Source organism: Rhipicephalus microplus, chromosome 3, assembly GCF_043290135.1.
Source record: "Rhipicephalus microplus isolate Deutch F79 chromosome 3, USDA_Rmic, whole genome shotgun sequence".
In the NCBI taxonomy this organism is placed as follows: Eukaryota; Metazoa; Arthropoda; class Arachnida; order Ixodida; family Ixodidae; genus Rhipicephalus; species Rhipicephalus microplus.
Genome location: NC_134702.1, coordinates 156,210,146 through 156,786,861, shown reverse-complemented (window position 1 = coordinate 156,786,861; position 576,716 = coordinate 156,210,146). Strand labels below are relative to the sequence as shown.

Sequence of the window (576,716 nt, the reverse complement as noted above, 5' to 3'; positions counted from 1 at the left end):
TTGATACAACATACAAGAAAATGAGGAGAAATTTAGGCCAAGTAGAGCCTAGGGGACGTTAACTGTACTATTTTAACAGCATTACAGTAATAACTTTGATATAAATGTAAAGAACGTAAAGTGGAAGAAAAGACAACGTGCCACTGAAGGACTAAACCAGCAATCTTATCACGCGCCTGATGCTCTACCATTTGACCTACGGAGTAGATTTTTTTCTCGTCCACTTAGTTGGATATTTATCTCATGCACACCTGGTAATGTTCCTCCGCACTGCTCCTAGTCATCACGGCGAGCGCGCAACAAACTTTTTTTTGACAGCTGGTGTGATGGAGCCTCGGATAATTGAGCGAGCGGACAGCTGACCAATTAGTCCTCATAGAGCACTGCACAGGCCAGATCTTTCGGCCCTTGCCTTGCCCGACCCGAAAACAGCATGATATCGCCTGCTGGAGCAAGGCCCCGTGTTTTGAAGGATGGCCTGTACCAGGCCGGGGCTTGAAAGGTTTGAGACCGGCACGGCCACAGGCCATTTCAGTCAGTTGTGTCTTGAACACAAACGAGGCACTTTCCACTCTTTGCTTATGGTGAAGTTACCTACTGCACACAAGATATTAGCTAGTGAGTTGTTCGGAGCTTCTTTTATTGTCACGACTTTCACTATTCTGCTGTATACTTTCAGTTAATTATGCCCGTAACACTATCGCTAAATATTTGGAGGGCTACATAATATATAATTGCAGTCATAGCTGGCTCTGTCACGTATGCAGCGCTAACCACACAGTCTTACTTTTTTGCATTTCAAAGAACGACTACACCATATACTGTGTTCATAAAGGGGGAAAATGGCAGCCATTTAGAGTTTCAGTTCACATAAGTGGCATACCAGCTGGGACTGTTGAGTAAAAGTGACAAATCTCTCGCAAATGTCCAGAGCACGTTTGCGTTATTTACGCAAACGTGCTCTGGACACTTCTGGGGGGAATACACCAGTACACCAGGCTCAGCAGTGTTACATAACTAAAGCTGTCTTGTCGACTCATCGACTGTTCCACACGTACACTGCGTTTTCACCCTCAAAAAAGAAGGTTATCTTACCCAACCTTCTTTCTTAAGTCGCCGTCACAACAGATCTGCCAAAGCGAGCCACATCCCTTAGCAAGCGAACCACCATCTTCTTTCTTCCCTGAAGGTGCCTATTTTGTCGTCATCGTCTGGCCGCCTTCAGTTTCTTAAACTGGGTGTCTTAAATTAAGACCAGACTCAGAGTTCCTGAACAAACTGTCAATTAAATTGCCGAAGTGAACGAGCTGGCGGATTCTTTAGCTGTCCCTGTCAAACGCGGCGTCCGGAGTGCGGTCCCCGGCAGGGTCCGGAAGCCAGATATTCATTGACATGTGGGGTTTAACATCCCAAAACCACCTATGACAGACGTCGGATGGGGGCGGCTCCCAATATTTTGGCCACGTGGGGTTCTTTAACCTGCACCCGAATCTGAGCGCACGGGCCTACAGCATTTTCGCCTCTATCGAAAATGTAGCCGCTGCAGCCGGGATTCGATTCCGTGGCCTACAGGTCCGCAGGCGAACACCTTAGCCACTAGACCATTGTAGTGGGGCGCGGAAGCGGGAGTTTGGGTTGCCTCGGTGAATGCGAAGCAAGGCCTCGGTGCGAACAAAGGAGCGAAGTGCGGCTCTCTGTGGTTCGCTGTCATGGCAGTAGGCTTGCAGCTCGCGGCAGTGGAAATAGGGAAGGAGATATGCGGCAGAAAGGAAAAACAGTTGCCTGTGATTGGGAAGAAAAGGTGGAGGACAAAGAAAATGCCGCATGTCCGCCAGAGAGGCTTCATGCGTGCAAGCTACGTTAATTTTTCATAGTATAGTAGGGCCAGTGACAAAGCAGCAGACATTTATGTATCCTCTCCTGCTTATTTGTATATAAATAATATAAAGAAATTTACCCCTTTGCTACTCATCAAGGCAATGTCATCAGCGAATCACAGGTTACTGAGATACTCTCCATTAACTTTTATCTTTAACACTTCCCAATCTAGGGTCTTCGAAATCTCCGGTGAACACACGGTGAACAGCATTGGAGAGATCATGTCTCTCTGCCTTACACTCTTTTTTACTGGGATTCTGTCGTTTCCTTTATGGAGAACTATGGTGGCTGTGAATCCACTGTAGATTTCTTTCAGTAAGTTTATGCAGGGTACTTCGATGCTCTGACTCCATAGTGCGTGCATTACTTGTGATGTCTGGGCTGAGTCAAACGCATTTTCGTAATATATGGAGGCTATGTATAGGTGCTGGTTGTATTCCGAGCATTTATATATTACCTTATTGATAGTATGAATATAGACTATTGCACAGTAGCCTGTACAAAATTGTGCTTGGTCCTTTGGTTGATTGAACTCTCATTCCGCATTAATTTTATTCGATACCATTTTGGTGAATAGTTTGTAGAGAACGGACAATAAGGTGATCGGCCTGAAATATTTAACTCCTTGGCGTCTCCTTTCTCTTGGATTAAAATGGTGTTGGCGTTCTTCAATGATTCTGGTGCCCTTCCTGTCAAGAGACTAATTGTATATAAGAGGGCAAGGTTTTCTAACTCTATTTCTCTGCCATCCTTTAGGAGGTCTGTTGTTACCTTATCGTCACCAATGGCTTTGTCACTTTGCATTCTTTCTAAGGCTTTCCTTACTTACCATGTCGTTACTGGTAGGGTATCGGATTCCTCCGACTTACCATTTTTTCTCACGGTACCATTTTTGTTGTTTTCGCTTCTGTACAGCTCTCTGTAGAACTCCTCCGCCACCTCCACTATCCTATCTATATTAGTCAAGACATTGTCTTCCTTGTTCTTTAATGCATACATCTGATTTTTGCCTATGAACAGGTTTGCCTTTGCAGCTTTTAGACATCTATCACTTTTTACAGCCTGCTAAATGATCTCCATTTTATACATTCTTACGTCGGCTACCTTACGTTTGTTTATTAACTTGGAAAGCTCCATTAGCTCTTTTTTGTCGACTGCATTTGAGTCTTTCGTGTTTTGTCGTCTCCTAATAAGATTTCCTGAGATAGTTTGCCTCCTGTTTAGTGTTGGTACCTCCGACTTCCATTGCACACACTTTGATGATACTAGTGAGATTATCGTTCATTGTGTCACCGCTAGCGTTATTTACCTCGTTCAGTGCCTCGCACCTATTCTAAAGTGAAACGCCGAATTCCTATACTTTCGCTCTCACCGCACGTTTACTAATTAGTCTATTGCGTATCAATTTTCGTCTTTGCTTCTTAAATCTAGGTGAATACAAGCTCTTGCCATTCTGCGGTCGCTGCATTGTACCTTACCAACTACTTTTAGATCTTTTACAATGCCTTCACGTGCACACAAATTAAACCCATTTCATTTTAGTTTTAGTTTCGCCATTAGGACTTCACCACGTTCACTTACAGTTAGCCCGTTTTCTGAAGAAGGTAATAATGATGGGTAAATTATTACGTTTTGCAAGCTGTACTAATAACTACCCTCTGGCATTTCTAGAGCCGATGTCACATTTCCTGACTGCATAGCTTCCGGCCAGCTTGTTGCCTACTTTGTCATTAAGTCGCCCATCAGAACAGTGTACTGTGAATTTAATTCATTAATGGCTGACTCTACGTTTTCGTAGAAGCGTTCAATCAAATGTTCATCATGGCTCGATGTAAGCGCGTAGGCCTGTACCACCTTCATCTTGTACTTTTTGTTAAACTTAATTACAATGCTTGCCACCCTCTCACTGAGGCTCTTGTATTCCTCTGTGTTGCCAGCGACACTCTTGTGTATAAAGTTGCACCCCTAGTTTTTTTCTGTGAACTAATCCACGGTAGCATAGCACGTGTTCTTCAGCACTTTATAAGTCTCACGTGTCCTCCTAACCTCGCTGAGCCCTATTGCATCCCACCGAGCACCCCCTGTTTTCTCGAATAGGACAGCTAGACTAGCCTTACTAGTGTAGCAAAGGTAGCAAAGTTCAAATTCCAATGGCGGCGGGTCCGGACCCAGACATTCTTAGCACCTCCGCTGCGTCGCAGGTCGCACCGCCGCCTTGGACAGCTGCTTCGCAGCCGCTGGGTACTGAAGGCCAAAGGTTAGTTGCTGTAGTCATGGGAGGTAGTGGCCAAGTACTGCACCAAGGTTGCTAGTCCTGCTCTAGTGAGGAAGTGCATTAGCGGCAGGTGGTCGTCAGTAAGGCCGCACCTAGTATCTCTTATTCTTAAGCAATTCCTTTAACATGCCTTTTAAATAAAACGCATAAATGGATTCATTTATGTTAATTGCTTTGATGAAGCTAGTGCTTGCTGCCGCACTGCATGCTTTGAATGTTTGTTCGCCCCCTTTAATGTCATGAGGCGCTATAGGTTCGGCATAGGTGAATATTTATTTATAATATATAAAATAAAAAATATCTACTCCAGCCTTTCAAACATATCAAATTGTGCAGAGTCCATGTTTCAAAGGCCTACTTTTTACGAAGCACTCGGACATATAATATCAGCACCAGCAAGAATAGAATGCACAAACTGAGCAGCTGTAAGTACGTACTACGTACGCGCAGTGGGCACTTCACGAGTTTACCAAAACAATAATTAAGGTTTCTAGCATCGTACACAATTGAAAATGCCACTATCGATAAGGGTACTACATACAAATGCATGGAGTTTACTTTTCGGGAAGACTGGGAAGGTGCTTAAGACCTTGCGCCGTAACGCGAACTTTTGCCATATAAACCGTACAAAGGCTCATGCTTCGGACTACGTGATGCTTTAAGGTTCACCACAAATACCGTTAAGACAAACTTTTATTTAGGGCCAGAGTGCATTCTACAGGTATTTATTAACCTTGACTTTCAGTGCTGCACTATGATAGGCATTTAGAAATGTTCACGCAGCAATTAGGTATACTATGGTGGCGCGCGATGTCTCTGGTCAAATGTGCCATTCCGTTACATCAGGCTCCTAGCCACACAGGGATGCCAGACATGCTCCATCGATGCGTGCCTCCTCAGCGTTGCCTTGCTCGGCGCGCTCCGCAGGCTCGGGTTCAGCCCTTGCTTCGGCCTCTTGGGCACTCGCGCTGGCCGGCATGGCACCGCTTTCTGGAATAATTAGGCAGATGAAGGTGTGAAACCTGAATACCTCCAGTAATTCATATTATTACTCCGAAAATATTCATATTATACAGGTGTAAAAGTGATTGAACGAGAGATGTTGCATGCGATTACGTTTTAGTGGGCAACCCGCTTCATATATTGTTAGTTTCATCTCGCCTCCTTGTGTCTTAGCGAAAAAACAATAGCTGCGCACAGAAATGGATCTACATGGAATGAAGCCATGAGTTGTGTACACATCGGTGCACTGAACTGGCTGAGTTGGAGTAAAACGTGGTGTTAAGTCATCTATCACAATACGCAGAAACGCACAATAAAGAATGATAGGTCCAGACACGCATCATATGGTAGGAATGTTGAGCAATATCTCGTAGGGGCTTTACCATCGGATCAAGAATCGTCATGAACGAAAGAAACCTCTCAAGAATGGCACATAATAAGCAAGCTCTACCAAACGTTCTACAACGAAGTGCAATTGCTTAGGAAGCTTTGCTTTTGTTATCACATGCACATCATTCTAGTGCAACACCAGTTCTCAGAAGCTACAGGAAAAGTTAGGAAGCCATGGACTGTTCCTGATTTAAGCTCAGTATTCTGTACACAAAATAAAGGCACTTACCAGCAACAATGAGACCAAATATGGTCAGGCCAACAAGGATAAGCTTCAGCTGCATACTTTTTTCTTGGGTTGCCCTGGTTCTGAATAATAAAACCAATCGATTCGGCACATCATTTCAAAGTAACGTCAAGCGCATTAGTCAATTTTATGTACCAGTAGGTTAGTTTTTCATGCAAGAAACCACTGTCTTCCATGCAGAAACCACGAATTATACCATAGGTACCATACTCTCATTGCTCTCTACTCACTGAGCCAACAGACAGCATGAAACAGCTTCACTGCCTCAGGCGCCTTTATTACCTTAATCCAATGTTGTTGTTGTTTCTTTAGTTACGCAAGACATAATCCTAATGAAGTGTGCTGTTGGCTTTGCTTTACATAATATTTCAACTTGTTACAATAGCCATCCCTGTTTCACCCACGTCGTGATACTCAAATGTTTTCCATGAACGTTCCTGCGATTTTTTCACCCCCTGCTTTCGTGAGCCTACACTTCTTATTAGCCTACAGATTGTATCAAGTATCTCGGATATTTTTATTGGTTGGTTTCTTTGTTGTACCCTTGGCCTATCTATCCTCTATGTGCTTTGATAATAATGTTCGCGTTTCTCGTATACTTCTTGGGGCGTTCATTCCCAAAGTAGCAGTTCAGTAGAAGATACTGACTTGAGATGAAAAATGCTTGAACAGAGAGTGCAGCTTTATATTGCACACACACACTCTCTCTTTTCCTCCTCCACTTCTGCCCCACCGCGGTGGTCTAGTGGCTAGGGTACTCGGCTGCTGACCTGCAAGTAGCGGCATTGAATACCGGCTTCGGCGGCTTTATTTTCGATAGAGGCCAAAATGCTGTAGGCCCGTGCGCTGAGATTTAGGTGCATGTCAAACAAACCCAGGTGGTCGAAATTTCCCTAGCTCTCCACTACGGCGTCTCTCATATTCATATGGTGGTTTTAGGACGTTAAACTCCACATATACTCCTCCATTTCTGTTGACAGGGGAGAACAAAAATAGTGCGTACAGATAGACACTCCTAAAATTTTTTACCCTCCCCTATTCAATATATCTATCTTTTCTTCACTCAATTTCGCGTTTGGAAAAGAACGAGCAAAACATACTTGTACTTAATACTGATATCTGGGGTTTAACATCCCAAAAGTGCCGCTAGCAAAAGCTAGAAACGTCCATTACTGCGCTGAAGAAGGCTAAATTTCTTGTGCGTTCGCCTTAGCAGTACATCTGGTATCTTGCATTGGTAGACAGAAATAAAAGAAATGATATGGGAGGGTTCAACGTCTCAAAAACACGATATGATTATGAGACATGTCGTTGTAGAGGGCTCTGAAACCTTCAAACATCTGGTGTTCTTTGCGATGCAGTTAATTCTATAGAACATGGACTTCAGGCATGCTAGCCTGCATTGTAGATGTGGCCGCCACAGCCAGATATGACTCCATGACCTGTGAGTTAGCAGTCGAGCTACATAACTACTACACTACCGGGGCGGGTTTCATCCCTCTAAAAAAATTCTTGATCTTATGACGATTCACAACCCCCCTGTAATTCACTTATTGCAACCTCGAAGTCAACGAAGTAACACACATGGCATGCAAACGTCGTTTAGTGAGGGATAAAACAGTGTCTTTCCCTTCCTTTTTATAACCAGTAAATTGTCATAACTCTACGAAACGCGAACAGAATCACCCTGTGGAATAGCTTCGCGTAGCGCATACTCTTTAATTATCAAACTAATCTTTCGCCATTGTATATCTTTAAGATTTGGGATTTTACCCCGTGAAGCTTCACGTTAAATATTGTGCTATTCTTTAATATTGTCTAATATTTCTAAATAATAAATACTTAAAATTTGGCCGTTGTTCTGTTGTACAGAGTGCTTTCTAATTCAAAAATAGTCTCCCTTTGGCGTTAACGGAGCAAAAGCACTCAAGTTACGATGTAGGTCTCAGTTAACATTATGCAAGAGGTCTGTTTATACTTTTACGCTTCAGCGGGACTACCACCTTCAGCACAATTCTTTAAGAAGTGGCGAACCTTACCTCTCGAAGCACCTCCACCTTAGTTGTTTCTGAATGGTCTTTAGTTCTAACGGTTATATGTAGTTGGTCACTGGTATTCTAAACCCGTTCATGTCCCTCCACGTGTCGACTTAAGTAGCGATGACCTTTTTATGGCGACAGCGTATTTCTGTAATTATATGATCTATTCATTAAACTGTATCGCTCCTTGCTGCTTTCCAATCGCATTTATCAAGTTGCTGTGAAAACAGCGTGACAGAGGAAATTACTGCCGCTATTAGTTGACAAGAACGGATTGCTCTCTGACAGCTCTACATCTCATGCACATGACTTGTCAAGACAACGCTTGATTGACAGTTCAATTTCGTGTCATTGGCATCACGCCATGCTTGAGATCTAATTGCTTCAGATGAGGGTCAACCTCACGAGGGAGAGACGCTTCTATTGTCATTCACTCAGGGCTCTGGCAAACAATATTCGTCTGCATTATTGGTACAGATAACTAGTATGACGACCCTGAATTACCACCGATAACGCGGCACGTTTGTCTCGTATTGCAGAAAAGACAAGCCGATCCGGCCGGCTCAAAGCAATCACTTAAGTGACCCTGAAACATATTCCCCCTATGAAGGCATCATTTCTTTCGTTCACAACATGTTTGCACAGCGCAAGAAAAATAGTGGCTACAGAGTTAATTACGAAGGAAGGAAACATGGACAGGAAAGGCTCTTTTTTTTGTTCATGTTCTTCCTTCCGTAGTTATGACTCAATTTCTTACGCTTTGAAAACATGTTGATTCCAAATTGCCGTTTAGCCTAAGCATCCACTTCGTCGTTCATTCACAAATGCGTGAATGGCAGCTCTTTATTTATGTCCATGTCATACTTGGCCGGTTATGTGTGATGCTGTAAGCTTAGCCTGTTCTCTTTTTGTTGTTGAACGTCTATCGCTCCACATTGTACCTAAAGAGATATGGTTGCTAGTACAGCTTCACGTTGTGACTTTTTAACGGTAAATTCTTCACAAAAAAAACAAATGTGACATCCATCATAAGCAGAAATTCAAAAAAGGTACCAGGTAGACCACAAAAGAAGCTAGACAAGATTGAAAAATTCGCAAGCACGGTGTGTCACTGAACCGAACGTTTCGACGTGCAGTTTTAGCTTGTCTCAGTCCATCGTCTCTTATCTTGTGTAGTATTTCTTGCTAATATTCTGCCAAGAAAAGGAAAACTAGCTCTTGCCTACAGTTCCTTGCTACCTTGCACGTGTTTTTTAAATGCGAAGCATTTCTTAGCGAAATTCGGCGCCATCGTGCGTATCTATCTATCTATCTATCTATCTATCTATCTATCTATCTATCTATCTATCTATCTATCTATCTATCTGTCGGACTGTCTGTCTGTCTCTCTGTCTGTCTGCCTATCTATCTATCTATCTATCTCTTTTCTACGACATTTAGCCCTCTTGGCCATCTCGGCCCCGCCACGGTGGTCTAGTGACTGTTACTTGGCTGCTGACCTGCAGTTCGCGGAATCAGTTCCCGGCTATTGCGGCTGCATTTTCGATGGAGGCAGAAATGTTGTAGGCCCGTGTGGTCAGATTGGGTGCATGTTAAAAAACCGCATGTTAAACCGCATGTTAAAAACCGCATGTTAAAAATTTCGACTCCGGTAGTCGAAACTTCCGGAGCTCTCCACTACGGCGTCTCTCATATTCATATGGTCGTTTTAGGACGTTAAACCCCATATACCAATCAATCAATCCGGACCGTCTCGAGAATGGTATCGATACCAAAATTCGTATGGCATAACATGACTGTATGTCGAGCCTGATTAAATGACTAGTCATAACAGGAAAATCATGACATGTATGCCATAAATGTTATGATTTACATTTCATGATCTTGCTGCTCTTGCAGTGGTTTTGTTCGCATGACATTTTGCAAAACTGATGTGGTATGGCATGACTGAATAACGAACATAAATGACATACCTTAACGTGGAAATTATGACATGCACGTCATGAATTTCATGTCATGCCTAATCATCACTACACGCCACGCTCATGGTGTGCTCGAGGTCTTTTCACTAGCTTCAGATAAACCACATTTGGTATTATCGGACGTGAATGGATGATGAAAGTATGTATGTGTAGAAAAACATGATAATCATGACATGAATGTCATGTAAGGACATGGTAGCATACCACGCTCAAGGTGCGCTCGTAGACCTTTTGCTAGCTCCACATAAAATAAAGAAAACATGATAATCATGACATGAATGTCATGTAAGAACGTGGTAGCATACTACGCTCAAGATGCGCTCGTGGACCTTTCGCTAGCTCCACATACATCAAATTTGGTATCACGTGACGTGAATAGACGACGAAGCTAAATGACACACGGAAACAAGGTAGTCACAGTAGGGGTGTCATGTAAAACATGACTACATGCTAGGCTCATAGCGTGCTTGCGGCCGTTTCGCTAATATTATATGTGGGGTGTAACGTCCCAAAACCGCCATATGATTATGAGAGACGCCGTAGTGGAGGACTCCGGAAATTTCAATTTTGAGGTTCTTTAACGTGCACCCAAATCTGAGCACACGGGCCTACAGCATTTCAGGCTCCATTGGAAATGCAGCCGCTGCAGTTGGGACTCAAACCCGCGACTTGCGGGTCAGCAGCCGAGTACCTTAGCCACTAGACCACCACGGCGGGGCGCCGTTTCGCTAGCTTCACATATACCAAATCTGATATAACGTGACTTGAGAGGACGACGAACAAAAATGCCAGGCGCAAACAAGATAACCACGAAATGGACGCCATGAATGGCATAATTAATGTCCACCACGTGACGTTGTGCTGATTTTAAAGTGACAAATCAACCTTCCTTATTCGGTCTTCCAATAATGTCGATTCCCAAGATACGTGGGATCTGCCATTTTTTTATGCTTCGTATCTTGCGCTCCATGCAAAAGGAAGAGGAGGAAAAGGCAAGTGTGTGAACGGTGGTGGGGTGGTAATGAAGGCGGGACTAGCCTGTCCAATCAGATGAGCAATAAAAAAAGCAGTTAAAGTAAAACATGCAGGTCCCACTTAATCTGCGAATCCGTTTCATGCGAAGCAGTCAGCGAGTGGCTGTCTACGCAACATTTTTTTTTCTTTTTTCTTTCGAGGGAGGGAAGGGGTGCTTTTAGTCACGCGTTTCGAGGTGTGCCCATTGTGCTCTTACGATAGGGATGGACATTTTTCTTTTAAAATAGAGTATTTCAGCGAGTATCGTGCTTTTAACAAGCACGCCGACTACGCTGATGTTTAAAGGGTAAATTATGGTCTGCCGTGAAGTCAGAACTCGCGTTAGAGCACAGACGTCACATTTAGTGAAACGCAGCGTGCACCACGGGACAATTCACATTTCGCACACCATGCTGTGGAATCTAATACGGAGCATTCGTAACCACATTCGTTCTGGGTCAATCAACACTTGATTACAGATTGTCGAGTCATAAGAGTACATGTGTGAGGTTTATTCTACTGTTATAAAGTACTGAAGAACCAAAGTTGAAGTTAAGCTGACATGACGTCTGGGTCATCGGAATACATACGCAATGTTCGAGACGACATGACCAAGTATGGTGATTTGTTTAGCCCCGAAGTGACATTTTTTTTTTCAGGTTAAGCTTAACATTGGCGTTTGTAAGGCACTGTAGAACCTTACGCAGACGAGGGAGATGTGAAGTGATATCGGGTGAAAGGCCACGACGTCATCAAGATAGCACAAGCATATGTTCCATTTGCGACCGCGTAAAATGCTGTCCATCATTCGCACCAATGTGGCGGGCGCATTGCAGAGTCCGAATGGCATTACGGTAAATTCATAGAGACCATCCGGTGTGACGAACGCCGTTTTTGGATGATCAGACTCAGCCATTGGGACCTGCCAATAACCTGAGTGAAGGTCAAGCGAGGAAAAGAATTCTGCACCTTGGAGACAATCGAGAGCGTCGTCTATGCAGGAAAGAGGGTAAACATCTTTCCTCGTAATGTTGTTTAGGCGCCTGTAGTCTACGCAGAACCGGATCGAACCATCCTTTTTTTTTGACGAATACAACTGGTGAAGACCAAGGACTACAAGAAGGCTTCATGACTCCACGCTGTAGCATGTCGTCTACTTGTTCTGCAATTACGCGACGCTCCGCCGGGACACACGATATGGGCGCTGGCGCAAAGGAGTACTCTTCCCTGTGTCAATTGTGTGCACAACGGTCTTCGTTCTTCCTAGCACCACTTGGGGAAAGTCTAACGAACGCCTGAATTCATGCAACAGGGTTACAAGCTGCTCTCGTTGAGCCGGGGCGAGATGGCTGTCAATAGAGCAGTGAAATGCATCGGACGACACGCTGTTCGAGGCAAAGTGAGGAACCAACGCGTTCAGCTCCATATTCAGCTTGGTGTCGAAGAAATTGGCAGGCACGATAGTACCTTCATCGATAAGCTGATTGTGGCCCAGCGTCTTGTTGCGGCGCAAATTGGGGGGGGGGGGCATGAGTTGGGTTTGGAAATAAATATTCCGGTAGTGTCTTGACAAAGCGCAAGAACGGCGAATGGAAGCGACGTGTGGTGGCGGCTACCGAAGATGTCAGATGGCGTGAATAGGATGGTAGTATCAGAAAGTGAAGTGCAGCAGGCAGGGACAAACTGGGCGCTGAAAGGAGGAAGGTCTATGTCCGTCGCGACGACAAGGTTAGCCACACTAGATACGGCCGCATCAACAGAAGGCGCATCACGAAACGGTAACAGCTCCACTTCGGCCCGAGCGCAGTGCACGACGGCGTGATGACGTGATAAGAAATGCCATCCTAGGATGACATCATGGGAACATGAAGCCAACACGTGAAATTGAATGATGTACAACACGTCTCGAAGAACCACTTTTGCTGTACATGCCACGACGGGCTAATTTGTTGGGCGCTCGCAGTGCTAAGAGAAACCACGGGAGAAAGCATCGTCACTTTACGAAGAGAGCGGCAGAGTCTTTGACTAATCACAGATATCGCGGCACCGGTATCGATGAGTGCAAGTGTTCGGACACCTTCGACGATTACGTCGATAAGATTGGCGGGAGACAGGCGAGGACATAAACGACTAGACGATGACGCAGCTTGTGCCTCCGGAGCTGCGGCAGTTAGTTTTTTGTCTCAATGGAGGTGGGTTGTCGACGCATAGGCGATACAGAACGACGACTTGTTGAAGGGGAAGGCGAGTGGGAAGTAGATTTGTGCCGGCGCTTTAAACCCTGAGATGACTGAACAAGACAAAATCAGGCATATCTTGAAATGAATAGACAATGATGGCTTTCAAATATTGCTGACAAAGCGCCTAAGTACCGTATCCGAACTTGTGACCTTGTGCCAGAGCTTGGAAGTGATTCGCAAACAACGTGCATCAGTTCGGATGTCGACGACAGCAGACGACTCTCTCGCTGCCCGGGCCGTCGGTGGTGACAGCACCCTGCTGGAGCAGATAAAAGAATATGTACGCGAAAAGGTCGCACGACAGCTTTCGTTTGTCTCGTATCTGCCGACCACCGAAGCACCAACGACCCGCATAACGCCGACAACAAGACAGGCTATTCAGAAGCAGATATCCGAGGCGTTGCAATTACCTACGTCTGCCTCTCCACCAACACCTGTTGCCGCGCCACTGACTTATGCGGCCGTCGTGGCAATGCCTCCGCCTCGTCTGCCATTGTATACGCCACAACCTGTGAGAACTTCCACCACGCCATTTCCAGCTACACAACAGCACGCCAGAAATCCTTGGCGAACTGCTGATAACCAACTCATATGTTACTTTTGCGGAATTCCAGGTCACGTTGCACGTCTTTGTCGTCGGCACTTCGCACTCGGAGATGGTCCCACTAGTCAGTGCCTTGCGAATTCCCCACTACAATATGTACTTATGTACCTAAGACATTCTATTTGAATTGTTTGACTTGTTGGTTTGCTCGTTACTGCACCGTACTAGTTTTCGCTACTGCTATGTTTAGCATAGTACTGTCTGGTCGTTGGGTCCCGACAAGCTACTTCTGTAGCGTTTAACCCAATGAAGCCAGCCAGCATGTATATAGTGGAAAATGAAATTGAATTGAATTAACATTGATAAGAATGTACGTGAGGTAGTTGACGCCAGTTTTTTTCCAACAGAAGCTCTCAACTACGTCAGCGCCCCCTCGATTGCTCTCATCGCAAAATAATCGCACTGTTCCTGGCCAGACCCATATATTTTCGCCAATGATTGGGGTCACTGTACACCAATCGAGCCATTTCAATTCACCATTGTGTAGAGTTCGACGCTGTAGTGTTAACTGATTCATCACTGTATTGTGCAGCACTTTACTTTCTTTTCTACACACTGCGTGGCAGAACGTGTATCACCTCTAGCATACACGTTCAGCTGAGACTAAATGAACTCTATACAATTTAGTGCCCACATAATTGTCACAGATACTAATCTAACCACCTGATCCATTTCGTAGCAATGGCCATGTGAATGTCGGGCGTGCAATATGTGAACTTTCAGAGGTTTTGAAGCCTCACTTTGTGATGCGCCGCATATTTCTTGAGACGCGTGCGATGCCTACCAGTAGCAGCTCCCATTAGTGCTCTACGCCAGTGTTCTGGCTGAATAAGATATATGCTTTGGCTAGTTGGTGATTGGGAAGTAATATAATTGCACAGAAAAAGACTGCGAGTAGTCACGGCGTAAGTTGGGAAGAAGAGACATGGATAGAAAAGAGCACTGTCAGCGCTTCTCGGAAGACGAATCTTGTTGGCCGTGGTGGCTTGACGTGTCTATCAATTATGCGACTATTTCATAATGAATAAATTCACGCAACATAAATGGATCTTATGGAGTATTATCGCTCAGGCTCTTTTTAAAACAGAGGAACCCAACACCATGAGTTCAGGTAGAAGTTATTTTTTGATTATTCTTCTTAAAACGTCCTAAAAATAAAATGCACCATGACGTTGAATGAAACAATCCTCTATCGTCTCAGGTTGGTTGCAGCGGGTACTATGTACTGTACAGGGCAGTATATTGGTTTTTCATTCAGCCACGTTTTCACTGGCAGTGTGGGGGTGTGCAGTGTAATGATAAAGCCATAGCTTTGCCACAAAGGCGAAGCAATGAATGCGATAGCAACAAACTAGGAGGTCACGCACCGACCGATACGAACAAACCGTTACGCTGTTTCCCACCGACCGATACGCTGTTTACGTAAATTCGCACCGACCGATACGCTGTTTACGACGCCATGTTTTCCACAACTGCGCAGCAGGCACCCACTCGCTGGATTCCGTGCCCACCGGTTGTGCCCTCGCGATCTCCAACGACAGCGTAGCTCTGGCCGACTGGGTTGGTCCTACGCCTCCGCCTGCCAGCACTCCCCGACGACGACGACAGCGTAGCTCTGGCCAACTGGATTAGCCCTACGCCATCTCCTGTCACCAACAAGAGCTCTCGCCAGTGGTGCCCCGTCGTCGGACTTCTGCAACCGTGTCCATCTTTCCTGTCTTCTCCTTACTTCCATCACTCCCTGTCCCTGCACCTCGCTCTCTCCTTCCTGTCTCTCGATCTCTCTACCTTTTAATTCTATCCTTTTATTCAATTCTCTACCCCCATCCCTCGTGAGGTACTGTTGAGGTATTCTCACCATGAGAAACAGTTACGGGGCTCACTTTTCATTTAAAATCACTCCCCCCCCCCCGCCGCAGCACGTAACAGAACATGGAGTAAAGAAAAACTGTAAAATAGTTCTTAGAAACTACTTGCGCATTTTCACGGCGTGACTAAATTTGCTCTTCTGTGTGAGGGGGGGTGATAGGATGAGCACGACAGGCGTGCTAAATGAAAGAAGTGTTTTGGCAAGGTCACGGAGTGAGCTGATGTTGAGGTTATTGGTTCACAAACTATCACAAACTTTGCCTGTCGGCCAAGCCGTCGTCTGCTCGCGTTTGTCGTCTGCTTCGATCAGAGCATGCGACGGTGGATTCGCCTTCACAGCGTAATCGTTTACGGGTCAAGGGGTCGCTGCGTCACACAAAATACATGTCAGTGGCTCGCTCTACCTTTGCATATTATTCGTGTGCCAAGTTAAACGGCTGGTAATTGTCGCAGGGACGAATTCAGCGAAGGTTGGCTCCACAATCGTGAGGGTTTGAATATTTCTGGTGTCATTTAAAGTTACTAGGGTCATTTTATCCCGACTGCTTGCCATATCATCACAGTTTATATCGGTTTCTGAACAGTGAAGGTGAAAATGCTTGATTTGTTTGTAGTTCCATGCGTAATCACGCGCACCCCTAATACGCTTCGGTTTACAAAGAACGCACCATTCCAGGTTGTCCCGAAGTGTATTGACAGCTGTATTTCAGAGATCACACCCATTAGACAAATAGAGCCAATCGACGTACACTAGAGCACAAGCTTTATGAACTACTCTCTACACTAAAAAGTTAATCTCCTTTTTAGTTCCAACAGCGTGCAAGGAATGTGCTCCAATTAACCTCTTTGGTGGTAATTTCCACCAATAATACAAGGATCTCGAGTCTTACTTTTAATTGGATGAGATGGGGCGCAACACAACAACATAAAAAACAAGGTTGATCCTATGCTGTGCCGCGTTCAAATGCACCGACCATTCACATAGCACATCGGTTTTCATCCAACCACAAATCTTTACATGCATATTTTACGCCATTGCCCCACCGCGGTGGTCTAGTGGCTAAGGTACTCGGCTGCTGACCCCAGGTCGCGGGTTCGAATCCTGGCTGCGGCGGCTGCATTTCCGATAAAGGTAGAATTGTTGTAGGCCCGTGTGCTCAGATTTGGGTGCACGTTATAAAACCCCAGGTGGTCGAAATTTCCGGATCCCTCCATTACGGCGTCTCTCATAATCATATGGTGGTTTTGGGACGTTAAACCCCACATATCCTATCCTATCCTATTTTACGCCATTGACGCCCAATAGGATTCTTCAATTACTGCGACTTCGAACTTATTGGACGATGGTGGCTGTCAATACTATCTACTGCGTATAAAGGGGAACAACACACGAAACTCAAAGCGTCGAAAGAAATAAAAACACACCGGCAGTCATCAGGCAGCCCTTCATGGGCGTGAATTAACTCAAAAGCAGCCAGGGCACCAAAGTACACCGCCGCGGCGGCACGTTCTGAGTGGTCCAGACCGCTCTTAGGATTTGCTTTTAGCCACGCTGTTTTTACGCAATATTTTGCTTCATGAATCCATTTACGAGCACTTTTCGGTGACCTAGGCAAATATAGCAGCAGCATCATTATCGCTGGCATGTTCCGGGGCAGTCACAGCACGCTTTATTTCAGCGACCGATGGGACAACGATGGCCTCTTGCGACGTATTTTTTTTTCGCTTCGTGAATCGACCTACGCAACAAAATTTCTCTTGCAATAAAATTTTTTCGTAAGTGAGTTTTGTGAATTCGACCCCAGTTCCACCTCCGACTTCGCAAAGCACCGATTCTTAAATCGACGAGGGTTCGAGAAGAGAGTACACACAAGGAGGAAGGTAGTGGAGGGAACAGGGGCTCCTATCATGTTCATAGGCTAAATATAAAAACAAGTCATTGAAAGTGAAAAGTTTATTGTCATCAAGGTTTTTAAAATGCATCTACACCGCTCAGACCTTATTTCGTGTCAGCTGATTCTATCACTACTTTGAACTTGCCTTTTACTGCTCGCCCAGCCACATATTCACGCTGACCACGCTGTGTACGTCTATTCTCAAGTGAGTCACCCACGCAGGCGCGTCTCGCCCATGTGGCAGTCAAGAACGCAAAAACAGCATAGTCAGTGTCTCCTCTAGTTTGGTGCCATCTGTGTGCAAGGTGAAATTTCAATGTCTCGCGCATACGCATCAAAATACACACGAACGTTGCGTGAACTCTCCAACCGTTAAGCTTTACAACCGACCGCACGAGCTCTCTGCAACCAAAACATCTTTCTTGTGATATTTTAAATCCACTTGTGTCAGCAATGACCATCTGTTTAATGGCATATTCGCACGTAATGCTGTGGAAATCTGTGCTCAAAATGTCATAAAGAAAAAAAAGAACAAAAAATTTGGCAGATACCACGTACTTGAAAATCGACGTTATGCGAAGCATGCGGAGAAAAGGTGACCATGTTGCAATTTTTTATTGAGTGATACATCATGAAATTAGCCTAAAGATATCTAAAATAGTTGCACGCACAGACATATGTTGAAGAGTTGCAGATGTTTATATAAGCAATTGTTTGCAGTTGCGCAACGATCCCTACTAGAACATGCGCATTAGCAACATCAGAAGCTAATGTGAAGCGCTGATGCTCGCGAGGATGCTGGCCCTGGACACTGCTACCTAAATCAACTTCAGTGCTTGGCAACTAACCACAATTTAACGCTAACCCGGCGTGACGGCTGTATCAAAAGAGTACATGTGTAATGTTTGTACAATTGGGTAGGCAGCACTGCAATCACTATTGGCGTTTCATAAATATTAGCGTCTATTTGAGAAGTTTTTCTGAGACTGGGGTGTAGCTCTGTGGTAAAATCCTTCATTGCCATGCAGAATTCTCGATTTCGATTCCAGCTGGGACTGTGACATTTATTCTTTGCATTCGTCGGGTGGACCCTACCAATGTCGGGTATTTCTTAACCATGCATTAAAATTACCCGGGTGTGTTCTCGTCATTCCTGGGTAGATACTAAGCGTCAATCACCTGTGGCACATACCCGCATACCAGCGGCACATACCCGCCGTTTGGTATGTGCCACTGTCTGGCGGGAAGTGTTTGACGACGTACGCGACAGGATTGTGACATTATTCATGTCTCGACCAGCACGTCATATTCGCCAAACCATGTTACTCTCCCATGCTAATTTTGGTTCACGCCAAGTTAAGGGGGTGACCACGAGAGCACTGAAACGTAAGCGGCTAGATAGATAGATAGATAGATAGATAGATAGATAGATAGATAGATAGATAGATAGATAGATAGATAGATAGATAGATAGGTAGATAGATAGATAGATAGATAGATAGATAGATAGATAGATAGATAGATAGATAGATAGATAGATAGATAGATAGATAGATAGATAGATAGATAGAAATTCGCCGAAATTCGCAAAGAAATGCTTCGCATTTTAAAAAATTAGGTAGGCAGCACTGCAACCACTATTTACGTTTCACGAAGATTAGCATCTATTTGAAAAGCAGTTCCGAGACCTTGCGTAGCTCTATGGTAGAATGCTTGACTGCCACGCAGAATGCTTGGGTTTGATTCCTTGTGGGACCTCGAAATTTATTATTTGCATTCGTTGGGTGGCCAACGCTGCTTATGTCAGGTTTTTCTTAAGACTGACATTTATTCTATGCCTTCGTTGGGTTGACATTACCGATCTCGGGTATTGCTTAACGCTCATGCGTTCAAATTCCCATGTTTGTTCTCGTCATTCCTGGGTAGATACTAAGTGTCAATCACCTGTGGCACATACCCGCATACCAGCGGCACATACCCGCTCGCTGGTATGTGCCACTGTCTGGCGGGAAGTGTTTGCCGACGTGCGCGACAGGATTGTGACATTATTCATGTCTCGACCAGCACGTCATATTCGCCAAACCATGTTACTGTCCCATGCTAATTTCGGTTCACGCCAAGTTAAGGGGGTGACCACGAGAGCACTGAAACGTAAGCGGCTAGATAGATAGATAGATAGATAGATAGATAGATAGATAGATAGATAGATAGATAGATAGATAGATAGATAGATAGATAGATAGATAGATAGATATATAGATAGATAGATAGATAGATAGATAGATAGATAGATAGATAGATAGATAGATAGATAGATAGATAGATAGATAGATAGATAGATAGATAGATAGATAGATAGATAGATAGATACGCTCAAAGTCGCTGAAGTTCGCTAAAACATGTTTCGCATTTAAAACAGGAACGCTGACGAACACACAAAAATTCATATGAATTGCGTCGCTACTTCATTGCGATGCAGAGAACACCACATTTTAGACAAACAAACAAAACACAGACAATCGAAGTGAAGATGTAAGGTGTCACAGCCAGTCGGCACCATGATCACAACATTGAGATCGTTGATGTCTTTACTAGCAAATGGTCAATGAATAACTGGAGCGGCACTTGTGAAATTTCCAAACACATCATAATCTTCTCAGTGTCACAGGATGCTGAGGCCCAGTTAGCTTGTTCACGCTGTACACCCTCTCAATAAAATAACTTTACGGACACATTTCAAACTGTGCTGAAAACGTTTGCATATTAACCTACGAAGTGAGGATAACTCGAGCTTGACATTTCACGTCACACCGCATTCAAGCAGTGCCTTAATCGTCTGAAAATTTTTCGAGTGTGTTTCATGTATAATTTTCCTAATGCAGCAGGGGACTAACTGCAGTAACTTATCATTTTCGCCAATCTATGGCGTCCTGACCAGAGTATCCAACAGTGAAGGGACAGGTGGAGGCTAGCCGAGACACAAGCCAAGTTGTCGACCGACAATGACCGCATGCCTTCGCGTGGTGGCTACGCGTGTAAACGGTGGAAGACGAAGAAGCGAGCTTGCTCTCCCGCACAGCTCGTGCCATTCACTACTCAATTTGACATTATTGAGTATGATTAGCAGTTTATTACCAGAAAACCTGAAAAAATTTCACTTGCTATGGATACCCGGCCACTGCAGGATTTATCCACATCAGATGGCAGACTCGTTAGCCAAAGCATCTTTAAGCGGACCACTCTTACCTATTTTACCTGATTTCGCCTACGTAACAGCACTCAGATATAAAAAGGCTTGCTTGCACAAAGAAATAGAAAAATTATCATTGGATAAAGTCAGAGACTTCGTACATCTGAGATAATGCTGGAACAAACAGTGGTGTGTATCTCGCCAGTTAGAAATTACAATCACCAGATTACGATGCAGAATTCCGCGTCTGAATTACTACCTACATAAAGCTGGACTAACAGCATCTCCGTTGTGTCTCTTTTGCAAGGAATCGGAATCAATAGATCATTTCTTTTTATCCTGTCAACGTTATGCTTATCAAAGGAAAAGATACCTGGTCGAACCAATTGAGAAGCTAGGTTTAAAAATAAACGTGGAACTAATTTTATCCTTCGGAGGGAAAACACTAGGTTATAGCCACAGGGAGGTTTTCTCTGCTGTGTGCGAGTACATAAGGGCAACAAAGAGATTACCCTGTTAGCCTGTTGTTATTATTTACGGCTACGAGACTACCTGACTGCCTGACTTAGCACACTTGATGATCCTGCCACCCGGTTCTTGGCCGATCCCCCTTTGTGGGCGAGGGCCAGCAAAGCATAAGGTTCATCATCATCATCACCATCAACCGTCAGACAGGCCACCTGCTTGGACGCTACTCAGAGGCTTCACATCGCTGCGGCTCGATGCCAGTCCACTGCACAACCACCTTCGACCACCGAAACCAGACGTAAGCATCGTCCTCTTATAGGGTACACGGAGCATTCGACTGCCGTCATTGTGAGCAGTCGGACTTTCTTTCGTCCCGCATGCTGCCGAACCTTATTGCCGTTACTATTGAAGCCTTTAGAAGCACTCGGCGTATGGCAAACACTGACTAGGCGGCTTACGAGCAATCCTGGGTGGATCAATCGATACCCACCGACTAATTATGAAGGCTATAGCTTCGTACAACTCGGATAATTTTTTTCATTGAAAAATTGGCAGACCCCAAGTTGAGTTGGGAATCGATGATATGCAAAGCACAAATAAAATATGTTGATATCTCACTTCAAAATCAGCACAACCTTACGAGGTGGAGGTAAATGATGCCGTACATGTCTTACATGTCATGACTATCATGTTTCGATGTGTCATTTACCTTCGTCATCTATTCACGTCACGTGATACCAAATTTTGTACATGTGCTGCTAGCGAAACGGCCGCGATCATGCTATTAGCGTGGTATGTTGTCATGTTCTTACATGATGCACGTGTCAAGATTATCATGTGTACACCTCTCATATACTTTCGTCATTTATTGACGTCTTGTAACACAAAACTTGGTATATGACGAACTAGCAAAACGGCCGTGAGCGCATTATGAAGGGCCCAATATACTCCTATGTAGTGTTTACGGGCGCGCACGCTTGACACAGCGACGCTACGTATGCAAAATGCGAGCACTCTACAGTCGGACGCCAGGTGCGACCAGCGTCCGTCGACGTGGCCCGACGGCAACCAGCGCGAAATGCGACATGCTGCATTTCGTGCCGATGCGTTACCCAGACAACACTGAGTCTTCCTCTTTTCATGTTGGAGGGACGCTGGACGCGCTGACACGTGCAGGCGTCAAAGCAACGCAGAGCGGCGCGCCTGCGTTGCTGGCGTGGCAACGCCAGCCTGACGCGACGAAGTGAACGGCGGCGAGCACGCGCATCGCGTTACGTCGAAATGTACTGGCGCCTTCACTGTGCCGTGTAGTCATGTTCTCACAGGACACGCATTTGATGATTATCATGTTTGCGCCAGTCCCATACCATCTTCATCCATCGGCGTCACGTAATACCAAATTTGGCCTATGTGAAGCTAGCGAAACGGGCGCGAGCGCATCATCAGTGTCGCATGTAGTCATATTGTTACATGACGCCCATGTCGTGATTATCGTGTTGGGATGTGTCATTTGTCTATGTCATCCGTTTGCGTTGCGTGATACCGAGCTTAGTACATGTGAAGCTAGCGAAACGGCCGCGAGTGCACCATGAGCGTAGCATGTAGTGATGTTGTTACATGACACACATCTCATGCTTATCATGATTGCACCAGTAACACACCTTCGTCTTCGATCACGTCCCATAATACCACATTTGGCATATGTGAAGCTAGCGAAATGGACGCCAGCGCATCATGAGCGTAGATGTAGTCTTGTTCTTACATGACAGGCATCCCATGATTATCAAGTTTGCACCAGTCACATACCTTCATCATTCATTCACGTACTGTAATACCGAATTCGATATATTTGACGCTTGCAAACGGCTGTGAGCGCATCATGAGCATGGCATGTAGTCATGTGACATGACAGGCATGGCCTGATTTTTATGTTAGGGTTTGTCGCTTGTGTTCGTCGTGCAATCACGCCATACCATACAGGTTTTGCAACATGCCATGTCATGGAGGCGGAAATGTTGTAGGCCCGTGTACTCAGATTTGGGTGCACGTTAAAGAACACCAGGTGGTCAAAATTTCCGGAGCCCTCCACTACGGCGTCTCTCATAATCAGAAGTGGTTTTGGGACGTTAAACCCTACAAATCAATCAATCAATCAACATGCCATGTCAACGAAACCACCTCAAGAGCTGCGGGACCATGATAAATAAATGATAAGATTCATGACATACATGTCATATTTTTATGTTATCACATATCGAATATGTTGTTCATACAGCCTTGTTACGCCATACCAAGTTTGGTATCAATACCATCTTCGAAACGGCCAGGTGACCTAAAACTAGTAGGTGACTAGATAGATAGATAGATAGATAGATAGATAGATAGATAGATAGATAGATAGATAGATAGATAGATAGATAGATAGACAGATAGATAGATAGATAGATAGATAGATAGATAGATAGATAGATAGATAGATAGATAGATAGATAGATAGATAGATAGATAGATAGATAGATAGATAGATAGATAGATAGATAGATAGATAGATAGATAGATAGATAGACAGATAGATAGACAGATAGATAGATAGACAGATAGATAGATAGATAGATAGATAGATAGATAGATAGATAGATAGATAGATAGATAGATAGATAGATAGATAGATAGATAGATAGATAGATAGATAGATAGATAGATAGATAGATAGATAGATAGATAGATAGATAGATAGATAGATAGATAGATAGATAGATAGATAGATAGATACGCTCAAAGTCACCGAATTCGCAAAGAAATGCTTCGCATTTAAAATTGCGGTACTGGATGAGCGCCCGTTCATGGCACTCACGAGCCACCTTTTTCTTCCTGCACGTGTCAGAGAGTAGGCACTCGCAGTCGGAAATCCGCCTTGAAATATCTCGTTTGAAATATACTGCCCGAGTTTTCTTTAATATCGCATGACGTGCATCAGTGGGCGCTCCAAATATGTAAATGAAGCACCGTTCGACACATCGTTTACGTAGGGCTGTAGATGTTTGGCCGCGGTCTCATCGTTCGCACGCATTTTCTCCGTTCGGTCAGGGCTCGGGCGCCACAAGCCACGTCTTCCTGAGATGTGCGCTCCGACTGTTATTCAAGTTTCAGTCACTTCCATGCTCCAGGTAAATATGGTCTTAGGTCAATCCTGCGCGCTGGTTCTATATAATTTTAAAATACGAGCCTCCACTTTGTTAATTACTGTTTGTAGTGTCTACATTAATAACCATCGTTTTTTCTGCATAAACTGTCCTCTAAAGTAACGCCTGAGTGTCACATAGTACTTACATTAAGAAATCAAAACTGTGTGGAACGTATGTCACGTATCCACTTCGATTATCAATGCGGGCCGTTATTTAATATCTCAATATTACAAGATCATGCAGTTTCAGCATTTCGAAACTATGGTGGGCCTCGACCTGTCCGAGTTATTCTTCTCCTGCCAAGAACACAGCGGATAGACAGCAGGATTTACAGCTCCTTCTCCTATCCATATTATTACAAACAACTGCAGGATATTCTGTGAAGATTCCATCACTCGGATCATTTCTCTCAAAGGTTGCTGCAGTGCGATCAAGTCACCATTTTGTTATTCTTCTCAGTCACTGGTGCCAGATGGAAATTTTAGATTAGAATGGTGGACCTGCGAGTTTCAAACACCGTGCCAACTTCAATCTGAACCAAGATCTTCATATAAAGATTACAATTCTTTGTTTTGCTGTAACTTGGGCTCGAGTCTGCTCACGGATCTTTCCCAGGGGCCCTAGATCACAAAGATCAAGGCGGGTGCTGAACGTCTAACTTCTTGTGCCCTTCACCGCTGTCAGTGTTCTTTTTTTTCACAATCCTGAAGTGTGGGTTTTTTGCACTATTGTGGTCAGCCTGTAAAGGGAGTTTCGCTAATTGTGCGAGAAGTGAAATAAATGTGATATTCATCATTGTAGTTACGTTTGCTTTAGCGGAAACACGTTTAGTTTAGTAAAATTTCAAATGATACATTGGGTAAATAAAAACTGTCTCAAGTCGCGCATGTAAGAGGTAGGGTCAAAAGAGAGAATCGTAGCCATTTCTGTGAAGAACTGCCTGGGCTTTTTCGAATTTAGTCACTGAGAATTCGCGCAATCCGGCCAATACCAATGTCGAAAAATAAAACAAAGAGCGCAACCGCGATACTCTTTCGAGGTGTCCATTCAGAATTCTATATATTTACAGCAATGTTATCTTGGCAATTATAGCATGCTTTGCGCGTGTAGCTGAACTGACGCAGAATAAACACTATTGAATGACAGGGTCTCAGTATGGCCCAAGCCACAATTTCTTTTTTTTCTTGTCTGAACGTTTCGCTTATAAACAACCCCGTCGATTCCGGTCACAAATTTTCTACGATGCGAGCTTCTTACCGCAATAAAGACTTGGGTTCTTATACATTTTGGATTACCTATGGCACACACTCTTATGCCGTGGGCCGTGTTTGCAAGTACGAGGCGAGCATGACTAAGAAAGGGTTTTGTGACGCGTTCGCTGTACTCCTCTTCGAAAGAGCACCCAGTCTGAAGCAGACAGAAAAGTGTATTTGGTTCTCATAATGAACAACCCACTAGTGTTCCACAGCAGTAGTGTCAGGATGTGAGAAGGAAGGTCTCTCTGTGCAGGCCACGCCCTTACGGCCGCAGTCGACAAGGTCACGAGGATGCCTCACTGCAACTCGTCCGCTACTGTGGAGATCATCGAAGATGGCGGCTCGTGCCCGTCGCGGTCGCCGAGTGTGTGCATCATTAGTGAGCCTTCGAGGCCGCCATCACCGAGCGTTCTCATCGTGACCGCGTCAACGAGGTGTCGTCACCAATCGTGTGCATGGTGAAAGAGGAGGTGCGGTCTCGCAGCTTCTGTGTCACCAGCAGCTAGCGCACGTGCTCACCCGCGATCGCGTACGTGGAGACCGAGGGCCAGCAGCAGCCGCCACGGAAGGTAGCCCGTTCACAACACGTATGCATTGTCACCCCGTCGTCGCCTAGGCACCGGTCCGTACAACGAGTATTACATCGTGACGGAGGAGAGGCCACCATCACCCGGCCTGTGCATCGTCATAGAGACACGCAGGTCTGCGTGTCTGCGTGCTCATGAAGGAACCTGTGTTTACAAAATTAGACGAAGCAACCCTTCGACACGCCCGTCAACGCACTTACCGACGAGTGGTACCTGGGGGTCGTTGCCCAGTTCCAGACTTCCTGTCCACAAATTGAAACTGGGCACCTACCTCTATGGCACTGTGCGAGTAGGTGGGGCACACATGTATGCAGATGGCGTCGAAGTGTGTTTTACATGTAAAATAAAGTTTAACCCCCATTAGAGTCGGCTTGATGCACTCTTAAAGGGAGGACTTGCTATTTCTCTGGGGCCTTAGCAGGCTTCGGTTGTTATGGTAATGCTTGTCTGAAATATCGGCGGGGGAGGTGGGAGTCGCTTCCAAGCCAAGGAGCCATTGGTACGTGCCATACGTTACTGAGCAAGCAATATAACCATAATGTGCCGCAGCAAAAAGCAACAAACGACAGCAACAAACCAGTAGGAAAAGTGAAGCCAGGAATGTTGGCCCTTGCCCACAGTAAGTCAATGTTAAATAGAAGCTGTTCCAGCTCTGCATACAGTGTGCGCCCGAGAATTCTAGTGATGATTATTGCTAGGTTCTCCAAACCGCGATACGTTTATGAAGGACACCGTACTGGAGGGCTCCGGAGCAAGCACCTACGTATGAAACAGCGGCTGGAATTCAAATATTAGGGTGAGCAGTGGAGCACCTCAACGACTAACCCACCATGGCGGGACAGTCGCAATCATGAACGTGCATGTGCTGCAGAGTCTGGACAAGCCTCACTACTCAGCTCTACGGCATGGCCCGTGATAATCGTCATTGGTGTGTGAACAAGAGAGAAAGAAATGGAAAGAAACAAAAAAACAAACATATAGTTTCGAATAAATTTTTTATGGCGTGGCATTCGAACACTCGTACCCTCCACACGAAGGCTATCTTCCTAACCACTCGGCTCTCCAGGCACTCAAGCCGAGCATAGCATAGCCTTGTGTAGAATTATGTTCAGGCGTCAGGAAAAGGAAGTGATGGTCAGCAGGAAGAAAGAATAAAACGCAGCACGAAATATTCGACAAAGAGGCAGAGAGATTGGGACACGTAGCTGCGTAAATTTTGACTGACCCACGACTGCGACGGGACGATCAACGTCACTTGGGACATGTCATTGAAAGCGCACATGTAGGCTTGTATTTTTTTACTTGCTTTATTTTCAAAAATCGCACTTCTCTGCGACCTGAACTTGGTGGTTTCACCGGCGTCTGCGGTGCCCTAGGCTATAGAACCCGCTGGCTTTAAATTTAGGAAAATCTATCAGAACGAAACACGAACCGATATGATACTCTTGGTTTTCCAACTCCCAGGGTGCGTCATAGTGGAGCATATGTGTGCACGTTCTTTCAACTGTGGATTAATGAAATTTGTAGCACGGAACGTTTTCTACTTAAAGGCCAGGGGTCCATCTACAGTTTGTCTATTATCATCTTGTAACTGAGGTAAAAGGGCAATGAACTGGTCAGTTTCTTCTTCAAAATTCTTCTGAAGCTCAGCCGTGGTGAACAAAGTTTTGTAATAATCTTCAAATGCGGCTTTTATTTCACATGTCTCAGTGCAAATAGAACCCTGTGACTCAATTTGCAGCATCTGTTTAGAAATTGCATATCAATTTCCATCCCCGAGAGCTTTCTTAGTGGGTTCCTCTTCAGTAAAATGAGCAACACGGGAACAATTCATTGCTCCTCTGTATACATCTGTATCGTGTTTTTGTATGCGTGCTCGAACCACATTTATCTTATTCATGTACGAGCCCGGCTGTTGGCTTTCAAAAGTATGGAGCCTATGAAGTAAATCATAAAAACAGCATATTTCTCAGTTTTTTTATTCAATATATTTCACATGAAATACAATCGCCTCGTAGTTAACTTTTTTTTCTTTGAACCTTTTCCGATGAGCGAACGTTAGCAGGTGACGACACTCTGTTACCTTTAGTACCAATCCTTTAACTATTTTTACTAAGCAATCCTCGAGCAACAGCTTTACGTTAAGCTTCCATTGACTCAGCATAAGAGGACTTCACGAAAAATTTTAGGTTTCCAAGAAACAGTGACCAAGCAGCAGCCATGCTCTACTTGGGAATGCAGTGAAAATAGCTTTCATGCTTTACAAACACATGGGTTCTGTGTACATCTTCACAATACAACATGAAATATTACCGTAATAATATGTGGTACAAGCGCATATTGCCATTGGGTGTCAGAACATGGGATTATAATTATCACTTTAGAGTTTAAAGCCAGTCACCCACTACAAAAGGCCTACACCTTACTGCACAATCAAAGCCACGTAGTAGGTGCATAGCACATTATAAAACATTCCACACACTTACTCTTCAAAAGGGCTCAGTAACACTTTTTGAGCATGGTCAAAAAACGCTGCCGATCAGTACAAGAAGCTTTCGAGAACACACGACCCAAATATTATAGTGCAGCACGTGGCCTATATTTCACAATAAATTATCAAAGTCAGCTAAAAAAAGTTTTCTATTCTCTCGACAAATCACGGCAAATAAGCCCAGTAAGCCCATCGATCAGCCATTGGCTGATTTGAACATGGCACGCTTGGTTGTTACAGAGGTTGCCGCGAGAGGCCGTGACTTGTACACGCGTGCACGCGCGATTGCACTGAGAAAGCCATGTACTTGAAGAAAAAAAAAAGAAAAAATGCTCCAAATCACGAGACACGAGTGGCGTTTTTTTTTTTTTTTTGCTCCTTCCATCCCTCCCAGCTCAGCTTCCAGCGCTTTCGCCGGGACGAGAAAAGAGAGAATCTGATTGCAGCGTATGAAAAATATTTGTAACTCCGCTCGTACTGTACAGATTCTTGAAGTTTTCGTGGGGTTCAATATGTGAGTAAATACGCTTTTTCAACGAAGTAATTCCATGCTTACTCAAAAAAGTGTTTCAAGGTCCCTTTAAAGTACGTACTAAGAATATAATATTGCTATCACGTTGAACCCTTAAAGACAAAGTTTTCAAGTCCCTCAATTTTTAGGAAACAGTTTTATTTTTAATGCGACGAACTATGTTGCGTGCAGTTAGCAATAATTGGAGGTAATGATTCGATGTATTGAAGACGAAAAAAGAACAAATATAGAATTCAGGTTTGCACCACAGACGGCCAAGGTTACGTACTCATCGAACCAAAAAATTTTTATTGATTTTATTTACATCTTTTACCGGTGTCAAATGGGCACTTTTAATCGCGATCGGGGTGATCAGGATCAGTTTTCAGGATCGTGATCCACTTTATGGCCACTGCTACACTGCCCAAGCCCTCGGTGATGAAATGCGCCAGGTGGCGCTGGCGTGCACTCTAAGCCAAAAATGGCCAAAATGGGAGCAATGGCTGTTTTTACTCCTTCAGACCGACTGTTACTCTCCGAAAAGACCAAGCGGAACAAGATGGCCGACTTGTTCATGAATGGGGGAGCAACTGTATTCATCTTAAGTTTGTAAGGGAGCAACGGAAGGAGGAACCGCTGTAAATGCTCTCGTCACGCAACGGTTACTCCCCGGCAGGGCACCGCACACAAATATGCATGCCGCCCACATTGATATTCATGGGCCAGATTATTGTTTGTTCTGTGTGCCAAACTTTACCAAACCAAAACAGTGATTTATTTTAGCATCCGTAGATAATAAGATAGCAGCGCTGGCTGAACACAGAAGGCCTGAGAATACAGTACGGCAAATACCTAACACACGCAGCAGCAGAATGGAGAGTTGGCACGTCAAAGTGGACTGAACGCCGAAACACGTGCAAAACAACGATAAAAAAAAGCCTAGACACGCCGTTCGTCCGCGAAGTAAGGGCGTCAAAGTCGATCAAGCACCGAAACACGTGCATAAGGACCCCCCCCCCCCCACCCAAGTATATCGGAGAAGAAAAAAAAAGCGGACCCAGACGCGCTTCTCATCAGCCATACACTTAGTAGCACGCTTCACCGTGTAGTTTGAGGGCAGAGTGACAAATCTGCGCCATCTGCGCCCGCACGACAAGTGTGGCGCTAGTGTAGCAAACGATGTAAGTTACAAAGTAATTTTTATTCAGTGTTTGTGTTGACTAGCACTAAATACAAATTACACTCAACTTTTTATATTTATTTATGAGTTTCAGTGTACCTCAGTTTTTTTTATAGTTTTATTAGGAGAACACACTGAAATTATTGCGCTGACGCCTGTGCTGCCACTGCTCGACGTTTTTTTTTTTTTTCGGCGCAACTAGGTTCGCGTTCGCACTACTTACTCATTTTCATATGGTCTGTGGTTGGCGAGCACATGGACGTGCGAGCTTGTGAGCTATGTTTTGATCGTGTGTGTGTGTCGCAGATTTGCGTTTCTACTTATTCGTGATGAAGGTTAGTGTATATTTATCTTTATGGAGCGCGAAGTAGTTGTGGATTTTGCTGCTGGGTGGAACAAACACATCGTAAACACGTCTTCAGCTATCTGCAAGCCTGTTCGCTCGCCGGACAAAGGACTGTGCATGCATCAGCGTGCAGGTGAGTGGCATTTCCAGCAACATTTAATGCTCTTACAATACACTGTTGAGTGGTTGCGCTATTGAAAGAGAAATGCTTTGCTCTTATTCACCGTATCCATTGCTAGCCGTATTGGACTAAATTACCTCTATTACCGCCTGCATACCCTCTTGCTTCCCCTGTCACCACTGCAGTGCCAGTGTACTTTTGCAGTTAAAAGTTCATTTCCGCAACACTACCTCGCTTGGAAAAACATTGGGGCGGGGTTGTAGCTGCATTCATACTGGCACTTTTCTACCATTGGCTTTATGTAATGTTAACGGCTGAGTGTTGGGGCCTTGGGCCGCATTTTTTAGGGATGTAAAGTGTATGTAAATCAGTAAGTGAACAAATCATTGTCGCATCACTTCACTGGCATAGCCAGGCGGTTGCGCACAGAATTTTTTTAGGCCGGGCGTAGGGAGCCCAAATTGACGACCATATTCGCTTGCCCGGCCTATTCAGATAAGCGGACCCCCCCCCCCCTCCCCGCACGCCTAAAAAAAAATCTGCCCACATCACTGCGTCACTTGCTTCACCTCTGCGCTGAACATACTATTTTATAAGCGCACCATCAAGCGAGCAGTTTACATATTGACAGAACAATTGAAGGAGGAATGACCCAAATCTTTCAGATTTCTTTAGTGATGCAAAACCTTAGCAAAACTGAATATTGTAAAAGACAATCATAAATGCTGTATGTTCTCGTTAGCGCTGTCATTATTCTGCATCATGAAATCTTTATGCGCTGTGAAAACTTGGCATGCCGTTGAAGTCACATATCGACGTTAATACCAATCGACGAAAATTTCGACAACCTCAATAACGCCGTTTGGGATTTGCCGCATGCACATAATTAGGCTGATTCCCACTTGGCTGTTACTTAACCTGACTTCACTGCTACCAAATGAAACAATATTTGATGAATGTCTTTTAATTTTTTTTCAGGGATAAGACACAAATTTGGTTATACTGCAGATAAAGATGCTCCCAACGACGCTAAAATACAGAAAGCAAGTGAATTTTGGTAAGTGCAGACTTTTTGTACTACGTATATGAAAGCATCGCTTTTTAGGGGCAAACTGTGCATGTGTTGGCCAGATAATAGTTCACTATGCCACATGGTTACACTGGCACTGACAATTCGACATGGCTCCGCTGGCCCGTGTGTGTGCTCACACTGTTACCGTTAAGATAAAATGTTTATGTTTTCATTGCAGGGATTGCTGTTTGTACTAAAACGCCAACTGCCAAGATTTGTTTACGCTGGTACTCCTAAAAGTATGCTTTCCCTATTTACATGGATTTTGGCTTGCACAAAGCATAACACTTGGGCCTAGATTCACAAAGCTGTCCATGCGCAGGCCTTCATAACAGCGTTTCTTGACTTGCCTTTACCCTGTTTTCTGCAGATATTTCGTGGGTTTAAAAGTGCCACAGCATGTTGACCTCCCCCACTCTGAAATATTCGCGTTCAAAGTTCCGCAAGAGTGGGCTTAACTTTCTTGTGCACCTCTTTGCTAGTCCAAGATACTGAAGTGTTATGCTCTTACTAGAGGTGGCAGTGTTTCTAATGTTTGTATTTCCATCACATTGACCAAGTATGCGATCTTGGCTTGACTGGTAGCACATCGTCAACAAATGTCTTTGTGGCACATGTAGAAGGCAGTACAAAATAAATAGGCGGAGATTCACACCGGGAGCTAACTTCTAATAATGCTTTTTTTGGAAACCATGGTGTGCTTATTCCAATTTGTCTAACAAGCAGTAACCTGTTTGGCTGTGAACCAACAAGACGTTGAGCTAATAAAAGCTTCACATCTTGTTGCTCTCAAATATATATGTATTGGCAAGCTATCTGTGACACTGTCAAACAAAGAATCAGAATATCTGTGCATGCCTTAAGATATATTGCTTCGTTTACATATCTCGTGGCTGTGACTCGTCAACCGAGTGAACAAATGCACCCTAGTTTTCTAAATTTAAAGCATTTTTCGAAGGTAGCACGGTCTACATTTATTTGTCTATAGTTTTGTCCAGCCGTTTGCGTCAGGTACAAAGAAATATACTGAAGATTATCATGTAGCCTCTGCAAATGGTTGCTTTCAAGCAGGCTTTGCATGCTTGGCTTGTGCCTACAGGTATTGCACAATTCAAGACGCAGCAGCGTATGATAGAACAGTACAATCGAGAGCAACTATGTGCACGAGCTAATTAAGTATTTTAACATGAGCGGACAGTACGTGTTATTTGCCACACACATGACCTCATTTAGAATGCCCATTGGTGAATGGGCTCATAGAAATGTCACTCAGCTGTGTATAGGAAACAAGTTAACTGAACCTAAGGGTATCTTTAACTGCTACAAATATGCCTTGTTGAGGTGCTGCACATTTTCTTCCAGAATATTGCTGTCTGAGACATCATGTGAAGAGCGTCTACCACATCAGCATTTATATGGCTTGCCAAGTAACGTTTGGCCGAACCTTCCTTTTTTTCACATTTCGTTTTGCAGTAGACATCCTAGAATGTAAGCGCTGCTGCAGTGTGTGTGACGCATTGTTATGAATTGATTCTGGCATGTTTAACCTCACACTTCTATTTTTTTTCTTGCAGCAATGAGATGCTTCACATATGCATGCGGTGACGTTCTGCTGCACTAGCCTGATGGAAACACCAGCTGCGAAACTTGAGTTCTTCAGAATTGGAGAAGTTGCCCTTCTCTCACCAATGATGACACAGACTGCCCTATGCTAGAAATTCAAGATTGTTTTTCCACGGATGACGCAGAAAACCTTTGATGTATTATGGTGTTTGTTTAGTGCTGGCTGTGGTGTGGCGAAGTCTACTTTTACGTGTGGTCACACGTCGCCTCATAAAAAGAACAATAAAGCATTTATTTTCTTTTCAATATTGTCCACTTTTTGTGTTAGAAGCACCCAAGCAGTGCTCTTCCAAGAAGCTCTCGCCATGTGTTAAGCGTGTGACAAGCATACTAGAGATAAATACTCATTTCCCCAAGGAGTAACTGGAAGCATGTGCAGTTGGTTTTCAGGGAGTAACTGCGAACACGTGGGAGGAACGGTAAAGAGTAACTGTTGCTCTTAGAAGAGCAACTGGTGGGAGTAATGGTTGGTCGGCAGGGAGCAACTGGTGGGAGTAACTGTTGGTCTGCAGGGAGGAACTGGAGGGAGTAACTGTTCATCCCCCGAAGGAGGAACTGAAAGGAGAGCAACGGTTCCTCCCTCTGCAGTTACTCCTTTTAGGAGAGTAATGGGAGTGGCAATGCAATTGCTCCCAGAAAGGAGCAACACCTATACCCCTGTTGCTCCGTTTTGGCTTAGAGTGTGCCCTAAAACATAACAGTGTGGACATACACGAATCTAATTAGACTGTTTGAGCTAGAGCTTGCTAAGACGCGTGACAAGTCACCCCGGAAAATAAGACACAAACCCAAAAGTTGGTGGGATGAGGAAGTTAAGAGAGCCATAGCAAAACCTCAGGAAGCCTCTAGGGAACACAGGCATGCTAAGCAGCGGGGTGAACCGACAGATGATGTTGAAGGAAAATGGGAAATATTTCTAAGCTGTAGAAGGGATGCATTCCTTCTGATCAATGAAAAGATTAGAAGGAAGGGAGCTCATTGGCTGGCAGAAGTACATAAAAAAGATAGAAAGGCAGCTGCGAAATTTTGGAAAAATCTAAACTGCCTAAGAAATAAGACGAGCCTAGAGCAGAGGTCTATAACTACAGCTCAATGTGCTAGGCGAAAAGAGGACGAAGCCATAATATATAAGAACAAGGATGACACAAAAATTTCAACAAAGAAGTGCTTTACGCGCCACAATAGACAAGGATGAATCAAGTGGCGCAATGGCTTCATTTTCACAACGAGAGTGGGAAAGGGCTGTGAAGAGGGTTCTTAGTAGTACATCAACAGGACGAGATGGCATTCCGATTATGCTGATAAACACATTACGTCCGAAGTCTGAACAGGCTTTGAGAGAGACAGTAGGCAAAAATAATAATCGGTGGTGAAGTCCCCGATGGATGGAAACTTAGCAGGGTGAGCATGATCTATAAGGGAAAAGAGGCCAAAGCTGACATAAATAACTACCGTCCTATAACAGTGACATCAGCGATCTAAAGGCTGGTGATGCAGATTATAAAGGAAACACTGCAGGCATGGGTAGAGGACGAGGGGGTGCTGGGAGAACTGCAGAATGGGTTTCGGAAACACTGGAGGTTGGAAGACAATCTGTTCTCACTGACGCAGTGCATCGAAATAGCAGAAATGGAACACAGACCCCTTTGGCTAGCATTTTTGGATATCAAGGGAGCGTACAATAGCGTGGTTCAAGAGAACTTGTAGGGAATACTGGACACACTAGGTGTGAAAGATGGAGCCAATAATCTTTTAAAGGATATCTATAAAGGTAATAGGGTCGTTATAAAGTGGAAAAAACAGGTACCCAATCTTGCAGAGATAAAACGGAGCTTAGGCAGGGGTGTCCTCTGTCACCCTTGTTATTCATGATGTACCTACAAAGATTAGAGGCCAAATTGAAGAGAAGTGGACTTGGCTTCAACCTCTCTTTCGTCAAACAAATTAATGTCATTGCACAGGCACTACCAGCATTCACGTACGCAGATGATATAAAGCTAATGGCTGACATCAAGGAAGATTTGCAGAAATTGATGGACATCTGCACTAATGGGGACAATAGGTTAGATTTCAGATTCAGTAAAGAAAAATCAGCAGTCATGATTTTTAATGATAATGAAGGCGGTGAGCTTAGAATGCAGGAGGTCACGCTAGAGATAACATGATGAATACAAATATCTGGGCGTATGGATAAGCAATAGGTAGAGTACCTAAGGGAACACGAAATATACGCGACGATAAAGGTAACAGGAATGCAGCAGTGATGAAAAACAGGGCACTGTGGAATTACAATAGGTATGATGTTGTGAGAGGAATATAGAATGGGGTCATCGTTCCTGGTCTCACGTTCGACAATCGGTCTTGTGCATGAGATCAGAAGTTCAAGCAAGATTAGAAATAAGCAACGTAGAATAGCTAGGCTTGCCTAAGGAGCTCACGGGAATACACCAAATCAAATAGTACAAGGTGATATGGGATGGACATCATTTGAGGGCAGGGAAGCTAGCAGCAAGATAAAATTTGAGAAGCGATCGAGAGAAATGGAGGAGGAGCCTAGGGCTAGGAATGTATTCAGCTACTTCAACAAGAAGAATGTCGATACAAAATGGAGGAAGCGAACCAGAAAATTGACTGTAGATGCTTAGAAAACAGCAGGAGGCCAAACCGAAAAGAATTATTGGTTAAGATGAAGGTGAAGGAAGCTGAGACCGATATGTGGAGAATTTTCATGATTAAGAAGTCCGCACTAGAGATCTATCGAACTTTTAAACAGGAAATCGCCAAGAAAAGGATCTACGTAATACTCGGAATAGATCTCTACTGTTTCAGGTTAGGATGGTAGTATTCCGAAACAAGACATATAGGGCCAAATGGGAAGGGGTAGACACGGTATGCAGTGCGTGTAGAGAGGAAGAGGAAACTGCCGAACACTTTATAATGTTCTGTAAAGGGCTTCACCTTATAGTTTGGGATTATGGGGCAGAGTTTTTCAAAGCACTGGGGTTTAGGGACCAGGAGGGCAAAATAGACATTAAGCGGGTAGAATTAACTAGAAGGAGGTTATCTGATTGGCGGCTAAAGTCAAGGCACGAGTGAAAATGAAACCCTTCACTGCAAAGTACGAGTCCTCAACCTCACTGTTTACAGAGAAAAAAATAAATCTAGCTTTTGGTTCACTAAGTATTACGGCTTGGTGGCGCTAGCCATCACCCGATCTAAAGGGTACAGCCATATCAATCCATCCATCCATGCATGCATGTCCTTGAGAAAACTCGGGCTGAGTATACAATGAGCCTCAGCCATACGCAGTGTAGTCGCTTGGGCCCAGATTAATGCTTCATCTGGAGATGGATGAAGCCTTCTTTGTTCTCGAGGCCGGCTGAGCCGGTCTCCGTAGCTGAGCGCCAGGTCATACGGATTTGGTTCCTGAGACCACACCACTGCCCAATTAATGTTCCCTCGGGCTGGCCGCAATAGTGAATAGCTACACAAGTGTATTAACTGTGGCTTAGTAAAGGCAAGACAAGACCACGTATTATGGGGTTGCCCCAACAACCCTGCACTCGAGGAGCGCCTTCAGCCATCTCCCTTCCGAAGCCTGGGATAAGTCCTTATGGAGCCTGAATTTGCATATACAGGTCAAGCTGGCGGACTGGTCTGCTAGTGTTAAGGCCCCTTGGGCCCCAACCTAGCTTCCGCAAAACTTGGTTTCCCCCATTTCCCCTCCCCTTTCTGAATAATAAAGTTTATCTGTCCTCCTTGAGAAAACACGGCGTACGATACTTTTATAGAGCCATTTGTCAGCAATAATATTGGTGCAAGAACCACTCGAACACCAAAACGTTGCATGCCACTACAAAAACAATTACATTTTTCTATCATTTGATGGAGTTTTCTCTTGCCTTACCTGTATTGGTGCGTGATTTTATCTCAACTTTTATGTCTCATAGCAACCGCTGAAGGCATTCTACTGGCAGCGAAGCGGCAATCTCGTTCTGCACGCCTGAGTTTCACTTCTGGCTCCTCAGGTCTCTGTCGCTCCTGCCAGTGGTAAATTAGAGTAAAGGTCTCTTCATTCTATACGAAGCGCGCATACGCTGCGACGTAGTCGAAAAGCTGGCGACACTTGTAATCAGTTCGCTTCGAGGTGCTCCAACTTCTCCTCCGATGCAATCCAACTTCTCTTAAGGGCGCAGTACCAGGGTTTAGTTACGTGCTTGTTGAAGTCATCTTCGTGTGATTCACGCAGGCTGTGTTCAAGTATAGATTAAACACTTCAGCTACCACAATGGTTAAATTAGGATCATGAGCGTTAGTCGTCACGATTGAGATGTGCTGCTAGACGTACACATGTGTGCATTCACGTCAAACGGTGTTATAGATGCCAACCACCAATAGACCTTGTACGAACTCTCATATTCACTACTGTTATGACCGTCATCATTATTGAAGTCTTTAGGTCTTTGTGAACTGGACGAAAATATTTCGACGCATTCCGAGCAAGGATGTGCCGTCAAGACGGGTAAATTTTCTGTCAGCAAAACGTGAACAAGGGGTCCAGGACTAGTTCGCGCAAAGAAAACGCACGAGCCCAGAAAGGACATTGTGAGCTTTACTCTATGCAAGGCTTTCGAAGCAAGCGAGGAGGCAGCTGGGTCATTTTCGAGGTCACCGTGGATCTGGAGAGGCCGGAACCAGCGTGGTGTTTGCAGTTTGGGCTGAAACATAAAACCCAAACCAGTTGTGGCTGCACCTTGCGAGGAGAAGGCAGTCCCAGAAATTCGCACGCTACGCCGCCCTTTCTAGCGAATAACGAGTAATGGAATGTGTGGTTGAAGGCAAGAAAAAGGACGCTATCTGCTGCAGCCCTTGCGGAAGCTCGCCTCAGCACCCCAATAACCAGGGATTAGTGGACCACTCCTCCGTCTCCCTTGCTCTATAAAACCAGCTGAATGGAGTGGCATGTTTTGACGATAAGCTGGCCGACCACTACTTTGTCCTACCCGAACGCAGTTAGGCAAGTTTGGCACGTGTACCGGGAGCCTGTTTCTTGAACCTCACCCAACTGCCAGAAGAGTTCTGGAAACCAAGGTCATCTGAGGTCATTGGACGTGCGCGAAATCTTAGAGACGGGCGCGAAACGTCGGTGCAGCGCGTTTGTGACCATATTTGCGCATCGTGTAGACTGTTTCTATCCACGTGCATTGTGTGGTGTCTTTTCCCGCCTGCATGAATGGATCACCTAGACAATCGAGTGCCGTATTGGCTAAAGCCACGGCCAATGCGCCCAGGGTTGGCAACATGGCGCTATATAAGCGGAAAACTTTTGTATATTTCAAGTTTTACAGTTCACCAGTTCTCCTGTACAGTTCTTGACTTCTGCTTGATCACTTGTTCACCACCTTTTGAATACTCAGTTACTAACCATGTAAATAAATTGTTGTCGTTCTTACGAGCGCCTCATCTGACTTGTTCGACGATCGGTCTTAAGACAGGGGCCAGCAACCAAACTGAGACCTGCGGGATACGGAAACGCAACACTGCACAATAATCGCTATTTCTGTCAAAACACTTTTAACGTTCGTGCTATACAAATTCCTATGACGGAGGGATTAGCTATCTTTTTCTTGTTTTTCAAAGTCTTTGTTATTCCAAATGCTCTGTTGTATATTGAATTGGATATGTCTTACACCATTTTGTAGTTAACGTTTATAATTGTCACACCCCACTTGACACAATGTTGCCAGACATTACAACCCGTGACTTATTTGTGTAAGTAAAAGCATGAACTATACAGTTTACATGGAGATTAGACGTAAAGAAGTTATAGAACAGAATCTCGTGCTGTATTCAAAACGCCACTCTATGTAGCGTTACTTAAAACAAAATCTTTCGAGTTTACTTCTTGGCAAAGCCAGAAAGGCGCCTAGGTTCCTCCACCGGAACGTGAACTTTAGCATACAAACTTAAGGCTTTTTTCATAAACCATACGTTCGTTCTGGTTTTGACTAAGCGTACGTTGTTTGACGCCCCTCACCTGTTCATGACGCAGAAAAACATGTAAAGGGGCAGAACTTAGTCATTCTAGTCATTTATGGAAGTAATGACGAACATTTCAGTCCCAAAGGCAAACTATTATTAATAAAATTTGATAAATTACATTGTCAAAGTCGCAGGCTAAACTTGACGTTCTTTTATTGTAGCTTTCATTCAAAGATAGAATTGAAAATCATTTTTTTTCCATAAAAGCACCTAACTACCATTCTTGTACAGTTGGCCATGGTATAACGTTTCAAAATTCTCCTTCAACACACTCGCATTAGCATGTCTAACTAGAATCTGTTAGTCGAGTCTGTCGTAACTATATCATCTAATGTCACATGCCCCCTGCTGGTAATTTTTTTTCCTGTATTATAAGTTACTGTTCGCCTGGTACTGCTAGTAATCACTCATGTATGCTTGCGTATATTCTTGTTACAGTCTTGACACTTGCGGCTTTGTAATTTAGCATTCTTTATTATGGTTCGCATAAGTATGCTTTAACTGACTGCTGTGAAAACTTTTGTGTTCGCCAATGATATTCTAGTAAATTAATTTATTTATGTTCATTGCCCAATGCTTCCTGTGTTAACCGCTGCACTGCATGTTTCAATTTTTCTCCCCCCCCCCTTTGTTGCCATGAGGCGCCATGGGTAGGACATAGGTTAAATCTTTATTTATTTATTTACTATTCACATATGTGTTTATTTATTCATTTATTTATTTATTCAATTATTTATTTGTTCGGTATTGCGTGGAGGAAACGTCAAATTACGCCAGGCGTCGAAATGTGGAAATTGTGCAACGATTCCGTGTCTTAAACGCACACTCTCTAGGAAGCACTCGGACATATTTTGTCAGCAGCAGCAGCGAAACCATCAAAAAAGTGAGCAGCTGCTTACGTTAGGGTGTTGCCTTACGTACGCGTATTGGGTGCTTCTACAATTTAGCAAAGCAAGAATGAGGGTTTCAAACAAGGCACTTCGGACCTTTCCATGTAACGTGAACCTTTGCAATAAACACTGTACAAAGGGTCATGCTTCAGACTACTTAGGAGCAACTAAAATGCTGTCAAGCGCAACAGGAATACCGCTTGGACAAATGTTTATTTAATGCCAGAATACATTTTACAGGTATTACCCAACCCTGACTTTCAGCGCTGTAATATAATAGGCCGTTGTCGAATGTGCACGCAGCCTTTTATGTATCAATTATTTGGCGTTGCGCGATGTCTCTGGTAAAATGTGCCATTTTACCAAAGACATTTCGTTGGATCAGGCTCCTAGCCACACAGGGATGCCATGCATGCTTCACTGATGCGTGCCTCCTCGGCGTTGCTTTGCTCGGCACGCTCCGCAGACTCGGGTTCAGCCCTTGCTTCGGCTTCTTGGGCACTCGCGCTGGCTGGCATGGCACCGCTTTCTGGAATATAATTAGGTCATAAGTCATATAGTTGGTCCAAAAACATTCATATTATGGTATATAGTTAGAAAGGTGATAACACGAGAGATGTTGCAAGTGATTCTGTTTAGCGGGCGCTCCACTTCATATATCGTTCCTTTCACGTCGGCTCACTGAGTCTCAGCGAAAATTCAACCACTGCGCACCGAACGGGATCGACATAGAATGGAGCAACGAGGTGTGTGAACATCGGTGCATTGAACAGGTTAGGTTAAAGCGAAATGTGGGTATACTTTGTCTTTAACAGTGCCCAGAAACGCATAATAAAGAATTATAGGTCCTGACGCGCATCATAAGGTAGGATTGTTGGGTGATGTCTCGCTAGCAGCTTTATCGTCCGAAAAAATCACCACGAATAACAGAAATCTTTCGAGGACGGCACAATATGCAAGCTTTACAAAATGGTCTACACAGAACTGCAATTGTTTAGAAAGATTTGCTTTTCTTATTCATCTTTTCCTAATTCCAGAGTGTAACTGATTCTCAGAAAACATGGGAAAAATCAGAAAACCATACATGGTTTCTGATTTCATCTCATTATTCAGTAAGAAAGAAAGGCACTCACCAGCAACAATGAGACCAAAGATGGTCAGGCCGACGAGAATAAGCTTAAGATGCATGTTTTTTTCTTGGGCTTCAGTGGTTCTGAATAATAAAACAAATCGATTTGAGACGTCAATTTAAAGTGATGTCGAGCATATTAGGAAATATCATGTACTCGATAATAACCAGCAGGACAGTTTTCTATGCACTAAACTACTGTCGTATATGCCCAAAAACCATCAATTAGCATAGCTGCAATACTTTCATTGCTTACTTCCCGTTGAGTCGACAGGCAACACAATAACAACTTCACTTCCTAAAGCGGCTGGGTTAACTTAAGCCAGCGTTTATTTTTTTTTAGAGTTACGCGAGATTAAATCTTGAAGGAGTGTGTTGCTACCTTTGTTTTGTATAATATTCCAGTTTGTCACTGCAGCAACCACTGTTTCACCATTGATGTTTTCCTTCGCCACTTTTCTTGGGTTGGGATTTTTCATTATGTGGCAGATTGCACCAAGTATATCAGATATTGTGGGCGTGGTAAGCGAATGACTCTTCATTCTCTTTTGATATCATCGTCACCTGTACTTTTTCATCCTCGGTAAGTACCATCACCAGTGTGATTTAGCTGGAGCCTGGTTGAATAAACCAGTTCCTCGCAATTGGTGGACGGTGCTTTTCGTTCCCCCAAGTCCTCTCGCCCATTTTCGCTGAAGCTCCGCTCGGGTCATCGCATACAACCCCCTACCATGGTGCCCAAGAAAACCCTGGTCCATCCAGCGTCGCCGTCCTACTGCAACCACCAACACCCACTTCACCCAACAACATTCGCCTGCATGATCCACCTGCGTTTTCCGGTCTCCGAGGCGATGATGTAGAGGCTGGATCAAGAACTACGACCTCGTCAGCGATTTGAACAGGTGGGACAATCCACAGAAGTTGCGCATCGTCCCATTTTACTTGTTCGATGTTGCCAAAACTTGGTTCTAGAACCCCAACCGGATCTTCCCGACTCGGACACTTTCGAGCAGCAACTTCGACAAATTTGCAGTGCCCCTTCAGTTCGCGCTGAGGCAGTGAAGAAGAAGCTCGCTGAATGCACGCAGCTGCCGGGTGAATCTTATACCTCGTATATTGAGGATGTCCTCACTGTGCAAGCGGGTTAATTCAATCATGTCTCAGAACGATCAAGTACACCACATTATTGAAGGCATCAACACTATCGCCTTTAACGCCCCCGCCACGCCAAATCCTGCCACCACTCAGGACGTGACAACCATCTGTCAGCGCCTTGACGAGCTTCAGTCTCTTCGCCTCTGCTACGATTCCACCGACATTCGTTTGCCAGCACCCCTCAACTTACGTGTGCTTATTCGCGACATCTTTTGTGAAGAGCTTCGCGGGCGCTGCTCTTTCAACGCTGCGGAAGTTACTGTCCCTTCTCCAAAAGATAGCTTGCGAGACCTGAATAAACAAGAGATCACGTCCGCATCGTGTCTGACGTGTCCCAATGGTCCCTGCGTGCGCCAGACACGCACGTACGCCGAAGTTGCCGCGCTCTCTGCCGCACCCACCGTTTCTGTGCCTACACCAGGAGACCATACGCCTGTGTCTTCGTTGTCAATGTCAGTGCGTGCACCGCCTTACCACGCACCTCAGCGCCCTCCTCGGCCAATCTGTTACTACTGCGGCTATTGAGGACATATCGCTCGGTTTTGTCGAAGGTGCCAACAAGACGTGCAACGCAGCTACGCTTCTGAAGAACATCGGAGCTTCCGTCCGACCATGAACTACCTACGACCACCATCCCGCCCATCCTATTACCGTTCACCGTCTCCGACCTACATACTGACATGTAGGGGAATTTCCGTACATCTCGCCGCAGGTTGCCTTCACCAGGTCGCCGTTCAGTGTTGCCTCTGCGGCCCGGCTCCCATTTTACGAACGCCCTCGGGGAAAGCTCCCCAATGCAGTTTTAGGAGGGGAAACTGCATCCACCGGACAGCTAACGATTCCTCCAGAGTGGCCATCGAATTTGATAGTAGTGTTTGTAGAAGGTGTACGTGTTGAGGCTCTTGTAGACACTTCGATTGTTCATGCTGATTTTTGTTCCCGCCTTCGAAAAGTCACCACGCCTTATCGTGGCCCCCCCCTCTCCATGCAGCGACCAATGCTCTCATTCGCCCACTTGCACAGTGTACCGTTCGTGTCTGCATAGAAGGCTTTCATCACCACATCGTTTTCGCGGTATTTTGTGAGTGCACCCAAGCTCTTATTCTTGGGTGGGATTTCTTGTCTTCTGCGTCCGCTCATATCTTGTCATCAGCGCCTCCTGCATCTAAATGCCACTGACTCTTCTCCGCTTGAACACAATGGTTGCATCCGCTTTGTCACTACACCAAATTTTTGTACTTCGGCCATACATCGAAGAAATTATAAGTGTTAATTGCACCGACATTGTGGATGGTGGTGTACTAATTCTCGCTTACAGCCATAACCTACGCAGGGGCATTGTGATCATACCAGGGCTTATTCGCTTCTTCGATGGGTCTACCTACCTAACCCGCCTTAAATCGAACGCCCGAGTGTGCACTGCTCCCCTGTGGCCCAACAGTATCTTGTGCGGTCGACAGTGAGCCTGTTGCGATTGTTACTCTTCCGAACAACAACTACAATGATGTCCCAAAGTCACAATCACTGCCATTCAATGCTTCTTCCACACCTGTGTCGGCAACCATAAGCACTGACTTAACACCTGCTCAGGCTGAAGGTTTGCTCGCCCTGTTGTATAGACACCGTTCTCTATTTGACGTGAACTCGCCCGTCTTCAGCATGATTACCACCGCTACTCACAGCATCCAGACTGACGGCTCTCGTATTGTACATCGGTGTCCATATTGCGTGTCTCAGGCAGAATGCAAGATCATCGAAGACAACATCTTAGACATGCTACGATGCAACATCAAGCGTCCTTCCTCGAGTCCCTGGTCATCCCCAGTCGTTCTGGTTCAAAAGAAGGGTGGAACATTGCGTTTCTGCGTTGATTAGCCTGCGATGAACAAAATAACGCGCAAAGATGTTTATCCTCTCCTTCGGATCTATGACGCACTGGATTCATTACAAGGCGCAGAGTATTTTTCTAGCCTTGACCTTAGGTCAGGCTACTGGCAGATACCAATGTAGAAGTCTGATAAAGAGAAGACCACCTTTTCAACGCCAGATGGGTTGTACGAGTTCAATGTGATGCCTTTTGGACTCTGTAATGCGCTTGCCACCTCCAAACGCATGATAGACGGCGTATTGCGTGGTCTTAAATAGAAAACGTGTCTGTGCTATCTTGATGACATAGTAGTGTTTTCATCAACGTTCTCGCAGCATCTACAACGTCTTGACAAAGTCCTCAGATGCCTTGCAAAAGCCGATCTACAGCTTAACACCAAGGAATGTACATTTGCTAGCAAGACAATCAAGGTTCTCGGCCACCTCGTCAGCGAAGAAGGAATTGGGCCGGACCCCAGAATCTTGCCGCCGTTCTCGATTATCCTCGTCCACTACGTCAAAAGGACTTGCGCAGCTTTCTTGTGTTATCTTTTTACTTCCTGCGCTTCATACGTGGCTTCGCGCGACTTGCGTCTCCGCTCCATCAACTCCTCGCAAGGAACGTCACTTTCGTTTGGTCCGAAGACTGCGAAAGCGCTTTCACGACATTGAAACAAGTCCTCACCTCGGATCCGGTACTGTGTCACTTAGATTCAACCGCACCCACCATCCTTCACACCGACGCAAGTAGTCATGGTCCAGGTGCGGTACTCTTGCAGAATGACAAAAACTCACGCGACCGCGTCGTTGCTTACGCAAGTCGTGTTCTTACCACTGCAGAAAAGAACTACACTCTCACCGAGCAGGAGTGCCTTGCTGTTGTTTGGGCAGTGCGAAAATTCCGACCATATCTTCACCACTGTCATTTTACCATCGTTACCGACCATAACGCCCTATGCTGGCTTTCATCGCTGAAAAACTTATCGGGTCACCTCGGTCGCTATGTGCTTCGCTTGCAGGAGTACGATTTTGATGTCGCCTACAAATCTGGGAAGAAGCATATGCTGATGCTCTATCGCGCTGTCCTTTGCCCAGCGGAGGCCACTCACCATCGATACTCCGAAACTACAACACCTTTCTAATTGCAGCGCTAAGCTCATCACCTGGCACCCTATTCGTCCTTGTTTCACAACAACGTGTCGACCCATACTGCCGCACCATTGTTGACCACTAGACCAGCTCTACTACTTCTCCAAATGCCAGGCTCCGTCGACAACTTAAACAGTTTAAGCTTGTCGGTGGTGCTTTATACCGCTATATTTACCACATCGACGGCAGCAAGTGGATACCCGTCATCCCACGTTCTCTGCAACGTGAAGTTCTGGAAGCCTTTCATGATGATCCAAATGCCGCTCATTCAGGCTATCACAAGACTTAGGACAAAATACGAAGTCGTTGTTTTTGGCCCGGCCTCTCTTCAGCCGTCACTAAGTATGTCGCCTTCTGTGTCCATTGCCAACGGCGAAAACGACCGACAACTGCTCCGGCTGGCTTAATGCAACCTCTTCCTTGTCCCGCTTCACCTTTTTAAGTCGTTAGAATCGTCTTGTATGGCCCTCTTTCTATATCATTCAATGGGAATTGCTGGATTGTCACGGCCATCGACCACCTTACCCGCTAAGCAGAAACAGCTTCTATGCCATCTGGGACTGCCACTGAGGTCACCGATTTCTTTCTTCACCACATTTTTTGCGCCATGGAGCTCCACGCATTCTCCTGAGCAATCGTGGCAAAGTCTTTCTCTATTTTATTGTCCAGCAAGTTTTGCGTGCCTCGAACACTGTTCACAAGACTACTTCTAGTTACCACCCGCAGACAAACGGATCGACTGAACGCTTTCATCAAATCCTATCGTACATGATCGCCATGTACATTCATTCCAACCACACAAACTTGGATGCAATTCTACCCTTCGTGACATTCGCTTATAATACGGCTGCTCAACGCACGACCGGCTTTTCTTCATTTTTTCTCGTCCATGGTCGCTCGCAAAGATTCGCTCTGGACGTCTCTCCTTTTGGTCCCTGCACCGTCGACGGCTTCTTTTTCTGAAGAATTCCTATCTCGTCTCGCACACAGCCGTCACCAGGCCCGTGTTAACGCCGGCCTCTCTCAAGACACTCGAAAATCTCGCTACGACTCGTCTCGCCGTGTTGTGAGTTTTTCCCCTGGTGACGAAGTTCTTCTATGGACTCAACTGTGCATCCCCGGCTTGTGCGAAAAATTCATCAGTCGCTTCGTTAGGCCATACACGGTGGTCGAACAGGCATCTCTTGTCAATTACCACGTTTCTCCTCTTAGCACTAATCCTGATCATCGTTACCGAGGGACAGAAATAGTACACGTATCTCGTCTAAAGCCTTAAGCACGACGCATTTCATAATACTCTCAGGTGACCAGGCGGCCGCTTTCACCGCGCGGGGCAATTAGTGTGAGCGCGGCAAGCGAAGGACTTTCCATTCTCTTTAGATAATATCATCACCTGTAGACCTTCATCATCTGTAAATATCATCACCAGTGTGATTTAGCTCAAGTCTGGCTGAATAAACCAGTTCCTCACAATATTTAGATTCGTCACTCCATCTTTAGTTCTACTTGCTCTGTGATTTGATAGCGATATTCGAGTTTCACATGTATTTCTTGCACTTCTTTGTAAATGTAGAAGTTGAAGAAGCAGGCTGGAGGAGAGGAAGAAATGTTCAACGGAGGATGCAGCTCTATAACACACTTTCTCTTTCTTTTCTTCTTCCACTGCTGTTGACGGCAAAGAATGAGTAATGAGCACGGATAGACACGGAAAAGTCTTCTTTACTCTCCCCTATAATTTATAATTCCTGCCTTTTCCTCGGCCACTATTGTGTTCGGAAGAGGACAAGCAAAACGTACCCATACTCATTGATAATATTTGGGGTTTAACGAACAAAAAGTGTCTAGATTCAGAGCTAAAGGACTTCATTACAGCCGTGAAGAAGGCAATAGAGTTCTTGCACAGCGTTCACCTTAGCAACATATTTGGTATCTTGCATCGCTGGAAAAATAACAGCAATATTATGGTTAGGGCTAGACGTCTCAAAAGGACAATATAATTATGAGAGATATCTTTGTAGAGCGCTCCAAAAATTTCAAAAATATGGTGATATTTATTGTACAGGTAACTAGAAGCACATGGGCTTCAAGCATATTAGCCTGTATCGCAAATGTGGCCACCGAACCAGCAACTCGCGGGTCAGCAGTCGAGCTACATAACCACTACACTGCCGTGGTGGGTTGCTTCACTCGGAAGTTTTTTTTTATTATATTGTGATTCACAACCTCACTGTTATTCACTCATTGCCAACACAATGTCAACAAAGTAACACACATGACAAAGAAACGTCGTTCAGAGAGAAAAAAGTAACAGTGCCTTTTCTTTCCTTCTTTTAACCAGTAGGTTGTCATAACGCAAAGAGACGCGAATATAATAACTCTACTGAACACTTTTCAAGGCTATGCGCCCGCCTCTCCCGGGCGTCACCCGAAGTGAGGCGGTAGTGTTTCGACAACTGTAGATGGGGTCGCTACCCACACCGGTGCTCATGAAGCACGTTTGTTCTAACGTATACGCAAGTGAATTGCGCCACGTGTGTGGAACTGAAAGAGCTACTGTGACCCTCATCCTGTCAGATTGAAAACAGAAACCGAGGAAAGCAAGAGCAGTGACGACGATCCAGCCGTGGCTTACGGCCGCCGCGGGAAGCTTCGCTCTCTCGATATCGAGCTGACCGGTTGTGCAACCGCGATTTCCGGCGAGAGCGCCGCTGTGGCCGACTGGGCTCGCCCTACGCCATCTCCTAACACTGACAAGAGCTCTCGCCGAGTGGTGCCCCGTCCTCGGACTCCTGCGACCGTGTCCATCTTTCCTACCTTCCCCTTACTTCCGTATGTCGCTGCCCCTGCGCCACGCTCCCTCCTTCCCCCTCTCTCTATCTCTATACCTTTTGAATCCTATCCTTTATCACCCTCTGTACCCCCATACCTCGTGAGCTACTGTAGAGGTATCTTCCCCCTGAGAGACGGTTGCGACAGTTGCGGGGCTCACTTTTCTCTTCTTTTCATTTAAGAAGCCCTCCCCCCCCCTCCCCACCGCGGGAAGCGAACAGCGGGAAGAGCAGACACGGGACGTCCAGCGGATCACCGCTGCCCTCCAAAAGCAGCGCCCGAGCAAAAGCGCCATTTTCTCGCTACCACCCCAGCACAGGGGCAGGTGCGAATGCCAGAAGGCGGGAGTAGAGAGGGCGGCTCGCCGAGTAGAGGACGTCATGCCTAGTTGATGTGTGGCCACATCACGATGACCCTCCCCTCGAGAGCCTAGAATTGCCGTCCGCCGGATCACCAAATAGTCTTTCTCACTGAATGCCTTGCCGCAGCACATACTCTTTACATTTCAAACTAATCTTTTACAATTGTATATCTTTAAAATTTGCGACGCTACCTCGTGAAGTCTCACGTAAAAAAATATTGTGCTATTCGTCAACAATGTATACATATAGAGTAGAGGCCAGGATGTCTAATTGTTATTTAATCAAGTCTTAGCAGTTAATTGAACAGAGTATTTTCAAGTCCAAATAATGTCTGCTTTTGACGTAAATGGTGCAAAAGCACCTAAACTACGCTATTAGTCATGGTAAACGTGAAGCAAGAATTCTATTCACACTTCAACAAGACAACCACTTGTGGCACAATGCTTTAAAAAGTAGAGAACGTTACCTCTCGAAGAACTTCCACCTCAGTTCTTTTCGATTGGACCTTTTGTTCCAACTGCTCTATGAAGTCGGTCACTGATGTTTTATACCCGCTCAAGTCCCACCACGTGCCAACTAAAGTAGCAATGATTTTTCGTCCATGATTTTATCTTGTAGCATTATCTGTTCAATAAACTACATCGTTCCTTGCTGCTTTGCAATCACATTTATCAAGTTTCTGTGGAAACAGCCTGACAGAGGAAATTACTGCAGCTATTAGTTGACAGCAGTGAATTGCTCTCTGACAGCTCTACATCACATGCACATGACTTCTCAAGGCAACGCTTGATTGACACTTTAATTTGGCGCCATTGGCATCACGCCATCCTTGAGATATCATTGCTACAGATGAAAGAAAAAAAATTCTGCCGCAAATGGAAGAGACGTCTCTAAAGCAATTCACTCAAGGCTTTGGGACCCAATATTTGTCTGCAATAATGCTACAGATAACTAGTATGACGACCCGACATTACCTCCGATAACGTCACACGTTTGCTTCATATTGCATGACAGATGAGCCAATCAGGCCAACTCAAAGTGATCATGCAAGTGACCCTCAAACATATTCTACCCCGAGAAGTCAAGCAATAATTTCGTTCATCCACAACATATTTGCACAACGCAAGAAAACGAGTAGCTACAGCGTAACTACGGAGGAAACATGAAATGGAAAAGCACTGTCTTTTGTTCTTGTTTCTTCCTCCCGGAGTTATGTTGTGACTATTCGTTTTCTTATGCTGTCCAAATATGTTGGTTCCAAATCACCAACTAGCCCAAGCATCAACATAGTCGTTCATTCATAAATGCATAATTCGCAGCTCATAACTTACGCTAATCTCATACCCGGCTGGTTATGTGTGGTCCTGTAAGCTTAGCTTGCTGTCTTTTTGTGGTTTCACTTCTATCGCCCTGCATGATACCTTAAGTGCTATGGCTAAGAGTGCAACGACAAGTTTTGTTCGTAACTTCGCCTGTAGCAATCCAAAAACAGGCACCACTTAGGGGACGACAGAAGCTGAACGAGACTGAAAAATTTGTAAACACGTGGTGCCACTGAACACAACGTTTCGACGTGCAGTCTTGTCTTGTCTAAGGCCATCGTCGCTTACCTTGTCAGGTACTCTTTATTGTTATTCTGCCTAAAGAATAAGAAAACGAGCTCTCAGGCTTACGTTCCTTGCTACTTTGCAGGTGTATTTCTATGCTTTGTACCTTGTGCTGCATGCCAATGGGAAAGAAAGAAAGGGCAAGTGCGTAAACAGGGGTTGTGTGAAAACAAGGTGGGACACGCTTGTTCAATCAGAGGAGCAAAACGAAAAAACAGTGAAAATGAAACATGCAGATGACACTCATTCCGAGAATCCATTTCATGCGAAGCAGTCAGTGGATGGCTGTCTATGCAATTTTTTTTTGCTCTTAGTCAAGCGTTTGGAGGTGCGCTCATAGCGTTTTTACGAGATAGATTAATATGTTTCTTTTTAAATAGAGTATTTGTGTGAGTATCGCGCTTTTAACAAGCACACCTAGTTTGTGTGCTTCAGTGTAGTTCACTGACGTTTAAAGGGTTAGCTATGGTCTGATGTGACGTCAGCACTCATGTTGCAGCACACATGTCAGTTTTGTCGATACGAAGCATGCGCAACAGGACGATTCACATTTCGCGTGCAATGTTGTGGAATATGATGCATAGCATTCGCAACCACATTTCTCCTGGGTCTATCAACACTTCATTGCAGATTTGTGAAGTATAAGAGTGCATGTGTGGGGTTCATTCGATTGTTATATAAGCGTAGCAAGCACTAGAGTCGAAATTGATGCAAAACACGCCTGGCGCTTGGATCATTGAAGTACATAAGCATTCCTTAGTAACAGTTATTACCTTGCTATAAAATTTCAAGCACAGCATTGCTGTCACAATTGCCGTTGCACGCGCGACTTTATCACATAAGGTGTTTTTCTCAAAACAGTTTCAATACCTGTTGCGTCTTTAATAAAACACGATCCTGCCAGTGGAATTCGTAGGTTTGAGTCCTGAAATGATCCTCAATTTTTATTCTTTAGATTCGTCCATTCAAAGCATTCATAGCGCATCGACGCTATCCCGTTTAAATTATCAATGTCTGTTTTCGCTGTTTCTAAGTAGATATAAACTGTCTGGCGATTTGCGTCACAGACCTGCATTCTGTGGGCCGAGGTACACGAGTACATGCCCCACGGGACAGAAGAAAAGAAGGTAATGGTGTGCACGCAAGTATTTTCTCGTTAATAAATGCGAAGCATTTCCTAGCGAAATTCGGTGACTTGCAGTGTGTCTATCTATCTATCTATCTATCTATCTATCTATATATCTATGTATTTATATATCTATATATCCATCAATAATTCTATCTATCTAACTGTCTCTCTGTCTGTCTGTCCGTCCGTCCGTCCGTCCGTCAAGCCATCCACATCTGGGCGCGGTCCTGATAGCGTCATTAACGTTGAACAACATTTTCAGAGGAGCGTATGAAGATATGATGAATATGACTCTGCCGAAATGTAGAATATCCAATCACAAAATACTAATTTGATGTGAAATAAAAGGCCTTCATTCCTTTCGAAAGTCTGCGGACCGCTGGTCTAAAGTAAACATATTGTGCACATATTTATGTCAGGTTTACCAAATATTGATGCTTTTTATGCCTTTATTCTACCGTGGATTTTCAGCTTATCCCCATGACATGTTTTTTCAAATAAAGCTTAGGTTCCTATCACATGCAACAGTCCTTCAGCCATCATTGCTACGTCCATTCTTGATTCTCGACAATAATTGCGGCACAAAATACCTTTGTGTTGTTGTTTTCATACAACCTCGATGAACAAAATTCCAAACGTCCAAAGCAGTATACACTTCAGTGATGTGCGATGATTTTTACGAGCTAGGTCGTTCTAAAGAATTTCAGTAGAATGCTTTGTGTGTGTGTGTGTGTGTGTGTGTGTGTGTGTGTGTGTGTGTGTTCGTGTGTGTGTGCGTGCGTGCGTGTGTGTGTGTGTGTGCGCGCGCGTGTGCGTGTATGTGTGTGTGTGTGCATGTGTGTGTGTGTGTGCGTGTGTGTGTGTGTGTGTGTGTGTGTGTGTGTGTGTGTGTGTGTGTGTGTGTGTGTGTGTGTGTGTGTGTGTGTGTGTGTGTGTGTGTGTGTGTGTGTGTGTGTGGTGTGTGATGCTATACTGTTATAGAAGGCGTGCGAACAGCTTTTCGCGCAGCAATAGAAACTAATGGGCCCCTTAGAAACATCTAAGACCAGTGTTTTCCCAAAATGGCTAGTTGTTTCGTGACTTTAAGTGAAAGCTGTTATAAAAAGTTAGGGGACCCTAAAGCTTCTTCTTTAGGAGCTGAAAGGGACAACGACATCCTGTTTCTAGTGCGTACTTCAAGCACTTAGTGCATAAATTTTCTCAATTGCTATGCACCGACAACGTGGCCATAAGAAAATAGACGCAGTAGCGTGTGTGCATTTTATAGTCGGCTAGGGCCTTTCAGCCATGGAGCCCTAATGGTATCACATATTCTGATGCCTGTTAGCAATGGACGCTTGACCATGCATTATTACTGCAGTATTTCACGTTGAATTGTGAAGGGCATATACAAGACGCTTGCGTTTGTGAAGCATGAAATCTTATTTCACTGCACTTACAAGCAGAGGAAGTTCTTTTCACTATTTTCTCAAGCAGAAGCGTGGCCGTGTGGCAGAACATCCGCTTGCCACGCAAACTATTCTGGTTTGGACCCTCCTGTGCTCATATTTCTGCCGTTTATTTATTTTATTTGCATCTTTCTCAATTTTTCAGTCACGCATAAAAGGATGATTTTTCACTCACCACCAACGACGCCGACGCAGATTCTGACGCCGACACCAGAATATCTGCGAAATGAGCTTTTTAACCCTCTCGTGTTATTATCTCTACAACAGCCGTTTTTGGTGTTGTAGTTGTCCGTCAGTTGTTTTGGTTACCACTATCGCACGAGAGAGACAAGCAACATTTATTAAGAGTTCGGCGATGATAAATCGGGGTGGGTTTGAACCCCGGCCTAGGCATCGGCCACGAGCCCTTGGGCTTGGGCGGCTTCCTCGGCTCGCTGGACGGCCCATATTTGTTGTTTTAATGGTAAGAAATAAAGCACGTGAATAACAAATGTCCCCAATAGAATGGAGCCTAAAGCCGAGTCCTCTGCGTGGTAGCCTAGGGCTGACATGCAGGATCGCCTGAGTTTTTTGGGGACAAGAGTTTACTCCAAGCTCGCAATACAGTGGTGATACGAAGACAGTGTGGAGCGTGCGAGAGTAGCGTCGATACAAGCGGATTCTAGAACGAGCGAGGCGTCACAAACTCATGTGGGCAATTTGCGGTGGTATTAACAGAGATGCGCTTTGGAAACATGTCAGTGCCACCACCGAGTCGAGATATCAATAGTGCAGTGACTTCAGGTTGATTGCTGCGGTAATTTTTGCCCGGGGAACATCGCGCTTCCCATGAGCATGCTCATTGCCGTGTGCTTCGAGACATGGCTTGAGACATTCGAAAGGATCTCGACGTTTAACAAGTGGAACTCTGAGTACAAGCAGCGCCAAGTGTACGTTTGCCTAAAAAACGCAGTAAGACTGTTTGTAAATGGAAAATCCACAATGCGTACCTCAGAGCTGTTTCGCACCACAATTTTGGAGACGCTTTTCAGCATCGTCTAAAAAATGGCTGCGGCCTTGCTTGAGACATGGTTGCAACTACCGCATAAAAACTTGACAGTCTCCACTGAAGAATTGACGCGACTGTTCTGCCCCGCCGACTTAGCATCGCCAGAGGAGAGGACGGCTCGCCTCCTCATTGAAGGTGCATGAGCTCTTCACGAGACTGATTCATCAACCAGTGTCCAAGAATACGTTGCTGCAGCAATGACAATTGAGAAAACACTAGATATGAGCAAGCGGGAACGCGGTCGTCGTTGCGCGCCACACATCACCGAATGTCAAGGGCTCCGCTTCGACTACCTGTGTGAGACTGTAAATCCAATGGTATGAGAGGTACTGCACCGCGAGTTTCGTCCTCACCCTGTGAAGTACACTCGATCGCTGACATGGTCAAGCAATCGCCAGAAATTTCCGAACTATTGCAACCACATCCAGAAGCCATGAGCTGCACTGCTGCCTCGTGTCGCAACTCACCCCCTCCGAACGGCCGCCGCAGTTCTGCTGCTTGACACCACCGCCGCCGCCACTGCTGCTGCCGCCAACGCAACACCATGGACATGTCAGCCAGCGGTATATACCTCAAAGAAGGCTGAAGTTTTTCGCGCGATCACCACCGTCCACTCAGCTATCATTGCAAAGAAGTTGGTCACACCTACAACCATTGGCAGTACCGCCATATAGGACTTTGTGGTTTTGCCATCGACACACCACGTTCATGGCGGAGAGAACAACCACGCAACACCACTGACTGCCTCACAGAATCACAGTAGACCCCCAATGACCATCCCAATTACCGTCACCAGGCCCCCAGGTCATTGGGTCGGGGTATGGTCGGTGCCACTGCCTGACGCCGAGTATACCCTAGCCCATTCAGGCACCGGTTGCCCTTAGTTTTCTGGTATCCGGAAAACTGAGCGTAGCAACCGATGAAGGTGCGGTTGCTGTACAAGTACAAACCGAAGGTTCTCCAAAATAGACGGTACCACCACTGCAAAGTCGTGAGTACATACCGCAAGCCCGACCGAGCCCTCAATGCTATTTCTCGCCAGTGTAAAACCATACGACACCACGTAGGAGCAGGATCACAAGCTGGCGTAGACGTGATCTGACGCAGTGACCCAACCATCTAGCTAGACAACGAACTAGCAAACAAGACATTCACAATGACAGACACAGCGTTACTGCTCTCGCGCCATCAGTGGAGTTGAAGGAAGTAGAGACGCTTGGGATGAAATCGAAATCATAACAGCTGGAAGCTACCTGATTGCATCGACTGAAGTCTCCATGGCGAGAAGCACTATTAATGGCCACACTTATCCGGCAGCCTAGTGGCCTTGCTGCGCTGTTCGAGGGACGTCGTTTGAGCTAGGAAGGTATAGCAGAAATCAGCACCGCACAGTAATTGACCTACGATTTCGCTTCATAACGCTTTCAGCAGACAGTGCCATCCCGCTGTATTAAAACGTTTGTCACCATGCCTTGAATATGATGGAAGAGCAAGTGACCATACCGCCTCATTCCAGCATCGTGATTTCAGTCAGCGCACGAGGACCCACAAACTTTAAAAAGCGTCAGCTAGGGTAAACACCACCTTCTGAATGGTCAGATTTGCATATCAAGAGACATAACCAAGCTGTAGAATGGCACATCGACGGTAATGCAGACAAACTTGAGCCACGAATAAAGACTTTTCTATATGCATACGAAGATTGTTCGCACAAATTATTTCCTGGACACCAGCAACGCTTTCGCCAGATTTGACGCTACCAGTCTCGGTCCGAGTAATTCAGGTCCCCGGCATGATTTGGATGTCAAACGGGGCATTGTAACGTACAAGAAATATAAGCTCAAAGTCCTCCTCCTGAAACTCGGGAGCTGCTTCTCGTTGTCATCGTGGATCTGACGGACTCCAGTACCTCAACATTTCTTCACAAAAGACATCACCCGACCACTCTCTCATAGCCGGTATTGAGTTCCAACACGAGAAGGTAAAGCCAATAGGAAAAGAGTCACCGGAATGCTTCGGAACGACATCATCCAGCCGTCTAAAAATCAGTGAGCGTCGGCAGTGGTGATCGATTATCACCGCTTCAACAAAATAACGAAAAAGCACATGTATCTTCCTCACTATATATACGACGCCCTACATCGACTCCCTAGCGAAGTACATTTAGACAATGGACCTGAAGACCGGCTACCGGCAAACTGATGTCGACGAGAGAGACCGAGAAAAAACGGCCTTCGTAATACCAGACGCCCTGTCCGAGTTCAATGCCATGCCCTTTGTTCTTTACATCGAGCGTGCCATGACAACAGAATTGGTGACCTTAAGAAGGCAGACTTGCCTCGTGTACTCGGACGACGTGGTAGTGTTTTCCTCAAACTTAGGCAAACACCTCCGCGGGTTCAACCTGAACTTCGAGAAAAAAAAAGCTCTAGGCTCACCTTGAAGTTGTAGAGGTACTGCTGCGCGTAAAATAACCTAATATTTTCGGGTCACGTGACCAGTAAAGTGGGAGTGCGCCCAGACACGCAGAAGATTGTTTCCATCGCCATGTTCCCGCCCCCAGCAGCAGGAAAGCCACAGCCGGTTTCTCCGCCTGTGCGCATATTACTGGTGCTTCGTCTGGGATTTTTCATGGATTTCTGAGACACTAACTCACGTCACGAGTTCGAATGCGAAATCTAGTAACAAAGAAGACAATGCAAATCATTTCAAGAGCTCAAAAGCAAGACGACCAGGTGGGTTTTTCATCTTCGACAGCCATGCCAGCGCCTGGTGATCAGCTTGAATCGCAAGTGAGGCTCCATCCAGGTACATGTCAAATTTGTTCAGCGCGAATACGTTTGCGAGGCACTCTTTCTTTGTTACGGTGTAGTTCCTTTCTGCGCCCGAGACCACGTAGCTCGCAAATGCTATTCGGTAAAGTAACCCTTCATATTCCTGGAGCAAAACTGCTCGAAGTTCACTTGCATCGGTCTGCACAGTGAAGGGCAAGTTTTCATCAAGGAGGCGCAACCGTGATGTGTCAGTGATAGCCTTCGACAGAGCCTGGAATGCTGCATGCTCCACGTTATTCCAAGACCAATGGACGCCCTTGCGCAAGAGCTGGTGAAGTGGTCTGGCCAGATCAGCACAGTGAGGAATGAAGTGGCGGTAGAAGCATACAATATCCAAAAACCGTTGCAAGCTCTTGACATCCGTCGCATGTGGATAATTCAGGATTGCCTGAAGTGTTCATGTGTTCGTAATGCGCCTGTGCTCTGCTCGCCCTGCTTCCATCGTGCTTGCTATAGGTAAGGGGCCATCTGGCCCATAATACTAGACTTTTGGTATGTAGGGTTATCGCCTTCATGAGCAGTAACTGTACCGGAACGCAAGAGCATTGGAATATGCGCAAAGCTTATCGCGTTTGAGATGGGCGACTGGATGGGTGCCTCATGCGTGTGGTTCTCGTGGTGGGAAAACGAACTCCAAAGAAAAGAATGAGAACTTCATGAAAAAAACACGTTCGAAGGAACGAAGAGAAGCTCAGCTATATGTGAAAATCATGGACTTCCTTGGGAACCAGACGAAGGCCCCGCCTTCGCTCAGAGGTCAGTGAGCGGAAACTCACAGTTTAGGAGCCAGCAACGCAGGGGACGAGAACTGCCTTTAATGCATTACTCGAAATAATCATTAACAGCCTTCCGAGCCGGCTGAACACGGCACTAACGCACACAGGAGGACCGAAAACCCGGAACAAACAATCACCGCTGACTGGCGGTCAATGGAACATACACCGAAAAACAACAGCAGGAAAGCCAGCGCGAAACATAACAGCAGAAAATCGCACTCTCACGCAACTTGCCATAGGATACAAGACATTGACTCACGTTAGCTGACACCCCCAAACCAGTGTGGGCTCCTCTCTACAGTATGCACGAAGGAAAGTTTCATCGTGCGTAGTGCAACCGCCACCACACCCCATCGCTCGCCTGCCAATTCAAAAACCCCTATAAGCTCGTCTCAACATCTTCTTCAAGGTTACCGTTATTTACAAGCCTGGGAAAAACCTTTTCCCCACCTGCCTGTCTCGTGTCGCTTTCGACCCACTGCCGCAACATGACCGAATGAAGGCTGCTTGTGAACTATAATAACCGATGACTTCGCTGACCATTTGCGAGTCAACCACGAACTCATAGATTTTGTGAAATAACCCAAGGCCTGGACCGCCGTTTTTCCGAGGATATTCAAGCATGCACTGTCATCATTTTTCTTCTGAAACCGCATTCTCTTTTAGATGAACTTACCACCCCTTCAAGCCAAATACATCCTCTTGATGCCTTCAGCATAGCAACCAGAGGTCCTCCAGGACTTACACGACGAGCTTACGCCAGTCCTCGGTGTTTTTTAGACTCTCTAAAGTATCCAGAAAACGTACTCTAGGTGGAGTCATGCCACTGACGTTGCTCACTACGTCAGGACGAGAATGCCAGCGACGCAAGGCACCGTCCAATAGAGCAGCAGGCTTTCTTCAGCCATCGAGCTTCCTTGGGGACTGTTCCAGCAGATCGGGGTGAATCTCCTTGAACCATTCCCAACGTAGACTTCCGTAAATAAATGGATCCCCGTAGCTGCCGTCACACCGAAACAAGAGCTTGGCTCAAAGGCAGTGCTACCGAGGTAGCCAAGTGTTCGTGAAAATCTTCGTCCTTCACCATGGCGCCCCAGAGGCCCTCATCGCCGACTGAGGTACGGTCGTTCCTGCTCACCTCATTCAGGCAATATTGAGATACCACCAGACAAGTCACCACCAGACCACAACTTACCACCTGCACACCAATGACCTCACAGGGCGTCAAAACAAAATCATTGCGGACTTAGTTACCGACCGGTGGTGTCATCTGCCGTATGCGATCTTCGCATACAAGACTCGTGCATGAAATGACTCAGATGATTTCATACAGAAGAAACCCACCGACAGCGCTTGACGCCAGGCTACCCATCATCCCTGACGAAGAAAACTTCGGCTCTATCGACCTTCATATCGCTGAGGAAGCCAAACAACTCGTTCATCTGCGCCTCAAATACCAACAAACTAATGACAACCTTCTACGAAGCTAGATGGAATACCAAGTTGGTGACCGCGTATGTGTGCGGACATCAGTATGCGGATGGCGACCTAGGGGTAAGCTTCTTCTACAATACTTCGAGCCATACAATGTACTTCTACATCTCGGTGCACTCCACTATGAGACGTTCGTTGATGGAATGGGGAACCCTCACCGCTGCCTCGCACGACCGGGAGCCAACCATGCCATATGCATTAAGCCATATTTCGCTCGTTAGAAAGCTGTAGGAATCTGCCTTTGCTTTGATAATGTCTAGTATGTATGCAGCCACTTTTTTCACCCTTCCATGTTATTTCGCAAGCAACGTCACGATGCTTTCTCAGTGGGGAGCGATACCTCATTGGCTCCCTTCTTTCGATTTTCACGTTACCACCATATTACTCGCGTAACTGTCGTCTTTGGAAAACCCATGGCCCGTTCACTGAAACCATCTGAATAACCTTAGAATATTCCAATGTGATTACGCGCACAAGTTTACTAACGCTTACGCGACTGTTATCGATAACGTTCGCGTCTTGTGCGGCACAAATAGAAATACTGTTGACACTCACCCGTTGACAGTTTTTTCTACGACCACTGATATTAGTTACAGCGTGCATTGCTTGCTGCATTTTCACTTTCTGTTTCCAAGCCACAAGTTCGGCTAAATAAAGGGATCCAATTTGAAGAAGCCAATGCTTGCTGCCCTCGTCCTCGTAGCGACCTCGTCATGGTATTTTACTGCAAATGAACTGATTGCCATGATCTGCGTTCTCGAACAAGTGGCCTACTGACATTTTACTTGTGACTCGTGGCTTGCCAATTAATAAAATGTGTTTACTGTGCTGCGATTCTTACTACCATTGTTTACTCGCATATAGCGATTGAGAATGCTCCGTTCAGGAGAGCTACAAAGACGATACTGGTACGAAGCACATTTGTTTGTGCGACCGCCCACGCACACAGTTACCGTTCGTTAAAGCGCGATTCACACGAGGAAAAAAATTCCCGGATACAGTGTACTAGAATGGGGCAGTGGAATAAATGAGGCGGCAGAACCGCATCTCAGCTGATTCTCCGGTGGGTGACAGTGGCGGTGGCGCTGTAGTCCCAAGATACTGAAGATCTCAGGAACGTCTGCGTTGGGAGCGCGTGCGCTGTGGCCTGCGAAAGCGTGTAATTGCTCGTTTTTAGCGCGTTTAATGCGTTTCTCAGCCTTTATTGGTGTATGCGCACCTGCTAAGCGCCATGGTGCACGAGTGAATATGCAGGTACGCCGAAATGGTGTCGATACATTTACTGTTTCAAGAGCCTGCCGACCCACAAAAAAAATGTCAATTGGAATTTGCACGGATCCACCTAGCTTTTCACTCAAGCAGCACTTTAAGCTGCGCTACATCATAAGAGGCTACTGGCAAACTACAAAGAGAGAAGAAGTATCAAAACCGCGATTAATTCATACGCTCATTTTGTATACAGTCTCTACGATATCCACAGCACAGTGTTCTTCATAAGAGCCTACATGCGCTCAATGGTTTCACGAGAAACCCGAGTATAAGTAGCGTTGTCACAGCATTTATATTGGTGACGACTCGGTTTTAAATTTCACTTTTGCGGAAGAAAATAATTATTGCTTTCTAAAAGGCCTATTACATATAAAGAAAATAAAACAACACGCAAACATATTAAAAGTGCCAATTATGTATAGAGCCCGCCTGTTAATCTGCGCAAACTAATTTCAACGAGTTCTCATTTTGTGTAGACAGCTTAATTTGTGCTGCTTTTCAAGTACTCTATTGGCGTAACGCCATTGCAAGACAGCAAATTTATGACGATGTTTTGTATTATAAGCGTAGTTATAGTATTACGTGTGAAAAGTGTAGGCAGGCAGTGGTGCACCTCGTTCTGAAAATTTTAAGTTGTATATGTACACAGTAAACACACACACACACACAAATATATATATATATATATATATATATATATATATATAACTATATATATATATATATATATATATATATATATATATATATATATATATATATATATATAACTATATATATATATATATATATATATATATATATATATATATATATATATATATATATATATATATATATATATATATAGTTATATATATATATATATATATATATATACAAGTCAAACGTCACCACCCCATCAACAATATCCATGCATTGCCCAGCTACTATTTTTAGGCGGTGCATTTCTCGTCCGTTTACGTTAGACTTGAACTAGTTTTAAGACGTCATACTGTCGAAAAAGTAAAATTCACGGTGAGCATATGTACAGCGGCACGCTATATTCAGCTTCGCCAACTGTAAACGTTCGGCGCAAGGCTACCCAGAATTTTTTTCGAGGGGGGAGGGGAGTGCCGCAGAACGACTAACTTTGGCAATTTGTGGTCGCTGTGAATGCGTGTAAATATTTTTGTATACCCTGAAAAGTTAAATTACGAAAACATTTCGTGGGGTAGTGAGTTCAGATTTCCTTCCTCTCCTCTCTTCACTTTTGGCTTTCTGGTTCTCCATGCGTTTGACGTGGTATTTGTTATCTCACAGCTTTCTGAGCACAGCTAACTTCCAGTAAATCGACTCAGTTATTCAGAATATTGTAGACGCCTAAGCAACGAAGAAATAGTTAATACAGCAGAAATCAGTATAGACACGCCCTTTATGAATTATTTTGATCTCTCACAAGAGCTTTTATGGCGTTCATACTCAGTAGATTGGCGTGTCAAACTTCATGGGCTATGACATCATATGCAAGGCATGAAATATTGGCAGGCACAAAGAAATCTGCATCAAGAAAGTGCGATGGAGGAGCCAAAACGCATAGCAGTTCCTGCACGCGGCACGCGGCTCTTTCAGTACTAATACTAGTAGCCCCTTGAGAAAAATACTTTGAGGAACCTCATTACCTTTCATCTAGAACTGACCATGTTTTTTTTTTAAATAAGAGAATTACGCACCAGGGCGAACCTGTTCGCAAATTCATTTTTTGTTAGAACTGTTAAAGAGTGGAATGGATTGTCTGCGATGCAAATGTGCTGTAAGAACGAAGAATTGTTTATGTCGTTTCTGTAACCCCCCCCCCACTGTAACGCCTTTGGGCAATGCGGGGTAACCTTTGAATAAAGAATAAAGAAAAAGGAACACGTTCAGTGGAGACGAAACAAATTCTCTACGTTTTAGTGCACGCATAAGTGTGACAGATACTATCTAACCACCTGTTTTATGTCATATAGCAAGGGCTAACTAAATTTTGGGCATGCAATATGTGAACTTTTAAGGACTTTGGTGCCTCACTTTGTAATGTGCTTCATTTTCTCGAGATGCGCGCCATGCCGATTAGTAGCAGTTACTATTAGTGTTCTACGCGAGTCTTCTGACTAAATGCTTCTGAGAACACTTAGAAGATAAATAATGCAGAGGCACGCCTCAACGATGAGAAACGGTGCCGAAAGTACACACGCCACATGCCTCATTCAGCCATCCGTACTCGAGTAGGCGCATGGATGAAATGTGTCTGTAGCTCTCCTGCTTTTATCGCTCTTTGTTTTGCGGGCACTGCACCGAAAGATGGTCGCTGTGGGTTCCGCCCTACATCTATATGCACGAACGCCATCATTGCTGAATCTCACGCTGACTTCACTGAAATTGTATTTGTATCTCTTCGCTTTGGCCTTCGGTGGTCAGTGCCTGAACGATCCGTGGTGATTTGGGTGCTGACAGCAACGGCTCCGTGGTTATTTGCCCGGCGTTCAACTGGTACGCCAGTAGTCAGAACGACGTGCTTGTCGCGGTCACTAAGCTCGCATACCATGTAGCCAGAATGGCCGATGCTGTCTGTCTTTTCCTGGGACGTATCTATAGAGCTCGCACGTTCATCCACAAACCGTCACAAAGTCTTCAGATGCAATATCCACTGGTCTCAGAGGACCTTTCTGTTATCCACGGATTGGTCTGGTAGTGCTGGTTCAAGGTCAATCCAGCTCATTCGGAAGTGTGATCTCTAGAAGGCCAATTCTGCAGGAGGTAAGAGATGGAGACAGAGATGCAAGAAAAGGCAGGGAAGTTATCCACATGCACGTCCGGTTGCGCAGATAAGCTTCGGGCCCGGCACTCAATGGCTGCGTGACTGGTGCGTTAAAAAAGTGTAGTTTTTAACACAATAAAGATGGAACACTCGTTTCACAGAAATTCCACTTTCAGTATCGATGGCATGGGTGGCTTGGTTGTGAGAGCAAGACTAGCGTTATGCCGAGTGCAAAAAATTTAAAGTAGATGCAAATAAATATAAAAGCCGCGGGGCGTCAGCTGTCGGTACTTTCACTTTTCATTCGGCACGGTGTAGTACGCCTCAAGTAAGCAAAGAAATACCAAATAATATTCCTAAACGTTTCTGTTTTCGCGTGAGTTGCGACAACAGCTCCCTCCCCCGACACTCTCCACTCACAGCCGGCGTCTTCCGTCATGTTCTTTCTAAAAAATATATCCTCAAAGGCGAAACTTAACTTTACCCAAATTTAAGTGCCCGTTCATCCCTTCTTGGGCCACTTGCACCATCATTTTCATTAAAATTCGTCATCTTTATCACCAAAGTGCCTAATTCCACGTTCAGAGCCGATGCTTGATTTAGTTGCCATGTTTTGCCATGTCAACGGCTGAGACGTCAATAACCAGAAATAACTTGACTGAAACTAAAGGCACAAGAGAAGTCATATTGGTGCCAAGTAGCCAAGGCATTTGCTCCACTGGCCCACCACTGCCCTAAATTTTGCTAAATTGGAGCAAAGTAGTAAAACCTGGTAACCCTCGGTCAAAAAGTGTTGCAGGGAATTTGTTAGAGCAATAAGGAGCCCTTCAAATAAACTTCAAGCACAAAAGCGCTGCGTGCGGTCGTTTCATTGAGGGTGCTGGCAAACCCAGGCACCCGTGGTTGTAAACCACCTGAGAGTGAGAAAAGCAAAGTGGGTTTTTTAGACATGTATACTGTTTTTATTCCTGTTACTGTTACTGTATACTGTTAATTCCTAATACAGAATTATAGATTACAAATGCTCTTTACGCAGCTTCGGATGACAACTTATTCTCGAGCCACGGTTACCGAATTTGGACGCTCTGTCTAGAACACTGCACGTGGGCTTGAGCCCACCCGAAAACCTAAGTCCAGCCTAGAACCTTGTTGGTAAAGTAGTTTTCACGGTGGGAAGGGGCCGGGCTCGGGCATGAAGCTTCACGCAGGGCCGGGCAGTTTCACGATACAAGAGCTCCTGTATCGCGATAGTATTTCAGAGATACTTTTGAGTATCTGTATTGGTCTATCGAGATACTTATCAAAAATGTATTTGTATCTCAGTTGTGAAATACTTTTACAATGTATCACCCGTACTGCGATACTGTCCGGTACACGGGGTTCTTGTTACTTTTAGTTTGTTTTTTGTTTGGAAATGAGCTGAGACGCGGTTTACAATAGGAAAAAAATTGCAGCATATCCACGGAGTGCATGTTATGAGCGGGGCGAGGCATCCGTCACTGCGTCCGTCCGTGCGTGCGCCAGTCCAAGCGTCTATCGCTGTATTCGTCCGTCCATGCGTCTGTCTATACGTGGTCTCTCTGTCCGTCCATCCGTGCGCCTGTCCATCCGTGAGTCCATCAAGTGAACACACCAAAGTTTCATCATATATTCATCATATAGAAGTACCGCCATCCAGTGGACATTTCAAGGACTAAACTAGAGGTGGCACGGCCGGACTAAAGGAGCAGCACGTGCGCTGTCTCTTACAGCCTGCGTTTCATGTCTAGTTCCCACCTTGCACCGCCGCTAGTTCATCCCAATCCTCACTAAACCTTGCTCTTGCCAAAGGGGTTACACCTAGCGAGTTTAACGTGGCAACCTTTTGTCGGATAGAGCTCAAAGTCCGTCCTTCTGTTACTATATTTTAGTGAGCATTAAACAGAAGGTAAATTTTAATAGAGATTAATTCACTGATAGTCGTCTCTGTAGGTTGTTTCCCCAGAAACGGCCGTATTTTTATTTATGAATAACGTGCGTGGGTTCCCTCCTCAATTCAAGAGTGCACGCTTGCCGCTCCTCTAGTCCGGCCGTGGAGGTGGCGACCTACTACTACTACTACTACTACTACTACTACTACTACTACTACTATTATTATTATTATTATTATTATTATTATTATTATTATTATTATTATTATTATTATTATTATTATTACTACTACTACTACTACTACTACTACTACTACTACTACTACTACTACTACTACTACTACTACTACTACTACTACTTACTACTACTACATACATTGCAGACGCACGACCAACGGCATAAGGAGCTTCGCCCCTAAAAAAACATTTTCTGTTGAGACCTTGGCAGTCCGCGACGAGATATGTACCCACTATTTCTACATTTCTGCTGAGGGCGAAACTGACTCCTAGCTTCTTGAAAGCGAGCTAGTCGCTTCACTGTACACCTTCAGACAGAACTAGAATGTGTTTGAATGATCTCCTGCTTGAGCTTGCCAACAAAGTATTACTGCCATTTTGAATTCCAGCAGTGATATTTTCATTGTGAGAAGCATTGTATACTGCGCAATGGGCGCTAACCAACAGCGTCATTTTTAAATTGCGTTCTCTTCTGCCACGTCAACGAGCAGTGCTTTCTTTTTTCTCGTTTCTTTTCCTCTTTTTTATTACCGTGCTTATTTGTCAAACCGGAGCTTATCGTGAAAGCCACAAACCATGCAAAAAAATTTGTGTATAGTGCCGTGCGCCATCAATGAAACTTCTTTCTCCAAAGCGTTTCTGGAAGACGCCAGCGCGGCCACACGGCGATTGGAAGGCGGTCGTTTTGCATGTCCTTTCGCATTCCTTGTTTTGTTCGTTCTTCTTTCAGCTTTTTTTTATGTTTCTAGGAAACAATTAACCTTCAGCTGGAAGTAAGCACTCGTCTTAATTGTTTACGTGTTCCCCTCCATTTTCGCGCTAGGTCATTTTATCAAAAGTGGAAACCAATACCAACTAGCCTGAACTACTTGTCTACTAAGTGGAAGGACGTCTAAGTTAACAGTGACGAATGGTTGGTGGCCCCACTGCAGGTGACCCACTGTGAATAAAAGCATACCTATCCTTAATTACTTTGTTATTGGTTGCAGCTCTTCGCTTGAATTATTCTACATGTAGCATAGCTAATACTGTGGCCGTCAAGTGTCCCGATTGCGGTGTACAACGCGTGGGACTCTTGCTCTTTTACAGCATAGTTTTTTATTGCAAATGATATCTGTAAACATGTCGTTATCAATAATAATGTGCAGTGTAAGCCTCCTTTGTGATGCCTTATTGTCACTCCGAGTACGGAGATAAAATAATGAGTAAATTTATTTGCAAGTCTCAATATGTTGCGAATTTTATATATTATGCTGCACAAGCAAGTGTCTGTATAGCGTATGACTATCTCCAGCACAGAGATAGTCAATATACGTATCGCGTATGTTTCAGTATACGTATCTCGGAATACGTTTTTCGACTTTTTGAAAAAGTATCTCTGAAGCACCCGTTACGTCAGTATCTGTATTTTAGGCTTCCAAACAGCATATTTGGATATCTGTATTCGGGTATACTTTTTCAGGTATATTTGCCCAGCCCTGGCTTCGCGCTGAGCACGACACCCGAGTTTGAGGATAGGGGTGTGGGTGGGGCCGCGCCGAGCGGGTTTAGACTACATTGTTTATTATCTTTTTTATGATTACGTCACAGGCTCCAGAAGAAAGAAAGTGTAAATTTAAAACGATCGTATTTCACAGCATTTCGGAGACTTCTAGCTAATACCTATACACACGGCACCCTACTGCATAGAGTCTACCCAACGTTATACGTCTACAACGTACTGCCCGATACGCCACGTGCCAGACACACTGGCTCACCTACTACTCGAGTGCACGTGGCGCCACGAAGATGCCAATACCAAGTCCGCAACGACTGCACGTATCTACCCACTAGCCGAGACGTGGGAGGCCAAGATTGCCGCACGTGACCTAGACGACCAACGAGGACTTGTCGCCAGGACCCCGGAGGTGATTGCGGCCGGAGGATTCCTGGAATAAGGGACCCATCCACCTAGAGTGACCCCGAGCTCACAAACTCGGGAACGCTGTTTCGAAAAATAAATGTTTATTTCATCATCATCATTCTTTGTTAGACACAACAGTGATGAGAGCCGAAAACCACCCAGTTCGTGACTCTACTTCCGTAGAAATGCGCTCGTCGTGACTTCAATAAAGCTTGTGGCTTTCAGAAAACAGAGATTTATAACCATCAATTCATCCCGGAGGCATCGAGTGTGGTTGCAGTTTCCCGCAAACGATGCTGATTCAAAGCAATATAGTTGTTATCCTGACTAATGACACAAACATAACATGTATGTTTATTATTAAACGGCTGACAACTATGCCTTCAAGCCACAACTTCATTATTTTTTGCGTTAAGAATTTCTGAATAAGTCTGTTAAGAAATTTCGAATAGGTCTGTTTAGCGCGGGCTTATCCTGACAGCTGCGTAGGCAACAGACAATTTCTTTTTCAGCACCACTAGTGTTATGATCGGACTCCCTGGCTTGGCTCCGCTTGTACGCATGAGACATTGCGGCTGAGCCTACCCTGATTTCTTCCGTGTAAGCGTCCTATAAATGCACCAAGAGCGACGACCGCACGAAAGTAGTTCTTCAATTTATCCAGAGCCATTGGTGCCCCTCTTAAAAATCTTTGGACATGTCTGAGTGACTGACGGATTAGGAATAGCGGCTGGCCGTCAAGGCGGCTTGCTTTGTGTGTCAAGGTGCCCCGGACAATGAGCCAAGCGTCTGAGACCCGTGTTCCTGTGAATTTCCCCCGTGCCCCATGGTGCATCCATGCCACCGTTTCCACAAACTATGCTCTGCCCGGCACCGCAAACTCATCTGTGCAACGGCTTACAGAGTTTATTTGCACGTAGGACTCAACGTCCTCGCGCTGTCCTGTGTCGTGCACGTTGTGCAGTGTTTTCTCCCTGGCCATGGGATGAGCTGGGCGTGCCTTTTTTCTTCTTTCCTGTGTCGGGAAGGAGGTGGTGTTTCGCCTTCCCCTTTTCAAGGCGGAAGTGAATATGGCAATTTGAATGAACTTTCCTGGCCTCCATTGTTTGTTCCTGCAGGGAATCCTGGGAAAGCCAGGGCATAAAACGGGAGAGCGGCGAGGCTCCAGACAAGCTCCCAGAAGCTCTATTCAAGTTTTCATCGAGAGCTTCCATCATGCTACCCTGATCATGTAGTAGCACGCTACCTGTAAATAATGTAAGTAAATGTTACTGTTAACAGCTCCAGGCTCCTCTCGTCGACATCTCCCGGAGCCTCTGGCTGGCTTCGGTCTTCTGGGCAGACTCCCAACTACATCACAAGGGCTTGAATGGCTGTACCAGTGTCCATGCTGCATACACTCATACTTATTACAGTGGAAGGTCGAATGCGATGCTTTGTGTGAAATAATCGTTATTTAATTCAGCATAGCATTCAATAGTAATATTCCGCACAGGTATATGGTGAGGAGGGCTCGACTACGTATAGTGGGGTGGTTTCTTCCAAAGTGCCATCTCACGACATCATGACATCCCGTTACTGAAATGGATTAAAATCGTCCCCTGGATAAAAAATAGATAAAAATGCTCACCTGGTGCGCAAAGCGTCATGGCATCACCTTGAAGTAAAAAGCATAGGTGGTACATAATTGATGTTTTTGGTTCAGCTTAGAGTTGACTGGATACGTATAATATTGAAGCATACACTTACCAAATTACCATAAAGAATAATTGACCGTCAGGATAACTCACTAAAGAAAATATATTAGTATGTGCTGACATAAAAAGTTTGTCTGCACCAGAAAGAGCATATTTCAACCACACTGCTTTTTTGACATGGCCTCTGAGATTAGCTTCGGCAGCACCACAGAACCCAACGTTGCCCGAAGGAATACCCCTGGGCAGACTGTGATGTCTAAGGTGTCTTCAACAGCCTTCTTATTTGTGCTAGTGAAGCCATCCGAGAATCCGAGACAGCTAAATTGGTGAATAATCTTCACAAAACTCCAGTATCTGGTACCAAATCAAATCAAGGATGTTCGAGTCAACTCCACCACGAATGTGACAGCAGGCATCTCTGCTTGGCGTGACCTTTAGTCACAGGGAATAATGGTCACTCGCCACAATTGTCCGAGTCCTGATAATCTGACACGCAATTGTAGGGAACCACTCATGTTTTGTTTTTGTTTTTTTGTTTTTTTTGCGAACCGCTTTTCAGTCCACCAAAAGCGATTTCACCGTAGCTCGAGTTCCGCATTGAAAGCCTTGGTTATGAGAATGATGGCGCAGGTAACATTTTTCTGTACCTTAATAATTGTTCGATGCATATTATAACTAACTTGTCTAACTCTTTTATTTAGCTATGAACGTGCCTATGCTGATTATTGCTGTTTAACGCTATTGCTTTATTTTTTATACCATAACTTTCAATCTAGGATGTGCCCCACCATGGTGGTCTAGTGGCTAAGGTTGCTCGCTTGCTAACACGTAGGTTAACCACACTCTCACTCATCAGAAAGGACAAGATGGCAGCAACAGCACTCGCTCCTCTCGTACAACGCACTGTGTGGTACAGAAGTGGTGCTGGTGCTGCCGTCTTGCCCTCTCGGAAGAGTGAGAGTGTGGTAAATATCAGGTCGTTCTGAGAATTGCTGACACTGCTCCCGGCTTTCTAATTCAATACGTATGAACATGAGCAGCACTTTTAGTTCCGAATTCGAGTTTGCAGCCTACAGTTGTGGATCTGATGCGTTTCTAGAAGACTTATGTCGTCTTATAGTCTCGCTGCTGTTTGCTCTGATGTATGCAAGAGCGATTTCGTATGGCAAAGTCTCTCGTAAATTGTCAATCAACATTACCGATAATGTTATCGCTGGTACGTTTAGTGCCGTGAGACATCGTAGGTTGAGCTGCACAGAGTCCTAAATCTACCTAAGGCCTCTAACGTCTTCCTGCCTTAACATGTGGAAGATTGCGATGCGCTGACAGGTGGTGTTGAACGATTTCGTTACGATCGTCGAACCATTATTTCAGTAGCTCTATGGCGTCGGCGTACCACAATTCAGAAGTCGGGAATCCAGAGATTGCAGCTGCCGCTTAACCCGCTAGGTATTGCTGCAGGTAGAAAAACTTCGTCGTCGTCGATAATGCGTTGTTAAGATAGATATCCTCTTCAAACTGCTCCTAGAAAGCTGACCATTCGTGAATATCATCTTTAAATGTTGGCAAGTCAAGGTTTAGCAGCCTTGGGCCTATTCTGGTCATGGCGTCAGCAACTGTTGCTGTCGCGTTCGTAGGAGCAGTCACCACTGTACTGTTCACGCTTCCCAAACCGTCTATTTTGCAGCGAATCTCGGTGAGCAAGCTGATAGCTTGGTCGTTATATTCCACTGCCACGACATACTCCGCTTCGAGCTCCTCGTCAGCTAGGTGCTCCTCGAGCACATTATTGATCTTCGAGAGCTTGTTGTTGCTAGCTGACAAACGGTCATAGATACCTGTAAGCTTGGGCTCCTCTGCTGTAGGATCTGTGAGCAGCGATCTTGATTCTTGTAGGAACTTCGTGTACTGGGCTCGTCGAGCAAAGCACTTATTCTTGAGGCGATCCATCGGAAACGTTATTGAAGTCGACGAATTTGATTTACGCCGATCAGGAACAATACGTTGCAGTATTCGCCGCCCACAGCACGACGCGGTCTATTAGAAGGTACCCTTGAGCCGTGCAATGAAGGAGACGTGTCTGCACGAGGGGTTTCAGCATTACGGTGTAAAGAAAAAGTATAGACCGGCGAAGAACGCAAACCGAACACCGTTCCTGGGTGTTCTTCTTCTCTCGCAGTGCTCGCCTGTACGCGTTTAACACTACATCTTTTTACATACTCCTGCCCCCCAGTAGAGCAGCACAAGTCGAGCTTGAACAATGTATTCTAACTATGTAAAGTCAGTTTCTATTTCATATGGCCAAAAACTTCTTTATAGCTACCGTGCATCGCACTGAGATTCCCGATTGCATACGTTCGGAATTACGATAATGACACGGAAAGATTGACCATGCTTCAAATTCTTCTAAGAAATTTATTGGTCCTATGCGAGATATTTCCTTGGAACATATAGTTTCATTGCGTCAGGTTGTTACCCACACAGCGATTTCAGGCATGCCTCGCTGATGCGTGCCTCCTCAGCACTGCTTTGCTCTGCGCGCTCTGCAGATTGTGGTTCAGTCCTGGCTTCGGCCTCATTGGCACTGCTGCTGGCGGGCATGGCACCGCTCTCTAGAAACAGAAAAGAGCACATTATGAAACGTATATCACGATGCAAAATTAGTCTCAAATAACTTGGACAACACTTGTATTGCGATAGCTGCAGCAACTATTGCGCGGAAAAAAATATGCAGAGAAATTGTGGAAACTTCAATTCATCTTCCTAGTTACGTCTTCGAACGGCACAATGTAAGAGTAACGCTTCGCATCACAGCATGGTGGTCCAGACAGCAGAACATGAGTAGCCACTCACATGTGGGGAGGGCGAAATCCATCCAGTCTTTTTTGGGAGTTATGTGAGTTACACTGACGCGCGAAACTTCTTTGTGGCTTGTAGCCTTCCAGAGCTTTTTTTTTTCGTAGCATCGTCACGGCGTGTTTCGCATTTTTTCTGGCCTTTGTCCGCGTCGGAACAGCGGTATGGCAACGCATCTCACGATCAATGAAATGTGGTCTTAGCATCAAATTTTCGCAAACTTACGTATTTCCTAATGTGCGAAATACTCGATATGTTTATACTATACATGTTTTCGTGTTGAGGGCTATATTATCACTGCCAATTTATGAACAGCGTTGCGGCGTAGAAATATTCAGATATTCAAGAGTAAGTTGCAGGCCTGAAATTAGAAAAACATTACGGTGCCTGTGCCAGACGTTGAGACACTTGCCTTGTAACCTCGGGTACCTAGGCACAAAGCCAGCACCACCAAAAAGTTATATATTTTTTTTATTTTTTTTCAACACGATAGCGTTATAGAGCTTGTTTCACAAAAATTCCAGCATCGGCGTCGGTATCGTTGGTTGTGAGCGAAATTTTACCATCTTGTACGAAAGCAGAAAATCGATAACAGTGCAAATAAAACAAATGATAAAAAAATCTGGGTCCAGACTGTGGACCGAACCAAGGTCATTGGGTTCGAGTGGCGATCGAACTCAAGTGGTTAGCTTGGCAAGCGGATGCTCTACCACAAGACCAGGCGTCTGTTTGTGAATACAGTAAAAAGAACTACCTCTGCTTAGAAATGCAGGGAAAGTAGCTTTCATGATTTACAAACACATGCTTCCTGTCTACATGCTTCACAATGCACATGAAATATTGCAGTAACAATGCGTAGTACAAGCGCCAGCGAGTGTCAGAACGTGCGATTATCATAATGACTTCATGGTTTGAAGCCGGTCACCCACCACAAAGGGGGCACCCGCTACTGCGTCTATTTCCTTAATGCCACGTAGTGGGTGCATAGCAAGCTCGAAAAGGTTTCATGCACAAAGTGCTTGAAGTACGCACTAGGAACAGGATATTGCTATCGCGTTCAACTTCTAAAGGCGAAGCTTTAGGGTTCCCATAATTTTATGTGTGCATTTATGTATTTATGTATGACCGTGATCGCTTTTATGTGACAGAAAGCGCAGGTGGACGAAGTGACCATGTTCTCGATGAGTCTTCAGGGACAGGCCCATAGCCATGAATTTTTGTCGAGGGGGAGGGGGGGCACTTCTTCGAAGACTTAAAGGTTTATTTTTGTCATTTCTCCTCGGTAAACCACCCCTTCTATCCGAATTTCAGAGCGGGGGAAAGCTAGCCACTCCCCACCCCTCTCGGCCCTTTTTTACAGGCCTGCTTGAGTTGGTATAGAAACACCCACAGAATAGCCTCAGGGCTATACACTCCGAGAGCTGCGTTTAGCACTTGCCGTCTTTCATCCTCTTCTGTGTCTGTTGTACGCTCGGTCACAATGCACGAAGCTCAACTAAACAACGGGCACATAAGAGCTTTAAGATATAAGTGCACATGGCGGGGTCACGTAAAGCGATGGAGAGATAATGAGTCGTCATCTAGAGAAATGGAATCCATACCAATAGTGAGAAGTGTAGTGAATTCTTGCAGAAGCTTAAGCCAGGTGAATCGCATGCCTAAAAAGCTTTGGTTTTTTTTTTGTTTTTTTTTGCCGTGACCGACAGTATTTCGCGTCTTCCTGGCATGATATTGACAAAAGTTACCAAAAAGCAATAGTCGCCCCTGAGTTTTCACTTCACTGATTACGACACCGCCTCTGCGCAGAGGTATACCTACATTTCGATAATACAGCAAAGGCTCGTAAGGCGCAGGCTAAATTACAAGGTTATTTCTTGGGATTCAGGAAAGCTGGTCTGACAAAAAAAAACTCACCTGCAACAATCAGACCGAAAATGGCCAAGCCGACGAGGATAACTTTCAGCTGCATGTTTTTTTCTTGGCAAAACTGGGGACAAAAAAAAACGTACGGCACTTTGTGATCGCTGTATAAAGTTATTGAAGATATTAATATCTCCATGGATTGGACATAGCGGAAGCAACCCCCACTTTTGTCACAGCTGCTATAAGTGAGGCGCAAACTCGCAAGCTCATGGGGTGCACTTGGTCTGCACCAGCTTCCGGTTCAAAGGCTCTCAGTTTGCTGCGTTACTCCTTGGGCATCGGTGTCGCTCGCTTTTTTCATGGTAATCCAACGCGGATACCGCGACTTTCTAGCACGCGTTAGTATAGCCGCACCTGTGACTGACCGCGAAAGGGAAGCATGTGGTGTCGTTGTGAAATAATATTTTCATTTCGAATGGCAAATAACAGACTGTATGTGCTATCACGATCCTGCGTTTTTTGGAATAAAGAGGGGCATGGCCTTGGTTGTCACGTATTTCAAATAATTTTGTACTTACATACAAACACAGGTAACCCACTAACATGCTTATTCATACGTGTTTCCATCTGTGGGTGTGCTTAGCTGATTTTTGCAGTCGTAGTTGCAACACAGGTTGTATGCATGTTCACTATGTGCAGGGGGTATACTATGTTACTAAAACTACGCGTTCAGCAGCGACGGCATGGCAAAATGTTCAATCGTTCGTTCTCGAATGACCTCGACTCTAATGCAGAGCTAGAAATGCTTTAAAATTGAAATGTGTCGGCGGTAACTTTTTGTTTTATCGAAATCGAGCTCGTTGGGTTTTTACGTAATGTATCGCATTAGTGAAGAGGCTGGCCGAGACGACGCTCACCTCATAGTCAGGCACCGTGTTTGTTAGGCGTATTTGCCTGCTCAGATCGCATGTGCACCAGATCACGTGTGAGTAAATTGACTGCTCCGAAATGAATGCTCGGAGGAACGCTTGAATTTACCCGCAACACATCGTGTGCCTCTTTTATAACTAGAATAGTAGGGCGCTTTTTCTTGTCTTTAGCGTTACTGACACATTATTTTCTCCCACTGATGCGAAGACGTTGCCTTCAGACCCACTGGCTGATTGTGCATACATCACTGCAGTTGATGTCATTGACATAATGTCCATGGATTCCACGGCGTCACCGCTTGTCTGATGTCGTGCGGCTGTTGGCTGCTGTATCAGGCTACTTTCGGTATCAAGGTCAGAGCTGCCTGCACGTTGCGCGGTGGCCGTGCGTTTTAGCTAAATGCCGTGTGCTTTTAACATTTGTGTAGGGAGTGATTGTGGTTGCACTGATGAAAAACTACACTCCCATATGCCTTTTGCGCTTTCGTCTTCAAGTCTCAGTTCTTCTTTCGTCTTGCCGAAATGTGAACGGCACGTAGTCAACCTGCCGTGGATCTTTGCTGGGAGCGCCTGTACGTAATTGCCAAATGTACCAGACAAACGAAACCATCCATGCAGGATTTGGGACTAATATCACCTACCTGACGCTAGGCACCCAAAGGTCCTATTCTTACCATAAAACCCACTTCAATTTTCTACGCTCCAATTAAATGCGAACATCTTTTTTTCTCTTTGGTGCTCGAACTCTAGCAATAAACAGCTGCAAAACCAATCATGATTGCGCTTGTGATTGCACTGCAATAAAATCAAAAGAAAAGACATACCTACAGCTCCAAAAACGCAGCCAACGAAACAGCGTGCCACGAATATTTCAAACCGGAAGTCGATGCAGACGTCTACTCTCATAAGGCTTTCTGGGTTTACGCCTAATCTATTACTGCGTTGGCTACTAAACGTCAGGAGGCAGGTTCGATTCCCAGCCATGGTGACAGCTCTTTGATGAAAGCGCAAGGAAATGACACATCCGTTCACTTGAGGGTGAGATATACTGTGGCTATAATCAGTCGTCGAGTATGGCCAGCGCCTAAATGTTATTGTTATTTTTTAATTAAAGTTACATGCTTTCACTTTGATTGTGCGAAAAGCTTGTTGCTGCAGCAATTGGAGCCCTACTTTACACGTTCCTAGATATAATGATTGCAGGGGAACAACACTACACGTCTTCTATTTTATGCTGTATACCATGAAAAGAGTTGCCGAGCTGCTTGACTGAGCGCACAGATACCTTTAGAGTAAGTTTCTACCTTGAAGCTCATGAGGTAATCCTTTTGCGGTTGGTGCGTGATCTTTGTACGGCACCTAATTTTGGTTACGCGTAGTTGCCGATGCCTTATGTACTGCTGGTTCTCATAACGTCCCATTTTGCAATGTATACAGGTGCCGTTATGCAATCAAATGGCTGCCTCAGAGCAGGCGCATGGCATATGCGCATGACCGCCAACGTATACTCGCTGCTACATTTAAGTGGGACTGATCTCTGATAAAGTGGAGGGAGTCATGTAAAACAAATAATATCTAAAAATGCAAGAAATTTCATCTCATGCCACTAGCCCTTAGGCTGAGTGAACTAAGATATCATTGTCGCTGATGAGTGATTACGTTGCGACAATGTTCTTTGGCGAAGGTTACAAAGTCAAACTTCAAAGCTGTTACTAACCAATTGCCACCCTTAAAACCACTCACAACAAAGTTTGTAGACACGTATTAAGTCCAAAAAAGCAGTACCATTGCTTTGTTGTCTATCCCGACGGATCCTAAGGCATCAAGTAATTATTGATATTGTCTATCAAACACATTATTGTAGCAGTATATTAATTTCATCGAACAACTTGCAAATGCATATCTCAATACTTTGAGAAGTTGTTTGCAAGCAAAGTTTCGTTTGCGAAAATGTCCTTTTTCAAAAACTTTCAGATGTATTTTTGCTTAATCTTTAACTATGAATTCCAGAAAACTTGCATTCAATTGTGTTTATTCATTGCCAGTACGAATGACGTGTTCCTTACGGCTACTAGAGTTTTGATTTCACTGCGCTCCAAAGTGATGCCTTGATTCTGTAAGGCGAAACAAGAACAGTACTTGTGCTATCGTGCGCACACGGCACTGCCCAACGCGCCGTAAGATTCTGAATTTATTAAAGAATCACCTTTCGAAAAGCCGACACGCCAGTTGTCTCGCAGGGCTCCTCTGTAATTCAAAGTCCTTTGTGAATATTCGGTCGTTCGCGTTATATACCAGTACACTTTCGTACACGTGCAGACGAAAAATGCACTGAATCTTTATTTAGAATAAAGCGTGTCAGAATTCGGTCTGCTTAATGAGGTGTATCCTGTTTTGCACATTTGTAATTGCATTGGTCCGGTTCGCTTGGTTATCGCGTGACAAAGGATGTACAAAACATGACTGCTTGACACGAACGTAGTGCACTCTGACCAGCCGACTTAATTCCCTTCCACGTAGCATACTTAGCTGTATTTAATGTCACAAAACGTTTACCAGTTAGCCGAAATTGATGCTACTTTTAAATGATATTTCATTCTGCTCCTAAGCAGGTCGCACGTTGCTCAATGTATATCTATGAAAGGCGAAGCATCTGTTTTATATATATATATATATATATATATATATATATATATATATATATATATATATATATATATATATATATATATATATACATATATATATATATATATATATATATATATATATATATATATATATATATATATATATATATATATATGAGATCTAGCAGACGAACATGCCAAGGAAAGTATGGAGGAAGTTATTAGACCGATTAGAATGAATTGTTTCGTCTAATAACTTCCCCTATACTTTCCTTGGGATCTTTGTCTGTTATAACTCATTAATATTGTGTCAAAACACGGAAACGTGAGCTCTTAAGTATACACTTCTTTCCTTTGTATATATATATATATATATATATATATATATATATATATATATATATATATATATATATATATATATATATATATATATATATATATACGGGCTCGTCTTTTTTTGGGTTTATTATGGTAATATTTTATGTCTATTATGGTTTATTATGGTATTTTTTGTTTATTATGGTCTTTTTATTGTATATTATGGTATATATTTTATGTTTATTTAGGTATTATTTTATGTTCATTATGGTATTACTTTATATAAATTATGTTATTATTATTATTATTATTAGTAGTAGTAGTAGTAGTAGTAGTAGTAGTGACACGTCGACCCCTGAAAGAAAAACAGCGTTTAATAATACCCCGGTTCTCTACCAGATATGGAGAAGCATATAGAAGTGTATATATTCCAAAAATTTTCAATGCACCACCTGACAAATTTTTTTCAGCGAGTTCAAAAAGTCAATTAAAAAAATTTCTCGCTGAGCTTTAAAATCACATGGTCTATTTGTATGCCACGTATGCTCTGTGTCCCTCCTTTCTTCCTCTTTTTTTTTGGCCTGTAAAAAGTAATGGTGTTAATCATTTGTCTGTTCATTGATAAGGAAACAACAATAGTTTTCTTATCTTGTATCCACATCGATGCAACCGGCACTGCCGGGCCTAGTCGCACAAGTTCTGGGGACTTAGGCCCGTTTTTTTGCATTTGTTATGGATGTGTACAATGAAGTATTATTATTATTATTATTATTATTATTATTATTATTATTATTATTATTATTATTATTATTATTATTATTATTATTATTATTATTATTATTATTATTTATTTATTTTAGGCGCATGAAAATTCCGAAAACACAGAGGATATAGGGAAGCAGTACGCTGGGAACTGCACCATAAAATGACCCAACCCGTTGATTCTGCTTGGGTAAAGTGAGGTATAGTGAAAAAGGAAAAAAGTAAAAACTTTAAAAGAGAAAATCAAATAACACAGACGGGCGAGGCGAACTTGGTCTTGTGCATGAAAATTAGCAGGGCTCGATGGGCATGATCACACCGAGCAGCGCATTCTCCCCGGAAGAGGTCATCCTCAAAGGTTGCACGCTAAATTTTGATAGGTTCATATTTCTTGATGAGCTGTGCCTGCTGTATACAAATTCGGCACACTCAAACATTAGGTAGCCCCGCCGTGGTGGTCTAGTGGCTAAGGTACTCGGCTGCTGACCCGCAGGTCGCAGGATCGAATCCCGGCTGCGGTAGCTGCATTTCCGATGGAGGCGGAAATGTTGTAGGCCCGTGTACTCATATTTGGGTGCACGTTAAAGAACCCCAGGTGGTCGAAATTTCCGGAGCCCTCCACTACGGCGTCTCTCATAATCATTTGGTGGTTTTGGGACGTTAAACCCCACATATCAATCAATCAAACATTAGGTATTGAAGTGTCACAAAAGCCACAAGACATTCACAACGGAATGTTCAGATGCCCTCGACGGTATAATCATTGCCATACTATTAAATAGTCAACTATTTGCTTATACGAGAGCATTATTCACAATGATGCAATCCTAGACCAGAAATACAGCGAGAAAACAACCCGCTTGCGACACGCCGCTCGGTAAGTTACTATATAAAAATTGTCGTCAAACCAACAGACAAGCGTTTTCTGACAAGCACGAAATGTTTTTGCCAGTCGCACTCGTTGTGGGAGCGACTTGAAGGGAGGGGATCGACCCCTTCATTCATAGCCCTATCAACTTTAGACGCTATCTACTGACTAATGACGGAGGCGCAGCCCACGAGGAATAAATTTTGAACAGGTTTTGCGATGTCGCATCTCATTGGCCTGTCAGAATGTTTTTCAATGATCTGCAATGGGAAGCGCAAGAAACTGCAAGTACGACAACCTGCGGTGACACTGACCTTTGTCGAGTGCATTTCAGAGCAAGGTGTGCTTAAAAATATATCAGTTAATCGCCTTCCATATATCGTGTGTTACTGTGTACCGAAGGGAGCGTGCTGTAATTAGAAACTCGCAATATAACATGGACTTCATCTAAACTGATCAAACTCTGACAAGCTATGTCGTCCTAAACGTAGGTTGTTGGAGTTCCTGCGGGAAAAAAACGCAGATATTTGCACCGATCTGAAACGCAAGGGCACTTACCGCTAGGGAGCCACTTGTAAGCAGCATTACGTCAGCTATTACAGCGAAGGGTTTGTGAGATCAAAACAAGGGTATCGTGCGCCGTAGTTGTCCACCGAAACCTGTGTCCGTGACCACTATTACACGACGTAAAAGAAGAAACTAAGTAGATGAAAAACCTCAAGGAAACACTGCGATTCGAACCATGGTCTCATGCGTGCCGGACTAGTATTCCACCAAAGAGCCACGCCGGAGTCGGAAACTCTGTTGCAAACTGGCCTTAGGCAGGCATGATGTCGGGAAAGGAATCACGGTAATATGAGTAGTATAGAGTTTCAGAACAGCAAGGCAACCACCAGGCGTCGCACAATGCGAATTGCGCAACTAGTTCCTCATCAAATGTTCTAACCCATTAAAAATGTTTCAAGCATGATTCTTCTTCGTCGGCCACAGCACTAAAAAAATGACTAAATTCTTTGCAAGTAAGTAGGGGCTACCATGCTTCTACAACCTCACCGCGGTGGTCTAGTGGCTAAGGTACTCGGCTGCTGACCCGCAGGTCGCGGGATCAAATCCCGGCTGCGGCGGCTGCATTTCCGATGGAGGCGGAAATGTTGTAGGCCCGTGTACTCAGATTTGGGTGCACGTTAAAGAACCCCAGGTGGTCGAAATTTCCGAAGCCCTCCACTACGGCGTCTCTCATAATCATATGGTGGTTTTGGGATGTTAATTCCCACATATCAATCAATCAATCAACCATGCTTTTACAATTAATTGCGCATGATGGCATAGTGAATGCCTCCCTATCACACAAAAATGACGAAGATTTATGGCGTAGTGGGCTCCCTGCAAGCGTGCTTGTAGAATTACCCAAAGAGCGTTGAACGAAAGCTCTGAAAGGCCCCTCTTCTCAGCTTACGCTGGGACGGTGTGGCACGCTCCACACAGGGCAGGCAGGTTTTTTTTTTTTTTGAGCTCAGACGTCCACAGATTCGCAAACCGTAAGACGGTCTTAGAACAATGACTTAAATGACGTTAGCAACCCGCAACCATGCAAGACAGCTTGTTGGTTTGTGCACTTGGTGTGACTGACAGCCCTACTTTTACATGACAGCCTTGAGTTTTCCTACAAATTTGTTCACGCCAAAATATACGCTTACATAAGGAGTATTCTTTAATTCTAATCCTTCACTCGTGTGTTAATTAAGACAAGGAAGAAGTTCGGGGGAAGGTGGAAGCTCGCAAAGATGTGGAAACACGTAAACAGGCAGCTAGTACCAACGTTTCGAGAAGTGGGCTTGCCATCTGCAAGTCCGCTGGTTGAAACGTCAGCTTCAACGAGATTCCGTGCTCACGAATGTTTCGTCTCTTCGCTGATTTGCGAACTCAAAAAATACGTTAAATAATAAAGGGTCGATTGCTGGTGAAGTAATACACGCAAAGCGCCAACTGAAGAAGATTAGGGAAAGTTAACAAGGCTGCCGGAAAGAACTCATTCAACGGTGCCAGATATGCGCTTGCTGCAAAAAAATTTAAACAAAAATTCGAGGAAGCAACACACCACTGTTTCAGCACTATATAATTTCTAGCTTTCCCAAAAGTAATCCACAACAATTTGGAATCACTCTCGCCGAATGAACCCGCTCACAACTCAACTATCGTCACTCGAAAAGGCGGATAAAGCCAACAGATATAACTACTTTTTTTTCACAAAAGATAATGGCCTTGTGCAGGACTTGTTCCCAAGCGCTGTGTCTGCTATAGACACTCTCGTTATCCCAGACAGCGGTGTTCGTTATCTTCTGCTTGCCCTATGAATACAAAGAAAGAGTGGGGTTCGCAGAATATACCCCACCAATTTCTGAAAAGGTACGCAGAATGGTGTAGCAGATATCTTGTCAGTATTTTTCGTAAATAGCTTTCGAATTCAAAATTACCAGAAGATTGTAAAATGTGTAAAATAATTGCAATACATAAATTAGAAGATAACTTCATTGAATGCATTTGAGACTGATATCTTTAACGAGTATGGCATGCAAACTACACAAGCATATAGCGATAAAACATTTACTAACTTTTTTTTAACGAAAGCATTCTGCTCCCCAATCAGCGTGGTTCTTATAGGGGTTCATCGACGACAACGCAGCTAACTGAAGTCATACACGATAATTTGCCACGTATTAACAATCACAGCCAAACGGACATAATGTAACTTGACTTTTCAAAAACGTCTGACTGCGTTTGTCGCACCAAGCTATTCACTAAACTAAAAAAATGGCAGCATATCCACGGAGTGAATGATGGAGAGTGGGGCGAAGCATTCGTCCGTCCATGCGTCCGTCTGTGTGACTGTCCATGCGTCTGTTCGTGCGCCCGTCCCTGCGTTCGTTCATGCATCCACCCCTGCGTCCGTTAATGCGTTCATCCATGCATCTGTCTGTGTGTCCGTTCGTCCATCTATTCAACACTTTAAGTCCCACCATCTCGCATCTTTTTATCATATACTCCCCATATAGAAGCACCGCCATTGAGTGGACATTCCAAGGACTAAACGAGAGGTGGCACACGCACACTTTCTTACGGCTTGCGCTTCAGGTCTACTTCCCACCTTCAAACACCTTGAGTTCATGGTATATACTAGTCCACTGTATTAATGGCACTGCGGCCCAATGCTCGCTAAACCTTTCTAAAACCAAGGAGGTTACGCCCAGCGAGTATAACGTAGCAACCTTTCCCGGTCAGATAGTGCTCAATGTACATGCCAGTGGCTGTTAGTGTGAAATGAGAGACAGGAGGATTCAGCTTTTAATTTCTTTCGGCTTGCGCTTCGTATATGCTTCCCCCCTTTAACCACCTCGAATTCATTCATGGTATATACTAGTTCATTGTATTCATGGCCCTGCGGCTCAACGCTCGCTAAACCTTTCTAAAACTAAGGAGGTCACACCCAGCGAGTATAATGTAGCAACCCTTTCTTGTCCGATAGTGCTCAATGTACATGCCAATGGCTGCTAAGGGGGATCGCAGCGTGCGCGTTAACTAAAAGCCGAATGCTCCTGTCTCTCATTCCCAATTAGCAGCCATTGGCATGTACATTGAGCACTATTTTTATTGTTAAACAACGCACAGAGAAAATCTCTCACCGGCACCACCTTGGAGGTCAAATGTTATACCTATTTCGGGTATGTGCCACTGGTGGTTACGTTCTACGAGGGACGCACAAGCCACGTCATAAGGAGCTTCGCCCCTAAAAGCATTACCAAATTTCAGATAATCGTGCTCGGATTGTAGCGGCGCAAGTCCGTGTTGTGTCGCAGTAAGAAGAATCTCGAGAGGCAAGTGCTGGTGTGACTCGGGGAGGGGGGAAGTTCCGCCCTATTTCACCCCCTGGCCCATGTAAATCACTGCAATTTATCTCAGCGAGAGCAACATCACAAAGTAGTTCATATTAATACCGCACAGGGCCGTCGCTCTGGTATCAGAATATAAAAAAAGTTACAGCTAATTATATATACCATGCACTGGGCTACAAAGATTACCGCGGCAAAGGCAAGATGGGCGAATTTGCGTTCACGCACGTACCATGACAAAAAGCCTAAGGAGCTCCGCCTCAAGTGTGTGCGTAGCCTTAGGGGTTAACCTTTAGTGAATGGGCAATAAACTGTGACCGCGGGCTTCGCGTACAAGTTTAAAGTAAGCAATGCGCTAGGCACGCGGTTCTCGTGATCAGTAAACTACGTATATATGTACGTACAGGGAGTGACAGTGACGCACCCTACAGTGTTGGTAGAGGTCAGTGTCAACGTCAGTGTTAAGAAGTTAGTGCCAATTGCTCAAGAACTTGCCATTTCAATATGGCCAAGATTTCTCATCATTGTGATGACGAAGCCGCCTGACTTGAGCACCAGTAAAAGCAGACGCGAGAACGGGCATGTCGTCGCCAAGCCAACCTCTATGTTTGCGCAAAAGAGGCCGAATCAAAGCGCCAACAAGCACAGCACATGAAAAACAAGGACACAATAGCCTCGTGAAGCTAAGGTTTAATAGTTCGGCAGTAGTCGCGATTGGGGTCTGCCTGAAGTTTTTATTTAGATCATAAGTCGGTAAGAAAAATCGCAACTCAGACACAATCAAGAATTGCATTTCACTATGAGAGCTCACTCGGATTCACTACAGAAACTCACTCGAACTCGGGCTCACTTAATTTTTTCAGCCTTAATCACTCGTAGTCTTTAGCTGGAATCATTAACTCAGATTCACAGCTTGATCCGAGTCTGATCAAGCCTTAGTGAATCAAATCAGCAATCTGATGGCGTAAATCGAGCATTTCCTACTACGGCGTGAAAGCTGTAATGCCAATATCTCACATGATCGGCGCTCTCCAATACACCTTTTCATTTAGTAGGCTAAAAAGAGTTAAGTCGGCTTTCGATCCAGTAAAAGAACAATTTATGCGAAATAGGCGACTCACATAAGATATTTATATCAAGAACGTTCTTTGAGATAGCTGGGGGGGGGGGGGGTAACTTTTGCACCCTTGCCCCCACAACAAAGGCCTTTCATCAATGAATACTGAAGTGGCACATGAACACGAGTGCGTTGAGACGTGTTTTTTTTTAATTATTACAACCGTAAACTACGGTAATTCTGGTAGTATAATACGTGTATGCCCACAGGTTATCATTAGAAGGTGGAGTTCACTTAGACTCACCCAAAAAAATAAGTGTTTTGCTAGGGGCTTACTCGGACTCCAACTCGCAACTATTTTACTCAACGACCTCACTCCGACTCAGACTCGCTGACATTTTTCCCGGCCAGATTCGAACTTACCCGGCCTTTCTCAGACTCAGGGCAGTCTGAGTGAGTTCAAGCGATTCGACTGGTGAATGAGTTAGCCAACATATGATCTATAAAAGTACGTCATAAAAGGAAGAGGGGGCAACGCGCAACAGCAAGTGGAAATTCGTCTGCATTCTTCAAGCAAAATACAAAAGTGTAATATATGTGCATGAAAATACCATGAAGGAACACTAAAACTCTAAGTTTGCAAAGTTTTAATGGCCGACATGTTAACCATGCCGCACAAAGAACAAATAGGGATAACGAAACTGGGTGGTGCCAGTACGTAGAACAAGAGCCATCCTGTTTTCGTTCGCGTGGAGCCAAATGTTCCAAGATATTGCACCAGTATTTGAGCCTAGAGCACTCGTAAGCATTGTCTTTTCGAAACAAGGCAGGGCCGTTTTGTGGTTACACAAAAAATATGCGAATTGCGTATGTGTTCGTGTAAGCGGGCCGCACTGAATGCGTCACCGATTACAAATAGGTCCCTGTGCGAATATGCCCATTATGAATTGAAGAAGGTGCATTTCTTCTTGGGGTTCATCTTTGATCCGTGGGGACACTGGAAAGCCCGCGCGAACGACTCCGAGTTGCTGACAGCCTTGTTGCAGTCGACCGTGTGGGGACCCACGGCTCCGGGTAGGCTGCACGTCATGTAGCACAGGGTCATGAAGAACACCTGATCGCCCGATAAATTCCGCAGCATTGCCTGCGGTCTCCCGTCGTCGTCAACGCTAATGGACTGTCTGTACGTAGCGTAGGCGACCTCGAGCGCGGGAATCTCGGGAAACACGCTCGTCCTGGAGCCATTCCGAGTCAGGGAGCCGTGAGGGACGTTGATGGGGTCCTTCTCCGCAGCCTCTAGACAGCCGTCTCGGTCTTCAAAAGCCCGTTCAGCGGTGCTGTGTAGGACACAAAGAGGCCACTGAATACAGTGATTTCGGCAGAACAACGTGCATGGTGTGCCCGACCCTAACTGATACAGCAGGTACCGTAGCACTCGTGTCGTTTCATTCCCACACGTGGTGTCCCACTTAAGAAAATGCGCTCTGAATGTCGCCAAAGGCGGAATTCATGCGGTATTCTGTTTCAGTGTTAGTTAGTATTTTTGTCATGGCTTTTATGATTGTGAAATTATTAACAATGATTATACAACACGTTAGAGAATCAAAAATTTAATTTGAGGTTTGTTAGCCACATGACAACTAACTGACGCACAATAGTGAAAAACAAAACTTCACCTGCTGGATTTCCCCCAAAGCAGGCTGCAGTAATAGATAACTGTAGTGTAGCTTCTTAGAATACGAGGTATATAGTACTAAAACACTTTGTTAAAGCCGTATGGCAGGTATTTTATGTTTTTGTTACCTAACTAAGCACTAACGAACTTACCAAGCTAGAATTAGGTGGCGTAATATTTTTTCTACTGCTTCCTAGAGGCTTGATTGGTTTTATTATTTCAATATCTACAATCTGTATTTGAAAGATCAAAGTGCAAAGCCCCTGGTGCAATCCAGGTACCCACGGCACACGGCCTTAAGAGCATCGCTCCTAATACGCGTTACAGTGCATCAGCCTGCGGCGTTTATAGTCGTAGCCGTGCAGCTACGCACCTTCTAAGAAGAGGGCGCGTCGCTGAACCTACAAGCCACAAGATCACGTGTTCTAACGCGTACGTGTGATTAGGGCTTAATAGGATCAATAGGGAGGGCTATCTCATTTTGGAAGTCTTGGTAGAAGCCCGCTATTCTTCGCCGTGTGTAGCTGCTGATGCTGCGTTATGATAACGGCTGGGATTTATTTTTGTTTTTGTATATTTATGACTTTTTCTTGCGCTTGAGCGGATTTGAAATGACATGCTTTGAACCAGAGAGTTTCAAATGATACAAAGAATTAGATAAGCAATTGATCTTGCTTCGTTTAATGTCTTGCAGTGAGCGTTTAAGCTTGCTTAGGTTAAATAAGAGTAATCGAAGAGAATGCTGACTTGGACAAGAAGGACTCCCCGAATGTGCCGTCGGGGTGCCAGTGCAGTCCCTGTCGATCCAATGATGCGACCAGCTCCACAGCCATAAAAAAGCCAAGTCCGCCGTAGTACATGGCCTTGTTTCCGTCGAAGTAATAAAGGGGCGGAGAAACAGCGCCCACGGCCATCTTAACAGAGCTGCTTGCCGCATCGTATTGCAGGTATGGCAGCGCATAGTTGACCGCGTAGCTCAGTATGTCGATGTCGGTGCGGGCACGATAGGTCTCGGCGGCACGGCGACTAGACTGGACCCAGTATTCAGCGAATGGCAGCTCCCCGCTGGGGAAGTCTGCGTACACGCTCTCTAGTTCCTCGTTCCGCAAGAAAATTTTCGGAGGCCACAGCTGCAGGCGCGTCGAATACAGCTTTTCGGCGGCCAGTTGCCGACTTGCAGTGTCTAGCCAGTTCGTGGCGTTGACCAAACCAGTGGCGACCGTAACCAGATGGTCGAACTTCGCAGAGACGGCAGCACGCTCGTGTCTCGAGAAGCGTGACACAGTGGCCAGTGAAATCACCAAGAGACGGTAACTGGTCTCGACGAAGCGTTCGCAGAAGTATGGACGATAGAGTATGACGCCTTGGTCATACCGGGTCCTCAGTAATCGCAAATCTACTGCCGGTGCCAGTAGTTGCACGCAAGACCAGGCAATCAAGGATAGTAGCTGCGTCTCCTTGTACGAGGAAATCAAGACAGCCATCGCCTGGAAGAAGTTTTCGTCACCTATAAGAAGCGTGTCATTGTAACTGACTTCTGGCTCGAGCTGTATCTGCCTTAATGCGTGCAGCCAGTGTTCGGACTCTAGCGGCCGTGTGTATAGTCCAATCTTTGCGATCGGAACCAGTACCGGGTGTACTACAGGTGGATGCATGGCCACTAGCAGTCTTCTGAAGACGTCGCCCTCTAACGCGACAACTGCGTCTACGAGCGTGTGGTTTATCGCATTCCCGTCGTAATTTTCTCTCAGGATGTAGAAGAACGAAGCCCAGTACTTGGCATACGCACCAGTGCTTTTTATCGTGACATGGTGCTGATACATCAGTGGTATAAGTGAGCCTGGTTCTAACAATAAACGCCAATTTGTTCTGGCCGCCGAGTGCTGTACCCTTACTTGAAAGAACAGTGGAACCTGCCACTTTAGCGCGAGCGTCATCAGTACCTCGAGAGCGCTGGTGTTGTAAGTCTGTGGCTGGTCTGGCCAGGACAGTCGACATTCACTGAGGAACTTTGAGAAAATGTCAATGTTCGAGCCGTAATGTTGGCTGTTGCCCATGCACGTAGCATACATGATGAGGGCCTTGTGGCCGACTCGAAGGGTCTTGGAGCCTTCTTTGAGGATCTGCTCGAACACGGGGAACCAAGACTTGCGCACGTCATCCATGGCTGAGTTAGAATGCTCGAGGTAGCCCTCTGGCGGTGACCAAGCGGAACAGACGTAAGCGCTGAAGTCATGGCAGGGATCGAGGCTAGTGTTCAGCTTATCGGTAAGACGCCAAGCGTGGACGAGACAGCCTCTGGTCTTGCAGTAAGGTGTCTTCGGGGCCGACTTTTCATCCCGTGTGAGTCGAATGATGGCGGCTATGATGCCTGTCACTGTCAGCATTAGAATGGCCGTCAGAAGTACATGCTTCGTTCTGACAGGTATGCCAGCTACTGTGACCACAATCCGTGAAAAGCGGTGTTCCTGCGTTGTGAGACAAGAAAAAAAAAGACATCTATCTATTCATGATGTCCAAATTCTATTAAAAAAGGGTAAGCAATTTGGCATGTTAGCAGGATCAAGGCTTCAGTGGTTAGAGCGAGCCATCGAGTAATGTGGGAGAACGTATAACGCAGAATCTTTAGGCATAGGACAAAGATGCCATTTGTAATGATACAGCTCAGCTTGACTTTTTAGTGTAAACTGTTATGAGCCGCCTGCTTTGTTGGAAACTGCTCTGTAGCACATGAGACAAAGGTGATTCACAATTTCGACGAAAGGCACAAAGAGGCAGAAACGCTTCATAAAAAGTATACAGAAAGGTGCAGGAAGTCTTGTTTGAATTATGCTTCCCTTTTAATGCCCCTTCTCAGTTTGAAATTTGAATGTCAGCAGTACCGCTCGCATTGCTGAGATATGCGCCACGTTGTCTGCCCTGCCGCAGGCTCTGGGCATTTTGTGCACTGTCTTCAGGAGCCACGACAGTGCACAACAGAAATTTCGGTAGAATTCTCCGTTTCATGACAGCTTACTACTTAGTTGACTCGTTGTGAGTGGTCAAAAAGGCAAACTTTGTGTGTCACATACGCCTGTGATTCCTTCCCATATGCTCATTTTATCCTTAGTGCACCAGTGGTGAGCAGTGAAGTCTGTCAAGTTTTTGTGACACATGTTTCGTGTCCGCGAAAACATCGTTTCTAGCGGAGTATGGATGATTAGTGCGGATTTCCTATTGTCCGTAGTACATGCAAGGTACTTTTTGTTGGCAAGGATACTCTTTGAGGACGGACTACTGTCCTGCAGTTATGTGTGGCTTCACGGTAGTAAAAAAAATAGCATGGTTGATCCCTTTGACATAGGAATAAGTAAAACACAAAAATGAAACGTTTCTTTACAGAAGTAGTTTAACGTTTACTGTGCTTTAGTAAAGAAAACCTAGCGCAATGTGTCTTGGTGATCAACACATAATATAGCGAGAATTGAGCAGGCTGTAAAAAGCGACAGAAGCCTAAAAGCTGCGAAGGCAAACTTCTACATAGGTGAAAATAGGATGTATGCATTAAGGGACAAGGAAGGCAATGTCACAATCAATATGGATAGGATTGCAGAGGCGGCGAAGGAGTTCTACACAGAACTGTATGGAAGCCAAAGCAACCAGAATGATATTGTAAGAAAGAATAATAGCCCAGAGCAATTCGACATCCTATCAGCAGTGACAGGGGAAATAAGTAAAGCCCTAGACGAAATGCAAAGAGGCAAAGCCGCTAAGAGGTCAAGATAATATCAGACCTGCTGAAATATGGCGGAGAAAGTGTGTTAGAAAAACTGGCCACCTTATATACGAAGTGTCTTTTCACGGAAAGGGTACCAGAAGCTTTGTTGAACGCCAACATCATTTTAATACATAACAACAAAACGTCAGAACATGAAAAATTACAGGCCGATCAGCTTACTCTTCGTTCTCTACAAACTATTTACAAAAATACAGGTAATAAAATTATGGTGACATTAGAGTTCAGTCAACCAAAGGACCAAGCAGGATTTTGTACACACTACTACACAGTACACCATATTCATACTATCTATCAGGTAACGGAGAAATTCGTGGAATACAACCAACCAATATACATAGCTTTCACGGATTACGAGAAGGTGTTTTACTAAGTCGAGTCTTCAGCAGTAGTGCTGGCACTAAGGACTCACGGCATCCAAAAATCCTACATAAACATACTGGAAGAAATCTACAATGAATCCACAACCACCATAGTTCTCCATAAAGAAAGCGACAGAATCCTTGTAAAGAAGGGTGTAAGGCTCATTTTGTTTTATTCTCTTGCTGTTTTTTCCTTAGTTGCCAATCTTTCTTCTATATTTTTATACATGAATTCACAGAAGGTCTTCCTGACAGTTTTTACTTTGGGACCTCCTTCTGTATTATATCAACTTTTTACGTGCACTGTATTTTACTGAATAACGAGCTTTAAACGTTTCAAAAAAAGGGCAGGGAGACATGATTTATACAACGCTATTCACTGCGTGTTAGCAGCTTTTCAGGGCACTAGATTGGAAATATTTATGAATAAGAGATAACAGAAAGTATCTTAGTTGCCAGTGATTCGCTGATGACATTACCTTGATGAGTAACTCAGGGGACGAATTACAGCTCAGGGTTGCAGAACCAGGCACGGAGTAGGTCTGATAATTAATATGCAAAAAACTAAAGTAATATGCAACAGTCTCGGCAGAAAAAGGCGCTTTGCGGTAAACGGAAAGGTGGTAGCAGTTGTGAAGCAATATGTCTGCTTAGGAGAGGTAGTAACCATGGAGCCCAACCATGAGAGCGAAAGAACTAGAAGAATGAGAATGGGGTGGATCACATTCGCCAAGCATTCTCAGATAATGAAAGGTCTATGACAGCTGCATCTTGGCGGTATATACTTGCCTACAGAGCACAAACCTGGCGGCTTACAAAAAGGCAGCTTTAACTGAGGACGACGCAACGAGCGAATGAAAGAAAACTGAAAGGTATAGCCTTAAGACACAAGAAAAGGGTATAGTGGGTCGGGGAAGAAACCGGGCTTAAAGATATCACAGTCGAAATCAGGAAGAAGAAATAGGCATGGGCTGGGTACGAAGCACGTAGGCAGGATAACCGCTGTTGATTAAGGGTAACTGACTGTATCCCCAGAGAAGGCAAACGCACGCAGGGGAGACAGAATGTTAGGTGGGTCGATGAGATTACAAACCTTCGCAGGTATAACGTGGCAGCAGAAAGCACAAGACGGGGTTTATAGGCGGCTCATAGGAGAGGCCTTCGCCCTACAGTTGGCGTAGTCAGGCTGATGATGATGATGATGATGATGATGATGATGGTGGTGGTGGTGGTGATGATGATGATGATGATGATGATGATGATGATGATGATGATGATGATATAGCGCCGCTTAACGCGTATTCAAGATGGACGCATAGTTCATTATTAACGACCAACGTCCATCATAAACGATTAAACAAACCTTTGTAATCCTAGATGGTTGTGGTAGCTGTAATAGTTAAAGGTGAGAGTGGAACCAGAGGAAGTGATGTGACAACCAGATGAGGGCGACTGATTGCACGACGACCTTGAGCTACTCGTGGCATGTAACGCCACTGCCCGATTAGATATGAGCCACGCCAGCGCTTGAAGTGCTATCGCCACCTATAGCGGTGCGTTAAGGGGTAGACGAAATTGCACTTCCATAGAAAACGCGCCGTATGGGATGGACGATTCGAAATGACGCACTGCACTAAAGGAACTAATCGCGGATGTAACGGCCATGATGTGTCACTGCACTTTACTAAGAACGCTGTGAGGTGACAGTGGTAGTATGGTGCCTAGAATATATGCTAGGCATTATTGTATTATTGTGGTAGACATAAAAGACTTATTTTTAAAGCCCACAGAGCATACGTGGATGGGGCGAAGTGGATAACATATCTGGCGTCTGTTGGCGGTGGCTCAGAGGTCACGGGTTTGACTTCTGTTGATGGTACTTTTTTTTGTCTTCTGATCGTGCGTATTCTTTTGACGTAATTTTCGTGACGCAAATACGCCATTCAAGTCTTGGTCGACCCAAGCATAAAACACTTTGTCATTAAAAAAACGCTGAAGCTGGAATTAAATTCAGGCACTCTTCAATGTAGTGAAGGGATCTACCAGAGCCACGCCTATGTTTATAATAGCGTTCGAAAAAATACCTCATATACAGAAGAGCTGGGAAAAGTGCTGCCTTTAGGCTTTATATAGACGTCCAGTCAGAGCATGCGTAAAATCGCAGCTATGAATATATTACATTGCCGGTGAATGGGCGAGTAGCGAATAGCATGGCAGGAGCAATACTTGCCAACGCGCCACACCTCAGAGGCCCTGGTTATGCCAGTGCTTCTATAGCCATGGGATCTTGCAGCCCAATGTGGCCTTGAGCAAATAGTTTATAGAGTGTTGGTTCGACATTCGATATTTGGTTTTTTCGTAACAATATGATGCACCATAAATTAGGCGAAAATAGCATAGCGCCCTCTTATGACGAACGTTCTCTGACTTTTTGAAGCCTTTATACGCAAGGGCCACGTGCATAGATCTTCATAGTATAAAATCTAGAGGGATATATCGATTCGGAGGGAGAGATATGTGTGAATACTTCAGCGGTGCTTCAACCACGATGGGAATGATGGATGACACAGGCGTCGGATCTGCTTCTGGTGAGTATCCCTTTTGAGATTGTTCCATTCCACGCAAACGCATTGTTCCACATAAACTTATTGCAGAAAGTTGAAATGGGATTGAAATGGAGCCTTGTCAGAATTAACCACCAGAGTATGCGTGAGATTGAAATGTAGCCTTGCCAGAATTAACCACCAGGGTATGCGTAATTCTGCAATTTTGTTCTAGATTTGGCATTCCTAAAGAAATACTTATTTCTTTTCGGTAGTGACACTAAAGGTAAATACGTTAATCGTGAAAGCGTGTCTCATATGACCATAACGGTGCATCCACTTCACTTCGCCGTCGTTTCGCACAAAGACTGACCGCCTCGTCAGATTGCCGTCAAAATGCATGCATTGGTTCACGAGGCTTGATTGTGGGGGGCGGTGCGAGAATGACACTTTGCGAAAACTATTAAAACTTGTGAAAGCGCAAGCCCGCCGACAACCAAAAAAACATAGCGTACTCCTGCCACATTCAGCGCCAATTGAACCACTTGAATGCTTCCAGCAGCACATCAAGACTAGCTACACCAGAGAACACCTCCGGCATTTCGGCAGGATACAACTACTGTGTGGCAGGTGAAATTGAAAATGTTAAAAAAAACACATCTAGAACGTTCTGTAGTTAACAAAATCAGATGCGAAAGCCGCACTTCTCATTGTTCTCATGGTGACTGAATAACGACAGCGCCGAATCGCACTTTGGTTTTGGATAAGCCAAGCGCACTTTGACTATTTTGTCTTATCTATCTATCTATCTATCTATTTATCTATCTATCATCGATCTATTTATTTATCTATCTATTTTTATATATATATATATATATATATATATATATATGTCTATCTATAATGTATCTACGTATGGGCATTTTTGTGGTCGTCCTCTTACGCTGACACACACAAAACTTCACATATAAGAGCATGGCTGTGCATTACACGATTGACAGACCATGACATGAAATGTCCGTTTCGCCGCAAGAGCAAAGCAATGGATAAGATAGCAAGAAATATCTATAGAACTGGGCTGCATGTAGCGGTCCCCTCTGCATTTCGTGTCACGTGGCCCCTTTCGACGCTTTCTTTGCCCGACGTCCCACATCCTCAGTGGATACAGATATGGGACACTTTTTTTTTTGTGCGCGTCTCAAAGGCTGTTCGCAAACGAACAAAATTAAGCAGCGTTGCTTCAACCACGCCGATCATGCCCTCCAATGGTCGAAAAAACCGCTGAAGCACCTCGGAAATCTGCGTACCAACAGCGTTAAATGGCGTATAATAACAGCTTGCCATTTGTACTCTGAAGTGCGCGGGAAAAAGACCACTAAACGCAGCACTATGGTAAACGATGGGTCGCAAGTTCGAATGGCCGGTGCCGAGCTTCGAAAATTTTAGATGCGTATCGTCTAAGGTTGAACTGAATCCAGCGTGCAGTGTGACCATCCTTGCAGCTCATACGCGCCCCTCACCCTCTCTTCTCTCCTACGCTCCGCCCTCTCTTTCCTCTAGGCATCCCTCCCAGCGGCGTTTACACCACCACTGCGCGTGCACGTCCCCTCCCCTTCTTTTTACTCTCCTACGCTCCTCACTCTCTTATATTGCAACGCCAATGCAGACAGCGTCTGCTGACGAGTTTTTTTAATTGAATAAACCTGACTGCTCGCGCTGCACAATCATTCACTGGCCACCCGATATATATATATATAGGTGCTGGATCTTGACTTCCAAGGTAGTGCTGAGGAAATATTTCTCCTATGCGTTTGTTCAACAATGCAAATTTGCAGGGTGGGCGGTAACAAAAAATTGTAGGCCATCTCCCGGAAGGGAACCCCGATAGGATGCGAAGCATCCAGCAGCGGTGCACACGGCTTTGACCCCATTAGAACAGGTGTCAACACAAGTGCTAGAAGAACGGTGTGAACCACAACGCGGTGTAGCGTTTACACGAGTAAACGTTTGTTTGAAAAGCTAAGAAAGACACGGGAGGCGGGTTGTGTTTCGTGTAAGCGTTCGTGTTAAGCTTGCTGACGACTGCAGAATTGTCATGTCGGGGCAGCGTCATGCAGGGTTGTAGCGTTGGCTATCCGTTTTTATATTCATTATATACACACACCTAAGACTATGCAATTCATAGTCAACCACTGCTCAGCCCAGGTGCCATACGCAACAACCGCTAATTATGCATATCGTCGTACCGTGCCATGCACTACGTTTCCGTAAAATTGATGTCTATGCTCTCACCCGAGCGCCGACGTAACGCTGGTTCTAAATCTATCCTCGCCTATAGTAATGACACTCGGGTAGGTTTTATTGGGAACACCGTAGGTATGCATATACAAGTGGTTGAAGTTTCAAGTCACAGGTCTAAAACAGGTGACCCACGGCTTCCTACGGGCTAAAGCTATGTGTCTTTGCTGAATAATACTCGGACTGTTTTGTCAACTATTGCAATACATAACACCTTGTTGTAGTAGGCTACAGAAAACCAACTGGACTAAGACATTTTGTTCTTGTGAGGCACTCATGCAATCACTATGAGTTGAAACATCCCCGTCAAACTAAAACTATTTCGGAAACACCGTCCAGGTTTTCCTTCTAAATCAGTATTGATTTCAAAACGCGATGTTCATTTGCCCTAAGAAATGGATGTCGTAAAAGCGTTCTTTCGAATGGCAAGTGAGACCACCGGATGACCTTTTATAAAATTTCACACTACCCCCTACCTCATCACTAGCACCATCTTTACTGCTTCCACACTAACGGGACCACGTAATGGCCCACAATTTGAAGTAAATTTGAGACCGCTGTTTTCGGATAGTGAAAAAACACAATGTGTTAAAGGATCAGTGAACAGGCGCCGGAACACGCAGGAAAAGCTTGAGCATTCTTCCCGCGCGTGGCCAACCTCCTTGCACGCGCAGTGACAACTCGGCGATCAGCGACGTTGACTTAATTACTGTTTGTTGAGACCTGGCTTAGACCAATCGATGAGCTGCGTGCTGCGTCACGTCGCCGATCGCCGAGTTGACGTCACTGCGCGTGGAAGGAGGTTAGTGAGGCGTAGGAAAAATGCTCGAGTTTTTGTTGCGCGTTTCGGAGCCTGTTTACTGGCCCTTTAAACGTTGCAACCAAGCAACAGAGCCACCTAATGGGAAGCTTCAGTTTCATAGGGTCATAAAGCAAATAGCTGTAATAACAAGAGCTTAAGCAGCTAGCAACAGTGAAGTACCATTTGGAAAGTAGTGTGGTGTCACTCACGAGGTAAGAGTCCGATATCCAAGACTTGTTGCTACGTGACCTCTTCTGCTGCTCTTCCTGGCGTTCGGCGCTGAGCGTCTTGAGCCCTTGTATGAAGGACTTGAAAGAGGGTTCGCCCTGAGTTACTGAGTCCTGCGTCGACGACTTCACAGAGGAGCCACGTCTCGAGAGACTGGCTTTAGGCACAGACAGCGTCACCATAGAGCCCCGGCGTGTCCTTGTCTTAATCATATCTGGCGGTAACGATTCGCCACTGAATTCGGGTGTCAACGGAGCGTCCTCTGTTTCCTTCTTCGAAGCCACAGACGAGGTATGGCCTGTGGATACGTGAGCAGTCACGGACTTCGCAGGCTGCTTCGACTGGGAGGTGCTATGTTCGCCAGGAGGGAGCTTGCCGCCTTCGTCATGGACTGCTTCTTCTCGCGTTGTGCGCTCGTCAGTGACCGCAGTCTTCAGAGAAGAACATGCTTCGGTCGAAGGATCAACGGGCGCCTTGTACTTACGATGTTCGGCACTACCATGCCACAGTCTTTCAGGTACCGGGACATCGAGTGCACTGCGATGGGAGTCAGCGTAAAACGAACGTCTTCGCTTCTTTTTTGAAGCTCCGATACCGCGAGGCTCGGTGACTAACCCGGCGACGGAGGACATGCCTGTCGGTAGAGTCGATTGCAGCGGGACACTCGCGGTGGCTTCCAGACCAGCATCAGAGTGGCGCTTGCATGTCTCTCCACGTTCGCCGGAGGACGAAGATCTCCGTGAAGAGTGCCGTTCACTAGAGCTCGTCGAGCTCGCTCGAGAGCGACGTCGAATCCTGTTCTTGTCGTCTCGGGACTCGGAGCCTCGACGCATCTCTTCTCTGTTGGATCGGGTCACTAATCGTAGAACAAGACGTGCGCTACTTGTTGTTGTTGTTGTTGCCCCTTCGCACTGGCACATACTCGGAAACGCTTTTCTTCTTCTGGGCTCATTGCTCGTGGCATGCGCAGTGCGCGACCGACTGGCGTAATTATGATGATGATCTTGCGCTTCTAGAGCAGGTGCGCAGAAACTAATACTATCCGTGAATCGGCCTGATTGGAAGAAGCTAAAGCTACGCAGCTAATAAGTATTTGTTTAAGGCAACTAGTGAAAATATGCAACTGTGCAACCTAACTAAACCAATGTGCGAATACTGTGTTTAGACAGATATCAAGAGAAAGAGAGAGATGTGTGATATGAAGAAGGGTAGGCCGGTTAACCAGTAACCAAGTGTCTGGTTTGCTGCCCGGCACTGGGGAAGGGGAAGTGTGAGACAGAAAAGTAAGGAAAAGATAACGAGAGAAAGATAGTGGGACGGAAGCGAGAACACACAAACAAACTAAAACGTCACAAGCTTTCGACAAACGGGTCGATCGCTGAAACTTCAGGAGCGCTTTCGTCGCTTTTTGGCATGAAGCTCGATCTTTCCGGTATTCCAAAATTAATTTTTCGGAAAGCGGCTGGTCGTCGAGGTGTGCAAACACTGCTCACGGCGACTGTCGCTGACAGTTGTACTGAGGGCACTGACATAAAATATGTTCGAATGTTCGTGACGCTTCATTGGTGGGAAACAACGTGAAAACAATGAAGACACTGTCGATCCTTAGGACACTATGGAACAACCGACCAACCAACCAACATGGAAAACACCATGATTCTTTCTGTATCCTCGTCAATTTCGTGGTGTTTCGCACCACTGAGGGTCAACCTTTAGGACAACATTTGTGACTAGGCCGCTTTGGGCATGGTCGCCTCTGAGCTCTCCAATTGGCTACACTCCCTGCCTCCGCGTCTCTTTCCCATTGGTATGGATCCTTGGTAGTAAGTCGCGTAAAGAACACCATGACGCGCACAGAAAGAATTGACAAGAGCAAATGCTTGTTGACATTTCTTCCGGTGCGCATCGTCCTATTTTTCGAGCTGCTTACTACCCTAAATAGTTGCTACAAGTAGGACGACAAGACAGGGACAGAGAGTTAGACTTTGTTTTAAATTGATCCTGAAACGGTTTTTACGATATTACATAAGCACACTAAGCTCTAAAAGGCAGTCATAAGAATCATTGAAGACAGATTTAATCTCTCTGTGTTTATTCTCTCTTTTACTACAAGGCCTCAAACGTGTGAATCACTGCATATCGGCTCAGACGAACGGGTTCTCAACAACTCGCGCTTTTTGCAAGTTGATTTGTTCCTGTCCTTGTTGAGTCTGCGACTAATCTGACTAGATATGCCTAATCTGCGTACGTCACAGAACCTCATGTGGGCTGTGAGCTTCGTCTGCCTGTGCTACAACGTGCTTCATGCTAATCGGAGCTGAGCAAAATAGTTTATCTCAACCTTTCTTCTGCTGGACACAATGAATTGGCACGGGCTGTGTGCCACATATCTAACTACCGGTGACTTGTAAAGCTGAGATATCATTCAATGTTTGTGAAACTGAGTGAATCACTTCCTGTCGAGCGAAACATACCGGAGTTCCATTCCTGCTGAGACCACGATATCTATTCTATACTTTAGTTGGGTCAACATGTCGATGTCTGCTTTTATATATAGGTTAAGCTCCTTAGGGCCAACCTAGTTGGCGTTCATTACGCACCTCAAAAACCCCAACAAATACTGGACACCTGCACAACAAATACAACATTACATGTGTAAACAATCGATTTTATGTGTAAACGAGCACAATACAGGATAAGACGTACCGACGGTGTATCCGTCTATTCATGCTAATTCATCAATCAGACCCGCTCATCAATCCATTCATTCATTTGTTCATTCGTTCGTCTGCCTGTCCCTCCTTGAGTCATATCGTCCACGCATCCGTCCACCTGTCCATTCGTACGTGCTTACGTCATTCATTTTGTGGAGATGCAGTGAGTTTTCCAAACGCTGTCGAAATAAAATTACTAGTGCCTGTTAGCACCGTTCCTCGGTTGATATAAATTGTCGATCCCCTTCAATGCCTTGCGCTTAACTATAAATAGTTGGTCTTAACCCGGCATAATGGCTGTGTCACAAACATATGTGATGCTTATAAAATTGGATAGCTATCATTGCATCCCCAATTGACACTTTACGAACCTTACGGTATATTTGAAAAGCAGGCGAGACCTGGCGTGGCTCTGTGGTAGAATACGTGGTTGCCAGGTAGAATCACGTGGTTCGATTCATGCTCGGACCATAATACTTTTTTCTTTACGTTCGTCGGGAAAACGCAGCCAATGTCTCCTTTTATCTACGCGTTAAAATTATCCATGTGCGTTCTAGCAGTTCCAGAGTAGATATGAAGTGTCCATCACCTGTGGCACATACCCGCATACCAGTGGCACATACCCGCCCGCGGGTATGTGGCACTGTCTAGCGGAAAGTGTTTGATGACGTCCGCGACGGGAATGTGACATTATTCGCTTCACGATCAGCGAGTCGTATTTGTCAAACCATCGTACCCTCCCATACTAATTTTGGTTGACTCCAAGTTAAGAAGGTGATTACGAGAGCACCCAGACGTAGGCGACTGTATTCGTGGCGAGATCGGGCTGTAGGTGGCAGTGCTTCCTCGTCAAAGTTCGAGTTTCTGTATATGTTACCTTTACCTAAAAGTAGCTATAGAGTAACTCTTGTGAAAGTGTGTATAGGTGGTAGGCGGCGCGTATACAGACACACGCAGCAGCGCTTCGTTGCGTGTGGTCTGAGCCAATTATCGGGAGATAAATTACGTTTAAATCAGTTTACTTTTAATATCTACGCTCTTTTTCACTGAATCGGTGCATGACTCCTATGCAACATTAACATTACCCTCGAGTTAGGCGCATTCTGTCTTTCATATAGAGATGCTCGCCCTGGGTGGCTCTCTTCACGCTTTCGCACTGAATCACCCTTTTGCCGTGTTGTTTGTACGTGGTTAACTTGTGTTCTGCGATTGATACGCACTGCTGTAGTGGGACTGAACTACTTATTTGCATCTTTGTCATCTGCATACTACAAAAAGAGAAAAATAAAGATCGTAGAAAGCCCACATATCTGTGCGATTCATTCAGTACCACCGTTCGCACCTTATACGCATGGGTTTTTTTTTCTCATTCTGTTCACCATGAAATGTAGGACAGTCGATGAGTTTAGTTAGGAAAGCTCAGTGGCTGACGGCGCTTTGCACTACACTGCGCTTACCACGTGAATGCACATGTTCTTGCACCAGTAAAAATCTTATATAAGAGTTCAGCAGAAAGCTTTCATCGAGAGATTACGTGCATGACAATGCTACAGCAAAGGCCTGGTTAATGCGGCAAGCATGTTTTTTGTTGTTTTTTTTCAGACAAAACTTACAACTCTTTTCCGTCGGTCACTTATTCCACACAAACGCTTAAAAAACGTGAAAAAGGTGAAATTTTCAGTCAAAATGCACGACATCATATACAGCTAGGGCATGCCGTATGAATTAATTTTCAACGCCTGGGCTCTTTAAAGCGTTCTTCAATCTAAGCACATGGTTGCGCATGATAACTCCGTTTTAAGTACAGTGTAAGTACCGAAGTCTCGAAGTTCATGTGATGCTAACATTTCTATGTAGTGGTACAATGGCCAGATAAAGACAACTAAGGCTCCTCGCATGATCGTTAAACTACAGTGCCGTAGTTGTACACCTACCAACCGCGCGCAAGTGCATGGCCTAGAGCCTGTTTTGTTTTTTTCTTTTAACAACCGAGTCGCTATAAAACGCTGTATTCACCCCGAACTTAATCGTCCTCCTGTTTGAGAGGATGCCAAGTGCAATTCGCGATGTGCTAGAAAAAGAAAGCGGCACACACTCTGAAATTATTCAGGTGAATGAAAGGTACAAAGAGCATAAACAGTACTCTGGAAAGTTGCCCTCCCCGATCTTATTAATAAGCATTAGCCGAGAAAGACCAAATGCTTTCATGCGTCGTTTCAGGCAAACGTAAAAACAGTAACACTCGCGCTGACATGACCGAACAAATTACACTTTGAGAACGTGCATGATATACGCGCAGATTGAAACACGACGTGGCAGGCAGACAACGCAAGGAGCAATCCACATTTCACCATTTCGGCCAGTAGCCGCCAGGTGGCGACTCTGCTCGATCTCGCTGGCAATAGACAGACAGATACGTAGATAGAGGCCGAAAGTACTTGCAGTACGCAAAGAAATGATTCGCGTTTATTAATCATTATCAGCAACAGCATCAATAAACTGTACACGCAACTGCGCCTCGTTGCCTTACGGACGGGTATCGAGAACAGCTTACATTTTCAAGAAAGAGAATCATGGCATGCTTGGAACTTGGCAACTGTGGTTGCCCTGTCGGCATTCCAGGACGCTTTGAAACAGGTGGGTGGTGGAGCATAGCCATTCTTAGTTCGTGGAGTGATTTTTCCGGTTAATTCCGATAACGAGCGAGACTCTAGCCTATTAAATAGGTGCGGGTTTCCCAGCACCTTAATTTAACCGATGCTAGTCCTGAGTCACGCTATAATAACAGACTCACCGGACTCGAAAAACCAAATGGTGCCGCGGCACCTTTAGCGTCTCATAAGCAAGTTCCGGTTTTGGTAGACCCATGAAGAAATAAAATAAAAAATTCTTATCCTCCTTGGTTAGACCACTAGTATGGGACGCAGTTCAAGGTTGCTTGACAATTATATATTGTCCGCTGCACTAAAAACCTTCTTAGAGGAACAAGTGGCTTCTAGCTGCATGAAACAGAGTAATAACAGGTCTGCAATGCCCTAAATGTCCGGGGATGTCTTGTGGCTGGTGCCACGCCAGCGTGGCAGAGCACGAGCGGAGAGAGACGATACGCACGACAGCTGCTCAGCTAACGAAAAAGGGGCCTCCCCCTTTATTCGGGGCAGAATATATACAATCTCAGAGGCGCCACCTGCTAGTGGCAGCCGAACTAAATGACTGAAGGGTGGCGACCTCTACATCTCCCCCCTTGAAGACCAGACGGAAGACGGAGGACGCCAGACACTGCACATCACAAGTTCAGGCGGTTCGGAGGCACAACACGGCGGCCACTACGTGTTTGTGTCACACCATCACTGCGGTCACTGTCTGCAGGGGGCAGTCCAAGGGAATCGGGTGATTGCACTATAGTAGTTCGCTGGGGTTCCAGAGGGGGCAGTGTTCGCTGTGGCTCCTGCTCCTCGGATGGCGGTGGTTCCACCCTCGGCGCAGGAGGTACAAAAGCCACAAGGTGACGCCGGTTGCGCTGTAGGACGCCACCCTGCTCCGTTTCCACGACATAACTTCGTGGTCGGCGTGCTGGGCTAAGCACTGTAGCTTTGACCTGATCAGGTCGTACCCAGACACACTGGCCTGTTCGGAGCGACGACAGATCTTGAGCTCTGTGATGCCTGTTAAAGTCAGTGGCCTGTTTCTGCTTGTAGGCTGCATCTTTTCTCCTCACGTCTTTCCTCGACGGCCAGTGAGGACATAACTGGGAGTCCTGTTTCGGCACTTTGGTTCGGAGTTGTCGTCCCATCAAGAGCTCGGCCGGGCTGAAGCCATCGACTCCGGGGGTGTCCCGGTAGCTGAGCAAGGCCAGATGAGGGTCTGTTGCTTTGCGAAACAACTCCTTGATTGTCCTGACCATTCTCTCCGCCTCTCCGTTCGATTGCGCATAGTGCGGGCTGCTGGTGACGTGGTCAAAGCCGTAAGATGCCGCCAATGCTGCAAACTCGCGTGAAGAGAACGGTGGACCGTTGTCTGATCTGACTTCTCGCGGAATCCCATGCCGGGCAAAGATGCTTTTGAGCACGTCAATGACTGCCTGAGCCGTTGTGCTCCTCAAGGTTACAACTTCATCTTGGTGGTAGTCCACCACCAAGATGAATGTCTGGCTGCGGAGGTGGAACAGGTCCACGCCGACAAGTTCCCAGGGACGTCCAGGTAGGACCGTGGAGACCAGGGGCTCTGCAAGGTTCACCCGAGTGGAAGCACATTGCTCGCAGTTAGTTACCAGAGAGGTAATGTCTGCCGAAATGCCAGGCCACCAAATGGACTCTCGAGCGAGAGCTTTCGTCCTGTTGATGCCTTGGTGTCCTTCGTGCAACAGCGTCAAAACAGCCGGCCGAAGAGAATGCGGGATGACCATCCTGGCGCCTTTCAGTAGAACACCGTCGCAGACAGAGAGCTCATCTGCTGCTGAGGCATACTGGGAGAGGTGCAGTGGCAGTTTGGACTTCTGTGGCCAACCATTCTGGCAGAAGGAGGTGAGGGCTCTGCATTCGCCATCGGACTCTTGTGCTTGTCGCACGTCCTCTGGGCGTAGTGGCGAGGCTTCTGACATGCCGCTGACCACTTGAGCTGCAAACAATTCCACGGTGTCCAGGGGAAGGGACAACTTCTGGGTGATGCGTGACAAGGTATCTGCCGTAGCTAACAGCTTTCCTGGCACGTGGAGCATTCGGAACTGGTATCGCATGGTCTTTAACCTGAGCCTCTGTATGCGAGGCGGCAGCATGTCCAGCTCCATCTTGCCGAAGGGAGAAACGAGTGGTAGGTGATCTGTCTCAACAACGAAGGTGATGCCGCGGACGAATTCGTCAAACCGTTGGATAGCCCATGTTGTTGCCAACGCTTCCTTTTCTGCCTGGCTGTAACGCTGCTCTGTCTCGGTCATTGATCTCGAAGCAAACGCAACTGGGCGGCGCTCTCCAGAGGGCTGTGTCTGCAGCAAGACTGCGCCCAGTCCGAATGAGCTTGCGTCAGCCGAAACTGTGGTGGCGTATGATGGATGGTACTTGGCCATGCAACGGTCTGATGTCAGGAGTTCCTTGATTTTCTCGAATGCAGCAATTTGTTCATGCTGCCACACCCAAGTCGCAGACTTGTTTAGAATTGCTCTGATGGGAGCTGTGACCTCTGAGATGCAAGGCAAGAACCGGGCAAGATGGTTCCCCATTCCGAGCAGTCGCCAGACACCTGCGATGTCTGTTGGAGCCTCCATGGCTTTGATTGCTTCGACCTTGTCTGGACTTGGCCTGATGCCTTGTGCTGAAACGATGACTCCTAGGAAGGAGACTTCGGAGACACCAAAAGGACACTTGTCTTGGTTCAACGTGAGGCCTGCTTTTGAAAGGCGAGACAGCACCTGGCTCAGTCTGGCATCGTGCTCCTCGCGGGTGCGCCCAAAGACCAGAATGTCGTCTATCATATTGGCGACTCCTTCCTGGCCCTCCAGGATCCTGGCCATCTGTTTTTGGAAGTACTCCGGCGCGGAGGTGATGCCAAAGTTGAGCCGGCAGAAGCAGTATCGGCCAAATGGGGTGATGAACGTTGTGAGCTCTTGGGAGTCTGCAGATAGTTTAACCTGATGAAAAACTGGCTGTTGCATCCAGCTTGGAGAAAACTGTTGCGTCGCCAAGGAGGCCAAGGACTTGCTCTACAGTTGGTAGGATGTGACGTTCCCGAAGGACAACCTTGTTCAGCTGAGTCAAGTCAACGCACAGCCGGTAGGAACCATCGGCTTTCCGTACTACGAGACCAGAGCACCACGGGGTTGGGTTGTCGACCCTGCGGATCACGCCTCCTTCCTCCAGTTTGTCAAGCTCGTGACGGACGACCTCGCGTAGCGGGATGGGAATCCTGCGAGGCACACTTAGGGAGAAGGGTACGGCGTCAGGTCTCAGAAGGATAGTGTACTCGTCCTTGAGGGTGCCCAATCCCTGGAAGAGCTCAGCACGCAATGTTGCTTTCGGAGTCTGAAGTTCGTCGAGAAACTTTACAACTTCCAAAGCTTGAAGCGCCGGTAGTCCAAGAAGAGGTACGGTAAGAGACTGGATCACGTACAAATGCTGAGAGCTCATTTTCCCGTGCCACCGAAGTCTCGCCATGTACGAACCCAGCACGCGCAGCGGCTGACCGCCAGGTCCGGTGAGCAGGCTGTTGACGGGGTCGAGCTTGGCCGGCAATGCAGGGAAGTCGCTCGGAACGGTGGACACCTCGGCTCCAGAATCGACCTTGAACTGCGCTGTGTAGTTGTCAACGGTGATGTCGACGAACTTTGCCGCGGCGGGCGTCCCGACAGCATGTATCTGAATGGAGCCGAGCTTCTGTTTCGCCTGCCGCGCGCGGCACACTTCCGCAAAGTGTCCTTTCTTTTTGCAGAAGTTGCAGACGGAGTTTCGAGCAGGGCAGTTAGAACGTGGATGTGGCGCGCGGCCGCAGAATTCACATGTTGACGGCTGGCAGCAGCGCTCTGCTTTCCGCGGGGGCGAAGGCCGCTTATCGTTGCGGCGGCGAGAGGCGAACTTCTTATCTCGTACGGCGTCGAGGTGTAGCTCGCGGGAGTGCTCTGCGCAGTTTTGAGGCAACGTTTTTTCTTTGTCGGCGTCCTCTGATTGAAGGGCCTGCATCCATGCTTCTTTGAGCGTCAACTTCGCGTTCCGGCAAAGCTGGTTCAAAAGGCGCGAGTCGCGGAGGCCGACGACGAATCTATCGCGTACAAGCCTTTGCTCCACCTCAGCTGACGGATAGTTGCACCGCTTCACCATTCTACACAGTTCGGCGTAGTAGGCGTCGACGCTCTCGTCGGGTAACTGAACACGCCGGTGAAAACGCGACGACTCGTACAGTTCATTCGCCGGATGCACGAAGTGGTCGGTGAAGCTGGCGGCAACCGCTTGAAATGAGGCGAGTGATGCGGTGTCGAGCGAGAACGTCTCAAGAAGTGGGCGGGCCTCCGGCCCCATGCAGTACAACAACGAGCGTACCTGCATGTCGCCGGATGCTTGAGTCAGGCCGGAAACGACGGCGTAGTCCTCGTAGCGGCTGAGCCATGCTGGCCAGGTTCCCGGGTGCACAAAGTTGAACGGTGCGGGTGGCTGGAGGTTGAGGCTGAGCTTTTTCGGCGCCATCGTCGTGCGGTACGGGCGAGTTCGCGATGAGGGGGCGTTACGCAGCCACTTCTGACACCATGTCTTGTGGCTGGTGCCGCGCCAGCGTGGCAGAGCACGAGCGGAGAGAGGCGATACGCACGACAGCTGCTCAGCTAACGAAAAAGGGGCCTCCCCCTTTATTCGGGGCAGAATATATACAATCTCAGGGGCGCCACCTGCTAGTGGCAGCCGAACTAAATGACTGAAGGGTGGCGACCTCTACAGGGTATGCACGCGTGCTACACTGAAGGAAGCAGTGTGTCTTCATCCCTGTCTGAAAAGACTGGGAAACCCGTGGAACGTATTTCATGATTGGGATAGGGGCTGTCAATTGTTCCCCTTCAACGAGGAATTCCCAGTAAGCGCGAGTCGTAAGCTCACGTTGATTACGTCCCTGCCCTTTGTACACTTTGTACACACCGCCCGTCGCTACTATCGATTGAATGATTTAGTGAGGTCTTCAGACCGATGTCCGGCGTGGCCTTTCGGTTGCGCTGGTCTGTTGAAAAGATGACCAAACTTGATCATTTAGAGGAAGTAAAAGTCGTAACAATCATAACGTTGTAAAGTCGTGACGCACACAAACATGCCCTTATTTTCAGTAAGTGTCCTACAGAGATACGAAGTTAGGTCACCGATTGAGAAGGCGGTGTGCACGGAACCTGACAACGCTTTCACGTCCTACTATTGAAGGCGAAACTCAAGCGTCCCCCAAGTTTTGTTTGTGTGCTTTTGGAGATATACAGGTGCTGTATCAAACTCTACACTTTTGCATAAGTAGCCTTGAAAAGAGGCCTTTAGCGTTTTCCCTCAACACTTGTAAAAAACGCCATTCAAAGTGGACCGGCGAAAAGTATACTTTCTTTAGAATAGAAGCAATAAAGAGATTCATTCGGGTTTTTAAATGCCCAGTACACTGCTATAAACCAGCTGAAATGTGCGTATAAATTTTTAACATCTAAGCCGCCGTGCACAGTAGCAATGCCACGTAGGATAAACAGTAGTCGATCTGGATGAGCAGCGATACCCTCCTTGCCATTTGTTTCATGCATGCATCTCCTATGTTAGTGCTCATCTTAACTCCACCGAAAATTCGAGGAATCATTCCTCTCTGTGAAGGTGGATAACCGACCAAGCAGCTTTGCACGCGTCACAGATGAGTCATAAAATTTTGATTCGCAGGCCCAGCCACACCAAACCCTCTTACTTAATTCAAGATATTTGTTCAAAAAGTTTCTTTTGTGTGTACGATATGCCCTTGAAACTTTTCTACTTTTTAAAAGTTATTGTCAGTTTTGAAGTAATAAAAGTTTGTGACCATCAGAAGTTTTGTAATCGACACATCATTTAACTGAATACGTGTAATTCAGCGAAAAATCACAGCGTATTCCTGAACAGAATGTATGATCAGTGAACAAGCTCCGAAGGCACATAGGGAAACCGTGTATTACACTGGCAGCCACTCCAGAGTTTCGAGGAGCCTGTCCCAGTGTACTTCTGCGGCAGAAAGCGTGAGTAATGCATGTGGTTTCACCAGCTGCCGAATCATGGCAAAGAATTATGGGGCCCACTGCTCTCGAGTTGCTCCTGCGTGAACGAGATAGAGGTGAAACCTAGTGCCGTAGCATCATCAAGTAGTGGGCACTCCGAGTACTATTGGAACTCCAGCCCACCACTCTAGAGTCCTTCCCGAGGTAACAAGCTGGTAATGGGAGCGAGGGCCGCAGCGCCATCTAATGGGCACTCTGAGTACTAGGGGTGCCTACGACGGAAAACGGTGGACAAGCCTACACCATAAGGAGTTTTGCCCCTAAATACTATCAACCTGTCTCGAAGCTATGGCTACCGGTAATAATTAAGGTATTCATACCTATGGGCAAAAATAAGTCCGCCCCTGGTCCTAAAATAAAATATACTTCCCCTCTCTTTGACATGCGCACACACACGCCGAACAAAACAGCCCCACTGCCACCCCCCCCCAAAAAACAGCCAGTCAACCGAGTTGTAAGAGCTATACAGAGGCAGCTTTGTTAGGAAGTGGAGATCACCGAGGCGGCCGCGTACAAGGCTTCACTGCCTTTTTAGCCACGATCATTCCTTCTGTGCTTAATTTAAATGAACCTTTTTGTAATTATCACCATCATGATCACGGTGATCTCTAAATATCTTGGTAACTGTCATAAATACAATACCGCATGTTGGTTCAGTTAGGCTACGCATTTGCGTCGTTTCACTCGTGTATACATGAAGTATATGTTTAATAGCTGTTTTTCCTTTTCCGTTGGGCAATTCTCGGCCAGTGTTGATTTCTGGCTGCGTACCATAGAAGCATAAAGTCATCATCATAATCGGGCCAGTTCGTGACTACGCTGTTCATGCCACGAGCTATAGGCCCAGAAGAAGAAGAGCGTTCCCACATAAGCACACTTTCTAGATTTCATGGCCAATCCCCCATAGTGGGTATGTGCCAGTGCGAAGGGGCAACAACAACAACAACATAGCACACGTCTTTCTCTGTGACTCGCTATTCGATCGAACAAAGAGGAGATGCGTCGAGGCTCCGAGTCCCGAGACGACAGGAGCAGTACTCGACGTCGCTCCCGAACGAGCTCTACGAGCTCGAGTGGACGAGAGTCTTCACGGAGGTCTTCGTCTTCCGGTGAACGCGAACGGACGCGCAAGCGCTACTCCGATTCTGGTCTGGAAGCCACCGCGAGCACCCCGCTGCAATCGGCTCTGCCAACAGGCAAGACCTCCGCCACAGGACCAGTCGCCGAGCCTCGTGAAATAGAAGCTCCGAAGAGCAGGCGACGACATTCATTCTACGGCGGCGCCAAGCACAGTGCACGCGATGACACGGCTTCTCAAAGGCAGCGAGATGACAGAGCTGAACATGGAAAGTGTGAAGTGGTCGTCGATCCTTCGGCCGAAGCATGTTCTTCTCAGAAAATTACAGTCACTGATGAATGCCTAGCGAGAGAGCGAACGGCCGCTGAGGATAGTGGTGGGCCCTTTCTAAGCGAACAGAGCACCTCCCAGTCGAAGCAGCCTGCGAAGTCCGTGACTGCTCATGTATCCACAGGCTATACCTTGTCAATGGCTTTGAAGAAGGCAACAGAGAAAGCCCCGTTGACGGCCGAAGTTAGCGGCGAATGGTTACAGCCCGACATGATTAAGACAAGGACACGCCGGGGCTCTTTGGTGACGTTGTCCGTGCCTAGAGCCAGTCTCTCGAGACGCGGCTCCTCTGTAAAGTCGTCGACGCAGGACTCGGGCACTCAGCGCGAACCTTCCTTCAAGTCGTTCATACAAGGGCTGAGAACGCTGAGCACAGAACGCCATGAAGACCAGAAGAAGAGGTTACGTTCCAGCAAATCTTGGATATCGGACTCTCAATACGTGAGTGACACAACACTCTTTTCTAATGAGTACACTGCGGCTCCCAACTGAGCTCCTTTTCACAACCATTGGCTTTATATACCCTAAAGAACAAGGACTTCTGATTAGACGGGTTGGTTGCTAAGTTTCAGAGTTATCGCGTATTTTTCACGTCTAATATTGTAGGTAGTGTCTATATTGCCGGCAGCCGCTAAAGTATATTGACCGACCGGGTGCCAGCAGTTCTTTCATATGGGAGGGTTTCAAGTGACGTTCTCTGGGCAATGTGCCGAGGCTGGTTTGGTGCTGCCGAACGGCGAGGAGTTGCCCATGCTAGAGGAATACCGTGACCTATGTGTGATATTGTCCACCTCAGAGACGCTCATCTGCGAGCTAGCTCTGAGGTGGACAATATCACGCCTACGTCGCGGCCCTGCGACCTAGCTGCACACTGCCTGGACAATGCCTGTGGTACGTGTTAGGTTAGGTTACGCTAGGTTAGGTTAGGTTAGGTTAGGGAAGCTCAGGTCCTTGACAATAGTGACCAATGTTGCGAAATGTCGGAGAGCAAAAATAGCTAAAGTCGGCCTAAAGCTAAAAATACGGCAAGCCGGCAACATAGGCTCACCAGAAATGTGCCGGCAAATAGGTCACATGGTTATGGGCAGCCAATAAGTAAAAACTGCCGGCAACCTGTTTCGCGGGATAATATGTCGGTGGCCGGCACTGTAGGCGCGGCCAATATTTTAACGACTAATATATACTATATACTAACGTGCTCAATTTAAAATGAAAGCATAGCTGAGCATTGTTACTCTTAGTGAGGGTAGCTTCTCGGCATTCACATTAGAGCATAGACATCAGTTTTACAGAAACTTAGGGCATGGAATGGATAAGCAGTGGTTGTCAGCGCATACCATCTTGGCCGAGCAGCGGATGGCTTGCGAAGTGAGGAGTTCATGCGCAATTTGTCTCTGATCAGCCCTTATCTTTCATGGCTCCCATGAGCGTCACTGCAGAAGGTGTCATGAACCTCATCATGAATCTTGTGTCTCTACTTCATCAGGCATCCATAACGTTAGGGAGTTTTAGTTTAGCGCACACAATGGCCTTGTGTACACAGCGATCGAGAGGCAGCTGCGCATGCGCTGAAACTAAGACACATGCGTGCGTTTGCGCACGCAGAGGATGCGTATACTAGATCTCGGCGCTTACGTTGCGCCCGCTACGGCCGTTGCGTACCTTACTCGCGAGATCTGTAACACTCGAGACCAAAACAGGCAAGATGGCTGCGGTCGAAAATACTACAGTGTTCGTTGTAGCGAATGAAGTCCGTGTGGATTTTGGTGCATTTGGAACCTACATAAGTAACCTGAAGCACAATAAGTAAACAGGTGCAGTCGATTTGGATCACTGCTAAGCTTGAGCGCAACGCTGAACGACTGCACAACGTCATTTACGAAGAACCAGGACCCACAAGGTGACGTGAAGCGCCGCAACAGATTTGTTGGTTGTGTACGGGGCATCGTGTGTGCGATCCCTTGAACTGTGGTAGCCGCTGCGTGTGTCTAACCGTAAAATGTCTGGATGATCGCCTCCGAAAGAATTCCAAAGGTTAGAAAGTAAATATTAGTTGAGTTAATGCATTTTGCTTGCACGTGGAAGCACGTCTGTGTTCTACGAAGCTAAGGTGAGTTTTCTCGCACAGCATGCCCTCATCCTTGTAAAAGCAGCTATCATGACGTGAAGAATAGTGCGCGAAGACGCCGCTGCCAATGAGGGCATTTTTGTGTTCAGTGTTGAGCAATTCCAGTTCGGTTCTTTTATTTTCTTTTGTCTCGTGACCTTAGAAAATGTTTTAGCAAACAATAATTGTTAATTTGTCAGTAAGCGATTGTATTCGCCATCTCTGTTCATGCTGCTAGTTCATCTAGCCTCAACACCTCAAATCACTAGTCATCCTCGGAAAAGATCGCCTTGTCTCACGCCCTGACTTGGGTGTTGCGTCGACAAATATCGGTTATTACAGGTTCTTGCTTCATCACGAGATGGCATGAAGCAACAATCAAAGGCAGACCTGTTGATGAACAGGTTCAGTACACGTTTCCGATGTTGCGCATGGTAAACTAATGCTGTAGGACGCAGCCTTGAACGTAGCGTTCACAGCGCGCAGCTCGTTGCGTACACTAAACAAAAATTCTCTATTAACTCTAAAGTACTGAAGAACACCACTGACATTTCCAGTCACTTTCTGTGTCGCGCTTCAAGGCTGGAATTATAGCTAAGCACTCCTCATATTCAATTCCGGTGACATTATCGACCCATTAACTAATATGCGTACCCTGCAAACTACTTTACTTATAGCTTATCTATGGTCCCTTTGAATCGAGTATATATGTTGTGATGACGAAGACCGACACTGGCACTCTGGCCCAGGTGTGCATGCTAAGCTAGTGAGGTAGAGGAAGACGATGTACACAATACAACAGCAAGCCCAGGATCGGGTGATGTCTCTGTCTGCTTCCTAACAATGGCGCCCCTCGACAATTGAACCTTGCGACTAAAGCCACCTATCCGTCGCCTTGTGGGTCGTCGGCAGCGTGGGTCTCTCCATCATAGGAACGCTGTCCATGCTTCCTCGACCATGGACTTCACGACCCGACCCCTGCTGCTACTACCCACCGAATCAACCGCGGATGGCGTCATTGCCTCTTCGGTGGTTCTAGGGTATGACTTGACAGGAACTCGCGCGCATCCAAGGGACGTCGTTCAGGCTTCCTTGGCGTATCCCAGCGACGCCACGACAGCGAGCGGCTTTCGGTTTCCCAGCAACGCTTCTCACGGTTCCCGTGGCGGCCACCTCTCGCTGAGGACTTCGTCAGCTCTAGGGCTGCCGAGGGGGGCAGTTCGAGCTCCCTCTGACAAACCTGATACCGTGAGCGCAACCTACATATACCGCTTTACCCACCTTGTCACTGGCCCCGCCGGCAGATCATCAGACAGTGCAGAGCAGCTGCGGCGCACCAGCACACGACTCCGCGTCACAGTGAACACCATTACAGTGACGACCTCTGCGCTGTTTCTGTATCCTACCATCCTGCCAGCGCTGACCACCAGCAACACCACGTTGGACTCGCCGCCTCACAAAACCTTGAGGCCTGTTCACCCGAGCGGTGCAGAGAGCTTAGGTCTGTCCTCATGCAGCTTTCAGAGCAGCCACGCTGTTTCACGTTGGTGTTTCGCGCTGGTGATCTCTTCATTTTCTTGTACCATCCCGCCACGACCAGCCGTCTGCAAACTACCGAAATTCTACGGTTTTTAGAACGACCCCGAAAGCTGGGTGGCGACCGTTAACGCTGTCGCAGTTCGTTTGGGCTTTGATGGAGCATCAGAAGTGGTCCATGGCAATAGACCACCTTCTTGAAGGTGCAGTGACGTGGCACCAGTAATAAGGTGTCAAGCATCAATCCTGGGTGGATTGGAGCTCCAAGCTCGCAGCTGCCTTTCGCTGGACACCCCCATCGCTTGATCACCGCCCCCCACTCTAACCTGACCACCTTTGAGGATGGAGCTAAGGAAGGGTTCCACCTAAAGGCTGCTGTCGACCGTGGCCATTAATCATTTGAGCTATCCGACTCGTCAGTGCCCGACTCAAGCGCGACACAGCCACCCACTACAGTGGGTCACAGGGTCTCTGGAAGGGCGCCACTTTGACATGGTTCATATCGTGCCTTCTGCGTCGGAGCCATTTCCCAAAAGTTCTTTGCAGACACAATACAGCTATAATAGGCCGAGTTTGTGATTGAGCCACTCACACAAGCCAAGACAACCGAGGCCATATTCTTTGAACGTCTGCCTGCACCTTCAAGGCCTGGCGCTAGCGTAGCTAGGCCTCTTGATGCGCCCCAAGCAGATGGAGCAGCTATCTGTGATTCCGAAAATGACATACGAGCCCGCTGACGCCAAGCATTTTATTTTATAGGTATTGGTGTCCATGGAAAGCAACGCAGCCAACTATGCAGCTGGTCTCGTCGCAAGCGGTTCCGGTCAAATGCAGAAACATGATGCAACTTAACCGGACACCGTATTCCGTCCTAGTCGCCACAGAGAAAAAGAAAGCAATAACAACGAGGGCGAGACTGTCATGTCGAATCCCGGTGATCACGTCCAGCCGCCTATCCGAGCTTACACACATTGTGCGTTGCGAAAGTGTTCACCAAAGGGACACACAAACGCGAATCAAGACCAGACTGACAAGCTTAATGGTCTGCTTTTTGTGCAACGACCACTCCATCTAAGTCAAGGCCACGCGCCAGAACCATCGCCAAGGAAATTTGACGCCAAACGACGTCACTGTACAGAACTTCGACCACAATAACTGAGTGAATTTCACCCACCAGAGTACGCTGAGGGTTCTCGAGCCAAGTCGCAATGTTCTCAGGACCAACAACCACGATGGTGCCATGCAGTGCTGCCTACCACAGACACTTCGGGCAGACCACTGAGCCGTGCTGAAGCGTCGTCTGGACAGGCCTCCCTGGTGCAGCCAACACCGCCCACCGGAGACATCATTGGCAATTCTTTGCTATTTCCCACATGGAATAGACCAACCCAAGCGACAGGGCATATTCCAGCCAACAGAGAATACCCAGGCAAATTCCCGGGCACTGTCGCAGCGTGGCCGGTACAGACCGCTGCAATGCAGCCAGCATCGCCCACCAGAAACATTGTTGTGTGATTCATCGAAAATGCTTTCAGTCATGACCGAGTGGGATGACGAAGATCGACAGTGGCACTCTGGTGGTACAATGGCGCAGCTCAACCGTTAAACTTTGCGGCTCAAGCTACCTGTCTGTAGCCTCGTGAGCTGTCGGCAGCGCGGGCCCCTCCATCATAGGAACGCCAACTACAATTCCTGGACCATGGGCTTCACCACCCGATCTCTGCGGCAGCTACCCACTGCATCAACCACAGACGGCGTCAATGCCTCTAGGGTGGTTTCAAGGTATGACTTGACAGAAACTCGTGCGCAAGCAAGGGACGCCGTCTAGGCTTCCTTGGCGTACCACGGCGCCGTGAAGACGGTGCACAACCTCGTGTTGCCTGGGGACGCTGTTAATGCTTTCCGCGGTGACAACGTCCCGCTCAGGGCATTTTCGACACCTGAGCTGAAGAGTGCTACCATAGCTCCACCTGACAAGGATCCCATTCAAGTGAGTATAAGAATCTTCTCCCACTCCTCGGACATCACCATGGCCTCCGCGTGCTAATTACCAGACAGCGCCACAGGTCCTGTGGCATACGATAACGTGACTCCGCGTCACGGTTAACGCGGTGACAGCGACGAGCACCGCCGTCTTCCCCGACATTTTTCCGGCATTGACCGCCACTGAGGCTACGCTGGACGTAGCCACCTCACACGACCTGGAGGCGAGGGTACCCGAGCAACGCAGTGAGCTCTCTGGTATTCTCATGCAGCTCGAGTTCCAGCTGGAAGGCTTTGTGTTCACACTTGCGGTTTCATCATCGCAGGCCACCAGCGCAATGCCGGAGTTCCGCGGTTTTTACGACCACGCCGAACACAGGGATGCGACAATCAACGCTGTTGTATTTCCAAGGCCTGGTTGGACCAGCAGAAATTGTGGGTCGTCATCGAACACCTTCGAGATAGTTCCGCGGTATGGCACAGGTGTGAAGGAGTGAGGCAGCAGACCTGGGCAGACTGGAGCATTAAGTTCATTGCCGCCTTCAAACGAATTGACTAAGACTTCACTGCCACCACTCATCCTCACGGAAATATGGAACGTTCCTTACTTTTGTACTAATTATGGCTTTCAAATACTTCAATGACTCTTCAAAGAATTCCGAATAATTATATTACCAAAGGTATAGATGTGTCTCTTTAGGTGCCGAATAATTAGCGACTCTTTTTTATGTGCAAGCCATGTAGTTATTTAAAGGTGCTCAAGATCGCATCAGGCCTCTTGTGTAAGTTATGTATAAAACACGTCTTTCAGTTTTCTTTTTTTTCACGACAGGATCTTTACGCAAAACAATGTGACAGTTTTAGAGGAAAAAAGGTATATCATATTGGGATGCCCTGTACGATGTATATGATAGTGTGATAATGTGATGTCCTTCAGCTGCTGCCATTGCTCTCAAAGGTGGCGAGGTATCCCTCAAGCCGTTATTAGGGCTTTTTCCTCCGCCTCATGTTACACTGTACTGTGACTTATCAAATAAGTCGAATCAAATCAATCCAACCTCACCGCTACTGAGAACGGGGCTCTAAAGAAGCACCAGCAAGAGCCTGTTGCTGTACAGTGCGGCCTATTGACTAAAACCTTTTTTTCATGCAATCCTGCAAACGATGGCCTCAAGCAGTGCTCTGACACTGTGCTGGCGTCCGACGCAGGAGCAAGAAGACAAGAATCTGGGGCTTTATTTCCTCCACAGGAGTTGCTACCACGTGCCCGAAACTCATGTTGCCTTGCTGAGGTGGACGCGCTGGTCTCCCTTCTACTCGGCATGCCATCTCTTCAGAAGCCGGACGAAGCTAAGACCACATTTAGTGGTGACAACTATCTGAAAGATGTCGGGACACGCTTGCGTATGAGAATTGCAGTACTTGAGTGCTGACCATCGACGCTCTACAGATGAATGGATGGACGGGATGGACTTTCGTGTGTCCAACACGCGGGAGTTCAGCAAAAATGCTTCCTTGGACGAGGACAAGCACAATTAAAGTGTCCTGCCATCATTTCAACTGCCTGGGGACAGAATAGTGATCCCGAAGAAACCTATGCTAGACTTTCCAACACCGGCTCCCAAAGAGTCTGTGAGAAAGCTTGCAGAACTATCGGGCGTCGGCAAAAATATAGAGTGTGAGTGCCCCATTCCTGAAGAGCACTCGGCTGTAGAAAAAGATTTTTCAGTTTCCACGAGTCCGAAGAATGTACCCGGTGAATGTCCTGACCATCTTTTCGGGGCTGGCAATTATACAGGTTTAACTGAAAACAACCAAGAGAGCTTGCCGGACATGGTGCTTCCTCGGGAGCTCTGCCGGCATCCTCCCCCCGGCCAAGGCAAAAGCAGGCCAGAAGCATGTCTTACGGGTAATACGACGTTGCAGTGAGGCCGAGGATGACCACGGCGATTTGGTCAGACCCGCCCATCAGACCCACTTATCGCATATGCACCAGCCAAGTCAAACAATCGCTAGTACCAATCGCTGCAAGGCAGCCGAAATTGCCCACTGGATGCACTTCAGGCAGGTCTCCAGGACCGCCCACTCCGATCGCTTCCCACCAGATCGCTTCTCGAAAATATCCCGTCCCACCAGATCCGCCCACCAGATCGCTTCTCGGAGATACCCAGTCCGCGTTCCTGTGTGGTCAAGACCTACCACAACAAAGCAGCTAACCCTACGTACCAAAAGTACTGTCAATGGCTCCGCGCGCACGCAGTAAAGGCCGAATGTGATGGCTAAAAGTGACGTCGAGATTGAGGCTCCAGTACGCGGAGAGCTAGCGAGAGAGAAAGAACAATAGGCTGAGATGAGATCAGCAGGCCAGCAGCCATATATATATATATATTGTAACGACGAGAAATAAGACACAACGCCTTTTCTGCAGGCCGGCTGTTCTTATTCTGCTTTCTCCTCCTCGTCTTCTCCCTAGCATGCGAGTCTGTGCCAGAGAGAGTTCCAGTTTCGGTTTTCGTCATTACACTCGGCCATGACTGCTAGCATTGTCGTTGGGCCAAACGACAATGTTCTGGTAGGTAAGGCTAGCTGCAGCAGTTTACAGTGCTTCAGGTGGGCGAGGTTGGCTACATCGTCGTGGTCGGTCTCGACCATGGTGCAACGTTTCCTGACAACTCGTAGAATGCAGTTCAGGTGGACGGCCCTGACTGTTCCGGCAAGGTCGCAGAGTAACCTGGAAACGCTGGTGCTTGTCCCACCGTCGCTGGTGGACTGAACTGCAGCGGGATGCTCTGCGAGGCAGCCATGATGACGTTTGGGCCATTTCTTGAAATGAGATGGGACGCAGCTCATGGTTGGGCATAAATACCACAGCAGAACTCCCAGACGTAGTCGAGCCGGTGGCTTCTGGCGAACTGTCATGTGCAAACATCGTATGCTGGGAGGAAACAGCAGGAGGGCTGGTCCTCGGCAAGTTCTCGATGGCAGTGGCCTCAGCGTAGCTAGGTATCTGGGCTTTCTCGAAGGAAACGTTCCTTGGTAGCCGAGTGTCTGCGTGGCTGAGCATGATCGTGGTCTGGTAGGGTTCAGTTGTGTCTAATGCAATAGGATTGAGTGCCTCGATGTCCTCAGACGACGAGCGCGAGGGCCGTATCTCCGGACGAAGGTCTGGTGGCGGTATTTTCAGGTCGAATACCGATGCAGAGTCCGGGACCTGTAGTGTAGGATTCCAGCCACTTCGGTCAGGGTTAGCAGCAGGGAACTCCTGGCAGCATTCCGTTGACGAGCTGCAACGAACGATTGCAGCTTCGAGGCGGGGCGCTGCCTGGGCTCCATCCTCGGCCTCGGGAAAGATCGAGCTGGACTTGCTGGAGTCACAGGAAATCCGTCCGAAAGCGGCAATCAGGGCTGCACTCCATTCTGCCCAGGACTGCTGCCCGACGCCTTCGTACCTGTGCCATGCTGCGGCAGCATCCCGCAGGCGATCTATGGCCATGTCCCACTTCTGCTCTTCAGTCGTTCCGAGAGCGTTGACGGTTGCCACCCATTCCTCGGCGTCGTCCTGGAAACCGCGAAATTCCGGTAGCGCGAAGGAAATCGGCGATGGCGGGACGGCGGGCAGAACTCCGAAATGTGCCCCCGCCAAGCAGTTCACTTGCTCCGATACCTCCGCGAGAGAACGCCGGAGATTGCGACGGTTCTCGGGCGAGCTTACCTCGAAGTTTTGCGCGGCGGCCGCAGCCAACATGGCATTGAGTGCGCACAATGTTGGCAAGATGGCAGGACATAGCTTGGAGCTCGACGCTATGAGGGCGTTGGTCGTGACGCGGAGTTGCGCGATGGTATGCTGCAGCTCCGCTGCGCTGTCGTGTGATCCGCACGAAGAGCCAAGGCCCGCCTCTGCGGAGGATACAGTGACTGCGGTACTCGAGGTGGTACAATTCCTGACCAAGGACGCGTGGACGGCGTCCCTTGGAAATCCAGCTGTGGTCGGATTCGTGGACATGGGTTCCAGGGCGCTGGAAGCGTCAACGACGTTCCCAGACAAGCGGAACCCGTGTGATGAGTTGTGACCTGGTACTGTGGCGTAGATGAAGCGGTGTTGCGCCGCCGGGTAGGCCTCGACGCCGTACACGGTGGGTGCTTGAAGCGCCGACAGGTTGCCAGGTATGGAGGAGGCATGTACGCCATCCCTAGGTGAGAGAGGCCCGTGCGCATGGTTGCCGTGACGCGTCGCGCCCCTGGGCAAGTTCCCCGAAACCACAACGGAGGCCTGGACGCCATCCGTCGGTGCTGGGATCGATGCTGGCCGCGACGGACGCCTTGCGGGTTCCATCAGCGAAGAAGCGTGACGGCGTTCCTTATCGTGAACTGGTACCGGGAACGGGTGCTGGAGCCGCCGAGGAGGCCTTGACGCCGTCCTCAAGCGACGCTTACCGCGGCTACACGTCGGCGGGTATCCTGGGTGACGAAGCCGGGACGTAAGACGTCTTCATCCTGTCGACTGCGCCATTGTAACGACGAGAAATAAGACACAACGCCTTTTCTGCAGGCCGGCTGTTCTTATTCTGCTTTCTCCTCCTCGTCTTCTCCCTAGCATGCGAGTCTGTGCCAGAGAGAGTTCCAGTTTCGGTTTTCGTCATTACAATATATATATATATATATATATATATATATATATATATATATATATATATAACGAAAAGCACAGTGTTCTGTGACACTGTGCTTTTCGTCAAAATTCTGAATAACCGTTGGGCCGTGAGCTACGCACCGATAGCAGCAGACAACTTCGCCAATAATCCCTGCATGCAATTTTGAGATCATAACACCTTAAGGCTGTTTCACATGCCGCGATTGCAGCGAAAAAAATCGTTCCGTTTGCTCCATTCACGCTGTTCGCAACCACTGCTAATGGCGGTTTCGTTTCACATTGACCGTGAACGGGCCGGGATTTTCGCTCTACAACTAGAGCGGCGAGTTTTTGCCACCGCTTATTGTGACAGACACGAATGTAATGGTATAATATGTGCATTATGGTATCATGAAGTTACCGTGAACGGTAACGAAGGGCTTGCTTGTTTCGTCATTCCAGTCTGAATTCATCTTAAAATGCACAGCGTCGACCATTACCAAAACAAACACGTCGACTCTATTTCGACGGCTCGGCTGGACCAGCCCTAGTTCGACGGGTCACGACCAAAAATCGCTCCCACCACTGCGATCAGAGCGTAAATTTCCAACGTGTTGGAAGCTCGCCGCGGACCGCTGCAGCCAGAGTGAACTACCTTTTTTTTTTGCTGTGAGCGAATTCGCAGCCTGAAAATTGCTACATTTTGTGTCATGTGAAACAGCCTTCACATGCCACGATTGCAGCGAAAAAAATTGTTCTCTTCGCTCCCATCGCTCTGTTTGCAACCATCGCTAATGGCGGTTTCGTTTCACATGGACCGCGAACGGTCCGCGATTTTCGCTTTACGACTGGAGCGGCGAGTTCTTGCCACCTCTCATTGTGACAGACACGAAATTAATGTAATAATATGTGCATTGTGATATCATGAAGTTACCGTGAATGGTAACAAAGGGCCCGCTTGTTTCGTCATTTAAGAACACTTTCTAGTCTGAATCCATTTTAAAATGTACAGCATTGGCCATTACCAAAACAAACACACCGACTCTATTTCGACGGCTTGGCCAGACCAGTCCTATTTCGACGGGTCCCGACCAAAAGTCGCTCCCGCCGCTGCGACCAGAGCGAAAATTTCCAACACGTTGGAAGCTCGCCGCGCACTGCTGTGGCGGAAGCGAACTGCCCTTTTTGCGAGTGAATTCGCTGCCTGATAGTCGCAACTTTTTGTGTCATGTGAAACGGCCTTAACGCAGCAAAAATAATGCCGAGTAGTATCCTACAGAAAATTTGTACTATTTTGCTTTGTTCCTAAAGAACAGTGTCTTATGCATACACTGCCTTACGGAATACATTCGTTTTAAAAACACGATTACTCGTTGCTGAGTGAAAAAGTATGTACCTCTTCACAATAGTACTTTATCATCAAAAATAGTTGAAGCCTTGATCCTGCTAACATGCCAAATTGCTTACCCTTTTTTAATAGAATTTGGACATCATGAATAGATAGATGTCTTTTTTTTTTCTTGTCTCACGACGCAGGAGCACCCTTTTTCACGGACTGTGGTCACAGTAGCTGGCATATCTGTCAAGAGGAAGCACGTCCTCCTGACAGCCATTCTAATGGTGGTAGTGACAGCCATCATAGCCGCCATCATTCTGCTCACACGAGACGAAGAGTCCGTCCTGGCGAGGCCTTACTGCAAGACCAGAGGCTGTCTCGCCCACGCCTGGCGTCTTACCGATAAGCTGAACACCAGCCTCGATCCCTGCCAAGATTTCGGTGCTTACGTCTGTTCCGCTTGGTCACCGCCAGAGGGCTACCTCGAGCACTCAAACTCAGCCATGGATGACGTGCGAAAGTCTTGGTTCCCCGTGTTCGAGCAGATTCTCAAAGAAGGCTCCAAGACTCTTCGAGTCGGCCACAAAGCCCTCATCATGTACGCTACTTGCATGGGCGTCAGTACACAGTACGGCTCGAACATCGATGTTTTCTGGAAGTTTCTCAATGAATGCCGCCTGTTCTGGCCAGACGAGCCACAGACTAATGACACCAGCGCTCTCGAGGTACTGATGACACTCGCACTAAAGTGGCAGGTTCCACTGTTCTTTCAAGTAAGGGTGCAGCACTCGGCGTCCAGAAGAAAGTGGCGTTTATTGTTAGAACCAGGCTCGCTTATACCACTGATGTATCAGCACCATGTCACGATCAAAAGTACCGGTGCGTATGCCAAGTACTGGGCTTCGTTCTTCTACATCCTGAAAGAAAACTACGACGGGAATGCAATAAACCACTCTCTCATAGACGCAGTGATGGCCCTGGAGGGAGACGTCTTCAGAAAACTGCTAGTGGCTATGCATCCACCTGTAGTACGCCCAGTACTGGTGCCGATCGCAAAGATTGGATTATACACACGGCCGCTAGAGTCAGAACAGTGGCTGCACGCTTTACAGCAGATGCAGCTTCAGCCTGAAGTGAGTTACAATGACACGCTTCTTATAGGTGACGAAAACTTCTTCCAGGCGATGGCTGTCTTGATGTCATCGTACAAGGAGACGCAGCTACTATCCTTAATTGCCTGGTCTTGCGTGCAGTTACTGGCACCAGCTGTAGATTTGCGATTACTGAGGACGCGCTACGACCAAGGCGTCATACTTTATCGTCCATATTTCTGCGAACGCTTCGTCGAGACCGGTTACCGTCTCCTGGTGATTGCGCTGGCCTCTGTGTCCCGCTTTTCCAGACCCGAGCGCGCCTTCGTCTCTGCGAAGTTCGACCACCTGGTTACTGCCGCCACCGGTTTGGTCAACGCCACGAACTGGTTGGACACCACAAGTCGGCAACTGGCCGCCGAAAAGCTGTCTTCGACGCGCCTGCAGCTGTGGCCTCCGAATATTTTATTGCGGAACGAGGAACTGGAAAGCGTGTATGCGGCCTTCCCTAGCGCCGAGCTGCCGTTCGCAGAATACTGGGTCCAGTCGAGTCGCCGTGCTGCCGAGACCTACCGTTCACTCACCGACATCGACATACTGAGCTACGCGGTCAACTACGCACTGCCGTACCTGCAATATGATGCTGCAAGCGGCTCAGTAAAGGTGGCGGTGGGTGCTGTTTCTCCGCCCCTTTATTACTCTGACGGAAACAAGGCCATGTTATATGGAGGACTAGGTTTCTCAATGGCGGTGCAGCTGGTCGCGTCATTGGACAGGCAAGGACTACGTTGGCACCCCGACGGCACATTTGGGGACTCCTTCCTGTCCAAGTAAGCCTTATTTTAAGTTGCTTGGACTTAGTTCAACGCTTACTACGATGGCAATAAAGCATGTGGAGCGCCAAGACTGTAGCTCTTTATGGCTTTTGTAACTTGAAATATTGGCGTTTCACATTTGAGATGAAGCGCTAAAAAAGTTGTAGAAGAGTGTGAAAAATAAAACTGACACTTATTTAGTGCTTTTCGGTGGGATAGTTGGTCTTGTGAGTGGTCCAGCTATGGAGACTTTAAGAGCGCACTTTCCGAAGCTGGGCTCCACGTGCGGGAATAAAACGGTCTTGAGCTGAGGCACGTGGGATATCACTTGCGGTTCGGCCCGCCAAGTGCGTTCTCCCTGCGGGATTTCTTTAGTGAAACTATGCGCTACACACCCCATTAAAGATACTCTCTAGAGCAGGGTACTGGTTAAAGAAGAGGTGCAAGTTCTGGGAAAGGGAGGATAACGAACGTTGTCATTTGAAAAGTGGCCTTTCCAGAATCTCGTATATGCGTCATCTCTTAAGGATATTTTGGGCTGGGATCCGGGAAACATCGATACTGATCTCCACAATAAGTAAAATTTACGCATATCCTGAAACATACAGGGTTTGCTCCGTCGTTATGTTTCAGCACACGGTGACCGCATAGCTTGCCTCACGAAGAAAAAAAATGTTTGTCGCGTCTCTGTAGCGTATCAAAACAAAGCGCTATCAATAACTATAGGTGAAAGAATATGACGAGTAACATTTAGTAATATCACGAACACTTACCAGTTGTAGAAAAAATATAACATGGGATGAACACTGTTATATGCGAACCGCGAGCTGTAAGGGCTCCAAAAAAAAAGGTCGGTGTATCGCTTGCGGCCCGCAGGCCACGTGTTTGAGACCCTAGCTGAAGAACAAAAATGTCCCTCAATTTTTTTCCATGTGATATTCAAACCGCAAGAAGTCAGAATCGCCTTCAAAGTAGTCCGCCAAGCAGGGATCGAGCTAGAAGGTGAGGACAGTAGCCCCCGACTATAAGCCACCATACCCCCGTTAGGCACCGCACGTGGGCCTGCGTATGTGCTGTGAACTTGTCGCAGTTGCGTGACTTCAGCAACGCTCGCATTACTTGTTTCCACTTCATGGCAATGTCGCAAGGTGCTGCGAACCCATATGATCACTCACGCTTACTTTATTGCTAAATTAGTACATCCTGAACACAGCGTTCCCCACTAATCTGGAGTGCAGTCAAACAACACAAGCATCCTATGTTTGCAATTTCGATTGTCAGGGTTTTTCTAGCTCTTCGCTAAAGAGGGTGTAAGCTAGAAGCAACTCACTCTCATAGTCACGACTGGCTTTCGTCACCGTGTAACGTAGAACCATTATCGTCCATTTTCCCTCTGCTTAGAGTCTCACTATTTTTTATTACTGCCAGAGGCTACAGCAGTTCAGAAAGGAATGATCACGAATTCGTGCAAACGGTACCCAGAAGTTGGCAGATATCGTTCAAATTCTACATGGCTCGAAAAACTGATTTCGTATGTTGACTATACGCGATACATTGAGGTAATTAAAATAGATGGTTGGAGAAGTCTGAAGTAAATTCTAAAATAGGGTTAACAACGAGTAATTAGAGACAGAAAGGTGTCTCCATGAATGCTTAATAGCAACTGATAATTTGCAAGCTTTTCACCCGCTATGATGATGCAATCAATGCATGCAATAGAAACAAACTGGGATGTGCGAACAACGGAAACTCGATGAAAACGTGCAGTGCGCTGCTCAAGCACAAAGCATCAAAAGTACGCACCGATATGCACACTGTGGTAACATGTTATGCTTGTAACAGAGCACACTGTGCGAACATACAGTGGCTTACGCTACTGTTAATTTCACTATTCAAAAAAACGGTTCTCCTACAGTATTCGTCTTACACACAGCACCGCTGAACGTGCCTTCGAAGACCGAGACGGCTGTCTGGAGGCTGCGGAGAAGTACCCCATCGACCGGCCGCAAAGCTACCCGACCCGGAATGGCTCCAGGACGAGCGTGTTTCCCGAGATTCCCGCGCTCGAGGTCGCCTACGCTGCGTACAGACAGTCTATCAGCGTTGACGATGACGGGAGACCGCAGGCAATGCTGCGGCATTTATCGGGCGATCAGGTGTTCTTCATGACCCTGTGTTACATGACGTGCAGCCTACCCGGAGCCGTGGGTCCCCACACGGTTGACTGCAACAAGGCCGTCAGCAACTCGGAGGCATTCGCGCGGGCTTTCCAGTGTCCCCCAGGATCAAGGATGAACCCCAAGAAGAAGTGCACCTTCTTCAAATGATAAATGACACATCCGCTAAATGACCTATTGATAATGGGCAACGCATTCAACGTGACCCACTGATATGAACGTAAACGTGATACGGATATCTGTGTGAGGAACTCCACATTGTTAATACAACTGCGAAAAAAATAGAAATGCTTAGAAGTTGGGCTAGCTCAAATCGTGGTGCATTTGCTTGGAACGTTCTCCTGCCAGAGTCAAGAACAAGACACCTCTTTTTATTCGTGCTGCTCTGCACAGCTTCTATAGCATAATTTGTTCTTCATCTTGTATCTCGGCCATTTCAACCTTGCAAACCTACTTGATTCGGCGTTCTTTTTTTGTAATATACCTAAGAATTTTAACTTGAAGATGGCAGCCGCATTTTGGCCTGCATCCTAATGCATGCAGCCACCATCTCTTTTTCATTAACTCTTTCCGACAAATATGTCTATATGAAAGCAAAGTACACAAAATTTCTGGTGAAGGAAAATTTTGAAGAGATGAAATATTTGTAACACGGGACGTCTATGCTGGGGCATCTCTATCCCGTGTATGAGTGACTTGGCTTGCTAAGAATGCACTTGCCCGACTTTTGATAGTAATGTATGAACTGGTAACACGAGCGTGCATCAAAATATATCGAGGGGTTTGTTTGTCTGCGTCAATCGGCAAAGGGAAACCGACAGTCACAGCTCTTTTGAAATGTTGTTCTGGCACTTTGGCTCTCATCGACAAAACATTTGAATAATGATTGCGGTACTCATTGGGCACTCACGGTTTCAGACAAGACGTCTGGAAGTAGACGCCGAGAAATTGTATGCTTTGTTTTACATATTTTACAGCGAAAGTCGTTATTAGAACACGGGTCGCGTGCGGCACCGTTGTTGTCCGCAGCCGCCGGCGCAAGTGCCCGTAGCAGTATCGCAATAAATAGAAAACGCCAAAGACGCCATGTGATTCAAACACGGGTCCACTGGGTGCCAGCACCCAGCACAGCATTCTACCGCTGAGCCACACCGGTGCCTGGATCTCCTTTCTAAACTGGCCTTAGGCAGGCTTGATTTTGGGAAGGGAATCGCGTTAATACGAGTAATGAAGCGTTTGGGAACATCAAAAGACCAACCAGGCGTCGTACAATGTGAATGGCGTATTGAGTGGGTCGTCCGACGCTCCGACCCATTATAAAACGTGTTGTTGATCACCTATTAGTTGTAGCCCATACCCATTTCAGGCATTTATCATCGTCGCCTGCCACTAGATTTCAAAAATGTACAAAATTCTTAGCATATGTGTAGTGGATACCGCGAATCTACGAATAATGACGAAGGACAGCATAGTGAATGCTGGCCAACGGACACAGAAATCATAATTACTTATGGCGTTGTGGGCATGCAGCAACTGGCAGCAGTTACATCATTGTCATCAGCTACTGCCTTTGAAAAAAGCACAAAATTCCCAGCATATGGGTAGTGGATGCCGCGCATCTCCGAATAATGACGAAGGACAGCATAATGAATGCTGGCCAATGGACACAGAAACATAATTACCGTATTTATGGGGTCCTGGGCACCCAGCACCTGGCAGCAGTTGCATCAAGAAAAGGCTCTGAAAGGCCACTCTTCCAGCTTTACCGTGACTGTGCTGTGCGTTCCGCGCAGGCCTGGCGTTTTTTTTTTGTTTGTTTCGTTTATTTAAAAATCTTTTTTAGATAGCAGTGCGATACGTCCTGGATTGCGAAGAGAAGCCATTTTAGGAAACTTGAAATGCAAAGGCATTTCTTAGTTGGGCTATGTCAAGCGTCTGTCGGGATCCGTCCACCACCCTCTCCGATTGGAACTGCTGCGGGCAGGCGCGTCCCTGGCAACCGGGCCCCCAGCATTCCACGCTTCGGCGTCAGCAGCTGTCAGCAACAGCTGCGAGTGCACGCCCTTATCCTCGCCCTTAGCAACCGGAGCCCCCACCACCTTTCACACGACTGCCACGCGTACCGGTCTTTCCTTTCGGTGGCGATCTGCCTTGCTGCATGTAACGGAAGACGTCGAGTTAACGCGCAGCATGTTGGTGACAATGTCCGCTGCTTCGAGTTCACGCTTCCTCGTACGCCGGACGTATACTTCAGAGCGTCGCCGTCGTTTCGCCGATCATACATGAGCTTCCCGCCGACCTTCAGTGTGATGCTTTCTTCGCGTAGATGCTTGTGTGAGTTGCATACGAGGGCACTCTTCACGATACTGGAAAAATTAGCGGTCTTCTTTTCTAAGAAGTTTTCCCGCCTGAAACCACCATGGATCGGGAACTTATTTAGTTGCGTGTTTTCGGCATGCTCCTCCCTTGTATTTCTCGCATGAGTGCACTCACCGCATGGGTCCAGCAGAAAGTCATTGTAGGACGTTTGCGGCAACGGCTTCTAAATGAAGCATTCGTAGGGCTATGCTGTAGCTTGCAACACGGGCTGTGCTTTGACACGCTTGTCATTACTTGAGACACCATGCTGGCATATCGCTAACTCGCAACCCATACCCTTGCAAGGTTCCCGGCTCATATGGAAAACACGGATGCTGGGATTATCGATCTCAATGAGTTGGCCCTCTCCAGGGCGCGAGGGTTAGCTGTCCGTGGCCATGGAGGACATTTGGGTCGAGCTGGACTGGTCGATTAAAATTTTTAGTCGAATAAATGTTAACCGTTATTTGATTTAGCCTTTAATTGATTATTTGATTTCGGTGGAATGGTTTAATCAATTAATCGACATCTTGTGTGCGTGATTTAAAACCGATATCAATTTGTTTGAGAGGCATCGTTTATGTTTCATATGGACCCAAATCTTTTTATCAGACGCGCTGACGATCAAAAATTCCAACTTTAGAAAGTGTCGACGACGGGTGCCTTGTGTCAGTGTGCGAAAATTACCACTTTCGCACATTGGACACAAGGGGCCTGACCTCGTTGGTTGATGTCGCGGATTCCAGCCCCTGTGGCCATCATCCTTGCACTATTCGGCAGCAGGTCGTATTTTCTCGAAGCAGCCTGCGTACTCGAGCTCATTGAAACCGGAGGCGCGTTCGGGGACGACACTGGTTGGAAAGTCACAGCTGAAACATGCATTGTGGTATCCCAAAGGTAGCTGCACAACCAGTACAACATTCCAAAGGTAGCAGTACAACTACCAAAGTGTAATAATTATACAATATAACACGCAAACAACGCAAGCCTCACGTATACTCAGGCGATGCTCAACTAGCTTAAGGGAGAGGAGGTGACGGCACTAGCAAAAGTAGCAATAGTAGAGTGTGAGGCATAGGCACTGCGCCGTGCTCCCAACCGGGTTGCAGAAATTAGGTGCCTTTTCTCATCTTCTAACCACTACCAGCCAGAGAGAAGCGGGCAAGTTCATTTCTGCCTCGATGGGATGGAGCCGCCACCTGCCGGGGCTTGAAGCATTGGGGAGTGCTCGGAGTTGGACGCCTTTCCGGTCGTACGCGACGGAGATCGAGGCGAGTCATAGCCTCCTATATACTTTCTGTGCCCGCTCGATCCCCGCGCTTTCCATTCTATTGCACCGTCGTGTCTAGTTCGAGACAAGCCGACAGGGGGCGCCGGCAGCCCTGGGGAGTGCAGACGACGCGTAGTTTTTCTGCTTACTCAGTGAGCATCCCAGAAAGCATAAATATCTTCGACGCAAATGTAAAAACGCACTATTATATTCATCCTGGACAACTTTACCATCGTCAGCAAGCATTACCGTGAGTAGAAATGCATCATACAAGTAAACATAAGCGTATGAATGCGGATTGCGTATCGCGTTGTCTGTGCACGCACTGCGTCGTGTTCACGATAAACTGATGCGCTAAACTCATACTTGTCCCCAAGTATATTAAGTCCCCGGTACCTTCGAGCTTCATAGGTGAATCCACAATACTTGTCGCTGCCTCGCCGCTTTAAAAAGATATAAGAAAGCGACATGACAGCACCACATGACGGCTCCTTATTTTAGCGGCATTACGTTGCGAAGCACAACGCTGCGGGTTGGTTTCGCAGCCTCAAAGTCGCATTTTGACGAATATGAAATGCAAATATGCTGCGTACGTGTGCGTTAAAACATTTTTCTCGCCGGCAGGCTTCCTGCCAGCGCGCAGTCTTGACGGCCACGGTGAAGAGTCGCATCTGATCAAAATTAATCCATAGTCCTATATTACGGCATGCCTCGCATCTTCATTGCGGTTTTGCAGTAAAACCCGAAACTCAAGTGACAACGCTTGTTACTTTGTTCTGGACATCAACTTTTATTTTGTTGGTATTCTGAGAAGATGCATATGGTGCATAGGAAATTCCTAACATCAATGAAAGAAAAATAGTACAGTCAGTCAAGCAGCCGCAAAAACACAATTCACAGTTTTAGAACTTTTCTCGACAAGGGCTTGTGGTGAAGTGCCTTCCTCACATCGTGTTTGTCAGTCACGCCCAGGGCGTAGTTCGTGAACACAGGTTTGCAAAATTTCATGCAAACAAGCTCCAGAAACTGCAAGCGGTGCTCAATGCAAACATGCTTAAAAACTTCACTGTTTGCCGTAGCAGAAACAGCATTGCTGACTGTTTCCTGCAGAGACCTTGGTATTGCTCTGCGCTTGCTTAAGATGAGTTCAGTGTACTTTTTTAGCGCGTACAAAACATGAACAAGCTCATTTGAGGGGTACAGTAGCCCACCTCTGTCATGGTGCCTAATCAGACTGTCAATGGGGGCTGAGGACGCTGGCTTTGTGACAACTGAAATGCAGGAGCTGCAAGCAATCTTTTCTTGTATGACACGGGCCACGAAGCCTCCCACCATAGCAAGTGCTGCTGTGTCCACAGTCGGAAGCAAGCTTGCGGGACTTCTTAGGAGGTCTTCAAGAAGCTTCCTAGCTTCTACTGGAAACTGACTTGCTTGAACTTCTTTCTGTTTGCTTGTAACTTTAAGTGCATCTGAGCCATGGCTTGATGAATCCACTACGTTACTGGTCTTTGAAGCAGAAGTTATGCCAGTTTTTAAGGCCTTTTCAACACCAGACAAAACAGACCGAACGTCAGTCTGATCATTACTTCCTGCTGACCTTCTTATCCATCCGAAAAAGGATTCAATCGGGTCAGACGAGAATTTCCTCGTCAGCACAAACTTGAAGGAGACTACATCTAAGTAGGTATTTGGTGCACTCAACATTAGACATCGTAGTCAGCATAAGTGCATGATACGTTTCTTTAGTGAGGAACTGCTTTGGCTGGCAGTCACGTCTCAAATCTTCAAGGTATTCGAGGAAAGATGACATGAGCCACACAAGGCGCTCATCAGAAGCAGACTCGTATTGCTTGCAGTCTGGCATATTCTTGTGTATGTGTTGGACACAGTTACTCACGTCCATTAAGACAAACCATCGATGCACTGTGTTCATGAACTCAATTGTTGGGCCTGCATCAGCAAAGGTGATGTCAGACGTGTGTCCAGCTTGCTCCTGCAACAGTTTCAACGCTGCTGTAACTGCAGGAGAGAAAAGCTGAACAGCTTTGTGGACGTTCATGGCTTCAATACTTGATGGAAATACATGCTTCCGTGTGAGGAATCGTACAGGTTTGATTACACTCCCCTGTTGCATCTTGTACAGGCTCTTCACATGAGAGGATGTAACTTCACCGTTTTTTCCCATGTCTCGGGCCAGGAACTGCGACCTGATATTCTTTATCAGATGGCATTGATCAAAGGCGATGAACAACTTTCGGTCGGGATCTTGGGGATGCTTTATAGAATGCTGCAGTTTCCCACTGCAAAGCATTTCCAAAGCAAGGACATTAATTTTGTGATTGTCCGTCACAATGCGCATTACAATGAAACCAGCTGTCTCCACTTCTTTTAGCACATATTTCATCAGCATGAACAGTTTCTGTCCAGTGCAGTTCTTGGTGAAGAAATACCCCACGGGTATTCGAATGCGCACAGAGAGCCCTGACAAAATAAAACACAACAGTGAATTTGCTGGGACTGGTTCCCCTTTTGTTGGTGTTCCACAATCCTTACCCAAGTCCACCTCTCCAACGAAGGCATCTCTCTGCTTGTTGTATTGCAGGCGTTGCCGTATTCTCATTTCGTCAACAACTAGAGAACACACTTTCGCTCGCTGGGGGCTCAGATTTTCTAGTTCCGCTTTCAGACGCTCTTTCACAAGACTTGTAAATCCCACTTCGCCATTAGTCACGCCCAGAAACCTCTGTAACGTGGCCCTGCTTGGAAGCTTCAAGAGATTTTCCCTTCTTATAAATTCATAGGCCTTTGTTGACAAATTTCTCAACACAATGCAATTACGAACAGTAACCTCGGAGTAAGTAGGTCTGATTTTGGCGAAATTGTTCACCTGGTCAACGAGGATGCAGGCTCCTACGTGCTTTTCTTGCGCAGCATCAACTACCTTGGCAAAAGCAGTCAAATTGCAATCTTCTTTTAATTGCTTCAGTTCTTCTTTATATTTGTCAATGGCTTGATGAAGCCGTTGTATTTGCGTCTTTAAATCGCGCTCCTTTCGTCTGAATTTCTGACGTTCTAAAACAGAAATACTACTGCGAACATCTACCTGGGTGGCTTCGTGCTTTGAGGTAGGTTCAGAAGGAGCATCCACCTAAACTTGTAGTGGTACGGTGAAGCACGGAACTTCTGCGAGACCCGGATAGCTAAAACTTGAAGTAAGTCCATCTGCAGGCACGGTGTCTTCATCGGCTGCAACAAAAAGGCCTGTTGCAGTCCTTGTCTCGAGAGGCCGCGCAGCAGCGTTGTCAGTAGCAAGCGCTCGTTTCCTCGCAGCCGCATCACTCCGCGGTTTCTTCGGCTTCGGCTGCATGTACTCCGGGTAGTCATCGAACACGCTGGGAGTTGCACTTCTCTTGAGTTTTCGAGTTTTACATCCTTCTTTGTAGTCCGTCAGGAGAAAATGTCGGCTGCACACAACGGAGTAGCGTGATGTCGTGTTCGGCATCCAGTCTTTCCTAGCGATGGCTTTCAACCAGGCTGCCCTCGCTTCACTGTCACTAGGAATTTCATGAAACGAAATCCACGGTACCTTACGTTTCGCATCAGATTTGCCCTTTGGAACACAGCAGTAGGCCATGGAATCACGAGAACACGCACAAGTTCTTCAATCGCGGGAACACAACGCGCACGTCGACTGCGGCCTGCGGCGATCCAAGACAAACTGCCTTCACGCTCCCCAGGGCTGGTGGCGCCATCTCTTGGAGAACGGCGTCAGCCGGTGGGATAGCGCGGACGGAGGCTCTGCCTCCTTCGAGCGGGCACAGAAAATATAGGAGGCTATGGGCGAGTTCATATCTTTCTCTATGGCGTATGGCCACCGCCATCTCCGGGCTCGTTTTTCTAGCGCAGAAATATGCGTTGTAGTGAAAGCAGTGAAAGAAAGGCAACGTGCATGGCATCTTTGTTTCAGGATAGCGTGCCTCGCAGTCATGCTCTGCGGCCAAGAACCGAGGTTGGGGGCGAGAGTGTGGGGTGCTGTAGTCATTAATCGAATACGCTTAATCAATCATTTCAAATAATCAAAAGGCGAAAATTGATTACAATTAATCGATTAACTGCAGACCTTTATTCGATTAATCGTAATCGACTTTACCATCCCTAAACTAGAGATTTCGTAAACAAGGATCCGCCAACTACATACAATAAAATTGTATGTAGTTATGTAGCCCCTGAGGGAGCACACCTGTGCTCCCTCAGGGGCTGCAGAAATTAGGCGTATTTTCCTCCTCTAACCACTACAACCACCACCACCACCACCTGCGAGCACCGCTTGCCCGGCACGATGGGTAAGTTCGCGCGCTAGGGCGTGGACCAGCTCGTTGGTAGGTCCGTTCGATTCACGTGCACATGAACCAGTTCACGAGGTGCTGCACAGGCAACCTCTGAACCCTGCCATTCGTTTCGAAAGGTGCAGAAGAGGTGCAGCACTGGTTCATGATTTTCCTGCACCTACTACGCTGACGGTGCCAGCTTGGTGCAGGCGCGCGTGGAGCTGAGCAGACGACGCAGCACTTTGGCGTAAGCGCCGTACCCCCTCCACTGACGCGACGTGTTTTGCCAAGATGTTTGCGCCCCATGAAATGCACGCATGTGCGGTTTTCCATCGGTCAGTGTTAGCTGAACGATGTAAAATAAGCGAACAGAAATAAGGCCTGCACCTCGGCACATCGTCATTCGTTTCGGGTGTCGCACTGCGCCTGCACCACTGAATTCGCGCTGCACCATTTCTGAACTTCACATGCACAGCTGTAAACCGAATCCGATTGGTGCAGGCGAATCGAACAGACCTGGTGTTGGGAACAAGGGAGACAAGTGATGACGTGGAGGCCGACGCTCCTGCCGCAAGAAAAGGAGGCCGCATGTGGGTGGCCTCTCCGGTAATTATTATATTTTTTCGATGCATAATTCATCCATAAAAATCTGACCATACGTACCCGTCGAAGCGCGTGGCTTTCTGACGCTACAAAGAAAGGGTCAGACAGTTTCAAAAGAACAGAATTCAGATACATATAAATAATTGGTATCAACCAACTTCTGATACCTCAAGTGGGTACTGAGAGAAGTGAATGAATAAACACCTGGTTTAAATGCACTGAAACCTTTATTATATTACGCTGGACTTAATGAATGCATGCGTGAAGTAAAAAAAATATTCCAGGATCCTGTAATATCTATTTCGGAGACACTTTTTTCATATGTTTGCAAAAGTATCTCTCAGATATCACGATACGTCAAGGCAAATGTATCTAAATATTTATATTTTAGGCTTCCAAGTAATGTATTTCGATATCTTTATTCTACAATTACTTTACAAGCATCCCTGCCCATGGAGCCTTATTGTGTCTGCTCTTAGAAAGGGCTTCTGATTTCAGAGTTAGTGCACAGTGGGAACACTTGCAAGGAGTGCAACCCCCTCCAGATTGAACAAAACGGTGGTTAGGACCAGAGTTGAATACTCTGGTTAGTACCTCTCTATCAGGTTCTTATAGGCCTGCAAACTCTCCATAAATAAATGTTTTTCATCCATACATACACCTCATAATTTGCACCACAGTTTTAGTTTCCTCAAAGGGAAAATGAAATTCTTCCATAATGAACGCTCCCATCACGTCTTCACTATCATTATCTTCATCATCAACGCACAAGCGAGGCGCTGCTCTATCCATCAACGAGAAACCTATTGCATCTCTCTACGCAACATTTTTCGTCTGCGTGCGGACAAACGGAAAGAGGCGCTGAAGAGAAAAGCAGCTTCTCGCAAGCAATGAGCGGTGCCGCGCGCCGCTAGTATGATGCTGTTGCTGGACTCACTCGCTGCATTTCGTGCCGACCGGTCGTGCCCCCGCGATCTCGGATGACAGCGCAGCTCTGGCCGACCGGCTGGCACTCCGCCATCTCCTGATGCCGTGAAGCTCACGCTGAGTAATGCTCCGTCCTCGGACTGCTGCGACCATGCCCATCTTTCCTATCTTCTTCTTAATTCTGTATGTGGGTCTCTTTGTCCCTACCCCTATTTATTCCTGTCTCTTTTGATCCTCCCTATTCCTTTTGAATCCCTCCTTAACCACCCTTCGTGAGCCACTGTTGAGGTGTCGCACTAGGATGCAAACAGTTACGGGGTTCACTTTATCTTCTTTTCTCTCTTTTCTGAATCACTTACAATATGCCAGTGTGTTCGTACCCTTACTTCACTGTAACCGGCAGACGAATCGATGGCGATGCATTTGTTAGATGGAAAAATCAAGAGAGCATCGTTAATTTACGTGTGACGTAATAAACTGTCAAAGAAAGCCAGGTTTAGCAAAAAAAATTAATCGTAGATAAATGGCGCGCCCAGAAAACATGTCGGTGGTGGCGGCGCAGCGAAAACTGCCGGCAGAGGCACGCCGACGTCTCAGCGCACACCTCTACCCATCTATTGGCGCGGCGCTTTGGACACGATAATGTATGTACATGCAAAAATACAAGAGCCTGCAGCCATCCTCCCATGTTGCCAGAAAGCCTCACTCACCAGAAAGCCTCACTCGAGTGAACTGTGAATGAGTTAGTCAGTTTGGTGGGAACCAAGAGTATTGAGCAGCAATCAAAGTTGTGAAAGGAGTATAGAGACCACACAATACTTAGAGAACTTCAACTTATGCTCATTGATGCACTTAACGTACCCCGAGAACTTCAAATGCTAACTTTAGGGTGCAACAAAGAAAGCTGTGCACACACACTTGGCTAAAGAATAAGAATCCAAAAGTAGAAAGTAAAGCGACTGACTCGAGAGTTGGACGAGACGTGTAAACGGCTGCCTACGTGCAGCTACAACTGTATACAATACAGCTGTTGGTCAAGAAAAAGCACCAGGTATAATTGAAAGAAGCAAAAAATCTGTAAGGACATATATTATGCAGTCGCTTCCGCAGACAATAAAAGGGCACTCAACTGAGTAGCCTGAAGTATTGTCTAAAGTTCCTAGGAGTTAAAACATCAGATTGCTTGCTCATGCAAGCTTGTGCAACCATATAGAGGCTGCTAGAGCGTGTATCTCAACATGCCCAAGCAAGAGATCCTTAGCAAGTACGTATTGAAGAAGTACTGACACAGTTTTGTGACTTAGCAAAATAGACAACTTTTTCGTTTCGTGGTACATACCAACACCCTCCACACACTGCAGTCAGCTAACAGATATAATTTTTTCTTTTTGATTTTCTTTTAGTTTTTGTTGCTGACCACCAGAAAGCCAGCCCCTTATGCAATGGACGTTATTTCGACAAGTCAACGCAGTTTCACCAAGTTTATGAATTCGGCATCCTAAATGCAGCCTTAATCACAAAAATCACTGACTGTTTTGCTGGACACTCACTCGCTGGATTCCGTGCCAAATGTTTGTGATCTCGCGATCTCCGACGACAGCGCAGCTCTGGCCTAATGGGTTGGTCCTACGCCACCTCCTTCCGCCGGTACCCTACGACGACGACAGTGCAACTCTGGCCGACTGAATTAGCCCTACGCCATCTCCTGTCGCCGACAAGAGCTCTCGCAAGTGGTGCCCCGTCCTCGGACTCCTGTGACCGTGTTTCATCTTTCCTATCTCTCTTATGTCGTCGCTCGCTGTCCTTGCGCATCTCTCTCTCTCTCTACCTTTATTCCTATCCTTTTAATATCTGCTTACCCCCATCCCTCGCGAGCTACTGTTGAGGTGTTGCACTTTGATGCAGACAGCTACGGGGCTCACTTTTCTTTTCTCTTTAAGAATCACACAAAGACCACACAAATAGTTGTTTATGTGTACCACTAGCAGATGGCAGATCTGCTGCTGGTACATCGCGAATCGCTGTCTAAAAGCAACATTACTGAGCAGCCATTCCTTTGCTATTCAAACTAGAAATGTCAGATTTAAGGTAGCGGTACTAAAGATATATTCAATCTATTCTCAGACACAATAGTTCTCTATAGTGTTCTCGAAACGTGTGTTCTCATTTAGTGCAACAATCCCAAAAGTTTATAATTTGTGTCAGTACTTTTGCAAGGGTGCCAGAGCTAAGACTAGAGAACTGCCTTCGAGCAGCAAAAAAACCTATTACAGTAAAATACTATGAAAATATGTGCCAGTGAAAAACAAGGCGTTCTTCACTGCATCATATCAGTGGTGTGCAGGCAGCATGTTGCATGCTTCTGGCAACGTCAGCGCGTCATGATTTATCCATTTCTTGTGGGAATTTAAAGAAATTAATAAAGGACAGTCTGGAGAAATCCGCAATGTATGTTAACCTCTGAGTTCTGCTTGCTCCAGCAATTCGCGCACTTGCACAGCTGACGGAGTTCTTGCCTGCAACACCTACTTTGAAAAGTAGAGCCAAAAGCTTAAATGGTGATGTTTTCAGACAGAACACATGGCGAATTTTGTCGCTGTCCATTATTAAATTCTTTATTTTGCGAAAAAAAAATGGGCGAATGGTCGCATCATGACGTGCTGACGCAGCGAGGAGCAAACAACATGCTGCCCGTGTGTAACTACTGTGTCGCAGTGAAGATGTCGTTTTTCGCAAGCGCGAATTTCAGTTGGTCATGTTTTTTTTTTTGTGTGTGGTAACAGCAGTTAGGTCCGAAATCCCCCCTTGTTTGCGACAAAACTGTGACAAGGTATTGCTGGAAAACACAAACCTTAGAGCCACAAACTTGCCGACCCAGCAAATGACCAGCCCTGATTAAATTTAATAATTTCAAGTTCCTTGCATTCCACATTCTATATGTTCTGTTAATTAGAAAACCCACTTAATTTGAAGATTTCTCACTGTCCCAGTGACTTCGAATTAACAAGGTTTTGCTGTATTCGTGAGGACATCACAGGGTCGGTTTGGCAAGAGGCACCTGCTGCTGAAATCGTAGAAGCAGCGTGTGCAGAGTGGCCTGTTCACCTGATAAACATCTGCAAGCTGGCAAGAAAAAAAATATGGTAGTGTTCATACTAAGCGGCGTGAGAAGGTTCACGAACTGATGAATGAGATCGAAAGGTAAAAGGCTGACAAAGATTTTTTTTAATTCTCTGCATGACGGAAACTGAAGAATGAACGTGTACGGAGGTCTTTTGGAGTGTGCGACACAGCAAGCACCTGACCATACAGACCACTTCACCGCCAAGAATGTGTTAAATTTCCTGATTTTGTCTCACTAGGAAAAGAAGCCGTTCCAGCCAGCGAGCGCATGAGACCACTATACCAAGAACCAAGCAGCCATCTTTTACATACTGGGCTCATGCAGACGCTAATAAACGTCTCTCTGAGTTGTCAAGCCCACATTGGCTTTTCTGTTGGCAACATATTTTACAAGACCATCGGTTGGAAGGTCTTCTCGGCACGTGAGAGGCACAGTTGTTATGCGCCGACTCTACAGGGCTTGTGAAAGCACTGCAAAGCTAAAGAATTTTCAACCATGTATGAAAAAATATACAATATCTCGCTCATATAAGTTCTTAAAATTCCCAGGCCGAATTTTTCTTGTGCCCAGTATATCAAAACTTGGATGTACCCAACACTTTTCTGTGTCATAACGTGTGAACTGAGCTTGAGTACCAAGACTGTAGAGCAATGGCTGACAACAGTAAAGCTCAGTACTCACATGGCCAGCACACACACAGTCAAAACTGTGCTTATTGTTTGCCAAAAGTGCTGCAGATGAAAGCCTGGTAGAATTAAATGCAATTACTGAATCTAATTGGTGGTGCTTGCGGCAATAGCTGCTGATAAAAATGTGATAGACGTGATCACAGATAGCAACACAATGTTTTTAATGCACGTGTATGTTTAGAGCACACATTTGCTGCAACTACTGAGTATCAAACTACAGTAGCTATCGACGTGATTGACAGCGTATGCAGCTCTAAAGGTGGGCAATATTGCAGCGGTAGATAAATGGCAATAAAGCCATAACAAGGCACAAAGTGTGTCGGCATTCCTGTAGTTCACCTATATTACAGTAAAACCTCATATTTTGGAACTCAGTTATTTTAAAATCCCGCTTATTTCGAAACACTTCGCAGTTCCGTAATTCTCAATATAAAACAGAACTGATAAATTTGAAACGGCAATCAGTACCAGTCTGGTTAATTTGAAAACTTTGGGTGTCATAGGCCGATTCCCGATCCCGATTTCGCCGCAAATTCCCAAAAAGGATGGCCCTCAAGAGCGACAATGAAATGCAACGTAGCGATACAAATAAATGTCAGCTGAAGCACCCCAGCTTCGCTACTTCCAGCTAAAAAAATAGAAATAAAGAATAATGGAATGGTGGTCAACAGAAATGTGCGCTTGCGGAAAACATGGTATGCTTCACTACAGCACAGCAGTGACGCGCAGGCAGCATATTGCATGTTTCTTGCAACGTCAGTGCATCATGATTTTACTCATTCTTTCTGGGCTTGTAAAGAAATTATAAGAGACAGTTTGGTGGAATCCGCGATGTATACAAATCTTCGATTGCCGTAATCTCCAGCAAATTTGCGTACTTGCAGTGCAGGATGTGTGTGTGTGTGTGTGTGTGTGTGTGTGTGTGTGTGTGTGTGTGTGTGTGTGTGTGTGTGTGTGTGTGTGTGTGTGTGTGTGTGTGTGTGTGTGTGTGTGTGTGTGTGTGTGTGTGTGTGTGTGTGTGTGTGTGTGTGTGTGTTTCGCATACGCAAATATAGCTTGAGTTTATCCCTGCAGTCTCATGATTTTGTTTCAGGAGTTGAAGCCTATTGTTGTCAGCGTCATTGCTCTAGATAAGCCACTCCTCGCCAATACTTTATACCACTTTTACCTAGCGTTTGAAGCTTAATTTCTTTCCGCCATACTACCGCGTGTACCAAATAACATGAACAATATTGAAATTATGTTTCTCTGATACACTTTGAGATTGTAAAAAAACTATTAACGCCTATTGTAAAGTGTCCAAAAATTAATTGTCAAGGATTCCGGCTGAGAAAACGCGAAAGTGTTGAATATACGTGACAATAATCAAAATATCTTAGTTTAAGACATCTCCATAAATACACCGATGACTTTGTCAAGCAATCAGTGCCATATCAGTCAGCTATGCATTGTTGATTTTTCTGTCAGCCTTAGAGCAAGAGCTGGTTCTGAAAAAAAAAGAAGTCAGGTGCTCGGCACGCACAGGAAAAATCAATTAGCTTTTAGGGGCGAAGCTCCTTGAAGCGGCACCCGTTCGTCCCTCGTAGTCATAGTACGTAACAGGTGTTACATTTTGACCTGCAACGTAATACCGGTGGGAGATTTCTCCGGTGCTTTGTTGGACAATAAAAAGTTCGTGGCGTGCGCGTTAACTAAAAGCTGAATGCTCCTGTCTCTCATTCCCCATTAGCAGCCATTGGCATGTACATTGAGCACTATCTGACAAGAAAGGGATGAAAAGATGCAAGATGGTGGTACTTGGAGTGTTGAATAGATGGACGAACGGACACACAGATGCATGAACGGGCGCAAGGTCGAATGCATGGACGAACGCAGGGACGGACGGGCGGATGGATGCACGGACGGTCACACAGACGGACGCATGGACGGACGAATGCTTCGCCCCACTTTCTATCATTCACTCTGTGGATATGCTGCCATATAACCGAAACTTAGATAGGGTTAGGTTCCAGTCTTCAATCTTAGGCATATAGCTTGACAAGTTCAATGGTTAGCAATTAGCGGCGGGTTTACAACAAAGTATTCGAGTTGAGCCGAATCCTGCAATAGCTTTGTTATGTTATTACTTCGTTACAGTACACTTCATTATGGTCTTATATGCTTATATTCAGTTCAACTGGACTAACCACTCCTTCGTTGCATACATTGTTTAGGTTACCCGCTATGAGGAGTAGGGACACTGTGTATTCGCTCGAAGTGATTTGCATAACCTTAAAGAGAATGTTGGGTATCCTGTCTGTATTTTTGTAGCAAATGCGGGCGAACTGTACACTTTACTGTGGGTCGCTTGGTCACTGTGTATGCTTTATCTCTCCAGCTCAAGTAATATATCGATAACAAACTCGCTTGTTGAAATGTCTTCGAGCGGATAAGGAACACAGTATGAAGTGGGCACGGTTCATGTTATCATGCTTTTCGTATTTTAGCTTCTCATCAACCTCCTCACCTCGCCCATCAAAATTTTCAAAAGAATACCCAAACTTGTAGCGTTTGATGGGGCTGCGGACACTGCCATTTTATTTTTATATAGCTTGTGAGTGATAACGTACGATGTAGAACCTTTGTGAAAAATAATGAGCCAAAGTGGTTTCCTTCTGCTATTTATTAGCCATGTAATACCGCACTCGTAGCACCAATTAAGGTACACAATTCCGGATAAGTGATGACTACAATCTATTTTAGCTCGCAAGCGTCACAGCAACACCCAGACGCAAATCACTTGGGATCTTAAGTTTTTGATGAAGGCGACGCATAAGAAGAGCCACAAGACCTGCCAGTGTTGTAGCATAAAGTTTGTTTTTCACGTAGTGAGCAAGCTGCAAAGCCCTACCTTTCTGAGGACAAGCAGGCATCAAGCCTGCTTTTTTTTCATTTTGGACTAGCTGTTCTTAAGCACAGCCAGCACACTGCACCTTTGCCTTTCTGCTATATTGTGTCGTGTTGTTTCTGTGCGCTCTTTTTTCCTATGCATTATTTCGGTTAACCCCAGGCGTGATTCGCGACTTCATTGCTGTGTATATGTCACTTCTTCCTTCTTCATCAGCATTGTGCGCTGTGTTTTTGCCATAGATCCTTACTTACCCACTGGCCCGGTGCGTCATACTTCACCAGCTTCTCGGCTTCTGCCAACTCTAGCGATGTGTGCATTGTCTGTGTTCTCTCTGTATTTGTTACAATTTATTTGTAAGGCGAGATGCATTTGTTGTCTACCTTTGTCATATTGTGCTTTTTATATTCTCCGACTCTACCTTGCCTTTGAATAAAACATTGCGGATACTCTGTCTCTTTGACTGATATATACATTGATCACTTGTTCCAAAGAAAAACACAAGCGCGATGAATAAAACCGTAGTGGATTATCATTACCTGCATCTCTTTTTATTATAACTTAATCGAAATAAAAATTACGTCACGACCAATTCGCACGAACCACTGAACAAAACAAAACAGGGAATCGCTAAATCAAAACGACCTACAAAAACTATCCATTTGGGCGATGCGAAGTGGTCTGAAATCATGAACTTTCGTCATAGTACGCAAAGTAATTCAAAATTTGCGCCAGTGTAACCGAAACAGAAAGCGCACGTTATTTGCTCTCACCAACCACAAGGTGTGCTAGGGTCGATTGGGCCGCTGGAGTCTACGGGAGTGTCCACTCTTAACCTTTTTTTTATTTTTCTATAGAAGTAAGACGTAAAGGTCTTTGTACTGGGCCTTAGAGATCGGCAATTTTGCGTTTCTTACTAAATTTAGAGGCTACTTCTTCTTGTATAGAAGGAGTTGCCTGCTGAATGACGGCTTCACTTACGTATAACTGAATATCATTACGTTTACGTCTTTTTAAAATTTTTTGCGGTAATTTTGTTGTACATAAACTCCAAAAACGTAAGAGTTTATTTGAAAACATTTCTACATAGGTGGCGCTACCACCATAGTTCCGACGACAGCCGTTTTCCAAGTGACCGCCGATAATCCGGAAGGCAAGAGAAATATGGGAGGCTATGCCTCAACAACGCCTCCTCGAGGAAGATGCCTGCTGCATGAGAAAAAAAACAACTGCCACACCTTTTTCCTCCTTTATTTTGAAAATGTTCTCGGTAGCTAGCGTAACCTGTGGCGGACGATAAAACAACGCAACACTTTGCATAGCCTCCGAAACAGTAGTGCACAGTTGCAGGTCTCGAACAACTCTCGACTGACGTGCCCCTATGGGCCGCAAATGAAAAAGGCTTGGCTGGTAGTCTGGTTATGGTGGCTAGCCACCATCTGGTACCGCCCACGGAGGTGTGTGGGTACCGCCCGTCGCCGTGATGAGGATGAATGGATGGGTGGGTATGGCTGTAACCTTTAGATCGGGTGGTGGCTGGCGCCGCCAAGCCGTAATACTTAATGAACCAAAAATTAGAATTATTTTTGCCTTTTAAAAGTGAGGGTGAGGATTCGTACTTTGCAGTGAAGCGTTTAATTTTCACACGTGCCTTGACTTTAGCCACCAATTAGATAACCTCCTTTTAGTTTATTCTACCCGCTTGAAGTCTATTATGCCCTCCCTGTCCCTAAACCCAAGTTCTTTGAAAAACTCTGCGCCATCATCCTGAATTATAGGGTGAAGTCCTTTACAGAACATTATAAAGTGTTCGGCAGTTTCTTCTTCCTCTCCACACGTACTGCATACCGTGTCTACCCCTTCGTATTTGGCCTGATATGTCTTGGTTCGCAATATTCTCGTACTGACCTCAAACAGTAGAGAACCACCCCAAGTATTATCATAGATCCTTTCCTTGGCAATTTCCTGCTTAAAAGTTCGATAGATCTCTAGTGCGGACTTTTTAATCATGCTGATTCTCCACATATCGGTCTTAGCTTCCTTCACCTTCTTCTTAACCGATAATCCTTTTTGGTTTGGCCCCTGCTGCTTTCAAGTATTTACCAGTCAATTTTCTGGTTCGCTTCCTCCATTTTGTATCGACGTTCTTCGTGTACAAGTAGCTGAACACCTTCCTAGCCCAACGCTCCTCCCCCATTTCTCTCAATCGCTTCTCAAATTTTATCTTGCTGCTAGCGTCCCTGCCCTCAAATGATGTCCATCCCATATCACCTTGTACTCCCTGATTTGGTGTATTCCCGTGAGCTCCTAAGGCAAGCCTACCTATTTCAAGTTGCTTAGTTTCTAATCTTGCTTGAACTTCTGATCTCATGCACAAGACCGGATTGCCGAAGGTCAGACCAGGAACCACGACCCCTTTCCATATTCCTCTGACAACATCATACCTATTGTGATTTTACAGTGCCCTGTTTTTCATTACCGCTGCATATTCCTGTTACCTTTGGTCGTCACGTATATTTCGTGTTCCCTTAGGTACTCGGCCCCATTGCTTATCCATACTCCCAGATATTTGTATTTATCTGTTATCTCTAGCGTGACCTCCTGTATTCTAAGCTCACTACCTTCATTGTCACTAAAAATCATGACTGCTGATTTTTCCTTACTGAATCTGAAATCTAACTTATCTCCCTCATTACTGCAGATGTCCATCAATCTCTGCAAATCTTCCTTGTTGTCGGCCTTTAGCACTACATCATCTGCGTACATCAATGCTGGTTTTGCCTGTTCAATGAGTTTTCCTTGTTTGTCAAAAGAAAGGTTGAAGCCCAGTGCACTTCCCTCTAATTTTGCCTCTAATCCTTGTAGGTACATCACGAATAATAAGGGTGACAGGGGACACCCCTGCCTGAGCCCCGGTTTGACCTCTGCAGGCTTGGATACCTGATTTCCCACTTTATAGCTACCTTGTTACCTTTATAGATATCCTTTAAAAGATTAGTGACTACATGTTCCACGCCTAGTGTGTCCAGTATTCCCCACAATTCCTCTTGAACCACGCTATCGTACGCTCCCTTGATATCCAAAAATGCTAGCCAAAGGGGCTTGTGTTTCTTTTCTGATATTTCTATGCACTGCGTGAGTGAGAACAGATTGTCTTCCAACCTCCTGTGTTTCCGAAACCCATTCTGCAGTTCCCCCAGCACCCCCTCATTCTCTATCCATGCCTGCAGTCTTTCCTTTATAATCTTCATCGTCAGCCTTTAGACCGCTGATGTCACTGTTATAAGATGCTAGTTGTTTATGTCAGCTTTGTCCCCTTTTCCTTTATGAATCATGCTCACCCTCATAAGTTTCCATCCATCGGGGACTTCACCATCGATTAGTTTTTTGCCTACTGCCTCTCTCAAAGCCTGCTTAGACTTCGGACGTAATGTCTTCATCAGCATAATTGGAATGTCATCTGGGCCTGTTGATGTACTACTAGGAACCCTCTTCACAGCCCTTTCTCACTCTCGTTGTGAAAATGGAGCCATTGCGCCACTTGATTCGTCCTTGTCTATTGTGGTGCGTAAAGCACTTCTTTGTTGAAATTTTTGTGTCACCCTTGTTCTTATCTATTATAGCTTCGTCCTCTTTTAGCCTAGCACCTTGAGCTGTAGTTATAGACCTCTGCTCTAGGCTCGTCTTATTTCTTAGGCTGTTTAGATGGTTCCAAAATTTTGCAGCTGCCTTTCTATCTTTTTTATGTACTTCTGCCAGCCAATGAGCTCCCTTTCTTCTAATCTTTTCATTGATAAGAAGGAATGCGTCCCTTCTACAGCTTAGAAAGATTTTCATTTATTTTCAACATCATATGTCGGTTCACCCCACTGCTTAGCATGTCTGTGTTCCCTAGAGGCTTCCTGACGTTTTGCTATGGCTCTCTTAACTTCCTCATCTCACCAACTTTTGGGTTTGTGTCTTCTTTCCCGGGGTGAGTTGTCACGCATCTTAGCAAGCTCTAGCTCAAACAGTCTAATTAGATTCGTGTATGTCCACACTGTTTTATTATCCTCCGTGATTACTTTCTCAATTTGTTTAGTGGCTATTTCAATTTGCCTTTCTGGATAATAAATTTTCATGTAGTTGCTCATCTTGTTTCCCTCCCGCTTTCACTGCTCTTCCAAAACTTAGCTTGATACGTTTGTGATCACTACTCAGACTTCTGGAGCCACCTTCATGATAATGTCGGTCGCGAGCGCCACCGCGCGGAGCTTGTTTAAAACTGAAGGCAGGCCAACTCTACTGGGAGCGCGAGCCATTCCCCAGGTATCTTTATAGAGGAGGCGCTGGCCTGAACAAAGCCGTTTGGAGCGCCGGAACATCAATTTGTTTCTGCGTAGTCATGCCGCAGTAACATGCACATGCGTGAAAAGTGCACGAGGGCTGTTACAGCGGCAATTCGTGCGGCCGCCAACTATGGATGCCTCCCCTAGGAGTGGGACCATTAACCTTCGGAATGGGCTGAAGACCTCGCACTTCCACGACCACGGTGCATGGACGGCCATTCGTCAGGTATCGTAGATGATAAAATTTTCAGTTCATTGTCAAGTGTGCAACAATGCAGTGCGCTACAGAACTCTTCCGCGGCAAAGAATGGAGTTGAATGCGGTAGCCCGGCCTTACGTTCTACGTAGGCCGGGCTACGTATGCGCTTGTATGCGCATACGTAGCGCTACGTATGCGTAGGCCGTTCTACGTATGCGCTTGACACATGCGCCTTGGCGACAGCCCAAAGTGATAGCGTACGCAAATACTTGTGTACTACAGGCGCTTTCAGAATTAATTGGGAACGCCGGACACGCAACCGCTCGCCTGCGGATCGTGCCCGTAGAAACAGCGCCTCTATTTTTAAATGCCCGCTGCGTCGCCCACTCTCCCATTGTCCTTGCTTCGCCGCGACCGCTTCTTGGGTCCACCACAAGGTGGCACGGGGTTATGTCTCCATCTGTTCAGTCAGGGTACACTTTCGTGGCAGAATAGAAAGCGCGGAAAGCCCGTACTTGACAGCTTTCTTTTTTTTAAATGTAACTGCGAGGTCACCTGCATAACTAAAGTTCATTGTCGGCTTGAAGATGCATAAAGCAGAAGATTCAAGAATGCAACAAACAAAAACATCAGGATGACGGCTGAAAAGAGCCAGTATGATGAATATTCAATTCATTTCTTTATAAATACTGCAATCTTCTACAAGATCTTGGCAGCGTGGTACTATACATACATATAAGTGCATAAAACAGAAAAATAACAAGGGAAAACAATGTGTTTGCACATGACTTTAAAAGAACAAAACAAACGGGCAAGCTACGTTATTTCAACATTCTTCAAATTAAACAGACAATGGCTTAGCATCAATAAAAAAAGGAATAAAATAAGAAACACACGAAACTCATCTCAGTTGGCAAGAAAATGCTTCCTACTGAAAGACATGGTCTTGTAGGAAACAAAATTAAAATCCATTCATAAAAATAGTTAAAAAAGCAGAAGCATCACATTCATACAATGAGCACTGGAAATAAAAGAAACATATCAGCTTGTAGGAAAGTCACTGTTGATGATGGACATATGCACGCATAAAAAAAATTAGAGAAACCAGATGCATCACTCCATACAAACTGTTGAAAGTTTATGTACTTTACACCACAGTGGCTTTCTTTGATATAATTTGGCCACTGCATTTCGGTCAGTGATGTCCGATGCGGGGTTAGAAAGCAATGATTTGATAAATTTTTTTGCATATCAATTCCGCGAAACTTCTCCTGCAGCTTTCATAACATTGCTCAGATCGTAACACAGGTAAATTTGTCTCAATATTGATGCTGTGCTTCATGCACTCCTCAAAAGGCTTTCACAAGGATTTGTGGTCAGACAGCATAATGTCTACATACCGCTTACGAGCATGCAATACTCTGATATGCTGCTGTGTAGGATAGAACAGACCACCTCTGTCTTGGTGCGCGATCAGCCCATCTGTACCAAAGTCCCCTTTCTGCTTCTGGACTAAAGATATGCAACTGTCACACACAGTTTTTTGCTCACTACACGAGATATGTATCCAGCGACAAGTGCAATGGCAGCCATGTGTGGAGTAGGTAGGAAGCTGCTTGTCAACATGCACAGTTCTCGAAGTGCTTGCTGAGCAAGCTTCACATTTACAGATACCGCGACTGTGCTGCCATCCACTTGAGCGATAGTTACTGCTCGTGAAGAGCAGAATGATGCAGAACTGTTCACATTACTTTTCTGTGATGCTGTAACGATTCCTGTCTTCAGCATCTTCTCTACCCCACAAAGGGCACTTCGCTCGTTGATGATCCTCCAAGAACTCACTGATCCTCCAAGAACTCGCTTCTGACGCCGGAAATGCCGCATCGCGCAGTCACTGCATCTGCTGCTGCTGTTGTTCAGATGCAGTGGCATCCAAGCAATTCATAGTCGTATTGTCCACAACACTTGGTCCTGTACGGAGGTCTACATCAGCAGCGCGAGTATACGCTCTAGGTGAAGCTGTCTTTACCGGCGATGGTTCGCACTTGCCTTTAGCGATGCTCGTGTCACTCCGCGGCCTAGGTGGTATTGGCAGGAGGTACGATGGATAGGATAGAAAAACGCTGGGCACGCTACCTTGCTTCAACATGCGCCTCTTAGTGTCTCCTCGGAAGTCGCTTTCGCGGAAGTGGAGACTGCAGACAGCAGAATAGTTGTACGTTGAATTTGGCTGCCAGTTTTTCCTCTATATCACTTTGAGCCATTGTTTCCTCAGCGTTGTCTTCGCAGGGATCTCAGGCTGTTTCTTACGTTTGCTCAATGTACAAAAGGGCACGCAGCAATAACGTATGTTTCGTAACCACGCGGCGTGCAGTAAAACACAAAGCAGCACACCAGAACTTGTACACGGACAGACAGGCCGAGAGAGCAGCAACGCACTACCACAGAACACCTGTACGTTACTAGCACTGGCGCCGGCGCATTGGCGGCTGGCCAATAGTGTTGGTATAGGGACCTTAGGTAGTGCCAGAAGGTTGCGCCACCCTGCGGGAGCCAAGTGCGTGAAAACGGGAGAGGGTTTGGCGGGCTCGCCGGGGGCCACGCAGCAGGCATTTAAAAATAGAGGAGGCACTGGCAGAAAAGTAGTACGATGCTCTGCGCGTGCGCGGTCTGCTTAGGAAGCAAGCGGTGCCCATAGAGACACATATTTACATAAAAAGCGTACACTCCCGTAGGGCCCTGCGGCCCAGCTACTGCGCTGCTTTCAGCGCCACGAGTGGCTGGTCAGACCTGATCATGTCTTTTGCATAAATTAAATAACAAATTCCTCCCCCCCCCCCTATGTTGGGATTTGAGCTGGCCCGTACCCTCATGCTACGAAAATAGAGTGCCTTTACCACTAGGCTACATACCCATTCGTACACCTATGGGATACATCTACAGCACATCTAAACCACATGAATTTATACTCTTTGGGCAAAATAAATGCCGAAAAACAACACTTTCTAGTCAAATTTTATTGATTTTTGTGGTAAAGCATTAAACGTCCTCACTGGGACACATTGTAAAGTGGATGTGGAAAATTGCACTAATCGATAAAGTTTCTTTTTTGCAAAAATTTGATGCCAAGTTTATGTTTTCATTGACTTCCTCAGGCGGCTATTATATGCTGTGACAAAAGAGTGGGAGCGAGCATGGGCGCAGCATCTAGCGGTTGGTCAGAGCCTATCTTGCTGGGTTGTGGAGAGGCTAGAGTGGCCACTCTTTATATAGTATGTTTCTCTATGCAGTGCTCTCCTAGTGCTCGTAGACTTGTGCTGCGTTGCTACAGAACAGTAGCCCTAGGTGCCCTTTAGCTCTTTTATAAGGGAGGCTGGCTGCTTGGTGGCTGTGACTAGCTGTGGGTGCACATGCATCGCATTAGAGTACAAGTCATAGTGCGTGCATGCTCGAGTGCTTCAGTATTTCTTTTTTCTTGTTCTGTTACGTTGGATCGTATTCATCATTTCGTCAGAGTATTTATGGGAGATGACTGTGGCTATCACTGGCAAAGGGCGGTGTTTTGATGCAACCATGAGCATAACGACCAAACAGTTGTGCCGCGCTACGTCTCGATTCTTTGTTTCTAATTTTATGGGGAAAAAAAAACGTGGTTCATGTTGTAAGTGTATATCTACTATGATGCTTTTATTTTGCTTTTAGCTGAAACAGACTATCGTTGACTAGCACCGTATGCCACCTTGAGCAAAAGACAATGAATCCCTATGGCAACAAGCCATGAGATGCAATCGAAATGTAAAAGTACTTGTTGCCAAAGCGTCCACATCCTGTAAAACCAAGCTAGTAAAACAGAGGATCGCAAGATAATTAAATGAAGAACCAACTAATACTTCACAAAACAGACTAATGCAGTTTAAAGAAGGCAGCTATGCTATTGTAGTTATGCCACGCTACTTCAAGCAGTCTCCCAAAATGAATGCAGATAATTGTAAGAGCATATCGCTAGGAATCGACAGTTTTTATATTTATGAATTATGGAGTGCGGCATGATAAGGACACCTGTCCAACCAGCACCCGTCATATCAACAAAAAGTCCCTAGCGCTAGCTTTGGGGAGCAAGACAATGCCAATCTAGATGTGCTAGGGAAATAAGTTTCCTCGCTAGGTACACCGCACATGCGCGTGGCTACGTGTTCGGTACTCAGAATCATTCTGAGAGTGCCTGTACCCTATTTTATAACTGTCTGTTAGTATAACGGGCCAGTCACCTAACTCAACAAATTAGCAGCTGTACTCAGTAGAGGGCTCGTCGCTACAAATGTGTTAAGCTATTTACTATGGCCTTTTGTGCAATTATGTGCAATAAGCCCCTTGTCCCACCTGCCCACTTGGCGCTACCAACTTGTACCTTGCTCTTTCTCCACCTCACGTGGCCGATGTTTCTTTATGATATCCATTTTAACCTCCTATATGATTCTAATTCATGAAAGTAGCGGAAATCAGCTGGGTTACCTGAATGGGAAATAGTGTTTGTTTTCGGTCTCTAAATTTAGTTAGTTTCTGGTATTTTACATGCTTGACCATGATATATATCAACATTGGCCATGCCATTATGAGGTACTTCAGAATAAATCTGAGCAGCTGTCCTTCTTCAACATTCTCCTGAAATGGAGAGCAGTCCTACATTTCACCCATAACAATACGTGGCTGCCTTGGGAAACCCTCATCGTGAAGCTCAGCAGCGCGACACGTTACGGGTCAAGTTTCCACAGCGGGCATATTTCCAAATTTGTATGCCTTCTGCATCATTGACACAGTACATGAGATGCATATAAAAGCTCTTACTTCTTGTGCAAAGTAAGTTTAAACACATTATTCTAGGGCCAAGTATATGCACATTGTATGGTATGGCTGAAGCAAGTATAAACATGACACTACTCAAGTGCCGTGACGCGCCACACTGCAGTTGCAGAAAACATCCTGATAGACTACCGAATCGCCTTTGTGTGTCGGTTCAGCGTCTACTTATGTATAACAACTGTTTAATGGTTGTGGTCAAAGTAATGCTTCCTGCTGCTTTGGTCAGTACAATGTTTTAATGCAAGTGAAAGCTTATGCGGCACCTTGGTCACCATATTGCTCTGGACGTAGTCACGCACGCATAGAGCAGCAGTTTTCAATAGGGTGGAGGTGTGTGCATATTGTTTAGTGCACTAGGATGGTTTGGAGAAACCAGTGTGGTGTTCTGGCAGGTGGTTAGTTCATGCAGTGGAAAATGCTTTCTGCACACTGCTGTCTTCAAGTCGCGCTCAATGTTGTATTTAACGTACACGGCCAAACAGTGCCGGCAAGGAACACTTTTTTAGAAAAGATGGTGCAGCTGTTTGAGTGGCTTTCAGGGGATATATTGCTTCTCTGCAACAATATTAGGCCACATTTCTCCATTTGAAATTGCATTGTGGTATAGATTCGCTGTTCTTATTACCTTGATATCATTTTCTGTAAGTTTGCATAGCTGTTTTCTATTTACTTCACAAGCGAATGGGATCGCCACTTTAGCACATGCCTCTTCAACTTTATTATTTCTGGAATGGTTGTGTAAGACACATGTCTTCAGCAGAGTCACTGAGTGTGCTGGTTTTCTTTCAATATGGCTAGAGAAATCTAGCAATTTTCTTATAGCATATAGCATCATGAAGCTTTGCTGATGATTGCAATGCCGTCTTTATAAAGCGGTTGTTTGCTTCAACTCTTCCAGTCTTGTTGGCTCCACTCGTGAACTCTTGATCACAGATGTAGTGCAGCTACATTTTTTTAATCGATAGGCGATTCTTCTCTAGGTATGCTGTTGAGTCTTTGCTTGTGAGCCATGTAAACTCTGAGTGTGCGTCTTCAAATTTGCTTGCACTAAGAGCATGCATTTCATTGAATGTTTTATTGGTTTTATTGTGATCTTCATTGGACTGTGCTAAGTGGCTCACTTTTGTTCTGAACGCTTTTATCGCATTAAACTGGCACAACTGTATTGATGGAGCAGACGCGAAAGCATTGTGTATTGCGCTTATTTCGCGATAGTCCTTGTTCACGACTACGTCACCTGTATATTCATAACAAGAATTTTCCTTCACATGGAGGTCGAGCATTTTGGTGATGTGTTGACACTGCTCAGAAGCAAGAAAAAAAGCAGAAACAATCACTTGACTTTATCCACACCCGTCTTGCAGGAAAAATACAAAAATGGGCATATCCAACCTGTTTGTTCTATATGTCAAACAACGGCACTTTTGGGAAGGACTTATATGCTTGCCGCATGTGCGACATTTTTGAACAATCACAATTTGCAGCTATTCCTTCTCATCGGTGATTGGTATATTTTTGCGTCAAGCTATTAACAAGACTAGTCTATTTCGTTCGGCTTTGTCATGGCTGTGATTATTTTGCATGACATTGTATAGATCCTGTGTGTACCACCTTTCCTGTTGGTAAAAGCAGGAAAAAAGGACATGCATGTCTGAATCGGGAAAAAAAAATGTCCAAGTCCCAATTGAGCAGCCTGAAAGAAAGACATGCAATCATTAAGGCAAAAAATACACCGCAAAAAGAAAAAAAAAGTTACATTTTTGCTACTTGGGTAGAGAAATGAATGCGAGAGCAATAAATTAGGACATCCCACGAAGAATGACAAGCAGTTCGATACTTTGAGCACAACACTGCAGCACAAGGAAGTACGCTGGAAAAGAACGCATATGTATTCACAGGACAAGTGTGAACTAACAACAGTCGTAGTTATAACATGCTTATACTTTAGAAACACGCTGCGAATATCCACAATGTCAAATTTCCCGCTGTTTGATTTTTCTGTTTCTCATAAACTGCGGCACGTGGATTGACCTTTCTGCGTCTCGTGCCATGCAGTGGCGTGTGACACCAAGTGTGCCCCATTTTTTTTTTTTGTATCATGAGTGGTACAGAAGGGGGCCACTTTTTGTGCACGTCTCAACGGCAGTTTTCAATTCGTAAACAAGAAATGTAGAAGCATTTGGGATAGAACATACACTCAAGCTGTTCTGAGGTCTGTGTACCGCGAGCGCTAAGTGGTGCATATGAATAGCTCACCGTTATATGTTGCTTTTGAATTTTTCTCTTCCGATTTAATGCCTTTTTTACACGTTTAAGTAGATATACATATACTGGAGATGATGGTGATGCCGAAATTCAGCCGAGACTGTCTACATAACTGCTCTCACAATAAAAAAAAAGCTTGTGGGAGCCAGTATTTTATGCGTGCTGCTGCCCAGCTATGACAGTGGGCAACCTGTTAGGTCAAGCAAGAGGTGCACATACATGCATACAAAGAACTAGCCTTTAGCTATAGGTCTATTAAGTGTTTGTTATATGTAAATAGATTGTGAAACAAACATATATGCATTCGTTAAAAAAAAAAAAACTCTATTTAAACACCTGAGGGACTAGTTGATCGAAGTCCTAAGACCCCCCTCAACCAGTCGGCGGCTCCACCCAGGTCGGCACAGGAAGGTGAAGAACCTCCACATGACCCCGGCCGGACCCTCCAGACAGCCAGTAGTTGTTGACCCAAGTGCGGGTCGTGTAAGCTCCGCTGCCACGCATTTTCATCACATAAATCAGCGCCCACATACACAGGGCACTGCCAAAGCTTGTGGGTTAGCGAGCAACTCTCGAGGCCACAACAGACACTCTTGAAAGTTCAGCTCTATCCTATGATACGTTCATGGGCAGAGATATGTACTCGCCTGTAAGAGTCTAAAACTGATTCTCTGGGCTCTGTTGAGCCTAGCATTAGGAAGGGGAAAATGCCTCCAACTAAGCTTGTAGCTGGACGCAGCCTTCGACTCAGCTTGACTCTGGATGTAATCTCATGGAACGTTGTCAAATCATCCTTTAGAAGTCAATGTCCCTCTCCACCCAGACACTTCACCATCCCCCACAGTTTGTGCATTCACGTGAAGGGTGCGAGTGCTGGCATTAGGATTGACCCCCTCAACGTGCCCTGGAAACCAAGAAATATTTTGACCACCAATGCATCTCGCCTGTCTGTGACCACTTCGAATGAGCCTGGCCCCCTGCTGTGAAATTAAACCTCCTGAGAAGGACCGAACGGTCGATCTTGGATTTGAGTAAATCACACAAGGCACCTTTGCTGCCTGAAGAGCTAATGCAGTGGCGACTTCCGCAATTGTCACTTGATCTGTACAGACTGAAGCATGAGATACCAGCTGCCCTTTACCGTCAATGACTGACACCCCAAAGGCCCGCCGCGTACTGCACTGCGCAGCATCCACGAAAAGCACTGTTTCAGTTCCACTACCTACTTTTAAAAAAATAGCCCGAGCTCGAGCTTCATGGCGGCCTGCATGGTGCACTGGATTAACCTTGCGCGGAATAGGATCCGCCGTGATATCCTCCCGCTCATCACGTGTGAGCTGAACTTCTTGAGACACCGCTACCCTAGGAGCTGCAATGCCAGCCTGGTCCAGGATCCTCAAACCAGCTTTGGTGCTGGACAGACGTGCTACCTGTGCCATAAAGTGCGCTTCAATCAGCTCATCAACCGTGTTGTGCTAACCAAGCTTTATAAGTCGCTCAGTGCTAGCAGTCTGTGGAATTTCCAGAATCCTCTTGAGCCCGACCCTTACGAGCATATCAGTCTACTTCTCTATCCCAGTTCATTGCAAATATGGAACTGTATAATTAACACGACTATAGTAAAGTACCGATCAGGTCCCCCCCCCCCAGCGTAAAGATAATCTGGTAATGTTAGGAAGGAGGCTCTTGCTCGTAACTGCCCTAAAATTGAAGATGGCGGCCACCCCCTTCCCCCCACAGGAAGGAAATGCAACACATTGAAACAAAAAAGCTTTTATCAATGGCAATAATTCTCATTTAATTACTCTCAAAACCATCGAATGATTCTTCGGAGCCAGAGCTGAAAACTAAGTCTAGGCATTTAATTGCAAGTCTTCAGGATGCTCGGGTGCCACGGCGCCGATGACTGACAGGCAGTCATACAGCTTGCCATCTTTGGAACCGTCGAATGCGTTCGAAATTCCGCACCACTTGAACGAGCGCAGCACTGTCTCTAAGATCACAGCGGCCCAAGCCTCGGACACAAAGTTGAGGGCTTCCTGCTGCGATGGCTTTCGCATATTGCCTTTCGTGTTCTTTCTTCTTTTATCATGAACATTTCCCAAGAACGCCGTAGGTTCTCCTTGAATGGCCTGTTCCAAAAGACGTTGGCTGGCTCCAGTAGGCTTGTGGAGCGTGTAGGCACATACACAGCGTCTGTGTCATGTTCCGCTATTGCATCTTTTGCTGCCTCAGTCTTGTGAATAGGTGCCTGATCCAGCACAAGTAACCACTGGACATCATCGTTGTTCGGCCCCCACACCCTTGCAAGGCACTCCTGCAGTTTATCAGACGTCATCCAACCATTTTTCGATGCTTTGACTGGAACATTAACTACAAAAAAAGAAAAAAGAAAAATCCAGTCAACTGAGGCCTCTGTAATCGAGCACAATTCCTTACTATTTGTTACTTTTCCTCGTGAAAACAAAAAGAAAAAATCCTAATGCAGACACTTCGTCACTCACCTGGTATACTCACCTGGTTGGTATCTTTCCACTTGGTTCCTTAAAAAAGATAAAAGCTGGTAGTTTGTGGCCGCTTGGGCATGCTGCCAATGCAACCGTGAAGCCCCTGCGGGCGCAGCCAGTATTGTCAATGTGCGCGGTGTTCGCCTCAATCACATTGTTCGCCCTGCTCACCGGCGAGTCCATTAGGACCATCGTCTGGTCCATATTACAAATGTGTGGTGTGTAGTCGTGGCATGCTCGCAGGCTATTCGCAGCGGAGCAAAATGCCTTTGCTGCCTCCGAGTAATCGTCAGGTGTCTTCTGGCTCTCGTTTGTGGATTGGTGCATTGTCACGCCAAACCGCTGCTTCCACCTCTTGATATACTGGCTTGATGCAGCAAAATTTCCTAGCTGCAAGCTCTGGGCTATTTTGACAGCTTCTTCTGAGAGCAGTCTGTTACTAACAGCACGTCCAGCCCTCCTTTCCTGCTCGAGGAACTCAAAAAGAGCGTTGTCTACTTCCTCACTCAACATTGGCGCTCCGTTGCTCAACTTACGCCGAAGCTTGGCTGTGCCAATGTTTTGTTGCACCAAGCTCTCGAATTTCCTGTCCCACTCGTGGACCCTCTTTCTGTCAATACTGAAATGGCAAGCTGTCACGTGCACATTCCTTCCGGCCTGGCGATGCCATTGTACAACTTCAACTTTTTTTTTGAACTGTATAAAAATGCGTGTCCGAAGTCGCCGCTGTCATGTTTGGAACCTACAAACGACAATAACGAAATGGCAGGTGTCGTGCCAATGCCAGCAAATGTAGTCAATGTGGTCACATACCAATTTTTGGATTGGATTTTGGATTATTCAAGAGCGTAGCCGTTGGCACAGTTTCGGTTTTAGCGTTTTGGTGCGAGTCAGCAGAGAGTGGCGGGTTGATGGGGGGGGGGGGGGGGGGGGGAGGGTGGGCACTTGCTCGTTAGAGATCGAAAATAGGAAATATTCACAGTATATGAGGGGGCACTTACACGAGTGGGGGCGTTTGATTGGTATTTTACGATAATAAAGAATGCATAAAAAATCCGTAAAAGCAGATCCCCTCTGAAACCATGTAATCCGAGAGATAAGGTGCAAGATGTTGCTTGCCTGGCCCCCCAGTCGCTCAATGGCGCCTCTTTTACAGCCTCGCGTGTCAATCCACAGACTCGGGATCATCATAGAAGTCACTCTCTGAGCTGCCGACCCCTATCAAGACTGCAGCCTTGCCTGGGAATAAATCTATAGGCTCAAGGTTCTTCGTGCCCTGGCGCACCTTCCGAAAAAGTAAGAGCTCAGACTTCTTCGTAGAGAGGGCAAGGCTCGTACCCTCGAGAAAACACCCCGTGACGTTCTGCGCCTCCTCCAGGGACCCTTCAAGCGTTGCCAGAGAGCCACCCTTACAAGGCGCGATAATATCAGCAGCATAAATAGCATTCCCAATGCCAGGCGCTCTTGCTAGCAGTTCTTACAGCCTGTGCAGAGCAATATATAAGAGTAAAGGGGACAAGACCGACCCATGCGGCGTGCCCTTCTCTCCCAGCTAATACTCCTCACTCAACCTGAGCCAAACCTAAGAAAAGATTGCGTGAACAGACAAAAATTACTTCTGAAATTTATGCACGAGATTTCTCTTAGGATGTGCTCATGAGCAACTGTATCAAACTCCTTAGCAAGATCCAACGCCAAGATACCCTTGACATCACGCGTATGATTATCCAGAACAGCCCGTTGAATGAGAAGAGCATCCTGTGTGGACAGCGCTCGCCGAAACCCGACCAGATTGTGTCTGAAGAATTCATGTTGCTCTACATACTCCGTGACCCGATAAATGAATGAATGAATGAACGAATGAAACTATGTTTATTCCATGAATCGCATGTTCTGCAACGTTGCCCAGACACAATGTGAGTGAAATTTGACGCAGGCTGTCTACATGCGGAGGTTTATTTGGCTTAGGAATAAGTACGACCGTGGTATTACGCTACTCAATAGACACCTGTTCAGTGGCCCATACGTTATTAATCTCTTTTGTAAAAATCTCAATCACCTTATCATCATGGTAACATAGGAGCCTATTTGTGATCCAATTCAGACTTGCAGTCGATTTATTGTTTTTGAACAGAACATGCCTAATTTCTGAGACGGTAAAAGGAGCATCAGGCTCTGGCCTGTCCACAACCCCATAATCGCTCAACACCTGATTCTAAGTGAAATTTTTTTTTTCCTAAGAGGCAGGTACTGGGTGATAAGGTCACGGACTCGGTGTGCCTCCGTCATTTCTAAATGCAACTGCTTCCAATCCGTTGCCTGACAAGCCGCCCCCTTCGATGCCTTGTCATTAAGGAGACTTGAGCAGCTCCCACCTGCTACCGCTGTGCATTTGATTATCCAACTTATTATCTCTATCCATTGTTGCCCGCAAATCTCTTTGGCGTAAGTCTCAATTTCATTATTGGGCAAGGTTATCCTCGCCCTTAGGCTCTTTTTAAGCCTCTGGGTACGCCACTGGCTAAACAGGCCATTTTTAGCTTCCAGCAATTGTGCCAATTCTGAATTCCTTTTCGGAACTTAAAGCTGCGTTTCAGTCTACTTCATAGCCCTTTCTAGTGCCCGTTGCAGCCGAGAGAGAAGCCCTACAAAATCGTCATCTGAGGCATCCTCCCACCTAATTCGCCTGAACTGAAGAGATACCAGTTTACATAGCTGTGCTTGAAAGTTGGCGGTGGCCGTATCCCGATAAGTGTTTCTAGAATTTAGTGATCACTGCCTAAATCCTCCTGCAAGTTGCCCCACTCCCCGTCCACATCTCTAAGCCATATTTGTTTTCCAGCCCTTCGTGCATGCCTACAAAGCACTGAATGCATTTATTCATCAGATTCTTTGCTGTCGGACGAACTATCTACTCCAGACGTGAATGCTTCCTATTCAAAGCTAAGTAAATGCTTAAGAGAGGCCTTAATGCAATCAACAACCGCTAAGGACAAAAAGTATTATAGAACACCAATTTGCCCATGGATGAATCGGCCCATTTTAGAACAAATAAAGAAAAATTTTTGGCATTCAAAGGTAAAAATGCACAGGAACAATGATTATTACTTACAGTAATTTAGAGATGCCCGTAATAAAGTAACAGCGATGATTCGAAAAAGAAAAAAATAGAATATTACACGACCTTGATAACGAAATATTCAGGTGATTCACAAGTAACGTGGCATATTATAAATTCGGTTCTTAAACCATCTGCAAGCTACATCACCATGCCAGACATTGAGGTTCTGGGAATATCATTAAGTACCCTAGTTTTAACGTTTAACACCTTCTTTTGCACCTTCAGTTCTCGACTGGCGGCCGCGGTGATCAGCGATGAATACATTAAATACCCTCCTCGTAACCCTAACACATTTAAGTTTACTTATATAACGTCTAGTGAAATTACAGGTGTAGTTTGTGGTATGCCAGTTAAATTCTCAGTCGGATGCGATATTATACCTTCTTTAGCGCTGAAGGAATGCATCGACATCCTTTGTGTGTCTTTTAGAAAAAATCTTTATCATTTTATACGTCAACCTATTCCGAACTTCTTAAATTGTCAAAGATTATCCCGATTTACAAGGCAGGTGACAAAAACATACCAGAAAACTACCGTCCTATTTCCATTTTAAGTATCACAAGTATTGTGTTTGAAAAATTAATAGTTAAACGAATTATGTGTTTCCTAGAACACGAAAGTATTCTTATAACCTGTCAACATGGGTTTAGAAAGGGCAGGCCAACCGACACAGCTGTTTTATCACTTTCCGAACTTATCAATTTTCACCTAGATAATAGCAGAACAGCGTTAGGTATATTTCTAGATATAAAAAAAGCCTTTGGTACTGTCAATCACATTATATTATTAAATAAACTAGAATGCTATGGCTTTCGTGGAGTATGTTTTGAGTTCTTTAAAAAGCTATCTGGAAAACCATAAACAAACAGTGCAATTAGCTAACACCCAATCAGAGTTTCTTAATACAACTATAGGAGTACCCCAAAGTTCTGTTCTTGGACCAATATTTTTCTCACTGTTTATTAACGACTTGCCTAGCGTGGTACAAAACTTCTCGATATTTATGTATGCTTATGATACAGCTCTTATATGCGCTCAAGATTCTTTTAACCAAACCATAGCATCTGCGAACTTGGAGCTTGTTGATATCCACCAGTGGTTCTCTTCAAATGGACTAACATTAAATACACAGAAAACCAAGTACATTGTGTTTACTTTACCTCGCAAAACCCTTGAGGAACACACATACACACTCACACTAAATAATTCATTGCTGCAAAGAGTACATATGATAAAATACCTAGGTGTTACCCTTGATGAAAATTTTAACTGGAAACCTCACATTGCCGAAGTCTGCAAAAAATTGAGTAAAGCTTGTTTTCTTCTATATGAATGTCGAGACCTTGTTGATTTGCCGACTTTACGTGTAATTTACTTTAGTATATTTCATAGTCATTTAAACTACTGTGTTGTCACCTGGGGTCACACATACCGCACGTACCTAGAACTGATAATAAAACTCAGAAAAGAGCAATACGATTTATAACGAATTCGGACTATATGGCACACACACTACCACTCTTCCAAAATCTAAACATCATGCCGTTCAACACACTAATAGATTATAAAACAGCTCTCATGGTCCATTCAAGTATAAACACTAACTATCCAGTTTCCTCAACAAATTTTTCATGTTCCAATTATGAAAGCCGTAACAAAGTAAAAGGAAAATACCTGACTCAGCAAACAAAGAGCGTATACGGTAAAAGAAAACTTACTGCTAATAGAGTCGCCGTGTGGAATAACCTTACACAAGAAATAAAACAGAATAAGAATTTCTCTCTTGCACTAAAAAAATATTTATTAAATAAAATATTGACGCCCAATAATACAATGCTAGAAATAGTTATATCAAATACATTTTCAAAAAAAGTTATGTAGTGCACTATTACAATACTTACATACATGCCTATCTGCAATTATGTAATATGTATGTATGCATTAGAATCTACTTTCTTTCAGTCCTTAATCAATATTGTTATGCTATACAGATACATGTCATGATTAGTTTTCATATATCACAATGCACTCAATTATTTGTTGTGAAGTTTGATATGTTCTCAAACGATGCCTTACATACCTTTATTTTTCTCTTTTTTTTTCTGCCTGCATCCAGGATCGTGACCATTCGCCAAGCACTCTAAATTCATTACGTTATGTTCAGTTCTCCATGTGTAAAATACTTGCATTTGTAAACTTTCTTTTGTGTGTAAATGACAAGCCCTTTTCTAAATTACTTCTTTAATGAATCCCAACTAGCCTTTGGCAAGGGATTCAGATGCATTTTTTTACACTGTTGTATACTGTACACTATTTTTATGTCAATAAAACTCAATTCAAGAAATACCAGGTCAGGAGTGATATCTCCCTTAACCGAATCTTCCCTTCTCTTCGGAAATCTAGGATCAGTGATAAGCGTCAACCCCAAGCCCGATTAGCTAAACGCGCACCCTTAACAGTACTGCGGACGTGTTCCCATTCCATATTGAGAGTGTTAATTCTCCTGCAACAACCAAGGCCTTAACCCCAGCTTTCCGAATCGCAGCCGAGCAAAGTCCCAAAGTATCTTTGCCTATTTGAGGGACAAGTGTATATATTCAGAACAAAAATACAGGCCCGACATTTCCGACGCCGAATAACCTCCACCAACTGGGATTTAAGCCCAGACTTGTATTGAGGTATATCATACGAGAGGAAAAACACCTTTGCAACCAGGATTGCTATTCCTCGTCCCGTGTCTCCACGGCTGGCGACAGCTTGGTACCCGAGAACGATCAAATCTTCCCCCATCGATGGTTCCTGTAAGAGAATGACCTCTGGCCTGTGTTCTGCCGATCGAACCAGCTGCACCAGTGCAGCCCTACGCTTGCTGAAACTGGCACAGTTCCGCTACCAGAACCTAAATCTCCCCAGCGTCCCTGCAATGTTTACGGAGCACACATTGTCATATCAACAGTTGCGCTGATCTCCCTGCTAGGACTTGGACCCCACAACTGCAATTCAGCCACCACCTCATGTCTACCCTTAGGAAGAGCCTTTGGACGCTCCAACATCGTGATTCTACCCTCCAAAGAGGACAGAACATCTATCATATGATCTAACGTTGTCTCCATATGTGTCAACCTATCCTCTACGCCAGTGGTTCTGAGCCATGGATGTGTCGGGGACCCCTTGTGCACTGGTGAAAGTGATGGGGGATCCCATGCAGCGAAGCGGAGAGAGAGGGGGTTCGTAAGTAAATTGCCACAACTGGAGCATGAAACAGGTACCTTTTATTGCTACCAAAACATCAAACAAACATGCCACATCACTTTATTTCACACAGTTCATCAATACGTGGCACAGTCGCGCTTAAACAGAGTTGCATATCTGCAGCCACATTCAGCCTGTTTCGGTATTTACATTTAAGTATGCAAGTCTGTAAAAAGCATGCTCGCATATTTCGTAGGAATCTGTAATAGAAGCTTTACAGCCGTCTGATGGAGAAGGGGGAACATTTCGGCAGTCCCCAACTAAAATGCCTCAAGGCTCACAGTGGCAAACATTGCCTTCATGACTGTGTTTTCCTGAAACTCCATCAGCTAATTTTCAGCTTAAGCGCACAAACAATATTAGCTGTGGGCTCCTGAATACGTTGGAGCTTTCATCGATGGGGAGGGAAGGCTTGCCAGTGGATTTCAATTCATCAATTACTTGGTCCTGCACATCAGATGCCATTTCTCTGATACTCCGTGCCACGGTGTCGTTCGAGCACAGTATTTTGTCCAGTTTTTTCGTATGCTCTTTCTCTATGACAGCACCGACGACGGCCTTCATGCAGGGCATAAGCAGAGTCTCGCAGATGGCGTGGGGCTTCATCTGTTTGGCCACGTGGTAGCTGAGCATGTAGCTTGCCTTGATAGTATCTGCAGAGCTTGCCAGCTGAAACGAAAGTCTAAATTTGTACATAGAGTCTATGCTACCCGTCACATAAGACGGCTTCCAACTCAACTGCCGCGACCGCAGCCATACTTTCTGATTGCTCCTAAGCAGAGGCCAGGGCCCTGTGCTTGGCTTTACGGCAAAGGGGGCCCACCTTCTTCACGATCGCCCTGTGGCCTTTCCTTGTACGATTCAAAAGCCTTCTTGAGTTCTGCCAAATCCCTTCTCAACTGTTTATTCTCAGCCTCGAGGGCATACAGGAGATAGACATATCACTTTTCGTCAAAAGTGGGTGCTTTTCTGAGTACATCTGGAAAGTTTCTGTGCTATGGGAATGCAGTCAACCTCTGTTATTTCTAACATCTGGCTGGTATGGCATCCTGTGATGACAATGTCCCGCGACTGCGCAAATTTTTTTCTGTGCGTAAGTTCAGCTAACGTAACCTACAAGGTTAGCTGTTTTTCAGCTGCACAAATTAAGAGAGCACAGATGGATTGCAGCTCACCTTTACTGTGGTTGTGTGCCAGTAGCAGTGCACCTTTGTTCCGCATCGTGTTTTTACAGAAATACGTAGTGTTTGTGTACTTGAGCTTCTTTTGCGAGCGTTACAGTGATATAATTAGCCATGACTTGACATCTACTTTTTTGTTGCTTTTACTATGAGGAGGTTAACGTTTTGCTGCTGGAATTCTCTAAAGGCGTGATTAAAATGGCTAAAACAAGTGAATCATACGCCAACCTCGAATGCCATGCCGTTCACTACGCTACAGCCACTAGCAACAAAGTGAGTCGGAAAACCTATGCATGGCGGCTTTAAAAAAATGCGCATGGCCTGTGTGACCAACCAGCCCGTGGTGAGGGTGCTTTGTTTTCCGCTAGACAACATGATGTTGTGCGTATGAAGTCAGTCTTATTATTGTTAGCTGTCTTGAAATTACAGGACGATTTTGCCTGTTTCATGATGACATCTGCCATTGTTTTTCAACTGTGTAAATGTTTTAAGCAGATATGTAAAGGTTTATGACAGGGGGCCAAGAACCTGTGTGAGTTTGTTAGTGCACATCATGACCTTCAGTACCTTTTTCTCTTCTTTCTTTGAACACATGCCTTACTTTCATTGTAATCACAAGCATGCAGCGTGGGCATGTCTCGGTGGCCATTGTAACTATGCAGCTCACGGCGATCAAATCAGCCAATGATTGTGGGCTGCGTGTTTGTTACATCATCATCTTGGATTATAACATCATCCTCAAAGGAAAAGTGAGAAATTTCTTGTTGCCTTTGAAGATTAATTGTAAATTCTGGCTTGTGTGCTGTGCTATATTGTTCGGTTGACAGGTTCTCGGGTGCTTTGGCTACCAATCGGCACCATTTTCTGACAATTCTCAAAAAGTGTTGCTAGGCCCGTTTACAACTGCTTACCTGATTGGCTAAGCACATTAAGGCTAGCACTTGAAGTCACCTTAAGTGCTTTTGCCATAAAAGTGAATTTGGTATGCATGATGTATGCTTTTACTGTTGAAACGGCTTTTGTAGCTTACAGACTTGGTGACATTAAGTTGCAGTATTTCAACGTCTTTTAAAGAGCTTGACATCTCGTGGCCAGCATGTGTGAGTAATATTGTTACGGGAGAATAACTTTACTTTATAAAACGAGGAATAAACTCGGTGGTGGACAAGATGGCGCCCAGTTGGCTCACAGATCTGACAACATCGTCCTCCTCCTCTTTTGTCTTCTTCGTCGTTCTCATCCTACCGTTACATGATTTCCCCGGCGGCTGGAGCACCGACCCGGTGCTAATCAGGAGGCACTGGAGTAATACGGTTTGAGTCGCGTAACATGCACTACGTCAGTGTGAGGGTGAATGATGGCGGGGTCCGTAGGGGTGATTTCGTATGTGACGTCAGTTACTTGGCGTAAGATACGGTAGGGGCCTGAATAGCGTGGGAGTAACTTCTCCGAAAGTCCAACGCGGCGCGAGGGGAACCATAACAGAACGAGATCTCCGGGTGTGAAGTGGACGTCACGATGGCGGGCGTCGTATACGCTCTTCTGATTGTCCTGGGAGTCCAGTAAGCGTCGTCGAGCAACTTGGCGTGCCGCTTGGGCCTTCATTATTGCATCACGAGCGTACTGAGACTTGTCATTTAGTCCGGCCGGCAGGAGGGTGTCGAAAGGTAGCGCAGGGTCACGGCCGAACAACAGAAAAAAAGGAGAGAACCCAGCGGTGTCGTGTCTGGAAGAATTGTACGCGAATGTTACAATATTCCTGTATCTGCAACAATCGATCTATGGCACGTAGAGGAATCATTGGCACTTATTGTGCATGCTTAGGAAAATAAGTCGCTGACATCTGTAGAAGCCAAAGCAGCTAGTGTCCGAAAAAAAAAAAAAAAAGACAGGACTTCATTACTACGAAAGTGAAGAAATTAAGTGTACAAGTAGCCTTAAACGTCCGCAGTGTGTGCATGCACGTGTTAGTTGTAAGATCCCTTTTTATTTTATTGGCATGCTGCCCGTGAAAGATTGCGGCAATGATTTGGTGCCTCATACTACAGGCGTACTAGATCTGGATCACTGCTGTGAAGCGAAACAGCTAGCATCATGTTGAATACGTGCAGTACATGTACTTGCTCGTACACTTTTGCTGGGCTTGTAGTTTTTCCTTTTGATTGGAATTATCTACTGGCAATGGAGCTCATAGTTTGCTGTTGGAAATGGAGATCTATGCAGTCTGAAAACACCACACCGTCACAATTCCCTCATTGTTTCGTCATCTTAACAGACACTTCTCAACACTTCCCCTTGTGCTGGTTGTTCTCGTATCCGAAGCCGCCGCAGGGTACCTAAACTACTTCTTCCGGAGTCCCAGAGCAGCTGCTTGCCGTTGCTAACTTCGCGGGCTTCGGCTAACCTTGGTAGTTCAGAACAATGTGGCAACAAGGTGCGAGAGTATTCGGCCGTGAGCCTGGGCACCTGGATTTGAGATATGCGAGCTCTGGTATGTGGCCCCGACAGTTGGGCGAGTTAGCATGGGTTCAATGTTATGAAGGGTACAAAAAAAAAAACACAGGACTCACAAAATGAAGGAAACATAAGGACGGGCACCGGGCTCACAACTAATTTTTATTTAATTTGACTCGCACATATATACAGGCACGTGGTCCCAAAAAACAGGTGATACAACACGCAAGATTTTGTCATGAAATCCTGTTCAAATAAGATATATTTTTTTTTTGTTTCAGGGCAATAGATGAGAAACACTGGTACATTAGTTATTGCTATAATTGTGCAAGGCCTCGATTATCTCCAGAGTTGTCTGATCATTACTCCTGGTGATTATGCTAGTTTTTTCAAACTGAGGGACGCACCCACACTCCTTGCAATGCGCAACTACATGTGGAAGGGCGTTGGTGCAACAATTAGCCTCGGGTTCCCTCAATCTCAGATTGACGCACCTACCGGTTTGTCCTATGTATATAGCGTCACAAGAAAAAGGAAGCCCATACACAACCCTTGTGGCGCAGTCAACAACCTTGGAACGGTGGCTGACGCCGCATCCTACAGTCTTCTTCTCATTTCTTTCTTTCATTTTTTTGCTTACACGTGTGCATATTCGTTGCAGCTTGTTAGGCACTGAAAAAAAAGTGCCCTCTCACCAAATTGGCTCGACACGTTTTTCAGTCCATGTGACATCCTATGCACATCCGATACTACAGCTATTTTCTTGCTATTTTTCAAGTTGTTGTCTCTGTTCCCTTCATAATTTAGTCATTTGATAAACTTTTCACACACTCTAGTTACTACACGTTCCGGGAAGCCAGCGCGCACCAGCTGACCTACTTGTCTGAAAACGCTTTCCTTAATCTTATGATGGCATGTCTTCTGGAAAGCCGCCCTCATGCATAAAGTGGCTCTTCCATCCTCTATTTTAGAGTTGGCTGATGAGTAGTTTAGAATGCCTATTTTGGATCGGGGCCAAGAATTTTTACAAAGATGTGCGGGCTTTACAAAAATCAACAGATGCAGTAATCTTGTTTTTTGCTGCTCCGGAACCTCGTGTGTGAACTTGAGGCCCCTACCATCCTGCTTGAGCAGCTCTGAAGTTGCATTCATTGAAACTGGACCAGGACTGTCATCCATAATGACCAAATAATCATCTAAGTACCGGGAGATCCTAATGTTCTGACCTTCAATACACCGCTCAATACCCTCGTCTACACATCCTAGAAAAACATTGCTAAGGATAGGGGTGATTTTATACCCTATACAAACACCTTCTTTTTGTATATACCAGTTGTCTTCGAAACCAATAATATTGACACGTGCTTGAGTGAGCCCAAAGAGCCGCCTACCTTCCGCGGATCGACCTACGAAGACCCGGAAAACTGGCTTGACATTTACGACCGCGTCGCAGCCCTCAATAAGTGGGACCCGGACGACAAGCTGCGTCATGTGTATTTTTACCTGGAAGACGCCGCAAGGACTTGGTTCGAGAACCGCGAGTCAACGCTTCGAACCTGGGACGACTTCCGCGTTGCTTTCCTGCGCACCTTTGCAAGCGTCGTGCGGAAGGAAAGAGCCACATCACTGCTTGAAACTCGGGTGCAGCTCCCCAACGAAAACGTAACGATCTTCACGGAGGAGATGACGCGACTTTTCCGCCACGCCGACGCCGACATGTCTGAGGACAAGAAGGTTCGCCTGCTTATGCGAGGAGTGAAGCAGGAGCTCTTCGCCGGACTGATCAGAAACCCGCCAAAGACGGTACAAGAGTTCCTCTCTGAGGCTACCACCATCGAGAAGACTCTTGAAATGCGGACCCGCCAATACGATCGGCGCATGTCACCAGACGTCGCAGAAGTCCGAGGACCCTGCCCCGACGACCTGCGCGAGACCATACGCGCTATTGTTCGTGAAGAACTGCGCCGCATGTTGCCATCGTCTCAGCCCCAAATCGCCTCTCTCGAAGACGTAGTCCGCGAGGAACTACAGCGCTCACTGAGCGTTCCTGAATGGCCACAGCCCCAACCGGAGGCGATGACCTACGCCGCTACTGCACGACGACCTGTCGCCGCTCCTCGCCAACACCAGGACCCAACGTCTCCGCAGTTTCGTCGCCAGCCACCGCCGCCACCCCCGACGCATTCCCGCTCGCCAGTAATCCAGCGCTCGCCGAGGAAAACTGACGTTTGGCGCACCCCGAACCACCGCCCACTATGCTACCACTGCGGCGAAGCCGGGCACACCTACCGCTACTGCCAGTACCGTGAGATGGGACTGCGTGGCTTCGACGTGAACGCGCCGCGTCCGCGCCCAGGTGAGCGACCTCGCGACATCGCCGACTACATCGCCGGATCGCAGTGGCAACAACGACGACCATCCCGTTCACCTTCGCCTGGCCGCTACGTCTCCCCGGATCGCCGCCAGTACACCGGCCCTAACCGGGGCCGATCCCCAAGCCCCTACCCGGGAAACTAAAGGCAGCAACCGATGGAGGTGCGGTTGCTGCACGACGCAATGCCGAAGATCCTCCTCCGCCGCCGCCGCCGCTGCCGATGACGACGACCACGACGCACGAACTTTCCCGACGTAGTCGCAGTACGCCGCCTGAGCAGAGTCTTTACGACAAAGCCTCGCCGCCGACGCGACATAGCAGCACCGGACCAAGCCGACGCAGCCGTGATCCGACGCCCCGACCTAACCGGAACGCCAGACGACGAACCACCGACCTCGACGTGATCATCGACGGCCACAGCGTCACCGCCCTAGTAGATACCGGCGCCGACTACTCTATCATCAGTGGTCTCTTCGCCGCTAAGCTCAAGAAGGTAAAGACTGCATGGGAAGGACCGGATATCCGAACAGCAGGGGGCCACCTTATAACACCGACTGGAACCTGCACGGCAAGAGTCACGATTCACAGCCAGACGTATTCTGTGAATTTTGTGGTCCTGCAGCAATGCTCGCGAGACGTCATTTTAGGCATGGATTTCCTGGACCAGCAAGGCGCAGTCATCGACCTAAGATCCGGGTCAATCACGCTGTCCACGGATAATGCAACGGCGTCAGACTGCAACGTCGCTCACAACGCCTTGAATGTGACAGAAGAGCAGGTAACCATCCCGCCACTGTCGAGCGTCATCATTTCCGTCGGCACCAAAGCGTCTACCAACTTACAAGGTATCATCGAAGGCGACCAGCACCTGCTCCTAGACCGTCAGATGTGCGTCGCAAGAGGCATAGCCAAGCTTCACAACGGCGAAGCCAAGGTAATGGTGACGAACTTCAGCAACGAATATAGGCACTTGAATAGGGGCACGACGGTAGCACATCTAAGCGAATTTGTGGAAGCGAGCAATGCCTTCGCCCTCACCGATTCTCAGGGAGCCGCAACGTCGACAGCAGTGTCCGCGCCCGCCTTCGACGTCAATCAAAGCCTTTCCAGGCAGCAACAAAAGGAGCTCAAAGCCTTACTCCACCAATACAAGGACTGCTTCTCGTCGTCATCGAGGCTTCGTCAGACCCCTCTCGCGAAACATCGCATCGTAACCGACGAATATGCCCATCCGCTCCGTCAGAGCCCCTACCGAGTTTCTGCACGGGAACGCGAGGCCATCAAGCAACAAGTCGACGAAATGCTGCGTGACGACATCATTCAGCCGTCTACGAGTCCGTGGGCATCACCCGTGGTGTTGGTGAAGAAGAAGGACGGAACCCTACGTTAACAAGATCACGAAGAAAGACGTGTATCCCCTCCCACGGATAGACGATGCTCTGGACAGACTCTACAACGCCAAGTATTTTTCGTCGATGGATCTCAAAACCGGCTACTGGCAAATCGAAGTAGACGAGAGAGACCGAGAGAAGACTGCCTTCATAACACCAGACGGCCTATTCGAGTTTAAGGTCATGCCCTTTGGTCTTTGCTCGGCGCCTGCGACGTTCCAACGGGTTATGGACACAGTACTCGCAGGCTTGAAGTGGCAGACTTGCCTCGTCTACTTGGACGACGTAGTCGTATTTTCTTCCAACTTCGACGAGCACCTCCGGCGCCTTGAAGCTGTTCTTCGGGTAATCAAAGCCTCGGGACTTACCCTGAAGCCAGAAAAGTGCCGCTTCGCCTACGAGGAACTATTGTTCCTTGGCCACGTTATCAGCAAGTCGGGAGTGCTCCCTGATCCACAGAAAACAGCTGCGATCGCCGACTTCCCTGCACCCACCGACAAGAAAGCAGTACGCCGATTTCTTGGCCTCTGCGCTTATTACAGACGCTTCGTGAAGAACTTTTCGCGGATCGCCGAGCCACTGGCGTACCTCACGAAGGCCGACGTCGACTTCAAATGGGAAACGCCGCAAGTCGAGGCATTTCAAGAATTAAAGCGACGCCTGCAAACGCCGCCAATACTGGCGCACTTCGACGAAGAAGCTGACACCGAAATCCACACGGACGCAAGCAGCACAGGGCTCGGCGCCGTGATCGTGCAGAAGACCGACGGACTTGAAAGGGTCATCAGTTACGCTAGCCGGTCACTTTCGAAGGCAGAAGCCAATTATTCCACGACAGAAAAGGAATGCCTTGCCATCATCTGGGCTACATCAAAGTTCCGCCCCTACCTGTACGGCAGGCCTTTCAAAGTCGTGAGTGACCACCACGCCTTGTGTTGGCTAGCTAACTTGAAGGATCCATCAGGGCGCCTCGCACGGTGGAGTCTCAGACTACAAGAATTTGACATCACCGTCGTCTACAAGAGCGGACGAAAGCACTCCGACGCCGACTGCTTGTCTCGCGCCTCTGTCGATCCGCCGCCCCAGGATGACCAGGACGACGACTCTTTCCTGGGACCCATAAGTACCGACGACTTCGCGGAACGCCAACGAGCTGACCCAGAGCTCAAGATCCTCATGAACTACCTGCAAGGCAAGACCGCCGATGTGCCGAAAGTATTCCGCCGAGGACTGGCTTCGTTTTTCCTGCGAAACAACGTCCTCCTGAAGAAGAACTTCTCGCCGCTCCGCGCCGACCACCTCCTCGTGGTGCCTTCAGCGTTACGTCCAGAGGTTCTGGAAGCATTACACGACGACCCGACAGCCGGACATCTTGGTGTTTCCCGCACACTGTCACGAATACAGGAGAAGTACTATTGGCCTCGCCTCACTGCCGACGTCGCCCACTACGTAAAGACATGCAGAGACTGTCAGCGACGCAAGACGCCGACAACTAGGCCAGCCGGACTTCTGCAACCCATCGAACCACCTCGACGGCCATTCCAACAAATCGGCATGGACTTACTGGGGCCCTTCCCGACGTCAACTTCTGGCAACAAATGGATTGTCGTAGCGACTGACTACCTCACCCGCTATGCCGAAACAAGGGCCTTGCTCAAGGGCACTGCCGCCGAGGTCGCCAAGTTCTTCATTGAGAACATCGTCCTCCGCCACGGAGCCCCCGAGGTCCTCATCACCGACAGAGGTACGGCCTTTACGGCTGACCTAACGCAGGCGATCTTGAGGTACAGTCAGACAAGCCACCGCCGAACCACCGCGTACCACCCACAGACGAATGGCCTCACCGAGCGTCTAAATAAGACCATCGCCGACATGCTGGCCATGTACGTGGACGTCGAACACAAGACGTGGGACGCCATACTCCCGTATGTAACCTTCGCGTACAACACGGCCGTGCAGGAAACGACGCAGTTTGCTCCATACAAGCTCGTCTACGGACGGAGCCCAACAACGACGCTTGACGCCATGCTACCGGTCGGCACCGACGAAGAAGACCTCGACGTCGCCAGCTACCTGGATCGCGCTGAAGAAGCTCGACAGCTAGCCCGCCTGCGAATCAAGAGCCAACAGACGGTCGACAGGCGCCACTACAACCTTCGACGACACCACACCGAATACCAACCCGGCGACCTTGTCTGGGTCTGGACGCCGATACGACGACGGGGATTGTCTGAGAAGCTCCTGCGACGCTACTTTGGACCCTACAAGGTAGTCCGACGTCGTGGTGAACTGGACTATGAGGTCGTGCCCGATGGCTTAACGTCATCCCAACGACGCCGTGCACGACCCGAAGTCGTACACGTGGTGCGACTTAAACCTTATTACGCGCGCTGATTAGCTGTGACGCATTGTTAATGTAATTTATTGCATGTACTCTCTCTTCTTATGTTCTGTCTTTAGCATCGGGACGATGCTTTTTCAGAGGGGGGTAGTGACACGTGCGGTTCTTTTGGTTTACAAAGAAAGCCGCTATCACTTTCTGTTAAGCGCAACGCAGGTCGCGTTCATCTTGTATGCCACTCTGGAACGCGTTATGACGCGTGTATCTGTTAAGCGCAACGCAGGCCGCGTTTATCTTGTATGCCACTCTGGAACGCGTTATGACACGTGTATCTGTTAAGCGCAACGCAGGCCGCGTTTATCTTGTATGCCACTCTGGAACGCGTTACGACGCGTGTATAAAAGCCGGCGCAGTGCGCCACTGGGGGTCTTTTTTTCCGTCGGCCGACGACTGTTCACGCCATTGTTGCTGTTTGGCCTTGTTTTGCTGGGCACAAGTTCGCCCAATAAACAGTTCGCCTGACACCGCCCTGACTCCTGCGTGCTTCCTCTCAAGTGCTGCGTGTGTTACAACCTCGTGACAATATTAGAGTTCAAATAGTATATTAAAATTGCCAAGAAAGATGCCATAGAAATGCCGAAATCGCTAACAAATTGAAATTCATCATCATGCCATTGAATGCATCTTTTTACACATGCGATCAATCGCTCCTGTGGTATCAAATAATACAAATCTTGCATGTCCACATTAAACGCGGTGTATCGGCCTGGTTCACAGTTTCTTAGGTGATCGATTACACCTTCCGAATTTGATATAAAAGGAAAGATCTGGGACTATCAGGTTTCTTAGGCAATTCTGAAGGTATTTTAAAATAAGCAGCTGCCATAGATCCTTCTCAGAAACAATGGTCTGAAACGGCATCCTTTCCTTGTGGGTCTTTACTGTTAAAAACACTTCTAACACCAGGTTTTTTTCTTTCTTCACACTAGAGGCTAATTTTTCTAGATCACTTTTCTTCAAAAGTTTAACAGTTTATCTTTTAACCTTCTTTAATTTGAGAGCTACAGTTTTCAAGTTTTTGTTGAAGGCTGCCAACGCTTTTTCCAAAAACATCTGTTCAAGAAGGGCAATGAAAAAGCCCTCCTTGTTGGCCACTAAAGCCGTGGTTGACCAGATAGTCAATGACCTGTTTCGTGTTAACACGTTTTTTATGGACCTTACTTGAGTTTCACTACATCAACACATTCATCAGTGAAACGACTTTTAACATCATCAGGTACAACTCTGTGACTAACCTTGCAAGAGGTACCTTTTCTGCAGTAGACAACATAGGTTTCGGGGCGAACATAGGTTTCTTATTGAGCACGTCTCTCACCAATCCTGGAAGCCTATCGACTACAAGTGCCACCACTTCCCTTTCAACTGGCTGTCTTTTGTCTTTTTCTGGACGGTAGACTTGGCCATACTGCTGTGGGGCAGTGACGGTCATCACTGCCCCACCGCATTAAGTACATAATGCCTGAAAAAGTCTATAGCACGAAGTTACGCTGCTCCAAGGTAGGTAGAATAAATAACTTGAAAAAATGACAGCCATGCATTTTTTGAAATTGTGAAAGTCTGGGCTTTCTTTTTTTTGTGAGAGTTGGCCCAGCCACAGTGCATCATCTTTTCATGAGCTGCGCCGTCTGGTAGCAATTCATGGATCTCATCGTTTGCGTAAGCAAACCACCGAATGTTGTCCGCATATCACAGCATGTTCGTTTAAGTCGGAACGAGCATGGTAGTTTCTGCAGCATCGCCCATCTCTTGCTCGTCGGAAGTTTCCGCAGAATCAGGATCCACTGTTTCAATTATGTCATCCAGCGACACTGCATGCCGCAGCACAACACCGTCGTCGGCCTCAGCATAGTTCGCGAAAGATCCAGAAAGCTGTAGGCTGCTGAACCCTGGTTCAGCAGCCTAGAGTCGCAGTTCACGCCACAGTTCTCTTAAAACCACTGCACATGAAGGAGTTGGTGATTGTATCTGGCAAGACCACATCGCATGCACTATGTAGTGCATTGCATGAGCTCAGAGAGCATTTTATCCAGCTTTTTGCATTCCATGCCTGCTAGTTGATGCTGCACTAGATAGAAACTTTCGATATTTCTCTTTCAGGCTCTCGATAACACCAGCATCAAGAGGCTGCAGCTGGCTAATGCTATTGGGAGGCAGAAATAAAACTTTCACATTTCTCAAATGCGACGTGTCTGGTGGATTGCATGGCACATTATCAACCCGTTCTTCCGTTCCTAAGGCCTGACCCCATGTATCTGTTGCAGCGCGGGCGCGTCAGCGCGGGGCTTTTTGTCGCTGCACCGAGCCCTCTTTCATATGGAGAGAGAGAGAGAGAGCACAGATTCACATAGCCACGTGCCCTCTCTCTTCCTGGTGAGAGGGCACGGCGCCACATCAAAAAGCCTCGTGCTGACTCGCGAAAAGGGATACCTGTGGTCAGGCCTTTCGCCCTCCTTCTAGAGTCCAGCTGCTGCAGGTATGCGAAAAAACACAACTGCTGTCATCTAGGCCTTATGGTTGAACATGCACTGACACGGCAGCCTTTCCAAATTTATAGAGCATCGCTGCTTTTCAGACTTGCCCGTAACAAGGGCAGTAAGCGTTCCTGAGCTGTCTTGATTAGTGCAAAGCAATACAGTAAGATGCTCTGTGCTTGCTTACCCCTTTGACAGCTCTCTCCTTTGAATGCTAATATTTGCTCTGGCTGCATGTTATAAAATAGGTTTCATCCACGTTGAAAAGGTCTGAGGGTTTGTACTGCCATCTCAGTTTCAGCAGCAAAGTCAACTTTTAAACAGTGGAGAAGCTGACAGACAAGCTGTCCCCACAGCAGCAGCTGTACACAGCTACATTGCATTTTTTTTAAGGCCATTCAACCAGCCATTCGAGGCTTTCACTCTTTTGGCTCTGAAATTTGTCATCACACCAGCAATTTTTCACTGTAATATTCTGCTTCTTAACACCATAAAACAGTGGTATTTCTAAAAAATATATGCGTGGTTAGCTTAACATAAAGTTTAGAACCATATCCTCAGATGAGGACATCGGGGCCCAATGGGTACAGTGGAGGCAAAAGTGAACGTTAGTGCAATGGTTTATTTGGCATTTTATACACATACTTGGGTGCAATAAAATAGTTTCAAGCAGCACATGTAATCTTCAGTGATGAACATGAAATTCTTTGAACCAGTCTTTCTTTTTTTTTCATTTATGAGGCAGAGGGGGACATTGTACTTCTCACACTTGATTCTTGGCTTGGCCTTGCAGCCTTCAAGCATGCATTGCTGTCCTTTCTCTATAGGCCAGCGACCAGTTTGGTCATACCTGACATCATCAACTGGCCTTGGATTGCCACACTGAAACTTTTTCAATGGCTGTATTGGGGAAGAAGACGGTTTCCTACGCTTTTTTCGCAATTCAGAGAGGTAAGTTTTCTTATTTCTTCATTTGTCTGAACCGATTTGCCTTCTTTCGATACAGAATATATGTTCGTTTTGTTAGCCAGTTCAGCGAAAATGCTCTCGGGCATGTAATGGGAAAAATATTCGCATAGTGTTGCCAGCTTACCCCGAAGAGATTCATTTTCATCGTGAACTCCGCTCAAATTGGTTGACGGCTTCTGAAAAACTTTCCGGCACTATGATGTTTCTTGACATGTCTGACTCGTCCGACTCATCTGTCGCTTCCCGCGTTTCAAGGCCGCCGTCATTGCTCCCAGTCTCTTCAAAAACAGTCACCATCTTCCTCACCTTCAGTATCGCCAACATCTGATAGGTTGCTATTGTCCAACTGAGCGAACATTTCATTCGCGTCTTTGAGCGTCACGAATCGGGACCTATGGACTCTCGTTGCTGAGTAGAATAATTGAGGTTTAATTCCGGCTACGGAAAAATAAGCAAAACTAGGTGTACGGCCACCAGACCTGCGAAACGCGCAGCCACTGAGCCCTGCATCACCTGTGAAATGCGGCAACCGCTGAGCCCTTGTGTACTCAAATGAGGACATATTCTCCTATGCATGCAATCACTGAAATACCATATTTACTCGCATAATGAGCTCTCCTTTTTTTTTTTCATAAAAGTTACTGCCAATTTAGGGGGCGGGTTCATTACGTGGGAGAAAAAAAAGTCACGGGAGTTATAAAAGCGAAAATTTCGCGTGACGACATTGCGTGTTTTGACCCGTGAAATGTGAGACAAATTTTTTTTTGTAGCCCGAAACTTTTTATTTCGTTCTGTAATGAAAGTGCACAGATCGACACCAAAGTGTCGTCCAGCCGCTCGGTTTCTATGCTCCAGCGCATGCTGTTAGTAAGCAGCCGTGTAGCTAGCGTACCACCTGAACGCACCTTGCGCAGTAAGTGTCCCAACTAATTTCACGACAAACCCAACAACACAATCGCAGCGTCGAATGTTAGCGCACAAACGTTGTATTAGATGTTGTGGGTGCACAACGTGCTGTCAGCGCGGTGGGTGCCGTTGCGCTTTGCATAGGTCTGAGATGGTGAGCACGGGGCGTGTTCCATGACGCAGCAAGAGCGCCAATTTGGACGCCACGGGCTTTGTTTTTGTGCTGCTGTGTTTGCGTGGCATTATAAGATGTCTATTTGATTCAGGAAAAGTGCACGGAACCGTATACAAAAAGGTGCAGCCGGTGCCGACACCTGGTGCAGCAGTGTCGCAGGTTTCTCGGCACCCGTTTCGGGGTGCAAATGCAATGCATCAGCAGCGCCACCGCTAAAATGTCAATCGAATGTTGAGGTGCAGTGCAAGCCTTTCGTCTGCTACGGTACGGGCAGTACGGGGCTAGTGAGGCTTAGCACGCACCGGCAAGCAGTTGTCAGTTGTGTCAGTTGTGTGTCCGAGGATTTGCACGTGATTTATTAACATGGAGGAACTCCACATCGCCATGGAATTGGTTGAATCTGACAGTGAAGATGAGGAACTCGACGCAGTGTTGTGTCAAATTGGTGCCCAATTGGTCCGCAGCGATCGTAACCGCACACCTAGATACTATGAGGAAGTTGTGGCCCGTTATTTTGACTACGAATTCAAGCGCCTGTTTCGGCTGTCAAGAGAGACGTTCGAAACACTCGTGGGGTGCTTCAAGTCGTCGCCCTTTTTTCCTAGGCCGCGGGGAGGACGCCCCCAAATCCCAGCGGAGAAAACTTGCCTGATTTCTCTCAGCTACTTGGGCACGCAGAATAGTATGTATTGGATCACCGATACCTTTGATGTCTCCGAGTCATCCGTGTCTTTGTGCTTGAAACGGGTTCTTGACTTTCTTTTTAGCATCAGTGATGAAGTGATTGCTTGGCCCAGCGATCAAGAGCAGGCGAATATCAAAGCAGGCTTTGCTGCTAGGAGCGACGGTAAAGGTCCGAGGAACACTATTGGGTGTATTGATGGTTGCCACATAGAGATTCCGCACCAGAATGAATCACCGGCATCCTACTACAATAGAAAAAAATTTCCTTCAATCATTCTTCAAGGAATCTGCGATGCAAACAGCCGTTTCACTGACATTTTTGTTGGTTACCCTGGCAGCGTACACGACGCACGTGTGCTGAGAGAGAGCCCCTTCTACGGCACTGCAGAATCTAAGTGCGCCGGCGATTATTTACTAGGGGACGCAGCGTACCCGCTCCTTCCATGGCTAATGCCTTCATACAAGAAGAACAGGGCCACGTTTGAGCGCTACAAGCGAAAGTTTAATAAGAGGCTCAGCCAGCAACGCGTAGCTATAGAACATGCCTTTGGCATTTTGAAGCAGCGCTTCAGGCAGTTATATCTTGTGGATGCAGACACCATTGATCAGTGTTGCCTCATTGTCACAGCAGCATGTGTGCTACACAATCTATGTAGCAGAAGTCGCGACACATTGAGCAACTTCGAGGATTTACCGAGGGAAGACGACATTGAAAATGACAACGATGGGGCCATCACAAGCACTGCAGCTGTTAGAGAGATGTGTAAACGCCGACGCAAGAACACTGCCGAAACGCAGTGCTGAGATTTCAGGTTCAGTGTTTTACATGCTTGTGTGAACTACTTTGCAAGAACATTGCTGACACACAGTGCTGAGACTTTTAAATGTTTTGCATACTTGTGTGAACTGCTACGCAAGAACATTGCCGACAAGACTTGAAATCGTGTGTTTCACACGCTTTGCTCCTCCGATTTTCACCTTCCTATGTGATTTGTACCAATGCCATAAAACGAGACTTGATGAGAACAAGAAGTTTATTTTTTTGCTTCATACGCTGTCACAAAACGTTCCAGCAGGGCCATTTTTTCTGTGTGTCGAGCAGCCCTGTTTTTTTCAATCTCTTCAAGCTCCTGCAGCAGCTGCACCAAAGGCGGATCTTTCGCCTTACGCTTCTGCACTTCTGCTGTTTCCTCAGCACTAGACTCCTGGCTGGCTGGGGCTGCAGCTTGCACTCGAGCCTCTGGTTCTCTGTGAAAAAATATATTGTATAGTAGTGGTGCTTTTGCCTCTCTTTGATGACCAAACTTCCGTTTCCTTGTCCTCTCGGACCATTTTGCACCCCTGTGTATAAGTCACGACTGGGCTGACATGGTGTTGCTTATCCATGATGTCTGTCATCTCTCTGAAAATTGAATGCAATTTGCATCAAAGCATTAGTATGTACATGGCAACATGCCTTCCGTCACCACTTCCACTCGCACTATAAAGAAGTTTAGGAGAAGATAGAGGCTTGCAATGATGTGATTTGTTGAACAGGAAATGTCGCTTGAGCCAAAGTTATCACAAGAGGAAAGACAAGCCAAGCCCTCTTAAACTTTAGCTTCAACATCATTCTCTTTCAATTATCTTTCATGTTAAGGCAGGAGAAAGACAATGGGAAATCAGCCAGTTCGGTTTATTATTGCATCCATAACCGGCAAATAGTGCAACAGAGGATCTCTAGGCTGACGTGTGCAAACAAAGTAGTGCTACTAGTGCATAATGGAATACAAACAAATTATGGCCGTACCACACGACTTGTAGGAACCATAAGTGCACCCTATAGTGGTGCAATCGCCTGTCTACAGTTCCCATAACAAGGATGACAAAAATAGCTGAAGCTCCAGGCTTGCTAGAGACTCAGGCTTTCCTAATGCTTTAGCGTAATGTGACTTTGGGCGACTGGTTGCATGTAGTCCAAAGAAATGAGAGAAAGAGATGCAAGATTGCTAACTAAATTTATTTTGCACAAGCCCTGCCACTTTAAAAACAAAAAATTGGGGTTTTCAAAAACATTTTTGAAACTCCTAACAGCTTTTTTGTAGCATGTAGGTTGTTTTGCATGATAACATTTTTGGGGGCACATTGGGGTTTACTGTAGGGCATATTTGTTCTGCAGAAAAAAAATTCAGTGAGGGAGAAGGCTGCTTCAATGAGCTGGTTCGAGTGAAAAGAAAAACCACTTAATTGCGTGCCACTGTGCAAGTTTTTTTTCTTTTTCTACGCATGAAATAGAAGTTGGTTATAGACAGAATTACGCACTCAGAAGGAAGATATAATAAGCACTGAAAACTTACTCTTCAAACCTACACTCCACAGTTCCGCTGCCGTACTTCCGATTGTTTTCTCGGGCTCTTTTGTAGGCTCTTTCGAGTGATTTCCACTTATTCGTCACTTGGAGCACACTCAGGGAGCACTCGAATTCCTCATTCAGGGCATCCGTCATGTATAGGAACAACGGCTTTCTGTTCCTGTGAGCAAAAAAAAAAAAAGTAACAAAGTAATGCACACGTGCTTATCGCCAACGTGCTCATCACTGCCTCACCTCAGTCCTCCCTTCTTGCCGATGTTTCTGAAATTTCCTTATATTTTTCAATAAAAAATCTGGTCCTCCGACCGCTCCATAGAGCTTCTTCCGAGTCGTCGCGACGCGCACGACCCGTGGAAAGCGCAGCAGCGGCAGCATCGGACGCCTGTGTCGTCGACTCAGCATTGTTTGGCGGTGTTGGCTGCGTTGTAGGCATAGCCGGCATGGCATGCTCGTTTGTCGGGTCAGCATTGGCAAGACGACCCGACGCACAAACTACCCGCACTTGTCTCCCATCTGAAAAAGGCAAAACAACAACCACAAAAAAAAAACAAAGGGTAATGAAGAAATGTCCCCGTCGGGCCAATGAGCGGACAAATGGTCCAGCATGCTTTTCCAAAATTACCTGCGGTAGTGTAGAGTTCGGCGTCGCCGTCAAAGACGATAACTCCAAACTCGTCCACGATGGGAAAAATTTCGGTCTGGACACCGTCGATGTCCGCGACCACCGGCATATTTGTCATCTGCTGGTCGCGTTGTCGTCTGCTGTCTGCCAAGCATGTGCGGGGAGCAGGTTGTGTGGCTGCACCCTCGCGATGGGAGGTTCAAGGGTTCGCGGCACCGCGGCAGCACCTTACCTGCACCCGCCACAATCGAGGACGTTGGTGCAGGGGGCTCTGCTGCACCTTCGGGAATCGATGACCTAGGTGCAGCGCACCGTGAAAAAGTGCAGAAGGTGCAGAGAACCTAGGCTGATTCGAATAGACCTAAGCAAAGAGGTTTCTCCTGCACTCGAGAGATGGCGGTTTGCTGTACAAGGCGCTAAAGCCCCTAGAACTTCGTAAAGTAGCGACACTCTCCTCCTCCGCTCTCATTCCTCCTCGGTCTCCTCTCCTTCGCACTCTCTTTTTTAACACCAGTCTGGTCTCCACAGGTTTCCAAGCACCTTTCCTTGCACTCGTTGCACTGCCATTTTGCACTCTTTCAAATAACTATACGAAATTATTGAGGAATACAACTGTTTCACAGCCCCATAGTGTACCATGGGCGTTAAAATCCCATGCTAAAACAAATGGTTCTGGGAATTGCGCCGTTAAGGCCTCAAGTTTTTGTAAAGTTACACGTTCATGAAAGGCAACGTAAACAGGGCAGATGGAGATGGTTTTGTGCACTATGATACTAACTGCTACCGCCTCAAGAGAGGTGTTTACTGCGATGGCTCGAGTGGGAATGACCGCTTTTACAACGACGTCGACTCCTCAGTACAGTCGGTTGGCATGTTCACGATCCTTTCGAAAAACGTTTGACCCTCTCAGGAAGTTTGTGCTTTTTGGACCCAGATTAGTTTCCTGGAGACAGAAAGCGACAAGCGCGAATGTATTGATAATGTTTTTCAGGTCACCTAGATTGTGAATAAGGCCTCTACAATTCCATTGTATAATGAAAGCCATGGTGATAAAGCTAGAGGAAAAAAAAAGAGGTGTGGTTAAGTAAGTGACTGTGAAAAATGTTGGTGACGTGTGTTTGTTGGGGACAGATACATATCGTTAGCGAGAGCTGTAACCATTCAGGTTACAAGTCTCTTTTTTTGGTTCAGGGGGATTTTTTTTCTTTAGCACGCTCCAGTGAGCGCTGCTCTTTTGGCTACAGTGACGCCATAGGTTTTTGATCGACCTCCATAGCCATGCCGGAGGATTGAGAGCTAGGCACCGAGACGCTTGTCTCGCACCTTGGTGTTCGATTGAGTCGTGGACGCTGCACAGATGAAGTCTGCAAGCCCGCTTGGATTGATGTTCATGGAGTAGCAGTCGCTGCTACCGCCAAGGGGGCAGGTGAAGGTACTACAGGACCACTGACCTTGGAACCTGTAGGCTCCAGAGGTCGTCGTGGTGCTGCCCTATGCTGCACCATGCTAGCAAAGCTTCTCCGAGGTAAGAGTCCAAGCGTCTTCCTCTCTTCAAAACATGAAATTTTCTCCTTTATGGTGATGAGCGCAATCACCTCCTTCTCCTTACTCCAGAAAAGGCAGGAACGAGAGTAGGCCGGGTGATCGCCTTGGCAGCTGACACAACACAAGGATGCTTTACAGTTCTCAGACAGGTGGTCATTCGGGCTGCACTTGAAACATGTGGCTTTACCTCTGCGTGACTGTGATGTGTGACCAAACCTTTGGCACTTACAGCAGCGCCTCGGGTTCGGTATGTAAGGTCTGACATTGATCTTCAGATATCCTGCGTCTAGTGGGCTGGGGAGATCGCTGTTTCCAAAAGTGAGAATGATCTGCTCAGTTGGAGCTGTTCGTTGTTTCTTCTGAAGGTGATGCATTGTACTTCGACTACATTTTGGTCTTGGAAGCCCTTGAGGAGCTCTCCATCACTGAAGCTGAGGAAGTCGTCTTTTGAGATGATGCCGCTACATGTGTTCAGTGAGCGGTGTACAGTGATCGTGATTTTAGTGTTGCCGATGGTGACAAAGTCATATAACTTTTCTTGTTGGACTGTGTTCGTTAATTCAATGAGGAGGTCTCCGCTTGTCATTTTTGAGACTTTGCAGTCTTTCCCAATCCCTACAGCTAGAGAATTTGGACACAATGAAAGGGGAAAGTTTGCGCATGCTTGAAGTTTCTTCACTATGTAGTACGTGATAATGAGGAAAGTGTTCCAAGTCGGACCAGAGGGTAAAATGAAACGGTGCTTCGGTGCGACCTCTCTTGGGAGGCCGATCTGGAAGTGGGGCAAGGATACTGCCATAACATGGTTTCAAAATTCAGCGGCAGTGGTAGCCACCACCCACCACCAAGTCCAACATGGGGACGCTGTAGGTTTAAGAGCCTGCAGGCGTCAGCTATACACCGCCACTATAACCAAATATATATACCCAAGGCTGGATATGCTAAACAAGGTTACCCATGCCACCAAAAATGTTTGAAGTAACTGGAAGCGAGGAGTAGACACAAAAGATCAAAAGTGACACAAAAAAATCAATGCATATCCACGGAGTGAATGATGATGAGTGGGGCGAAGCGCTGGAGGGTTTCATCACTAAACCGTGAACCATCCGTGAATATCACCCACTACATCATCAAAGACTTGACAAACACTGTATATATTTATACAAGAAATTTTATTTTTCGTAAGTGGTAGCTATACATCCTTTCCGTTCTCTCTTCATTATAACGGCTTTATGGACCACGAAGTGGTGGATCGGTAATGAGGAGTAGTGGGCAGTTTGCAAAGGTGGAACTATAGGCGGTCACATATAATCAAGGAATGAACACAGTGGGACAATCTATGGTTCCTTAACGCGCACCTGGATACATGTACACAACCATCTTGCATTTCATATTGGCTACTTCTCAACAGTACTTGCTGTATGGTCGGTGAACTGGTGGATTGGTGATGGGGCGTAGTGGGATGTTTGCAAGGATGAAGTAGTGGGCACTTGGCTAAGGCGAAACTATAGGTGGTCACGTACATACATATCAAGGAGGTTATACTAAAACTTCTGGAGTGGCGGTCTTGCTTACGCGCCCATGTATTGAGTGAAGCCGCAGAAACCCGGCGGTGGCCATATCGCTCAGGGCACAAGGAGGCGGCGTTTGCCTTGTGCCGCTGTAGTGTCCCTGTGCGCTTGCAGCCGTGCGTTCCATTATAGCAATGAAAGCACCTGTCTTTCGTGGAGAAGGGGGGTAAGAAAACATTGTAGTGACAAGACTATTTATTTCTTCATTCTTGCCTTTTGAAGAGTATTGGAAAATGGTACACTGGTATATACGAGTTCGCACTGTTTGTTTACACAGTTGCCTCACTACAGAAGTGCCGCGGGAGCAGATACAGCGGAAATCAATTTTGAGGGAGTAAAAAGTTGTACACAACGCTAGCTGGTGACAAAAATAATATGTAACATATAATACAATAAATGCAACAAAACAGATGTTGACAACGGCATTAGTGCAAACGGAATGTGCAGGGAATAACTATGTTTTTATTCACTTGTCGCGCATACTGCGCCAGATACCTGATAAAGACTAAACGAAATGTTGAATTTCGCAACAAAAATACAGTAACACTAACAACGATCGAGTTACATCAAACTGAAACACGTCAAACAATGTTTTCCACTTCAAAGATTTTTGAAAATGATCTCTCCAGTTAGCAATGTGCGCACGCTTTTGTTGTAATTCGCCTGATTCATTCCCTTCGAAATGTGGTGAATTCTTGTTCTGATGTAGAGGCTAACAATTTTCTTTGATAGGCTATAAATATGATTGTCAAGTGGGTCACAGTCGAGCAGGTGAGGTTCCAGCTGAACAAACAATGCTTTTTCAAACACCGCTGTTACGACATCGACCAAAATGCTTTCTGATCTTGCATTAGGGATTTAAGGTTCTTGCACTCATGCTGCAGAATTCTAAGTTCCTTTTCTGCAATACAGCAGATCTCTAAAACATCCTTCGATGGAGCGACAAGTCCCACTCGGTTCTTTGCTGTTATGAGGTCTGGGAGTTCACTTGATTCTAGCACAGCACAACACTCTTCACAACTGGTGACAGCATGCACCTTACGAGCCACAAATCCCGCTATGTATGGTACAACAGAACTAGAAACCGCTGAAAGGGTCTGAGGGAGATCTACACAATGAGTGTAATCGTGCTCGTCATCCCAGGGTTCCAGAAGTGATGACCTCCTGTGTGATGTAACTGCTGTTGGCGACTCGACAAGGCTGACAGCAGTTGACATGTTTAGCACAGTCGCCACACCTCGGCTGCAGTTTCCAGCGTTAGACGACATTACATCAGTGTGTATGAGTAGGTGCTTATAAGCGGCTCTGAACTGGCAGGCTGTGTGTTGTTGTTGTATCCCCCCTTTCCTCTCATACAACCAAAAAAGGTTTCTAAATGATCTTGTGACATCTTGTGTGTCAAGAGGTGCGTCATTTTCTTCGTGGCCACAAATGCATTGAAAAGGGCATTGACACTTTGCATGCAAGTGATAAGGCCAACGAACCCCGTTTTCTTTAGTCTATCTATGACTGGTCGTCCACTTACATCCGTCAGCCCCCTAATGTACTCTTCGGTTTTTTGGAAGAATGATTTCCAAGAAGCTGCATTCTGTTGCCGCAGTGGGGCTTCGAATGATCGCGCCATAGGGTTCCTCGAGTTTAGTATGTCGAAAAGGCGATCAAGGATTCGAATGAACTCCGCTGTGGCATGGGCACCTTGAAACTGGGAGAGCTCTAGTTTAGACTCGCAAAAATCGAGTGCATCAGCAACAGATGAACTGAGGGTCTGAACAGTCAGACCTTTCATTTTTTGTTTTACCCATTCCAGATGGACTTTCGTCAGCTTGTTTTCGAGGTGCAACCCCTCTTTTTGTTGCAAGGCCTCAAGAGCTTCAATCTACGACCACTTGACTTTGGGCCCTTGATTATCAATGAGATGGCTTACTGATCAGAAGCAGTTACGTAGAAGCTTTATCATGTGGCAAGCATCCAGAATCAGGAATATTTTGTTTGGGCAATCTTCTGAGCACTGGAATCCCGGTGAACGGCAGCGGAGATCAGCCGCAAGAAAACTGGCCGTAGAAAAGTTTGAGACCGCTCCATCAAAAGTAAGTGATGCTGCTACGACGCCTATTGAAGTCACACGCGAAATACACTCTTTCGTCAGCTGTGCTCTTTCGGAACCAGAGAGAGAATCAACGAAAAAATACCCAAGGGGCACCTTCAACCTGATATTCAGTGCCACCAGCATAAAAACACAAGCATTCGTTGCTTCGGGAAGGCTGTCATCTGGCATATCCATGCCAAGGTCAACATATCCAAAAACTTTATTGCCCACAAATCGAACATGTTCTTTAATAGACATGTCAACCATTATGGCAGCAATCAGTGGCTCATCTCTCTCTTGTACTATGTTCTTGATAGACTCAACTAATTCAGAGGTGAAGCCGGGATCACCATTCACTGCTTTGTACCATTCGCGAAGAGGGCACTGGTTTGGCAGAGCGTTGTTGAACTTCGCTTGCACATAATCATAAGCCCTTGGAGAATAGTAGTGCAGCGTCAGCACAAACGCTCTTAATTCTGGGGAATATTTGTTCGTCTCTTTGTTGGCTCGTTTGATAAGCTGCTGAATATCGGGAGAAAATTATGCTTGGAATACTTCCAACCCTTTCTCCGATAAAAGGTTCTGTTCCTTCAGTTGGTAGATGAAATTCTTAGAAGTATCAATGCGTTTCGAAAGTCTTCGTTTGTTCTGCTACAGTTTCTTGATCTTCTTTTTCATCTGTTGTACCTTGTTCGCCGATACACGCACTTTCTGCCTGTACCACTCCTTCGTGGTCGAAGATTGCACGGTGGAGACCTCGGCAGCTTCATCAGTGATGGGTGCTTCAGGCGAAGGCGTTTCCCGATTTTTCGGAGGAGCTCGTTTTCTTTTTTCCTACGTAAGGAGAGGCATATTGCAAATGCGTCAGAAATTTTGGTATTTGGAGCGCCGTGCGCATGCAGCAATGAGAAACTGAAAATCCCAGAAATGCGAAGCTGGTGCTACATTTGCTACTTTCGAGAAACTAAGCGCTCACTTGTACGAAGCTTACTCACTGTTTTTGGCAGGTGCGCCGGAAAAGCTGCAAACACGGTAGGAATGCTACCAGCTCATAGTCGCGTTGTTTGCCCTGTCCTATCGAAGCAGTCTGCTTCAAAGTGCTCGGAACATAAGACGTCATTCTTCTTCGGCGTCCAACCTTCTCGTCTCACGGCGCGCTCACATGCACTGCGCAATCGGACGTCTTTGGGAAACCTGAAACATAGAAATATGTTTCACAGTGTTTCTTCGGTGCCCGGACTTGAAAGTGAAATATTTGTACAAGCAAATGCATTTGTAATCGCAAACATATATGAGGGAAAGCGAGCGAGCGAAGCACGCGTATACTTACATATGGAAAGTTATGCCCAGTGTTTGTTCACGCGATTCGTGCAGCCAAATGCCGCGCAAGAGCCCACCATTGTCTCGAGAAGTGATCACAGCCGTCTCCCAGAGCCTTCTTGTCCGATTAAAGGCACCACACGCAACATCACTTGCAGAAAAAGAACGCAAAAGCCACACACGCCACAATGCGCCCGTCCGCTTTCTGCCCTGGACAGTATGGCGGTGCGTCGGCGTCAGCCGCGGAGCGTCTCCGCCACTCCAGAAGTTTTAGTATAACCTCCTTGATACATACATACATATACAGTAAAAGCTCGATAATTCGACACCCGTTAATTCGGAAATTCAGATAATTCGGACGGCTCTATTGGTCCCGGCCAAAGTGCATGTTGATCTATGGGACCAAACCTTCGTTACTTCGTCGGAATTCGGCTCTGCACCGCTTAATTCGGACAAATGCTGACGGCTGCTGCTACACAAAAGTGTGATAAAGCAGCGCTGGCACCACTGGAGTGAAACTGAAACCTGAGTGGCATCGCCATCATCATCAACTAGTGGGGGCGATCGCAGTGTCACCGAACGTCGGCGTCTTCTTTCTTCTCCACTCAGCGCCTCCGACACCATTTTCCCTTGTGTTGTAGTGTCGAAACCATCTCTTCTTGCGGAGTTCTCTTTTTCTTCCATTGTGACCGTATTTGCATGCCACCACCATCGTGCGCTACTGCGACCATCGGGAAGCCGGCTTTCTCCTCTTTCCAAAGCTGCCAAAATGGCGGCTCACGGTCAACAACTTGGCGCGTTTGCGCGGCGTGAACAACACCGTTTCAGGGGCTTTTTTTTTTCGCACTTTTTGGCAACTAGCCTCGGCAGAAACACTATTTGCGGGATTTGTAGCGCACGTTTCGCTGTAAAATTCAGGACAAGGAAGTTGAAGGTCTGAAGATTACGAAAAAAAAAATAAATCAGAAAATCGCATATTTTGACCAAATTCGGCACTTTACTTGCCGCGCCCCCTCTCAAGCCTAGTGGCCGGCGGCTCGCTTTCTTCCAGCGCTGCTTTGCGCTTCGGCTTACGTCGACCCTTCGGTACTTGTTCTTCCTTGCAAACTTCCATGCTCGAAAGTCTCGCTTCTTCAAGTGATCCATGGCGGATTCAGAAAAACGTAGAAACGCAGGGCAAGTGCCGATTGTCTCAAGAGCTCAGCGAGTGAGGCCGATCAGATGTAGCCAATGGCAGCCTCGATAGCCTACCATGTGACCAGTTGAGATGCCCGAAGCGGCTGCAGCTTGGCTAAAAACCGACTTGAAAACGACTGTTTTGTGAAATTTCTCGCCAAAATACGAAACTAGGAAGACGCCTGTACACTAGAAGGAGTCTTGATCTACATCACCGAACAAACCGTGATGGCAGACGTCATTGTGTTGCAGAGTGGTGAATTTTCAAAAATAGCGCGGCTACTCAAGTGTGCACATGCTTGTGGGTGACAGCTTCTAGAAACAATATGTGCTGGTACAGAATCGACCTTGAAGCTTAAATAATTTTCTAGTTACAAGCACGCTTATGGTACACGAGGCTGGATTTTTGGGTGAAGGCCTTCTCGCATACATCACACTTGAACGGCCGCACACCAGTGTGGGTTAAAGTGTGCGTTTTCAGCGTTCCATAGAGGGCGAATGCTGCAGGACATATGCGGCACACGTACGGCTTCTTGCCTGTATGAGTGCGGGTGTGTCGAGTTAGTTCTGAGCTAGTAACACTCTTGAAGCTGCAGAGGTTACAAGCGAACTTCTTCATACCCGCATGAATGTGCTTGTGCTGAGCAATGGCCCCTCTTGAGGTTAAACTCGTCCCGCATAAATCGCATTTGTGCGGCCGTTCGCCAGTGTGGGTGATAGTGTGCTCTTCTAACGCCGTCAAGGATGTGAAAGTAGCAGGACATAGTTGGCACGCATACAGCCTCTCACCGGTGTGCCTACGAATGTGCAACTGGAGATGACACTTCTGGGTAAACTTCTGACCACACTCATCACAACCATACTTTCTCTTTCCCGAGTGAGTCAGCGTGTGGCGTGTGAGTGCTCTTTTTAGGCCGAACTTCTTGCCGCACTCCTTGCACTGATGCGGACGTTTGCCAGTGTGGGTCAACAAGTGTGCATTCAGATTTCCCCTGATCGCGAAGGTTGCAGGGCACGACGAGCATTCGTAGGGCTTTTCGCCAGAGTGCGTGCGCCTGTGGACATTGAGGTTAGCTTTCTGAGCGAATTTTTTCTGACAGACGTTACAAGCCCAGTTTTTTACACGTGTGTGAGTCAACAAGTGTCCTCGAAGCTCCGAGCTTGTTTCAAAAACTTTCTCACACAAGCCACACTGCGACGAGTTGTTGGTCGCATCCTTGCCATCTTTTTCTGCGTTGCACACTCTGGCCTTGCCAGGGACCTTGTCGCGTTGTGTCAAAGCGGCAGACTCTCTCTTCTTTTTCACAACACTTGGACCAGCGGCGACTTGATCAGAAGTGGATGCTTGTTTGTTTTCTGCCATAGCTGGACGCCTTGACTAAAAGGCCAGATCGTGAAGTTCCATCGACAACCGGTTACTGTAACCAGCTCACGACGAATACAAGTGTTGTCGCAAACAAGACGCATCACGTCATTCACACTGCACACACCAGGCACATATCCCCAGTTTCACCGTCCGTAAACGCACACTACACGCCACAATTAACACGGCACATTTTCGAAGACGATGCCGCTGTTCCCCTCACAGGGCGCCACGTGTGTTCACTTCTCCGACATAAACAGCCAGCCAGCGTGCACGTTACAAGCTCAGCTTTTTACACGTGTGTGAGTCAACAAGTGTCCTCGAAGCTCCGAGTTTGTTTCAAAAACTTTCTCACACAAGCCACACTGCGAGGAGTTGTTGGTCGCATCCTTGCCATCTTTTTCTGCGTTGCACACTCTGGCCTTGCCAGGGACCTTGTCGCGTTCTGTCAAAGCGGCAGACCCTCTCTTTTTTTCACAACACTTGGACCAGCGGCGACTTGATCAGAAGTGGATGCTTGTTCGTTTTCTGCCATAGCTGGACGCCTTGACTAAAAGGCCAGATCGTGAAGTTCCATCGACAACCGGTTACTGTAACCAGCTCAGGACGAATACCAGTGTTGTCGCAAACAAGACGCATCACGTCATTCACACTGCACACACCAGGCACATATCCCCAGTTTCACCGTCCGTAAACGCACACTACACGCCACAATTAACACGGCACACTTTCGAAGACGATGCCGCTGTTCCCCTCACAGGGCGCCACGTGTGTTCATTTCTCCGACATAAACAGCCTGCCAGCGTGGCAAATATTTCATCACGCACTTTACCACACAAACAAGATGATCTCTGACACATACCACAGCTAGTGTTGTCACTGTGAGATCAAGATTAAGCTTTCAATAGGAAAAAAAAAAACTTGCCCTAAGGACCGACCGACTGCACCCCACTCAGCCACCGGTGGGAGTCGCCAAAAGTCGAGAATTCACGACTTTGGGAGCTACTTTCGCTAGTGCAGAACGATTTTTTACTACTTTCTCGTTCGAATTCAGCTATGACATTTGGGGAAATGATAGTTGAATGAATGATCAAAAGTGATTTTAAAAACAATATCTCGAAAGTGGAAATTTTTGCAAAAAATTCGATTTTTTGACCCACATCTCCCCTTAAGGCCAAAGATGGTCTTTCTCTTAAGGGGAAACGTGGGTTCTAAAATGAAGGTTGTTTATTTTGGAGCGAACTGAATGATTTTTATCAGTGGTGTTCAGTTTTTCTGCTGATTCCAAATATGCAGTTACGTTTTGTATACATGCATTATAACAAAAGATACAAAGTTTTTAATAAAGAAATTAGATTTCTTACAGGACATATCAAACACTTCGCTTTATGAAAATTTAAAACTAAATATATATAATTCTAATTATAATGATAAAACTAACGCCACGCATGCACGAGGAATCGTCTACGGCCACGTTGACATTATCAGACGATGTCTGAGCTTGCTCCCGCGATGCAGTAGCAGCACCATTGGGCTTTCTACTCCTGCCTTTCTTCCATGAACGGCCAAAATGATGCTTCGACCGGAACTTTTCCGCACGGCCGGGCATAGCGAACCGCACCAAAATATTCTAGCACACTGACCGCACGAACACGTTAGCGATAAGACACCATCGCAAGAGCGATACCTTTTCAAAATGGCGGCTGACACTGCGATCAAATTTTCCTGGCCAATCGAGAAACGCCATTTTGGTCACGTGCGTCAGGCAACCAATGGAGTCGCGTGCAGCGCGTGGTTTCGCTTTGCTTTTTCTTGCTTCCGTGTGGGGCACATGGTTGCTTTCTGAAAACAAGAGAAAAGCTGGAAACACGACCTTTCAAACAAGACCAAAATGGCGTTGGTGGAGCGCGTAGTTCGCGTGCTGTCAGCGGTTGAAGTAAGGCTAGTTTAGACGAATTTAAAGGTCCGCTTGCGCGTAGTTGCTTTTTTAAATCTCTTGGAACTCTGGAAATAAATAGAATTTCGAAGCCGAAATTTGCTTATAGATGCAGAAGGGCCTCGGGAACGCGAAAATGATGAGTGAAAATGCGATTTTTCGGCTGATTTTGGACATTTAAGTGCCGCGTCCCCCCTTAAATGTTTAGCTTTCAAATAAAAAATGTTTCTTGAGTGTTTGTAGTGATTTTTGCAGTGCAAGTTGAAATGTTTTGCCTTAAGGGGAGATGCGGGTCGAAGACACTTTTTTTTTAATATTCATTCGAGAGCAATGAAACTTGAGGTGCTTATAGAACTTTTCATGCTGATTTCGAATATATAATGAGTTGTCTTGCAAGTTGCATACTTTTAGTTTTGCAACATGACAAAGTGAAAAACTTAAGCCCTTTGCCCCCCCTCTTTTCATACCTAAACTTCATTAATTTTTTACAATTGATAGTTCATAATGTTTCAAATTAAGTGTGGAATGCAAACAACTAATTTGGAAGTCCATACAAAATATGTACTAGACGTGAAAAATTTTAACGTGGGAATTTCATATTTCTCCTACCCTAGTAAAAGTTTACATAACTTTTTTTTTATTATATAAAAAGAATATTGAAACTTAAACAAGATAATTGCATTTCTCGTACTTTGGAAAAAATTTGGAAAAAATTTCATGCAGATCTGAGCACCAGAAGTACCCGAAAAAGGAGGGGCACATTGACAAAAATGGCAAAATTTGTGTTTTGAGAAAAAGAAGTTTTAAAGTCAAAATTGCATGTTTATTTATTAAAGATGTCATTGAATGCGACGAAATTTGTACACAAGAAAGAAAAATCCTCCTTGTAGTGGTCACTGCCATTAAAATGCGCCAGCACCATAGGTTTGGCCCTCACGGCTCTTTCACGTTGACAGCGTAGCTATCGCACGAGCTCCTGCTGTCGTATGTTCTCCTCGCGGTCAGTCCGTCACCCGCCACGCTCACGCTGGCCTCCCCGCCTGAAGCTACTCGCCGCGAAGTATATGTCGCCGAAAGAATAGTCTCGGGGCACTCACTGTTTGGGCAGTGGAGTTCGACGAACAACGAAAGTCCTTTCCGCTTGTCGGCCGGTTCCCGGACACGTAATCCCAAATGGCGACACGTCGGACACATTGCACCGCGCACAAGCATGTTCAGTGCTGTCACATCAGCAATCAACGAACACTCGTCGTCCTGTGATTTTTCTTCGTCTTCGAAGAGTACGATCTTTTTTTGGGAGGCACTCACATATTCAAATGCCGCGGCAAACTCGTCGGGCGCATCGGCGTCATTGCCATTACGTTTTGCGGCAGCAGACAATCTTTTCGTGGTTTGAGTGTTCGGCTTTGATTTGCGCCGGCGTCCTCGAAATTTGTGCGCCGCGTGAAACTTCACAGGCCGGTGACCGCGCTACCTACGGCTTTCTTCATCCATAACGAATAAGCACTCGAGAAAAGCGTTGTTAAGCTGTGCTGCTCGACGAGACACGGATCCTGCAAGTAGGCTTCACAGCACACACAGGCGCGCAGCGGCCAATGGCGACTCCCGATCTGTACCACGTGACTTAAAAGCCAGTCGCGGCGCTAGAAAAAGGCGGCAAAAGTGCGCTTCTCTTTATTATTTCTTGCGTTGTAGCAGCGCGGGAAACCGTCGCTATTTGAAGAGTGAGGCTCTGTTCTTCGCCTCATGCGGTCGACAATGGCGAGCAGCGGCGCATTATCAGCGGCAAGGTGCTCGAAGATGACACACTTTCGGCCTTTTGACAGCCACCTTGTGCTCTTCAGACGCAATTTTAAAGCATTTCCAGTCGATTCTCGACATAGTTTTTTTTTAGAATAGTAGAGGTACTAATCTTAACTAAACAGGTGAAAACAAAAAATCGATAATTTTTTAGAAAATTCTCGTTTTTCGACCCGCATCTCCTCTTAAGTAAACTTCTCTCTGTGCCGCACATTGCTGCTATTGCGTGTTGGGGTGGCGGGGCATGTGAATCTGCAGGTATTGCAGGTTTTACCTTGCTATCCTCACTATGTATGATACTTTTCCTCTTTCCTATTCGACCTCTTTGTTCAAGCTGTATTATTATGTATTGATTATGGTGAAATAAACCAAATCTCGAATAAAAAAATCTTAAAACTCGATCCGGCAGAGCAGCAGCCGTCAACTCGGGCAGCGTGACGGGCCTCGCCACCTTCGGTCGCGCATTCCACGGCCACTTTTGTCTCTTCCCGAATGCCTCTCGCATAGTAACCTTGAGAGGACGATCTTCTTTAGCGATTCGGGCAGGGTAATGCTGTTGAACGGTTGAACAAGCGGCGCGATAAAATCAGAAATAAAAGATAAACACAGACAGTGAAACACGAGAGCTCAGAGGCAGAGGGCGGGAGATCCAACACGCCCGGCACGCTCGCTGCTAGACCAACAAGAGTGAAACAAGCGAAGGTGCGCAAGCTTCAGCCAATCACAGGCGTGAACGGATGCTTCAGAAATGACGTGATAGCTTCGGTTCCTGCAACCTGATGCCATTTTGAAAGAGCAAAAAATGCGCACAAAGAAAACAGCTTTAAAACAAGCCCAAGATGGCGACTGTCGGCCACCGTCCACACGTGGTAAAGGCGCAAATTTCGAACATTTTTGTTTGATTTTCACGAATTTTGCATCCACCTTGGTCCACATAACTGAAGTTTTTTATTCTTTGTCGATAAAATTGAACTTCTACATTTTGCAGAAGGATTCTTGAATGATTAAACATTGCGAAAACGCACTTTCCCGAAAATAATTTTTTTTTGCTGTTTATTGCCATTTTAAAACCAGTGTCTCCCCTTAAAAATTACAAAAGGTGGCAGCTTCCATCCGTCCGCTGTAACAGCAAGCATGACTGTGCACCACTGCTTTTCTGCGCATGTTGTTCTAATGTGCACACTCCGCACACCTTTGTTTGACTGTTGTGCTATGCGGTATATCGAAGTTTAGCAACATTTCATTGACATTTGCAATTTGTGAGAGCAGAAAGTTCTTTTCCAGCTGGATCCGGATTACAAAGTGATGAAAATCTCTTATCTTCATATGCCGTGGGTAGCCGCTGTCACAAAGTCGTATCTCTTCTGCAAGACAGTAGACTTGGCTCATAAAGCGTGTGGCCCATCCATTGCTCACGCAGAAATCTTGCGCCGACTCTCCTGCCTGAAAAATATGCACACCTTGTTTTCGATAAACTCTATCAATATGGCACACTCGTGCATGGAGACCATTGACGTAGTCGAGAAGTGCAGTCTGTACTTGCGGACATTTTCCTGTCTTAGGCCCACGGAAGGCCTCACGCGTCTTGTTGGTGGCCTTCAGCAGTGCATGCTGCCGTTGCTAGTACCCGACACAAAATTATCTCCAAAGTGCCTGGCAGCGGCTTTGTTGCTGTGTTCTAGTGCATGGTCAATCACCCTCAACATGAAGGCTGCCAGGTAGCTTCCGTACCACCCCGTCGCGTAGAACGACGTAGCAAACGTTGCACGGACTAGCACTAACACGCTGAGGCCGAAACATGTACTTGCTACTTGCGGCTTTGCTTGGCTTATATTTGGGCTTTGTGCGATGACAGTATGCATGGTACTTAACACATAGCATCCCAAGAAGGCGTGCCGCCTAGCACGTAACGCATGGTACTTAATAGATAGCATCCCAAGGAGGCGTGCCGCCTAGCGCGTAACGCCTCTCAAGGCACTAAGCGCTAGGCGGCCTGTTCATCACACTTACCTATTCTAGCCTCTGTAGCATCGTACATAAACTCATCAGAGTTATTCAATCATACGAGTTGCGAAACTTCCCATAGGCTCCATGTATCAAAATCTGAACATGGCATTGGCAAAAATGGCCAAATTGAGCAGATTGTAGTGCCATATTTTGACAGCAAAACTAGCTAGAAAATGCATTATTTTGTTATTTTGTCTTTAGCAAGATTGTGAGTGTTGCCGCATTCTGTCGTGTTTGCTGAAAGGAAGGCCAGCTCAATGGCCTTCATCTCAACGTTGACTTTATGAGCCGAACAGTTGTCCACAAGAAGCAGGACTTTGCGGCCACAGCATTCGAACTTATTGTCAAGCTTCCCCAGCCAGTGCGCGAACAGTTCCCCCATCATCCAGGCCCTTTTTTTGGCCGCGTAGTCCGATGAAGGGACTTGAAGCAGTGAGGACTTCTCGATTTGCCTATCACAAACAGAGGCAACCTCTCTGTCCCGGTCATGTTCGCAGCAACCATCACAGTTATCCGTTCTTTACTTTTCTTCCCTCTCGTGCACTTGTCGCCTTTATACGAGATAGTTTTGACGGGCAGCGACTTGAAAATTAAGGCACTTTCATCCGCAATAAATATGTCCTGCGGAGAATACTCCTTCATGTAGCCTTGAATTACTTCGGAGCGCCAACCTTCACACGTTTTCATGTTGACGGCATTCATTTCACCCGACACAGCAAGGAAAACGAGGTCGTAGCGCTCGCGAAATTGGTGCAACCACCCATCTGAAGCAGCGAAGTCGTCGTAGTGTAGCTTTAGGGCGAAGTCCGCTGCCTTTGCCAGTATGACTGGGCCACTCAGTGGCATGTCCTGCTAACGCATTTCCTTTATCCAAATGAGAAGCGCTTTCTCGAGGTCAGGATACTTAGCGGGCCGCAACCTCCTCCTTTTGCCCGCAACTTCTGTCTCTAAGGCGTCTTCAATAGTCTTCCTATTTTTCATATAAGTAGATAGCGTCTTGCTTAGACAAGATTCCGGCGTCCACTTCCCACAGAATATCAGCTTTCTCCTGAAGTGTTTTGGCATGGTTTTGCTGCGGGCACACATCATCAAATCGGAGCAGCAGAATCGTGACAAATGGGAAGCTACTACCGGCGCTACACCAACAAACGTTAGCCAAGGCCTAACACGAACACAAAGAATCTCGACAGTCGGAAGCTACTCCCAGCACCAACAACCGAGGTGTACGACGCACACCCGAGACAGAGACTGCAGAGAAGGCTGGGTGAAGCTACGACGCACCTGTGTGCTCGTCATGCCATCTGTCGTCAAACAGCGACAACTGCACAGGATTTTCAAAGGCTCAGAGATTGGCGCTTAAAAAAAACAAAACAAATCTTGCAGGTTACGTAGGACGGAGAGCAGGCAGCCGCTGAGAGAGAGAGAGATGTGGGGGTGTCACAGGTCCCGTTAATTAGGGAGGCGATCGCCGGGCTAATTCCAAGGGCCGATGTATCGGCCCCCCGAACTGCACCACGAAAGCGTGGACAATTTAGATGTGGTCCTATTTGGCGCGCCAGCGGACGCCGGCTGTGGCCCAAAGAACAAGTCAGAGCGGAGAGTTGATAAATAAAACAAAATTATATTCTCAATTATGGCAGATCAAAACGATGCACAAATATGCACACTCAACAATAGTTGAAATACGATATGTCACCAATCAAACAACGTACTACACAGTACAATCAGCCACACTCGAGACAACGGGCACAAACGATTCGCACTACAATGCAATCGCATGCATCGAACAACCAAGACACTTAAAGACTAAAGAGTTCGAAAACTTATTCAGTCCAAAGTCCTTGGAACAAAAGACTGAATAATACTCTTCCGAGAATCACTCACTCAAAGTCCAGCGTTGTTGTCGTGTCGCTGCCCCCGAAGTTTCTCTTCCAGGAAACCTCGCGTTTTCAATTGGCCGCTCTCCGAGCACCAAACTTCTTTGCCGGTAACACGTCAGCTTCCCATGCATTGTGATTGCAGGACGCGTCTTCGCTTTCTGGCAGTAGACACACTCTTCTGCTTGTAGCACGAGTCTTCACCCCTCAGGCGAAAAATGCTCTTCATTATCTCCTTTGTCACTGATGACAAAAGGCTTCGCCCACACGGCGAAAAGACCCTACGCACACCAGCGCAACATTCCTTCTTCTGCTTTGTTACTAAGGACAAAACCTTCACCGACAGGCACGGCAAAACACCCTACGCACTCTGGCGCGAAATTTCTTCTTCTCCTGATCTCCCATCTCTGCTGCTCGGTTAAATACCCTTCGCGCTAGATTCCAGAAAATTCTCATTGTTTCCGTCGGCACGTTGAGCAGCGAAGGCTGGGGGAAAGCGCGAGATGTTTCGAGGGCCGTCCGCGACACATGACGCAACTTTGCATCACCACATCCCTTTCCCTCGAGAACCTTCCAGGGCTTGCTTGACTGCCGATGTGAGGAGGTTAGTCGGCGAACTACGCTTCCGAGGGGAGGAGAAACTGCGCGCCCAGGGAGTCTTTGGATGTTTGTTTTCTTCTTTATCGTTGACCTTGAGGTGCCTCTCTGCGCTTGGTATCGTTACTATCGCTATAATTCGGTGGCGCGCGCTTTTTCGGAGTGCTCGTTTGTGACAGGGGGGGAGGGGACGAAGAATAAGTGGCGCTATTTTCTGCACTCTGGCCTCCGTGTCACTCTGTATCACTATTGTGAATTGAGACTGAGGGTTCTACTAGGGCGTTGCCCTGGTAGAACTCTTCCTTTTCTTCTCTTTTTATTGCGTGCTCACGTGCAGCCCCGCCCTGCCATTTTCGCGCGTCTGATGCGCAGCATAGCGTTTTCCACCAATGTTTTCCCACAGTAAACTGAACATCTTCTCGGGGCTGCGGTGTGGACGTTTGTGTCTAGTAAGTAGAGCCAGTGCAGATTTGCTGTGTGCCGGATTTTATTCCATCTGGGTAGGCGAGTTCAAAATTCTGGTCGATGCTGCCTAGAAACTGCCGAAATGCTGCCTGGAAACGCCCCGACCATGCTGCCAGGCTTTGCTTGTAACGCTGGAACGTTGTTGTCCTTGCCACCGAAGCGCAGGTCCGATGAAGATGAGCAGACTGCTGTGGAAGCCAGTAGTTTTTCTTCCTTCATTTTCACAGTCGGAGAAGCAGCTCCCTTTCACACATCACCCGACTTCGCAATTCATGCTCGTTGGAAAAAGGCCAACAGCTGTGAGATCTTCCTGGTACACCTGGATGCGTTTGTTGGTTAGGAGGTATGATCCTGTCAGTGCCCGTGCATTTTTGATGTTTTCGCAGGGTTGCAACAGAGGGCGATAATTATGTCATGCCTTGATGATCTTGATACGTCAATAAGAAGTAATGTCTAATGCAGAAGACAAGAACAGTGGCAAGTTGTAATGTCATCTTCTTTCACAAGTTCTCGACAGCAGGTGGAAGAGGTTCATCGCAGTAGATGTCTTGCCTCCATAGACGTCTTGTGTCCCTCCTCGTCTGATATCGTAAGTCTGCCATCACGCGACAGGTGTCTTGAGATGCCACAGAGAAAACACGTAGTCTCTCTAGGCCTTGAAGTGGGAGGTGGCGATTTAGACCACGGTGTTGGTGCTAGGGCGCACAGTAGATCACCTTGCGTCACTATGTTCGTTGCCTTGTGGGTTTCAGACGCTCTCACTGTAGTCGTTTCTTCGTGTGACATTGGGTTCTTCTCCTGGTTTTTTTATTTTATCTTCAATGAACTTTGGGATTGTGCTTTTCTTTTGATTGAACTGCAGAATGCGCGGTGTCTGTGTTGCTCTTGGTGTGTTTTTGGTACTGTATCGCCATGTTCTCTAGTGATGTGCACAAAAGCTCGCAGTGTGGAATGGTCTGTTTCTCTGCAGATGGCATGCCGAGGCTACAACCAGGCTTGAACAGGATATTCTCGTATTCATCCTGTTGCCTTGGCATTTGTTACGATGACTCGTAGGAAGTAGACTGGTGGTTTGTTGATCGTCGAGATCTTTGCGCCAAACGTAGCCATGGCCACCTTGATGACGGCGTTGTATCTCCTTCCAGTCAGGTGTGTTTCATCAGTGCGTAGCTTCATATCCAGGCCTTCAGCGTTTCTACGTTCGTGAGACTAGGGTACGTGTAAATGGTCGCACCGCAGTACTCCCGCGAACCCAGCAACTCGCGATTCTGTCTACTAGAGGCGAGTGCTTGAAGCTTCGGCACGATGTCTAGCACGCCAGGTGCTCGTGGTTCACTGCATTCGGTGAAGTTGTGGCAGGTTGTGTCCAAGCGGGTAGCTCCCATGGAGTTCCCATGGAGTTGCTGGATCCACCACTCGCACCCGCATGCATTGGGTGGTGGGTTTCGAGGACGATAAAGCCATCTAGTGTGCGTGCGTTTATCAGGGATCCTAACCTTCTGATGGCTTTTATCGTGATCTTGTCATGGTAATCCGGAGCGCCCACAACTTCATCGTCAAACTCCTCACTGTCGAGGGCGTCGGGGATCTCTTTGTTTAGTGCGGCGAGAGCAGAGTCCTTGTTGAGAAGCCTGTCGATGAGTTCCTGGATGTCAGCGGAAGACTGTACAGTGTCTTGCAAGAGGACTTGGGTGGCCTCGAACAGAAGTCATGGCACTGCGAAGGATGCCTTAGTGTTTGCGTGACCTGTTCATTCAAAGAGCGTATCGTTGCGAAAGATGTCGGCACCCACATTTAAAACACCCACATATCCCTGGTAGAACCCTCCCTTCTCTTTTTATTGCGTGCTCACGTGCAGCCCTGCCCTTTCCTTGCTTCTTCGCGCGCCTGGTGCGAAGCATAGTGTTTCCCGCTAACGTTTTCCCACGGTAAACTCAACAGTCACGTTTTTCTCATGTCCGAACGGCTCTGACCTCCACAGTGCACCAACGTCAATCAGCAAGGCCACATTTCTGTTGTGAGACTGAGTCCCTCTTGCTAAGAGCTGCCTTCAGTGCAGGTAGGCAGGACTCTAGGATGACAGATTCACCCTGGTGGCACATCTTGGGGTTGATGATTTTTACAAACTCCACAAGATAGAGGCAGTGTGTGTACACGAGATTGACGGTGCAAGACTTGTTGATCGGGATGGCGGTGGCGAAGGTTTGTGTCATGAGGCCGGGTAGTAGTCTGGTCTGATGGCATGCATCACGGCTGGTTTGACTGGCAGGTGGTGGGCCATCGTCTTTGCTGTCATGACAGTGACAGTGTGAAACATTAGCACCACTCGGGACAGAGTGAGCTCATCAGGAGCTACATAGCCCTTCTTTAGGTTTTACATTTGCATCAGCTCATTGACCTTGGTGGCACTTTCTTGATGGCCTTCTGCTCTGGGACCTTGGCAGCAGTCCCGACAGGGTCAAAGCCCTGATGTTGAAATTTGGTCGTCAAGGCTTCCAAGTCAGCCTCCGACATCTCCACCTTGTCCACATTCCGCATAAAGCGCCGAATCTGCTTCTTTGAGACTTGGCACACACCATTGGTCATCATAAAAGTGGCCCGGTCAATGTAGGCCTTCATCGATGCGCCCTCCGGTGACTCAGGTGCCGGTCAACCATCTGGTGGTGTTGGGTTAGGCGGCAGCCCTCCACCTCCTCCCTCATTGCCTTCACTCCCTGAGGGGGCACCCGTGACAACAGGCACGGTTTCTTGCTGAGTGGGCACGTTTGATAGCCTCTAAATTGGGACCTGCTGCGTTGGCCCATGTGTCTCTTCTTCCATGTTCTCTGCCCCTTCCAACCCTTCAGTTGGCACCTTGCCCTCTACTCTGGCCATGGCAGCTTCCCGCTTTCTCCTCCCTCTCTTGGCTGACTGGCCTCGGTCAACACTGGCCCCCCTGGAAGATGCAGAAGAAACTCTGCATCCACTTACAAAGACTCCCTCTCGAGCTGGCACGAGTCGCTGGTCTTTCGGTTCTCACCTGACTTCTTGGTCGGAAGCCATATCACTTTTCCTCTTGACCTTCAGCAGCAGATGACTCACTCCGAATGACATGGACCGCGACAGCCAGAATGGAGGGGGTCTTTGTGTCGGCGACAAGTGCCTTTAAATGCCATACAGCTTATGAAGCTGCAAATGCTGGACGCTGGTATTTTCATGTAAACATGAAATTGCCATTTAGATTATAGTGAGCAAGACCTTGTGGCATGATTATTCAAGGGCTCAAAGTAAATAAAACCAGCTGGCTCAGGGTGCATTTGTCATCGTGATATAGCCCCGTCAAGAGCGCATTTTTCGATGATTGACCCCTCTGTACAATCGGCAGAACAGAGCCAATTATACAAAGTTGCATCAAATCATACAAAGGCTCAATCTGACAACCGTAGAAAATTTATGCAATAAAGGGCAACAGATAAATATTAAGTTCATGCTGCAGGAAAGCCGTTAAGGGCTGGGTTGCTTCCCACAAAGTGGGGAATCCACTTGCGGTGTGGTTCGCAAGGCCATATGTGCTAAATAGGAACATAAATTTATGCAGTCTTGTCGTCGTGTCAACCAGGGCTTTTTTTCAGCTGTGGACCAACGACTGAAGTGGCATGACTGTCTGTATTTCTAGCAGCAAAAATATGTTTCTTTGTCGCAAGCATGCGTTGATGCTCGTTGGATGCTTCAAGTCGACGCAGAATGACTTACCTTTAACAAAAGCAGCACGCCAGGCCCCCGTGGTTTTTATGTAGGTGGCCATAGGAGATGGCACTGGCAGTTGGGCATTATGAGAAGTGTAACATTTTTTTTAGCAGTTTTAGCATTTCGTACAGTCAGTGTAGAAGACACAGCTGTATTTTGCCGATTTCGTCGAAGTGAAGCTTAACAAAAATCTTAAAAAAAAAAGGACGCATGAAAGCAGCTATGGGCTCGGTACGAGGGGGTTGGCATAGCAATCCAACCAATGAGAATACGTTCAAGGTTGCACGTCGCAGGGGTGCCTCCGCATGGTGATGCCTTGGTATGTCCTCACGCCGAAAACCTACTTACTCTTCCTTCTTTTTTTTTTGCACTTCCTTCTTAAGGGGGTTCTACACCTTCCAAAAACTCTTTTATTTTTGCGAGTACCTCAGTCAAATTTGGAGAGCCTATGTAGATTTTACTGCTTATTTCAAAAATCTAATTCTTTTTTTGCTGTGACAATTAGTTTTAAAGATATAATGAACTGCGACTTTTTCAATTAAGGCCTAATTAGCTAATTAACTGTAACTTGGATATTGATGTGCAACCTATAGAACCAATTCGGTATGTTCACAGTGTGCAATAAAGTATAAATCATTGTTCTGGGCTATTTCGAAGCAAAGTTGTGGGATGTTGAATATGACATGAAAAATTTCCCCATCTACACTTGAAACAAAAGATCCATTTAGAGAATTTTCTCCAAAAATTATTACAATAAAACTTACTTTACGACACATCCCCTGCATTTATCTTCGAAACAAAAAAGAAATCGTAATGATAACCCAGATAGAACAAGAGATATTGCTCCGGCATAATGGGAAGCACATGAAAATTGTCGTTTTGAGAAATCGAGAAAAAACGTGGGCACACATTTTTATTGCAAAAGATGCAACAAGACAACCTCAAGACGCACCAGAAGCATAGTCTGAATGCATTCTGTGCTCATGCCTCCTCTTCACTTGCTTCCGGAGTTCCAATGAGGCTGTTCTTTTCTTGTTGGAGACAATGCTGCGACGGTGGTCTTTTTCTCTCGCTCTCCTGGCACCAGTACTTGTCGCATTCATGTCCATTTCACCTAAGATTGCCGTTGCAGAATTCAAATTGCCCGTGTTGAAGCGCAGCACTGCTTCTGCAACAGCTGCTTCAACAGCGAACAGGGACGCATGGTGCTCCTTGGGGGCCAAACTCCAGATTACCGAATGTAGGCTCTCGTTGGAGTTCTGCGTTTTGCCGCGTTCGCACCTCTGAAGCAGGGCTCTTTCCGAAAGCCGGGTATAAACCGGAAGTAATGCCTCTGCCACGTCTTTCGGTAGATTGTAGGCATGCCTGGGGTCGGGCTCACCCTTTGCTTTTGCGGCATTGTGCCGACACCATGAAGTTTCACCAGCTGGGCACAGACTGTGGTCCGAGCATTCATCAGTGGAGGTGACGTGGCGGTATGTGGCCATCACAGCCTTTTGCATCTCGCCCACGTCACCTTCATGCGATTTCAGAGCCCGGCCATAATATGTGCTCAGCCTGGTGATCAGCTCACCTGTGAGCCTGCCTTTCCCACCAAGGCCTCTTTTCCCATCGCACTTTTGTTTCTGCACCAGGTTTCTCAATGCGGTGCCCATCCGTTTCTGTACATGATTAATACAGTCTTCCTTCTGCACGTCAATGTAACCATACACCTTGGCGTCTTGTATGGCGCAAAATGTCCTAGAGTCTCCATCAGACAGCATAGTTGTGTAGCGCAGGCCATGGTGTTCAAGCGACCTCTGAAATAGAATTAGAGCCGCCTCCACTTTCATTTGCCCCGCTTTGCTGTTCGTATTTTTTTGGCATTTGTGGTTAGCCTTCCATTCTTGATAGCCCTCACTACTAGGCTTTGGGCCCACCTCGCAGCCTAGGCAAAAGTTGGAAAGAACGACGTAGTCCAACACGTAGCCACTAAATAATTCGATAACTGTGCCCACGCCGATGTGGGAAGAATGGCCTCGCGTCTTCCACGTGCCGTCGTAGCTAACGGCAATATTGCCCCGGTGGCCGAAGCACAAGTCATCATAAATTGTTCTAACCTTTTCCGCACATTCGCTCATAGCGGACTCAGCCGCTCGCGTTGCAGCGGGTGCCAGCGTGTTCTTCAAATACCGCTGAAACGTCTTGTGGTGCATACCGCGGTGTGAGATGCCCATTGTTGCGAAAATATCGTTCATTTTCGTTTGGCCGGTAGCCACCATCGCCCTCGAAGCGAGATTTTCTTCAAACGGATTGCACGTTTTCGTGCCGTTCGCGCGGGGCGAAGTCCATTCATTCGCGATCTCGCCGCACCTTTCACACTGCACTAGCACTTTCACGGCAAGTCCGTAGTCCCGATCCCCTCTGACGATCGTAGCCGGTCCGTGGCAGGCTTTGCAACACAAGGCACCCATTATCGCGTTTAGGATATCTAGATGCATAAGCAGATAAGGAGCAGCGTGGTCCGAGTCCTGTGCGGTTGCCTCGCTACAACTCGCGGTGAAAAAGTCAATTTTCCGTGCAGTTGCTGGCGCCGATGAAAGCCGGTCGAGCGTCGCTTTCTCCCGGGCATGATTTTCTTCAACTTCGGCGATTGTCACCACCTTGGCGTCGATTCGTAGTCGTCCGGAGTTCGCTTCACCGTCATCGTCGTCGGAGGCAACGCGCTCGGTCGCACCATCGCTGAACGGCCGCGGAGCGTCGACACATCGTTCGTCGGAGTCAACCAAGGGCTCTGATGACTTCGTAGACTTTCTCCCACGACCTTTGCGTTTCCTGCGACCAAATGCGTGCACGGTCCGATACTTTTTTGCGTTTCCAGGCATGGCGATACGATCAGAAGCTTCAGAGTGCTCTGCCGATTTCGAGGCGTCACAGCGGTAACCCTTTCAAAATGGCGTCGGGTCGCGTATGCAGGCGCAAGCCGCGAGCTTCCAGCCAACCGGAAAGCGCCATTTCAGTCACGTGCGCCGTTTAGCCAATGGCAGTGAGCGCGGCTCTTCGTCTTTGAGGCCCCGTTTTTCGAGCCGGGGAAACGCTCAATGTTGCTTACTGAATAAAAAAAAACGCTGAAAACGCGTTCTTTCAAACAAGACCAAAATGGCGCCGATCGAGCGCGTAGTTCCCGCGTATCGTAGAGCCGAAACCTGCGCTATTCGCCCTCAATTTAAAGGGCAGGACGCCCGTTTTCGGTTTTTTAAAGTTGAATAACGATAAAAGTTGATGGTATTCGGCTATGAAATTTTGTAAATAGGTGCGCAATGATGTCGGGAACGCGAAAAGAAGGTCCGCGAAAACTCGATTTTTTGGCTGATTTTCGGTCCCGAAGTGCCGCGTCCCCCCTTAAAGGTGTGAGAATATTCTACATTCGTGTGCTTGCGGTGGTCTAGTGGCTAAGGTACTCGGCTGCTGACCCGCAGTTCGCGGGTTCAAATCCCGGCTGCGGCGGCTGCATTTCCGATGGAGGCGGAAATGTTGTAGGCCCGTGTGCTCAGATTTGGGTGCACGTTAAAGAACCCCAGGTGGTCGAAATTTCCGGAGCCCTCTACTACGGCGTCTCTCATAATCATATAGTGGTTTTGGGACGTTAAACCCTACATATCATATATATACATTCGTGTGCTTTCCCACTTTTCTTCTCCTTCATGAGGGTTGAAACATGGCCACATATATCCAATCTAGGATGGGACAATCCAGGGCCTTGTTTGATGCTCATGAACTTCTGTTTTCACTGCCCACCCAATTGTCTTAACCCTTGTTGGACACGAGAAAACTTTAGGCAATATTTTAATGAATGAATTTCTGTGGATCATGAAAGTGAAAAGTAAAACCATTTAAAAATCGCCATTTATAAAAACAAATGAGTGGCACAGGTTGCATCCCACCATCCACTTTCAGCATGACATGGTGGACAGTGAAACAGGTCGAAACACGCTACACAAAGAGACACATTGCACATTATGCAAATGTATTTGCTGTGAACTTCGTTAATATGTTTGGAGCACCACCGGCACCTCAGTCATTTGCCAATGAACTTTAGATGGCAGCCATTTCCGGCTAAGCTGAGCTCGTCGAACACCTTACTCATGGCTAGACTATTCCCCCCCCTTTCTCTTTTTTTTTTTCAGTGAGCTTTAACGTTTAATATTCAGCGAGTGCTCTGTGCGAGCAGTTGGCGACCGAGTATCGCGCAGTACCGCAGATACACCACAGGCTCTATGAAATTCATTTAAATAAAATCATTCACTATCACACCATCCAATGTAAAGTAAAATACATGGCTCCATGCGCACTCTGATGGTTGCTGCGGGATAGGTATTCCTTTTCTGGTCAAAATTATTGACTCCTTCCGTCCATTTGTTGTTGTCTTTCACATCAGAGGGGCACTGAAATAGCTTCTTTCTTGCCATTTTGTTGTGTTTACTGCACCTGCACGCGGTGTTCTGGGTCGTAATAGTGCAATATGATGTGTACATTTGAGTGTGTCCATAGATAGGTGACCGCCTCTGCCTTTCTCTTCTAAATGTGGGAGCCTCTCTCCAGCTTGTTACTTTCTTCGACTGCTTGACGTTGATTCCCTTTGATGAAGGAAAAGCTTTCACAATGAAGGTTTTTTTCCCCGAAGTGCTTGACAATAATTTTGTGGAGCTGAAAAAATGAGCAAGAAATACCTGCTGACCAAGAGGCACGATGCTATCTTGTCAGTGTCAGGACAACGGGTTCACTTAAGGTTACATCATCTGGCTTTTGTTTTCTTTTCCTTGTAAAGCTGGAACTTGCAGGAGATAGTCTAGTCTCAATTTAATGAGTTCAGTGAGACCGCCATGATTTGATTATTATATTGAAATACCGTAATGAAAAATTTGCTATTTTAAGCTAGTGGTCAAACTTCATAACATGATACACCTTGTAAGTTGCTATGTGTGCAGACAAGGAAACACACTCACAAAAAACTAAAACTTTATAGTGACCTGAAAAGTTCATTTGAAAAACTCTGGATTTCTTCTGACGCTAGCAGCACAAATGGCCGGTTAGGTACGTCTTGGCTCCTTCCACTTCATGCAATACTTCATCGGGCACATCGTTGCACTGACCAATAAAAGGGCAGAGCTGATTCATGTGCATTAAAACATCTGTGTGCGATATGAACTCATTTTCTTCGGTGTTCCATGACATCGAGTTCTCATTCTTTGTGTCTTGGAGACGTCATGAGCACTATTTAAGATCTCCTTGTTTGTGCAGTTCACAGACGTTAGTGCAGTTCACAGACGTTAGTGCTGCACTGTCACTATCTGCATTGTTATCGAAGAAAGAGACGGCGGGCAGCAATTCCTCAGTCCTCGGGTCTCCTGGATTGCTGTCGTTCACCTTCGAGTTGTCTGCAATTGCACAGGCACTTCGATTAAGCTTCATTTTCGCCAACAGTTTCCAATTGCACGTTGATATTTCCATCACTTGAAGAATGTTGATAGTTGCATCTTGTTCTGCACTCATTACAAAATGGCTCTTGCTGTGTTCCATCCTTTTGGACATGTCGTGGTACTGCACTGAGGACCACCGTGACCTTTACGAAATCTTTCTTGGATGGTCATCCAGGTGCGCACTTTCTGTAAAGCACCAATGCCGCCACAGGCTCTAACAGAAACATAACTTAAATGTGTGGTGGTTTGGGCTAGTTGGTATGACTTGACAGTAGTTATAGCACGAGAACAGAACGACGACAAAGGGACAAGAAAGAGACACTCGTCTCCTTCTTGTCCCTTTGTCCTCGTTCTGTTCTCGCACTATGGCTACCGTCTAACAGAAAGCTACACAGAGGAGTTGTACTATCACCTTGCCATTGTGGATGACGTTTAAACAGAAACTGTGCATTTGCTGTGGCCATTTTGATGGTGTGCGAGAATATTTACTTTTACCATCATGTTACCTACATTGAAAAGTGATAGCTTTAGCACATCTTGTCTCAGAGGTCAGCACCACCCATTGACATATTGTGTATTGGAGCAGTAGCAGGGCACACATGGCTTTTAGTGCGAAGCTCCTTAAGGCCTAGCCTTGATGATGTCTGCATTCCTCACACTCCACAAAACTGAAGCCAAATACCTGCACAAGAAAAAAACGAAAAAATCTATGAAAAACTGACTTTATAAGTACATCAATCAAGTATATGACAGCACAATATATGATATCCATCCGTCTGTGCACCTGTCCATGCATCTGTTCATCCATCTGTCCGCCCTTTATACTAGTCGGCAGCTTAAGCATAGACATTATAGGCTTTAAGGTCTAGCTTTGCCCGCTCCTCATCATTCATTTCATGAAGATGAATGAATTTTCTTTGTCGTATTTTTCACAGTTGTAATATTGGGTCAACGCCCAGACAATTGAAGATGAATGTCCCTGGCCTATTGTCAAACCATTTCACGGCATTCATGTTTTTCTGACCACATGGCACAGAGTGGTCCAGTGGGCTACAAGCTTTTTTTTTTTTCGTGTCTTTCTTGCTCATTGTAATCCATTCTCTCACACAGTGGCAATGTACAAGATTATCCTGTGTATCAGCTCGCTTACCAGAGGACTCGGAAAGAGTTCTCACCAGTGCTCAGATTTTTATGTCGGTCAGGGAGGCTTGAGCAGAGCTTGATGACTACTCTCGCCGATAAAGCTCATATCCGCCTTGATATTTGTAGAAACTATTGCTAGAGGCTGGATACACGTCGAAGTTGTAGCAAAGCCCTGGCTCTTCTGCCCGGACCCAAAGTTTGAGACAGCACTTGCATTTAGGCTTGTTCGGAAGGTACTTCTGGATTAGTGACCTTTTTGTGGAAAGGAATCAGAATCTCTTCAATACAAAACTTCGTTTCCAGTAGAATTTTCAACGTGTTTTCGTACAGTTTTGAGAGCCACGGGCAGACCTTGCAGCATTTTTATTCTATCGTTTCCTCTGTTGCAGCATTGTTGTCGACAAAGTGCAAGCGGCTAGTTATTCTCTCGAATCAGTTCCAAGACATAACTTAATGCTGCAAGCTCTAACCTTCTTTCCTGCTTTTAGTACACATGCGCACTGTGCATATCCACGAGGCTCATGCGGAAAGACATTCCAAGCACAGAAGTTTATTCTTCAATTGTCCTGCCCAGTGCAGTTGCATTTTTTTGCAGGTAGTACTTGTTTGTTTTTTCAATGACTTGTGTCAGCATCGTTCTTGACACAAATAAGTCTGCCAGCTGCTTTGCTGTGTGAGGCTCGTAGGGAAGCAAAAGCAAGTCATTTTAGAAGCCACTGCCTGGCTACTGAAATTATGCTTTCTTCCACATATGACGCTTCTTCGCGTATGTAACCTTTGACTTTTCTGACCTCAGACTCCGTCAAACTACTTTCTTCATAAGCGTTTTTATCAGCAGTTGCTGCTTCCACCTAATTATCGCGGCTCTCATGGAGTATGTCACTTTAGTTGCAGTGAATGGGGCGAAGCAAGTTGTCATTTCCAAGGAAACTTTTCTGTCGTGTTCGTGGCAGCCCACAAAACAAAAACAATGAAATACGCAGCCTGCGGATTGCATTAAAAGTTAAACTAAACAATTTCATTGTACTCAAAAACTGCTCAAGCTGTCATTAGCACAACCTAGACCTACCTGCCTTTTGGGGGTTTCAATGCCCTTGCCGCACCCCGCGGTAGACGTGCCGCCATTTTATTCCCGTTGAGTGGTGGCGGCATGTGAATAACATCTGATGTCCTGGCTTTGGTGCAAGTATCTAAGAACGTACTGTCTGGATTAAGCCAACTTCTAGGTAGTAAGCTCTGTCCTGTACCTTTTTTTAGTTTTTTACGCCGATGGGCATAAGCGGTATTGCCATAGAAAGCTGTGCCAGCCAGTCACCATCATTCTAGACGGGTATTCAGGTGTGTTACTCTGCCGGTAATCCTTCTACCCAGGATGAAAGCGAAGAGGGTGACGACAAAGAGCGTGGTGGTCGCGACGGCGGCACATGTCTCAGTGAAAACGCCTTCTTCTTCGTCGCACTTTTGCTCCTCTGTTGCAAGGCCTGCTCCGGAGTTGAGCCATTGAACGACTCTGCTTTTAGCACTGCGGGCTGCGGCCTTGATGGTGTCTTACAGCTTAATCTTGGTCGCTTGGTCATCAACATGGCGTGTCGCCCCACCTAGTGTGTCGATAAAGTCACCTATGGCGGCTTTGGCTGCATCGTAGAGCGACCAGTCACCACCCAACCAGATGGGTTCGGCAGTTCGTGCTGTGTGATCAGCATGCCCCTCTCGTCCCCTCTTACGGCGTGATCCAGCCTTTCTGTCTCCTCGTGCTCATTCAATGCAAGAGCCCAAGTCATCGCCATCTCCGGAACTATTGTCTCGGAGAGAAGCATTTGGTGTCTGGCTAAGCCAAGACAGGATGTTGTTCATTGTCTTGATGGTATATGCCAGAGCTGCACGCACCATGCCGGCAACTCGTTGAGCGAAGTCATCTATGGCGTTGGTGGTCGCCTGTGGGAGGAGGGTCTGTGGAGCTTCTTATATTGAAGTATCGTGCTAGCTTGCGCTGGTATGGCTAACATGGTCAGAGTGTGGGAATGGCAGCGCAGCAACACCAAATTGTTTGCATCTGTATTTCAGGTGCATAACGGTGCACAACAGCTGGTTGCTGGAGTTACACGAGTTGTTGCTAAAGCGCTTATCGATGGTGGCGCGCTCCATATCAGCAGACACAGTATTGCCTGTGCCGCTTTTTGCTCTCGAGACCATAAGACAGATCATGTCTTGGCAGGACTGCCTCTCCCACCTGAGGTCAACAAGGCCTGCGTCATCGAGGGTGTTGACACTCCTCCCGTATATGGACCAGAAGGCGTGCGCTACAATACCAGTAGCGGCCGGAGCTTCAAGGTGGTAGTCAGTGCTGAAGAGATCGTCACTGGTTTGGATCTGAGTCTCTCTAGCCCGGGCGTGTTCTGGACGTTCGCCATAAGCACTTTCAATGTTGTCACATGTATTGCTGATCGTCTGGCTAATGCGGTAGGGGTTGAATCATGTGGGGCTAGACGCAAATCCAGTTTGGCACAAGATGGTTAGTGCCATTACCCGCACTGTTTTTGTGTGGGGATACTGGAGTAGGTAGCTGAGCGCTTTGGAGCTCTCTATGACCGAATCCTGTGCGACTGAGATGTGAGATCTCTTGCTGACACGCCTCTTTAATGGCGGTGCGGCAATGTCTCTGGAGGTGCTATGTTTGATGGTGAAGCATCATTTACCCAAGCTCTTGTCTATGGGTCAGGTCATGTCTTGACACTGTCGCCCGGGTGCACCTCAACGTCTTCTATCACCACCAGTAACACATCCTCTGGCCCACCGACGAGTGCCTGCCCAGCTCTGGACAAGCAGTCAACTTGGAAAACACGGGGGCTAGCAACCCCCATCTCCTTCACGGTTACGTTGTAACCTACTCTCTGGGTCCAGTATGTTGTGGTGACAAAACTCAGCATGTAAGGTAACACTGCACGAGAGCCGCTGTACTTCATCTGGACAGGGACCACAGCCGTCTGGCTGCCCCAGGTGTCTATGCCGAATCTGCACCTCCCCGGGTACGTTGCTTTCCTTCTCATCAGCGCTGCGAAGTATGACAGGTCGACAGCCGTGACTGACCCGTTGGCCGCCTGGTCGCCATACGCACCCATATGACTTTCCACTTTTGTTATGTATGTGTCGAGTGCAAACCGTGAGGCCACGTGTGTCATCCTCATCATTTTGGCTCCATCGACCATGACCTCACTGAACAACATGCATCTAAGGTACGCAGCTTCGTCATGTTGGGAGTTGGCCGATGTTCTGACCGCTTCGACAAGCTGCGAAATAGCCTTGGTGTCCAGCATGGCCAGAAACTTGAAAAATCTGTTGGCCTGGAAGTCGCCAATTGGCTTGCTCAATACCTCGGCTATCGCTCGGTATCTTTCTGTCACATCCACATCGACCACTCCAGCTCTAACATGGTGGTCGATCCGCACATTGTGTATCGGGCATGCTCCAAGCCAAGATGTGTGTTTTTTGGCCCGTTGTTTCTCTCCCGTTGTCCATGTCAAAAGAAAAGGTGAGAGCGGGTCCACTCAACTCCATGGTGTGATATCGCTGGGTATTTTAGCGATTGTCTGGCTCACTATCTGGTCCAGACATGGCGGATCTCCGCAATTCATATCCATAGCCTGTGGCACACTCTGATCCCAGTAAGCTTGGGCAATCTGTAGAGGTAGGGACTGGTTTTCGTCTATCTTCTTGTCGTCCAGTGACATGATTCATCTGAAAGGTGTGTAGTTTTATGTGGAACCCACCAAGCTCCACAACTGGACAGGTGAGGGATCCAGCGCCCTGATTTTAGAAACTGCTTAAATGGCTAATTTCGGGTGGCCACATGCACTGGCTGTCACCACTCAGCCAGTTTTTATGAATAATGTCCATAGCTCCGCCTTGATTAGAAAATTCAACAATTATGTATGCTACACCATAGGGAAAGAAAGCAATTTATTAAATTGTATATTTGCAACTGCTGAGAAATACAAAAAAGGCCTTGTAAGCCGGGTCTGTGCTAATGCCTGTAATAGAGGGAAAACAACAGTCTGTTTTTTCAAGGCAGTTCCCATACATTTCTGCCTTATACTCTAAAATGGCCACGACTGCTAGCTAATAAGTAGCTGTGATGCCACGAAAATTCCAAGCATTGCCGATGAACATGGCATCCAATATAGCTCACTCAGGTGCAGGTACTTCCTCCCAATGATACCTAATGCACCAGGCCTATAATGGGCAAAGTTCTGTACAATAACAATAGAACCATCACTAAGTCTGCAGCAGCTCTTTCTGCAATCCGCAGCAAGGACAATATTATCCCATTAGCCAATATGGTTTTCTTACACTGTGGGCCTCTGCATGTGGCAATTAGCAGTCCAGTGTCATGCCCTGTTTTGAAGAAGTGGTTGCTTTCAGAACTATCCCAGACCTTTACATCGTGTTCCTGCTCGGAGAGCCTGTTACACAGCTGCTTAAGAGGGTTTCCTCGCTTTCTTACCAGCTTTTTCAATACCGACATGAAATTTTTAAAACAGAATGCACTCCATGAATTCAGAGGTCCAAGATGTTTGATGTCACTTGCAAGATAGCAGAGGCCATGGACATCATGGAACACATACTCCTTCTCATGTGCTCTAATGAATGAATGAACAAATTATTCAAGAATCCTGCCAGCTTACTTGATTTCGCTCACACTAACAGTGAGTGTTGCAAGCACTGTAACTGCTACATGCAAAGCAAGAAAATGTTTGTGCATGTGCTAAGGTATCATCGAGCAAAGCATTACACATACAAGAAAAAAACTGATAATACGCGTTGAGCATTGAGTCCTCGACGCGTTTATTAAAAACGAACACAGGTCAAGCGCTCAGCGATCCAAATCGGAGCTGTCATGAGCACGAACCACGGTCCTCTTCCTCGGCTTTTGCAGGCACTGCTAAATCCACCCTATTCATTCTACAAATTACTCCCCCGCGGAAAAGGAGCCATCCTGGCGACCTAAGGCACAGGTACAACTGGTGGGTCATAGTGCGGCTTCAGTCGGTCGACGTGAACAGTCTCACGGCCGTGACGGTGGCGGTCTGTGGATGACTGTAGGGCTCGACAATATAGTTTACCGGGGATGCTTGACGCAGGATGCGATAGGCGCCTTCATACTTAGGCAGCAGCTTTGAAGAAAGGCCTGTAGCTGAGGAGGCAACGCGAAGCCACACCAATGTTCCAGGCGAATATGACTGGGGATGCAGGTTGGCGTCATGGCGGTCCTTTTGGTGTGCTTGGTCTTGAGTAGTTAACGAACGTGCTAGCTGCCTACATTCTTCCGCATAGGTGGCGACTTCTGTGAGAGTTGCAGACTCTGAAGTATACGGGCGTTACAACAGAATAGTATCCATAAATGAGGAGGGTTCACGGCCTATAGAAGAAAGAAGGGAGAAAATCCAGTCTTGGACTGAATGGCGCTGTTGTACACATAGGTGACAAATGGTAGTATGCGGTCCCAGTAGGTGTAGTCAGCAGATACATACATGGACAGCATGTCGCCTAATGTGCGATTGAAGCGTTCAGTTATGCCATTGGTTTGGGGATGGTACGCACTGGTCGTTCGATGAACAACATTGCATTCACGCAGGAGGTCTTGTACGGCTTCTGAGAGGAACGTGCGTCCACGGTCGCTAGTGTACGGCTTCTGAGAGGAACGTGCGTCCACGGTCGCTGAGTAACTCGCGAGGAGCGCCGTGGTGAAGAACAAGTTTGGGAAGAATAAATAAGCCGACTTCACGTGATGTAGCCTCTTGCAGCGCGGCAGTCTCAGCATACCGTGTCAAATGATCAATAGCGACAACCAGCCAGCGATTCCCGTCAGGTGTGTATGGAAGTGGGCCGTATAAGTCAATTCCGATGCGATCAAAAGGTCGGAATGGGCAGGGCAACGGCTGGAGCGGTCTAGTGACGGCATGTGGTGAACTTTTCCGGCGTCGACATTTTGAGCATGAATGCACGTATTGGCCGAAAAATTGGTACATTCCACGCCAGTAGTACCGCAGCGGGACGTCTTTATTACATCATCGTGGCCGCATTGGGGGTCCGCATGAAACGAGGTGCAAATATCTGCACGTAGATGGCGAGGAATCATCAACAACCACTTGTGACCTTCACTGAGGTAATTGTGGCGGTAAAGTAGTCCATCGTGCATGGTGAAATGGCGAGCTGTGCGCCGCAGCGAGCGACTGGCGGTACTCGGTGATGGCTTCGATAGGAACTTCATTAAATGCACTATCCAATGGTCTTGACGCTGCCAGCCTGTGGTGAGGGAGGCAGAATTGTAGGTAAAAACAGATGCATTTGCACAGTCATAGGGAAGCGGAGATAGAGAGAGAGCATCGGCATCTCAATGTCTGCGTCCTGACCTGTAGATGACGCGGATGTCGTAGTCTTGGAGTCGTAATGTCCAACGAGCCAGGCGACCAGATGGGTCTTTTAGAAACGACAACCAGCAGAGGGCGTGATGGTCAGTCAGGACATCAAATGTCCGACCATATATGTAAGGTCTAAATTTAGCGATTGCCCAAACGATGGCTAGACATCCTTTCTCCGTGACTGAATAATTACTTCAGCTCTGGTCAGAGTGTGACTCGCGTAAGAAACGACGCACTCATCGAAACCAGACTTCCCCTGCGCAAGGATAGCCCCAAGGCCGACTCCACTAGCGTCCGTGTGGATTTCGGTAGGGGCGTCTGGGTCGAATTGACGGAGAATTGGTGGCGATGTCAGAAGATGACGTAATTTCGCAAATGCGTCGTCACAGGTGGACGACCTTGCCGAGATACCTTGGCTGTCAGCAAATAGACGTGTTAAAGGGATCATTATAGATGCGAAATTACGAATAAATCGTCGAAAATACGAGCATAGCTCTATAAAGCTCCGGAGTTTTTTGAGTGTGGACGGCTTAGGAAACTCGGTGAGGGCGTGGAGCTTGTCTGGGTCTGGTAGAACGCCGTCCTTGCTGACAACATGCCCTAAGATTGCGGACTTCCGTGCGGCGAAGTGACATTTCTTCAAATTTAGTTGTAGCCCAGGCTGTGTGAGGCATTCCAGAACACTTGCGAGGAGCTGGAGATGGGTATCAGTCTTTTGAAAAAACCATGACGTCGTCCAGATAGCAAAGGCACGTATGTCACTTGAGACCTCGAAGTATGTTGTCCGTAAGACGCTTGAATGTGGCCGAGGCATTGGAAAGGCCGAACGGCATCACGTTGAACTCGTACAAGCTGTCAGGAGTTACGAACGCAGTTTTGGGTGCTTTTCGCTACCTTTCTATGGGCGCTTTTGGCACCAGCCCTGTAGAAAGCCTTTACTTTAAGTCAAATGAGTGGTCGCTTCATCTGCAGAGAACTTGCATGTCTTTTGTATATTTTCTTAAGGTGAAAGCAGACAAGAAGCGCCCCTCATACTCTACTATTAATGAGTTGTCGAGCTCCATTCTGTTTCAAAACAAGCCTTCGATGAGGCAGCCCTTCTCAGTTCGCCTGAAGGATCTAGCTGAGGACACTGGAGTGTCACTCGAACACAGTTTAATGGCTCCTGCAGCATACCCGCCACCGTGGCAGTGGCAGAGTATAGACTGCGATGTGTCTTTCCTAGAAGTTACAAAGCATGCGCCTACTGACCATATCCGAACATACTTCCTGGAACTTCAACACAAATACACACGTCCTGAGTTCTTTACAGATGCCTCCAAGTCTAACTCCTCTGTGTCCTACGCTGCTGTCGGCCCATCCTTTTAAGATGCTGGCCCTCTATATCCAGGCACAGGTATCTTCACAGCGGAAGCTTTCGCGATACTTGTGGCAGCTAAACACATCAAACAATAACAAATACAAAAAGCAGTAATTTATACGGACTCCCTCAGAGTGGTAACGGCTCTGCACAGTCTTAAAAACAAAAAAACCCGGTCCTCGTCTCACTTTACTATATTTAATGCACACTCTACACACTCAAACAACATGTTGTAGTGTGCTGGGTGCCAGGGCACCGTGAGATCCAAGGCAACGTGAGTGCGGATCAGCTCGCTGCATCCGTCCACGAAAGCACTGCCACTACACCTATATCAATTCCGGCCCTTGATCTGAAGTCGTCTCTCAAGCGAATGCTCAGGAACTACTGGCAGAGCAAGTGGGATAGAAAACAAACTACACATTATTAAGCCACACCGTAGCCATTGGCCGCCAGTATCGAAATCACGTCATACAGAGGTAATACTAACGAGGCTCAGGATAGGACACACATACACTACACACACATATCTTTTGTCCTGTGGTGATCCACCATTGTGTGACTGATGTGATGAAGCACTAACAGTTCTTCACATTTTAATTCAGTGCAAACAGTTACAAACTCTAAGAAAACAACACTTTCCATTACCCTACCGACAACAGATACCTTTACACCCTGCAGTGTTCATCGGTAGGGAACCCCTTTTTAGTCAATAATCATTGTTAGCGTTTTTAAAAGAAATTCATAGTTTTCATATCATATACCGGGCATTCCGTAGCACGACCTCTCCAGAGAGGTTTTTACTGCGGTGGCTACACTCAACAAAGCACTTGCCTCACAGCCCTTGGACGCAAGGGTATCAACGAGTGAGGCACTTGTGCTAATGCCATACATGTCCACCATCGTTTTTTATTATCACCGACTTTTGTCATGTATTCACACCACACACACCTTTCACGGCATGGTCATGATTTTATTACTTGTATGTTTTTACCCGCCTTACCGCGAGGAGTTTTATGGCCCTTATACAGCCGCTAATCACAATCATTGTCCATATCTTAATAAGATGAACTGGCGCTCTTTGGTTGTGAAATGGCCCTTGCGCCACAAAACATCAAACATCGTCATCATCATTGTTCAGCTCGGTGGTGGGTGGCCATCATCGCCACCGAACTTTACACAATCTGTCTTGTCCCTCCTCTCCCTGATCGCCGCCTCAAAAGGTGGCGCACCGAACAACAGTTCTTTTCATCAAAACCAAAGCAGTCTTTCCCCAAGGTTCATGTTGTGCATAGCCAGAAAAAAAACAAAACAGTCCGAGCAATCTCACTTTTTCTTGTCTCAAAAACACTCACTGAAGCAATCGGCCCAGAGTACAGTCAAATCTCGACATAACGAATTAAGTGGGACCGCCGCAACTCGTACGTTATTTTGAAATATCGTTGTAATGAAAAACTTCGATTGTAAGCAAGAGGTCAAACCTAGGAGCGAACATGACGTACCTTGGCAGTTGCCGTGTGCGCCGACAAGCAAACAAAAAAAAAATTACACACACTTCAAACGTTCTTTATTTGAAGAAATCTGTGATTTTCTTCTGACGCGTGGAGCACAAACGGCTGATTAAGTACGCCTCAACACCTTCCACCTTACAAAGCACCTCATCGGGCGCATCACTGCACTGACCAATGTAGGTGCGGACTTTGTTCATGTGCACTAAAACATCCGAGTGCGATATGGTCTCATCCTCTTCAGTGTTTGGTGATACAGAGTCCTCATCCTTCGGGTCGTCGTCGTCGTCGTCGTCACTGGAGACGTCGCGAACGCTGTTGACGATCTCCTCGGTTGTCATGTCCGCCGACGTTAGTGCTGCGCTGTCGCTCTCCACGTAGTCGTCGAAGGAAGAGACGTCGGGCAACAGTTCCTCAACCTCAGTCCACAGGTCTCCTGGGTTGCTGTGGTCCTCTTCCAGGTTGTCTTCAACTTGGGCAGGCGCCTTGATTAGGCCTGCTTTTCGCCAGCAGTTACGGATTGTTGACGTCTTCACGTTCCACCAAGCTCCCGTCAGCATTTCCGCCGCTTGACGAACGTTGACTGATGTCGGCTGCTTTAAGCGGAGATTTATAATAAAACGCTGCACAAGGCGCTTGCGAAATTCCGCCTTAACACTCTTTATGATGCCTTGATCTAGTGGTTGCAGCAACGACGTGTTGTTCGGTGGCAGAAACTCCAGGCGAACGTGCGTCAAGCGTACATTCACAATGTGGGCTGAACAGTTGTCGACGATCAAAAGAATTTTTCTATTTTTTTTTTCTCATTTGTTCGTCGAGTTTGATGAGCCACTGCGAAAACAATTCTCTTGTCATCCAGGCACGCTTGTTCGCACAATAGTCGCACGGTAGGGATACGACGTTCTTCATGCAACGAGGCTTTGCGTATTTTCCAATGACAAGCGGCTTGATTTTCTTCGTGCCCGACGCATTGCAGCAGAGCAAGACCGTCACGCGGAGATGCGACTTCTTGCCTCCTTTACACTGCTGACCTTTGAAGTGCATCGTCCGATCTGGCAAGAGCTGGTAGAAGCACGCGGTCTCGTCCGTGTTGAAAATGTCGTCTTCGGAGTACGACTCTGCCACCTTTCGGAAACGATCGTTCCACCAGGAATCTGCACCCTCTTGATCCGCAGCCTTTTCTTCACCTGAGACTACCTGCCAGGTTATGCCGTTTCTCTGGCGAAAACGAAGAAGCCAACCCGCACTTGCATCAAACCCAGTTACTTCAAGTGCGTCGGCGAACTCGCGGGCTTTTTCTTGAAGCATTGGGCCAGACACTGGGATGTTTTGCAGCCGGGCATCTTTAAACCAGGTCAGCACAGCTTGGTCGACATCTTGAAAATTTCCCAGGCGCAACCGTTTCCTCGTAGGTGCAAGTTGTGACTCTCGGTGAAGCTTCAGAATCTTTTCTCTGTCTTTCCAAATGGTCGCGACAGTCGACGGGGCAGTGCCACGCTCCCTGCAGAGGTCGATTTGCTTTTTGCCCGAGTCAAGTTCCCTCAACAAATCCACCTTTTCTTGCAGGGAAAACTGCTTTTACCTCTTCTTAGCGCTGTCACCTGGTGCATTCATCGTCGGGTCTCCAAACACTTTGCAGAAAGCTAAGAAAAAAAGAACGACAGCAAAACGCAGCAGACTTCACACGTGCGTGGCACGAAGGACGCACGACGAAGGACGAGGCAACGAGGCTAGGCCTGCTAAGCTGCCACACATCAAACCATACCTGTGTGGTGGCGCTAGCAGTCGGCTCTCAACACGGTGATGATGATAGCTTCCGTGCATGGAAAAAAACAGCGGATACTGTGCTACGTGAGAGTTGCGGTGCTGCTACTTTTAACTAAATTCGTAATACTGATGTTCCTTGCGTATAGGCGAGCAAATAAATTATGCACGTTATTCTGAAATATACATTGTACTGAAATTCGTTGTTCTGAAATATTTTTACATTGAAAATATATAGGCAATCTGGCGGGGATGTTCAAAATATTCGTAAATCTGAAAAAATCGTTAATTTGGTGTTCGTAGTAACAAGATTTGACTGTATCATGTAATCAAGTTGGGAAGTGGCGACCTCCTTTTGGAGGTTCGCGACAAGCTCCAATACGACAACTTATCTATACTAGTAGCATTTGGGGATGTCCCAGTTTCCATAGGCTCCCACAGATCCTTGAACACAGTTGAGGGTGTCATTTCCGATGACGACCTTCTTGGATTATCTGGAGAGTGAACTATTAGAAGGCTGGCAAGACCAGAATGTAGTGAAGGTCCAAAGAATAGTGATACGACGAAACAAAAAAGAAACACCAATGAAACATGGGAAATCGGCAGTCGCCTTTTCCTATCTCTCTTTCTCCCTATATCTTCGTCTTTATCTCTCACTTTTTATCTATCCTGTCTTATACTCTCTCCTGTTTACTTCCAAACTCCCTGGCGGCTAGGGTTAACCATGTGCAAATAGCCTACCTTGGTCTAGGCGCATTGGGTTATAGTAGCGTTGTACGGCTGGCGTCTGCAGCTTTCAGCATCTGCAAACTTGTAGCGTCCCCTCGTTGGGCTCCGTGGTGGGTGGCCGCCAACGCTTCTGAAGAAAATTAAACTGGCATGCATAGAGCTTTTCCCTTATTAATTGATCGTACCGCCTTAAAGCGCACGCACCGAAGACTTAGGCTTTTTCAACCGATCAAATGAAAACTTCCCTCATTTTCATGTCATACATACTGAGATAAGTGGCAAGCAAGCCAGAACTGTATCCCCCTTTGTATATTTGATTGATATGTGGGGTTTAACGTCCCAAAACTACGTGCAACCAAACCTGAGCACACAGGCCTACAGCATTTCTGCCTCCACCGGAAATGCAGCCGTCGCAGCCGGGATTCTATCTTGCGACCTGCGGTTCAGCAGCCCAGTACCTTAGCCACTAGATTACCGCGGCGGGGCAGTCATTCAGTATTTTGCTTTTGGTCTTGTTGATGCCCAGCTATCACTGTGAACCAAATCTAAACGTTCAACTCGGTACTTTTTTCAATTGGAGGTGGGAAGGAAAGAAAACGAGATAGAGCATTAAGCAGGGCAATCTTATCGGAAAGCCCCAACATAGAAAGGAGGGCGAGCACTGCGTATGTTGTTACAACCCTCACCATCTACAATTCACAATCTACAACTTCGATTCGAGCCCGAGCCATTTGAGTAGGAAGCGGGCATTCTACTCCCGAACCACTTCAGCAGAGCAACTGTTGAAGCGACAACACACTGCAGACTACTGACCACAGTGCGACAAGCCGATTGACCGTATTGGAGCTTCACTTTGTTGGTGCTGCGACCGTTCTCGGTGCTCCCTCTGTTTTAGTACACCCTGCTTTCACTGATAAGGCCCCACCACCTTGACTTGTGTTGCTTTTCAAGCCACAAAAACTTGCAAGATACTTCCCAACATACTGACGTAAAAAGCAGTTAAATGTACTGAGAAAAAATATTGTAAATGTACTTTAGAAAAAATAAATGTACTGTAGAAAAAATACAACACGAGAGTGGCACAAAACATCTCTCAGGCGGTGGTTAAATTCACATGCCTCTCGGTTGCACTGTTGTATAGTCGCTGTGTTGCGGTTGCCACGGCGACGATTGGTACATCGGGGAAGGACCAAGCTTGCATGTATCCGGTGTATTTCAGGGCGTTGCGAAGCAATGAAGATCAGCAGGTCTCTGTATTTGTCAAACGCCACACGACCGGTGTTGCGGGTGAGGTCATTATTCCCGACGCTGAGGATAAGGGTCGTTGTTGACGGTGGCACGAAGTCCCGTAACGCACGCACGTCCTCGATGCTGGCGCCACACTGTGTGACGAAGGCGGGACTGCCTTCTCGAGCAGGGTCGAAGTGCTGGTAAAGGTACTTTGTTTGGGAGTCCCCTACAACGACAGTTGAAACCGCCGTCTTTGGGAACTTTCACAGTGTAGTTTTCGTTGCCGTCCGTTCGGGATCCTTAGGCGTATAGTATGAAAAAGGTGCCCTTGGATCCAGTGGGAACGAAAACTTTTTATTTTTCCTACGTTTCAGCCGGGGACCAGCCTTCATCAGGGAAAACACGATACAAAAATGCGCTTTTCTGAAGTAGGAATGGTATATCAAGGGCCCCTGACTCGTGAAACATCACTATCATGCACTATCTACTGTGACGTGGTGAGTAATGAACGGTGAGCAGAGAATGTCAAAGCAATGTCAAAGAAAGATTATGTGAATGCATGAATGGTGTTTACACCAAGTAGATCACATGAATAGCAGTTTGAAAAGTACAGTAATATCTACAAACAAAAATAAAGCTATCAAACCCATACAGCAAATCACACGCACAAAAAGACAAAAAAGTATAGCAGAAAACGTTCGCATGGAACAAAATGCATTACTAAGAATTTCAGGGGGCGCAAACAGAATCGATAACACAGTTAAGAAATTCACTGCATGGAAAAGATGTAGTGAAAATCTGCAAGTACAGTGATTATGAACAGACTGTGATGAAACTAGAACTTAGTTCTGCGCCGAAAGAAACGTCAGTTTGCCTGGGTTTTCATTTATACCGGATGAGATCGCGTTGAACTTTTGTATCAGAAATGACTCGCGCATTTTTCTGTCATAGTGTGAAGAGAAACCTGATTCCAGTATAGTAGCTCTTAGTTTATTGAATGAGTGACCAGGAATCAAATGAGTGACCAGGAAAGATTATGAGTGTTCTTGATGCCGCCCAGGAACACATCTCCTTTAAGAGCGCTGTGAAGTCAAAACAACATGTATGAACGAAAGTACCACTGAAGTTTTTCTCTAAGACCATGCTGGTATATAAACGTCTACACCCTTTAAATCGGGTGCCAGGCTGGTATTCCTCGAAACATCGTGGAAAGTTTTAATGGTGGCTGCCTGTCTTCTGCTGAATCTTGATGCGTAGGCGGGTGAGTTGTCGTGCTTCTGTAGCAGACTGAAGCGCTACAGTCACGTCGGGGTTTTCTTTGTCAGTGACGTTGGGTTACATGGAGTCGAGCGTCATGACCAGCTTCCTCCAGCAGACAGACGTGGCGTTTTTGCGTTTTTCATCGAACGGTCAAGTTGTATGTGAAATCGCGCATGGAGGTATTGTATCGCACGTCTTTTGCTCGACGTCAACTTACATTGTGAGCATGCCGGCGATTGTCTTGTCCAGGTGCTCGACGAAGCCATAGATTTGTGGGTGGTAGGCGGTGATCCAGTGGTGGCTTTTTCGGCTCACCTCAATATCGCCCGAGGTAATCTCACTCAAAGCCGCGCCTCTGCCTGCATAAAGAGAACCTGAGGGGCGACGTGAAGAACAATGTCCTCAACGAAAAACATTGCTACTTTGGCGACGCTGTCTTTGAGCAAACCCCTTTTATCGGCGCCGCGGGTGAGGTATACTCGGTAGCAGCGATGATGTATTTCTGTCCTAAAGTCGACGTCCGCGATGGCCATGGTAAGTTCATACCCATTTGATAGAACTACCACCAAGTTGGTTCGATGTGCTGCATAAATCTCGCTGGCCTTGTTTGCGGTGTCTTGCTTCGCTGACAGTTGCGGCATATCGCGTAACGATAGTCATCGGCGGTGACGCATGGCAAGTGTAGTACTTTCCTTGTATTTGTACGATTGTGCGGGAAAAGCCGGCATGACCAGACGTTGGTTTGTTGTGCAGGGCCTTCATAATTGTTCGTTTTGTCGTACGCAACGATAAGTAGCTAGCTCGGGCGGGAGAGATGTTCTTTACACAGCACATTTCATTTAAAAAAATTGACTCCATTTCTCGCCTGCGTGCATTTGAGTGGACGGTGGTTTCTGCCCTCCATATGTTTCACTAGCTTCATCAATACCGGGTTGGCTCGATGTCGCTCAGTGAAGTCGGTGGCGCTTATGTTCTCTTCTTGACTGTATAGTACCTTTTCTTCCCGCTCAAACTGGGCTACGCTAAAGCCATATCAATTTATCATGTGCCCCGCCGCGGTGGTCTAGTGGCTTAGCCACTACCTTACTAAGGTAAGGTAGTGGCTAAGGGCTGCTGACCCGCAGGTCGCAGGATCAAATTCCGGCTGCGGCGGCTGCATTTCCAATGGAGGCGAAAGTGCTGTAGGCCCGTGTGCTCAGATTTGTGCACGTTAAAGAACCCCAGGTGGCCCGAATTTCCGAAGCCCTCCACCACGGCGTCTCCCATAATCATATGGTGGTTTTGGGACGTTAAACCCCACATATCAATTTTATCGTGCACCAACTCGGCCAGTCAGCAGTACCCCAAAAAGAGTCGTGATCTTCGTCGCCCAGCAGCACTGGGCCGCGAGACCACTATTTAGGCACTTGGCATCGAAGTGCTTCAGTCCGGACTGGTACATGACGGTAATGTCGAATGCTTGAATTCTTAGGCTCACCCGTGTGAGGTGACATGAAGGGCATTCAAGTTAGCTAACTAACTCAAGGCGTAGCAATCTCTCAAAACTATAAAAGGCTTGCTGTGAAGGTAGGGGTTAAACTTAATGCTTGTCAGCTGATGGCAAGTCGCTCCTTTTCTCTTGCTGATGGTAGTACCAAAAGTAAGGTTGTCAATAAGCTACAGCCGCAACGAAAGGTGCTAGGCCTAATTCGACAAAAATGCTGTGAACAGTGGCTCCCCGTCTATCAAGCCCACCCGTACACGATTCACTACGTCGTTCAATCTCTGACGGCGGCGAAGGGAACACTAAACTGAGACTGGCCTTCCAGACCCTGTTTTAAACACTTTGAGCGACTGTTACAAGCACACCGGCAGGGTACCCGCTAGGCCATTATACATCATTTTTTGTGTAGTAGAGAGGTATTTACTATGATATCCTTCGTTGGTCTTCGGAAAATTGTGGTGTCTACGTGTTGCCCACTTGGAAGACAGTATGCAGTATGTGCAATTTTTTGATGCCCTGGCTGACGGCGAAGAAGAAGAATTATGCCTGAAGCTTTCGTAATGGCAGGCCCCAGTCAAAAATATTCAATGGGTCCAACTGGAAAATTTCCATTTAAAATCAATGGGTGTTGGACCAGTAGGATTTTCGCCACCCATTGAACATTATCCCGTTCGAATCAATGGGTAAACCCTTATATTCCAAAGGGGGATCCAAGTGGCTCACCACTTCAATGCAACTGGTTCAACAGGGGACCCCATTGGCTACCAGTTAAGTGTGGCTGGTGCTGAGCAATTGCCAGTTAGTTGCAATGGTGCGCACCATTTGAAATTGGTTGGTGACAAACTGGTAGCCCCTTTGGCCTCACATGGCCAGCCCATGAAAACGAAATGGTACGCTGGTGGTTGTCCAATTGGTGTGAATTGGCTAACCCGTTGAATCTAACTGGTGGTCAATTAAATATCCCGTTGATTTCAAATGGTCAACCCATTAAGACTAAATGGTACGCAGGTGGTTGTCCACCTGGTGTGAATTGGCTGACCTGTTGAAGCTAACTGGTGGTCAATTGGAAACCCCATTGACCTCAAATGGTCAACCCATTAATACTAAATGGTATGCAGGTGGTTGTCCACCTGGTGTGAATTGGCTGACCTGTTGAAGCTAACTGGTGGTCAATAGGAAACCCCATTGACCTAAAATGGTCAACCCATTTATACTAAATGGTATACTGGTGGTTGTCCACTTGGTGTGAATAGGCTGACCTGTTGAAGCCAACTGGTGGTGAATAGAAAACCCGTTGACCTGAAATGGTCAACCCATTGAAAATTAATGGTAGGCACGTGGTTGCCCGGCAGGTCTCAGTAGACTAACCCGTTGAAGCTAACTGGTAATCCTGTGGTTCCAGATGTTTGGCCCACTGATCGTAACTGGCATTCCAAACAGCCCCCAATTCATTCTAGTTGGTAAGCAAATTCAATGTGGCTGGTAACCACATGACTTCCCACATTGTTGCAAATGGTCAGCACTTTGATGGTAATTGAGACTCCAATGATTCCATATGTTTCAATAAAAGGTTGAGTTGGGCTAGTTGATACATACTTGGATACATGCAGCGCGAACTTAGACAAAGAACACAGACAAGCGCTCGTCTGCGTTGTGACTCTCTGGTCTTCGACCAAGCTGCACTGCATGTATCCAGATGATTGGCCCAGTGACAAAAGCTGGTGTTTAGCCAGTCACCATTCTACCTGGTAAGCCAATTTAATATGGCTGGCCATTAGTTTCTGGTAAGCACTTGGTTGACGCTAAATTGCTAACTGCATTTCAGCCAGCCAGTGGTTGGTATACAGAGAGAGCCAACTGAAGCTAAGTAGTAGTGTAGTAATTGCAGTCTCTTGGCTGACCTATAAACATGATTATCACATTTCTGCGGATGCAAGTAGAAAATGACAATCCTGTAGAAGGCTGGCTGTCATCACACTGCACTTCATTAATTGCAATTTCACAACACAGTGGAAACAGCACAGGCTGGATTACCTAGTGTGAATGTGACATTAATGCACACTCAAATGCATGCACATACAAGATAAAAACAATGGTAGAGAAAAAAAAAATATGAAAGAATGAAAATTTATTCACACATTCCATAATATTTACACTATTTAGAAAATGCACCAATGGTCCTCCTCCGTTAAACTTCCGCAACGCCCTGGTTGTCCTTCGCCCTGCAAATGTTTTGCAGAATTTATACATTTAGTCAGCCACACAATGGCTTACATTCTTCCAAGTCTAGATGTGATTTAACATAAAAACATTAACATAAAAATAGCTATGCATGTTGAAGGGGTACAACAGCTGTGCCAATTACGCGAATTTGATACAATTCCCCGCTTTTGCGCCGAGCTGCCAAAACCATATTGCGCCACGCTGCGCCAAAATGCCAGACGAGCCTCCAAATTTTCTCAGTTGTGCTAATTTCAGCGAGAAATGGAGGCCGCGTACGTTGCCCTCCTGCAGTTTCAGTCATCAATCAATCCAAGAGCACAGACTCTAACCTTAAACCATGGTAACCTAACCACGCTAACCTTAATCCCATTAGGGCAGGGCACTCGCGAGACGCGATCGACCAGATAAAGTAACAAAACCGTGCGCATCGATCCGCTGACTGCAACAAATACCTATCCGCTGGACGACGCAACTTCAAGACAAAAATGCATTGCCGTAGCCATGAATGCTTAGCGGGAAATATGAACTTCCTAGTCAGCAAAAGCAGCTATGGCATGTTAGCAACTAGAGCAGGGAGCACATACCGCGTTTTCCGTGCCCGAACAGTCAACGTGCTGCGAACACCAGCATTGCTGGTGACCATGTTGGTCGCCATAGCAACGGCACATAAAGCATTTTGTCATCTCGGCAATATTTGGTGCTGTTGTGGGACCAACGAGCATGCGCCGTTGTTACTTGATCAGGTAGAATGTGCCTTGGGACAAGCCGAGATGTTGTGCCCTAAACCTAACACCCATAAAAAAAAGGGGGAGGGGCATGGCGGTGTTCGAAAAAAATTTTTTTGTCTTGTTCTAATCTGTGCAGAACGCTACTTGAACTACCTTCTTTGCTATACACCGGTGCCCTGCGAAAATGCGTATTACGATTTGGAAGGGGCTATTAGCAACTCACGGGACAGCAAATTTTGTTCAATTACTCATGCGTGAATACTACAGCATAATTGTGAGCACTAGTATAATCGCTGATGCCTGAAAAAGTTACTGGCAATTATTTGGAGCAGCGTATGACACTTCTGTCACCCTAAAAAAAACTGCGCAAGGTTTTTTTTTTTCGCCACCTCAACTCCTCAGTTTCACAAATCCCTTGAATTTCAAGGTCCCCCAATTCGCAGATCTACATTTTCATTTACGGTTTCTGTCAAAGGATTAGGCAGATGCAGCAAGTGCTAATGCAGACTTTATCATTGTTTGCCCAGTGGGGTAGATCGAAATGCTAGTTTTATTGAAATGGCAGGGCTCACGCTTACTCTGCAGGATTTAGGTGAAGTTGAAAAACTTGAACATACTTTTTTTTTCTGAATGTAAGTCTTCTTTCCTCCAAATTTGGTCTTTTGTGATAAAAAATAAATGTTATTTCTTACAACCAGCCCTAAATTTGCATTTAAGTGTTCCGAAAGTAAGCTTCTACTGCTCCAAATGTTATTTCGGTTGTTGCACCCCTGACGTTGTGAAACACCTTAACTAATGCCATCCAATGCAGTCTTCTCTTTCTGTACATGCATGTTGCAAGCAGATGAATATGGCCAAGTTTCTCTTAAAAAAAGGGGGGGGGGGAGTCCTTTGACACAAAGAACACACTTATCTTACCGCTTGGCAAGCTTCTCAATATCTGAAAGCTTCTCAACAATGAAGTGGTTCATCTGTTTGACTGCCAACGGCAGTACTCCTGCAGGCACGCCTTGATGCTCCAGACGTGCTCTGTAGCAGTCTGAAACAACAAAAATTATCAATAAATAGCCTTGAAGAAACCAGCTGCTTAAAGAACTAATAGCATCGATATTACTTTAAGAACACAAAAGTTCAAAATTGAACTTTTAGTCATATTTCTTGATGCAATGAAGTGTTATATGCTGAATGGCCTAGAATATGCCTTAGCAGCACAGGCTTGAACAATACAGAAAGCATTCTCCAGTTAGCAAAAGTGTTCCGTTCCAGCATTTATTAGAAAAAGGAAACTGCGAACTTAGCGTGCACATGCACAAAAATAATCTAAAAAAGTAACATTTCACAGCTCTCCACTCGCACCATGTAACTGTGTGGATTTATATAGTGCAGGAAGAAAGCAGAGAACACTATTTCTTTTTTTGTCATTTTTTATGAAAGAGATATAAGTTATGATGAAAAAAATGCTGGCAGTCTACACACTAGCTCTATTGTTGGCTTTTCTTTTTTTCGACTATCTTTTTGAACTACCAGTGCATTTAAGAGACTTAAGACTTTCACCTGCCTGCACTCCTGACTAAAACAAATGAATTTAATAGTAAGTAAGAGGCAAGGTGTTGGGTCACATTTTTACAACTACATAGTTTATGTAAAATTGTGTTCATAACTGAAGTCAAAGCAGACAGTAAAGTTTGTAGTGGCTTCAAAATAGACTCAATTGCAACCGAGCTTTGCTGTGATTTCATGTACTAAGAATAAGATTGGTTCAATATGCATTCCAAGAGACTGTCTGCACACTTACCACGCATTACGTCCAACTTCCACGGTGTTAGGGGAGCCTTGCGTGGACGGTTAGGGTACCGTGGACAATGTTTTCCTGCATAACAGATATCCACAACAACGAATTCCCCCGTTACCAACTGACACACACTATGCTTTTGTATTATAACCAACCATGCAGGGAGCGCTCCTTAAGGTTGTCTTTCGACCAGATGGTGACTAGCAGGTCCTTGACAAATAAGGAATCCTTATGATGGGACTGCACATGTTCCCATGCACCTTTCTTGACCCTAAGCCCTCGTCCAATGTCCACCTGCACGGAACATATGCATTCTGAAGGCATCCATGTGCAGTGCAACCTGTATTGCATATCATAAACAACAAAGGTCTATTCATTTCACCAGCACTTTGTCAGCCAGTTTTGTGGTGCTGCACTCTAGCATTCTTTCTATGAACTGCACATGGTGGTGTCAGCACCACAGTATTCATTGAGAGAAAGTGCAGCCTTTGTGCAAGACCAGTTTACAAAGTGCCTGCACCTTCTCAGTGAGGTTGTGCTGAATCCGCGCAGCACGAGATGGCTAAAACAGCAGCAGACAAGGCCAAGTGTATTCCTTAATATTTCTGTCCAACAAGTACGTTAGTGAAGTTGTTTTAGTAAGTTGTGTTGCTGACAACGAAATTCATTTTTTTTGGTTGTTCATAAGTTCTGCTTAAAATTTACACATATCTATAATGATCACTGAACTCTTTTTGGAATGTCTTGCTCAGCTGTGCAGAGACAAACTTCTATGACAAGTAATCTATAATGCTCAATCTTGCTTTATATTATTTTAACATGCTTTCAAAAGAACAGTTGTTTGTAATTTGGACAGCTGCACATTATTGACATTCCAGATAGAATACCATTGTTTCACTGTCATTCGGTTGCGGATTGGATGAACCTGGGCGAAGGGCTCGCTCTGTCAAGGTGTCTTGTAGATCCTCAGACACGGAGGGGCTCGACTGGCTGCCATCCATGATCCTTTTCATAATTCTGCAGCCTGCATTTATACATGAGGTGCCGTGCTGTTTGCATTGCCCAGAGAGGAAAAAGAGCTGACAAAATATTTTCATTAAATTTCATCAAACAGCTGTAAACAATAGCCATTTGCAGTCTAAACTCGAAATATCTTCACTTAAAGACTGCCGAACGTTTTATGGTAACAAGCTGTACACACTGCTAAATGTCAGAAGAATGGCATTAATGCTTTCACAGCACAAAATCAGTACAATGAAGACATTTTCTGCTTCATACCTTTCATGTCTTCCAGTGCAGAAATAACCTTGTCCTGAAGCTCCATGTTCAGTCTTCTGAGTTGAGCCATCTCCCTGTCTTTTTCTTCATTTTGTTTTCGCAGTTGGCGAATGATGGTAGATTTTTTCTCTACCTGCTCTTCAAGGTTATCAATGGTTTCATGAGCCCTCTGAAGGCGCCCACTGTCCATTGCTTCTTTGTGGTGCTTTTTAGAATGTGGCCCATCTTGATTTTTCGCCTGCCTCTTCATATTTTCTTTCTTGCTTTTTAAAAGCTGAAGCAGGCGTGCCTCTGCACCACTTGTTGTTTTGTTTTTCGTTTTTTCTTTGATAGGGCTCTGGGCGAAAATAGAAAATAACTTGTTACACACTGTTTACACAAGTGTTGACAGGACCTTTTGTAGGAGGTTTAGATAATAATTTACCTCCGCTTCATTCTCGTAGTCCGAAGACGCCGGCGAATAAACCCTCTTCGGAATACGCGTTCTCTCTCTGGCCTCTGTCTCCGCGAAGTCCTCCGATTCTGGAAAACGTGAGGGCGGATTGCAACATTAACATTTACTGAGTTAGTGTCACATCATCCTCTGACGCGTGCACATTTCACGATCTCTAGCATGCACTTTTATTAGTTTTATTGCATTGTAAATTAACCATCGAACCTCGTGTGAATGCTTAAGTACCGTTGTAACACAACGTCATATGCCGCGAGCGAAATAGTAGCGTATAGACCTTGTCATTAGGTATAAAAGCTGCAGTGCCACAAACAAAGGCGCGTCCTACCGCAAAAGGGCCTTATATACTCCAGGCTGATATACCCGACGCTGTTGGTATCTCTCTGCGGCCAGGTAAATACCAGCGTCATCTCCGTAGAGTTTTCAGGTATATGCATAAATTAATAATGACACCATACTTATTTGCGATTGCACGCGGTAAATTAACAAAATGAACTATGCTAGTGGAGATTATCGATAAAATACTTTGTAGTTACTAACGGTGAACAGTGCTTAGCAGTCAGCCAGGCCAAAGAGAATGCATTTCGCCGGCAACATATCAAACAAAAGCAGGCTTACCTCCCAGTGCCAGAATCCGGGCCCTATAGTAATCGCTGTCTCCACTGTCGTCCGTCCATTTGACTAAATAGAGGGATTTGGACTTGAAGTCTTGCTGGTGACGGGGGAAGAAATCTTTAACGTCTTCTATTGGCACCGTTCCAATTTTTTTATCATCTTCGTACCGGACTCGAACGTGGGTAATCATCTTGCAATGCTGAAGAAAACATCTACACACGTGCGCTACAGCTGGTCAAACGCTGGTCGCACACAGCAAGCAACAAGGGTCGACCGCAGCTGCGGATCTGATAGTTTGTCAATGAAAATGTTATTCTTCATTATAAGTAAACAAAAAATCAGAATAATTTTAAAAGTATTTTTTTACTTTTATAATGTTTGTTTAACGCTACGCTGTTTCAATCAATTCACATGCAGACTGCTGGCTGCAGGGTGTCTATGCAATATGGCAGCCGCTGTGGCCGCAGGCAGCCGGTGCACATTGTCCTATCGCTTACATCGCCGTTTCTGTACTTCGTGTCCCGGAGTGAAATAAGCCGTCTTGTTGCTTCAAGACCTCGCGATGGAGCGCGGTCCGAAGAAAAGAAAGAGAGGACCCTACAAGACTTATTTAAATCCCAAGTCTCAGTTCCAGCTACCAAGGAGCACCGCACGCGCTTGCCCGCCGACCGTAAGTTCTGATCATTTTCAACATGGATGGGCACTTTCGATCGGGGTTTTAGCTTGATCCGGGCCCTGCTGGTATCAGATCAGCGGTTGTCCACAACATTAATCTGCATGTTGCTCAACGACTTCGATCGTTGCGCCGTGTTTTACGGTCTTCCTTTTTACCACCCTTTAAAGTTCTGCCCGCGAATGATCGAATGTGCTCGGCCGTGTTAAATTGCTATTTTTTATCAGTGCATTTTCTTTTTCATTAATTTAGCGCAGCAATTTAAGTCCAAATCTCATTATTTTCTTCTAGGGTGCCAGCCCTAGCATGCCTTCTTCGAGTGATGAGGCAGACAGCGACACTGAAAGGGCAGATCCACCAAGTCGAACAACATCACTGAAGAGCCGGAATAGTCACATAGCTAGTCCGGGCTCCGAACGTCCGGAAAGTGAAGAAGATTTCCCCGAGTCCGATAATGAGCCGGTAAATTGAGCTGGTAGTAGAATGCTACGAGAACTATTGTTTCTATACGATAAACCGTTTACTATATCGGCGCACTTGTTCTATCACAGGTAACGTCAAGTGGAGGCCGGTTAGGCTCGTCAGCTGGCAGTGCTATGGAAGCTCCTGCTGCAGCCCCTGAAGCACAAGAGCAGAGGAACAGCGCTGATCCGTCACAGAAATTTCCTGCACGCGAGCCTCACGCCCCAGCAGATGAAGTTATTTTACTAAGGCTTATCAGTTAATTAGTAAGCATACACATGCTATTTTATGCTTATGTATTACGATGGGAAATTATAAATTTTGGTTGGTTTTTTTTAGGACTCTCCACTTCAAGACGGCATTGCAAGCCTTTCTGACGCAGATGATTCGTCACTGTTTGATAAGGATGAAGAGGTAACTTTTACACACTAGTTGCACTCTACAAATATGTGCAGCTGGAAGATTCACATCCACTAGAATAGCCTTGAGCAAGTGCATTGGCACTGTGGTTTTCTCTTGCATAATCAGTTCAAGACGAGTTATCACTTGGGACAATAAACTCTGGGAACAACCTGCAACAGGTTTTCAGACCATGTTCTTAACACTGTCTGTTGTCATGTAATTTACGTGCTATGAGTGAACTAGCACAGCTAACTAGAATAGGCAGATTGGGTTACTGTGGCACTAAATGCTTCTTTTTTTTTTTTCTTCACAGGAAGCTTTTTCAAGTGACCATGCTTCACAGCAAGGTTTCCCTGGAGATTTTCTCACATTAGATGATGACATGGTGTGTTTGTTTTCACTGGAAATAACTAGATTTATGGTCAGGTTTTAAGGGCACTACTTTCACAGGCTCTTTTATGTACTGGAAAATGTCTGTGTAAATTGGGCACTGTTAAGAGGGACACGTAGCGGTGATTTGGTGAATGATTCATTTCAAGATCACTGGCTCTTTCATTTTAAAGAATATCTCACCAGTTGGTCTGTAAAAAGTTATCAGCCTAGCAGGCATGATATTTTGTACTGATCAATAACAGAGTTGTTTGCTCATATTCATTGGGCTTATCACGGTTCACTATAACTGAATTCTGTGATAGCTTCATTGACGAAAGCTTTTTTTTTTTTTACTTTCAGCAGCCTGCTGCAGATCCAGTGACAGAGCCTGATCCATCTTGCAAGGCACGCTTTGGAGACCTTTTTACACAACTTGTCACTGAGAAAGTGGTTCTTTCGAAGGGAGATATTCTCCTAATGGCACTAAAGCATGCTGTGAAGAATAATTTGACTCTTTTGGGTTTAACTAGCTTAATAGATTTAATTAACAGAATTTTTGATAAACCTATATTACCTCACTCACAGTATCACCTACATAAACTTTTTAGCGAAACTGGCACCACTATGACTTTTTTCTTTTTTTGTCCGAGATGCTTTTCGCATATTGGCAGTCTTGAGACAAATTCTTACTTGAAATGCTCGAAGTGCAGTCACACAACTTTTGTGTCTTCCCTTTCGGATGCCCCCTTTTTTGTCACTCTCGATGTGGAGTCGCAACTTCAAAGGCTACTTAAGGACTGTGATCTTCTTGATTTAACAAAGCCCCTTCCGACGAATGGGACATTTTCAGACATCTGGGATGGTACAATGTATCGTACTTTTGTAGCCGAATCTCAACACTGTGGACCAAGAATCAGTTTCTCGTTGAATGCAGATGGGACCCCGCTTTTCAAATCAAGTGGGACATCAATTTGGCCCATCCAGCTAATTGTTAATGAGCTCCCTCCACAGCAAAGAATGTCCAAATTGGTCCTGGCCGCATTGTGGTTCTGGAAAGAAAAGCCAAACATGGCACTTTTCCAAGGTACTTTTGTTGAGAAAATGAACGAGCTGTGTGAAAATGGCGTTGAATTACAACGTCAAGGAAGGGTTGAAAAATATAAGGTCTATTGTATCTGTTCAAGTGTAGATTCTGTTGCTAGGGCACCGATGCAAGGTGTAACCCAATTTAATGGGTATTTTGGATGTAATTGGTGTCTCCAAAGAGGTGAGAGAGCTGGCGGGGCAACTAAATACCCAGTTGAGGAAGTTGAACCCACAGAAAGAAGTGAGCTCCAAATGCTAAATGACATGGAGATTGCTTTGAAAGGGGGGGTGCCTGTGCAAGGAGTCAAAACAGTGTCACCGTTGATAAACCTGCCCCATTTTAACATAGTGTGGAGCTTTGTGCCAGACTATATGCACTGTGTCTTGCTGGGGGTAGCGCGCCAGTTCCTAGAATTGTGGTTCAATTCTGATAGTGCCTGTTCAATAAGCCGACATCAGCACATAGTGGACCGCAGGCTTATGTCTATTAAGCCACCAATGGATGTGAAGCGATTGCCGAGGCCGACAAAAGAGCGGAAATGGTGGAAGGCCAAGGAACTTGAGAGCTGGCTACTTTGTTACAGTGTCCCTGTTTTGCATGGCATTCTTGAGAAGCCATACATGCAACACTGGGCTTGCCTAGTTGAAGCCTTGCACATAATGTTGCAGCGTGCAATCAGCCCAACTGAGCTCACCATTGCCGAGGGGCTATTGTTGGAGTTTCATGTGCGTGCAGAACTGCTGTTTGGCAAGTCAGTCATGACATTCAACATGCACCAACTGACTCATATAGCAAAGAGTGTGCGCCACTGGGGACCACTTTGGGCACACAGTGCGTTCCCATTTGAAGCTGGGAACGGCAGCCTAAAAAAAGCTGTAAAAGCAGCTAACGGAATTCCCCATCAAGTCTGCCGAGTCCTACAGATGGAAAGCATGGTAGTAGAACTTCAACGGCAGGCTATCAGTCCAAGTGTAGCAGAGTACTGCTCGTCTTTTGATGGCACAAAAACGCAAAAAAGCGTACTTAGTAGTGGTGGCTACCGTTTTTTCGGACACGGTTCCCGACGTGCATCAGCAGGTTTGCAGCCATCTTTACATGACACTACCCTTGAGTTCACCAAATACAGAAGAATGTTGGCGAAGGGATCAATTATCACTGATAGCATGTATGCATCTAACAAGAGGACCAATAGCTCTGTTGTTGAACTTCAAAATGGGCATTTTGTTATTGTTGAAGAAATATACCATGGCAGCGACAACAAAGCATATATATCTGCAAGGAAATTAAGCTGCAGTCCAGTGATGTACAACTTGGTGGCCATGTCACATGTGCTGAAAGTAAATCACAAGGCAGCGAATACATCACTGGTCGAATGCTCTGAAATCAGAAAGGTGGTTGTGTTTGTGGAACTCGAAAGAGCTTCCTATGTATGCTTCCCTCCAAGTTCCTTTACATTGTAATGTATTTGAAGTGAAGAACCTATGCTGTGTAAGTTTTAAAGGAACCCTGTTTAGTGCACACTATGCCTCAAAACATGAGCGTTTTTTTATGTGAGTGGCCCTTGAAATGCCTTGAGGCGATCGACGTGAAATCGCCACCCGTGACTAGTTAGCTCTTCTAGTAGGCAAGATGTTTGTCATGATGACTCATACCATTGAAACAATTCCGTTTGAGTATATATAATGTATATAGTTCATCAAAAAGTATATAGTGAATCCAAATGTAAATTAATAAACATTGAGTATGTTATGTATATATAACATTGCCACGTCTATATATGGTAATAGAAGATTTGTACGGAGGATTCGCGGGTGACCTGATCATCTCCAAGCAAGCTCACCTAACATCATTCACTTTCTGGATATGGTGATGATTTTTTGTTTCACGATTATGTTTCAATGCATGGTGACAACATGGTGTACCTCATAAAAATTGTTCTTTAGAGCAGTCATGCCTGTGTAGCTCATGAACATACCAAGAAAATGTTTTTAAATGTGCAGTGAAAATGGTTATGTGTGGGCCCGCACATGAGAGCCTCCCCGGCTGCATATTTGAGACCACTGATATAGAGGGATTTATCGTGCTGTGCAGATTAAATTGATTGACCACATGGCTGTGACAAATTGTGAAATATCTGTCTGTAAGCCAGCTTGCTCTCTAGGTTTGATTGTTTTTGGAAATATTTTTTTTTCGTTAAAGTCTAGTGTTTTGCATATTGTATTAGGTATCTGAATATTACCGAAAAGAGATCGGTGGGTCTGAATTTCTTTAAATTTATTATGTCTCTTTTTGTGTGTATTAATGTTTTATATTTGCATTGTGTACTGAATGTTTTCCTATATTTATTCAGTGGGTGCTGTATTTTTTTTATTCTTACTGCTATTGTATTCTTTATTTTAGTGTGTGTGTCGGGGTACTGCAATATTACATGACGCTTTTTATTCTTTTTCATACAAGTTCAGTCTTGTACACTATGCATAGAATGTGTGCTTGTCATTCATACATAATTCATTGTGCCACTGTGAGCATCCTTAAAGGCCAACTCCAGCGATTTTTCGACCATGTCAAGGTAATGGTGTTTCTGTGTTCCTGAGACACTCTTGTCACGAGCCCAATAGCTGAAATGCTCAGGAAATTCGAAAACAATTTTTAATAAGCAAAAAGGTGCAAAACCGAAACCCGACCGGGCGCCCGGTCTGCATATGATGTACTATTTGTTAAGAACTGGAGGCCGTATACTGGTTCTGCCGGCACGTAGTATGAAAACTGTGAAAGCCAGACCAGCGAAGCACCGGCAAAACACCACAGAGGAAGGAAGAAAGCTCTCCCGTGCTATGGTCGTGCCAAACACCACCGCTGTCGTCTTGGGGCCAGCACAATAAACAATGTAGGGGCCAAAGTAGCGATGCCATCGCCTGCGTCACTTTCGTTGACATGACAAACTTGACATCGCACTGACAGTGTTGCCAATAATTCTGGCAAGCGAGGCGAGTTTTTCGAGGCAATCTTTAAAATTCATTTGCAAATAATCTGCGCATCTCTCAAGCCTGTAATTGGCATAAATGACAGGAATGTGCGTAAGAGTGTACCCAGCGAATTTGATTGAGATTCGTTGACCTCGAAAAACCACCGGAGTTGACCTTTAAGCATCCTTAAATAAGTAAAGACATGCTGTTCACGTGTAAACTGTTAACCTGTATGAAACCTGTTTCTCAGTGCTTTACTGAAATGCCAGTTGTATGGCAATGCCTTTTTCCTCCTTTGGAACTAAAATTCCTTTTATTGTGATTCAATTTACTGTTATAAGTATTTGTAATATTTGAAGTATCTTGTACGCCTTGTGTTGCAGCACTGGCCAAGAAATTTTTTTACACCAAAATATGTTCTGTGCTATTTAAATCCTGTTTGCCTTGAAATAAAATTCTTTTTTTTTCAATGTTATTGTTGCCTTTCATACCTTCTTTCGGATATCTTGTTAGTGAGAACATCTAATTGTTTTCTCTTAGTTGCATAACCTTTTCTATCGTATGAATATTAAAAAAATTCAGTCATATCCTGCAGCAGCATTATATGCAGTGACAGGTAGCCCATAAACACGTGACATCAGGTGCTCACTGGTAGTTAGCCATATTCCCTAGTTTGGGAATAAGACATCGTTGGTACATTGTGATGCTGCAAACAGTAGAAGGTGCGGTTCCAATGTGTACTAGTACTTTAACTGCTGCATTTTCATGATGCATATATGGAAAGCTTAATCAGATGCCCTGATACAGTGGTTGTTTGTAAACCAGGCAAGTGTTGTAAACAAGCTTAATTTAATCCAAGGTTTAAGTAAGTGACCGAGCTCAGGGATTCCAAGCTGAAGCACTAGCTCGAATTCTGTTTGGGTAACACACATAAATGAATTGCTTTATATGGAGGGTTGGATGCATCACCGTAGATTTCCATTTATGACTTTCAATACTGCTCAGGTAGAGAATTGTAAAAAATAAACTTCAAAGTTATGCATGTACTGCAATTGGGGTGTCCTATTGGACTCTCCCATTGCAGCTTGGGTCCCATTGACGTCCATTTGAGTCCCATTGCAACCAACTGGAACCACCTATCATGACAGCAGGTCATCCTGTTAGAACTTCAAATATGCAGAGTTGGTTAAAATGTTAGAAGCCACTACATGGGAAGTCCAATTGGACAGTCCCATTGCAGCATGCACTTCCAATTGGGCACCAGTTAGACACCATTTGAACCCCACTTAGCCCCCTTTGCCACCCATTGCTCCTAACTGGAACATCCAGTTGGACCCATTAACTATTTTTGACTGGGGCTGGAGCTTCTGATTGCTCAATCGTAAAACAATTCACTTTGTGTGACGCCTTGTTGTTTTCTGCTTTTCTAAGACACTTTATTACATAACCATGATTCGTTTCCCGCCAACAAGGCTGTCTAAGACGGTTTACAACAGCGTTTCCAGAAATGGCATGACTCAGTTGTAGAATACTGGGGTGGCACGCAAGGGACCCGGATCTTTATATTGAGCCAATGGTGGTTTCATGCGAAGCATTTCTCAGGAAACTTCGGGTACATTGACCGTATCTGTGTATCTAGCCGCTTGCAACGTTTTGCTCTTCTTGCCAGTTGGACGGAGGGATTTGTACGACAATTGGCATGACATAATTTGACTATACTGCAAGGGAAATACACTATTCACGACATGGAGGTCGTATGTATGTCATGGGTGTCTTGAGTTTGTCATGGTCTTGCTTCTCTTGCGGTGGTTTCGTTCACATGATATATTGCGAAACTGGTATGGTATGACAAAATTGCATGGCAAAAATGTGACAGGCCCTCACGTGGAAGTCATGACATGTATGTCGTGTAAGTCATGACTACACGCCGCGCTGTTGGTGCGCTTGCGCTCGTTACGCTATAGCTTCGCATATAATACTAAATTTTATATTACGCGTCCTGAATGGATGACGAAGGTGTGCCTCATGCAAACATGATAATCATGACATGCGTGTCATGTGAAAACGTGGCTGCGGGCCGCGCTCATGGTGCGCTCGCGGTCGTTTGGCTGGCTTCACATGTATCGAATTCGGTATTGTGGGGCGTGGATGGGTGACGGGAGTGTGTGGCTGTTGCGGACATAATCATGACCTGCGTGTAATGTGGGAACATGACTGCGTGCCGCGCTTCGGATGCGCTCGCGTTCATTTCGCTGATTTCACATATTTCAAGTTTGGTGTTACGTGGCGTGAATTGACGACAAACACAAATGCCAGGTGCCAACATGATAATTTTTGCATGCGCGTCAAGTAAGAACATGGCTATATGTCAGGGTCATCATGCGCTTGCGGCCGTTTCGCTGGCATCACATATTGGCAGTGAGGGCGACCGCTGGAGAGGCCAGCGCTGCTGTCGCTGTGACGTGGTAAACATGACGTGACTGACATATGCCATCGTCAGTGAAGCGCGCTTGCTTCAACCCCGAGTCGGTTCATTTTCTAACCTCCAGGTTTTTTGTGGGCTGGCTGCCGCAGTACCGGGTGCAATTGAGTGAGCCTTATTGTGAATGAGCCCTTGCAAAACGTTGCGGCGACAATACACTTGACTGATAAAATTGAAGTTGGCAAAATAACACAACATTTGTCCTTTGCTGTGCAGCTCACTGAGCAGCCATTTTTCTTTGGGCATCCATGTATCCGCAAAGATGTCGCGTCTAAAATTGAAGATTCAATGTTCCGTATGTATAACGGTGTACTTCACGGATTTGTAGGCATAGGAATTTGTTGCCTTTATTTGTCCCAGGCAGAAAAAAAACGATTCTCAAAGTGCCGATTCTCAGCGACGATTCATTCGGCCCTGGTATTGTTAAATGAACGTATAATGATGAACGTATAATGACGTCTCGCCCTGGTTTGAATTTTCTTGCGTACGCTAAAAAAAGAAGCAGCGGGCTGTAGGTTCGATAAAGCCGAGAATGGGGAAACAACCAAGGAGGCTTAAAACAATTGCCCGAGTGTAAATTCTTGTCCACTAGTTAGGCCGTGCCAATCGTAAGATGGCGGATTTTTCTAGGGGCATGATTTGCTATTGCCGTTCGGGGGGGGGGGGGCGTGTTCATGGCACGCCCAACGAGTTTAGCGTGGCAACCTCTTCGGGTCACATGGGGCTCAAAATGCGTCCTTGTCTTACTGGTTTTCTTTAGTAAGCATCGAACCCAAGGCAAATTTTATTCGAGATTTTGTCACTGATACTAGTCTCTGCTCATTACTCTTTCGGACACAATTATGTTTTAATTTATAATTAAAGTAGTTTTTAGTCTAACAATAGAAAGCCACTTGACGTCTAGGTGGGCACCCCCAGAAAATATCATGTTTCCGACTTATCTGAAGGGCAAAGTTTCGCTTCACTACGGCTGGCAAAACTTTGCGGGTGCTTTCAGTTCAGCAATTTTTTTTATACCTCCTTGGAAACAACTAAAACTGATGATCGCGTCTGCGGGAAGTACTTTCGCGAAAATATGTTGTGTACTTCGTTGATGTTGATATTTGGTGAGTATGACGTGGAACTTTCCGGGAATGTACACATAAGAATCTGCGAAGTTCATTGATGCCAGGCCGACAGGCGTTTCCCAGTTGTCTGCAGCTCAGGGGGGGCGGGAGGGGAAGAATGTTTGGTCTAGATGCATCATTTTTTCTTAGCATATTCGGACGTTTCTTGTACATTCGGGAGTACTGAGCTGCTGTTAAACAAATCGGTTTATGCCAGAGACCAGACGAGCCACTGAAAACAAGGTACAATAATTGTAATTATTAGTCGAGCAAACGATGCGAGCAGGTATTATTGCAAGGCTTGTGCATCGCATCACATCAGTTAATGCACCCCGCGCAGAGAAGCGTGCGCAGTGAAGGCGAGGATTAGGGAGACAAAACATATGCGGGTGAACTTCCGCTTATTGAAATATGTCACAACTAACCGTTCACTAATAACTCTGATGAAACAAGCAGACCACATGAAACATGGTTGTGACGAGTTATGTTATTGCGGCAAAACAGTAATAGACACCCTTATGAAAAAGGTAAAGCGAACTTGACCAATGCCGATGCGTCCGTACCCCTTCGCCCACTTGATCTCGCTCTGAAAACTAAGTAGAGGTAGGTGTTGCCGTGAATCCTGCGCGGCAGTCAACAACAGTCAAAATGTTACCTAGCGTCCGTGCACTTTCCGCGCAAAAGGAAGAGACAGGTACACGCCATATGGCTTGCCTCTGTAAACACAAACGTTCGCAATGTGAGAATGCTTCGATTCACTGATCACCAGAAGATTTTCACAACAGCTCACCTTTTACCAGAGTGCCTCTTCACATTATGCGTCTATGACGCCATGTGCACGCGCTCCGTTGAAAGCGCACAGCGTGGCAATGATCGTACGTTGCCTCGCTGAATTTGTTTTTGTTTTTTTATAGAATGCCCTAAATCGCTCCGCAGATTATACAAACGCAACCGACACATGCGAAGCGAGAATAGCCGCGGCAGAGCAGCCTGAATCACAAGAGTGAACGAACACTTCACACAGCTGATACCACGTGATGTAGTTTTATACGTCACAGAAGGATTCCGACAGCTGGCGCCATGGACGACGAAGGCAGATAACACGTCCAAACATAATAATCATACGTGTGTCATGTAAAACATGACTAGGTGCTACGCTCATATCGTGCTTGCAATGCGACCGTTTATATAGCTCCACATATGCAGAATTTGGCGTTGCGTGGCGTGAATGGACGACAAACACAAATGCCAGGCGCAAGCATGATGGTCGTGATATGGAAGCCGGGTACAGCATAGTTTGCATTCGCCACGTAGCGTTGTGCTGGTTTTGATGTGACATGTCGACCTTCCTAATTCGTGCATCGCATATCATTGATTCCCACTTTACCCGGGATTTGTCAATTTTTATTTAGTCATTTTTTTACCTTTTTTTGCGTTATAGTGGTTACCCACACGGGTGGCGGCGGCGGACAACTACGGTGCACGTGACCATTCTTTTTAACCTCATAACATTTTTCGCTATGAAAACTGGTTTGCCACAAGCTTTGCCTTTAAGGGTTTAACGCGTTAGTGATGTCTGGTCACTATAGTGCGTACTTTGACCACATATTGCCCCGCCGCGGTGGTCTAGTGGCTAAGGCACTCGCCTGCTGACCCGCAGGGCGCGGGTTCGAATCCCGGCTGCGGCGGCTGCAATTCCGATGGAGGCGGAAATGTTGTAGGCCCGTGTGCTCAGATTTGGGTGCACGTTAAAGAACCCCAGGTGGTCTAAATTTCCGGAGCCCTCCACTACGGCGTCTCTCATAATCATAGAGTGGTTTTGGGACGTTAAACCCCACATATCAATCAATTACTTTGACCACATATGTAGCGTAGTTTTTAGTGTATAAAGTTACTCGATATATTTTTATTCTGGACATCTACAATGTAATTGAGCAGTTTAAAATTGTTCGTTTTAGGTAAGTTTTAGCAAGTTACTGCATTCTGTGTAATGCTAAGCAGGCCTATTGTGACCAATCGTGCTTGTAAAAAGTTTTCAAGCTTGTTATGCACCCACTACGTGGGGTAAGTGAACACGCGCAGTAAGGTCTGGGCCTTTTGTAATGAATAGTCGGCTTTAAACCACAGTATTTATAATAATTCTCTGACACTTGATGACATCGTACGCTTGTAGAATTTCGCATTTCCACATTTTTGGCCTACCAATACTTGGAACCAGGGCCATATCAAACCATTCAATTTATCAGCTGAGATAATCAAAGAGACTAATATACGGCACTGTGGACGTGAATAAATAAATCTAAGTAATATGCAGAAATTATTCGCCGAGGCCAGCCAGGTGGCGGAAAGTTATGCAAATAGCTCCATAATTTCTTGATGCGCCGAATACTTGCTCGAAAGTTGCATTGTCAGAATAGCGAAGCGTTTCCCTGTGTAGAAAACACACCATATTCCCCTCCTTCCCCTGGAGCAAGGAGTTCTCAATTTGGAACCTCATTATAGCATAGGTTGTTTCGGGAATACAGGAATTTACGAACTCGAAGTCTATGCCTTAGGTTACAGGGCCTTTCGGAAGCAATGTAGTTCGGTGTTTTTTTTTTTTTATGCGCTCGAAAGAGTTGTGCCTATCCTTGGGCATTCGAGACGCCGGAGGAGTGAGACTTGTGTTTATCACCTCTTGTGAGATGGCGGATGGTGCCTGCCCAGCAGGAACGTTCACACAAGTTTTGAATCTAACTGCAATTACAGTTAACTGCACTTTCATTGGTCCGGGGTCCCACAGACTGTTAACTCTGCTGGCCCTTTTTAGTGAGAGACGGAGCAGTAGAGGCTACTCTACAAGCTGGGACCGCTGATGGTGTGGTCGCGGTCACAGTGTGTGCAATGTTGGCGGGCGCAATAAGACGTGGCGCGGCGCTCCAGCGCTTAACATCTGAGCAGGAGGAAGTGGACTGATGGAGTGCGAACCGTTTACGTGCATTTTGGAAGGACAAAGTGAATTAGACTTTCTACTTGACAATTAGTTTGTTTTTTTTTTTTTTTAAAGTTGGGCACCATCGCCAGTAGGCAGGATGGTCTGCTTCGCAGTTCACACAACAGATTGTTGAACTTCAAGTGTCCGATGAGTGCTCGGTACATGCACACTTTTCACAAGTAGGGCGCCCTCTGCAGATTAGCGATCCACGTCCAAAGCACTGGCATTTGAAACATCGACGAGGATTCGGCACATTGGGCGTGACACGGAGCTTACAGTAGCCGGTTTCAATTGATTGGTGTAAGTCCCTGATACCGAAGGTGATAAATATGTGTTGGTTGAGTATTTCCTTATTGTATCGTCGTATAATTACTTTCTGGACCTTACTACATTCTGGTCGGGCCATTATATTACACTTAAAAAGGACCGTGTTAAAGTTTTGGGGTCATCTGGGGGCGTGGCTATTATAGTTCATCAAGGTGTAGCATGTACACATATACCACTATGAACACATCTTTATGCAGTGGCTGTTGAAGCAGTTCTTGTGAATAAATTTTTCAGCATCTCCCCTCTTCACTTACCTCCACAGTATCATTTGGAGAACATGAATCCCCGTCCTTGACAGATGAACTGCCAAAATCTTGTGTGGTCCTTGGGAACTTGAATGCACATGGCTGTCTGTGGAGGGATTCTCGCTGTGACGCATGAGGCCACCTAATTGAACGGTTCCTGTTCTCCTTCTGTGCAAGTGTATTGAACCGGAAAGAACACACAACTCGGCAACAAGACGTACTTGTTCACATACCTCCGCATGGTATCTTCATCACTCCTGTCCTTGCTTCCAGTGGGAAGTTATCTATCATCCCATCAGAAGCGGCCTGTTTCCTGTCGTGCTAACGTCAGCGCTATCAAATCACCGCTATCAATCAAGCCACTATCAAATCGCTGCTATCACATCAAATCAATTGGGGACAGTTTCACAAGGTTGCCTGCTTAAGTTGGACTGACATATCGTGTTTGAGCATATAGATGCGACTGTGCAGTACTTTACGGCCTTTCTAACAGACGCTGCAGCTCAACGCATCCCACAAACGTCTGGACTGGCCACGTACGACATGTCCCATGGTGGAACAATGAATGCCGAATTGTGCACAAGAAACGTAATAAAATATGTGGATTGATCCGGGAATTTCCTACAGCGGTGAACTTTGCAAACATCATCAATATAAATTCACGTGAGGGTAACATTTGGAACAAGGTAAGTAGCATAAAACGGAGACAGACACAGCAAATTTTCATAAAAATCAGAAATAGGAACCCGGACGTTGTGTTCAATTTTACTTGAACATGCTCTTTTGAGAGACGCAATAAATGAGGCGCTAATAAAGCGACAAAAACATAATAAAAATAAAACCCTCATGGCCTGTTAGTGTCTCTGTCCGCCCGGACATATCAGTGGCTAGGGTGCTTGGCTGCTGACCTGAAGGTCGAGGGTTCGATTTCGACCATGGCGGTAGCATTTTACGCTAGAGGCCCGTGTACTGTGCGATGTCAGTGCACGTTAAAAAATAGCAGATTGTCTAAATTTTCGGAGCCCTCCATTACAGCGTCTCCCATAAACGTATGACTGTCTTGGGACGTAATACCCCACATATCATTATACGATAGTACGCTAGAAGTTCAAAATATTTTACATGATTTAGGATTTAGCAAGGTCCAGGATTTCATTACCATAACAGTATTTCTGATGTACAACCGGTGTGAAGACTTCAAAGGCTATAAGTTGCACGTTGACCACTGCGAGAAAAAAAAAAAAGGTTTCACTGTACCGTGGCTCTCTAGCAGGCATGGAGAACCCTGCAGAAGGGTATATATGCCTAACATTTCAAAAGAACTGCCTGAGAAGTTGTTCTCGGCTAGTTAAAAAAAAAGTTGAAGTTCTCTGACCTGTGTAACTTCATTGGGTATGGTGTGCTTGTATGTAATGGATTCTATTGGTTCTTTTTTGTTATCCTTTTATTCACTGTGTGTAAGCAAGCAATTCTGTTTATTGTGTGTGTGTTCGTTGGCAAAAAAAAAATAATTTTTGACTATGCAACACATCGTTGTCACCAGTTCTGTCTGGCCTAGTCGCAAAAGTCCTCGGAGACTTACAGCCCCATTGTTTTGTACTTTGTACGAATGTGTACACTATTATTATTGTTGTTATTGGTGTTCTCCAAGATTCGCAAAATCATATCGTAGAAAAACGGCGAGTATAACGCGTCAAGTTGTCTAGGTAAACTTTGGTAGGTGAATAAATAACGACTGTAGAGCTATGTGACAATGAAGGTCGCAAAAAAAATGTGCAATGGCGAATAAAATAAAACAGTTTGGACATAGTTTGTGAATGACAAGCTTGGCTCGTGCATAACATTAAAGGTACACTAAAGAGGAAAACAATTCAACATATACTTATAGTAACATATACAATAACATGTACTATATAGTAACATTTACTCTTCCAAACCTGAAAACGCCATTCATTTACCGCGATAGGACGCTAAATAAGCGAGAGAAAAAAATAAACAAAAGGAAGGAACAGGGAAGTTTATCTAGAACTGTTTTTTTACCCTCTACAGGGGTGGGGGGGTGGGGGGCGTGTTCACCAGTTCGCAGCGGAGTCGGCAGCCACCCACCGAGCTCAAACCTGCGCCGCCTGGACTTCGTGTTTGGAAGTGTTGTTCGGTTGCAACGGAAGCTTGCGAAGCTGCGATGAAATGGCCGGTCGAACTTGCGGCGATATGGACACTCCGGCGAGTGTAGCAGCGGCAGCTCCGGCACATGACGAAATCGGCAACCTGTTGGTTCACCTGGAAGGCGCCAGAGGCCGTTTCTCTGGAACTCTGATCAACTACAGCATCCCCTGCACGGCCTCAGAGAACTCACGATGCCAGATTGTTGCCAGCATTCCACTATGGAACGAGTTTCTCTGCTGGCTTGAGCTGGAGCTGCGCGAGTTGTCTGGCGGGAAACTCGCACTCGCGCACGTCCGTAAAATATGTTGTCCGCGACCAACACAAAGCGAAGTGCGTCAGGCCGCCGCCATCTTGTACGTGCTCCTGCGAACGCATAGCTGTGCGACGTCCATTCAGATTCCAAACTACTCAGATGATTCAGAAATAGTCCACTTGTGGAACACCTACCCTCGCACGGACCGTTCAGTAATAGCCGACTTGTGCAGTTCCGTCCTTTGCACGGATGATTCAGAAATAGCCAATTTGTGCAGGGCCGTCCTCTGCAACGTGCTGGACGGAAATCATGCCATGAAATCAGTGACCTTGGAAGTTTCATCGGGTTCGCTGCAAATAGAATGCGTTTTCTATGTTCTCTTGTCAATGAAGGGTCTAGAGGAACTGCATTGTGAAGTCTCGTCATGGGATAAGGTATTTTCGACCACCATTTTGGCACTTCTCCGTGATTCTGCGACGTTGACCGTTTTCAATGTGATCGCACCGCGCATAGAGAACGCGCACTCGAGGCTCCTGGTGAGAGCACTTGGGGCCAACTCCACATTGCGAGATTTGACGCTAAGTTCCTCAGATGTTGCGGTAGAGCCAGAATTGTTCGTCGCATTTATGAGCAGTACAGTCACGCTGAAGTGCTTGAAAGTTGTTGGAAATCGTTGTGCCGTTGAGTACGATATGCTGAAAAGGATTTTCCAGGGCATGCTGAAGAATTTGACGGTGAGCAGCTTGGAAGCACATGAGCTGTGTGTCCATAAAGCGAACGTGAAGCTAGGAGCTAAGATGCTGGCACAAAACAAGGTGTTGCGGAGCTCCAGTCTGTTGCACTGCTCGTATGTGTCTTTTAACATGAGCAGAGAAGAAATAACGGCTGCCAGGGATAGCATCAACGCATCCTAGATAGGGGCACTGTCAAAGAACAACACCCTCGAGCTTATGACCTTGAGTGTGAGCATCTGGTCCAATGAGCACTGGGGACACTTCTTTCGCTTTTTGTCTCGTCACGACAGCTTGAAGATGGTCACTGTCAATGTGGCCGAACACGAACGTGCTCTTCTGTCTGACGTCGTGAATGAAATAAGCGAAATCGGGTGTCAAGACAAGGTTTCTTTCATGGACTCCTATGGCGACAATAGGTTTTCTCTAGCGGACTGGATGAATTACTCCGAACGGCGGGCGTGTCGACTGGCCCAGGACAAATGCACAGCAAGGGCAGTTTATGAAGAGCTCAGCACATATCCCCCGTTGACATTTTTGAGACTACAAATGGAGTGGGACAAGGAGCTTGGCTGGCTTTTGGTTGAATTCATCTCGAAGATGGTCACGATGAAAAAGCTGGATTTGATACTCACCGGGAGAGGGGAGACCAAACTGGACGATTGGTGGCTAGCACTTTCGCAGTCCTTGCTACACAACAGAAGCATCACTTCACCCTGTGGATTCACTTCGACAAGAACAGTATATCCTTGAAAGGCCTTGAATGTGTCGGCGGCGCTGTAGCACAAAGCAAGACGATCCGGAAGCTATGTCTGCTGGCGATTTTTAAAGACGCGGCAACCATCTTTCTTCGAGGCATGAGCGCCGACATCTCCCAGAACTACTCACTGTGCAGCGCCTGCGGGTTCGTTCCATATGAAGACCACGACTCCAGAAGCCTCTGGTTCGTCGTAGCGAATACAGCACGCAGGAACAGGGGCTATGTGGCACGTGTGGCTCAATTCATGAACCGCAGACGATGTGACACGTGAGTACGCTATAGGGCTCTCAGTGATTTCGTCTACCGTCAGAATAAACTTTAAAAAGAGGTGCTCATACCAGCTGACAAAGGTCAGACCGAAATGCATTGGATTATAATCAAGTCTTGCATTAGCCAAAGCAACTTAGTTAGGCACATTGTAGAACCGCATTCACGTTTGACTGGCCACTCTCCTAGCGATTCTTGATTGCTTGATTGTGTATTAAATGTCAATCAAATGCAAATATAAGTAAGCTATTGCATCAAGGTAATGCAGGTGAATTAATCCTAAAATAATGTCATAAGATACTATAGAAAATAAATAATCAGGCCTAATAGAGGGAATAAAATTGGACCTTGCAGCGCGGCGATCAAGTTCCAGCTACTATAGTATCCGCTTATAGTTCTCAAAGGTAAATCAAAGATATATAATCTGCAGAAGCCGTTATTTTAACAGACTTAAGAATGGATATCATGCGCCAAGGTTTGAAAGGGAGGTGCGTTTGAGGCCTAGAATGCCGTAATTGAACGCACGAGAAGTGTTTGGGCGAACGAGTATAATATTATTAAAACAAAGACAAAAAATGAGCGCGACCTGTAAGTGACATATGTTATTGCTTACCATCGTAAAAGGGGGCCTACACTTTTACATTACCACACATTTGACCTTTTATTTCCGCACGTTTTGCAGAATAAAGTCTCTCTTGTTCTCTAGTGTAGTGAGTAAAGTGCCCTCTCTCGGATCAACACACAAGCAGGTCACACTTTTGGCGGCACTGAATCAGTTAGCCGGATCGCGAAAAGACCTGACGGCAGGCATGCATCGCATTAGCAGCGTCTCATTGCCTGAAGTCGATTTCGGCACCATCAGTGAGCAAATTACTTATACGTACAAAGCAAACCGCGTGCATGTCGCATTTTTCTTTCTTTTGGCGTTCATTCTTTTCCCGACGGCTCTACAGTGGTCTGCATTCGCCAAGCGGATGCGCCTTCTCAGGGCGGTGAGATACGACCACCACGGCGTCCCATTCCGCTGATTCTACTTTGCGGAGTGTGTTCAACGACGCCCTGTTGGGCTACAAACTTATGCGTTTCGCTCATTCCACGATTGAACGAACAGTGTTACAGGTAACGCACACGCGTGAAACTGGTTTAGTTGGTGCATACGATGTTTTGAAGACCTTATTATTGTGAATTGAAGTCTGCAAAACTTAGAGAACATCAATTTACAGTCCAAGATGGTGGCGGCAAAATTTCTCTTGTAAAATAGTCTATAAACCTTTTCAGAAAGGTTCCCTGGGCGCTGCTATTGTTCATGACGTCGGTGGTATTGCCCGTTTTGATAGATCGGATAGATTGGTGTTGTTTGGTGCCACCAGAACAGGCGTGACATAGGAAAGGAAGAAAAAAGAGGCAATATAAATAAGCGCTAAAATATGAAAATAAAAAGAATTCCGAGAGTCAGTGTTGCTCGGTAACATAAATGGCAGGCTGTACTTGATAGGGAAATTTAGAAATAAATAATGCTAATGCGACTGCCGATTATCAAAACAAGTATATATCTATATATATGGGGTCCTATGTCCAGGGCTGCACTGGCCTTAGCCACCTGACGGACTTCATGAATGAAGCCACAAACGCCAAGAACAGCCACATATAGGCACTATAAAAAACTCGCAGCCCTTCCTAAGCTCCAATCCATGCCCATCCATCAAAGAAGGGCTATATGACCGCAGAGAACAAACAGGCGTTTGCCTAAAATCTGGTCTCTAGTAAGCAGTGATTCATGATGGCATACGCATTCGGCCAGGTCCTCGTTACCGTGAGTCGGCAAAGGGACTCGATTAATATTTTGCTATTTCTTTTTTGAGCCGAAGTGAGCATTTCAACACAGCCAATAGATCCAGGTTAAAATAACTACAGGTTGTGATTTGATGACCAAATATAAAAATTGGACCAGGGTTTATGGACAAGACAGCTAAAGCAGGGATCCTACCTCTAGGATGAAAGTGTGTGTTATCCGAGAAGCACACAACTAATTCTGTACATGCCAAAAACTTATGCACTCTAATGAGGGATGACAGCATTTTCACTGAAAATTGAAAATGAAGTGAGAAATACCACAACTACCCAATTCTTATTGCAGACTATTTACTATTTACTGTCATGTAAAAATTAAGCAAGTGTCCATTCTAGGCTGTGCCATGGCTCACTGAAGCACACTGTATGTTTTCGAATAGCTCTCGCCCACAGCACAAAGTGAATATATGTGTACCTAATATATAATGTAGTAATATATATGAGTGAGCTGCTTATTTTCGGTTATTAGCTAATTATTTTTGTAAACAACTATTGTAACAAGCACCTGTGTACATTAAAAAAACCTCGTCTGTTTTAGCACTATGCAATGATAGTGCTAAATCAGCAGCGATGGCATAGTGATTAGAGCATCCGCCTCGCATGCAAAAAGTCCGTGGTTCAAATCCCGGTGCCGCGCAGTTCCCAACCGGATAAAAAAAAAAATCCGCATGGTGATGGAACTGCATTACGAGGCCTGGGGTGCGGCCTCACCGGTAACCACCGCCGGGAACGCACTCTCTCACCAGAGAAGGATTGGCCACCCTGGTGCAGTAACTGGCTGCCACCTCCCACATGCAAACGTCAAATAACTCACGGCCCTCAGTCCCCAGCAGCTGGGAAGCAACTGACCACGGCCGCGGTCAGATCTGCAACGCAGCCGAGGGTGCTAAGAATCTGTGGATCCGGACAGGCCGCCATTGGAACCTGAACTTGGCAACGTTTAACGCTAGAACCTTATCTAGTGAAAGAAGTCTAGCTGTACTATTCGAGGAGCTAGAGGGTGTTAAATGGGATGTAATAGGGCTCAGTGAGGTTAGGAGGACAGATGAGGCCTATACGGTGCTACAGAATGGGCACGTCCTTTGCTATCGGGGCTTGGCTGACAGAAGAGAACTGGGAGTGGGGTTCCTAATTCACAGAAACATAGCTGGCAACATAGAGGAATACTATAGCATTAATGAGAGGGTGGTAGGTATCGTAATTAAACTGAATAAGAGATACAAGATGAAGGTGGTACAGGCCTACGCGCCTACATCCAGCCATGATGACGCTTCAGTTGAAAGCTTCTATGAAGATGTGGAATCGGCAATGAGTAAGGTAAAAACACACTATACAATACTGATGGGAGACTTTAATGCAAAGGTAGGGAAGAAGCAGGCTGGAGACCAGGCAGTAGGAGATTATGGCATCGGTACTAGAAACGCCAGAGGTGAGCTACTGGTAGAATTCGCAGAAAGCTATAATTTACGGATTTTAAATACTTTCTACCTAAAACGAGGAAACTGCAAGTGGACATGGAGGAGCCCTAATGGCGAAAATAAGAACGAAATAGACTTTATAATGAATGCACACCCAGGCATCGTGCAGGATGTGGAAGTGGTTGGCAAGGTACGATGCAGTGACCATAGAATGGTACGGTCTCGAATTCGCCTAGACTTGAGAAAGGAATGACAGAAACTAATACGCAAGAAGCCAATCAATGAGCTATCACTGAGAGGGAAAGTACAGGAATTCAGAGTGTCGCTGCAGAACAGGTACTCGGCTCTTAGTGAGGAAACCAACCTTAGCGTAGATACAATGAATGATAATCTAACGAGTATCATTACGGAGTGTGCAGTGGAAGTTGGAGGCAGGGTAGTTAGACAGGACACTGGCAAGCTTTCCCAGGAAACGAAGAACCTAATTTAGAAGCGTCAAAGCATGAAAGTGTAAAGTACAACAGACAAAATAGAACTGGCAGAGCTTTCAAAGTTGATTAATAGGCGTAAAGTATGCGATGTAAGAAGGTATAACATGGAGAGAATTGAACACGCTCTGAAAAACGGAGGAAGCGTCAAAGCAGTGAAGAGGAAACTTGGGATAGGCAAAAGCCGGATGTATGCACCAAGGGACAAAGAGGGCAAAATAACTACCAATATGGATAGGATAGTTAAAATAGCGGAGGAGTTTTACAGAGATCTGTACAGTAGCCGAGACAACCACGACCTTAATACTATAAGAACTAGCAGTAACCCAGATGACACCCCACCAGTAATGATAGAAGAAGTCAGAAAAGCTTTGGAGAGCATGCAAAGAGGCAAAGCTGCTGGTGAGGATCAGGTAACATCAGATCTGCTGAAAGATGGAAGACAGATTGTGTTAGAAAAACTAGCCACCCTGTTTACGAGGTGTCTCCTGACGGAAAGAGTACGAGAGTCTCGGAAGAACGCTAACATCATCTTAATACATAAGAAAGGAGATGACAAGGACTTGAAGAATTACAGGCCGATTAGCTTGCTCTCTGTAGTATACAAGCTATTTACAAAGGTAATTGCCAACAGAGTAAAGAAAACATTAGAATTCAATCAACCAAAGGAACAAGCAGGATTTCGTACAGGCTACTCAACAATCGACCACATTTATACTATCAATCAGGTAATAGAGAAATGCTCAAAATATAACCAACCACTATACATAGCTTTCATAGATTACGAGAAGGCATTTGATTCAGTAAAAATATTAGCCGTTATGCAGACACTGCGGAATCGGGGCGTAGATGAAGTATATATAAACGTTCTGGAAGAAATCTACAGCGGATCAACTGCTACCATAGTGCTTCATAAAGAAAGCAACAGAATACCAATTAAGAAGGGTGTAAGGCAGGGGGACACAATCTCCCCAATGCTGTTTACCGCGTGCTTACAGGAGGTTTTCAGAAGCCTAGAATGGGAACAGTTAGGGATAAGAGGTAATGAAGAATACCTTAGTAACTTGCGCTTGTCCGATGACATTGTATTGCGTAGTAACTCAGGGGACGAATTGCAACTCATGATTACGGAGTTAGACAAGGAGAGCAGAAAGGTGGGTCTTAAAACGAATCTGCAGAAAACGAAAGTAATGTACGTAGGAAAAGAGCACCGCTTCGAGATAGGTAATAGTGTACTTCAAGTAGTAAAAGACTATGTCTACTTAGGGCAGGTCATAACCGCAGAGCCGAACCACGAGATTGAAGTAACTAGAAGATTAAGAATGGGGTGGAGCACATTTGGCAAGCACTCTCAAATTATGACAGGTAAATTGCCACTATTCCTCAAGAGAAAGGTATATAACAGCTGTATCTTGCCGGTACTTAGCTACGGAGCAGAAACCTGGAGACTTACAAAGAGGGTTCAGCTTAAATTGAGGACGACGCAGCGAGCAACAGAAAGAAAATTGGTAGGTGTAAACTTAAGAGACAAGAAGAGAGCAGAGTGGATTAGGGAACAAACGGGGGTTAAGGATATCATAGCTGAAATCAAGAAGAAGAAATGGACATGGGCTGGGCATGTAGCGCGTAGACAGGATAACTGCTGGTCGTAAAGGGTAACTAACTGGACTCCCAGAGAAGGCAAGTGGGTTAGGGGAAGAGAGAAGGTTAGGTGGGCAGATGAGATTAAGAAGTTTGCAGGTATAAATTGACAGCAGCAAGCACAGGACCGGGTTAACTGGCGGAACATGGGAGAGGCCTTTGTCCTGCAGTGGACGTAGTCAGGCTGATGATGATGATATGTACTGAGTTGCACACTTTTACACTTTTTTCTTGCATCGCTTAAAAATAAAGTATAGACAATGTTCTGCAGCATATATCAAATCATTAGTGCAAATCACGTGAACATGTTGACATGCATTTAATTCTGAAGTACTCACCTCCAGCAAAATAGCATGAAGCGCTTCATTGCAGCGAGCCGCTGCAAATTCCAGTGCTGAGAGTATAGGGTTATCTGAAAACAGTAGGTGGAGTTCAGTTCTCTGATCTTTAGATTTTGTTAAAGGAGCCATGAAACACTGTATCGTGGCCGTTGAATGAGTTCTTAGAAAAAACGTACATAGTCATTTGTACATTAAATGGTTGGTGCACTTTTTAATAATTTAATCTAGCTTGCATAAAAGCAGGTTAGTGCTGCAGCGTTATTCAGGTGGTCTGTACATGCTTTAGGGGGGTCTAGGCATTGCATAATTGCCTACATTCTTCGGATATATGGCACCCAGATTGTGCAACAGTATTGCACGCTTCCCTCAAAGTCTTATTAATATGGGTTCCAATATACCTACAAAGAAGGTAAATCCAAATGAGAGGTCATGACACCATCTCAAGACAAAATGTCATATGAGGTGAGTAGAAAAAGGGTTAGACACTTCACTGGTGTTGGTGGTGAATATTGTGCAGAAGACGACGAGTGACATTGTCATGATTATATTAGATCAGAGTGTTGTAATTATAGCATGGATATGTTATTCAACTGGCTCAACATAATAAAGAAGAGGTCAACGGTGGGCTAAACTATGCGGACATTGGCACGTGTCCTTTGCTGCCTTGCCCCTATGCACACATACCAACATGATCGCAGTCTAATCTTAGGGCAATTCTTGCATACAAACCACTTCAAAACAGGCCGGTCACCGTATCTCAATCATTAGGATTCTATATGTGCAGTACAGAGATTCAAGTTTGATTCTCACTTGCAGTGCATTTTTATCATTTTTATATTATGAAACAAAGCAATCAAAGGAGCTATGAAACAGTTGGTTATCACTGTCTGTAGTGGTGTTGATCCTTGTGCAACTGCATGTTTTCGAAATTCTAGTACATATATCAGATCGATATAAGCATACAAAAGTACTCATTAAACATCTTTACCTGCTTCTCCATACATATAAATGGAATGGCACTTGCATGTTTTACCTCTTGCAGCTCAATTTCTTCGTCTCAATTTCTGAGCGCCAAATCGCACAGCTTTTGACACCTTTGGGTGAATTCATTCACAACATTCTTTTTATAAAGAATGTCGAACTCAAGCAGCAGCTGAAAATAAAATGCAATAGCGTTACTACAAGTTCCCCCAAAGAACACACTATAAGGGCATACCGAAGCCTCTGATGCCAAAAAAGGAAATAGCACCAACGCCTCGGAAATATTTAGGCTTTGAAGGCGCTCATGCTGCTCTTGAGCTGTGGCAAAAAGGCGTGGCCTAATGTTCTCCTGGTGGGCAAATTCTGCATGATTGTGCAGCCAATCGTTGTGCCGCTCAATTGATTCGACTGTTTCCCCATGAACAATCAGATGGCTGGAGTGCTGCTATGTATGAACAAGAATTTTAGGCCAAGGTGTTAAAAGCATGGGTGTTATTCCAGCCTAATGAAACAACTTGGGAAACCTCAAACTTATTTCGATAAGCTCTACTCGGTCTGAGAGGAACAAGCAATGCGCTGTGCTATGCCAGAATATTAGGCCAGCAAAAAAATCACTGCGTTACGTGGTAAAGAAAGCCAAGTGGTTCTTGGGGAGGTTAGTCTATTATGAGGCCAGGTGTGCATTTTATGGAGAAATGAACAGGCACGAAACGAAGAAAGTCAGAGAAAAAGCAAATTAACAAAATACTGTTTGATAAGCAGCCTCATACAAGCATGGAGCGTGAATACAAGCATGAAGAACTGTGAGTAATAATGACTATTACTTGTAATAATATACAAATAATTATCGTAATTTCTCTTGTGATAAACACACTTTTTTTTTTAAATCGGAGCAAAGTTGGGGTTGCGTTTATTATGCAGGACAAACTATATGAAAACTTTTTCGGGATGACATAAAAATGTAATTTAAGGAAAAAAAAGTTAGGTCGCTTAGCCTTTCGCAAGTGACATTCGCATACGCTGTTTGGAAGCAGCTTATTTGTTCCACTTCACTCATCTTCGGTCACTCATCTTCGGTTGGTTGAAGGCGCTATCTTTTGCTAACTGTCCCTGCGCCCCCCGCACACTTCATGAAAGCATTTCGCAGCTTTCTTTTCTCACAATCGTTTAACCGCAATAGTGGTATCTGCTGTGATCTCGAGGGGCGTTGAGAAGCATGCGCAACGACACTACGATGCACTTTGCCAACTTCGTGGCAACCTCGCACGACAACAGTGACGATGTTGTTGACATTGCATCAAGCTACCACCAAAGCATCTAAAACAAACCGTCGATAATATTAACAAAATATGGCTCCAGTCTTGCTGTGCACACAAGTTACACAAGTAGAAAAGGTAACCTTGAAGCACGCGTGGATAACAAGCATGAAGAGCAAATTGCAACCGATACGAGAATCGGGGGTGCTACCATGTTTCAGAAATCGTCTCAATTTTTTTCTGGGCGACAAGCGACATTTTTTTCATTTTCCACAAACGTGCGACGCGACTGAATGGCCCTTGGCGACAGCACTGGCAATAGCAAACCCTGTCCTCGTCGCTCGAAAATCACGGGCAGTTGGGTGGGCCTTAAAGTTTGATTCGCAGAAAGCAACCGGTAGTTGGCGCAGGCAGTTTCGTGGCCTTCTTCACTGTGTGCTTATGAGCTGCGATGTCTCTACACTTGAAAGGTTCATGAACGTGCTGTGACGCACAGATATAAGAAATGGGATGTGCCGCGTGCAGATAGAAACAATACAGCGCACAGCAGCAGGTGAAGGGGGGAGGGTAGCGAGCCACGGTAGCAGTGGGGTCAGCATAATAATAAAAAATGAAAGATATCCAACGGGCAAAGGGGTGCCAGGTGTCTGTTTGCAAGACTGCAGTGGAAGGATGCAGGGGGCGCGTTTATGATGCGGGAGAAAAAAAATCCAAATTTTGACAACTGAAGTTGGGGGTGAATTTTTTAAGCGAGTGCCTCTATTACACGAGTAAATACAGTAAGTGAAAACAAATTGTCTTTGGGTATGAAGAGTCATAGACGTAAGACTCACAAAGAGGCGGCACAACTTCTTGTTCAAAACGTCTCCTTGAGGCTGCCGCAGCCTTTTATGTAGGCTCTGGGCCCGCTTTTCAGCCATCTCTGGAGGGCAATTCTCCACTTTCTTCCTCATATTTTTGAATTTGTTCCTGAGACTCAGGACCCATGACTCCTGCAAGTTATACGAATTAACAAATTAAACACTGCATAATGAAAAGGCGAGTAAGCTATGTGGCCAAGATTACTCATACAATGTGTAATCAAGATGTTTGGAGACTGGTTCAGTTTTGAAGTAATTTGTGCATCTAAAAAAAGCTATTGCCTTCAATATAGCTGCTTTACAGCAATAGGGTGCTCCCAATGTTCCTGCTACTTTGCAAATACACGCTAAAATGTTTTCCAGAAAGAGTTGAGCACCCTCGACCTACTAAGTTTATTTAAAAGCTTTAACTTCGCAATTCACAGCCTTCTTTTAACTTTCACAATGCGTTTTTAAATTTTGGAGTTTGAAGTAAGTAAAAGCAAATCCTGACGAATCAATGGCCATTAGTCTAGACAAAGCTTAGGTGCCGAGGTTGATTGCTTTAGGAATAGGCAATAATCAATGCAGAAGAAAAACCAAACGTCTCAACCATCAGCAACAAAGCAGCAACAAAGCAGCAACAAAGCCAATAAAGCTGCCAATGAAAACCTCTTTTGTTTCCAAGACCTCAAGAAGTGTAGCAAGCTGAATAAATAATGGAGGCTACCATAGGAAATACTGAATGCCTTAATGCTAGACCCTCAATTTTCAGTTGGGAACATTTAGCATTTTTATTTTCAGTCAGAGGAACTAATTTTGTACAATGAATCATTAATGGTCTTTAAGGAAATGCTTCCCTGCAACCTTGTGCTCATCAGACCTTCAGGGGCAAGAAGTCATGAATCCAAGGCCTAAATATTCAACCAACTAGTACACATGCCTGTATACATGTACTGAGGTTCAAGTTTTCATGCTCATACCTCGACACACAGGCACTCTCTATGTATGAGGATATTTTCGGTGAGGCGCTCATGCGTGTGACACACAACTAAGGAGTATCTTTCTACCAGCAAAGCTCTTTCACAAAAAAAAGCAGATCCCACATCTACTAAAGTAAAAAGCGTATTTTTGTAAAAGGTCCATTCACACAAAGCCTGCATAACTCGTCAATGTGCTGTTCAATGAAGGCTGCCTGGACGCTACCATAATGTCTACAAATATTTCTATACATTTCCCTTCATTTCTTTTGCACAAAGCACTGCTGTGCATAAAATTGACATTACAGATGTTCTCAAGCACTGACCTTTCATTTTCAGTTCGACATAAAGTCACATTTGTCTTTAGTTTCCCTTTAAAACAAACACATGAGAGCATAACACTGCACCATCCAGTTTAATATATAAAGCAGTTATACAGTGACAATCATTAGAAAAAGAATATTGATGCTTACCAAGCCACTTGTCTTGGCACCAAGTTTGTCGGCCAGGTGCGGGTATGTCTGCACCAGCCTTTCGGCTGCCGTTCTATAATGTTCCCGTGATGGGTACCTGTGAGTAAATTGTTCATATTTTGATGCAGAGCTAATGCTGCCTGGCAATAATACTTTTGAAAATTATCCCAAAGTAAAGAATACTGAACAAAATTCCTGCCACCAAGATGTTGAGCCTAATTGAAAAATAGGGTGCTGTAATAAAGACACCACCCTCCTTTCACAAAGAAACTAGAGGGCAATAATGATAATGTAGAGTCTAGTGGCTGAACCAAGAAATAGAGGAGGTGCCATTTGGCAACGTTTTATGCACCGAAAACAAGCCAGCCAACAATGCCAGCCGTCGCCCGCATTTGTCGATTCACTCAGCTCCCATTACGGTTCTCAGCCACTACAAACAACACGAAGAGAGAACAATGCTCATGGCTGGGGTTAAGCCCCTAAATAATGGAGCATGTCTCATTGTCTTTGTGGAAAGGGAAAAGTGAAATGTGAAGTAGAGGTCAAGAGATGAAGTAGGACAGGAGCATGCACACACTGCAGGCACTGTGGTCAATCTGATGTCACAACTCGCGCTGGCATTCAGCCCCCGCGTGCTGACAATCCACCAAAAGTACAGCAACCAGTTTAAAAATAGATGAAATAGATTATGCTTTTGGGAACAGTTGCATCTTCCGAGTAGACTTTCGATTTCAAAGCTTTTTTTTTAACATTTTACAATTTTTGTTCAGCATTCCATTAAAAAATTTATCACCCGATAACAATCGCAGCAGGGGAGAAACACATTGTCAGGCCTGCATATAAAACACATACCAAGCTAGCTTGAAGCATTCTTGAAAAAGTTTATCGACGATGGCGCGTCGAACTGGCCCGCTGATGGGTGTGCCCCTTGACAGTACCTCTTCGTAACATCCAAAGGACGGAAGGGCAAAGTTTAAATAGTCCCCCCGGTCTTCCACGGGCACAGGTGTCTCAATCACCACAAGGTTTGAAGTACCAGTACTGAAACCAAGACACATAAATGAAAACCATGGCATTATAAGTTTCTTGATGTTTCAATATGCAACATTGGAATACTATTGTAAAGACATGTTACTCCTTACGTGGGATGAACAGCATCGCTGCTCAATGCAGCTGCTTGGCTGGTATAGACAGGCTGATTGATCACCTCCTCTAGGGGGCTGGCGCACTGCAAAACAAAAAGGTTGTGTGTGCAAAACGATCTAGTTTCTACTTCAGTAAACACCTGTTGAAGTAAAAACTACTGCCCAAATGCCTTTTTAATTGCCTAATGCATTTCATCTCATACAACAGTACTAAGACCGTGCAAGCAAGCATGATAACTTATAGAGCACAAATAATTATTAAAGTGCAGGTAACTGCTTGACAGGTTGGATGTTTCATTACACTTGTCAGGTTAGATGTTAATTTTTGTTTTGTGAAAACACATTTCAAGCATCGTAGCTGTAAAGTGCTTGGACTGTTTGAAAACAAACATGTCGTAAGTGTTATCAGCATGCTGCTGAAAGCATCGCTACACTTGGAAGGCCGGCAACATTATTAAAAATGTTTTCATCTGATCTGATACTCTAGGAGCACAATCGCAGCATTACCACATATTTGTACATGCTCTCATGCTTGTATACTTGAGAGCATGTATGCATGAAGCAATGCTTATCTTTTCTTCACAAGTGAATAATATGATTTAAACAAACACCATATTTTATTTAGAGGCTTGACTGCATTAAACCTTAGCTGTCACAATCACGAGATTCAAATATGACTTCTTGCGTGATTTACTAAAGGTCACACCACCTAATTTAAAGAGACAGACAACCTGCCAGAATGTGCAATGAACTAGTGAAAATAGAAAGACAAAGTTAAGCATTCTTTCCACAACTTGAATATGATATCAATTTATGAACTGCATTTGAGACAAAATTGTTATGCTGCTTTGTTGGTACAAAAGCTTTGGAATTGCACAAAAGATTCGTTTGGATTTCTGGACATAGTGTGCTATTGTTTAGGCTTGCCATAATTTGTGCTTTAAATTATCATCTGTTATTATTCAGCATCCCTGCTTTATTCCGAGCTTACTACGAGCTAAAGGAGTCGGTGCAGAGTAAGGGCGGTGATTTCACGACAGTTAATAGAACCAGAAAAAGATACCGAGCCATGGCACATGCACACACCATGCTGCAGCACATGAACACGAAGTGCTGTACACAAGCTTCATTGGCAGGGCCTCAATTATTCATAAGTGTATAAACAATGTTACATTCCCCTACCACTGTTTCAAGCACGAGTTTAGAGTTGCTGATCGAGAAGCATTTACAGGAAATGTTTCACACTGTTTCTCGCATTGTGGTGGCGGGATTAGGCACTATGGACTTAAAAAGGACAGATGCCATGAAATCTATTGTTGGTGCCTTTAAGCTGCATTCTTTGGCACTCAACAGGTGATGTGTAACATTACCATATCACTAAAAAAATAGCCTACACATAAATAGCCTTAAAATATAGCACTACACACAACACATACTCTTCTATGGACCTAAGTATTGTCTTGAGTACACTAATTACGTATGTGGAGTAGTCTGTTCTCAAGAACCCCTTTGAGAGTGACCACTTCCCCATTATCATTGCCTGATTATCTTTGCTCAGAAGCTAAAAGTTAATGTTTCAGAAAAATGAAAATAGATTAGCATAATATTAAGACATGGGAAGAAAGCAGTTTATCAAAAAATGAATGTATTAGTTGCAAATGAGAAAAAAAGGAGGATGACAGGTCAGTAATGTCATTTAATTCATGTTAATTTATATGAGGACACACGAAATGTAGCAGAGCGTGGCAGGTGATTAGTTCCGATGAGATCGAGAAATTATCAGCCATAATATGAAATTGGCTCATACAGGACAGGGAACATTGGTTGGGCTTCCACCCTGCAGTGGACATAATATAGTCTTAACGATAACAATGAGCAAAGCCTGTGAAAGTAATGCTCCATGAAATGAGCAGTACTGTACAGATTGCTGGGCTAGACTTCCCATTTTGCATTTGTTTTTACTAGCTTATCCTGCTTGTTGTTCAGACACAAAGCTTCACCAGAAAAACAATGTTAGACTTGGTGAGGATAATGCCAGTGAATCCAGTGTTTTATCTACACCTTTCCTTGCTTAAGTCCTCCTCCAAACTATAAGAGTTTTATTAGAAACATTCTGCTTACAGCACACCAACCGATCAAGTGAAACAACTTCGTTGTGGTCCTGCAGGACACACCCTAGTATACAATCACCATTTTGCTTCACGTTACAACATACTGCTGGTAAAGATATTCGCTGGTAGGGTACAGAAGTGCTGTGTTGGGGCTGGCTGGTCCCGACGAAGCAGAAGAAGAAGACGGCCGACGGAGACGAACGCGGCCGGCGGGGACGCCGACCAGCCCGAACACGCGGGTTGGCGCGAAGCACCGAAGAGAAGAACAGCAACCGCAATCCACGGTTACCCAACGCACACTCATTTTATTTTACAGTCGCCTTGAAATGCTGGATGCCAGAGCGGTGCCCCCTGGCATCCTCACGTCATTTCGAAATGTGCCCCCTGGCATCCTCACGTCATTTCGAAACAGAAACTGACAACCCAGAACACAACAATCGTCCCCTCCTCGAAAGAAGTTCACCTATACACTGTTTATATTTATACATGATCGGTACCAACGTAATAAACAAGGTATGTACGTTAGAACACATGAAAATTCAGAGCACGGCATACCGAACGCACACATTACGAGTCCTGAAAATGCACTGAAAAAATGTACAGTTGAAGTCCTGAAAATGCACTGAAAAAAAAATGTACACAACTCAGTACAATATTCATTTGGACGCATTGGACCTTTTCACAGAACAATAATGTTCACGAACAGTAATGAACAAAAGCTCTACATCACGTAGTCTTGGAACCGACGCGGCTTCTGCCGCTTCCGCTTAGGGCGGGCCCTTCTGGGTGTAGAATCAAGTGTCTCTGCACCTTGGTCACTTGTGCTCTGATGTGACACATCAAGAGCAGTAGAAGATTGTGAAGGCTCTGAACGAGCGTTAAAATTCGCGGTCTCATCCGAGCTCGCAGCATGAGCTTCGAAAGAACTTTGTGGACCGGAGTCCGGTTCAACGGTCTCAGCAGTATTTGAAGGTTCGAAGTGAACCGTAAGACTTGGTGTACTTGAACCAGCGACACCCACTGGTAACTCCTCCCCCTTTGAAGAAGAAATGCCTGTACATGGAGGTCACATATAACAGTCTGATGCATAGTTGAAAGGCGTGGACGGAACGTGATGGGGAAGACCTTTAGGTGTTGAAGGTGAATCCGTATGGAAAATAACAAGGGGCGAAGCATTCCAGATGTTACCATCACTTAAGCGAAAAAAAGTGAGGCTAACCTGGCCCAAGTCATTGTAAGGACCCGAATACTTGGGGTGCTTGCCTGGTACACGAACCTTGACTAGATCGCCAGTGCGAACTTTGGACTGCTTTGCACCTCGACGGGTGTCGACATACTTTTTCATTGCTTGTTGACGAGAAAAAATCCTGGTGCGGATTTGATTAGGAGAAGACACTGCTATGTTACGAGTCAAAGAGACTATGTCGAGAGCAACTCGCGGTTGCCTACCGTGGAGAAGCTGAGCAGGAGACACTCCAGTGGTGCCTTGTGGTGTGAACCTTTATGAAGCTAAACATTCAGTCAAGACTTGCTTGAGGGGACGGTGCTCTAATTGGGCGATCTGGATATGTTCCTTCAGAACGCGATTAAAGCGCTCAATTCGCCCCTTTGATTGGGGATAGAAAACTGATGACCTCAAGTGCTGGATTTCGCGTTGTGAAAGAAAAGCCTCGAAATGTTGGGACTGAAACTGTGGACCATTGTCCGTAACTATGGCATCAGGAAAACCTTCCCGGCTGAAGATTAAAGACAGAAACTCTATGATGACCTCAGAAGTAACCGTATGTGTGAAACAAAGCTCTGGTCATTCGGAATGGTAGTCGATGAGAGAAACAATGAACCGGGCATTTTGGGGAACATTATGCAAAGGACCGATGATGTTCATGCCGAGTTTCTGCCAAGGCTGATCAGGCCACTGGACTGGCTGCAACGGAGAAAATGCAGGTTCGGGAGACTTGTCAGCTGCCTGACATATATGGCAGTTGTAAACTGCATGCTCGACGTGCTTGTCTAAGGCTGGCCACCAGTACCTGTCTTGGAGATTCTGTTTAGTGCGGACAATGCCTGGATGGGCCTCATGGGCAAGCTGTATTAGCTTGTTACGGAAAGAAGCAGGGGGAATCACGCGTTCATCGCGAAAAAGCAAGTACTCGACACAAGACAGTTCCTGTCGGACTGCGAAGTAACGCAAGAATTCAGAAGCAAGAGCACATTTGGAAGACCATCCTTCACGTAAATATCTGAGAACTTGAGACAAAGTGGAATCTGCAGCTGTAGCTGCCTGAAGCTCAGCTTTCGTAATGCAGGAAGTAACAGATGAAACAACTTCCTCATCCCGCTCTTCAGTAACCGGTATCTGAAGAGGAAGGTGCGACAGTGCATCAGCAACCACGTTATTAGAACCCTTACAATATTGAACACTGAAATTATAATACATGAGTTTGGCACACCAACGGGAAATGCGAATGGGGGGGGGCGGCCTTCGAATCCTGCAGAAAGAAGAGCAACTAGTGCTTGGTGGTCTGTACGTAATGTGAAGTGCCGGCCCCACAAGTAAACATGCCATTTCTCACAGGCAAAAAGACACGCGAGAGCTTCACGCTCTCCTACTGAATATCTGCGTTCAGCAGGGGTCAATGTACGAGATGCAAAAGCGATAGTGATCAGCTGATCACCTCTGAGTTGTTGAAACACTGCTGCCAGTTCAACATCGGACGCATCCGTCGTGATGACGATGGGAAGCTTCTTAATTAAAATGCTAACAGCTGGCTTTGAGGCCAGTATTGACTTAACTCGAATGATGCTCTGCTCAGCTTCAGCTGACCAGTTAGAAGGCTGTGCTTGTCGAAGTAGAGTTTGCAGTGGTTCAACAACATCAGCATAGTGAGGGACAAACTTGGTATAATAACCACCAAGACCTAAAAAAGATTGCAAGGTTTTGGCATCAGTAGGCCGTGGGGCATTGAAAATGGCCTGAACTTTAGATTCAACAGGTGTCAAGCCGCGGGAACTGACATTATGTCCTGGAAATTGTACCTCATTCGCAGAAAAAATGCACTTGTTATTAAGTTTCATGCCACAATCACTGATGCGGTTGAGAACAGTATGCAAGTTAGCATCGTGCTCTTCGCGAGTATGTCCCCACACCAAAATGTCATTCAAGTAACAAAGGGTGCCATTACAACCCTTAACTCTTTCGTTACCGTGGGAAAATGTGCCACTTTTTGTAGGTTTGTGTAATTATTTTTTGTAGTAGACATTATCATTGTTACAGTGCCATGCTATATATCAATAGAAAGCTAAATAAACGTACTTTCTAATGATATTACTTTTAAAAAGAAATATTTAGGGGTAACAAGTAATAATATTCTTGAAAAACAAGATTTATTGAAAATTGCATAGAACATTTCTAATTCGGTGCTTATAACACAAAATCAGAAAAAAAGAAAAGTAATCTGAAATATACAAAATGCTTTCAAATCAATGGTCTATAAAAGAAGAAAGTTTGAGCTGCCTAGGTCATAAATCATATGAGTTACAAATTTTTTTTTCTGCCGAGTGGAAACTGCCTTGTTCCATCTAGTGCCACAATTATATTTTTTTCCTCTACAAATTTTTCAAACAGAACAATGCAATGAATGTTACTAAATAAATAGATAAATGAGCTGTTGAACCATGGGCATTTTAAAAAATTGTGCTGAATAGGAACTCGGGAAAAAAATCTCAAACACGAAACATAACTCTGAACACTGCACCAAAACAGCGTAAGGTATGCCTTTACCATAAAAAAAAGTTGTAAATGTGTAATCAACAAATATAGCTTCACATTACAATGTCTAATAGTAGCCACAAGCTCTAGAACCTATCTCAAAGCTCTAAGTTGTGAAAAAATTCAATTCCTAAGGTTGGCGTGGTACTGGGCAAAACAGTTTCTGGCTGTAGTGAAGCACAAGCAAACATTGCAGGTTTTGCAGATGACATTTGTTTTATGGTCTAGTTTGTTGTCCTCATAGCACTTCTTGCATCTTCTCCGCTTCTCCAATCTATATGGCTTGTGCTGGGTGGACCTGGTTTGAGGAGGTGTGGGAACCTGTGGCCTCTCCTCAAGATCGAGAAGTTGCTGGGCGAGCTCCATTCGGAAAGCCAGCTGGTCAAAGTTTGATGGTCTTAGCAGCTCAGATGCTCCGGCATGCTGCTGGCGATGAGCTTGAAAAATGACATAGCTGTTGACACAAGCAATGTCAACTGAGTGGAAAAACAGAGTTTTCCACCATCGGACGCATTTGATGAGCACGTTATACGACGCAATCATTTGGTCGGACTTGTCGACGCCAAGCATACCAGCATTGTATTCATCAACGAGCTTTGGCTTTTGCACAGATATTTCCTGCCACTTCCCATCTTTTTTCACCCGACGCTTTGCAATCACATGGTTGTTGGCTGTATGGATGGTGCTCATCATGTTCACTACTCGCCGATCCTTCCACTGCAGGTACAAAACGCCACTTTCTCTCAACCAACGAATGTTTCCTCTTTCAGCCTTCTTCTCCCAGCTGCTGTCTTTCATCTGTTGCGGAAATCCACGGCGATCCTTCCTTGTTGTGCCGCAAGCCAGCGTACACCTTTTCAGCAAATGCAGGAACAGAGCTGTGGATGTGTAAAAATTGTCCATATAGATATGGTAGCCCTGGTCCAGATATGGCTCGCACAGCTTTGTAACGACGTCAAAAGCTAGGCCATTGGCGCTTGCTTTCTCTCGCTTGCCCGTGTACACATAAAATTGTATGGTGTAGCCTGTCTGAGGGTCAGCAAGCACCCACAACTTATAACCCCACTTCACAACTTTGTCCTTGATATATTGGCGAATTCCCGATCGTGCTTTCGACTTTACCATCCTTTCATCCACCGAAAGGCTTTTCCGTGGCTGGAAAAATTTCGCTGAATGCTCATTCATGTGCTCAAGCAGCCAAGAAATTTTATCCAACTTTCGTCCGCTTTCTTCGTCAGGGTCCGAGACATGGATCATACCCAGAAGAGCAAAAAAACGCGTTCTCGACATTATTTTGGGAGGAACGAAACCCGGAAACAAGGAGCCTCTGCTCCAGTAGAGATGTAGCCGTGGCAGCTCGACGATGCCCATATAGATCAGCAGGCCAATGAATTTCATCATCTCCGCGGCCGTCACTTCTTTCCACGAACCATCAGCCTCGGCATAGGACTGCTTCTTCAGGATTTGCGTCCACGCATATTTATTTGTGTTCACACAAATCCTATTTACTACCTCCGCTGTGAAAAACATCACAAAAACGTCGATCGCTTTTGTGAGCCGCTTTGCTTCACTGCGCAGCACCATTCCGAGGTCAAGGCCTGGTTCTCTTCTTGGGCTAAACGCCACTCTTTGCTGGGCTGATGGCAGCAGATCTCCACCATATACTGTAGAGACACTGTAAATAAGAGATATAATATTGCCAACATCCTTACGACATCTCAAGCGGCCTAAAAAAATCTGTAACCTGAGACGTGCTAAAAAACTAAACTTACCGCCGAACAGCTGACGACGATCCGGGCAGGTTTTGCGCATCTCCATCGTCAGAACTAAAATCCGACGATCCGATATCCTCAGAGTCACTGCTGCTAGAAACAGCAGAATAATCAATTGCAGATGCGACAGAATTGCCAGAAAGACGTCGTTCACGCGAGGGTCCGGCGGCCAGATCGTCAGCCATCTTCGTAAACAAAACAAGCGAACTGCGCACTTTGAACCGGCGATAAAAATCGCCGCCGCGCGGAAAAAAAACAAACTACACAGGAAATGGAAGATTAGTGCTTAGAAAATGCGCTGGATGGCGCAGCTAGTCCATAGGAGCGCCGGTATTTTTAAATTTTCGCGCGGCGCTTATGGGTCACCGGTGACCCAAGTTCTATAGGCGCGGTAACGAAAGAGTTAAGAGTAATTGACATCATTTTCTGAAACACTGCAGAGGCAGACGCAAGCCCGAAACACACGCGGCGAAACCGAAACAAGCCTTCGTGCGATACAAATGTGGTTAACGCTCTATTGCACTCAGAAAGTTCAACTTGGGGATAAGCAGACGCGAGGTCCAGCTTGGAGAAACATACCGCTCCGGAGAGCTGATGAAGCAGTTCTTCAATGTGAGGAAGTGGAAAACCGTCTACGACGATCGCCTTGTTCGGTTCTCATAAGTCGACGCATAGTCGAAGGGATCCTTCTTTTTTCTTGATGACGACCAGTAGGGAAACCCAGTCGGAAGCAGACACAGGCTCGATGATTCCGCTGGCTTGAAGGCGAGACAGTTCCGCAGAGACTTGCTCACGGAGAAGAAGAGGAATGCGGCGCAGCTTAGTACGCACAGGGCACACACCTGGTCGACGCATCACTTTATGCACAAAACCGCGCACACAACCCAGTTCACGGGTGAACAGGTGGTGGAATTCAGAAGGCGCTTTGGCCAGAAGATCATCTTGGACATCGACTTGAGCACACGTCATAGACGCACCGACGATGTTGATGGACAAAGCCCTGATGGCATCACGTCCCAAAACAAGCTGCCATTGGCAGTTACATAAAAAGTAATGGAAGCAGTGCGACTGCGATAGGAGACCTGAGCTGTAAATTGACCTAAATTATCAATCGTTTCCTTGGAATATGTTTGTAGAACGACGTGTGAAGGCAAAAGCCGAATGTTGGAAAAATGACTGTGAAAGTCAGCGGCACTGAATAAAGAGACTGAGGCACCAGTGTCCACGAGAAATGACAAGGGCACATGGCCCACTGAAGCTACAATGCTGGGCTCGGACGTAGTGTGGAGGCCATCCACATTTAAAACAGTGACCGTATTGGTCTGTGCAGTGCTCGAAGGAGCGGATGAAGAAACTGGTTCAGGAAGATTTGCTGGACTGGAATTGCATACAGACTGAAAATGTACGATTTTTCCGCACGCAAGACAAGTGCGGTTTCTCGCGGGACACTGCGCAAAATTGGCTAAATGCCGAGCCGATCCGCAACGAAAGCAATGCGCAGTTGCGCTTGGAAAAGAAAATTGCGAACGCGAGTTAGGAGCTCAGTGCTGTTCCTGAAAACCAGAATTTGGCGGAATGGGGTCGCCATATTGCCGGCTTCCTCGCCCCCGCGACGCAGAGAGGCCGCCATGTTGGCTGCCACGGAAGGACTGTGCGGGCTGGCGTCCATGTTGGCGGCCGCGCCGAGACGAAGATGAAGGGCCGCCATGTTGACGCGTCCCTTGAAACAGAGCCGCCGCCTTGGCCGCCCGCAGCAGAAAGTTGCTGCACTGAATGCGGAGCGAATTGCTCAAACTGGGAGTGAATAAGCTCATCCTCTGGCGCAATCGAGAGGGCTTCGGATAATGAAATCAAGGAGCCTTTTTGAAGCATGCGGCAGCGGACGTTTTGCGGGGCTACCCCGGTGAAAAGCTGATGACGGATCATATCGTCCTCGAGCGCGCCGAAGCCGCACGACGCGGCGAGTATTCAAAGAGAAGTAATGAACTCGGCGACTGGCTCGCCAGGCAATTGTCGCCTTTCTTGAAATTTTACGCGTGCGAGATAATCGCACGAGGCATCTTTAAAATGCTCATTGAAAAGAGCAAGAGCATTCTTGAAGGCATCGCACGACGCTGGCGTCAGCGACGCGTTGGTGGCGTCCAAAGTAAAGAAGAGCTTTAACCTGGCAGGGCCCAACGCGTTGAGCAGCAGGGCTTTGCGGCGCTCGGGCTAGCTGGCGTCCTCCCCGGCAGCGTCTGCGTAGGCCTGAAACACCGATTTCCAGTCAGCCCACGGAAGTGGTGGGTCTCCGGGCGAAGGAAGAAATAGGGGAGGTGGAATAGGAGACGCCATTTCAAGCAAGAAGAATGGAGAGGTGCAGACGAGAAGAAAATGACGCCAGTACACTGTTTGAAGAAGAAGACGGAGGCCGCATAGCTGAATGAAGAAGAAATGAAGCGACGCTGCACGCAGCAGCCACCTTCCTGGGAATAAAGAGTGTCTAGGGTTAGCAGGGTAGGCCCGTTAGAAGCAAGAAAAAGACGAACACGGAGAACGAAATGGGTTCTTACACGTCCTCGTCGCCATTGCTGTGTTGGGGCTGGCCGGTCCCGTCGAAGCAAAAGAAGAAAACGGCCGATGGAGACGAACGCGGCCGGCGGGGACGCCGACCAGCCTGAATACGCGGGTTGGCGCGAAGCGCCGAAGAAAAGAACAACTGCACTCCACGGTTACCAAATGCACACTCATTTTATTTTACAGTAGCCTTGAAATCCTGGATGCCAGAGCGGCGCCCCCTGGCATCCTCACATGTCATTCCGAAACAGAAACCGACAAACCAGAACACAACAAGAAGTGCATGCACTGAGCTAGCTTGTGTAACGGGGTCTATTCGAGAAAGCTGAACCTATGTTTGGTACAGAATTTTGTAACCACTCGATGCTTGTACAGATTAAATGTGGCCACACATAGCAACTTTTGAGCTTTTTTATAAAATGATCTCGCAGTATCTGAAAACACGTATTTTCTTGTTTACTTCATAGTTCCCAGTGAAATACTTCTCTTATTCCTTTCATTGAATAATGGCATTTGGTGTGACTGAGGTGTTCCTAATGCCTCGCTATGACATCAGAAAAACGATTCTCCTTGAAAATGCTTCACAAGAATTTCATAGATATTGAAGAGACCGCTTGCACATACTTGTACAAACATTTGCTAGTGTTATTGAGGGTTGATGAGAAAGGGAATCAGTTGGCACATTCAAGCCGGACAGAGATTGACTGGCCCTGAAAAGGGCCGTTTAGTCCTATATCTTGCAGCTTGTTCCATGTAGACAGGGCTTCATTCTATAGAAATGGTAACTCATCACACTGGTTCCCCAGCATGACGAACATAACTTGATTCTAACACTGACTCAGATGCTCTGAAATGTCATAGAAGGTACATGAAGGCTGGGTACATGAAGGTTGTAGTTGTACAAATTGTATAGTCAGCATGCTTGTGTGATATGTGCATAGCTGCATCAGAGCCACGTGTGAGAAATGCATGAAGTGAACAGCTGAAAATCTCAATGGCAGCATACCTTCAGAAGTCTGTCATCCTGTTTTTGCCAGTTTCCTATATCATCCTTCCCTTTTCATGCATTCTCTTTCAATATATCTGTGGTTTTAATTCCTAAAATCACGATATATTAATGAGAAGCAAATTTTAAACATCGGGTATTCTTTACCATGTTCACTTGTTTACAGCGCAACACCAGAAACACAGCACGGAAGGAGCAAAAGAGAAAGAAAAGATGGCGCTGACTCTGAAAAAGACGGCACTGACATCATGACATGTGCATGTCGTGATGTAAGCTGCCCAAAGAGCGGCCTTCCATGAGAATAGTGAAGAATTGGGAATAGGATCTACCACCAAGGGCTTTGTGTGCAATTCACAAACAGTGAAAAAGATCCACCAGGGGTGAACCACAGGTGGTGCACCCTGCTTGAGAAAGAGCAGAGTAAAATAGATGTGCCAGACAGGAGGTTATAAATGGTTTTGTCTGGAGCTAGTGCCAGACCGAGCTCTGATTAAGCATAAGGGAGTATTGAACGCCAGGCCAATCTGATCTCCCATTCCTGTGATGTGGTGCAATGTGATGACAGGTGCGAATTCCATTTTCTTCTTTCCATGGGTTTAGGCAAACAGTTTTTCAGAGTTCAGATGGAAATACCTCCGACATGTATACTAACATGCCCATTCCTGGGCGTAGCCATGCCTAGCCACCAGATGGGAAGGTGAAGGAATGTTTCCCAAAATGTGCGATAAAGTGTTTGGTGCTACACCTTGACGGAAGTATAGATAGGTGCTTTGGGAATCGGTACACCATTTCTGTTATAAAATAAGCCACTGCTAGGGATAGCGTGACACTCCCAGCCATTTTGGGGTAAGCCGTTTTAATATACATGAAGATGTTAATCACCCCATTTTCCATCACGGCAGTAGTTATGGCTATTCCTTCAAGTAACAACAGTACTGAAAGTTGGGCGAGTTGGTACTCATTCATTCAGTTGGTACCCTTCAAGTAAGCCTACTGCAGCGTCAACATAAACGTCTGCATGAATTTAGCGCTAGTACCGTACATAAGAATCTGCACGTGCCTTGGGTTCACTTCGATGGTGTTGTGAATTCATGTTGCGTAACAATGGTTTAAGTTGCATGCTTGCCGTAACTATTACTGAAATAGGAGACCATGCTTTATCGTTACGCACGGTGTTGCTTAGCTCGGTCCTCAGTGTTCGAAGCAGGTTCCGCCTTGTGAGTGTCTGAGAGAGGCACAAGAATTGATTTCTACTCTTGTGTTTCTATTATTCCCTAGCCTCTATTATACAGGAAGCGGGTAGTGCTGGTGTGCGTCAGCTTCCTCGGTGCACTCTTAACCGCCTGCCTGGTAAGACTGATAGCTCATTCTATTTGCTTTTGAGCAATGTGGTGAAATAGAAAATGAGTGAGGCGGCTTACCATCAAGGCTTCAACAACTTGCATAGTGTCCCTTTAAGAGAGACTGTGATAGTATGATGCAATCTGATAAATCAGTCCTGATATTAACACAGGAGCGCTAAAGAACTTATTTTGCAGTAATTTCAGCATTACCTTTATTGAGAGCGAAAAATCATTATCTTGTCAGTGATGAAAACATCGAAAAAGATACCAATAAAATAATGAATAAAACATTTCAAGTTTGTGTAAAGATCGAACCCAGATCGCTTGCGTGGCAAGCAGACGTTCTACCAGACAGCCCCGCCTCTGCTTTGGAATACAATAAAAACAACTTCCTCTGCTTGGAAAGGCAACTGTCATGCTTAGCACATGTCTCCTGTACACAGACTTAAGAATGACACATGTAATATCAAATACTGCGTGGTACAAGTGACTGGGCATCTAAACACGAGTATTATAATGAATTTGTGGTTTAAAGCCAGTCTCTCTCTACAAGAGGCACACACTGTGCATACTTCTTAATACACGTAGTAGGTTTATAGCAAGTACGAAAACCTTTCACATGAATAACTGCTTGTGGTTGGAAGCATGCTACCCATTACACAGAATTCAGCCATATGAGAAAGCTTCACTGACACATGCCATTTACAACTTCATTTATTACATTGTACAGTGGTAAAAGTGGCTTTTGGCATTTCGGAGCAGCTTTCGGAGCAGGAAAAATCAAGTTTGGAGCAAAAATTAGCGTGCTTGGAGCACAAAAGTGTCCTGTTTTTGGCAAGATAAATACTGTTTGGAGCAGTCTTACCGCAGCAGGTAGGTACCGATATGTGCATGGAACACGACAAATAAATTTTATTTTAAAAATAATTGCATTTATTATTGATCATATATTGCACTTACCAAATTTACCAACTAAAATATGAACACATTTACTGAACACACAACATTTGCAGGATGCCTGCCATATTTGCACTATCAGGTATGATTTTACAGTTATTACAATGCAATACCATCACAGAAAAGCTCTCACATGAGTCTTTAAACAGTACTTCAGCTCTAGAAAAGAAGTAAACATCACAGTGAAATTCACATGCAAACCTCATTGCTGAGACTAGTCCTATAGGTAGGCACAGCTTTTCTTTTTCTTTGAATCTTTAAGCTTGCTAAGATTGCTAGCAAGTTTTGCCTGACCCTCCTTGAGCAATGCTTGTCCACTTTCAATATCATCAAACTTAGCCTTCATTCCTTTTGTAATAAGCAGTTCTGCATTGGCTAGCATCTTCTTAGCAGAATCGATATCCATCTGTATACTTGGCTGCTCATCCACTTTGCTTCCTACGGAGTCTTGGTGAAGCTTGGCTTTCTTGGCTGAGGGTTCACATTCTACAGACACACGTTCCTAATACTTTTTAAATGAGCCCTTTACCGCTTTGATCATATCAGGCTTTAGAGGAACAGCTGAGGCATCTTGGCCATACCGGCTACAAAGTGATAATTAACTTGGTTATTAAACTTGCTTTGACGACCTGAAAGAAAATGTTGCCCTGATTGCACAAACTTCTGATAATACAACTTAAACACAAACTTGGATATCTATTTTTGCAAATGCACGGTAAATTGAGCCACACTATAGCACAAACAATAATGGAAATAGGTATCGCAAGGCGCGGTAATATTATGCAATGCTATGATTATATAAATATCCACGGCGACAGACACGCTGTTGATTTTCATAACCGCGTTTCATATGCTACCGACCAATTTTAAAAAATCCAAAATTCAATATATTATGATTCAGTCAGTACAGATAAGCGCGATATGGCCCAGATCAAGATTACACGATAATTACTTTATGCGCGCATCCCCCGCAGGGGCGCCTGCGCAAGTAGGCGTTTGGTGTGTAGCGACACCACGGACCCGAGCTAACGGGGGAGTTTCTACTCCTTCCCACGCCTAGCCGTGCGTGGCTTTGCCGTGTCCGGGGAAAAGGGGATCCTGGGGGTTGAGCTGACGCAGGGTGATTGGACCTTAAAGGCCCCCCGGCAGAGGCAACACATCCCTTTGGCCCTGGCTTCACATAGACGGCACCCCCAGATTGACCCGCCCGGGTGGAATCGGCAGTTGCTTTTTCCTGTCTCCACCTCACATCTTCGTCTTTTCTCTCACTTTAAATCTTTCCTGTCCTCTACTCACTTCCATTGACCTCCATGTTTCCTGGCGGCAAGGGTTAACCCTGTGTGGCTATCCTACCTTTGATACACCATATTCGGTTATAGTGGTGGCGTACAGCTGGCGTCTGCGGGGCCTGTACTTACAGACCCTGCAGCGTCCCCTTGTAGGACTCCATGGTGGGTGGCTGGCGCCGCTGCCGAAAGTAAGCATTTACATATGGCTTGTTCCTTCCTACACTCCCTGATCACCCTCAGAAAAGAGGGCGCACCGATGAAGTTTTCCAGTTTTTTGGTAACCAGAAAGTAATTTTTCCCCGATTCCATGTTATCCACACTGACACACCCGGCAAATCAGTGGGAACACTTTCACCTTTTCTAGTATCAAAGTCTTTGACGGAAATCTTTGGCCCGGGATATAAAGCTTCGAGAATGGCAAGTGGTGACCTCCTGTTGGAGCTCCGCGACCAGAAACAATATGAAAAACTGCCTAACCTTGTGAAATTTGGAGATACCAAATTAATAGTAACCCCACACCGAACCATGAACACCACCCGTGGCATTGTCTCAGATGATGACCTGTTAGGGCTGACGGAGGCTGAACTCCTGGAGGGTTTCAGCGAACAGAATGTCATAAACGTAAAACGAATCAGCGTGAGGCGTGATGGCAAAGAAGTCCACACTAAACACCTGATACTTACCTTCAATTCAAGTCTACTGCCCGACTCCGTTGAGGCTGGGTATATCAAGCTTCGAGTTAGGCCATATATACCAAACCCCCTCCGATGTTTCAAATGCCAACGGTTCGGCCACAGTTCACAGAAATGCCGAGGCCGCCTAACTTGCGCGAAATGCAGTGCTGAAGAGCACACATCAGATGCCTGTGAAAACTCTCTTCACTGTGCAAACTGTAATGGGGAACAAGCCGCATACTCGCGGTCATGCCCGTGCTGGAAAAAGGAAAAGGAAATTGTCACAATTAAGGTAAAACAAAATATTTCATTTAAGGAGGCACGAAGGCAGGTGTCCTGCCTACCAGAAACTAGCTTTGCCGAAGTGGCGCGTCAGGGGGCAGCGCCACGACGGCCCCTGGCGCCTGTCTGGCACACGCGTAGTGAGCCAGCGGTGACGCCAATCGCCCCTTCGGCGGTTGCAGCCAGTGCTGCTCCGCCATCCAAGAAAGACCCCCCAACCTCTGGGTTGGGGGCCGCGAAGGTCTCGTCTTTTGAGGCGAGGCCCTCAAAACAAATGCAGCGCTCGCAAGAGCGCCTGTCCAGCGCCTCGCAAGAGGCAATGGACACAACACCGAGCGTGAGGGCGCAGCCAGCGCCTAAGGTTCGGCGCGACTCCGTCGACCGATCCAAAAAAGAAAAATCTCGTGTCATGGCCCCTGGAAAGGGTCCGTGAGTTAACTTTCCATCCTTGAGCACACAGCACAAAACACATCTAAAATGGATACACAGATCTTACAGTGGAATGTGAGAGGACGTCTCCATAACCTCGATGATATTAGAGAACTTCTTAATAAACATACTCCAAAGGTGCTGTGTGTTCAGGAGACACGTCTCAAGTCCACACAAACAAACTTTCTAAAGCATTATGCCATCTTCCGCAAAGACCGTGACGACGCTGCCGCTTCGTCGGGCGGTGTCGCTATAATAGTTGATAAAGGTGTTGCCTGTAAGCAATTAAACCTCCGAACTTCTCTTGAGGCAGTTGCTGTCCGAGCAGTGCTGTTCAGGAAGCTACTAACAATTACCTCTATTTACATTCCCCCGTGCTATCAACTTTCAAAGACACAATTTCAAAGCTTCATTGATTAACTTCCTCCGCCATATATAGTCATTGGTGATCTAAATGCACATAATCCCCTATGGGGCGATTCCCGTTTAGATGCGCGAGGACGCCTAATAGAACACTTTCTGTTTTCGTCAGGTGCATGTCTACTAAACAAAAAAGAACCAACGTATTATAGCACTGCACATAACACATACTCTTCTATAGATAGACCTGAGTATTGTCTCGAGTGCTATAATTCCATACCTGGAGTGGTTCGTTCTCAAGAACCCTTTTGGGAGTGACCACTTCCCGATTATGTTAAAGTTAACAAAAGAAGATACACGCTCGCCTGACTTTCCTCGCTCGAACACCAAGTCAGCCAACTGGGAATTATTTCGAGAAATTACATTTTTAGACGGAGATGAGATTGCTGATTTTAATATAGACGATGCTGTAGCATACCTAACAGGTTTTATTATTGACGCTGCAGTGAAATGTATCAAGCAGACCAACGGAATGACCAATAAACGTCGCATCCCATGGTGGAACGACGATTGTCGGAAAGCACGCAATAGACAAAATAAAGCTTGGAGTCTACTCCGAAATTACCCGACAGCTGAAAACCTCAACAATTTCAAACAGGTTAAGTCCCAAGCCAGAAGAACGCGTCGTCTTGCAAAGAAAGAAAGTTGGAATAGGTACATCTCTGGTATAAATTCTTACACCGATGAAACGAAGGTTTGGAATAGGGTAAAGAAGTTAATGGGTCGGGAGTCACACCCCCTACCCTTGGTAAGTAGCCGAGGGGAGAGCCTGGAGGAGCAGGCGGACTGCCTAGGCGAACACTTTGAATGCGTCTCGAGTGCATCGCACTACACAGAAACGTTCTTTAGATTTAAGGGGTTGCCGCTCTTCGCGTTCTTTGAATCTTAACGTCCCTCCAGGGAGGCTTACAACTGCCCATTTTCATTAGCCGAACTTGAGGCATCTCTTGCGTACTGCAACAACTCGGCGCCAGGTGGCGATCGTATAACGTACGAAATGGTCAAGTACCTTCAGCCATAAGCACTAAAAACGCTCCTAACCGTCTTCAATACCATGTGGGAAGCTGGATATATTCCATTGTCATGGAAAGAAGCGATAGTCATCCTGGTACTTAAACAAGGCAAAGACCCATCCTTGGCCGCCAGCTACAGGCCAATAGCGCTAACAAGCTGTCTATGTAAACTATATGAGAAAATGATAAACCGGCGCCTAATTCACTTTTTAGAGAGTAACAGTATATTAGACCCCCTTCAGTGTGGTTTTAGAGAGGGGAGGTCGACAACAGACCACCTTGTTCGCATAGAGACATACATCAGAGATGCATTTATTCATAGGCAGTTTGTACTTTCGGTATTCCTTGACTTAGAGAAGGCGTACGACACCACATGGCGATTCGGGATTCTCCGCGATCTTGACACCATGGGCATCTTTGGGAGCATGCTAAACACAATTAAAAGTTATCTGTCTAACCGAACCTTTCGCGTAAAAGTGGGAAATGCTCTCTCTAGATCATTTACCCAAGAGACTGGTGTTCCGCAAGGGGGCGTGCTTAGTTGCACACTCTTTCTTGTAAAAATGAACTCCCTGCAGTCAGTCATTCCGAGCGTGATGTTTTATTCTGTGTATGTTGATGATGTGCAGATGAGTTTGAGATCATGCAATATGTCTATTTGCGAACGACAAGTGCAGCTTGGAATGAATAAATTCTCTCAATGGGCGGATGAGAATGGTTTTAAAATAAACACCCAGAAAAGTACTTGCGTACTCTTCTCCAACAAACGAGGGGTGATGCCACTTCCAAATATTCCGATCAAGGGAGACCAATTCTCTGTGAGAAGCGAGCATGAATTCCTAGGAACCACTTTAGATTCTAAGCTCACGTTTATTCCCCATATTAAACATGTAAAAATGAAATGTCTGAAAGCGATGAACCTCCTAAAGCTCCTATCACGTTCAACATGGGGTAGTGATCGGAAGTGTCTCTTGAACTTGTACAAAAGCCTTGTTTGGTCGCGCCTTGATTATGCCTCTATAATTTATCATTCCGCAACGCCAAGTGCTCTGAAAATCCTAGACCCCATTCACCATCTGGGTATCCGACTGGCAACCGGTGCTTTCAGGACAAGTCTGATCCAGAGTCTCTATGTAGAGTCGAATCAGTGGTCACTTCACCTACAGCGATCCTATAGCAGTTTCACTTATTTCATAAAGGTACGCGCAAACATAAAGCATCCTTCTTATTCAGCTATAAACGATATGACCGCTGCCACCCTCTACCATAATCGACCCGCAGCGAGAAAGCCGTTCTCTTTGCATGTGAGAAGCTTAAGTGAGGAAATGGGTGTTCCGCTGCTAGAACTTTGTCCTATGCCCACAACAAAACATTTACCGCCGTGGCAGTGGCAGCTCATACATTGTGACACTTCCTTTTCCGAGATCACTAAACATGCACCAGAAGCACATATTAAAATGCATTTCCGACAACTTCAGTCCAACTACTCATGCGTAGAGTTTTATACTGATGCTTCTAAGTCGCATGCAGGGGTGGCTTATGCAGCCGTCGGACCATCCTTCTCGGAATCCGGTGTGCTGCACCCGGAAACAAGTATATTTACGGCTGAGGGATATGCACTATTGTCGGCTGTGAAGCATATACGGAATTCAAACATACAAAAATCTATTATATTCACAGACTCATTAAGCATCGTAAATGCATTAAGATCCCTTTTCAGAATCAGAAATCCGGTTATAATTGAGTTGTATTTCGTCCTATGTACTGCGTACATGTCCAACCAGCATGTTACTATTTGCTGGGTTCCTGGCCATAGAAGCATCGAGGGCAATGTGTTAGCTGACCAAATGGCCACGTCAATTATATTGCGTGCAATTAACCCCACCGCTACTGTTCCTGCAACAGATCTAAAACCCTTCCTACGTAAGAAACTGCGAAACCACTGGCAACGCTTGTGGGACACAGAAATAAATAATAAGCTTGACTTGATTAAGCCGTGGTTGGGTTACTGGCCCTCCGCTACAAGAACACGGCGAACTGATGTCCTATTCTGTCGCCTCAGAATAGGACACACTTATGGTACCCATAGCTTCCTGCTGACTGGCGATGAACCTCCTACTTGTGGTAGATGTGGTGAGAGGCTAACGGTCCTCCACGTCCTCCTGGAGTGTCCGGAAGCTGAAAGTGAGAGAAAAAAATATTTTGCTTTAGCATACCGCTATAATCTTCCTTTACATCCGATTATGTTCCTCGGCGAAGAGCCGCTTTTCGATGCAAAATCAGTTTTAAGCTTTTTAAAGGATGTAGTATTGAATGTTTTTAGCCCAACATTGAATGTTTTTAGCCAAACAGGTTCATAGCGCATCTTCTGTTATGAGGATACTGCTGTGATAGCAGCTTTTAATGAGCCCAGGCCTCCATGCTCTTGTTTTAAGGGTTCTGTCGAGGCACTGGTGCTCCATGCCAAGTTTTTATTTCACATACATATCACTTTTAAACCATTTTATGTCTCCATAGCACACATCATTTTTCATTGCCATAATCTTACTATATATATATTTTTACGCACCTACAGCGACTGTTTTTTAGGCCCATTTACAGCCACATCATATCTGTTTTATCTACACTGCACATCGTACAATTCATTATCATCGTTCTGGCGCTCTTTGGCCACATCTGGCCCTTGCGCCAATAAACTCCACTAATCATCATCACTTTATGCGCGCATCAACACATAACAGCTGGCTGCTAATGCCGCACAGTCGCTTCGTACGAACTACTGCCGCTACTGCACTGAACCGTGCTGCGTGGAGACAGTTACAAATTGCAAACAAACAATGTAAAATAATGAGCTGTGATTCCGCAATACAAGTCTCCACAAGTAACTTGCTGATAAATGCACCTATTGGCACTCGTGCCTTTTATATTTTTGTTCACGTCAGTTCAGAGCTAAAATTGTGCGATATAAAAACAGGACTTAAATGCTTGTGCAGGACAAAGAAAAGACGAGCCCCTCGATAATTCCGATGCTTTTAGGGGCTACTGATGTCACAGGAGGAGACATTCAAAGCAAATGCGCCCAAAAACAGCACGAAATGTGCGCCAAAAACGCGACAATAAGCAGTAGGTTTAACAGCGCAATAACATCAAGGTCATTACAATCGGAGGCTCAAACACTTCAATTTTAACTTTTCAAGCATTATATCCACACCAGCCAACACAAAACAGGCGTCAACGACGTATGTCACAGGCTCACCTTTCCTCGTAAAAGTCATTTCATTGCCTGCCGGAACGGCCAATGCGCCTAGCACATGCGACTCGTGCGATGTTCTCTGGCCACTAGCCAACGCTTCGCACACGGTTAGCCAGTGGCTAAAGATAGGCTTGGCTTGGCTGCTATTTTGGCACTGTTTCGGTTTCGGAACCATTGGCCGTAGAGGCGAGCGTCACAAAACGTTGGCCTCGGTGCAGGCATGGCGCAATATACGCGAAAAACAGCCATTTGGCGCAGCATGTAGCAGAATTTCTGTCTTGGGGCAGTTTGGTGCAATTGGCACAGCACTTCCATTACTGCATTGTAGTATTTCACAATTTAAAAACTACACTCAATTTCCTTCTCCCTCGCACGATTGGAGATTTTCTCAAGACACGATGTGCACTCGATAAGAGCACCGCTATCTCTCTCCTTCGTTTATTTAAGTGCTCTTCTGCTTTGTGTCAAGAGTCTCCTCATGGAATGAAATGCACGCCGTCCATGCACTAAGTGGTTGAAGTATGCACTAGGAATATGATATTGCTATCCTGTTCAACTCTTAAAGGCGAAGCTTAAGTGTCTCCTAATTTTTTGCTTTATTTTCTTACTCAGAAGGTTCAAAGTGAACTTTGTGCCTCAGATGTATTTCATTTATAGACCGGAGATCCTGATTTGTGTGTGCAGTTTTGGACTGCACGAAATCCCACTGCAAAGGCCGAAGGATCTGGGGTCACAGCTACTCATGTACAGCTGGTACAAGGGAAAGTACTCTTGGCACAGGTTGACCATGTACAAACAGCCCCGCAGGGGCGCCTGCGCAAGTAGGCGTTTGGTGTGTAGCGACACCACGGACCCGAGCTTACGGGGGAGTTTCGGCTCCCTCCCACGCCTAGCCGTGCGTGGCTTTGCCGTGTCCGGGGAAAAGGGGATCCTGGGGGTTGAGCCAATGCTGGGTGATTGGACCTTTAAGGCCCCCCTGCAGAGGCAACACACCCCTTTGGCCCCCGCTTCACGTAGACGGCACCCCTGGGCTGACCCACCCAGGGGAAATCGGCAGTCGCCTTTTCCTATCTCTCTCTGCCTATATCTTCGTCTTTATCTCTCACTATCTATCTGTCCTGTCTTCTACTCTCTTCTGTTTACTTCCAATTTTCCTGGCGGCAAGGGTTAACCCTGTGCAAATAGCCTACCTTGGTCTAGGCGCATTGGGTTATGGCAGTGTTGTACGGCTGACGTCTGCAAGCTTTCAGCACCTGTAAACTTGCAGCGTCCCCTTGTTGGGCTCCGTGGTATGTGGCCGCCAACGCTGCTGAACAAAAATAAGACCGGCATGCATGGCGCATTCCCTTTATTATCTGATCGTACCGGCCTAAAGCGGGTACGCACCGACGACATAAATCTCTTCAACCAGCCAATAGAAACTTTTCCCCACTTCCACGTCATTCACTGCGAAAAAACCGGAAAGCAAGCCAGGACCGTATCTCCTTTCGTAGTTGCCAGGTGTCTTACGGAAACTCTCGGGGCTGGATACAAAGTAACCAAAATGGCGAGCGGAGACCTTCTTCTAGAAATTCGGGACAAAGCACAATTTGTAAAGCCCCCGCAGGGGCGCCTGTTAAAGCAGGCGTTTGGTGTGTAGCGACACCACGGACCCGAGCTAACGGGGGAGTTTCTACTCCCTTCCACGCCTAGCCGTGCGTGGCTTTGCCGTGTCCGGGGAAAAGGGGATCCTGGGGGTTGAGCTGACGCTGGGTGATTGGACCTTTAAGGCCCCCCGGCAGAGGCAACACACCCCTTTGGCTCCGGCTTCACGTAGACGGCACCCCTAGGCTGACCCACCCAGGGGAAATCGGGAGTCAGCCTTTTCCTATCCCTCTCTCCCTACATCTTCGTCTTTATCTCTCACTATCTATCTGTCCTGTCTTCTACTATCTTCTCTTTACTTCCAATTTTCCTGGCGGCTAGGGTTAACCCTGTGCAAATAGCCTACCTTGGTCTAGGCGCATTGGGTTATAGTGGCGTTGTACGGCTGGCGTCTGCAGGTTTCAGCATCCGTAAACTTGCAGCGTCCCCTCGTTGGGCTCCGTGGTGGGTGGCCGCCAACGCTACTGAACAACATACAATTAGCATGCATAAAGCATTTCCTTTACTTGGTGATCGTGCCTCCTCAAAGCGGGTACGCACCGAAGATATCAATTTTTTCATCCGGCCAAAACAAACCTTCCCTCATTTCCACGTTATACACTGCGAAAAAACTAACAAGCAAGCCAGAACAGTATCCCCCTTCGTAGTGGCTAGGTCCTTAACCGAAACTCTCGGTGCCGGGTACAAGGTTACCAAAATGGCCAGTGGAGATCTACTCCTTGAAATACGTGACAAAGACCAATTCGATAAACTGAACACCCTCACAAGGTTTGGAGACACACCCATCAGTATTACGCCACACAGGTCTATGAACTCATCTCGCGGGGTCGTATCAGACGCAGATTTGCTTGACCTTATCAAGGCTGAACTTCTTGAAGGATGGAAGAGTGAGAACGTGACAAACGTACAGCGTATTAAGATAAGAAGAGATCAAAAGGAAATACCAACAAAGCACTTAGTACTGACCTTTGCTTCGAGCGATTTGCCTGAAACAATTCAGACTCGGTATACAAAGACATCGGTGAGGCCATATATCCCCAACCCCCGCCGTTGCTTCCAGTGTCAGAGATATGGCCACGGTTCGCAAAGCTGTCGTGGCCAGAAAACTTGTGCTCTGTGTGGAGTCGTGGGCCATGCGTCTGACAACTGCGAAGCACCTGCACACTGTGTGAACTGTGGCGGTAATCATGCCGCGTACTCACGTTCTTGTTCTTTCTGGAAAAAAGAAAAAGAGATCATCACTTTAAAGATAACAGAAAACATTACATTTAAAGAAGCAAGAAAAAGAGTCTCGCCATTTTATGGCCCCACATATGCTGTTGCGGCGCGCCAGGGGGCAGTGTCGCACCAGCCCTCGCCACTCCTTCGGCCTGCGCAGAGCGAGCCATTGGCTGTGGCGCCTGCCCCCAAGGCGGCAGTAGTTGAGTCTACTCCGCCTACTATCGAACAGAGACCAGGGACTCCAGGGTCCTCGGGTCTCAAGGCCTCACCTCGCCAGGCGAGGCCCAAGCTTCGGAAAACCAGCTCGCATGAGCGGGCATCCAGTGCCTCCGAGGAGGCAATGGATACGGCGGCACTCCTGGTGCCAAAAGAGCGGCGCGGCTCTCTGGAGCGCGCCAAGAAAACTAAAAAGCTCATAACAGGGCCTGATAATAGCCCTGCTACTTGAGCTTGACCTTTCAGCTTAAACAAGTCGCTTTCTTAACGTACACACAGCACTACTTTACTTCCAATATGGAAACACAAATTATACATTGGAACGTCAGAGGCCTGCTTAAAAACCTCAACGACGTCCAAGAGCTTTTATACAAACACTCACCTCAAGTGCTGTGTGTACAGGAAACACATCTCGATCCTCCAATACAAATTTTTTACGTTCTTACGTCATGTACCGAAAGGACCGAGATGATGCTGTGGCGTCATCCGGTGGCGTAGCCATTATTATTAACCAAGGAGTAGCGTGTACACATTTACCACTCCAGACATCCCTTGAGGCGGTGGCTGTTCGAGCAGTACTTTTAAACAAACTCGTCACCATCTGCTCTTTGTATGTACCTCCCCACCACCGTCTTGAAAGACGTGAATTTCAGTCTTTAATAAATGAACTGCCTGAACCCTATTTGCTTCTTGGGGACCTAAATGCACATAGTGGACTGTGGGGCGATTCTCGCTCTGATGCACGAGGGCGTCTCATTGAACAATTTCTCTTCTCTTCCGGTGCCTGTTTGTTGAATAGGAAAGAGCCAACATACTATAGCGTTGCCAACAAAACTTACTCGTCTATCGACCTCAGCATCGTATCACCTTCACTCCTACCCCTACTTAAATGGAAAATCATAAATAATCTTTATGGTAGTGACCATTTTCCTGTAGTGTTGAGTTCACAAACAACATATGAAGGTCCTCTACACGTTCCCAAATGGCTGATAAACAAAGGAGACTGGGAACAGTGCCATAACACTACACATTTGGGTTGGACAGACATATGTAGGTTAAACATAGATGAAGCTGTGCAGTATTTCACAGCTTTTCTAACTGACGCAGCAGCCAAGTGCATACCGCAAACATCTGGAATGCCCGGCAAACGACACGTCCCATGGTGGAACACAGAGTGTCGTAATGTGCGAAAGGAACAGAACAGGGCATGGAGGTTGCTGCGGAACTCGCCGACAGCGGAAAACCTTGAGAGCTTTAAGAAAATAAAATCTCGAGGCAGGAGAACGCGTCGGCAGGCCAGAAGAGAAAGTTGGCACAAGTTTTTATCAGAGATAAATTCATATACACAAGAGGCCAAAGTCTGGAACATGGTTCGAAGGGTAGCAGGAAGAAAAGTACACTCACTCCCACTCGTAAACACTCAGGGTGATACCTTGGAAGATCAGGCAAACTTCCTCGGTGCACACTTTGAACGGGTATCCAGCTCGTCCCACTATACTGACACTTTCCAAAAATACAGAATAGAAAAGCAGAAACTAGAACACAAATCCACTAGATGCGAGGCATATAATCAAGCTTTCAGTCTAGCTGAGCTCCGAACATCTCTAAACTCCTGCAGTACTTCTGCCCCAGGTTCTGACCGTGTGGTGTATGAAATGTTAAAAAACCTACCAGCCGAAACACGAAAAACCTTACTTTGTTTGTACAATGCTATCTGGTTTTCTGGCACTATCCCTACCTCCTGGAAAGAGGCTATTACTATTCCCATTTTGAAAGAGGGCAAGGACCCTTCTTTAGCTTCAAGTTATAGGCCTATTGCACTTACAAGTTGCTTGTGCAAAGTATTTGAAAAAATGATAAACTGCCGACTTGTACATATCCTTGAAACAAACAATTTGCTCGACCCATTTCAGTGCGGGTTTCGAGAAAGTAGATCCACCACAGACCACCTTGTTCGTATCGAGGCACAGATCAGAGACGCCTTTGTTCATAAACAATATTTTCTCTCTGTGTTCCTCGATATCGAAAAGGCGTATGATACAACATGGCGTTTCGGAATTCTAAGAGACCTGTCCCACCTTGGTGTGCGCGGAAGAATGTTTCATATAATCGAAAGTTACCTGTCAAACCGGACTTTCCGTGTCCGTCTAGGCAGTGTGCTCTCCCAAACATTTGTCCAAGAAACAGGCGTGCCACAAGGTGGTGTGCTTAGTTGCACACTTTTTATCATCAAAATGAATTCTTTGCACTTGTCCATTCCCCGCATGATGTTCTATTGTACCTATGTCGACGACGTTCAGATTGGCTTCAAGTCATGCAACTTGGCCATGTGTGAGCGGCAGGTTCAGCTGGGTTTAAATAAGGTCTCCAAATGGGCAGATGAAAACGGATTTCGGCTTAACCCACAAAAAAGCACGTGTTTCTTGTTCTCTCGAAAGAGAGGCATGCACTCGGAACCCGACATTGAATTGAACGGTCAACGTCTGTCTGTTAATACAGAGCATAAATTCTTAGGAATAATCTTGGACAAGAAGTTGACCTTCGTACTGCACATTAAGTATCTAAAAACGAAATGTTTAAAAGCCATGAATATTTTAAAAGTGTTGTCACGTACTAGGTGGGGTTGTGATAGGCAATGCCTCATGAACCTCTATAGAAGCCTCCTTTGCACCCGCCTAGATTATGGGGCCGTTGTCTATCAGTCTGCTACTCAAAGTGCCTTGAAGATGCTGGACCCCGTGCACCATTTGGGCATCCGCCTTTCTACGGGTGCTTTTCGCACCAGCCCCGTAGAAAGCCTTTACGTTGAATCAAATATTTGAGTGGTCGCTTCATCTGCAAAGAACTTACATGTCCTTTGTTTATTTCCTTAAGGTGAAAGCAGACAAGGAGCACCCCTCATACTCTACAATTAATGATTTGTCGAGCTCAACTCTGTTTCAAAACAGGCCTTCGATGAGGCAGCCCTTCTCAGTTCGCCTGAAGGGTCTAGCTGAGGACACTGGAGTGTCACTCGAACACAGTTTAATGGCTCCTGTAGCATACCCGCCACCGCGGCAGTGGCAGACTATAGATTGCGATGTGTCTTTTTTAGAAGTTACTAAACATGCGCCTATTGCCCATATTCGAACATACTTCTTGGAACTTCAACACAAATACACACGTCCTGAGTTTTTTACAGATGCCTCTAAGTCTAACTCCTCTGTGTCCTACGCTGCTGTTGGCCCTTCCTTTTCGGATGCTGGCCCTCTACATCCAGGCACAAGTATCTTCACAGCGGAAGCTTACGCGATACTTGTGGCAGCTAAACACATCAAACAATCACAAATACAAAAAGCAGTAATTTATACAGACTCCCTCAGTGTGGTAACGGCTCTGCACAGTCTTAAAAAACAAAAAAACCCTGTCCTCGTTTCACTTTACTCCATTTTATGCACCCTCTACACACTCAACAGACATGTTGTGTGCTGGGTGCCAGGGCACCGTGAGATTCAAGGCAACGTGATGGCGGATCAGCTTGCTGCATCCGCCCACGAAAGCACCGCCATTACACCGACATCAATCCCGGCCCTTGATCTTAAGCCGTCCCTCAAACGAAAACTCGGGGACTACTGGCAGAGCAAGTGGGATACACACACACAAAACAAACTACACGTTACCAAGCCACACCTTGGCCATTGGCCACCAGTATCAAAATCACGTCTAACAGAGGTAACACTAACAAGACTCAGGATAGGACACATATACACGACACACACACATCTTTTGTCCGGTGGTGATCCACCATTATGTGATAAATGTGGTGAGGCATTAACAGTTCTTCACGTTTTAATTCAATGTAAACATTTAAACACTCTAAGAAGACAACACTCCCCACTATCCTATCGACAACATATACCTTTACACCCTGCAATGTTCGTCGGTAGGGAACCGCTTTTTAGTCACAAATCATTATTAGCGTTTTTAAAGGAAATTCATAATTTTCATATCATATACCCGGGCATACCGTAGCACGACCTCTCTAGAGAGGTTTTTGCTGCGGTGGCTACACAGGAAAGCACTTGCCTCACGGCCCTTGCACGCAAGGGTACTAACGTGTGAGGTACTTGTGCTAATGCCATACATGTCCACCATCGTTTTTCATTATCACCAACTTTTGTCACCTATTCACACCACACACACCTTTCACGGCATGGTCATGATTTTATTACTTGTATGTTTTTACCCTGCTTTACTGCGAGGAATTTTATGGCCTTTATACAGTCGCTGATCACAACCATTGTCCACATTCCTGTCTCATGAACTGGCGCTCTTTGGCCATCAAATGGCCCTTGCGCCAAAAAACACCATATATCATCATCATCCTGCATATTCCAGGTCATGCTTGGCCTGGAAAATGGAAAAAAAAATTACTAGTACAAAGTTTAAATTGAACATAAGCTTCCGTGAAGCGCGGCAGCGCGTTTCCCTGCATTTTTCTGGGAACACATCGTATGCCGAAGTGGTGCAAGGGGGGTCAGCACCACTTCGGTTTTCGGCAATGCCTTGGACCACGCCCAGCGTGCCGAGGCAAACGCCACAAGGCCCCATGGGGGGAGCAGCCTCGGCTGCCCCACCCTCCTTGAATACAGCCCCACCGAAGGCTCCTGTGAACCTTGGCAGCAGCCAGGGCACCACACAAACTAAAGAGGTCCCATCGACCTCCAGCCCGGTGGGGTTTAAGGCTCCGTCTGTCACGACGAAGCCTACAACGAAAACATCATCTGTCGCCTCTCCTGAGGCGATGGACACATCAACTGCACCGGCGCAGACTGCGCCAAAAGAGCGGCGGGGTTCCCTCGACCGCTCTAAAAAAGACAAAACGGTAATTACAGGGCCTTCTAAAGGCTCTGTAAGATAAGTCACTTCTCTCTTTAGACACCAGCCACACTCATTTCGTACACACAGCACTTCTTTACTCCCATAATGGAGACACAAATTATACAATGGAACGTCAGAGGACTACTTTGAAACCTCGACGATGTCCAAGAACTTCTAAACAAACATTCTCCAAAAGTGCTATGTGTACAGGAAACACACTTAAAATCCAAGAATACAAATTTTTTGCGTCAATATGTTGTCTTTCGAAAGGACAGACATGATGCTGTGGCATCATCTGGTGGTGTAGCCATTATTTTTATTCGAGGAGTAGCATGTAGCCATCTACCACTACTAACATCCCTAGAGGCAGTGGCTGTTCGAGCAGTTCTATTGAATAGGCTCGTCACCATCTGCTCTCTATACATACCGCCGCAAGACCGCCTGGAAAAACATGATTTTCACTCTTTAATAGACGAGTTACCAGAACCTTATCTGGTTCTAGGGGACCTGATTGCGCACAGCGGTTTATGGGGTGACTGTCGATGTGATGCACGAGGTCGTCTCATCGAACAGTTCCTCTTTTCATCAGGTGCTTGTCTGTTGAATAGGAAACAGGCAACATATTATAACCTTGCAAACAATACTTACTCCTCCATAGACCTCAGTATTGCATCTCCTTCACTTGTACCATTACTTCAGTGGAAAGTCATAAATAACCCATACGGAAGTGACCATTTTCCTTTGGTTTTGAGTACACCAATAATACATGAATGTCCTCCACATGTTCCCAAATGGCTGATAAACAAAGCTGACTGGGAACAATTTCAAAAAATTACTCACTTAAGTTGGACCGAAATATGCAGATTAGGCATAGATGAAGCTGTGCAGTACTTCACGGCCTTTCTTACTGACGCAGCAGCCAAGTGCATTCCACAAACATCTGGACTTCCTGGCAAACGACACGTCCCGTGGTGGAACACTGAGTGTCAGAATGCGCGAAAGAAACAGAACAGGGCATGGAGGTTGCTGCGGAACTCGCCGACAGCGGAAAACCTTGAGAGCTTTAAGAAAATAAAATCTCGAGGCAGGAGAACGCGTCGGCAGGCCAGAAGAGAAAGCTGGCACAAGTTTTTATCAGGGATAAATTCATATACACAAGAGGCCAAAGTCTGGAACATGGTCCGTAGGATAGCAGGAAAACAAGTACACACATTTCCACTCGTAAACATTCAGGGTGATACCTTGGAAGATCAGGCAAACTTCCTCGGTGCACACTTTGAACAGGTATCCAGCTCGTCCCACTATACTGACACTTTCCAAAAATACAGAAGAAGAATAGAAAAGCAGAAACTAGAACGCAAATCCACTAGATGCGAGGCATATAACCAAGCTTTCAGTCTAGCTGAGCTCCGAACATCTCTAAACTCCTGCAGTACTTCTGCCCCAGGTTCTGACCGTGTGGTGTATGAAATGTTAAAAAACCTACCAGCCGAAACACGAAAAACCTTACTTTGTTTGTACAATGCTATCTGGTTTTCTGGCACTATCCCTACCTCCTGGAAAGAGGCTATTACTATTCCCATTTTGAAAGAGGGCAAGGACCCTTCTTTTGCTTCAAGTTATAGGCCTATTGCACTTACAAGCTGCCTGTGCAAAGAATTCGAAAAAATGATAAACTGCCGACTTGTACATATCCTTGAAACAAACAATTTGCTCGACCCATTTCAGTGCGGGTTTCGAGAAAGTAGATCCACCACAGACCACCTTGTTCGTATCGAGGCACAGATCAGAGACGCCTTTGTCCATAAACAATATTTTCTCTCTGTGTTCCTCGATATCGAAAAGGCGTATGATACAACATGGCGTTTTGGAATCCTAAGAGACCTGTCCCACCTTGGTGTGCGCGGAAGAATGTTTCATATAATCGAAAGCTACCTGTCAAACCGGACATTCCGTGTCCGTCTGGGCAGTGTGCTCTCTCAAACATTTGTCCAGGAAACAGGCGTGCCACAAGGTGGCGTGCTTAGTTGCACAATTTTTATTATCAAAATGAATTCTTTGCACTTGTCCATTCCCCGCAATATGTTCTATTGTACATATGTCGAGGACGTTCAGATTGGCTTCAAGTCATGCAACTTGGCCATGTGTGAGCGGCAGGTTCAGCTGGGTTTAAATAAGGTCTCCAAATGGGCAGATGAAAACGGATTTCGACTTAACCCACAAAAAGCACGTGTGTCTTGTTCTCTCGAAAGAGAGGCATGCACTCGGAACCTGACATTCAACTGAATGGGCAACGTCTGTCTGTCAAAGCCGAGTATAAATTCTTAGGCTTAATCTTGGACAACAAGTTAACCTTCGTACCGTACATCAAGTATTTAAAAACAAAATGTTTAAAAGCCATGAATGTTATTAAAGTGTTGTCACGTACTACGTGGGGTAGTGATAGGCAATGCCTCATGAACCTCTATAAAAGCCTCATTCGCACCCGCTTAGATTATGGGGCCGTTGTCTATCAGTCTGCTACTCAAAGTGCCTTGAAGATGCTGGACCCCGTGCACCATTTGGGCATCCGCCTTTCTACGGGTGCTTTTCGCACCAGCTCGTAGAAAGCCTATATGTTGAGTCAAATGAGTGGTCGCTTCATCTGCAAAGAACCTACATGTCCTTTGTATACTTCCTTAAGGTGAAAGCAGACAAGAGGCACCCCTCATACTCTACTATTAATGACTTGTCGAGCTCCATTCTTTTTCAAAACAGGCCTTCAATGAGGCAGCCCTTCTCAGTTCGCCTGAAGGGTCTAACTGAAGACACTGGAGTGTCACTCGAACACAGTTTAATGGCTCCTGTAGCATACCCGCCACCGCTGCAGTGGCAGACTATAGACTGCGATGTGTCTTTTCTAGAAGTTACAAAACATGCGCCCATCGCTCATATCCGAACATATTTCCTGGAACTTCAACACAAATACACACGTCCTGAGTTTTTTTCAGATGCCTCTAAGTCTAACTCCTCTGTGTCCTACGCTGCTGTTGGCCCTTCCTTTTCGGATGCTGGCCCTCTACATCCAGGCACAAGTATCTTCACAGCGGAAGCTTACGCGATACTTGTGGCAGCTAAACACATGGTATAAATTACTGCTTTTTGTAATTGTTTAGACTCTTCAGTGTGGTAACGGCTCTGCACAGTCTTCAAAAACAAAAAAACCCTGTCCTTGTCTCACTTTACTCCAAATTTTGCACACTCTACACACTCAACCAACATGTTGTGGTGTGCTGGGTGCCAGGGCACCGTGAGATCCAAGGCAACGTGAGGGCGGATCACCTCGCTGCATCCGTTCACAAAAACACTGCCCCTACACCCATATCAATCCCGGTCCTTGATCTGAAGCACTCTCTCAAACGAAACCTCAGGGACTACTGGCAGAGCAAGTGGGATACACACACACAAAACAAACTACACGTTATCAAGCCACACCTTGGCCATTGGCCATCAGTATCAAAATCACGTCTAGCAGAGGTTACACTAACAAGACTCGGGATAGGACACATATACACAACACACACACATCTTTTGTCTGGTGGGGATCCACCATTGTGTGATAAATGTGGTGAGGCATTAACAGTTCTTCACGTTTTAGTTCAATGTAAACATTTAGACACTATAAGAAGACAACACTTCCCACTATCCTACCGACAACATATACCTTTACACCCTGCAATGTTCGTCGGTAGGGAACCGCTTTTTAGTCACAAATCATTATTAGCGTTTTTAAACGAAATTCATAATTTTCATGTCATATACCCGGGCATACCGTAGCACGACCTCTCTAGAGAGGTTTTTGCTGCGGTGGCTACACAGGAAAGCACTTGCCTCACGGCCCTTGCACGCAAGGGTACTAACGTGTGAGGTACTTGTGCTAATGCCATACATGTCCACCATCGTTTTTCATTATCACCAACTTTTGTCACCTATTCACACCATGCACACCTTTCACGGCATAGTCATGATTTTATTACTTGTATGTTTTTACCCGCTTAACTGCGAGGAATTTTATGGCCCCTATACAGCCGCTAATCACAACCATTGTCCACATTCCTGTCTCATGAACTGGCGCTCTTTGGCCATCAAATGGCCCTTGCGCCAAAAAACACCATATATCATCATCACAGTTTCCCCGCAGGGGCGCCTGTGAAACCAGGCGTTTGGTGTGTAGCGACACCACGGACCCGAGCTAACGGGGGAGTTTCGGCGCCCTCCCACGCCTAGTTGTGCGTGGCTTTGCCGTGTCCGGGAAAAGGGGATCTTGGGGGTTGAGCCGATGCTGGGTGATTGGACCTTTAAGGCCCCCGGCAGAGGCAACACACCCCTTTGGCCCCGACTTCACGTAGACGGCACCTCTGCGCTGACCCACCCAGGGGAAATCGGCAGTCGCCTTTTCCTATCTCTCTCTCCCTATATCTTCGTCTTTTGTTCTCACTTTACATTTTTCCTGTCTTCTCCTCACTTCATTTTACTTCCAATTTTTCCTGGCGGCAAGGGTTAACCTTGTGTGGCTATCCAAACTAGGGTAAACCATATTGGGTTATAGTAACTGCGTACTGCTGGCGTTGCGCAGACATGCCCACATGCTCTGCCACCTCCCCTCGTTGGACTCCGTGGTGGGTGGTAGGCGCCGTTACCGAAAAATACACATTTTCTCATGGGATCCCCGACCCCCTCTCTAACTGATCGTGCTTCGAAAAGGGTACGCACCAACGCAACTTTCCTACTTTGGCCCAAAAACAGAGAAACTTTCCCAAGATACCATGTCCTCCACTGCAAACAATCATCTACAAAAGCTAGAGCAATCTCACCCTTCCTTGTGGCCAAGTGCTTGAGAGAGACCATTAAAACCGCTTATAAGGCAACGAAGATGGCAAGTGGAGATCTGCTTCTCGAATTAAAAGACAAGGAACAGTACAATAAACTCTCGCACCTTGTGGCCTTTGGTAACATCCCTGTCTCTGTGAGCGCACACCGTACCATGAATACAGTGAAGGGCGTGATATCGGACGAAGATTTGATGACACTGAGTGAAGAAGAGCTCTTTGATGGATGGAAGGATCAAGGTGTAATACAAGTCCAGCGCATCAAAATCAGACGTAACTACAATGAAATAGCAACAAAGCACTTGATACTCACCTTCAAATCAACCACTTTACCCGAGACTCTCGAAACTGGCTATGTAAAACTCCATGTCCGACCCTTCATTCCAAACCCGAGGCGTTGTTTCAAATGCCAGCGATTTGGTCATGCATCCCAGAGCTGCTCCCTTCTGGCCTCCTCCGACGTCCTCCTCCTTTTACTTTTTCTTTTACATTTTTTATTGCCGTTTTGCAAGTTTTGATCAGCCAACAAGAGCTCGTGTCTTTTGCTGTTGCCCTCACAGGTGACCATCGCTTCGTGAGCGCTTTGTTGCTTTCGTTGTCGCGTCGACTACTTCATGTGCAGCATTCCTTTTATGCGTGCGTGGTGTGCAAAGCCAATGTGGACTCATTGAATTGCCAACTTCTCGTGTAGTTATGGCCAGCGTCAAGAAGTGCAAGACCCTTGACCTTGCGACGTGTTAAAGCGGGTGAGAAATGTTTGACCATCGCAGACGACTTCGGTATACCATGGAGCAGTCTGAGTACCTTGTGGAAGAATAAAGCAAATATGAAGGCAGGACAGCTGATGTGTGCTAAGTGTGGCACAACCGGCCACAGTGCTGATGAATGTAGTCATGACGAGATCCTCTGTGCAAACTGCGAAGGTAGCCACCCCGCATACTCCAGAGCGTGCCCAGCCTGAAAAGAGAAAAAGAAATAATAACTAAATGTTAAGGAAAATATCACATTCAGGGAAGCAAGACAACGAGTCTCGTTATCATTAGCACTAAAAACACCTTTTGCCGAAGTGGTGCAACGAGGGGCGGCACCACAAAGGCCCTTGGCAGTTGCCCGGACCGCGCTTAGCGTGCCGAGGCCAATGCCACAAGCCCCTGCGGCGGGAGCAGCCAGCGCTGCCCTGCCCACATTCAGCCTGTCCACACCAGTGACCTCTACAAGCTCTGGCAGCAGCCAGGGCAATCACGAGGCCAAGGGGGCTCCATCAACCCCCAGCTCGGTGGGGACAAAGACTTCGTCGATCGAGGCGAAGTCTAAGCGATGCACAGATCGCTCTTTAGAGCGGGTGTCCAGTGCCTCGCAAGAGGCTATGGACACCAGTTCAAGCCAAACGGCGCAGGAAGCGCCGAAGGAGCGGCGAGCTACGCTCAACCGCCCCAAAAAGGACAGAACGCCAATTACAGGGCCTGACAAAGGCCCTGTAAAATGAGCTGATCCCCGTCTTCTTTGCACACAGCACTTTTTCCCTTTTTTTTTCCACTATGGACAAAATCATACAGTGGAACGTAAGGGGAATACTTAGAAATTTAGATGACGTCCAAGAACTTCTGTGTAAGTTTAATGCGAAAGTGCTATGTGTGCAAGAAACGCACTTAACTCCTAAGCACAAGGACTTCCTACGACAATATATTATTTTTCGAAAAGACCGGGAGGATCCTGTCGTACCATCTGGCGGTGTAGCCATTATAGTCGTTCGTAGCATAGCATGCCAGCATTTGAAGCTCCAAACGGCCCTGGAGGCAGTGGCCATTCGAGCTGTACTTTTTAACAAACTCATTACCATATGTTCTGTGTACATACCACTGCATCAACAGCTACACAGACGTGATCTGGAATCATTAATAGATGAACTCCCAGAGCCATTTCTGGTTCTAGGTGATTTTAATGCACACAATGTCCTGTGGGGCGATGCTCACTGTGATGCGCGAGGACGTCTCATTGAGCAGCTCCTTTTCTCTTCTAGTTTATGTCTTTTAAATATAAGGGAGCCTACGTATTTTAGCCTTGCAAACAACACGTACTTCTCTATAGATCTTAGCATTTCATCACGATCCCTTTTACCTGTTTTTAAGTGGAACGTTCTTAAAAACCCTTATGGGAGTGACCACTTCCCAATCATCCTGAGTGCGCCGAACAAAGATCAACTACCCCTGCAGGTTCCTAGATGGAAGATTGACTCAGCTGATTGAGAAGGGTATAGAACTCTTTAACACATGACATGGACTGGGCTGTCTGCCCTGACCATAGATGACGCTGTCACGTATTTTACAGCTTTTATACTTGATGCCGCATCTAAATGTATTGCCAAAACGAGTGGCATGTGTTCTAAAAGGCGAGTGCCATGGTGGAACGACGCATGCAGGAAAGCACGGACCACTCAGAACAAAGCATGGGCGTTGCTTCGCGATTCCCCTACAGCAGAAAACCTGGAAAATTTCAAGCGGGTCAAATCGCAGGCTAGGAGAACGCGCCGACAAGCTAGACGAGAGAGCTGGACAAAGTTTATATCGAGTATAAACTCGTACACAGACGAGGGAAAAGTGTGGAATAAGATAAAGAAAATTAAGGGCCAACAAACGTATTCTTCCACTAGTTAATAGCCACGGGGAAAGCTTGGAGGATCAAGCCAGCTTTCTTGGCACTCATTTCGAACACATATCGAGCTCCTCGCACTACTCCGAATCCTTCCAGAATTACAAGGCACGAATAGAAAAACAAAAGTTAGAAAGAAAATCGGCAAGAAATGAGGCATATAATGCACCATTCTGCTTAGCAGAACTGCGAACAGCACTTAGCTACTGTAATACATCTACCCCAGGTTCTGACAACGTAATGTACGCGATGCTGAAGGAACTACCCTCCGAAAGTAAAGAAACCCTCCTCTCTTTTTATAATTGCATATGGTTTTTAGGTGTGATCCCCTCCTCCTAGAAAGAGGCTGTTATAATTCCAATTTTGAAGAAGGGAAAGGATCCCTCTACTGTATCAAGTTACAGACCCATAGCGTTAACAAGCTGCCTCTGCAAACTATTTGGAAAATGATTAATGGCCGCTTACTCCACTACTTAGAAACAAACAAATTGCTCGACCCATACCAGTGCAGGTTTAAAGGGGGCCGATCTACCACCGACCATCTTATACGTATCGAGGCTCACATACGTGAGGCTTTTGTTCATAATCAGTTTTTCTTATCTGTGTTCCTCGACATAGAGAAGGCCTACGATACCACGTGGAGGTTTGGAATATTGAGAGACCTCTCGCACATAGGTATACATGGTAATATGTTAAGTGTCATTGAAAGCTATCTGTCTGATCGTACCTTCCGCGTTAGAGTGAGCAATGTTCTGTCCCGAGCATTTGTACAGGAAACCGGAGTGCCACAGGGTGGGGGGCTCAGCTGTACGCTCTTTATTATAAAAATGAATTCTCTCCGTTTGTACATTCCACGTAATAACTTTTATTCAACATATGTCGACGATGTGCAGATAGGTTTTCAATCGTGTTCTCTTGGGATCTGTGAGCGACAGGTTCAGCTTGCATTTAACAAGGTATCCAAAGGGCTGATGAAAACGGCTTCAAACTGAACCCACAGAAAAGCACCTGTGTCCTTTTTTCACGAAAAAGAGGCTTGCACCCTGATCCTCAACTGGTCGTTAAGGGTGAGCGTCTACCCGTAAACACAGAACATAAGTTCCTGGGTATAATTTTAGATGTGAAGTTAACCTTTGTACCGCACATAAAACATCTTAAAAATAAATGCTTGAAAACAATGAATATCCTGAAGGTGCTGTCACGAACAACGTGGGGCAGCGACAGAAAGTGCCTCATGAATCTGTATAGAAGCCTTATACGGACACATCTTGAGTATGGGGCAATAGTCTATCACTCTGCCACGCCAAGCGCTCTGAAAATGTTGGACCCTGTTCATCATCAAGGCATCCGCCTGTCCACAGGCGCCTTTAGAACAAGCCCAGTTGAAAGCCTTTATGTAGAATCGGATGAATAGTCACTCCATCTGCAGAGAACATATTCTTCCTTCATATATTTCCTTAAAGTAAATGCGAACAGTGAGCAACCTGCATATTCCACCATCAACGACCTGTCCAGCTCTCAACTTTTTTACAATCGACCCGCAATGGCACGCCCTTTCTCGCTGCGTGTGAGAGACCCAGCTGAAGAAACAGATGTCCCACTGCTTGAATACCACCTCAGCCCCCCCCGCTCTGCGGCTCCCTCCATGGCAGTGGCAGGTTATAGACTGTGACACATCTTTCGTAGCTGTCACAAAGCATGCCTCCCCCGTACACATTTGGATGTATTTATTAGAGCTGCAACATAAATATGACTTCCGACACCGGGAATCGAACCCGGGCCTCCTGGGTGAGAGCCAGGTATCCTAGCCACTAGACCATGCTGGAGAACTAGCAGAACTGGCAGAGCTTTCGAAGTTGATTAATAGGCGTAAGGTATGCGATGTAAGAAGGTATAACATGGAGAGAATTGAACATGCTCTGAAAAACGGAGGAAGCGTCAAAGCAGTGAAGAGGAAACTTGGGATAGGCAAAAGTCGGATGTATGCACTAAGGGACAAAGAACGCAAAATAACTACCAATATGGATAAGATAGTTAAAATAGCGAGAGAGTTTTACAGAGATCTGTACAGTAGCCGAGACAACCACGACCTTAATACTATAAGAACTAGCAGTAACCCAGATGACACCCCACCAGTAATGATAGAAGAAGTCAGAAAAGCTTTGGAGAGCATGCAAAGAGGCAAAGCTGCTGGTGAGGATCAGGTAACATCAAACCTGCTGAAAGATGGAGGACAGATTGTGTTAGAAAAACTAGCCACCCTGTTTACGAGGTGTCTCCTGACGGGTAGGGTACCAGAGTCTTGGAAGAACGCTAACATCATCTTAATACATAAAAAAGGAGATGACAAGGACTTGAACAATTACAGGCCGATCAGCTTGCTCTCTGTAGTATACAAGCTATTTACAAAGGTAATTGCTAACAGAGTAAAGAAAACATTAGAATTCAATCAACCAAAGGAACAAGCAGGATTTAGAACAGGCTACTCAACAATTGACCACATTCGTACTATCAATCAGGTAATAGAGAAATGCTCAGAGTATAACCAACCACTATACATAGCCTTCATAGATTACAAGAAGGCGTTTGATTCAGTAGAAGTATCAGCCGTCATGCAGACACTGCGGAATCAGGGCGTAGATGAAGTATATATAAACATTCTGAAAGAAATCTACAGGGGATCGACTGCTACCATAGTGCTTCATAAAGAAAGCAACAGAATACCAATGAAGAAGGGTGTAAGGCAGGGGGACACAATCTCCCCAATGCTATTTACAGCGTGCTTACAGGAGGTTTTCAGAAGCCTAGAATGGGAACAGTTAGGGATAAGAGTTAATGGAGAATACCTTAGTAACTTGCACTTCGCCGATGACATTGCATTGCTGAGTAACTCAGGGGACGAATTGCAATTCATGATTACGGAGTTAGACAAGGAAAGCAGAAAGGTGGGTCTTAAAATTAATCTGCAAACACGCTTATAAATGCAAACACGCTTACGTACCTGCAATTACAAAAGAAGTGGCTTTAGTACATTGCTGATGCTAAGTGCTGCCTGGATCGATCTGAGGCGATTATGGCTCCGAATAAACCGGTCTTTTATGGCATGAACGGGATGTGTCGTTTGCCAGAACAGCCATTCAATGCAGCAGCCGTTGGAGTCTCAAAATTAATCTGTAGAAATCGAAAGTAATGTACAACAACCTTGGAAAGGAGCAGCGCTTCGAGATAGGTAATAGTGCACTTGAAGTTGTAAAAGACTATGTCTACTTAGGGCAGGTAATAACCGCAGAGCCTAACCACGAGATTGAAGTAACTAGAAGAATAAGAATGGGGTGGAGCACATTCGGCAAGCACTCTCAAATTATGACAGGTAGTTTGCCACTATCCCTCAAGAGGAAGGTATATAACAGCTGTATCTTGCCGGTACTTAGCTACGGAGCAGAAACCTGGAGACTTACAAAGAGGGTTCAGCTTAAATTGAGGACGACGCAGCGAGCAATGGAAAGAAAATTGGTAGGTGTAACCTTAAGAGACAAGAAGAGAGCAGAGTGGATTAGGGAACAAACGGGTGTTAAGGATATCATAGTTGAAATACAGAAGAGGAAATGGACATGGGCCGGGCATGTAGCGCGTAGACAGGATAACCGCTGGTCATTAAGGGTAACTAACTGGATTCCCAGAGAAGGGAAGCGGGTTAGGGGGAGACAGAAGGTTAGGTGGGCAGATGAGATTAAGAAGTTTGCGGGTATAAATTGGCAGCAGCAAGCACAGGACCGGGTTAACTGGCGGAACATGGGAGAGGCCTTTGTCCTGCAGTGGACGTAGTCAGGCTGATGATGATGATAAATATGACTGTCCAGAATATTATACTGATGCATCCAAGTCCCATACTGGCGTGTTCTATGCGGCGGTTGGCCCATCCTTTTCGGATGCCGGCGTTGTGTCCACCAGCACAAGCATTTTTACAGCCGAGGCTTACGCGTTATTCGTAGCCGTTAAACACTTCGAAGAATTGAATACGCCAAGGGTAGTTATATACACAGACTCCCTGAGTGTCGTAAAAGCATTGAAAAATCTTAAAAAACACAGAAACCCTATAATTATTTCCCTCTATTCAATACTCTGCACGGCCTATACTTCCAAGCAACATATCGTCGTGTGCTGGGTGCCAGGACATCGCGAGATCGAAGGAAATCTGTTGGCCGACCAGCTTGCCAGGTCAATTAACGGAAGCTCTGTCAACTTCTCAGTTGCTGTCCCTATAATTAACCTAAAACCCAACATACGGAAAAGCTCAGGACTTACTGGCAGAAGTTATGGGATCAACAAACTCATAACAAGGTACACTTGATTAAACCATACTCGGTAACTGGCCACCCACGTCGAAAACACGTCGCACAGAGGTCAGTCTCTGTCGGCTTAGAATAGGACACACACACAGCACGCACACACACCTTTTGTCCGGTGGTGACCCACCCAGCTGTCACAGATGTGGCCGTCCACTTACCATACTTCACATACTTCTTGAATGCTCTGAGCTAGAGGCTTACAGGAAAAAACATTTTCCACTAGCGTACAAGGAACACATACCCCTTCACCCAGCTATGTTTATTGGTCGCGAACCTCTTTTTAAATATAATGCATTCTTGAAGGAAGTAAATACTTTCCATGTTTTCTACTGAAGTGATCAATAGCACGGCCTCTGAAAAGAGGCTGCTGCTGCGGATGCTACATTCAAAAGAGCACCTGTCTCCCGGCCCTTGGGACCAAGGGCGCTGGGGAGAAATAGGTGCTAATATAACGCTCCTATTTTATGATGTCATGATAACTAAAGACTCATTCTCACCAGGCATGCTTCACGTCACTTTCATGATTTTAATAAATATATGTCTTACGCATCTTTAGAGCGCAGAATTTTAGGCCCTTTTACAGCCATTTACTATAACCATTGCTCCCATCCGGTATCATTTCCTGGCGCTCTTTGGCCATCAATGGCCCTTGTGCCATTAAACAACATATATCATCATCAAGTAAGCGAGGACACATTCAAATATTTCTATCTTGGCTAGCGAAGGATTGGTGTGAATGTTTGCTCTGAATTGGTCTGAGAAGCCTTGCTCCTCACAACGTTTGGCAGATAAACTTCACATATGCAGAAAATGCCTGGCAATGCTGAAGTGGTAGCACGTTGTGGTCTCCTAGCGAATGACTTACCATGGGGTCTTGCCGTGGTCATGGAGGGTGCTGAAAGAGTTGTAGAATGTGGTTCGGTTGCAAGTGTATGCTTGTCTCGTCTGTGTATCGAGTGAAAGGAAGCAACTGAGCAAGCCAGTATCTGGCTAATACTCGTGCTCTGCTTCCATTCATTTTTTTTTTCATTTTCTAAGGTCTCCCTCACAAACTTTGCTCAGAGTACTCTCTATTCATCCACCTTCCATTTTTCACACCCCCTCTGCATCAGAACGAATCTGCTTGCATTGAACTTGTTTGTGTCTCAACCCAATCAGGGAACAGGCAAATAGGCTTGGTGCATCAACATACTCAAGATCTTATAGGCCAAGCAGCTCACCACCCAATGCAACATTCTTCAACAATATTATATTTTACATTCCTCTTTTCAAGTGTGCAAAAGTGGCAGAACAACGTGTCCTCGTTTGTAGCGCAGCCTCAGACACTGAGCTGTGTTCTGGAGCTCTTGAAGAGGACACACCTTAGTTTTATCACTAAAGGTGTCACAGCACCATATATCAAGCTGGGAAGACTTCAGAGGAACTTTGAAAAAATCTCTGGCATAAGGAAGGATTCCTCCCTTGAACTGGCCTCCCATAATCTCTTCAACAACAACAGGGCCATCCTTCAACAGGAAGCAGTCTCCAGGTTGCACTTGTTGCTACGTCTTTTAGCATCATTATGAAATGCGTACCTCAGTTCAGAGATTCTTCTACTTAACTGCGGAAGTGGCTTGTTAGAAGATCACAGCAACTTCTCCATTTGTCCAAGGTAGCTTTCAAAGGGAAATGCACTAAACTGATCTAACGGGCCATGCTCCATGCACTGGCCGGCAAGGTAAACAACTGTGTGTACATTGTTCACCAGCTGCTTTTTTCCATATAGCTCACCAAATTCTTGCACAAAATACTGAGCACTTCTTTTGCAAAGTCATTCTACTCAAGGTAGTGCTTTGGTGACGCTAAAATTCTGATGGCCACATGAAACATTAAAAAATTCTTGTATTGAGACACAGACAGAACAGGCTTCAAGACAACAAGCCCCACATATAGAAGAAATGTGCGGAACTTTGTTGCCTTCCATAGATCAAGTTCTTTTGTGCCCCTTGGCTTTCGCTGGAAATGCATTGGAAAGGCCTTAGATGGCTCTCGCAAGCTCTCATTTAGTTGGCAATGATGAGCTCTGCTCAGTCTATTGCTGTGGCCTTGGCATATCCAGTTTCTGAGAAGTAGACGCATGACCCTTAAGCAGACAAGGAGGATGTATTCAGTTGGAAAGAATGCAACCATGTCAACATCAAGTGACAGAAAAGGTGAAGCAGCAGTATGATGGCGTTTGTTGTCTTGAGAACGAAACGATGCATCAGTCCGTGCTGCTGCATGGAGTCTGGGAAATGTGACCCTGTTTTCGACATGCTTTCCTTTTTGTATGCACCGCTCACAGGCATAATACCCAGTGTGGCCAACAATACACTTGATGTAGCTTCTTGCAGGGGCGTCACACTATGGCTTCAATGCGCACATGTACGTGAATGTCTCCTATGCTCAACCCCTCAGAGGTTAGCTTGGCGACTTCTTGCGCAAATGGCCGCAAATAATTCTCTAGACACGGTGGCTTCCCTGCACCGCAGTACACACTAACAACAAATGGCGGCGATGCCTGCACATTTGTTATGCGGCACAAAATGGGCCAGAAAGCAAGCTGGCTGCTTTTGTACAGTGATACTCCATCAATGTTACCTTGCAGTTTCAGTGCACAAGGAAGTGCTTGCACCTGATGCAACACTTGACGGATGCCTTCTTCAAAACCGAAGTGAACAAACGAACCATTCTGCTCCACCCGAGCTTTACGCTCGGTTTTCAAAATGGTTCATGCATCTTTGGGAAGGTCAGCGACGCCTCTACGCCGACAGAAGTCGAGGACATCGTTAATGCAGGCATGCGTCATCTTATGCTTGCCGGCAATGAGTGCAAACTCTTCGCTTGCAGGCACTTCCGCCGATTCAACGAAAAGCCTTGCGCTGCTAGTTAACGCTGCACCCTCTCCCGGCCCTGTGCAGCTGTCTGAACCCTAGCGAAAATCCTGATAGAAAAACTGATAGGCTATCAGTTTATTGACAGCTGTACCAGTCTATAGGTGTACCAGTGTATAGGTATACCAGTGTATAGGTGCACCAGTGTATAGGTGCACCAGTGTATAGGTGCACCAGTGTATAGGTGTACCAGTCTATAGGTGTACCAGTCTATAGGTGTACCAGTCTATAGGTGTACCAGTCTATAGGTGTACCAGTCTATAGGTATACCAGTCTATAGGTATACCAGTCTATAGGTGTACCAGTCTATACGTGCACCAGTATATAGGTGCCCCAATCTGTTTAGTAGAAGCTCATAAGCGCATTGGTGCATGCTTAACCGACTGGTGGGTTCGCCACTGCATTAGAGCGAGCTGGACGGACAATAGAAGTGAACACAAAAATCAGACAAATTTCTTTTATTTTATGCTTCATGAACTAATTCTTGGACTTCATGAGGTCGTTAATTTTGTTCGCGAGCGCCTTGTTCAGAATCTTCATCTTTGCGCTCACTTCTCCAATTGGCACTGAGTTCTTCAAATAATGACTGAAGAAATCTGCATGATCAAAAACGAAGCATAGTATGGACACTTGTTTGGTGACAATTATGTCGAAACAGAGGAGTAAATATGACAAAGAAATAAATACGAGTGCTATCACTGTCTTTCTTTCAATTTTAATTATTTTGTTGATTCTTGCATAAAAGCGCCCAACTCCAACAGGCAAAAATACGAGGCTTGAAGCCTTAGTAGTTACAACACAAGTTGGCTGTGGAACCTAGACTGAATTTACTGATATGCACAAGCATGGAGCCAATCAATTTCATAAATTTTGGGCAAACTGGGAAATTTTACCTACCAGAAAGCACAGTGTATCTTTCCTTGTCTAAGGGAGGTTTCGCCTCTCCCTTATTGCGGTTGCAGGCTGCCCCAGTGACGGAGCGCCCGACTAGGCCTGCCGTGGAGAAAATCGCCACAGCCGCCTCACGCACAAACCGAGTTTCACTTTTTGTGCTCATTAGACGGCTATAAACGCCCTCAGATATGGCGATTCCTCTGCCCAGTTGCACCTATAAAACAAATTGAAGATAATGTGTACACAACAGTATGTCAATACACATTCCCTCATTTCTGCAGACGCACCTATGACAAAGCTTACACGCAGAGTTTTACAATACCTCTCCATTAGTGGGCACATAATTGACAATTTGCCCTGGCAACTGTTCACTGTTCCCACACCCACTTGCAGAGACCACTCGGTGATCAAAACCATCAGTGCTGCCCCTGGTCATAGTGGCGGTGGGTGGCGGCCGCACGGCCACGGTTTCTGGTGGCCGGACGACGGCGGTACATAGTGGTTCAACAGTAGAAGTGCACGGTAGTGCCAAAGGCGCAGCTTCTTTTAAAGGTGTTGGCCTGTGGCTGCAGCACTCGCAAAGCATGAGCTCTTTTTCTGTAATAAAAAAGCAGAGCATGCAGAAAAAGGAACTGTATCACATCCTTATTACAGTTGCATCCTAGGTCCAACTGAAAAGACTAGGGTGCACAACCTAGCAAGGCCAAATAACATGACAAATATTGCATGCAGAAGAGATACCATGTGAAAGTAGAATAATAGGCTGGGTGTTACGTTTCTAAGTCATGCTGTGATTATCAGGGGCATCGTAATTGAGGGCTTCAGAAATTTTGTCCATGTGTTCTTTGAAGTACACCAAGCTGCGACAGTATGGAAAAGCATACTTGCAAGTGATTAGGATGTGTGCATCACTGGGAAGTTTGAGATATAAGCTTAGGTTGCATTCTGCTTTACAGCAAAACTGTATGATCGATATAATAAAACTGCAACGTAGTGATGTATACAACTGTAGCAACAGTGCATGAAAACAATTTATAAGGAAATCACCAAACCTGTTTCGAAAATTTTGTTGCAAAGAGCCTCTTCAAGCATTCTAATGCGCTCCAATAGCTTGGCATTTTCCGCCCTGAGCAAACTGACATCTTCTTTGAGACGTTCTGCCTCCGTCTTTTCTTTGCCAGCATCACCTAACAGGAGGTCTCGATTCCTTTTCTTGAAGTGCTTATCAACAACCTTCTTTTTCTGCTGAACAGTCGCTTGATGTCGTGTTTCCTGCAAATGCATAGCCAACCCAAAATGCAGTAAAACCTTGTTAATTCGAAGTCACTGGGACTGCAAGAAATCTTCGAATTAAGTGGGCTTTGGATTAACAGAACATACAATCAATCGGGTGCAAGGAACTTGCAATTCTTCAAAGCAATCAGGGCTGATTCTTTACTGTGCTGGCTAGCTTGCGGCTCCAAAGGTTATGTTTTCCTACAATGCCTGGTCTTAAACACGAAGAAATGGTGAGCTTCGTTGCTGCCACCAAAAAGAAAAAAAAAACGCAGGCGTGGTAAACAAAAATGCGTACCTGCATAAAACAATATGTGCTTCACTGCAATAGAGGAATGACAAGCGGGCAACAAGTCATCTAGTCCTCGCTGCGTCAGCACGTCATCGATCTGACTATTCACCAATTCTCCCTGGTAAAATAAAGAACTGAATGATGGCCAGTGTGTCCAAATTGGCGATGTTTTGGCTGAAAAGCATGACCATTGAAGCTTTTGCGCTAGTTTTCGAAGTAGGCGTTGCAAGCAAGAACTCTGCCAGCAGTGCAAGTGCACAAATTGCTGGAGCGACCGGCATTTGGAGGTTCGTATACATTGCGAGTTCCGCCAAACTGCCCTTCATTAAATTTCTTTACAATCCCAGAAAGAATGGGTAAATCATTACGCGCTGAGGTTGCAAGAAGCGAGCGACATACTGCCCACGCGTCACTGCCACTGCTTTATTCCAATGAAACACGTTTTTTTTTTTCCGCACGCGCACGTTTTGGTTGACCACGAGACCGTTTTTTTTTTTTTTCGCTGGAAGTAGCGATCGAGGCTGGAGTGCTGAATTCAGCTGCCGCTCATTTGTAGCACTACGTGGCATTGCCATTTGGCTCTTGAGAGCACTTGTTTTCACCTGTTTGCGGCGAAATCGGGAATTGGCACGTACATGGCACCCAAAGTTATCCCATTAACCGGACTGGTGCTGACCGCCGCTTCTAGATGTCCGTTGAGACTTACATTGAAAAATACAGGATCGCAGAAATCTTTGAATTAAGCGGGATTTCGAAATAACTTAGTTCGAATTAATTTTCTTAGCTTATGGTTTGAACAAGGCGCACGCATTGTCGTGCATCCCATCCGCACTAGATTAATGTTATCTAAAGCAGTCAATTGTATGAAAAAAGTGGCAAAGCGGCACTCATACATCGTTATAAGGATAACATATAAGTAGCTATTCGACATATTGCAACTTAATCACCACCTTCAAGAGTAAATGTGACTGTACCGGCGCACGTGCGTATAATGTATACATATATGTATACATTAGAGCATCGCTGCTCCGTGTCCGACTCGGCAGGTCCATATCAAAGCTGGCTCTCGGTAATAATCACGCCGCTAAGTATCACATCGGCTGCATGTGAAAGATTGAACCTACTTCTTCAAACGACAGATCCTCCACTTCATCTGAACTGCAGCTTTCAGACGAGTCGCTGTCAGGTCTTTGAGGAATAGATGTTCGTTTTTCCGTGGCTTTTCGAGCATCGCCCTCGGTTTCTAAAAAAAAAAAGATCAGTGGATAACTTCAGGCTGACTGCTTCCTCCTTTTTTTTTTGAATGTGGAAAAGAAGAGGCACACTCACCGTAAAGCCTAATCACTTGAGCATGGTAGTGGCCGCAGTGCGTGTCATCTTCCCAGAACACTTTGTACCACTTACGATGATTGAAATCGCTTGTATTTTTCGGTTCTAGGTGCTTACACGAAGCGATTGGAACAATCCGCTTTTGATTATCGTCACGGAAACGAACGAATGCGAACATATCGTGGGCGTACACGTGCGCTACAAAGCAACACAGAACACACACACAAAAAAACGTGGACTGCGATCACAATGACGATGGTGGTGTCCTCAGTGAGTATTTTCAACTTCATTAAAACAAACTGTATGATCAAAACAAAGTTATTTTGAGTTAAAGTAACTGAACCTATTTTTTTTAAATTTATTACGTGCCAAAAAATTGAATATCAATAATATAATTTATATGCTTTTATAATCACAGTAAATATTAATGTAAAACAAACAAGTAGTGTTGCCAGGTGTCGCTCACGTCGACCCACACCACACCGCTAATAAGTTGTTTCATCGACATCAGGGCCTCATGGCAGTCTCGCCTTAGAGCACCTGCTGGTCTCGCTGCATGTTTTATACTAGTTGACGGCACCGCACACCATCTTCAAGACAAGGCAAGCAAGGTGTGAATGTGAAGCTTCTTTTAAGGGCGTACCCTACCTCTCTCAATGCATCTTGGACCCACCTAGATTGTTCATCGTGGCCTCAGTTTGCGTGGACACCATGAAGCGCATTATTTGAATTAAGTTAGCGTACAGCTTGACGAAAAATGGATTCAAGTCAACCCCTCCCTCGATCAAAAAAGAGGAAGCGCTATTTGGAGCCTGGATCACCTTATGTAGTACCGCGTACAACGAGCCTATATCAAAAAGCGGCCGCGGCGCAATCTGCCAGCGAGCCATGCTCTAGCAATAATGCTCCTCAAACTTCAGCTGGTAACGGGGGTTCTGGTGTAACGACGCTCGACACACGAAGTCTCATTGATGTACATGGTGACAGCAATGAAAATACTGATCCAGACGACACCTACGGCTTCGAGGAAAGCTCGCTCTCAAGCGATTCCTACGAAACTACAAATTTGGCTTGCGACGATGCAGGCATGAGCGACCGCCATGTCGATAGCGACAAAGATCGTGAGCAGGATGAAGATGAGTTTTGCCGCTTGTTTTCTGATGAGCACTTGCCGAACTCAGACCTAAACGTCAGAGAAGCAATGATTATCCTGATGGCGTACAGTACGTCTGCAGGACTGAACTGGACCAATATGGAAAAACTGGTGGGGGTGATAAACCTTTTTTGGGAAGGCAAATTCTGCCAACGTCCAAGCACCTGCTTAGAAAGACATGGAAATCGTGGCTGGCTGGTACAGTCAAACGCCATTACTACTGTAAAGAATGTGGATCGATCGTACCCAATCCTAGTGAGAGGGACTTCGTGTGTCCACAGTGCACAGCCTTGAATCCCCCAGAAAATCACTTTTCCATGATTGATGCGAAAAAACAAATAGAGGTGCTCCTTTCTAGCAGCTGTGTTGCAAAAGGGCTTTTAGCTGCTCTACAAAAGAAGCAGTCACGTGCTCATGAGACAGACCTCACAGACATAACTGATGGCAAGTTGTACAAAAACCAGATGAAGGAAGCGTCATGGTCCGATTTGACAGTGACTTTCAACGTTGACGGAGCAAGGGCATTCAAGTGCAGCAAATCATCGTTGTGGCCCATTCAGTGTGTTGTAAATGAACTCCCAGTAACACTGCGCTGGAGCAACATGCTACTTTGTGGCCTCTACTTTGGGAAGGGGCATCCGAAAATGGCACCCTTTTTGGAGCTATTCATTAAAAACATCAGCAAAGTTGGGGCTATAAAGTGGGACTGCAATGGTCTCAAGTTATCATCCAAAGTCAGTGTTGTTTGCTGCTGCGTCGATGCCCCTGCACGGGCTGCAGTACTCAACATGAAGCAATTCAATGGGTATTACGGCTGCAGCTTTTGTCTCCACAAGGGTGTTTATATCTCTGGTGAGTATCACATCTTCTCAAGCAAGAGTTCAGTTTTAGTGTGCCCAAGCAAAAGTTTTCCAAGTTTCCCACATGCATATCGTTCAATGCATTCAGTGAGTTTTCGCCTTTTGCTAATTATGAGCAACAGTGGTATCATTTAAGAAATCTACTAACAATCATTTTAGAACAGTAAGCATTTGAAACAAAGCATACTTTTAACTACCTTGTAATCTTATGTAAATTTATAATCGTTTAATGAGCAATTGGACTAAACATAAATGTAAATATATATATTTTGTATGCTCACTATTGGGCAGCACTTCTGACTTCTTGTACATCTTTGGCAAACAGTGTCATGTTACAACTTTCTTGAAAGGTGCATTTTATGTTTTCTTTATTTACAAGGTCACTGAAATATCCACTTTTGAAAGATGGCCACGAGCCAGAACCAAGGACGGATGCTACCTTTCGAAGGGACATGGAGGTATCCCTGGAGTCGGGTGAACCATCGCATGGCATCAAAGGGTTCTCACCACTTGCCCGGCTGCCAGGGTTTGATTTGGTGTGGTCTGTGCGCCCCGATTATATGCACAATGTGCTAGAAGGCGTGGCCAAGCAACTTGCCGACATATGGTTTGGCTCGCCGGGCTCTCCATCCTATATTGGGCAGCCAGAAAATATACGCAAGTTGGACCACAGGCTCGCTAATGTAAAGCCACCGCGGTGGTTCACGAGACTACCACGAAGCATTAAAGAAAGAGGCTTGTGGAAGGCAAGTGAATGGAGGTGGTGGTTCCTTTTCTACGCTGCCCCATGCCTGGATGGCATCTTGCCACGCCTGTATCACAGTCACATGTGCCTGCTAGCATCATCACTCTACCTTCTTCTGAAGGATCAAATCAGCAGAGATGAAGTCAGGGCAGCGATGGACAGACTGTCCGATTTTGCTCTGAAGATGGAGCCCTTGTATGGCGCATGTGCCATGTCGTTTAACGTGCACCAGCTACTCCACCTTCCGAAAAGTGTAGCAGAGCTGGGGCCACTGTGGTCCCACTCTGCATTTGTCTTTGAATCTGGCAATGGTATCCTTCTGAAGCTAATTAGTGATGCTAATGGTGTGCCATCACAAATTTCTGAACGCTTTGTGATGAAACTTCAGCTGAAGAGACTTGTGAACACCCTTGATCTTTCCACAGGGGTCAGAACAACCTGCCATCGCTTGATGACCACATCACCTCCAAGAATTGTCGACACACGCCCCATGGGAAAATGTGTTGTGTGTAACACAGTGAAAGAGAGTGAAAGGAGTGCTTTTTTAGAAAAATTAGGCTATGTCCCGACACAACTGGTGAGGTTCCAGCGCATCATGGTGCACGGCGAACATCTAGAAACAAGTGACTATAGGTGCACAAAAAAAACGAGAAACTGTTTTTTCAAATGCAAAAATGGCATGTATTACACACTGCTACATGTCTATGAACTGCCAGACTCTATGTGTGTACTCATGTGTGTGCGACTTGCGTCTGAACAATACAAGAACACTTCTCACATCGGTCTTTACACACAAACTGAAGAAAAAGTTCTTCTTTTACCAGAAGATCTGGACAGAGTGTGCGTGCAGATGAAAGTTGGTCGTGCTTGCTATGTCGGTGATGTACCGAACTTGTTCGAAAGAGATTGATTACCGGGGGTCAGTGACAAATGTAGTCAATATTGAGTTTATCATGGTAGTACAATGAAGAGCTAACTTCTCATAACCTTTGCCAATACAGTCGTACCCTGCTATAATGAAGGTTGCTTCAACAAAATTTCCGCTACAACGAAAAATTCACAATTCCCCATCAGCAGTCTATAGGAGTCAATGCATAAATGTTGTCGCCAAAATGAACACTTCTGCCGTCCCCCTTCATTCAAATTTCACGATGCAATTCCAGGTTCAAATATTTATTGCTATACAGGAAACCCTATCTTTAACATTTTGATGCATTTTAATAACCTGAAAATAGGTCGACAAAGTCTAAAACACTTGTTGGCACCACCAGAAACCACCGCTGTTCAGCAAGCATTGGCGTTTCCATTGCTCAATAGTGATGGCAATGAGACTACCCTGCCAGGCCCTGCCAGGCCACTGGCTTGCTTTAGAGCTGCAGACAATCGGAAGCTGAAGCTCAGTCGCTCAGTTCATGGTTTCTTTCACGCAGCTACTGGGTGCAAACGCGGAGCGCTGCCTTTTCCGATTCCAATGCTTATAATCTTTTTCGCGCTTCGCGAGTGTGGTACCTAATCAGAGCGGCTGTTCATTCGTATTATCAAGCAAATCAGCTAGCCACGAGTGATGGACGATAAGAATGGCATAGAATAAGGCAAAAATCACCGCTCCATGATACCCTGCCTCCATCTCGGTGTTGTCGGATACACTTTGATGGCGGACAGCTGCTGGTGTTAACGTGTTATTGCAACTGTTTGGTACGTTCACGAAAGCGATTGTAAGCGTTGTTTCGGCATGGATTTCATCGTGGCCTCGCTATGCATGACTGTGAATCGTGTCGTGACACTGCTGGGAACGAATAGGAAGCAGCGGACACTTTTTTTAATTCTAAGAATAAACGTTCCTTTGTTTTGCTAGCTCAGATCAGCTACATTTTTTCAATTTCAATACAACTGAATTCTCGCTTCAACGAAATATTTTCTGCGTCCTATGAGTTTGGTTGTAGCAGGGTTCAACTGTAATATTCTCTTAAGAACTTTTTTATGTTGTTTGCAGCCAAATGCTTTAACATTTATTAGTACATGCTTCTTTATGTTCATAATTTTTGTAGGATTATATCCAAGTATTAAACAGGTCAGAAACACTCCTTAGACATAATGAAAAGACATCCTGTGGATGGATAACAGATGCTCCTATAAACCGCTCGGTCAAACCTTGCAGCGGTGTGCAGCAAAGAGAGTTTAGAAGAGATGTACAATGTTGTGAATTACTCAAGTGCCCTCTTTTCATAGAGATGCCTCTGCTCGCTTTCTTTCAACTTTCAGACCCCTGCTGTATGTTGTAAAGCAACAGATAACATAAATCAGGAGGGGTGTTTCGATCAGACGTGCTTCTTGCCATAGGGTGCTGCCACATGCTGACACCGCTCTCCATAATGTGCTAACATTGTGTAGTGAGTCGCACTCATGCATATGAGAATTGCAACAGGTAAAAGTGATCACATGTGCTCTAGGTCATGATGTGTGCTTACTTAGCTATTTCTTATGTGCCATCCCTCCCTATGTAACCGCCAAGGCACATTGGGATGAGAGAAGAGACCACTTAAAGTGCGCAGCAATCCCATGCAACTCGGGTCGCTTTGAAATTTTTGTGGCAGTTGATTTGTGAGACAATGAACTCTGATATTAAGGTCATTTGATGATTACTTGGAAAAGTGGTTTATTTCCCCTTAAAGGATTTCATCCAGTATGGCTTAATGGCACTGGCATAGTGACTCGTCATTAAAGGCAAAGCACTATGTGGGGCAGTGAGGGATGGCTTGAGTTGTGAAAGTAAAGAACAGCAGCACCCAGACACTGGGGCTTTAACCTTCATACAGTTTTAAAGAATTGTTGTGTCAGCATGCTCATTTCACACTAGCACACAATTGTGCACTTATCATGAAGTTTGGTGTCTTGGCATGTTTACTGACCTTATAAGCTACAAAATAGAAAGTCATGTCTGTATATTGTTGTGTGATAAGTTTTATTTGTATTGCTGTGTGAGTTATGTTTTACACGGTATATTTGTATGGCTGTGTGATAAGTTATGGTTTAATGTTCCTGAGACGCGTTGATTCATTGACTGTCAAAATAAACTGTTGGTATCTGGCACCTGTCACGTACCCCTATTGTTTATTTGTACATGTAGAACAAGAAATGATCATCCAGCCTGAAACCTGCTTTGCATGACTAGGCCTCCTTGTGCTCATTTAGAGGAGGAGGAAACAAAAAAACGAGAAAGCAGGAAGGTTAACCAGAAACACTTATGGTTGGCTACCCTATATGAGGGATCAGGGGGAAATAGAACAACCAGAAATAGAGGAAGATCAGGAAAAATCAAGAAAAGAGATGCAATGAATTCATATACTGCTTAACACCGCCATCGAGTATTACACAGCATTGTATGCATCCTAAAACTACCAGTGGCACTCTGGATGATGCATCATACGAGGGTCACCAAGTTTTCAGTTTTCAACAGCAAAAAAAAACTGATATACAGCATACGTAAAATGACCGATTGATTATATGTATATATATATATATATATATATATATATATGTGTGTGTGTGTGTGTGTGCATGTGTATCAGTCTCATAGGAAAGCTGGTAGCACTGGTAAGACTTTGTATCAGTCTGATACAAGACTGGTGCAACTAGTAAGCAACTGTACCAGACTGATACGAGTGTGTACCAGAACTGGTAAGACTTTGTATCAGTCTGATACAAGACTGGTGCAACTGGTAAGCAACTGTACCAGACTGATACGAGTATGTACCAGAACTGGTAAGACTTTATATTAGTCTGATACAACACTGGTACAACTGATAGAAAATTGTATCAGACTGATACAGACCTCTATCAGGATTTTCGCTAGGGTTGTGACGCCGTCATCACTTGATTCGAAGCCAAGCGGACTGTCTTCGTCACTTGAGCTACACTCAGGGCCGCTTTGCATACATAGCGGCACCCCTTCAGACTCTTCGCCGCACTCGACAAGATCAGAATCTTGTTCACAAATGCGGTCGTCTTCGCTCTCTGAAACTGTGTTGAACCGTTTGGGCGCAGGCTCACCTGCGTTGTCCATGGAAGTTTCATTTGCCAGCCTTCTGCGGCTCACCGGCTCCGGAGGATTAAATGGTGCCACGCGAGCAGCACGCACTCCGTCGCTGCGCAGGAAATCGCAACGAGGCCCCGCGACAAACTGCGTGAATCCAAGTTCGCTCAGCGCCTTGTCGTGCTCCCTCGTCACACTGTGACATGTCCTCCACTTAGAGGACATGATGACGGAACTAGATGATACGGAAGCCCAAAACCGCAATGTTTGGAAGCCACAGCCCGAGCAAACAATTCAACGGTGGGGCCAGAAAATCTACCTGACCAGGCCTGGAACAACAAGCCAGAGGCCAGAGAGCATGGCAGAAAGGCTATTCTTAGCTACTATAAATAGGCAACGCCGGCATGGCCAGCGTTACTAAAACCTGGTCTAGTAACGTTGGGCACAGCTAGGTCAGGCTATATCGTTACTAATAAACGCAGAAATCATTAGTAACTAAACATGTTTAAAACAGCTCAATATTGGTGTAAACAAAAATTTGTGCTGAGCCGTTTTTATTGAAATGAAGATAAGCTGAGATAACTTCAACATCTCGTTTCCGTAACACGGCACCGCAAATATGGCTTAAATATTTATTATGAAAACTTTTGCTTTGGCAAGTGAAGTATTTTTTTTAGCAAGCCACCATCTATTACATAGTCTATCGTTAGGTCATGTCGTTATCTATCATTGTCTTGTGATTTTTTTCCTCGTGTGTTGCACCACGGCCGGTGTTTTTTGTTTTCATCCAGTGGTTGTGGTTATATCTACAGTTAACAGATTTCGGTGCTTTATCTTAGTCAGCCCCCCGCAGGGGCGTCTGCGTAAGCAGGCGTTTGGTGTGTAGCGACACCACGGACCCGAGCTAACGGGGGAGTTTCGGCTCCCTCCCACGCCTAGGCGTGCGTGGCTTTGCCGTGTCCGGGGAAAAGGGGATCCTAGGGGTTGAGCCAATGCTGGGTGATTGGACCTTTAAGGCCCCCCGGCAGATGCAACACACCCCTTTGGCCCCGGCTTCACGTAGACGGCACCCCTTGGCTGACCCACCCAGGGGAAATCGGCAGTCGCCTTTTCCTATCTCTCTCTCCCCCACACCTTCGTCTTTTCTCCTCTTTAAATCTATCCTGTCTTCTAATTTCTTCTGTTACTTCCCCATTTTCATGGGCGGCTTGGGTTAACCTTGTGCAACTAGCCAACCATGGCCTACGCGCATTAGGTTATCGTAGCGGTGTGCGGCTGGCGTCTGCATGTTTCTCGTTTCATGAACCTTGTAGCGTCCCCTCGTTGGGCTCCATGGTGGGTGGCCGCCATCGTTACTGAATTACATTCCTCTAGCATGCAGAGAAGTTTTTGACTCCTCAATGATCGCGCCGCTTCAAAGCGCGTACGCACCGAAGAATTTTCCTTTTTCAGCCGACCCAAAGAAGTATTCCCTCGTTATCATGTTGTACACAGTGAGAAGCCCAACAAAACAGCCAGAACAGTGTCCCCGTTCATAGTATCGCGGTCCCTGACAGCCACATGAGGTGATGGCTAGAAAGTTACAAAAATTGCTAGTGGTGACCTTCTTTTAGAACTCCGTGACAAAACACAATTTGACAAACTAAAGAACCTTGCAACATTCGGCGACATCCCCATAAGCGTAACACCTCATCGATCCATGAACTCTGCACGTGGATTTGTTTCTGACACAGACCTCCTTGACCTGACGGAGGCTGAACTCCTCGAGGGCTGGAAAGAACAGAATGTGACCAATGTGAAGCGAATCGTTATCCGAAGAAACAATCAGGAAACCCCCACAAAACACTTGGTACTGACCTTTGCCACCAGTGAACTACCACAAACAATAGAAAGTAGCTATGCAAAGACACCGATTAGGCCCTACATACCAAACCCCCGCCGATGTTACCAGTGTCAAAGGTTCGGCCATGGCTCTTAGAGCTGTCGTGGTCGACCGGCTTGTGCCAAATGCGGTGCTCAAGGCCACATCTCTGACAATTGTAATGAAACCCTACATTCTGTAAACTGTGACGGCGACCACGCATCATATTCACGTTCTTGTCCTCAGTGGAAAAAAGAAAAACACATTATTACACTGAAGATTCGCGAAAATATCTCTTTCAAGGAAGCACGCCGAAAGTGTTCGGCTTTTCACGGCACAACTTACGCTGATGCGGCGCGTCAGGGGGCAGCGTCGCATCATCCTCCGCCACTACCTAGGCCCACGCAAAGTGAGCCATCGGGTGTGGTGGCCGCCCCCATGGTGGAAGCAGCCAAGCCTGCTCCACCTACCAAGCCAGAGACTCGGGTGACTCCAGGGTCGTCGGGTCGACCGACCACGTCTCACCAGGCGAGGTCGCCAATATGCAACAGCAGCTCGCGTACGCGGGCGTCCAGTGCTTCACGTGAGGCAATGGACACAAACACGGTACCTCAGGTGCCGGAAACGCGGCGTGGCTCCATAGAACGCGCTAAAAGAACCAAGAAACCAATAACAGGGCCCGACAACGGCCCTGCTACTTAAGTTACAACTTCCCACTTGAACAGCCACTTCATTTTTGTACACACAGCACCACTTTCCATCAAATATGGAAACACAGATTCTACAATGGAATGTCAGAAACCTTCTCACAAATCTCGACGATGTCCAAGAACTTCTACACATTCACTCACCAAAAGTGCTGTGTGTACAGGAAACCCACTTAAAATCTAAACGCACCAACTTTCTACGCAGTTACATTATTTTCCGAAAGGACCGTGATGATGCCGTGGCATCATCTGGAGGTGTAGCTGTTATAGTTAAGCAAGGTTTAGCATGTAAACACTTGAAACACCAAACGTCTCTTGAGGCAGTGCCTGCTCGAGTGGTGCTTCTAGGCAGACTCATCACCGTTTGCTCTATATACATACCTCTACATATTCAACTACGCAAACATGAATTCCAGTCTTTGATGGATGAACTTCCCGAACCCTATCTTGTTCTAGGGGACTTTAATGCACATAACAGGCTATGGGGCGACTCTCGTTGTGACGACCGAGGTCGACTGATTGAACAGTTTCTTCTCTCTTCAAGCGCGTGTCTCCTGAATCGGAAAGAACCAACCTATTATAACCTCGCTAACAATACCTATTCCTCAATAGACCTAAGCATAGTATCTCCATCGCTTGTGCCTCTACTTCAATGGAAAGTAATCACTAATCCCTACGGAAGTGACCATTTTCCCGTAGTTTTGAGCACACCTACATCATCTGAATGCCTGCCCCAGGTTCCAAAATGGCTATTAAGCAAAGCCAACTGGGAACAGTTTTATACCATCACACATATAAATTGGCGCGACATATGCGCTTTAGACATTGATGCAGCTGTCGACTACTTTACAGCGTCTCTGATCGATGCAGCAACAAAAAGCATACCACGAACTAATGGACACCATCGAAAACGACGTGTGACATGGGGGAACTCAGAGTGCCAAACTGCACGCAGGCAGCAAAACAAAGCATGGAGGGTGCTTCGGAACTCACCGACAGCCGAAAATCTTGCCACTTTTAAGAAAATGAAGTCTCAGGCCAGGAGAACGCGTCGGCAGGCCAGAAGAGAAAGCTGGCACAAGTTTTTACCGGGGATTAATTCATATACCCAAGAGGCTAAAGTCTGGAACATGGTTGGTAGAGTAGCAGGAAGACAAGTGCATTCACTCCCACTCGTAAACACACAGGGTGACACCCTGGAAGATCAGGCGAGCTTCCTCGGTGCACACTTCGAGCAGGTCTCCAGCTCGTCATACTATATCTTAGCTTTTCAAAGATATAAAACAAAAATCGAAGAGCAAAAACTGGAATACAAGTGTACAAAATACGAGGCATACAACCAACCTTTCAACTTGTTGAAAAACCTGCCGCTTGAAACGCGAAAAACTTTACTCTCCCTATACAACGCTATCTGGCTTTCTGGCACCATACCTACTTCCTGGAAAGAAGCCATTGTTATCCCTATTTTGAAACGGGGCAAGGACCCTTCCTCTGTTTCAAGTTATAGGCCAATTGCACTACCCAGCTGCCTTTGTAAACTTTTCGAAAAAATGATAAACCACCGACTTGAAGCACACAATCCTTGAAGCACTTTTATATTTCCTTGAAGCACACAATCTGCTTGACCAATACCAATGTGGGTTTCGAAAGGGTAGATCTACCACCGACCATCTGGTGCGTATCGAGGCACAGATCCGAGACGCTTTCGTCCACAAACAATACTTTCTTTCTGTGTTTCTCGATATCGAAAAGGCTTATGACACAACATGGCGTTTTGGCATATTAAGAGACTTGTCTCACCTGGGTGTGCGCGGTAGAATGCTTTCCATAATCGAGAGTTACTTGTCCAATCGGACATTCCGTGTGCATGTGGGAAGTGTTCTCTCCCAATTATTTGTTCAAGAAACAGGAGTACCGCAAGGCGGTGTACTTAGTTGTACACTTTTTATTATCAAAATGAATTCCTTGCACCTTTCCATCCTCCGTAATATGTTCTATTGTACATATGTCGATGACGTCCAGCTTGGCTTTAAGTCGTGCAACCTGGCAATGTGTGAACGGTAGGTTCAGCTAGCTTTGAACAAGGTCTCTAAATGGGCAGAAGAAAATGGATTCCGACTGAACCCACAAAAAAGCACATGTGTCTTGTGCTTCCGAAAGAGAGGTATGTACTCAGAACCCGACATTCCGTTGAACGGTCAACGTCTGTCTGTTAATGCCGAGCATAAATTCTTAGGCCTAGTTTTGGACAACAAGTTGACCTTCGTACCGCAAATTAAGTATCTAAAAACAAAATGTATAAAAGCCATGAGTGTTCTGAAAGTGTCGTCACATACTACGTGGGGTAGCGACAGGCATTGTTTCTTGAATATGCATAGGAGCCTCATTCGCACACCCTTAGACTATGGGGCTGTTGTTTATCAGTCTGCGACTCAAAGTGCTTTGAAGATGCTGGATCCCGTGCACCATTTGGGCATCCGCCTTTCTACAGGTGCTTTTCGCACCAGCCCCGTAGAAAGCCTTTATGTTGAGTCAAATGAGTGGTCGCTTCATCTACAAAGAACTTACACGTCCTTTGTATATTTTCTTAAGGTGAAAGCAGACAAGAAGCACCCTTCCTACTCCACTATTAATGATTTGTCGAGCCCAATTCCGTTTCAAAACAGGCCTTCGATGAGGCAGCCCTTCTCGCTTCGCCTGAAGAGTCTAGCTTAGGAAACTAGAGTCTCACTTGAACACAGTTTAAGGCTCCTGTAGCATACCCGCCATCGTGGCAATGGCAGACTATAGACTGCGATGTGTCTTTTCTAGAAGTTACAAAACATGCACCTATTGCCCATATCCGAAACTATTTCCTGGAACTTCAACACAAATACACACGTCCCGAGTTCTTTACAGATGCCTCCAAGTCTAACTCCTCTGTGTCCTACGCTGCTGTCGGCCCATCCTTTTCGGATGCTGGCCCTCTACATCCAGGCACAAGTATCTTCACAGCGGAAGCTTACGCGATACTTGTGGCGGCTAAACACATCAAGCAATCACAAATACAAAAACAGTAATTTATACGGACTCCCTCAGTGTGGTTACGGCTCTGCACAATCTTAAAAAACAAAAAAAACCCAGTCCTTGTCTCACTTTACTCCATTTTGTGCACACTCTACACACTCAAACAACATGTTTTAGTGTGCTGGGTGCCAGGGCACCGTGAGATCCAAGGCAACGTGATGACGGATCAGCTTGCTGCATCCGTCCACGAAATCAGTTCCACCACACCCATATCGATCTCGCCCCTTGATCTTAAGCCGTCTCTCAAACGAAAGCTCAGGGACTACTGGCAGAGCAAGTGGGATGGACAAACACAAAACAAGCTACACGCTATTAAGCAACACCTTGGCCATTGGCCACCTGTATCAAAATCACGTTTAACAGAGGTAACACTAACAAGGCTCAGGATAGGACACACATACACGACACACACATATCTTTTGTCCGGTGGCGGTCCGCCATTGTGTGGCAGATGTGGTGAAGCACTAACAGTTCTCCATATTTTAATTCAGTGCAAACAATTGCACACTCTAAGAAAACAACACTTTTCATCACCCTACCGACAACATATACCTTTACACCCCGCAATGTTCGTCGGTATGGAACCGCTTTTTAGTCATAAATCATTGTTAGCGTTTTTAAAAGAAATTCATAGTTTTGATATATACCCGGGCATCCCGTACCACGACCTCTGCAGAGGTTTTTGCTGCGGTGGCTATACAAGAAAGCACTTGCCTCACAGCCCTTGGACACAAGGGCCCTGATGAGGCACTTGTGCGAGTGCCAAATATTTTTACACGTCTCTATTATCAAAGCCTTTGTCATCCTTTTTATTACGCATATCACGTCACTGTCATGTCTTTAATACTTATGTTTTTACCCGCATTATCGCGAAGAATTTTAAGGCTCCTATACAGCCACGCAACATATCATTGTCTACATCTCTATACTCATTGAAATGGCGCTCTTTGGCCATCAAATGGCCCTTGCGCCATAAAGCGCCACACATCATCCCATAATGGAGACACAAATTATAAAATGGAACGTCAGAGGACTACTTCGAAACCTCGACGATGTCCAAGAACTTCTACACAAACATTCTCCAAGAGTGCTGTGTGTACAGAAAACACACTTAAAATCCAAGAATACAAATTTTTTGCGTCAATATGTTGTCTTCCGAAAAAACAGAGATGATGCTGTGGCGTCATCTGGTGGTGTAGCCATTATTGTTAATCGAGGAGTAGCACGTAGTCATCTACCACTACTAACATTCCTAGAGGCAGCGGCTGTTCGAGCAGATCTATTGAATAAGCTCGTCACCATCTGCTCTCTATACATACCGCCGCAACACCGCCTGGAAAAACATGATTTCCAGTCTTTAGAAGATGAGTTACCAGAACTTTATTTGGTTCTAGCGGACCTGAATGCGCACAGCGGTTTACGGGGTGACTGTCGATGTGATGCACGAGGTCGTCTCATTGAACAGCTCCTCTTTTCATCAGGTGCTTGTCTGTTAAATAGAAAAGAGGCAACATATTATAACCTTGCAAACAATACTTACTCCTCCATAGACCTCATTATCGCATCTCCTTCACTTGTACCATTACTTCAGTGGAAAGTCTTAAATAATCCATACGGAAGTGACCATTTTCCTTTAGTTTTGAGTACACCAATAATATATGAATGTCCGCCACATGTTCCCAAATGTCTGGTAAACAAAGCCGACTGGGAAGAACTTCAAAAGATTACACACTTAAGTTGGACCGACATATGCGGATTAGGCATAGATGAAGATGTGCAGTACTTCACGGCTTTTCTTACTGACGCAGCAGGCAAGTGCATTCCACAAATATCTGGACTGCCCGGCAAACGACACGTCGCGTAGTGGAACATTGAGTGTCAGAATGCGCGAAAGGAACAGAACAGGGCATGGAGGTTGCTGCGCAACTCGCCGACAGCGGAAAACCTTGAGAGCATTAAGAAAATAAAATCTCGAAGCAGGAGAACGGGTCGGCAGGCCAGAAGAGAAAGCTGGCACAAGTTTTTATCGGGGATAAATGCATATACACAAGAGGCTAAAGTCTGGGACATGGTTCGTAGGGTAGCAGGAAGACAAGTACACTCACTCCCACTCGTAAACATACAGGGTGACAGCCTGGAAGATCAGGCGAACTTCCTCGGTGCACACTACGAGCAAGTGTCTAGCTCGGCACACTATACTGAAGTTTTCCAAAAATATGAAGCAAGGATAGCAGAAACAGAAACTAAAATATAAGTGCACAAAACACGAGGCATACAACCAACCTTTCAACTTAGCTGAGCTACAATTATCACTAAACTCTAGCAGTAATTCTGCACCAGGCTATGACCATGTCACGTATGAAATGTTGAAAAACCTGCCGCCTAAAACGCGAAAAACTTTACTCTCTTTACAATGCTATCTGGCTTTCTGGCACCATCCCTACTTTCTGGAAAGAGGCTATTGTTATCCCTATTTTGAAACAGGGCAAGGACCCTTCCTCAGTTTCAAGCTAGTGTGTAGCGACACCACGGGCCCGAGCTAACGGGGGAGTTTTGGCTCCCTCCCACGCTTAGCCGTGCGTGGCTTTGCCGTGTCCGGGGAAAAGGGGATCCTGGGGGTTGAGCCGACGCTGGGTGATTGGACCTTTAAGGCCCCCCGGCAGAGGCAACACACTCCTTTGGCCCCGGCTTCAAGTAGACGGCACCCCTGGGCTGACCCAACCAGGGGAAATCGGCAGTCACTTTTTCCTATCTCTCTCCCCTACAACTTTGTCTTTATCTCTCTTTTTTTAGTCTGTTTTGTCTACTTTTCTCTTCTGTTTACTTCCAAATTTTCTGGTGGCAAGGGTTAACCTTGTGTAATTACTCAATCTTGAGCAGTTATATTTGGTTATAGTGGCAATGTACGGCTGGCGTCTGCAGCCTTATGCTATTAAGTGCTTCAGCATCCCCTGGTTGGACTCCATGGTAGGTGGTCGCTATTGCTGCCGAAAAAAAGTACACTACTATGAGAACACCTGCATTTCCCCGTCTCCTAGATCGTCTTCCGCCTAAGATGGGACGCACCGATGACATATCAATTTTCAACCAACCCAGACAATGCTTTTCGAAAATTCCATGTTGTGCACAGCGAAAGTTCAACAAAACAAGCCAGACCCATATCTCCATTTATTGTTGCAAAATCTCTGACTGATGTCTTTGGCCCCAAGATACAAGGTTACAAAGATGGCTAGCGGAGACCTTCTCCTTGAGCTGCCTGAAAAACATCACTATGAAAAACTTGGCAGTCTCGTAGCATTTGGTGATATTCCAGTATCCGTTTCACCTCATAGATCAATGAACACCACACGCGGAGTTGTTCCAGAAGCAGACCTTCTTGAAATGTCTGAACAGGAACTGCTTGAAGGGTGTAAAGAGCAAAATGTCACGGATGTGAAACAAATCGTAATCAGACGCGACAACAAAGAAATACCTACCAAACATTTAATACTCACTTTCGCATCTAGCACACTGCCTTCATCTATAGACACAGGCTACATCAAACTCTTTGTCCGTCCCTACAATTCCAATCCAAGACGGTGTTATAAATGTCAACGATTTGGTCATGGCTCGTAGAACTGCCGGGGTCAGGAAACTTGTGCAAGATCTGGTAGCCACGGCCACCCATCTGATAACTGTGTTACTACGCCTCACTGCGTGAATTGTGACGGGGAACACCCCGCGTATTGGCGTTCGTTTTCTAACTGGAAGAACGAAAAAGAAATAATCACTCTTAAAGTCAAAGAAAACATCACATTCAAAGAAGCAAGAGGAAGAGTGTCGCCATTTTACGGCACAACATATCCTGATGCGGCGCGTCAGGGGGCAACGCCGCACCAGCCCTCGCCACCCCTTCGGCCAGCGCAGAGCGAGCCATCGGCTGTGGCGCCTGCCCCCAAGGCGGCAGTAGTTCAGTCTACTCCGCCTCCAAGCAAATCGAGGCCGGAGACTCCAGGGTCCTCTGGTCTCAAGGCTCCCCTCACCAGGCGAGGCCTAAAATCCAAACTACCAGCTCGCATGTGCGGGCATCCAGTGCCTCTGAGGAGGCAATGGACACAACGGTACTCTTGGTACCGAAAGAGTGGCGCGCCTCCTTGGAGCGCGCCAAGAAAAACAAAAAACCAATAACGGGGCCGGACGACCGTCCTGCCACCTGAAATAGCGAGCTCACTCCAACACAGGATACTCTTTGTACACACAGCAGCATCTCTCTTGTTTAAATATACAGACAGAAATATTACAGTGGAACATCTGAGGCCTTTTCGAAACCTCGATGACTTACAAGAACTCCTCCATGAACACAATCCAAAAGTGCTGTCTGTACAAGAGACACACTTAAAACGAGCAAACACACTTTTTAATGTAACCACGTAATCTTCCGAAAGGATAGAGATGATGCCATGCCACCATCCGGTGGTGTAGCGGTTATAGTTAGTCAAGGTATAGCATGTACACAATTACCCCTTCAAACTTCTCTTGAGGTGGTGGCTGTCCGAGCAGTTATTCTAAACAAACTTGTCACAGTCTGCTCTTTGTACATATCTCCACACCACCGTCTCGAAAAACTTCAATTCCAGTCTTTAATAGATGAACTACCTGAACCTTATCTGGTCCTTGGGGACCTGAACGCCCATAATGGTCTGTGGGGTGACAATCGCTGTGATGCACGAGGTCGTCTCATTGAACAATTTTTCATTTCATCGGGTGCTTGTCTGTCGAATAGGAAAGAGGCAACATACAATAACCTTGCCAACAAAACTTACTCTTCCATAGACCTCAGTATCGCATCACCTTCACTTGTACTATTACTTCAGTGGAAAGTCAGAAATAATCCGTACGGAAGTGACCATTTCCCTTTAGTTTTGAGTACACTAATAATAAATGAATGTCCTCCACATGTTCCCAAATGGCTGGTAAACAAAGCCGACTGGGAACAATTTCAAAAGCTTACTCACCTAAATTGGGACGACATATGTGAATTAGGCATAGATGAAGCTGTGCAGTACTTCATGGCTTTTCTTACTGACGCAGCAACGAAGTGCATTCCACAAACATCTGGACTGCCCGGCAAACGACACGTCCCGTGGTAGAACACCGAGTGTCAGAATGCGCGAAAAGGACGGAACAGGGCATGGAGGTTGCTGCGCAACTCGCCGACAGCGGAAAACCTTGAGAGCTTTAAGAAAATAAAATCTCGAGGCAGGAGAACGCGTCGGCAGGCCAGAAGAGAAAGCTGGCAGAAGTTTTTGTCAGGGATAAATTCATATACACAAGAGGCTAAAGTCTGGGACATGGTTCGTAAGGTAGCAGGAAGACAAGTACACTCACTCCCACTCGTAAATACACAGGGTGACAGCCTGGAAGATCAGGCGAACTTCCTCGGTGCACACTACGAGCAAGTGTCTAGCTCGTCACACTATACTGAAGTTTTCGAAAGATATAAAGCAAGGATAGAAAAGCAGAAACTAGAATATAAATGCACAAAACACGAGGCATACAACCAACCTTTCAACTTAGCTGAGCTACAGATATCACTAAACTCTAGCAGTAATTTTGCACCAGGCTACGACCGTGTCACGTATGAAATGTTGAAAAACCTGCCGCCTAAAACGCGAAAAACTTTACTCTCTCCATACAATGCTATCTGGCTTTCTGGCACCATCCCTGCTTTCTGAAAAGAGGCTATTGTTATTCCTATTTTGAAACAGGGCAAGGACCCTTCCTCAGTTTCAAGCTAGTGTGTAGCGACACCACGGACCCGAGCTAACGGGAGAGTTTCGGCGCCCTGCCACGCCTAGCTGTGCGTGGCTTTGCTGTGTCCGGGGAAAAGGGGATCCTGGGGGTTGAGCCAATGCTGGGTGATTGGATCTTTAAGGCCCCCCGGCAGAGGCAACACACCCTTTGGCCCCGGCTTCACGTAGACGGCACCCCGGGGCGGACCCACCCAGGGGAAATCGGCAGTCACCTTTTCCTATCTATCTCTCCCTACATCTTCTTCTTTATCTCTTACTATTTATCTGTCCTGTCTTCTACTCTCTTCCGTTTACTTCCAAACTTCCTGGCGGCTAGGATTAACCCTATGCAAATAGCCTACCTTGGTCTAGGCGCATTGGGTTATAGTTGCGTTTTACGGCTGACGTCTGCAAGCTTTCAGCACCTGCAAACTTGCAGCGTCCCCTTGTTGGGTTCCGTGGTGGGTGGCCGCCAACGCTGCTGAACAAAAATAAGACCGGCATGCATGGAGCGTTCCCTCTACTGTCTGATCGTACCGGCCTAAAGTGGGTACGCACCGACGACATAAATTTCTTCAACCAGCCAATAGAAACTTTTCCCCACTTCCACGTCATTCACTGTGAAAAAAAAACGGAAAGCAAGCCAGGGCCGTATCTCCTTTCGTGGTTGCCAGGTGTCTTACTGAAACTCTCGGCTGGATACAAAGTAACCAAAATGGCTAGCGGAAACCTTCTTCTCGAAATTCGGGACAAAACACAATTTGTAAAGCTAGACAGCCTCTCAACGTTTGGTGACGTACCGATCACCGTAACACCACACAGATCTATGAACATCACTCAGGGAGTGGTATCTGATGCAGACTTACTTGACCTGACCGAAACTGAACTTTTGGAAGGGTGGAAGAGCCAAAATGTCAACAATGTACAGAGAATCATCATCAGAAGAGATAACAAGGAAATACCGACGAAACAAATAATACTCACGTTTGCATCCAGTAAACTACCAGATTCCATTCAAACAGGGTACACGAAGACATCTATCAGGCCGTATATACCAAACCCTCGTCATTGCTTCCAATGCCATAGGTATGGCCATGGCTCTAAAACCTGTCGTGGTCGCCAGACTTCTGCACAATGTGGAGTCCTAGGCCACGTGTCTGAGAACTGCAAACAATCGCCACACTGTGTAAACTGCGAAGGAAACCATGCCGCATATTCACGCTCCTGCACATAGTGGAAAAAAGAAAAAAATAATAGTTACGTTGAAGGTGAAGGAGAACATTACATTTAAGGAAGCACGGCGAAGAGTCGCTCCATTCTATGGACCTACATACCCCCGCAGGGGCGCCTGCACAAGTAGGCGTTTGGTGTATAGCGACACCACGGACCCTAGCTAACGAGGCAGTTTTGACTCCCTCCCACGCCTAGCCGTGCGTGGCTTTGCCGTGTCCGGGGAAAAGGGGATCCTGGGGGTTGAGCCGATGCTGGGTGATTGGACCTTTAAGGCCCCCAGCAGAGGCAACACACCCCTTTGGCCCCGGCTTCACGTAGACGGCACCTCTGGGCTGACCCACCCACGGGAAATCGGCAGTCGCCTTTTCCTATCTCTCTCTCCCTATATCTTCGTCTTTTGTTCTCACTTTACATTTTTCCTGTCTTCTCCTCACTTCATTTTACTTCCAATTTTTCCTGGCGGCAAGGGTTAACCTTGCCCCGCAGGGGGGCCTGCGCAAGTAGGCGTTTGGTGTGTAGCGACACCACGGACCCGAGCTAACGGGGGAGTTTCTACTCCCTCCCACGCCTAGCCGTGCGTGGCTTTGCCGTGTCCGGGGAAAAGGGGATCCTGGGGGTTGAGCCGACGCTGGGTGATTGGACCTTTAAGGCCCCCCGGCAGAGGCAACACACCTCTTTGGCCCCTGCTTCACGTAGACGGCACCCCTGGGCTGACCCACCCACGGGAAATCGGCAGTCGCCTTTTCCTATCTCTCTCTTCCTACCTCTTAGTCTTTTCTCGTCTTTAAATCTGTCCTGTCTTCTTCTCCCTTCCATTTACTTCCGATTTTTCATGGCGGCAAGGGTTAACCTTGTGTAATTACTCAACCTTGAGTAGTTATATTTGGTTATAGTGGCAATGTACGGCTGGCATCTGCAGCCTTATGCTATTAAGTGCTTCAGCGTCCCCTGGTTGGACTCCATGGTGGGTGGTCCGCATTGCTGCCGAACAAAAAGTACACTACTATGGGAACACCTGCATTTCCCCGTCTCCTAGATCGTCTCCCGCCTAAGAGGGGACGCACCGATGACATATCATTTTTCAGCAAACCCAGACAATGCTTTCCCAAATTCCATGTTGTGCACAGCGAAAACCCAACAAAACAAGCCAGAGCAATATCCATTTCTTGTTGCTAAATCTCTGACAGAGGTCTTTGGCCCAGGATACAAGGTTACAAAGATGGCTAGCGGAGACCTTCTTCTTGAGCTACCTGAAAAACACCACTATGAAAAACTTGGCAGCCTCATAGCATTCGGGAATATACCAGTATCTATTTCACCCCATAGATCAATGAACACCTCACGCGAAGTTGTTTCAGAAGCAGACCTTCTTGAAATGTCTGAACAGGAACTGCTTGAAGGGTGGAAAGAGCAAAACGTCACAGATGTGAAACGAATCGTCATCAGACGAGACAACAAAGAAATACCTACCAAACATTTAATACTCACCTTCGCATCTAGCACACTGCCTTCATCTATAGACACAGGATACATCAAACTCTCTGTCCGTCCCTACATTCCCAATCCAAGACGGTGTTATAAATGTCAACGATTTGGTCATGGCTCGCAGAACTGCCGGGGTCAGGAAACTTGTGCAAGATGTGGTAGCCACGGCCACCCATCTGATAACTGTGTTACTACGCCTCACTGCGTGAATTGTGACGGAGAACACGCCGCGTATTCGCGTTCGTGCCCTAACTGGAAGAAAGAAAAAGAAATAATCACTCTTAAAGTCAAAGAAAACATCACATTTAAGGAAGCCCCCGCAGGGGCGCCTGCGCAAGTAGGCGTTTGGTGTGTAGCGACACCACGGACCCGAGCTAACGGGGGAGTTTCTACTCCTCCCACGCCTAGCCGTGCGTGGCTTTGCCATGTCCGGGGAAAAGGGAATCCTGGGGGTTGAGCCGACGCTGGGTGATAGGACCTTTAAGGCCCCCCGGCAGAGCCAACACACCCCTTTGGCCCCGGCTTCACGTAGACGGCACCCCTGGGCTGACCCACCCAGGGGAAATCGGCAGTCGCCTTTTCCTATCTCTCTCTGCCTACATCTTCGTCTTTATTTCTCACTATCTATCTGTCCTGTCTTCTACTCTCTTCTGTTTACTTCCAAATTTCCTGGCGGCAAGGGTTAACCTTGTGTAGTTACCCAACCTTGGGTAGTTATATCTGGTTATAGCGGCGATGTATGACTGGCGCCTTCAAGTGTTCTACCTTGTAGCGTCCCCCTGTTGGGCTCGGTGGTGGGTGGTCACCATCGCCGCCGAACATGAAGTCCACCACATGGCAAAATCTCCCCCCCCCCCTCAATGATCGGTCCCTGAAAAGGAACCGCACCGATGAAAGCTCCAAACGAACCGGAAGTGATTGTGAGCACTTCCCACGCTTCCTAGTCATACACTCTCTGGCAGATAACGTCTCTGTTGCAGGACTGTCGGTTTTTCTGATAGCTAAAACCCTTGCTAACTTAATAGGCAAAAAGTACGACGCAAAGAAACTGTCATCCGGTGATCTTCTTGTTGAAGTAAGCCAGAAAGAGCATGCAAACACTCTCCTTAAACAGAAGCAGTTTGCCCACCTGAATGTGTCTATCACCCCCCATCGCAGCCTTAACACTGTTCAAGGCGTCATTTCACAACGTGATCTGATGCGAGAAACTGAAGCTGACCTCCTTGAAGGCTTTCGAGAGCAAGGCGTAGTCGCCATCCGCCGGATAACCATCAGGCGAAACAATGAAGAAGTGGTGACGCCTCATATAGTACTTACATTCAACCGCTCCACTCTGCCAGAATCCGTGAAAGCTGCGTTCCTTCACTGCAAGGTCCGCCCCTACATACCCAACCCTAGAAGGTGCTACAAATGCCAGAAATATGGACATGGGTCGAATACCTGTCGCGGAAAACAAACATGTGCAAAATGTGGTGATCATGAACACCCAACAGAGAGCTGTACTTCCACGCAAACAGAGTGCCATAACTGTCACGGGCCGCACGCAGCGTACTCGCGGACATGTGAAATTTTCAAAAAGGAAAAGGAAATCATCCAGATTAAAGTAACGGAAAACATCACATTCTCTGAAGCCCGAAAGAAGGTGTCGCTCTTCTCCGGAAGAACGTACGCTGACGCAGCGCGCCGGGGGGCCGGGCGGCGTCTAGTAACCGTGGGCACGCAGTACAGCTTTGCTGATGCGTGCACATCTCGGCCCCCCACCAAGCAGCCGAGCTGCACCAATGTTCGAAGTCTCACAGGTCCGCCTCCATCAGACCTCGGAGACAAAAGAGACAATCCAAACCCCGCAGGTCAATCTCCGTGAGACCTCGGGGACGACGCAGACAACTGAGAGGGCACCTGTCCCTCTTGAGAAACCTCCGTCAGCCTCCGAGTGTTCACAGGGGGCAATGGATGTGACACCGGCGTCCTCAGCGTCTCCGATGCTCACGGAATCCACCCTGTTGAAGCAGAGCTCAACAGAACGCCTCAGAGGGAAGAAACACCCTCCAGTCCAGGCGCCTGACAAACGCGGCAAAGTCTGAATAACCCTCCTACCTTTCTTCTTTCTCAAAAATGGCTGCTGAGAGTATCATCTACTGGAACTGCCGAGGTCTACTGAAGAACCTAGATGACATTTATGAAATACTTGCGCAACACCAACCTAACATACTTTGCCTGCAGGAGACACACTTAAACTCAACACACACTAACTTTCTAAGAAGATATGCGGTATACCGAAAGGACAGGCATGGCACTGCCCATTCATTCGGCGGTGTTGCTATCGTGGTGCAGAAAGCACTAGCGTCCCAAAACCTCACTCTGGTCACCGACTTAGAGGCAGTGGCAATACGAACCCTTATCTTTGGACGAATGACAACTGTGTGCTCATTATATATCCCTCCAGACTACCGCCTGTCTACTAAAGAGTTTGAAACTCTAGTCGACCAGCTCCCGCTTCCATTCCTCTTGGTTGGAGATTTTAATGCGCACAACCCCCTATGGGGATGCAGAAGAACAGATTCTCGAGGCTCCTTAATCGAAAACTTCCTCTTGTACTCCGGCTCCTGTATATTTAACAAAAAAGAACCAACGTGCTTTAACGCAGCGTGCAACTCATACACAGCCATAGATCTTGCTATCGGCTCTCCTTCACTCATGGCAACCTCCCGCACGGGGCACCTTGAGTAATCTAGGTGACGGTGAGTGGCGACACCGCGGACCCCGAGCTCCCAACATAAGCTGTGCCCAACCGTGGCGAAGTGTTTATAGGTGAAGGGTAGAAGCCGTAAACGGTGGCCGTCGGAGCCTTGGTCAAGCTCCGGCCGATGGGCTCCCTGCCTGTCTATCAGGCAGGGAGCTCCGGGACCTCTCTCGGCATCAGGGTAAACCGAGCGACGAAAGTACCCCCGTTCCCTGCTTTTCAATCTGTCACATGGCATTTTCCAAACCCCCCCCCAAACGTGATCGGCCCCCGAAAAGGGGCCGCACCGAAGTTTCTTTCCCACCACTACCTAACTTGAGTCCTCCCAAACCGAACAACTTCCCTCGCTTCATGGTGATGGAATCGGTCGACCAATCCAAACCTCTTTGTTCACTGTCGGTATTTCCTGTGTCAAAGTTTCTTGAGAGTGTTGTTGGAGAGTCGTACAAGGCCAAAAAACAACGAACTGGCGAAGTCCTTGTCGAGCTCAGTAGACAGGACCAGGCCGACAAGCTCCTTGCTCAAACCCGCATCGCCGATCTGGCCATTCGAGTCACGCCCCACCGCAGCCTCAACAGCTCCCAGGGCGTGATTTCGGAGCCAGATCTGGCAAACGAGACAGAGGCCGACCTCCTTGAAGGCCTGCGAAACCAAGGTGTGACGGCAGTTCGGCGCATTACCATCAGAAGAGATGACAAGGAAATACCCACTAGGCACATAATCCTCACATTTGATCGGTCCAATCTTCCAGATTATATTAATGCAGGCTTTATCCGGTGCTCCGTCCGAGCGTACATCCCGAACCCGCGGCGCTGTTTCAAGTGCCAGAGGTTCGGGCATGGTACTAACTCGTGTCGGGGCCAAATAACCTGTGCCAAGTGCGCCCAACATGACCATCCCACTGATAATTGTAGCTCTCAACAACTTCTCTGCATCAACTGTCAGGGCCCACACGCGGCGTACTCCAGAAAATGCGAGAAGTTTCAATTGGAAAAGAAAATAATAAACATAAAGGTCACAGAGAACATCACCTTCCCGGAGGCGCGAAAGAGGTTCGCCTCTTTCCCTCTGGGGAGGTACGCCGACGCAGCTCGCCGGGGGGCGGAGCGGCGTCTTGTTTCGGCGGGGACCCAGTACCGCGAGTCGGACTTGGTCCCGCCCCCGCCCCCCCCCCTGGGTTGCCTCTTGCAGCCCAATCTGACGCCACACCGCTTGCTGAGGCAGCAGCGGATGTGGTGCAAACCAGTTCTGTCGGGACCGGTGCCGCTCCCGCCTCGGCCTCCCCGTCCTCCAGTGCGTTGGAGGGTGCCGAGATGATGGACACCGCGGGCCCCGCACCGGATCCCACCGCCACCGCACCGCCCGTGCCACCTGTGGCACCCCCGGGGGTGGCGGCTCAAACGAAGGGCTCCCGAAAGGGGGCCAAGTCCGGGGGGCCCGGCTCGACGGGCACCCCTCGGACATCTGATGATGACATGGACGTCCGGCCGTTCCTGCCTGCCACGCAGCGCAAGGAGCGGCCTGTGACGGCTAAGCCTTCAGAAGGGCCTAAAAAGCCCAAGTCAAGAGTAACAGCCCCGAAAGACGACACATGAACACACACAAACACACACACTCCAGTCTTCTTAAATTCAAATAATGGGAACAGAAAACATAATCCAATGGAACTGCAGAGGCCTCCTTAAAAACCTGGACGATGTGTATGAGATTCTGCATGACAGACAGCCAAGTATCATGTGTCTCCAGGAAACCCACCTTAATTCTAAAAACACAAATTTCTTAAATAGGTATATGGTATTCAGAAAGGACAGGGTTGGCTGCACCCACTCCTCAGGAGGTGTTGCTATTATCGCACTGAAGTCATTAGCATGCCACCCTATCTCTTTAAACACTGTCCTCGAGGCTGTAGCGATCCGTACAATAATATTTAATAAGTTGATAACGGTATGCTCCGTTTACATCTCTCCGGATTTTTCACTTGTGAGCTCTGACTTCGAGGCGCTGGTCGACCAGCTGCCCGAACCGTACATCCTCATAGGCGACTTTAATGCGCACAACCCTCTTTGGGGCTCCTCCAGAACGGATGCCCGAGGTCGCCTAATAGAGAAGTTTCTTACATCTTCCGGATCATGCCTTTTCAACAAAAAACAGCCTACATACCATAACTTAGGACACAATACATACTCGCATCTTGACTTGGCTATTGGTTCCGCAGCTCTCTTTCCATGTCTTGAGTGGGGTGTGGGCACGGACCCATATGGTAGTGACCATTTCCCCACCTCATTAACGTATCTAGGTACAGGCCCGAGCAGTTCATCTTCCCATAAAAGGTTTAATGAATCAAAAGCAAACTGGAGCACATTCACACAAACATCTCAACTACACCACACATCCATAGAACACCTACACGTGGAGGAAGCCGCCCAACTCATCACGGCGCACATCCTTGACGCCGCCGAAAAGTCCATTCCCCTGGCCTCCAGTGCGTCCTGCAACCCAAGGCGGCCCTGGTGGAACGAGGACTGCAGGCGGGCGCGACAGGCCCAGAACAAAGCGTGGGGTGCCCTTCGCCGGTACCCCACGTCGGACAACCTCATTTCGTTTAAACGGGCAAAGGCTTTTGGGAAGCGAGTGCGTCGTGAGGCGAAAAGGGACAGCTGGCGCACCTTCCTCACTTCCATCAACTCATACACTGACACACACAAAGTCTGGACACGAATACGCAAACTAAAAGGACAACAGACACACAGCTTGCCCCTGGTTAGTACAACAGGGGACACACTGGAAGACCAGGCTAACACACTCGCACAACACTTCCAACACGTGTCCAGCTCAGCACACTACACAAACACTTTCATGAAACACAAAACATCTGTTGAAAAAAAGCCCTTACACGACAAAGAGAAATCGAACAGTTCTTACAACTCTGAATTCACTCTCTATGAGTTGAGGGCTGCCTTGAGCACGTGCAAACCTTCAGCTCCAGGTGCAGATAAGGTTACATATACCATGATACAGCACCTACACCCAGACACTCTTGAAACACTCTTACACCTATACAATAAAATATGGCTTTTGGGGCACATTCCTCGCTCTTGGAGGGAGGCCATAGTAGTAGCTTTCCTAAAGGAAGGGAAGGACCCTTCCTCTCCTGCCAGTTATCGTCCCATTGCCCTGACTAGCTGCCTGTGTAAGCTCTTCGAGAAGATAATAAACAGGAGACTTGTGTACTTTCTCGAGTTCAACGGTCTTCTCGAGGGCTGCCAGGCAGGCTTCAGGGCGGGGCGATCTACCAACGATCAACTCGTTGCATTAGAGGCATATGTAAAAGATGCTTTCCTCCACAAGCAGTACTGCATGACAGTATTTTTTGATTTAGAAAAGGCGTATGATACTGCTTGGAGGTATGGTATCCTCATTGATCTCAAGTCTTTTGGCATTTCGGGTAACATGTTCAACACGCTTGCCAGTTACATGTCCGAAAGAACATTTCGCGTGCGTGTTGGAACTGCACTATCTAGAGTTCATGTTCAGGAAAATGGAGTGCCACAAGGTGGAGTTTTAAGTTGCACCCTTTTCATTGTGAAAATGAACTCACTGAGGAAGGCATTGCCACCGTCGATTTCCTGCTTAATTTATGTAGACGACGTACAATTATCTTTTAAGTCTTGTAACCTATCTGTCTGCGAGCGCCAAGTACAGCTTGGTGTTAGCAAGCTAGCTGGCTGGGCAGATAGGAACGGGTTTAAATTTAATCCGGGGAAGTGCACTTGTGTTCTTTTTTCTAAGAGGCGTGGTATCCGGCCGGATCCTGACATTCATCTTAATGGTGTGTCAATTCCCGTCAAAAAGGAACACAAGTTTTTAGGAATAATCTTTGACGAAAAGCTGACATTCATCCCACACATAAAACAACTAAAACATAAATGCTTAAAAACATTGACTATCATGAAGGTTCTCTCGCACATTTCTTTTGGTGCTGACAAACAACTTTTATTACGTGTTTTTACCAGCCTAATAGGTTCGCGATTGGACTATGGTAGCGTTGTTTATGGGTCAGCAAGTAAAACATCCCTCAAAATGTTGGACCCGGTACTCCATCTGGGGCTCCGCCTGGCGTGTGGTGCATTCCGGACTAGTCCGGTCGAAAGCCTCTATGTGGAGTGTAACAAATGGAACCTGCAACGTCAGCGAGCATACACAGATCTCCTTTATGCTTTTAAACTTTCATCCATGCCTCACCATCCTTTTAAATCAGTTTTTTATGATACGTCCATGACTGAACTCCTTTTAAACCGACCATCGTTCTCTGCGTCTTTCTCCTACAGAGCTAGAGAGGAAGCGTCAGAGCTTTCTGTCTCTTTTCTAGACACCATCCAAAGTTCTCCAACAGATTTTATAGCACCATGGCATCTCCGCGCTGTCTTATGTGACACATCTTTTACACATATAGATAAAAACCGAGCTCCCACATGTGCTATTCTGCAGCATTTCTTGCATCTGCAGCATAAGTATCAATGTGCTGAATTTTATACGGACGCCTCTAGAACTGCCACCTCTGTGTCCTGCGCTGCGCATGGACCCGGCCTTAGTGTCACTAAAACGCTGAATAGTCATACTAGTATCTTTACCGCAGAGGCGTATGGTGTTCTTCTTGTTGTTAATCATATACTTCAAAGCGACATCTCACAATCCATTATCTATACAGACTCCCTCAGTGTTGTGCGGGCACTGTCGTCAACAATGCCTTCGAAAAACCATGTTGTCAATCTAATTGTCAAAGCTGTTATGTCTGTGTATGTACGCAACCTTGAACTGGTTCTTTGTTGGGTCCCTGGCCACTGTGGTATAGCCGGGAACGAAGCAGCGGATCGAATGGCTGCTGCTGCTACACTCCTAAATACAGTAGACATAACCACATTACCCTACACCGACGTGAAACCACACATCAGACAACAACTTCGTAAAACATGGCAAACACACTGGAGTGAACAAACAGACAACAAGTTACACGTAATAAAACCACATTTGGGACCATACACCACCGACGCACGTAATAGATACACTGAAGTCGCCTTGGCCAGATTACGGATAGGGCACACTCATGCAACGCACTCGCACCTTCTCACTGGGTCTCCAAGACCTCTGTGCAGCAGGTGCGGAGAGGCCCTAACCGTGATCCACATCCTGATACAATGTAAGGCACTTGACACAACACGACGCAAATACTTCCCACAACTACACACGCGACATATTCCACCACACCCGTCACACTTCATAGGAGACGAAGCACTGTTTTCAGTCAAACGCGTTTTAGAATTTCTTACCGACGTGAAATTTTTACATCTCATTTCTTATCATGCTTGACAACCTGGCCCCTTAGACCAGTCATCTTCCATTACGTTGTGTTTTACTTTGTCTATTTTTACTGAGATGTTCTTTTACTTCCTTGTCACTTTAATGTAATCACTTCTGTTTGGCGCTCTTTGCCCTTAGTCGGCCTTGCGCCATTAAACTCTAAACATCATCATCATCACTCATGGCAACCATAGATTGGTCTGTTATTCATAACCTCTATGGAAGTGATCATTTTCCTGTCTGCCTAAAACACACAGGAAATACAAGTAAGACGACTACAAATGTATTCAGGTTTAGAGAACAGGATGCTGACTGGACAAAATTCCGAGAACTTACAGAACTATCGCGTTCTTCTATTGAAAACCTAGACATTGATGACTGTGAAGCATTGGTCGTACGTCATATCATACAGGCCGCAGAGCGATCGATCCCACAGACATCTGACAAGACGCGAAACAAACGACGGCCCTGGTGGAATGCGGAGTGCAAAAAAGCTCGCGAGAACCAAAACAAAGCTTGGTCGACATTTCGCAAGTACCCGACAGCTGACAACCTGATGAATTTCAAGCGTGCAAAAGCAAATGGTAGGCGTATCCGACGAGAGTCAAAGAGGCAGAGCTGGCAGTCCTTCCTCTCGTCAGTCAACTCCTATACTGATACGCATAGGGTGTACAACAGAGTAAGAGCACTTTAAGGGCACAACACTCATCCGGTCCCTCTCGTCTGTACTGCTGGTGATACGCTGGAACACCAGGCAGATGCCATAGGCCAACACTTTGATTATATCTTCAGCTCAGCACATTATACAGAGTCCTTTAAACGACACAAGCTTGCTGAGGAACGTAAGCCCATCTGGGATAGAAGGCCATCTGCTGGAGGCTACAATACTCCGTTTACCATCGACGAATTGAAGGCAGTGCTGGCAACATGTGGCAACTCAGCTGCAGGCCAAGACAAGATTACATATGGCATGGTGAAACACTTACACGAACACACGCTTGATGTCATTCTCTTACTGTTCAACAGTGTGTGGTCCTCCGGGCGTCTACCTAAGGCCTGGAAAGAGGCAGTTATAATACCCATCCTCAAACAAGGAAAGGAAGCCACACTTGTCACTAGTTATAGGCCTATCGCCCTGACTAGCTGCTTGTGCAAGGTTTTTGAAAAAATGGTAAACCGCCGCCTCATGTATTATCTTGAATATAATGGCCTCCTTGACAGCCGTCAAGCTGGATTCAGATCAGGCCGGTCGACAGCTGACCAACTCGTAGCACTCGAATCCTACGTCAGGGATGCCTTCATTCACAAACTTCACTGCCTTTCTGTATTTTTTGACTTGGAGAAGGCTTATGACACGACATGGCGTTATGGCATTCTCCGTGACTTGCAATTCCTTGGAGTGTCAGGGAACATGCTGAATACAATTCAAAGCTACCTCTCTGAACGTACGTTCGTGGTTCGTGTTGGAAATGTTCTTTCAAGGCGGTTTACTCAGGAAAATGGTGTCCCCCAAGGTGGCGTACTTAGTTGCACACTATTCATCGTAAAAATGAACTCCATAAACACTATACTGCCTAAAACAATTTCCTACTCTGTATATGTTGATGACATTCAGATCAGCTTCAAATCATGCAACCTAGCCATCTGCGAACGTCAGATTCAGTTGGCAGTAAATACGCTCTCAAGCTGGGCAGACAAAAATGGTTTTAAGTTTAACTGTGACAAGACTGTCTGCCTACTCTTTTCAAAACTACGTGGTATAAGGCCGCCCCCCAACATTTCAATGAATGGACACACTATCGCTACTAAGAAGGATCATAAATTTTTAGGTGTTGTGATGGATGAAAAGCTCAGCTTTGTCCCACACATCAAGCAGCTGCGACTGAAATGCTTGAAAGCCTTGAACTTGCTCAAGATTCTCTCGCATAAGTCATGGGGTACAGATCGGGACTGTCTATTAAACCTTTTCAGTAGTGTAGTGCTCTCACGTATTGATTATGGCTCGGTTGTGTACGAATCAGCATCGAGATCCACGCTTAAGATGCTCGACCCAGTGCATCACCATGGGCTTCGTCTGGCTAGTGGCGCCTTCCGAACCAGCCCAATAGCCAGCCTGTATGTTGAGACAGATCGGTGGTCATTAGAACGACGACGGCAGTTCACAAGCATCAAGTATGCAACCAAGGTGCTCTCTCATGTCGACCACCCATCTCGCGAGCTATTGCAGGATACATCAAACGCCCACCTGTTCTTGAGGCGACCATCAGCCACGCCAACGTATCCCATTAGAGTGGCCTCACACTTTGAAAATCCTAATATACCTGTCTCCAATCTTCAACTAAGTTCCCACAAGGACACTGTGGCACCATGGGAAATGCGAGCTATCAATTGCGACTTGTCATTCCTAGAGGTAGGAAAGCATGGCCTCCCAATCGCAATCGATCAGCATTTCATGTACTTGCAGGCAAAATACAGGTGTGCTGAGTACTACACTGATGCTTCCAAGTCCTCGGCCGTCGCATGTACTGCATACGGCCCAGCGTACTCTGAATCTGCAACAATGAATGAACATACCAGCATATTTACTGCTGAGTGCTATGGCATACTGCTAGCTGTAAGGCACATCTTAAAGAAGAAAGAACCAGCCTCCATCATATACACAGATTCCCTCAGTGCAGTGACTGCGTTGTCTTCTGCAAAGACACATAAAAATCCAGTGACTAATACCCTTCTAAACTGCCTCATGTCAGCCCACAGATCCAACCTGAAAATCACGCTATGCTGGATTCCGGGACACTGCAACATAGCTGGCAATGAGGCAGCGGACCAACTTGCGAAGTCCGCTGCACTCCGCCCAACAGTAGACGTAGCCGTCATCCCATATGAGGACTTGAGGCCGCTAATCAGAAACCGAATGCGTAAGCAATGGCAAGATGAATGGAACGCAGCAAATTCAAACAAACTGCACATAGTAAAGCCAAGAATAGGAAGATATCTGACTGAAAAACGTAACAGGCACCAAGAGGTTGCACTGTGCAGACTCAGGATCGGTCATACACATGCAACACACTCGCACCTTTTAAAGAACTCTCCAGCACCACATTGTGCAAAATGTGGTGATGAGCTGTCTGTCGTTCACGTTCTAATTACCTGTCCGTACCTCGAACCAGAAAGATTGTGTCACTTTTCAAAGTTGTACAAATGTCACATTCCGCCTCATCCACAATTTTTTCTTGGAGACGATCCCTTGTTTCCCCCAAAAGTAGTCTTAAAGTTTTTAGCTAGTGTAGGCTTCTTACATTCCATAACATATTCTCACTAATCTCAGCCTCCTCTCAATCCTGAGGGAACCGCTGAGACTTTTTTTTTATCAAATGTCATGCAGCGCGCACTCCTTGTCTTGACAAGGACTGTTGACGACACGGCAAGACTTTGTAAAACCCATAAGCGTAGCCCGTTTTAAACCCATCACACATAGTCACTACACCTAAGTTTAAGTTCTATACACTACTCTTTTACTCTTGCCACCATGAGCAGACTTTTTATAATCAAATCGACCAAAAACCGTGTGTTTGGCGCTCTTTGGCCTGAGTTGCCCTTGCGCCACTAAAATCTACCATCATCATCATCATCATCATCATCATCATCATTTAAGGAAGCAAGACGAAGAGTGTCGCCATTTTATGGCGCTACATATGCTGATGCGGCGCGTCAGGGGGAGACGCCGCACCAGCCCTCGCCACTCCTTCGGCCAGCGCAGAGCGAGCCGACGGCAGTGGCACCTGCCCCCAAGGCGGCAGTAGTTCAGACTACTCCGCCTCCTAGGGAATTGACGCCGGAGACTCCAGGGTCTTCGGGTCTCAAAGCCTCCCCTCACCAGGCGAGGCCTAAACTCCGAACCACAAGCTCGCATGTGCGGGCACCCAGTGCCTCTGAGGAGGCAATGGATACGTCGGCACCCTTGGTGCCGAAAGAGCGGCGTGGCTCCTTGGAGCGCGCCAAAAAAACAAAAAAAGCAAATAACAGGGCCTGGTGACGGCCCTGTTAAGTAAACTCAAACTTCCCGTCTAAACAGCCACTCGCTTTTCGTACACACAGCATTATTTTACATTCACCATGAACACTCAAATTATACAATGGAACGTCAGGGGCCTTCTCAGAAACCTTGACGACATCCAAGAACTCCTACACGAACACTCACCAAAAGTGCTGTGTGTACAAGAAACACACCTTAATTCAAAACACACAAATTTTCTTCGCAAATACGTTATTTTTCGAAAGGACCGTGATGATGCCATGACATCATCCGGAGGTGTTGCCATCATAGTGAATCAAGGAATTGCATGCACACACTTACAACTCCAAACATCCCTTGAGGCAGTGGCTGTTCGAGCGGTTCTTTTTGATAAACTGATCACAATCTGCACGATTTACATTCCTCCTAGTTATCAGCTACGAAAACGTGATTTACACTCTTTAATTGATGAACTTCCGGAACCTTATGTTCTCCTTGGAGACTTTAATGCGCATTGCAGGCTATGGGGTGACTCTCGGTATGACGCGCGAGGTCGACTGATCGAACAGTTCCTTCTATCGTCGAGCGCGTGTCTCCTAAACCGAAAAGAACCAACCTATTATAATCTCGCTAATAACACCTACTCCTACATAGACCTAAGCATAGCATCTCCATCCCTTGTCCCTCTACTTCAGTGGAATGTCGTCAGTAATCTGTACAGAAGTGACCACTTCCCCGTAGTTTTGAGCACAACTACAGTAACCGAGTGCCCACCACGTGTTCCCAAGTGGCTAATAAACAGAGCCGACTGGGAACAGTTTTATACTATCGCTAGTCTAGGTTGGAATGACATCTGTACTTTGAACATTGATGTTGGCTGTGAACTACTTCACAGCGTTTTTGATTGATGCTGCAACAAAATGCATCCCACAAACAAATGGACAACCTGGAAAACGACGTGTGCCATGGTGGAACTCTGAATGCCGAAACGCGCGCAAACAGCAAAACAGAGCTTGGAGGCTGCTTCGGAACTCACCGACAGCCGAAAATCTTGAAACCTTCAAGAAAATAAAGTCTCAAGGCAGGAGAACGCGTCGGCAGGCCAGAAGAGAAAGCTGGCAGAAGTTTTTATCAGAAGTTAATTCATACACACAGGAGGCTAAAGTCTGGAACATGGTCGGTAGGATAGCAGGAAAACAAGTACACACACTTCCCCTCGTAAACACTCAGGGTGATACCTTAGAAGATCAGGCAAACTTCCTCGGTGCACACTTCGAACAGGTATCCAGCTCGTGCCACTATACTGACACTTTCCAAAAATACACAACAAGAATAGAAAAGCAGAAACTCGAACACAAATCCACTAGATACGAGGCATATAACCAAGCTTTCAGTCTAGCTGAGCTCCAAACATCTCTGAACTCCTGCAGTGCTTCCGCCCCAGGTTCAGACCGTGTGATGTATGAAATGTTAAAAAACCTACCAAACGAAACCCGAAAAACCTTACTTTGTTTGTACAATGCTATTTGGTCTTCTGGCACTATTCCTACCTCCTGGAAAGAGGCGATTGTTATTCCCATTTTGAAAGAAGGCTAGGACCCATCTTTAGCTGCGAGTTACAGGCCGATTGCACTTACAAGCTGCTTGTGCAAAGTCTTCGAAAAAATGATAAACGGCCGACTTGTACACTTTCTTGAAACAATTTGCTCGACCCATTTCAGTGCGGGTTTCGAGAGAGTAGATCCACGACAGACCACCTTGTTCGTATCGAGGCACAGATCAGAGACGCTTTCGTCCATAAGCAATATTTTCTCTCTGTATTCCTCGATAGCGAAAAGGCTTATGATACAACATGGCGCTTCGGAATTCTAAGAGACCTGTCCCACCTTCGCGTGCGCGGAAGAATGTTTCACATAATCGAAAGTTACCTGTCAAACCGGACATTCCGTGTCCGAGTAGGCACGATTCTTTCCCAAACCTTCGTTCAGGAAACAGGCGTGCCACAAGGTGGTGTACTTAGCTGCACACTTTTTCTCATCAAGATGAATTCCTTGCACTTGTCCATCCCGCGCAATATGTTCTATTGTACATATGTCGACGACGTTCAGCTTGGCTTCAAGTCATGCAACTTGGCCATGTGTGAGCGGCAGGTTCAGCTTGGTTTAAATAAGGTCTCCAAATGGGCAGATGAAAACGGATTTCGACTTAACCCACAAAAAAGCACGTGTGTCTTGTTCTCTCGAAAGAGAGGCATGCACTCGGAACCCGACATTCAACTGAACGGGCAACAACTGTCCGTCAAAGCCGAGCATAAATTCTTAGGCTTAATCTTGGACAACAAGTTGACCTTCGTACCCCACATAAAGTATCTAAAAACAAAATGTTTAAAAGCCATGAATGTTATAAAAGTGTTATCACGTACTACGTGGGGTAGTGACAGGAAATGCCTCATGAACCTGTATAGAAGCCTTATTCGCACCCGCTTAGATTATGGGGCCATTGTTTATCAGTCAGCGACTCAAAGTGCTTTGAAGATGCTGGATCCCGTGCACCATTCGGGCATCCGCCTTTCTACGGGTGCTTTTCGCACCAGCCCCGTAGAAAGCCTTTACGTTGAGTCAAATGAGTGGTCCCTTCATCTGCAAAGAACCTACATGTCCTTTGTATATTTCCTTAAGGTGAAAGCAGACAAGAGGCACCCCTCATACTCTACTATTAATGACTTATCGAGCTCCATTCTTTTTCAAAACAGGCCTTCAATGAGGCAGCCCTTCTCAGTTCGCCTGAAGGGTCTAGCTGAGGACACTGGAGTGTCACTCGAACACAGTTTAATGGCTCCTGTTGCATACCCGCCACCGTGGCAGTGGCAGACTATAGATTGCGATGTGTCTTTTTTAGAAGTTACAAAACATGCGCCTATTGCCCATATTCGAACATACTTCTTGGAACTTCAACACAAATACACACGTCCTGAGTTTTTCACAGATGCCTCTAAGTCTAACTCTTCTGTGTCCTACGCTGCTGTTGGCCCTTCCTTTTCGGATGCTGGCCCTCTACATCCAGGCACAAGTATCTTCACAGCGGAAGCTTACGCGATACTTGTGGCAGCTAAACACATCAAACAATCACAAATACAAAAAGCAGTAATTTATACAGACTCCCTCAGTGTGGTAACGGCTCTGCACAGTCTTAAAAAACAAAAAAACCCTGTCCTCGTTTCACTTTACTCCATTTTATGCACCCTCTACACACTCAACAGACATGTTGTTGTGTGCTGGGTGCCAGGGCACCGTGAGATTCAAGGCAACGTGATGGCGGATCAGCTTGCTGCATCCGCCCACGAAAGCACCGCCGTTACACCGACATCAATCCCGGCCCTTGATCTTAAGCCGTCTCTCAAACGAAAACTCAGGGACCACTGGCAGAGCAAGTGGGATACACACACACAAAACAAACTACACGTTATCAAGCCACACCTTGGCCATTGGCCACCAGTATCAAAATCGCGTCTAACAGAGGTAACACTAACAAGACTCAGGATAGGACACACATACACGACACACACACACCTTTTGTCTGGTGGCAATCCACCATTGTGTGACAAATGTGGGGAATACTTAACCGTCCTCCACATGTTAATTCAGTGTAAACACTTAGAAACTCTTAGAAAACAACATTTTCCAATACTCTACCGACAACATATACCTTTACACCCTGCAATGTTTGTCGGTAGGGAACCACTTTTTAGTCATAATTCATTGTTAGCGTTTTTAAAAGAAATTCACAGCTTTCATGTCATATACCCGGGCATACCGTAGCATGACCTCTCCAGAGAGGTTTTTGCTGCGGTGGCTACACAAAAAAGCACATGCCTCACGGCCCTTGGACGCAAGGGTTTGAACGAGTGAGGCACTTGTGCTATTGCCATACATATCCACCATCGTCTTTTATTGTCACCAACTTTTGTCATCTGTTCACATCACACACACCTTTCACGGCATGGTCATGATTTTATTACTTGTATGTTTTTACCCGCCTTACTGCGAGGAATTTTATGGCCCTTATACAGCCGCTTATCACAATCATTGTCCATATTTTTAGTAAGATGAACTGGCGCTCTTTGGCCGTGAATCGGCCCTTGCGCCATAAAACATCAAACATCATCATCATCCTTGAGGCAGTGGCTGTTCGAGCGGTTCTTTTTGATAAACTGATCACAATCTGCACTATTTACATTCCTCCTAGCTATCAGCTGCAAAAACGTGATTTACACTCTCTAATTGATGAACTTCCGGAGCCTTATGTTCTCCTTGGAGACTTTAACGCGCATAGTAGGCTATGGGGTGACTCTCGGTATGACGCGCGAGGTCGACTGATCGAACAGTTCCTTCTCTCGTAGAGCGCATGTCTCCTATACCGAAAAGAACCAACCTATTATAATCTCGCCAATAACACCTACTCCTCCATAGATCTGAGCACAGTATCTCCATCCCTTGTGTCTATACTCCAGTGTAAAGTCGTCAGTAATCCATACGGAAGTGACCACTTCCCCGTAGTTTTGAGCACAACGACAGTAACTGAGTGTCCATCACGTGTTCCCAAGTGGCTCATAAACAGAGCCGACTGGGAACAGTTTTATACTATTGCTAGCCTAGGTTGGAATGATATCTGTACTCTGAACATTGATGTTGCGGTGAACTACTTCACAGCGTTTTTGATCGATGCTGCAACAAAATGCATCCCACAAACAAATGGACACCCTGGAAAACGACGTGTGCCATGGTGGAACTCTGAATGCCGAAACGCGCGCAAACAGCAAAACAGAGCTTGGAGGCTGCTTCGGATCTCGCCGACAGCCGAAAATCTTGAAACCTTCAAGAAAATAAAGTCTCAAGGCAGGAGAACGCGTCGGCAGGCCAGAAGAGAAAGCTGGCAGAAGTTTTTATCAGGGGTTAATTTATACACACAGGAGGCTAAAGTCTGGGACATGGTCCGTAGGATAGCAGGAAAACAAGTACACACACTTCCACTCGTAAACACTCAGGGTGATACCTTGGAAGATCAGGCAAACTTCCTCGGTGCACACTTCGAACAGGTGTCCATCTCATCCCACTATACTGACACTTTCCAAAAATACAGAACAAGAATAGAAAAGCAGAAACTCGAACACAAATGCACTAGATCCGAGGCATATAACCAACCTTTCAGTCTTGCTGAGCTCCGAACATCTCTGAACTCCTGCAGTACTTCTGCCCCAGGTTCTGACCGCGTGATGTATGAAATGTTAAAGAACCTACCAAACGAAACCCGAAAAACCTTACTTTGTTTGTACAATGCTATTTGGTCTTCTGGCACTATTCCTACCTCCTGGAAAGAGGCTATTGTTATTCCCATTTTGAAAGAGGGCAGGGACCCTTCTTTAGCTTCGAGTTATAGGCCTATTGCACTTACAAGCTGCTTGTGCAAAGTCTTCGAAAAAATGATAAACTGCCGACTTGTACACTTTCTTGAAACAAACAATTTGCTCGACCCATTTCAGTGCGAGTTTCGAGAGAGTAGATCCACGACAGACCACCTTGTTCGTATCGAGGCACAGATCAGAGACGCCTTCGTCCATAAACAATATTTTCTCTCTGTGTTCCTCGATATCGAAAAGGCTTATGATACAACATGGCGTTTTGGAATTCTAAGAGACCTATCCCACCTTGGCGTGCGCGGAAGAATGTTTCACATAATCAAAAGTTACCTGTCAAACCGGACATTCCGTGTCCGAGTGGGCACGGTTCATTCCCAAACATTTGTCCAGGAAACAGGCGTTCCACAAGGTGGTGTACTTAGCTGCACACTTTTTCTCATAAAAATGAATTCCTTGCGCTTGACCATACCTCGCAATATGTTTTATTGTACATATGTCGATGACGTCCAGCTTGGCTTTAGGTCTTGCAATCTGGCAATGTGTGAGCGGCAGGTTCAGTTAGGTTTAAACAAGCTCTCAAAATGGGCAGAGGAAAACGGATTCCGATTGAACCCACAAAAAAGCATGTGTGTCCTGTTCTCCAGAAAGAGAGGCATGCACTCAGAACCCGACATTGAACTGAACGGTCAGCGTCTGTCTGTTAATACGGAGCATAAATTCTTAGGATTAATCTTGGACAACAAGTTGACCTTCGTACCGCACATCAAGTATCTAAAAACAAAATGTTTAAAAGCCATGAATGTTTTAAAAGTGTTGTCACGTACTAGGTGGGGTAGTGACAGGCAATGTCTCATGAACCTATATAGAAGCCTCATTCGCACCCGCTTAGATTATGGGGCCGTTGTTTATCAGTCTGCGACTCAAAGTGCTTTGAAGATGCTGGACCCCGTGCACCATTTGGGCATCCGCCTTTCTACGGGTGCTTTTCGCACCAGCCCCGTTGAAAGCCTTTATGTTGAGTCAAATGAGTGGTCGCTTCATCTGCAGAGAACTTACATGTCCTTTGTTTATTACCTTAAGGTGAAAGCAGACAAGAAGCACCCCTCATACTCTACTATTAATGATTTGTCGAGCTCAATTTTGTTTCAAAACAGGCCTTCGATGAGGCAGCCCTTCTCTATTCGCCTGAAGAGTCTAGCTGAGGAAACTGGAATCTCACTAGAACACAGTTTAATGGCTCCTGTAGCATATCCGCCACCGTGGCAATGGCAGACGATAGACTGCGATGTGTCTTTCCTAGAAGTTACAAAACATGCACCTGTTGCCCATATCCGAACATACTTTTTGGAACTTCAACACAAATACACATGTCCTGAGTTCTTCACAGATGCCTCCAAGACTAACTCCTCTGTGTCCTACGCTGCTGTAGGCCCATTCTTTTCGGATGCTGGTCCACTACATCCACGCACAAGTATCTTCACAGCGGAAGCGTACGCGATACTTGTGGCAGCTAAACACATCAAACAATTACAAATACAAAAAGCAGTAATTTATACCGACTCCCTGAGTGTGGTAACGGCTCTGCACAGTCTTAAAAAACAAAAAAACCCAGTCCTTGTCTCACTTTACTCCATTTTATGCACACTTTACTCACTCAAACAACATGTTGTAGTGTGCTGGGTGCCAGGGCACCGCGAGATTCAAGGCAACGTGAGGGCGGATCAGCTTGCTGCATCCGTCCACAAAAGCACTGCCCCTACACCCATATCAATCCCGGCCCTTGATCTTAAGCCGTCTGTCAAACGAAACCTCAGAGTATACTGGCAGAGCAAGTGGGATACACAAACACAAAACAAACTACACGTTATTATGCCACACCTTGGTCATTGGCTGCCCGTATCGAAATCGCGTTATACAGAGGTAATACTAACGAGACTCAGGATAGGACACACATACACGACACACACACACCTTTTGTCTGGTGGCGATCCACCATTGTGTGACACATGTGGTGAAGCATTGACAGTCCTTCACATTTTAATTGAGTGCAAACAATTGGACACTGTAAGAAAACAACACTTTCCATTACCCTACCGACAACATATACCTTTACACCCTGCAATGTTCGTCGGTAGGGAACCGCTTTTTAGTCACAAATCATTGTTAGCGTTTTTTAAAGAAATTCATAGTTTTCATATCATATACCCAGGCATCCCGTAGCATGACCTCTCCAGAGAGGTTTTTGCTACGGTGGTTACACAAGAAAGCACTTGCCTCACGGCCCTTGGACGCAAGGGTATTAACGAGTGAGGCACTTGTGCTAATGCCATACATATCCACCATCGTCTTTTATTATCACCAACTTTTGTCATCTATTCACACCACACACCTTTCACGGCATGGTCATGATTTTATTACTTGTATGTTTTTACCCGCCTTACCGCGAGGAATTTTATGGCCCTCATACAGCCGCTTATCGCAATCATTGTCCATTTTTTTAGTAAGATGAACTGGCGCTCTTTGGCCGTGAAATGGCCCTTGCGCCATAAAACATCAAACATCATCATCATGCTTTGACGCTTCTTAATTAGGTTCTTCGTTTCCTGGGAAACCTTGCCAGTGTCCTGTCTAACTACCCTGCCTCCAACTTCCACTGCACACTCCGTAATGATACTCGTTAGATTATCATTCATTGTATCTACGCTAAGGTTGGTTTCCTCACTAAGAGCCGAGTACTTGTTCTGCAGCGACACTCTGAATTCCTGTACTTTCCCTCTCAGTGATAGCTCATTGATTGGCTTCTTGCGTATCCGTTTCTGTCGTTCCTTCTTCAAGTCTAGGTGAATTCGAGACCGTACCATTCTATGGTCACTGCATCGTACCTCGCCAACCACTTTCCACATCCTGCACGATTCCTGGGTGTGCAGTCATTATAAAATCTATTTCATTTTTATTTTCGCCATTAGGGCTCCTTCATGTCCACGCCAACAAACCAAACGTAATTAATCCACTAATACTAAGATTTGAAGAAAAATTTCACGCCCTGAATGTTCCTAACGAAGCACTCTCCATCGCCAGAAGGCCACCCAGTTTGGCCCCATGGAGTGATTTCTCCAAATTCTTAGATTTTTCACTCACACATAAAAAAAAACACCCCACAGGAACATATACTACAAGAATTCCTTACATTACAACAAACGTACAACGCTTTCGAAGAATTTTATACTGATGGTTCGAAGACATCTGCTTATGTTGGAAGCAGTGTGGTAGGAGCAACACACGAGCGAATAACTAGACTACCGCAGTTCGTATCCATCTACACCGCTGAGTGCTATGCGTTATGGATGGCAGTATGATACATTATAAGCTCAAAACATAAAAAAACTGTAATATTTACAGACTCGTTAAGCACGCTGAAAAGTCTCAATTATAAATCTCAGTATGAGCCATTCATAGGCGATATTTTAAACATGCTATCCCACACACCTGATGACCACACCACTCGCCTCTGTTGGGTCCCGAGTCATGTCGGGATCCCAGGCAATGAAAGGGCCGACCAACTAGCTGCAACAGCAAAAGAGATGCGCGAGTCAAAAACCAACATACCTGCCAGAGGTGGGATTCAAGCTGTCCGACGGGCCACCACTTTTCACTGCCAGCAGGAATGGAAATCACAACAAAACAACAAACTTTACCTAATTAAACCTGTTCTTGGTGAATGCAAGACCTGTCTTCATCAAGCGCGTTTTATCGAAGTAGTTATATGTCGACTACGAATAGGTCATACACACATCACACATAACTATCTATTGGCAGGCGAAGAAGCCCCAATATGCGATAAGTGTCAGGAGCAACTAACTGTAATGCACATTTTAATAGCTTGCCCACATATGGAAACATTAAGAGAAAAACATTTCCGTATGTTTTACAGGTTAAATATTCCTTTTCGTCTAATGCTACTCTTGGGCGACGCCGCCCTAATACCCATAGCTGATGTGATCAGCTTTTTAAATAAAGCACAAGTTCTGAACATGGTCTAACTACACTGAACTATGCTACCGCTAGACATAGGAAAACTTGACTGATATGACTCGTAGCACAGCCTCTTCGGAGAGGCATCTGCTGCAGCTGGAATTTACAACGAGGCACTTGCCTCCCTGCCCTTAGGTTATAAGGACACGGGTATGGTATTAGTGCTATGTAAAAGCCGTTACGGTTTAGCATAACCTCATGCACCAACCATACACATTGACCACCCCGAGCATCACACACATAATCTTAGAAGAGATATATACTTCACGCGTTTACGGAGCCAATCCTTTTAGGCCTTTATACAGCCACGCTTCACTGCTCATCATATCCCATATGTCATTGCCGTCAAGACATTTCAGAGTTATTGTCATAGCCCTGTCCGCTGTAAGTATTCTCACCATGAGTCTGGCGCAGCATAGCCTTAGTTGCTCTTGCGCCACAAAACCCAACATAACTAACTAGCTTTAGCTTGTTTGAATGTAAGGAGGTTGTCATATGTGGGGTACCTACGGAAGTTGCACCATGCTTTATTTTGTAGCTTTTTGGCTTTTGCACACTCACTGGTCCATCATTGCTTTAGCTTTGTTCCCACTAGTCCTGAAGACTGGGTAATAGCTTACTCTGCTGCAGACAGTATGCAATCGGTGATCTTGTCATTTATTTCATCTATTGTCAGGTGTTCAGAAAACTCGTCCTGTACATTAGCTCTCTGTGTGAACAAAGGCCAATTAGCTTTGTGAAGCTTCCAACGCTGTGGTTGAGAGCGTAAGGTGAGAAGTGATGTTAGTTTTAAAATCGACGGTAGATGCTCACTACCGTAAGGATTGTTTATTGTTTCCCATGTAAAATCAGCAAACAGTGAACTAGAGCCCAGTGCCAAATCCAAGCAACTCATGGTTCCTGTGCCTGGAGAGCAGTATGTTGGTGATACAGTGTTTAAAAGACACACATTTTCAAAAGGAATAAAATCTTCAATTAGCTGCACTCTACTGTCTGTCTTTACACTACCCCATAGTATGTTGTGCGCATTGAAATCTCCTGCCATTAAAAAGGGTTTAGGTAGCTGTTCTGTAATCATTTCTAGATCTTTTACAGTAAAATGTGTATGAGGTGAAATGTATATAGAACAAATAGTGATAGTTTTATGTGATAAAATGGTGACTGCAGCCGTTTCAATAAAACTGTTAACTATAACTTCTCTTACCGCAATACCACTTTGGACAACAATGGCGATGCCGCCCGACAGCCGGTTGCGTTGCGAGCGGACGCGACGTATAACAGTGTAACCTGTTAGTATTTTGGTGTTTTTTGGTCCAAGATTCGTTTGCTGCAAGCATAACGCTACAGGAGAGAAGCATGTAAGTATGTCCTTAATGTCGCTTAAGTTTCGTGTCATGCCTCTGCAGTTCCTATGGATGATGTATGCCATTACGTGAAATGATGTGTATAAAATTTAGTATTTTGAGTTAGTTGTGCATAAGCTAAAAAGTGAATCTATCCGTGTGCTTCGTCACTTCTTTTTTTGTGGGGCCGAAATTGTGTTTCGGCTCCCTTTTTCTCCCTGGCAGGGAGGAATGATGGGCTGCCTGATCGCCCAGCTGGTTGGAGCAGGGTCTGTCAGGCTTTCAGTGTCCGATGGACTCACGTCCATGGACTCTGCACCACCAGGGTGCTCAACAGTATTGGTGCCCGGCGAGAATGCTGGCCTCCTCAAGGGAGGCTGGCTACTAGGCACCGTTGTTGAGACCTCTTTTGCCTCGACATTAGGTTGGCTGGCACCAACACTGGTCGCCCCGCAGGGGCGCCTGCGCAAGTAGGCGTTTGGTGTGTAGCGACACCACGGACCCGAGCTAACGGGGGAGTTTCGACTCCCTCCCACGCCCAGCCGTGCGTGGCTTTGCCGTGTCCGGGGAAAAGGGGATCCTGGGGGTTGAGCCGACTCTGGGTGCTTGGACCTTTAAGGCCCCCTGGCAGAGGCAACACACCTCTTTGGCCCCGGCTTCACGTAGACGGCACCCCTGGGCTGACCCACCCAGGGGAAATCGGCAGTCGCCTTTTCCTATCTCTCTCTCCCCCTATATCTTCGTCTTTTGTTCTCACTTTACATCTTTCCTGTCTTCTCCTCACTTCATTTTACTTCCAATTTTTCCTGGCGGCAAGGGTTAACCTTGTGTGGCTATCCAAACTAGGGTAAACCATATTGGGTTATAGTAACTGCGTACTGCTGGCGTTGCGCAGACATGCCCACATGCTCTGCCACGTCCCCTTGTTGGACTCCGTGGTTGGTGGTAGGCGCCGTTACCGAAAAATACACATTTTCCTATGGGATCCTCGACCCCCTCTCTAACTGATCGTGCCTCGAAAAGGGTACGCACCGATGCAACTTCACTACTTTGGTCGAAAAACAGAGAAACTTTCCCAAAATACCATGTCCTCCACTTCGAACAATCATCTACAAAAGCTAGAGCAATCTCACCATTCCTTGTGGCCAAGTGCTTGAGAGAAACCATTGGAACTGGTTATAAGGCCACGAAGATGGCAAGTGGAGATCTGCTTCTTGACAAGGAACAATACAATAAACTCTCGCACCTCGTAGCCTTTGGTAACATCCCCGTTTCTGTGAGTGCACACCGTACAATGAATACAGTGAAGGGCGTGGTATCGGATGAAGATTTGATGACACTGAGTGAAGAAGAGCTTCTTGATGGATGGAAGGACCAAGGTGTAATACATGTCCAGCGCATCATAATCAGACGCAACAACAACGAAATAGCAACAAAGCACTTAATACTCACCTTCAACTCAACCACTTTACCTGAGACTCTCGAAACTGGCTATATAAAACTCCATGTCCGACCCTTCATTCCGAACCCGAGGCGTTGCTTCAAATGCCAGCGATTTGGTCATGCATCCCAGAGCTGCCGAGGGCAGCTGATCTGTGCTAAGTGTGGCACAACCGGCCACAGTGCTGATGAATGTAGTCATGATGAGATCCTCTGTGCTAACTGCGAAGGTAGTCACCCCGCATACTCCAGAGCGTGCCCAGCCTGGAAAAAAGAAAAAGAAATAATAACTATAAAAGTAAAGGAAAATATCGCATTCAAGGAAGCAAGACAACGGGTCTCACTAACATTGGCACTAAAAACACCTTTTGCCGAAGTGGTGCAACGAGGGGCGGCACCACAAAGGTCCTTGGCATTTGCCCGGACCTCGCCTAGCGTGCCGAGGCCAATGCCACAAGCCCCTACGGCGGGAGCAGCTAGCGCTGCCCTGCCCACATTCAGCCAGTCCACACCAGCGACCTCGACAGGCTCCAACGGCAGCCAGGGCAATCACGAAGCCAAGGGGGCTTTATCGACCCCCAGCTTGGTGGGGACAAAGACTTCGTCGATCGAGGCGAAGTCTAAGCGACGCACAGATCGCTCTGTAGAGCGGGCGTCCAGTGCCTCGCAAGAGGCTATGGACACCAGTTCATGCCAGACGGCGCAGGGAGCGCCGAAGGAGCGGCGAGCTTCTCTCGACCGCCCCAAAAAAGACAGAACGCCGATTACAGGGCCTGACAAAGGCCCTGTAAAATGAGCTAATCTCCGTCTTTTCTGCACACAGCACTTTTTCCCTTTTTTTTCCACTATGGACAAAATCATACAGTGGAACGTAAGAGGAATACTTAGAAATTTAGATGACGTCCAAGAACTTCTGAGTAAGTTTAACGCGAAAGTGCTATGTGTGCAAGAAACGCACTTAACTCCTAAGCACAATGACTTCCTACGGCAATATATTATTTTCCGAAAAGACCGGGAGAATGCTGTCGTACCATCTGGCGGTGTAGCTATTATAGCTGATCGTAGTATAGCATGCCAGCATTTGAAGCTCCAAACAGCCCTTGAGGCAGTGGCCATTCGAGCTGTACTTTTTAACAAACTCATTACCATATGTTCTGTGTACATACCACCGCATCAACAGCTACACAGACGTGATCTAGAATCATTATTAGATGAACTCCCAGAGCCGTTTCTGGTTCTAGGTGATTTCAATGCACACAATGTCCTGTGGGGCGATGCTCACTGTGATGCGCGAGGACGTCTCATTGAGCAGCTCCTTTTCTCTTCTAGTTTATGTCTTTTAAATATAAAGGAGCCTACGTATTTTAGCTTTGCAAACAACACATACTCCTCCATAGATCTTAGCATTTCATCACCGTCACTTTTACCTGTTTTTAAGTGGAAAGTTCTTAAAAACCCTTATGGTAGTGACCACTTCCCAATCATCCTGAGTGCGCCGAACAAAGAACAACTACCCCCGCAGGTTCCTCGATGGAAGATTGACTCAGCTGATTGGGAAGGGTATAGAACTCTTACACACATGACATGGACTGAGCTGTCTGCCCTGACCATAGATGACGCTGTCACGTATTTTACAGCTTTTATACTTGATGCCGCATCTAAATGTATTGCCAAAACGAGCGGCATGTCTTCTAAACGGCGAGTCCCATGGTGGAACGACGCATGCAGGAAAGCACGGACCACTCAGAACAAAGCTTGGGCGTTGCTACGCGATTCCCCTACAGCAGAAAACCTGGAAAATTTCAAGCGGGTCAAATCGCAGGCAAGGAGAACGCGTCGACAAGCTAGACGAGAGAGCTGGACAAACTTTATATCGAGTATCAACTCGTACACAGATGAGGGAAAAGTGTGGAATAAGGTCAAGAAAATTAAGGGCCAACAAACGTATTGCCTTCCACTAGTAAATAGCCTCGGGGAAAGCTTGGAGGATCAAGCCAACTTTCTTGGCACACATTTCGAACACATATCGAGCTCCTCACACTACTCCGAATCCTTTCAGAATTACAAGGCACGAATAGAAAAACAAAAGTTAGAAAGAAAATCCACAAGAAACGAGGCATACAATCAATCATTCTGCTTAGCAGAACTGCGAACAGCACTTAGCTGCTGTAATACATCTACCCCAGGTTCTGACAATGTAATGTACGCGATGCTGAAGGAACTACCCTCCGAAACTAAAGAAACCCTCCTCTGTCTTTACAATCGCATATGGTTTTCAGGTGTGATCCCCTCCTCCTGGAAGGAGGCTGTTATAATTCCAATTTTGAAGCAGGGAAAGGCTCCCTCTACTGTATCAAGTTATAGACCCATAGCGTTAACGAGCTGCCTCTGCAAACTATTTGAAAAAATGGTTAATTGCCGCTTACTCCACTACTTAGAAACAAACAAATTGCTCGACCCATATCAGTGCGGGTTTAGAGAGGGCCGATCTACCACCGACCATCTTATACGCATCGAGGCACACATACGTGAGGCTTTTGTTCATAATCAGTTTTTCTTATCTGTGTTCCTCGACATGGAGAAGGCCTACGATACCACGTGGAGGTTTGGAATATTGAGAGACCTCTCACACTTAGGTATACATGGTAATATGTTCAGTGTCATTGAAAGCTATCTGTCGGATCGTACCTTCCGCGTTAGAGTGAGCAATGTTTTGTCCCGAACATTTGTACAGGAAACCGGAGTGCCACAGGGTGGGGTGCTCAGCTGTACGCTGTTTATAATAAAAATGAACTCTCTCCATCTGTACATTCCACGTAATATTTTTTATTCAACATATGTCGATGATGTGCAGATAGGTTTTCAATCGTGTTCTCTTGGGATCTGTGAGCGACAGGTTCAGCTCGCCCTTAACAAGATATCAAAATGGGCTGATGAAAACGGGTTCAAACTGAACCCACAGAAAAGCACCTGTGTCCTTTTTTCTCGAAAAAGAGGCTTGCCGGCTTGCACCCTGAGCCTGAACTGGTCGTTAAGGGTGAGCGTCTACCCGTAAGCACAGAATATAAGTTCCTAGGTATAATTTTAGATGCGAAGTTAACCTTTGTACCGCACATAAAACATCTTAAAAATAAATGCTTGAAAACAATGAATATCCTGAAGGTGCTGTCACGAACAACGTGGGGCAGCGACAGAAAGTGCCTCATGAATCTGTATAGAAGCCTTATACGCTCACGTCTTGAGTATGGGGCAATAGTCTATCACTCTGCCACGCCAAGTGCTCTGAAAATGTTGGACCCTGTTCATCATCAAGGCATCCGCCTCTCCACAGGCGCCTTTAGAACAAGCCCAGTTGAAAGCCTTTATGTAGAATCGGACGAGTGGTCACTCCATTTGCAGAGAACTTATTCTTCCTTCATGTATTTCCTTAAAGTAAATGCGAACAGTGAGCAACCTGCATATTCCACCATCAACGACCTGTCTAGCTCTCAACTTTTTTACAATCGACCTGCAATGGCACGCCCTTTCTCGCTGCGTGTCAGAGACCTATCTGAAGAAACAGATGCCCCACTGCTTGAATACCACCTCAGCCCCCCCGCTCTGCGGCTCCCGCCATGGCAGTGGCAGGTTATAGACTGTGACACATCTTTCGTAGCTGTCACAAAGCATGCCTCCCCCGTACACATTTGGATGTATTTATTAGAGCTGCAACATAAATATGACTGTCCAGAATATTATACTGATGCATCCAAGTCCCATACTGGCGTGTCTTATGCGGCGGTCGGCCCATCCTTCTCGGATGCCGGCGTTCTGTCCACCAGCACAAGCATTTTTACAGCCGAGGCTTACGCGTTATTTGTAGCGGTTAAACACATAAAAAAATTGAATACGCCAAGGGTAGTTATATACACAGACTCCTTGAGTGTCGTAAAAGCGTTGAAAAATCTTAAAAAACACAGAAACCCTATAATCATATCCCTCTATTCGGTACTCTGCGCGGCCTATACTTCCAAGCAACATATCGTCGTGTGCTGGGTGCCAGGACATCGCGAGATCGAAGGAAATGTGTTGGCCGACCAGCTCGCCACGTCAATTAACGGAAGGTCCGCCAACTTTTCAGTTGCTGTCCCTATAATGGACCTAAAACCAGACATACGAAAAAAGCTCAGGGCTTACTGGCAGAAGTTATGGGATCAACAAACTCATAACAAGTTACACTTGATTAAACCATACCTCGGTAACTGGCCACCCATGTCGAAAACACGCCGCACAGAGGTCAGTCTCTGTCGGCTTAGAATAGGACACACACACAGCACGCACACACACCTTTTGTCTGGTGGTGACCCACCCAGCTGTCACAGATGTGGCCGTCCACTTACCGTACTTCACATACTCCTTGAATGCTCTGAGCTAGAGGCTTACAGGAAAAAACATTTTACACTAGCGTACAAGGAACACATACCCCTTCACCCAGCTATGTTTATTGGTCGCGAACCTCTTTTTAAGTATAATGCATTGAATGCATTCTTAAAAGATGTAAATACTTTCCATGTTATTTACTCAAGTGATCGGTAGCACGGCCTCCGAAAGGAGGCTGCTGCTGCGGATGCTACATCCAAAAGAGCATCTGTCTCCCGGCCCTTGGGACCAAGGGCGCTGGCGAAAAATCGGTGCTAATTATAACGCTCTATTTTATGATGTCATGACAATTAAAGACCCATTCTCACCAGGCATGCTTCACTTCACTTTCATGATTTTAATAAATATATGTCTTACGCATCTCTAGAGCGCAGAACTTTAGGCCCTTTTACAGCCATTTATCATAACCATTGCTCTCATCCCATATCATCTCCTGGCGCTCTTTGGCCATCAATGGCCCTTGCGCCATTAAACAACATATATCATCATCATCACCACCAACACTGGTCGAGGCTTTGGGGCCTCCCTGAAAAAAGGCACTTGGTGCCTTTTTTGGATCTTGTCTCGGGGACGGACCGTGGCCACTAGGTCCTGGAGTTCGACCTGTGTGCCTACAGAGACCGTCGGCGGTGCCTTCCCCCTTCGCACCGCTTCAGCGTAAGTGCCCTTTTGATTGATTTGTGGAGTTTAACGTCTCAAAACCACCATTTGATTATAAGAGACGCCGTAGTGGAGGGCTCCGGAAATTTTGACCACCTGGGGTTTTTTAACGTGCACCCAAATGTAAGTGCCCTTTTGGGCAAGAACCACTCGCTTACGCGCTTCTGGATACGGTATGTTTTCTTAGGTTTTCAGTGTAAGTATGTCTTTTTCTTTTTGCCATTCTGGGCAGGAGCGTGAGTACGCTGCATGAGGCCCCTTACAGTTCACACAGTTTAAAGGGTTAGTGCACTCGCCAGCATCATGCTCATTCTGGCCGCATTTCATGCAGGTTGGACTACCACGACATGAATGAGACCGGTGCTCAAACCTCTGGCCCTGGAAGCATCTGCGAGGATTAGGTATGTAGGGCCTCACATGTAGGTAAAGGTACGCTACTTTAACTGCAGCAGGAAGCGTCGTGCTTGCGAATGTTAATATTACATTCCTTGTGTGGATTTCCTTCTTATCTCTACGAATGATGATTGCTCGTGCGGCAAGTACACCTTTATCTGCCAAAGCGTTTTCAGTTTCTGCATCAGTGCACTTGAGCAGTTCATTGTCCGATATTACACCTCGCGTGTAATTGAGAGATAGGTGAGCTATTACACGGACTTCATGTTGTCCGATTTTTCCAAGGTGTCTAATTTTGTCACTTTGTTCTTTGTTTTTCACTTCTATGAGGAGATCTCCTGAATTCATTTTTTTTGCACTGTAATTGCTTCTGATGCATTCTTTGATTGCTTTTGCAATCGGGAATGATGATATGTCCTGAATCTTAGTTTCAGTCAATGACGTTACTACAAAGAATTTCGTGTAATTGCTCTCTTTAATCAGAAGGTTTCTATTTGCTTTGGTGCCCCGCAGGGGCGCCTGCGCAAGTAGGCGTTTGGTGTGTAGCGACACCACGGACCCGAGCTAACGGGGGAATTTCGGCTCCCTCCCACGCCTAGCCGTGCGTGGCTTTGCCGTGTCCGGGGAAAAGGGGATCCTGGGGGTTGAGCCGACGCTGGGTGATTGGACCTTTAAGGCCCCCCGGCAGAGGCAACACACCCCTTTGGCCCCGGCTTCACGTAGACGGCACCCCTGGGCTGACCCACCCAGGGGAAATCGGCAGTCGCCTTTTCCTATCTCTCTCTCCCTACATCTTCGTCTTTATCTCTCACTTTTTATCTGTCCTGTCTTCTCCTCTCTTCTGTTTACTTCCAAAATTCCTGGCGGCTAGGGTTAACCCTGTGCAAATAGCCTACCTTGGTCTAGGCGCATTGGGTTATAGTAGCGTTGTACGGCTGGCGTCTGCAGGTTTTAGCACCCGCAAACTTGTAGCGTCCCCTCGTTGGGCTCCGTGGTGGGTGGCCGCCAACGCTTCCGAAGAAAATTAAACTGGAATGCATAGAGCGTTTCCCTTGTTAAATGATCGTACCGCCTTAAAGCGTGTACGCACCGAAGACTTAGGCTTTTTCAAACGATCAAGTGAAAACTTCCCCCATTTTCATGTTATACATAGTGAAATAAGCAACAAGCAAGCCAGAACCGTGTCACCCTTTGTAGTAGCCAGATGTCTCACAGAAACTCTTGGAGCCGGGTACAAAGTTACCAAAATGGCCAGCGGAGACCTCCTCCTTGAAGTTCGAGAAAAAGAACAGTTTGAAAAGCTACAGAATCTATCAACTTTTGGTGACACTCCCATCACTGTAACGCCACACAGATCCATGAACACAACCCGTGGAGTAGAATCTGATGCTGATTTGCTCAGCTTGACTGAAGAGGAACTTCTGGAGGGGTGGAAGAGTCAGAATGTGACCAATGTACAAAGGATCACCATTAGAAGAGACAACAAGGCAACTCCAACAAAACATCTAATTCTCACGTTCGCTTCCAGTAATCTCCCAGAAAGTATTCAAACAGGCTACACAAAGACGTCGATCAGACCATACATACCTAACCCACGTCGTTGTTTTAAATGCCAGAAGTATGGCCACGGCTCACAAAGCTGTCGTGGTCACCAAACTTGTGTACAATGTGGAGTGTCAGGCCACAATTCTGACAATTGCGAAGAACCATCACACTGTGTGAACTGTGGTGGAAATCATGCCGCATACTCACGGTCTTGCTCATTTTGGAAGTAGGAAAAAGAAATAATCACTCTTAAAGTCAAAGAAAACATCACATTTAAGGAAGCAAGACGAAGAGTGTCGCCATTTTATGGCGCCACATATGCTGATGCGGCGCGTTTTGGGGCAACGCCGCACCAGCCTTCGCCACTCCTTCGGCCAGCGCAGAGCGAGCCGACGGCAGTGGCACCTGCCCCCAAGGCGGCAGTAGTTCAGTCTACTCTGCCTCCTAGCGAATTGAGGCCGGAGACTCCAGGGTCTTCGGGTCTCAAGGCCTCCCCTCACCAGGCGAGGCCTAAACTCCGAACCACAAGCTCGCATGTGCGGGCACCCAGTGCCTCTGAGGAGGCAATGGATACGTCGGCACCCTTGGTGCCGAAAGAGCGGCGTGGCTCCTTGGAGCGCGTCAAGAAAACAAAAAAGCAAATAACAGGGCCTGGTGACGGCCCCGTTAAGTGAACTCAAACTCCCCGTCTAAACAGCCACTCGCTTTTCGTACACACAGCATTATTTTACATTCACTATGAACACTCAAATTATACAATGGAACGTCAGGGGCCTTCTCAGAAACCTTGACGACATCCAAGAACTCCTACACGAACACTCACCAAAAGTGCTGTGTGTACAAGAAACACACCTTAATTCAAAACACACAAATTTCCTTCGCAAATACGTTATTTTTCGAAAGGACCGTGATGATGCCATGACATCATCCGGAGGTGTTGCCATCATAGTGAATCAAGGAATTGCATGCACACACTTACAACTCCAAACATCCCTTGAGGCAGTGGCTGTTCGAGCGGTTCTTTTTGATAAACTGATCACAATCTGCACTATTTACATTCCTCCTAGCTATCAGCTGCAGAAAAGTGATTTACACTCTCTAATTGATGAACTTCCGGAGCCTTATGTTCTCCTTGGAGACTTTAACGCGCATAGTAGGCTATGGGGTGACTCTCGGTATGACGCGCGAGGTCGACTGATCGAACAGTTCCTTCTCTCGTCGAGCGCGTGTCTCCTGAATCGAAAAGAAGCAACCTATTATAATATCGCCAATAACACCTACTCCTCCATAGACCTAAGCATAGCATCTCCATCTCTCGTCCCTCTACTCCAGTGGAATGTCGTCACTAATCTGTACGGAAGTGACCACTTCCCCGTAGTCTTGAGCACAACTACAGTAACCGAGTGCCCACCACGTGTTTCCAAGTGGCTAATAAACAGAGCCGACTGGGAACAGTTTTATACTATCGCTAGTCTAGGTTGGAATGACATCTGTACTTCGAACATTGATGTTGCTGTGAACTACTTCACAGCGTTTTTGATTGATGCTGCTACAAAATGCATCCCACAAACAAATGGACAACCTGGAAAACGACGTGTGCCATGGTGGAACTCTGAATGCCGAAACGCGCGCAAACAGCAAAACAGAGCTTGGAGGCTGCTTCGGAACTCACCGACAGCCGAAAATCTTGAAACCTTCAAGAAAATAAAGTCTCAAGGCAGGAGAACGCGTCGGCAGGCCAGAAGAGAAAGCTGGCAGAAGTTTTTATCAGGGGTTAATTCATACACACAGGAGGCTAAAGTCTGGAACATGGTCGGTAGGATAGCAGGAAAACAAGTACACACACTTCCCCTCGTAAACACTCAGGGTGATACCTTGAAAGATCAGGCAAACTTCCTCGGTGCACACTTCGAACAGGTATCCAGCTCGTGCCACTATACTGACACTTTCCAAAAATACAGAACAAGAATAGAAAAGCAGAAACTCGAGCACAAATCCACTAGATACGAGGCATATAACCAAGCTTTCAGTCTAGCTGAGCTCCAAACATCTCTAAACTCCTGCAGTACTTCCGCCCCAGGTTCAGACCGTGTGATGTATGAAATGTTAAAAAACCTACCAAACGAAACCCGAAAAACCTTACTTTGTTTGTACAATGCTATTTGGTCTTCTGGCACTATTCCTACCTCCTGGAAAGAGGCGATTGTTATTCCCATTTTGAAAGAAGGCAAGGACCCATCTTTAGCTTCGAGTTACAGGCCGATTGCACTTACAAGCTGCTTGTGCAAAGTCTTCGAAAAAATGATAAACGGCCGACTTGTACACTTTCTTGAAACAAACAATTTGCTCGACCCATTTCAGTGCGGGTTTCGAGAGAGTAGATCCACGACAGACCACCTTGTTCGTATCGAGGCACAGATCAGAGACGCTTTCGTTCATAAACAATATTTTCTCTCTGTATTCCTCGATATCGAAAAGGCTTATGATACAACATGGCGTTTCGGAATTCTAAGAGACCTGTCCCACCTTGGCGTACGCGGAAGAATGTTTCACATAATCGAAAGTTACCTGTCAAACCGGACATTCCGTGTCCGAGTAGGCACGGTTCTTTCCCAAACTTTCGTTCAGGAAACAGGCGTGCCACAAGGTGGTGTACTTAGCTGCACACTTTTTCTCATCAAGATGAATTCCTTGCACTTGTCCATCCCTCGCAATATGTTCTATTGTACATATGTCGACGACGTTCAGCTTGGCTTCAAGTCATGCAACTTGGCCATGTGTGAGCGGCAGGTTCAGCTTGGTTTAAATAAGGTCTCCAAATGGGCAGATGAAAACGGATTTCGACTTAACCCACAAAAAAGCACATGTGTCTTGTTCTCTCGAAAGAGAGGCATGCACTCGGAACCCGACATTCAACTGAATGGGCAACAACTGTCCGTCAAAGCCGAGCATAAATTCTTAGGCTTAATCTTGGACAACAAGTTGACCTTCGTACCCCACATAAAGTATTTAAAAACAAAATGTTTAAAAGCCATGAATGTTATAAAAGTGTTGTCACGTACTACGTGGGGTAGTGACAGGAAATGCCTCATGAACCTGTATAGAAGCCTTATTCGCACCCGCTTAGATTATGGGGCCATTGTTTATCAGTCAGCGACTCAAAGTGCTTTGAAGATGCTGGATCCCGTGCACCATTCGGGCATCCGCCTTTCTACGGGTGCTTTTCGCACCAGCCCCGTAGAAAGCCTTTACATCGAGTCAAATGAGTGGTCCCTTCATCTGCAAAGAACCTACATGTCCTTTGTATATTTCCTTAAGGTGAAAGCAGACAAGAGGCACCCCTCATACTCTACTATTAATGACTTATCGAGCTCCATTCTTTTTCAAAACAGGCCTTCAATGAGGCAGATCTTCTCAGTTCGCCTGAAGGGTCTAGCTGAGGACACTGGAGTGTCACTCGAACACAGTTTAATGGCTCCTGTTGCATACCCGCCACCGTGGCAGTGGCAGACTATAGATTGCGATGTATCTTTTTTAGAAGTTACAAAACATGCACCTATTGCCCATATTCGAACATACTTCTTGGAACTTCAACACAAATACACACGTCCTGAGTTTTTCACAGATGCCTCTAAGTCTAACTCTTCTGTGTCCTACGCTGCTGTTGGCCCTTCCTTTTCGGATGCTGGCCCTCTACATCCAGGCACAAGTATCTTCACAGCGGAAGCTTACGCGATACTTGTGGCAGCTAAACACATCAAACAATCACAAATACAAAAAGCAGTAATTTATACAGACTCCCTCAGTGTGGTAACGGCTCTGCACAGTCTTAAAAAACAAAAAAACCCTGTCCTCGTTTCACTTTACTCCATTTTATGCACCCTCTACACACTCAACAGACTTGTTGTTGTGTGCTGGGTGCCAGGGCACCGTGAGATTCAAGGCAACGTGATGGCGGATCAGCTTGCTGCATCCGCCCACGAAAGCACCGCCGTTACACCGACATCAATCCCGGCCCTTGATCTTAAGCCGTCTCTCAAACGAAAACTCAGGGACTACTGGCAGAGCAAGTGGGATACACACACACAAAACAAACTACACGTTGTCAAGCCACACCTTGGCCATTGGCCACCAGTATCAAAATCGCGTCTAACAGAGGTAACACTAACAAGACTCAGGATAGGACACACATACACGACACACACACACCTTTTGTCTGGTTGCAATCCACCATTGTGTGACAGATGTGGGGAATACTTAACCGTCCTTCACATGTTAATTCAGTGTAAACACTTAGAAACTCTTAGAAAACAACATTTTCCAATACTCTACCGACAACATATACCTTTACACCCTGCAATGTTTGTCGGTAGGGAACCACTTTTTAGTCATAATTCATTGTTGGCGTTTTTAAAAGAAATTCACAGCTTTCATGTCATATACCCGGGCATACCGTAGCATGACCTCTCCAGAGAGGTTTTTGCTGCGGTGGCTACACAAAAAAGCACATGCCTCACGGCCCTTGGACGCAAGGGTTTGAACGAGTGAGGCACTTGTGCTATTGCCATACATATCCACCATCGTCTTTTATTATCACCAACTTTTGTCATCTGTTCACATCACACACACCTTTCACGGCATGGTCATGATTTTATTACTTGTATGTTTTTACCCGCCTTACTGCGAGGAATTTTATGGCCCTTATACAGCCGCTTATCACAATCATTGTCCATATTTTTAGTAAGATGAACTGGCGCTCTTTGGCCGTGAATCGGCCCTTGCGCCATAAAACATCAAACATCATCATATTTGCTTTGGTGCGACCCCTTTTACGGGACCGATCAATGTGGAAAGGGGGGGTACTTTTTTCCATAGAAAAGCATGTTCATTCGGTAGCTATGCTGGCCACCCACAATGGAGCCCAACAAGGGGAACGTATACACACGTTAGCCATACATTGCTACTATAACCCTGTGGTCCTGACCAAGGGAGGTCAGTCCCCCAGGGTTAACCCTAGCCGCCAAGAAATTTGGAAGTAAACGGAAAAGAGAAGACGACAGGACAGGTAAGAAGTGAGCGATAAAGACGAAGATATAGGGAGAGAAAAATAGGAAAAGGCGACTGCCGATTTCCCCTGGGTGGATCAGCCCAGGGGTGCCGTCTACGTGAAGCCAGGGGCCAAAGGGGTGTGTTGCCTCTGCCGGGGGGCCTTAAAGGTCCAATCACCCAGCGTCGGCTCAACCCCCAGGATCGCCTTTTCCCCGGACACGGCAAAGCCATGCACGGCTAGGCGTGGGAGGGAGTCAAAACTCCCCCGTTAGCTCGGGTCCGTGGTTTGGCTACACACCAAACGCCTACTTGCGCAGACGCCCCTGCGGGGGGCAGTGCCAGGAAATGTCTGATGAATCTATATAAAAGCCTCGTACGCATGTGCCGAGATTACGGTGCTATAATCTATCAGTCTGCGACACCATCAGCCTTAAAGATTCTCGACCCTGTCGACCATCTAGGCATACGCCTCTCTACGGGTGCTTTTCGAACTAGCCACGTAGAATCAAATTAATGATCGCTCCAGCTGCAGAGATGTTACCTGTCTTTTACATACTATTTCAAGGTTAACGCTGATGAGGAGCATCTCGCTCACTCCATAATTAACGATCTGTCTAACTGTACCTTGTTCAATAACCGTCTTTCGCTGAGACAGCCATACTCACTCCGTGTCAGGAGGCTCGCTGAGGAAACAGCTGTGCCACTTTTAGAACCATGTTTGATGGCTCCAGCAGTATATCTGTCACCATGGAAGTGGCAAGTCACAGACTGCGATCTATCTTTCATGGAAGTCACTAAACACGCACCTACTGTACATATCCGCACGCATTTCTTCGAGCTCCAATACAAGTACACCTGCCCGAATTTTTCACAGATGCTTCCAATTCTCACACTGGTGTGTTCTATAAAGCTGTTGGCCCATCTTTTTCCAAGTCAAGTATTCTGCACTCCAAAACAAGCATCTTCACAGCAGAGGCTCACGCGGTATTTGTGGCTGTCAAGCATATTAAGAAACTGCAACTACAATGCGCGATAATATACACAGATTCGCTGAGCGTAGTGATGGCTCTGAAAACTCTGCGAAAACATAAAAATCCTGTCCTTGTGTCCTTGTACTCTCTGTTATGCACGATATACGCTCTTAAACGGCATGTTGTAGTCTGCTGGGTGCCGGGACACCGCGAAATCGCTGGAAACGTGTTGGCGGATCAACTGGCCGCATCTGCCCAGCACAACACTGGCACCAATACATGTGTAGCTGTCCCTGCGCTTGATCTGAAACCATTTTAAGACGGGAGCTCAGGACGTGGTGGCAGGGCCTATGGGATCGGCAGACCGAAAACAAACTGCATGTTGTCAAACTGAGACTTGGAAATTGGCCAACAGTGTACAGATCGCGCTACACACAAGTCACACTTACAAGACTACAGATAGGACATGCACACTTGACACATTCATACCTTTTGTCTGGTGGCGATGCACCATTGTGTGAGAGATGTGGAGAACCGCTCACGGTTATCCACATTCTTGTACATTGCAGTAACTTATAATCTCTCAGAAAAAATCACTTTTTATATTCCTTCTGACAACAGATACCCTTGCACCCATCAATGTTCATCGGTAGAGAATGCCTTTTTTCTCATAAATCGCTGCTGGCGTTTTTAACAGATGTAAATACTTTTAATGTCTTATATTCAGGCGCTTCGTAGGACGATCTCGGAAGAGAGGTCGCTGCCGCGGTGGCTGCAACTCCGTCACTGTCCCACTATCACGACGTCTCGTTATTCAGTATTATTGCACATAGTTCACGTCAATGTCATGGTTTTAATGCTTCTATGTTTTTACCCGCGTTAGCGCGAGGAATTTTAAGGCCCTTTTACAGCCACGCATCATAACATTCATTGTTCATATCTCTAGTCTATCGAAATGGCACTCTTCGGCCATCGATTGGCCCTTGCGCCATTGAAAACCACTCATCATCATCACGAGAATGTACTCGCCACTGAATATCATAGTAGCCTGCCTCGCAGAGAAAATAGTCGTTGGAAAGCAGGAAACTAGCAAAATAATAAAGGGCAACGCACTTTGTTTTAGCCTAATTCAGCACACCAGCTGGCTGATCACTTCGAAGAAAAATAGTCTTTAATAGACTTTTGTCGAATCTTCCTCCTGCGGATGACTTTTTCAGCAGCAGCAGCAGCAGCTATTTCAAGTCCGTCCTCGCAGTCATTATAGGCACCAAAGAAGCGGCTGCGGAAGGTCTGTCGCAGCCAGCGCTTGCACGGGCGTCGGTACGTTAGGTTCGTCAGCATTAGGCTCCGGGATGTCGACACATTCGTCACTGTTGTCATGCACCCCCGTCACCGTGCGCATAATTTCCGCATCTGACAGCTCTTTGATTGTCGCCGAGCCAGCAATGACACCGACATTGGTGCAAAAAGTTTGGCAGTCAGGCACAATGGCAGCGTCAAAAGAGCGTCCCACGACATCTGGGCCTGGTTGCCCGCGACACCCTCACGGGCGACATAGCCAAAATCTATGGCCACTATTATTTTTTTTCTTGATGCCAGACTCGATGGCTTTCATCATTGCCGACTTCCGCTCGATTGTTATATTTTTGCACTTATGTTTGTCACTGCCATTGTACGACAGAAAATAGCGCAAAGAAATGGGGACACAAGACGAGGACACACGGCACAGGCGCTAACTTCCAACATAATGTTTATTGCCACCGCACACTCGCCTATATCACCAAGAAAAATAACATCACATGACATGAATGATGCGCACAAAAAATTTATTTCTTAGAAAATACAATTCTTTATCACTGAGCGTAAGAGAAGGAGCGCTGACGCACTTAGACCCCAGTGAAGCAATAGCCTCAGCCTCAATAATCTCTCTGGTAAGCTTGTCAAACATTCTCTTGATAACTGTGCATGCATTGAATATCGGCGCACAGCCGCAGGATTTACAATGTATGGCCAACCAACTTCCTTGGCAGTTTTTCACATTATTACAATGTTCTCTTAATCGATCATTAAGACAACGACCCGTCTGTCCAATATACTCTTTACCACAAGAAAGCGGGATACGATAAACAGGGCTATCGCTTCACTGGGGTCTAAGTGCGTCAGCACTCCTTCTCTTACGCTCAGTGATAAAGAATTGTATTTTCTAAGAAATTATTTTTTGTGCGCATCATTCATGTCATGTGATGTTATTTTTCTTGGTGATATAGGCGAGTGTGCGGTGGCAATAAACATTATGTTGGAAGTTAGCGCCTGTGCCGTGTGTCCTCGTCTTGTGTCCCCGTTTCTTTGCGCTATTTTCTGTCGTCACAATGCACCAACAAGCCCGAATTTCGACAGTGTTGCCATTGTACATTTCGTGTCTAGGGGCAGAAACTGATATATGTGGTGTCACTATTCCACAGCGAACGACAAGAAACAAAGCTACAATTCTTGCCGTCTTGGCACGCAGCTGAAAGGGAGTCGGAGGTCAGGGAATACCTATACCACTTTGAGGAGGTCAGATGCGCGGGCGTGCCAACGAGTTCTGCAAAAGAGGGGAGGCTGGCTGATGTGCACGCTCGCGCAAGTTGCTGCGCAGGCCAGTCGATTAGTTCCTGAGGAATGGGGAGGCAAGGTGACTCGCACCAAAGCGGGTGTTAGCAGGCGGGTACAGGGCAGCACAAGGGGCGATTTTTGAACACTCACAACCGCGATGAGATGTAAATCGTCGCATACTGTAACATATTGAATTGACGTATACCGAAATGATCAATAAATGCTTGTTGTGGACAAACAATGGTTCCCCCGCAGGGGCGCCTGCGCAAGTAGGCGTTTGGTGTGTAGCGACACCACGGACCCGAGCTAACGGGGGAGTTTTGACTCCCTCCCACGCCTAGCCGTGCGTGGCTTTGCCGTGTCCGGGGAAAAGGGGATCCTGGGGGTTGAGCCGACGCTGGGTGATTGGACCTTTAAGGCCCCCCGGCAGAGGCAACACACCCCTTTGGCCACGGCTTCACGTAGACGGCACCCCTGGGCTGACCCACCCAGGGGAAATCGGCAGTCGCCTTTTCCTATCTCTCTCTTTCTACATCTTCGGCTTTATCTCTCACTTTTTATCTGTCCTGTCATCTCCTCTTTTCCGTTTACTTCAGAATTTCCTGGCGGCGAGGGTTAACCCTGTGTAGTTACCCAACCTTGGGTAGTTATATTCGGTTATAGCGGCGATGCATGGCTGGCGTCTCCAAGTGTTCACTAGTCAACCTTGTAGCGTCCCCTTGTTGGGCTCGGTGGTGGGTGGCCACCATCGCCACCGAACTTTATTGTATTTTATGGCAAAATCTTTTCCCCCCCTTCCTGATCGCTCCCTAAAAAGGTGGCGCACCGAAGATACTTTCCTGCCTAACACACCAAAGCCGACATTCCCAAAGTACCATGTAATCTACAGTCAAAACAAAAAGAAGACAGTACGAGCTATTTCACCTTTCCTCGTTTCCAAAACTCTCACAGAAGCAATAGGCCCAGGTTACAAATTAACAAAGATGGGAAGTGGCGATCTTCTTTTGGAGGTTCGTGACAAAGCTCAGTATGAAAAGCTGTCTAAGCTTGTAGCCTTTGGTGAAACCCCTGTTTCGGTGGGCCCACACAGGTCCATGAACACTGTCCGTGGCGTAATTTCTGACGATGATCTTACTGAGCTTTCTGAAAGTGAGCTGCTCCAAGGCTGGCAGGACCAGAACGTGGTCAAAGTCCAACGAATAACAATAAGACGCAACAACAAACTGACCCCTACAAAACACGTAATAATTACCTTCGGAACAAGTGACCTACCACAATCAATCGAAACCGGCTATTGTAAGCTTCGTGTAAGACCATACATTCCCAACCTTCGTCGATGTTTGAAGTGCCAACGTTTCGGTCATGGATCGCAGAGTTGCGAAGGGCGTGCTACTTGCGCAAAGTGCGCATCCATTGAACACATATCGGACAACTGCACCTCAGAAACAACTCATTGTTCGAACTGTGAAGGAGGCCACGCTGCCTACTCACGATCATGCCCCGCATGGAAAAAAGAGAAACAAATAGTAGAACTTAAGGTTAAATTCAATCTCACATTCCAAGAAGCACGCCAACGCTTCGCAATACACAACCCATTTTATCCCTCTTTCGCAGATGTGACGCGCCGGGGCGCCGCGCCACATGCCTCAGCACCCGCGAATGTCACACAGTGTGTGGCCGCGGTCGTGCCGCCAGCGCCCCCGGCTGGAGCAGCCTGTACTGCTCCGCCACCTGACAAACAGGGCCGGCAGACCCTAGTGTCTGCTGAACCTCGGACCACTGCAGGCACAGTCAGGTCCGAAAGTTCAATGAATGTGCCTGCCCAGCAGGCACCATCCACCACCTCACAAGAGGTGATGGATACAAGTCCCACTCCTTTGGCGCCTCAGAAGCCGAAGGATAGGCGCAACTCCTTGGAGCGCGCCAAAAAAGAAAAACCTCGAATCACAGGGCCCTCAAAAGGCCCTGTAGACCAACGCAACACCTCTGTATGCACAGCACCACACTAAATTAAAATGACACAAATACTACAGTGGAACGTCAGAGGACTGTTGAGAAACCTCGACGATATCCAGGAACTTTTACACAAACATACACCTAAGGTGCTGTGCGTACAAGAGACACACCTGAAACCGAAACACACCAACTTTTTACGTCACTAAGTTATTTTTCGGAAAGACCGGAATGATGCCATTGTGCCATCCCGTGGTGTTGCCATTATAGTCAATCAAGGGATTGCATGCACACACCTAACACTACAAACATCCCTTGAGGCGGTGGCTGTTCGAGCAGTTCTATTGAATAAGCTCGTCACCATCTGCTCTCTCTACATACCTCCACAACACCGTCTTGAAAAGCATGAATTCGAGTCCCTCATAGACGAACTTCCAGAACCTTATATTCTCCTGGGAGATTTCAATGCACATAGCAATCTGTGGGGTGACTCTCGCTGCGATGCTCGAGGTCGCCTGATTGAACAGCTTCTTTTTTTTGCGGTGCATGCCTGCTGAATCGGAAAGCGCCAACATACTACAACATTGCTAACAATACGTACTCAGCAATAGACCTCAGCATAATATTCCCATCACTCCTGCCTCTACTTAAATGGGAAGTCATTAATGATCCATATGGTAGTGACCATTTTCCTATCGTTATCAGCACATCAACAACAAATACATGTCCTGCACAAGTTCCCAAATGGCTCACCGACAAAGCTGATTGGGAAAAGTTTCAAAAAATGACTTTATTATCTTGGACTGACATGGCGGCATCGAGCATAGAGGATGCTGTATGCTACTTTACAGCTTTCCTGGTTGATGCAGCAACGAAATTTATTCCCCAAACATGTGTACCGTCAAGCAAACGACGAGTACCATGGTGGAATATTGAGTGCCGTGAGGCTCGGAAAAAACAAAATAAAGCATGGAGGTTGCTAAGAGACTCGCCCACAGCCGAGAATCTTGTAAACTTGAAGAACGTCAAGTCGCAAGCAAGGAGGACGTGCCGACAGGCGAGAAGAGAAAGTTGGCACAAATTTGTATCGGGCATTAACTCATACACAGATGAGTCGAGAGTCTGGAGCATGGTTGGTAAGGTGTCAAGACGAGGAGCACATTCGCTTCCTCTAGTGAACACACAAGGGGAGAGTTTGGAAGACCAGGCAAACACTCTCGGAGCGCACTTTGAACAGTTATCCAGCTCAACACACTATAGTGAAGTGTTCCGACGATACAAAACCGCAATAGAAAAACAGAGATTAGAGCGCAAGCCCAGAACACATGAGGCATACAACGAACCTTTCTGTTTGGCTGAACTGCAAGCCTCACTTGCTTGCTGCAATAAATCTGCCCCAGGCCCGGACCGTGTGGCATATGAAATGTTAAAACACCTGCCCACTGAAACCCAGAAAGCTCTCCTCTCTCTGTATTATGCGATATGGTCTTCTGGCGAGCTACCCTCAGCCTGGAAGGAAGCTATCATTATCCCAATCCTAAAACAAGGCAAGGACCCGGCCTCAGTTTCCAGCTACAGGCCAATAGCATTAACCAGCTGTATTTGCAAAGTCTTTGAAAAAAATGATTAATAGGCGCCTGATGCACTTTCTTGAAATTAGTGGCCTACGTGACCCATACCAGTGTGGGTTTCGAGAGGCTCGGTCCACCACTGACCACCTTGTCCGTATCGAAGCACAAATTCGCGACGCTTTTGTTCATAAGCAATTTTTTCTTTCTGTGTTCCTCGATATGGAAAAGGCTTATGACACTGCATGGCGCTTCGGCATATTGCAAGACCTCTCACATTTAGGTGTGCGGGGTGGAATGCTGACAGTTATCGAAAGCTACCTGTCCAACCGTACATTCCGTGTCCAAGTTGGCACTGTCTTATCTCGAGTATTTGTCCAAGAAACAGGAGTGCCACAAGAAGGTGTATTGAGCTGCACACTTTTCATAGTTAAAATGAATTCCTTGCACCTGTCTCTCCCACGAAATATTTTTTACTGCATATATGTCGATGATGTGCAGATTGGTTACAAATTGTGCAACATCTCAATGTGCCAACGTCAAGTTCAACTAGGGCTGAACAAGGTATCTCAATGGGCAAACAAGAATGGTTTTATACTCAACGCGCAAAAGAGCACTTGTGTCTTGTTCAGCCGAAAGAGGGGCCTCCATCCTGACCCCGACATTGACCTGCATGGTCAACCTCTGTCAGTGAAGACCGAGCACAAGTTTCTTGGTCTCATATTAGGCACTAAGCTAACCTTCACCCCACACATCAAGTATTTAAGGGACAGGTGCTTAAAAACAATGAACATTTTTATAGTGTTGTCACACAGTACATGGGGTAGTGACAGGAAATGTTTAATTAACTTATATAAAAGCTTCATACGCACATGCCTAGATTACGGTGCTATAATCTATCAGTCGGCAACACCATCAGCCTTGAAAATTCTCGACCATGTCCACCATCTAGGCATTCGCCTCTCTACGGGTGCTTTCCGCACCAGCCCTGTGAAGAGCCTGTACGTGGATTCGAATGAATGGTCGCTCCACCTACAAAGATGTTCCTTGTCATTTTTGTACTTTTTGAAGGTGAAGGCAGACAAGAAACATCCCTCCCATTTCACAATTAATGATTTGTCTTGTTCTGGCTTGTTCAAGAACCGTCCTTCGTTTAGGCAGCCCTACGCGCTGCGTGTAAGGAGCCTGGCCGAAGAAACAGGTGTGCCTCTTCTTCAACCCAGTTTGGTGGCTCCTGCAACATATCTGCCACCGTGGCAGTGGCAGCTTATAGACTGTGATGTTTCTTTTGTTGATGTCACAAAGCACGCACCACTTGCACACATACATACATACTTTTTAGAACTACAACATAAATACACATGTCCTGAGTTCTTTACTGATGCGTCAAAGTCAAACACTTCTGTGTCATATGCAGCGGTAGGCCAATCCTTTATCGAGTACGGCGTTCTTCATTCTAATGCAAGCATCTTCACAGGAGAAGCTTACGCAATACTGGCGGTCGTAAAACACATTAAACAGATAAAATTACAAAAGGCGGTAATATACACAGATTCTCTAAGCGTGGTCAAAGCCCTGAAAACTCCTAAAAAACACAAGAACCCCGTGCTGGTGTCACTCTACTCACTTCTGTGCACACTCTACACATCAAAACAGCATGTCGTTGTCTGCTGGGTTCCAGGGCACCGTGAAATACAAGGGAACGTTTTGGCCGACAATCTGGCTGCTTGCGCCAATCTCTCTACTGCCAATGCATCTACACCAGTCCCTGCACTTGACTTAAAACCTTTTATAAAACGAAAGCTCAGGGGGTATTGGCAGAGCATGTGGGATAAACACACAGATAATAAATTCCATGCTATTAAGCCGCAACTAGGTTATTGGCCGCCACTATCAAAATCACGACACACAGAAGTAATTCTAACAAGGCTTAAAACAGGACACACACATTCTACACATTCATTTCTTCTGTCTACTGGTGATCCACCATATTGTGAGAGATGTGGAGAGCCCCTTACGGTTCTCCACATTCTCGTCCAGTGCAATGAGCTAGATGCTTTAAGAAAAAAGCACTTTTTACTTCCCTACCGACAGCAGCTCCCTCTACACCCTGGGATGCTCATCGGTAGGGATCGGCTTTTTAAACTGCAAACACTTTTTACGTTTTTAAAAGATGTGCAAAGCTTTCACCCGATATTTCGAGGTCATCGGTAGCACGACCTCTATAGAGTGGTCGTGGCTGCGGTGACTACATCTTCATCATGGTTTTATTATCATGACATTTTGCCATCAGCTATCACCACACATATGTCACGCCACTGTCATGATTTGATTACTTTCATGTTTTAACCCGCGTTAGAGCGAGGAATTTTAAGGCCCCTTTACAGCCACGCTCCATATCATTGTTCATATCTGTAGTCAATTGAAATGGCGCTCTTTGGCCATCAATTGGCCCTTGCGCCACTAAAAACTACTCATCATCATCATCACAAACAATGGTTCGTTATGCTCATTTGTGAGGAAATTTTCGCTTCTTTAAAAAACTTTTATATAAATGGGCGTGTATGGAAATTTAAAGGGTTATTACAATTACTTTATTATATCTATTAGTTTATTTCCCACTTTGTTATAACGAGGTACTACTGTATCATCAACAGCAGCGCCCTATTTACCGAGAAATTAAGGTAAATGCACAAGAATGCACGCGCCGCAGTAGGACATTCTCAAAATGATCCCGGTGACGTCAGACTAACCGCCTACAAAGCTAGATGGCATGACCTGTCTAGTTTAACCAGGTGAAATTTTTTTATTTTTTTTATTTAATACATACTGCGGACACTAAGTGGTCCAAGCAGGAAGGGCACGTCACGCATACCACAGGCGTAATGACGTACATCATACAAAAATCACACTTTGTTTGACACGCTACAATACACTTCGTTATGTAACAACATCACGCTTCAATCTATACACTACAATAAACTTCAATATGCAAAGCAACAACACACCCGGTTCTACAACACTACATTACACTATGTTCCACAACACAAGTAGTAACTTACGCCAAACAACGACAATACATTGCATACCTCATACTTTACAATACGTTACACATACATTACAATGAATGAGGTTCGCATAACTCGTTCCAGTCCGACACTGTTCGCGGAAAAAAAGAATACATAAAGGCATCGGTTCTCGCAAAAAACGGGGTTAGCAAATTGGGATGATGATGTCGTGTGTTCCTTGTTGACAGAAAAGATAAGTAAGGCGATGAATCGATTGCGAGTTTTTGATTAAGTAATAATTGAAGGAAATCCAGCCGTTGTTCGCGTCTGCGGGATTCAAGGGTCTGGATGTCGTTTGCAGACATCAGCGCGGAAGGTGAATCCGACGGTAAGTATTTTGAATATATAAACCGAATTGAAAATTGAACTATTGAACTACTGAAACACTCGCGCCATTCCCCATAGCAACGTCCGGTGGTTTTTTTTCCATGAATCAAACAGAAACGAACAAGCAGCATTTTATTAAGTCTCTTGATAGGAAAGGTTCTTTATTTAGTACAGCTAGTTTGATTATTAGTGATAATTGTAGGCTGGAACTGATGTCATCGGGATGAATATGTTATTTCGACGCATGTGTTCTCGTTCATTTGCCTTAGTTTTTTGGTAAGTAGGGCATTGCTGTTAATAATATTGTTGTTTTAGACATTATACATTGAGCTTTCACTGTCACGCAAAATATTACTTGACTTTAGTGTCCCTCTAACAAGTGGCGGGAATCTTGCCGCTGTGTACACCAGTGCACATTCACTAGTCGTTTGTTTTCACGTATGCTGAAGAAAAAATGCTGTTGGCACTTCCAACATAGCACCAGTGCCGCACTTTTCAGCATGCGGGTCTGGCATCACCCCCGCAGGGGCGCCTGCGCAAGTAGGCGTTTGGTGTGTAGCGACACCACGGACCCGAGCTAACGGGGGAGTTTCGGCTCCCTCCCACGCCTAGCCGTGCGTGGCTTTGCCGCGTCCGGGGAAAAAGGGGTTCCTGGGGGTTGAGCCGACGCTGGGTGATTGGACCTTTAAGGCCCCCCGGCAGAGGCAACACACTCCTTTGGCCTCGGCTTCACATAGACGGCACCCCTGGGCTGACCCACCCAGGGGAAATCGGCAGTCGCCTTTTCCTATCTCTCTCTCCCTACATCTTCGTCTTTTGTTCTCACTTTACATCTTTTCTGTATTCTCCTCACTTCATTTTACTTCCAATTTTTCCTGGCGGCAAGGTTTAACCTAGTGTAAATATCCAACCTTGGGTAGATATATTAGGTTTAGCGGCCATGTACGGCTGGCGCCTGCGCCTCCTTCGCGTCTCGCAGCGTCCCCTTGTTGGGCTCGGTGGTGGGTGGCTGGCATGGCCGCCGAATAAGCTATCAAATTTATGGGAACCCCTAGCCCTTTTACAACTAATCGCCCCTCCAAGAGGTGGCGCACCGATGCAATTTTTGAATTTGTTCCAAACAAAAAAGATTACTTCCCCAAGTACCACATCATTCACTGTGAAAGTACAGAAAAGAAAGCTAGAAGTATTTCACCTTTCCTTGTGTCCAAATGTCTCATAGAAATGCTGGGCCCTGGCTACAAGGCCACAAACACTGTCTGTGGTGACCTGTTACTTGAATTAAAAGACAATGTACAGTACCAGAGACTACATAAACTCACAGCATTTGGGCATCAGTCTATCACAATCACACCGCATCGAACCATGAACACAGTGAAGGGTGTTGTATCAGATGGAGACCTGATGGACCTCTCTGATGATGAACTTCTAACAGGCTGGAAAAAGGAAAACTTCATTCAGGTGCAGCGTATCAAAATAAGAAGAGAAAATAAGGAAATCCCAACGAAGCACATCATACTAACTTTCGCATCTAGCACCCTCCCCACTGAAATAGCAACAGGATATCTTAAACTGCCAGTTAGACCATACATACCCAACCCGCGGCGCTGCTTTAAGTGTCAGAGGTTCGGGCACGGCTCCCAGAGCTGCCGAGGACAGCTTACTTGCGCGAAATGCGGCACCAAAGGTCATACTGCTGACGATGACTGTCAGCTACAAGTCCACTGTCCAAACTTTGAGGGTGACCATCCTGCATATTCCTGGTCATGCGTGGCCTGGAAAATGGAAAAAGAAATTACTAATACAAAGTTTAAATTGAACATAAGCTTACGTGAAGCGCGGCAGCGCATTTCCCCGCATTTTGCTGGGAACACATCGTATGCCGAAGTGGTGCGAGGGGGGTCAGCACCACTTCGGTTTTCGGCAATGCCTTGGACCATGCCCAGCATGCCGAGGCAAACGCCACAAGCCCCCATGGGGGGAGTAGCCTCGGCTGCCCCACCCTCCTTGAATACAGCCCCACCGAAGGCTCCTGTGAACCTTGGCAGTAGCCAGGACACCACACAAACTAAAGAGGTCCCCTCGACCTCCAGCCCGGAGGGGTTTAGGCTCCGTCTGTCACGACGAAGCCTACAACGAAAACAACCCTATCGGAAAAAAACGAATGGTGGGCATGGTGGAAACCACCATCCACCATTATAGTGGATTAATGTAGTGGTTGAATGGTCGAAAACGCCCACCATGGCGCATGGTGGGTATGGTGGGTGCTGCAGCGCCGGCAACACTTGAGCGCGAAATGACGTCAGAATCACCGTGACGAGCTGCCACAAAAAATAAAAAACAATTCTATAAAAACGACATAAAAAACACCCGTCTCGTAAAAAAAAACAAGGCGCCACGGAGGATCGAACGTGCAACCTGCGGATTCCCACTCGAAGACGCTAACCACTACGCCACACTAACATGACGTTGAGCGTGTGTTAAATACTTAGTTGGCATACAAACTTAAGGTTCAACTTAAGTTATGTTTGTCGTGTACACAACATAGACAAGATCTACACCTGCTACTAAAAATTTTACATTTATTAAACACAAACAACTGCGGCCTGTAACGATTGCCACTATGTTAATGGCACTAGTGCTATTTTTTTTTACAATTCACAACTTCAAGAAAAAAAAACCAAGTAGACTGGCGAGCAGCAACAATTTACCGGCGGGGTCTGCCAAGTTTAATATCCGTTTCGCGCTCGTTCTAAAGGGTGACATCTGCTCACGCTTTATGACGCTTCTAGGCTCATTCCGTAGACACGCCCGCCTAATTTATTTGATTGAGTATTGGGATGCTTTTCGCGCAATGTAGAGGGCGGTCGCGACTGCGCAATGCTGTAGCTCTTTCGCTAAAGCAACAACTACATAACGGCTTGACCAAAACGAATACAGTGTGCCGGAAACATTATGCTATCATATTGGTTCACCAAGCACACGAATGGCCACGTCTGAGTTCTCGTACAAAAGCTAGAGAAGTGCCGGCGAGTGCGACCGGCGGCTGTCGGTGAGAAGACACTTAATTACGTTCTCTGGGAGTGCTTTAATCGCGTCGCATTGATGTTTGTTGCTTCTTGACCAGACACCATACACAATGAAAAATTCTTCATTTAGGTTAATTGATGCCATATGGCTGCGCTGTATTGTCATACTTAATCGTCGTAATCGTGTATTCTGAAACCCGGAAGCACGGATAACACAATCGTACGGGCTCGGTCAGTAGGCCTAACCTTTGGTGGAAATCATGGTGGTAGAACATGTAGTGTACAGATCCCAACTTGGTACACTATATAAATTGCCCGCCATTTTAAGCCCACTCATCATCTGCTTACTGCTTCTCAGCATTATCGCGATGGTGGGCAGAGCTTCTCAGCTTGGTACACCATGTGGCCCACCATAAAAAGCAGCACCCATCATCTGCTTAGTGCTTCCCAGCATTATCGCAATGATGGGAAGAGTTTTTCAGCTTGGTACACCATGTAGCCCACCATAATAAGCACCACCCACCAAATGCTTAGGGCTTCCCAGCATTATCGCAATGGTGGGCAGAGTGTCCCATTATTGCCCACTATCTAGCCTCTGCTTTCCACCATCATTTCCACTTTACCCATCATCTGTACACCATATCACCCAGTATGTCCCGGCATAACCACCATATTTTCCACTACGTCCCACCATAGCCATCATAATTTCCACCATGCCCACTATTATTTCCACTATACCCACCATGTTTTTCAGTATCCACCATGGCAATTTTTCCGATAGGGAACATCATCTGTCATCTCTCCTGAGGCGATGGACACATCAACTGCACTGGCGCAGACTGCGCCAAAGGAGCGGCGGGGTTCCCTCGACCGCTCTAAAAAAGACAAAACGGTAATTACAGGGCCTTCTAAAGGCTCTGTAAGATAAGTCACTTCTCTCTTTAGACACCAGCCACACTCATTTCGTACACACAGCACTTCTTTACTCCCATAATGGAGACACAAATTATACATTGGAACGTCAGAGGACTACTTCCAAACCTCGACGATGTCCAAGAACTTCTACACAAACATTCCCCGCAGGGGCGCCTGCGCAAGTAGGCGTTTGGTGTGTAGCGACACCACGGACCCGAGCTAACGGGGGAGTTTCGGCTCCCTCCCACGCCTAGCCGTGCGTGGCTTTGCCGTGTCCGGGGAAAAGGGAATCCTGGGGGTTGAGCCGACGCTGGGTGATTGGACCTTTAAGGCCCCCCGGCAGTGGCAACACACCCCTTTGGCCCCGGCTTCACGTAGACGGCACCCCTGGGCTGACCCACCCAGGGGAAATCGGCAGTCCCCTTTTCCTATCTCTCTCTGCCTACATCTTCGTCTTTATCTCTCGCTATCTATCTGTCCTGTCTTCTACTCTCTTCTATTTACTTCCAATTTTCCTGGCGGCAAGGGTTAACCCTGTGTAGTTACCCAACCTTGGGTAGTTATATTCGGTTATAGCGGCGATGCATGGCTGGCGTCTCCAAGTGTTCACTATTCAACCTTGTAGCGTCCCCTTGTTGGGCTCGGTGGTGGGTGGCCACCATCGCCGCCGAATTTAAAATGCTTCTTATGGAAAACCCTTTTCCTGCACTCCCTGATCGCCGCCTGAAAAGGTGGCGCACCGATGACAGCTTCTTTACTGCAAAGCCTAAAGAGACCTTCCCCAAGTACCATGTAATTCACAGTCAAAATGAAAAGAAAACAGTCCGATCTATTTCACCATTTATTGTCTCGAAAACGCTCACAGATGCAATTGGCCCTGGCTATAAAGTAACTAAGATGGGGAATGGCGATCTCCTTCTAGAAGTCCGTGACAAGACTCAGTACGACAAGCTCACAAAACTCGTTTCATTTGATAACATCCCAATATCAGTGGGCCCACATAGGTCGATGAACACAGTGCGTGGTGTCATATCTGATGATGACCTCCTCGAGCTGTCTGAAAGTGAATTGCTCGAAGGCTGGCAAGAACAAAATGTAGTGAAAGTACAAAGAATAATAATCAGGCGAGATAATAAAGAGATCCCAACAAAGCACATCATAGTTACCTTCGGTACAAGCAACCTTCCCGACTCTATTGAAACTGGTTACTGCAAGCTTCCCGTCAGACCTTATATACCGAATCCTCGCCGATGTTTTAAGTGTCAGCGCTTCGGACACGGATCTCAAACGTGCAGAGGGCGCGCTAGGTGCGCGAAGTGCGCATCCGCTGAACATGTATCCGAAAGGTGCACTTCTGAAGCCTGTTGCGCTAACTGTGAAGGAGATCACGCTGCCTACTCCCGATCATGCCCTGCATGGAAAAAAGAGAAACAGATATTAGAACTTAAGGTAAAGTTTAACCTGTCATTTCAAGAGGCACGTCAACGTTTTTTCACACACAATAATTCTGAACCTTCCTTCGCCGACGTGACGCGTCGAGGCGCCGTGCCACGTCTTTCGGCCCCCGCGAGATTCACACCAAGTGTGACTGCGGTTGTGCCAGAAGCGCCTCCGGCTGGAGCAGTCTGTACTGCTCCGCCTCCGATTCAAAAAGCCCAGCAGACTTCAGAGACTGCTGGACCAGGACCACTGCAAGTACAGTCAGGTCCGAAACTGCCGTAAACGTGCCTGCCAAGCAGGCACGATCCACCACCTCAGAAGAGGTGATGGACACAAGCCATACTCCTTCGGCGCCCCACACGCCGAAGGAAAGGCGCAGTTCTTTAAAGCGAAGCAAGAAAGAGAAAACCCGTATTACAGGGCCCCAACAGGCCCTGTAACTTAAGGCAACGTTTCTGTACACACAGCACTTAACTACATTAAAAATGGAGACACAAATTTTACAGTGGAACGTCAGAGGACTACTGAGAAACCTTGACGATATTCAAGAACTTTTACATAAACAGTCACCAAAAGTGCTGTGTGTACAAGAAACACACCTAAAACCCAAGATCACTAATTTTCTACGCCAGTATATCATTTTTCGAAAGGACAGGAATGAAGCCGTCACATCATCCGGTGGTGTGGCTATTATAGTAAATCAAGGGATTGCATGTACTCATCTACCACTCGAAACATCTCTTGAAGCAGTGGCTATTCGTGTAGTCCTCCTGAACAAACTCGTGACCATCTGCTCTGTCTACATACCTCCACACTACCATCTTGAAAAACGTGAATTCCAGTCCCTAATAGATAAACTTCCAGAACCTTATATCCTCCTTGGAGATTTCAATGCACATAGCAATCTATGGGGTGACTCTCGCTGCGATGCTCGAGGTCGCCTGATCGAACAGTTCCTTTTTACTTCTGGCGCGTGCCTTTTGAATCGGAAAGAGCCCACATATTACTGCCTTGCCAGCAATACCTACTCGTCAATAGACCTTAGCATTGTTTCACCATCCCTCCTTCCTTTACTGACATGGAATGTCATCAATAACCCTTACGGAAGTGACCACTTTCCCGTAACGCTAAGCACACCCATATCAAATGAATATCACCCACAGGTCCCCAGATGGATCACTGACAAAGCTGATTGGGAACAGTTCTCGCAGATTAGTCACTTAAGTTGGATTGACCTATCTGGTTTAAACATAGATGCAGCTGTACAATACTTTTCTACTTTTCTGACCGACGCTGCGATGAAATGCATCCCGCAAACTTCTGGACTGCCTGGCAAGCGACGTGTCCCATGGTGGAATACTGAATGTCGCAATGAACGCAAACAACAAAACAAAGCGTGGAGATTGCTACGGGACTCACCGACGGCAGAGAATCTTGAAAGTTTTAAGAAAATCAAGTCCCAAGGCAGGAAAACGCGCCGGCAGGCTAGGAGAGAAAGCTGGCTTAAGTTTTTATCAGGCATCACTTCATATACACAAGAAACTAAAGTCTGGAACATGGTTCGCAAGGTAACAGGACGACAGGCATTTTCACTACCTCTCGTAGACACACAAGGGGACACCTTGGAAGACCAGGCGAACTTCCTCGGTGCCCACTTCGAAGAGGTGTCTAGTTCGTCGCATTATACTGCAGCTTTTCAACGACACAAAAGAAAAATCGAAAAAGAGAAACTTCAGCGAAAATCCTCTAAACATGAGTCGTACAACAACCCTTTCAATTTGGCCGAGTTACAAGCATCGCTACATGTTTGCAATAAATCAGCTCCAGGTTCGGACAGTATAGTATACGAAATATTAAAACAACTGCCTTCTGAAACACAAAAAACCCTGCTTTCCCTGTATAACTCTATCTGGTTTTCCGGTGAAATCCCTTCTGCGTGGAAAGAAGCCATTATTATTCCGATTTTAAAGCAAAGCAAGGATCCATCTTCCGTTAGTAGTTACAGGCCAATCGCACTTACAAGTTGCATGTGTAAACTTTTTGAAAAAATGATAAATCGCAGACTTGTACATTACCTTGAAACGAACAATCTGCTCGACCCATTCCAATGCGGGTTTCGAGAGGGTAGATCCACCATTGACCACCTCGTGCGTATCGAGGCACAGATCCGAAATGCCTTTGTCCACAAACAATACTTTCTTTCTGTGTTCCTCGACATCGAAAAAGCCTATGATACGACATGGAGATTCGGAATATTAAGAGACCTGTCCAATCTTGGTGTGCGTGGCAGGATGTTTACTATTATCGAAAGCTACTTGTCCAATCGCACATTCCGTGTCCGTGTGGGCAGTGTTCTCTCCCAAACATTTGTCCAGGAAACAGGCGTGCCGCAAGGGGGTGTACTTAGTTGTACACTTTTTCTTATCAAAATGAATTCCTTGCACCTATCCATCCCCCGCAATATGTTCTATTGTACATATGTCGACGACGTTCAGCTTGGCTTCAAGTCATGCAACTTGGCAACGTGTGAGCGGCAGGTTCAGTTAGGTTTAAACAAGGTCTCCAAATGGGCAGAGGAAAACGGATTCCGACTGAACCCACAAAAAAGCACGTGTGTCTTGTTCTCCCGAAAGAGAGGCATGCACTCAGAACCCGACATTGAACTGAACGGTCAACGTCTGTCTGTAAATGCGGAGCATAAATTCTTAGGCCTAATCTTGGACAACAAGTTGACCCTTGTACCTCACATCAAGTATTTAAAAACAAAATGTTTAAGAGCCATGAATGTTTTAAAAGTGTTGTCACGCACTACATGGGGTAGTGACAGCAAATGTTTAATTAACTTATATAAAAGCCTCGTACGCACACGCCTAGATTACGGTGCTATAATCTATCAGTCGGCAACACCATCAGCCTTGAAAATTCTCGACCCTGTCCACCATCTAGGCATTCGCCTCTCTACGGGTGCTTTCCGCACCAGCCCTGTGGAGAGCCTGTACGTGGATTCGAATGAATGGTCGCTCCACCTACAAAGATGTTCCCTGTCCTTTTTGTACTTTTTGAAGGTGAATGCAGACAAGAAAAACCCTTCCCATTTCACAATTATTGATTTGTCTTGTTCTAGCTTGTTCGAGAACCGTCCTTCGTTTAGGCAGCCCTACGCACTGCGTGTAAGGAGCCTGGCCGAAGAAACAGGTGTGCCTCTTGAACATACTTTGATGGCTCCTGCAACATATCTGCCACCGTGGCAGTGGCAGCTTATAGACTGTGATGTTTCTTTTGTTGATGTCACAAAGCACGCACCACTTGCACACATACATACATACTTTTTAGAACTACGACATAAATACACATGCCCTGAGTTCTTTACTGATGCGTCAAAGTCAAACACTTCTGTGTCATATGCAGCAATAGGCCAATCCTTTTCTGAGGCCGGCGTTCTTCATCCTAATGCAAGCATTTTCACAGGAGAAGCTTACGCTATACTGGCGGTCGTAAAACACATTGAACAGATAAAATTACAAAAGGCGGTAATATACACAGATTCCCTAAGCGTGGTCAAAGCCCTGAAAACTCCTAAAAAACACAAGAACCCCGTGCTGGTGTCACTCTACTCACTTCTGTGCACACTCTACACATCAAAACAGCATGTCGTTGTCTGCTGGGTTCCAGGGCACCGTGAAATACAAGGGAACGTTTTGGCCGACAATCTGGCTGCTTGCGCCAATGTCACTACTGCCAATGCATCAACACCAGTCCCTGCACTTGACTTAAAACCTTTTATAAAACGAAAGCTCAGGGGGTATTGGCAGAGCATGTGGGATAAACAAACAGATAATAAACTTCATGCTATTAAGCCGCAACTAGGTTATTGGCCGCCACTATCAAAATCACGACACACGGAAGTAATACTAACAAGGCTTAGAACTGGACACACACATTCTACACATTCATTTCTTTTGTCTCCCGGTGATCCACCATATTGTGAGAGATGTGGAGAGCCCCTTACGGTTCTCCACATTCTCGTCCAGTGCAATGAGCTAGATGCTCTAAGAAAAAAGCACTTTTTACTGCCCTACCGACAGCAGCTCCCTCTACACCCTGGGATGCTCATCGGTAGGGATCCGCTTTTTAAACTGAAAACACTTTTTACGTTTTTAAAAGAAGTGCAAAGCTTTTACCCGATATTTCGAGGTCATCCGTAGCACGACCTCTATAGAGTGGTCGTGGCTGCGGTGACTATATATTCACCATGGTTTTATTATCATGACATTTTGCCATCAGCTATCACCACACATATGTCACGCCACTGTCATGATTTTATTACTTTCTTGTTTTAACCCGCGTTAGAGCGATGAATTTTAAGGCCCCTTTACAGCCACGCACCATATCATTGTTCATATCTTTAGTCAATTGAAATGGCGCTCTTTGGCCATCAATTGGCCCTTGCGCCACTAAAAACTACTCATCATCATTCTACACAAACATTCTCCAAAAGTGCTGTGTGTACAGGAAACACACCTAAAATCCAAGAATACAAATTTTTTGCGTCAATATGTTGTCTTCCGAAAGGACAGAGATGATGCTGTGGCGTCATTTAGTGGTGTAGCCATTATAGGTAATCGAGGAATAGCATGCAGTCATCTACCACTACTAACATCCCTAGAGGCAGTGGCTGTTCGAGCAGTTCTATTGAATAAGCTCGTCACCATCTGCTCTCTATACATACCGCCGCTACACCGCCTGGAAAAACTTGATTTCCAGTCTCCCCGCAGGGGCGCCTGCGCAAGTAGGCGTTTGGTGTGTAGCGACACCACGGACCCGAGCTAACGGGGGAGTTTTGACTCCCTCCCACGCCTAGCCGTGCGTGGCTTTGCCGTGTCCGGGGAAAAGGGAATCCTGGGGGTTGAGCCGACGCTGGGTGATTGGACCTTTAAGGCCCCCCGGCAGAGGCAACACACCCCTTTGGCCCCGGCTTCACGTAGACGGCACCCCTGGGCTGACCCACCCAGGGGAAATCGGCAGTCGCCTTTTCCTATCTCTCTCTGCCTACATCTTCGTCTTTATCTCTCGCTATCTATCTGTCCTGTCTTCTACTCTCTTCTATTTACTTCCAATTTTCCTGGCGGCGAGGGTTAACCTTGTGTGGTGGTCCTACCTTGGGTACACCATATTTGGTTATAGCAACGATGTACAGTTGGCATGGCAGGGCTTGCTCCATCACAACCTCTGCCGTGTCCCCTTGTTGGGCTCGGTGGTGGGTGACTGGCATTGTTGCCGAACAATGTACTCATTTAATGGGATCGTCCAACATTTTCGCAAATGATCGTCCCCCGAAGCGGGGGCGCACCGATGCAACCGCTGAAATCCTCCAGAAAAAGAAAGACACCTTCCCCAAGTATCACGTCATCCACTGTGAGAACGCCGACAAAAAAGTCCGTAACATTTCACCTTTCCTAGTGTCAAGGTGTCTCACTGAGACCATCGGAAGCGGCTACAAAGCCACGAAGATGGCCAGTGGGGACCTGCTGGTTGAAGTTAAAGATAAGTCGCAGTATCAAAAATTGACGAACCTTGTAGCGTTTGGGGACCAACCGATAACTGTCACCGCCCACAGAACAATGAATACGGTGAAGGGTGTCGTGTCAGACGATGACCTCATGGACCTTACTGACGATGAACTCCTGGCCGGCTGGAAGGATGAGAATGTTGTACAGGTACAACGAATAAAAATCAGACGAGACAACAGGGAAATACTCACTAGGCACATAATCGTTACCTTCAACTCTAGCACACTCCCAGACGAAATAGAAACAGGCTACTTGAAGTTGCACGTCAGACCATACATTCCGAACCCAAGGCGCTGCTTCAAGTGCCAAAGGTTTGGCCATGCATCACAGAGCTGCCGAGGGCAGCTTACTTGTGCTAAGTGCAGTGCTACGGGACACTCTGCTGATGACAACTGCAATGCTGAAGCTCACTGTGCAAATTGTGATGGTGACCACCCGGCGTACTCGAGATCCTGCACAGCTTGGAGAAAAGAGAAGGAGGTCATCACTATCAAATATAAGGAAAACATAAGCTTCCGCGAAGCCAGACAGCGCCTCTCACCGTACCTTGCTAAAAAGTCATCATTCGCCGAAGTGGTGCAACGGGGGCCAGCACCACAACGGCATCAGGCGGCCGTCCAGGCCACGCGTAGTGCGCTGAGGCGACCGCCCCTCGCCCCCACGGTGGGAGCAGCCACGGCTGCCCTACCCTCCCCTAACGTGGCCACACTGGAGGCCTCTCCTAGACCTGGCACCAGCCGGGACAGCTCAGAGGCCAAAGAGGTCCTGCCGACCTCTTCTCTGGTGGGGTCAAAGGCCTCGTCTGCCAAGACGAGGCCTACACAACGCCATCATCGCTCGCTAGAGCAACTGTCCGACGTCTTGCACGAGGCGATGGACACTACTTCTAGCCCAGCGGTGCAGGCAGCGCCTAAGGAGCGGCGAGACACTCTCGACCGCTCCAAAAAAAGCAAAACCCCAATTACAGGGCCAGAAAAGGGTCCTGTAAAATAAGTGAACCTACACCATTTTGGAACTCGCATTTTTTAGTTCTTTTAGAAGCAAGTCACCTCCATTCTACTATATCCTACTCACTTGTCCTTCGTTTTTTAAACTTTTACATTCAACATGGCTTTTATAATTCATTGGAACTGTAGAGGGCTTTTAAACAATTTTGGTGACGTAAAGGAAATACTACACGACTTTTCTCCTGTAGCCTTGTGCCTTCAGGAAACCAACCTAGGTGATCGATATCAAAACATCCTAAAAGGCTTCACTGTTGTGCGGCGCGATCGTACGCAGGCAAGCCGACTGTCGGGCGGTGTGGCTGTTGTTGTTAAAGGTGGTATAGCAGTGAGAGAAATTCATATTAATAGTCATATAGAGGCCGCCGCCGTTACCATTGTAGCGCACAAAACCATCACCGTCTGTTCCCTCTACATTCCACCGCACACGCAATTCACCGTAAGCGATTTAGAATTAATTTTAGACCAACTACCCGAACCTTTTGTGATAGCAGGTGATTTTAACGCACATAACACGCTTTGGGGTAGTAAAACAGTTGACTCTAGAGGACAAACACTTGAAGATTTTATTTTAGCCAACGATGTTTGTCTTTTAAATTCTGGCGCTGCCACTTACTGCTCCCCAAGTTCAGGAGCTATGAGCTGCCTGGACCTTGCGCTATGCTCTCCAGCGCTGTTCACAGATTTTAAATGGAAGGTAATAGATAATCCATACGGTAGTGACCACATGCCTGCACTCATCAGTCTAACCACAGCACTTCCTACCATACCCTCCAGACCACCCCGCTGGCGACTTCATTTGGCAGACTGGGCTCTCTTTACCGATCAAGCCAGTCTGGATAAAGAGAGTCTAGATAATCTGAGCGTAGATGAAATGAATCAAAGGATTACAACGTGTATAATCGCGGCAGCAAAGAGAGCTATCCCTCAGTCTTCTGGTTGCTTAAAAAAGAATTTGAAGCCCTGGTGGACGCACGAATGTACAGAAGCCAAAAAACTCCAAAATAAAGCCTGGGGTATCTTCCGGAGGTACCCGACGTACGATAACCTCATCTCCTTCAAAAAGGCGAAAGCGAAAGCTAGATATGTTCGTAGGCAAGCCGAGAAAATCTCCTGGCAAAACTACGTTTCATCCATAAACAGCTCAGTCACATCCAAAAGAATGTGGGATCAGGTTCGCAAGTTTAATGGCAACTACGCTGCCTATACCATCCCCTTTCTTTCAACAACAGGTACTCAGACATCCCTACAGGAACAGGCAGACCTATTAGGGCTTCACTTTTACAACATATCTAGCTCAGCAAACTATTCAGAAACGTTCCTAAGGCACAAGCAATCTATAGAAAAACAAAAGCTTCCTACAGCAGGTTTCTTAGACTTGCCATACAATGCGCCTTTAACCATCCATGAACTGAACACAGTACTCTCCACAGGTAAAAAAACAGCGCCTGGTCCTGACACAATACACTATGCAATGCTTGCCCACCTGTCGCCAAAAACAGTCGAGGCCCTTCTGTTTTTCTTCAACGTTATTTGGCAAACTGGTCGAATGCCCACGGATTGGAAGAAGGCCATTATAATCCCATTCCTAAAAACGGGGAAAGATTCTACATTAGCAAACAGCTATAGGCCAATCGCACTTACAAGTTGTCTTGCAAAAACCTACGAGAGTGTCATTAACATCAGGCTTACGTACGTCCTCGAAACAGAAAACTCACTAGATATCCATCAATGCGGGTACAAAAAAGGTTGTTCAACAATTGACCACCTAGTTCGGCTTGAAAACACAATACGAGAAGCTTTCTTACACAAACAACACTGCCTAGCAGTCTTTTTTGATCTTCAAAAAGCCTACGACACTACTTGGAGGTATGGTATTTTACGAGACTTGGCGGATCTGGGAATCCGCGGCAGAATGCTTAACTGTCTCTTCGACTTTTTGTCCAACCGAACCTTCCAGGTCCGCCTTGGCGTGACACTCTCTCGTGTATTTACTCAAGAAAACGGTGTACCTCAGGGGTGCGTTCTGAGCACTACACTTTTTGTTGTGAAAATGAACTCTGTAAACAAAGTTATACCATCCACACTGATGCATTCTCTGTACGTTGATGACCTCCAGATTGCGTGCCGCGCGTCTAACATGGTGACATGTCAACGACAGATTCAAATCACGTTGAACAAACTAACACAATGGGCGGAGAAAAACGGCTTCTGTTTCTCCGGGGAAAAGACAGTTGCCGTAGTGTATTCTCAGAAAAGAGGCTTGCAGCCGGACCCAATTCTTGAACTGAATGAAACAGTCCTACCAGTTAAACAAGAGCACAAGTTTCTAGGAGTCATATTTGACAAGAAACTTAACTTTCTATCACACATTACCAGTCTAAAAATTAAAGCGACTAGGGCACTCAATGTCCTCAAAGTTCTGTCGCGGAAGCGGTGGGGCGCTGACCGTAAGTGCCTTCTGCACATATATCGTTCATTGGTGCGTAGCAAATTAGATTATGGAAGTGTAGTTTACGGTTCAGCGAGACAATCCTACCTCAAGAGACTCGACCCCGTACATAACAAAGGGATACGCTTGGCAACCGGTGCATACCGGACCTCGCCGCTTCCCAGCTTGTACTCCGAGAGTAACGAACCGGCACTGGACAGCAGACGAACGCAGCTAATGCTTACATATGTCCTAAGAGTTCGCTCATCGCCAAACCATATATGCTACAACATTATCACACACTGTGACAAACGACTCCATTACACAAACAAACCAAACGCAATAAGGCCACTTATACTCAGATTCGAAGAAAAATGTCGCGAGTGTAACGTCCCTACAGATGCCCTTTCTGTTACTAAAAGGCCAAGAAGGCTGCCTCCCTGGAAAAACTTTACGCAATTTCTTGACCTCTCATTGACACATCTCAAAAAACAAGGTACACCACGTGAACACATACTGCAAGAATTTCGCATCGTTCAAGAAAGGTACAGCACATACAAAGAATTTTACACTGATGGCTCCAAAGCGGCTAGCTATGTCGGTAGCAGTGTCGTCCAAGGTGCGTGGGAAGAAACAGTCAGATTACCACGGTTTGTTTCAGTTTTTACTGCTGAATGTTATGCCTTGTGGATGGCAGTAAAAAGAATTGAAAGTGCTAGATACAAGAAAGCAATACTTTTTACGGATTCCTTGAGTGCATTGAAGGCCCTCCATATACGCTCTCAATACGAACCCTTCATCGGCGACATTTTAAGCGTATTATCGCGTCTAAGTGAAGGACAAAATATCCGGTTCTGCTGGGTCCCAAGTCACGTCGGGATACCCGGAAATGAAAGGGCAGATCAGTGCGCAGCAGCAGCAAAGAACTTAAGTATCTCGCAAGTAAATGTTCCCGTTAGGGATAGTATCCGCGCAATCCGTACAGCGCTAACATCTAAATGGCAACGGGAATGGAATATGACAGGCAACAACAAACTTCAACTAATCAAGCCATTCCTAAGTGAATGGAAGTCATGCTACCACCAAGAACGTTTTATCGAAGTAATCCTGTGCCGTCTTCGAATTGGTCACACGCACATCACTCATAATTACTTGTTAAAACAAGAAAAACAGCCAACATGTGATAAATGCGATGAACCTCTAACAGTGTTGCACATCTTGCTTACATGCGCACATTTGGAAGCACATCGAAGAAAACATTTTTACACCTTGTACAAGTTACGCATTCCACGTCACCCCATGTTCCTTCTAGGAGATGACGCGCTGATACCCCTAACTGACGTTGTCAACTTCCTGGATGACACCAAATTTCTAAATAAGTTATAAGAAGCACGCCATCGTATTTGTACGGTACAGATCTGCAAGATTCACGAACCTGTGTGGCCACAGCACGGCCTCTTGCGAGAGGTCAGTGCTGTGACAGCTTCTTCTGAACACAGCACTTACCTCCTGGTCCTTGCGCACAAGGACACAGGTGAGGCGGGAGTGCTGGAGCGATCCCCTTACATTTTTTGACAAAATCACCTCACGCACATACCATACCCATTGACCACACCATGTACCATGTCCATAATTTTAAAAGTATACACATTACGCGATTGGTTTTAGGTCTCTATACAGCCGCACAACATTATTCATTTTATTCCATTAGTCATCGTTAACCGCGCATTCATAGTCATGACCATTGTAAAGGAAAAATCACTTGGACGACGAAGCACAATTTCCCCTGACTGACGGATTTACTCCCTCAGAGAAAATAGTTTTTCAATCAGACTTTCACAGCACAATGTATGCCGAGCTAACTAGTGACGTTTTCTTTTGCTCTTTTTTCTCTCCTTTTTTTTTTTTTTTTTTTCACCATGTGGCTGGCGCAGCATAGCCTTAGTTGCTTTTGCGCCACTAAACCCAACATAACAAATTGATTTCCAGTCTTTAATAAATGAGTTACCAGAACCTTATTTGGTTCTAGGGGACCTGAATGCGCACAGCGGTTTATGGGGTGCACGAGGTCGTCTTCATTGAACAGTTCCTCTTTTCATCAGGTGCTTGTCTGTTGAATAGAAAAGAGGCAACATATTATAACCTTGCAAACAACTTTTACTCCTCCATAGACCTCAGTATCGCATCTCCTTCACTTGTACCATTACTTCAGTGGAAAGTCATAAATAATCCATACGGACGTGACCTATTTCCTTTAGTTTTAAGTACACCAATAACATATGAATGTCCTCCACATGTTCCCAAATGGCTGGTGAACAAAGCCGACTGGGAACAATTTCAAAAGATTACACACTTAAGTTGGACCGACATATGCGGATTAGGCATAGATGAAGCTGTGCAGTACTTCACGGCTTTTCTTACTGACGCAGCAGCCAAGTGCATTCCACAAACATCTGGACTGCCCGGCAAACGACACGTCCCGTAGTGGAACACTGAGTGTCAGAATGCGCGAAAGGAACAGAACAGGGCATGGAGGTTGCTGCGCAACTCGCCGACAGCAGAAAACCTTGAGAGCTTTAAGAAAATAAAATCTCGAGGCAGGAGAGCGGGTCGGCAGGCCAGAAGAGAAAGCTGGCACAAGTTTTTATCGGGGATAAATGCATATACACAAGAGGCTAAAGTCTGGGACATGGTTCGTAGGGTAGCAGGAAGACAAGTACACTCACTCCCACTCCTAAACACACAGGGTGACAGCCTGGAAGATCAGGCGAACTTCCTCGGTGCACACTACGAGCAAGTGTCTAGCTCGGCACACTATACTGAAGTTTTCCAAAGATATAAAGCAAGGATAGAAAAACAGAAACTAAAATATAAGTGCACAAAACACGAGGCATACAACCAACCTTTCAACTTAGCTGAGCTACAAACATCACTAAACTCTAGCAGTAATTCTGCACCAGGCTATGACCATGTCACGTATGAAATGTTGAAAAACCTGCCGCCTAAAACGCGAAAAACTTTACTCTCTTTACAATGCTATCTGGCTTTCTGGCACCATCCCTACTTTCTGGAAAGAGGCTATTGTTATCCCTATTTTGAAACAGGGCAAGGACCCTTCCTCAGTTTCAAGTTATAGGCCCATTGCACTAACCAGCTGCCTTTGTAAACTTTTTGAAAAAATGATAAACCGCTGACTTTTACATTTGCTTGAAACACACAATCTGCTCGACCAGTTCCAGTGTGTGTTTCGAGAGGATATATCCACCACCGACCATTTGTTGCGTATCGAGGCACAGATCCGAGATGCTTTTGTCCACAAACAATACTTCCTCTCAGTGTTTCTCGATATCGAGAAGGCTTACGACACAACATGGCGTTTTGGGATATTAAGAGACTTGTCTCACCTGGGTGTGCGCGGTAGAATGCTCTCCATAATCGAGAGTTACTTGTCCAATCGGACATTCCGTGTGCATGTGGGAAGTGTTCTCTGCCAATTATTTGTGCAAGAAGCGGGAGTACTGCAAGGTGGCGTACTTAGTTGTACACTTTTTATTATTAAAATGAATTTCTTGCACCTGTCCATTCCCCGCAACATGTTCTTTTCCATATATGTCGATGACGTCCAGCTTGGCTTTAAGTCATGCAACCCAGCAATGTGTGAGCGGCAGGTTCAGTTAGGTTTAAACAAGCTCTCCAAATGGGCAGAGGAAAACGGATTCCAGCTGAACCCAGAAAAAAGCACGTGTGTCTTGTTCTCCCGAAAGAGAGGCGTGCACTCAGAACCTGACATTGAACTGAACGGTCAACGTCTGTCTGTCAATGCGGAGCATAAATTCTTAGGCTTAATCTTGGACAACAAGTTGACATTCGTACCACACATCAAGTATTTAAAAACAAAATGTTTAAAAGCCATGAGTGTTATAAAAGTGTTGTCACGTACTACGTGGGGTAGTGACAGGCAATGTCCCATGAACCTGTATAGAAGCCTCATTCGCACCCGCTTAGATTATGGGGCCGTTGTCTATCAGTCTGCTACTCAAAGTGCCTTGAAGATGCTGGACCCCGTGCACCATTTGGGCATCCGCCTTTCTACGGGTGCTTTTCGCATCAGCCCCGTAGAAAGCCTTTATGTTGAGTCAAATGAGTGGTCGCTTCATCTGCAGAGAACCTACATGTGCTTTGTTTATTTTCTTAAGGTGAAAGCAGACAAGAAGCACCCCTCATACTCTACAATTAATGATTTGTCAAGCTCAACTCTGTTTCAAAACAGGCCTTCGATGAGGCAGCCCTTCTCAGTTCCCCTGAAGAGTCTAGCTGAGGAAACTGGAGTCTCACTTGAACACAGTTTAATGGCTCCTGTAGCATACCCGCCACCGTGGCAATGGCAGACTATAGACTGCGATGTGTCTTTCCTAGAAGTTACTAAACATGCGCCTATTGTCCATATCCGAACATATTTCCTGGAACTTTAACACAAATACACACGTCCTGAGTTCTTTACAGATGCCTCTAAGTCCAACTCCTCTGTGTCCTACGCTGCTGTTGGCCCTTCCTTTTCGGATGCTGGCCCTCTACATCCAGGCACAAGTATCTTCACAGCAGAAGCTTACGCGATACTTGTGGCAGCGAAACACATCAAACAATTACAAATACAAAAAGCAGTAATTTATGCAGACTCCCTCAGTGTGGTAACGGCTCTGCACAGTCTTAAACAACAAAAAAACGCTGTCCTTGTCTCACTTTACTCCATTTTTTGCACACTCTACACACTCAACCAACATGTTGTAGTGTGCTGGGTGCCAGGGCACCGTGAGATCCAAGGCAACGTGAGGGCGGATCAGCTCGCTGCATCCGTCCACAAAACCACTGCCCCTACACCTATATCAATCCCGGACCTTGATCTGAAGCCGTCTCTCAAACGAAACCTCAGGGACTACTGGCAGAGCAAGTGGGATAAACACACACAAAACAAACTACACGTTATCAAGCCACACCTTGGCCATTGGCCACCAGTATCAAAATCACGTCTAACAGAGGTAGCACTAACAAGACTCAGGATAGAACACACATACATGACACACACACACATCTTTTGTCCGGTGGTGATCCACCATTGTGTGATAAATGTGGTGAGGCATTAACAGTTCTGCACGTTTTAATCCAATGTAAACAGTTAGACACTCTAAGAAGACAATACTTTCCATTACCCTACTGACAACATATACCTTTACACCCTGCAATGTTTGTCCGTAGGGAACAACTTTTCACCCATAAATCATTGTTAGCTTTTTTAAGAGATGTCAATTTTTACCTTGTAATATACCCAGGCATTGCGTAGCGTGACCTCTCAAGAGAGGTTGCTGCTGCTGTAATTACATTTAAAAGCACTTGCCTCGCAGCCCTTGGACACAAGGGCGCTGATGAGGCACGTGTGCTAGTGCCAAATATTTTTACATGTGTTTATTATCAAAACCTTTGTCACCCTTTTTAATATGCATATCATGCCACTGTCATGTCTTTAATACTTATATTTTTACCCGCATTTTCGCGAAGAATTTTAAGGCCCCTATACAGCCACGCAACATATCATTGTCCACATCTCTATACTCATTGAAGTGGCGCTCTTTGGCCATCAATTGGCCCTTGCGCCATAAAACGCCACACATCATCGGGTCTGGCATCACACTGTTCTGCATCCTGTGTGCAGGCTGTGAGCGGCAATACATTTATAAAGTGGGCAGTGGTAACAGTCAGATGTATGGTACAGTCGATTCTCGATAATTTGAATTCGAAGGGCCCGAAAATTTGTTCGAATTAATGAAAGCTAAATAAACGAAGGGCTCTCTATGCAGTGGTGCATGTGCATTAAGCTAGCACACGAGGGGGAAGTTTAAGAAGACTGACATTTGTTCACAAATCACAGGACATCCGTTAATAATTAAAGTAATGGGTAATGTACGTCTGCACACGTTTGCCTTGCAGTGAGTCAATCGATTTCGCACGCAGCTTGCAAAGCATTTCTATTGCGGCTTCAGAATTCTCCTGGCAAGAGAAGTTGCGCGCGAAAATGCCCAGCGCCGACACTTTTTAAAAACGACAACAATGACCGCTGCGTAGTGGAGCCTCCCGCTGTCCGCTCCACCACACAGCCGTAGCATGGCCAGCACGTGACGAGAAAGGAGGAGCGTCTCGACGCGGAGAGAAGCAGATCGGTATTTGAGAGAAAACCAACACTCCACGGCAGCTTTTTTTTGCTCTCTTTCGAGCGTGTCGTTGAATGGAGAAGGGTTACATGGCAGGGAAGGGAAAAGGGCATGTGTGGCACCGGCGTGTGAGCGCCCCCCCCACCCCCCTTCAAGGTGCAGGGCCGTGCTCCTGCAAGGGGCAAGGCTGCAGAAGATAGTGCCTTTATCCATTCCTTCAACCACACAATCATTCAATTTAGCGACCGCTTTCTTTTTTCCCCCTCTTTTTTTGTGCACGGCGTTGGAAGGAGGAGGGTATATACTTGGCAGGGACGGATAAGGGAGAAGCGTGACACGGGCGCGTCGCAGATCGTCATTTGAGAAAGCAAACATTCCACCGCAGCCTTTTCTTTCCTTTTCATTTCCTTCGCGGGCAGCGTTGAGGTGTCGTAGGTGCCACAGCGGAATTGGGCCGGGTGCTGACAGCACTTTTTGAGCGTGGTACGTTCGAATTAACCGTCGGAAGTGCTTGGGCGATTGAATTACCGGGCGTTTCTGCCTATTCGAATACACATAGCTTTGATGGGACCTCATTGTGAGTTCGAATGAACCGGAAGTTGGAATTAAGCGTGTTCGAAATAATGAGGTTCGACTGTACCATGCTCTGAGGATTGAGTTGAAAGAACTGACAACCAGCCAGCACATGGATTTGATCTTGGTGAAAATAAAAAGATCTTGAATATAGCTACAGATTCAAACATACCTTTTGCAGTTTCAGTATTGTATATACTCTCGTAATGAATGCACATCTTCTCCTGAATAATCGAATCAATGTTGGGAGTGAACTTATTATGTGGGGTAAATTTCATGAAAACTTCTGAGGGATGAGCAAAAAATGTGGTTATGCAAAAAAAAACGTCATGTAGCTTAACCTTCTACAATTCACATATGCAAACACTGTTTGGAAACAGTAGGAAATAGATTCTCTGTTGCACTTCACATCCTCAGTGGTTGATGGTGCTATTTTCTGCAAGCTATCCTCGCACCACCCGTGCACCCCATGAAAGTGTTTCGCCGCTTTCTATTTTCAATATCGTTTAACGTGAGACGTGGGTCTTAAAAAATTTTTTTGTTATTTGTCTGAATTGAATGAAACTTATTACACTTATTCAGTTTCTTCTGCAGATTCCAAATGTATAAGTAGATTTTCGATGGTTGCATTAGAACAGAAGATGTTAAATTTTTGTAATGCACAATTAGAATATTTCTTACGGGGCTTTTGGCAATTTCACGGCATCAAACACAAGAACAAAGTATATATCCAGATTACCAAAGAGCTGGCATAGCCTGTGATGCTAATTTAATTGTTTGGAACAAATTTCGAATATAAAATAAATGAATGCATACATGCATGAGTGAAAAATTTCTGCCATATATTGTTTAATATCATCATGAATTACAATTTAGTGAAAAAGGTATAGAAGAAAATGAATAGCATAATCAGCCAGATCTATTCAATAAAACACATTGGTATAAAACTTGTTATTGTGAGTCAATGAAACATGTCAAAATGCCCCGTTTGGCTACGTATTACGTCTAAAAACATGAAACTGACAAAAATGCATTCGAAGTTTTCGTTTCCCATAAATTGATGTGGCGTTGCGACATAACTGTGTAAATGGCATCATTGTGTCGCTTTGCCCTCAGGAACAAGATAATGCCACATATGACAACAGATAATTAAAAAAGACAGGGAATGTGCCGTGAACAAATAGAAACAAAAATAAAATGACACGTGGAAACGAGCGAAGGTGGGAAGGGGGGTGAGAGCGCGTGGGACTGCATCGGATGAAGTAGGGTGTGTGTTTATTATGTGGGAGAAAAAAAATCCAAATTTTGCCGACAGAAATGGGGGGTGAGTTAGTGAGTGCGTTCATGACGAGAGTAAATACGGTTATTATTTTTCAAATCTCTTTTGAAAGCCACGAAAGATCTGTATGTGATGCAGCCTAGCAGAAGGTCCATGAAGGTTGATTATGAATTCGTCGTTCTACGAAGGCCTAATGTTTTCATGCCCATCATAAATAGTGCTCAAAATTTGAGTGCATATGTTTTCATTCTCGCTGTATTCTGTGCTGCTTATGATGTAAAAAAAGTAGCACGCTGAGAAGTGGTGCTGCTTTTGGGCAACAGTTGAAAATGGCAGGGTGCATGAATGCGGAATACTGCCGCTTACACTCAAATCACTCTTGTGCTCACCTCCCACTGTTTGCAGCATGTGTTGTGTGTACACAGCTGTATATTTCACAGCTAGAAAAATTTTATTTTAGAGGTTTCACGCCGTTTTCTACGTAACTATTCCACGATTACACACACTGATCAGCAAGCTTTTAATTGGGCTGAAGCGCACAGGTGCCGTAAAAATTCATAGTCGATTCTTTCAAGAAACCGCATGTAAAGGCTGAAGATTCATGTGTACACACACACACACAGCATATTGTCTTTTGTACTTTATGAAAGCTGCCAAGGTCTTATGTACCTCCAAGCGTAACCTGTCTTATTCATTCTCTATCACCGCAAAATTTTTGTGAGTTTCAAATAAAAGTACTTTGTGCATGGCCACGTTTGGTTAATTTTTTGTGTAGGTGTTGTTTGAGCAGCCTACAGTGTTTACTTTTTAAGCCTGTATGTATATGTTGCATTATAAAAATGCAGAATGTGTGTGCCTGTACAATATAAATGAAGTGTAGAAATTAAGTGTGTCTATTGTAGTGTTCTTGCAACCAATTTTACCCCCGTATTCTAGAACGTCCCTCCACTCAACGCTTCACCTTCACTTGAGAAGGCCGATGGGAGCGCCGTCTCTAGGCAGAGAAAGTCAGTGCATGTCAGCAGTGACTTTTAACGAGCAGCGGCGCAGTACTGAACTCTGTCAAGTGAAGGGTGAAAGTCGAGTCGAGGAGCGTTTGTGAATATGGGGGTTAATTTAGTTGTCTTGTTAACCTGCCATTAACACTGGATTGATGCTACTTTGCTCTAGCTGTACAGTGCTCTCCCAGGCACAATGAGGCACCGCAGGGGGAAGGCTCGGAAGAAACCATGCGTGAGTTTCCTTTCATTGTTACATTATGCACGTGTTAAGCAGTGGACTTTAATTTATGCTATATGTATTTTGCAAGTTTTTGGGGACATACAACTTGCAACATTTATATGTTCTGACGAAAATCACGCAAGAATGTGAGAAGCTTGTGCAAAAATCATGCAAGAATGTAAGAAGCTTGTGCAGAAGTCTGTGAAATGAAGTTTTGAAAATTTGTGGCAATGTGTCATTGCACAGTGGTCAACAGTCTTGTTCAGCATGCTTGACTGCAGGGCTCCCGGCTGCACAGGCACATCTATGGAGTGCTCGATGCATTATGGGCCAAGTGTCAGCCTGCACAGTCCCTATTAGCGCACCTGCTAGGAATTTTCTCTCTTTGTTTATCGTCGGGGCTTCAACACTGTTATAGCATTCAGAAGTGCTGTAGGTGATGCGGTACCACAGAAAAAAAAATTATTGACCATCTCCTCGAAGGGAATCATGATGGGATGGGAAGCAGCAGGGGTGTACCCGACGTTGACTTGGCTGAAGCAGGCGTCAAGGCGGGTGCTGAAAGAACGGGTTGAAGTGAAAACTCTGTGTAACCTTTACTCGAGTAAACGTTTCTTTGAAACGCAAAGACACGGGAGGCGGGCTGGCTTTCGTGTGAGTTTCATCGCAGATAAATGAGCTGAAAGAGTGTTTCCACTCGACGGGCTAAAGGTTTAGCATTGCAGGCAGTGGAGAGGGTGAAGCGATAGAAAAGTCTGTTGCGAGTGGGCGGAGAAGCAACACCACCTGGGTTCGTTGGGAGCCGCTGCAGGTGAGGGAGAGAGTGACGTCAATGTGCAGCTGTGGCTTGACCTACTTGGCATCGTTCCAACAACTGCAGCTGGGCAACGCAGTGCGGCGCTTTAGCACGAAGACACGGATAGACAGGTTACACTGGCTAGTCAAAGAGCTGCTTCGCATCTAAAAAGAAATGTTGAGTCACTAGACTTAGTGCCCTATGCAAGAAATGCCGCAAAGGTTATCTTCAGTCTGTAGTGTTTGCAGGTTTGCATAGAATGCGGGCCAAAGCGATTTCTCGTGTTTTCATTTCCTTTTTTTTCGCGGTTTTGCTACATCGTCGGCAGCACCTCAGATGGCCTAAACAGTTGTAGCCATGACAAAAAAAAAGAGAAATTCTTGGTGGGGTTCTTTATATATTGGCCAGGCAGCTCCGAGTGCAATGCTCTGGTATTTTAGAGAAGTATGTTAACATCTGTTCCTATTCTTGAAATGCCGCCCTTAGGTATTTGAGTAGAATAAGTGCTGGGAAAATCCAGTTTCAGCCATTTATTATTTGCATGGTGATATCTTTGCAGGCAAGTTAAAAATAAAGTATTTTCATTGGTGGTGACACGTTAAACTTCACTGTACCAAAAGCATCAGCAGTTGTATACTGCTGCTGTGCATAAAAAGTTATTGTTCCTGCTGTAGTTGCGAGACAGCCAGCAAAGTTGGTATTACACTTGAGAGCGATGCACCGAGAGATGCACCGGGGAGCGATTCTTCTCTATTAGATGAGGCATCTCTTATCAGCAGGGTACTACATATGCATTTTATTATCAACCTGTATTTTACTGTAGGCACACTGGATCCTCTTATCCCCGTTTGTATGTTACATCAGTGTCTCTTGTAAAAGGGATCAACTGTGCTACCTTTTTTTTGAATGTATTGAGTTCTTTTTCCATATTATTGTTGTCTTGAGGTGAAGCCTCACATTTCAATCAAATACTGAAGATTATATTTTTCCTTCTAGATGCTTTGAAATCACTCCTTGTGTTACAATAGAGTGAACACTGTTATGAGAAAAGGTACGTTATGGAGTCAACTCACTCCATATTGACTTAACACACATAATCGGTGAAAACTACACTTCATTCCAGCTGCATTAGGATTAATATTCATCTGCAGACTTCTGTTTCTTTTGTTTGTTTGTTGGCTGGAAGTTTGGTGTATAGGGTGGCCAGAGGGCACTGCGTAGTCTTTCTTGATCTTCCCAATTTTATCAACATCTATTGATAGGCGTATGGGGAAGCCAGCATGCTGAAACAGTGATGCAAGCATGCGAGATGTTCACCATTGCATGCAATCAGTTGCTATGAGCAACCTACTGCATACAATTAACTGTGAACGAGTCAGTGGTGAACTAACGCTGCACTATGTGTGCCTCCTGAGAAGCTGCAATGGTAAAGTGCCACAATCATATAGTAACATTGATAAAATCGCAATTTGTTTTGTTGAACAATTTTGTAAGAGAATCAATGGAGTTTTGGATAAATTTCTGTATCTGTATTAAAGCTACAGAGTCAAATGTGGTTTACAGTCGAAACTCGCAATAACGAAATCGCCGGGAAAACCAAAAAATTTTGTTTTCGCGAGAATTTCGTTGCCACGAGTATGAGACAAAAACAGTGATACGGCCGGCAGAACGAAAATTTATTGCCAGAAGTCAGTCAACTTACTTTGCCGACCCTTGCCATGCAACAACTTCAAAGCTCTCCCTTTGCACTGGAAAATCTGGTTCATTGCTACGTCGTCGTCATGTGCGCCGAAGAAGAAGCGAAGGGTGTCCAGCGCATCCAAAACAACCCGTGGGTTGGGTTTCTCCGTGTGTTTTTCTCCGCGTCAAGCTTTTCTCAGGCGCCATTGTAACTTCATCTCGATTTTGCCATCAATTCCAGTCTTCTCTTCGTTGTTTTGACGGATTCCAACTGTTGGTGTTCCTTTGGCTTGTTGGGCTCGCCCGACGGCGCCATCTGCACTCCAGCATGACCATTTGCCATCACCTGTTGCGGTGTGGCCAGGCTTGTTGCTGGACACAGATACCATTGCCGATTTAAATAAACAAAAATGACGGTACGCACGCAAGCGCGGCAAAAGCAGACGTTTACAAATTTTGAGTGCGCATAACATGCATACAAGCATATTTTAGACAGTTAACCTTTGGCGGGAGGGTAAAATAAGGCCCGCACTGTAGTAGAAAATTCGTTTGTGCGAGATCGCTGTCCAAAAACATTTCGTTGCCACGAGATACGTAATGCATGGGCTTCTATGAACGTTCGCTGGGGATCCGGAAATATTTCGTTGCGCAGAGATTTCGTACTGGTGGGGTTTGGTTAGTGCTAGTTTCGACTGTATACTCGCATTATGTGTACTCTTTTGTCCCTCCGGTTATATGCGAAGCTAGTAGAAATCGCTGGTCTAAAAGCCCAATTGGGAATATATGTTGCAGGCGCTGTCACAGCTTTCTCAAAGTGGGTTGTTATTTGTTTGCTAAGCTTGTTCAAATGCCCCTATTTTCTTGAAGTTCTTCCGAACATTGCTACCGAAAACCAGTTCCCACGACAGGGTTATACCAGAGAACATAAGTATTCTCCAATAATTGAAGGGAACCCAATGCAAAGTAAGATGCAGACAAGGAAGCGCAATGCAAACACAGCGCTGTGTGTGTCGCCCTTCATGTGTGTGTGTGTCCCCATTCCTTGTCCCAGTCTTCTCTTGCGTTGTGTTCCCTTCAATATCTAATCAACACACCCAAGCTTCTATGCTAAGTCTTATTCAACGCACTCTTCTGCTGGCTCCTATACCAAATATTGCATGTCGAAGAACTCCACGCTGATGTGTTTGGCGGTGGCACGGTTTCAGTTTTCTTCAGTAAGCTTTATAACAGCAATCTGCCTCATATATAATTATTGTAGCCTATCACAAAAGAACAGTAAAAATGCAATGGACAGATGGCAAAACCGAAAAAAAGAAAATGAGTGCGAAAACCTGCCTCGTCTAGTTGATGTGACAGGTCCTTGCACGTGTCCAACATCTGTGCTGTGTCTCAGGAATACATTCTTGCCGTGGAAGAGGTGGGAAGATAGGAGGTAAACCTTCAAGCATTTCGGACTACACATAAACAGGTTTCGGTTTTCAAGTTCGATATTCTAGGGAAAGCATAAAAGTTCATGGAAGAAGGGATCTTGTACTCAGCCCATTTTGTGTATGACTGCACTCGCCTGCTCGACAAGAGATGTGCCTGACCAGAGCATCATGAAGTCAAACGTGTCTGTGTGTGTGTGCTGGCAAGGTGGCTCGGGCTGGTTGGGGAGGGCAAAGTAGGCGAGCAAAAAGTTTCTTGCAGTAAAGCTCGCTGGCTAATTATACTGGTGAGCAAATTATATGAGGATGCAAATTGTGCGAGTAAATACAGTATGTACTCTTGTATGTTTCAGCTGTGTTGTTGGGGATCCCGCGGGTCCACCTCGGCGTCCAGCAGCAACAAAGAGAGGTTCTGCAGGAGGTGCGACCGCTGAAGCACGAGTTACGGGCTCTTGTCCAAGAGAGTGGATGTTTTATCAACTCTCGACGGGAGCTGTACCATGCCTTAGCACGCCCAGCCAGCACAGCCCCCTGCTGACCTTCCCCGCCTGCCTGCTGGTGCAATTGGAGAAGTGGAGGCAGCAGAGGCAGCTGTGCAGAGTGAAGCTGTGGCTGCGGCTTTGGTGTGTATTTCTTGATCTTTAATATGCCTACGTAACTTGCACAAATGTAGTACTGCTTTAAGATACTGTGTTTTGGTAAACAAACTAGTCAGGTAATCTCGTGAACCACTGTACTACACTCGAATATGAATAATTCGTACTCAAAGAGGCCAGCAAATTCGTTCAAATTAAAAGAAGTTCAAAATATTGAAAACTAAATGAGCGGAGGGCTCACCATGCAATGGTGCATGTGCATGGGGAAGTTTTATTCACAAATCACAGGACATCCGTCAATAATTAAAGTAATCAATACATGTCTGTGCACGTTGGCCTTGCAACGAGTCAACCAGTTTTGCATGTAGTTTGCAAAGCGTTTGTACTTCGGCTTCAGTATTTTCCTGGCAAAAGAACTTGTGCGCGGAAATGTCCAGTGCTGACACTCTTCAAAGACGACAACAATTGTATTTCCACTGTTACTATCTACGCTGCAGCCGAAGCGTGGCCAGCACATGATGAGAAAGGAGAAGCGTCTCCACCCAGGGAAAAGCCCGCAGGGGCGCCTGCGCAAGTAGGCGTTTGGTGTGTAGCGACACCACGGACCCGAGCTAAAGGGGGGGTTTGACTCCCTCCCACGCCTAGCCGTGCGTGGCTTTGCCGTGTCCGGGAAAAAGGGGATCCTGGGGGTTGAGCCGACGCTGGGTGATTGGACCTTTAAGGCCCCCCGGCAGAGGCAACACACCCCTTTGGCCCCGGCTTCACGTAGACGGCACCCCTGGGCTGACCCACCCAGGGGAAATCGGCAGTCGCCTTATCCTATCTCTCTCTCCCTACATCTTCGTCTTTAACTCTCACTTTTTATCTGTCCTGTCCTCTAGTCTCTTTCTTTTACTTCCAAACTTCTTGGCGGTTAGGGTTAACCCTGGGGAACTAGCCTACCTTGACCAAGGCGCATTGGGTTATAGTGGCGTTGTAAGGCTGGCATCTGCAGGTTTCAGCATCCGCAAACTTGTAGCGTCCCCTCGTTGGGCTCCATGGTGAGTGGCCGCCAACGCTGCTGAACAAAAATAAGACAGGCATGCATGAAGCGTTCCTCCTACTGTCTGATCGTACTGGCTTGAAGAGGGTACGCACCGATGACATAAATTTTTTCAACCAGCCAAAAGAAACATTTCCCCACTTCCACGTCATTCACTGCGATAAAACTGAAAAGCAAGCCAGGACCGTATCATCATTCGTAGTTGCCAGGTGTCTTACTGAAACTCTCGGGGCTGGATACAAAGTAACCAAAATGGCTAGCGGAGACCTTCTCTTCGAAATTCGGGACAAGGAACATAACAATTTGTAAAGCTAGACAGCTTCTCAACGTTTGGTGACCTTCCGATCACCGTAACACCACACAGATCTATGAACATTATTCGCGGAGTGGTATCTGACGCAGACTTACTTCACCTGACCGAAACTAAACATTTGGAAAGTTAGAAGAGCCAAAATGTCACTAATATACAGAGAATTAACATCAGAAGAGATAATAACGAAACACTTAATACTCACGTTTGTAATCCAGTAAACTACCAGAATCTATTCAAACAGGGTACACGAAGACATCTATCAGGCCGCACATTCCAAACCCTCGTCGTTGCTTTTAATGCCAGAGGTATGGCCATGGCTCTAAAACCTGTCGTGGTCGCCAGACTTGTGCACAATGTGGAGTCCTAGGCCACGTGTCTGAGAACTGCAAACAACCGCCACACTGTGTAAACTGCAAAGGAAACCGTGCCGCATATTCGCGCTCCTGCACATACTGGAAAAAAGAAAAAGAAATAATTACATTAAAGGTGACGGAGAACATTTCATTTAAGGAAGCACGGCGAAGAGTCGCACCATTCTATGGACCTAACTACGCTGATGCGGCGCGTCAGGGGGCACCGCCGCACCAGCCCTCGCCACTCCTTCGGCCCGTGCATACCGAGTCGGCGGCTGTGGCTTCTAACCCAAGGCGGCTGTTGTCCAGGCTACACCGCCTATTCCCAAACAGAGACCGGAGACTCCAGAGTCCTCATGTCTCAAGGCCTTACCTCACCAGGCGAGGCCCAACATTCGAACCACCAGCTCGCATGTGCGGGCACCCAGTGCCTCTGAAGAGGCAATGGATTCGTCGGTACCCTTGGTGCCGAAAGAGCGGCGTGGCTCCTTAGAGCACACCAAGAAAACGAAAAAACAGATAACAGAACCTGGTGACGGCCCTGTTAAGTTAACTCAAACTCCCTGTCTAAACAGCCACTCGCTTTTCGTACACACAGCACGATTTTACATTCACAATGAACACTCAAACTATACAATGGAACGTCAGGGGCCTTCTCAGACACCTTGACAACATCCAACAACTTTTACACGAACACTCACCAGAAGTGCTGTGTGTACAAGAAACACACTTAATTCAAAACACACAAATTTTCTTCGTAAATACGTTATTTTCTGAAAGGACCGTGATGATGCCATGACATCATCCGGAGGTGTTGCCATCATAGTGAATCAAGGAATTGCATGCACCCACTTACAGCTCCACCCCCGCAGGGCCGCCTGCGTAAGTAGGCATTTGGTGTGTAGCGACACCACGGACCCGAGCTAACGGGGGAGTTTCGGCTCCCTCCCACGCCTAGCCGTGCGTGGCTTTGCCATGTCCGGGGAAAAGGGGATCCTGGGGGTTGAGCCAATGCTGGGTGAATGGACCTTTAAGGCCCCCCGGCAGAGGCAACACACCCCTTCGGCCCCGGCTTCACGTAGACGGCACCCCTGGGCTGACCCACCCAGGGGAAATCGGCAGTCGCCTTTTCCTATCTCTCTCTCTCCCTACATCTTCGTCTTTATCTCTTACTATTTATCTGTCCTGTCTTCTACTATCTTCCGTTTACTTCCAAACTTCCTGGCGGCTAGGGTTAACCCTGTGCAAATAGCCTACCTAGGTCTAGGCGCATTGGGTTATAGTGGCGTTGTACGGCTGGCGTCTGCAGTTTTCAGCATCTGTAAACATGTAGCGTCCCCTCGTTGGGCTCCGTGGTGGGTGGCCGCCAACGCTGCTGAACAAAATTAAGAAAGGCATGCATGGAGCATCCCCCGTAATGTCTGATCGTACCGGCTTGAAGCGGGTACGCACCGATGCTATAAATTTTTTCAACCAGCCAAAAGAAACATATCCTCACTTTCATGTTATCCATTGTGAAAAAACTGAAAAGCAAGCCAGGACCGTCTCTCCTTTCCTAGTTTCTAGATGTCTCACCGAAACTCTTGGTACAGGATACAAGGTAACCAAAATGGCTAGTGGAGACCTCCTCCACGAAATCCGCGACAAAGAACAATTTGAAAAGCTGGACCGTCTTTCAGATTTCGGTGGCATACCAATAACCATAACACCACATAGGTCAATGAACAGAACTCGCGGAGTGGTATCTGACATGGACTTAATTGACTTGACTGAGACAGAACTTTTGGAGGGGTGGAAGAGCCAAAATGTGACTAATGTACAGAGAATCATCATCAGAAGAGACAATAAGGAAGCACCGACAAAACACTTAATACTCACGTTTGCATCCAGTAAACTACCGGAATCTATTCAAACAGGGTACACGAAGACATCTATAAGGCCATACATACCAAACCCTCGTCGTTGCTTCCAATGCCAGAGGTATGGCCATGGCTCTAAAACCTGTCGTGGTCGCCAGACTTGTGCACAATGTGGAGTCCTAGGCCACGTGTATGAGAACTGCAAACAACCGCCACACTGTGTAAACTGCGAAGGAAACCATGCCGCATATTCACGCTCCTGCACATACTGGAAAAAAGAAAAAGAAATAATTACATTGAAGGTGAAGGAGAACATTACATTTAAGGAAGCACAGCGAAGAGTCGCTCCATTTTATGGACCTACATACGCTGATGCGGCGCGTCAGGGGGCACCGCCGCACCAGCCCTCGCCACACCTTCGGCCCGCGCATACCGAGCCGGTGGTTGTGGCACCTGCCCCCAAGGTGGCTGTAGCCCAGGCTACACCGCCTACTCCAAAACAGAGACCGGAGACTCCAGAGTCCTCGGGTCTCAAGGCCTCACCTCACCAGGCGAGGCCCGAAATTCGTACTAACAGCTCGCACGTGCGGGCATCCAGTGCCTCTGAGGAGGCAATGGATACATCTGTACCCTTGGTGCCGAAAGAGCGGCGTGGCTCCTTGTTGCGCGCCAAGAAAACAAAAAAGTAGATAACAGGGCCTGGTGACGGCCCTGTTAAGTGAACTCAAATTCCCTGTCTAAACAGCCACTCGCTTTTCGTACACACAGCCCTATTTTACATTCATCATGAACACTCAAATTATACAATGGAACGTCAGGGGCCTTCTCAGAAACCTTGACGACATCCAAGAACTCTTACACGAACACTCACCAAAAGTGCTGTGTGTACAAGAAACACACCTTAATTTAAAACACACAAATTTTCTTCGTAAATATGTTATTTTCCGAAAGGACCGTGTTGATGCCATGACATCATCCGGAGGTGTTGCCATCATAGTGAATAGAGGAATTGCATGCACACACATACAACTCCAAACATCCCTTGAGGCAGTGGCTGTTCGAGCAGTTCTTTTTGATAAACTGATCACAATCTGCACTATTTACATTCCTTCTAGCTATCAGCTGCAAAAACGTGATTTACACTCTCTAATTGATGAACTTCCGGAGCCTTATGTTCTCCTTGGAGACTTTATACGCATAGCAGGCTATGGGGTGACTCTCGGTATGACGCGCGAGGTCGACTGTTCGAACAGTTCCTTCTCTCGTCGAGCGCCTGTCTCCTGAATCGAAAAGAACCAATCTATTATAATCTCGCTAATAACACCTACTCCTCCATAGACCTAAGCATAGCATCTCCATCTCTTGTGCCTCTACTCCAGTGGAATGTCGTCAGTAATCTGTACGGAAGTGACCACTTCCCCGTAGTTTTGAGCGCAACTACAGTAACCGAGTGCCCACCACGTGTTCCCAAGTGGCTAATAAACAGAGCCGACTGGGAACAGTTTTATACTATCGCTCGTCTAGGTTGGAATGACATCTGTACTTTCAACATTGATGGTGCTGTGAACTACTTCACAGCGTTTTTGGTTGATGCTGCAACAAAATGCATCCCACAAACAAATGGACACCCTGGAAAACGACGTGTGCCATGGTGGAACTCTGAATGCCGAAACGCGCGCAAACAGCAAAACAGAGCTTGGAGGCTGCTTCGGAACTCACCGACAGCCGAAAATCTTGAAATCTTCAAGAAAATAAAGTCTCAAGGCAGGAGAACGCGTCGGCAGGCCAGAAGAGAAAGCTGGCAGAAGTTTTTATCAGGGGTCAATTCATACACACAGGAGGCTAAAGTCTGGAACATGGTCGGTAGGAAAGCAGGAAAACAAGTACACACACTTCCTCTCGTAAACACTCAGGGTGATACCTTGGAAGATCAGGCAAACTTCCTCGGTGCACACTTCGAACAGGTATCCAGCTCGTGCCACTATACTGACCCTTTCCAAAAATACAGAACAAGAATAGAAAAGCAGAAACTCGAACACAAATCCACTAGATACGAGGCATATAACCAAGCTTTTAGTCTAGCTGAGCTCCAAACATCTCTAAACTCCTGCAGTACTTCCGCCCCAGGTTCAGACCGTGTGATGTATGAAATGTTAAAAAACCTACCAAACGAAACCCGAAAAACCTTACTTTGTTTGTACAATGCTATTTGGTCTTCTGGCACTATTCCTACCTCTTGGAAAGAGGCGATTGTTATTCCCATTTTGAAAGAGGGCAAGGACCCTTCTGTAGCTTCGAGTTACAGGCCTATTGCACTTACAAGCTGCTTGTGCAAAGTCTTCGAAAAAATGATAAACGGTCGACTTCTACACTTTCTTGAAACAAACAATTTGCTCGACCCATTTCAGTGCGGGTTTCGAGAGAGTAGATCCACGACAGACCACCTTGTTCGTATCGAATCACAGATCAGAGACGCCTTCGTCCATAAACAATATTTTCTCTCTGTATTCCTCGATATCGTAAAGGCTTATGATACAACATGGCGTTTTGGAATTCTAAGAGACCTATCCCACCTTGGCGTGCACGGAAGAATGTTTCACATAATTAAAAGTTACCTGTCAAACCGGACATTCCGTATCCGAGTTGGCACGGTTCTTTCCCAAACATTTGTCCAGGAAACAGGCGTGCCACAAGGTGGTGTACTTAGCTGCACACTTTTTCTCATAAAAATGAATTCCTTGCGCTTGACCATCCCTCGCAATATGTTTTATTGTACATATGTCGATGACGTCCAGCTTGGCTTTAGGTCTTGCAATGTGGCAATGTGTGAGCGGCAGGTTCAGTTAGGTTTGAACAAGCTCTCCAAATGGGCAGAGGAAAACGGATTCCGACTGAACCCACAAAAAAGCACGTGTGTCCTGTTCTCCAGAAAGAGAGGCATGCACTCAGAACCCGACATTGAACTGAACGGTCAACGTCTGTCTGTTAATACGGAGCATAAATTCTTAGGATTAATCTTGGACAACAAGTTGACCTTCGTACCGCACATTAAGTATCTAAAAACAAAATGTTTAAAAGCCATGAATATTTTAAAAGTGTTGTCTCGTACTAGGTGGGGTAGTGACAGGCAATGTCTCATGAACCTATATAGAAGCCTCATTCGCACCCGCTTAGATTATGGGGCTGTTGTTTATCAGTCTGCGACTCAAAGTGCTTTGAAGATGCTAGACCCCGTGCACCATTTGGGCATTCGCCTTTCTACGGGTGCTTTTCGCACCAGACCCGTAGAAAGCCTTTATGTTGAGTCAAATGAGTGGTCGCTTCATCTGCAGAGAACTTACATGTCCTTTTTTTATTTCCTAAAGGTGAAAGCAGATAAGAAGCACCCCTCATACTCTACTATTAATGATTTGTCGAGCTCAATTTTGTTTCAAAACAGGCCTTCGATGAGGCAGCCCTTCTCAATTCGCCTGAAGAGTATAGCTGAGGAAACTGGAGTCTCACTAGAACACAGTTTAATGGCTCCTGTAGCATACCCGCCACCGTGGCAATGGCAGACTATAGACTGCGATGTGTCTTTTCTAGAAGTTACAAAACATGCGCCTATTGCCCATATCCGAATATACTTCCTGGAACTTCAACACAAATACACACGTCCTGAGTTCTTCACAGATGCCTCCAAGACTAACTCCTCTGTGTCCTACGCTGCTGTCGGCCCATCCTTTTCGGATGCTGGCCCTCTACATCCACGCACAAGTATCTTCACAGCGGAAGCCTATGCGATACTTGTGGCGGCTAAACACATCAAGCAATTACAAATACAAAAAGCAGTAATTTATACAGACTCCCTCAGTGTAGTAACGGCTCTGCACACTCTTAAAAAACACAAAAACCCAGTCCTTGTCTCACTTTACTCCATTTTATGCACACTCTACACACTCAAACAACATGTTGTAGTGTGCTGGGTGCCAGGGCACCGTGAGATTCAAGGCAACGTGAGGGCGGATCAGCTCGCTGCATCCGTCCACAAAAGCACTGCCCCTACACCCATATCAATCCCGGCCCTTGATCTTAAGCCGTCTCTCAAACGAAATCTCAGAGTATACTGGCAGAGCAAGTGGGATACACACACACAAAACAAACTACACGTTATTAAGCCACACCTTGGTCATTGGCTGCCCGTATCGAAATCGCGTTATACAGAGGTAATACTAACGAGACTCAGGATAGGACACACATACACGACACACACACACCTTTTGTCCGGTGGCGATCCACCATTGTGTGATAGATGTGGTGAAGCATTGACAGTCCTTCACATTTTAATTGAGTGCAAACAATTGGACACTGTAAGAAAACAACACTTTCCATTACCCTACCGACAACATATACCTTTACACCCTGCAATGTTTGTCGGTAGGGAACCGCTTTTCAGTCATAAATCATTGTTAGCGTTTTTAAAAGAAATTCATACCTTTCATGTCATATACCCGGGCATACCGTAGCATGACCTCTCCAGAGAGGTTTTTGCTGCGGTGGCTACACAAGAAAGCACATGCCTCACGGCCCTTGGACGCAAGGGTATGAACGAGTGAGGCACTTGTGCTAATGCCATACATATCCACCATCGTCTTTTATTATCGCCAACTTTTGTCATCTATTCACACCACACACACCTTTCACGGCATGGTCATGATTTTATCACTTGTATGTTCTTACCCGCCTTATCGCGAGGAATTGTATGGCCCTTGTACAGCCGCTTATCACAATCATTGTCCATTTTTTTAGTAAGATGAACTGGCGCTCTTTGGCCGTGAAATGGCCCTTGCGCCATAAAACATCAAACATCATCATCATCATCACTTACAGCTCCAAACATCCCTTGAGGCAGTGGCTGTTCAAGCGGTTCTTTTTGATAAACTGATCACAATCTGCACTATTTACATTCCTCCTAGCTATCAGCTGCAATAACGTGATTTACACTCTTTAATTGATGAACTTCCAGAGCCTTATGTTCTCCTTGGAGACTTTAATGTGCATAGCAGGCTATGGGGTGACTCTCAGTGTGACGCGCGAGGTCGACTGATTGAACAGTTCCTTCTCTCGTCGAGCGCGTGTCTCCTAAATCGAAAAGAACCAACCTATTATAATCTCGCTAATAACACCTACTCCTTCATAGACCTAAGCATAGTATCTTCATCTCTCCTGCCTCTACTCCAGTGGAAAGGCGTCAGTAATCTGTACAGAAGTGACCACTTCTCCGTAGTTTTGAGCACAACTACAGCAACTGAGTGGCCACCAGGTGTTCCCAAACGGCTCATAAACAGAGCCGACTGGGAACAGTTTTATACGATCGCTCGTCTAGGTTGGAGTGACATATGTACTTTGAACATTGATGTTGCTCTAACTACTTCACAGCGTTTTTGATTGATGCTTCAACAAAATGCATCCCACAAACAAATGGACACCCTGAAAAACGGCGTGTGCCATGGTGGAACTCTGAATGCCGAAACGCGCGCAAACAGCAAAACAGAGCATGGAGGTTGCTTCGGAACTCACCGACAGCCGAAAATCTTGACACCTTCAAGAAAATAAAGTCTCAAGGCAGTAGAACGCGTTGGCAGGCCAGAAGAGAAAGCTGGCAGAAGTTTTTGTCAGGGATCAATTCATACACACAGGAGGCTAAAGTCTGGAACATGTTTGGTAGGATAGCAGGAAGACAAGTACACACACTTCCACACGTAAACACTCAGGGTGATACCTTGAAAGATCAGGCAAACTTCCTCGGTGCACACTTCGAACAGGTGTCCAGCTCGTCCCACTATACTGACTCTTTCCAAAAATACAGAACAAGAATAGAAAAGCAGAAACTCGAACACAAATGCACTAGATACGAGGCATATAACCAAGCTTACAGTCTAGCTGAGCTGCAAACGTCTCTAAACTCCTACACTACTTCTGCCCCAGGTTCTGCCCGTGTGGTGTATGAAATGTTAAAAAACCTACCAATCAAAACACGAAAAACCTTACCTTGTTTGTACAATGCTATTTGGTTTTCTGGCACTATCCCTACCTCTTGGAAAGAATCTATTATTATTCCTGTTTTGAAAGAGGGCAAGGACCCTTCTTAAGCTTCGAGTTATAGGCCTATTGCACTTACAGGCTGCTTGTGCAAAGTCCTCGAAAAAATGATAAACTGCCGACTTGTACATTGCCTTGAAACGAACAATTTGCTCGACCTATTTCAGTGCGGGTTTCGAGAGAGTAGATCCACCACAGACCACCTTGTTCGTATCGAGGCACAGATCAGAGACGCCTTTGTTCATAAACAATATTTTCTCTCTGTGTTCCTCGATATCGAAAAGGCTTATGATACAACATGGCGTTTTGGAATTCTAAGAGACCTGTCCCACCTTGGCGTGCGCGGAAGAATGTTTCACATAATCGGAAGTTACCTGTCAAACCGGACATTCCGTGTTCCAGTGGGCACGGTTCTTTCCCAAACATTTGCCCAGGAAACAGGCGTGCCACGAAGTGGTGTACTTAGCTGCACACTTTTTTCTCATCAAAATGAATTCCTTGCGCTTGTCCATCCCTCGCAATACGTTTTATTGTACATATGTAGATGACATCCAGCTTGGCTTTAGATCTTGCAATCTGGCAATGTGTGAGCGGCAGGTTCAGTTAGGTTTAAACAAGGTCTGCAAATGGGCAGAGGAAAACGGATTCCGACTGAACCCACAAAAAAGCATGTGTGTCTTGTTCTCCCGAAAGAGAGGCATGCACTCAGAACCCGCCATTGAACTGATCGGTCAATGTCTGTCTGGTAATGTGGAGCATAAATTCTTAGGCTTGATCTTGGACAACAAGTTGACTTTCGTACCGCACATCAAGTATTTAAAAACAAGATGTTTAAAAGCTATGAATGTTTTTAAAGTGTTGTCACGTACTATGTGGGGTAGTGACAGGCAATGTCTCATGAATCTGTATAGAAGCCTCATTCGCACCCGCTTAAATTATGGGGCCGTTGTTTATCAGTCTGCTACTCAAAGTGCTTTGAAGATGCTGGACCTCATGCACCATTTGGGCATCTGCCTTTCTACGGGTGCTTTTCGCACCAGCCCCGTACCCCGCAGGGGCGCCTGTTAAAGCAGGCGTATGGTGTGTAGCGACACCATGGACCCGAGCTAACGGGGGAGTTTCTACTCCCTCCCACGCCTAGCCGTGCGTGGCTTTGCCGTGTCCGGGGAAAAGGGGATCCTGGGGGTTGAGCTGACGCTGGGTGATTGGACCTTTAAGGCCCCCCGGCAGAGGCAACACACCCCTTTGGCCCCGGCTTCACGTAGACGGCACCCCTGGGCTGACCCACCCAGGGGAAATCGGCAGTCGCCTTTTCCTATCCCTCTCTCCCTACATCTTCGTCTTTATCTCTTACTATTTACCTGTCCTGTCTTCTACTCTCTTCCGTTCACTTCCAAACTTCCTGGCGGCTAGGGTTAACCCTGTGCAAATAGCCTACCTTGGTCTAGGCGCATTGGGTTATAGTGGCGTTGTACGGCTGGCGTCTGCAGGTTTCAGCATCCGTAAACTTGCAGCGTCCCCTCGTTGGGCTCCGTGGTGGGTGGCCGCCAACGCTACTGAACAACATACAATTAGCATGCACAAAGCATTTCTTTTACTTAGTGATCGTGCCTCCTCAAAGCGGGTACGCACCGAAGATATCAATTTTTTCATCCGGCCAAAACAAACCTTTCCTCATTTCCACGTTATACACGGCGAAAAAAACTAACAAGCAAGCCAGAACAGTATACCCCTTCGTAGTGGCTAGGTCCTTAACCGAAACTCTCGGTGCCGGGTACAAGGTTACCAAAATGGCCAGTGGAGATCTACTCCTTGAATTACGTGACAAAGACCAATTCGATAAACTGAACACCCTCACAAGGTTTGGAGACACACCCATCAGTATTACGCCACACAGGTCTATGAACTCATCTCGCGGGGTCGTATCGGACGCAGATTTGCTTGACCTTACCGAGGCTGAACTTCTTGAAGGATGGAAGAGCGAGAACGTGACAAACGTACAGCGTATTAAGATAAGAAGAGATCAAAAGGAAATACCAACAAAGCACTTAGTACTGACCTTTGCTTCGAGCGATTTGACTGAAACAATTCAGACTGGGTAGACAAAGACATCTGTGAGGCCATATATCCCCAACCCCCGCCGTTGCTTCCAGTGTCAGAGATATGGCCACGGTTCGCAAAGCTGTCGTGGCCAGAAAACTTGTGCTCTGTGTGGAGTCGTGGGCCATGCGTCTGACAACTGCGAAGCACCTGCACACTGTGTGAACTGTGGCGGTAATCATGCCGCGTACTCACGTTCTTGTTCTTTCTGGAAAAAAGAAAAAGAGATCATCACTTTAAAGATAAAAGAAAACATTACATTTAAAGAAGCAAGAAAAAGAGCCTCGCCATTTTATGGCCCCACATATGCTTATGCGGCGCGCCAGGGGGCAGTGTCGCACCAGCCCTCGCCACTCCTTCGGCCTGCGCAGAGCGAGCCATTGGCTGTGGCGCCTGCCCCCAAGGCGGCAGTAGTTGAGTCTACTGCGCCTACTATTGAACAGAGACCAGGGACTCCAGGGTCCTCAGGTCTCAAGGCCTCACCTCGCCAGGCGAGGCCCAAGCTTCAAAAAACCAGCTCGCATGAGCGGGCATCCAGTGCCTCCGAGGGGGCAATGGATACGGCGGCACCCCTGGTGCCAAAAGAGCGGCGCGGCTCTCTGGAGCGCGCCAAGAAAACCAAAAAGCTCATAACAGGGCCTGACGATAGCCCTGCTACTTGAGCTCGACCTTTCAGCTCAAACAAGTCCCTCCCTTAACGTACACACAGCACTACTTTACTTTCGATATGACACAATTTATACAATGGAACGTCAGAGGCCTGCTTAAAAACCTCAACGACGTCCAAGAGCTTTTATACAAACACTCACCTCAAGTGCTGTGTGTACAGGAAACACATCTCAAATCCTCCAATACAAATTTTTTACGTTCTTACGTCATATACCGAAAGGACAGAGATGATGCTGTGGCGTCATCCGGTGGCGTAGCCATTATTATTAACCAAGGAGTAGCGTGTACACATTTACCACTCCAGACATCCCTTGAGGCGGTGGCTGTTCGAGCGGTACTTTTAAACAAACTCGTCACCATCTGCTCTTTGTATGTACCTCCCCACCACCGTCTTGAAAGACGTGAATTTCAGTCTTTAATAGATGAACTGCCTGAACCCTATTTGCTTCTTGGGGACCTAAATGCACATAGTGGACTGTGGGGCGATTCTCGCTCTGATGCACGAGGTCGTCTCATTGAACAATTTCTCTTCTCTTCCGGTGCCTGTTTGTTGAATAGGAAAGAGCCAACATACTATAGCGTTGCCAACAAAACTTACTCGTCTATCAACCTCAGCATCGTATCACCTTCACTCCTACCCCTACTCAAATGGAAAATCATAAATAATCTATAAGGTAGTGACCATTTTCCTGTAGTGCTGAGTTCACAAACAACATATGAAGGTCCTCTACACGTTCCCAAATGGCTGATAAACAAAGCAGACTGGGAACAGTTCCATAACGCTACACATTTGAGTTGGACAGACATATGTAGGTTAAACATAGATGAAGCTGTGCAGTATTTCACAGCTTTTCTAACTGACGCAGCAGCCAAGTGCATACCGCAAACATCTGGAATGCCCGGCAAACGACACGTCCCATGGTGGAACACAGAGTGTCGTAATGCGCGAAAGGAACAGAACAGGGCATGGAGGTTGCTGCGGAACTCGCCGACAGCGGAAAACCTTAAGAGCTTTAAGAAAATAAAATCTCGAGAGAGCGCGTCGGCAGGCCAGAAGAGAAAGTTGGCACAAGTTTTTATCAGATATAAACTCATATACACAAGAGGCCAAAGTCTGGAACATGGTTCGAAGGGTAGCAGGAAGAAAAGTACACTCACTCCCACTCGTAAACACTCAAGGTGATACCTTGGAAGATCAGGCAAACTTCCTCGGGGCACATTTTGAACGGGTATCCAGCTCGTCCCACTATAGTGACACTTTCCAAAAATACAGAACAAGAATAGAAAAACAGAAACTCGAACACAAATCCACTAGATACGAGGCATATAACCAAGCTTTCAGTCTAGCGGAGCTCCGAACATCTCTTAACTCCTGCAGTACTTCTGCCCCAGGTTCTGACCGTGTGGTGTATGAAATGTTAAAAAACCTACCAGCCGAAACACGAAAAACCTTACTTTGTTTGTACAATGCTATCTGGTTGTCTAGCACTATCCCTACCTCCTGGAAAGAGGCTATTATTATTCCCATTTTGAAAGAAGGCAAGGACCCTTCTTTAGCTTCAAGTTATAGGCCTATTGCACTTACAAGTTGCTTGTGCAAAGTATTCGAAAAAATGATAAACTGCCGACTTGTACATATCCTTGAAACAAACAATTTGCTCGACCCATTTCAGTGCGGGTTTCGAGAAAGTAGATCCACCACAGACCACCTTGTTCGTATCGAGGCACAGATCAGAGACTCCTTTGTTCATAAACAATATTTTCTCTCTGTGTTCCTCGATATCGAAAAGGCGTATGATACAACATGGCGTTTCGTAATTCTAAGAGACCTGTCCCACCTTGGTGTGCGCGGAAGAATGTTTCATATAATCGAAAGTTACCTGTCAAACCGGACATTCCGTGTCCGTCTAGGCAGTGTGCTCTCCCAAACATTTGTCCAGGAAACAGGCGTGCCACAACGTGGTGTGCTTAGTTGCACACTTTTCATCATCAAAATGAATTCTTTGCACTTGTCCATTCCCCGCATGATGTTCTATTGTACCTATGTCGACGACGTTCAGATTGGCTTCAAGTCATGCAACTTGGCCATGTGTGAGCGGCAGGTTCGGCTGGGTTTAAATAAGGTCTCCAAATGGGCAGATGAAAACGGATTTCGACTTAACCCACAGAAAAGCACGTGTTTCTTGTTCTCTCGAAAGAGAGGCATGCACTCGGAACCCGACATTCGGCTGAACGGGCAACGTCTGTCCGTCAAAGCCGAGCATAAATTCTTAGGCTTAATCTTGGACAACAAGTTGACTTTCATACCGCACATCAAGTATTTAAAAACAAAATGTTTAAAAGCCATGAATGTTATAAAAGTGTTGTCACGTACTACGTGGGGTAGTGATAGGCAATGCCTCATGAACCTCTATAGAAGCCTTATTCGTACCCGCTTAGATTATGGGGCCGTTGTCTATCAGTCTGCCACTCAAAGTGCCTTGAAGATGCTGGACCCCGTGCACCATTTGGGCATCCGCCTTTCTACGGGTGCTTTTCGCACCAGCCCCGTAGAAAGCCTTTATGTTGAGTCAAATGAGTGATCGCTTCATCTGCAGAGAACTTACATGTCCTTTGTTTATTTCCTTAAGGTGAAAGCAGACAAGAGGCACCCCTCATACTCTACTATTAATGACTTGTCGAGCTCCATTCTTTTTCAAAACAGGCCTTCAATGAGGCAGCCCTTCTCAGTTCACCTGAAGGGTCTAGCTGAGGACACTGGAGTGTCACTCGAACACAGTTTAATGGCTCCTGTAGCATACCCGCCACCGTGGCAGTGGCAGACTATAGATTGCGATGTGTCTTTTTTAGAAGTTACTAAACATGCGCCTATTGCCCATATTCGAACATACTTCTTAGAACTTCAACATAAATACACACGTCCTGAGTTTTTTACAGATGTCTCTAAGTCTAACTCCTCTGTGTCCTACGCTGCTGTTGGCCCTTCCTTTTCGGATCCTGGCCCTCTACATCCAGGCACAAGTATCTTCACAGCGGAAGCTTACGCGATACTTGTGGCAGCTAAACACATCAAACAATCACAAATACATAAAGCAGTAATTTATACAGACTCCCTCAGTCTGGTAACGGCTCTGCACAGTCTTAAAAAACAAAAAAACCCTGTCCTCGTTTCACTTTACTCCATTTTATGCACCCTCTACACACTCAACAGACATGTTGCTGTGTGCTGGGTGCCAGGGCACCGTGAGATTCAAGGCAACGTGATGGCGGATCAGCTTGCTGCATCCGCCCACGAAAGCACCGCCATTACACCGACATCAATCCCGGCCCTTGATCTTAAGCCATCTCTCAAACGAAACCTCAGGGTATACTGGCAGAGCAAGTGGGATACACACACACAAAACAAACTACACGTTATTAAGCCACACCTTGGTCATTGGCTGCCCGTATCGAAATCGCGTCATACAGAGGTAATACTAACGAGACTCAGGATAGGACACACATACACGACACACACATATCTTTTGTCTGGTGGCGATCCACCATTGCGTGACAGATGTGGTGAAGCATTGACAGTCCTTCACATGTTAATCCAGTGCAAACACTTAGAAACTCTAAGAAAACGACATTTTCCATTACCCTACCGACAGCATATACCTTTACACCCTGCAATGTTCGTCGGTAGGGAACCGCTTTTTAGTCATGAATCATTGTTAGCGTTTCTAAAAGAAATTCATAGTTTTCATATTATATACCCGGGCATTCCGTAGCACGACCTCTCTAGAGAGGTTTTTGCTGCGGAGGTTACACAAGAAAGCACTTGCCTCACGGCCCTTGGACGCAAGGGTATGAACGAGTGAGGCACTTGTGCTAATGCCATACATATCCACCATCGTCTTATTATCACCAACTTTTGTCATCATTCACACCATACACATCTTTCACGGCATGGTCATCATTTTATTACTTGTATGTTCTTACCTGCCTTATCGCGAGGAATTTTATGGTCCTTATACAGCCGCTTATCACAATCATTGTCTATATTTTTAGTAAGATGAAATGGCGCTCTTTGGCCAACAAATAGCCCTTGCGCCAAAAAACACCATACATCATCGTCATCATCTGCCTTGCGTTAACTGATTTCTTACCTTTTTTTTAAATCTAACATGCACCCAGTTTTGCAGGGTGAAGAAAAATGTACTTTTGTTTATTGCGATGAGATTTTTATTGCGACATGCCTCTTTGTTGGCTATCACAGAAAAATATAAACAACAAATGGAATTTCTCATCTAGTGCGACCTTTATTTTTCTATTTGTTTCATCTATGACCAAGATTTGGACGCTCTAAGATTGCCTCTTAGTACGCCTTGATCATGTTAATTTATCTTGTCGCGCTCTGCTTGCAATGCATTGATTAAGAACATGTCCAAGCTTCTTTTTGAAGTCTGCATATTTTATCGTTTTTCACCTGTAGAAGCTAGTCTTGGTCAACATTCAGACAAAGACATTGTAAACCTCGAAGAAAAGTGTATTGTAATTTGAGCAGCGTACAAAGTAATTACACTATTTCATAGCTAGAATCAATATTTATGTAGAGTTATAACAGTGTTGTGTTTGATTTCATAACAGCAAAAGTATGCATATCAAAGAAGGACTCTGAAAGGTAATCACACTCTGAGTGTGAGAGGGCTGATGTGGAAACCATTTTAGGTCAAGTGAGTTGAAGTTAGCATAAAAACATTAAAATGTTATGATACCCGAAAATTCAAGTTGTTGTTTTCAGTTTCCTCTTCTTGCAGATTTTTATCATGAAAACTTTTCGATGTGCTGTTGTGTTTACCCCATCTATGCTTCTTGCACTTTTTTTACAGTGCAAGCACCTCCTGCAGATTGGGGGACAAGGACTCCAAGAAGTTGGTGCGAATGCCATGAAGGCTGTATTGGCACATGACGTGCAAGTGCTGTACAGCTTTCATGGCAGAAAAGGCAAAAGGGCCTTTGTGAACCTGAGGCTCTGTAGATTAGAGACCGGTTAGACTTGTTCATTGTTTTATGTGTGTGTACCCTTGTGTACTCTCTGTACTGCAGTGCTTCATGTGTACTATGGTATTTGTTCTTGTATGCAGATGTCATCTGCCACAAGGCAGGGTGCGACCAGATGGAGGCCCTCTTCTTCATAAAAAGGTGGCTGCCAGGGTCTGGTGACCGCTGTGGGGGCAGGAAGCGGCGCTTCAAAGAAGCATTTGTTGTGGAGCAGCCCGATGATCCCCACTCTCAGAGTGGAAATTATCGCCCGCTCGTGGCAGCTGGCTTCCTGCCCAGCCACAGTGGCCAGGGCCTTGACAGCACCACTGCCACTGTGGCCCCCTCGACACCACCTGACCTTCTTTACATATATGTATATATTTCTTGTTGTACCTAATAAATAAAAAAACTGAGAATATATGGTCTGAAGACTGTCGGTGGTGCACTGTTCAGCTAGTTTATGCTGAGTCGGAAGCACCATCACCATGTTTTAGTTACAAAAAATGCTCTAAACTGTATGAATATTCTCTATTATTAATTGCATGTGGGCGATATATGCTTTCAGCATTTACTTCATAAGGACTTTTTTCCATCTACTGCACCGAATACCAGTACAAAATAAAGCACTCGCTATTGCAAAAGATGGATTGGTTGGTAAATGAACTACATTTCGAGTGTTAGCAATAGGAATGAGGTGTAAAAGATGAAATAGAGTAACTGCTTTCAGTTCTCAGCATTCAATTTTCTGTTGCCCCAAGTATACAGGGCTGCAAAGCTACAAGACCGGGTCATCGAGGCATATTGTTTAGTCTTCCGGTAAGAAAAATTTCCTACTAATAATGGTTACATAATGGCAAGCCAATCAGTAGCCAATATTTGTTGTGCAGCAAACATCGGTGTAATAACGGTATTTGATTGGCTGCAGTGTAGCCCTGGTATGGCCTAATGTTGGACAAACATTGGCAGCTTTGTCGGCAATACGATGGGCCTTCGTCAGCATATCTACAGCGGCCCAATGTTGGTTGCATACTGGCTAAAACATAGGTATAACATCGGCCCAGCGTTGGCTTGAACGTCGGTCCGACATCGGAAGAAGTTGCACTTGGCCGAAAAACCGACGTCGATGCCGATTTTAACCGATATTGGTCCAAGAATGGACCAACGCCGGCGTGCTGCCTGGGTCTAGTCAGCAGCTGAGCACCACAAACACTGCTCCACCGCGACGAACGTGGCTCAGTTCTCTGCGGCCCTCACGGTACAAGATATTGTAATAGCAATAACTGCGCATGTGATGCGTTATTATCTTAGACGCCAGGCATCCTGCGTTAGGCGGCGTAGCTCATAGAGCGAACGAGGGCGGAAGAAAACCAGGGGAGTAGCCAGTGAGTGGCACACTGGTCATCAGTGACAATGTGCAAGAAAAAGGGGCCCCATTGCATTATAGGGCAGTGGCTATTCAGGCAACGCATACATTGAAGTGCAGGCATTGTCGATGTTGCCGCAAGTGCTTGCTCGCGAAAGCCATGCGCCACCACTTTTGTGTTACACCTCGAAGCTTTCCGAAAGCGCTGCCATGGATTAACGTGGCATGCTATCCAAACGAGAGCCGAAAATGAGGAGTGCATGAACTTCCTTTGCGATCACTAGTGCTGGTGACCCTCTGAGTATGATACTGAGAAGAAATGCATGTGCACTTACTGGTAACCACCACCTCCTTTGCGATGTGGCCCCAACTGTCGTTTTTATATGACGCATCTTTACCACGGAGATTCCCATTTTCAATGGCAATTTGTCTTTTGAACAGCTTTGGATAATTTCGCATCGCATTGATGTGCTAATTGCTTGGCACCTTGGTCGCCATGTTTGACCAGATGCATACAAGCGGAAAGATTATCCACTTTCACTTGGTCCCCGCAGGAGGGTCTGCGTAAGCAGGCATTTGGTGTGTAGCGAAACCATGGCGGGGGTTCGACTCCCTGCCACGCCTAGCCGTGCATGGCTCTGCCGTGTCCGGAAAAAGGGGATCCTGGGGGTTGAGCTGACGCTGGGTGATTGGACCTTTAAGGCCTCCCAGCAGAGGCAACACACCCATTTGGCCCCGTCTTCACGTAGACGGCACTCCCGGATTGACCTGCCCAGGGGAAATCGGCAGTCGCCTTTTCCTGTCTCCCCCTCACATCTTCGTCTTTTCTCTCTAAATCTTTCCTGTCCTCTACTCTCTTTCATTGACTTCCGTGTTTCCTGGCGGCAAGGGTTAACCCTGTGTGGCTATCCTACCTTAGATACACAATATTCAGTTGTAGTGGTGGCGTACAGCTGGCGTCTGCAGGGCCTGTGCTTACAGATTCTGCAGCGTCCCCTTGTATAACTCCATGGTGGGTAGCTGGCGCCGCTGCTGAAAATTATTTACATATGGCTAGTTCCTTTCCCCAGCTCCCTGATCTCCCTCAGAAAAGAGGGCGCACCAATGAGGTCTTCTAGTTTTTTGGTCACTAGAGAGTATTTTTCCCCCGATTACACGTTATCCACGCTGACACACCCGGCAAACCAGTGTGAACACTTTCACCTTTCTAGTATTGAAGTCGTTGACGGAAATCTTTGGCCCAGGATATAAAGCATTGAGAATGGCAACTGGTGACCTCCTGTTGGAGCTCCGTGGCCAGAAACAATATGAGAGACTGCCTATTCTAGTGAAATTCGGAGATACCAAATTAATAGTAAGCCCACGCCGAACCATGAACACCACCCGTCGCGTTGTTTCAGATGATGACCTGTTAGATCTGACGGAGGCTGAACTCCTGGAGAGTTTCAACTAACAGAATGTCATCAACGTGAAACAAATTAGGATGAAGCGTGATGAGAAAGAAGCCCAGACTAAGCACCTGGTACTTACTTTCAATTCAAGTGTACTGCCTGACTCCGACGAGGCTGGGCACATCAGGCTTCGAGTGAGGCCATATATACCAAACCCTCTCCGATGTTTCAAATGCCAGCAGTTCAGCCACAGTTCACAGAACTGCCGAGGCCGCCTAACTTGCGCGAAAGGCAGTGCTGAAGAACACACATATGATGCCTTTGAAAACTCTCTTCACTGTGTGAACTGTAATGGGGAACATGCCGCATACTCACGGTCATGCTCATGCTGGAAAAAAGAAAAGGAAATTGTCAGAAATGAAGTAAAACAAAACATTTCATTTAAGGAGGCACGAAGGCAGGTGTCCTACCTACCAGAAACCACCTTTGCCGAAATGGCGCGTCAGGGGGCAGCGCCACGACGGCCTCCGGCAGCTGTCTAGCACACGCGTATTGAGCCGGCGGTGACGCCATCCGCCCCCTCGGCGGTTGCAGCCAGTGCGGCTCCGCCATCCAAGAAGGACCCACCAACCTCCGGGCTCAGGGCCGCGAAGGTCTCGTCTTTTGAGGCGAGGCTCTCAAAACAAACGCAGCACTCGCAAGAGCGCGTGTCCAGCGGCTTGCAAGAGGCAATGGACACAACACCGAGCGTGAGGATGCAGCCAGCGCCTAAGGATCGGCGCGACTACGTCGACTGATCTAAAAAAGAAAGATTTCGTGTCATGGCCCTTGGAAAGAGTCCGTGAGCTAGTTTCTCATCCTTGAGCACGCAGCACAAAACACATCTAAAAGGGACACACAGATCTTACCGTGGAATGTGAGAGGACTTCTCCATAACCTCGATGATAATAAAGATAGCAATATAGTAACATATATAAAGGTAGCATATATAGTAACTCTACCTTAAAAGGGCTGCGCGCTATGAGCACGGAGCAAAGATCGGGGTAAGGACGGAAGCGCAAAAACACGCGTCCTTCTAAGTTTAAATCTCATCGGCTTCCTGTGCCCTAAACGAGCAAGCCACCGCTTGGGCCCTTCGGGGCGACTGGGGACCGAAATTTCAGCTATTGTTTCCGCGTCAGGGTTGTTTTCGAGAATGTGCTGGTTTCCACGAACTGCTCCAGTTTTCTTGTGAAGCAGGATTCACGCGTGAACTCGTGTTGGGATTGGTTATCCTCGGCTGGCCTGATTGGTCCGTATATGCCGTTTTCCAATAGGTGCAAAACAGTGGTCTTCCACGCGGGCCGCTGGCCCGTGGGTGCTGGTAAACCCCATTTAAGCAGCGACTCAGGCTCTTCTTGGGGTGAGCGTACTCAGGGTCAACAGCGCATCTCGCCACTGGAGACCAGTCATGCAAGCTGAGGGGTATGTCATCATTTTTATTGTTTTGTATTTGTTACTCAGTGCATTGTAATCTACTGCAGACGAAGGGGAGTATTGTAGCACGGTTCGTCAAAAGCAATAGTGCTATCAACGCCAAACGAATCACAAATTGTGTCACGCGTAGAGCAGTTTGGAACCAAATGATTCGAGATATATGCACTCATGCAGTTTCACGCTCTGGTGCCGCAATCATGCTTTCTATCGACGAACCTATATCGGGGGCAGTCGCGACGGTCGCCGGCATGCGTATGCCGAGTGCTTTAGGTCGGTGAAATTGCAGCGTTTGGTCTTTACTGCAGCACTGTAGCGCTTTCGCTGTCTGGGCACTATACTAGAAAGGATGAAACTGACTAACCATTATCATCACCATTAAAATTAACTGATGCCTCAACTGCGATAGCGAAGCCATGTAATTGTAATTACATTTGGAAACGAAGGAGCACCTAAGCGGAAACGCATATCGCAATAAAGAAACGAACAAAAAAGAACTTGTCGACTTGCGAAATTCTTTATGGCAGATGATATCAGAAATGTGCAAAAAAATAAGCATCGTGTTCATGAATGCTCTTCAGCGAGACTTCGCCGTAGAGAAGGCGCGAACGTTTCCGCGAGAAATATTATTTGATTGATATGTGGGGTTTAACGTCCCAAAACCACTATATGATTATGAGAGACGGCGTAGTGGAGGGCTCCGGAAATTTAGACCACCTGGGGTTCTTTAACGTGTACCCAAATCTGAGTACACGGGCGTACAACATTTCCGCCTCCATCGGAAATGCAGCCGCCGCAGCCGGGATTCGAACCCGCGCGCCCTGCGGGTCAGCAGCCGAGTACCTTAGCCACTAGACCACCGCGGCGGGGCGGAAATATTATTTGCCCTTTAGGTTAATACTTAGTGAATTCACCTCCAGCTGCCACAACAGCGCCCATTCTTTGGGAAAGACTGTCGAAGAGCCGTGTCACAAGATCACTTGCACGTAGGACTTCCCATTCCTCTCGTATTCCTTGCGCCAAAAAGCACAACACATTATCATCATCATCCTCTTGTATGGCAGTCCACAGCGCGTCTCGAGAGCCAAGCTGAGTTGGCTGTCACGAAAGTGCCTTCTTCATTGCGCCCCACACATTCTCACATATGCTCCTGTCGGCGCCTTGTGGAGGCCACTCCAACAGCATCACTCCAAGATATTCCAGCAAGCGTGCTGCTGATTTGGCTATGTGAATGGGGCTTCAATCCTGTTGGAAGAAGTACAACCCGTCAGGGAACGGTCAGTCGAGAGCATAGGGTAACACGACTCTTTCGATCAAATCGAAGTATGCCGCAGCGTTGAGCGTGTCCTCTATGCAAGCTAGTGGTCGAAGGCCTTCCTTGGACAACTCACCTCACACGCTGACGGAGCAGTTGCCGCTGCTTGCTACGCGCTGTAGGTTTCGGGGATCAAATCTGCAGGATAAATGTAATCCGTTATTTAAAGCCTTTCTGCCACTCTTGTCATCATCAAAGATCGCGAAAATAGCTGGCTTAACAGTGCCCTGCAAAATATACCAAATCATAAGTATTTTATCAAGGCGCAGGCTCGTTTCGGAGCCGCGATGACAACAAAGTATACGTATTTAATTATAACAATCACTCAAAAAACGAGACAGCCGACGTACTAAAGTGAAAATAACCACGGTTGCGGCGAGAAGATACTCGGTAAGCGAGAAAACACGCAAAAAGGAAATGTGGATGGCGACGCTACCTTTCACCGCGACGTGACGTATTTTGAAGGCGCCAACTATAGCCTAAGTGATTTAGAATCAATAAAAATGAAGTGACGTGTCCTCTGAGGGGAGCTGTGGACATAACAAATTTTAGAGCAGTAAGCTCGAAAAAGCTTCCTCAAACTTGGTATAATTGTTAAATTAATACACCTCGCAATTTCTGACGTCACGCACAGAGATTTCAGCACGAGATTTAAAAACAAAACTTTGAAGTTTTTTTCTTCCTCTAGTACTAAACATGTGAAGGTGAAATCGACATTAAAGCTCTTGAAGTGCAATTTATTCATATAAACAGATTCATTATTTCTCTTTAGCGTCTCTTTAAAGAACGCCATGTGGTCAATATTTCCGGAGCCCTGCAGTACGACGTTTTAAACATTCATATGGTAATTTCGGGACGCAAAAAACTGATAACTATTGTCTAAAAAATTATTTACACTATGTAGAGAGCATTAAGGGACACATTTTCATCTTCAGAATTGCACAGCAGAAAAACTATCATTTTCACATAGTGCGAACAGAAGTCAGATCAACGCAATAACAAATGCATATAACTCACAACTGACACTACTGGTACAGGGTCCAACGGGTAAATGGGTAGGTGCTTATACTCTCCCATCGTGCACATCCACTTGGTGGTAGATTCCACTGGACATGAGATACCAAGTTGGCGAACATAGCTCAAAAGGGCAAGGTGACAAGCACATCAACTCCGACTTGACGGTGCGGCTTAGCACCATGTTGGCCAAAAGATAAGTTGGACCCGCTCATGCTCAACATTGACAAAAGGGCATCACCGACGGCGCAGAAACTCGCGCTTTCCCAATAAGAAGAGATCCTCATAGAGGAACGCGAGCATCTCGCGCCTCATGTACCCCAACATTAGCCATAAAGCAAGTCGACGGCCATTCCCAGTGACGGCAACTATAGTAAGAGTGCCGCGAAACGCCCCTGTTTGTACCGGCCTCCGGACACCAGCTCTCGGACGCCCTGTTTACAAAAAAAATGGCAGATCCCACGTACAGTGGAAATCGATGATATGCAAAGCATGAATGAGAAATGTTTACATGTCACTTTAAAATCAGTACAACGTTACGAGGTGGAGATAAGTGATGTCGCACATGATTTCCGTGTTATGATTATCTTGTTTGGATGTGTCGTGTACCTTCGTCATCTATTCACGGCATGTGATACCAAACTCATTATATGTGGATCTAGCGAAATGGCCATGACATGCTATGAGCGTGGTATGTTGTCATGTTCTTACATTGCACGCATGTCAGGAATATCATGTTTGCACCAGTCATACATTTCATTATCCATTGACGTCACGTAACACCAAATTTGATATATGTGGAGCGAGCAAAACGGCCGCGAGTGCATCATGAAGGGCAAAATATACTACAATAAAGCGTTGACGCGCGCGCACGCTGGACACACCGACGCTACGTTTGCAACATGCGAGCACTTAATAGTCTGACGCCAGGCGCGACCAGCGTCCATATGCGCGGTCCGACGGTGACCGACGCGAAATGCGACATGCTGCATTTTGCGCCGATGCCATAGAGTAACGGGGGCGCTGCGAGCGCTCGATGGTGACGGACGCACTTCACATCGCCTCCGTAGATTTTCTGCTATTTCTGCGGACATCCACCCTGGTACCCCTGCAACTTGGGTTTATCGTCACCGCCAAGTTCTCCGCTTCGCCTAGACAACGCCTTCGTCCAGGTGGGCCCAGTTTTGACAACTTGAGGGGCGTCTTTCACTCCCGGCTACAACGCCGCCTCGCTAAGGGCTCTCAGCCCGGCGATGGCGGCCGCTAGCGTGGTTACGGGCTATGACTCTACCTCAAGCCAAGTACTGTTCATGGAGATTTCATCCTCCGTAAACACTATGTCATCAGAAGACGAATACCTAGACGACATGGTGAGACTGTGGCAACGCAAGCAAGCGAAGTCGAAGTCTGCGTCTCAACAACAACGAGACGCCACAGCTGGCCGCCATTCCCCAGCCTTGCAAGGAACGCCGGCGCGCCATCCCTCCGGTGGTACGCCTACCTCTGCTCCGTCCTCGCAGCCAGCGAAGCAACGCAAGTGGCGTCCGCGTCAGACTCCTCGCCTCTCTCGTGACGACTACACCGTTGTAGTGAAACCTCGCGATCCCTGCGAGCTACACACATTCGTCCCGGCCGTTCGCGTGGGCGACGCCATCCGCAGCTACCTCGGCGACCGGACTATTCAATTGTGGCCGATCTGGGAACAAAACATCTTGGTTTGTAGCACCACCATTTTGCCTATGGCACAGTGACTCCTCGCGGACTTCCAGCTGCAAGTGGGGGATCAGAAGCTGCCCGTTCGAGGCCACGCCAAGGCACCAGGGGATACATGCAAGGGCGTCATCAACATAAACCCTGCTGAAAGCCCGGAGAAGATAAAGTCAGAACTGCATTGGCCTCGAGGTACTATCCTCGCGGTCCGCAAACTCGGAGATTCCGCGGCAGCGGTGGTGACTTTCGAGGGCATGAAGTTACCCCGCTTCCTCTTCTACCACTGAGTGGCGACGTATATCCGCGCCTACAAGAAAACGGTCCCTGTTTGCACCAAGTGCGGTACCATCGGTCATTGACTGCCTCAGTGTCGTCACCCCGCTCCAACCCAGTGTGGCAAATGTGGAACCCCCGCACCTGCAGGTCTCAATGCCCACGACTGTCACACCAAGTACCTCCTCTGCCACGGCGCCCATGAGACTGGGACCAGTGGCTGCACGGCAAGATATCGGAAACGCAAGCCCTCAACATCTCCTCGAGGGACCACCTCACATTCGTCACAACCAGACAGCGGCACCAACCTGCATCAGTCGGCTCCACCACTCCACGCCGACACTCAGGCATTCCCACCGCTCGAAGCAGCAGCGGCGATACCTCAGGTGAGCAGTTGGGCAGGGAATGCTGCTTCTAAGCCTCTCTCATCCCCTTCTGTCGATCCTCCTTCTCCCGAACTTGCGGCCCTTCGCCAGCAAGTTGCGGCACTTCAAAAGCAAAATTCTCTTTGAACTAAACAACTCGAACTCTTAAATAAGCGACTTCAACCCCAACAACAGTGTACTGCATATACCGGTCCGACAACCACTGGTGATTGTCGGGGACTAATGCCCCCAGCCCTCACTGGCGTTACCACTACGAGAAGGCCCGGGGCAGAGAGCTCAAGGAGCTCATTTCCTCGCTGAGCCTCACGCTTCTTACCGATCCAGTACAACCCACACGTTCCGGCAATTCGGTCACGCGAGACACATGCCCCGACCTCTCCCTCACCCGTCACATCCGCGATGCTACATGGGAAAATTTAGGCGAAACCCTAGGCATCGAATCACTTTTTACTCCGCATTTCGTTCACACCGCGGCAGAAAACGCGCCAACACTGGGGCCAAGCCCGTCTCACCGATTGGACTTGGTTCAGAATGCAACCATTTCCCGCCGTCCTCTCCTCGACCGAATATGTAGCGTGCGCATCATACGCCCTCCATATAAAACAAGCGAACACTCGCACCCTTGCAACCTATAATTTGACTCCTGCAATCGATGCACACCTCCTACATCTTTGGCACGCTCGCCGCGGGCTCGTAAGGTGCTGGAAACGCAACAAACTTAATCGGAAACTTCGCGCTCGCATTGAGGCGCTCACTGTGGACAACTTTCCGATGCTGTGGACAACTTTCCGATGCTAACTGGGCAGACACCTGTTCGAAGGCTGCAAACCAGATGAGCTCTAAGACCGCGTGGCGACTCTTTCGAAGCCTTTTCGATCCCTCCACCATCAGGGGAGAAACGCAACGCCAGCTCCGCCGTGCTCTGCATGCCTTTCAGGGCACTACGGATCAACTCGCACGAGAACTTTGTGACCGCTACATCTGCCGCACAATTGATCCTGCAGGCCCAGCATATACGTATTCCAGCGCCCCTAACACCAAACTCGACGCCCCATACACGCTTTCTGATTTACGATTTGCACTCACGAAAATGCGACGGGGCACGGCCCCTGGACGCGACGAAATCACAGTATCGCTCCTGGCAAATCTTCCCGGCCAAGCACACCTCTCGTTACTCCACCTTATAAATTCGATATGGGACGGCTCTCCGCTTCCAACGGAATGGACCACATCGGTCGTGACATTCATACCAAAATTGGCAAAGTCCGTTAGTATCGAGGCGCTGAGACCCATCTCCCTCACGTGTTGCGCAGGCAAACTCGTGGACACCATGGTTCGCGAACGCCTTTCCGCCTACTCGGAGGCCAGGAGGACCTTTGCCGACACGATGTTTGGCTTTCGCCCGCATCTGTCGGCACAGGACGTCCTGCTCCTGCTTGAACACGATATCATAGAGCCGACTACTATGCGCCATAACTATCGATAAAGCCGTGCTCGCTCTCGATCTCCGTGGGGCGTTCAACAACGTCAAACACAGCACTATACTCACTAACCTATCTACCACAAACTGTGGGCAGAAGAAATTCAACTACATTCGCGCCTTTCTATCACATCGCACCACCTTCATTCGCCTCAATTCTACCGAACACGGCCCGTATTTATTAGGCACGCGGGGTACACCTCAAGGGGCAGTACTGTCTCTTCTGCTTTTTAACCTGGCGATGATGAACCTCCCTTCTCTTCTAAGTGAGGTCCAAGGAATACAACACGCACTATATGCGGACGATATCACAATCCATGCCCCGAGACGGAATCTGGCAACACCAACCTGACGCGCTTTCGCGAAATTTTGGCTTATTACCGGGCTTTGCGCCGCCTCTACCCGGACCCCGCACGCGGTTTGGAGAAAGCGGACGAACGACTGCTACGCCGCCTGCAGACGAACACCTTTATCAGTCCGGCGGTTGCCAGGCACTTTTTGCCGGAAATCAATGGCACCTGCTCGACCTGTCATGTCCTCGCTGACACATATCACGTCGTAGCATCGCGCCCAGTTAATCCCGTCCCTTTCTCATCCCCTTTTCCTATCCCAACTAGAGAGGCTTGGGAGGAACACCTGCTCGGCTGCTCTGCCTTGGCTGCGCAACACTCCTTGGTGGAGCGCGCACGGGCAGCTTCCAGCTCCACTGGCGTCCCGGAATAGGGTCTGGCCACTCTAGCACGTCGATGGGCCACGTCGGTATGGTGGCTAGAATTGGGAGGTGACGCCAGCGCCCGCATATTCGCCGAGCGCGCGCGATCCTCGTTTTCAAGCGCCGCCGCGACGGCCACCACGGCGCTCCTGTCGGCATAGTGATGCGGGCGAAGCGCGCGCTCCGCGCTCTCTCATCGACTCGCCGCTGGGTTCGCTGGTTCGCCTCTGGAAGCGTGTCTGGGTGTGTGCAGTTTTCCGCGTTGATGTCTCGCTTATGGCAAAATGTATTTAGTTGCTGACATGACAGTGTGAGTGCCGACCTTAGGATGAACTCCAGCACTACGAAAGCGAGGCAACGCCACTGCTTTGCTCCTGGCTGCACGAGCGGCTATGTGTCATCGAGGGAGCAAGGTCAGCGTGCTTCTCTTTTCTCTGTTCCCAAAGACCCTGCCCTCTTCGAAGCCCGGCAACGAGCCGTACCCCGTGCCGACAAGTCGTTGGACGTGAAGTCGGCGCTATGTGAGCTTCATTTCGACGAGCAGTTTATTGAGCGTTTTTACACGCATGTGATAAACGGCGAAACTGTTCAGATTCCCCGAGGGAAACCGGTGCTGAAATCTGACGCGGTGCCAACCATATTCCCAAATGTTCCTGCGTATCTTTCAAAGAAAGTGCCGAAGAAAAGGACGTCAAGAACATCCACTTGCGGCCTACCATCGAAAATTCGGCGTCAGGAACCAAGCACGTCTGCTTGCGAGGAGACAGCTGGCTCGTACAGCACAGAAAGCGACAGTAACCAAATACCTGTTCCGAATGTGCCCGCAATTCCCGACGTCCGCAAGTGTGGTCTTCCCAGCGCTTACTGGGCTCGACATCTAATTGCTGGAGCCGACAACGCCACGGTGTTTACAGTTTGCGCACTAGATGGTGACAAGTTGACTATTGACAAGTATGTGCTAATGACATCAGATGAAAACAAACTTCAAGCGACAGCTTTTGTGCAAGCCACAAAAATAAAGACCCTTGACATTACCGACATCGAAATGGCAGAAGAGTTGCTTCGCGACGTCGACTCCATGATACCATGCAGAGGGTTTGGTAAAACTGGTGAATTTGGAGTGAATTTAAAGTACAAGGAGAAGACTTTTGATGGCAGAACCTTCAGCCCATCTTGCCGTGGGGTTGCTCCAACGCCAGAAAAAGCCTGCCCACAATGCAAGCACCTCAGAAGACTACTCCTGAATCGTGAGTCCTACAGGCGAAGAAAAGGCAAAAATGTGGCCCAGTCCCAAAAGCTTTCATACAGGCTTAAGCTGCGAACAGCGCAAGCGAAAAGGAGTCGCCTGAGTGTCCTGCAGGCTAAATCACTCATCAAACAAATGAAAGAAAAGAATGCACGGAATGATTCTACAGCATTTGAAGAAGCGGTGAAGGCCCTACCCATTAAGCAGCAGCAACAAGTCAAGGCGTGCTTTGCTGCGGCTAAAAGAAAATCCACGAAAGGGATGAAGTATGAAAGTGAATGGGCTCTAGAGTGCCTTATTATGTCCATGAAAAGCCCACGCCTCTATGAGCATATACGCAAAAACAACATCATGGCGTTGCCTTCTCGAACATCACTACGTCGATATCTCAAGCGTTACAGGAGTGGATTCGGCCTGAGCGAAAAAGTGTTTGCTGCTGTGGCGGAAAAAACAAAATCTATGGACTTGTTCCAGCGCCATGGTGGGCTGTTAATTGATGAGATTAAGCTATCTGAACACTTGAGCTTGGGAACCGATGGCACCATCGAAGGTTTTGTGGACCTTGGGAAGTTCACACCAGAGAGTGAGCGCTCCGTAGCATGTGACCATGGCCTAGTAGTATTGTTCGTGCCTTTTACAGGCACGTGGCACCAGATTATTGGTGTGTTCGCATCACGCAGCAATGTGAAGTCCGAGACGTTAGGCAAAATAATCCTCGAAGCAGTAGTCATGAGCGAAAACGCCGGTCTGCACGTAGACTTTATCACCACTGATGGAGCTGCGTGGAACAGAAGCATGTGGCACTCATTCGGCATACACGGCAGGAAAGAAAACACAGTATGTAGAAGGCAGCACCCTACAGACCCAGAACGTTTTCTGCACTTCATCTCGGACTTCCCACACCTTCTTAAATGTGTGAGGAACACCTTTGTTCGAACGGGCGTGAAACTGCCAGAAGGCCATGCCAGTGTTGACCCTCTTGACTGTGCCCGGAAGCTTGATGAACAGCATGACACGACTCTCAAAGCCATGCCTCATATTAGCAAATCGGTTGTGCATCCCAATGGCTTTGAGAAAATGAGGGTAAATTATGCAGTGCGGCTTTACAGTGATGAAGTCCTCAGAGGCCTTTTCTTGTACAATGCAACCATCGAAGAAAAGCATGGGAGCACAGCGGCGACAGTCAGCTTTGTGGAAAGAATGAGAAGGCTCATTGAGGCCATGACTTCAAGGTGCAGTTCGGGTGCACTTAAACCTGGAGGGATGCACGAGAAGTGCATTCCAAACTTCTTGACTTACCTGGACGATTGGGAAACAGCTGCTGGCTCCGGAGGTTTCCTAAGCCGCAGTACAGCCGAGGGGCTTCGTGTTACCTTATCAAGCACGCTACACCTTCTCCGCTACCTGACGATGAAGTTGAACTTCAGCTATATGATGACATGCCGCTTGAGTCAGGACCCCCTGGAGAGGCTGTTTGGAATCGTCCGACAAATGTCTGGATGCAATGATCATCCGACTGCCTCCCAGTTCCTAATCTCGGTTAACACTCTGAGCTTCCAGAATTTGGCAAAACCGCCGAAAGGAAGCAATGTGTCCTCAGGACTGCTGAGAAGTCTGCTGGGAGCTGACAACGGAAAGAACCTCACTCCTCGGAGGAAATTAGACGAGCTTCTTGACGTAGGAAACCTTGCCGAAACACATGAAGTGCTCAATGAATACGGCCACGGCACCGAGCATGCAGACATGGTCGTGCAAAGCAGCGATGCCAGACTCATATTCTACATGGCTGGATATGTGGCAAGAAAAAGCGTTGCAAGCACCAAATGTGCAGAGTGCAGCCAGCAGCTCCTACAAGGCGAGAACGATCCATCTCCAGCTGCAGCATCCCTCACGGCTGCTGTTGACCGAGGAGGCCTGCTGTACCCATCAGTCAAGCTCAATGAACTCGTGACCACTCTCGAGAACACTTTTACCCACTGCTTCAGTGTTACAGAAGTCAAACCTGACAGCATCATGGACTTGGTTTCCTTCTTGCAGTTAAGAAAGCTTACACTTGTTGGCTGCCCTGACCACAGTATGTCCCTCACAAACAAAATTATCAAGTTTTATGTTCTTACTAGGCTCCACTTTCATGTCAAAGCCCAGAACAGCAAACGAAACGCTAAGCAGGAAAGAATGAAATTGCTGAAGCTTAGACGCGTGCTCTGAGTTTGATATTGTAACTTTAAGCTCTATTGATTTTTTTTTGCCGAGTGGAAAGTGATTGTATGCCTCTTATTACTTAGTGCCAAGCGATGCGCTGTCTGTGTGCAATGTTTCAATGTGTTTAACTACTCCCGAGCGTATGTAAATGTGCGTATTTTTTCATTTTATTTTATTTTACCCTGTATTCCATGATGTGCAATAGATCTTCCTAATAATATGATGTGCAATAAATATTTGTTTTATTTTCCTCGCCCAGAACTTTGGTAATATTTTTTTTTAAAAAAACGCCGTCGCCTTGCACTCCAAAACACTGCAGGGATATGCGAACGAAAGCTTTAATTTGCGCAGATTCAACGTCACAGAAGTCTTGCAGCGGCAGCCAATTTCTTTTAATGCTTGAAATGGCGTTCTATCAGCCATCTGAATCGCCAATTTATCTGAATCATGCTTCAGCAACAGCATCTTTCAAAAGGTCCGCGCGCTCAAGGCGCGCGCGCGTAACTAGTATCACCATTCCGCCGACAGCGCCACCGCCGCGCTGCTCGAAACGAAGGAGCGGCTCCGAGCTCCCGTTGGCGTCACCTCCCAATTCTAGCCACCATAACGTCGGCACTCTCTAGTAGACTTTTTCTGAAATAAATGTTTATTACCACCACCACCATAGAGTAACATTACTCTATGCCGATGCGTTACCCAGACAACACTGCGTCTCCCTCTTTTCGTGACAGAGGGACGTCGGACGCGCTGAAACGCGCATGCGCCAAAGCAATGCAGCGCAGCGCGCACCTGCGGGTGTATGGCAGGACCGGCGCCTGGCGTGGCAACACCGGCGTGACGCGACGAAATGAACGCCGGTGAGCACGCGCACCGTGTCATGTCATAATGTATCGGCGTCTTGACTGTGGCATGTAGTGATGTTCTCACATGAGACGCATCACATGATTATCAGGTTTGCACCAGTCACATATCTTCGTCATCCATTGGCGCCGCGTTATACCGAGTTTGGTACATGTGAAACTAGCGAAACGGCCGCGAGCGCATCATGAGCGTAGCATGAAGTCATGTTGTTACATGACACTTGGGGACACACGGCATCGAGGTACATTTGTGCGCGTTTATAGAGGACAAAAAAAGCGCGCGCCCCGAAATATTGCGTTGCAGGCGCTAAATACCATTCATGATGAATGTCGTTTCTGTGAACATGTAACGATCAGGGTATAGGTTCTCATTGGCGGCAAAAACGCACGCTCCTCTCCACTCGCGGCACGAGCATTCGGGACAGGCGCGTCCGTTTTTGTTACCATTTGAATTTTACGCGACGCGGCAGCGTTTCTTGGAGTGATGCTGATGTGTGGCGCTTTATGGCGCGAGGGCCAATTGATGGCCAAAGAGCGCCATTTCAATGACTAGCGCTGGACAATGATATGTTGCGTGGCTGTATAGGGGCCTTAAAATTCCTCGCTATAATGCGGGTAAAAACATAAGTATTAAAATCGTGACAGTGGCGTGATATTGACAGTAAAAATTGGTGACAAATGGTTTTGATAATAAAAACGTGTAAAAATATTTTGCACTAGCACAAGTGCCTCATCAGCGCCCTTGTGTCCAAGGGTTGTGAAACAAGTGCTTTCCAATGTAGTCACTGCAGCAGCAACTTCTCTTGAGAGGTCGCGCTACGCATTGCCTGGGTATATGACATGATAAAAGCGAACATCTCTTTAAAAAAATGGCAGCATATCCACGGAGTGAATGATGGGGAGTGGGGCGAAGCATTCGTCCGTTCATTCGTTCTTACTTCCGTCCGTTCCTGCGTACGTCTGTGTAACCATCCATGCGTCCATCCACCCGTCCGTGCGTGCGTCTGTTCGTGCGTCCGTCCCTGCGTTCGTCCATGCATCCGCGCCTGCGTCCGTTCATGCGTCCATCCATGCATCTGTCTGTGTGTCCGTTCGTCCATCTATTCAGCACTCCAAGTACCACCATCTCGCATCTTTTCATCATATATTCTCCATATAGAAGCACCGCCATCCAGCGGACATTTCAAGGACTAAACGGGTGGTGGCACATGCACACTTTCTTACGGCTTGCGCTTCGGGTTTGCTTCCCACCTTTAACCACCTCGAGCTCATGGTATATACTAGTTCACTGTATTCATGGCTATGCGGCCCAACGCTCGATAAACCTTTCTAAAACCAAGGAGGTTACACCCAGCGAGTTTAACGTAGCAACCCTTTCTTGTCAGATCGTGCTCAATGTACATGCCAATAGCTGCTAATGGCGATCGCAGCGTGCGCTTTGCCTAAAGGCCGAATGCTCCTGTCTCTCATCCCTTCTTAGCAGCCATTAACATGTGCATTGAGCACTATCTTTTATTGTTCAACAACGCACAGAAGAAATCTCTCAGCGGAACCACCTAGGAGGTCAAAATCGTAAGGACCGCTATTTCGGGTATGTGCCACTAGTGGTTACGTACTACGAGGGACGCAAAAGCCACGCCATAAGGAGCTTCGCCCCTGAAAAGCTAGCACCGATATATGAGTGAACAGTGGTTCCCTACCGATGAACCTTGCAGGGTGTAATTGAATATGTTGTCGGTAGGGTAATGGAAAGTGTTGATTTCTTAGTGTCTAATTGTTTGCACTGAATTAAAATGTGAAGAACTGTTAGTGCTTCACCACATCTGTCACACAATGGGGGATCGCCACCGGACAAAAGATATGTGTCGTGTATGTGTGTCCTATTCTGAGCCTCGTTAGTGTTACCTCTGTATGACGTGATTTTGGTACTGGTGACCAATGGCCAAGGTGTGGCTTGATAACGTGTAGTTTGTTTTGTATGTGTCTATCCTACTTGTTCTGCCAGTAGTCCCTGAGCTTTCGTTTGAGAGACGACTTATGATCAAGCGCCGGAATGGATATGGGTGTAGTGACGGTGCTTTCGTGGACGGATGCAGCAAGCTGATCCGTCATTATGTTGCGTTGAATCTCACGGTGCCCTGGCACCCAGCACACTACAACATGTTGGTTGTGTGTGTAGAGTGTGCATAAAATGGTGTAAAGTGAGACGAGGACAGGGTTTACAGGTTTTTTTGTTTTTTTTTAAGATTGTGCAGAGCCGTTACCACACTGAGGGAGTCTGTATAAATTACTGCTTTTTGTATTTGTTATTGTTCGATTTGTTTAGCTGCCACAAGTATCGCGTAAGCTTCAGCTGTGAAGATACTTGTGCCTGGATGTAGAGGGCCAGCATCCGAAAAGGAAGGGCCAACAGCAGCGTGGGACACAGAGGAGTTAGACTTAGAGGCATCTGTAAAGAACTGGGACGTGTGTATTTGTGTTGAAGTTCCAGGAAGTATTTTCGAATATGGCCAATAGGCGAATGTTTTGTAACTTCTAGGAAAGACACGTCGCAGTCTATAGTTTGTCACTGCCACGGTGGCGGGTGTGCTACAGGAGCCATTAAACTGTGTTCAAGTGACACTCCAGTTTCCTCAGCTAGACCCTTCAGGCGAACTGAGAAGGGCTGCCTCATCAAAGGCCTGTTTTGAAACAGAATGGAGCTCGACAAATCATTATAGTAGAGTATGAGGGATGCTTCTTGTCTGCTTTCACCTTAAGGAAATATACAAAGGACATGTAAGTTTTTTGCAGATGAGCGACCACTCATTTGACCCAACGTAAAGGCTTTCTACAGCGCTGATGCGGAAAGCACCCGCAGAAAGGCGGATGCCCAAATGGTGCACAAGATTCAACATCTTCAAAGCACTTTGAATCGCAGACTGATAAACAACGGCCCCATAATCTAAGCGTGTGCGAATGAGGCTCCTATACAAATTCATGAGACATTGCCTGTCGCTACCCACGTAGTACGTGACAACACTTTCAGAACACTCATGGCTTTTGTACATTTAGTTATTAGATACTTAATTTGTGGTATCAATGCTAGCTTGTGGTCCAAAATTAGGCCTAAGAATTTATTCTCGGCATTAACAGACAGACGTAGACCATTCAATTGAATGTCAGGTTCTGAGTGCATACCTCTCGGGAGAACAAGACACATGTGCTTTTTTGTGGGTTCAGTCGGTATCCATTTTCTTCTGCCCATTTGTAGACCTTGTTGAAACCTAGCTGAACCTGCCGTTCACACATTGCCAGGTTGCATGACTTAAAGCCAAGCTGGACGTCATACGTACAATAGAACATATTGCGGGGGACGGACAGGTGCAAGGAATTCATTTTGATAATAAGAAGTGTACAACTAAGTACACCGCCTTGCGGTACTCCCGTTTCTTGAACAAATGTTTGGGAGAGAACACTTCCCACACGCACACGGAATGTCCGATTGGAGAAGTAACTCTGGATTATGGAAAGCATTTTACCGCGCACACCCAGGTGAGACAAGTCTCCTAATATGCCAAAACGCCATGTTGTTTCGGAAGCCTTCTCGATATCGAGAAACACAGAGAGGAAGTATTGTTTGTGGACGAAAGCGTCTCGGATCTGTGCCTCGATACGCACCAGATGGTCGGTGGTGAATCTACTCTCTCGAAACCCACATTGGTATTGGTCAAGCAGATAGTGTGCTTCAAGGAAATATAAAAGTCGGCGGTTTATCATTTTTCCAAAAAGTTTACAAAGGCAGCTGGTTAGTGCAATTGGCCTATAACTCAAAACTGAGAAAGGGTCCTTGCCCTGTTTCAAAATAGCGATAACAATGACCTCTTTCCAGGAAGTAGAGATGGTGCCAGAAAGCCAGATAGCAATGTATAGGGAGAGTAAAGTTTTTCGCGTTTCGAGCGGCAGGTTTTTCAACATTGCATACATGACATGGTTGTGGCCTGGGGCAGAATTACTGGAGGAGTTTAGTGACGTTTGTAGATCAGCTAAGTTGAAAGGTTGGTTGTATGCGTCGTATTTTGTATACTTGTATTCCAGTTTCTGCTTTTCTATTTTCTTTATATCTTTGAAAGGCTTCAATATAGTGTGACAAGCTAGACACCTGCTCGAAGTGTGCACCGAGGAAGTTCGCCTGATTTTCCAGTCTGTCACAGTGCGTGTTTACGAGTGGAAGTGAATGCACTTGTCTTTCTGCTACTCTATCAACCATGTCCCAGACTTTAGCCTCTTGGGTATATGAAATAATGCCCAATAAAAGCTTGTGCTAGCTTTCTCTTCTGGCCTGCCGACGTGTTCTCCTGGCCTGAGGCTTAATTTTCTTAAAAGTGTCCAGATTTTCTGCTGTCGATGAGTTCCGAAGCAACCTCCATGCTTTGTTTTGCTACTTGCGCGCATTTCGGCACTCTGAGTTCCACCATCGCACACGTCGTTTTCCAGGGTGTCCACTCGTTTGTGGGATGCATTTTGTTGCTGCGTCGATCAGAAACGCTGTAAACTAGTTGACAGCTGCATCAATGCTTAAAGTGCATATGTCGCGCCAATTTAAATGAGTGATGGTAGAAAACTATTCCCAGTTGGCTTTGCTTAATAGCCATTTTGGAACCTTGGGCGGGCATTCAGTTGATGTAGATGTGCTCAAAACTACGGGAAAATGGTAACTTCCGTAGGAGTGTGAGTGAGTGAGAATTTATTAGAAGGCAGAGAAGTCGGCCTGAGCTAGTTCGCTCTAGCCTGCTACTCTACACAGGGGATAAGGGAAATGGGAAAGAAAGAGGGATGAAGGGTGATGATGGGGACAAGAAGAGGTGGTGCGTATGTACAGTAGCCACTTTGTATAGTACCCTACAGTCTAGTTTCTAGTAGGAATTAGTGATGACATTTCAGTGAAGTAGAGGCACAAGCGATGGAGATACTATGGTTAGGTCTATTGAGGAATACGTATTGTTAGCGAGGTTATAATAGGTTGGTTCTTTTCGATTCAGGAGACACGCGCTTAAAGAGAGAAGAAACTGTTCGATCAGTCAACCTCGGGCGTCACAACGAGAGTCGCCCCATAGCCTGTTATGTGCATTAAAGTCCCCTAGAACAAGATAGGGTTCGGGAAGTTCATCCATCAAAGACTGGAATTCATGTTTGCGTAGTTGAATATGTGGAGGTATGTATATAGAGCAAACGGTGACGAGTCTGCCTAGAAGCATCACTCGAACAGGCACTGCCTCAAGAGACGTTTGGTGTTTCAAGTGTTTACATGCTAAACCTTGCTTAACTATAACAGCTACACCTCCAGATGATGCCACGGCATCATCATGGTCCTTTCGGAAAATAATGTAACTGCGTAGAAAGTTGGTGTGTTTAGATTTTAAGTGGGTTTCCTGTACACACAGCACTTTTGGTGAGTGAATGTGTAGAAGTTCTTGGACATCGTCGAGATTTGTGAGAAGGCCTCTGACATTCCATTGTAGAATCTGTGTTTCCATATTTGATGGAAAGTGGTGCTGTGTGTACAAAAATGAAGTGGCTGTTCAAGTGGGAAGTTGTAACTTAAGTAGCAGGGCCGTTGTCGGGCCCTGTTATTGGTTTCTTGGTTCTTTTAGCGCGTTATATGGAGCCACGCCGCGTTTCCGGCACCTGAGGTACCATGTTTGTGTCCATTGCCTCACGTGAAGCACTGGACGCCCGCGTACGCGAGCTGCTGTTGCATATTGGCGACCTCGCCTGGTGAGACGTGGTCGGCCGACCCGACGACCCTGGAGTCGCCTGAGTCTCTGGCTTGGTAGGTGGAGCAGGTTTGGCTGCTTCCACCATAGGGGCGGCCACCACACCTGATGGCTCACTTTGCGTCGGCCTATGTAGTGGCGGAGGGTGATGCGAAGCTGCCCCCTGGCGTGCCGAATCAGCGTAAGTTGTGCCATGAAAAGCCGAACACCTTCGGTGTGCTTCCTTGAAGGAGATATTTTCGCGAATCTTCAGCGTAATAATGTCTTTTTATTTTTTCCACTGTGGACAAGAACGTGAATATGATGCGTGGTCTCCGTCACAGTTTACACAATGTGGGGCTTCATTACATTTGTCAGAGACGTGGCCTTGGGCACCACGTTTGGCACAAGGAGGTCGACCACGAAAGCTCTGAGAGCCATGGCCGAACCTTCGACACTGGTAACATTGGCGGGGGTTTGGTCTGTAAGGTCTGATTGGTGTCTTTGTATAGCCAGTTTCTATTGTTTGTGGTAGTTCACTGGTGGCAAAAGTCAGTACCAAGTGTTTCGTGGGGGTTTCCTGATTGTTCCTTCAGATGACAATTCGCTTCACATTGGTCACATTCTGTTCTTTCTAGCCCTCGAGGAGTTCAGCCTTCTTCAGGTCAAGGAGGTCTGTGCCAGAAACAACTCCACATGCAGAGTTCATGGATCGTTGAGGTGTTGCGCTGATGGAAATGTCGCCGAATGTTGCAAGGTTCTTTAGTTTGTGAAATTGTGTTTTGTCACGGAGTTCTAAAAGGAGGTCGCCACTAGCCATTTTTTAACGTTATAGCCATCGCCTAATGTGGCTGTCAGGGACCGCGATACAATAAACGGGGACACTGTTCTGGCTGTTTTGTTGGGCTTCTCACAGTGTACAACATGATTGCGAGGGAATACTTCTTTGGGTCGGCTGAAAAAAGAAAATTCTTCGGTGCGTACGCGCTTTGAAGCGGCACGATCATTGAGGAGTGGAAAGGTTCTATGCATGATAGAGAAATGTAATTCAGTAGCGATGGCGGCCACCCACCACGGAGCCCAACGAGGGGACGCTACAAGATTCATGAAACGCGAAACATGACGCCAACCGTACACCACTACGATAACCTAATGCGCGTAGGCCAAGGTTGGCTAGTTTCACAAGGTTAACCCAAGCCGCCCATGAAATCGGGGAAGTAACTGAAGAAATTAGAGACAGGATAGATTTTAAGAGAAGAAAAGACGAAGATGTGGAGGGAAAGAGAGATAGGAAAAAGCGACTGTCGATTTCCCCTGGGTGCCGTCATCCGACGATTGCACCTCAGAAGCAACTCATTGTTCGAACTGTGAAGGAAATTACCCTGCCTAATCACGATCATGCCCCACATGAAAAAAAGAGAAATAAAAAGTAAAACTCAAGATCAAACTCAATCTGTCATTTCAAGAGGCACGCAAACGTTTTTCACTGCACAAACCTTCTTATCTATCCTTCGCAGATGTGACGCGCAGGGGCGCCACGCCACATGTTTCTGCACCCACGAATGTCACACAGAGTGTGGCCGCGGTCGTGTCACCAGCGCCCCCGGCTTGAGCAGCCTGTACTGTTCCACCACCTGACAAACAGGGTCGGCAGACCCCCGTGTCTGCTGAACTCTGGTTACTGCGAGCGCAGTTAGGTCCGAAAGTTCTGTGAACGTGCTGACCGGGCAGGCACAGTCCACCACCTCACAAGAGGTGATGGGCACAAGGACGACTCCTCCGATGCTTCAGACGCTGAATGATTGGCGCAACTCTTTGAAGCGCGCCAGGAAAGAAAAAGCCGAAATTACAAGGCCCGCAAAAGGTCCTTTAACCACCTAAGACAACACTTTTGTACACACAGCACCATACAATAATATATGACACAAATACTACGGTGAAACGTCTGAGGACTGCTGAGAAACCTCGACGATATCCACGAGCTCTTACACAAACATACACCAAAAGTGCTGTGTGCGCAAGAAACACACTTGAAATAGAAATACATTAACTTTCTACGCAACTACGTTATTTTTCGAAAGGACCGAGATAATGCTGTTGCCTCATCCAGTAGTGTGGCCATATAGTTCGTCGAGGAACAGCCTTCGCACAATTACCACTTCAAACATCTCTTGAAGGAGCAGCTGTTCGAGCTGTCATTTTTAGTAAACTGGTAACCGTTTGCAGTATTTACATAGTGCCAGATCATCAACTGAATAGACATGAATTCCAGTCACTAATGAATGAACTTCCAGAACCATATCTTCTCCTAGGGGACCTAAATGCCCATAGTAGCTTATGGGTTGACTCTCGCTGTGATGCGCTAGGCCGCCTAATTGAACACTTCCTTTTCTATTCTGGCGTGTGTCTCCTAAATCGAAGTACCCAACATACTATAGCCTCGCTAAGAACACCTACTCATCGATAGACCTCAGCATTGTGTCTCCATCACTCCTACATTTACTTGATCACATAGAAAATCATAAATAATCCATACGGAAGTGACCATTTTTCTTTATTTTGAGTACAACAATAGATAAAACATGTCCTTCACAGGCTCCCAGATGGCACACGAACAAGGCAGACTGAGAAAAGTTTCGAAATGCTAGCAACTTAAGTTGGTCTGATATGTGTGGCTCAAGCGTAGATGCAGCTGTAGACTACTTACAGCTTTTCTAATTGATGCTGCAACAAAGTGTATCCCACAAACGGGACTTGGCACAAAACGTCGCGTCCTTTGGCGGAATAGTGAGTGTCGAGAAGCACGTAAAAGACACAACAAAGCATGAAAATTTAAGTTGGTTCGGGACTCACTAACTGCCAAAAACATCGATAGTTTCAAGACGATTAAGTCTCAAGGTAGAAGAGTGCGCCGACAGGCTAGGCGGGAGAGCTGACAGAAATTTTCAACAGGCAATAATTCTTTTACAGATAAAGCTAAACTTTGGAGCATGGTTGGTAAAGTAGCAGGAAGACAAGCACATTCACTCCCACTTATAAACACGTAGGGTGACAGCTTGGAAGACCGGGCGAACTCCATCGCCGCACGCTTCAAGGATGTCTCCACCTCGTCGCACTATACCGCATGGTTTCAACGATACAAAGTCAGAGTAGAAAAAGAGAAACTAGAGCGCATATTCACAACCCACGAGAAATAAAATGCACTTTTCCGTTTAGCTGAGCTACAGGCTTCACTAAACTGCTGCAATAAGTCTTCCCCAGGCTCCCTATGCTTTTATAATTGTGTATGGTTTTCCGGCGAGGTTCCCTCGACCTGGAAAGAAGCCGTAGCTATCATCTATTTTAAATCAAGGCAAGGACCCGTCCTCAGCTTCAAGCTACAAGCCAATAGGAATAACCAGTTGTCTTTGCAAGGTCTTTGAAAAAATAATAGACGGGCTACTTATGCTCTTCCTTGAGACTAATGTCCACACTGACCACCTTGTACGTATCGAGGCTCAACTTCGTGATACCTTCGTTCATAATCAATTTTTTTTCTCTCTGTGTTACTCGATATGGAGAAAGCCTACGATACTACGTGGTGCTTTGACATACTGAGAGAGAGAGAGAGAGAGAGAAATAACATTTATTTATACATCCGGCGTGTAGGAAGTTTCCGGCGTCGCAGGGCGAGGATGTTCCCTATCTTAAGATTACGGCTATTAGAGTCCAATATTATCAGAGCCTAGACCTCGAGGATATTGTGCTCCGACTAGGCGACAGTTACTTGGGTGCCTCCGCGCCCGTTAGACGGGTCGTCGACTCCTTCTCTTCGTTGCTTCGCCAAAGCCTCCTCAAGCCGCTGGATGGCCCTTTGACATACTGAGAGGCCTCTCATACTTCGGTGTACGGAATTGAAGGTAATCGAAAGCTGCTCAACCAATCGCACATTCCGTGTTCGATTAGGCACTGTTTTGTCGTGAACATTTATCCAGAAAACAGGAGTGCCGCAAGGAGGTGTATTGAGTTGCACACTCTTCATAGTTAAAACGAACTCCTTGTGCATATTGATGCGCAAGGAGTTCATCAATATATGTGATGTACATCATCGATATATATGATGTACATGTAGCGTTAAATCATGCAACCTCTCAATATGTGAACGACAGGTTCAATTACGTTTGAACAAGGTTTTAAATGGGCTGATCAGAATGGTTCTAAACTGAACGCGCGAAAGAGCACATGCGTCTTGTTCTGCAGGAAGAGGGGCGTTTATCCCGATTCTGAGATTGACCTACATGGTCACTGTCTGTCTGTACAGTCTGAGTATAAGTTTCTGGGTCTAATATTAGACACAAAACTAACCTTCGTACCCCACATCAAGTATTTAAAGAACGGGTGCTTAAATACAATGAATGTTTTGAAAGTGTTGTCATGCACAACGTGGGGTAGTGACAGGAACTGCTTGATGAATTTGTATAGGAGCCTTGTGCGCACACACCTCGATTACGGTGCTATAACCTACCAGTGAGCGACACCATCAGCTTAAAAGATGCTTCACCCTGTCCACCACCTAGGAATTTGCCTTTCTACGGGTGCTTTTCGAACTAGCCCCGTAGAAAGCTTGTACGTAGAATCAAACGAATGGTCGTTACATCTGCAGCGATGTTATATGTATTTTACATACTATCTCAAGGTGAACGCAGACGAGGAACATCCCACTCACTCCACAAGTAATGACTTGTCTGATTCTACCTTGTTCCACAACCGTCCTTCGCTGAGAGAGCCCTACTCACTCGGTGTGAGAAGCCTCGCTGAAGAAACTGGTGTGCCACCTTTAGGACACCGTTTGATGGCTCCCGCAGCATACCCGCCACCGTTAATTGCTCAGATTTTTTAACAGATGCTTCAAAGTCTCACACTGGTGTGTCCTATGGAAATGTTGGCCAATCTTTCTCTAGTTTCGGTATTCTGCACTCCGAAACAAGCATCTTCACCACAGAGGCTCACGCGGTATCTGTGGCTGTCAGGTATATTAAGGAATTACAACTACAACGCGCGGTTGTATACACAGACTCGTTGAGCGTCGTAACAGCTTTGAAAATACTCAAAAAACTAAAAAATCATGTCCTTGCGTCGTTTTACTCTTTTTTAAGCACGATCTATGCCCTCAAACGACAAGTTGTTGTGTGCTGGGTGCCAGGGCACCGTGAGATTGCTGGAAACGTGGCAGCAGACCTGCGTCTGCGCACGACCACGCACCCGCCAATACACCCATGGCCGTGCCTTCACTTGACATGAAGCCTTTCTTACGACGGGAGCTCAGGGAATGCTGGCCGCGCCTATGGTATAGACAAGAGCACGCCTATCTCGAAGCCAGGCGCATTCGGCGGTATACCCTCGCTCCCAGAGATGCCATAACTTGTTTGCAACTGCCAAGGCGCGCATCGCTAGCATGGAATGCTGTGGTTCTGGGACTTTAAAATGCAAAAAAGCGCCTGTTCACGCTGCACCTGCTTATAAATTGTCATCTGGGTACTACTGTGCTGTACAACAACAACCAGTGCAAGCGGAAGAGATCACTGCCTGTAAACTTCACAGCGCATCGCGGGAATCGTGCCGGTGCAGTGTTTTGCAGTTGCACAGATTTCCGTCCACAACGAAAAACGCCGAGCATTAGAATATAATCACAATCAGCAGGAAAAACTACGAGCCCTGTGAAGTGATGAGTAAGTAAACTTATTGCGTTTATTCAAGCGTGACTCTAGCTGTTTCATTTTACAGCAGCGATTTGCGTGCAATATGCCTGTAGTATGAGGAACAAAACTATTGCCGTACTCGTTCGCAGGCCGCATGTCAATAATAGGATATACGTATAACGACTCACGCGTAGATGCACACACCGCACATGTTTAGTACAACCGTAACAGCCTACTGTCGCGATGCTTAAACGGCGCGGAAAGCATGATTTTTGACCCGATCGAACTGAGACATGCTTTGACTGTCACTAGGTGAATCTACATGTGCTTTTGGCTGGCGTCACCGTAGCATTTTAAATTCTTGTTCTGACTGGCACTTTTGCACCGCGCGTGTGGTCCGATTGCCCGGCAGGACTGACAATTGATACACATGCGGTGCATGAGCGTAAGTTGGAACCAAATTTTGGCGCTGCGTTGACGCCGGCTTACAGCACAAATTCTGACTTGTCACAACCAAGGCACGCCGCAGTTCGACTGAGACGAAGGTAACGCTTTCCACTGTTCGTGTTACTTTCCGTCACAATAGTAGGTACCTGATGAAGTGTTTCCGTAGTCTGCAATGCACGTGCTGCAGACATTCGGGACTGTCGAGGAAGGTCTCCTCGACGTTTCACACGACATCGGCATAAACTTTCAGCACAAGAACAGCGCGAAGCATGCTTACAGCCGGACTCGAGTTGTGAACTTTCCGTTTGATTAGCAGAGTGTCTGCTCACCTGGCAGTTGAGAGTGTTGCTTCCCCGCGCTTGCAACAGACGGCGCCACGCGCTTTTCAATACGGCAGCAAGCACTGAACTGGCTGTGTTCTGGTGTATAGGCAAACAGGCAACAAAGTACATGTTTTTAAACCGATACTTAAAATCGGCCACCAGTGTCCAGATCACGCTACACATAAGTTACACTTACAAGGCTGCAGATAGGACACACCTACTCTGTACATTCATACCTTTTGTCTGGCGATGACCAACACATATGTGAGAGGTGTGGAGATCCGCTTACGGTGCTCCACATTCTAATTCAGTATAGTGATTTAGATGATTTGAGGAAAAAACACTTTTTACTGCCCTACCGACAGCGGCTACTACTACTTCCTGTCATGCTCCTCGGTAGGGATCCGCTTTGTAAACTTCAGTTACTTTTTGCGTTTTTAAAATATGTCTATAAATTGCGAGCTGATCCGTATCAACCTCTGTGCAGAGGTCGTGGCTGCGATGGCTCTCTCCACCAGCATTGTCATTTATTCCTCCTCGAAGCGTTTCACGTCACCGCCATGATTTTAGTATTTTTTTTAGTTTTAACCCATTTTAGGGCACAGAATTTTGGGCTTCTTTACAACCATGCAACACTATCATTGTTCATATTCTGTTCATATTACTTAAATAACGCACCATTGTTTTCCCTCATCATTGTTCACGGTGCTATTCGGCCATCACATGACCCTTGCGCCAATAAATACTATATATCATCATAGCCATATATATCAATATAGCCAACCACTATACACAGCCTTTGTAGATTACGACAAGGCGTTTTATTCAGTGGAAATATCAGCAGTCATGCAGACACTGCGGAATCAGGGCGACGATGAAGCATATATAAACATCCTGAAAGAAATGCACAGGGAATCAACTGCTACCATAGCGCTTCATAAAGAAAGCAACACACTACCAATCAAGAAGGGTGTAAGGCAGGGGGATACAATTTCGCCAATGCTATTTACCTTGTGCTTACAGGAGGTTCTCAGGTCCCTAGAAAGGGAACAGTTAGAGATAACAGTTAAAGGAGAGTACCTTAATAACCTGCGCTTCGCCGATGACATTGCATTGCTGAGTAACTCAGGGGACGAATTTCAACTCATGATTGCGGAGTTAAACAAGGAGAGCAAAAATTTCGCCAATGCTATTTACCTTGTGCTTGCAGGAGGTTCTCAGGTCCCTAGAAAGGGAACAGTTAGAGATAACAGTTAAAGGAGAGTACCTTAATAACCTGCGCTTCGCCGATGACATTGCATTGCTGAGTAACTCAGGGGACGAATTTCAACTCATGATTGCGGAGTTAAACAAGGAGAGCAAAAAGGTGGGTTTTAAAATTAATCTGCAGAAAACGAAAGCAATGCACAACAACCTCGGAAGAGAGCAGCGCTTCGAGATAGGTAATAGTCCACTTCAAGTTGTCAAAGACTATACTTAGGGCAGGTATTACCGCGGAGCCGAACCACGAGATTAAAGTAACTAGAAGAATAAGAATGGGGTGGATCACATTTGGCAAGCACTCTCAAATTATGACAGGTAGATTATCACTACCCCTCAAGAGGAAGGTATATAACAGCTGTACCTTGCCGGTACTTAGCTATGGAGAAGAAACCTGGAGACTTACGAAGAGGGTTCAGCCTAAATTGAGGACGACGCAGCGAGCAATGGAAAAAAAAATGGTAGGTGTAACTTTAAGAGACAAGAAGAGAGCAGAGTGGATTAGGGAACAAACGGGGATTAATGATATCATAGTTGAAATCAAGAAAAAGAAATGGACATGGGCCGGGCATGTAGCACGTAGACAAGATAACCAGTGGTCATTAAAGGTAACTAACTGGATTCCCAGAGAAGGCAAGTGGGTTAGGGGGAGACAGAAGGTTAGGTGGGCAGATGAGATTGAGAAGCTTACGGGTGTAAATTGGCAACAGCAAGCACAGGACCGAGTTAACTGGCGAAACATGGGAGAGGCCTTTGTCCTGCAGTGGACGTAGTCAGGCTGATGATGATGATCATCATCATCAAAAATAAAACAAGAGGCGGTGCCACATGGCAGTCTTGAAGCCCAGCCATAAAAAATGGAACTGAGGTATGCTGGAAATGTATTCAGCCACGCAAAGAGGGAGCGGCGTCTGATGAAGTTCACTTGTGGACGCTAGGCACACTCCTTTTTAGGTATTTTGTTTTCCTTTGTGGTGATGAACACCATGGGCACGAGCCACGGCCGCTGGAACAGCTATCCATTAGAAACGTTTTTCTCAGGTGAAAACAAGCCTTGCTCGTGTTTTATATGACGATTAACATTCTGACAGAGAAAAAGTAGCACTTTTTCAAGGAAGACAGAACAATGTGTGTACCCACATCAGCAACAAATGAATCGCAGTGTCCGGTATGACGCGCGTATGTGCCAGTGGTGAGGACAACGAAGCAGCACGAGTGTCCTTGGCCGAGGGCAAAAGACGAAGAAGTCGTTGCAGTCGTCTTCGGTTTTGATGGCTTCGAGCTGTCACTTGTCTGCAATGGGGGCTGTTCGAAATTTCGAATATTGGCAACCCCACCCCCCGAGGTCGCTGCGTCTAGTTTCCCCGTCGCGGGCTAGGGGACCTGCCCCTGGTGACGTCGGCAAAACTGCGATGATTAGGTGAACTGGGCCACGCAGGAGATGGAGAACGTGATCTGGGCATTACTGGATTCTGCGGCGGCGTGTTCACAGGGGCGTAGTTGTACATGCGTTGATCGTCGTACGCAATGTAATCATGGTAGCGAGGAAATCTCTTGTACTGAGCGTCGCGATATCGGCAAACTCTGTAGACCTGCCCAGCTTCACCACAATGAAAGCATACCGGTCGACGGTCAACGGTACGCCACAAATCGGTTTTCCGACGCTGGTAGGTAAGTGGAGACTCAAAATTGGGCCACGTTGTGGGGCTACGTTGTGGGGCATGTTGGTTATACGGCATTCGTTTTGTCGGAGGAATCGGTGAGGTTGCGAAAGTGGTCGGTGCAGACAGTGGCTGTGTTTGCAGGGTTGGTGGTGGTCCAGTTATTGGGGTCTGCTGCGCTGAAGGAGCGACGACGGGGCGTCGGACGGCATCAGCATAAGTAAAATGTCGTCGCACACCATTATAGCCGGGTGAAGAGAGAGTCTGGCGGACCTCATCCCGGACAACATCAGCGACAAAAGACAATGCCGGCGTCGGTTTAGTTGCTGGAATTAAACCAAGCTGCCGAAGCTCCTCCCTCAAAATCTCCCGGATGACTTCCCGCAGAGGCCTGTCGTTGTCGCAGAGGCTCGCCGCAGTCGTAACAGGGCTACTCGCTCGAACGTTGACCGGGTTCTGCTGGCGGTACCGTTGCTGTAGGGCCCGTTCAATAGCTGTAGCTTCTTTCGTGAACTCCGCTACTGTTGTTGGCGGATTTCTCACAAGCCCAGCAAACAGTTGCTCCTTCACGCCTCGCATTAAATACCGCAGCTTCCTGTCTTCCGGCATCTCGGGATCCGCCCTGCCGAAAAGACGGGTCATGCCCTCGGCGAACATAGCGACGCTCTCGTTACGTTTTTGGATTCGAGTTTCCAAGAGACGTTGCGCATTCTCCTTTCTGTCAAGACTACTAAAGGTGTCAATCAGCTGGTTGCGGAAGTCATCCCACGTAGCCATGCTTCCTTCCCTGTTGATGTACCACGTCTGGGAGTTGTCTTTCAGGTAGAAGTACACATTCGCGAGCTTGTCTTCTGGGGTGGCCCACTGGTTGTACTTCGCGCAGCGTTCGAACTGGTCCAGCCAGTCTTGTGCATCTTCATAGGTCTCACCATGAAAGCAGTCAGGAATCATGGGATTCTGAAGCGTCATGTGCGATGTAGCTGCAGTGGCCATGGTGGTTGAAAGAGGCAAGCGATTGCTGACAGTTTCTGGAAAGGGATTGAGCTCAGGAGCTAGGCCTCGCAGACGGCGGCTGGAACGGTGGACTGGTGTGTCGACGGGTGGTAGTGATTCCGGGCTTGAATGTCGGGTCCGTGAAGGGGTGCCAAGCATGAAGACGTACCCAGCACCTCCACCAGTGTGACGACGCGAGATTGACGAGCACACAAAGCGCCTCAAAGAAATACGATGTATCGATCGCAGGAAACAGACTGCAACGACTTCTTCGTCTTTTGCCCTCGGCCAAGGACACTCATGCTGCTTCGTTGTCCTCACCACTGTCACATACACGCGTCAATATACTGTACATGGCGGTGCTGTCAAAACTATTGTACTTACAGCCTTCTAAATTTTGTCTGCATGTATTTCTATGGCCTCTTAGCTAGAAAAGAACATTTAAAAATTTGTTGTGCCCTAGAAAAACTTCGTTTCAAAAAGGAATATAAAATAATTTGTCCATAACTTTTATAACAACTTGTTGGAATAATTCACGAGAACAGAAGACCACTGATTTTAAGTCTGGCTTCAACAACTTTAGAAATGAGGTTGTTTCAAAGAATAAACGAAACAAGATGAGTAATATTTTTGTTTTTTTTTGAAAAATATGCTTGATTTCGAAAAAAAAACTCCACGCGTTGCTTTGGGGTGCCTCGATGCACACCAGCCTACTGCAGGGTCGAAAACTTGCGCACGCATGAGCTAATACGACAAAAAGGAAAACAAATATATAAAAGAGTGTTCAGCTTTCTTTGTTTTATCTGCAGATATTTAGAAAATTTATAATAGATTGGGGTTTGACGTCCCAGAACCACAATATGATTATGAGGGGCGCCGTAAAGTTTTAGCAATTTCGACCATCTAGTATTCTTTACCGTACCCTGGCATCATACTGTACATAGACATCTCGCATTTCACCTTCATGGAAATGCGACTGCCGGTGCAGTGCCGTGGCCGGATTCGAACTCACGGCCTACGCGTCAGCAGCCGTACACCATAAGCGCTACAGAAAGAAAATTGACTACAATATGCCCCTAAGCAAAAGTTGTGTTGCCAAAACGTAGCCATGTCGCCAACATAGAATGTTCCTACCCAGGCGGAGTCCAGAAGCAGCCAACTTCAAACAAAGTATACTCGCAAGAGGCAATCATGACCGTGACCGGCCGCCTGGATCGGGCACGCACAGCTGTGTTTCTCTGGCCGTTTCATTCGGCGCGCGCCCAATTAAAAAAATGTGATTGGAGAAGTTCCGCCGCGCGCCGCGGCGCGCCACTCTTCTACTCCCCTCACCTATCTCATAGGATGTATGTGACATAGGATGTAAGATAGGATGGCTATCACATATTATGTATGATAGGCTCAGGGGAATGCGCATAGATGAAGGGGCTCCAGAAGTCTTGGTATCGATTACAAAAGTATCAAGCTAAGTTTTGGAAGAGCAGTGAAAGTGGGAAGGAGACAAAATGAGCAAATACAGGAAAATTTTTATTCAGAAAGGCAAATAGAAATAGCTACTCAACAAATTGAGAAAGTAATCACTGAGGATAATAAAACAGTGTGGACATACACGAATCTAATTAGACTGTTTGAGCTAGAGCTTGCTAAAGCACGTGACAAGTCACCCCGGAAAAGAAGACACAAACCCAAGAGTTGGTGGGATGAGGGAGTTGAAAGAGCCATAGCAAAACGCCAGGAAGCCTCTAGGGAACACAGACATGCTAAGCAGCGGGGTGAACCGACAAATGATGTTGTAAGAAAATGGGACATCTTTCTAAGCTGTAAAAGGGAAGCATCCCTTCTGATCAATGAAAAGATTAGAAGAAAGGGGGCTCAGTGGCTGGCAGAAGTACATAAAAAGGACAGAAAGGCAGCTGTGAAATGTTGGAACCATCTAATCTCCCTAATAAATGAGACGAGCCTAGAGCATAGGTTTATAACTACAGATGAAGATGCTAGGCTAGAAGGGGACGAAGCTATTGAATATGTATTAACAAGGGTGACAGAAAACTTTCAACAAAGAAGTGCCTTATGTACCACAAGAGACAAAGATGAATTCAAATGACGCAATGGCTCCATTTTGACAACGAGAGTTTGCAAGGGCTGAGAAGAGGGTCCCTAGTATTACATCAACAGGCCCAGACGGCATTCCAATTATGCTGATGGAGACATTGGGTCCAAAGTCTAAGCAGACTTTGAGAGAGGCAGTGAGCGAAATAATAATCGATGGGGAAGTCCCCGATGGATGGAAACTTGGCAGGATGAGCATGATCTATAATGAAAAGGGGGACAAAGTTGACATAAACAACTACCATCCTATAACATTGACATCAGTGGTCTACAGGCTGGCGATGCAGATTCTAAAAGAAAAACTGCAGGCATGGAAAGAGGATGAGGGGGTGCTGGAGGATTTGCAGAATGGGTTTCGGAAACACAGGAGGTTGGAAGACAATCTGTTCTCACTGAAGCAGTGCATCGAAATAGCAGAAAAAGAACGCAGGCCCCTGTGGCTAGCATTTTTGGATATCAAGGGAGAGTGCGATAGCGTGGTTCAAGAGGACTTGTGCGGAATACTGGACACACTAGGTGTGGAAGATGGAGTGACTAATCTTTTAAAGGACATCTATAAAGGTAGCAAAGTAGTTATAAAGTAGGAAAAACAGGTATCCAAGCCCACAGAGGTAAAACGGGGGCTTAGGCAGGGGTGTCCTCTGTCACCCTTGTTATTCATGATGTACGTACAAAGATTAGAGGGCAAATTAGAGTGAAGTGGACTTGGCTTCAACCTCTTTTTCGTCAAACAAGGAGAACTCATTGAACAAGCAATACCAGCATTGATGTACGCAGATGATATTGTGTTAATGGCCAGCAACAAGGAAGATTTGCAGAGATATGAAGGTAGTGAGCTTAGATTACAGGAGGTAACGCTAGAGATAACAGATAAATACAAATATCTGGGCGTATGGATAAGCAATGGGACCGAGTACCTAAGGGAACACGAAATATACGTGACGACTAAAGGTACCAGGAATGCAGCAGTGATGAACAATAGGCCACTGTGGAATTAAAATAGGTATGATGTCGTGAGAGAAATATGGAAAGGGGTCATGGCTTCTGGTCTGACGTTCCACACAGCGGTCTTGTGCATGAGATCAGAAGTTCAAGCAAGATTAGAAATTAAGCAACGTGGAATAGGTAGACTTGCCTTAGGAGCTCACGGGAATACACCAAATCAGGGAGTACAAGGTGATATGGGATGGACTTCACTTGAGGGCAGGGAAGCTAGCAGCGAGATTAAATTTGAGAAGCGATTGAGAGAAATGTGGGAGAAGCGTTAGGCTAGGAAGGTTTTAGGATATTTGTACATGAAGAATGTCGATACAAAATGGAGGAAACGTACCAGGAAATTGACGGGTAAATACTGCTGAGACCGATATGTGGGGAATTTGCATGATTAAGAAGTCCATTAAAGATCTATCGAACTTTTAAGCAGGAAAGAAGCGGGTAGAATTGACTAAAACGAGGTTATCTGATCAAGGCACGAGTGAACATTAAACCCTTCACTGCAGAGTACCAGTCATGAACCTCACTATTTAAAAGAAAAAAAGTTAAATCTAATTTTTGGTTCACTAAGTATTAGGGCTTGGTGGCGTTAGTTACCGCCCGATCTAAAGGGTACAGCCATATCAATCCATTCATCCATCCATTCATCCTGCAGACGACGCCGACTGCGCCGCGCCATAGACATGCTTGGAGAAATGCACAGTGGACGTCGTTCGCGTGGTGACTGGAATAAAGGAACGCTAATGTGTGTTTTAATCGGGCTTCACACAGTGAGTGTTGTTCTCTGTAGCATGCTATGATCGAGACAAAGCCAGGCAGTGTGAGGCGACTTCGTGTGGCGCAGCTTGTTCACAAATTTCGCCTCCATAACGTATGTATTAAGCTGACTGATTACGTGATCTGCCCCGCTTTTCATTCTTTTTTATCACATATTACTGGAAAACTAAACCACAGTGCTGATAATGCTACAGTCGTTGCATTTCAAGGTTTCCGAGCTACGACAGTGATGCAAATGCGACGTTCTTATCTATGCGTATGCCGCATGAGGGCGAATATGATTGTCAAAATGATCGGAGACGCTAGTCACCTGCCACCAGGGATCAGTCACCCATGACTGAAGGACTTTCTTACGCTTAGGTGAAGCTTGTCGTGTTAAAGCGCGACATCACTAAAGAGCTTATTGCGTAGAACTTATGCCGTCGGCGTCTGTGTGTGAGTGGAAAAGCTACGTTGGCCATGAGCGAAAATTCGAGGTAGAATCAATAAAGATGGTGTTTGCACTTTGGCCTTCCTTGCGGTAAAGTGCGGGTCTTCGCTGAGAAGTGAGTGCTTCTTGCTAGCGATTGGGGAGGCGATTGTGTGTGCGTTCTTCCGTGCGTGAGAGTGTATGTGTGTGCGGGTGCGATTCTGTGTGGGGGGTCTATTGCGCGCGCCGTGTGTGTGTGCATGTGCTCTTCGGTGCGTGTATTTGCGCGCGCGCTCGTCAGTCTGTGTGCGCGTGCTTGTGTGTGTGGGTGAGTGCGCGCGCTCGCGTGTTCGTTCTTTTGTGCATGCGAATGTGTGCCTGTATGCGCTCTTTTGTAAGTATGTGCGAATGTGTGTATATGTGAGCGCGCTCGTCTGTCTGTGTGCGTGTCTTGTTTTCGCATGTTTTAGATGCGGAGCATCTAATACTCGAGGCTTGTAGTGCGGCGCCGTCCGCAAGCTTCCTCCTCCTTCTTCCACCATCTGTGCATCCCTTCCTCCTCTACACACCGCGCGCGCTTCACTCCTTCACCATCTGTGCACCCTTCCTCCTCTACACACCGCGTGCGCTTCTCCTCTTCACAAACATTCGCTAGCTGTATAATGTAGCGCGCATGCGCCGTCACGCTTCGAGAACATCGGCAGCTGACGCGCGCGCATGCGCCATCGCGCTTCGAGAACATCGGCAGCTGACGCGCGCGCATGCGCCGTTGCGCTTCTTCCCCTTCTCGAACATTCGACAGCTGACAGTGCATGCGCCGTCGCGCTGTATATATACTCAAGGTCGGCGCTCGCTCGCTCAGTTGCCGCTCGTCGGTTGGTTTGTACGGCGCGTCGACGTCCAAGGTCGCGGTGAAATGAATTCTAATAAATCCACAAACACAATGATCGACGTCCCTTCGACCAGCGCCGCCCTTTCGCATACGTGTGTACGTGTTCACTCATTTAACACCCCCTCCTACAACCACGTTAACCAATTTAGCCATCGACCCAAGTAAGTCGCAATTTAACACCCCATTTCACAACCACGTTAACCAATTTAGCCATCGACCCAAGTAAGTCGCACTTTAACACCCCGTTAACCAATTATATGCTCCGCATCCTCCTCAGTGTTCCCCCGAGGGAAGCTGCGGGCAATTTTTTTGTGCGTGCTTTTATGTCACTGCGTGCTTTCACGCGTGAAAAAAAAACAAACCCGCCGTCTACGTGTACCTCAAACGCTAAGCGTCATCTGTGTCTATGCAAATTGAAGGTGGTTGCGCTCAGCCATCTCTTTCCGCAGAGTTACGAGAGCCGTGCCAAAACAGATTCTCTCGCGTAGGAGCACATTTGCAGAAAGCTCCGCTTCCGTAGCATTCCCTTCACTGCCGAAAGAAGTTGTCTGCGAGCACAGCAGGTAAGCTTGCGCATTGAAGGCTTCAGTACCCCAAAGTATCTCCACCAATTAACATACACGGTGCAGCTCAGCTATCCTTCAAATCGTTGCTATCTTCTGGAAGTGGTCAACAAAAAAATTTAATGAATCAATCGGGTGACTTCGCTCTCCTGTGAACTTTCTATATCTCATGTGCTGCACTGGAGGGCACCTAAATTTTCTTGAAAACTGGCTCACGGATGTGTTCGCATCGGTCACTATCATCGCGACAACCGCTGGGGCATGAAGAAATTGAAATATTATAGCGCCAGCCACCATCAATCCTTCTATTGCTTTTATTTGAGACGGTTGGGGGACGAAGAAAGATAAGGTGCACAGTCAACCAGTGGTCTGCGGTTTCCATAAAGCGACTTCTTCAAGCCCCGCAAACCATCCCGCATAGACAGCAAAGAAAAGGAAGGGTAGTAGACGCGCGCCGCCATGCCGCGAACGGAGCGGTCACTCCTTCTTTTACAATTACGCCTCCACCGTCCAATTGAGACGGCCGGAGGAACACCACCGCACTGCGCCGTGTCGCCTGTAGGCAGACAGAAATCAGGTGCCTTCTTCCTTTTCCTCATGAACCACTAACAAGAATCCAGGCGGCCGTGCCGTGAGGGATAAAAAAATAACTATACCGCAGTGGACGCTGTCAAACTTCTGGCATTTTGTCAAGCTCGCTTAGCAGATATGAGGCGGTGGCAGACCGGTTTGACCCGTGCTTTTTTTTCGTCTTTTTTTGTGCCTCGCCGAATTTCTCATAGTAAGAGAGAGTTTTTGACAATGTATAAGGGTTGTTGACTATTGAAATGAAACCATTTCAGGGGGTAATAAATCTAAACCGGATTTGCAGCAACAACTTACAAAGAAAATATGTACGACTTGCATAGAATGACAGCCTCACTTAACCGCGACCAGAACTTTCTATTCATGCTCCTAAAATTCCCTTTTTTTCCACGAACCTTTTCTTTGAAGACGTGCGGACGGCATTGCTTTTTCCTTCAGAAACCTTCCTTCACTCTGTTGGCTTGCCATACTAAGCGAACTCGTCCGTCGCTTTATTGCACTTGTGACATCATAGCACGTATTACCAAGAATTTGCTTTCCAAGAGCGTATTATCCACTTCCTGTTTCATACGTGCTTCAGCGCCATCATGTCTCTTACCGCCGCTCGTAGAGCCCCATGAAGGTGAAAATAGCCGCAGTTTTATCCCAACAACACGTGGTTATCTTTCTCGCAATCATATTTTTTTTTTACAAGGGGTCAATTATCGTCGGCCTAGACGGCCACGGCTGTGCAGGACGTCATCTTCTGGCCTCTAAGTGAGCAAAAAGTTAAGCCGAGAACGAGCTTGATTACGAACAGCTGAGCGGATCCTTGCATTGCCAAAAAAAGGACAGCGAGACGGTTGGTGGCGACGAAGACTGTGACGTCGTTTCTCGATGCAGTTAAGTGATTTTCCTCGAACATTTTACTTTCATTTCTCAGGTTCAGTCAAGAGTTGCGCTAGACAGATTAGTCATCCTTACTACAACTGAACGGTAACATGTATGATCATTCCATTTAACAGTGCAATGGTTTGTTCAAAAGTATTGTTTTATGAACGTCGTTGTCGTGAAGTAAAAGGTAATGCGCCCTAAAACTATGCCTTGGTGCAGGCGTCAAGCTACGGTCCGCAGGACAGTGTGCGGCCCTCGGCAAAATCTCGGAAACGCAACTCCGCCACATCTTGTATGATGGTCGAGACCACAGTTTTGATCTCAAATGGGGCTTTTACTTGTAAAACATGTTTGAAAACTGCAACCTTGTGACACGCCTGCTTGCATAAAAAGACGTAATTTCTTCTCCAGTGTTGTACGTATATTAGATTCGCCTATCATTTTTTTTCTAGTTTTGGCGCAAAGGAAACAGGTGAATCAGCCGCTAAGTTAAAACAGCCGCAAGGTCAACCCTCCTCGAAATTTTCCTAGCGGCCGCCCGCCACGTCGGCTCCTTGCAACTTGGCTATCTGCTTCAAAATATTGCCGACCCCTGCATTCGTGTATATTCCGGAAATAATCCTGCCATAACAAAACGATACATTCGGTCCTTCAAAAAATCACTTGAAAAGACAGAACAGCGCTCACTTGACCAATTCAGTACATAAAAGCCAGCGGAAAAAAAGTATAGCCATTTATGTCCTTACTTATGCCTGCACATATGACCGTATGTGTGCACCTAAACGTTTCGTTTAGGTGTACACACACCAATACATTGGTAATGATTGTGGATTTTTTATCTCAATCAAGTAATAGTCGCTCCGACTCCTTGTCCTTGCCTTAAATGGGTGAGGCATCCGCGCTACGGAAAAACTGCAATTATTGACGTTGTTCAGTTATCATGGCCCGTAACGCACATTTGTTGTTCATATACCTCCTTTATTCGACCAGTGTCACTTGGTCAGGAAAAATAAATACCGGTTATTCATAGTAAATCAATAAAACATAGTCATGGACAGTGCAACAGGCCCAGGCGGCGCTGCGAAAAACGCCGTCACCAGCGCCCCCATCGACAAGCTGGCCATAAATGGCTAGTAGAAAGAGAGCCGTCCGCAAGCGAACGTAAGGCCCTCCTCTTCGTTAGTCTTGACGCGCGGTTTTCTGGATATCATGGACCTGGCAAGCTTCTTCCTACAACCCAACTTCGCTCCAGAAAAGTAGGAAGTTCATCAAGACGAACTGCTGGTACAATGCGAAAGGTATTTCATTAATTCTGGCGTACTGCAACTGGCAATTGAAGTGCAAGCGAGCATCGCATGACATCGAGTCCAAGGCAAGCACTCCGACGTGCTTTCTGTTACGCCCTAAGTGAGTTAAACTTCGGTATGCACATGATGTCGAAGCGATGCAGCGCTTACTCGAGCCATCTGTTATACGATCAGTGAAGCTAGCTTCATCTGGCACGAATATCCCTGGCGGTTTTCGCCTTTGCACTTGCATCCTAGATGGATCTCTCGCTTCCTGTGCGTTGTACCGTTTTATTACGCGTGCTAGAATGTTCTCTTGACGGTCGTCATCCGTTTGTATATACTGCTAATGGCGATACATGCGTGTCCACTTTCTCGGTGTACAATGAAAGGAAAAACCAAGGTCTCCAAGATAGCTGCAGCAATCTCGGAGACCAACGGCCAAACTGATTGTTGTCGCTATTATTTTGCGATTTACCTGTATGACGTACGTGTTCGCATTTCCTACTCAAAGCCGTAACTTAGAGCTCTGGAAGCCATACGTGCTTAATGCTGTGTGGTGACGACAACTTCAAATTATTGGTGTTCGCGGCGTGTGCGATGTTTATCGCGCGCGTCACCTGTCTACTGCAGCAAAGCGCGCGCCGCGGTCCGAAGCTCTGCTAAGATTCATAATAAAAGTTGCCATGGTTCTCCGTCAAGGCTACTCAAAACAATAGCATTACACTTCATCGTGGTTCGGTGACGTGTCTGGCTAGCATAGAGAAATTCGTAGCTCTTTTTTTAAGCGTTCAATGTGCAAACAGACCTAATATCTGGCTCAATAATTATTTCGCATGCCATCGTTGCACCTGGTTGCGCAGCAAACTGTGCAAAGGAGTCAGGGTTTGCACTACTCAAAACTGCGTAGACAAGTGGCGCTGCGTGTCTGCCAAACTCCAGAGTGTGACGTGTATACAAGGTAGAGTATCGTGTTAATTTTACACTTAGTCACTAACGTAATCATTGCGTGTCCTGCACTTACTCTAACGTCAAAACTTTTTCTTGTTCGTTTTCGCCCAGATTGGCATAAGGGCGACTACACGCGAGGAAGCCTGGTGTCGAATTAACGAATCATGACTGAGGCTGGGAAGTCAACTGCAGACAGTAAGGCTTACTTGTTAAATGTTTTGCTTAAAAAAAATTTATGAAATGCCAAGTCATCTCTCTTGTGATTAGATCCGAAAAAGATTTGGACTTCAATACGTTAGTACTTTTTACTAAACAAGTAATAAATGTATTGATAAATGGCGGACTCCTTCCACGTTTTCCAAATAATATACGAGTTACTATTTTGTGTATAAATATGCATTGCTGTGTGTGCATATTAACCTGCCACGCACTTGTTTAGATGCACTTATTTTGTTAACTTTTTATTTATTTTTTATTTATTTAGAACACAAATATTTTATTTAAAGAAATGCACTTGACAGGTGCGCTATCGTTGTACACTTCTTTCACTTCTGTGTGAAAGAAGCATTTCTAGTTCGGTCAATAGGTATTGGAACTGTGAACTTATTGTGCTTTCGTTTGTCTTTCAATTCTTCATTCAAGGACAATTTTTGTATGCTGCGAACAATTCACTATGTATTTGTTGTTTACTATACTTGTAAAACAGATACAGGGACCTTTTGTCAGGTATTGCTATATAGACCTCTAGCTTGTGCAGCTTTGGTGTTGTTCTCGAAGAAAAAAAAAACATCTGAATCTGAAACACGTGCGCATCCATTATGCGAACGAGGCGATCCTTTTAATTGCACTAGGTTTTTGGTAAACCTTAGTGTTGGTTTGCCATAGCGATCGTACACCACATCAACCTCCACCAGCCGCACACAGTTTCATATGTCACAGAAGCGGGACGCAAAAATAGGAAGCCCTGATGACGAAGTGCCAATATGGTTCGTTTGATCTTTAGTTACGTACTCCTCACGTTTGAAACTGCGTTGGTATTCACGAGCAGGGAGCCCTTCACGCAATGCAAAGTGCAAAAAATTAACACGTGTAGCGTGCGTCATGAATATCTCGGCTGTTACGTCACGAAATCGCGCATTGTGCTGAAAACAAAATAGTGCGCTAAAGTAGCGCTATTTGGCTACCTTAGCACGCTATTGCGAGCTAAGGTACCACGCAGGAAAATTATTATTATTATTATTATTATTATTATTATTATTATTATTATTATTATTATTATTATTATTATTATTATTATTATTAATAGGTAGACGGTGCGCAATAGATCTTCGAAATTTTTATCCTATAGTTTTGTTTTACAGCTTCTACTGCGCGAGGCGTTCTTGCTGAAGAAGTTCACAAAATCAATTTAAGCTCACGCTGTGTATGTGTGGTGGTTCCGGCGCACCTATTCAACACGATTGGAGCTTTGGAAACATTCGGCGAATTCCAAGCAGTGTGGGAACCGAGTTCATGCCAAGCATCGGCGAGGCATTTCTCGCTTCGAGTTACGTTTTACGAGGTGGACCGACGTATTTGGAGAAGACTAGAGTTTATGGTCCGACGTTACGCCGGCGCTTACGTTAAAATGATGCTCACCGCCCGCTTGACAACAACGTCATTAGCGATGAAGGCAGGAAGGTGGTTTCATTAAGATAAAGCACGTAGGAGTAGAAGTACATGTTGATATCACAGAAGGTCACATGAATTTTGAAGTTGTGCGAGATGAAACGTAAGAAAGTGGCGAGAACGATGTGCGTTTTATTTCAAGATTAATGAAAAACATTTTGTGGAAAAGGCACTGGCGGGCCTGCTACTTTCTGTTAGAAAAGGTAGGGGTGTGCGAGAGTAATTAGCGACAATCAAACACTGAATGACTTCTACTGCGTTAACAAGTGTACAAATATGAAGATCCCCGAATGATAAGGCATACTCGAGTTTTGAGCGTTTTATAAAGCAGCAGTTTTAATAAAACAGGTGCTAATGAAAAGAATGCGGTTTGCGTTGTTAATCACATTTTGATAGGGCTATTCATGTCAAATTGTTATCAATGTGAACACCTCGATATTTGTTAGTATCAGATCACAACTGAGAATTAGTTATATAAACTACAAGGCTAGTGCAGTCACTACTTCCTCGAGAGATCCTCAATAATTTGCACATTTTACTATTCAGTTCCGTGGAGCAGAGCGAACACCCGAAGACAATGCTGTCAAGATCAGATTAAAGTTCTGATGAATCATGCGTGTTATTATTCGGTAGATAACAAAATAATCGCCCCGCCGCGGTGGTCTAGTGGCTAAGGTACTCGGCTGCTGACCCGCAGGGCGCGGGTTCGAATCCCGGCTGCGGCGGCTGCATTTCCGATGGAGGCGGAAATGTTGTAGGCCCATGTGCTCAGATTTGGGTGCACGTTAAAGAACCCCAGGTGGTCTAAATTTCCGGAGCCCTCTACTACGGCGTCTCTCATAATCATAGAGTGCTTTTGGGACTTTAAACTCCACATATCAATCAATAAAATCAAAATAATCGGCAAATAGCCTGATTGTCAATATAATGCAGGATGGAAGGTCATTATTGTAAATTAGAAAGAGTAGGGGTCCACGGACATAACCATGCTGCACATTAGATGTTACGGAACACTGGCGTGAGTTATGAGCGCCAGCTGTTACATGTTGAGTTTTGTTAGATAAGAAGCATTCAATCCACCTTTATATAATTTAGTAAATATTTAGCGTGCTTAGTTTTAGTAGGAATAAGCAGTGAGAAACGACGTCGAAAGGTTTTAAAATATTACTGAAAATGCAGTCGATAATGGAGCCAGTGTCAGATGCTGAAAAAAAGTCGTTGGTGAAGAGTAGTGGTTGGCTTTCGCATGAGTAGTGTTCGCTAAAACCATGCTGACTCTTGTGAAAAGAGTTATTTTATTAGAGAAATACAATTTAATTAGAGAATACAATTAAGTTAGACAATACAATGAAGTTAGAATAAATCATATATTCGGCTTACATGGTAAGCTATAGTCAAATATTGTACCTGTTTTGGAAGGGTTAATCACCTGGTTTAGGCACAGGAGCCACCTTCCACGCCCTCCAGTCACTGGGCAATCAGGCTTGTTGCAATGACTGCGAAAAAAGTTGTGGGAAAACGACTGATCAAAAAATGGCCGTCTGCTAAAAAAATTGGGGAGCAATTCCGTCTATGCCACGTGCTGACACTTTCATTTTAAATATGAGCTGAAAAAGGTCCAATTGATCAATGATTATTTTTCCCATTCAAGAATATCCTGAATCAGCTTGAATTGGTGATTGATTAGAGTTGTCGAGAGAAAATGCGTTTCATAAATACATCTAGCAAAGTTTCACAGCCCCTGTTACATTAAATCGCCAAACCAAGTTCGTTACAAAGGTAGATGTTCTTATTTTTCTTACCATTTACAATGCACAAAAACTTACGAGGGTCAGACTGTAGGCGAGATGGAAGTGTATCGCTAAAGAAACTATCTTTAGGAACTGCATAAGCTTCTTTGTATTCTGAGAATGCACTGTGATAAGCCACCAATCTCTCTCTGGTATCAGATATAGAAGCACCGCGGTGAAGTCGCTGTTTACGGCTTTAATGCAGACTAGCCACGATTTGACTAACCGTGTACCTATAAAGAGATATACTTCTCATGTTGTTTCTAACGAATGTGTAATGCCTGGCGGCCCGATCATGAACCTGACACGATTGTCGAACGCAGGCCCGCACAGGCGCACAGCAACAGGAAGGCTTGCGCAGGGAGTGCCTTGGCTTTACTGGCGACGGCCGCAGTTTTTCTGCTGGTCGGACGCTATGTGGTTCCATCGAACAGCCAAAGCGAAGGCGCTCCACAGCTTCCAGGCGGCCCTGCAGATGGAAACAGCGAGCAGGGGACGTCACAGCGTACGACAGACTCTTCCGCCGCATGTGGGACCAGCAGCCCAGGCGGCGGCGATGCTTTCGTCCAACTTGAGAGCGTCCATCGAGAGGTCGACACAGACTTGCTCGTTGAGGCCATCGTAGACCAGACGTTAGAGGAACACGTGCGGTAAGGAAAGCTTTGATGTACCGTGTTTTTCAACGAAAAACACTGCTTTGTAAAAGAAATGGGCCCAGTTTCGATATATTGGTCCAGTGGAGTTCTTTAAAGTGTCAGTAGCTAAATACGCGCTCAATGATGAAAAATACTTCAGAATATTCAGCCACGACACGTTTCGCCCTGCGATCTTAAATATAGCAAACTTGTTTAAGAAGGCATAGGCGTCTGCACGAGGGGAATGTCTGCCTCTCTCTTAATCACCCAAGGGGGAAGGGGCGCAAAGTCTGCTCCATACATTCTCTTAATAGGGAGGGCGGGCCGCTGCGACGAAATTTCGCACAACCCCCCCCCCCCTCCTTCTGCTCACGCCTAAGGAAAAAGGGACAGTGCCACTGGTTCCTTTAATAGGGAGGCAATCACCGGGCTAATTCCAAGGGCGTATCGGTGCCCCGAAATGCGTAATGATAGCGCGGATAATTTAGTGTTGGTCTAAAGAACGAGGCAGAGCCGAGCCCCGCCACCGTGGTTGCAGAAATATTTTCGCTCACTAGGAATACGGAACTTCACCAAGTTGCAAACGCGTATTCTGTACATTACTCTTTACTTACACTGAAATATTGAGTCAGTAATGATTAAAAGCCCAAGTATTGTCCCTTTTGATGTAGTTTCCTGTTCAACTAATTTAATTATGTTGGTGCATTGATCGAGATTTCTACCCCGCCGCGGTGGTCTAGTGGCAAAGGTACTCGGCTGCTGATTCGCAGGTCGCGGGATCAAATGCCGGCTGTGGCGGCTGCATTTCCGATGGAGGCGGAAATGGTGTAGGCCCGTGTACTCAGATTTGGGTGCACGTTAAAGAACCCCACGTGGTCGAAATTTCCGAAGCCCTCCACTACGGCGTCTCTCATAATCATATATGGTGGTTTCGGGACGTTAAACCCCACAAATCAATCAATCAGGCAGAGCCGAAAGGTGGTAACCAAACAAAAATATATTCTCAGATAAGGCAGAACAAACAACAAACTTTTACACTCTGCAGCTATCAGAATCAGAAAGGTTTTTATTTTCCAACAAAATTGTTGGGGGTCCTTCAGTCGAAAAGCTGCATCATACAGCTTGAATGTGCCTTAAAGCCGTCACATGGCAGCAGTGACATCAAAATTAGCATTCATACATGTTTTAAGTACATATCCAGAAAAAAATTACAATTTTAATGAATTAAAAAATTAACCCATTGAATAACCCATAAATAACGATATTTATAAAAATACATATATGATGCTTTTAGAAAGGTGAAACGTCTTAATGCATTGGTATACATAAAAGCAGTGGACGTTACAACATAAAGAAAATGACTTGTACAAACATGGCTGCGAAGCATAATGGTATATTTTAATTTTTATCGAAGCACTGAGGCAGAAACACGCGAAAAAGCAAAAAGAAACGTGAAAGTGTAAAAACCGTTTACTTTATCCCTTCATTCATACTTGAAAAGGTATTTTCGTATTTGTTTGCGCGTCAAAATATTTGGAATAAATCTTTCCCTTCCCAATTTATTTAGTATCGAAGGCGGGCTGTGCCGCAGAGATTGCGTAATTTGTGCGCCTGTATGGTGCCGACCACATTCGTGGCTACGAGTGCGCGAGTCACTATTTTTCTATTCGAGCCATGACGCATATTTTAAAAAGGATTTGATATTGTCGGAGCCGAAACAAAATGAATACAGAAGTCGCTATTCGCAAAGACTTGTCACACGTAATATCTTATCTTTTTGAAAAAGCAGCGCAGTGGAATAAAAATTGGGTACATTCGCTGTTTGTCGAAGCGCGCGTTTTTGAAGTTGAAAAAGTGCCGGAATGTTGCCTTTTGTGGTGCTGGCCCACCCAAGCGCAAAATAGGTAAGATGCGATTCAAAGAGGGCATAATATATCTGCAATTTTACCCTTTCCGGAAAAACATGCCAACAGCGAAATTGCACACCAGCGGCAGATCAAATATAGTACGACACCACTCACGAGATACTCCGATAAATTCAAGAAAAACGGGCACAAACAAGACCTCACGCTAAATGGTGGTTGTGGTTATAAGAAGGAAAAGAAGAGTGTCACGTGTAAATATCGCAAAAATATCGACGCGGACCACCGAGCGCTGAGGGACAAAGAAGAAGAGCGCGGTGGCACGGGTGGCACGAGGCGCACTCGCAGTGTTCGGGCCAAGGCGTGGAATTCTGAGCTCGGACGGGCGAGACGCAGGCGTGTGTACGGAGAACTACGGAGCCGGGTGAGGTTCAGGGTGGCCGAGGATTCAGGTGCCAGGGGAGTTGCTGGTGAATCGAGGATCGCCGAGCGGTGCCGAGCCGTATCGAGCGACGCGCCAGACTCGGACGTGGGCCGCGAGCTCACGAGCTGTGCACCCGAGGATACCTGGCTGTGCCCTGGCCAAGGCGAGGAACACAGGTGACTGAGCTGCCGCACCGCTGCTGTGGCGAGCAGCATTTCAGCACGGTACAGACGGTGCTGTGCTGGCCAGAACCCGCACGTGGAACTGCTACGCCCGGGCGGTGATCAAGAGCTCGGAAAGAAGGTCTGGGGTCGCGCTGGTCCGGGCATCTCCTAGACGACGCCACCGCTGCTCGAGAGTCGTGAGTCCACGGGACTCTTTTCCTCATGTGCCGTGGCGGTAGTCCCGGCGGCGTCCATACCACTGACATTTTATAGCCTTTCTTTTGTATATAAACGTTTAAGCTCGTCTCCCTGTCTGTTTCCTGCGCCGCTGCACAATAGTGGAAATGCTCGAACCGTCCTAAACATCGCAAAGAGAAAAGTGAGCCCGATAACTGTCAGCATCAGCATGCGACACCTCGACAGTAGCTCACAAGAGATGGGGGTGAAGAGGGATTTAAAAGGTAGGATTAAAAGTAGAGAGATAGAGATAAGCAAGGACAGCGAGTGACGACATAAGATAGATAGGAAAGATGGAAGCACGGTCACGGGAGTGCGAGGACGGGACACCACTTGCGAGAGCTCTTGTTGGTGACAGGAGCTGGCGTAGGACCAACCCAGTCGGCCAGAGCTGCGCTGTCGTCGGAGATCGCGAGGGCACAACCGGTCGGCACGGAATTCAGAGAGCGAATGCAGAATGCAACTACAATGCAATCTCATACGTTAAATATCCAAACACACTTATGCACTAGAATTTCCGTCAAGAGTATGCAGTCCAGAGTTCCTGGAGCGAATCTTGAATGCTTCTCTTCCAAAAAAACAATCAAAATTCAGCGCCGGTTGTCGTGACGCTGCGTTCAAGGTTTCTTTTCCAGGAAACTCTCGCGTCGTCAACTAACCGCACTTCAAAACAAAACTTCTTCGCCGGCAACACATCAGCCATGCACTCAGGCGCTGCTACTGCAAGTCACGTACGTCTTCGTCCACTGGCGAAAAACAATATTTCCTGCTTTGTCACTGGAACAAGCCTATGTCTGCTGGCGGAAAACACTCCCTTCATCTTCTCCTCTGACTCCCTCCGCTGCTTGCTTTTATGCACTAGCGGCTGGGTTCCCGAAATTTCTAGGCGTTTCGTGGGCGCTCCGCACCACCAAAGCCGGGGAAGGGAGAAACCTTTCTCGTAACGTGACGCAACTCTGCAGCACCACGCCCATTTGCTTCGAGATGTTTCTACAGAGTTCGCTGGGTGTAACTTTAGATCCGAGGATGTTGGTCGGCCTGGCGGCGGCGCTTTTGAAGGACAAAAGAGGTACTCGCGGCGTCTTTTGATGCTTCTTTCTTCGTTGCGCCGGCTTCTGTCGAGTCTGCTTGGCGCCCGGTATTCATGCAGCCGTTAGAAATCAAAGGCGCGTGCTTTCTTGAGCACTCGTTTGTGGTAGACACGTTTTTTTTGTTTTAACCACAATTAAGCGCACGTGCCTCACTTTTTTCAGACTGAGCAGGAAAGAACATGTATGTGAGAAAACATCGTGAAGCACACGTAACTGAGCACAAAAAATAAAGAAAAAATGTGCAGCAAACGTACATTCTGGCAAACTTATAAACGCACTCGCAATTCCACAGTCAGAAGTACCTTTCGATAATTCATTCTATGTTTTATTTAAAAAAAGAAGAGCAGAAACAGCCCAGAATTCGGATTCCGAAACAAGGCCGCTGAGTTTTTTAGGCACGTCTATGGAGCTGGTACCTACAAAATAGCACCAGTCTTGAAGCCATCCCGCTCATGCTTGCGGTACACTCAAAGAAAAGATGGAATAGAAAGGTCGTCTTTATGTCCCCCAACAATAACCTTCATCTGCCTTTCGTTCATTTTCTTACATTAGACAGCTATATTTCACTGTTAGCGTGACAGTGGGGGTCAATGAAATAGCGTTACTGCGCAGCAAACGTTCTTTACGGACAGCGTCTTCTAGTTTTTTTTTTATCATTTAAAGATGATGAGCTTTATTCAGTACAATACAGTGCAATAAAAAAAGTTGATATAATACAGAAGGCGGTCCCAAAGTAAAAACTGTCAGGGGGACCTCCTGTGAATTCATGTATAAAAATATAGAACAAAGATTGGCAACTGAGGAAAAAACAGCAAGCGAATAAAACAAAATTAACGTAATGAAAATTATTATTGAAACTTATAGTAGTTCAAAATATTTACATGTAAGTGTTAAACAGGAGATAACTAATTGGATTAAATGACTATAACATAACACATACATAACACTAACTAATACAGTGTCACTTCAGAACCTATACACGTACATATAAATGCATATAACTGTATTTAAACACACATATATATACACATACATATGTATTCAGGTGTCGCATGTTGTTAGTAAGAACTGTTTTAAATGCCGCCGGAAACAATGTAATGAGGGGCTTGATTTAATAATTGATGGTAGTGAGTTCCAGAAAGAAATTGCAGAAAACAAGACTGTCATTTTGCCGTAGTTAGTGTTTACTTTTGGAAGCAGAAGGTTACTATTTTCAGAAAACTGTGTGTTATTAGTATTGTCGAGATGTGTGAGGGGAAGTATGTCAGTGGGAATGTCACCGACTCTACTTCTGAATAATGAAATTCCAAGTTTGAGTCGAAAGGTGGTAATGAACGGTAGAATCTCGAGAGTGCTAAAGAGGGGTGCTGCTGATGCTGTGTAGGAACTATGTGTGATAATTCGGACTGCTCTTTTCTGAACGTGACTGAGAGATGTTAGGTGTGTGGCGTAGGTATTGGCCCAGGATGAAATGCAGTAGGTTAGGTGACTATTAATGAAAGCATAGTAAAGTGATTTTAAAATGTGTTGCTGAAAACAATGCCTTGTGCGAATGAGTATGCGGATGCCAAAAGCAGTCTTCTAGATGACAGAATTCACGTGAATGTTATATTTGAGTTGAGGGTCTAATGTAACACCTAGAAAAATAGCGGACTTTGATGGGGTGATGACGCAGTTGTCAATGTATATTTCGGGTTAAATCGTAACGCTTTTTTGGGACGAGTGAAATAACATAAAAGTTGTTTTAACAGGGTTGATTTTCAATAAGTTATTTTTGCACCATGAAACAAGTTTCGCGACATCAGTGATTAATTTTGCTAGTAGATTGTTAAGATCTTTGTCACTAGAAAATATTGTGGTATCGTCAGCATAAAGGATGCAGTCAGATGAGTTAAGTGATGATGGTAAGTCGTTATTGTAGATACGAAGCATGAGAGATCCCAGAATTGAGCCTTGTGGGACTCCCTGGTTAGTTATTATTGGTGAGGACAAAACAGCGCCAAAATTGACAACCTGGGTTCTGTTATTGAGATAGCTTTGTAAAAGGGCTAAAGTAGGCCCACAGATTCCCAAGGAATGAAGTTTAGCATACAAAATAGAGTGGTTTATAGTGTCGAAGGCTTTAGTTAAATCTATAAATAACGCCCCTGTCCAGAGCCCCTTATCGATGGACTGTTTTATGCTATCTGTTAGTTTAATCAGTGCTAATACCGTACGATCCCGCGACCTGCGGTATAGCAGTGAAGAAACATAACCTCTAGCCTTTAGAACACCATGGCGGCGGGTAATGCAGATTGAGCTGCAATGAGTGAAAAATGCAGAATTGGTTGAAAAATGAATTTGGCTTCACAATAAAGCAATGCAGTTGCTTCGAATTTATCGGCAGCCCTCAAGGACGTCTCCCAGCGTTGGAATGCTTTTGTTATTAGGCAATAAATCTCCGTGATTGAATTTGTGAACAAAAGGCCGTGTAGACGGTTATTTGTTCTGCAGGTTTTTCATACCACCTTTAAGCAAGATGTCCAAATGGAATGCGACAATAATCAATCATGCACCAATTTGGGAAAGCTGCAACGCTCAAACTAATGCGAAGCTTTGAATCCGGTGCCTGTTAGCTATTTTACTTTTGTAATACAGTATATTACACCGTTAGTTTGCCTCGATGGAACAGTGGTTACGAAGCCCGGCTGCTGATCTGAATGTCACGGGTTCGGTCACAGCTGCGGCGATTGTATTTTGATGGAGACGAAATAGGAGCCCGTGTACTGTGCGATGTCTGTACACATTGATGTGGGACCGCAGGCTAAAGCCTCCCGAAAAATTGACCTTGCAATTTTGACACCGAAAAATCCACTGCACTGTGGGGAGCAAACCTGTGGATGCCCGTCGTCGAGCGGCCGCTCCAAGCGGATTAAATGCCGCGCCAAAGTGCGCCGCGCGCCCTGTGGCATAAGCAGTATATGCGCACATAAAACTTCGTTTTTCTTCAATGGCGCTTATTATAAATTTTTCAACTTCAATGTACCTTTTCTAGAAAAGCATTGAATTGATTTCGATGATACCTTGAATGCATCAGCCAAAACAAGTTGAAAACAATCTCAACTAAAAAACTGCCGATTTTGTATAAAGTGAAGCTATAGAAAAGATCAAACACCAAATGCACCCCTTGTGGCTTTGTGCATGCAGTAAATTTTTTTTCCCCAAAACTTCATAAAGGATATTGTATTCTTAGTTCACATGCGACCTATGTGTTTCTAAAATAATATGATTGAATGTCATTATATTCCTTTTCGTGGTTGCAGAGAAAAAGTATATTGAATTACTGAACCCACTTCAAAATTTGGGAGTGGGCCATATGAAGCATAGACAATCTAGGCGTAAGAATGGGAATCGCGTGAAAAGCAGTGCCATTACTGGTGAGCCCGTGAAATTTTATGTGAATAATTGAAGTAGTTTCTAAAATGTTCCGTGAAAATGTCACAGCTTTGCCGCCAAGGCAACGCAATGAACGCGATAGCAACAAATTGGAAGGTCACGCGCAGAACGGCAAGCAGAACGAAACGTGCCCCGCGTTTCTCGTGCACAAAAGACGCACGAAACGTACTCGCAGGTACATACATATTAACGCGAATAAGCGTCTCAGTTGTTACTTCGCTGTGTATGAAAATCGCACCCTTTTCGCAAACGAAGGCTGTGCGACGACTGCAGTGACCTTTGTGGGCCCGGTAACTACAACAGAATCGTTCCGACGAAACTCAAAGGCTAGACAAGATGTGCGATTCTCCCCACTGCAAGATTAGGGCGCACGATCAAGCGTACACCCCTTATTCTGTACGCGGGCCTAAGTGCGCATGAGAAATGAGAGCCGCCGCGCGCTCATTGCGCCACCTTGCTGTTAATGCTGAAAACACGATAGCTCCCCCCACGAGACGCCCGCCAACAACGGTAAGTGGTAAATATGAATAGCTTGAAATAGCTTGCCATTTGAACGGTGAATGAGGCAGCTTTCGGAGGCTGAATGGTTAACGCCTCGCATTCAGGACGGGGAAGTCCCACGTTCGATTCCGCGCGCACTTGCCCCCTGCCTCTTGGCACCTCAGAAGTCCGCAGCAGTGGTAGGCTGCTTTGTACAGCACCAGGCCGGACCTGCAACTTCGGCTGGTGACTTGGGCGAGGACGTCGCGGCTAGGCACTGCCTGGACGCCACAACCGGCAGCCTGAAGGCCGACCACAACGCTACTCTTTATTTTTTTAAATATTATTTTACTTTTTTGGCATTCTGACGAATAAAGTTTTTCGCCACCACCAGAGTCCTTTTCCTAAGATTTTTTTTTTATTTCTAGCGTTTTCATATATATATAGGTACACATATACGGTGCATGACATCGACGCCGACGTTTACGTCAAGGCCGGCGACGAAATCCAGCCGCGAGTGTCCATGTAATTGCTATCGCAATAAAGACTGACATATACCATTTCCCCTATACTATGCCCCCTTAGAGACGAACACCAGGCGATCGAAATTTCCGAAGCCCTCCATTATTTATTTATTTATTTGTCATACTGTCATTATGACGTGTCTCTCAGTCATACATCATACATCGTGGTTTTGGGACGCAAAACGCCAGATATTATATATGCCCCGCTGTGGTTATTAGCGGCTAAGGTACTCGGCTGCGGACGCACAGGTCGCGGGATCGAATCCCGGCTCCGGCGGCTGCATTTTCCGTGGAGGTGAAAATGCTGTGGGACCGTGTGTTCAGATTAGGGTAAATGCGTTAAAAAACCCCAGGTGGTCGAAGTTTTCGAAGCCGTTCACTACGGCGTCTCTCATAATCATATGGTAGTATTGAGACGTTAAATCGCACATATAATATCAATAAAAACACCATATATTACTGGACTTTCACATCTAAAGGAACTAAAAGAAGGATAGCAAGAGTGTGTTCTTGTGTGTTACCAGAGCTGCTAACTGAACAATTTCTGCTGTTCTGTACACTTATCCACCTGAACAGGCGTAGTGCGACTATTGAGAGCAGAAAATATTGCCGCAGGCGAAATCTTCACTGTAAAGTGTGCCGGTTCAATTATCGCTAATTAACATCGTGCTTTATTTACGGATGCAGGTTTCTCGCCAGGGAGCCCCACGTAGCTGGCAGTCCACGTGAAGAGCAGGAGTTGGCACAATACGTAGCCGACCGACTCACCGAGTACGGGTTCGACGAAGTTCAGTTGCAGCCCTACCACGTGCTCCTCACCTACGCCAATGCCTCGGACCCAAACACGGTGCGCGCACGATAGGAATAATTTTGTTCGCGTTCGTCAATTTGTTTCGAGTTATCCTAAACAAAAAGAAAAAAAAACTATCGCTGTGGTAGCCGTCATCTTGGGGCATTGCCAGAGAAACGTATTTGATGCGGTACGTAATTTTATTCAAGAATTTAAACGCATGCCAATAAAACGTCTGCTTTAATATATACTCAAAGAATACTAGTGATATAATAAGTAGTGTGAATAAATCTAGGGCATGCTTCGATTTTGATTGGGTGAGGTAAGCTCAACTGTCTGATCAGCTCAAAATTTCAGTCTTTTCACATGGTATTAGCTCTCATATTTATTGGTTCATTTTTATTGTATCATTATTTTGTTTATTTGTAAACAGTTATTTGCACCTTTTTTTCTTTATTTGTGCATTTTTGTAATAGGCTGGCAGCGATTGTATAGTGTTGACATACAGGCTACTATAACTTTTCTTGGCCAATTCCTCTGAGAGGATATGTGCCAGTGTTCACAGGCAACACACAAACAATCTAGCTGTTTGTAATCTCACATTACAGAGAGAACTTTAGCCATGCTTCTTAATTTTCTTCATTAGTTCTTGGACGCGTTTTGTTTTTTACAATTTGGCCAGTAATGTTAAGTGCACTTTCATTACAAATGCGAATAAATACAACCGAGGTTGACATACGTGCAACGATACAAGACTCGGATGTATTTTTTCTGCAGCACGTGGTTACATTTTCTTTGATACAGGAGTCAATCTCGCATTCTGCTAAAAATACAATAATGTAATGATGCATGAATAGGATATAACTACCACAATAATAAAGAAACGTACAGTCCACTTAAAATCTATGGGTGAGTGACAAAAACGTTACCGAGGTTCTTTGGAACACGCTGTATAGTAAACTTAATCATAATCTAAGGCAATGGTTATTTGTGTGAATCCTTGTTAACTGGCTGATTAGTTCGCTTATTAACATGCATATTACAGTGACGTCCCCCAATGTGGCTTTCTTCTCACATTCATTCGGCATTCACACGTTTGGATTTTTATATGCGAAGCAGCTGTTTGAATAGTCTGTGTAATGCTGTCCCTCCGTCTGCGCCGCGCTCCCCTGGCCGCAGATGTTGAGGCGGTGCCACGTACGTCACGCCTTCCTTCGCAGTGCGCGAGTGTTGACGTCATTCTTTTTCTAGCATGGCGCCGCGTGTCATCTCCCTCGCTTCACCTTCTCCACTACTCGCAACGTTCGAGAACACATCAAGCAAACAGTTTTTCTGCGATGAAACTTACAGGAGACCAAACCCGCCTTCTGTGTTTTTGCATTTAAAACATACGTTTACTCGAGTAAACGCCACACCTAGTTTCGCTTCAAACCCTTCTTCCAGCACCCCCGTCAACGCCCGTTTCCACCGGGTCAATGGCGTGTGCACCACTGCTGCTTCGCATTCTATCAGGGTTTTCTTCGAGGGGATGGTTCAATTTTTTTAAAACCGAGGTGTAATTACTGTGGAAGTGTATGCACATATCCGACTTCCGTGCTCAACGGTTCCAGCTTTCATTTTGTACATATTAAATGTGCTATTTACTTAAATTTTCATTAAGGTTTTCGTGAAGACCGCCGTTCATCCATACGTCGTACAGCAGTGTCTCTTGAATATGGCCTATCGTGTGGATGGATCATTACGAAATGAAAGCGACAAGCTTTTTGCTGTTTCGACGCACGTGTCCCTACTGATCAGCGGTTGCGGCGTTTCCAAGAGGTCTTGCATTTCCTGAGATATGTCATTCACATCGGAGCGATGCAAACATGCATTACCAACAGCCTTTGCATAGTTGTTGTGTCGAAAAAAGAAAAACAAAACAAAAACAGCAGTCTTGTATATTTGCTACGCAGGTGCAGCTCCTGAACGCTACAACAGGCGAAGTTGTTCTCGAGGCGGCTTTCCAAGAAAAGACAGTTGACGGCGTCGACACTGACATCGGCCCTGCTTTTCTTGCATACTCCCCGCCAGGAGATGTTCTGGTAGGCATTTATGGAGTGCTGGAAGAAAGAACGCGGAGTGTGCGCGTTTGTGGTACGTTTATGTCTTTGTGTGTACGATTTTGGCACGTAATTAATTGAACAGAGGTTAATAATTATTTCGCTAGAGAGTGCCACTTCGTTTTTCTTTTTTTTTGGGGGGGGATGGAGAGATAGATGCGAGCCTCGTTAAGTTAATTCTATATGCAAACGCACATATGTGGCAATAAAAACGTCCTTGCTGTTTATGCACTGCTTATGCCAGAAAGCCACAGTTAGGAGAACGGTATGCAGTTGTCATTAAGTCTCACACTTAGGACACAAGAATGTGATAGGCGGTCAGGCGTTGTTTGCGTGAGGAATGCGTGGCTGTACGCCGCTGACTAAATAAACCTACACAGGGCTGCCTCGTGTACGTTAATCGAGCGACCCACGAAGACCTGGACGATGTTGAAGCACTCAACGTCAGCGTCACTGGATGCATATGCCTCGCTAGGTAAGGCACTACACGTGCATTTTCGCAAAAAAAGGTATTTTGTTTTCGTGGGGTTGTCAACCCCTGTATCAGCATTACTGCTCGTCACCTTCGTAACGCTACCACAGCTGTCATGACACACGCGCCTGCAAGTACAAGGCTCGTACCTTGAAACTGGTGTGATGATAAATTACTACTCCTTGTATTTCACGCGTCCGCTTCACAACGGCCCTTCAGTATTTCACAGTTGTCATGGACGTTCGATAAGTGACAATTGTTTACAACACTTGGGAGAAATAGAATATAAATAGCGCCATTTCAATAAACTGAAACTGAGACTTTTGCAGACTATTATGAGGGCGAACGAACAAGTAAATTGGATCCTGGCGTCGTCGGGCATTGTTATGCGCAGGGCTGTCAGGTTGATGAATCGGGGGAGTCATACCTTACTCACTAATCGCAGTAAACAATGGAGAAGAAAAAAATGCAAAAAGGTGCTGATGATGATTTATGGCGTTTTGTGGTCCGAAAGCCATTTGATGGCGAAGAAGTGCCAGGACATGATAAGGAACGCAAATGAAAAAGAACAGTGTACAACAAACAATGCAGATAAACGAGAAAAACAGAAGCATGCCACCATTCGTGAAGCACACCAGCTTACTGTTGCGTAGTGGTACGTCGTATCAGTCGCATACGCATGTCAAAACCAAAAATTTATCTCGCACATTGACCGCAAACACTGGCGCTTATATGGGCGAGTGCAGAGTATAGCCTGGTGTGCTCTAGTGATGTGCGTCCAGGTAAACATGAACAAGTTTGCGGCTGGTTTTATCTCCAACAATCCTGCTGCTTTGCTGGCAGAAATTTCATGCTTACATCTGCTCCCGATTACAAGAGAGCCAGCATCTTTTTCTGTCTCTGTACACCTCACTACGAAGGTGCTTCATCTCAGATTGTATGACTCATTTATCGTCTGGTTTTTTCAGTAACACACAGGGAGACCATTTCATCGTAATGGTAGACGTTGGTGCACCTATGATTTGAAGTGAGTTAGTCTTTTTTTTCAGATATGGAGGGACCACGCTGGCCTCTAAAGCGTACACCTGCGCCCGCAAAGGAGCTGTGGGCCTCCTCGTGTTCCCCGATTCTTCTGAACAGTCCAATGGGACAGAGTCCACATCAACCCTTGGGCTGTTTCCATCTGGTTTAGAGATGCCGGGCACCGTGCTTCGGAGGGACACCATGATGCAAGTTGGCGACCCACTCACCCCGGGCGTTCCTGCAATACGTAAGGAACCGAGACATCCTCCCACATTTATTTTACAGACAAAGCTCCTTAGGACCTAGCCTTGCCCTCCGTTGTGGTAGTCAGAGCAAATATAGGGGCTATAGGCACATCTGCAAAGTGTATTTCTGCGAACACTGACCTCAACAGAAAACATCTAGCAGATATGTGCCGCAGAGGTTTGCCAGCTCCACTATTTACCGCTGTTCAAGTAAAAATGAGGTCAGAAAATGCGGGAAATAAAGTAACTAACAAACAATTTACTCAACAAATGTGGGAATGAACAAAGAAGTAAATTGCAAGATGTACTTCTGGCCCGCGCAAATCACGCTAAAAGTGCTTTTAAAGAGCATACGTTAAATTCCAAAGGAGTTTTCTGTGTCTTTATTTAGAATTATGTTACCTGCATGCGCCGATCTGCTACACAACTTTACTGAGACCAGGTTCACTGTGAAACAGCTCATGAAACTTTCAATGAAACTGATTATTGTGAAGGCTTGTGTTTCAGTATGGACTGAGAAAAAAATTTCGCAGATCCCACGTATCTTGGGAATCGACGTTATGCGAAGAATATGAAACGAAGGTAGCCGCGTTGGAATATTTTTTCAGCGACGCCATATAAAATGACGCTATATATATATATATATATATATATATATATATATATATATATATATATATATATATATATATATATATATCAATGCCACATCCACAAGCATATGTTGCACAGTCACATATGTATATACAGCCAGTTGCTCGCACTTGCACAACGATGCCAACAGGAACATGAGTATTAGCGATAAGCTGAAATAAAGCGCTGGTGTTCGCGAGAATGGTAGCCCTGGACACTGCTACATTAATCAACTGCAGTGGATCGCACCTAACTACAATTGAGGGTAACTCGACATGACGGCTGTATAGTAGAAGAATACATGTGATGTTTATAAAATTGGATAGCTAGCACTGCAGCCACTACTGACGTCTCACGAACATACGGGTCTATTTCATTTGATTTCATTTCATTTATTTACTCTCAAGGCACAGGGCATTACAGAGAGGAGTGGGACAACAAATATCAATAAGAAGTAAAACAAAACAGCAGGATTAGAATAAATTATAATGCACTTTCAGAAATGATTGATTTGAACGCATTGGCATTTGTGATAGAACCGATCGATGCGGGAAGGTGGTTCCAGTCAGTACAAGTTCTAGGGATGAAAGAGTTGAAGTGCTGGTTCGTATGGCAAAAGGGAACCCCAACTTTGTATTGATGGCCATTGCGTGCTGATATGTAGGCTGGTTGAAAAAACAGTTAATCACAGAGGGTTCTGTTAGTGTGATAGACCTTATGAAAGAGACAGAGACGTGAATTTTTGCGTCGTATTGAGAGGTTATACAAATTGAGTTGAGCCTTTATTAATGTGACACTTGCAGTTCAAGAGCAATTGGACAATATGAAATGTGCTGAGCGATTCTGAATGGACTCAATGTTGTCTATGAGCATGTGAATATGAGGATCCCAGATAGAGGACGCATATCCGAGTTTCGGCCGCACTAATGATATATACAGGAGAAGCTTTAGGTTAATTGGAACAAGAGAAAAATTTCGACGTAAATAGCCAAGAGTTCGATTAGCGTTGCATGTTATGTAGTCAACGTTTAAAGGGTTACTAGCTATTCTCATTGATTTGCATTTGTTGGTGTTAAGTTTCATTAGCCAATTATTACACCACGAAGAAATATTGTCCAGGTCAGATTGCAGGGTGTCAGTGTCATTAGAGGTCAAAATTTCACGGTAAACAACACAATCGTCAGAAAATAACCTAATGGAAGAGGAAATGTTATAAGGCAAATCATTAATATATATTTAAAAAATAAGAGACCCAAAACAGAGCCTTGAGGCACACCTGAGGTTACGGCAGTAGGAGGAGAGTTACATTCATTAACAGTCACAAATTGCTAGCGGTCGTGTAAGAAGCACACGATCCATTTTAAGATGTCTGGGTCAAGATTTAATTTACTTACCTTTAAAAGTAGTAATTCATGACAAACTGTGTCAAATGCTTTAGAAAAGTCGATAAGTACACAATCAATAAAAGTACCACGATCAATATCGGAGAACAAATCATTAGTAAAGCATAAGAGCTGAGTTTCACACGAGTAACTTTGTCTAAAACCACGTTGAAAGTTAGTAAAAAAAGAATTATTCGCAAGAAAGTTGACTAAGTTGCAGTAAATGACATGCTCTAATAGCTTACATGGCTCACTAGTGAGATGGGTCTATAATTGTGGGGATCATTGGTGTTACCTGACTTGTGAAGAGGAACCATCTTCCCCACTTTCCAGTCGTTGGGCAGGTTACTCGATTCCTAAGACTGTGAAAAAATTCTGCACAGTATTAAGGACGAAAACAATGCGGTGTTTTTAAGAAACTTGGCGTTAATTCCGTCATCTACAGGGGAAAAAGAAGGCTTGATATTTTCAATTAATTTCGTTATACCCTCCCAATCAAGTTGTACTGACTCCATTAGATCGTAGTTGTGAGTAGACAAGTTAGGAACAGTGGTAGGTGCCACGTTTACAAACGATGATGCGAATACACTGTTAGAAGCTAGGCAACAATTTTTTCTTGGAATAAATAATTCGCTCCCTGAAACTAGGTCGATTTGTTTTTTGCTATTTTCACCGATTACGTGCCAAAATCTACGAAGATTAGTTACTAACAAAGAAGGCAACGTTTGTTCAAAATATGACTGCTTGGCAAGTGAGAGTGCGCGTGCGTACTCGTCGGCTACATTACGATAATCATCCCATCTTTTGATGTTGTACTTCAAAACATGCGCTTTATTTATTAAGTAGCCGCGAACCAAGCAGACCGATTGTTATCGGTTATTTTATGGCGCGGTATGAAGCGGTCGGTAAGTTCTTCGATTCTAGCTCTAAAACGTAGCCACTTTTCGTTTACCGAGTGTTCAGAAAAGCTAGAAAAAAATTCGTGTGAAAATGTCTCCAGTTCAGCATTAATTAGCGTCTAGTCAGCTCTCCCGTAATCTCTGATTATTTTTGTAGTTTTACTCATTTTTGACGGCGTGCTTGGTACGAGAAAGTGAATGGCAAAGTGATCGCTGAGACCTGGCACGACTGACAGAAACTGGATGAGATCAGGGTTATTTGCGAACACCAAGTCTAATATGGTAGAACTAGTAGACGTGATACGGATTGGGGAGTTAACCAGCTGGCTTAGCCTAAACTCTAAGCATGTATTAATAAAAGAGATGGATTCGGAATTACAGGAGCCACATAAGGTACAAGGCAAATTCCAATGAATGTTTGGGAAATTAAAATCGCCTAAAAGAATAATATGCGAGGCGGGAACGAAACATGAAGCATGCCAAGGGCATCGTACAAATCTGAAGAAAAACCAGCAGGTACATTCGGAGGTCAATAGCACACACAAACGAGAGCGTCTTTATTGTGTAAGCGAACATTAACGCACACTATATCTAGAGGGCAAACAAGAGCTACGTGCGATGAAACTAGATCGTCTGCAACAGCTATGAGGACACCGCCTCCGGAACGCGATCCACGATCGCATCGATAAAACTTGTATTTTTTTTCGCAATTTAGAATTTCCGAGCTGTCTACTTTTGCAGAAAGCCATGTCTATGTCAATACGACGACTTCTGCAAGACAGGTGTCAATCAGAGATGACAGGGCGTCTCGCTTGCCCATTACACTTCTTACATTACTAAGCAGAAAGGAACAATGGTGTTTGACAGTACCACGTCGTGGATTTGTTTTTTGCTACGAAGACGCTAGGACCGACGAGCTAGGAGGACTTATGTTAGTGTCGTTTTCGTTGCTATTGTCAACTGGAACAACAGACAAGACACTATCAGTGGCTGGGCAGTACAAAAAACTTTTCTGGTTAATAAAATGTTTGTTGTATTTTACTGAATACTTTTGACCGCTGGCTTTACAGAAATCAGTTAGTTTTTTTCCTGGCTGTTAGTGTGGCTTTACAGAAATCTTCGTTAATGTTAATGTTCGTACCACGCAACTTTGCTTTTTCAGAAAAGATGTTATCTCTAACTTTGAATGACGCAAACCGTACAACAACAGGGCGGCACTTGTTTGGTACAAACACTCCTAGTCTGTGGGCTCGAGATATCGTGTCATCTGAAAGCTGCATCTCGAAAGAACTTGAATGAATTGCCCTAACCTTTTCTTCTGTGTCTGACCATGTTTCGGCAGCAGCATCAGTAATTCTGTGAAAGATCAAGTTGTCTCGTCGCGATCGGTCTTTGTAGTCGTCAAGTCGTGCGCAAAGAGCAGCATTCTCACTACGAACCGCTGACGCAATCCAAACTGAACAATCTAAACGCGATCCCTCTGATATTTTTTTTAAAAGCGTTTACCTTTTCTTCAAGGTTTGCTAAACGTGTTGTAAGGTCGGACACTTTCTTATCAAGAACTTTTTGGTTATTTTTGACTACTTCAATGGATGCTAGAAGAGTGTCGTGCCGCTCATCGAGGTGCTCCGTTAGGCGACCTATAGCTAATAGGCCTGCATTATCCTGTACTTTGGGGTCTGGCTTTGAGGGACCAGGATTCAGTTCAACGTCACCTCCTAAAAAGCAATTTCACAACATGAACACATTCACCAGCAGTAACGATTAAAACGTGTGGGCATGGGAATAGCACCAAACATACGTCATTGCATCTTCTACAGTGAATAGAATAACAAACAACATGAGTGGACAGACAGAAGTGGTTTTTAGCGACCATTGTCGCTGCTGCCATCCCATGCCCACTGAACGGGTGATGCTTCGAGGATGAGCTTATGTAGTCCACCGTTGTCGCTGTCGATGTCGTTCCGGCCTTCCTCAAACGCTCCGGTGTCCCATCACACAGTGGGTGAGGGGGTCCCAGGAAATCTGCGCCGATATCGCTGCAAGCCTCCAGAAGAGGGCACGTGCCAGACTTGGGTACATGCGCGGCACAATCCACGCAGACAGGGATGCACGTTCCGATGACGAGGGCCAACTGGGTGAAAAGACAGAAGTGGTTTTTAGCGACCATTGTCGCTGCTGCCATCCCATGCCCACTATACCAAGAAGTAGATCCCATGCCAAAAAGTAGTTCCGAGACTTCGCGAGGCTCTGTGTTAGAATACTTCCTAGCCACCCAGAATGCTGAAGTTCGATTCCTGCTAGGGCCCTGTCATTTCTTCTTTGCATTCGTAGGGTCAACTCTGCCGATGTCAGCTTTTTCTTAAAGCTCACGTGTTTAAATTACCCATGTGTGTTGTCGCCGTTCCTGGGTATATGCCAAGTGTCAATCAGCTGTGGCACATACTCGCATACTAGTGGCACCTACCCGCCCAAGGGTTTGTGCCACTGTCTCGTGAAAAGTGTTCGCCGACGTACATGACATGCTTGTGACATTATTTATGTGTTGACAAGCGCGCCATATTCGTCGAACCATCTTACCTTCCCATACAATTTTGGTTCACGACAAGTGGGGGTGAGCACGAGAGCACCTAGACGTAAGCGTATAGACACAGACAGAAAGACAGACGTCAAACGTTCTTGTTGTAAACGAAGAATTGATAGACATTTAAAAAGAGCACAATAGAAAATGCCCATCTCCCGTGCCTCAGCATCCGCAGAGAGAATGGATCCTGCATTCGCCGGGCTACCACCGATACCCAGTCAACCGATCAGCTACCGAGATTCCCAAGTGCTTCTGAGGTACGTACTCGTAGTGTTGCGCCATTCCTACTCCACGTGCTCAAGCTTAGCAGTAAAACAAATGCAATCACATGACAAAGATGCACGCACAAAACTTGCCCCGTCGCTTTCCAGTCTCTTGCAGGAAAGAAAAAAACAAATGTCGTAACTGTCGAGTAGCACGAAATTGGTCATACTATTTTAGAAGACGGATGATTGCTCGTGAGCGATATAAGAAGCGTTAAACAAAACGTGTGTCAGGAACAGAAAGAGTGTCAACGAGCATAAATTCGTGGTTTTAAACACATTTGAGCCCACGTATTGCACATCCACGTGATGTTCGTAGTGCTGCATGGTGCTGAAGTATATTATGGTCTCATAACTTTTGGACTACCATGCCTTTGAGTCAAATGACCAATATCATATTTTAGGCCGGTTAGCGGCCCATGTGAAGTGCACGGAGGTAGATGCGCATTAGCACAGTGAAGCAATATATCCAAGCTAGCATGAGCGGTCATGCACTGCATGCTTTCATGATATCACTGCATCAGGTTCACTTTCAGAAGATATCGCAAAGTGTGCGTAACAAAAAGAATCCCAAAATGGCTCATCTATCTCCGGATTGCATTATGCAAGCCGCACGCGCCTGTGTGCGTAACAAAAAGAATCCCGAGATGGCTCATCTATCTCCGGATTGCATTATGCAAGCCGCACGCGCCTTCGCATGCTCCTTCGGAATTCTGCACTTGCTTTTCTGTTTATGTTCGCCTCCTCTTCCTCCCCTATGATTTCCAAGCTGAAGTACTAAGTTGCGCCCCGCCGCGGTGGTTCAGGGGTTGAGGTACTCGGCTGCTGACCCGCAGGTTGCGAGATCAAATCCCGGCTGCTGTGGCTGTATTTTCGACGGAGGCAAAAATGCTGTAGACCCGTGTGCTCAGATTTAGGTGCACGTTAAAGAACCCCACGTAGTCTAAATTTGCCGAACCCTCAACTACGGCACCTCTCATAATCATATGGTGGTTTTATATTAATATAAATGGTTTCTTTTCCGCCAATACACAGTTGTGGAGAGGGTGAGAATAATAGCGACTATCCTTCTGACTAATATCAAGCCCAATAGATCAATCAAATTAGTGAAGTATCAAGTTGCGTCCGACCCTCCAACTCGCAGAACGCTCCTTCGCCTCCGAACTTTCCTCTCTTTATTCCTACCAACATGTACCTACTACAACGCTTATTCTACTCAGTTAATTCCTGTTAACAAAAGCCTAGTGTTTTATCGGCCACTAAAATACGACATAATAAAACAGCCTGTACAAGAAACACCCGAACACCAACATGAACATTTTTGAAGCAAAACAAGCTCGTGTGCCATTATCATTCAGTTATTTTTCATGAGAAATATTGAGGCATTCGTGCATACCAGTTTTTTGTAACTTATACTCCTGTCACATGACAAATCTAATGTCACTTATAATGAATGGCGTTAGGCAGACATAATGTCATTGTACCTGTGTGCTGTCACCCGAGGAAAACGAACATCATTTTGAAATGATGACCATGACTTTAGCCTTCCTGAGCCATGGCTTTGGGAGGAAAATAAAAATGTTAATAAAACTTGCAAGTAACACGCATGTATTTACAAAAATAATTGTTACGGGCTAAAAACGTGTTCCTACATTACAACCACAGCCGTTTTGCACAACTTGCCACAGCCACACGACACACTCGAAAACCAACATGCTCGACAATATGACCAGGTGAAAGTGAACTGAAGCGAAGCAGGCGCCTGACTTCCTGTATGCAGAAACAAGATGGCGGAAGCGATTTCATGTAGGCACCACCTTGGTCTCTACAACTTGTGCAATTGGACGATCAGCATCCCTGATACAGGCAACAACGATAACAGAGTGCAAATAAAACATGGCAGGCTTCCAGTCGCTGTCTGAGTAGCTTTTTTTAGAAGCTTTCGTGCATGCTATTATGTCACCAAACCAGTAAAGCACTACAGCACTATTTCTAGAGTTCAGTACGACTGTGCTTCTGTTAAGACCAACAAGCCGCAAATATAACATTGATTTAGTGAGGAATAAAGTAATTGCAGACTATGAAAGTTACGTAGACATGAGTTTAACAGCCATCTCCCTAAAAGTTTCTGGCATCGAGACCACTCATTCGACGAGAATTGTCGTTTTCATCAAATGGCATTAGCTTCCCCGTGTGACAGCAACCAAATGACATTATAAATGAATGAAATTCGCTGATATTATATTTACCGTGTAATGAGATGTTAGTAGGGAAGAGCATTTGGATACATCAATTTTAGATGCTCAATCTCGTCGTCACAAGTACCATATTTGCTCAAAGCAGTGAGAGCCTCGAAGAATATTTCCACAGTAATTTCGACGAATAAAGAGTCAATGATTAGGCACTACTTCAGTACCGAGAGAACTATAAAAACCTCGCATCCAAAAGCATTTCAGTTTCCACTTTTTAAGAGCACCTTATTCAGTGGGTAAAAACGCACTAAATGGGTGCAGATGGCAACAGAGCAGTCCTTTCCTTTAGGGCACAAACCACAGCGTTAAAAAACAGAAAAAAAAATAAAACGTGTATAACTTTTCTCTTGAAGAATTGTAGGCTGACATAAGGTACCGCCTTGGAAATACTTCCTACTTAGAATCAATTTTTCGCTAAACTGATTGTAATAGTCTTATCGCAGCGTTCACCGATAGGTGGCCTTAAAGTATTGGAAATCAGGTCAAGCGGCTCAAACATACCGACCATAACTTGTAGATTGGACTATGCAGTAATATTTAACAGGTTGGGTTTGCCAACTGTAAGTCAGAATGAGGCGACAGCCTCATTCTGATGACTGCACTAAGAGGGATTTTAAAAGAATGCTCAGCTTTCCTTATGTAACGTAAAAAATTCTGCCTGTTTGGCTGTTCATGGTCGTAAAAAAGCAGCGTGAAAAGAACTGTCGCAGAGACAGAAAAAAAAACGAGCACTCGTTTATTTCTGAGTGCTTTTCTACTACGGTGGGTACTTATCCTGCCTCTACTCTCTGCCGTCTAGGTTGCTCGAAGGTCCGGACGCTCCAGAACATTTTGGCCTGACGGGCAATGTCACTTACAGGCTGGGAGAAGCAGCTTCAGACAGGTGCGCACATTTCGAAGCTTCGATTTTACCCACTGTGACTGTGGCGCCGTTTTCCTGTTGTGTGTAGGCTGGTCCGACTGCGGGTGAACAATGTGTTCACGCTCGCACAGATAAACAATGTCATCGCTACGCTGCGTGGTTCAGCAGAGCCAGGTAAGAGGGATCGGTTTATCGAGCATGCATAAGTGTTGCAAGGTGAGAGTTGTAGAACTGCTAAGAAGGCCTTATCGACTGTTGTTATTCTGCAAGACAAAGAGAGAAAAAAATCGTTTTGTTCTCTTCGTATATCTGTGTTGTTCTCTTTTCCGTGCTTTCTTCAAATATGAGATTTCATCAACCAGCTCGCCCAACTCCCTGTTAGACTTCGAAACCACATGCGAGCCCTATCCGCCTTGAGGAGCTTGTGCTCAGAAAATCGTGACGTCAGCAAGGTTTTTGCAATTAAAACGTTACTGACAAAGAATGGACCATATGCGAAATTGCTTTGTGCTCTGGCAACACTGTGCATTTTTACCCCACCGCCATTTTAATGTGGGCGAGCGGTCGACGGCAACGCGTTCGCTAGTACGGCCGTACGACTCCTGAACACTTGTTTCACTGCGCTGTGCTACTGCGATGGCCACAGCAAGACGTTTCCCAGTGCCCAAACATGCGATGTAAACAAACTGTTTGGGAATATTGCTACATCTTGCCACTTGTATGTCATTGCATCTTTCGGAAAGCGGTGGAAGGATACCTACAAGATATAAGCAAACAAACATTCAGTGCGACGTCATGAGCTAGGTTTCTCTTAGCTGTTTAAACGATTGTTGTTTACAAACACAGGCACTATCACAAATTCATCTCACAGGGAATAGAGGTCACACTTATATGTGCATTGCAGGACTAATGATGCACTTGTAATGTGACCCCCTCTCCTCAGTTTTTTTCTGTGCACAATCCCGTTTCCTAGCAGCCTTTCCTAGTTATGGCCCTTCACAGCAAGCCTTAAGAGGCATTAGTCATTTGTGGACACTCGGGGGAATTTAAATAAGTTAATTTTTATATCTAAGTAGCTTCGAAGGTTTCTAGGAGCTGCGACTGTAAGGCAGCCAAAATGCTGAATCCCATAAAACTAAGTTATGGCTGTCTCCACAGCTCTATGTTTTATATGCAACATGAAACATTTTTCAAGTGAGGTGAGTTGCAACTAAAAAAAACCAGCTGCAACGCAACTGAGCCAAACAGACTAAAATGCAGAGAATAAATCCCGTCTTACGAATAAATAGGACTGCCGCGCACTGAACTCATGCAGAACGTCATTCAGTCAAGCCCTGGCGATACTAATGGTGTTAGTTTTCGAAACCTACGGCGGTGCGCCCCGCTATCTTTTCGATTTTATTTCGTTGGTAAAGGAAAATTAGTGAGGGAGGCCCCAATGGAAAAGTTGCGTCTGCGCATGTTGGGGGAATTGAAGTTAAGTGCCTGAGCAGATACTTTTCTGTTCCAAAGTGGGCATAGCCCTTATCTTCCGAATGACTGTTTTATTGCTGCGCGGTGACTGTACTTGCGGACACAACGGAGCTTGAACGCGGACAAGCAACTGAGCTGCCTTTCTAGGATGCGTGTACGGCATGTTACTCGGAGTAGCGGAAGCTCTGCTCGTCTCTGTGCGCAATCACCTTCAAAAATAACATTTCTACGTCGTCTACCTACATGGTGTAATATCGTCACAAAAAAGCCCGTCCTAACAGTTCGGTTATGTCACACTTGTTACCCCACCAGCAGTGGCGGACTCTCTATTTGACTGCAGGGAACCACCGGCGCTCTTCGATTTACTATCTCAGACTCACCGCGGATAGTCGGCGGGTAGTCCGAGGCTTCCCCGAAGTCATAAAAAAATTTGAATGCCGCACAGCTTTTCAGCGAGTTCGCAACGGTAAATCGAAGAGCAGAACTGTCGTGTAGAGTCCCGACGTAGTGAAAACACCTAGTCGCAAAGCTGACAAACCTATAAAAACACGGCCTGTCTACGTAACACAGAAAAATGGTTAGTCCTGCATTGCTCTCGTGCAGCCCGCGCATTGCGGAGATACATTCATCCTAGACTGTGCCCATAAATTCTTGTGCACGCCATACCCTGTTTTGCGTTTAAATGATCGCTGCAAAATCGTAATTCATGCCGCATACCTAGCTCCCATCGCTGTCTGTGACTCCGCGCTGCTTGCACAGCGGCACACAGCAGTGTACTGACATTTCGCCAGCAAAAAAAATCTCACTGCGACAGTCGAAGCGTTAAAACGCGTACGTTCGCATGTGGGTCGCCCGCGCGTAGTGGTCAAGCCTCGCCAGCATCAAAATGGCGGATATGGTACCTGCTGCGTTCACTAGATGGCGCTAGTAATTTCGCATATTGCCTATTGGTAATTATCATTAGTTCGGCAAGAATAGCTTAATGTATCAGCATAAAGGAGTGCAACTATCTTGCCTAAAGGGGCTTTGACGCGGTCACACGAAATCTGTTGTCAGCCAAAACTAGAAGAAGACGGTCTACAATGCCTATATAGACGTGAAGGGTGAGTCGTAAAAGAATATTTCAATGCAAAACAAGCCCTTGGAGTCATCGGGTGTGCGCTCACTGCTGGCGACCTTCATTTTGCTATGACGCACATTTGACGTCGACCCTTTTTGCAGGCGTCGTCTTCTACTACAGTGTACTACACTATATTTTCTGCCGAAGTATCCACCACTGCAACTTGTTCAATCTCAGTGCCCTGGTGAAAAGCTAAAATGTCTTGATATCACGCGTGATTGGTCTTGTTTCAGAATCATTTGCCATAATGCAGACGCTCACTCATCAAGAAGCTTGTTACGTTACGGCTCGCGAGCACGGCAGTGTTGCCCGACGCTTTGCCGCGGTGGTCTAGTGGCTAAAGTACTCGGCTGCTTACCCGCAGGTCGCGGGATCGAATCCCGGCTCCTGCAGGTGCATTTTTGATTGAGGCGACAATGCTGTAGGCTCGTGTCCCCAGATTTGGGTGCACGTTAAAGAACCCCAGGTGGTCGAAATTTCTAAAAACCTCTTCAACCGCGTCTCTCACAGTCATATGGTGCTTTTGGGACACACACATCAATCAAATCATTCAGTTTTACTCGACAGTGTCACGGCAGCCTAAGTATTTACAAAAGAATCACAGCATATACACACTGAATGATGGTGCGAGGGGCGAAGCTTCCGTTAGTTCGTCCGCACATGCATCCATCCGTCGGTGTGTCTGTCTGTTCGCGCGTGCATACTTGCGGCTGTCCATCCATCTGTCTGTCTGTTTGTCCATCTGGGCGTCCTTCAGTCAGTTTGTCCGTCTGCTAGTCCGTGCGTCTGGATGTCTGTCTGCGTGTGTGTGTGTGTGTGTATCCGTCTGTCTGCCCGTCCTTCCGTCTTTCCACCTGTCTGTCTGTACGTCTTTTCGTCCGTCTATTTTGTGAACACTCCCAGTACCATCATCTCGCATCTTTTCATCATATACAAGTACCGCCACCCAGCAGGCATTCCAAAAACCAAAGAAGAGGTGGCTACCTATTACAGCTACTACTACTACTACTACTACTACTACTACTACTACTACTACTACTACTACTACTACTACTACTACTACTACTACTACTACTACTACTACTACTACTACATACAATGCAGACGCATGATCCACGACATAAAGAGCTTCGCCCCTAAAAACTCAATTATAAATTAGGCACTCGACCAAATGCACTAAAACTTTGCCAGCCTATTTGTGAATGTGCAAGGATTAAGCAACCAAGAAAGATTATGGTCTCAAGTTTGTTTTCACAGCCCCTTTAGATTGAAGCAATGACAGCGTCTTAACTGTACCGCATGTTTGGCTGGTAAGCTTCTTATCGATTAGGCTGAGCTGAAAAGCGTGCAGGCTGCATGGCGAGCGTATCTGCCCTTTGTTCATTTGGTGCCACACAACCCTATTATGCTAAGAGCGGTGCCATAAATGAACCATATTATGCGACTTAACTAGCCGCTCAAGGCGCAGTTTGTTGTGCAGGCTCCAAAGCATGAGCGATATCTACTATATTTTTCTAATTACAATACATTTTTGTCGGACAGATCGGTACGTGGTGGTGGGCGCCCAGCGGGACTCTTTTGGCTTTGGCGCGCTGCACTCGGCCCCCAACACGGCGTCACTGCTGGCCATAGGCCAAGCTCTGGGAAGCCTCAAGAAACGGGGTGTCAGGCCTCGGCGTAGTGTGCTCTTGTGCAGCTGGGCTGCCGGTGAGTACGGTCAAGTGGGCTCTACCGAATGGGTTGAGGTAAGTCTGCACAGGCCACTGCACATCATGAAGAGCATCTTATTTAACTACTGTAAAATGCCGAGAAAGCGCCTCCTACCCTCTTTTTATCGGAAAATTCGAAACAAGGGCCACATAAGCACCAATTAAGCCCCAATGACCGGTCAGGGACCACGCAAGTGCTCCCCCCCTCTCAAATAAGGCCGAATTATCCTTCACTGTAAGGGGGAGAGAGATGGTTACTATGGTTACTAGGCATGATACGGTAGATAAATGATTTGTTTCTGCACAATCTGTGCAAACAGTATGCAAATGATGTAAGAGCTACATTCTCATAAGGGGATGTCTCACAGTCATTTGTTTAAAAACTTGACAATAAGTTTAGATTCCTTTACTCGGTCAGATTGCAAGACAAGTTGCAAAAACTCACCGTTTTTCTGTCTCATTCTCTTTGCACTGTTTACACTTCGTTCTTTGTTCCTTTGCTCCTATAGCAACACCTCTTCGAGCTGCATCCACGTGCCGTCGCCTATGTAGACATCAGCGAGTGCACATCAGGTAAGTATTTGTAATGAACGCTATGCTACATTGTAACTATCACTAAGTATTCTTTCTCTGACTGTCACCCGCTAGGTTAACTACGAGGCGCTCATAAAAAATTGAAATTGTCGAAGATTTACCGAGATATATTTGCAGTTAAGCCACTATGAAGCGCAGTTCACTCTACTTAACAGTGGTTTCTATGCGGTGAAACGACTGTTAAGATGATGATTGCACCTGACAATGGTTTAATTTCGTATAAATTATGTAACTTACTAAGAAGTTTGCAACATAAACTTCGGAAACATTTGGTCAATCACTGGAAGCATTCCGGCAAATCTCTGGGAGAATTGCGGTTCAGCAACAGTGTCCCCTGATATTGTGAGCAGTCATGCTGAAGCTTGGGTCACTCAACTCTGGAAGATGCAGAAATAGAACATAGCTTGAAGTGTATCTAATGATTAGCACGAATGGCTGAGTCAACTACAATAACACACCGTGGCGTAGCAACTCAATGACGACCACCGATGCTCGCAAGCCCGATGACGCACTCGCATTCTTTTCAAAGCATGCTGTTATTTTATTTTTTTGCAGCGGCGGAGGGGTTATCTCTACGCTGCGAAAAATCAGTTCGCTTTAGAAGCGCAACAAATCACGATCAACAGGTTGCCGCTCGAGCGCATCCGGTACGTCAGACCAATCATGCACAAGTGGGATAGTTTGCACTCATCTTCGAAGCAGACACCGCAGATACCGACACGTTGGTTTTCTTCGGGGTTTTCTGTTGACTTTACATAGGCATGTAGGATATCCGTAAAATACTTTGATCTTCGTACCAATAGCCCAATAAGATTTCACGGCAATCGAAAGGCGTCGATAGCAATATGTGGCGTTTTATGGTGCAAGGGCCATTTGATGACTGACGAGCACCAGATCATTGGTCAAGAGATGTTAACAATGCTTATGGTAGGTGGCTGTATTAGGGTTAAAGGCGTCAAGATCTACCTTGCTACTTTCAGGCATCGCCTACGCACCACAATTGAAACCCTGCTTGTCCAACGCCGCAGTGAGTACGTGTGCACTACTTAGTCTAAATATCGCTCCACTTGCCGGAGGTGAGAAGTGTCGATGGCGCTGAAAGGGGGAATCAGGACGTGCCAAGATATTCCTATCCAGAAATCTTGGCTACATCCACCTTGCTTACAAATTCATTAGCTTTCACTCATTCGTGGCCTGATCAAGATACTTCGAAGAATACGAGAGACATTTTTTAAAAGCATTATATCGGTAGCTGTCCTTAGGGACGTTTTTCTTCTTTTTCTACTAACCTAATAGATGTACTAAAACTCACTTGATAGGCATGATTGCTTCTACATCGAAGTTTATTTTATGGCTTTAGCAAAAAGCCAGACTTGAAAGAAAGGAATGAGATTGAATCGGACAGCCGGCTTTTTGCAGGTGGTCGTCTTGTGCCAAAGGCGTGCCCGTCAGTGGAGAATCTTGCGGTGGAAGCGGCCTCACGGGTGAGCAAATGCTCGCATGAGGGTTTAGCAGGTCTAGTACATTATGCTGGATGCCTTGTTGTCATATTTGCAAGGAATATTGGTGCATGCTTTCCAGGTGCGAGACCCTGCGAACGCCAACAGGACTCTCTACGAGGTCTGGCAAGAACAGGCCAAGGTTGCAAACAAAACTAATTTACTTGTGCGGTTAGTATGATCTCGTGCGACGTTACGTAAGAACGGAGTCCTGTATTGAGAGCTACTGCAGGGAGGATTGTGAAATTAAGTGAGCAGCCATTTAGAATCGCTGGGGTTTCATGTGCCACAACTATGTTGCATGACGCCGACAGTTTAGCTAGGAACTTCGGAGTCATTTCGACCACCTCGGGCTCTTTAACATGCCCCTAAATCCAACGATGATGATGATATGGGGAACTTTGCAGCAACCACTAAGGCCAGCCAGCCCCTAAACCTAAAATCTTGTATTTTCTCGCATGTCGTTTAATGCCGTCGCCTCGGCTGGGAATCGAAGCCGCGCATTCTGATTTACTTGCAGTATGACTTCTGGAATGCTAAACCATGAAAACCTCACCCACCCCAGTGATGTATAGCTATAGTTGTTAAGGTGCTGGACTGCTGGCTGGAATGTTGCGCTATCCAATGCGGCTGCGGCGGCCTCATTTTTGATGGAGCCGAAAGTTTTTCTGGCCTGTGTACTTGGATTTCAGGCGCACGGTAAACAATCTCGATCAGTTGGTGGGAATTCACGAAGCCCTCCACTGTGTCATAATCATACGTGGTTTCAAGAGGCAAAGCCCTCACATGTTATTGAACAGTTATAGTTTACCGAGCTTGGCGGGATAGCGGGATAGAAGCGCGCATGCATAGTAACGTACATGGTTCGTACTGCATACCGTACAGAAGCTATTTTTCAGATTTACCGCTACCGCGTTAGCGTGGTTTACGTACTGCACGTAAAACATGGCAGCGGTATCAGGCGCCCGCTTTGAAGTAGTTTTGGCGTAGTTGTTGAAAGAATCAGTTTGTTCGCAGCGAACACCTCTTTAAAATGGGTTCACTTGCCTTCAGTTATATTCGATGACCGAGTATTACCAATAAGTTAGCGTAGTTTTTGAGATAGCTTCCCATTTCAATGTCTCTAGGCGTCGATGTAAACAAATGAGCAATAGAAATGTTTTCGCGTTCAGTGCGTGGTTTATATTTACTTACCTTTATTATTACTACAAAGACTTCAAACATTGTTTCCCGTGGTGACACAGACAAACATTTCTGTTTTCTTTTTATTTTCAGTGTTTAGCTCATTCACCTTTTGATAGGTGGTGGCACCCGTCCCAGCTGGGGCATGTGAACCACGTAAACGCTATTCTGCTAATCTATAAGGTGCTGTCCACAACGAACGTTTGCAGCACCGTAAGGCTATTCTCTTAAACCCTGATATCACGCTAACAGTAAACTATAACTGCCTATTACTGGATGAGGCGAATGCACTCATTCTGTTTCCTAATTTTGCGCACTCCACAATGCTAATGCACTAAGTATCTTTCAAGATATAGCAGTTAAGGGTCTCTTCAGAGTTCCTGCGTGAGCAGCGGAGAAAGGATCATCTTTTTAGCTAGCCATAGATGGTCTACAGCAAGTCAACTGTGAATGAGGGGGTGAAACATAAATGTTGCATTTCAGATTAAGTGACACGATGTACGAGTCCAGCTCACACCTTTTCAGCGAGGTCTTTGTAATGCAGATTTCTCGTCTCTTGGTGCATGGCTGCCAATATCATTGACAGGAACAGCTCGTCGTTCTTACCTTTAATACTACTCCGAGCCTTTCGGAACACACTGCGGCACCTCAGTGGAGGTGAAGTAAAATTCAGCGTTGTATAAATTTGTACATTACTGGTTTCATATTCAAAAAAGCGTCTTACGCTAAACATTTTCGAACGCAAACATTTCCGCAAGATCACGAAACGCTTGATTAATGAAAAACCCACTTATGAAGGAGTGGTATGTGAATTCGGCCTTTGAACTGTTTGAATGACAAGGTCTTGAGTTTTAGTTCCACAATCTGCTGACACAAAATTAATTTTTTCTTTACAGTCCCAAGGTTATGGACGCCATGTCCGACAGTGTACCTTTCAGCCTTTACGCAGGCGTGCCTTCCATCACTTTTCTTTTGAAACCAGAGAAGGTAAACTTTAAGAAACTTCACTTGGTTATGTAGTTATGAGCCAAGATGGTGCGGTTCCCCAATACCATAGGAGCCACTACCATTTTTTTCGCTTATGAGGTTCAGTTATGTAACCCTATTTACTTTTCCAACTCGGAAATACTCACCTGACCAAGAAAATGTGAATGAGCCACATTTAGGCATTTTGAAATTACATCTGACTACGTTATTTTCAACACAATACAAATTTTGCATGCCATAGTCAGGGGGATAATAAAAAAAGTCCGCGAAATCTGAAAAATGACACAACAGCTAAGCTGCAGCGGGCGCCAGGAAGCATCGTCATCAAATAAAATCACTCTGATGCAGCAAATGAAGACTATTCTCTCACATTTTGCCAGTGGGAGCGGAGTCGCATGTTATTTTTTTTTCATATCTTCAGGCTGACAAAAAGTCTCAGCCTGCAGAAAATGAGCATGTGATTAGTATGTTCCGTAAAATAGCGCTGTCACAACTAATTTGGGCATGCCTACGTATGCCTCATTGACATTGTGATGATTAGCTGAGTACTTGTCAATTAAGGTCTAATGAACGAAACTAAATAATGAAAACTTAGTAATGGCTACTACAGTATGCCGGAAACAATATACACTGAATGTGCTTCGCGTAACGATGCTCCTCTTTTTAATACTGCTGCGTGATACTTGGGCCACCCAGAGAATATGTATATGTACATATATAATTGGGAAGTAAAAACAGCGCAAAAATATAGACAAGGACAGAAGAAGAGACGACACCACGCTGACATCGCTATCTATATTTTTGCGATGTTTTTACTTCCAACTATGAACCACCAACTAGCCCAACTTTCGCTATTATTAGTACATATATAATCTGGTAATTTCTTATTTTCTCTGTTGAACAGAAGAGCAAGAAAAGTGGCGAGGCGACGTACGCTGCTTACCACACGGCGTACGACACTCTACGCCTCTACAACTGGGCAGACGCTCGCCTAGCGCCTCTCTGTGCTCGGCTTCACGGCGCTGCACTGTGGCTCGCTGCTGATTCACTCCTGATACCCGTGAATTTTTCAGCCTCCGCGCTTCGCCTCAAGGAGTCGCTGGAGGAGCTTCGCGAGTCGCCCTTCGCTATGGAACTGGAGCTGAATGGCGTTTCTCTCGGTCAGTGAGAAAAAAAATGCGGCTAAAGTGCTTCGCAGCAAGCCAAATTTCTTGCAAATAACTAACATAATGCAGAAATGGCAGGAGCCGCAACCGTTGTTACCAGAAATTGTCCTGTGGTTTTGTTTAGTGAATCATGTATGGAAGTATTCAGATGTTTTATTATTGTATACGTGTGTACATAACGTCAGTGGCCATTTAGCAGTGAATCCTAATGAACAAGAGCATTTGGAGCACATTGTATAGAACCGAAAATGGCGGTTCGTAACAGCGTCCCTAAGTTTTGTAGCATGTTGCCAAGACAGGAAAATCTGAAAAAAAGAAAGCTGTTTGCTGCTTTTACTACAGCTTTTTACTACAGCTGCGAAAAAAATATAGTATGAAGTACAAGTGATAAAATATTAGCTGTTTCGGTATTGGAATCACATTATTTGTGGCTTTTTTGTTTATTAACACGATAGCGTTAGAGAACTTGTTTCGCAGAAATATTGGCGTCGGCGTCATTAGTTGGGAGCGTAAACTAATCTTCTTCATGACCGAAATATTGAGAAAGATGCAAATAAAATAAATAAAAGTTTTCACGTTGGAGTGAGGCATGAACTCCGCCCCCTTGCGTGGCAAGCAGGCGTTCTACCATACAGCCACTCATCTGCTCTGAAATGCAGTGAAATATTGCTACATAGCTGACATATCAGCGGTCACAAGACGACAACGAGGGAGTGGTCTATCGGTTGTGCGTGCTGTCCTACATCGTAGTCGATGCTATACGCATCAGTTTTGATATAGATTCTACATAGACACGCTTAGAGTCATTTTTACGTAACGTCTTTGTGGTGGAAGTGCTGGGTACTTCCCTGTCTTCATCACGAAGCTTCGCAACGGTTACATCATCATTGGTCCAACCATGTCACAAGTTGAACAACCATCGTCTTTACCACCTGCCCCTTGCGTGACTTCTACATACGTCGTTCTACCTCCTGCTCGTGATCCCGGTGTATTTTCCGGTAAGGATAGCGTTGACGTCGACAAATGTATCAACCGGTACGAATGGGTCAGCGCAAGCTGCAGGTATGACCGACTCTTATGCTTGCCTATGTGCTTTTTTTACCTCAATGGCCCACCGCGGGTGTGGTTCGAGACGCACGAAACGGAAATTACAAGCTGGAAATTCTTTACAGAGAAGATCCGCGACCATTTTGGCGACACCGTTGGGCGGCAGATCGCAGCGCGGAATCAACTGGCGGCTCATGCACATACGTCGACGGAGTCGTACGTCGCGTACATTCATGACGTCATTGCCTTATGCCTCCAGATTGACGAGCGCATGAGTGAGTCTGAAAAAGTGGCCCATGTGCTGAAAGGATAGCAGACGACGTCTTTAATCTTCTAGTATACAACAATGTTGCGACCCTCGACGCCATCATTAAAGAGTGCCAGCGGTTCGAAGCCAAGAGCCGCCGTATTACTCAGCGATTCACCCGGCTGCCCAACACGGCCGCGACCTCATTGTGTGAAGCCGCCCGCCAGTCCTTTACGTATGACAACGTCACGCGCATTGTTCGTCGGGAAATCGAAGCTGCCTGTCTGGCTCCTCTTCAGCCACCCGTTTTCGTAACGCTCGCCTTTCACCCACAAAAGTCGTCAGTAGCGTTAATACAAGCTGTGGTGAGGCAGGAGTTTGCGAACCTCGGCCTTCTATCAGCATGTCTCTTGACTCGCCCTGAAGTCCCGTCTTACTCCCCAAGACACGCTCGCCCTTTACCTCCAACAATGCCCTTCCGTAACCCTTCGGAATGGCGAACACCTGACGACTGGCCTATTTGTTTTTCCTGCCACCAGCCAGGGCACGTTTCTCACTATTGCCGCCGCGGTTGGTCAAACCAACCACGCCAGACCTTCTCTACCTCTGCGCACATGCACCCGACGACCCCTATGAGATGACTGACGCCCCTTTGCCCGGTTGCCGCTACACTGATGCCCCTTCATCCAATCGCCGCAGCTCCTGCTCCCCGTCACGGCTACATCACTAATCCCGCTCTCCGCCACCTCGGCGCTTTTTCTCGCCGAGCTTCTCTGGACAATCGCAGCAGGAAAACTAGATGTACAAGCCGACCATGTTCCTGTGATCGCCCTCTTTGACACAGCTGCGCACCTGTCTATTATGAGCGCTTCTCTACACCACCGCTTGCAAAAGATTATGATGCCGTGTACGACGCAGGCAATATGTGTTGCCGATGGCAGTACTGTACCAGTAATCAGAAAGTGCACTGTTCGTGCCAGCATTGCCGGTCGCCACGCCGTGGTCCTTTTCGCCATGCTGGCCTGTTGCCCTCATGACCTCATACTTGACCTTGATTTTCTTTCGGCACACTCGGCCTTGATTGACTGTTCGTCTGGTACCCTCAGCCTCTATCTTTCAATCTTTGCCGACTACTCCCCAAAGCCCACCAGCCGCTTGAGCCCAAGCACTTTCGTTTGCCTGCCCCCTAGAGCAGTCTAGTACGTGTCTTTGTCTTCGACCCCTCCCGTTCCTGACGGTGATTATATTGTTACGCCGATTACTGACATTCGGCTGACGAGCAGTGTTACTCTGCCCCATACCATCGCGAACATAGCGGATAACTTTGTGTTCTATCAGCTCCTCAACTTTGGTTTCACCCCTGAAGTGTTGCCCTGCCAGATGGCTCTATCCCAGCTGACTGCCATAACAGAGCACGATGTCGGTATTGTCGCTGTATCTGCTCCTGATCTAAGAGCAGTCTCACGGTAGCCCAGCTCAGACGATGCTATTTTTCGAAACTTGATTGGATCGAAGCTTTCGCATCACCAGGCCGATGCTCTCTGCCAAGTTTTGGCCTCATACAGTGACATTTTCGACACCGACGCTCGTCCTTTGGGCCATACTAAAATTGTCACTCACTGAATCAACACTGGTGACTCTGCGCCCATTCACCGTCGGCCGTACTGCGTGTGAGCGTCCGAGCGAGAAGTGATTCAAAAAGAAGTGGCCAAAATGCTTACGAAAAACGTAATCGAACCATCCTCGAGCCCTTAGGCATCTCTCGTGGTATTAGTAAAGAAGAAAGACGGATTATGGCATTTCTGCGTCGATTATCGCCACCTCAACAAAATTACCAAAAAAGACGTGTACCCTCTACCACGCATTGACGATGCCTTCGATTGCATCCATGGCGACACCTTCTTTTCATCTCTCGACCTCCGATCTGGCTACTGGCAAATTGCTGTAGATGACATCGACCGAGAAAAGACCGCCTTCGTTACCCGTGACGGTCTTTACCAATTCAAGGTCATGCCCTTCGGTCCCTGTAATGCTCCAGCGACCTTCGAGAGAATGATGGACATGCTCCTACAAGGTTTTTAATGGTCGACACGTTTGTGTTACCTGGACGACGTGATCATTTTCTCACCTACCTTTGCAACTCACCTTGAATGCCTTCAGACCATTCTATCCACATTTTGACGGGCCGGTCTGCAGCTCAATTCCTCCAAGTGCCACTTCGGTCTTCATCAGATTACCGTGTTGGGTCACCTTGTTGACCCTGCCGGCATACGACTAGACCAGCGAAAGCACGCGCTGTAACAAACTTCCCAGTCCCAAACTCAGTCCATGATGTTCGCAGTTTCGTGGGCCTCTGCTCCTATTTTCGCCGGTTCGTGAAAAACTTTGCGGCACTCGCACGGCCACTCACTGACCTTCTCAAACAAGACGTCCCTTGTTTTGGGGGCACGCTTCAAGCTGACGCCTTCTCAGCTAATCACCGCTCTAATGACACCTCCTATTCTTGCACATTTTGATCCCGATGCTCCTACAGAAGTGCGAACAGACGCGAGTGGTCACGGAATTGGTGCAGTTTTGGCGCAAATTCAGCGGGGCAACGGCCGTGTAATCGCGTATGCAAGCCGTCTGCTTTCAATGTCTGAACGCAATAACTCTATAACAGAACAGGAATGTCTCCCCCTTGTCTGGGCTGTTTCGAAATTCCGTCCTTACTTGTATGGCCGTCCTTTCCGTTTCATCACAAATCATCACGCGCTGTGTTGGCTTTCTTCTATGAAGGACCCCTGTACGACCCTGTAGGACCCCTGGCCGTTGGGCATTGCGCCTACAGGAGTACTCCTACTCAGTTGCTTATAAGTCTGGACGTCTCCATCTGGACGCCCATTGCTTATCCCACTACCCTGTTCATCAGCCCGACGAATCAGACATCGAGCCTAGCCTCATCGTCATGTCAATGTCCCAGTTTCTTCAGATTGGTGATGAACAACGGCGTGAATTTTCCCTGCGACAACTTATAGACCATCTCGAATCTGCTCCGAACGACGCATCGCTTTGCATGTACGTCCTCCTGAATGACACGCTGTACCATCGTAGCCTCTAGCCAGATGGCCCCGAGCGTCTTCTTGTCGTGCCGAAACATTTGCGTTCATGAACGAGCTTCATTATGAACCAACTGCTGGTCATCTGGGTGTATCTCAGACGTACAACTGTCACAGGTCCTGTTAATTCGGGAGGCAATCGCCGGGCTAATTCCAAGGGCCGAAGTATCGGCCCCCCGAACCGCACTACGAAAGCGTGGACAATTTATAGGTGGTCCTTTTTGGCGCGCCAGCGAACGCCGGCTGTGGCCCAAAGAACAAGTCAGAGCCGAGAGTTGAAAAACAAACAAAATTATATTCTCAATAATGGCAGATAAAAACGATACAGAAATATGCACACTCGACAATAGTTGAATACAATATGTCACCAATCAAACAATGTGCTACACAGTACAATCAGTCACACTCGAAACAACGGACACAGACAACAATACGCACTACAATGCAGTCGCATGCATCGAACAACCAAGGCACTTAAAGACTAAAGAGTTCGAAAACTTATTGAGTCCAAAGTCCTTCGAACAAAAGACTGAATGATACTCTTCCGAGAATCACTCACTCAAAGTCCAGCGTTGTTGTCGTTCCGCTGCGCCCGAAGTTTCTTTTCCAGGAAACCTCACATCTGCAATTGGCCGCTCTCCAGGCTCCAAACTTCTTCGCCGGAAACGCGTCGGCTTCACACACGCAGCTGTTGCCACGCGTCTTCGCTCGATAGAGGTAGACACACACTCTTGCCTGTAACTCGAGCCTTCACCCCTCAGGTGGAAATCCTCTTCTTCTCCCCCTTTGTCACGGAAGTCAAAAGGCTTCGCCCACAAGGCGGAACACCCCACGCACTCTGGCGCATACTTTCATCTTCTCCTGCTTTGTCACAAAGGACAAAACCTTCACCGACTGACGCGGCGGGATACCCAGCGCACTCCGGCGCTAACTTCCTTTTTCTCCTGCTCTCCCATCTCGGCTGCTCGAATAAAAACCTTCCGCGCGAGATTTCAGAAAGTTCTCATTTCGTCGGCGCGATGCGCAGCGAGGGCTGGGGGAAAGCGTGAGACGGTACGAGGGCCGTCCGCGGCGGATGACGCAACGCTGCTTCGCCACGCCCCTTTCCATCGAGAAATTTCCAGGATTTGCTCGGCCGCCGATGAGAGGAGCTTCGTCGGCGAACCCACGCTTCCGAGGGGAGAGGGACGCGCGCCCGGGGAGTCTTTGGATGCTCGTTTTCTTTATTTATCGTTGACCTCTCGGCGCTTCGTCGCGAGAATTTGGCGGCGCACCTTTTTTGAGCGCTTGTTTTGTGACAACAACCGTGTGCGTCGCCGCTTCTTTTGGCGCAGTCTTGACAGGTCCGTTTGCCCTTATGTGTCCTACTGCGATAAATGCCAACGTAGGATGCAACCTACTGCGCCCCCAGCTGGACTTCTTCCACCGATCTCTACCCAACCGAACCTTTCTTCCGTGTTGGTATAAATCTTCTAGGTCCTTTTCCCGAGTCGAAATTGGGCAACAAGTGGGTCGCCGTTGCTATAGACTACGCGACTAGGTATGCCATCACTCGAGCGCTCCCCACCAGCACCGCTACTGACGTTGCGGACTTTTGGCTCCACGATGTCATCCTACACCGTGGCGCTCTTCGCCAATTACTCACGGATCGCGGCCGCACATTTCTGTCCCGACTAATCGACGATCTTCTGCACTTTTCCTCGACGCAGCACAAGTTCACCACTTCCTACCATCACCAAGCAAATGGCCTTATCAAACGCCTAAATCGCACCTTTGTGGACATGCTCGCGATGTATGTGTCCTCCGACCACCATGACTGGGACCTGGCGCTACCTCTCGTGACCTTCGCGTACAATTCCTTGCGCCACGACACCACTGGTTATTCACCCTTTTATTTCCTCTATGGCCCTGATCCGACGTTAAGACTCGACACCCTACTTCTAACCACTACAACGCCGTCAACATAATATGCACGCGACGCTATTGCTCGTGCTAACCACGCACGTTAGATCGCCCGCTCTAGACTTTCGGCTTTGCAAGCCACCCAGAAAGCCATCTACGACAGCTGGCATGTTGACGTTCGATTCTCACTCGGTTCTATCATTCTCCTGTGGTGCCCAGTTCGTCGAGTTGGCTTAACAGAAAAGTTGTCTCGCTACATGGGCCCTTACAGTATCACCCGCCAGGTAGCCGACGCCACCAATGAGATCATTCCTGCGTCTGAGACCACAAGCCTGCCTGTAATCCCACCACCCAGTGGTGTTGTGCACGTCAGCAGGTTAAAACCTTACCACCTGCCTACTGAAGACCGTAATTAATGTGCACCGAGGGAGTGCTTTTACCGCCGGGGGGGGGGGGGGGGAGTAATGCTTCGTAGCTGACATATGAGCGGTCAGAAGACGAGAACGAGGAAGTGGTCTGTCGGTTGTGCGTGCGGTCCTCCATCTTAGTCGATGCTATACACATCAGTTTCAATATAGATTCTAGATAGACACGCCTCGTGTCATTTTTACGTAACAATATATTTTCATGCTTTACAAGCACATGTGTCCTTTTTAACATCTTCACAACACATGTTATATGGCATTACTATTTCTGCTACAAGCGTACATTGCTGTCAGACATCGTAACATGTAATTATAATTACTTGGTAGTTTGAAGCCGGCCAGCTGTTATCAAAGGCACACACGTTACTCCCCATATTCTCTTAAAGGCGCCCTGCGAAACTTTTTACAAGAGCCTTATTTAACATCAGAACGCATGTAGCAGTGATTACCGAGATGAATGTATTAAGAATGATGCAAATTGGTGCACGAAAAGTTAAGTTATCACTTACAAGTCCTGAAGTTCCCTTTGAGCAAACGTCCTTTTTTCGCATTTTGCTCTGCTACTGGCGTCAATGGGCGCTTGCAATCACAGCGCGCATGTAAGAAAGTTAGAAATAGGCAAGTAAGAAATAGGTTATTACAGCTTGTTTTGAGATTCCGCATAATAGAGAAAAATGTCCTGTACTTGCTGAAGGAAATGACTTGTTAGACAATTTCGCCACAATAATTTTAAGTGAGTGTACTTAATGCCGCAGTCGGGTACGCTACAAGGTAAATGTTCAATCCGCAGACGCTTTGCGCTTGGCCATCGAGCACTTCCAGAGGGCGGCTGACCAGTGGACCGAACATCTCACTCACCTGAACGAGACAAGGTTTGTAGTAAATAACACTTACTGCAACACTGGTGGGTGCTAAGCTCAATTTTGAAACATAAGGGTGTATGCCATTAGAAAATGATATCACTCTAGTCGCGTGCAACTTTAGAAATATGCAGCCGCACTATCTCCTCAAATGCGCAAGCCTGTACAACAGGCGTGCACTTTATTATCGCATCATGAGCCAGGCGACCGGCAACGCCACCTTTGAAGAAGATTGTCGAGCGTGTGGACGGGAATATTTTTTTAGTCGCGGAGAATATCGGTAGCCACGATTCGGTCATTAGGGCAGGACAGTAGCCAGAACTTTTTTTCGGGAGTGGAGGAAGGGCATCTTTTTGATCTGAAGTGGGACACGTGCCGGCATATGTGATAGAGTGACACTTTGGGCTCTATTTTCCAAGACACAAGACTTCCGCGAGGAGGGGACAAGTGCGGTGTGCTACCCTCCGGTTAGGCAAGGCATCTCTCGACATAGTATCAACTGTATAGTTACTTTGATGGAGAACACGGCAATATATCCTCGCCCCAGGGCTTTCCCCTGCGGTATTCGTGACACCAAAACTATAATATGCAAACATAGATACAGAAAACGAGACTACGAACATGAGTTAACTGACTTCGAGACTGGATTAATTTAGCAAGCAGCACCATTTGCTTGTTAATTTCTACTCTGCGGATATTTTACACATGCCTTGAACGTATTCTCTGCAAAACGAAAATAAATTGTATTGCATTTGCAAATCAAACATTGCTGAGTCGTCAAGTGAGTTGCTTTTCTAGCTATTCACAAAATTAACATGAAGGGGGGGAGGGAACTAGTTCTGGCTAAATATTGTTGCTTCCTAATCGCTGCATCTCTCTAAATATGAAAAGCTATGGGAAACTGATTTTCCAACTGAGTGCACCTTTTCAGTCAAAATATACTACGACCTTTCGCGTCTGGCCTAGGCACACTGTGGTGCAGTGACAGAAGTTACTCCGCGTGACTGCCTAGTGTAGTAGACGCAAATCATTCGCGTGTGGAGAATTCACACCCCGTCCTACGAGATGTTTAACGATTTGTGCGCACACAAATACACATACACACCATATATATATATATATATATATATATATATATATATATATATATATATATATATATATATATATATATATATTCATGCTGCAAGGTGGTCATGTCCTCCCACCTGTCCGACTAAAATTTTTGACAATGTCCCCCTGCCCGCAGGGGCGCCTGCGCAAGTAGGCGTTTGGTGTGTAGCGACACCACGGACCCGAGCTAACGGGGCAGTTTCTACTCCCTCCCACGCCTAGCCGTGCGTGGCTTTGCCGTGTCCGGGGAAAAGGGGATCCTGGGTGTTGAGCCGACGCTGGGTGATTGGACCGTTAAGGCCCCCCGGCAGAGGCAACACACCCCTTTGGCCCCGGCTTCACGTAGACGGCACCCCTGGGCTGACCCACCCAGGGGAAATCGGCAGTCGCCTTTTCCTATCTCCCTCTCCCTACATCTTCGTCTTTATCTCTTACTATTTATCTGTCCTGTCTTCTACTCTCTTCCTACTTCCAAACTTCCTGGCGGCTAGGGTTAACCCTGTGAAAATAGCCTACCTTGGTCTAGGCGCATTGGGTTATAGTTGCGTTGTACGGCTGGTGTCTGCAGGTTTTAGCATCCACAAACTTGTAGCGTCCCCTCGTTGGGCTCCGTGGTGGGTGGCCGCAAACGCTTCTGAAAAAATTGAACTGGCATGCATAGAGCATTTCCCTTATTAAGTGATCGTACCGCCTTAAAGCGTGTACGCACCGAAGACTTAGGCTTTTCAACCGATCAAGTGAAAACTTCCCCCATTTTCATGTTATACATAGTGAGATAAGCAGCAAGCAAGCCACAACTGTATCCCCCTTTGTAGTATCCAGATGTCTCACAGAAACTCCTGGAGCCGGGTACAAGGTTACCAAAATGGCCAGCGGAGACCTCCTCCTTGAAGTTCGAGAAAAAGAACAGTTTGAAAAGCTACAGAATCTATCAACTTTTGGTGACACTCCCATCACTGTAACGCCACACAGATCGATGAACACAACCCGTGGAGTAGTATCTGATGCTGATTTGCTCGGCTTGACTGAAGAGGAACTTCTGGAGGGTTGGAAGAGTCAGAATGTGACCAATGTACAAAGGATCATCATTAAAAGAGACAACAAGGTAACACCAACAAAACACCTGATACTCACGTTAGCTTCCAGTAATCTGCCAGAAAGTATTCAAACAGGGTACACAAACACGTCGATCAGACCATACATACCTAATCCGCGTCGTTGTTTTAAATGCCAGAAGTATGGCCACGGCTCACAAAGCTGTCGTGGTCACCAAACTTGTGCACAATGTGGAGTGTCAGGCCACAATTCTGACAATTGCGAAGAACCATCACACTGTGTGAACTGTGGCGGAAATCATGCCGCGTACTCACGTTCATGTTCTTTTTGGAAAAAAGAAAAAGAGATCATCACTTTAAAGATAAAAGAAAACATTACATTTAAAGAAGCCAGAAAAAGAGTCTCGCCATTTTATGGCCCCACATATGCTGATGCGGCGCGCCAGGGGGCAGTGTCGCACCAGCCCTCGCCACTCCTTCGGCCTGGGCAGAGCGAGCCATTGGCTGTGGCGCCTGCCTCCAAGGCGGCAGTAGTTGAGTCTACTCCGCCTACCATTGAACAGAGACCAGGGACTCCAGGGTCCTAGGGTCTCAAGGCCTCACCTCGCCAGGCGAGGCCCAAGCTTCGAAAAACCAGCTCGCATGAGCGGGCATCCAGTGCCTCCGAGGAGGCAATGGATACGGCGGCACCCCTTGCGCCAAAAGAACGGCGCGGCTCTCTGGAGCGCGCCAAGAGAACTAAAAAGCTCATAACCGGGCCTGACAATGGCCCTGGTACTTGAGCTCGACCTTTCAGCTTAAACAAGTCACTCCCTTAACGTACACACAGCACTACTTTACTTCCAATATGGACACACAAATTATAATACATTGGAACGTCAGAGGACTGCTTAAGTACCTCGACGACGTACAAGAGCTTTTATACAAATACTCACCTCAAGTGCTGTGTGTACAGGAAACACACCTAAAATCCTCCAATACAAATTTTTTACGTGCTTACGTAATATACCGAAAGGTCCGAGATGATGCTGTGGCGTCATCCGGTGGCGCAGCCATTATTATTAACCAAGGAGCAGCGTGTACACATTTACCACTCCAGACATCTCTTGAGGCGGTGGCTGTTCGAGCGGTACTTTTAAACAAACTCGTCACCATCTGCTCTTTGTATGTACCTCCCCACCCCCGTCTTGAAAGACGTGAATTTCAGTCTTTAATAGACGAACTGCCAGAACCTTATTTGCTTCTTGGGGACCTAAATGCACATAGTGGACTGTGGGGCGATTCTCGCTGTGATGCACGAGGTCGTCTCACTGAACAATTTCTCTTCTCTTCCGGTGCCTGTTTGTTGAATAAGAAAGAGCCAACATACTATAACGTTGCCAACAAAACTTGCTCGTCTATCGACCTCAGCATCGTATCACCTTCACTCCTACTCCTACTCAAATGGAAAATCGTAAATAATGTATATGGTAGTGACCATTTTCCTGTAGTGTTGAGTTCACAAACAACATATGAAGGTCCTCTACACGTTCCCAAATGGCTGATAAACAAAGCAGACTGGGAACAGTTCCATAACTCTACACGTTTGAGTTGGACAGACATATGTAGGTTAAACATAGATGAAGCTGTGCAGTATTTCACAGCTTTTCTAACTGACGCAACAGCCAAGTGCTTTCCACAAACATCTGCACTGCCCGGCAAACGACAAGTCCCGTAGTGGAACACTGAGTGTGAGAATACGCGAAAGGAACAGAACAGGGCATGGAGGTTGCTGCGAAACTCCCCGACAGCGGAAAACCTTGAGAGCTTTAAGCAAATAAAATCTCGAGGCAGGAGAACGCGTCGGCAGGCCAGAAGAGAAAGTTGGCACAAGTTTTATCAAGGATAAATTCGTATACACAAGAGGACAAAGTTTGGAACATGGTTCGTAGGGTAGCAGGAAGAAAAGCACACTCACTCCCACTCGTAAATACTCAGGGTGATACCTTGGAAGATCAGGCTAACTTCCTCGGCGCACACTTTGAACGGGTATCCGGCTCATCCCATTATACTGACACTTTCCAAAAATACAGAACAAGAATAGAAAAGCAGAAACTCGAACACAAATCCACTAGATACGAAGCATATAACCAAGCTTTCAGTCTAGCTGAGCTCCGAACGTCTCTAAACTGTTGCAGTACTTCTGCCCCAGGTTCTGACCGTGTGGTGTATGAAATGTTAAAAAACCTACCAGCAGAAACACGGAAAACCTTACTCTGTTTGTACAATGCTATCTGGTTTTCTGGCACTATCCCTACCTCCTGGAAAGAGGCTATTATTATTCCCATTTTGAAAGAGGGCAGGGACCCTTCTTTAGCTTCAAGTTATAGGCCTATTGCACTTACAAGCTGCTTGTGCAAAGTCTTCGAAAAAATGAGAAACTGCCGACTTGTACATAACCTTGAAACAAACAATTTGCGCGACCCATTTCAGTGCGGGTTTCGAGAAAGTAGATCCACCACAGACCACCTTGTTCGTATCGAGGCACAGATCAGAGACGCCTTCGTCCATAAACAATATTTTCTCTCTGTGTTCCTCGATATCAAAAAGGCTTATGATACAACATGGCGTTTTGGAATTCTAAGAGACCTGTCCCACCTTGGGGTGCACGGAAGAATGTATCACATAATCAAATGTTACCTGTCAAACCGGACATTCCGTGTCCGTGTGGGCAGTGTTCTCTCACAAAGATTTGTTCAGGAAACAGGCGTGCCACAAGGTGGTGTGCTTAGTTGCACACTTTTTATTATTAAAATGAATTCCTTGCACTTGTCCATCCCCCGCAATATGTTCTATAGTACATATGTCGACGACGTTCAGCTTGGCTTCAAGTCATGCAACTTGGCAATGTGTGAGCGGCAGGTTCAGCTGGGTTTAAATAAGGTCTCCAAATGGGCAGATGAAAACGGATTTCGACTTAACCCACATAAAAGCACGTGTGTTTTGTTCTCTCGAAAGAGAGGCATGCACTCGGAACCTGACGTTCGACTGAACGGGCAACGTCTGTCCGTCAAAGACGAGCATAAAGTCTTAGGCTTAATCTTGGACAACAAGTTGACCTTCGTACCACACATAAAATATTTAAAAACAAAATGTTTAAAAGCCATGAATGCTATAAAAGTGTTGTCACGTACTACTTGGGGTAGTGACAGGCAATGCCTCATGAATCTGTATCGAAGCCTCGTTCGCACCCGCTTAGATTACGGGGCCTTTGTTTATCAGTCTGCAACTCAAAGTGCTTTGAAGATGCGTGACCCTGTGCACCATTTGGACATCCGCCTTTCCACGGGTGCTTTTCGCACCAGCCCCGTAGAAAGCCTTTATGTTGAGTCAAATGAGTGGTCGCTTCATCTGCAGAGAACTTACATGTCCTTTGTTTATTTCCTTAAGGTGAAAGCGGATAAGAAGCACCCCTCATACTCTACTCTTAATGATTTGTCGAGCTCAATTCTGTTTCTAAACAGGCCTTCGATGAGGCAGCCCTTCACAGTTCGCCTGAAAAGTCTAGCTGAAGAAACTGGAGTCTCACTAGAACACAGTTTAATGGCTCCTGTAGCATATCCGCCACCGTGACAATGGCAGACTATAGACTGCGATGTGTCCTTTCTAGAAGTTACAAAACATGCGCCTATTATCCATATTCGAATATACTTCCTGGAACTTCAACACAAATACACACGTCCTGAGTTCTTTACAGATGCCTCCAAGTCCAACTACTCTGTGTCCTACGCTGCTGTCGGCCCATCCTTTTCGAATGCTGGCCCTCTACATCCAGGCACAAGTATCTTCATAGCGGAAGCTTACGCGATACTTGTGGCAGCTAAACACATCAAACAATTACAAATACAAAAAGCAGTAATTTATACGGACTTCCTCAGTGCGGTAATGGCTCTGCACAGTCTTAAAAAACAAAAAAACCGGTCCTTGTCTCACTTTACTCCATTTTTCGCACACGCTACACACTCAAACAACATGTTGTAGTGTGCTGGGTGCCAGGGCACCGTGAGATCGAAGGCAACGTGAGTGCGGATCAGATCGCTGCATCCGTCCACAAAAGCACTGCCCCTACACCCATATCAATCCCGGCCCTTGATCTTAAGCCGACTCTCAAACGAAACCTCAGGGACTACTGGCACAGGCAAGTGGGATACACACACACAAAACAAACTACACATTATTAAGCCACACCTTGGTCATTGGCTGCCAGTATCAAAATCGCGTCATACAGAGGTAATACTAACGAGACTCGATTGATTTGTGGGGTTTAACGTCCCAAAACCACTTCTGATTATGAGAGACGCATACTAACGAGACTCAGGATAGGGCACACGTACACGACACACTCATATATTTTGTCCGGTGCCGACCCACCATTGTGTGACAGATGTGGTGAAGCACTAACAGTTCTTCACATTTTAATCCAGTGTAAACACTTAGAAACTCTAAGAAAACAACATTTTACATTACCCTACCGACAACATATACCTTTACACCCTGCAATGTTCGTCGGTAGGGAACCGCTTTTTAGCCATAAATCATTGTTAGCGTTTTCAAAAGAAATTAATAGTTTTCATATCATATACCGGGGAATTCCGTAGCACGACCTCTCCTGAGAGGTTTTCGCTGCTGTGGCTACACAAGAAAGCACTTGCCTCACGGCCCTTGGACGCAAGGGTATGAACGAGTGAGGCACTTGTGCTAATGCCATACATATCCACCATCGTCTTTTATTATCACCAACTTTGTTCATCTATTCGCACCACACACACCTTTCACGGCATGGTCATGATTTTATTACTTGTATGTTTTTACCCGCCTTACAGCGAGGAATTTTATGGCCCTTATACAGCCGCTAATCACAATCATCGTCCACATTCCTTGTCCCATGAACTGGCGCTCTTTGGCCATCTAATGGCCCTTGCGCCAATAAACACCATATATCATCATCACAATGTCCCCCTGAGCCCAATGCATCCGGTTCGTTGTCTTTCTAAACAGTGCTTTTTTGTTTGCTCTACTCGATGTTCATTAAAGGGACCCTGGGGCTCTGCAAGTTAGTCATCGAATAACTTCATAAAAAGCTTCTTGCCTCGCGAATCAACAGCAGCAAACGTCTTTGCAATCCTTTAAGTACGAGCAGAGCTAGAGGGATTTGTCGCCCGCTTTAAGTGAGGGATTTGTCGCCCGCTTTGCTCTGGTACCAGTGAGGCGAAAGCTACGCTGGAGGGGGCTGGCAACAGCGCAAGAAGACGCGTCTGTTTGTCAGCGTGAATTATGCCCTTGAGCACATTACTTTTTTTTCAATACACAGCTTACTTTCTGTGTGATCAGGAGCACGCGCATGGGCATGTGGCGGCTTACTGTGGGGGTCACAGTAACTTTGCAGCTCACGTTGTCAAGTCAGCGAATGCATTAGGACTTAGCATTCATGGAGCTTTATTTGGGTTTATTACATGTTTTGTCAGACAAGAGAAAACGATTTATAGCTGACACTGGCAATTAATTACAATGTCTAGGCCGCGTACAGCATAATAATGGTTGTCTTCAGCTCGCCTGTTCCCATGGACCTGACAGCCTATCTGCAGCATTTTCGGACCATACTGAAAAAAACAATGCAGAGCCCTTTAAGACTATTGCATTTTATTGCTTTCACTGCAGTGTCACTTGTTTTCCACAGGCCAAAGCGATCAGCAGACGCCAGCTTCAGCTTGCCTATTTTCCGCATCTTCCCGCACCAGCAAAATATAATGTACGGAGACACATGAACGAGCCTGGTGTTCCAACTTTTCATTTCGCCAAATGCTCATTTATACACCAGCATCTACCGCGCACATTGTGGTAGTTCGGTGGGATATGTTGTTCATGAAAGTGGCACACATGGGTCTCAAAATTACTATTTTTTTCATTTCGGTGTATGCGCAGTGCAGGTAAGCTCCGTGCCCTCAACGACAGAATGTCGGCGGCGGAACAGGCACTGTTGAAGCCGACTGGGCTTCCGGGACGTCCACTGACCCGGCACTTGCTGTGGGCACCATCAGAGTTTGACCACCATCGCGTCACCGGATTTCCGGTGTTTGCTGACCTCTTGTTCTACATCTCCCAGTTGCCTCTGGATACACGTGACCACGGCTGGAAAAATGTGCGGTTCTACCTGGCAGATGTACTCGTGGCACTCGAGGCATCTGCCGCTGCCCTTCGAGTGGCGTCTCCGTGAAGCAGCTGTTGGCCATCCACTTTGTACATGCAATAAAATAAATCATTGACGGAATAAGATACGCACTCCAATCTACCCTATGAAGGTAAAAAGGTATTCGACCAGCGAAGCTGTGGCATCACTTCTTTACAAACTAGTTGGTTCATACTTGAAAACTCGACTTGCTACGCAAGCTGAAGTAATACGAGAAAAGAAGCAGAAAAAGGTGCTTTTTCTCGTTCTCATTCTCCTTTAGCATGCGCACCTAGATGAAAATGGAAAGCCAATTACCAACTGGAAATGAGTTTTCCAGCAAAATTCACGGCCAGTTTGCCCATTACTAGCTGGAATGAAAGTTTTCCCGGTAGAATTGTCGCTGATAATCATAATATCCAGCGGTGTCTGGGTCCAGCTAGATATTTTTTATTTACGTTAAGTTTTATCGACGCAAGGGCATCTAAGGTCAAAGAGCGCCAGTACAAGTGTTGTTTCATTTCAGTTATTAGTTTAAAAATTAAAACAAATGATGTGTGGCAAATATCTACGAACCATTTAAAACACAGTGCATTTAAAAAATGTCACTTTGATGAAAAAAACTTCATTTCGTTGGCTGAAGTCTGTGATGATTAATTAGTCTGCAAGGCCCAAGACCCTCGCAGCTGAAGTCCTTGCCTGAGCAAGAACTGCGAAGGCGCAGACATACTTTTCATGCACCAGGCGGTACCTCACACTTGAGGTGCAGCCTGGTGGCTAGGATGGAATGATATTGTTAAAAATTTGACTTTCCCAAGATAATTAAGAAGTCTCTTAAGGTCAACCACTGCATCAAGTGATAAAAACAGCGCTGGATGAAGTGGGATATGATATCGATAGAGCTCCCTGAAATGGGTAAGTCGTGCTTGGTGAAGCACAGGACATTGTATGAGGACATGCGCAACGGTTAGACTCTCTCCACAGTGTATACATGTAGGTGGATCAGTGCCTGCCAAAAGGTGTTTATGTGTGGCATAAGTGTGGCCTATTCTGAGCCGTGTTAGAGTAACTTCGGCGAACCTGTTGAGTTTTTGGGGGATAACTTTTCTCAGCTGGGATTTTACAAGGTGGAGTTTGTTGTCGACTTCTCTGTCCCATTCAGCTTGCCAGTGGTTGCGTAGACCTCTACGTACAACAGGTTTTAGATCTACACCCGGAACAGAGGTTATATCTATAGTTTGCCGACCAGCGGCTTCTCGTGCATTCTTGTCCACTATTTCGTTGCCCGCAATTCCAGAATGACCTGGAACCCAGCAAATAACAATAGAAAGTTTTAGGTTTCAGGCTGCATAGATTTCGTTAAGGAGCTTGTTGAAAGTAGAGTTCTTGCTGTACTTGCCACAAGACAGGGCCCTGACAACACCTAAAGAATCTCTGTACACTATAGACTTTTGTATGTTGTGTTGTTTAGTGTGTTGTGTAATAAGCAGGATACCATAGACTTCCGCTGTGAAAATGCTGGTATGTGTATGCATGGTTCTGGTGTCCGAGAACTTTTGTCCATAGGCTGCACAAGATACAGATGTTTGAGACTTTGAGCCGTCAGAGAAGAACGCGGTTGAACGATATTTGTGTTCAAGGGCCAAGAAATGTTGCTCAATGAGTGCACTTGGACAATTTTGCTTTATGATGTCTTTGAAAGACCAGTCACAAGTGACTGGACATTGCTGCCAGGGAGGGATGTGTTCGACATGGTCACTTTTCTCCAAGTCATTGAAAAAAATTGCAAGTTTTTCTACTGCAGGTCTTATTGCCAATGAAAACGGTGGGGCGATAGAAGGACGGTTTTGGTATAACCGGGTAGTAGACACATCGTTCATAAGTGTTTTGCATGGGTGCTGCTTCCGAGACATGATCTTAACTGCATAGTTGACTCCTAAATACGTGCGCTGATAGTCTAGTGGCCACTGAACTGACTATGCATAAAGGCTGTGAATAGGGCTGGTACGGAAGGCACCAAGTGCCAGCCGGATACCTAAGTGGTATACAGGGTCCAACATTTTCAGTGCTGTCCTCGAGGCTGACTGATATACTATGCATCCATAATCTATGCCTGACAGAACCAGGCTTCGAAACAGAGATATGAGACAGTGACTGTCTGTTTCCCACGACTGATGCGATAAAATCTTTAAAAGGTTTATGGTCTTGAGACATTTTAACTTCAGGTGTTTTATGAGCTAGATGAAGGTGAGTTTGGAATCAAAAATACACCGAGGAATTTTTGTTCCTTCGCGATGACTATGTCTTGTCCATTCATTAGTATGCAGGGGTCAGGATGCACACCTTGTCGTCTCGAGAAAAGCACACTGGTAGTCTTGTCAGTGTTAAACTTAAAACCATTCTCGTCAGCCCATTTTGCAAGTCGGTTAACACCTAACTGTATCTGGCATTCGAATACAGTCAAGTTACACGATTTGAAACTAATTTGAATGTCGTCCACGTATACAGAGTACGATATCGCAGGTGGAATAACAGAGCGAAGAGAGTTCATTTTAACTATAAATAGTGTGCAGCTTAATGCTACTCCCTGCGGCACTCCATTTTCTTGAAGAAATGTGCGCGATAACACAGTACCTATTCTTACACGGAACTTCCTTTCAGACAGGTAATCTTTTAAGATGGTAATAAACCTGCCACATATTCCGAAAGACAGTAATCTGGCAGGATTACGTATCGCCAGGCAGTATCAGATGCCTTCTTAAGATCAAAGAAAACAGACAGACAGTATTGATTGTGTACAAACGAGTCACGTATATACGACTCGAGGAGGACAAGATTGTCGGTTGTGGATCTAGCTGTACGGAGACCAGACTGGCACGGGTCCAATATGCCGTTGTATTCCAAGTAATAGACCAAGCGGCAGGTAATCATTTTTTCAAACACTTTGAGTCGCCAGCTTGTGATGGCGATAGGCCTGTAACTATTTACCGAATAGGGATCTTTGCCCTGTTTAATGATTGGTAGTACTATTGCCTCTTTCCAAGCAGATGGTATTTCGCCGGTATTGAAAATCTTGTTGTAAAGTGCTAAAAGGCAGTTCAGGGTTTCATAAGGCAGATTTCTGATCATTTCATAGGTAATTGTATCAGAACCAGGAGCAGAACTTTCACAGGAACCAAGGGCAAGCTTCAGTTCATATAGTGTTAGTGGTTTATTGTATCCGTCTGATACAGGCTTGTTCCGGCACAGAGGTACACTTTCAGCTATGCTTTTGTGGCATAAGAATTTAGTGGTATAGTTTTCTGAGCTTGACATTTTCTCGAAGTGTTCGCCAAGAGCGTTTGCCTGTTCTTCTGTTGTATCACCACAGTCATTCACCAAAGGGAAGGAATTTGGGCCTTGTCCTTTAAGTTTATGCACCCTATTATAAACCTTGCTGACGTCTGTGTAGGAGTTTATTGAGGATATATAGCGTGTCCAGCTTTCCCGTTTGGCTATACGGCGAACACGCCTGCCATTCGCTTTGCAACTTTTAAAGGTTATCAAGTTTTCTGCTGTTGGGTAGCGAGAAAAAGTCCTCCATGCTTTGTTCTGTCGTTTTTTAGCAATTTCACACTCCCGATTCCACCATGGCTTTGTGTTAACCTTATCATTCCTGGACTTCGGTATGCACTTTTTTGCACAAGTAAGAACATATTGCCGCGTTTCATTTCCCAAGTTTTTGTTATCGTCCCAAAACACCACACCATTCTCAGCGCGAACCACGCATGCAGTTTTCGAGAAGGTTCCGGACTGTAGTAGATCATTTCGATAAGATCGCGCCCACTGTGCAAACGGTACAGATTGTTCTGGAACCTACGTCGCCGCCAGCGATAACGCTAGAACATTCGACGGCAAGAGTATAAATGCCGACGCGCTTCGCCGCTTGTCAGTTGTTGATCGAAGGCCGACGCTCCGTTCGCCGCTATCAGTCCGAGACTGCTATCTGTGCGAGACTGCTGCTGTAATTGGACTTTCCGTTTACCGGGCACAGGTTCGCCCAAATAAACAGTTAAATCCCAACACGAAGTCTCCTGTCTTCGGCCACGTCACGACCCCGTGACAATATTCAGAAATATAGTTGGCCATCTCTTCTACTTCCAAATGGTCCACCTCTTCGAGGTGTAGTGTACATAGCTCTCTGAATTTCATCCAGTTTGCAACATGAAAGTTCCACTTTTTAGGATAAGATGGCCGGTCATCCCGTTGTTTTGTTACTAAAATAGTTGAAAAATGGTCACTTCCTTATAGATTAATACCTTTCCAATCTAAGTAAGGTAGGAGTGACAATGACCCAATGGCTAAATCCATGCATGAATAAGTATTGTGTGTGGTACTATGTTGGCTCTGCCTTATTGAGCAGACAGGCTCCAGATGCGAGAAGAAAGTTTTCTCTTGCACGACCTCTCGCATCACATTTGGTATCACCCCATAGCAAACTGTGAGCATTAAAATCTCCAATTAACACATATGGTTCTGGAAGCTGATCAATAAGCTTTTCGATCTCTGTTTTTTTAATGGTTCGTCGGGGGTTATGTAGAAGCAGAGAGATATAAGACGGTTGAATAGAATAGCGCGAATAGCCACAACCTCAAGACAGCTTTGTAGCACAACGTGCTGGCATGCAACGCTTCTTTGTGCAATGATGGCCACACCTCCAGAAGAGAAACTTCCACCATTTCGATCTTTACGAAAAACCACATATTGATTTAAGAAATTCACATGAGTCGACTTTAAATGAGTTTCTTGAACACAGTACACTTTTGGCTGATAGTCATTAAGCAAGTCTTTGATATCATCTAGGTTATTAAATAGGCCTCTGGCATTCCACTGTAGTATTTGTGTGTCCATTTTAGATGTGTTTTGTGTTGTGTGCTCAAGGATGGCAAGTAAGCTCACGGACCCTTTTCAGGAGCCGTGACACGAGATTTTTCTTTTTTGGATCGGTCGACAGAGTCGCGCCGATCCTTAGGCGCTGGCTGCGCCCTCACGCTCGGTGTTGTGTCCATTGCCTCTTGCGAGGCGCTGGACACGCGCTCTTGCGAGCGCTGCATTTGTTTTGAGGGCCTCGCCTCAAAAGACGAGACCTTCGCGGCCCCCAGCCTGGAGGTTGGTGGGTCTTTCTTGGATGGCGGAGCAGCACTTGCTGCAACCGCCGAGGGGGCGGATGGCATCACCACTGGTTCACTACGCGTGTGCCAGACAGGCGCCGGGGGCCGTCATGGCGGTGCCCCCTGACGCGCCACTTCGGCAAAGCTGGTTTCTGGTAGGTAGGACACCTGCCTTCGTGCCTCCCTGAATGAAATGTTTTGTTTTACTTTAATTGTGACAATTTCCTTTTCTTTTTCCCAGCATGAGCATGACCGTGAGTATGCGGCATGCTCCCCATTACAGTTCGCACAGTAAGGAGAGTTTTGACAGGTATCAGATGTGTGTTCTTCCGCACTGCATTTCGCACAAGTTAGGCCACCTCGGCAGTTCTGAGAACTGTGGCCGAACCGCTGGCATTTGAAACATCGGAGAGGGTTCGGTATATATGGCCTCACTCGAAGCTTGATGTACCCAGCCTCAACGGAGTCGGGCAGTACACTTGAATTGAAAGTAAGTATCAAGTGCTTAGTCTGGATTTCTTTGCCATCACGCCTCATCCTAATTCGTTTCACGTTGATGACATTCTGTTCGCTAAAACCCTCCAGGAGTTCAGCTTCCGTCAGTCCTAACAGATCATCATCTGAAACAATGCCACGGGTGCTGTTCATGGTTCGGTGTGGGGTTACTATTATTTGGTATCTCCAAATTTCACTGGATTAGACATTTTTCATATTGTTTCTGGTCGCGGAGCTCCAACAGGAGGTCACCACTTGCCATTCTCGAAGCTTTATATCCTGGGCCAAAGATTTCCGTCAACGACTTCAATACTAGAAAGGTGAAAGTGTTCACACTGGTTTGCCGGGTGTGTCAGCGTGGATAACGTGTAATCGGGGAAAGAATACTCTCTGGTGAACAAAAAACTGGAAGACTTCATCGGTGCGGCCTCTTTTCTGACGGAGATCAGGCAGTGGGGGGAAGGAACTAGCCATAAGAAAAGGTTTATTTTCGGCAGCGGCGCCAGCCACCCACCACGGAGTCCTACAAGGGGACGCTGCAGGGTCTGTAAGCACAGGCCCTGCAGACGCCAGCTGTACACCACCACTATAACCGAATATGGTGTATCCAAGGTAGGATAGCCACACAGGGTTAACCCTTGCCGCCAGGAAACACGGAAGTCAACGGAAGAGAGTAGAGGACGGGAAAGATTTAAAGTAAGAGAAAAGACGAAGATGTGAGGGGGAGACAGTAAAAGGTGACTGCTGATTCCCCCCAGGCGGGTCAATCCGGGGGTGCAGTCTACGTGAAGCCAGGGCCAAAGGGGTGTGTTGCCTCTGCCGGGGGGCCTTAAAGGTCCAATCACCCAGCGTCAGCTCAACCCCCAGGATCCTCATTTCCCCAGACACGGCAAAGCCACGCTCGGCTAGGCGTGGGAGGGAGTCGAAACTCCCCCGTTAGCTCGAGTCCGTGGTGTCGCTACACACCAAACGCCTACTTGCGCAGGCGCCCTTGCGCCCCAGCTAGATATTGTCCAGCTGAAAAGTACCTGGCAAATTTCCAGCTAGAGCAGAAAACCTATTTCTAGGTTAATTCCCAGCTGGAAACTCTCATTCAGAAAATAAGTGCACAATTGATTTTCAGGCGTATGAATGGTTAAATTCAGCTTTTGAAAGCCCTGTAATGCACAAATTTTTTACTGACGTAGTGACAATAAATAGCATCAAACAGCTACACATCGATAATTTAGGCATGCATCGTCAGAAGTTTACAGCCGCAGCAGCTTCCACTCAAATTTAAAATAACCAACCAGGTTTTAGTTAGCAGCTGCCTGTAGAACAGCTACAAGCTTATCTGAATTGACTTGCGTATTGAAACTTTTGGAATTCAGGTCGAACATAGTGAAAATAGTTCTTTTTCAAAAATCATGCAGGTTTTTTGAGCATATGTTCATATTTTAGAGCTAGACGGTTAAAATAAAATAAAGTATTTACATAAAGGCTTTAGTTATGTGCACTATACTTAGCACACTGCTATGTATATTGCATGCAAATCATCAACGGAAATCACGGAAGGTACAGAAATATGTTTTCTTAGGATATTATACTCAACGATGGTGATATATGGTGTTTTTGGCGCAAGGACTATTCGATGGCAAAAGAGCGCCAGTTCATGGGACAAGGAATGTTGACAATGATTGTGATTAGCGGCTGTATAAGGGCCATAAAATTCCTCGCGCTAAGGCGGGTAAGAAAATACAAGTAATAAAATCATGACCATGCCGTGAATAGTGGGTGTGGTGTGAATAGATGACAAAAGTTGGTGATAATAAAAGACGATGGTGTATACGTATGGCATTAGCACAAGTGCCTCACTCGTTCAAACCCTTGCGTCAGAGGGCCGTGAGGCAAGTGCTTTCTTGTGTTGCCACCACAGCGGAAACCTCTCTGGAGAGGTCGTGCTACGGAATGCCCGGGTATATGATATGAAAACCACAAATTTCTTTTAAAAACGCTAACAATGATTTATGACTAAAAAGCGGTTCCCTACCGACGAACATTGCAGGGTGTAAAGGTATATGTTGTCGGTAGGGTAATGGAAAGTGTTGTTTTCTTATAGTGTCCGATTGTTTTGATTGATTTAATTTGTGGGGTTTAACGTCCCAAAACCACCATATGATTATGAGAGACGCCGTAGTGGAGGGCTCCGGAAATTTTGACCACCTGGGGTTCTTTAACGTGCACCCAAGTGTCCGATTGTTTGCACTGAATTAAAATGTGAAGAACTGTTAGTGCTTCACCACATCTGTAACACAATGGTGGATCGCCACCGGAAAAGATATGAGTGTGTCGTGTATGTGTGTCCTATCCTGAGTCTCGTTAGTATTACCTCTGTATGACGCGATTTTGATACTGGTGGCCAATGGCCAAGGTGTGGCTTGATAACGTGTAGTTTGTTTTGTATGTGTCTATCCCACTTGCTCTGCCAGTAGTCCCTGAGCTTTCGTTTGAGAGGCGGCTTAAGATCAAGGGCCGGAATCGATATGGGTGTAGTGGCGGTGCTTTTGTGGACGGATGCAGCGAGCTGATCCGCCCTTACGTTGCCTTGAATCTCACGGTGCCCTGGCACCCAGCACACTACAACATGTTGTTTGAGTGTGTAGAGTGTGCACAAAATGGAGTAAAGTGAGACGAGGACTGGGTTTTTGTGTTTTTTAAGAGTGTGCAGAGCCGTTACCACACTGACGGGGTCCGTATAAATTACGGCTTTTTGTATTTGTAATTGCTTGATGTGTTCAGCAGCCACAAGTATCGCGTAAGCTTCCGCTGTGAAGATACTTGTGCCTGAATGTAGAGGGCCAGCATCCGAAAAGGATACGCCGACAGCTGCGAAGGACACAGAGGAGTTAGACTTGGAGGTATCTGTAAAGAACTCAGGACGTGTGTATTTGTGTTGAAGTTCCAGGAAGTATGTTCCGATATGGGCAATAGGCGCATGTTTTGTACCTTCTAGAAAAGACACATCGCAGTCTATAGTCTGCCATTGCCACGGTGGCGGGTATGCTACAGGAGCCATTAAACTGTGTTCAAGTGAGACTCCAGTTTCCTCAACTAGACTCTTCAGGTGAACTGAGAAGGGCTGCCTCATCGAGGGCCGGTTTTCAAACAGAATTGAGCTCGACAAATCCTTAATAGTAGAGTATGAGGGGTGCTTCTTGTCTGCTTTCACCTTAAGGAAATATACAAAGGACATGTAAGTTCTCTGCAGATGAAGCGACCACTCATTTGACTCAACATAAATGCTTTCTTCGGGGCTGGTGCCAAAAGCACCCGTAGAAAGGCGGATGCCCAAATGGTGCACGGGGTCCAGCATCTTCAAAGCACTTTGAGTCGCAGGCTGATAAACAACTGCCCCATTCTCTAAGCGGGTGCGAATGAGGCTTCTATATAGGTTCATGAGACATTGCCTGTCACTACCCCACCTAGTACGTGAAAACACTTTCAAAACATTCATGGCTTTTAAACATTTTGTTTTTTAGATACTTGATGTGCGGTACAAAGGTCAACTTGTTGTCCAAAATTAATCCTAAAAATTTATGCTCAGTATTAACAGACAGACATTGACCGTTCAGTTCAATGTCGGGTTCTGAGTGCATGCCTTTCTTTCGGGAGAACAAGACACACGTGCTTTTTCCTGGGTTCAGCCGGAATCCGTTTTCCTCTGCCCATTTGGAGACCTTGTTTAAACCTAACTGAACCTGCCGCTCACACATTGCCAGATTGCAAGAACTAAAGCCAAGCTGGACGTCATCGACATATGTACAATAAAACATATTGCGAGGAATGGACAACGCAAGGAATTCATTTTGATGAGAAAAAGTGTGCAGCTAAGTACATCACCTTGTGGCACGCCTGTTTCCTGGACAAATAATTGGGAAAGAACCGTGCCCACTCGGACACGGAATGTCCGGTTTGACAGGTAACTATCGATTATGTGAAACATTTTTCCGCACACGGCAAGATGGGACAGGTCCTTTGGAATTTCAAAACGCCATGTTGTATCATAAGCATTTTCGATATCGAGGAATTCAGAGAGAAAATATTGTTTATGAACGAAGGCGTCCCATATCTGAGCCTCGATACGAACGAGGTGGTCTGTGGTGAATCTACTTTCTCGAAACCCGCACTGAATTGGGCCGAACAAATTGTTTGTTTCAAGAAAATGTACAAGTCGGCAGTTTATCATTTTTTCGAAGACTTTGCACAAACAGCTTGTAAGTGCAATAGGCCTATAACTCGAAGGTAAAGAAGGGTACTTGCCCTCTTTCAAAATGGGAATAATAATAGCCTCTTTCCAGGAGGTAGGGATATTGCCAGAAAACCAGATAGAATTGTACAAACAAAGTAAGGTTTTTCGTGTTTCTATTTGTAGGTTTTTTAACATTTCATACACCACACGGTCAGAACCTGGGGCAGAAGTACTGCAACAGTTTAGAGACGTTCGCAGCTCAGCTAGACTGAAAGCTTGGTTATATGCCTCGTATCTAATGCATTTGTGTTACAGTTTCTGCTTTTCTATTTTTGTTCTGTATTTTTTGAAAGTGTCAGTATAGTGGGATGAGCTGGACACCTGTTCGAAGTGTGCACCGAGGAAGTTTGCCTGATCTTCCAAGGTATCACCCTGAGTGTTTACGAGTGGAAGTGTGTGTACTTGTTTTCCTGTTATCCTACCGACCATGTTCTAGACTTTAGCCTCCTGTGTGTATGAATTGATCCCTGACAAAAACTTCTGCCAGCTTTCTCTTCTGGCCTGTCAACGCGTTCTCCTGCCTTGAGACTTTATTTTCTTGAAGGTGTCAAGATTTTCGGCTGTCGGTGAGTTCCGAAGCAGCCTCCAAGGTCTGTTTTTGCTGTTTGCGCGCGTTTCGGCATTCAGAGTTCCACCATGGCACACGCCATTTTCCATGGTGTCCATTTGTTTGTGGGATGCATTTTGTTGCAGCATCAATCAAAAACTACTTCACAGCGACATCCATGTTCAAAGTACATATGTCTTTCCAACCTAGCCGAGCGATGGTATAAAACTGTTTCCAGTCGGCTCTATTTATGAGCCACTTGGGAACACGTGGTGGGCACTCAGTTACTGTAGTTGTGCTCAAAACAACGGGGAAGTGGTCACTTCCGTACAGATTACTGACGACTTTCCACTGGAGTAGAGGCACAAGAGATGGAGATACTATGCTTAGGTCTATGGAGGAGTAGGTGTTATTAGCGAGATTATAATAGGTTAGTTCTTTTCGATTTAGGAGACACGCGCTCGACGAGAGAAGGAACTGTTCAATCAGACGACCTCGCGCGTCATATCGAGAGTCACCCCATAACCTGCTATGCGCATTAAAGTTTTCAAGGAGAACATAAGACTCCGGAAGTTCATCAATTAGAGAGTGTAAATCACGTTTTTGCAGCTGATAGCTAGGAGGAATGTAAATAGTGCAGATTGTGATCAGTTTATCAAAAAGAACTGCTCGAACAGCCACTGCCTCAAGGGATGTTTGGAGTTGTAAGTGTGTGCATGCAATTCCTTGATTCACTATGATGGCAACACCTCCGGATGATGTCATGGCATCAACACGGTCCTTTCAGAAAATAACGTATTTACGAAAAAAATTTGTGTGTTTTGAATTAAGGTGTGTTTTTGTACACACAGCACTTTCGGTGAGTGTTCGTGTAAGAGTTCTTGGATGTCGTCAAGGTTTCTGAAAAGGCTCCTGACGTTCCATTGTATAATTTGAGTGTTCATGGTGAATGTAAAATAGTGCTGTGTGTACGAAACGCGAGTGGCTGTTTAGACAGGGAGTTTGAGTTCACTTAACAGCGCCATCACCAGGCCCTGTTATCTGCTTTTTTTGTTTTCTTGGCGCGCTCCAAGGAGCCACGCCTCTCTTTCGGCACCAAGGGTACCGACGTATCCATTGCCTCCTCGGAGGCACTAGATGCCCGCACGTGCGGGCTGTTAGTTCGAATTTTGGGCCTCGCCTGGTGAGGTGAGGCCTTGAGACCGGAGGACTCTGGAGTCTCCGGTCTCTGTTTGGGAGTAGGCGGTGTAGCCTGGGCTACAGCCGCCTTGGGGGGCAGGTGCCACAAACACCGGCTCGGTATGCGCGGGCCGAAGGAGTGGCGAGGGCTGGTGCGGCGGTGCCCCCTGACGCGCCGCATCAGCGTATATAGGTCCATAGAATGGAGCGACTCTTTGCCGTGCTTGCTTAAATGTAATGTTCTCCTTCACCTTCAAAGTAATTATTTCTTTTTCTTTTTTCCAGTATGTGCAGGAGCGTGAATACGTGGCATGGTTTCCTTCGCAGTTTACACAGTGTGGCGGTTGTTTGCAGTTCTCAGGCACGTGGCCTAGGACTCCACATTGTGCACAAGTCTGGCGACCACGACAAGTTTTAGAGCCATGGCCATACCTCTGGCATTGGAAGCAACGACGAGGGTTTGGTATGTACGGCCTGATAGATGTCTTCGTGTACCCTGTTTGAATAGATTCCGGTAGTTTACTGGATGGAAACGTGAGTATTAAGTGTTTTTTCGGTGTTTCCTTATTATCTCTTCTGATGATGATTCTCTGTACATTAGTGACATTTTGGCTTTTCCACCCCTCCAAAAGTTCAGTCTCAGTCAAGTCAATTAAGTCTATGTCAGATACCACTCCGCGAGTTGTGTTCATTGATCTATGTGGTGTTATGGTTATTGGTATGCCACCAAAATCTGAAAGACGGTCTAGCTTTTCAAATTGTTCTTTGTCACGGATTTCGAGGAGAAGGTCTCCATTAGCCATTTTGGATACCTTGTATCCTGTGCCAAGAGTTTCGGTAAGACATCTAGAAACCAGGAAAGGAGAGACGGTTCTGGCTTGTTTTTCAGTTTTTTCACAGTGGATAACATGAAAGTGAGGATATGTTTGTGTTGGCTGGTTGAAAAAAATTCATATCATTGGTGCGTACCCGCTTTAAGCCGGTACGATCAGACAGTAGGGGGAATGCTCTATGCATGTCTGTCTTATTTTTCTTCAGCAGCGTTGGCGGCCACCCACCACGGAGCCCAACGAGGGGACGCTACAAGTTTGCGGATGCTGAAACCTGCAGACGCCAGCCGTACAACGCCACTATAAACCAATGCGCCTAGACCAAGGTAGGCTATTTGCACAGGGTTAACCCTAGCCGCCAGGAAGTTTGAAAGTAAACGGAAGAGAGTAGAAGACAGGACAGATAAATAGTAAGAGATAAAGACGAAGATGTATGGAGAGAGAAATAGGAAAAGGCGACTACCGATTTCCCCTGGGTGGGTCAGCCGTGGGGTGCCGTCTACGTGAAGTCGGGGCCAAAGGGGTGTGTTGCCGCCGCTGGGGGGCCTTAGAGGTCCAATCACCCAGCATTAGCTCAACCCCCAGGATCCCCTTTTCCCCGGACACGGCAAAGCCACGCACGGCTAGGCGTGGGAGGGAGTCGAAACCCCCCCCCCCCCCCGTTAGCTCGGCTCCGTGGTGTCGCTACACACCAAACGCCTGCTTGCGCAGGCGCCCCTGCGGGGTATTATACTCAACGCATCACTGACTTAATTCTACATTAGGTATTTCAGAAAAATCATGCCTCTTCAACACTATGGTTGAGTGTTGGGCTAGTTGGTGGTGCTGCATACTTCAATGTTTCACAGTGCATGGAACAAGGAGGAGCTGCGCTGTGTGTCTCCTCCTTGTTCTCGTTCCACGCACTGTAAAACATCGAAGTATCCCTATAGCAAATATGAACACAGGTTTTCAATATACAGTACGCGATCATATATTTTTGCTTTGAGCTACAAAGAGTCGTTATTATTGCATCATTCGAAAATACGAGCATACAATTGCCCATTTTAAACGTAACAGAGGAGCATCTCGAAATACATCTGTGCAAAGCATCAAGCATATATAGTGAAACCTCACTGATACGATCACGCTTTGTACGAATTTCGGAGTGATACAAATTTTTCTGTGGTACCGGCCAAGGCCCATTGGCCTGCATTGTTGTGAAGTACACTTGCGAACTGATTGTCACTATACGACGGTTGATAGGAACATGCGCTGCCGTGGAGGTACGAACAGGTGCTACTTGCATTGTCGCGGAAGACTCGACAAGTATGCGCAAGTACCCAAACCCAAGTGCGGGTAGGTACACCACGTCGCCAGTCTGTCGAAAAAGAGGATTCTTGAAGGTGCGCGCAACTGCCAGTGTTGCTCTGTATTTTGCTCGAAAGACTCCTAAATTTTCAGCAAACCCCGATGGTGCGAGTGTAGCTGTAAATCTGAAAATCATTCTCAAAACCATAGCAATTACAAAATAATTACAACAAAGGCAGGTGGTTCTAAAACTTTCTGGCCTTTATCTATCGCCTGCAGAACGCTTATTCAGTCGTTTTCGTGCAGTACTTCGGTGTCATGCAAAAAAAAAAACGCCAGGCCTGTGCGAAATGCACAGTACAGTCACAGCGATAGCTGAAAAAGCAGATTACTGGATTTTTGGAGTATACTTGCATGGCAACTATGCACCATAATTGATCATTTTTGTGAATTAGGGAGCACCCACTACGCCATTATTCATTCGTCTGTGGTGAAGTGGGTACCTGCTACACAGCTGTAATGCGTTATGCACACATTCACAATGCAGTGGCTGATGACGACGAAGAATCATAAGTGAACCATTTTGTAACGGGTTGGAGGCTTTCAACTATCCAGTCATTACACAAATTGCTTTTCATGACGTGCGGTTCTGATTTTACTGCTCTAAAATGATCTACAACGCATGTTCATATGATTCCTTATCCGACATGAAGCTTGCATACAGTATGTTTACAAAGAAATTTGAGCAGGTCTGTACCTGTGAATTGAATAAAGGCGAAAAATACAAAAAACGGGTGTAGCTCTGTGGTAGAACACTGGGCTACCAACAAAGCGGTCCTTAGTTTAAATTTGCGTCTGTCAAGGGTATTCTTTATTTCGTTTTTTTCTTGCGATAGGCGGACAAATACAGCGCCAGAATCGACCCTTGTTGTGATCTCATAATCACAATCGCTGTAAAATGTATCTACTAAGATTAGGACGAGGCTACGAGCTGTAATTGGTCACAACCCACTTGGTTCAATATATACACACACCGTAGATATACCAATACGAGTATGATGGTTGATGTCTAAAACCTTTACTGGAAATCATTCAGAGCCCTTCGCAATCTTTCGGCTGCCCTGAGAAACTATAAATGAAAAGTAAGCCGATTTTTTGTTGTGGCATACTAATTTTTTATGGTTTTTGGCAATACGAATTTCGGATTCTTCGAATATATGTGGTGACCCCACAGTATTCGTACCACCGAGGTTACACTGTACTAGTGACCATGACATTACAATTATAATACATGAACTGAATAATGTATTAAGTGTAATTGCTTTGTTATGTGTACATTGCAATTATGATGGCAGCCTTGAAACAATGTTGTGAACAATGGCTTGTTCATCTACAGTCGAGCCCGCTTATAACGAACCTGAGCGTGACGCGGCATCCATTCGCTGTATCCCGAAGTTCGTAGTAAATGAAACACAGCTTTTAAAAAAAAGTTGCGAGTGAAAGCACAAACTTTTTGCCCCAAAAAGTCCGTGAAGCATGTGTTTCGAAGAGCAGGAGCAATAAGGGCAGTTGCCAGTTCATTTAAAACGGCACGGTGCTCGTTCGCCGAGGCCCTTGGCATAAGCTGCATGAGGCACTGGCGCCAATGTTTCGTCGTTCTCGCAATCCGATTCTTCCAAATCGCTCTCGTCGTGTGCTTGATTCATAATGCCCCAATCCGTGCACAGTGTTATGCCTGGGAGTCAATACTGAACGTCAATGCCTCTGCAAAGGCAATCTGTGTCAAGGCCAGCGCGCGAGCCCGCCTGACGCGATAAACTCAACAACGTCATCAAGCGGCGGCGCCGGTCTGTCATGCAACGCACAGCAAGCTCCTTCAGCCCACGAGCCCGTTGAAGCAATCGGCCCCTTCCAGTGAGCTTCATCGATTTACAGGTCCCGGACGGTTCCGGACGGCCGCGGACGCCGGCCGGCGTATTCGTTTTTCACGGTGATCAACCGGACGCTCCGCCCACTGGTCCGGGATCGCTCGGCGCATGTTTGTTTTTCGCTTGCCTGGCGGCCGGCGGACGGCTCGGGACCGCCCGCGCAATTTTGTTCGGGCAGCAGCAGACGACGTTTATTACGTCACGTCAGCCATTTTCAAGTGGCCGCGGGAATTCAGCTGTGCGCGTTTGAGTGTTTCAGTGTGCTGATTTATTGCAGCTACGCGTGCTAAATGGCCAAACAAGTATTTGTTTGGGAGGATGGCGAGACCGTCGTGCTTTCACCCAACATCTATGGAACACCTGGGCTTGACGAAGGAGTGCTGTGCGTTAACAGTAAGTGTCCACGTAAAGTGGCAGTAGTAGCTGTCATTCTTCGACTCCTAACGTCACCCCATATATATGCCGCATTTGTTTCCGCTCGTAGGCGACGACAGCAGCGAGGTGCTGCCTAACGAGGTGACGCCCCAACTTGATTGATTGATTAGTGGAGTTTATTGGCTCAAGGGCCAGATGTGGCCAAAGAGCACCAGAGCGATGATAATGAACTGTGCGATGTGAAGTGTAGATAAAACAGATGTGACGTGGCTGTAAATGGGCCTAAAAACAGTCACTGTAGGTGCGTACAATATATATATATATATATATATATATATATATATATATATATATATATATAGTAAAATTATGGCAATGACAAATGATGTGTGCTATGGAAACATACAATGATTCAAAAGTGATATGTATGTGAAATAAAAACTTGGCATTGAGCACCAGTGCCTCGACAGAGCATTTAAAACAAGAGCATGGAGGCCTGGGCTCATTGAAAGCTGCTATCACAGCGGCATCCTCTGAGCAGAGGATGCGCTATGAACCTGTTGGGCTAAAAACATTGAATGTTGGGCTAAAAACATTCAATACTACATCCTTTAAAAACCTTAAAACTGATTTTGCATCACAAAGCGGTTCTTCACCGAGAAACATAATCGGATGTAGAGGTCTTAAGATTATAGCGGTATGCTAAAGCAAAATATTTCTTTCTCTCACTTTCAGCTTCAGGAGGACGTGGAGGACGGTTAGCCTCTCACCACATCTACCACAAGTAGGAGGTTCATCGCGAGTCAGCAGAAAGCTATGGGTACCATAAGTGTGTCCTATTCTGAGGCGACAGAATAGGACATCAGTTCGCCGTGTTCTTGTAGCGGAGGGCAGTAACCCAACCACGGCTTAATCAACTAAAGCTTATTATTTATTTCTGTGTCCCACAAGCGTTGCCAGTGGTTTCGCAGTTTCTTACGTAGGAAGGGTTTTAGGTCTGTTGCAGGGACAATAGCGATGGGGTTAATAGCGCGCAATATAATTGAGGTGGTCATTTGGTCAGCTAACAAATTGCCCTCGATGCTTCTATGGCCAGGAACCCAGCAAATAGTAACATGCTGGTTGGAAATATACGCTGTACACAGAACGGAATACAGCTCAATTATTACCGGATTTCTGAATCTGAAAAGGGATCTTAATGCATTTACGATGCTTAACGAGTCTGTGAATATAATAGATTTTTGTATGTTTGATTTCCGTATATGCTTCACAGCCGACAATAGTGCATATCCCTCAGCCGTAAATATACTTGTTTCCGGGTGCAGCACACCGGAATCCGAGAAGGATGGTCCAACGGCTGCATAAGCCACCGCTGCATGCGACTTAGAAGCGTCAGTATAAAACTCTATGCATGAGTAGTTGGACTGAAGTTGTCGGAAATGCATTTTGATATGTGCTTCTGGTGCATGTTTAGTGATCTCGGCAAAGGAAGTGTCACAATGTATGAGCTGCCACTGCCACGGCGGTAAATGTTTTGTTGTGGGCATAGGACAAAGTTCCAGCAGCGGAACACCCATTTCCTCACTTAAGCTTCTCACACGCAAAGAGAACGGCTTTCTCACTGTGGGTCGATTATGGTAGAGGGTGGCAGCGGTCATATGGTTTATAGCTGAATAAGAAGGATGCTTTATGTTTGCGCGTACCTTTATAAAATAAGTGAAACTGCTATAGGATCGCTGCAGGTGAAGTGACCACTGATTTTACTCTACATAGAGGCTCTGGATCGGACTTGTCCTGAAAGCACCGGTTGCCAGTCGGATACCCAGATGGTGAACGGGGTCTAGGATTTTCAAAGCACTTGGCGTTGATGATGATGATATATGGTGTTTTGGCGCAAGGGCCATTCGATGGCCAAAGAGCGCCAGTTCATGGGACAAGGAATGTGGACAATGATTGTGATTAGCGGCTGTATAAGGGCCATAAAATTCCTCGCGGCAAGGCGGGTAAAAACATACAAGTAATAAAATCATGACCATGCCGTGAAAGGTGTGTGTGGTGTGAATAGATGACAAAAGTTGGTGATAATAAAAGACTATGGTGGATATGTATGGCATTAGCACAAGTGCCTCACTCAATCATACCCTTGCATCCAAGGGCAGTGAGGCCAGTGCTTTCTTGTGTAGCCACCGCGGCAAAAACATCTCTGGAGAGGTTGTGCTACGGAATGCCCGGGTATATGATATTAAAACTATGAATTTCTTTAAAAAATGCTAACAATGATTTGTGACTAAAAAACTGTTCCCTACCGACGAACATTGCAGGGTGTAAAGGTATATGTTGTCCGTAGGGTAATAGAAAGTGTTGTTTTCTTACAGTGTCCAATTGTTGGCACTGAATTAAAATGTGAAGGACTGTTAATGCTTCACCACATCTGTCACACAATGGTGGATCGCCACCGGACAAAAGGTGTGTGTGTGTCGTGTATGTGTGTCCTATCCTGAGTCTCGTTAGTATTCCCTCTGTATGACGCGATTTTGATACTGGTGGCCAATGGCCAAGGTGTGGCTTGATAACGTGTAGTTTGTTTTGTATGTGTCTATCCCACTTGCTCTGCCAGTAGTCCCTGAGCTTTCGTTTGAGAGGCGGCTTAAGATCAAGGGCCGGAATCGATATGGGTGTAGGGGCAGTGCTTTTGTGGACGGATGCAGCGAGCTGATCCGCCCTCACGTTGCCTTGAATCTCATGGTGTCCTGGCACCCAGCACACTACAACATGTTGTTTGAGTGTGTAGAGTGTGCACAAAATGGAGTAAAGTGAGACAAGGACTGGTTTTTTTTGTTTTTTAAGAGTGTGCAGAGCCGTTACCACACTAAGGGAGTCCGTATAAATTACTGCTTTTTGTATTTGTAATTGCTTGATGTGTTTAGCCGCCACAAGTATCGCATAAGCTTCCGCTGTGAAGATACTTGTGCCTGGATGTAGAGGGCCAGCATCCGAAAAGGATGGGCCGACAGCAGCGTAAGACGCAGAGGAGTTAGACTTGGAGGCATCTGTAAAGAACTCAGGACGTGTGTATTTGTGCTGAAGTTCCAGGAAGTATGTTTGGATATGGGCAATAGGCGCATGTTTTGTAACTTCTAGAAAAGACACATCGCAGTCTATAGTATGCCATTGCCACGGTGGCGGGTATGCTACAGAAGACATTAAACTGTGTTCAAGTGAGACTCCAGTTTCCTCAGCTAGACTCTTCAGGCGAACTGAAAAGGGCTGCCTCATCGAAGCCCTGTTTTGAAACAGAAGCGAGCTCCACAAATCATTAATAGTAGAGTATGAGGGGTGCTTCTTGTCTGCTTTCCCCTTAAGGAAATAAACAAAGGACATGTAAGTTCTCTGCAGATGAAGCGACCACTCATTTGACTCAACATAAAGGCTTTCTACGGGGCTGGTGCGAAAAGCACACGTAGAAAGGCGGATGCCCAAATGGTGCACGGGGTCCAGCATCTTCAAAGCACTTTGAGTCGCAGACTGATAAACAACGGCCCCAAATTCTAAGCGGGTGCGAATGAGGCTTCTATACAGGTTCATGAGGCATTGCCTGTCACTACCCCACGTAGTACATGACAACACTTTTAAAACATTCATGGCTTTTAAACATTTTGTTTTTAAATACTTGATATGTGGTAAGAAGGTCAACTTGTTGTCCAATATTAATCCTAAGAATTTATTCTCCGCATTAACAGACAGACGTTGACCGTTCTGTTCAATGTCGGGTTCCGAGTGCATGCCTCTCTTTCGGGAGAACAAGACACACGTGCTTTTTTGTGGATTCAGTCGGAATCCGTTTTCCTCTGCCTATTTGGAGACCTTGTTTAAACCTAACTGAACCTGCCACTCACACATTGCCAGATTGCGAGATCTAAAGCCAAGCTGGACGTCATCGACATATGTACAATAAAACATATTGCGAGGGATGGACAAACGCAAGGAATTCATTTTGATGAGAAAAAGTGTGCAGCTAAGTACACCACCTTGTGGCACGCCTGTTTTTGGGCAAATGTTTGAGATGATGATGATGATATATGGTGTTTTTTGGCGCAAGGGCCATTCGATGGCCAAAGAGCGCCAGTTCATGGGACAAGGAATGTGGACAATGATTGTGATTAGCGGCTGTATAAGGGCCATAAAATTCCCCGCGGTAAGGCGTTTAAGAACATACAAGTAATAAAATCATAACCATGCCGTGAAAGGTGTGTGTGGTGTCAATAAATGAAAAAAGTTGGTGATAATAAAAGACGATGGCGAACATGTGTGGCATTAGCACAAGTACCTCACTCGCTAATACCCTTGCGTGCAAGGGCCGTGAGGCAAGTGCTTTCCTGTATAGCCACCGCAGCAAAAACTCCCTGGAGAGGTCATGCTATGGGATGCCTGGGTATATGATATGAAAATTACGATTTTTTTTTAAAAACGCTAACAGTTATTTATGACTAAAAAGCGGTTCCCTACCAACGAACATTGCAGGGTGTAAAGGTACGGTATATGTTGTCGGTAGGGTAATGGAAAATGCTGTTTTCTTATAGTTTCTAATTGTTTACATTGGATTAAAACGTGAAGGACTGTTGATGCTTCACCACATTTTTGACACAATGTTGGATCACCACCAGACAAAAGATGTGTGGGTGTCGTGTATGTGTGTCCTATCCTGAGTCTCGTTAGTATTACCTCTGTATTACGCGATTTTGATACTGGCAGCCAATGACCAAGGTGTGGCTTAATAATGTGTAGTTTGTTTTGTGTGTGTGTATCCCACTTGCTCTGCCAGTAGTCCCTGAGGTTTCGTTTGAGAGACGGCTTAAGATCAAGGGCCGGGATTAATATGGGTGTAGGGCCAGTGCTTCTGTGGACGGATGCAGCGAGTTGATCCGCCCTCACATTGCCTTGGATCTCACGGTGCCCTGGCACCCAGCACACTACAACCTGTTGTTTTAGTGTGTAGAGTGTGCACAAAATGGAGTAAAGTGAGACAAGGACCGGTTTTTTTGTTTTTTAAGACTGTGCAGAGCCGTTACCACACTGAGAGAGTCTGTATTAATTACTGCTTTTCGTATTTGTAGTTGTTTGATGTGTTTATCTGCCACAAGTATCGCGTAAGCTTCTGCTGTGAAGATACTTGTGCCTGGATGTAGAGGGCCAGCATCCGAAAAGGATGGGCCGACACCAGCGTAGGACACAAAGGAGTTGGACTTGGAAGCATCTGTAAAGAACTCAGGACGTGTGTATTTGCGTTGAAGTTCCAGAAAGTATGTTCGGATATGGGCAATAGGCGCATGTTTTGTAACTTCTAGGAAGGACACATCGCAGTCTATAGTCTGCCATTGCCACGGTGACGGATATGCTACAGGAGCCATTAAACTTTGTTCTAGTGAGACTCCAGTTTCCTCGGCTAGACTTTTCAGGCGAACTGAGAAGGGCTGCCTCATCGAAGGCCTGTTTTGAAACAGAAATGAGCTCGACAAATCATTAATAGTAGAGTATGAGGGGTGCTTCTTATCTGCTTTCACCTTAAGGAAATTAACAAAAGACATATAAGTTCTCTGCAGATGAAGCGACCACTCATTTGACTTGACATAAAGGCTTTCTACGGGGCTGGTGCGAAAAGCACCCGTAGAAAGGCGGATGCCCAAATGGTGCACGGGGTCCAGCATCTTCAAAGCACTTTGAGTTGCAGACTGATAAACAACGGCCCCATAATGTAAGCGGGTGCGAATGAGGCTTCGATACAGATTTATGAGGCATTGCCTATCACTACCCCAAGTAGTACGTGACAGCACTTTTATAACATTCATGGCTTTTAAACATTTTATTTTTAAATTCTTGATGTGCGGTACGAAGGTCAGCTTGTTGTCCAAGATTAAGCCTAAGAATTTATGTTCGGCTTTGACGGACAGACGTTGCCCGTTCAGTCGAATGTCAGGTTCTGAGTGCATGCCTCTCTTTCGAGAGAACAAGACACACGTGCTTTTTTGTGGGTTAAGTCGAAATCCGTTTTCATCTGCCCGTTTGGAGACCTTGTTTAGGCCAGCTGAACCTGCCGCTCACACATTGCCAAGTTGCATGACTTGAAGCCAAGCTGAACGTCGTCGACATAAGTACAATAGAACATATTGCGGGGGATGGACAAGTGCAAAGAATTCATTTTGAAAATAAAAAGTGTGCAACTAAGCACACCACCTTGTGACACGCCTGTTTCCTGGACAAATGTTTGGGAGAGAACACTGACCACACGGACACGGAATGTCCGGTTTGACAGGTAACTTTTGATTATATGAAACATTCTTCCGCGCACGCCAAGGTGGGACAGGTCTCTTAGAATTCCAAAACGCCATGTTGTATCATAAGCTTTTTCGATATCGAGGAACACAGAGAGAAAATATTGTTTATGGACGAAGGCGTCCCTGATCTGTGCCTCGATACGAACAAGGTGGTCTCTCGTGGATCTACTTTCTCGAAACCCGCACTGAAATGGGTCGAGCAAATTGTTTGTTTCAAGAAAGTGTACAAGTCGGCAGTTTATCATTTTTTCGAAGACTTTGCACAAGCAGCTTGTAAGTGCAATAGGCCTATAACTCGAAGCTAAAGAAGGGTCCTTGCCCTCTTTCAAGATAGGAATAACAATAGCCTCTTTACAGGAGGTAGGAATAGTGCCCGAAGACCAAATAGGATTGTACAAACAAAGTAAGGTTTTTCGGGTTTCGTTTGGTAGGTTTTTCAACATTTCATACATCACACGGTCAGAACCTGGGGCAGAAGTACTGCAGGAGTTTAGAGATGTTTGGAGCTCAGCTAGACTGAAAGCTTGGTTATATGCCGCGGATCTAGTGCATTTGTGTTCGAGTTTCTGCTTTTCTATTCTTGTTCTGTATTTTTGGAAAGTGTCAGTATAGTGGGATGAGCTGGACACCTGTTCGAAGTGTGCACCGAGGAAGTTTGCCTGATCTTCCAAGGTGTCACCCTGAGTGTTTACGAGTGGAAGTGTGTGTACTTACTTTCCTGCTATCCTACCGACCATGTTCCAGACTTTAGCTTCCTGTGTGTATGAATAGATCCCGGACAAAAGCTTCTGCCAGCTTTCTCTTCTGGCCTGCCGACGCGTTCTCCTGCCTTGAGACTTTATTTTCTTGAAGGTGTCAAGATTTTCGGCTGTCGGTGAGTTCCCAAGCAGCCTCCAAGCTCTGTTTTGCTGTTTGCGCGCGTTTCGGCATTCAGAGTTCCACCATGGCACACGCCGTTTTCCAAGGTGTCCATTTGTTTGTGGGATGCATTTTGTTGCAGCATCAATCAAAAACGCTGTGAAGTAGTTTACAGCAACATCAATGTTCATAGTACATATGTCATTCCAACCTAGACGAGCAATGGTATAAAACTGTTCCCAGTCGGCTCTATTTATGAGCCACTTGGAAACACGTGGTGGGCACTCAGTTACTGTAGTTGTGTTCAAAGCTACGGGGAAGTGGTCACTTCCGTACAGATTACTGACGACTTTCCACTGGAGTAGAGGCACAAGAGATGGAGATACTATGCTTAGGTCTATGGAGGAGTAGGTGTCGTTAGCGAGATTATAATAGGTTGGTTCTTTTCGATTTAGGAGACACGCACTCGACGAAAGAAGAATCTGTTCGATTAGTCGACCACGCGCGTCATACCGAGAGTCACCCCATAGCCTGCTATGCGCATTATAGCCTCCAAGGAGAACATAAGGCTCTGGAAGTTCATCAATTAGAGAGTGTAAATCACGTTTTTTCAGCTGATAGCTAGGAGGAATGTAAATAGTGCAGATTGTAATCAGTTTATCAAAAAGAACTGCTCGAACAGCCACTGCCTCAAGGGATGTTTGGAGTTGTAAGTGTGTGCATGCAATTCCTCTATTCACTATGATGGCAACACCTCCGGATGATGTCATGGCATCAACACGGTCCTTTCGGAAAATAACGTATTTACGAAAAAAGTTTGTGTGTTTTGAATTAAGGTGTGTTTCTTGTACACACAGCACTTTTGGTGAGTGTTCGTGTAAGAGCTCTTGGATGTCGTCAAGGTTTCTGAGAAGGCCCCTGACGTTCCATTGTATAATTTGAGTGTTCATGGTGAATGTAAAATAGTGCTGTGTGTACGAAAAGCGAGTGGCTGTTTAGACAGGGAGTTTGAGTTCACTTAACAGGGCCGTCACCAGGCCCTGTTATCGGCTTCTTTGTTTTGTTGGCGCGCTCCAAGGAGCCACGCCGCTCTTTCGGCACCAAGGGTACCGACGTATCCATTGCCTCCTCGGAGGCACTGGATGCCCGCACGTGCGGGCTGCTAGTTCGAGTTTCGGGCCTCGCCTGGTGAGGTGAGGCCTTGAGACCCGTGGACCCTGGAGTCTCCGGTCTCTGTTTGGGAGTAGGCGGTGTAGCCTGGGCTACAGCCGCCTTGGGGGCAGGTGCCACAACCACCGGCTCGGTATGCGCGGGCCGAAGGAGTGGCGAGGGCTGGTGCGGCGGTGCCCCCTGACGCTCCGCATCAGCGTATGTAGGTCCATAGAATGGAGCGACTCTTCGCCGTGCTTCTTTAAATGTAATGTCTTCCTTCACCTTCAACGTAATTATTTCTTTTTCTTTTTTCTAGTATGTCCAGGAGCGTGAATATGCGGCATGGTTTCCTTCACAGTTTACACAGTGTGGCGGTTGTTTGCAGTTCTCAGACACGTGGCCTAGGACTCCACATTGTGCACAAGTCTGGCGACCACGACAGGTTTTAGAGCCATGGCCATACCTCTGGCATTGGAAGCAACGACGACGGTTTGGTATGTACGGCCTGATAGATGTCTTCGTGTACCCTGTTTGAATAGATTCCGGCAGTTTACTGGATGCAAACGTGAGTAGTAAGTGTTTCGTCGGTGTTTCCTTATTATCTCTTCTGATGATGATTCTCTGTACATTAGTGACATTTTGGCTCTTCCACCTCTCCAAAAGTTCAGTCTCAGTCAAGTCAAGTAAGTCCATGTCAGATACCACTCCGCGAGTTGTGTTCACTGATCTATGTGGTGTAATGGTTATTGGTATGCCACCGAAATCTGAAAGACGGTCTAGCTTTTCAAATTGTTCTCTGTCACGGATTTCGAGGAGGTCTCAACTAGCCATTTTGGTTACATTGTATCCCGTGCCAAGAGTTTTGGTAAGACATCTAGAAACTAGGAAAGTAGAGACGGTTCTCGCTTGCTTTTCAGTTTTTTCACAGTGGATAACATGATAGTGAGGATATGTTTCTTTTGGCTGGTTGAAAAAATTTATATCATCGGTGCGTACCCGCTTTAAGCCGGTACGATCAGACAGTAAGGGGAATGCTCTGTGCATGCCTGTCTTATTTTTGTTCAGCAGCGTTGGCGGCCACCCACGACGGAGCCCAACGAGGGGACGCTACAAGTTTGCGGTTGCTGAAACCTGCAGACGCTAGCCGTACAACGCCACTATAACCCATTGAGCCTAGACCAAGGTAGGCTATTTGCACAGGGTTAATTCTAGCCGCCAGGAAGTTTGGAAGTAAACGGAAGAGAGTAGAAGACAGGACAGATAAATAGTAAGAGATAAAGACAAAGATGTAGGGAGAGAGAGATAGGAAAAGGCGACTGCCGATTTCCTCTCGGTGGGTCAGCCCAGGGGTGCCGTCTACGTGAAGCCGGGGCCAAAGGGGTGTGTTGCCTCTGCCGGGGGGCCTTAACGGTCCAATCACCCAGTGTCACCTCAACCCCCAGGATCCCTTTTTCCCCGGTCACGGCATAGCCACGCACGGCTTGGCGTGGGAGCGAGCAGAAACTCCCCCGTTAGCTCGTGTCCGTGGTGTCGCTAAACAGCAAACGCCTACTCGCGCAGGCGCTCCTGCGGGGAAGCACTTGGCGTTGCGGAATGATAAATAATAGAGGCATAATCAAGGCGCGACCAAACAAGGCTTTTGTACAAGTTCAAGAGACACTTCCAATCACTACCCCATGTTGTACATGATAGGAGCTTTAGGAGGTTCATCGCTTTCAGATATTTCATTTTTACATGTTTTATATGGGGAATAAACGTGAGCTTAGTATCTAAAGTGGTTCCTAGGAATTTATGCTCGCTGCTCACAGAGAGTTGGTCTCCCTTGATCGTAATATTTGGTTGTGGCATTACCCCTCGTTTGTTGGAGAAGAGTACGCAAGTACTTTTCTGGGTGTTTATTTTAAAACCATTCTCATCCGCCCATTTAGAGAATTTATTCATTCCAAGCTGCACTTGTCGTTCGTAGATAGACATATTGCATGATTTGAAACTCATCTGCACATCATCAACATACACAGAATAAAACATCGCGCTTGGGATGACTGACTGCAGGGAGTTCATTTTTACAAGAAAGAGTCTGCAACTAAGCACGCCCCCTTGCGGAACACCAGTCTCTTGGGTAAATGATCTAGAGAGAGCATTTCCCACTTTTACGCGAAAGGTTCGGTTAGACAGATAACTTTTATTTGTGTTTAGCATGTTCCCATGGATGCCCATGGCGGCAAGATCGCGTAGAATCCCGAATCGCCATGTGGTATCGTACGCTTTCTCCAGGTCTAAGAATACCGAAAGTCCAAACTGCCTATGAATAAATGCATCTCTGATGTATGTCTCTATGCGAACAAGGTGGTCTATTGTCGACCTCCCCTCTCTGAAACCACACTGAAGGGGGTCTAGTATACTGTTACTTTCTAGGAAGTGGGTTAAGCGCCAGTTTAACATTTTGATTAGTGGGGTTTATTGGCGCAAGGGCCAGATGTGGCCAAAGAGCGCCAAAGGGATGATAATGAATTGTACGATGTGCAGTGTAAATAAAACAGATATGATGTGGCTGTAAATGGGCCTGAGAAACAGTCGCTGTAGGTGCGTAAATATATATATATATATATAGTAAGATTATGGCAATGACAAATGATGTGTGCTATGGAGACATAAAATAGTTTAAAAGTGATATGTATGTGAAATAAAAACTTGGCATGGAGCACCAGTGCCTCGACAGAACCCTTAAAACAAGAGCATGGAGGCCTGGGCTCATTGAAAGCAGCTATCACAGCGGCATCATCTAAACAGAGGATGCGCTATGAACCTATTTGGCTAAAAACATTCAATACTACATTCTTTAAAAAGCTTAAAACTGACTTTGCATCGAAAAGCGGCTCTTCGCCGAGAAACATAATCGGATGTAAAGGAATATTATAGCGGTATGCTAAAGCAAAATATTTCTTTCTCTCACTTTCAGCTTCCGAACACTCCAGGAGGACGTGGAGGACGGTTAGCCTCTCACCACATCTACCACAAGTAGGAGGTTCATCGCCAGTCAGCAGGAAGCTATGGGTACCATAAGTGTGTCCTATTCTGAGGCGACAGAATAGGACATCAGTTCACCGTGTTCTTGTAGCGGAGCGCCAGTAACCCAACCGCGGCTTAATCAAGTGAAGCTTATTATTTATTTCTGTGTCCCACAAGTGTTGCCAGTGGTTTCGCAGTTTCTTACGTGGGAAGGGTTTTAGATCTGTTGCAGGGACAGTAGCGGTGGGGTTAATAGCGCGCAATATAATTGACGTGGCCATTTGGTCAGCTAACACATTGCCCTCGATGCTTCTATGGCCAGGAACCCAGCAAATAGTAACATGCTGTTTGGACATGTACGCAGTACATAGGATGGAATACAACGCAATTATAACCGGATTTCTTAGTCTATACAGTGATCTTAATGCATTTACGATGCTTAATGAGTCTGTAAATATAATTGATTTTTGTATGTTTGATTTCCGTATATGCTTCACAACCGACAATAGTGCGTAACCCTCAGCCGTAAATATACTTGTTTCCGTGTGCAGCACACCGGATTCCGAGAAGGATGGTCCGACGGCTGCATAAGCCACCCCTGCATGCGACTTAGAAGCGTCGGTATAAAACTCTACGCATGAGTAGTTGGACTGGAGTTCTCGGAAATGCATTTTAATATGTGCTTCTGGTGCGTGTTTAGTGATCTCGACAAATGAGGTGTCACAGTGTATGAGCTGCCACTCCCACGGCGGTAAAAGTATCGCTGTGGACGTAGGACAAAGTTCTAGCAGCGGAACACCCATTTCCTCACTTAAGTTTCTCACACGCAAAGAGAACGCCTTTCTCACTGTGGGTCGATTATGGAAGAGGGTGGCAGCGGTCATATCATTTATAGTTGGATAAGATGGATGCTTAATGTTTGCACGTACCTTTATAAAATATGTGAAACTGCTATAGGATCGCTCAGGTGAAGTGACCACTGATTTGACTCTACATAGAGGCTCTGGATCAGACTTGTCCTGAAAGCTCCGGTTGCAAGTCGGATACCCAGATGGTGAACGGGGTCTAGGATTTTTAATGCACTTGGCGTTGCGGAATGATAAATTATAGAGGCATAATCAAGGCGTGACCCGACAAGGCTTTTGTATAACTTCAAAAGGCACTTTTGATCACTACCCCATGTTGTACGTGACAGGAGTTTTAAGACGTTCATCGCTTTCAAACATTTCATTTTGACATATTTAATATGGGGAATAAACGTCAGCTGAGAATCTAAAGTGGTTCCCAGGAATTTATGCTCGCTGTTCACAGAGAGTTGGTCTCCCTTGATCGCAACATTTGGTAGTGGCATTACCCCTCGTTTGTTGGAGAAAAGTATGCAAGTACTTTTCTTCATGTTTATTTTAAACCATTTTCATCCGCCCATTTAGAAAATTTATTCATTCCAAGCTGCACTTGTCGTTCGCAGATAGACATATTGCATGATTTGAAACTCATCTGCACATCATCAACATACACGGAATAAAACATCACGCTTGGAATGACTGACTGCAGGGAGTTCAGTTTTACAAGAAAGAGTGTGCAACTAAGCACGCCACCTTGCGGAACACCAATCTCTTGGGTAAAAGTTCTAGAGAGAGCATTTCCCACTTTTACGCGAAAGGTTCGGTTAGACAGATAACTTTTAATTGTGTTTAGCATGTTCCCACGGATGCCCATGGTGACAGGATCGCGGAGAATCCCGAATCGCCATGTGGTGTCGTACGACTTCTCTAAGTCTAGGAATACCGAAAGTACGAACTGCCTATGAATAAATGCATCTCTGATGTATTATGCGAACAAGGTGGTCTGTTGTCGACCGCCCCTCTCTGAAACCACACTGAAGGGGGTCTAGTATACTGTTACTTTCTAAAAAGTGGATTAAGCACCGGTTTATCATTTTCTCATATAGTTTGCATAGACAGCTTGTTAGCGCTATTGGTCTGTATCTGGCGGCCAAGGACGGATCTTTGCCTTGTTGAAGTACTCGGATAAGTATAGCTTCTTTCCATGACAATGCAATATACCCAACTGCCCTCATGACATTGAAGAGAGTTAGGAGAGTTTTTAGTGCTTCGGGGTGAAGGTACTTAACCATTTCATATGTTATCCGATCGACACCTGGCGTCGAGTTGTAGCAGCACGCAAGAGATGCCTTAAGTTCAGCTAATGTAAATGGGCAGTTGTAAGTCTCACTGGATGGACGGCTATTTACCAAGGGTAGGTGTTGCGACTCCCGACCAATTAACTTGTTTACCCTAATCCAAACCTTTGTTTCGTCAGTGTAAGAATTGATACCAGAGATGTACCTATTCCAACTTTCTTTCTTTGCAAGATGACGCGTTCTTCTAGCTTGTGACTCCACCTGTTTGAAATTGACGAGGTTTTCAGCCGTTGGGTAATTTCGGAGTAATCTCCAAGCTTTATTTTGACTATTTCGCGCTTTCCGACAATCGTCATTCCACCATGGGATGCGACGCTTATTAGTCATGCCGTTAGTTTGCTTAATACATTTCACTGCAGTGTCAATAATAAAATCTCTTAGGTATGCCACAGCATCGTCTATATTAAAATCAGCAATGTCCTCTCCATCTAAAAATGTATTTTCTCGGAACAGTTCCCAGTTGGCTGACTTGGTATTCCAACGAGGAAACTCAGGCGAGCACGTATCTTCTTTAGTTAGCTTCAACATTATTGGGAAGTGGTCACTCCCAAAGGGGTTCTTGAGAACAGACCACTCCAGATAAGGAATTAATGTACTCGTGACAATACTCAGGTTTATAGAAGAGTATGTGTTGTGCGTAGTGCTATGATACGTTGGTTCTTTTTTGTTTAGTAGACATGCACCTGACGAAAACAGAAAGTGTTCTATTAGGCGTCCTCACGCATCTAAACGGGAGTCGCCCCATAGAGGATTATGTGCATTTAGATCACCAACGACTATATGTGGGGGAGGAAGTTCATCAATGAAGCTTTGAAATTGTGTCTTTGAAAGTTGATAGCACGGGGGAATGTAAATATAGGTAATTGTTAGTATCTTCCTGAACAGCACTGCTCGGACAGCAACTGCCTCAAGAGAAGTTCGGAGGTTTAATTGCTTAAAGGCAACACCTTTATCAACTATTATAGCGACACCGCCCGACGAAGCGGCAGCGTCGTCACGGTCTTTGCAGAAGATGGCATAATGCTTTAGAAAGTTTTTTGGTGTGGACTTGAAATGTGTTTCCTGAACACACAGCATCTTTGGAGTATGTTTATTAAGGAGTTCTCTAATATCATCGAGGTTATGGAGAAGTCCTCGCACATTCCAATGTAAAATCTGCGTGTCCATTTTAGATGTGTTTTGTGCTGTGTGCTCAAGATGGAAAATTAGCTCACGGGCCCTTTCCAGGGGCTGTGACACGAGATTTTCCTTTTTTGGATCGGTCGACGGAGTCGCGCCGATTCTTAGGCGCTTGCTGCGCCCTCACGCTCGGAGTTGTGTCCATAGCCTCTAGCGAGGCACTGGACAAGCGCTCTTGCGAGCGCTGCAGTTGTTTTGAAGGCCTCGCCTCTAAAGACAAGGCCTTCGCGGCCCCCAGCCCGGAGGTTGGTGCGTTCTTCGATGGAAGAGCAGCACTGGCTGCAACCGCCGAGGGGGCAGATGGCGTCACCGCCGGCTCACTACACGTGTGCCAGACAGGCGCCGGGGGCCGTCGTGGCGCTGCCCCCTGACGCGCCACTTCCGCAAAGCTGGTTTCTGGCAGGTAGGACACCTGCCTTCGTGCCTCCCTAAATGAAATGTTTTATGTTACCTTTTAATCGTGACAATTTCCTTTTCTTTTTTCCAGCTTGGACCTGACCGTGTGCTTGGGCGTGACCGTGAGTACACGGCAAAGCCACGCACGGCTAGGCGTGGGAGGGAGTAGAAACTCCCCCGTCAGCTCGGGTCCGTGGTGTCGCTACACACCAAACGCCTGTTTCCGCAGGCGCCCCTGCGGGGAGTTTAACATTTTCTCATATAGTTTGCACAAACAGCTTGTTAACGCTATTGGCCTGTAGCTGGCGGCCAAAGACGGGTCTTTGCCTTGTTTAAGTACCGGGATGACTATCGCTTCTTTTTATGACAATGGAATATATCCAGCTTCCCACATGGTATTGAAGAGGGTTAGGAGCGTTTTTAGTGCTTCTGGGTGAAGATACTTGATCATTTCGTAGGTTATACGATCGCCACCTGGCACCGAGTTGTTGCAGTACGCAAGAGATGCCTTCATCATCATCATCAGCCTGACTACGTCCACTGCAGGACAAAGGCCTCTCCCATGTTCCGCCAGTTAACCCGGTCCTGTGCTTGCTGCTGCCAATTTATACCCGCAAACTTCTTAATCTCATCTGCCCACCTAACCTTCTGTCTCCCCCTGACCCGCTTCCCTTCTCTGGGAATCCAGTCAGTTACCCTTAATGACCAGCGGTTATCCTGTCTAGGCGCTACATGCTCTGCCCATGTCCATTTCTTCTTCTTGATTTCAGCTATGATATCCCTAACCCCCGTTTGTTCCCTAATCCACTCTGCTCTCTTCTTGTCTCTTAAGGTTACACCTACCATTTTTCTTTCCATTGCTCGCTGCGTCGTCCTCAATTTAAGCTGAACCCTCTTTGTAAGAAAACAAACAGAGTAAAGAAAACATTAGAATTCAATCAACCAAAGGAACAAGCAGGATTTCGAACAGGCTACTCAACAATTGACCACATTCATACTATCAATCAGGTAATAGAGAAATGCTCAGAGTATAACCAACCACTATACATAGCCTTCATAGATTACGAGAAGGCATTTGATTCAGTAGAAATATCAGCCGTCATGCATACACTGCGGAATCAGGGCGTAGATGAAGTATATATATATATTCTGGAAGAAATCTACAGGGGATCAACTGCTACCATAGTGCTTCATAAAGAAAGCAACAGAATACCAATCAAGAAGGGTGTAAGGCAGGGGGACACAATTTCCCCAATGCTATTTACCGCGTGCTTACAGGAGGTTTTCAGAAGCCTAGAATGGGAACAGTTAGGGATAAGAGTCAATGGAGAATACCTTAGTAACCTGCGCTTCGCCGATGACATTGCATTGCTGAGTAACTCGGGGGACGAATTGCAACTCAAGATTATGGAGTTAGACAAGGAGAGCAGAAAAGTGGGTCTTAAAGTTAATCTGCAGAAAACGAAAGTAATGTACAACAACCTCGGCAAGGAGCAGCGCTTCGAGATAGGTAACAGTGCACTTGAAGTTGTAAAAGACTATGTCTACTTAGGGCAGGTAATAACCGCAGAGCCGAACCATGAGATCGAAGTAACTAGAAGAATAAGAATGGGGTGGAGCACATTCGGCAAGCACTCTCAAATTATGACAGGTAGATTGCCACTATCCCTCAAGAGGAAGGTGTATAACAGCTGTATCTTGCCGGTACTTAGCTACGGAGCAGAAACCTGGAGACTTACAAAGAGATGCCTTAAGTTCAGCTAATTAAAATGGGCAGTTGTAAGCCTCCCTGGATGGACGTTTACATTTAAGGGGTTGCCGCTCTTCGCGTTCTTTGTATCCTAAGAAGTTTCTGTGTAGTGCGATGCACTCGAGACGTATTCAAAGTGTTCGCCTAGGCAGTCCGCCTGCTCCTCCAGGCTCTCCCCTCGGCTACTTACCAAAGGTAGGGGGTGTGACTCCCGACTCATTAACTTGTTCACCCTATTCCAAACCTTCGTTTCGTCGGTGTAAGAATTTATACCGGAGATGTACCTATTCCAACTTTCTTTCTTTGCAAGGCGACGCGTTCTTCTGGCTTGGGACCTAACCTGTTTGAAAATATTGAGGTTTTCAGCTGTTGCATAATTTCGGAGTAGTCTCCAAGCTTTATTTTGTCGACAAGAGTGGCGATGTGGGCTTGTTGGTGAAACAATTGAAAGCAATTTGTGTAGCGCGAGGCGAAAAAACGAACACAGGAAGAATAGACTGAGAAGACAGCGCTACTATCAAGTTTTCGTCTGAGTCGGGTATATTCACTGATAATTTTCTTACCTTGCTGGAATTTTATCTTACTTCGACGTTCATTAAATGGAACAAGGATATTCTTTTACAAAAGCAGGGTATATGTATCGGCTCTTGCATCGCGCCTGTCTTGAGCAATCTGTTTCTGGCAGAACTTGATAGAATTGTGGCATATCGTCTCGCAGATACGACGGCCAAGAAAGTGTTCCGATATGTAGATGATTTTATTATTTTCATTGACAGCTCGGAGAAAAATTTCCAAAGTGAGAGTTTTAGTGTGTTGAATGTGTTTCGTGATGGTCTTAAGCCCCTTGAAGTGAAAGTAGAATGGCCTAGCGACGGACGAATAAGGTTTTTTAGATTTAAGTGTTCAGTGTTCTGACAACCAGCTATGCTGGTGCTATGATACGCGTGCTCAGAAAGCGTTACTCCCATTTCATTCCGGTCATTCCAAACTAACCAAGAGAGCCATCGCGATGACCTGCCTCAAAAACGCATTGAACAAGTCATGTGCGCACCTTATGAAGCAGAGTTTTCATAATCAGATCACACGTTTGCAAGGATCGGGCTACCCCGATCATGTTTTAGTTTCAGTTGCGGAAAAAGAGTTGAAAAGGATTCCTGCAAGGTCAAGCCAATCTAATGTTCATGTCGATTCACCGGCAAAATCAAGACGCACGGCCGTAATTCCATATGTTCACCAGCTGTCACATAATCTTAAGAAAGTGGCACTTCGAGACAATATTAGGGTGCTATTTTCAGTACGTGATAAACTTGGAAAATTGTGTGTGCTGACCAATCCATCACGTGAGGAAAGGGTGTTGTGCACAAAAAGGCATACACACAAATTTGTGGAGTGCATTTCGTTCGTCATTTATCTTATTCTGTTCACATGTGGGAAAACATATGTCCGCCAAACCAGTATTGATATGTGGGGTTTAACGTCCCAAAACCACCATATGATTATGAGAGACGCCGTAGTGGAGGACTCCGGAAATTTTGACCACCTGGGGTTCTTTAGCACTGCACCCAAATCTGAGCACACGGGCCTACAACATTTCCGCCTCCATCGGAAATGCAGCCGCCGCAGCCGGGATTCGAACCCGCGACCTGCGGGTCAGCAGCCGAGTACCTTAGCCACTAGACCACCACGGCGGGGCAGCCGCCAAACCAGTAGGTGTGTGAATGAGCGATTGAGAGAACACAATTACAAGGCAAATAAACTGCCGCCAGAAGGTTTTCTCGCTCTTCACATTCACGCGTGTGGCTATCGGCCTTTGTTCCAGAGTACAATCATTGTTGGTCGGCATAAGGACAAGACGACTCGGTTGATCATAGAAGCCGAAATTATTGATGCTCTTGGAGATGTATGTATTAGCAAGCCTTCAATTGCCTTGTCACCCAAGAAACTGGCGTTCCTGCGTACGCAGTGATACGTGATTTTATCTGTGATGTTTTGTTGTACTATTTATCGTTTTTTCGTGTAGGTAGATGGCATTGTGCATGTATCTGAATTACACGTGCTTATCTGCTTGGTCACCTGACGATTATGGCTTAAAAGCAGCTTGGAGGTCGAAAATAAACATGTTGTTGATAGTAGCGCTCTGTCTTCTCAGTCTATTCTTCTTGTGTTCGTTTTTTCGCCTCGCACTATACAAATTGCTTTATTTTGTCTATTGTGCGCTTTCCGACAATCGTCGTTCCACCATGGGATGCGGCGTTTATTGGTCATTCCGTTGGTTTGCTTGACACATTTCACTGCAGCGTCAATAATAAAACCTGTTAGGTATGCTACAGCATCGTCTATATTAAAATCAGCAATCTCATCTCCGTCTAAAAATGTAACTTTTCGAAACAGTTCCCAGTTGGCTGACTTGGTGTTCCAGCGAGGAAAGTCAGGCAAGCATGTATCTTCTTTTGTTAACTTTACCATAATCGGGAAGTGGTCACTCCCAAAAGGATTCTTGAGAATGAACCACTCCAGATATGGAATTATAGCACTCGAGACAATACTCAGGTCTATAGAAGAGTATGTGTTATGTGTAGTGCTATAATACGTTGGTTCTTTTTTGTTTAGTAGACATGCACCTGACGAAAACAGAAAGTGTTCTATTAGGCGTCCTCGCGCATCTAAACGGGAGTCGCCCCATAGAGGATTATGTGCATTTAGATCACCAACGACTATATGTGGCGGAGGAAGTTCATCAATGAAGCTTTGAAATTGTGTCTTTGAAAGTTGATAGCACGGGGGAATGTAAATATAGGTAATTCTTAGTATCTTCCTGAACAGCACTGCTCGGACAGCAACTGCCTCAAGAGAAGTTCGGAGGTTTAACTGCTTACAGGCAACACCTTTATCAACTATTATAGCGACACCGCCCGACGAAGCGGCAGCGTCGTCACGGTCTTTGCGGAAGATGGCATAATGCTTTAGAAAGTTTGTTTTTGTGTACTTGAGATGTGTTTCCTGAACACACAGCACCTTTAGAGTATGTTTATTAAGAAGTTCTCTAATATCAACGAGGTTATGGAGAAGTCCTCTCACATTCGACTGTAAGATCTGCGTGTCCATTTTAGATGTGTTTTGTGCTGTGTGCTCAAGATGGAAAATTAGCTCACGGGCCCTTTCCAGGGGCTGTGACACGAGATTTTTCGTTTTTGGATCGGTCGACAGAGTCGCGCCGATCTTTAGGCGCTGGCTGCGCCCTCACGCTCAGTGTTGTGTCCATTGCCTCTTGCGAGGCGCTGGACACGCGCTCTTGCGAGCGCTGCATTTGTTTGGAGGGCCCCGCCTCAAAAGACGAGACCTTCGCGGCCCCCAGCCCGGAGGTTGGTGGGTATTTCTTGGATGGCGGAGCAGCACTGGCTGCAACCGCTGAGGGGGCGGATGGCGTCCCCGCTGGCTCACTACGCGTATGCTAGACAGGCGCTGGGGGCCGTCGTGGCGCTGCCCCCTGACGCGCCACTTCGGCAAAGCTGGTTTCTGGTAGGCAGGACACATGCCTTCGTGCCTCCCTAAATGAAATGTTTTGTTTTAATTTAATTGTGACAATTTCCTTTTCTTTTTTCCAGCATGGGCGTGACCGCGAGTACGCAGCATGCTCCCCATTACAGTTCGCACAGTGAAGAGAGTTTTTTTTTTTTTTAATGGCATGATTTGGCCGCAAAAGAGACACACACAAGAAAAGGAACACTCAAACGACAAGCACAGGCGGCACTTCCAACTAAAGCAGACTGGGAGCAGACCCAGACTTAAGTACGAAAATATAGACATGCGCAGTCTTCATACAGCCTTACGCTATCCAACAATCAAACAATCTTGTCTCCGAAGCATACAACGTCACCGACGGTTCACTGATACACCTTTCACCTTTCTTTTTAATGTAATAGGCTTCCATCAGCTCACGCGCAGTTTTGTACCTGCTTCTACCCAGAATCTTAAACTCATTAAAACGTGGTACACACCCACAGGCTTTACAGTGCATAGGCAAATGCGCCAAGCCATCGTTCATTAAATTTAATTCGTGCTCCCTAACTCGTTCATTGATGCAGCGCCCGGTAATCCCGATGTACGAGTTGCCACAAGAAAAGGGAATCTCATAAACAACGCCTTTTGCACATCTCCCGTACATCGTGGCGTGTTTTTTTCCGCAACCTTGACGGCTCACCTCCACCTCCCGAGCAGTTCTCGGGCACAGCTGAGCCAGCTTTATGGGCGCGGAGAAGGCGACAGGTACCCCATACCGGCCTGCTACCTTTTTCAGGTTGTGGGAGACCTTATGAACATAAGGAATCACTGCAGGTCTTACGGTTTCGGTTCTTTGTTCCTCCGTGGCAGCTCTAGTACCATCACCCTTAGCTTTCCGCAAAAGCGCTTCAGAGACAGCTGTCAATAGCGAGTCAGGGAAATTCGCAGCTAAAAGTCGCTGGATCTGGTTTCCGAATGATGCCTGCGTCATGTGCGTGCACGATTTCTCGAGAGTAGATCCCAGGCAGAGCGTAGCTATACCACGCTTAACTATTTTCGATTGGCAAGAGTCATACGGCATTACACCTTTCTTGGCGCGAGGAAAATATTGCCAGCACGTTTGCCCGTCATGGAAAGTTAAGCGGAGATCTAAAAATTGCAGGGTGTTACTTTGCGGCAGTTCTTGTGTAAAAACGAGTCCTTTTCCGTGAATCCTAAAAATATTTAAAATGTCATCGCAGCGCGTCAAGGAGCCTTGTCTGTTAAAAAGAATTAAAAAGTCATCCATATACCTAAAAACTTTGGCAACGTTCAAGGCGCTATGCAGATTAAAAGCTTCATGGAGCGACCTGTCAATACTAGATAAAAATATGTTGCACAGCAACGGAGCAATACAGGATCCAATGCAAATGCCGCGTTTCTGCAGAAAAAGCTGCTTGTCGAAAGATATAAAAGTGCTACGTAGGTAGGCTTCTAACAGAGTTAAAAAGTCGTCTATCGTTACACCAGCCGTATTTTGAAAGGGTATGGCGCCACTTTCTTCTATGCAGGATCTCACCGCAAAGAAGAGTTCATCATGTGGAATTGAATAAAAAAGATCTTCCACATCTACTGAGAAGCCATTGTTGAGCGAGTGCTCATTATCTCTCAAGAACTGCACTATGTCTTTTGAACTGCTAGTGAAGAAGGGGTCCTTAATCTTAACGCACTTCAGCACCTTCTGTAAGTGCTTACTAAGTAAAAGCTGCCATGTGTCCCGTTCACTCACTATACTTCTGAAGGGTACCTCAACTTTGTGTGTTTTTGCGCTGAAGAATACGTTTAATGCCGTAGCTTTCATTTTTCTAATATCTGTTGCTAACTTATGCAACTTGAGGTCTTTACATAGCTTGGAAACCTTACTCTTAACCTTTGATTCAGACTTCTTAATCTGAACAAAATTCTTTCTTATAGCCTCTGCTGACTTCAAATTAAACATTTCTCGTGGAAGCACTACAAAACACCCTTCTTTGTCAGCTTCCAATATGACAATATTCTTTTCCCTACACAACGCTACTGTCTTTCGCATAACCTCAGTTTTATGACTCTGCCTGGTACCAGAAACACATTTTTTCAGGCTATCTACACCATCTAACAGACACCTCTCCTTATCCTCTGCCGAGGCTTTACTAGCCACAAATCTGTTAAGTGCCGCTAGTTCATGCACAGGAACACTGGCATCGATGCAATACTTGGGTCCCTTGGAAAGAAGCGTTGCCGAGTCCTCCGGTAGGCTCACGTTTCCTAACATTACCACATTTGATGACTTCGTCGTTGATTTACTGTCCTTGTTAATTTTACAACATTGTCCAATGATTTGTTTCCACCAGTATTCCGTCATATGATGGATGATGCGTCTGGAGGTTCTTAACTTCTCTTCCGCTACCCATGAAACATCATTCTTCAGGTGCACAATGCGTAGCCAGTCGTGAAGTAAGCGTACTTGTCTCCACAATTCTGAACGCAGAATTTTGCACAGCCGGGCATTGTGGCCCTTAGAAGAAGCAACATGGCCAAAGAGGGAACTCACTTCAGGTGGCGTAAGTCCTTTGCGTATGCAGAAACCGATGTATCTTGCACGGCAGGTAGTTGCAACAATGGAACTGACGATGATGTCGACGCTTGATAGGAAGTCCGGAGAAGACACACACGAAGAGAGGCCAGTTGCACTAGAAATATATTGTAATAATACTGATTGTTGGCCTAGTTGGTATTTACTTAATGGCATGATTTGGCCGCAAAAGAGACACACACAAGAAAAGGAACACTCAAACGACAAGCACAGGCGGCACTTCCAACTAAAGCAGACTGGGTGCAGACCCAGACTTAAGTACGAAAATATAGACATGCGCAGTCTTCATACAGCCTTACGCTATCCAACAATCAAACAATCTTGTCTCCGAAGCATACAACGTCACCGACGGTTCACTGATACACCTTTCACCTTTCTTTTTAATGTAATAGGCTTCCATCAGCTCACGCGCAGTTTTGTACCTGCTTCTACCCAGAATCTTAAACTCATTAAAACGTGGTACACACCCACAGGCTTTACAGTGCATAGGCAAATGCGCCAAGCCATCGTTCATTAAATTTAATTCGTGCTCCCTAACTCGTTCATTGATGCAGCGCCCGGTAATCCCGATGTACGAGTTGCCACAAGAAAAGGGAATCTCATAAACAACGCCTTTTGCACATCTCCCGTACATCGTGGCGTGTTTTTTTCCGCAACCTTGACGGCTCACCTCCACCTCCCGAGCAGTTCTCGGGCACAGCTGAGCCAGCTTTATGGGCGCGGAGAAGGCGACAGGTACCCCATACCGGCCTGCTACCTTTTTCAGGTTGTGGGAGACCTTATGAACATAAGGAATCACTGCAGGTCTTACGGTTTCGGTTCTTTGTTCCTCCGTGGCAGCTCTAGTACCATCACCCTTAGCTTTCCGCAAAAGCGCTTCAGAGACAGCTGTCAATAGCGAGTCAGGGAAATTCGCAGCTAAAAGTCGCTGGATCTGGTTTCCGAATGATGCCTGCGTCATGTGCGTGCACGATTTCTCGAGAGTAGATCCCAGGCAGAGCGTAGCTATACCACGCTTAACTATTTTCGATTGGCAAGAGTCATACGGCATTACACCTTTCTTGGCGCGAGGAAAATATTGCCAGCACGTTTGCCCGTCATGGAAAGTTAAGCGGAGATCTAAAAATTGCAGGGTGTTACTTTGCGGCAGTTCTTGTGTAAAAACGAGTCCTTTTCCGTGAATCCTAAAAATATTTAAAATGTCATCGCAGCGCGTCAAGGAGCCTTGTCTGTTAAAAAGAATTAAAAAGTCATCCATATACCTAAAAACTTTGGCAACGTTCTGCATCTGCATAGCGCCTTGAACGTTGCCAAAGTTTTTAGGTATATGGATGACTTTTTAATTCTTTTTAACAGACAAGGCTCCTTGACGCGCTGCGATGACATTTTAAATATTTTTAGGATTCACGGAAAAGGACTCGTTTTTACACAAGAACTGCCGCAAAGTAACACCCTGCAATTTTTAGATCTCCGCTTAACTTTCCATGACGGGCAAACGTGCTGGCAATATTTTCCTCGCGCCAAGAAAGGTGTAATGCCGTATGACTCTTGCCAATCGAAAATAGTTAAGCGTGGTATAGCTACGCTCTGCCTGGGATCTACTCTCGAGAAATCGTGCACGCACATGACGCAGGCATCATTCGGAAACCAGATCCAGCGACTTTTAGCTGCGAATTTCCCTGACTCGCTATTGACAGCTGTCTCTGAAGCGCTTTTGCGGAAAGCTAAGGGTGATGGTACTAGAGCTGCCACGGAGGAACAAAGAACCGAAACCGTAAGACCTGCAGTGATTCCTTATGTTCATAAGGTCTCCCACAACCTGAAAAAGGTAGCAGGCCGGTATGGGGTACCTGTCGCCTTCTCCGCGCCCATAAAGCTGGCTCAGCTGTGCCCGAGAACTGCTCGGGAGGTGGAGGTGAGCCGTCAAGGTTGCGGAAAAAAAACACGCCACGATGTACGGGAGATGTGCAAAAGGCGTTGTTTATGAGATTCCCTTTTCTTGTGGCAACTCGTACATCGGGATTACCGGGCGCTGCATCAATGAACGAGTTAGGGAGCACGAATTAAATTTAATGAACGATGGCTTGGCGCATTTGCCTATGCACTGTAAAGCCTGTGGGTGTGTACCACGTTTTAATGAGTTTAAGATTCTGGGTAGAAGCAGGTACAAAACTGCGCGTGAGCTGATGGAAGCCTATTACATTAAAAAGAAAGGTGAAAGGTGTATCAGTGAACCGTCGGTGACGTTGTATGCTTCGGAGACAAGATTGTTTGATTGTTGGATAGCGTAAGGCTGTATGAAGACTGCGCATGTCTATATTTTCGTACTTAAGTCTGGGTCTGCACCCAGTCTGCTTTAGTTGGAAGTGCCGCCTGTGCTTGTCGTTTGAGTGTTCCTTTTCTTGTGTGTGTCTCTTTTGCGGCCAAATCATGCCATTAAGTAAATACCAACTAGGCCAACAATCAGTATTATTACAAGAAGAGAGTTTTCACAGGCATCTGATGTGTGTTCTTCAGCACTGCATTTCGCGCAAGTTAGGCGGCCTCGGCAGTTCTGTGAACTGTGGCTGAACCGCTGGCATATGAAACATCGGAGAGGGTTTGGTATATATGGCCTCACTTGAAGCCTGATATACCCAGCCTCAACGGAGTCGGGCAGTACACTTGAATTGAAGGTGAGTATCAGGTGCTTAGTCTGGACTTCTTTGCCATCACGCCTCATCCTAATTCTTTTCACGTTGATGACATTCTGTTCGCTGAAACCCTCCAGGAGTTCAGCCTCCATCAGCCCTAACAGGTCATCATCTGAAACAAAGCCACCGGTGGTGTTCATGGTTCGGTGTGGGGTTACTATTATTTTGGTATCTCCAAATTTCACTAGATTAGGCAGTCTCTCATATTGTTTCTGGTCGCGGAGCTCCAACAGGAGGTCACTGTTGTGTTTTGGGTTTTCAGTTTCGGTTTCGGATTGACATGTGAGGATGCCAGGGGGCGCCGCTGTGACATCATTCCAAGGTGAGTGTAAAATAAAGGCTGAGTGTGTTAGGTAATTGTGGAGTGCGGTTGTTGTGCTTTCTTTCAGCGCTTCGCGCCAACCCGCGTGTTCGGGCTGGTCGGTGTCCCCGCCGGCCGCGTACGTCTCCGTCGGCCGTCTTCTTCTTCTTCTGCTTCGACGGGACTAGCACGCCCGCAATACAGCAATGGCGACGAGGACCTGTAAGAACCCATTTCGTTTTCGTGCTGTTTCGTGCTTTTAACGGACCTACTCTGATAATCCTAGACGCTCTTTGTTCCCAGCAAGGTGGCTCCTGCGTGCTGCGTCGCTTCATTCCTTCTTCATTCAGCTACGCCGCCTCTGTCGTCTTCTTCAAACAGTGAACTGGCATCATTTTCTTCTCGACTGCACCTCTCCATTCTTCTTACTTGAAATGGCGTCTACTATTCCACCTCCTCTATTTCTTCATTCGCCCGGAGACCCGCCACTTCCGTGGGCGGACTGGAAATTGGTGTTTCAGGCCTATGCAGACGCGGTCGGGGAGGACGCCAGCAAGCCCGAGTGTCGCAAGGCCCTGCTGCTCAACGCGTTGGGCCCTGCCGGGTTAAAGCTCTTGTATACTTTGGAAGCCACCAAGGCATCGCCGACGCCAGCGTCGAGCGATGCCTTCAAGAATGCTGTTGCTCTTTTCGATGAGCATTTTAAAGATGTTTCGTGCGATTATCTCGCACGCGTGAAATTCCAAGAAAGGCGACAATTGCCTGGTGAGCCAGTCGCCGAGTTCATTACTTCTCTTCGAACGCTCGCCGCGTCGTGCAACTTAGGCGCGCTCGAGGACGATATGATCCGCCATCAGCTTTTCACCGGGGTAACCTTGCAAAACGTCCGCTGCCGCATGCTTCAAAAGGGCTCCTCGATTTCATTATCCGAAGCCCTCTCAATTGCGCGAGAGGACGAGCTTATTCGCTCCCAGTTGGAGCAATTCGCTCCGCATTCAGTGCAGCAACTTTCTGCTGTGGGGGGCCAAGGCGGCGGCTCTTCGTTTCACGGGACGCGTCAACATGGCGGCCCTTCATCTTCGTCTCGGCGTGGCGGCCAACATGGCGGCCCCTCTGCGTCACGGGGGCGAGGAAGCCGACAATATGGCGACCCCATTCGGCCAAATTCTGGTTTTCAGGAACAGCACCGAGCTCCTAATTCGCGTTCGCAATTTTCTTCTCCAAGCGCAACCGCGCATTGCTTTCGTTGTGGATCGGCTCGGCATTTAGCCAATTTTGCGCAGTGTCCCGCGAGAAACCGCACTTGTCTTGCGTGCGGAAAAATCGGACATTTTCAGTCCGTATGCAATTCCCGTCCAGCAAATCTTCCGGAACCAGTTTCTTCGTCCGTTCCTCCGAGCACTGCACAAACCAATACGGTCACTGTTTTAAATGTGGATGGCCTACACACTACGTCTGAGCCCAGCATCGTAGCTTCAGTGGGCCATGTGCCCTTGTCATTTCTCGTGGACACTGGTGCCTCAGTCTCTTTAATCAGTTCCGCTGACTTTCATAGTCATTTTTCCAACATTCGGCTTTCGCCTTCACACGTCATTCTAAAAACATATTCCAAGGGAACGATTGATAATTTAGATCAATTTACAGCTCAGGTCTCCTATCGCAGTCGCACTGCTTCCATTACTTTTTATGTAACAGCCAATGGCAGCTCGCTTTTGGGAACGTGATGCCATCAGGGCTTTGTTCATCAACATCATCGGTGCGTATATGACGTGTGCTCAAGTCGACGTCCAAGATGATCTTCCGGCCAACGCGCCTTCTGAATTCCACCACCTGTTCACCCGTGAACTGGGTTGTGTGCGTGGTTTTGTGCATAAAGTGATGCGTCGACCAGGTGTGTGCCCTGTGCGTGCCAAGTCGCGCCGCATTCCTCTTCTTCTCCGTGAGCAAGTCTCTGCGGAACTGTCTCGCCTTCAAGCCAGGGAATCATCGAGCCTGTCTCTGCTTCCGACTGGGTTTCTCCACTGGTCCTCATCAAGAAAAAAGATGGATCCCTTCGACTATGCGTCGACTTACGAGAACCGAACAAGGCGATCGTCGTAGACGGGTTTCCACTTTCTCACATTGAAGAACTGCTTCATCAGCTCTCCGGAGCGGTGTGTTTCTCCAAGCTGGACCTCGCGTCCGCTTATCACCAAGTTGAACTTTCTGAGTGCAGTAGAGACTTAACCCAAATATATCGCACGAAGGCTTGTTTCGGTTTCGCCGCGTGTGTTTCGGGCTTGCATCTGCCCCCGCAGTGTTTCAGAAAATGATGTCAATTATTCTTAAGGGTTGTAATGGCGCCCTTTGTTACTTGGATGACATTTTAGTGTGGGGACGTACTCGCGAAGAGCATGATGCTAATTTGCATACTGTTCTCAACCGCATCAGTGAATGTGGTATGAAACTTAATAACAAGTGCATTTTTTCTGTGAATGAGTTACAATTTCTAGGACATAATGTCAGTTCTCGCGGCTTGACACCTGTTGAATCTAAAGTTCAGGCCATTGTCAATGCCCCACGGCCTACTGATGTTAAAACCTTGCGATCTTTTTTAGGTCTTGTTGGTTATTATGCCAAGTTTGTTCCTCACTATGCTGATGTTGTTGAACCACTGTGTACTCTACTTCGTCAAGCACAGCCTTTTAACTGGTCAGCTGAAGCTGAGCAGAGCTTCATTCAAGTTAAGTCAATACTGGCCTCAAAGCCAGCTGTTAGTATTTTCAATGAGAAGCTTCCCATCGTCATCACGACGGATGCGTCTGATCTTAGACTGGGAGCAGTGTTTCAACAACTCGGAGATGATCAGCTGATTACTATCGCTTTTGCATCTCGTACATTGACCCCTGCTGAATGCAGATATTCAGTAGGAGAGCGTGAAGCTCTCGCGTGTCTTTTTGCCTGTAAGAAATGGCATGTTTACTTGTGGAGCCGGCACTTCACATTAGGTACAGATCGCCAAGCACTAGTTGCTCTTCTTTCTGCAGGATCCGAAGGCCGCCGCCCCATTCGCATTTCCCGTTGGTGAGCCAAACTCATGTATTATAATTTCAGTGTTCAATATTGTAAAGGTTCTAATAACGTGGTTGCTGATGCACTGTCGCGCCTTCCTCTTCAGATACCGGTTACTGAAGAGCGGGATGAGGAAGTTGTTTCATTAGTTACTTCCTGCATTACTAAAGCTGAGCTTCAGGCAGCTACAGCTACAGATTCCACTTTGTCTCAAGTTCTCAAATATTTACGTGAAGGATGGCCTTCCAAATGTGCTCTTGCTTCTGAATTCTTGCCTTACTTCGCAGTCCGACAGGAACTGTCTTGTGTCGAGGACTTGCTTTTACGCGATGAACGCGATTCCTCCTGCTTCTTTCCGTAACAAGCTAATACAGCTTGCCCATGCCCATCCAAGCATTGTCCGCACCAAACAGAATCTCCGAGACAGGTACTGGTGGCCAGCCTTAGACAAGCAGGTCGAGCATGCAGTTTACAACTGCCATATATGTCAGGCAGCTGACAAGTCTGCCAAACATGCATTTTCTTCGTTGCAGCCAGTCCAGTGGCCTGATCGGCTTTGGCAGAAACTCGGCATGGACATCATCGGTCCTTTGCCTAATGTTCCGCAAAATGCCCGGTTCATTGTTTCTCTCATCGACTACCATTCCAAATGGCCAGAGCTTTGTTTCACACATACGGTTACTTCTGAGGTCATCATTGAGTTTCTGTCTTCAATCTTCAGCCGGGAAGGTTTTCCTGATGCCATAGTTACGGACAATGGTCCACAGTTTCAGTCCCAACATTTCGAGGCTTTTCTTTCACAACGAGGAATTCAGCACTTGAGGTAATCAGTTTTCTATCCCCAATCAAATGGGCAAATCGAGCGCTTCAATCACCTTCTGAAGGAACATATCCAGATCGCCCAATTAGAGCACCGTCCCCTCAAGCAAGTCTTAACTGAATGTTTAGCTTCGTACAGGATCACACTACAAGGCACCACTGGAGTGTCTCCTGTTCAACTTCTCCACGGTAGGCAACCGCGAGTTGCTCTCGACATAGTCTCTTTGCCTCGTAACATAGCAGTGTCTTCTCCTGATCAAATCCGCACCAGGATTTTTTCTCATCAACAAGCAATGAAAAGGTATGTCGACACCCGTCGAGGTGCAAAGCAGTCCAAAGTTCGCACTGGCGATCTAGTCAAGGTTGGTGTGCCAGGCAAGCGCCCCAAGTATCGGGGTCCTTACAAAGTCTTGGGCCAGGTTAGCCCCACTTCTTTTCGCTTAACCTTTTACTTGCCAATGTTCCAAAATTGGAACATACGAAACCTAATTTTTTATTTCCTCTCCAATATATCGCATATTAATATTATAAGTTCACGCAGACTCATTGATGCTTGTGAAAAACATAGCAGTTTTAATTTCTATTATGAACCTACGGAGAATCATTAGATAAATTTTTAAAAACATGCATATTTGGCGCTCCTTGACCACCAGATGTTTGTTGCACTATTCCGCTGGAAAAAGTAATGTTGCAGTGAGCAAAGCAGAACTAAAATATCGGCAAATAGTTCGGGATTACGTGACAATACAATAAAAAAATAACAAAGACAATCTAGTTTTCAGCTTGAGAGCTTTGTGCGGATGTTCCTTTTTTGGAACATTGGCGTTTCACAGTGTCAAACGCAGCGTAGACGCACGCGAGCATTTCGCCTCGTTCTTTTTCTTTTTCTGCCTTGACGATGGCGCCCGCTGGGCGGCGCTTGGCATAAACTTGAACATAAGCTTTCCTGGGCATCATTTTGAGTTTTCCAGACACGTGGAAAGAGCAGCATTGAACTACAGTGCCTAGCTACATCGATCCCTGTGAATGTAGGTAGAAAACTACCTTGCAGCTGGTTTTCTTTTTCTAGTACTGTGCTTTACACCGCAATAACTTTCGTTGTAGGTCATGGCACAATGCTTCCTCACTTTGGAGGCAGCAATTGACCTTTTGTTTAGCCTTCCCGGTGACGAACGCGGAGGTGCGTCTGTATGCCAATTGCCGCCTGTTGAAGATGGCAATATTACTGACGAGGAACACGTGAACGAAAACGACTTTTCTGAAGTTGTTCCCGATGATGTTTGCTGGCACGTTGAAGTTATGCAGTGCAGCGATGAAGACGTTGATTCGTCTACTGCATGTGCGAGTCCTGAGCCACGACGAAAGAAACCAGCGGGGCGGCAATTTACTGCTGGAAAAGGACGCAAAGCTTCAACGAACGCTCGGAAAACAAATACTTCAAAGCGCTCCCATACACCAGTATGGGGTGAACATGCCACAAGAACCGGTTGTTGTCCACTGAAGAGCTTGAAAAACATCGAAAAGGAAGAAAGAGGATCTTTCCACTACAAGTGTGACGGGGCAGTCTGCGCATGCAGGTGGAATGACAATGCAGTCGTCACAGTTTCATCTAACCACCTCAGTCAAGAGCCTGTTGGAAGTCCGAAACGCTCCTCACGACGCTCAAACAAAAAGGTGGACATTCCTCAACCATAATTGATCAGAAAATACAATTAGGGCAGGGGTGGAGTAGATATAATGAACCGCCTCCTCGGAAGCTATCGACCAAGACTGAGGAGCAAGAAATAGTGATGGAACCTTTCCAGCAATGGTTTGAACATAGCTGTCGTCGCAGGATGGCTCCTCCACTGCGAGATTCACAAGGGTAGTGATGCCACCATGACGCACATCGCCTTTCGGCGGGATGTCACCATGTCCTTGCTGCAGCTCAAGCAGAAACTCACTGTAAGACCTGGACCCTGGGTTCACCCGAGATATGAGGACAGAAACACTGATGCCCACTACATCATCTCAACGACTCAGGGAAGGTGCGCGGAATGCAAGAAGAATACAATGAATCAGTGCCAGCAGTGCAAAAAGCAGATGCACAAGAAAGGCTTTGCCGCTTACCACGGTTTGTGATTTGCTTGCTCACTGTAGTACAGCCAGTAGTATGAAAGAAGAAATTTTCATAAAGTGTTGTTATAAATATCTATGCTTTTCAGAGACATCGTATGACGCTAAATATTATTCTTCCGTTATCCTGAATGAGAAAACCCGACTGAAAAGTCAATAAAAGTTGTTCCAGAGAAAATGTGTGTTTTGCATATGGGAAATGCCAATGTTCCAAAAATGGAACATGCGAAAAAACATGCTTAGTCATTGTGAATGTGGCTGTATTTTTTATCATAGTTAATTTAGAAGGCCAATGCAAATTATCAACATAAATTTCAGTTTTTTTCCTATTGCTTCATAGTGCGGCATTTAAAAGGTTAAGTGATGGTAACATCTGGAATGCTTCGCGCCTTGCTATTTTTCATACGGATTTGCCGTCAACACCTAAAAGTCTTCCTCATCACGTTCCGTCCACGCCTTTCAACTACGCATCAGACTGTTACATGTGGCCTCCATGTACAGGCGTTTCTTCTTCAAGGGGGGAGGAGTTACCCACTGACCTCCACTAGGGAGCTGGATGGCACTTAGAGCGCGCCGGCTTGAAGCCACCGGAAGTCGGCGGCCTTGTCCCGGAAGCCGGTGCTTGCTCCCGCCTGACTGCTGCCGGCGTGCGTGTTTTCTGGACTTCTCTCAAAAGAATGCCTGCCTGCTGTGCTGTTAATTGCACAAGCAGGCCAGAAAAGTCTTCTGGAAAGACGTTTCATGCGTAAGTGCCCTTAAATCATTGTTCATTCCCCGTAACTGACTTGCACGGAGCATGAGCACGGAGCATTTGCGATGCGTTGAACGGCGTGTTAAAGCTGTCCGGTATTTGTCTTGCAGGTTTCCGCGTTCCCAGCCCCACTTGTACCAGCAGTGGGTTGTTAACCTCAAAAGGGACAAATGGAAGCCATCTCCAGGCAGCAGACTTTGCAGCAGCCACTTTACCGAGGCGTGTTTTGACCCCTCGGGTTCAAGGACGCACCTGAAAAGCGACGCCATCCCAACGCTGTTTTCTTTCCAGGAACACTTGCAGAAGGTGAGACTTCTTCTTCTCTGTGCACCAATCATTACTACGCAAAGTCATGGCCTGCAAGAAGATCTTTCCCGGATGTAGCTTCTCACATGCACGGCAAAAGTAATATATACCACTGCCCAAGACCACACACCTGGGTGATATTTGAGATGACACGCCGTGCGCGCTTTTGCGACGCCGCTCCGCAGAATTCCCGATAGCGCTTTTCTCGCACGGTAGACTAGCAGTGCGTGAGTGGAAGACGATATCTGCGACCGCACTCTCTGTTGTGCAGTCCGAAATCCGAAGGCCTGGAGTGCACATATGTACGACGCTTCATTAAACTGCCGACTGCTATTCGGTTGTGGAAACACTACAATTGGTGACCTCCCCGGTGAAGCATTTGATTGATTGATTGATCGATCGATTGATTGATTGGGAGGTTTAATGTGCCGATGCTTGACGAGTCATGATCTGGGACCCATGCGGCGCAGAAGCTATGCCTGGCTTACGGTTCTGCGTATATCATCCAAGTTTTAGTGCTGTATTGTAGCACCCGCGGTTTCTCCCTGTTCTTGATTTCAACGTTGCAAGCGTGCTCGACAGTAGAGCTCCGATTGTTGTGGGTCAAAGTGAGCTTTCAGGGCGTCTACGATGTTAAGTGTTGCGGAACCAAAAACATGAAGAAACTGGCCTGACCACATAAGAATCAACACGTTGTCTATCTGCAGCCTAGGTGGATTGTGTCTCCACATTGCGCTGAACGTTGTCTTGCTGACAACCGTGCAGGCACCATTTTTGGGTGTATTAACGCTTCTTGGTGCATGCCTTTCCAATGTGTTCGCCATTCTTGCAGTTTCGTCGTTAAAAGCATTATTGATTCCGGACAGATGTATGCTGCATTGTGGAAACCAGTCCCTTGCTGACTGCTAGCTAAAAAGCACCGCTCGCATGTTTAGCAAGGTGAAGCTGTATTTCAGGGGAAAAGAATCAACGTTGCACGGTTACCAAATGGTCCAGCATGTCTTCGCTTTTTTCTTGCATTACTGCGGTGTTTTGTGTACACAAGTACTTTTTCATGCCTGGATGTGTCACCTGTAACTGCAGCTTCCTTCATGCATGCAAATAAGTTTATTTTATAAGATTTGCTGTTGTTTGTGCATAAATTGATGGTTGAGTTGTGATGGTCACTATAACGAAAATCATGCCTTTTTTCAGAAAACTTCGAAACGAAAACCACCCAAGGATAGAGCCCCAATTCATGACTTATCCACGTCAGATGAGGCACCCAGCAGCCCACCAGCACTGCCTCCTGAGCCATCAGGAAGTGTAAGCTTACTTTCAGATTATTGATTGATTGATTGATTGAAGAGTTTAACGCACCGACACAACGCAGATGATGAGGCACGCCGTACTGAAGGGCTCAGGATTAATTTTGACCACCTGGGGATCTTTATTGTGCGCCGAAATGTCGTACTCACGCGCGTACTTGCTTTTCGCCTCCATCAGAAAAGCGGCCGCCGCGGCCGGGAATCAAAACCGCAACCTCGTGTTCAGCAGCGCAATTCCTTAGCCACTGAGCCACCGCGGCGGGTACTACTTCCAGATAAGCGCTAACAATGAGGTACAAGTAAATTGTGAAATATACGAACTCGAGATTTTTTCTGCCACCTTCTGGCTGCGTGATGATAGTTACCAATAGGAAAGCTTGATGTCCTGCAGCGCAGTTTTTTTAACTGGCTAATACATGAAAGGGAATACGAAAATTTGAGAACAAATATGGGAAGCCTGATTTTTACTTTTAGTGAACAGGTTTTTGTAGGTTGATTTCTCGAAGATTGACCTTCATTCCGGTTGTCGAGCTTATAAATTTATTATTTGCAGGCATTTGATCACAGCTATGCCGTCCTGGACACTCCAAGAACCCTAAAAAGGACACTGTACAAGTGCACCAGTGTCGCTGAAGGCGTCAAAAAGAGGCTGAAGCTGAGCCAGCAACGGGAGCGTCGGCTGAAGACCCGGGTCACATCACTGAGTGAAATTGTTGACGACCTAAGGCAGAAGCAACTTGTTTCTGAAGATGCTTGCAAAATGTTGGAGAAAAGCTTTACCGGGGTGCCACTTGAAGTTATGCAGCGCATCCTGAAGCAGTCAAGTGACGGTGAAGAGACAGCCAGGTCGAGCCGGGAGAAGTACTCGTCCACGTTGCGCATGTTTGCACTGACCCTGCAGTTCTATTCCACAAAAGCGTATAATTACGTGAGGGAAACGTTTGACTGCGCCTTGCCACACCCATCCACAATAACAAAGTGGTATAGCACGGTGAATGGGGAGCCTGGTTTTACCGGAGACGCAATGAATGCCATTCGCGTGAAGGCTAATGAAGCCAAAAAGAACCAGAAAGAACTGCTGCGCAGCCTCGTGGTAGATGAGATGGCAATAAGAAAGCACGTGGAGTGGGATGGAAGGAAGTTTAGAGGCTATGTGGATATTGGCACCGAGATGGATGACGACAGCAGTGATGTGGCAACTGAAGCCATGGTCTTCATGGTTGTTTCTCTGGACTCCCATTGGAAAATACCCTGTGGGTACTTTCTCATAAATGGAATGACTGGAAAAGAAAGAGCAAACGTTGTGAAGATATGCTTGACAAAACTTGCCGAAGCAGGAGTTCGCATAGTGTCACTGACCTGCGATGGGCTGAGCTGCAATTTTGCGATGTTCAAGGACCTGGGGGCTTCACTGGTGGATGAGTGCGAAATGGTGACGTCATTCCAGCACCCTCTCACAAATGAGAAGGTGCACTGTTTTCTTGATGTGTGCCATATGCTAAAACTTGTGCGCAATGCCCTCGCCTCTCTCGGCAGTCTGAAGGATTCATCGGGGTTGTTAATACAGTGGCACTACATCTATGAGCTACAGAAGCTCCAGGAACAACAGGGGTTGCACGCTGAAACTAAGCTTCCGGCGGCACATATTGAGTGGCAGAAGCAAAAAATGAAGGTGAACCTTGCCGCCCAAACATTGAGTGCCAGTGTGGCAGACGCCATTGACTTCTGTCGGGAAGACTTAAAGCTGCCTCAATTCAAGGATTCGCAAGCGACTACGAAGTTCATTCGCCTCTTCGACCGGCTGTTTGACTGCCTGAATTCGCGAAACCCTGTGGCTAAGGGATTTAAAGCACCCCTTTGGCCTGGCAGCAAGGGTATCTGGCTGTCGTTTCTGGAGGAAGCTAAGGAGTACATTAGAGGCCTCACTGGGCCACCAGGGATCGCCATTTTCAAGACTTCGCGAAAGACTGCCTTTCTTGGTTTTCTCGTGAGCATTGAAAGCACCATCGGGCTGGCATCTTCCTTGCTCCTTGGAGAAGCTGCCCCATTGCGGTACCTGCTGATGTACAAGCTCTCGCAAGACCACATTGAACTCTTCTTCGCTGCCATACGCTGCAAAGGAGGGTGGAACAACAACCCCACAGTTGTGCAATTTGTGGCAGCTTATAACGCCTAGTTGTGCACACTGAGGTCAAAGGAGGACGAGGAAATTGTGACGCTCTTGATGAAACCCGGATTTTGTATGTAAGCAGCGGGATCGGGGCTCATGATGAGCTGAACATGACTGTGGAAAAGCAGAATGGTGGTGGAGATCCCCAGCATGATCTCGAGCTTTCCGAGGAAAGCGAGTTGAAAAGGGAGGCTGAGCGTCTTCCTTCGCTCTCGCCGTACATCAGGAACATCACCGGCTACATTGCGGGCTTTGTGTGCCTGATGGTGCGCAGAAGGATCCCTTGTGCTACATGCCACGCAGCAACTGTGTCGGAGAAAAGTCCGTCGGCCTTCTTTGACCGGAAAAACCGTGGTAGTCTGCAGAAGCCGTCATCATCTACAATTTACATCTGCCAGACCACAGAGAGAGTGATACGCAGAGAAGACAACTTGCATGGCACAAGCCTTCCAAAGAAGGGGAATCTTTCTGATTCATCGAAAGTTTCAGTTATGACAGAGCTTTCCGGTCACCTTGAGAAGCTATACCCCGAGTTACATGATCACATGTTCGAATCCGCGGCTGACTCAAACCACTTTGTGCGACTGGTAAAGTGTGTGATCGCCTCCTATATAAAGATAAGGATGCATCACACCGCGAAGACGGCAACGGCCAAGATAACTGGATCAAACATCCGCAAGCAGCTGACAAAGCTTATCCTATTCAAGCACCAGTAAAACATTCACACAAATTGACCAGTACGTGTCTTCTACATCAGCTCCAATAAACAGGCCATTCGGCCTTCAGGTCCTTTTCTTCAGTTTCACGTTCTCTGTTACTATAAATCGATATCAAGCTTATGTGGAGTGAATTCTATTCACACGGTTTTTATTATGAAACACACTGGTTATAATAAAACAAGGAACAGCTTGGTCTGAGTTATAGGAAACTTTGTTGCTGAAGTTCTCATTTAGGTGCAGTAAAGATTAAGGTAAGTTGAGGATTCGACCCTTTGAGCTTGTGTCGTGGTTTTGATGGGTTACTTAGGCTCCCACCCCCGATACACAGACCAACCACTGTCTCCTGGGGACTTGATTTGGTGGATTACGAAATCCGGGCTGAAAACACTGTTGGCAACGCCCCCCGTAACCCTCAAGCGACGGCCACTCTCTACCACGAGAAAAAAAAAGGAAAAGATCGAGAGCAAACCAAACAAATACAACAAACACTCAGAAACACGCAGAGACACGTGCAAGCGTCCGTAAAAGCTTCTATGAACGCGGCCTGCGTCGCTAGATCCCACGCCTTGTACAAGACCGGACAGCCACTCCGAATCTTGAGAAAAAGAAAACGGACGCGCGTCAGAAAAAAGGCAGTTTTACGTGCATACGCTCCCTATTGGAAAAAAATGAATGGTGGGTATGGTGGAAACCACCATCCGCCATTATAGCGGATTAATGTAGTGGGTGCATGGCAGGTGAGATAGCGGATGGCGGGTGCTGGGTGGGATGACGGGTTGCCGGGTGGGATAGCGGGATGCCGGTTGGGATAGCGGGTTGCTGGGTGGGATAGCGGGTTGCCGGGTAAGATGAGAGATGCTGGGTGGGATGGTGGGTCAGAGGTGTGGATGGCGGGCGAGGTGGTGAATGGCGGGTGAGGTAGCTAGGCGAGCCGCAGGCAATGAATGCACATATGCAATGTATGTGTTGGATGGAAATGATTGAGTTCATGATGTCTCACATAAGTTTTTATAAATACATTGTTGTGCATCTCCAATCTCTATGAGTGTTTATGAAAAAAAGAAAATTTACCACAAAAACACTTTTAATTGACTTATTTTGCCTCGAATTTGTTTCGACAAACAACAAGCACCATGGTTAACAATAAGAAGCTTACAGGCTTGCTCATTAACTGTACATTTAGATGGCTCATTCTTTGGTAAAGCTCCGTATTCTCTTTCCTTGCCTGCCGGCTTCTGTAAAGAATCCACGCAGGTAGCGTCGCACAGCTTTGACGCGGACGTCCTCTGGTTTTCCTGGCTGCTTGTTTGCTGCCACAAACTGCTTCAGGCACCCTGAAAAATGCCAGAACAGTGACATGTACACACGATAAAAAAAGATTTCAGAGGAACTCTAAATATTCAATTAAAAAAGAAGCTGTGATGTTCCTTGTGCTAGTTGCTTTGCTCAAACAGATGTATACAGTGAATCCACCTTATAAATACATGACTCAAATTATTCAAAACACAACGAACTCTATCTAAATTAATTTAATCAAAGCAACTTTTAAAAATGTCGTAATTTTATAGCAGGATAGCTTAATCTAAATTTCATTCAGTGAAATGTATTCAAAGTTCCAATTCATTCTTTGTTCGTAGGAAAAAATGTGTCATTCAGTGGTGTGTCATGAAAGGTATTTCGCCTAAGAGTGCGAGGTGTTAAGGCAGTTCAAACTTGAACAAAATAGCTTTTTTGTGCCAGCCAACCAAGGCAAAATGAACAGTGCTATTCTCTCGGAAACTGCACCCTTCTTCACCACAATGTGCTAACGAATTGTGACGAAATCCATGGTTATGCAGAACACGTGCAATCCATGCATTTAATCACTCTCCATGATGATGCAAAGCAAAACAGGAATTGTATCAAAGTGGCCACCATCAGTTCAGAAAAGTTAGATGTGACCTATGTTGCAGCAATTCGTTGAACTGCTTCAACATAGGTCACATTTATTTCACAATTCAAACACACTCACTGAGCACAAAAGTCTGCTTCAGCCCAATCCACCATTTTCATAATACCAAGACGCATGTGTCCTACTCCTACTTTCATTTTAATGATGACGGTTATTCCAGCCCCTACCAAAATGAGAGATGGCCGCCCAGGAAAAAGTAAAAGCTTTATTCCAATGATTCAAGCTGTCACGCGAAACTGCTAATGTAACAAAAGGTACCATTTTTATGTGAGGATAATCAATGTGGCAATCTGTTGATAAAATTTAACCACCTTGCATTTTCAGCAACGCATTTGGATTGTCATGAGATGTGTTCATAGGGTAAACAGGTTGAAGCTTGTTCAGCGCCGTTCGCTGTCCTAGCGGCGAGAGGGCAAAGCTCTAGTCGCTTAGAGGGGCCACGCTTGCTTAATTTTTCCCTTGCACACACAAAAAACGTGTTCCTCAGGGCTTTTATCCCTCATTTTGCACCCTATGGGCACCGCTCCTTCGTCATCCTGGGAAGCACGCACACACTACTGCTGCACTGTGAGCAGCCGCGAAAGTTTAAAAATATCGCAGAGCTAAAAACTTACCGTGAAGTTCTACAGTTTCATATGCAAGCAGTGCGAGGAGCAAATGCGTCAAGAATGGATTATGGCAGTTCGTCGATACTTACGCGGTCTTGTCACTCTGAAGAATTTTTTTGTTGTGCACGGTATTACCAACTATTCACGGGGAGAAATGTGACGGCCGGACTCATATAAAAACAGAGCATTTGTAAACTGAAGTTACAACAGCAAATAGACAGCCACTGTACATTTCGAGATTAGCCACCGGCTTTCCAAGACAATCATTTGTAATGCAAAAGTGGCACAGCTTGCTAGCTTAATACACCACTGTTAAAATACCGTACCGTGAGCCTTGCAAGTGTTTTATTCAGCTGACGGCTGTAGACTTCTCATTGCCACTCAGTGTCAACAGATTAATGCTGCGTGTTCGCATTGAGAGTTTATACGTACAGGTCTTGTAAGCAACACCCATCGAGCAAGTTTAGGTATTGCAATGTTAGGATCGAAGTCATAAGTTCACTTCCCACTTAGGCAAGCTGCATTTCCATGGGAGCAAAGCATGGGAACACTGTGTTTAGATTTAGGTGTAAATATGACGGGCAGGGCGGGTTGGTTTTGTATATTCTAAGTGTACGTTGGGATGACCCTAAATGTAAACAGAAGTGGCACTAGGTGTGTGTGCAGCCTCTAATCATTGTCCTCGTCCCCCCTTACACTTCAAATAGATTTAGGTGCACGTTAAAAAAGCCTCGGGTGGCTGGAATTAATCTAGAGTCTCACACGCCGGCGTGCTTCTTAACGATGCCATGGTTTTGACACGTAAAATGTTATATCCTTGCATGCACCTGAGCCGGGGGCAATATACACATGCCGCTATGAAAACGAGTTTAAAAAGAAACAAGGCAGTTGTAAAATTTTCGATGGTATCGCTAAATTACACGCTCTTATCAGGGGCAAATCTCGGCGTGACCAAAAACATGCTCAATCTTAGAGGGTATTGTATACCATGGACCAAGTGAGGTGTCAAAACAACCCAAGCAACATCCGAATTGGTGAACACATTGCGTGATCAAGCATGCATATTATTCGAAATCAAACATGATTGATTGATTGATTGATTGATTTGTAGGGTTTAACGTCCCAAAACCACTATATGATTATGAGAGACGCCGTAGTGAAGGGCTCCGGAAATTTCGACGACCTGGGGTTCTTTAACGTGCACCCAAATCTGAGTACACGGGCCTACAACATTTCCGCCTCCATCGGAAATGCAGCCGCCACAGCCGGGATTTGATCCCGCGACCTGCGGGTCAGCAGCCGAGTACCTTAGCCACTAGACCACCGTGGCGCGGCTTCGAAATCAAACATGGGCTATAAGAAACACGCACGGTAGAAGTGGGCATAAAGTATATTTTTTTTGTGCCCATCATTATGGCACAAAAAGTTCGAAATGGCATTGAACTTACGATACGACATAGTTAACACCCGATAAAAATCTCGACAAAACGTAACTTTTGTGAAAATTAACACTGCGCATTGCAATGGTGCCAGCAACTCAACAGGGCAGACTTAAGTTTCTGTTCTTCACACTGACTTTCTAAGAAATCGAACTCAGCGCGACATACTTCGCATTCAAGCAATCAAAGTCCGAATGCTAAATACAAGCGCACGCGAAAGCGTAGTGGTGGTATGCCGACAGCTCCGAGAAGACGTGACTGCCACAGCAAATGTGCGTTTTACCAGTTAACATACACAGAGGATTCGTGCTGTCACCTTACTTTTATAGTCATATAAATGCGGCTGTTCACCATCGGCTTGCACATAGCACTCCCTCAAAGACATTGTGGCGACCAAGCTTGTTGCGGCAAGTGACCGTGTCACACCGGGCTTATCAGTGACGAGACAGAGGCTGCGCAGGTTTGTGCGCAGTGGTTGCCACAACATCATCTTTAACTTACTTGGTCCCGCAAAGGTAGTCAATGAATCACTCTCGGTTCTGGTGATATTCACACGGGTAAATTTTTTTTAAACCTTCAGAGCAAGTCACAGGTGAAGCTGCACGTGCCGGGCACCCGGAAAACAGCATGTGCAGAGCACGTGATCGTGCTGAGAGAATGTAGGCACAAGGTGGGAGCGGGGTACTAAGCGACTAGTTTTTGCTAGAAAGGCAGTGAAACGCGCACAGCGCAGCGTCCCTTGGGCGAGGTTGGGAGGCCTATGAGCAGGCATTGAACCTGCAGTACCATTCACGTTAAACAGCGAAACAACGTGCATTGCAACGCAATAATGCTTACGATAATGTGCAAGTTGCTTACCTTCCATCATCTCCACTTTTTCAGGGGTTGCCTGAAGCTTCATTATGCCTGTGGATAGGCTCCGGCATGCCTGACCTGTCAAGCTGCGTTTGGCAGCTTCAGCTGTAGGCCAGAAGTGCCAGGCCAGCTCCAGGCAGAACTTCCCGTCACTAGTGTTCCGCATGATGTGCTCCCATTTTTCTGAAGCCATGAATGTGTTTTGGCCAATCTTGACCTACATAAAAATAACCAAATATCAGTTATTTCTAGAAGATATACCCATCTATAAGCCAATAAGTTAATCAGGAAAAAACATAGCATAAACCTGCCTGCCTAGGGCTACAGAACCAGTAGAATGCAAATAGCCAACATGCGTACACAAAAGCAAGCTTCAGTAGGAAGTGTTCATTGCTTGTACGCTATATGTAGCAATGTAGGCATTATTTAAGCAGTTTTCTGACATTTACCGTCACCTGTGCACATTGGCGTGCAACAATGAAACCACGACAATTTGTGAAACATGACTATATCTTTCACTAAACAAGCACAAAAAAGGGGAGGAGTGAAAAATAACTTTTAATACCACCCATATTTGAAGTGGTTGTACTAATTCTAATCTGAATAATATGTGCGCAATGTCACCTGGCCATCAAAAACACGGTAGAGGTCAGTGGGTGCAGTGGGTGCCATCGCCCTTGCCTGGCTTGCGAGTGGCTTCGCTGCTGCTGGCTGCTGCTGCTCGTCTGCAAAATTGGTTAAAAATAAAACAATGCACATTGTGGCCAATTCCATTTCTTGAATAAAAACACACTTAGGCACATACTTCTACATCTAAACTTAATTGAAGAAATCTTTTTCAAACCCTTCCAAATGGTGTAATTTAAGGAAAAAGACTAACAATTGTTATGACCTGCTAAATGCTATTGGCAGCTTTCTATTATATTTTACTGGTATAGTCATTCCTCTGCATGTTGTTATGATACCTTTTGACTTAGTGTTCACACAAATAGGATAACCCTGCCAAGTTCAAAGAATCTGAATCTGGGAGATTTCCAAAACAGAAAGTGGGGGGGGGGGGGCGTTAATTTGCCTCACCCTTTCCCTGCCCCCACTTTAAACAAATATCCAAGAAAGAGAAGAGGGGGGTACCGAACTGCTTCGCAAGTGCAAACATAAGTTTTGTGGTCTTACAATGGCTTATAAGAAATGCAGGCAGGGTTTCCAACTACAGACAGCTCTTGGTTATACAAATCTAACGGATAAGCGAACCTATTTGTTTCACACGAAATTAGGTACAAAATAACTAGCAATATCGGTTTTCAAACTGAAACACACGCACGAAATATTTGGTAATAAACAGTGGTAATAGACGCAGTTCTAGACATGTATTGCTGGCCTCGCACTTATTTCTGAAGCATCCAGCATGCTGCTCTCAGCCATATAGCTCGACAGTTTCGGTACCAATGATCATATTACCCGTTGCCACGCGGTAATGGGTTTGAACAACCAAGATATTATCAATATTATTGTACCTTTACTTTAACGACTCCTAGATTGGTTTAGATGGATCAGATTGGGAAGGAGCTAGGTTTCCAAGTTGGCCAGATCAGGCTCAGAAATTTTGATTTCAGGGAAATCTTCCCGCCATCCGTAGAATGGGAAGAAATGGTACAAATTTGGGACACTTGCCAAATATGGAATAAAGCTCTGTCCCTTTTGCTATCTATATACAGTAACACCTCATTAGCTAGAAACTGAGAACACTGAGCTGTTGTTTAAATCATTTACATCAGTGACAAAAAGGTGAATACTCTGCCCACGTATGTGCCAGAAATCATACTTTGCAGTACCAAGCAATGTCATTGCTTCCATACAAAAGAAATAATTTAGGCACAAAACGCTCACCGCAATGTGAAAGGCTATCGTGGCTGTGCACGAAGTGATTGTCATCATGGCCTGCACAAAAAGTGAAAACATGGTCTGAATACATCACAAGAAAAGAAACCAAACTACTGTAATATCTCTGGCTCTGAATTTCCTAATATTAGCAGTACTAATGAAGCCTAGATTTCATCACAATTGCACAGCTTGGCTCAATAAAAAGATGCATGCTATCTTGTAAATAAATTGCAAAGGCAAAAATGTTCCAAAAATTTAATGAATCATGGTATAAAACATTTACTCTGACTTAAAGAAGGGTGACCTTTGAAAGCGAATTTCAATGTTTGGCTGTACAGAAGTGGCTGTACAGAAGTGGTAAAATTTGTATGATATACCAAGGGTATATGCACATTTTGTAAGATTGGCAGTAATAGAGCTCCATTTTAGTTTCCAATTTTGTTTAGAACATTCAATTTTTCTACAATGTACTTTTTTATTAACATCTGACAACTGCAGAGCATTGTAATATTTCACAAAGATAGTTAACCTTTTACGATTGTGGAACTAAAATTGTAAATGTACAACAAAAACCGGATTTGTTACACTGCTTCACTTTTGTCTATGTATGAAAATTTCCATCTATGAATCATTTTTCATTACTAAAAAAACAAAAGCACTTGAGCTGCTGATTCTAGCTACGTACAGTTATAGAAATGCCGCTTGTTAACACACTTTTTGAGAAATTTGCTTTGTTTTTGTTTGATAGCTCACAAAAAAATGTAGATAATGCAGAAGTTACATAAGGGTACAAGTGGATTTCCTGTCAATGTGCCAAAGAAAACAAAAACAAAGTATGTTGAAAACTGTGAGGGCCCGAGTGCGATATATTTTTTTAAAGATCAAGAAATTCTTTACTGTGTCACAGCCAAATCCCAAAATCGATTTTTTTTTCACCAAAAGCAAGTCTCACTCTACCTTCACAGAACAATTATCAACAAAATAGTTTACATGTATTGCTACCTATACATTCTCAGTATGCATACACTGGCAACAAATGAGTGTAGATTGACGAGTCACGCTCTTGTAGAAGCCAGTCGGGTGCCACAGTTACTGCAACTAGCCGGTGCGAACAAAACACGATTTCAGGAATCGCCATCGTCTCTGCATAACCTCTTGTACAGATGCATTCAACAAGCACTGCATAGGAACGCGTTGCGTGCGTGGCTTAGCAACATCCCCTTTGTGCTCAAGCCTCAATGGCCTTTTCCTGTCAGTTTCACTAATCTACGTCGTGTTGCGATCTCCACATCATATGAAATTGCAACCTACTTCATGTTTGCCAACAAGATTTACTTTCAAAATTGAAAGGTGCCCTATAAGAAGTCCTGTTTCTGTTGCCATGGCAAACTCAGTGATGGAGCACGTGAAAACATGCAGGCTGAGCTCACTAGCCTTGCAGGTGAAAATTTATCGTTGACACTTTTGTAACATTAAAAAAAAAACGAGTCTGGATGCTTTCTTCGTGATACTGAACAGTGCACACCACATCAGAAGGAAAGACAATATTGTGCCTTTTTTTTTGGACGTGCTTGTATGTAGGATTAATAATGACAGTGTGTAAACAAATATCTGCCTTTATTAATTGCTATTGATTAATTGCTATTAGTTGCTATTATTGCTATTGACATAGCAAATGTCAAACTGCTTATTGGTGACTGATAAAAAAAAGTTTCACAACCTATCCATTTCCGAACGAAACATGGCTTCGATAAAACCTTAGCACTTCAGTGCAAAGGAGTTTCGCGAAGATTTCGCTTTTGCAAGCCACGATATAATGTCAATGTTTTCAACCAACCACCTCGCTATTGCACATCCTTGAAGTAGATATGTGCCATGTCTGAAACTTGTAATTGTAACATGCTCACAATATATAATGATCTTCTTGAAAAACAGGATGAAGACTAGATAAAAATTAATGTTAAATCAGTATTGCAGTAACATGACCGCTAATACTGGCTCTATGATCCCATTTTGAAGTGGTAAAAACAGAGGCCAAACACTCACCAATAGATGCATTGCCATCACTGACCCCAGAGCTAGGCAACAAGCAGGTAGCTTCAACATCTATGTCTGCATAAAAAAATCCAATAGATGAAAGAACAATGTACTCTGGGTGTCAAAATGAAAGATAAACTTGACCCTCTCACATCATGGTAATGGCTATAGTTCAACCAGTGCCGGTTATGCAAGCAGCTAACATTTTTACTTACCTAAATCATGAACATCTTCAACCATTTCTACAGGAAGCCCAGTGCCTGCACAAACAGAAAACTTAGAGACCAATGTATTATTGAATGGGCGTGTGCAGTGACAAAAAAGCATTACCTGCATCCAATGAGGAAGGCAACATGAACTATGCAATCACTTGCCCTTCCTGTCTCTCAGCCATGGCTGTAGCAACCTCTAAAAAAAGAATAAAGGAAAAAAAGTATATATAATATCTTGCCGAAATACACCCTAACTGATTTCTTTATTTTGTTATTGTACAGAAACCTTATAAAAAATGTCAACAAATTCATCAAGCTTGTCATTCACAACTTCTAAGAAATTTAATTTTGGGGTCGCTTGATTACAATAACATAATCACGAGGTACACTACAATAGAGCACTCTAGATTGATTTGGCCACCCAGTACTCCAACATGCAGCTAAATCAAGGTGGGCAGGTGTTTATCCATTTTGCCTTCATGAAAATGTAGCCACCATACCTAGAAATTGAACCTGCATGGCCACAGTAGTCTGCCACTATAATGACGAATTACCATTACAATACGATCGTAGCACAGGACGTGAATGCTTCATTACATACTGTTGAGCGATTCAATCTTCAATGCCATTGAATACCATAACACGTGAACAATGTTATGAGCCACTACCAGCTTTTCTGTGTGGAACTATAGTTCAACAGAATACCAGCATCACAGCAGAGCCTTGCAGATGTCTAGTTGCAGTTGCCAATGTTGAATACATATAACAGCACCATATTAGACATAAAGTATGTGAACCAAGTGTATCTTAAGAATCACAATAAACCATTGCTGCTGATTTGTCTCCCATCTAGGCTAACTTGATCGATTACTCCTTTCCTAACAAGAGAGTAATTACCAAATGCCAATTCGCATTTAAAGAAGCAGACTAGAGAGTTGATGTAGCTCTTATGCTCCTATGTAATCAAGTCATGGGTGGAAGCATCCAATGAGACTTTAACATAAAATTGTAGTGCTCCCCACAAACCAGTGACAAGCAACAGCCAAACCTATCACTTGTTATTGTTTGAATATCTCGTGCAGGTGGTCACAGTTCAGCTTGCCTTGAAGTTACTTTTGATACTCTGGTTGAAAGAGATGTTTTTAGTGCTAAAACACTGCTGAGTGGCATTTTTTATAGAAACATTCTTTTTTAACAATGTTACTAGAATCTTTTCAACAATTACAATCAAAGCTTTGCCATGTTATTCTTACAGAACATAGCATAGCACCATGTTGGCTTTCTTGGTATGAACAAAATGTACTGTCATTGGATGATTACAGCTGGTAAATTATGAGGAGGCTCACAACTTAATAAAAGTTCATTAGCCAAACAAAACAAATAATGGTCATCTATAGTGAATTACCACTCAAACATACAGATGTCTCGGCTAACAAAGAATTCTTGAACTACCGCAATAGGATCAGCTTTTCAACAGTGACACTTTCTTTTAAAGAAATTGGTGTTGCAGTGTTCTTTCTTTTTTATGCTTAATGTAAAAAAGCAGAAGCTGGTACAGTGACTCGGTAGTTACGGTGCTGGGCTGCTGACCCGAAAGATGCGGGTTTGGCCTCTGGTGCAGTGGCCGCATAACCATAGAAGCGAAATGCTACAGGCCTGTGAACTATGTGATGTGGGGGCACATTATACAGCCTCATATAATAAATATATCTAGAGAGCTCCACTGCATCTCTCAAAACTCAGGTCACTTTGCAATGTTAGACACCATAAACCAACAAAGCATGTAGAAATGGTGGGTGAATTTCTAAAGCATGCTCCATTGACTACCTGAATGCGAAACATTACCTTGAACACTGAAATAGCTCTAAAGATTACATTATATACTTCATCATGCAGTGAGCATGCTCTTGCACACATTGTCAGCTTACAAACTGGTGTACTTTTTTTAGACTGTTTTATTTGTGACTGGTAGGGGTAGCACTACTGCATTGTTGTGGAACATACTTTCACTATTAAAGTAATCAAAAACACGTCAAAACATTCTCTGCTGCATTATATGGCAATCAGCATTATAGCCCAACAGGGATAGTGATCTAGCTTAAATTACCTATATATGGCTTAAAGCAATAAAATATAGAAAAAACTAAAACTCTTTAAAATATAGAAAAAACTAAAAAACAGCCCTCACCAATTTTGTTGAGCATAACGTTTGTTAGCCTTGTGTTGAGGGCTGAAGCTTTGGAAAGTTGTTTTCTCAACTTTTTAATTTCTTTATCTTTTTTCTCAATATTTTTTTTTTTTAGTTCCTCCACTACTGCATGGGGTGGCTCATTTGGTTGTCCATTTTCCTGCAACAGAAAGCAGGCTTAGAGAACTCAGTGGGCAAGAGGGTGCCCCTTCATATTATAACCATATTAGGCACTAAAAGTGAGCCCAAACATCACAGCACCACAATAGGAAACTTGGGGATTGT

At 46.0% G+C, this 576,716-nt stretch overlaps 8 protein-coding genes, 2 long non-coding RNA genes, 1 other non-coding gene and 2 pseudogenes across 14 annotated transcripts in view; 5 read left to right on the top strand and 8 right to left on the bottom strand.

Moving 5' to 3' along the window:
• Window positions 1-73,534: 73,534 nt before the first annotated feature.
• On the bottom strand, window positions 73,535-73,684 carry LOC142804326 (U4 spliceosomal RNA; annotated as a pseudogene).
• Window positions 73,685-85,131: 11,447 nt separating this feature from the next.
• Window positions 85,132-96,056, bottom strand: LOC119179311 (endothelin-converting enzyme 1). Its single transcript, XM_037430411.2, has 3 exons — window positions 95,856-96,056; window positions 86,614-88,334; window positions 85,132-85,528 (listed from the first exon to the last, which is right to left on the bottom strand). The coding sequence occupies exons 1-3, from the start codon at window positions 96,054-96,056 to the stop codon at window positions 85,132-85,134; spliced, it is 2,319 nt and encodes a 772-aa protein (XP_037286308.2).
• Window positions 96,057-104,206: 8,150 nt separating this feature from the next.
• Window positions 104,207-105,821, bottom strand: LOC142803029 (uncharacterized). The gene has a single exon (XM_075888129.1). It carries the CDS (start codon window positions 105,755-105,757, stop codon window positions 104,207-104,209), a length of 1,551 nt encoding a protein of 516 aa, XP_075744244.1. The 5' UTR covers window positions 105,758-105,821.
• Window positions 105,822-174,232: 68,411 nt separating this feature from the next.
• Window positions 174,233-420,828, top strand: LOC142803028 (uncharacterized). Its single transcript, XM_075888128.1, has 3 exons — window positions 174,233-174,352; window positions 419,601-419,872; window positions 420,808-420,828. The coding sequence occupies exons 1-3, from the start codon at window positions 174,298-174,300 to the stop codon at window positions 420,826-420,828; spliced, it is 348 nt and encodes a 115-aa protein (XP_075744243.1). The 5' UTR covers window positions 174,233-174,297.
• On the bottom strand, window positions 225,035-230,235 carry LOC142803976 (uncharacterized). Its single transcript, XM_075890372.1, has 8 exons — window positions 230,019-230,235; window positions 229,374-229,471; window positions 228,950-229,286; window positions 228,559-228,695; window positions 227,827-227,965; window positions 227,675-227,749; window positions 226,798-226,918; window positions 225,035-225,150 (listed from the first exon to the last, which is right to left on the bottom strand). The coding sequence occupies exons 1-8, from the start codon at window positions 230,203-230,205 to the stop codon at window positions 225,117-225,119; spliced, it is 1,128 nt and encodes a 375-aa protein (XP_075746487.1). The 5' UTR covers window positions 230,206-230,235; the 3' UTR covers window positions 225,035-225,116.
• Window positions 230,426-236,452, top strand: LOC119161415 (uncharacterized). Of its 4 annotated transcripts, none has more exons than XM_037413871.2 (6): window positions 230,434-230,685; window positions 230,980-231,150; window positions 231,240-231,416; window positions 231,490-231,564; window positions 231,866-231,937; window positions 232,288-236,452. In XM_037413871.2, exons 5-6 carry the CDS (start codon window positions 231,935-231,937, stop codon window positions 234,469-234,471), a joined length of 2,187 nt encoding a protein of 728 aa, XP_037269768.2. In that variant the 5' UTR covers window positions 230,434-230,685; window positions 230,980-231,150; window positions 231,240-231,416; window positions 231,490-231,564; window positions 231,866-231,934; the 3' UTR covers window positions 234,472-236,452. The 4 variants fall into 4 exon arrangements, 3 of the variants coding, with proteins under 3 accessions (XP_075746486.1, XP_037269768.2, XP_037269767.2); XM_037413870.2 differs by having other exon boundaries at window positions 232,285-236,452; XR_012894395.1 differs by lacking the exon at window positions 231,866-231,937 and having other exon boundaries at window positions 230,426-230,685; window positions 232,285-232,450.
• Window positions 255,952-258,556, bottom strand: LOC142803404 (uncharacterized). Its single transcript, XR_012894098.1, has 3 exons — window positions 258,409-258,556; window positions 257,557-257,653; window positions 255,952-256,256 (listed from the first exon to the last, which is right to left on the bottom strand). It is a non-coding gene; the product is annotated as an uncharacterized LOC142803404 (long non-coding RNA).
• Window positions 296,788-296,859, bottom strand: TRNAE-CUC (transfer RNA glutamic acid (anticodon CUC)). Its single transcript has one exon. It is a non-coding gene; the product is annotated as a tRNA-Glu (tRNA).
• LOC142802648 (uncharacterized) lies at window positions 300,651-308,409 on the bottom strand (annotated as a pseudogene).
• Window positions 420,829-458,172: 37,344 nt separating the features above from the next.
• Window positions 458,173-460,648, top strand: LOC142803403 (uncharacterized). Its single transcript, XR_012894097.1, has 3 exons — window positions 458,173-458,230; window positions 458,442-458,514; window positions 460,571-460,648. It is a non-coding gene; the product is annotated as an uncharacterized LOC142803403 (long non-coding RNA).
• Window positions 460,649-464,187: 3,539 nt separating this feature from the next.
• On the top strand, window positions 464,188-492,849 carry LOC142803027 (aminopeptidase NAALADL1-like). The gene is made up of 12 exons (XM_075888127.1): window positions 464,188-464,567; window positions 473,457-473,616; window positions 475,512-475,640; window positions 476,039-476,133; window positions 477,180-477,400; window positions 483,063-483,153; window positions 486,211-486,294; window positions 486,362-486,447; window positions 490,409-490,611; window positions 491,085-491,148; window positions 492,589-492,653; window positions 492,751-492,849. Exons 1-12 carry the CDS (start codon window positions 464,188-464,190, stop codon window positions 492,847-492,849), a joined length of 1,677 nt encoding a protein of 558 aa, XP_075744242.1.
• Window positions 492,850-494,753: 1,904 nt separating this feature from the next.
• Window positions 494,754-512,026, top strand: LOC142803402 (glutamate carboxypeptidase 2-like). The gene is made up of 4 exons (XM_075888525.1): window positions 494,754-494,837; window positions 495,742-495,997; window positions 503,513-503,594; window positions 511,712-512,026. The coding sequence occupies exons 1-4, from the start codon at window positions 494,757-494,759 to the stop codon at window positions 512,001-512,003; spliced, it is 711 nt and encodes a 236-aa protein (XP_075744640.1). The 5' UTR covers window positions 494,754-494,756; the 3' UTR covers window positions 512,004-512,026.
• Window positions 512,027-566,326: 54,300 nt separating this feature from the next.
• LOC142803401 (uncharacterized) overlaps window positions 566,327-576,716 on the bottom strand; it is an 11,008-nt gene continuing 618 nt past the window's right edge. The window contains exons 1-8 of the mRNA XM_075888523.1: window positions 576,432-576,716; window positions 574,362-574,439; window positions 574,247-574,291; window positions 574,041-574,106; window positions 572,001-572,051; window positions 570,738-570,838; window positions 570,117-570,330; window positions 566,327-566,594 (exon numbers count right to left, since the gene is read on the bottom strand). The exon at window positions 576,432-576,716 is cut by the window's right edge and continues 618 nt beyond it. Coding sequence (XP_075744638.1) covers window positions 566,449-566,594; window positions 570,117-570,330; window positions 570,738-570,838; window positions 572,001-572,051; window positions 574,041-574,106; window positions 574,247-574,291; window positions 574,362-574,386 — 648 coding nt within the window. The 5' untranslated portion in view covers window positions 574,387-574,439; window positions 576,432-576,716 and the 3' untranslated portion in view covers window positions 566,327-566,448. The remainder of the gene's footprint in view (window positions 566,595-570,116; window positions 570,331-570,737; window positions 570,839-572,000; window positions 572,052-574,040; window positions 574,107-574,246; window positions 574,292-574,361; window positions 574,440-576,431) is intronic.

Excerpts from the sequence above, each read along its gene's own strand:
- LOC119179311 (XM_037430411.2), bottom strand. The coding sequence starts at position 96,056 with ATGGTGACGCTGTCTGTGCCTAAAGCCAGTCTCTCGAGACGTGGCTCC. Across the intron at positions 88,335-95,855 it reads GGATATCGGACTCTTACCTC|GAACACCGCTTTTCACGGAT; the intron begins GTGAGTGACACC and ends CTCACAACGCAG. Across the intron at positions 85,529-86,613 it reads GGGGAGTCCTTCTTGTCCAA|CACCGCTGAACGGGCTTTTG; the intron begins GTCAGCATTCTC and ends TGTCCTACACAG.
- LOC142803029 (XM_075888129.1), bottom strand. The coding sequence starts at position 105,757 with ATGGCGCCGAAAAAGCTCAGCCTCAACCTCCAGCCACCCGCACCGTTC.
- LOC142803028 (XM_075888128.1), top strand. The coding sequence starts at position 174,298 with ATGGCTGTATTGGGGAAGAAGACGGTTTCCTACGCTTTTTTCGCAATT. Across the intron at positions 174,353-419,600 it reads TTTTTTCGCAATTCAGAGAG|ATGTCATCTGCCACAAGGCA; the intron begins GTAAGTTTTCTT and ends TCTTGTATGCAG. Across the intron at positions 419,873-420,807 it reads CTGACCTTCTTTACATATAT|ACGCCAGGCATCCTGCGTTA; the intron begins GTATATATTTCT and ends TTATTATCTTAG.
- LOC142803976 (XM_075890372.1), bottom strand. The coding sequence starts at position 230,205 with ATGATTACCCACGTTCGAGTCCGGTACGAAGATGATAAAAAAATTGGA. Across the intron at positions 229,472-230,018 it reads CCGGATTCTGGCACTGGGAG|AATCGGAGGACTTCGCGGAG; the intron begins GTAAGCCTGCTT and ends CACGTTTTCCAG. Across the intron at positions 227,966-228,558 it reads CGAATGACAGTGAAACAATG|GTGGACATTGGACGAGGGCT; the intron begins GTATTCTATCTG and ends TGTTCCGTGCAG.
- LOC142803027 (XM_075888127.1), top strand. The coding sequence starts at position 464,188 with ATGTGTAATGCCTGGCGGCCCGATCATGAACCTGACACGATTGTCGAA. Across the intron at positions 473,617-475,511 it reads ATGCCTCGGACCCAAACACG|GTGCAGCTCCTGAACGCTAC; the intron begins GTGCGCGCACGA and ends TTTGCTACGCAG. Across the intron at positions 483,154-486,210 it reads GATTCCCAAGTGCTTCTGAG|GTTGCTCGAAGGTCCGGACG; the intron begins GTACGTACTCGT and ends TCTGCCGTCTAG.
- LOC142803402 (XM_075888525.1), top strand. The coding sequence starts at position 494,757 with ATGGACGCCATGTCCGACAGTGTACCTTTCAGCCTTTACGCAGGCGTG. Across the intron at positions 494,838-495,741 it reads TTCTTTTGAAACCAGAGAAG|AAGAGCAAGAAAAGTGGCGA; the intron begins GTAAACTTTAAG and ends TCTGTTGAACAG. Across the intron at positions 495,998-503,512 it reads GCTGAATGGCGTTTCTCTCG|ACGCTTTGCGCTTGGCCATC; the intron begins GTCAGTGAGAAA and ends TTCAATCCGCAG.